This window comes from Pituophis catenifer, unplaced genomic scaffold (genome assembly GCF_029215685.1).
Source record: "Pituophis catenifer annectens isolate HBS135680 unplaced genomic scaffold, rPitCat1.0.hap2 SCAF_3, whole genome shotgun sequence".
Classification (NCBI taxonomy): Eukaryota; Metazoa; Chordata; class Lepidosauria; order Squamata; family Colubridae; genus Pituophis; species Pituophis catenifer.
In genome coordinates, this window is record NW_027256883.1 from 159626422 (window position 1) to 160093486 (window position 467065).

General features: G+C 39.7%; 3 protein-coding genes across 6 annotated transcripts; 2 read left to right on the forward strand and 1 right to left on the reverse strand.

The window, feature by feature from the left end:
- Nucleotides 1-476: 476 nt before the first annotated feature.
- On the forward strand, nucleotides 477-264626 carry ERI3 (ERI1 exoribonuclease family member 3). Of its 2 annotated transcripts, none has more exons than XM_070939619.1 (8): nucleotides 477-488; nucleotides 13407-13672; nucleotides 43311-43427; nucleotides 49398-49457; nucleotides 62559-62650; nucleotides 91523-91595; nucleotides 171307-171406; nucleotides 263086-264626. In XM_070939619.1, the coding sequence occupies exons 2-8, from the start codon at nucleotides 13430-13432 to the stop codon at nucleotides 263166-263168; spliced, it is 768 nt and encodes a 255-aa protein (XP_070795720.1). In that variant the 5' UTR covers nucleotides 477-488; nucleotides 13407-13429; the 3' UTR covers nucleotides 263169-264626. The 2 variants fall into 2 exon arrangements, with proteins under 2 accessions (XP_070795720.1, XP_070795721.1); XM_070939620.1 differs by having other exon boundaries at nucleotides 479-488; nucleotides 13413-13672.
- Nucleotides 264627-267284: 2658 nt separating this feature from the next.
- Nucleotides 267285-312873, reverse strand: DMAP1 (DNA methyltransferase 1 associated protein 1). 2 transcript variants are annotated; one of them, XM_070939621.1, is made up of 12 exons: nucleotides 312818-312873; nucleotides 311847-311907; nucleotides 310128-310238; nucleotides 308772-308863; nucleotides 306815-307010; nucleotides 306200-306358; nucleotides 304926-305093; nucleotides 299382-299567; nucleotides 291483-291554; nucleotides 274518-274590; nucleotides 273415-273698; nucleotides 267285-268354 (listed from the first exon to the last, which is right to left on the reverse strand). In XM_070939621.1, exons 3-12 carry the CDS (start codon nucleotides 310227-310229, stop codon nucleotides 268295-268297), a joined length of 1392 nt encoding a protein of 463 aa, XP_070795722.1. In that variant the 5' UTR covers nucleotides 310230-310238; nucleotides 311847-311907; nucleotides 312818-312873; the 3' UTR covers nucleotides 267285-268294. The 2 variants fall into 2 exon arrangements, with proteins under 2 accessions (XP_070795722.1, XP_070795723.1); XM_070939622.1 differs by lacking the exon at nucleotides 312818-312873 and adding an exon at nucleotides 312489-312561.
- Nucleotides 312874-412620: 99747 nt separating this feature from the next.
- On the forward strand, nucleotides 412621-418666 carry LOC139315267 (Krueppel-like factor 2). Of its 2 annotated transcripts, none has more exons than XM_070941411.1 (4): nucleotides 412621-412817; nucleotides 414272-415226; nucleotides 415969-416182; nucleotides 416858-418666. In XM_070941411.1, the coding sequence occupies exons 1-3, from the start codon at nucleotides 412731-412733 to the stop codon at nucleotides 416142-416144; spliced, it is 1218 nt and encodes a 405-aa protein (XP_070797512.1). In that variant the 5' UTR covers nucleotides 412621-412730; the 3' UTR covers nucleotides 416145-416182; nucleotides 416858-418666. The 2 variants fall into 2 exon arrangements, with proteins under 2 accessions (XP_070797512.1, XP_070797511.1); XM_070941410.1 differs by having other exon boundaries at nucleotides 415969-416134.
- The last annotated feature ends 48399 nt before the right edge of the window (nucleotides 418667-467065 follow it).

Below are 467065 nucleotides of genomic sequence, written 5' to 3' on the forward strand. Positions count from 1 at the left end.
GCAAAAAAGTCTTCTGCATAATCTGACATCTTCAGATAAATTCAGTGAAACATTTTACCATGAAAAAGCTATTTGTGAATATGTGTGTATGTGTATAATTCACACAACCAACAATTTTATTGATTAGAAAGCTCAGAATTAAAAGCAAAATGCTGCCAAGGCTAAATTTGTCAATGAATGATAATATTCGTGACACTAAGGCAGTTTTTGTGCGACAACGCCCATGCGAGCTCCTTCCTTCCTGAACCAACTCATCAGAGAAACGGAGGATTCCAAGACGCCACCTGCGGAATCCCTCCCCGCCTCCCTCCGACAGGATTCAAAACTACGTATCCCACAATGCCAAGGAAGCAAGAGGCGCGCGGCAATATTTTTTTTTACGCGCATGTCCGCAACCAAGAAGTCCGCCCCCTAGGGCGGGAACCTCCGTCGGGGTTGGTCGATACTGCTGTCGTTTATATTGAGTTCGAGGGTCAGAGGGCGCGAAGGTGAGTGGCTGCTGTTGGGGACTCGTGGTGCTGAGGGATGGGGGTGACCGGGGCTGTCCTGGGGGCGGGGGTGTCTGGGGGTTTACTGACTGGTGAATGCCTGAGTGGCGAGGATGGGAAGGGCCTGCCGGTTGGGACTCTGAGGGCCTAAGTGGGCCCTGAGGCCAAGATCGGGGGGCGCGGTGTAGGATGCATTGGGGGATGGAGCTCGGCCTGCGGTGACGGATTTTACGAATCCCCGCCGATTCTGGGATGCGGAATTGCCAGCTTCCCTGCTTAGCGCTGGTTGGGCCGGGCGGGGAGGTTGCAGCAGCTCAGTTAACAGAATCGAGAGAAGCGGTGATTTGGGAGGTGGAGGTAGAAGGGAAGACTCAGTGAGGCCTGGCCGGCAAGTTGCATTGGGGAGCCAGGGGCTGGATTAGCCGGTGTGATTTACGGAGCAAACAGAGAAATAAAAGCTATGGGAAGGAATAGCTATGGCTTGTGGGAAGGGATGGATGTACTTGTTCCGAGATTTTGTTAATGGCTAAAATCTTGATGTGTGGTATTGGTTACACACTTTTATCAGTTTTAGGGGGAAAGACTGTTCAACTCCCTGTGCTTTGCTCCAGAAGCTAGCAGTCATCTAAAATTCAGGCTGTGGGAATAAAAGGACAAATAATTGAAAGGCAGTTGCTCAGGTTGATTGGCAAGAATGGAATTTAGCTTTCAACCAGAAGTGATGCAGCTGTTTTTTTTTTTTTTTTGGTTATGACTGGTGTAAACATGTTAAATATCAAAAGTCTGTCAGACTGAAGTCTAGAACTCAAAAATGATAGGCATAGTAGAGAGATGGGTAGTTTACTAGACTTGTTTTTCTGCAGGAGCGTGGTTGGTGGAAAGATACCATGCTAACGGTTTCCCTTTTAAACAATAGCTTTATTTCTTTCCTGCTGCAATAAACTAAAAATGACAAGGATAGATAATGTGGATAGAAGTAGATATATGATCTTCGAAAGAAAGTATGTTTCTGGAGAAATGCAGTGATGAAGATATTGAGTAGGCTGTAATCCTAAAGCATTTATTAGGCAGTAAATCTCAGTACCAGTAGGATCTCCTTGACAATATTGTGTTCATAGGATGCACTCTTTAAAGACTTGGAAACAGAAATCTGATTAAAATATATTTGTTATTCTACTGATTGAGAAATGTGACCTTGCATTGTGTTAAATATGCCAAACTAATCATTTAATTTAGATACAAGACTTTTAGATTATTTCCTCTGCAAATAATTGTCCACCACTTAAAGAAGCCTTAAGAGAAAAAAATGTCCATTTGGTAACTACCCAGGCTTTCCAAAAGTATCTCTTGAATATGGAATCAGAGCTCCCTGAATAGATGTCATTAGAAATCCATGTGGGGAAGGATAAGCTTTTTACTCATGACCAATATATATTTTGTGATTTAGGGTCAAAGTATTGTATGCATCGTGTGTGTGTGTGTGTGTGTGTGTGTGGTTTACCTAGGCCATCTGATTAGCCATGGTCAGTGGTGGGTTCCTCCCGGTTCCGCCGAGCCGGTAGCAGTGACGATACGATGTCACCGAACCGGTTCTGGCCCCCCGCCCCCCTCCATTAACCTTACCTTTTATTTGGCCCTACCCCCAATCTATTGCTGCCTCCTGAGTCCCAGCTGATTGGCTAGAGGGAAAAAAACTGTTTAAACTCTTGCCGCAGGGCTTCAAAGGGCCACCCTACAGCTGATCAGTGTTAAAAGAAAACAAATGAGTAGACCGATGCCTGCAAAAATAAATGGGTAGACCGGTGCCTGCAACAATAAATGGGTAGACTGGTGCCTGCAACAATAAATGGGTAGATCAGTGCTTCTAAAAACAAATGAGTAGACCAGTGCCTGGAAAAATAAATGAGTAGACATGTGCCTGCAAAAATAAATGGGTAGACCAGAGCCTCCAAAAACAAATGAATAGACTGGTGCCTCCAAAAACAAATGAGTAGACCGGTACAGCTCGGCAAGCAGTTAAAAGCCTGGTAGACCAGTACCTCTGCTAAATCCTAAAGAATTGTCAGATGACTATCAAGCCACGTCCACAAAATAAGCCCCGCCCACAGAACCGATAGTAAAAAATTTTAGAACCCACCCCTGGCCATGGTGCATTTTTCTTGTATCATGTGTCATGATCATTGTTTCCCACTATTAAGTTCTTACACACAAGTATATTGTTACTACTTCAAATCTTCCTTTTCTGATGGATATTGAATTTATATATTAAATTTACATAAAGAGTTTATCTCATCATGAGCCATGGATCCATCCTAATGGGCACTTGAGACATTGCACTAAGATATATTGTGATTGTTTGCTTTTTTTGCCATCACATTTTGAGAATTCATTCTTTTTGTAATTTATTTATGAATAAGCCATTATGGCGTGTTCAAATCTTGGCCAGTATAATTTGTAATCATTACCATTTTAAATTATTGAAGATATAATATATTCTAGAGAAATTTGGCTGTTTCCTTCTACTAAAACACATTAAAAAATACCTTAGGGGTCTTTTAGAGTGCAAAAACTACCTTTTCTTTTAGAAATCCGGGTATTTCCAAATTGATAAATAAGTCTGATCACTCTCATGATATAATATTGATTGTGGTAACTGGATGAATGTTGAATTCTACTGTATCTACAGTGTGTAGATAGATGGAATAGTTTACATGCTCAGAAGTATTTGTTGAATGAAAGACTTTATATTCTAATGTCTCAAAGTGTATTTTAATAATAAGTATCTTCAGGTAAATTTGGGTAGTATATGCTGTACTTTTATTTTTTATATAAATAATCATAAAACAAGAAAAATAAAAGAAAGGACAAAGATAATTACAATGCATCACATTTAAAAAAAATTACAAACAAGTCCTGAAAAGAAAAAAACACACAACAGAAAAAAAAGAAAGCATAATGTACTATTATAGCAGTTAACAATTTTATTTATATAAAATATAAATAATCAAGTATGTATATATTAATTTCTAATATATAGCCCTATCATTGTAGTATGTGCTGTACTTGATGAAGCATCTGATCATTTTATTCTATCACTTAAAATCTAATATTATTTTAATATTTTATTCTTCTATCATTTAAAATCCAAACAGAAGAAAAGATATGACAGTTGATAAGTCTTTTGCTTCGACTATATGAACTTCTCCCCTGAACAGTCAGATGCCATTCATGTATTTTTCAGCTTCTTCAGCCATTTTGATTTGTTTGATTTGGATTATTCTTGAAACATTTTGCAGTTACTTCACAAACTTCAATTATCTGATCAAGAAGCATACTTTTGTAACCAGCAAAATATGAGTTTTATATCATTGCAAGACTTTTTTCCCCACTTAGGATGTCAGCTATAACCTTCAACCATGTTTCATTTAGATTTAACAATCAGTCTGAAATTTGCTTCCTTATTTGCCAAGAAGAACTTCTTTACCACACCTATTAGCATTTGCTTAGATTTAGATGATGTAATCTCATATTGTATATTCATTCAAAATTTGGCAGTTACTTTGCCTGGAATTTTGCCTGGAAGCTTAAGATTGCTTTGCCTGGAATTCATCCTGGTCTGAAGTGGCTTCTTGATCACAGCTGATAAGTCTTCTGTATATTAGTGAGATGTGTCATACAAAGTGGCGTCATTTCTGGTTAATATTAACCAGAATTTGAAATAGTATTGTATTGAAATAGTATTCATTTCTTTTCCAATTCTGTTTAATTAAAAAAATACTAATACTATCTACTCTACATTTACACATCAAGAAGAGTCATAGTTTAGAGAGCTACTTCGTATGGATATAATGTAATCAGTCTGTCACCCCTAGAAAGGAGTTGGGTTAGTTTACTATCATACAAATGTGTCTTTAGCATTATTTAAAAAATAAAAAATGGCATACAGTATTCACTTTACATGCTATACTGATAACAAAAAGCAATTGAATAGAAATGTGTAACAGCTAATTATCGAATATAAAATATTGTCATGAATTAAAGGTTGATATGAATATTAATGACAACTCAAGGAATAAAATCTTAGATATATTAGGAAAAAATATTTTTTAAATCGTATTTGTGTAATTGCTCATCTCATATGAAAGTGACTGAGTGGCATACAAATATTTAGAGGTATTTTCATTCCATATTTATTTTGTAATGTACCTGCTTTGGGTTGTAATGAATGATATTCATTAGATGAAAGTTGTCAACATTTGGGTGTTACTATTGTAGGAGTCTAGTAATTATAAGCATAGAACTTTAATAAAATAACATTAATTTATTGAACTTGTATGCTGCTTTGATTCACAGTGATTCGGGATAGCTCAAACCAAAGGAATTGCAGAAATTATAATTATAACATGAAAACAAGAGCAAACTGTTTTGGGTGGATGCACATATTTGTGTTAAGATAGAATGTTTGCTATGAAAAAGCAAATCTGAATTTGAAATAGTAGCTTGTTGGTATGTTACGACACATAAATAGAGACTAGAGGGCTGATTATGATTAAATTACTAACTTGGCTTGATTTTGTATTCAGCCTAACCCTAAGATTTTTATCTAGTTCAAAGAAGTGGAAATTAAGAGCTACTCATCTGCAAAACTGACTCTGGTTTGTTCAACAAATCAGGTTTAAAACAGTCTATGGCTTAGCATATTGTGTGAATGTTATGGGTTTTGTCAATATTATGTTTTTAAAAATACAGTTTTAAAATAACTTAAAAAAAAATTAGGAAAAAAAATATAGTGTACTTAACATTGATTAAATTTTATACTCAAGCCAAACTTTATTTTTTGGATATATATAAATATTCTGAAGCATAAAATATGGAGTATATGCATTCCATAACATTTCTATATTTTCAGGAGGAAGCCACACTAACCTTGCACATCCTAGTAACTGATAATTTGTGCTTACAAAACTATGCTACCTGGTTTTCACATAATTTATTAAGTGAAAACCATTCAAAGTGAATTATAATTTAGTCTAGGATCTGAATCCTGTCACTACTTCAAAAACTAAATTATGTACCATATTTATTTTTACCATTTATGCTTTCTCAAAATTGTCACTAAAACTAGATAATTTCAATTTAGAAATAGTCCAGTGTAACTTTTTCCTGCATTAATTCTGTTAGTTATTAGTTTTACAGGACAATGCATTTTTGAAAATAAACATTTTTTGTAAACAGCTTTGTTCCTCACTAGGACAAGTGAAACTGCACTTCCATTGGAGTTGGACAGCTCTAACAGAATCAAATACATTTATATCTATACTCATGAATTACCTTGATTTCTCATTTGTAGAAACACCTTTTTATATCCTGAAATTTTATTTTTATTAGAAATTATGTTATCATTTAACACTAACACATCATTGTATATTTATTTACATTTTGTACGAGATTTACATTTTTGGAAAAAGGTGCCAAATCAAAAAATGAGAAAGGAATTATGTGAAATTTTAACATGTGCTATAATACTCTTTTTCAACTTGGTGTCCATCAGATATTTTTTAATTTAGTTGTAGTTCAATTAATAAGACCACCTTTCCGATTGTCTTGACTCTGGGTAGCTGACAATAGTTAAGAATAGATAATCAGTAGCCAAGATAAACCATGAACAAAAATCTATGCAATCATCTGCCATATTTTTTAACATTTGTACCATATATGATGGCTCTTTAGCTATATTGACTTGGAGTTTTGGAAGTTGCATGCCCAGTACATCTAAAAAACAAGCTACCTAAAAACTATGGTGGTATATATTGATACAACTGATTTGTTCTTCAACATCAAGTATATCTACAATCTTACTGCACTTAATATTTGCTTATTAATCCCTAATATATTTTCATTCTTTAGTTTGTTGGCATATCAACTCATCATTAAAACTTATGAATATTGGATTCGTTGTTAAAAGTTGCCTAAGGTGATCACACGGTATTATACCACAATAGTTGTTGTCGTTTCAGTACTTTATTTTTCCTAATATTTAATTTAATAGGCCAAATTAAGGTTTTGGTATTTAACAAATAGTTTATAAGGATGAAACTATTATGAATATTGAGATAATGAAGATAATTAAGTTCCACCTGTTGGATGTAGGTTCCCTCATACAGAAAAGATTTTCAGTGATGAAAATCATGCATAATTGCTAATGTCAGATGAGGTCCAAATTCCACAATGGTGATAAATTGGTTTCTATCTTTTTTCCATAGATATGTTCCCTGCCCTTTGTCATCTTCTTTCTAAATCATCCTTTCTTATTATATCTAAATACGGTAGTTAAATTACCAGAATATTAGTTACTTGTTCATAGAATAAACAATATTTTTCAGTTTGTATCACCTTAAGATCTGAAAAGAATTTTGAAGTCAAGGAGATTATTCTCAGATTGGCTTGACTCTTGTATGTCATGGATTATAAAGGAAGCTAGATAATTCCATGATATTGCTAGCAGGGTAAAATTTAAATTGCCCAATTTCATGTGAGAATTCTATCCTGTCTTGTATGAAAATGAAGGTTTATTTTGATCTTCACTATTTTGAATGAGTCAATATTAAATATTCTGAATAGTATCCTAGATTCAAAAATTGCTGGATTAAATTGATCAATTTCTTCATACTGGTTTTGACTCTTGGTCGTTTTAATACAGTAGATAATTTTTACTAAATGCTAAATTTACTAAATTTATTGGGCTTGGCTTTTAAGAAAATTACAGTATTTTATTGTGAAATGTAAGACAGGAGGAATTATTTGTTTTGTTTTCATTCCTTCGAAAAAGTGCTGTGACTTCAGGCTTATGATAATTCATTGACCTCTATGATTTTATTCTATACTGTTATATCTGCATAGAAGAATATATTTTCATTAATATATTGATAATATTCTATCCAGACAAAAGACAAGTATAATTCTTACTTTAAGCAGACAGCTGGCCATGTTATAAAATGTCCAGACAGTTTTTATGATCAGGATGCCTTTATACCCTTTTGGTCGACGCATCAGAGATGGATCTATTCTTGTATGACCATAATTGATCATAACCATACATGTTAGAATATGGATTTGTTTGTATCTTGAAAATCTGATTTTAGTTGCATTGATTGGTGACTGGACCATAATGGATACAAAAACAATGATCTGCTCTTAATTTTTATTAGAGTCTATTCTTTCCCCTGTCCTATCTTTTCTTATAAAAATTGTAGAATGATGTCAGAAAATACAACTACAATGAATTTATCTACTTTTTATTGAAAATCGGCTATTGGAATTATCTGTCTGATTTATGTACATGTACAGATTTCATTTGTTTTATTATAAACTTTACCTATAAAATTTAAATATTGGTATTATATACAAAGATCCCATAAAGCTGAAATTCATTAGCTATTTTGTTAATATGTAAAAAATAGTTGCAAACCTGAGTATTAAGTTTTAATAATATAAAAATATAATTAAATTATTAATTATTCATAGCTGCTAGGCAGATATTATACTATATATAAGTCCTGGACCAGTCGCACTATTTGTTGTGACCCAGTAAGGCGTAGGAAAATCAGTCAGTGAAAAAACAAACTTTATTCGAACAGCTGAGAATTACTTCATTTCCAGTGTTGTTCAACTAAATTAAAGCAAATTCCTCCCAACACAAATTCCTCAGTCCTATTGCAAATCTTGTCCAATTAGGCAAACTGCCAAAGGCCTTTCTTGGCAAACATTCAGAAGTCACAGATACAAAAATAAATACAAGATGTAGATGAAGAAGAAGACAAAACTACCAACGCAGCCGCACGAGCTGTCGTGGGTGCACCTAGGTACACCCACATTACACCAATTCTCCACGAGCTGCACTGGCTCCCTATTGGTCTCCGGTCACAATTCAAGGTGTTGGTTATTACCTTTAAAGCCCTACATGGCTCAGGGCCAGGTTATCTTCGAGACCGCCTTCTACCGCATAGCTCCCAGTGACCGGTAAGATCCCACAGAGTTGGTCTCCTCCCGGACCCGTCAGCTAAACAGTGCCGGCTGGCGGGCCGCAGGGGAGGGCCTTCTCTGTGGCTGCCCCAGCTCTCTGGAACCAGTTATACCTCCTGAGATCCAGACCATCCCCACCCTATTGGCCTTCCGAAAAGCAGTGAAGACCTGGCTTTTCTGGCAGGCCTGGGGCTGTTGCGATTTGGCGAGATCCGGCCATGAATGGTGTGAATCGGTTTTAATTGTTTTTAATGTTTTAATTTTTAATGTTTTTATATATGGTTTTTAAATGCTTTGTAAGCTGCCTTGAGTCTTCGGAGAAAGGTGGCATACAAGTTGAATAAATAAATAAACGTTTTCTGGCAAAGCCCGAACGCCGTTGCTGGTCTGTTTTAAGCCTTATGGGAGAGGCCAATCATTTCTTGGCCCTACTCCCGAGTTGTCCTCTTTGCTTGAGCTGCTCTTGCCTTCTGGCAGCTCTTCACATGCGTGCATTAGAAACAGGCTCCTCCTGTTCCTCTGCCTCACTCTTATCAGTCTCTGGAGGTTCTGGAGTCCGCACCTCACTCCCCGATGGCCCTGGCCCCATCTCTGCCTCTGACGCAGAGCCCTCATCCGGGCCTTCCCCAGCCTCCAGGACTGGCCCATGTTCTTCTTCAGCCTCATCGCTGTCCGACTCCGCTGCCAGATCTGCAGGCTGCTGGCGGACCACAACACTATTAATGATACGAAGTATGGTATCTTCTCCAAGCCCTTGTTCTGATCTTTCTTTTTTTCTCTCACAAATACATATTTTTCCATTTTTTCCCCCATCTCATTTTTTAAACAGATTCAAACTGTATGACAGTCATTCTTAGTAAACTATAAGCAAATTAGCTAATATAATATCTTATTTGAACCAGAGTTTATCACGGCTGAATCTTGTAATCTAATTTCTGTGCCAGTGTTCAACCTTAATCTAAGGGAATATTAATGCACTAAATCAGTTTTTCCTGCTAAAGTAGAAGTTTAGCAGGAGCATCTTCAAACTTCTGTTGGTATGCCATGGTCATGTGCTACAGGAATAGAGAAATAGAAAACTGTGCCTAGATTTTTATAGGATATAATGTATTTTCTAGGTAATGTTATTTTAACACATTACTTTCTTGAATGACTGAAGATTTTTACAATATCTTCAGTAGTTTCTATGGAAAGCTTGGTGATGCTGCTTTTAAAAACATTTTAAAATCTAAAAATATGCTTTCTATACCATATCTTGTCACTACTTAACAGGTGCAAGTGGCATTATTTCTAGAATGTGTCCACTTAACCAAATGTTAGACTTAAAAAAAAAAGATATACAGGCTCCTTATACTAAAACTTTTAAAAGGCAAGTTACATGAGGGAAAGAGAACCTTAAAAACCAGAACAATTTTACAGTGCCAGATGGAGAGGTACCATTTTAATAGGATTTCAGTAACAGTCCTTCTCCCGCCCAGTAAATTTTGGTACTATTTTGATATTGTTAAAATAAATTATGCTATAAATTTTAATGTTTGTAATAAGTATTTTTCAGCAGATCAGCAGAATCTCATGTACGCTGTTGCCAGATTTTCATATGGCCTAAACTGTTATGAAATGTGGTTTTAGATTTAGCTGAGCATGTTGTGTAAATCCAGGGTTATATCCAAACCAAAATAAATCTTGGTTCAATATACAGTGATCAAAGCAAACCAGAAGTTTCTATCATGTGAATGATTTTTTTTCATTCTTAAAATTAATCTAATTTTGAGTGGGTAGGAGAAAGGAATAAGGTTCTTATATAGTACTACTTCAAAAGAAGTGTACTTCAACAATTTTTTAAATAAAAGGCTACAATTTCAAATACATTTGTCCAGATCTCTTCATTCTTGGGGCCAGGGGTCGGGTGGAAAATCTGCTGTTACTCTTCAGGACTCTATCAATATGATGAAATGTGTATACAAAGTGGAAGATGGTGTCCCAGGAAGGAGGAAGCACATTCCAAGGAGGGGTGGGGGGCAAAACGAGACAACACAGTCTGGAGCTACATTGGAGATAGAGGAAGAGATTTAGGATAGCCATTGCGTGCGTGCAGACCAGCATGTGCGCCGGAACCTGGAAGAGCAATGGGTGACGACTGGCGTGCCCGGAGAGATGGCTCTGTGTTCCACTTCTGGCATGCGTGCCATAGGTTCACCATCATGGCCTTAAAGGGTATCACAAAGGAGGTCAGGCCTTGTTTTCTGTTACCTCAGAATACAGGACATGATGTAATAGATTTAAATTATAGAAAGGCTGTATCAAGTTAAATTCTAGTAATGATTTCAATAGGAGCAATTTTATAGCAAAACCAATTATGCAAAAGGTGTACATCCGTCACTGGATGTATTCAAGCAGAAGCCTTTTAATTTGGTTTCTGGCATAGGACAAGTGGTTGGACTTGATGGTCTAAAAGATTTGAACTTAATGATTCTCTGCGAATATCGTTATATGCAGAGCATTATATATCTGTCACCTGAAAGCATGTATATAATATGTACACTTGATTTAAACATATCTTTTACAATTACTACCAGTTCAGCCATACAGTTACTAATGCAACTTTTTCAAACCCTGATTCCAGTTTTTTGTATCCTGTTTGCCCCAAAATAATACATCCCCTGATAATAAGTCGAATCAGGCTTTTGAGCGCATGGCAGTAAGGCCAAGTACTTATTTCAGGGTTCAAAAAAATAAAAGACAGAGTCTTATTTTCGGGGAAACACAGTTTTATAATTTCCATAATCTAGCCAGTTGAAGAGGATATGATTTGTCCCAAAACTTGGGGGGAGGGCTCCAATAGTATCTAAAACTGAAAAATCATTGTCTTAAGCTTTCTCATGCAATTTGTTATGGATGGCTTGAGCAGTGCTAGGCACATAAAGCCATAAGGTAAATGTTCTGGTTCTGAGTTCCTATTTTATAAATTATTGCTGTGGAGGCAGTACATGTGTGCTACTATTTACTAGACTGATTTGTATGATTTAAGGATTTTATAAATCGCATTTATATTGGAACTACTATTTTGAAATGTGGTTCAAAATGACATGAGCAGTTATCAGGTTTTTTTTTCTCTCCAATTGGATTGTCTCCCTAAAGAGTTCAGTGTAGCATTCTTGAGCCATTCTATGTTGTATCCTCCTGGGAAGTTTAGATGGAGAAAGTGATTTCATATCCGAATGGGGTTTTAAACCTGCATTTCCCTGGTTTATGTACAATGCTCCCTCCATTATAACATATTGGTCCTTATTATTAATTCTGAACGTTATCAACTGTTGTATTACCATAGTATTTAGTAGCCAGGTTTACTGATAGTTACCAATCTCAATGGATGTCCTCCTGATACCCACTATATTATTGTTGGGGTGGCTTTAAAGGAGAGTCTTTCCAGCATGCATTTGGGAGGGACATACAATCCACCATCATTTTGTTTCCATTTTCTCTCTCTTTCTCTCTCTCCTTCCTCTCCCTCTCAGGAGTGCCCTTCACTTAGTGTTGACTCCTGGCAACCGCCTGGAGCAGTTCTGCAGTTTTCTTGGCAAATTTTTGGAAGTGGTTCACTATTGTCTCCTTCCTAGGTTAATTTCAAATCCTTATTGTTAGTGCACAACATATGTACAATGAGATTGGTTGAGCTCCCTCATTGCACCCCCCCCCAACACAGTGAAGACAAATAAATAAATCATTGGGCCCTGCAGTCCATCATACTACATGGTTATGATGTTATTTCTCATTCAGGAGTCTGACAGCCCACAGATAAAAACTGTTCTTCAGCCTGTTTGTGCGGCTGGCTATACTTCTATCTCTCCTTCCCGATGATAGGAGAGTAAAGAAATTATGACCAGGATGAGAGGTTGAGGGAGTAGTGTAAGGTTACCCAACTTGCCTCATGCCTAAGGATGGACTAGAACATTTCTAGCTTCTAGTCTGGTACCTTAACCAGTACACTAAACCGGCTGTCATGTCTCTTAGTAATTTGATTAGTGCACAGATATCCTCAATGTATGACCATATTGGAGTCTCCCCATTATGCTTGCAAATGGTGATGGCCAATAAACAACATGGCTTTTCTTAATGATTCCTACTGCCTGATCTCCCTGTTGCAGTTGTTAAAACATGTCGTGCATGTCGTTAAGCAGAGCATTTGGTGCCTCAGGTTGGGGGAGGCCCTGGGAGGCTTAGTGCAGGCTCAGACCCATTAGACCCTTACGTCTCAAGGCCTCCCCAATCCTGAGACACCCCATGCTCTGTTTCCCAACTGTCCCCATAGCCCTTGAGTCTGCTCCTCCACCCCGCCGGGATCCCTGCAGGCCTCAGCCTCCATCCTCATTCCCACAACTCTTAGGCCTCTCCCCCACCGATCACGTAGGCACATGATGATATGATCCATTCTGCTTCCCTAATCCAAGCTCTGGAGATCATCAAAAGATAAATGAGAAGGGTATGGAGTCTGGTGGACTGGGAAGCAGGCTCAAGGCCTGCAGGGATCCGGTAGAGTAAGATGGTGGGGGATATATGCAGCGGGGGTTGGCGGTGTCCCTGTGATTGGTTGTAAGTGTGAACAACTATGGGCCGTTGCAGCAGCTGTAACTTTGAGACCAGGTCAAAGTTGGGGAGTCTACTGTAACTTTAAATGGCTGCTAAGTGACTGGTCATTAAATGAAGACCACATGTAGCTGCTTTGGATCCTATTTTATGCAAAATATGGTAGAAGTGCTTTAAATAAGTGATGTGATTAATAGAAACTAATTTCCCGCTTCTGTTCAACTAAATAAATGGAAGTTGTATTTCCTCAATGACATTAAAATGAAGAAGTCTGTATGTGTATAGTGATTCCTGTTTCTTTTTCTTTTGAAGTTCCAGATGCTGCTAGGTGTTCAATGATCACACGTCTCGGTTCAACAGCAGCAAGGCTTCACCTCAGACTGTTCCCAAGATTGAGGACTCCTCTGCTCTCCTTTCTGTTAGTTTTCCAGAGGTACAGCTCCACTAAAACCGGGAAACTGGCTTCTCACGGCTTTGCTTCCATGGCAGCAATGTCATCCTTTCCCCCACAGAGGTATCATTACTTCCTAGTGTTGGATTTTGAGGCCACGTGCGACAAGCCCCAGATCCACCCTCAGGTAATTATTTGGCTACAACTTGTTTCTCTTTTCATAAAGGAAGTGGTAGGATAGAAAAACTTTTGCATTCTGTTCTGTATTACCTCATATATCTTCTGAAGGATGGAGTTCATTCCTGTTTTATAAATAGATACGGTGTTTGAGAGACCAACATGATTCCAGAGAAAGTGTTGCCTTTTATTTCTTACAGCGCCCCCTTGTGTTTTCTCTTGCTAATTGATGATCCACTTTGTAATTTCCAGTTGTGTAAGGAATACCCAGGGCAACCTGAAGGCTTTCCGCTTTTGTGCCTTACATGCTGTGAATTTCTGAAAATATATTTGAAGCTCTTTCCGTTTTCTGTCTAATTTTCAGTGGTACAAAATTTGCAAATGACATAATACGTGGTGTGACCATGCATCCTTATTTGCTGGATTCTGCAGAACAGCTAGAATAATAACACCCCTAAGTATTCCCTTGTTTTCATTAGTTGCGCTTAGATGTTAAATTACAAGCCTAAATATTTTTGTATTGCTTTAAAAATAAGTTCCAGATGTTCACACTTGCAGGATAAACTAAGATTGTACTACTGTTTCTCTCAAACCTCACACTCAAATGGGCAGTGCATGCCTTTTTGAAAACAATCTGTTAGAAACTACATAATTTGATCTGCTTTTCTCTACTGCAAGTTTCCAATATTCTACACCTAAAAATAATGATTCTTCATATACAATGTACATTGTTTAACTGATTTCCCTAATCTGTTCTCATTAAACATGTTTTATTTACCAAGCTTGAGGTAAGGATTTTGGCAAGGGTATAGGGAGGTGGGATGGGAAGGAATATTTCCTATTGTATTTGGAGGGCCTAAAGAAATATCATAACTTTTCCTATTGATTACTATAAAAGTGAGAGACGAAAGTCCAGCCCTGTACCATCCATGTTCTTGTTTTTAACCTGTAATTGTTGATTTTAATCTTAATTTTAGTACTTTTAGTGTTTTTATATTTATGCTTTTATACTATTGTAAGCCATCCAGAATCAGTCGGAACAGTGAGATGGCCACCATATAAATTTAATATATAAAATAACTAAAAATAAAAGTGAATAATGCATATGCATCTTCCAGTTTTTCCACAGAAAAGCAAATGAGTATTATTTTTAAAAAATCAGCGCATTTTTTTGTATCTTGCATTGGACCTGCTTTATATTATTTGTAATCTTTATGAACACTTCTAGTTTCACCTCTAAAGATTTTGAATTGGAAAACATTGTTAAATAAAATTAGTCTTTCAGGTATTATGGTGATAACTGCTTGCAGTTCTGGGTTTAAGTGGAGCTGTGTTTTGTGCATTGATTTTACCAGAGATTTGCATTTTACCACCTTGAGACAATATTATCAGTCAATGCGTCACTTTTGACTGAATTTTTTTTCTTTTAGCATGCATAAAAAATTGAAGCATTTTTGAAGTATGTTTAAGCTTCATGAAATCCTGAAACATTGTTATGTTTTAGTGCAGGGGTCCTCAAACTTTTTGAACGGGGGGGGGGGTCACTTCAGGGTCCCTCAGACTGTTGGGGGGCTGGACTGGCTAGGTGGGTGTGGCTGGGCCCCCATGTGGCTGGGTGGGTGTGGCTAGGTAGTCATGTGACTGGGTGGGCGTGGCTGGTGATGTGATTGGGTGGGCGTGGCTGGGTGGGCGGGGCCAATTTAGCAGTCCATTTTGCCAATTTAGCAGTCCATTAAATAATAGACACAAATGAAACTTTAATTTGTTTTCCTCCTGGGAGTGTTTTATTTGCTTTTGTTTGACTTTTCTTTTTACTAGATTATTTTTAAAGTTGTTTACGAGCCTAGTGGTCCACTTCAGAAAACTCAGTTTTGCAGCAATTCTTCTCAACCCCAAGGAGGTTATAATCGACATTCATTCATCCATCTCTCTCCCTCTCCCTCTCCCTCTCCCTCTCCCTCTCCCTCCTTCCCTCTCTCTCTCTCTCTCCTAGAAGAGCAAATGGGGGTGGGGAAGACAAACTTTGCTGAATCCCATTCCATTCCATTCCATTCCATTCCATTCCATTCCCTCTCTCCCTCCCATCTCTCTGTCAGGAAAGAGATGGCTCCTACAAGAGCAAATGTGGGTGAGGAAGAGAAACTTTGCTGAATCCCATTCCATTTGCATCGCAGCAGTCTCAATCTGCTTTTGGAATCTTGCTGGCCGGAGCGTCCTTCGCACCTGTCGAACCTGTGCAACAGGCTCGAGCAAGGGCTCTGCACATTTGGCAGGCAGAATCGGACCAGGCAGGGATCGCTTGGAGTGGATGTAGCGAGGAAGCGCCAAGACAGGGGCTCAGCAGCGCTGATCTGGCCAGCCAGCCTTCCCGCCTCCCTGTCCAGTGGCGGAGATGGCTGTCCTCCTTCAGGCATCCGAGCAGGAGAAAGACGGGCAGTCAAGTGGCGGGGGAGGGGGGGAAAGAGAAGGCGGCAGTTGTTGCTGGATGCCCAGGCCCAGCAGAGATGGGGGGGAGGAGGAACGTAATCCCGGGTTTCCTCACTCGCGGTGGCCGCAGCCTAATGAACCTGCACAACCTTAAGAGGTTGCAGAAAAAAATGCTTTTAGAAGTCTTTGACGATCAGGCAACTCAGCTGGGATTACCAGAGGCTTTTAAAGATATTTTTTTTCCCTACAGAATAAAATGCTTTTAGAAGCCTCTGATAATCAGGCAACTCAGCTGGGATCGCCAGAGGCTTTTTTTTTTTACTTTTAAAAGCATTTTTTTTTTGGCTGAAGAGGTTGTAGAAAAAATGCTTTTAAAAGAGAAAAAAAAAGCCTCTGATGATTGTGCGACTCAGCTGGGCATGGGAGGGGGAGGTGTTTTTACTACTGGTTCTCCAAACCACCCGCCGTCATCGCTACTGGTTCGGGCGAACTGGGAACATTTCACCCCTGGCTTTGTCCCAGCCACATGGGATGGAGCAGGGGTGTGATCCATATCACGTGCTTCACCCCCCCCGCCCCTCTACCTGCTGCTGATGCAAGTGCTGCCGCCACCTTACCTGTTTCTTGGAGGGCCAGCTGTGGAGTCTGTGCTGCCAGACAGGGACCTTGCAGTCCCTGGCTGTCCCCCAGGCCCTCTGGCAGCCGCAGCAGGTGAGGCACCTCTTCCCTGGGCCCCTGTCAGCCAGGAAAAGCCAGCCATGCGAGGAGTGGGTGGAAGTGGTGGGGCGGGAGGCAGCGCAGGGGGCGGGGCTGAATCCTACCACTGCACGGGCTGGATACATTGTGTCAACGGGCCGTACACGGCCCGCAGGCCGTAGTTTGAGGACCCCTGTTCTAATGGGACAATAATGTCTGAATTACAAAGTAAGGAAGGAGCTCAGATGTCCTTTCATTTTGTGACAGATCCATCCAGTTTTAGAAGTCATTCATGGCCATAACTGCGTTACAATTGGAGGGAACAAGAGATAGGAGGCTTATGGTTTTCATTAACTTATTTCCAGTAACTGCAGAAAAATTGAAAGATATTTCTTACTATTTTTGCTGCTAATTTCGGCTCCTCTTTCTCGTTCACTTTGAAGAGTATCAATAATATTGTACTCTCCATTATTACATTTGGATCAAAAGCTAGATAAATTACTTTGAAGATATGGCTGCCTCTCTGTAGTAGTCATTTTATTGAAAGCAGTTTACCCAAAAGAAAATGAAATTTTACTTTAGTTTTTCAAACTCTTCTGTAATCCTTGGAATTTTGGAGGAAGTGCTGCTGATTGCTTAAAATTAATTTTACAGAAATAGTTTAATGTTTCTTTCACTTGTTTCTATATGCAAAAACCTGTCAAAGTTATAAATTTATATTACTACAATATTGTTGGATATGGGCTTGGTCTGTATCATTTTGATGCAAACCCTGATACATGTAGAGCTGGTTTACAGCTGGCAGTAAAAATGGAGCATGAATAGAATACAATTACTGTAGTTTTGAAGAGCTATGTCCCCCAAATCCTTTCTGTAGCATGTAACAAGATGTGCTGTTGTAGCTTTGCTATATATTTTGAGGCTAAGATTGCTCATGAAAGCTGGAAATTATTCATTTAGATTTCTTCAGGAACTGTATCCCTGTCGTTGTCTTATCATGCAATTCTCTATCCAGGACAATCAACTTATATTTGTATAAAAATGTGTAGAGGCACTAAAAATACTTTATTCTCAATATGTTGCTAAAAATAAGAACTTGTTAAAGTTTTTTTTCCTTTACTGCTGTCTTTTTTAGTGTGAACCTTGAGAGCACATTTAGAGAAAGCAGCTGATAGGTGAATGACTCAGGGCTAAACTAGCTTGTGATTTAAATGATGTAAGAAATAGAGGGCAAAATTTTAGAGCACTGGATCAAACTCCCTTTGAAGAGCAAAAACACCTGAACTAGCTAGGTTCTGACCCCTAAATGTCCACATAGAGGTTCAGAAACACTTGTCTGTAGGAAAATCAGAATCCTAAAAAGTCCTGATGTCTTTGAGAATAAAAATCAGGAGTTCTACTTAAGAAATATGAGATCAAGGCCAGAGTTTGAATATAAAAATGAAGATTGAATACAGTATTTATGGCATCTCAAATATTTAGTTTAGCATCATGCAGACCAGCAATAGCCATGTTGGGGGGGAATTCTGGGAACTATCTGTAGGCCTATCTATGTTGGAGAAAAGTAGATTGAGGTTGAATGTAAATATAATACAATGTATTACAAGAGCCTTGGTGGTGCAACAGACTAAAGTGCTGTTAAGTAGCACCAGCTGCCTGCAATTACTGCAAGTTCAAATCTCACCAGGCTCAAGGTTGACTCAGCCTTCCATCCTTTCGAGGTAGGTAAAATGAGGACCTGGATTGTGGGGGCAATAAGCTGACTTTGTATAAGAAAGAACACCGCTTGGGGGCGAAAGCCCTACTAACCAGGTATGAAAAGTATGAAGGCTATTGCTTAACGCATTGTAAGCCGCCCTGAGTCTCGGGAGAAGGGCGGCATATAAATCGAACCAATAAATAATAAATAAATGAATGAATGAATGAATGAATGAATGAATGAATGAATGAATGTCCTGCTAGGCCCGTGATGGTGAACCTATGGCATACATGCCACAGATGGGCATGTGAGCTCAGCTCCGGTGTGCCAGCTGATTTTCGGGCCTTGTGGGCCCACCGGAAGTAGGGAAACAGGCTGTTTCCTGTCTCTGGAGGGCCTCGGGGTGTGGTGGGGAAGGCCCGTTTTTCGCTCTCCCCAGCCTCCAGAGCCTTTCTAGGAGCTTGGGGAGGGTGAAATCGGCCTTCCCCATCCCCCCAGAGGCACTCTGGAGGCTGGAAAGGGCCCATTTGCCATTTGATATACTCCATAGTGCTTGTGAATTGCTGACATTTTCTGTTTTCCTTTGAGGCGGAAGATTGCATTGCACTTTTTATTTATTTATTATGTGCTTGATTGCTTATTTGTATGTGTAGCAGGTAGTGACCATTATTCCCATATTAGTGCATTTTGCTAATACATATGTTTCTAAAAATGTTTCTATGTTGCTTGTATTTATTTATGTATTTATTTATTTTTAGATTCTCACATAATACATTTAACATGTGAGCTCAAAAATCAGACAGTCTTTGATTCTTTCTCTTAGTTAGTTGTTTCAGTTCTTGGCAGTTTTGATTCATACATCATCGTAAGAGTCTTTCAAAACATGATCTCTTCTTGATAGATACATTTCTTAATTTTCTTAAAAGCCTTACGTTGACGCATTTGATCCTATTTTCTGGAAAACTAGATTCCCTCTACCCCACAAAATATTAAGTTATGCTCAAAAGTGCAGATGGAAATTATCTAGTTAACAGTTTAATTTATTAAAAAAATATCTGCTTCATCAAAAGTGCTACGAGTTTGTAAAAACCTTTCACACTATGACTAATTTTCCTTACAGATTCATTTAAGAGCTTGAAATCTGAAATAATAGAAAATGTTAAGTGAAACAGTAGAAAAATGCATTTTTCCATAGAGATTTTTTTTTCTTGTGGCAGTGCTAGTTGAATTAATATTTAGTAGTATTATGACTAATTGTTACATAAAACAAGCTTGGGACAGTTTAATAATACTGTGTTTCCCCAAAAATAAGACCCTGTCTTATATTTTTTTGACCCCCGAAATAAACGCTTGGCCTTATTTTCAGGGGAGGTCTTATTATCTTGGGGTGAGTGGAGCAAGACGGAGGTCCTCTTGCTGCCTTACCCGATTTCCACCTCTGTCTCCCTAATCCTAACCCAATGAAATGGTGGGGACTGGCTGCGCATGTGCTTAAATATTTTCAGGGAGGGCTTATTTTTGGGAAGGGCTTTTTTTTAGCACATGCGCTCAAAAGCCCGATTGGGCTTATTATCCAGGGAGGTCTTCTTTTCGGGGAAACAGGGTAAGAGAATAAAACACACAAAGGTGCTAGCTGATATGCAGTGCTTCGAGAATTTTAGAGCCATATGCTCAGAAGGCATCCAGTAGCCCTGACTCTACTCCGAATTAGGTGATTACAGGTTCATCAAAAGGGAGAATTCTTTTATGCTCAGAAGGTACATAGATTTATCTATGTATTACTACTAGCAGCAGTTGTCTTGATTCAAAAGCACTTCTTTTCTATTGGTAGCTTTGTGTAGTTTGTCTGGTCTTAATCTCTCATTTAGACATTGGAAGCCAGATGTTTAGATTTAGACTAGATTTGGCATTTTTATCCACCTATCGAGTCCTCCCCATGGATTTGAGATAGACAAAAGTTGATGTTTGATAATGTTAAAGGTATCATCTCAGTTTATAAACGGTTCCAAGTAAAGTTGCCTCTTGCAGTTTACTGATGATGACTTTGTCATTAACAGTGGTTGTTCAAGTGGTGCTCCAGTTGCTTGGGGATTGTACCCAAGGCACTTATTACTTTTGGTACTTACTTTGTTTTCTTTTGCCACAATCATTGTGTTTCTATTTGCAGTTCTGTATTTTGTTATCTTCCCCAGTTCAGGGGTGGGTTCTACTTATCTTTACTACCGGTCCGCAATGTGCGTGTGCTTCTACACATGTGCAGATGACCCATGATGACGTCGTAGCAGGTGGGCGGAACCTCCCGCCGGTTTTACTACCGGTTCTATAGAAGCAGACAGAACCGGGAGCAACTCACCACTGCCCCAGTTCTTTAATCATTGCATTTCGATTTGCAGACCTGTATTTTGTTATCTTTCCTAGTTATTTCTTTTCTCTTCTGTTCTCTTCAGGTATTGTCACCTCCTCTATCCAGTCTTGTTTTGGCTTTCTTACCTATAGTTGTTAAGTCTTGGATGTTATGTGGCAGGTTCCTGTCTGCTTGAATTCTAAAGTCCCAGAACATTTTAGCTTCTTCATTTTCTATTACTTTTTCTATTTTGTGGTTCCACCAGTTTTTGCTTGCAGGCAAATCGTATTTTCTTGCAGCTCCTCCAATTACAAAGGCCACTTTGAAAGCACCGTAATATTATGTCTCAGATAAACCAGATAGGAAACACAACATGATGAACTAATTCTACTTTATTGTAAGGCTACATTAACAGAATCTTGCAAGTCTGAAGATACTGAACAATTGAGGGCATCCTTCCTAATTTTTTTCCTCAGTTAATCCTATTGGTACTCCTGCCTCTCTTGTCTAAATATTTCCTAGGCAATATCTTGTCCCCCGAGGTAATTCACACATGCCATTCCTTTATTATTGTTCATATATGTCCCTTGAAATTCTTGCTGGCAGGCCTTTTGCCTGTGGCTATAGAATTGATTCCAGATACTTCATTATGCCCTGCACACACACACACACACACACACACACACACACACACACACACACACACACAGGTTTGTTTGCATGTTTTTAGTCTAATGAAAATTATCCATATAATGGCATTTCAGTCAGCCAATATACTGCCAAAATTTTATATAAATTTCCTCAGAGGTATATAATATGCTTATCTACATACTTACTCATAAAGTTATTTCTTTTTGATGTAAAAGAAGAAAAAGAATGAGAAATAGTATGCCATACAAACTAAAGAAATGAGAAGAAAAAGTCATATAGCTAGAACAGTTTTTATCTTTTTTGTATTTCTCCATACAATATTATTTATCCTTGCAACCTTTTTTTGGTTTAACGATATCTAGACACAGTTACATATATTGCCTTTTTTCCTTTTTTCCTTTTTCAGGATCACCAACTGCAACCATGACTTCCTTGGTCTTGGTCTTCTTGATGCACTTATTCTTTCTTCATGTAATTGTTTTGTGATTCAATTCTCATTCATTTTCTCCAAAAGTGTAATTCTTTCATACTTGTCACTCACTTAAATTCAGTCCACATTAGTTCAAGCTGCCACATGAAGTGGTGGTAGCTTCTCTTTCATTAGGCGTCTTCAAGCAGAGGCTGGTTGATTATCTGTCAGAGATGGTCTAGTGGTTCTTGTACTAAGAGAGGGTTGGATTAGATGATTTCTAAAGTCCCTGTGATTCCTTTCTGGTTTTATCATATATACATCTTAAGTATCCTAACCCCAGCACATTCACATTGTTTTTATGATTCCCAGGACATATTCAACGCCATAGATATTGACTTCTGCTACTTATCATGGCTTTAATTAATTGAGTCCTTCATGAATTAAAATGGACGTATGTACTTTTTTTTCTTTAGATAACTAGGACAAATATATGTTTGTACTGCAATAGTATTCTGAAATTCTGAATACATTTTCAGTACACCTGAATAATGTGATGGCTTGAGTATTTCAAGACAGATGTTTGTTGGTATAGTTGACCATATTTCACCATGCTACTGCAGCAGTGATTTTTTTTTTTTTTTTTGCTTTTTTCTATAACCAGACTGGTCAATTTTGCAGAATATTTGAAGTTGGATTTGAGAATGGGTAGATGGCTGCTAAAACATGTTGTCCATTACCGATGGAGGCCAGTGAAGGACCACCGAATTCAGCCAGTTCTCATTAAAATAATAATTAAAACTCGCTATGCCAGTACTGTTTACAAGCTGTCCCTTCTTTTAATTGCCTTGGAAATAAGATTTGGGTGGGGGGAATAGAACTGAAGCATTCCACAATTTCTGATTCTTCTATTTCCTCCCCCCTACCAACTTGGAGGCATCAACTCTCATCTGTCAAAGTGTAAATCAGCAATTAAAACACAAACAGCGAAATGCCAAAGATGACCTGGAGCACAAAGCGACTGACAAACAAGTCCGGACAAATCGGCGGATAATTTATAAGCATTGCCCTAAAATCTAATTATTTGGCAATTCGAATTTGCAGCCAGCCAGGGCTGTGCAATAAATTTAACTCGCCATAAATTATTTAGGAGCAGCCTGTGGTGTAAATCAAAAACACAAGTGTTTGTTTAAGAAACACGCTCCTTGTGCATAAAATGACTCTTTTTTTGTGTTTCACAAAGAGGAGACAAAAACTGTTAGATGTGATACCTTAAATTCTTCTCTTGAAGGTGTAAAAAGTTGTCTTTAAAGCAGATTACATTGTCCTTTTTCTTTTTAAGAACATACCACTTTCAATAGAATTCTGCTTTATAGTGCATTGGGAACATTTCTCTTCAATTTTCTGGTATTTTTTTATTCTATAACTATGTTTGTATGTGCTTGTATGTGTGGAGGATGGATACACATGCCCTTATTTTGCTGGTAAGGGGGAGAATAAATATTCTCAGTCCCTTTTTTTCCTTACTCAAGTGGGGTATTGTTATCCATCGCCTCTTATTCAAATAGACATTTGAAATTTGGAATGTTTTTATTTTCTGGAATCTAATATTATAGACAATGCTGTAAACAAAGTGTTCCTCTGTGAATATTGGTATAATTTTTTTTCTATTTCCAAATGGAGATTTCTCCCAAAGTGGTTCACATATTGAAGGTTGTAGTTTTTTCTTTCCGTAAGAAACTCTTAGCCTCAATTTTGCTCCCTTCATTCATGTTTCCACTTTTCCTCATTACTGTGAAATCACTTCAGGAACTCTCCTTCCCTAAATAGTTAACTAACAGTAAATCCAAGAAACACAACCCTTAAACAAAGGCAACAACTTTTTTCTTTCTTTCTTGAAGATGTTTCAGTTCTCATCCAAAAAGCATCCTCAGTTCTGACTGAATGCTGGGGAATGGAAGGATTTATATTCCTATTAACTATGACCTGGATGATTGAGAATCTCCATAGACAGCAATCCTTAACACATTCTGCGCCCCAGGCCTAGGTACACAGCCACGTTTTTAAAGCCTTACAAAAGGACAACAGGATGGGGTTATGCTAATCTCTGAGGGGAGAATATTGCACAAAGCAGGGGCTGCAGCAGAGATGGACCCTTCTTCTAGTTTCTGCTGTTTGACACTCTTTGATGGGATCTGCAGCATGCCCAATCTCTTGAATCAAATTGGATGGGGTAGAGACACTTGGAAAAAGACAGTCCTCAGATAATCGGATCCCAAATTATGAAGGGCTTTAAAGGTGACAACCAGCACTTTGAATTTCCCCTCAGAACCACGCTGATAGTCAATGCAGCTCATGTAGTAATGGTGTTCAGAAGTGGTATTCAGCCAGTTCGCACCGGTTCGTGCGTACTGTTGGTGGAAATTTGGCCAAGGTTGCCAAACGGGTAGCGATGGCCACCGGCTGGCACGCCCCCGAACCGGTCGCCGCTCGTTTGCCCTGCCCGCAATGTTTGTCGCCGCCATGTTCTTCGCTCACGTGCATCCCATTACCTTGCAAGTCCAATGGGATGTGCATGTGCGAAGAACATGGCAACGGCAGTAGCTTTTTCTGCAACCTCCGGTACTTTTTGGCGGCTTGTGGTGGCTGGGAGGCTTCTTTGCCAGCTGCTTTCCAGCAGCGGCAGCTGGCTGGGGGCCGCTGAAAACTCCGGTCAGCTTGCCTTCCGGACTCTAGACCAGTCGCCACGGAAGGTAAGCAACCCGAACAAAGAGGCAGTGTTGGGGGAAAAAGCGGGGCTAGGGCTGGGGCTACTAAAGGAGGGGAAACGGGGGCGACTGGCAAAGAGAGGGCGGGGGTAGATAGGTGGAAATTCCCAAAATTTTCCTACCTTTTCCTGTGGGCGTGGCTAGGTGTGTGTGTGTGTGTGGGGGGGGTCATGTGACTGAGTAGGCGTGGGTGTGAGTGATGTCAAATTGCCCATGCTCACTCAGTCACATGGGCCCACCCCCACCTAGCCACGCCCATCAAACCGGTAGCGAAAATTTTTGAAACCCATCACTGGTGGTGTTACATATGCCATATATTCGACACCATTTACCACCCGCTCAACTGCATTCTGTACCACTGAGTTTCCAAATGCTCTTCAACACCAGCAGAGACAATTTTAATTGTTTTTTTTTAAAGTTAGTTATAGCAGTGCATACTGGTGATAGACACCACTAAATCTGTTTCTAGAAACTTAGAGAAGGTTCTTTATTTTCTATCAACTTCTTCTATTCATTTTGTAGTGAACTTACTTTACTTTGTTTAAAGGAAAGAAAAAGTACCCTAACAATGTAACAGCATATTAGTATAAAGCAGGGGTGGGCAACTGTGGCCCTTTTACAACCTGTGGACTTCAACTCCCAGAATTCCTGAGCCAGCTTGGCCGTCTCAGGAATTCTGGGAGTTGAAGTCCACAGGTTACAAAAGGGCCACAGTTGCCCACCCCTGGTATAGAGGGTAATTCTGTGCAAAATAAAATGTGCTGAATTTATTTTTTAGGATATAGTGTTGAAAAGTACATGGAATTCCTTAAGTCAAGGATTGCAGAAGGGTGATTTGCTAAATTAATCCAAGAAAATATATTATTCACACTTGATAGTGTGGGCAGAAAACATATTAATATTTTTCTGATGGATTATCTGACAAAAGCATGAAATGAACTACTGTATACCTGAAGGGCAAATTTTAAAAAATGGTTAAAAAAACCTGAAATTTGGGTTGATGGAAAAACAAACATATTTTGGCTTGTCTGGGAAAAATGTAATGGTTTCACTGGCCCCTTTCACCTCTTCACGTCTATGATTTTAATTTTTAAATTGTCTCAAATTCTTTTTTTGCTGTATTTGCATCAAATGCTTTTAACTAGAATTTTAACAACACCCTCCTCATGAGTATTTTCACTCATCAGAATGTTTATATGTGGACATTCAGGCTCTCTCCCTTATTAGAAAGTCCTCTCTTCCATCCATTTCTTGAATTTGATTGACAGTATAAATTTCATTGTAGTACTTTAAAATGGGTAGATTGTCAGTTTGTATCCATGTGCTCCAAAATTCAGCTTGTTTGGCTGTGTATGTAAGTGCTTAGCATTTTATAATAGCTTCTAATGAAATTGTAGGTCTGTAATAACATTTGGAATATCTAAAACAAACCATATGCTTGTAAAAAAGTGGGAACACATTGGCTTTAAGCCATAAATTCTGGGTAATGGAACGCTTTTTTCCTCTTTATGTTTGATAGATATTTTTGTTTCTGCAGGAATGTCAGCTCCTAATTTCATGATGTATCATGGGTTTTAGAAAATTGAATTTAATAAAGGCATAAGATGAATGGCAGCTTTAAAGGTCCCAACACTTGTCTTTATTAGCTGGATGGACGGCGGGCTTTCCAAATGCTCCTGCTCTCCAAATGGAAGCTTAAATGGAAAATACCACAGAGTGTTGTAGGTTACATTTCATTGCAAGGCTAGTTAACATTGTTAGTGAGCAATGATTCTGATTTCATAGGGCTTGTATCTGTTGCAAACATTGCTGGAGCTGGAAGAAAAAGAATTGTCTTCCATTCCCTCCCCATGGGAGTCCTGGGACATCAACCTTTTGGAAAGGCTTTTTCTTCTCATTTTGAAAAACTGAACAGGAAAGCCAAGAAATAATGAGGGTGATAGAAAATAAAGCAGTTGATCTTTTCCCCCAAGATACTGGATTTCTTAGAACAGAGGCCTCTTTTAGTCCTGTAGCTTTCATAATTTGGGCAGTCATAAAATGCTCAGAATTTCTCATTTCACTACCGTATTTTCCGGCGTATAAGATGACTTTTTAACCCAGGAAAATCATCTCAAAAGTCGGGGGTCGTCTTATACGCCGGGTACCCGAATCTGAGTTGCTGGCACTGACCGATGACACTTTGGGAGCGCCGGCAACATTGAGGGGAAGCTGTACTCCAAATTAGTTCCAACCTACAAGAGGTGCCAGGCAGTGCGCAGCCCACGAGAAAGGAACGCGTCCCCACTCTACCCCAGAATTCGGGTCACCTTCCTTTCTTTCCCAGCAGTCCACGGTGAAAGCGGCGCCGCGGTCGACCTGGGCCAGCGCCTTGCACACCTGGCTCTGCGTCTCCATTATGAGAAGCTCCATGCGACTTCGCATATCTCCGCCCCAGTCGCGCAGCTCTCGCAATCCGCTCACCGGAGGAGCCATGAAGTGCTCGCACCGCCTTGCCAGATCTTCCTCATCCTCCTTTCCCCATGGCTTTTCCGGTTGTAATTGTTGCTGCTGCTGCTGCCGAGGCTGCTCCTTCATCTCCGCCCGCCGCACCAGACGCAGCCCGGCCAGCACCGCTGTGGCTCCCGCAGTCCAAGCAGATCGGCACCCGGGCTCGCAGATGAAGGGTGGGAGTGCACAGCGCACTTTCCTGGCTTGGCGCCGATCCGGACGGCTGCAGAAGGAACTGGGCACCGGCTGTCATGTCTTTTCTGCTGTGCGGGATTCGGCACCTGGGCTCCTGGGGTTTAAGCCTCCGGGCCGGCCCACGCTGCTCCAGGATGTTCGCTTCGGGCTCCTTGGAATCGCTGCCAGGCGGTTTTTCCTGTTGGGGCAATGGTGGGTGGCTGCGAGCCTGGAAGAGGTGGTGAAATGCAGAGCAATACCTCGTGGGGAAGGAGTTCGCCGTGGCTCCCGCAGTCCAAGCGACGCCGATCGCTGCCAACCACCATCGCCCCAACGGGAAGAACTGCCCAGCAGCGATTCCAAGGAGCCCGAAGCGAACATCCTGGAGCAGCGCAGGCCGGCCCAGTTCCTTCTGCAGCCGTCCGGATCGGCGCCAAGCCAGGAAAGTGCGCTGTGCACTCCCACCCTTCGCCTGCGAGCCCGGGTGCCGATCTGCTTGGACTGCGGGAGCCACAGCGGTGCTGGCCGGGCTGGGTCTGGTGCGGTGGGCGGAGATGAAGGAGCAGCCTTGGTGGCAGCAGCAGCAACAATTACAACCAGAAAAGCCATGGGGAAAGGAGGAGCAGTGCTAAGTTACCTTCCGGGGTGGAGGGGTGTGTGTGGAAGAATAGGTGAAGCTAAAACGGCTTTCTCGTTCATCCCGATGTCGGGAGAAGTGGCTTGAGGGGCGCCCGAGCTTTTAAGATTTTAACCTGGGCTAATCGGGCGGGGGAAAGAAGTGCTCTAGTCTGCAAACGAGGCAGGGTCTTGGGATTAAAGCGGGGGGCAGAGAAACTTTCAAGGCAGTTTTCTCTCAGCCAGAGGTAGAATCTGAACGGGAGAATATGGGCGTCGCTGCGTGGTTTGCATTATTTCGCTCATTTCTGGAAATATCCCTGCACCCCTTTTCGCCTCCCGGAATTATGTGGCTCCCACCCACCCCACCCCACAACAGATCTGCGCGAGAGGCCAGAAAACTGTGGGTTTCGTGTGTGTGTATGTAACAAAAGGTGCAGATGTCTTTCCCCCCCATTTCTTTCCGGCTGCAGCCTTTCTTCTGAATGGGGTCGGGCTGGATACGCCGCGAAAGAGATCGGCTTGGGGAAAAAAAACCCGGTCTGCCGCCTTTACCACTACCTCCCCTCTCCACAAACACACACTTTTTGTTGTTGTTTGTTGCTGATAACATTCCCCCTCTTCCCCCCAATTCCACGGGTTCAAAGCCGCCGAGAGAGAGAGAGAGAGAGAGAGAGAGAGAGAGAGAGAGAGAGAGAAAGAAAGAAAAAAAGAGTTTTGATTCTGCCGGCTTATCGCGAAGGCATTGGAACAAGCAGCCTAAAACTAGGAGGCGTGTAAAGTCGCGGCTTAACGTTGCCGCAATGAGACTTTGGTGCCTGTTTGTGTGGACGGTGTCCATGCTCGCCGCGTCCTCTGTATCGAGACCTCTTTTAAAGCTCCTTTTTGATAACCCCCCCTTGTGCCTCTTCTCTGGGTTTCTTGGTAACTGGGATCCGCTACACGTGCAAAACGGAGTCCCGAAATGGCTCTCCCGAGGTTGCCCGCTCTCACCATTACTGCAGCCGTCCGGATTGGCGCCAAGCCAGGAAAGTGCACTGCGCACTCCCACCCTTCGCCTGCGAGCCCGGGTGCCGATCCGCTTGGACTGCGGGAGCCACGGCGGTGCTGGCCAGGCTGGGTCTGGTGCGGTGGGCGGAGATGAAGGAGCAGCCTCGGTGGCAGCAGCAGCAGCAATTACAACCGGAAAAGCCATGGGGAAAGGAGGATAAGGAAGATCTGGCAAGGCGGTGCGAGCACTTCATGGCTCCTCCGGTGAGCGGATTGCGAGAGCTGCGCGACTGGGGCGGAGACATGCGAAGTCGCATGGAGCTTCTCATAATGGAGATGCAGAGCCAGGTGTTCAAGGTGCTGGCCCAGGTCGACCGCGGCGCCGCTTTCACCGTGGACCTCCTTGGAATGCTGGAACCAGCTGGTTGCTGTGTGGAGCTTACTGACGCTCTGACTTCCCCAGACCGGTGGAGCTCGCCATCAGTGGGGGTCAGCTGGGGAAGTCGGAGCATCGGTAATACCCCCCTAGATGCCTGGGAGAAGCTCCGCTCAGCAGCCAGCTGGTTCCAGCATTCAGCAGCATGCAGCCTTGACTAGATTGGCACAGCTTTCTGTCAATGTCATCAGTCAGTGCCAGCAACTCAGATTCATGAAGTGTGCGGATCTCGATAAGGCTGCATGGGTGAAGGAAATAAACCTGGTACAAAATAGCCCTCTTGCCACTACACATAGCGTAGCCCATTACCTTTCTCTACAGTACAGCAACAATACATACAGTACAGCAACAGTACATACAGTATAGTATACAAATATAACAGTCAAGACCCCATTATGGCTCCACCAGCAAGAAGAAAGAAATATGAAGCCAGTTTTAAACTTAAAGTTGTAAACTTTGCCAGAAGATGGTTTGCCAGAAGAACAGAAAAGATGGTTCGGGACTGGAAAGCAAATGTAAAAGTGTTAAAGAGTATGCCAAGGGGTAAGTGTGCATTAAGAAGAGGCACCCCACATTGACCAGAACTCGAAAAACATATAGCAGACATGGTGAATGAGCATCGCCAAAACGGTTATGTAGTGACACGAAATAAAATACGTTTGTTTGCACGTCAGTGGGCCAAATCTAACCCAGATCACAGCAACAGATTTAAGGCCACTGTATCCTGGTGTACTAGATTCTTGGAAAGGCATAAACATTTGAATTAAAATTACCATATTGAAATCAAATCTGATGTTTTTTAATTTTTATTTGGTGTGCGTTGGAAGAGGGGTAGTCTTATACGGCGAGTATAGCCCAAACCCTATATTTTAACAGGAAAAGTAGGGGGTCGTCTTATACGCCCAGTCTTATACGCCGGAAAATACGGTACTTTGTTTTGCAGTATCTACTGATTTATTCTAGCCCTATTGAGAGTGTTTGCATGTTTCATTCTTTGTCTTCTTTCATGTATGGATTCATTTGTTTTCCTAATGCAAAGCTGCTTGGCAAGTATGATACAGAGTTGATGTGGTAAGGAGGAGAAAGAGTTGAAAGTATGCTGGTAATAGTTTAAAGAGAATCTTCAAAACTGGTAAATCTTTTGCAGAATCTGATGTATATTATATGAGAACTGATTGCACACAATGGATTTATAGCAAGAGTGTTAAAGGCTATGTCATAGAGAATTTTCCCCCTTGTGGAAAGTTTCTTGAGTTATATCACATGTTCCATTCAGATGCTACTAAATGTCATCATATGAGGGACAAAATATTTTTTGATCTCAATATCATGAATAATATTTCATAGCAAAGCTGTCAATAAAAAGAGGCTTTCAGTTGGGATCCCAAATCGGGACTAAGCAATAAATCTGTGTTCCCTGATTTTCCATTTTACTAACCTGCTAGGCTCGAATTGGCCTGAATTCTCTTATATACGCAACATGATGCAGCTAGATAATAAGAATACATGTATTGCCAACTAGAATGAAGCCATATTAAACAGTTTTTTTGCCTTATCTCATTGGAGAATGCAGTTCTCTCTTATCTAAACCTCCCTGTAGCAATTTAAATCTATTGTTTTGTTTTCCTGTATTTCCCATGTTTTAGTGGATTCTCTGATCCATGCTTTGTGACCTTTCAAAGTAACCAGTTGTTGGCTATTGACATAACTGATATCTTGGCCTTGTGAAATTTAGGTCTTGCCTTCTCATTCATATAATTAGTGCTGAATGCTTGAACGGCTACTTTTTCTGTAAATTAGTGGTAATGCTGATAATTATATGATGTAATGCTCCACTTAATGTCTACAGTTTTAATTTTGATAAGCGATATGTTAATTGTGTGTATTGACCTAAAAGTATTTAGAAGTGAACAATTCAAAAACTGCAGCTAATTTTTTAAAAGATAGTAAAATTAACAGGAACTACTTGATATGATCATATTATGTCAGTGTCTTGTGATCTGGATTGGCTTGCTTTTGAATTCAGTCGGTCCATCCATCCATCCATCCCCATTATATAGCCTTATGGGATATACAGTGTAATGCAAAGAGGAAGAAAAGAGTAAGCAGTAATTAGTAAAAAAATTAATAGTAAAAGGTAAGAGAAAAGACAAAGGAAACACTTTCATACTTTTCTCTCTTTCCAAACCACTTTCCTTTCATTATAACAGGCTTGTGAAACTGGCGACCTGTAGGATGGATACGTCGTGCACAGGCCACACCCACCCTGGCTCTAGAAAGGCAAAAAACATCACGATACATCACAATCCAGCCTGTGATGCGATTGAGTTTGACACCCATTAATTTATATTTTGTTTTAAAACTTTTCAGTTCTCCTGTTTTCTGCTTTTCTTTTTCTTGATGAGTCCATTCATTTTTATACAGGTAGTCCTCAACTTACAACAGTTCATTTAATGACCATTTGAAGTTACGATAACACTGAAAAAATGACTTATGACTGTTTTTCACACGTATGGCTGTTGCAGCATCCCATGTTCATGTGATCAAATTTCAGACACTTAGCAACTGACTCATATTTATGACAATTGCAGTATTCTGGGATCATGTGATAATGTTTTGTGACCTTCTACAGCAGCAAAATCAATGGGGAAACCCAATTCATTTTACAACCATGTTACTAACTTAACAACTGGAGTGATTTACTTTACAACTGTGGCAAGAAAGATCATTAAATGGAGCAAAGGTAACTTAAAAACTGTCTTGCATAGCAACGGAAATTTTGGGCTCAACTGTGGTCGTAAGTTGAAGATAACCTGTATATATTTTTTTATTCAGTCATCATTCATTCTATCTATATGATAGCATAGAGCCATGATGGTGAACCTATGGCACGTGTGCTGGAAGTGGCACACAGAGCCATTTTTCTGGGCACATGCAGCCGTCGCCCATTGCTCTTCTGGGTTCTGGTGTGCTGGCCAGCTCGTTTTCATGCACATGGGCGTGCCGGAAACCGGAAGAGTAGCCGCCGATTGTGCTCCAGGAAGATGATCTTCCTGTTCTCCATTGTGGGTGGAGCGAGCAGCCAGGCATGGGTTGTACTCGTCTGTTCAGATTGATGGACTGAGTCTGTCATAGTTGTTAAGTCCCGCCCCTGTTTCTAGGAGCTTCCAGCTTTTGACTCAGTCCGTCAGACTGGACAGACGTGTGGGACTGTTCTCTGGCTTTATCACTTTGACATTTGGTTTTTTCTCGGCTTGAACTTGGACTTGAACTTTGGATTTGACTTGGATGTTGGACTTTGGACTTGTTTGCCTTCTTTGTAAGTTGGGCTCATCCACCTCAGTGGATTGGGTTCCCTTTTTTTGTCTCCATAGCTAGCTTCAGCTGGCTTCTCTCATCGAACCCAGCTTCCGCATTTCTTTTTCCATCTGAATCCTCCGTTGATCAGACGACGATCTGGAGTCTGTGGAGCTTTGCACTCCCGAGAGGAGCTGGGAAGGGGCTGAGCGGAGCTTTGCGCTCCCACCAGCTGGTGATGTTTGTGAGGAGTTTCGTGCTCCCCTTTGGGCAGCCGGCAATCCTTCGGTGCCTTTTAAACGGATTGAGGTTTTTCTGCGGCGACGGTGTTTGAAGTTCTGGGTTTTTTTTCTGTCTGGGCTTGGCGACAAGCGTGCTTTCATTACCAGCTGATTGCCAGGGGGTTTTGGAGCTTCGCATTCCAGCCCTTCATTATGTGCGGCAGGCGGACATTGAGTGGAGCTTTGCGATCCTGAGAGTGACATCGAGTTGCCAGCTGCCATTTTGATTTGTCTGCGCAATTCTTGCAGGGTGACAATCTGACTTGCTCTGGCCTGTTAATGAGTTGTGCCTTGGCATAGAGGCTTTCTTGGACGCTGCCTTAAGGGGCTTTGTGCTCCATTGGGTTTTTCCAGCTGGGACAATTGGCATTCATGTGGAGCTTCATGCTCCCAGCACAGTTGACAGGCACGCCCGTCATTTTGTTACCCGCCATTTGCTTGCCACCTGTTTTTGTCCCTCACACCAGCCCTGGGTCTTTTGTCTGCTGGCCTCCAGACCTAGGTCTGTGCCTGTGTGAGGGGACTCTTTGTGTTCTCCTGGAGATCTCCCGTGTTGAGAATATCCCACGGACTGGCTGATTGCCTCCCTGCCATAATTCCTTCAAGTACCGACTGTGGACGCTACTATGGCTGCTTTGCTGCCTAATGCTTCTGTCCCCGAGGATCTGGATGAAGGACTAAGTCCTGAGGAGCATCAGTCGGACCAGGTCTTGCAGCGAGCTCATCAAGGAGTGGCATGGGCAATTCGGTCAGCAACCACCGCTTCCTTCTTCAACCGAGCGACTTTATTGTGGTTGCATCAGTTGCAAGAGGAGCTTTTACCCGATGACATGAGAGTAAAACTGGATTTGAACAAGATTGTTGCGGTGGTCCAATTCTCTGCGGACGCTACTCTCAACACTGCCCGCTTTGCCTCCAAGTCCCTTGCCTCCTAAGTTATGGCACGCCGTTTGGTCTGGCTCTGTCATTGGCAAGCAGACGCTAGGCATAAGTGGCGTTTAGCGTCTGTACCTTTTACGGGAGCTAAATTGTTTAAGGATTCATTGGAGTCTTTCCTTATTGAGACCAAGGATAAGCGGGAGGTCTTATCTACTGCTCGGCGTAGGGGGGAATCCTATTTTCTCCCATATTCCTATTGTCCCCAGTCTCAAGGAATGGATGGCGGGGGTGGTTCATCTCGTTTTACTGGGACTTTTTCTCCCAGGCAGCGGGGACCCCAGGACAGGTCTTCCAGAGGTAGATCCTTTTTAAACAAGCGGCCCTTTTGTGGGGGAGGAGGTCATTTGCTCCGATGCCATCGCTAACTGCATTTCTAGTCCTCCCATTGGTGGCAGATTGGCCCTCTTCGCTGACCTTTGGGAGAGAACTACATCTGATAGATGGGTCCAGGCTACTATAAGATCAGGATTGGCCATAGAATTCCTCTCCCCTCACCCGATGTTTTTTGTACTCTGTCCGCTTTCTCATAACAGTGAAAGGCGAGTCCTTATGCATTTGACTTTACAGCATCTTCTATCGATTAAGGCTATCCAAAAGGTGCCTGTGGATCAAGCGGGGCATGGTTTTTATTCCCGTGTCTTCCTTGTCCCAAAGTCATCGGGGGTGGGGGGGGGTGGGGGGGAGACCTATTCTGGACCTTAAACATCTGAACCGTTATGTGGTGTATTGCCGGTTCAAAATGCAGTCTTTGCGGTTCATCTTAGATGCTTAGACTGGCCACGGAGGCCATGGTTTGCGGAGCTCACTTCATTGTCTGTGGCCCCACCCTGGTGGATTCCCCAGGACATTGCCTCTCTCAGCCAGGAGGCAGTGGTCCACCAGGACCCTCAGTGGCTTCAACTGACCGCCTGGTGCTTGAGCGGTGCACCCTGAGTAGGGATAACATCCCCTCCGAGGTAATCCGAATCATCCAAGCGTCATAGAGGCCTTCCACGGACTGCATTTATTCGGCCACTTGGTGGGCTTTTTGTGATTGGTGTGACCATAAAGGGGTTTCGGCCCTTCAAGCTTCAATTGTCCATGTCCTTGTTTTTCTCTAGAACGGGCTCGACAACAGCCTTTCGCCCAATACGTTTCAGAAGCAAGTGGCGGCTATCTTCACAGTCCTAACTTGTGGGTCCCTTACTTCCTTGTCTCAACACCCTCTTATACATAGATTCCTGCGGGGAGCCACAAACTTGTGTCCCTGCTGTGGTGCACAGGTACCCTACCTGGGACCTGTTGATTGTTCTGAACTCCTGACAGGTGCCCCATATGAGCCTTTACGGACGGCTAGCCTCCGACTTCTATCATGTAAGGTCACCTTTTTGGTGGTTATCACCTCTGCAAGGCGAATCTCAGAGATTGCCGCACTCTCTATGCGCAGTGACCTCTGCGTGCTCCACCCGGATCGCATGGTTCTGTGCCTGGACCCTACCTTTCTCCCTAAGATCAATACACCTTTTCACTGTATGCAGGAACTCATCCTTCCTGACTTCTGCCCTCACCTGGCACACCCCCTAGAACGGCAGTGGCATACGTTGGACGTCTGGAGGGCTCTCCGGGTATACCTTAAGAGAACTGCTGACTTCCGCAGGATGGAATCTTTGTTTGTATCGTTTCTCCAAGTCTCTTTAGGTGCCAGGGTGACTTCCTCGACCATCAGATGGTGGATATTACAGACGATCGCTAAGGCGTATGAGCTGCATTCCTTACCCAGGCCTACTAACCTGATGGCACATTCTACCCGCACTGCGGCTACATTGGCAGCTTGGGCCACGCAAGCGTCTTTGCTGGAGATCTGCAGGGCGGCAATTTGGACTTCCTCTTCCCCCTTTATTCAGCACTACAAGTTGGACAAGTTCGCCTCAGCTGAGGTTGCATTTGGACGCAGAGTGCTGCAAAGGATTCATACTGGGGGGGAGTCTTCGGACCAGACAGGTCCCGCCCCTACCTAGGGACAGTGAACTTGCGTATGTCCCATGCCTGGCTGCTGGCTCCACCCACAATGGAGAAGGGGCATTGGTCCTACCTGAGACGCAGCTTCTCATTGGGTGGAGACAGCAGCCAGCCCCACCCTCTGTCAGTCTGGTCTTCTTTACTAATTCTTTTTTTCCCCACACATCGAGACTGTTTCTGTCTTCGCCAAAAGCTGGAAGCCCCTAGCAACAGGGGTGGGACTTAACAACTATGACAGACTTAGTCCATCAATCTGAACAGACGAGTACAACCCATGCCTGGCTACTGTCTCTACCCAACGAGAAGGTGCATCTCAGATAGGACCAACGCCCCTTTCCAGAGTGTGCATGTGCACCGGCCAGCTGGCCTGGTTTCTGGTGCGCATGCACATGCAAAGACCAGCAATAGGCACGTGTGCCAAAAGACTCGGAGAGGGGATCCCGACGGTTGCTTCCTAAGGGAACAGAGCGAGGTAAAACGGGGTTTCCCTCTCTCCCTGCCTGCGCAGGGTTCTTGCGGAGCCCCAGGCAGTCCGGAGCACCAGTGGACCAGCAGCCAGTGAGGGCGGGTTGGTGGTGGTGGGCTGCCTGCGCAGATGACCCCGTGGCCTGGGTTCCTCCCCGCTGGGAGCTGCTATTCCCCGGCTGGCGGCAGCGTTCTTGGCCCCGCCACCTTGGCAGCGCCATGTGCTGGCTGGGGAAGCTCCAAACGTGCGGCCTTGCCTGGGCTCCTCCCCGCTGGGAGCCACAGGCCAAGCGTAGATGACCCCGTGGCCGCCATCAAAGCGGGGCCGAGACACTCCTCTTGGCTCGCTCCACCAGCCGTGCGGGTCCCCTAGGCTTGGGTGTCACTGTGCTGCTCCAGTGTTCCTCCTGTGCAGCCCCACTGCCCCAGAAGAGCAGCAGCAGCGGCAGCTGCAGGGGGAAGGGCAATAGAACCGGCTGCCTCAGGCACACAGGGCAGCATTTGGGTGGCTGGCTGTCCCACCCGCTGCTCCTTCCCCAGCATTGGCTTGGCTGGTGGTGCAGCAGTGGGCGTGGTGGGGGTTGGGTGACAGGTCCAACTGCAGGCGGCGCGGCACCCCACCCGACCCCCGCCGCTGCGCCACCAGCCGATCTGATCCAGGCTCTCCAGCCGCCGCAGTGGGAGGCATTGACGGCCACAGTCCATGCTGGAGAAGGAGCATCTGGCGGGGCATCCGGCTGCCCAGCCCCAAATGCTGCCCTGTGCACCAGTTGCTCTTGCCCTTCCACCTGTGCATGCGCGTGTGCCTTCCGCCGGCCAGCTGATTTTTGGGTCTCTGCAGCAGAGGGGCAGGGCACATGTGGAAGACATGCAGCGGGGGTCACGCACATGCACAGGGGTTGGTGGGAAGCGTGAGGAATGGCGCACCCCCCACGCCAAAGGGTAGAGCGAGGGTGTGGGAGAAAAGAGAAAGATTCTTGACTCCTGTGCATATCTTTTCACTTTTCAGTAAGATTAAATGTATGAGTGTGTGTGTATGTGTGTGTAGCGGAGCTCTTCCTGAGTCTTCTCACTGTCCTGAAAATACACAGCGATCGCCGTATCTCTTCTCGAAAAGAGCTCCGCTCCCCACCACACACAGAGACACACACATTTAAACTTAGTGAAAAGTGAAAAGACATGCACAGGAATCAAGAGGCTTTCTCCTTCTCTTCTCCCACACCTAGCTCTCTTAAGCCAGTTGCCATGAAAAGGAAACTGGCGCGCTTTCCTCCGCCCTCTGTAAGCCCTCACTATCAGTAATATGCTCTCTGTGCAGAAGAGGAGGAAGCTCCTCAGAATCCTGCCGTGTATCAAAAATGCTGCTTCTGAGGAACTGAAACGTGCTGCTTCTGCCGGCTCTGCGAGTTGGAGGGTCAGCTTGCCTGGCACACAAGCTGATTGGGAAAAGTGCTGCCTGTTACACCCCTCTGAGTTAAAAGAGGGCCAGATGGGGAGGTGGGGAGGGCTCTGTGAGTGGGGGGGGGAGCGAGAATGAAGGCAATGAGCTGCACGTTAACCCAGTAGGAGTGGAAAAGGTTTTGTGGCCATTATGTGCGGCTCTGCCCTCTGTCTTCCTAGCCGGGCAATGGAGCAAACTGCGCACAGCTGGCAACATGACTTTCTCTCGTCTTTTTCTGCGCGTGGGGCTTCTGCTTGTAGGCACCAGCAGCAGGTCGAGGCAAAAGCAGACAATCTCGATGCCTGTGCTGGTGCTTGTTAGGCACGGCCACAGGCAAGCTGAGAGACAGTGGGATGGAGTGCTGTGGGCGCCCCTCGCTCTCTCCTTTGGCGTGGGGGGGCCCGCTTCGCTCCCCCAACGCTCCCCCCACCTCCTGCTCATGTGAGCGACCCCCAGGCCCAAAATGGGCCGTGGGGTGTGTGTGCGGTGTGCATTGGTGGTGGAGTCACGTGCACATATGCGGGAAGTGGGTGAGCATGCGGGGGTCATACATGCCTGCATGGGGGCAGCACGGGGCTCAAGCGTGCATGTGCGGGAGCCATGGCGCATGGGGGGCATTGCATTATGGGTGTGGGCACATGCGCATCTGACCCTCGCCCCCCCCCCGCTTTCGGCACGCAATGGCAAAATGGTCTGCCATCACTGGCATAGAGTATAATCATTGAACAATAAAATTTTGATTTGTGGGAGAAGGGGATATTTGTCTCAAACCCGATTTTATATCATTTGTTTCAGTTTACATACTGTTACATAAATCTATGCAGTGATATAAATTTATTTACTTATTTAGTTGATAAATTTATCTCCTGCCTTTTAATATGGAAATCACACTAGCATATATAGCACTTCATCCTTCCATGAAATAGGTAGGGTATTGTTCTTCCCCAGCTACCGGCCCCAAAGAACGCAGCACAAACAAAGTCCATACAAACCTTAGTTTACTAATTAAGGACTACTAATGAGCTTTCTTAGTAGTTGTTCAAATACAAGTATAGTTTAAATCAGTCTTTTCTGAACAAGGGCTAATTTAACTTCATTAACAGCCGACAAGAATCCAAAGAATAATAATTCAATTCTGAGGCACAGTATTTTCAGATAACCGTAATCTTACTGTGGTTGGCAGAATGCCCAGAAACAATTTGCAGGAACACTGACAGAGAAACAAGAGCCAAATCAAACTTTTCTGGAATCAAGATGCGAAGGAATATGAACGAAGTTGTTTCCTGCAAATTGCATCAGTCGTTGTCCTTCCTTAAATAGGCTAGGGGAGTGGCCAATTAGCCCCAAGCCTTACTCTCGAGGTGACCTCCTCCTGAGGAGCCACTCCTGCCTTTTAACAGCTCTGCATGCTCATGCATCGAGAAGAGGCTTCTCCTCTTCTTCCTCTTCGCTTATAGGAACTTCTGGAGGTTCTGAAGACCCTGGCTGAATCCTCGCCTCTGGCACCACATCTTCTCCAGCCTCCTCATTGTCTGACTTGAGCGCCAGCTGCACAGGCTGCTGGCACAGCACCACATTAGCCTTCTCGCTGTCGAAATCAGCTACTAACTGCACAGGCCGCTGACGGGCCACAACAGGTATATAAAGTGTGAGAGGTCCGCCTCGCCCAGTGAATATCTATGGCTAAGAGTGAACTAATCTGAGTGTCTATAATGCCAGCCCAATATCTTAGCTACTGTACATTTGAATACTTTCAGTGGTATGTAAAGTCATTCATTGATGGATTTTTTTTTAATGAATCGTCTAGACCAGGGCTGTCAAACTCACAGCCTGTGAGCCAGATGCGTCATGTGCTGGCCACACCCACGCCTGCTTTAGCAAAGGGGGGGAAAGTTGCAATACGTCACGTGATGCCATCGTGATGATGCGACTTTGACACGCCTGTTCTAGACTATTTCAGATAATAAGCATTTCTGAATGGAATTTTGCCCATTATATTTGAAGATTGGTAAATGGAAGTTCTTAAATCGTGATTGTCTTTCCCACTATCTGTATAGCAATTAGTATGTGACCTTCACTTTCATATTCCTACAGTTTACATCTATTAAGTTTATCATGCAATTACTTTAAGAAGTACTGTATACAGTAAATTTTCTTATTGTAATCATACATTCCTAGTGTTGTGCTGAAAAACAAAAAAATTGCCTAAACCACACCTGCCAGGCATAAAGCAACTCTGCAGTTCCCAAATTTTGTTCATTGTCAGTTCTTGTACCCTTTCTGTTAGAATTCCACCAATTACCTCCCCAGGCAGATTTAATAAATTTTGTAATTTTAAAAGTTTCCCCACATATAATGAAATAATAGCATTTTAAAACACAATTAGAGCATTTATAGCTTTCCTTTTGTCAGTGGTTTTCCTTGGACACTAAATTTGTATAATGTTTATTTCAGTTTCACTCTGACATATCACTAGTATTCCCATATAAATGTCTAACAGATCCTTTCCCACATTCATTAGTTTTCCAAAATGTTTTCATCGTGTTTATTCTTAATTCTGTTCACTTTACTAGAGCCTTCTTATCTAGCCTTTTTTCCCGACTTCCCAAACAATATTTTATTTCTATCAAAACCCCTCTCCATTTTTAGGCATTCTGTTGATGTTGCCCCAAATGGAACTGGTTCTTTTGGCAGCTGTAGTACAATGCTGGCTCATGCTTAATCCGGTCCACCCAAATACCCAGATCCTTTTTACAAGTTATTACTACTGATAAGGCCTGTCTTGTACTTGTGCACCTATTTTTTTTTCCTCCCTAAGTATAGAACCCTATATTTCTCACTCTTTATTGGAGAAGACATAATATTCAAGTGTATCAACATCCTTTTGAACCTTGAGCCAGTTTTCTGAGGAATTAGCAATTCCTCCCTGGTTTGTGTTGAGTGCAGATTTGCTGACCATCTCTTTATTCCCTTATCTGAGTCATTTATAAAAGTGTTGAAGAGCTCTGGGCTCAGGACAAAACTGATGTATCCCACTTCATGCCTCACTGTATATAGCCATAGATACCTTAAGCTTCATGATTTAGGTATGGTTGTTCAACCTACTGTGAATCTCTCTGATAGTGGGACCATCCATCATCCCACATAGTTCCAATGGTCAACCCACAGCTAAAGGAATGTACCACAGTAAGTTGTATGTGGTTTGTTTATAGTTTAGTCCGTAGTTCATAGTGGGAATTCAGCCATTATAATTTAGTTTTATGTGAACCTGGCTATAGGCAACAAACTATGCTTTTAAAAAGGATGGTGTCTGAACATATATGTTATATAGTAGTGGTCTACAGTGTAGACCATTATATAGACAGAACCCGAAACATTAATCCATTCCTTTCTGCTGTAGGATTTGGATTCTTAAAATGCAAATGTTGCTTGGCAGAGGAGTTTCTTTTTTAAAGCTTATTTTTTTTCTCCTCTTCCAGATGTTTTCAGGCAGTTTTGTTGTTGTTTTTAAACTAATTCTATTCATGTTTTAAAAATTTATGAAAGCACTAATAAAAATGTCAAAGTGGTAAAAATGTTAGCTTTTGCTCTGCTTTGATTAAATTTTGCAAACTGTTTTTGAATATTAAAAAGCAATTTTTTTTATTCTCTCTTCCCTCCACAAGTGATTTGAGAGGCCGGATGCTTGGCTATCACTCAATAAGCTCATTTGCACTCTAGAGCCCCAGCATCATGTTTCTCTATTAAATAACACAGACAAATTATCCTTTAAAGACACCAAGCAAATTGTCACTCCTCTTACATTAAACTCGGGAGGGGGTGGAGTGGGGAGAAAGAGACAAAGGATTTTATTGTTTTTATTCCTTGGGTGGTTTTTTCCACTCTAATTTCATGTGTATATTTTAATAATGGCCAGACCTATCATAACTGGATTTGTTTAAACTTCTTATTAACAAGCCCATATAATTTTTAAAAATGTTTTTGATGATTCAACTACTTGAATTTTTGATATTTCTCTTTTTCTGTGTCAGGGTAACTTTGTCCCCAAAATAGTTACCAGTATGTTCAAAGTAATGTATGGAAAGAATGGTAGGAAGAACCTTACACTCAAGTTTATTCTGAGTTTCTCTTCAAGAGTTACAGAATCAACATGATATCAGCATATTTTAAGTTTTAAATATGTGCGTATGTCTCTCTTCGTCTTTCTTAGTACAATGTTTTTGAAATTGTGATCTGAGGATCCATGTGGTCTCCAAGACCCTTTCAGATGTCCACAAAATCAAAATTATTTTTCACCTTGTGTTGAAAAATAAAAGTATTAAAATCCCATGAAAGAATTCTGAAAAACAAGTGGCAATGAATGTGTCAGTTTTAATTTACAATAAGGTAATCATTGCTTACCAATTGCCTCATTTAGTGATCTTTTGAAGTTTTGATGGTTTTAAAAAAAAAATCACGCTTATCCTTACTTTTGCAATCTTTGCAATGTCCTGTGGTGACATAATTGCAATTTGCATGCTTCATAATTATCTTGCAACAAGAGAGTTAATAGAGAAGTAAAATCATAAGTTGTGGTCACAAGATGTTTCACTTAGTGACCATGACCTTTACTTAAGGATCGAAGGGCATTAAGGTCGTAAATCTCTTGTGATAGTATGATTTTCCGCTTAGCAACAAAACTATCGATTCAAATTGTGGCTTTTAAGTGAGGACTACTTGTATGGTGCATATTGATAAATATCATCCATGCAAGCAAAAGTTTGTTTTGAGGTCTTTCATAATTTTTAAAAGTGGGAAGGGATCCTGAGACAGAAATATTTGTATTAGATTGTAAGACCTGGGCCTCTCAGATGTTTACAGCTTTATGTAATGGATGATGCTAGATCAATTAATAATTACAGTAAGTTTATTTGCTATAGTTAAGAAAAAATTAATTTGTATGCTTAATTTTTCTTTTGATATCTGCATATACTGAAGCAATATTTTGGTACCTTTACAAACCAGATGAATGTTATGGCAGAAATACATACTTTGGACTGGTGGGTGATTTTGATACCTTCTTAAATTTGTTCATTTTAGAATTGACACTTGTCCATCTTCGTAGGATGAATATTGAGTGAGATCGTATGAGAGTTTTATTTTCTTCCTCTCTAGGTTTCTCCAGTCTTATATCTTCTGCTGATAAATTAATATAGTTGAATACAGTATGAGATTCACGCTGAGACTATAGGAAGGCAATTTAACTTATATGTAGTGTCACTATTACTGTATAGCTTTCCAACTGCAGTCTCCAATTCTACTGAATGTATCATATGAGGGTTTTTTTAAAGAAATACTAAAATATTTTATGGTATGAAGAAGGCAAAGCGTTCTTTTTATTGAGTGAAGTTTTAGAATCCAAGCCATTATTCTTATCTTGATTGGCATCACATATTGTATAGGGTTTCCATAAATTGTGGTTTAACTTGATAATGTTTTGCCTAGCTATTTATTTAAATTAAGCTAATATGTTATGGTTTTTTTTGTAGGAGATAATTGAATTCCCCATCCTGAAGCTGAATGGCAGGACAATGGAGATTGAATCCACTTTCCACATGTATGTGCAGCCAGTGGTGCATCCTCAGCTCACACCATTCTGCACTGAGGTAAAGCTCTTTTTCTTCTGAGAGCTTAATGTTGCCTTGCAGTTTCTCTAGGAGGATCTGAGATGCTGGCAGTTCTTCTATCTCCTCATAAAAAATGATTAAGTCTCTAAAGGTCTTCATTGTTTTGGTTATAATAAAAATAGGTAATTGGGTATCCAGACTCCAGTATATTTTCAATGGTTTAAACAACTATGATTTTAACAAAGGTGAAAGTAAGGAATTACAAGACTTGAACTTGCAGTCTTTGCAAGACTGAAATTATATGTTACATAGTCAAATTCAACTTATCATGCCTCATTATCTGCATTCAACATATTATTCCCATTTTTTCAGTTATTTTCCTGATCCGGCTTACTTCTGTGAACAAGGCAAAATTGAAACGATAGATCTGTCTATTTCTCACGATCATCTATGAATAATTTGATAAGGGGGACATACATCGCATATTCCAAAACCATGTTGTAAAGGAGGGAAGAAAGAATAGAAATGGAGACAACCTACATTTGTTATGGAAGCTGTATATGTGAAAAATGGAGCCATCATATCTGGCTTCCCGACTGACTTCGTTTGTCAGAAGATCAAAAAAGGGGACCACATCTCCAGGACAGTGCAACTGTCATAAATATGAACCAGTTGCCAAGGATCTGAATTTTGATCATGTGACCATAAGGATCTTCAATGGTTGTAAGTGTGAAAAATGGTCATAAGTCAGTTTTTTTGAATGCCATTGTAACTTTGGTCACTAAACAAACAGTTGAAAGTCGAAGACTACCTGTATATGCAATTAATTTAGTTCCAAAGCAAAAACACAATATTTTGCTTTCCTCTTTCTTGTACATATTTTCTTCTGTTTTGGTAAGATTTTAGATTCCTGTGTAAATAGCTGTTTACAGTAACCTCCCTTTCTCTCCTTGCTCTGCATATGTTTCTTCATCAGGACTGATACTTACTAAATACTAGGAAAAGGTTTTGTCTCTGCGCTTTTACTTATAGAAGTCAGCTTTATAGATCTCTTTGTTTGCACAGAAAGACCAGGTCTGATTATCTGATGGCATGCCAGAGACAAGTGCTTATTGTAATCAGGAAACTGTCTTGGATTAGAAATACGAGGGTGTATTAGATAAACACCATAGGAAAATCCATTTTGTTGGCATTGTCTTGGAGATTGCTTGGTTCTCTGCTCTTCTCTTTCGTTTCTTTTTCCATTAGGCATAACTGCTATGGCAAATTTACCAATTGTACTCTATTGTCTAACTTTCTTCAATTATTTGAAAAAGTATAGCCTCATCCCCGCAGGATTAAGCAATGTATTTTTCTGGAGTGTACTTGAACTAGAAGGTGAATCTATGTTTTATAATGTTTCTTTTATCACACATGAGGCTAGAAATACTATTCCAACAGGGGGAGCAGGAAGGCATAGTATCTTTTTTTCCATTGTATATCCATGTATGAAAGAATGTCAAACTTGCTTTCTTAACTGCTCTCAAAGCTAAGTGAGAAGAACTTCTGCTTTTGCATGGAACCAGAGAAACATAAATGTGAACATATACTATTAATCTATATTTTCAGTGTAGCTCAGGCTGAAAGGAATAACAATTATTGTTTATTTCAAAAACATGTTACACTAGGGTTCAGATAAAATAGTTCCTATCCCCAATCTAATGGATATATTAAACCAGAGAAGAGGTCAATCTAAATTATAAATCAAATGTAAATAAAATGTAACATGTATTCTTACCAGTAGCAGCTAATCAAAACCATATATTTTAATGCTTTTTATAACACGATGAAATTAACACTGAGCAGTTCAGCCTATTGGTTTGGTCCTCTACAACAGTCACAGTTTCTCACGTTACCCCTTGGAAAAATTAATTGCCCACTTCTCTGTTAGAACAATAAACAGTTGCAATCTATATATATAAAAGCAAAATACCACTCACGCATCATCACAAAATCTTCAGAACTGTAAAGCCTACAAACTTGATATTTGCCATGTATATTCCTCTTGGCTTCTAGGCACTCACTAAGAAAGGATTTTTCAAAATGATCATCAGAGCATTAGTATTTCCTGTATTATTTTTAACACGCTCTGATGCTAAGGAGTTCTACTCCCCTCCCCCCCCCGAAAAGAAATCTGATGCTATGCCCCATTTATACACAGACTCCCGGGAGACACTATGTGAGGTGCGAATCCTATTCAGGATTGTCCATTGCTGATGTGGTAATTCAAAGTCTGGCACCATTTTTGTGGGGTCATTTATTTATCTTCTTATAACTGGGAATTCAGCAACCCATTTGGCTTTCCAGTGGGAATTAATGTTAAAGATGTTGGGAAGATGCTTTCTAAATTTGAGTCTTCTAGCTGATGATTGAGGAAGATCAGTATGCATTGGTAGGAGTGAGTTATTCAAAATTTTTCTGTATTCTCTCACTATAGTGCATCTTGCCTTCATAAAGCTGTGGTGCTATATGGCTCAGAACAGGAAGCCAGCAAGTACTTGGCAACGATTGGGCTGTTATTTACTTTGAGCTTATTTGCCTGAGTTGGTAGTTCCTTGATTGGATCGATGGGGTATTGTTTGATTATTGGTGTAATGTTAATCTTGGTGTTAATCTCTTCTCAGCTGGGTATTGATTGCTGATAAGGAAGTGTTTTGGTCTTTTTGTTTTCTTTTTGGCTTTTTGGTTGTCTCATTAGAATGGTATGTATCATGTTTCCCAGAAAATAAACCCTAGCATGATTTTTCAGGATGCTTGTAATATAAGCCCTTACCCCCAAAGTAAGCCCCATTTAAGATCGTCAGCCCTTGCGGGGTGGGTGGGCATGGCCAGCAGAAGAGGCAATGAGTATGCGGAGGCCGACCTGGTGGACTCACCTGTGCTGCTTGGGCTGTGCAGCCTCAGGGTGGGCTGGTGGGCTGCAACTGCTGCCAGACACCATCGGCTTCCGTGCTCTTGCTGCCTCTTGTGCGCACCTTGGGGTGTGGGGCACCCGGCCGGACTGGTCCCTTGTGATCACCCCGATATCTTGTTTCCCTGTATCAGGCTGTGGCTTGTTCAGAACTGGGCCGCACAAGCGGTGGGTGAGCACACACACTTGTACAAATGGAGCTCTGCGTGCATGTCTGCTGCTCACATAGAACCATCCCTTTTCTCCCCCACCAGTCTACCAAGCCGGAAAGATTGGGGACCGCTGGTATAAGGTTTAGAAATAACAGAAGAATATCATATGCAACTAAATTTTATTTAGTTTATGTTCAATTAAATTATGTACTATTCTGTAAATCTCCCTAATAACATAGGCCATGGGTTTCACACAAATATCAAAAAGCAAAGGTAAAAGAAAAAAACATTGTCTGGTTCCTCTAAATAATGGGAAAATAGAAGAAAATATACCATTAACCTTTTACTTTACTTTACTTTACTTGATCCATTTTATGAATTTCAAACAAAATCCGAACCTACTTAATACAGCAAATATGACTGTTTATATATTTTGTCAAAAGCTTTTTCACTATCCAACAATAAGCTTATAAATTGGTCTTTATTTTCATTCAAGTCTATTAAAGCAACAACCAAACTAATATTGTTTGCTGCTTGATCATTTTTAATAACAAGCAGTAACATTTGCTATAATCTATTTGCTAGCATTATTGTTAAAATCTTTCTATCAACATTAATAGATGAGATTGGATGATAATTAGCACATTGGATATGATCTTTACCTGAGTTTGGTATAATTGTAATACAAGTCTGATTAAATGTTTCTGTTTAATGCCTAATATTCCCTTATCAAATATTCCATCATACAATTTTGGCACCAAAAGATCTATAAATGTTTTGTTCCATAGGCAATCCATAGGCATCCAATCCTGATGTTATACTAACTTGCTATTTTTAAAATTATTGTTTAACTTTTACTCAGATAGAGGGGCAGATAAAATGTCTTTGTGTGTATCTAGGTGTTTTAGAAGCAAACAATGTTTTGCATGCTTAAGTGAAAAGTATAAATATTTTATATTTATATAAAATATAAAAATATAAATATTTTACATGTTCAAGTGAAAAATAAAACTTGGAATATCTGGTAAAGTTTAGAAAAGTATTGAAGCTGAATTGATGCAATAAATCAAATTGTACTTAGGCTGTCTTCTAATATACTACACAACAGGTATTGTTGACTGTACAAAAACTGAACTAGATGCTTTAGATCACAAGACTCCAAACTTCTGACAATACATCACTTCACCCAATAAGCAAACATAAATTATGTTTACCAAGGAAAATTGATGGTCTTTAATTGCATGTGAAATAGACAGTTGAAGATGAAATCAGAGGTGTAAATGATTATATAAAAGCAAGCAGAGGGAGAATATTAAGGTCTGCAAGGCAAACTCTTGAATTTGATGGAATCAGAAGGAACATACAGAACTAATTATTTATAACAATGAATGAAAAAATGGAAAGATAAACCTGCCAATACCTAAAAAAAATAGTAATAAACTTGGTAATGACTTCAAATTGGATTCATCAAGAATGAACATTTATAGCATAAAAAAAGCACTAGCAGCAAGTGCCATAAAACAACATTTAAAAAACAGGAAACTGCAAATATAGATTATACAAGGAGAATGACAAGACTCTTAACTACCTAAAAAGTGGTGGCAGCAATATTGTCCAGACATGTTGCATGGCAAAATGATATGTTGGAATTGATGCCCCAGAATAATAGTATGACCATAATAGCACTTAGACTTATATGCCACCTCACAGTGCTTTATAGTTCTCTCTAAGTGGTTTACAGATTCAGCATGTTGCCCCCAACAATCTGGGCCCTCATATTGAAACAGTGTTTTACAATTAACATGTAAAAATGTTATGGAACTTCCAAATTCAGAGTGATATATACAATGCAATATGTTTGACATCACAATAGTTGAAGAAAAGTAGGCTATACCTAAAGATGTAGTAATGCCAAATGATGGCAAAGTGGCTCAAAAGAAACTGGAAAATATTGTGAATTATTTAGACTTACCCAGTAAAATACATATATTATGAAATAATGCATCAAAAGTTTACCTATAGCAGCAGAATTGTCAAAATAGTTGAAAAAAATAGAATGTTTTGCCCTCACAATAGTTTACAAAAAAAAAAAAATGTTTATAGTGATATTTTTAGAATTCTTAGATTTTGGAATAAAGCTCAAATTGTCCTTAAATTATCAGCAATTAGAAGCAGTAGTTCTACGACAGAGAAATACTGGGAGAGGAACCCAACATATTTTATCAGATGATCTCTGTAGCTCTGGAAAGGAGCATAATAGACATTTAGCCTAACTCCTAGAATGAAAGAAAATGGATTCTCTCAGTTCAGCATGCAAACAGTTGGTTTGTTTTAAGATTATGTGTACAACAAGATGAAAAGAAATAACTGTAGTGATAAAGAATAAAGTAATTAATAGAAATATAATGGTTCTAGCTAATGATTTAAATCAGGGGTGTCAAACTCATGTCACGATGGCGTCATGTGATGTATCGTGACTCTCCCCCCCCTTCGCTAAACCGGGTATGGGCGTGGCCACTGTGTTATGCATCTGACCCGCAGGCCAGGAGTTTGACAGCCCTGATCTAAATGTAAGCTTTAAGTGAAAGAAATTTGCTCATCCATCTGACTTGCAAAGTTCTATTCTCATCAGCCACAATGATTAATTATATTTTGTTTGTGTTTAAGAATTCTGTAAACAAAATGAAAGATGGCATTTATTTACTTCTGTGTTTTCTTCCTTGTCTGTGTTGTTTGCCATTTGATGTTTTCTGTAGAGTGTTTTAGCATTAATATTTAGTATTTTAAAAAAGCAATGAACGCCTCAACAGTAGCAAAAAAGGGAGGTGGGATGGAAGTGAGCTTTTCTTTTTCTATGGCTATTTAGTTTTCAATTAATATGTGTTTTCTGTGTTTCTTTTGTTTTAGCTGACTGGAATTATTCAGGCCATGGTGGATGGACAGCCTAGTCTCCAGCAAGTGCTTGAGGTAAGCAGAATAACCTTTCGTTCCTGACCCCTGATCCTATTTCTCCCTTCCCCCTTCTTCTTCTTGTGTATTGAACCACATAATTTGACTATGATTACAGCTTCATTAGAATAACATTTGCTGTCACATCAGTGACATGCTGTTGTGAATATTGAACCATTGATCTGTCATTTCCAGCTGTTCGTGTCAAAGGTGTTTGACTCTTGCCAAAAGCCATGAGGAGGTATATGTAGGGGGAATTCTTTTACTGGCAACGGTCTTCAGTGTTACATTAAGAATACTGCATGGAAGATAATAGATAATATTAAATATTTAGTAATAAACCATTTTATATAAGGTATCTGAATATGGGACATAATCTTAATAATGCCATTTGCTTTATGTGGCACTCATAGCATTTAAAGCTTAATTAGCTGAAAGTATTTTCACAATCAATAGCTTTTGGTGTTTGGTCTCTGTGAATGGAATTTCAAGAGGTGAATCCTACTTGATTATGGTGTGATGCTTTGCTCCCTTCAGGATTTGGGCCTAATAGTTCTTGATCAAAATAATTGCAACCACAGCTGCGTGAGGAAATCTGATTAAAGGGTGAAGTTGCATTCCCTTGCTTCAGTGATAATATGGAATTGCTTGGTGAAAGAAAAAGAGACAGCTGGGTATCCTGAATGACATTCAGTAGTGAGGCTTCCATGCTACTCCATTGAGAACTGTTTCAACTAATCCTGGGAGAAGGCCTATCTTTTATCTTCTCATTAATAGGGGAACTAACCTTAATAGTTTATTCACAACCCAAGGGATCTCATTCCTTTATCAGAGCCATGAACAAAGCCTGAGAGGACCGTGCCTCCTGTTAATTTAGCTAGTACTGATGCTGTAATACAGTTCAATACAGGACAGAGCCAGGACTTGCGTATTTTGGCCAATATGGAATGAATATATTTTTTACTGTTATATGGCAGGCCAAAACACCACTTTATTATGGTGGCGATTGAAAATTTGAAATTGAAGCGAAAGGTTGATGTCCCCTCCAGAATACAGAACAAAAAATTGTACAGGTATTCCTCGACTTATGACCACATTTGAGCCCAAAACTTCTGTTGCTAAACAAGATATTTGTTAAGGGAGTTTTGTCCCATTTATTGACTTTTTCTGTAGTGACTTTTTCTGTAGTGTACAGAAAAATTGACTTTTTCTGTAGTGAATCACTACAGTTTTTAACTTATTAATATGGTTATTACGGTAAGTGAATCTGGCTTCTCCATTAACTTTGCTTGTGAGATGTCAGAAGATTGCAAAATATGAACACATGATCCCAGAACAGTGCAACTGTCATAAATAATATGCAGATATCCATAATGGATAGAAATTTTATGATAATATATGAATATAGAAAATATATGAAGAAACTTGTGAGCTGGTATATTTATCAACCATTTGAGGTAGGTCGTCAGGAAATAGGTAACACAAGAATTCTGTTTCACTGACTGAGATACAGAGATACAGATACACTGATAGCAGACTCTTTGAAGACTGATAGTCCTCCCTCTCCTTATATAAAGAAATCAAGGTGAATCAATCTGAGGTTTCTTTCTTTTACTTTTTTGTTTTCACAGGCTAACCCCATATTTTACTAATGGTTGCTTTATATTCTTTGTTGCCATCTCTATCTCTCTAGAGTTTGTTTCCTACTAGAAAATAATGCTTGTAAGAAACGTAGATTCTTGGTGCTTGAGAAAACAGTAAGAAGACTGGGATAGTAAGTAGTCAGCTCATTAAGATTACTTGGAGAAAATATAGGAAGAGCTAGAGTATGGGAAACTACTCACCACAAGAAATAGAAAAGAAATGCAAGAGCTTTAAATCAGAAGTGGACAACTGGTTTTGGTTTGGAACCCAGAATTTGGTTTTATATATCTTGCTAATGATACCATAATGGGAGAGATTTAAATGTAAATCTGTGTGTATATGTGCTAGGAGGGTGGGGATGGGTGGGTTAAGGGACCTACTTAATGTCAGAGGCTTAAGACATCTATTTTGCTTCTTAATCCCTTCCTTCCAAAAACTTGGCCTGATTTTTATTTTAATAAAAGTTGATAGAAATAAAACTCCCCCAAAAGGAAACCAACCCTAAGTCTTCAATTGTTACTTCTACTCACTTCTTGAGGCTGCTGACCTTACATTTCTGGAGTTTTGAAACAGGATTCAAGCTTTTATACAAGAAACACTTAGAATAAGGATTTGTGTACTGTGGAAGGAAGCAAAAGAGTAACTGTAGTGGGATCATTTAAACCACTCAATGAAGAATTTGGAAGAACAATTACGGTAATTTGTAAGGATCTTTTCTTTCATACTGAGAGTACATTATTATTATTATTTATTGAATTTGACAAACAAAGATGAATTTGAACTTTTAATAGAGGAAGACAAATGTGATGAAAGATAAAACTAATTCTAATTCTCATGATTGAAATACATAATTCCAGAATACAACTTGTTCACAGAGTTCAGAAGCAATAAAAAGAGAGAGATTACACAATATGGTAAAATAGCCACACCTACACAGAAATCCAAGTGCATGAACTTCCTGGAAATTGCTCTATATCAAGCAAGAATGACGTTCTATGCTGTTGGAATTACAGTAGATACTATTAATGCTTTTGAAAGTATCTGTATTATAATAAGCAGAAGCAGGAACATCCCCCCCTCCCCCCCAATAATTCTTCCTATGAAAAGCAGAAGCTGATAAGAATAAAAGGTTGGATGACTAAAGTCCTGATAGAATTGCCTTCTACTCCTGTGATTCTGCAACACTGGACTTGACCTTGAAAGCATGGATACAGGCCCCAAACCTATGAGAGCACAACTTTCCAAGATGAACACCAGGGAGAGTAGAAAGGCAGAGACTAGAAAAAAGTTGTTTGAAGAAGCTGTTGTTTCTTAATGGGCAGCAACTCAATCTAAATAGCCCCAATTCATCTTTGCTTGTGTGGAAGTAAGAGTTTCTTAGATAAAAGGATTTATTTGGGTTCTATCAGATATTGGAATCATACCTATGATATGAATCCCAATAATTCAGTGATTACTAGGTAACCTGTCCTTTGTCAAAACTTTGACAGGGTTTGCTATATAAACCTTGCTGTAGATGTTAAATCCCTTTACCTTGAATCTTGAATGGGATCGTGATCAAAACCATTCTATAAATCCTCAACAGTGTTTTTTGATTCATGATTTTCTGACTGTGTCTCTTACATTGGTGTAAGACTTAAGGCACGGAGAAGTTTGGATGTATTTCCAAAGGCAAATTTCAGGTAGTTCAAAAAGGCATTAGATGCTAACGACGGGGGATTTGAATTACCTCAATAACTGCTGAGAAATTCTCTGCCAAGTATAGTCTTTCCAAGAAATTTCTGGTTTGACAGTTAATTTCTTCAAAGGTAGTAGATGGAGGAAGCTCTAAGGCAGTGATTGCAAACCTTTTAGGCACAGAGTACCCAAACCTGAAGGCGCTTGCGCTCACTAGAGCGCCGGAAACCTGACAACCAGCTGGCTGAGCTGGGGCAACAGTGCACATGCCCCCAGAGAGGGCTCTGCGTGGCACCTCTGGCACGCGTGCCATAGGTTCGCCATCATGGCTCTAAGGTAAATTAGCTATCCTAGACTTGATCCTAACTAATAGGGAAGATTTAATAGATAAAGTGAGAATAGTAGGAACTTTGGAGGAAAATGGTTCTACAATTCTGGAGTTATTAACTGAAGGAAAAATAAAGATGAGAATAATCAATATAATTCAAGAGTTCAAGAAAGCAGATTTTAATACACTTAGAGTTTATAGATTCCATGGCAGCAGAAACTAATGGGAAAAGGTTGCTCAAAGTGGATGGGAGACACTAAAAGTGGCTCTAAAACACAATCACAAATATTTTCAAAGAGGAAAAAAATACAGGACACCAGAAGATAACCACATAGAACATTTAATGAAGATCTGAAAATATAAATGGATGTATATAAGAGGTGGAAAGTGAGACAGGTCATGTGTAAAAAGGAAATACAGACAGCCCTGATTGGTAATGAGTAGAGGTTAGTAAAAAGATACTCTTCAGTTGTGCTTAAAATAAAAGGAACTGGAGAGAAACAGCATGCTGATTGCTTAATGGAGATGGACAAAAGGTTAGCAGATAATTAGCTAGAATACTTAACTCTTATTTTTGCTTAGTTTTCTCTAAGATAAAATGTGCATTACTAAAAATCAGTATGGAATGTCAAGTACACATCTTTTCAAACTAATCTTACTTTATTAAAAGTAATTTCTTTAATTAGTTCCTTATGTTGTGAGAATGTTGTGAACACAATATATCTTGATCAAAATACCCCATGACACTGTGATTAGTGAGCAAATACCACTGGATGGCAGTAGTTAGATGAGCTCAAATTGTCTTGAAAGCAATAGTCAAAGAGTGCTCATCAACAGTTAAGATCGGAATCAAGCATCCACCTCTTTTTCCAAAGGTCTCAGTTCCTATAGTGAACAAATTGGTAAAATGTCATATTAACAAAATAAGAGTTGAAAGGGACCTTCGAGATCTTCTAGTCCAAACCCCTGCTCAAGCAGGATACCTTACACTGTTTCAGATAGGTGGTTGTCCAGTCTCTTCTTAAAAGCCTCCAGTGATGGAGCACCCACAATGTCTGAAGGCAAGCTGTTCCACTGGTTAATTGTCCTCATTATTAGGAAATTTCTCCTTAGTTCTAGGTTGCTTCGTTCCTTGATTAATTTCCATCCATTGTTTCTTATCTTACCTTCTGGTGCTTTGGAATATAGGTTGACCCTCTCTTCTTTGTGGCAGCCCCTCAAGTATTGGAACACTGCTGTTATGTTACCCTACTCCTTCTTTTCACTAGACTACACATACCCAATTCCGGCAACCATTCTTCATATATTTTAGCTTCCAGGACCCTAGTCATCTTTGGTGTTCTTTTCTGCACTCTTTCTAGAGTCACAACTTCTTTTTTATAAAATGGTGGCCAAAACTGGATGCAGTATTCTAAGTGTGGTCTTATTTGCCTTGAAATTGAACCAAGGGACACCCCCCCCCCCCCCCCGGATCAGTGTGCTCAGACTATTTTTAAATTATTACACTTTCTTGATTTTACTTGATTTCTTCATTATCATTGCTTGATACGCAAGTTGAAGACAAAAACCCATTTCTTTTTTCAGAAGTCCTTAATTTCTACTGTGAATGAATTGATAGGATGGAACAGACTTTTGGTCTAGAGGTTATACTTAATATACCAGTTATTTCAAGATACTAGCACTTCACCAGTCCTAAAATAAAAAACTTCCAGTCTTGCTAAAGAAATAAGATACTTCTGGAAGACACTAACTTATATAAATTAATTCCTTGTGAATCGATGAGAATCTTTATAATGTAAAATAAAAAAGATACTTTTATCTTCATTATAGTGGAGCTATCACAGATTTCTATTATAACAACCTCTTGCATCTTTGGACAAAGAAGGCAGAAAATCTGATAGTCTCAGATGCAGCTTATACTCTTCAGAAATTCTCTCCATATACTGTATTGTATTGCCAACTCTTAAGCAAAATAGTTTCTTTTTTCAGAGAAGATATTTCCATTCCTTCTAATTTTTCAGAGAACAAAAGACAAATAGTCCACGTTTTTCAAATAGAAGCAGTGGGTTTTGCCAAGTAGGAATTAAATATGGTTCGTCATGCAACTGACTTGGCAGGCAAAGTTACAACATCTTCTGTTGCCTTGCATTACCATGCCTAGCTCTGCTGCACTGGAATGACATTAGAGGCCAAATCCAGAATTGAAAATCTTCCATTTGATGAGGATGGATTATTTTGCAGTAAAAACCGTTGACAACTGGGACATGGTTAAGGTGCTTTGTAAAACCATATGCAAATTGGGACTGCACTAAAACTGCTTTGTCCCATCCAGCTATTGTCCACAGTTCTGCTCATGTACTAACCAAAGTCTACTCAATCTTTCAAATAGAGTATACCATTTCATCCTCAGGAATTTCTGCTGGTTATTGGGAGTGCCTAAAACACAGCATAGCGCATATGTATAAGTCTAGAGACTCCAACCCCTTCATGGATTACTGCCTTGTCATGATGAAGGGGCTTGTGTAGCTCAATGAAGCTATGAGCTATGCCGTGCAGGGCCACCCAAGATGAACAGGTCATAGCAGAGAGTTCTGACAAAACGTGATCCACTGGAGAAGGAAATGGCAATCCACTCCAGTATTTTTGCCATGAAAACCCCATGGACGGTACCAAAAGGAAAAAAGATATGACACCGGAAGATGAGCCCCTCAGGTCGGAAGGTGTCCAATATGCTACTGGGGAAGAGCAGAGGACTAGTACTAGTAGCACCAGAAAGAGTGAAGCGACTGGGCCAAAGCCGAAAGGACGGTCAGCTGTGGATGCATCTGGTGGTGAAAGGAAAGTCCGATGCTGTAAATATTTTTTCTCCATAGGAACTTGGAATGTAAGATCCATGAATCAAGGCAAGCTGGACATGGTCAAACAAGAGATGACAAGGCTGAACATCGACATCTTAGGAATCAGCAAACTAAAATGGATAGGAATTGGTGAATTTAATTCAGATAACCATTAGGTATACTACTGCGGGCAAGAATCCCTCAGAAGAAATGGAGTAGCCTTCATAATCAATAAAAGAGTAGGAAAAGCAATACTGGGTTACAATCCCCAAAACTACCAAGAGCCTTGGTAGTACAGTGGTCTAAGGTACCCTGTAATTAAGCTGGTTATTAAGACCAGCTGCCTGCAATTACTGCAGGTTCGAATCTCGCCAAGGCTCAAGGTTAACTCAGCCTTCCATCCTTTCTAAGGTAGGTAAATTGAGGACCCAGTTGTGGGGGCAATAAGCTGACTTTGTATAAATATACAAAAGGATGAAGGCTATTGCTGAGCACATGGTAAGCCGCCCTGAGTCTCCGGAGAAGGGTGGCATATAAATCAAATAAAAAAAAAAAAAGAATGTGTTGTGGTCCGCTGGCGGCCTGCAGAACTGGCAGCAGAGTTGGACAGTGAGGAGGCTGGGGAGGAACATGGGCCAGTCCTGGAGTCTGGGGAAGGCTCGGACGAGGGCTCTGCATCGGAGGCAGGGATGGGGCCAGGGCCATCTGGGAGTTATGTGCGGACTCTGGAACATCCAGAGTCGGAATCAACGAGGCAGAATAACAGGGGGAGCCTGTTCCCAGTGTGTGCATGTGCAGAGCTAGCAGAAAGCAAGAACAGTTAAAACAAAAGGGATGACTCAGGAATAGGGCTTGGAGATGATTGCCCCCTCCCATAAGACATAAAGGAGGAGCAAAGGCACGTGAGTCCTTTGCAGGAAGCAACTGTTGTTCGTGCTGACCGGTTTCAAGACTGCAGCTCTGTGTTGACTCTGTGTTGACTCAATTAACTTTGCAAAGTTAATTGCCAATTAGGCAATAATTGGCAATTATAAGGGAGATAAAGGAGATAATTATCCCGAAGAACTGTGGCTGATTTCTGTCGGACTCTTACAATTATTTGGGACTCCTCTGTGAATGAACAGATTGGGAATGAACAGGCTGTGAATGAGCAGAATTCACAGCCGTGGAAATAAAAAGAGGGTTTTGGGGACTCATTGTGTGTTTTTATTGTATCAGGAAGCCTAGGTCAGAACAGAATGATCTCAGTTCGAATCCAAGACAAACCATTCAATATCACAGTAATCCAAATCTATGCCCCAATCTGTTCTGCCCCAGCTCTGGATTTCCGAGGATATTGACACACACCAATGGTCCTTATCAAATTTATTAAGTAGCAAGAATAAACAAGACCGGCAAAGGTTGGCAACCAGCCCAGAAAACAAGATATGATAAACCAAAATACTCTGATAATAAATAAGAGTTGTTTCTAGCAAGAAACTTACTAATGGTGTGTGACTTAAATAGGCTAAGGGAGTGGCCAATTATCCTCAAGCCTTACTCTCGAGGAGACCTCCTCCTCTTGAGTAGCCACTCCTGCCTTTTGGCAGCCCTGCATGCTCAAGCATTGAAAAGAGACTCCTCCACTTCGCTCTCTCCACTTGAAGGAGCCTCTGGAGGTTCTGAAGACCCTGGCTGAGTCTCTGCCTCTGGCACCACATCCTCTTCAGCCTCCTCGCTGTCCGACGTGAGCGCCGGCTGTGCCGGCTGCTGGCGTGACACCACACCAGCCTCCTCGTCGTTGGAATCAGCCACGATCCGCGCAGGCCGTTGGCGGGCCACAACACAACTGGTGCTGAAGAGGATGAAATTGACTGGTTCTATGAAGCCCTACAGCATCTTATAGAATTAACACCAAAAAATGATGTCCTTATCATCATGAGGGATTGGAATGCTAAAGTAGGAAGCCAAAAGATAACCGGAATAACAGGCAAGTTTGGCCTTGGAGTACAAAATGAAACAGGGCACAGGCTGAGAGAATTCTGTCAAGAGAATATGATGGTCATAGCAAACACTCTTTTCCAGCAACCCAAGAGACAACTCTACACATGGACATCACCAGATGGTCAACACAGAAATCAGATTGACTATGTGCTTTGCAGCCAAAGATGGAGAAGCTCTATACAGTCAGTAAAAACAAGACCAGGAGCTGACTGGCTCAGATCATGAGCTTCTCGTTGCAAAATTGAGGCTTAAATTGAAGAAAGTAGGGAAAAGCACTAGGCCACTCAGGTATGAACTAAATCATATCCCTGATGAATATACAGTAGAGGTGACAAATAGATTTAAGGAATTAGATCTGATAGAGTGCCTGAAGAACTATGGATGGAGGTTCGCAACATTGTACAAGAGGTAGCAACTAAAACCATACCAAAGAAAAAGAAAGGCAAGAAAGCAAAATGTCTGTCTGAGGAAGCTTTGCAAATAGCTGAGGAAAGAAGGGAAGCAAAAGGCAAGGGAGAAAGAGAAAGATACACCCAATTGAATGCAGAATTCCAGAGAACAGCTAGAAGAGATAAGAATACCTTCTTAAATGAACAGTGCAAAGAAATAAAAGAAAACAATAGAATAGGGAGGACCAGAGATCTCTTCAAGAAAATAGGAGATATGAAGGGAATGTTTCATGTAAAGATAGGCATGATAAAGGACCAAAATGGCAGGGACCTACAAGAGGCAGAAGAGATTAAGAAGAGGTGGCAAAATTACACAGAAGAACTATACAAGAATGAGCTTAGTGTCCCTGATAACCACGGTGGGATGGTCACTGACCTCGAGCCAGACATCCTAGAATGTGAAGTCAAATGGGCCTTAGGAAATCTGAGCAACAACAAAGTTAGCGGAGGTGACAGTATTCCAGCTGAGCTATTCAAAATCTTAAAGATGATGCAGTAAAAGTGCTACACTCAATTTGCTAGCAAATTTGGAAAACTCAACAGTGGCTACAGGATTGGAAAAGGTCAGTTTACATTCCAATTCCAAAGAAAGGCAATGCCAAAGAATGTATTGCACCATTGCATTCATTTCACATGCTAGTAAAGTTATGTTTAAAATCCTGCAAGCTAGGCTCCAGCAGTATGTGGATCGAGAACTACCAGAAGTACAGGGAGGATTTCGAAGAGGCAGAGGAACTAGAGATCAAATTGCCAACATACGCTGGATCATGGAGAAAGCTAGGGAGTTCCAGAAAAACATCTACTTCTGTTTCATTGACTATGCTAAAGACTTTGATTGTGTGGATCACAATAAATTGTGGCATGTTCTTAAAGAGATGGGAGTACCAGACCATCTTATTTGTCTCTTGAGAAACCTATATGCGGGTCAAGAAGCAACAGTGAGAACTGGACATGGAACCACTGATTGGTTCAAAATTGGGAAATGAGTCCAGCAAAGCTGTATATTGTCACCCTGCCTACTTAATTTATATGCAGAGCACATCATAAGAAAGGCGGGGCTGGATGAATCAAAAGTTAAAATTAAGATTGCCGGGAGAAATATCAACAACCTCAGATATGCAGATGACACCACTCTAATCAGTGGTGGGTTTCAAAAATTTTTACTACCAGTTCTGTGAGTGTGGCTTGGTGGGTGCGGCATGGCTTAGTGGATATGGCTTGGTGGGCGTGGCAGGGGAAGGATACCGTAAAATCTCCATTCCCACCCCATTCCAGGGGAAGGTTACTGCAAAATCTCCATTTCCTCCCAATCAGCTGGGACTTGGGAGGCAGAGAATAGATAGGGGTGGGGCCAGTCAGAATTTTTACTACCGGTTCTCCAAACTACTCAAATTTTCTGCTACCGGTTCTCCAGAACTGGTCAGAACCTGCTGAAAACCACCTCTGACTCTAATGGCAGAAAGCGAAGAGGAACTAAAGAGCCTCTTGATGCGAATGAACAAGGAGAGTGCAAAAGTTGGCTTGAAACTCAACATTAAGAAAAGTAAGATTATGGCATCCGGCCATCTCAATTCCTGGCAAATAGATGGGGAAGAAATGGAGGCAGTGACAGCTTTTAATTTCCTGGGCTCCAAGATCACTGCAGATGGGGACTGCAGCCAAGAAATTAAAAGACAGTTGCTCCTGGGGAGGAAAGCTATGGCAAATCTTGACAGCATTCTAAAAAGCAGAGACATCACCCTGCCAACGGAAGTGCATATAGTCAAGGCTATGTTTTTCCCAGTTGCAATGTATGGCTGTGAAAGCTGGATCATAAGAAAGGCTGAGCGCCAAAGAATTGAGGCCTTTGAACTATGGTGCTGGAGAAGACTCCTGCGAGTCCCTTGGACTTCAAGGCGATTAAACCGGTCAGTCCTAGAGGAGATCAACCCTGACTGCTCTTTAGAAGGCCAGATCCTGAAGATGAAACTCAAATACTTTGGCCACCTAATGAGAAGGAAGGACTCACTGGAGAAGAACCTAATGCTGGAAAAGATTGAGGGAAAAATATTTGTAGGGTTGCTTTCATTTCTATTTCTGCCCTGAGCAGAGGGTTGAACTTCATGGTCTAAATAATACCATTCAACTCAATGCAATTTTAAGAGATTTAACTATCCTGTAAAACTTTCATTATTGCTGGTATTTTATCATATTTTAGGATGTAAGGATGGAGCTATGCTTCCCCTGAATATATAGAATTAAAGTTTGCATTAATTCTGGATTTGATCTTGAGGATGAGTATCCATGTTTTCATGATGCTAAGGAGTTCATTTTCACATTTAAGGCTAGTAATAATTCTATTGTTTCCGGAGATATTAAGAAAGGTGTTATGGTGTGCTTGGAATTCTGAGAAAATATAATGAGTGTTATAACTAAATGATTGGTAGGGAAGGATTGACTATTTGTGAAATAGTTGCTATGATGGCTACACAACATAGATATTTGGCATAAAATAAACTGATAAGATTCCTTCACTTGCCTTCTCTAGTACCTGAGGATGCTGCCACCAGCTTCCCTAGGTTGTTCTTCTGGGCCAAGTTCAAACAAATCACAAGGCTGCAATCACCCATTATTTTCATTTTTTTTTATTTTCTAAATGCCTATAGGAATTACATTATGCTCAGCTATAAATGAATATGATGCTAGAGATTGGCACATTTCTTTTCAGCATGCAGCTTCCTGTTTTATTATTATTAATATTTTTTCAAATTAAGAACTCCCGAAAACTATTATAGTAATAATTTTGTCTAACTCTGGACTATTAAGTTTTATTCAATTCTATACCTTAGGTTACCTTTCAAAATGTTTATAAATGTAATATACAGGTTGTCTTCGACTTATAATAGTTCATTTAGTGACAGTTCAAAGTTACAACGGCACTGAAAAAAATGATTTACATTTTTCACACTTACAACAGCAAGCATCCCTGTAATCATGTTCCAATATTTGAGTCAGTGACAAATTGCTTGGCAACCGATTCACATTTATGATAGTTGCAGAGTCCTGGGTCATGTGATCACCTTTTGTGATCTTCTGACAAGCATTGTCAATGGGGAAGCCAGATTCACTCTAAAACTATGTAACTAACTTAACACCTGCAATGACTCACTTAACATCAGTGGCACAAAAAGTCATAAAATGGAGCAAAATTCACTTAACAAATGTTTCACTTAGCAACAAAAAGTTTGGGCTCAATATCTATTGCAGATATACTGTATCTAATATATTTGCAAATCAGACTATTGACTGAGCCTATGAAGCACATGACCATATTATTAATATACTGTAGATGCCCTGGTTACTGGTCTATCTATAGACAAAGTTCAAGGTCCTATGCATCTTTGGACTTGGTCATATGAGAAACCTTACTGTTCTTCCCAGACTTAAGAAATCTATCTGGATTCTAAACTCATTGGAGGAACAATTTCTGAAGATGTGAGAATGAACCTTCTTGGGCTGCACTAAGGGAGGTCATATTAATCCCTTTTGCTATCCGAAAAACATGTTTTCAATTAGGCAGAAGTATGGGGAACAGGTTGCTGTCTTTTTTTTTAGTATTTTATTAGTAACTTCCAACCGTATTGGTTGGAAACATGTGGAAGAGACCTTCATCCTGAAGTAGATAGACTGGCTAAAATGATGATGATGATTGGTAACTTAGTTTTAGCTTATTGTTAGCCATTAGTTTATTAGTGATAGACTTAAGTACAGAAATGAATAATAAAGGAAGAATTGTTAGGAAGTATTTATTTGGATTGCTCTGTTGCTGCTGCTGTGTGGCTGATTAAGCCTGCTCATTTAGAATCTTGAGCATGATTTTATAAATAATTACTTGTTAAGATGTTGAAGCAGGGTCAGGGCATGCAGGAAATGGCCAAGCAATATTAATTTTCAGAAGTCGTTCTGTAAGCAGAAATGTGTGCCTGATAAAATCATCACTTCACTGGCTGCTTGATGTCTCCTATTGGAAATCTTCAAAGATCCAAACTTACCTTCATAGAAATGAGAAGGGGAACAGGATGAGATGGAAGTAAGGAGGCAGCTGTCCTGGATAAGATCACAATTTTCTTCTCTTGTGATTGTGAGGCTTATCAGTATTTAACTGATGCATCTCTTTTCCATGTCTCTGAAAGTTCATCTTCTTTCTGTCTGTTTCTTTCAGAGAGTTGATGAGTGGATGGCAAAGGAAGGCCTTTTGGATCCCACGGTCAAGTCTATTTTTGTTACCTGTGGAGATTGGGACTTGAAAGTAATGTAAGTATGGGACAGAGGTATTCATATTCTGGTGATTCTTGCCCCCTGCCAGCTTTTCTTCCTCACTGGAACATCTGTGCATCTCTTAATTTGGGGCTGTGTCTGAATGATATACAGTATTACTAATGCATGCAGCCTCTTGAATGGTCAGTTCTGACTTTTCTGCATTACTCCTCTATGTACCAGCATGTAAATATATTAGAAGCACAATAATGAAGGACCTTGGAGCTTACTTTTTGCTTGTATAAATATATAAATGGCATAAAAGTCCTGTTTCTTCCGCACCCTTCCGTTTGACACATTTTTATTCCAGGCTTTTCTACTTTTGAAAATATTCTCTCTAACTATTCAGGATGCGTGATGTAGACAAAACTATTTCTTTTGAGCACATTTCAGATTAAGAGGGTCTGATCTTTAATATCAAGAAAAAAATCATTTCATAACTTAAACCAAATGTGTGATTGTTCTCATGGTCAGCTTTTGGATTAGAGAACTAGAAACAACTAATATTACTATTAGGCTATTAAGATCTGGGAAATTATAGGCTGGTTTGCTTAATTTATTTTTTTCAGTAATATGATGAAATAGACAAGGAAAAAGAAAAAAACAGAAAACAAGAGAAGCTTATGTCTTCAAGCAGGATAAGTAGCTTTGTGGCCCACAAGAGATGGGATAGAGCAGTTTGGGGAATGTTAATATCCATCTTTGTTTTCTACATGCATTTTCATTTAAATGGCACAAAAGTCTTGATTCCAGATTCAGAAAATGCTATGAAAATGGCTCATTTATTCCTTCTTTCCATTTATCTTTTTATACAACAGCTTCAGAGGCTGATGATTAGGCTGATTCCTGAGCATTGCTGGTGCCAAATAGAAAATTCATGATCTTGTGATTCCAGCTTCTCAGAAGTAAGAAATTCAGCTACCTGTTAGTGATCAGCTTGTCACTTTATTTCAGATTGGCTGTAGCAGCCTTAGTGGTATCACATCCAATTAGCTATATGTCAGAGACTATGCCTTGGCTTGAATTAGAGAGGGTTTGTTGCCAATCCTGACTTGTCTCATTTCCCCATTTACTTTTATCCATCACTACAATGCTGAGGTTCCCCCTTAACTAATTAAGTTTGCATGTGTTTAGACACATTGCCAAATAAGATTTAGCAAAGCACAACTGAGCTACATCTCTTTGCAAATGGGATTGATGTAGAGCTCGCAGACTGCCTCTGAGATCAAAGAAACATAGAGGGTTGGATCTACAGGATACATCACTTATACTTCTCACTGAACTTTAATTGTGTCTAAAGGTAACCTGCAGAGGAAGCAGCCACTGCACATTTACTACACAAATTATTAAATCCTGTTTCAGAACTATGAATTAAAATCCATATTTGAGAGTGGGATAGCATGATGCTGTGGTAAAATAAAGACAAAGACCAGTTATTAAATAAATTGGAAGAATGCTTTGGTGTAGATAACAGCTATTAAAACACATTTTTCAAACAATTGCAGAGGAATAAAATTGTGTGCTTTTGAAATTGCATGTTTTATAGTATTTTGTTTACTTATCATTAGCATTTGAAACAAATCGCAATATACGTAAGAAGGGAGGGAAATGGTTGTCTGTACTTTCAGTAGTGCCTGTTAAGGCAGGAGTGTAGACAACCTGTGGTCATAGTTTCTCTTTAGCCACTGATGTATTTTTTTTCAGATAGTCACTAGAGTCACCAAAATTGTACAGCTCTTTTTCAATAGGAAAACAATGTATATACACCTTTTGGTTTAAGTTTAAACACATACAAATAAAACACATAGCTGCCCTGCTATCATTTGTGGTAACACTGGTGGAAAGATTGTAACGATGGAATAACTAACAGTTGAACTCTGCCATGATATAATATTATTTATTTATTGGAATTTTTTAGCCTCTCTTTATTTTTTGGTAAACTCAAGGCAGAATACATACTTAAAGTTCCTGTCTTCTGTTTTCCCCATAACAACTCTACGAGTTGGGTTAGGAGGAGAGAGAGAGTGACTGATCCAAAATTGCCCATCTGTTTCTCATACTTAAGGGAAGCTAGATCTCACAATCTCCTGGTTTCTAGTCTAGCACCTTATTCTCTACACCAAACTGGCTCTCTAATAATAACCTCATTACCCAGGGAACAAAATAATTATTTCAAGGTAAAAGATGTGAAAGGTTTTGGGCAATGTTGATATATGCTATACAGAAAGAACAAGACAGGCAAAATGAATCTCATTGTACCAATGAAGAGAAAATATATTCTTGTTCTGGTGAGGAAAGAATCTGGAAGGGCAAAATCAGGACTTTGTGCTGGTCTCCAAAACTTATCAAGAAGTAGCTGTTCAGTAAATTCAGTTTTCCTGCAGACATATTCTGAACTAACAGAAACTTGGAAATAGTTTTGGAGGCAGGCCTGGATACAGTGCAAGGCTGCGATCCCCATGGGAGACTACTAAAGCATGGGTAACTGATGGAAAGCAATTCTGCCCAGAAATAATATAGTTTACTTACTGTTATATTATTTTGAAACACTTTAGAGACATCGTTCTTTGTTAGGGGTTGATGGCAGCTATAAGTATCGAGGCATTAAAAAGCCCAGGCTTTGCTTTTTTCAGGTGGTGTCATGAGGTTATCTGAAATTGGAAGTGTATTGCTGGGTGTACAATTACACCTCCCTTCTCACCATGACTATAAAACTAGAATCAATAACGAGGTGCTGATTTTGTATTCACTCTTTGCATTGGTGGATCAACATTTTTGGCTTCCCCTGATCAGCATCGATTGGACTGGCAAAGGGGAGACAGCTCTTCCTTTCCTATTCACCAGCCTTCTTTCCTTATTGAGATGCAGTATCTTTAACGAGGAAAAAGTTCCTGAGTGGAACATCACCTTTCTGAAGGCTTGTCCTGATAAAGGCATTTCACATCAATATATCTCATGTCAAATTTGGCAAATATGAGTCACTCATTCTAAAACTTTTCTCTACTAAAGAAAGAAAGAAAGAAGTCCTTGAACAGAAAAGAGAATGAACCATATCTCACAGCTTGAATACTTCATGACAGCAGTGGATCTAATGAGAGAGGTCCATTCATTCTGGATATAAAATGTCCTCCATTTCCATTGGCAAAGAAATACTCTTAATTAAAGAAAAACTACCTGAAGCTACAGATAAGAGACACTACAGCTGCCAAGTTGAAATATATGATTTGGGATTCAGTATTGTTAAGTTTATGGAACCTTAAGTCTAAGAACAAATGGAAAGGGACTTTTTTGGTGGGAACTATTTGAGAATGGAAAGCTGGTAGACCATGCTTTAGAGGTTGTGTAAGAAGCACATCTTGGAAGCCAATTTAGTGAGGGATTTACAGCAAAGTCGGAAGTTTACTCATTGCTATAAGCAATCAGTTATATAGCCCTTGTAACAAGCATTGCACCATGCTTCCTTGTAGGGCGAGATGAAAGAATTGCAGCACAAAAACATGGCTCAATGTTACCCCCTGTATTTTTTGGCAAATTCTACCTTTTTCAAACAGTGCGATTGGGAAGAGATATGTAGTATTGTTTTCTGAAAGACAGGCATCCTCTGAGAAAAGGGTTTGAGTTTTCTTTTCTGATTGTAGCATTTGCTGCATTGTGTTACTTCCAGGAGATTGTCCTAATTGAAGAAGACCAAACTGGTCCAGAAGAATCAGACCTAAAATATAGCTTTTACATTGAATTTTATGGAAACTGATACAGATGGCATTCCAAGGATCATATCTTCTCTTAAATCCAAGTATGGATTAGTCTTTTGCTTCAGGCATTTTATGTGAGTCAGCAGGCAAGCCAGTAGTTAACTATTTTGAATAGGCTGAGGAAGTTATGATTTTAGAACTTCAACAGCTTATTCTCCAGGCTGTATGAACTTTATTATATGTTATAGTCCAGACTCTCCCACTGAAGTTCAAATTTGACCTATATAAATAATTGTTTCATTCTATATTTTGTTCATTCTTCCTATTACAACATGTACATTTTCATAAAAGGGTATGCATAGCAAGAAATTGGTTGTGATGCTGCAACTTGCGTATACCACATGGGGATTTGTTTATGTGTCAGTCCAGAATAAGAACCCAAGATAATTTAATAAGACTGTTATGAAGATCAATGAGACCACCACCTTCATATTTTATATATACCTAATGGGCAGAAGCATGTGGTCGGTGTATTTTAAGCAGAATATGATGGCAGTGTTTTTTTCTTTGTCTCCATCTTGTCTCTGAAAATAATTATAGTTTTGTAAATATCAAATAGGCCTGTTACTATTTTACGTATATTTTTTTAAAAAAATGAGTTACAGTTGTTATTTATGTAAGTATTTGTATTCTGCCTTTATTATTTTTTTACAAATATCTCAAGGTAGCAAATATATCCAGCACACCTTCTTCTTTTCTTTTCCCCACAACAACAACTCTATGGGTTGGACTGAGAGAGAGGGACTGGGCCAAAGTCACCCAGCTGCCTTTCAAGCTGGTTGTTCCAATTATGCATTATATTGAAGTTCTTTTTTTAAAAATTAATGTATTGTCTATCAAACCAAGCATTATTTTCTGAGCCAGGTTCATTCTGTAGTTTTCTTTGTACATAATTGCTTATTATGTATTTTGATTACAATAGTAAAAACGAATACAAATTAAACTTTAAGTAAAAATAGTAAGAAAGATTGCATGAAAAAAGAATATGATACATAAATAAAATACATAAAGAAGTGAGTTCCAAATTTCATTACAAATATAGACATGTTTAGTAACTCTTCACACCATATAAAATTACAAACATATATCTCTTCATCTCGTATCCCATCCCTTATCTATAAGCAAAAAATCAACTTTATAATCCTTTCAGAACAAAGTCTTTAAAGAATTTCCAGAACTTTGCAAATGAATGTGCTAACGTTGATCAAATAAACCAACTTTATATTCCTTCTTTTTACTTCTAACAGTCTTAATCTTTAGTTCATCCAAAAATTATCGTAGGACTTGATTTCTCTTCAGTTCTTCTTTATCCAATCACATAAACTTCTTCAGGGGATTAAAAAATGTCTTTTTTAAATCCAGTAAAAAAAACCCAACAAAACATTTTCCAGATCATTCTCTTGGTTTATCATTTGTATTTTTCTTTAATTTTTAAAAACTTCATTCTTTTGGCCTGTCATGTATAGTTCCACTTTCAGTACTTTCTCTATCTTCTCAGACAAAATTTGCTTCGTATCTGTCATTCCCTCACTTTCATCTTTTGGACATAATTTGTCCATAGAATCAGAGATCATTACTGACACTCCTGATATTGTAGCTACTCATTTCTAGCTCCATTCTTCAAAGATCTCCTTTAATATTTCCAATTTTTAAAATTTATTTATTTATTTATTTATTTATTTATTTATTTATTTATGCAATTTCTTTATCAACTTCATGTGGCTACCCATCTCACAAGTGACTTTGGGCAACAATGATGTTTTGTGTCACTTTCTAAATCGCAATTAACAAGCACCAAGCAAGTTTGTAGCTTTCTTCCTTTTACTTGGTATTCTTTAGTACTCTCTAGTATCCAGTTTCTAAAATCATATAGTCACTTATCTTTGTTACGAGCCAAATCAAAATGATTCTGGTTCTCAGATAGCCAAAATAATTCTGGTTCTCAAAAGAAGTTAATTTGTTTTTTTTTTTTTATAGTTAATTCCAAAATCTTACAGTAAAAATCAGTATTCAAAATTTAACTGGACATTTTATCAACCTGTAACTTTTTAATATCAAAATATTATTTAGCCTTTTGCTATTTATTTCAATTTATGTAAGTTCTTAAATATATGATTAATGTTTCACTTGTTCAGAGTTGAAAATAAAGTTGCCGGTGATTTTTCAAACTTGTTATTCTGAGGGTCTCTAGTAGTTTTAAGATGGTCAATAGGCAATTTTTAAAAGGAAGGTCTGTTCTTTTAGTTGTTTTTTGGAAGTCAGCTGTAGAGCTAGAGAGGACCTCAAAGCACGCTGCTACCCGGGAGTGGTAGGACACCGTCAGGAGGAACCAGCTGGCTACCTGGTCTGGCCGGCAGCCGCTGCAACTAGTTAACAGGCTACTCAGTCTGACTGGTGCTGCTACAAAGAAAAAGCGGATCTTTCAGGGCATATCCCCTGAAAAGAGAGTGCTGGCTAACCGGCTTGACTGGCAGCTGCCAAATCAAATGGTTGAAGAACTAAGTCACTCAGGCCAGCCGCCATTTCCGTCTCTTTCCCAGAAGAGCTGAAATTGGCGCGTTTTCCTTAGCAGATGTTCTGGCACCTCCCCAGCAGGGGTCCGGAAAATCCCCAGCACATCAAAGGATGGAGAATACTGCTACATTAGAAAGTCATGAGGAGGCTCACGTGAGTGGGGAAAAAAGGGGAGTTTCAGTTCATCCCTAGATAGAACAAAGAAGCCCTGCAGGATCAAAGAGGAAAATTTCTAAAGCTGAGGAAAGGGATGCCCTGAGGAGGAAAAGAGCCTTGGAAAAAGAAATTTCAAAAGTGCAAAGACAGGCAGAACGTAGAGTACTAGCAGAGTTCTCTGGGGCAAAAGAGAGCATCCATTCGTTAGGGCACTTGGAGGCAGCCAGGGATGAGAGCCATCTAAGCCTCCCAAATTTGTCACCAGAAGGCTCCATAGAGCAATCCTCACAGGCATATAGCCTGTCACCAGAGAATGAAAGGGAGCCAAATGAAGGGGAGCCTGACTAAAAGAGGATGCATAGGGCCACAGAGGCCACTTTCACCCCCACAGCAGCGGGTACCCGCCAGGGGAGAGTCTAAGCTCAGGAATTTCTGAGCAAATGAGCCTTTTGATATCCTTAACACAAGGACTGGTCACATCCCTGCAACAGGGGAACCAGAAGGATTGTATAACAGGTCAGGAAGACTTGAGAAATGTTAGGGAGCCTAACTCTCCTATCCCATTTCTAGAGAGCAGAGATTGGATTTCAGGAGAGGAGGACCAGAGAGAATGGAGTTTCTCAGAAGATGAGGGATTGGCTCCTGAGCCCCCAGCTTGCACTGAGCCCCCCCTCTTCAAGCCTCTCCTGTTGAAGGTCAAGGCCACAGCCAACATGGGAGAGGAACCTAGTACTTCAAAGGCACCCCTGGGTCTACCAGACCCAAATGCTCTCCTATTTTCATAACCAGTGGTGCAGAATGAGGAGGTTCCCTCACCACAATTGTTCTGTGACATCCAAAAACAGTGGACCCAACCAGGAACATATCCCAACCCAAATGGGAACGACAGGAGATTTTATAATATAACCACAGACTTTGTAGAAGAACTGCAATTACCAACAGTAGATGGGCCAGTAGCAGCCTTAACTTCACCTAAGCTTGTGTCCCAAGACACAGCAGACTCTCTGAAATCAGAGGATAGGAGGACAGAATTGGCCCTTCTCAGGGTTCATCAGGCAGTGGCCTGGGTGATCAGTACATCCACGACTGCCTCACTTTTCAATAGGGCCTCATTAGTCTGGCTGCGTTAGATGCAAAGCAGAATTCCAGCCGACAACCAACGCCTTCAGCAAGACGTCACCAAAATGATGGAATTCTCAGTGGATGCCACCTTGGATGCAGCCAAATTCACTTCCAGGGCTATGGCATCAGCGGTGATGGCCCGACGCATGCTGTGGCTCCTCAACTGGCAGGCGGATGCCAAATCCAGATGGAAACTAGTCTCTGCACCCTTCATGGATGGCAAACTATTTGAGGAGGCCATGGAGCCCATCTTGGTAGAAACCAAGGACAGGAGGAAAATCCTGCCATCCGTAGACAGACAAGCGAACTGACAACCCTTGCCTTATGTGTGTAGTTCCTCCTTTCAACCAGCAGAGACTAGTCCAGGCTACTTCCAAAGGAGATTCCCACAGGGAACTGATCAACAAACAGATAGAGCAGGATTCCGAGATAGAACCAACAGCAGTTCCAGGCCAAGAAACCATTTTGTGGCTCTGGAAGCTGTCCCTTCCGGCACTACAGATGACCCCAGGTCAGATCTTCCCATTGGCTGCTGCCTAGCGCTATTCGCGAACCAATGGGAGGCAACCATGTCAGACACCTGGGTTCTAAACACAGTGAGACTAGGCCTCAGGCTAGAATTTTTCTCCACACCCCCGAGATTTTTCAATTGTTGTTCCGTAGCGAGAGACAACACAAAGAGGGGCCTTCTTAACATCCATAGACCTGACGGAGCCTATAGTATATATCCTGTGCCACTGAAATTTCAGTGAAATTGTGCATAGTGAATTTCCCTGGCAGAGTTAATAATCTACAGTACTTTCGGTTTTGTCTTGTATACCAAGGGCAGATTCTCCCATTATTTCAGAATTTCTCTTCCAGTGTTATCATTTCATGGCCTGTAATATTAATATCAATTTGGTTTTACAAATAATTGTTCAGTATCTGCTTCCTCTGTACCTGTGGTTGAAGCAGAGACTTGGATCACTGTATTATTAAAAAGCTTGCCTTGGACTGAAATTAAGATCAACCTGTCATTTGGGGAGAAGGTGTCAGAGTGCTGAGTTTAACTACTTTTTTGTTAATAATGATGGCTTACTTGATTTCCTCTATGGTTTTTCTATCCCCAGTACAGGGTGGTGCTCCTTTGATGTGAAGTGACCCATTCTAGTCCATTACAGTTCACTGATTCCAGGAATGTCAGTATTCAGTCTTGACATTTCTACTCTGAAAACATCAAGTCTGCCTTGGTTCATGATTCTGACATTCCATATACAAGTAGTATATCTTTCTTTGAAGCATCAAATTTTTCTTTTGCATCAGGGCATATTAGCATCTGGACATTCTTTCAGCTTTAATTCAGCCACATCCTAAGTATCAGTGTTACTCATATTCACCCTCAGCCATTTCCCAGTAACTTCTTGGTACCCTCTGATTTGCAGGATAATCTCCTAGTATATTACTCACATTGTGCTGAATGTGAATATCCATGTAAGTGTTTGGGCAGAATGCTGTAGATTACCATTTATTTCTCCAATGTCTGATCACTTGTCTTTGATGTCCTTATCAAGCTGATCCTTTGGAGAGCATGCTCTCTGAACAAGATATCTCATAGTAGCCCATCACTAGAATAAAGACTACACAGCGGATTTGGGTGCATTGATATTCCCTTGGCCCCCAAGCTGTTCAACTCACTATTGACCATAAGAAACTCAATTCCTATGGTTTTCTTGTGAGGAGCATTTTGTATCCAAAATGCAAGTGAGCAATACCTCAATGTCTCCTTTTCCAAAGGGAATTCATAAGCCAGGACCTGCTGCTGGTCACAGATTTCACAATTGCATTGTTGCTGTTTGTGGAGACGCTTGCAGCGACATCTCATCTGCTAAAGGTCCTCACCCAGCCTTTATGGACATATAGACCACAAAAACGTCACTTTCTGAAACATTTTTGAATTGCAATTAATTTATAACTTAGAAGAGATTTTCTGCATAACAGGAAAGAACAAAGACAAACTTGGTGAGTTGCCTTCTTTTTGGAATTAAAAAGAGAAAAAAAATCTTAAAAGCATTTTAATTTAAAAACAATTCATTTAGAAACTGTTTGAAGTTATAAGAGCACTGAAAAAAATGACTTATGACTGGTTCTCACAGTAATGACTGTTGCAACATCCCCACGATCATATGATCAAAATTTGGGTGCTTGACAAATGGAATGTATTTATGATGTGCAGCGGCCCATGACCCTGGGATTGTCATTTGCAGTATTCCTAGGAAGATTCTGACAAGCAGAGTCACTGTGGGAAGCCAGATTTGCTTTAATGACTGCATGATTTACTTAACAACTGCAGTGATTTGCTTAACAACCATGACAACATCATAAAATGGAGTGTGACTCACTTAACACTGCCTTCCTTAGCAATGGAAATTTTGGACTCAATTGTGGTCATATGTCAAGGACTACCTGTAGCTATATGTTCACTATAATTATTAAATACATTAAATTATTAAATTGTACATTGTTTAATTTCTGCTGATCTTAACTATAGGTTTTGCATTTCTAAAACCTCGGCTGTCTTAATTTACCTCACATTTTTCATTCTAAATGTCACAAAGAAATATAAGCTTATTCATTTACAAACTAAACACTTCCTTTTTCAGATCCTGCATTTTTGGGGGTGAATATTAAATTTCATGATTTTGCGTTCCTCCGCTTTCTCTTTTTTCTTTATTTGAGATCAGAGATTTATATGTGCAATTTAGTAAATGTCTTCCTCAGTCCCACCCTCCCCGTGTGGTTTGTTGGAATTGGTTTTGGGTGAGATGCTTGTAACTAAGCCATTCACGTAGGGATTACCTTGCTATGGACGGCAAACTTCAGCTTGTCTAATCTTTCACACACAAAGGATAAGAGCTTCATGTCTGTATTTGAAGGGGTTGGTGGTGCGTTAGCTGAAAGCATAATGAGTTTTGACACAGTCTGAGTCACAAGAACGAAGTGGTATCTGCTGTTTGGAAATTCCAAACATGGGAATGGAGCCAGACAGGGGTATTACAAGTGATAGGAATAGCTCTTGTGTGGAAATAAGCAAGTCAGAGAAATAATACCTAGTCTTGACTATGTGGGATAGCTTCCCAAAGTGATTGGTAGAGGGCATTTATCTATCTTTTTTTTATATAAGTGAATCTGAGAAGTCATGTGTAGAAAGTTGTTGTAGATTATACCACAAGTTTAACATAGCTTTACAAATAAGCCTATGATCCTATCAGGTTTTTTTTTAACAAATTACTTTTCTGAAATGTATCTCTGTTCGTGAGATATGTGACTGCCAAAAAGTACTGATGCCTGTATTTTTAGTGCTGTGGTTTTGCCATTGTAACATATTGCTGTGAAAGTGGGATCATTGGAAATGATATCTTCAAGTTGAGGTCCTGGAAAACGTATTTGAGAATACTTTGGTCTGCAAGAACAACAAACGTATGTAATAAAACCAGTTTTCTTATTAAAGCACCAATAATTAAAGTAGAATTTAACGTTTAAATAGACATACAATGTTTAAAGTAGAATTTAAACATTGAGGACACATGATGCAAAAGCAAGAGTCACTGGAGATGTATTGATGCTTGGGGAAAAAATCACATTCAAATAAAAAACAAAGGCTTGGAAAAGATAAGGTAGATGCTATCACTGATAAGAAAGAACCAATTGCTGACAGACAGTCCTTGTAAACAGATGTCCATTGGGTCAGAAAGAGCTGGAACACAATAAAAAATTGATGTTTGGGTTGTTGATTTGGAGCCACATAAAAGTATGCAACTTTGGATCTAATATCTATCTTTCACCTGTTTTGTAAATATGATTGAGTTTAAGACATCCATTTGAACTGTAGCTTCATGTTAGGTAAATGAAGCAGTGAATAAATAGTACTAGCCATGATTATTTCAAATAACTGATTACGGAAGATCTGTTTGGTTATCATTGGGCTAAATGTCTTCCAAATTATTGGGTAAAATAATGGCACTAGTTCCTATAAGGGGCAATATGGTTTTAAACAAACTCAAAGAGGCATCTTTAACACTGTTCCATACTCAGATGAAGGCATCCTGAAAGACCAGCTGATCGGGCAAATCTAATATGGCTGTTATATGTACTTTGTGACATAAAATCATAGAATCATAGGGCTGGAAGGGACCTTGGAGGTCTTCTATTCCAAAACCTGGAATAAGAAATGGAATTCTTATTCCATTCTGGACAAATGAAGATCCAATCTTTTCTTAAAAACTTCCTTCCAGCATAAAGAAGAATTGCTATATTAGTCTGGGGGCCAAGTTAAACAGATAAGGAAAGATCAGTGCTTTAATTAATAAATCTGAAGTATCTCAAATCATATCTGCAAGATAGATAGATAGATAGATAGATAGATAGATAGATAGATAGATAGATAGATAGATAGTGCCAGTTTATGGGAAGTTCCTGAGAGACTGGTAACATAAGAGCACGGTAATTCGTCTGTTAGGCTTTGTTCTCAAAATGCATATGTTTGTGGTGGGTTGCTGTTGTCCCTAGTCACCAGGAAATGCTAATTCAAAAGAACATTCAGGATGGTATAATTACAGGTAATGAGGCTGGAAGGAGACAATAAGAATGTTGTCAGTATATATAGATAGTATATTTGCAGGCATTGAGATATGATAAATTTCACAATTTTGCTGTATTCCTGTTGAGTAACAAATATCATAATTACATTAGAATTATAGCCTGAAAGATACCGTAGCTATTGAATGTTTGTCTGTGTGTACGTTTTGCTTTAATCATTTGTCATATTAAAAAGATCAAATCTTATTTGCAACCTACAAGATTTATGGGCTTTGGTACAGATTGGAATTTGAAAGAAAATCAGCAATTCAGCCATAGTGGTCAAACTGCAAAACGGTACAGATTTCATGCTTCCTACCCATTGACTTAGAATATTCTAAGGCTCTGGTTGGAAATCTTTGTTTAGCAAAGAATCTTTGGATGCTTGGCAATCATTTTTTACTTCCTTGAGTGTCGTTTGCAAGTGGCCTGCAGCTGCCTGTCTCTTTGTTAATAGTGTGACAGCAATGTGACACTGTGAAAATAATTACTATGGTGGTTACTCAGATTGCTCACTGTCTTGAGAGGAATGTCAGGAAGCATTAAAGCATGACCATAGGAAGGGCACAGAAACCAATGTTCTCTCTTTGTCACTTGTAGGGTATTAGACCTCACCTTCTTGCCTCTGTGGTCTGCCCAAAATGAGAAATATATTGTCCAAGAACTTTGATATCAAAACTGTAGACATAGAAGACATGTAGCAAATATCTTGATGGGCATTTTGTCATGTGGAAACAAAATGGGTTGTCCAAGTGAGATCACATTTCTTCAGTTACTATCAATTTTATTTTAAGAAAGGTACTAATAGGAGAAAAAATCATGTACATTCATCAAAGATGAGTGAAATTGAGTGAAAACTGCAGAGAAAGGTTCAGAAGACTGGATTAGCAGTCAACTATTTAAAAAAGTACTGTGAAGGAGGAAAATAAAATGCATCTCTAATATGACTGAAGAAAATTAATAAACCTGGGTTCAAAAGCTCTTTTGGGAAGGTGAGTGACAAGGTAGTTGTGTGGCAGCTTCACCGGACCTTGCATGAAGTAGATTACCAGGATCCATTTCAGACAGGATTCTGACCAGAGTAAATGGGAATGAAATGGCATTGATCATGATTTTGGATGATCTTTGGCATGGGCGGGATGGGGGTTATGAATCTATCCTTGCCCTAATTGATCTCTTGGTAGCTTTCAATGCCATGACAACTGTGGTATCATTCTGGATTGACTCAAAGGATTGGGGGTGGATAACACAATGTTGTGCTGGTTCACCACATTTCTCCAGGTTTGGTTCTCCAGGGTCAGTTCCAATTGGTGGTGATTGGGGAGGAAAATTCCCTCTCTTGGCCCTTACATTGTAGGGTTCCATAGGATTTGTTGCTTTTTCCATTCCTATTTAACATGTATATGAGGCCACTGGGTAAGCTCATCCATCACCAGGGGTGATGTTATACATATCTCCCCCAATGTGGATGTCTTATCCCAGTGTCTGGAGGCTATGAAAGCTTGGATGGGGAATAAGAGGTTCATCTGAACTGTAGCAAGGTGTGAGTGGCTTTGGGTTTTTAGGACTATGCCATTTTTGGTGACACTACCCCAAACAGACCTCATGCATAATCTGGAGGACCTCCTAGACTCACAATTCCTGCGCACCTGGCAGTGGTAGCTAGGAGGATCTTTGCACAGCTTTATATTATCTGCCAGTTGTGCCCATTCCTACATTGAGGAGCTTTATTCACAGATACTTCTGCCTTGGTTATCGCCAGCTGGACTTCTGTACTGTGCTCTATGTGAGACTGCCCTTGAAGACTATTCAGAAATTTCAGCTGGTGCAAAATACAGCTGCATGGGCAGTTGTGTATGTTTCTAGGAGAAAATTACACATTACACTTCTGCTCTGCAAGCTGCATTGGTTATTACCATATTTCCCTGAAAATAAGACCCAGTCTTATTTTCGGGGATGTCTTATTTTTTTTGCGGTGCAGGAGGCTGCGAGTGCGGTCACCTCATGGCTGCTTAGCTCCTTAATCGCAGCCCGTGGATCAGCTGAGCCAACAAGGGCTGGGAGCTGCCTTTCGTTGTCTCTCCGGGCACCTGGAGATGTTTCTGGCACACTCTTGCCAGCCCCAGCCCTGCCCATGGTGCCAGGCAACCTTGCAGCTGAGGGCCCTCTCTTCTGCAGTTCACCTCTGGAACAGGCGGTGACTACGATTTGTGCTCTGTCAGGTCTGGAGCTCGGGTCTTGCTCAGGCAGCTGCTACAATGAGGCAGAAAGCTATGCAGCGCATCAGAATCGGCTCCCTCCGCCTCTACCCGGCTGCTCAGCCTGCTGCACCTGGCTTCGCGGGGCCTCATTGCTCTCCTGGCTGCGCTGCTCTCAACAGCCTGCTGGGCTGTTCCTGCCTGGTGTTGAGCAACTCAGCACAGATTTCTGGAGCACTTTCCCCGCCATTGGCCTGCCAGGACCCCTTTGTGTTGCCCTCTGCGAGCTCCGTGGTGGCCCTGCAGCAAGTCGGAGGAGGGGGGAGATCGCCCCTTCCTCATTTGCATCCCAAAACCCGGTCTTCCCTGGCCACCGAAGCCCCTGCCTGCACCCTTCTCACTGGAGCAAGACGTGCAATTCAATACCAGTATTACCCCGTGGAGGCCTCCCAATACAACACTCTGCTGTAGCTTCAGAGCAAACCTCCACCTTCCCTGCACAGGATTGCAATGCTGAAGGCTTTGGATGGAGCGTTTCTGGAATGTACATCTGTACTGGGCTTGATAAAAGGGCGATTGGCAGGAAAATGAGGGATTCCATCGCGGCACGTGGCTTTCTGCCCCATCGTAGCAGCAGCCTGAGCAAGACCTGAGCTCCATGCTTGGTGGAGTGCAAACCATGGTTGTGGCCTGCTGCAGAGCCACAAGGTGAGCTGCGGAAGAGAGGGGCCCTAAGCTGCAAGGTTGCCAGGCACCCGGAGAGACAGAATGAGAGTCAGCTCCCGGACCTCACTGGCTCAACTGATCCGGGGGCTGTAATTAAGGGGCCGAGCAGCCATGAGGTGACTGGGGAAGGGAAAAGCTGCCTCCCGTGCTTTTCATCACACCCTTCACTAGGGCTTATTTTTGGGGTAGGGCTTATAATTAGGTCTACCCCAAAAAACCCAGGCTAGGACTTATTTTCAGGGTAGGTCGTATTTTCGGGAAACACGGTAGTTTGTTTCTGGGTCCAGTTCAAGGTGCTGCCTTTGACCTTTAAAGCCTTACATAGCCTGGAATCGGCTTATTTAAGGGACCACCTCTCCCTGATGACCTTTATCTATCCCACCAGATCCAGCAGAGAGAGCATTACTATGGGTCCTGTCATCTAGGGAGCTACATTTAGTGGATTCTAGATAGTGGATCTTTTTTGTTACAGTACTTGTTTTTTGGAAAATCCTTCCCCACAAAGTAAGGCTGGTTTCAGCACATTTGATCTTCTGAAAATCCCTCAATATTTGGTTGTGCCATCAGGCCTGGGGACCACAGGAGACTGGTGAATTATTGAGGTGACTTCCTTATTATTAACATCTTTCTGCCTATATATTTTTTTTTAGCTTTTTTCATAGCTTTTTAATGTTTTTATTGTTTTACTATTTATTAATTAAGGGACATGGTGGCTCAGTAGCTAAGACGCTCAGCTTGTCGTTCGAAAGATCGGCAGTTCAGCAGTTCGAATCCCTAGTGCCGTGTAACGGGTGAGCTCCCGTTACTTGTCCCAGCTTCTGCCAACCTAGCAGTTCGAAAGCACGTAAAAAATGCAAGTAGAAAGGCGAAAGATTTATACGACATATAAGGACATCCTCGATGAAGAAGGGAAACTTAAATCGCTGGAGCTATTGAGGGATCAGGGCTTTAGTTTGGATTGGTGGAACTATATTCGGATCAACTCAAGATTTCAAAAAGATAAAGACAAATTCGGAATAGCAGCAAATCATGGAAATTTTGACAAAATTATTTGGGGACCAGAAAAAAAAATGTTAACCAAAATTTATCACTTTTTATTGGATGAAGATAAGGCAGAGTCCATAGCAAAAAGACAACTGAACATCTGGGAAAAAAATCTAGGACATAGCCTAAATTTCAATGACTGGGAGACAGCTTGGAATAGAAACTACAAAATAACCAAATCGACAATGTTTAGGGAAAATCACTATAAATTGCTACATAGGTGGTATCTAGCCCCAGCGAGGCTAGCTAAGATGTTCCCAAATCTCTCTCCCATATGTTGGAAATGTGGAAAATCGGTCGGCACCTTTTACCACCTATGGTGGACCTGCCCTGAGACTAAAAAGTACTGGTCCAAAATCCAACATTGGCTCTGTGAAATAACTGGACAGGAGGTAGCCCTAGTTCCGGAACTTTTCCTCCTTGGCATGACTGAAGAGGGCTTAAACAACAACAAAACCCAACTGATAATTCAGATTATAACTGCGGCTAGAATAGCCTTCGCAAAATGGTGGAAAAACAAACTTATACCCTCAGAAGAAACTCTAATAAATAAGATCTTAGAGTGCGCAGAAATGGCGAAACTGACAGGCGAGTTAAAAAACGAGGACAATTCAAGATATTATGATGTATGGGGTAATTGGTACCACTGGCTTAAAAATAAGACGAAAACATGACTTTAGAATCTTGACTTGGCACATCTACTATAGTCATATTGTATAGTATCATGTTTAGCTATGATTGTAGCCTTATTTTTTCTAAATTTTGTTTTATTATACTGTAAATACACTGTACCTCCGAAAGCAGAGATGGATTGTATATTCTCTTTTTTGTTTTGGAAAAATCAATAAAAAATTTTAAAAAAAAAAATGCAAGTAGAAAAATAGGACCACCTTTGGTGGGGAGGTAACAGTGTTCCGTGCGCCTTTGGCGTTTAGTCATGCCAGCCACATGACCATGGAGACGTCTTCGGACAGTACTGGCTCTTCGGCTTTGAAACGGAGATGAGTATCGCCCCCTAGAGTCAGGAGCAATTAGCACATATATGCGAGGGGAACCTTTACCTTTTTATTTATTAATTTAATTGCTTTTTTTAGCCTTGTTGTATACCACCCAAAGTCATTTGGTGACATAGATGGCTATATAAATTAAACAAAAAAATAAGTGTTTTCCAACTATAAGAATGGCTTTGGAATGGAACAAGGTGCAGTAACAAGTTCAGGCTAAACAGTTTTGGGAGAGAATGAACAGGAGGCTGTGGAATCTAGATAAGAATGGACAGTATTAATTTATGTAGTAGAAAACAGCCACTTGTGATCATTGTGGTTCATAGTGATCAAATGTAATAATTACAAACATTACTGATGGCTTTTGGTATGTTCTGCTGAAAACATTGTGTTCTCTTTTATTGTTATTAATGTCTTCTGCTTCATTGATGTTTTGTGAAATAGTTGCTTGGCAAGTGATAAACCTTATGCACCAAAATGATTGTTATTTTGAGGCGATCAGGTCCAATCTAACAGGCAGGATTTCTTTTTTCCAATTTCCTTTTCATTTAAGGAAATAATTACCTGGCTCTTGTATGTGTAGATAACTCTGTTTGCATGTTGAGCTGTGCGCAGGCAAGTTCAGTAAAGAAAAACATTCAGGGTAGTTTAAAATACTTCCCCTTCTGCCAAACTCATGCAATATTTATCAAGGGGCCAGGAGTCAGATGCACTGACCTCTGCGGTGCTGCAGTTAAACAGCTCCCGCATGTGTCCCCCCCCCTCACCCCACTTGCATTCTAATTGCTGCACTTGTCCTTTGGCTCTGGAGGTTTCTCACTGGCAACATTCATGCTAATGGAAGATTATGCTGGGCGGGATGTTCTTTCCTTTTGCCGCAGCAATAGCAAAGCTGTCTCTAGTTGTATGGATCCAAGTGCCAAAAATGTCTGCTAAGATTTCTAATGCCCGGGAGAGATTTTCAGCTTTGCTGACAGCAGCTGGTTGTATGCTGCTGAGAACATGGGACAAAGGGTCAGCTGCTGTGTTACTGATATTGTGCAGGTTTCTTACTTAGCTCTATTGCACTGTGTTACCAAGTTGTCTTTAAAGAACTGCTTGACCCTTCGCTGGATGGATATTTGTTCCACTTGACTTTCTGTTTTCTCCTATCTTCTTTTGGAGATTGAAATCAATATTCGCTTTTGGGAGTCAGACTGATCTTTAGTAGAAGTCTTGACTTCCAACATACTTGCGTTAGCTGGAAAGGGAATTGATAGATTTGGACAGGTAATAGTGAAAGATACTTTAACTCTTCAACTTAGTTTCCCAGAAATGAGCTCTGAAAGATGAAGATTGCTTTTTTAAATATCAATGATACTAAAGAAGTATAGTTGGTTGGTATATATATATAGAAGTTCCTAGTTCATTCTTTCTCATTTCCACTGAAATGCTCTACGGATAGATGAAATATTTTTTTGCCTGTAATCTTGACAATTTACTACTACTTAGAGTATATGGACATGTCATTTATTTATTAAGGACCATGTCTGCTCTATATATGGATGGCACTGTTGCATTGTTGGAAATCTGGTATCCTTAAAATTTTGTGTTCCATTTGCTTAAAATGGTAAATCTAGACTTACTATTATGAAGAAGGGTAAACATCTCAAGCTCTCTGAATTTTAATAAATTGAAATTATTAATTTCTAATGTAAGAAATGAACATAGCATTTCCCTACATAGTTCTTATCCATTCTTCATGATTAGCAAAATAAGAATATTTTTTAAAGAATATATAATGCATAGTTTGTTGTTTTGAAAAACATCACACAATTCATTTTTTAATGGCATAGACTGTGTTCCCAAAGCACAGTATAGTTGATCACTTTTAAGGAGAAAATATAGAGATAATTGATGTATTCTAAGAATTGGGAAATGTTTTCATTTGATCTTATTTCATATCAGTTATATTATGCTTTTCTACTTAAAATAAATTCAAGTATTATTAAATGGAATACCCCCCCCCCCCCGAGGTAATGAAGGGCCCCCATCTCTTGACCTTTCAGAAGATCTCATTCTTCACTCAGGTATTGGGCCAAGATGGAAGTTGGGCCCAATGCATATATATTTTGGAATATGAATGTTGCAGTGTTTTGTTTGTGTGAAATAGTTTTATTTTCCTGTGCGTAGGGAACCACCAGAGTTATGTTACATAGATGGGCAGCCATATACATCTTTTTAAAAGAATAAATACAGGCAGTCTGCAACTTACAATCACAGTTGGGATCAGGGTTTCCATTGCTAAGCAAGATGGCTATTAAGTGAGTCCTGCCCTATTTTACGAATTTTTTGCTGTTGTTGTTAAGGGAATCACCGCAGTTGTTAAATGAATCATGTGATTGTTAAACAAATCCAGCTTCCCCCATTGACTTTGATTGTCAGATTTTCCGGGAAGGTTGCAAATGGTGATCACATAACCCAGACACACAAACATTGTAAATATATGAGTTATGAAGTGCCTGAATTTTAATCACATGACCATGAGGATGCTGTGATGGTTGGTTTATGAAGTATATTTAAAACATTGACAATAGTGCAAATTAATTAATTTCGATGACTGCTCATCTCAAACAATCATACAACCAATTAAAAACAATAACAATATAGTACAAAAATAATTATATATACATGGCAATTGAGAAAAGTTGTCATCATAGTTGTGGATGCAGTGGTTGAACTAGCAGCTGCAAATGCCCTGTCCACTTCCTCAGGTTCAGTGGGATTGAACTCCCCCCAAATGACCCTATAAGATTTAGCCCCCCATAACCTCTAGTGATTCTGCCCTAAAGGTGGAGTGCAACAAAGAATGAATACGAGTGACATTATCAGCTATATACTGAAAAATCTCTCTATATAAAGCAAAACCCAATCACGCCATAATCACGAAATCTCCAGAACCGTAAAGCCTACAAACTTGAAATTTGCCACATACGTTCCTCTTGGCTTCTAGGTACTCACTAAGAAAGGATTTTTCGAAATGACCATCAGACCATTAGTATTTCCTATATTATTATTAACACGCTAACACGCTATTTCTGATGCTAAGGAATTCTACTCCCCCTCCCCACCTGAAAAGAAATCTGTTCCAAATGCAAAACACAAGCAAAGGAGAGGAGTTTCATTTTCATTTTTACTTTCACAGCAGGAAGCAGCCTTAATACAGAATACTTGAGCTAAGTCATGGCCAGGCTCCTTCCTGTCTCTTTCTCACACAGCACACACAGCAAATACTGTTTCACTTTCCAAAGAGTAGGTGAATCTTAGTATTACTGAGGTGAATCTGTAGGTGAATCTCCATATTACTCTCTTCCAGGAGGGGCTAGGTCACTCAATAGAGGGCTGCTGAGCGATTATCTGTGAATGCAATAGGAGATAAGAAATAGGAGTAGACTCTAATAACAGCTGTAGCTTGTGTTTGATTGTTGTTTGCCGGTGGCATTCTAGGCATCTTTGTGCTCTCTTTAGTTTTCCCAACTCTTCCGAATACCATACAGAATGACACAGAACTCTGGGCATGGAGACCCTACTCAGATGTGATTTGGTCCAAAGCCATGGTTGCTCTTCCATTCCATGCAGCCATCAAGATTTTGGCTGGACCTTGTAACAGACCTTTCAGAATAATTCCCAGCTCCCTCTGAAACCCAGTCCGATCCATCAGTCACCTGGTGGTCGTAATTTCTTAGAAAATGTGATGCTATATGCCGGTAAATATAATATAAATATTTTTAACATAAATATACAAAAGCATAAAAACTAAAAAAAGCAAAATTTACCTTTATCCAACCATCTTTGAAAATGGTTACCCCACAGAAGCAGCTTTGCACTGAAATTTAATCAGTGCTTACTTTATTGTGGTGCCTCCCTTCTCCCTTTCCTTTTCCTTGTGTTATATATGTTGCCCAACCAAATTGATTGCTGTCCTATTATTAGTGGGACATGGGGCTTTTTTTACTGAGTCTTCTGTCTAGAGGCATGAGGGTAATATTTGTAGGGAAAAATTTGCAACAATGTTTGTCTTTATTGGCCTGATGGTGCCAAGTACTGAATTTGTTATTTGTGTCTCAGAAATACATATATAGGATGAAGAAAGTGGTTGGTCCATTGTTTTGTTACCATTGGAAAGGATTGAGAGAAGAATATGGGAGGAAAAAAATATATTCAGCTTCTCTGTAGTAAAATGTAGAACAGCAGTGAAGGAGGAGGAGTGTGAAATGGAATGGCTTTTAGAGGTGGCAGCTATTATTTTGGGGGTGGGGGAAATGTATATTGAGGTGTTAGCTATGGTTTGTCATTCTGCTTATGCAGAAAAAAGTTAGTGATTTCCTGAAGTTGAGCCTAATTGAAGGCAAATATACATGTGCCATGATAATGTTGCAGGATCCAACCTGGGTCGGTCACCAGGATCACGTATTTTGTCTTCCAAGCTTTTGGACTTGTGCTGATCCTCTAGATGGACCCTAGCATGAGTCCGAAAGCTCGAAAGACTAAACCTCAGGTCTCAGTAACCGATCCAGGTTGGATCTTGAGCTTAATTTCTGGTGAACTCACAGATACATTCCTGAATTTTTATTTATTAATCATTTTTATTTATTAATCAAATTTATATAGCTGCCCATCTCACTGAAGGACACTCTGGGTGACAAACAAGTATCTGATAAAAACCCTTCTTCTTCTTCTTCTTTTTTTTTTTTTTACTTAATTTTGCAATCTACATTACAGCTTTCCTGATGAATTCCTATCCAAATACTAATCAAACCTGAACCTCCTTAACTATTTTTGGATCAGTCAAGGTCACTTAGGGGCTCATCCACAGGAAGGCTGGTGATTAATTGTGAGAGGTAGACTCATTTGTGGTCCTGCAGACCAGATATTGCTCTTGCTTAGTTTAGGGAATTCTGACTGTCGTTGGAAATTATGGACTACAATATTCCTGGATTACTTGTTGGGTAAGTTTGCTCCAGGCTAAATTGCAAAATCTACAAATGTTTGTGAGAAAGGTTTAGTTTCTAATAGTCTTTCAGAAGTAGTACTTCATTAGCATCTTTTGTCAATCAATAGAGTCCTTTGTGTCTGAAGAAGAAGAATAAGTATCATGACACCAAAAATGACTTACATATTTGAATCAGACATTGGGAAGCAGTCACTGAGATATTGCTGGTTTGCAACAGACAAACAGAAATAGAGTATTTATGTTTTGTGTCACATTGTTTTGTGCATGATGCTGACATATAACTTAGAACAAGGATGTCAAACTCAAGTTGTCATGGTGGCGTTACGTGATCTATTGGCATTTCCCCCCCTTCGCTAAACTGGGCATGGGCGTGGCCAGCATGTGACCAGGGTGGATTTGATTTAAATCGAGTTGATTTAAATCACAATTTAAATCATGATTTAAATCACTAGTAAAAAGGCTTGATTTAAATCAACTCGATTTAAATCATAAATTTTAAAGAGCAACTGTCATCTCTGCTACTCCTTTGACCCACTGTTGACTCACCGATAGTCCCAGTGTTGCAGAATATACAGCCTCATGCTACATAACTAAGCTCCATTTCATGCTGAATAAACTAAATTATTTATGTATCTTAAATAGAAAACTATCTTACGATACATTTTTACCCCAAAAGTTTTTTTAAAAATAAATTCAATAAAAATCAAAAAAATCCAATTTAAATTAAAAAAAATCCAATTTAAAAAAAAATCATTGATTTTTATCCACCCTGCATGTGACACATCTGGCCTGTGGGCTGGGAGTTTGACAGTCCTGACTTAGAGCCTGACTAAACTGTAACATGTTGAGGGTAGAGATTTGGGAGATTTCCTTGTGTTAGTGTGAAAGCTGACTACTGTGCTAATTTGAAAACTTCTCAGTAAGTATGTTGCTTCCTGTGGCAACCACTTGCACATGTATACCAAAGCTTTCTCTCTGATTGATTGGATGCTATTAAGATGATTTCCCAAAGTGATTAAGTCTGCTGTGGAGATATGGAAACTAGCTGCAAGTAGTCTTGACAGAGGGACTTTTGATGACCCAGCAGAGCTGAGAAACTCATTTATCTATTTCAGGCAGTCACAAAGATACCATACTCTCGGTACATTGTTAAAACTTGCAATAAAATTTGTAAGCATTGCAGGTCTTTTTACCTTACATCATGTAAGAGGAGAGATGTGTTGGTCTGTGACAATGCCTCTCTGGATTCTACGTAGGAGTAACAGGCCAAACTGCACAAAGTAATTAATGGATCCAACTTTTGACATCAGGACTCAAAACAAAGACAAAGCCATATCATAGACACTCCAGTACAGATCTCAAAGTAGCCTTGATAAAAATAAATTTTACCAGCACAACTGAGTGAGAGAATTCTGAACTCACCTACACCATAAGGTTTCAGGGTATTTCTGGAAGTCCCAGCAAACACAATGGATGTTTAACATATTGCAGTTGTTAATTGATAAGATACTTGTAATCTGTCTCACATGTAACCTATATCTGCATAAACCACACCTTCTGTTTCCTCTGCTCCCACAGATCAATTTTGACATCTATTGCATTTGATGAAGAGGCAATACATGTCATATAAAGCTAATTTGTGTTAGTCTAAAAGGTGCTACGAGACTCCTCCTTATTTCTACCTTATATCTACGTATACATCTTAGGTTTTTGAGTGTTATGTGATGTGAAATACACCTTTTAAGTATACCTTTAGGATCAAAATAAAAAAAAACAATGTGCTTGCAAAAATTTATGCCATAATATACTTTGTAGTTTTAATTAGATTCAAGTTATCAAGATCCATAATTTGGCATTTAATTCATAAACTGGTGGTTGCTAAATGCACCTAGCATTGAATATTAACCCTGTATCTTTCCAAGTAAATAATTATCTTTACCTAAAGTACTTGTCTTTTGTTGTTGTTGTTATCTTGTATCTCCATTATCAAAGCATAGCTTTCTCATTGGCTGTTTTGTACCAAAGATTCATTCTAGATTAGCAGCAACGCTATGTGTATCTTGAGATGGTAAATTACACTTGAGGAACAGTAGTATTTTATAGATACAACATATATTTGACATAGTCATGCCTTTTAAATTTTCCAGACAGATGAGTGCTATGTGGTAGCCTTGAAGGCATGCATGGCCACAATTTTGCTGTCTTGTTTATAAAATGCAACATAAATGTTGTATGATGTTGAGATGCAGGAAGAGTGTCGTTTCACTTCCTCATTTTTCTGCAACAGTATCTTTAGATCGTTTGTATGCAATTTAGAAGCTTTTCTGCAAGGCTTCCTTAGCTATTAGATGATTGCAGGATGAGATATTAATATTTTAAACATAAAAATATTAAAGCAGGATGTAATCTTTTTAAGAGTCTGGAGGCAAGCATCTGTATTCCTCCTCCTCCTACATTTACCAAGGCAAATGTAACAGTGCATTCTAAATATTTTTAGAAATGAATGAGCATACTGAGTTCTATTAAAGCTGAGACCAGGTTTGTAAGATTCAATATTTTCTCCCAGTTTTAGAAAGAGTAAATTCTCTAAAAATGCCAGCTAGGTACTAACAGATTAAGAATATAAAAAATAACACATTTTTTTTTTAGGTTTCTGACATTCCAAACCTAACAGATGGACAATAACCATTTATGATTAGCTGGGAGACTTGCACATTAATTTTTCATACAGTAGGACCACCTGAGTGACTGAATTCAATTACAAGCTGCCTCCCTTTCTTGTTGCCCCCCCTTTCCCTCCCCGTGTTATTAATGTGGCACCTCCATAAAAGAAATGGAGGGACCTGTTGAAATGTGAAACTCTTATTTCTTAGCATGACCCCCTAGATAATTAGGGTTAAATTGATATGCTATCACACTGGTGACACATTTTATCTGCCTGTGTTTGTACAAGAGGATACAATGGTGGAGGAAGGACCAATTTGTGTCCTCCTTTAACTAACCAGACTGAGATAAAAGGTGTCACTAGGACGATAACATCCTCGCCTTGCACTCTTTTATTGTTGCTCCATTTGTTCCCACCCCCCAAATCCTGTTCTTTCATTCTTTCAATACCCTCGGCCATATTTTAGCTCCATGCCATTGCATAATGATGCTCTGCTAAATGTGTGTGTGCTATCTGAAACTCTGGCTGACAGCCTTGCCCGATAACCAAATTCCTGCCCATCTATCACTCGCTGCCTCTTCTCAACTTAAGGAAAGTGATAACCAAAGCATGGCTGTTTATCACTGCAAGCTGGGCTTTTCTTTTCCAGATGGAAGAAAAAAGAGAAGGAAAACCATGTGACCTTGCCTCCAATTTACTTCAGTTTTCCTTCTCTACAGCTTCAGAATGGAAAAACTGCCATGTACTGCCAAGAACACCACCTTGACATATAATTTTGGTGCAAAAATGTTTTTTTAGTTTAATAACTCCAGAAAAATATTATTTATTATTATATTGTAATTAGTGTATATCTGTCTGTTTAAGTGTACAAAAACAGCTTAATGCCTTTTTAAATTAGAGATAGAGTTCTATTAAATGTCTCCTCAATTGTTATCAGAATAGTATACATGCACACATATGTGCATATTCAGATTGCACTACACTTAGTGTAATGTAGAACATAATTGGTAATGGCAAAATATAAATAAATGCAAATATGTTCTGTTCTCTGAAAAATATAAACTTTAGTTGAGCGCCTTGATATCATGCCTTATATAGTAGGAACCATGCAGAATCAGCTTATCTTTGTACTGGGTAAGAGTACATAATTTTTATATAATGAACATGAGATAATGATGGATATAATAAGAAATTAGAATAATAATAAGAAATAAGAAAATAATAAGAAATCAATGGCATAGGTTGTGTCAATGGCATAGATATTTTGGCTCCATGGTAAGGTATGAATGGGAAATGCTAATGGGTCCAACAATATAATGTGCATTTCCCAGGAACTGGTACTGTATTTCACTGATTATGTAAGTAGTAAATGTCTATGGAGATTCAGGTCCAGGTTATGGTTGTCCCAAAGGTGGTTTTTCAAGAGGCAACTGGACTTTCTGGCTTTTCTTTGAAGATGTTTTGCTTCTCAGAGCTGAAGAAGCTTCTTGGATGAGAAGCGAAATGTCTTCAAAGAAAAACCAGAAAGTCCAGTTGCCTCTTGAAAAAGCACCTTTGGGACATATATGTATCTAGTAGCTGTCCATAATATTATTCTCCATGGATTTGCTTAACTCTCTCTTAAAGTCATCTATGTTGGTGGCCATCTACGCATATTTGTTATAGAAAATAAGAAGTTTGACTCAGTGTATGGAAAACAGTGTTCCTTTTCTTGTCTGAAATTTCTCAGCCTTAAGCTTTATTCAATAGATGAGGTGATGATGTAAATTGGCCAGTTATTTTGCTTTTGTTTTTCTGGGTGAAGGTTCTGATAAGGTTATATGTGGGCTTATATTGTGGATTTAAGTGTTTCCTGCTTCAAATGACAGGAAATATTATCACTACTTTTTGACAGTTTTGATCAGGAAAAGCCCGAGGACTTTATAAATGGACTGGAGGTGTGCATGTTCCTCATCTCTGTATTAAGGGAAGAAACGTATCCACCTATATCACTCAACCTTATTTCTAAAGAGAACACATAATTCTTAGTTCAGTGAAACTAAATGTTAGTGCTTGCTTAACTGTAGAGCTGAGGTAGTGGACATTTAAACAGGAAAGTTACTGATTTTATTTTGCTTATGCTAACCAGGCCATTTGATATCTTTCCCCAAGCTGATATCCTCCAGATACGCTGAACTAACACTGCCTCATTGCAGTCATTTTGGTATGACACAGTTTAAAGCTAACAGATACGTAGAGGAAGGATATCTTACCTTTTTGCGTAAAGCACTAATGTCACTGGCTTCTCACTTGACTGTGCCTTGTCCAATCTCTTCTCCCTCCTTTTTTCTGGAAAAAAAAAATCAGTTTAAGGAGCACAGTTTACATCAAAGTGCTGGGTGCAAAGAGCATGCTTGATTTGCATATCCAATTGCTTGGATTGAAGTAATTACCATGTGTAAATGAATCTATTAATCACTTATTTAATTAATTTTTGGTCTTTCCTATGGCCACCTAATTCATACCCAATCCAGCATTCAAAGCATATCTAAAAATCTTTAGCAAAGCATTAATAAGCAATACGACCTGTTAACTACCCCATATCAATCAAGTTGATTGAGTATAAATGAATTTACATTCTAAACTAATGGCTGCAATGTCCATTCTTTTCTCCACCAGCAGCGGAAGGCTATATATGTGAATGTGTGTTATGGGTTATGTAGCAGGTGTATTGACCTGGATCCCAAAGTTCAGTTCTTGTCCCCTTTTGTTTGTTTCTGAAGACAGAAATAGGAGAACTGTATTTCATATTGTAGAATGCTAAATGTTTGTGCCTTGCCTCTATATGCTTGTTCTGGCAAAACTCTTTTCTGATGATCTTAAATCATAGAAACAAGGGACAATTCAAGATGAATCTTTTCCTCAGCCCCCCAGCATTGCTGTTTTGAATGGCTTCTCCTTCTCCCTCATAAACCTGCTACTTAGCATTGTGGCTTTGTGTATTTACCTCCATTAACTTTAAATACTCTGTTCAGACTAATGCAAAATATTTTGAGTGATAGCTCTGGGAAATGACATAGCCAAGTCATTTTACAACTCATTTCATTGAGTACATCTATTAGTCAATAAAGGGATTGTATGACACAAGAAAGTATCTGTTGCAAGCCATAAAACAAATATAGAGAGTTGTCATAATATCTTTGGGGCTGTGTATCATTGTAAATGATGAATTCTGGCACATGAAATGATAGGATATTTAACGTACATATATTATTCTTTAAAAACAAATAACCAAACAAATATATTTTGTAAGTACTCCCAAAATACTTGTAATTGTTTTCAATTTGTTTATCTCTTAGTTTCTAAACATTGAGACAAATATGAGGGTTTGTGTTTTATTTGGAGTTGGCACTGATGGTAAATGATCCACTAGTTTATAACCATGTTAATATAATTGGGGCTAACACAAAGAAGAGTTTTGAGGGGAGGGGGAAATGTATGATCTGTTGGTTTCAACGGATTTAACCCATTTTTTCCTTTTATGGTTTTTCTAAAATATTATTTAGATTTCTGTAATTTGTATTATAACTAAATTTTAATTATTTTGTATTTTCGAACTGCAGCTGTATTTGTTTTCCAATGAAGGAATGGGGCAGGGGAGAAATTGTGCCATTAAAGAGGATTGATCATCACAGAAATATTTCTGTGCAACTAAGTTCTGCGCAACTCTTTACAAAATCTTTTTCTTTTTTTCTCTTCCACTGTTCCATTCTACCTTTTATAGAACAATTAATGTTTAATTTTAAATACAATAGTAAATTAATAATGAATATCTGAAGGACCAGAGAGATTTCCCACCCATAATGGTAGCCAATTTGTGAATAGGCAAACAACCATATTTCTTTGCTTAATAATAATTTGCTTTCAAAATGTCAGATGTGCCTAGCTTTCCAAAAAGGTTGAGGATCTCTCAACTAGAGAGACATGTACTCCTAAGAAGACTGAGGTTTGGGCTGAAATACAGATGGTACGTTTCCTTATTTCTCCTTTCTTGGGTACTTAGACTGTTCTACTTGAAACCAACCTGCTCTTTTTCTTACAGGTTACCTGGACAATGCCAGTACTTAGGACTTCCAGTTGCTGATTACTTCAAACAGTGGATTAATCTCAAAAAGGTACTTTCATTGCTGATATGTCTCTCTTGCCCTCCCCCATCTCAGTCTTTGTTGTCTCTTCATTTCCATCATTTCCCCTTCCTTCTATAGTATTCTCCTTCCTTCAAGGAGGTATTTAATAAGCGCTGCTGTTTTGCATTGAAATGAGGAGTTATTTTCTCAGAACCTGGGTGAAGCAAAGTTCCTATTGTATTTCTCCTAATAGAGTCTTACTGTACTTGATGGAATATGGTCTGCAGCTGGAAAATCTCATTGTGGCCATCCTGATACAGCATCTCTGTGCATAATAACTTAGCATTTCCCTAGGATAGGCTGGGTCAATTGGGGCATATCTAAATCTTTCTTCCCTAGAATTTCTGACTCTCCCCTCCGTCCTCCCTGCTCCAAATATTAGCTAGCTATTTTTGGTCTTTAAAATGCTTAAGGCTTTTTGTTTTATTCACTTCAATAAAACTACCACTGAACCTGTTTTCTTTTGTAGGTACATGTAGCTATAGCTGCTGAGGCATGGATGCCTCCTTCATTTCTTTGGTCACACTTTATTGTTGGATTACTCAAATATCTTACATTTTTCTAAAAAGTTTCTCACAAGTCTATATAGATTAATATGTGACTCCACCCTGACTGAACCCAACTATATTATCAGGGAGTGGAAATTGACAGTAGAATCAAGGAACTGTGCAGCACATAGACCTGCAACAGCTCTTAACGTTATTTTGTTTGAATCATGGTATAAACAAATAGCATAGTTTTGCATTTTAAATTCTATTCTCATTAAATAAAAGCTTGCCAAATGAAATTGCTGATAATACTGTTTTTCATTTTGTTACATAAACAAATCTAAGAGGTAGTCTGAGCAGTTATAGAAGGAAAATTAGCATAATTTTTTTTGTCAATTCAGAGTAGGGCACAATAATGTTTTGTCAATTCAGAGTAGGGCACAAGTGTAATGGGGGAGAAGCTGGCAGCACGTGCCTTAGTTTGACAAGGATTTCTTCCTTCCCGGCTGTCAGAGTGAATGTCCTAGCTTATTGCTGGCTTTCTGCATATATAAGATGAAAGTACGTTGGGAATTTTGTGCCACCCAGAAACCATTAAGAATTGCCACTTGAAGTTCACAAAAGTTCTGGTGAATGTCTAGAAATAATATAACTAATCAGTATTGATGGATGTATCAAGAACAGTGGTGGGTTGCCCCGGTTCGGACCGGTTCGCAAGAACTGGTAGTAAAACCGGTGGGAGGCTCCGCCCACTGACCCGGATGTCATCATAGGTGATCTGCGCATGTGCATAAGCTTCTGCGCATGTCCAGAAGAGCGCACGCAGGCACAATGTGAACCGGTAGTAAAGGTAAGTAGAACTCACCCCTGATCAAGAAGAAAAGTAAAATATTCCTGTATGATAATATTTGATATGTTAGGTAAAACTCTTTGCTACATTGTACTTCTTGCAACTTTTTCATTTGGGCTATTGATTTTTTGTTTTAAAAATTTGGCTTTCATATAATCTATTCTGACATTTCAATGGAGGAAAATATTATTCTTTCTAAGAAAAATGGCTTCATGTATAGAGCTTGAGTTATAATTCACATGGGTGGGGTGGTTGTATCTTAGAATGGGGACATCACAAAATCTCAGGATAGAGACATAGTTAGAGATCACAGTAGGGGAAATAACATTTGGGGTTAACATCAGTTGTAAATCACTTGCTTTCTTATCAGATGTGATGATTCATGTTCACTTGGTCAGAGGGATGTGAAGCGTATTTTCTGTGCTTAGTATAGGAAGAGTAGAATTTGACTTTGTGCCAAGTCCTTCCATTTTCTAGTCTCTGAAGTTACTTCATTGACTCTTCAATTTGAAAAATCTCCTTCTCATGGAAAAGCTCTGGCTTTTCTTCTAGCTTCTTGTGCACCAGGCTTTTTCTTTGCTGACTTGCCTATGGTCCAAAGACAGCCACAAATAAAAACTTTAGTTTCTGTTTAGGCTAAGTAGAGCCAAAATTCCAATGAAGACTGTGTTCAGATGGCTACGATTGAGAAGGACATCACATAGTCTCTGGAAACAAAGTATTTTTCTCAATTTTCAGGTTTATTGTATTATATTAAATCTTTTCTATAATTTCTGTGAAGTGAATACTGTTTTAGATTGAATGGGTTGATTTATCACTTCTATATTACTGGGGTATTTTTAAAAACAAATTTTCAAGAAGGATGTGGAAAATATATTGTTTTCACTTTCCCAAAGATACAGAGATTTTGAAAGATAATGGAGGATAGGGAGAGACTGGAATAAAAAAAACCATGATCGTGGTGTGTGGGGAGAAAAAAATGGAATATATGGTAGGTAGTGAGTGGTAGTAAGGGAGAGGCCATGGCAGGGTAATGGCTAGCAAAGGTTAACATCTTTCTGCTGCTGATACGGTGATCTTTCAGAATTACTAATGAACATAATAAAAAAAACCTGATGGGATTGTAGCTAGAAGTCTTATAGCGAGATATTGGTTGGCTTAGGGAGATTGGAAGAAATATTTAAAAAATAACAACAGTACTCCTAGTATATCTAGGAGTGGAGAAAGAAGCTTTGCTACTGTGTTTGCTTCAGAGCATTTTGAAAACAGCTCTTTCGGAGACCTTTAATCATTTATAGATTTTATGCCCTGGTTCTGTATCTAACATTGGCAAAATAACTTGGTGACTCAGAATGGCTTGCTATTTGATTGGGAACTACTATTCTTAGAAAAAGGTCAAGGCACCTGTGTTTTCATTGTTTCCTATTCTTTACACTAGAACATAGAGGAAACTGATTCATTCTTTGTGACCTTGCATGACTTAATGATGATGGGCTATTGTTGAAGGAGAAGCTGTCCATTTCCCCACACCTTGCAATCAGATCCAATAGTCCATTTTGGATTTGCAAGAAAGGAAAGACATTTCAGCATGCAGAGATTAATAGTAGGGCTGTGCAAAGTATTCAGAGCAACACAGTGTGAAACACCTTGGTGAAAATGAAATTCTCCTTTGAAATGGGGAGACAGCTGCATCCGTTGGTAAGCTGGGAATAGCTGCTTTGAAAGCTATTCCAGTCATCTCCACATGTATGCACATGTACATTGCTTTGCTAGCAGTTACTGCAGAATCTGGGCATATCCACCTGCAAAGTGCAAGCCCTCTGGAAGAGCCTTGAGCCACACCAAGCCTTTCAGGAATTGCTGCTGGCTTAGTACTTTGAGTTTTCACTTGCCTCAGTGCATTTCACAAAGCACCCACATGAATGCTTTGCTCAGTTGTATTAATGGCAACTTGATACTTAGTGCAGTGACTGGATAAAATCCAAGATTTTAGGATAGCACCATCCTTGTTCATGGCTGTATATGTTGTCAGAAGTCTTATTTTTCTTTGTCCTCAAATGCTGCTTCTTGTCAAACCATATTGCATTCTTGCATTTTTAATGTCACTGAACTATCTTGTATCTTTTGTGAGTCATCAGTTTAGTGAGGACTTGGGACAGAGAGTTTATCAGATTTTATGCCTTGTTTAGATCACGCTTTAGCAATGCTTCCCAAATATGGATGTTTTTAGAATGTTTCTGTGTACCAGATTTTCCCTTAAACTCTGTCTACTGGCAGTGTTGAGATAGTTGCTGAAACTTTTTGACTGTGTCTTTACTTCTGCTATAGTCAAAGGCAGTATTTACCATTACCACAAATTCTATGGACAGAATTAACTTTCATACATACAGAGGAGCTATGTTGCTTTAATTGGAAAAGCCAAAATTTCAATTGGATCAGAAAGGAAGTGGACTAGTGAACTAGGAAAATAGGAAATGCTTAAAGATATTTAAGAGCAATAACAGAAACATGTGAATAAAGTACTGGTGTGAGGAAAAATGTAGGATAGGATAGCAAAGTATATGTAAAAATGAGAATATATGAGATATACCCATATAAGAAACACCCCCCCCCCTGGAGTTTTCTTCTTTATGAGACTTCACAAAATTGCCCTTATCTAAATATCTATCTAAAGTTATGCATTAATAGAGCCAAAAATTGTACTTTATCATCAAAATATGCACTACAGATTCCTTAGACAAGAGAAACTCTTTTGTCCGCAAATACCATGAGCATTGATGATGCTGTATAAACGATTGGTAGTAGCAATTGCCATATAATAAAATGCAGTTCCTCAGGCTGTGGAATGAAACAGCTTTGATTACAGGGAGCAAAAAGGATGTTCTCACACAAACAAAACAGTCTTATTCATCACCAGTACTATCTCCATCCATCCACTTAATATATTACTATATTATTCTCATGTACTCCCATCTCAAAGAGGTATATAAATAAAAAATGAAAACAAAAAACAAATACATTAAACTAAAACAATATAAAAACATTGTCATTAAATGGAGAGGTAGAATGCAAAAAAAAAAAAAATACACAGGCAAGACCATGTAAGACCATGTAAGACATATGTATGTGAAGACAAATTTATAAAGACAAAATGATAGGTAGCTCTTGGATTTGGGTAGGAGTTTATTCCAAACTACCATTCTAAATGGTAGTTTATTCACTACCATTGAGAAGACTTGCCTACAAAACACTGCAAGCTGTGGAACAAGCAGCAAGATCTCCATATATCCAGGTCTGTAATGGAGAGTGTGATCATGTGTGTACTCTCTGTTTTTAACAAGCAAAACAGTTATTTCCAGTTTCTACATGGTCAGGTGCTTCACTCAACAATCTGGTCTCTGCATTTTCCACCAATTGCCCCCATGAATCAAGGATATTGTCACATATGCATTAAAGTAATGTAAGGAGCAGTGGTTAGAATGCCCTTGGTCAAAAAAGTATAGAAACGTTCTAAACAAAGTTCATATATTAACTGATTATATAGACAGTATTATATAGGAACAATATTATATTGTTCATTTGGGCCTTCAGTGATAGTGACATTCCTGTGAGCTTTCTTCATTTTGGAAAGTAAAACTGTATTTTAGAACAGGCAGATTCCTTATTTTGTCACTTCCCATATCAAGAAGCATACAACTAAAGTATATATTGTCAAGGTTTAGTTTCAGTCCTTGGGTTTATTATTGTTGTTCTTTGCTTCAGAACATGTATAACCTCCCCTGATTCAGATATTACACAGAAGGAGAGCTGAATGTTATTAGCATATTCATAACATCTTATCTATTTTTTTAATGACTAGTTCCAGTGGCTTCATACAGAACCATCAAGATATCTTGGGCTCAGTAATATAGAAAAGAGAAGTGGGTGTGGGCAATTTTTATTGAGAATATCAATAAAACTACACTGTATACAACTACAGAAAAACCAGGCTGTTATAAATTAACAGTTCTATTGTGCAGAACAAATGAGGCATTCACTACGCCTAAAGTTTCTTGATTTTTACCTGGCACTACTATGGTAGTGCATGTTACAATTGAGTGGTAAATACAACCTTAGTATATATTTTAGCACAGGTAGACATTTCTACAGTTTAGGGCACTTTTGCCTTATAATATGCCTCCTTGAATTGCATGCATATACTCTGCATAATTGTGTTCACTGGAATATCAGAATCCAAGCTATATATCAAATGACAGCATGGAGTTGACTGGACAGATTAGTTATGCACTGGCACACACTTTATGCAAAAATTTATCAGAAGATTGGTGCTTGCCTGGACCTCGTCATGTCTCTTTGCTGGTTCTGTTGGAATTGTTGCTTCAGGAGATGTTAGCACTTTCTGAAATTAAATTTCGGAACTTAGAAGAGAGAATAAAATTAGAAAATAAACAAAGAAGCACAAGGAAAAATATATGAAGAAAGGCTAAAGATTAGGACTTTCTTGTAATACTCTGTCTTATCTGTTGATATTCCAAACAGAAGTATATAAAATAATGGATTTAAACAAAATAAAAAAAAAAATCCAAGGATCAGATCTTGAGCTCACCAGTGAATTTTCAATGAAATTAACAAGCAGCAGGTTTAACAGAAGCATATAAACTATTTTCACAAGGCTCATGGTTTATGTGGAGGAGTCTGCTGTCAGTTCTTGGCAACAGCCATAATAAAAACCCCTGAACAAATTAATGGAAGATAAGAGTATCAATTGGCCTTTTATTAGGATGTGATGGGCATCTATCCTAATGCTTAGGACATCTCTAAACTTGAAAATTAATGGTTGGAATGGAGTGACTAAGAGGATGCTGTTATATTTAGTGGAGCATCTTTATCTGACTTTAATCAGGGATACAATATAAGTTGGTTGAATTGTTGGTTTGATCAAAGCATTAAGTTTATATATTTTACTATAAGGAAAAATAGCTGTTGCAAAATAACCTGCTTAATTAGCACTCCTACTCTCAAACATCTGCTCAACTATCTAGCCTGGAGACAGTTCTTAAAGAAATATGACAGAGATGCTGTTTGTCTGAAATTAAAATTTGCTTTAATAATTTGTTTTAATTCAGATTGTATTTTGACATGTTTTACTGTAAACCAGTGTGATAACTTTGGCTGCTGGGCAAGTTTAAAATTTTTAATAAATAAACAAACTTTATTCTTTCATCTCATTGCATGAGATCAACTTGTTGGTCATGTGGTAACTGAAATGATACTGGTAACTGTCCAATTACTGATATGTATAGGCAGATGCATTGATCTGATCCAGGAAGAAAGGTGCATTTTCTCTTGTCTCTCACTCCTGGAAGGGTGAATGTGGCCAGCGTGCTACCCCTTTGCCTTTAAATCTGTCACGCAGCTGTCTTGAACTCTGGAAATCCTTTCACTCTCTCCCTCATCTTGTTAACATGTGTTGCCTTTGGGGTAATCAGGGAAAAAATATTATGTCCTTTTACAATTACCGGGTTTTGGAATATTAAAATGTCTCGCTGCATCGGCAGTGTTATTTTGATTGGTATTCTAACCTTTGACTAGCCCATAAAGCGAGCCGCTCTTGAAGCCAATATTGCAGGACTGAAATTTAATTCCGAAATGATTCCAGATAATAGGGAGACAGATAATATATGCATGAAGGATATTATGTTTGGACTAAATGCAGCAGGGCCAGGGCTTGGGAGTTGAATAATAGCCCAGAGTGAGTTATAATCTGTGGGACAGAAATACCTTACTGTCAGGGCCAGGAGAGGAACTCTTAAATCAAAGAGAAAGAGCTAGCGGGTAGTCACTGGAGACAAAAAGGGCATCCAGCGAGGCCTTAAAGAAACTGAAGTATACTCACTGAAGTGGTACACTGCAAACAGTTCTCTAACCTGGATGCATAAATATCATTTACAAATAAAAGTCAAATTTGTGGAAATAGAATGTGAGTTTTGAAAACAAATTTCAGGGTTTTTAAATTTATTTTTTGCTTTTTCATACTTGTGCCTAAGGTATATACATGTACCGGTAGTAAAGGCATAGTGCAACTATAGAAATGGAAAAAAGAGCTATTTAGGACCCATTTCAAATATCAGTAGAATTTAGTTCAGTGGGTCAGCGCTCCTTGTATGCTTGTTGTTTAAAGAAAGAAATAGCAGCTGCTCCTTATCCATAGGGCCCTTCTTGTCATTTTCGAGGAGTTAATGTGGATGACATTATTCTCTCAGTGTAAAGCCATCTGTAGTGATTCATTTTACCTGCGCTGGAAAATTTAAATATATTGTAAAGGACTTGTCTAAGGACCATCTTTTTTCCTGTGAAACGTGAATATTAGACTATGTTACTTAATAGTTTTGTCTGTTTACCAAGTAGATTTAGGATGTTCTTAGGATTGGCTTGAGGGCCACTGAACTATTTTTTAAAAAAAGTTTTAAATATTCTCAATGGGTTTTTTTGGCTAATTTTATTTTTGACCCTTGTTTTAGTATTATTTTTAAATACTATCTGATACTAATTTTCTTGTTTGAGCTCATTGGTATTGGGTGTATTAAGAAAACAGGTTTGGGATTATCATGAGATAATATTTGTTGAAGGCTAAAGCTAAGGCTGCCATTGAATAGCATTTAATCTAATTTCAGTTGACAAAATAAAACACAGATGACAAAAGTTCTAGCTCTGGCTAACTTGGCATTGAATTGTATTTATCTCAAAGCCTATCTTTAATTAATTGCTATAAAAGTGTTTTACTTTATATATTGAAAACAAAAAGGGTTTTGTCAAATAATGCTTGCACTTTTTTATACATTTCTAACTATAATTCATCATATGTATATAACATAATGCAACGCAGCAAATGGTAGACTTCATCTACAGCTGGTCCAGACCAATCCAGCTTGTTATAGCTGTACATCACTGTCCTGGGGTGACCCATCCTGAAATGTTAGGCTATGATGCTTAAACATTTGTGCTTGTTGTTTATAATCCTTCTAGTTGCCATCTGGTCTTGTCTGTGATGGTTGATGTGTGGCTGCATAGGCTAATTGCTAACATAGACCTCTGCCTGCTATTTTTGCCTGAATGCTGTTGCTGCACAGTGCCACAATTAAGGGGTTTATAATATTAGACGACATTTTTAACAGTTTTTTTTAAAGTTTTATTTAACACAAGAATGTATATTCTGTTATATTACAAATATATTATAAGAATGGCTGTACTGGAAGAGATGACAGCCAGAATCAAATTTGGAGATTTATTGATTGATTGGCCAAAGGCTGTAATAAAAAATTCATTCATTCAACTTGGAGGTTAAAATTCTAAGAATGTGAGTTATGCAGATGATGCCATTTTGTTAGCTTAAAGTAAGACTTCAAAAGCTCATCGTGACCACAAAAATGGAAATTGAAAATCTTGGTTAAAATTAAATACTAAGAAAACAAAGAAACTGTCAATCAACATAATTAGTAAACTTACAATTGATAGCGAAGGGTAAATGCGGTAGATGTCTTTGTCTTCCTGAGCTCAAAAACAGATTAAGATGGATAGTGTGGTGGAGAACTAAAGAAATTAATCCTAAGAATAAGGACAGTGACAAGATCAGAAAGGTAAGGAATTTATATGACAACAAAGATCAGAGTAGAACTTTCTAGAACGTATAGAATCAGGGCTAGAAGGTAAGAGCAAGGTATTTCTTTTTTTTTTTTTATTGCAAAAGTTTTACAATTACATTTTCACCCCTTTTTCCCCCCCCCCACCTCCCTCCCCAAACTTCCCATCCTCCCTAACCCTCCCTAACCCTCCCCCCCAGACTTCCTTATTATGTACTCATAACTAATAACACTGATATATAAACTTGAACCCATCCCTCCCCTTATATAATTTTTCCTCTTTATCTCTTTACATTAAGATATTTCTAATACATTATTTTCAAATAAAAGCTATTTGATACTTTCTAGTTTGATATTTGTTCTGAACATATTCTATCCACCTTTTCCATTCCCATTCATAAGTCTCTTGTGAACAATCCTTTAAATATGCTGAAATCTTCGCCATCTCTGCAAAACTAGCCATCTTCAAAGTCCATTCCTCGATAGTAGGCAAAGCTTCATTCTTCCAATATTTACCTATCAACAATCTTGCTGCTGTTATCATATGCAATATTAGTTTTATTTCACCCCGTGTAAAACCCTTAACTATACCCAATAAAAACAGTTGTGGAGAGAATTGAATTTTTTTCTTCAAAACATTCTGCATAACCCACCATATTTTTATCCAAAAAGCCTTAACTTTCCTACAGGTCCACCAAACATGATAATACGTAGCATCCAAACATTCGCATCTCCAACATTTTGGCTGAACATTAGGGTACATACATGACAACTTTTTAGGATCTAAATGCCATCTATAAAACATTTTATAAAAATTTTCCCTCAAGTTCTGCGACTGTGTAAATTTAACATTCTGAACCCAAATTTTTTCCCATGTTTCCAACATCACTGGTTCTTCAAAATTTTGTGCCCACTTAATCATACAATCTTTAACTAATTCAGTTTCTGAATCCCTTTCTAGCAAAACATTATAAAGCCTTTTAATATGCATTGGACCTTTCTCTCTTATATGTCTAACCAATTCTTCCTCATGCAACATAATACCAGTTTTTTGGTCCTCTTTCCATCTCAATTGTAGTTGATTATATTGTAGCCAAGTTAAATTAATTCCTTCATCCAACAGTATCTGTAATGTCTTCAACTGCCATCTGCCCGCATCTGTAAAAAGAACCTCTTTATATAAAAACCCCCCGAGTGACATTATATTTGTATTCCACATAGTATGACCAAGATCCAGCCATAACGGTATTTTGTAATCCCATTTGAGTCGGTGCTTCTTCCAAACTCTCATCAAAGAGTCTCTAAGTATATGACTTTTGAATACTTTATCTACTTTGTCGTCATAAAATAAATAAGCATGCCATCCAAATTCAAGATCAAAACTTTCTGCATTCAGTATTCCAGTCTTTTTACTTCCAAACCAATCACTTGTTAAAGTTAAAGCTGCTGCATCATAATATAACTGTAGGTTTGGGAGTTTAAGGCCTCCTCTTTCTGGAACATCTTGCATAATTTTCAATTTCACTCTCGGCTTCTTCTCGTTCCAGACAAACTTATTCACACCCGACTGCCAAACTTTCAGTTGTTTATCACTTTTAAGCACCGGAATCATTTGAAACAAAAACAGAAATCTTGGCAAAATGTTCATCTTAACTGCTGCTATTCTTCCAAGTAAAGACAGTTGCAGCTTTTTCCAAGTCTCCATGTCTTTCTGGACCTCTCGCCACAACACCTCATAATTATTTTGAAACAATTTCATATTTGATTCTGCAACCTGAACTCCAAGATATTTTACCTTAGGTACAATTTCAAAACCTGCCCTCCTTTCAAGCTCATGTTTACGATCTTGTGTCATATTTTTAACTATCATTTTAGTCTTTTTTGAATTCAGTCTAAAACCTGAAACTCTACCATAGTCTTGTATAATGTCGTTCATCAGGATTGTTGATTCCATTGGTTGTGATAGGGTAACAACCAGATCATCTGCAAATGCCTTTATTCTATAATCCTCTTGCCTTATCATTATACCTTTCAAAATTTTAGAGTCCCGTATTGTATTTAGCAAGACTTCCAATGTTAAAATAAATAAAAGTGGGGACAACTGACATCCCTGTCTTGTTCCTTTTTCAATTTTAAACTCTGTCGTCAAACTTCCATTAATAATAATCTGTGCTTTTTGCTCTTGATAAATTGCTGAGATCGCCTGTATAAATTGGTCCCCAAAGCCCATCTTTTTTAAAGTCTTTAGTAGAAAATTCCAATCCACTCTATCAAAGGCCTTCTCTGCATCCAAAAAAACCAGCACTGCAGGAATCTGTTTATTCTTATCAAGATATTCCAATAAGTCTATTACTTGCCTTACATTGTCCTTCATATATCTACCCTCAATAAATCCCGCTTGGTCCTCATGAATCACCTTTTGGATTACTGGCATCAACCTGTTGGCTAATACCTTCGCATAAATTTTATAGTCTGTATTCAAAAGAGATATTGGTCTATAATTCTCTGGTTTTTTAGGACCAACTTGTTCTTTTGGTATCAAAGATATATAAGCAGTTGTCCAAGATGGGGGTATTTTACCCCCTTGTTGAATATTGCAAAATAAATCTCTAAGTTGTCCCACCATTTCAGCTTGTAAAGTTTTATAATACACTGCAGTCAAACCATCCGTGCCAGGAGCTTTAGCTGTTTTTAGCTGTTTAATTGCTACTGTTATCTCCTCCTCTGTTATAGGATAATTCATTCTTTCCTTTTGTTGATCAGTAATTTTTGTAACTCTCTTATCATTTAAATATTTTTCTATAAGTCCATTCTGCACCTCTTCTTTGGCATATAATTTAGTATAATAGTCCACAAAAGCTTCTTTAATTAATTTTTGTTGAAAGATTTCTTTCCCTCCAATATCAATACTATCGATAATCCGTGCACTTTGTTTTTTCCTCAGTGTGTAAGCCAACCATCTGCCCGGTTTATTAGCGTTGCAAAATGTGTTATGCTTCGCGTATTGTAGGCTTGTTGCGACTTGTTCCGCCATAAGCATTTGAAATTGGTCTTTCAAAAGTTTTATAGCACTTCGTATTCTTTCATCTGTTGGGTTTTTAATAAGTAACTGTTCTTTATTCTTTATTTCCATTTCCAACTCAGATCTTTTCTTTTGTCGGAGCAGTCTATGTTTAGAATTCATATAGATAAGTACCCCTCTCATATAAGCTTTACTTGCGTCCCAAACAATTTCAATTGGGGTACCTTTATTCAAATTTATTTCAAAAAATTCTTTCAAATGCTTTTTAAGTTCTATTGTATTTTTTTCATATCTAAACAAGTTCTCATTTAATCTCCAAGAACGTCTCTCAACCTTATCCGTCTCAATTTCTAAACATACAGGGCTATGGTCAGTCAAAGTTCTTGGAAAAATCTTTGTTCTTTTTGTCTTGACAAGTAGATCATTTGACAACAGAATAAAATCAATCCTAGAAAAGGATCTATGTCTATCAGAAAAGAAAGTGTAATCCAATTCATTTGGATTATGTATTCTCCAAACATCTTTTAATTCCATATCTTCTTTCATATCAAAAAAAGTCTGTGGTAGTCTAATTCTAGACTTTGCCAAGCTCTTTTTATCTAGTTTAGAATCAATTACTCCATTCCAGTCTCCCATAATTAAAATAGATCTATAGTCCCATTGCAATATTTTAGTATGTAACATCTTATAAAAATAGTCCTGTTGTTGGTTGGGAGCATAAATTCCAATCAAAAGAATTTGTCCATTTGCTGTGAGCAATTCAATTGCTACAAACCTACCATCTTGATCTGCTTCTATAACTTTCGCTGTTAATTTTTTATTTACATAAATAACCACACCATTCTTTTTCTGCGAAGTTGAAGATATATAATGTGCTCCTAGTTTTGAGTTTATCAAATATTTTTGATCTTGAGTTGTGATATGCGTTTCTTGTAAACATATTATATCATTATTAAATTGTTTCAAATATGTAAATAATTTCTTCCTTTTCTGTGCTGAATTCAACCCATTAACATTCCAAGATAGACATTTAAAGGTCATCAGCCTCTTTCTGTAGCGCAGAGCAAAATATTTGAAGTTCATCCGAGAGCTTCGATCTCGCTCCTCCCATAGCGCCACTCTCTTGTACGGTACTCTTAACTGCCTTCTTGTCTTGTCTTTCCTGTTGTTGTTGTTGCTTTTGTTTAAGTAGCTTGGATTGAGCTCTAGTTATACGTTGATCTTTAACTTCAGTCAACTGAATCAAATCCAAAATTGGAGAAGAATCCAACAAGGGCTCACTCAGAAAACCTCCTTCTGCACCTTGCACTATTTCTAATTCCTGCTTAGACTGTTCTTTCAATTGCCTCTCTTCACTCTCCTTAATCTCCAAAACTGTAGATGTACGTGGAGATGGTGTTCTTTCCTTAAGAATAGTACTGTAAAAGTGTTGTGCCTTCTCCACGGTATTCAACCGATATCCTTCTCCCTTATATCTAAAAATTATCCCAGCTGGTGCGTCCCACCGGAAGGGTATCTGTAAATTTTTCAATTCCTTAACAAGAAAACCAAATTCTTTTCTAGCTTTCAACATTTTAGGAGGTAATTCTTTAAAAATTTCAAGTCGTGAACCCCCCACTTGTACAGAAGTATGAAAAGATTTTTGCAGGATATCATTTCTAATTTCTCTGTCAGTAAAGTATATGACCACATCTCTGGGCAGTTGTCTTTGTCTGGCCACCCAAGAGTTCACTCTGTAAATTTTATCTATTTTATGAAATACCAAATCAGGATTAGCTTGTAAAATCTTAGCCAAGGCTTCAGAGCAAACTTGTCTCAAATCCTGTCTCTCCTCCTCTCGAATTCCCCGAAGCCGTATGGCAAATTCCATCGCCCGGAATTGTATCATAACAATCTCATCTTCAATTCTCTGCATTTTATTATCAACTTCATCAGTTTTATAATCATTGTCTTTCATCTTAACATTAACTTCTGATTTAAGTTCTTCAACTTTAAAATCAACTTTCCCAATAAATTCTGCCAGGCCAGACGCCACTTCTGATATTTTTTTGGTCACCTTATTTTGATTCTGTTTCACCATGTCTTTAACTTCATTAATTTCCTGCATAAATTCCTGATGTGATTTTTGAAGTTTATCATCTATCTCCTGTTGAGATTTTTGAAATTTATCATCCAAAGTTTTAGAAATAAATTCTTTTAAATCTCCCACATCAAATTCTTTTTTCTGAGTTTGTAGCTGTTGAGCAGGGGGAAGTTGCATTTCATGTTTGTATGTGGGGGATCCCCCCCTAATGCCTTCCCTTCCTGCTTCTTTGAAGCCATCCTGGCTCGTGATCTAGTTTTTCTAAAGAGGGAAGTTCCTTTTCCTTTCCCTCCTGCACAAAGACTTCTAAAAAAGTCCCCCAGATTTGATCAAATAAGGGTTAAAATAAAGCAAAGTCCAGTATTGAAAAGGGAAAAATTTCCCAGTTGTTTCTCTTATAACAAGCAAGGCAACTTTGTAGCAACTTGGAAACTTTGTAACAAAGCAAAGTAACTTCACCAATCCACACTCGCCGGCTCGTTAACTCTGAGGCTAGGCGCCATGTTTTTTCAAAGCACTTTCACTCACTCGCATTTTCTCAAATTGAAAAGTCAACAAAGTGCTAATACTTGCGTTTCCAAATTTCAGGATTCAGTAGTTTCGCTGTTTATTAAAGCTGGTTCTTTCGCTTTAAGTTTCCTGCAGCCGGCTTGTTCTGCAAAAGCAGAATCGTCCCACGTCGCCCGGAGTTTCAGCAGGTTGGGAGGGAGCCACGCCTGTTCTCTCCCCAGAAACTTCCCTGGGGGGTTACAGGGGCTCAACCTGTGCCCTGCGATCTCTCCTTCTTCAATCCTGTGGATTTAGAAGTTTTCGAGCCGCTTCTTCGTCTCGAAGCGGCTCTACAGGCGGCGGGGCTGGCGGAGCTTCAAAGAGCGCCGCCGTCGCCGAAGACAAGGAAACCGGAAGTCCTAGAGCAAGGTATTTCTTGTTCTAATGAATGGGTGTGAAAGAGAAAGAAGATGGGGACCTTTGATTTATGGATTTTAAGACTCTTACTAAGAACAACATGTATTGCAAGAACCAGTTGGCTCTAAATGAAATAAAGGCCGACTGTTCCACTGAGACAATGATCAGCATTCACTTTGGGCATGTGATGTGATTGGTTGATGAATTTGAAAAAAAGCACTACATGTGGCAGGTTGAGGGACGGAGAAAGAAAGTTACAGACACAAACCTGTGCATGAATATAATTAAAATATAAAACTATTGTTTTAGACAGAATTGGCTAAAAAAATTTCAAAATGTAAACTTTAAAAAATGTATATGTCTTAATATGTGTGTGTGTGAGTGTCTGTCTGTCTGTCTAAAATGTGAGTCCTCTTTTTTTTTAAAAAAATCATAAATTATAGAAATGCTGGGATTAAAGTTTGCAATCTGAGACAAATACACTTTGAAAATGTATTCCACTCCATATGCATCAAGAAGTGATTATTATATCACAAGTTTTTTTTTTCCCTTTTGTGGGTGTGTACATGTATTAGTTTGTGTAATCTCTAATATAGTACTGGTAGTAAGTAGAGCAAGTTGTGTACCTAATGGTAGAGAAAGGGTTTCTAAAATGTGTACCTGTATCAGTGTATCCTGAGTTTTGAAGGTATGGCAAAAATAAAACAAAAATCTCACCATCCTATATGATCAACTGTATCAATGATGTTGCCAATTAGGAAAAAAAAGTCTATGGGGTTCTGAAAAGTAAAGCTTTGTTATGAAGCTGTTGGTTTTCTGTTGGTATCCATTGTCTGACTATTGCAAGAATTGGCTGTTGATCAAAGAAATGTACATATCCTGGCTGGTGTGCTAGTTGCAGCCTGATTTGGACTGAGAAGCCCTTGTGACAAGGATTTATGCTTTTATCACTTCAAGCTTAAACTACTGCAATGTGCCATTCTTGCTGTTGTTTTTGAGGACTACATGGAAATTACAGTTGGTTGGGAGTGTAGCTATCTGCTTACTGGCAGGTGAGACTCACTATGTACTGGCTGTCAATGGATTTTCAAATCCAGTTCAAATAACTGGTGTTAACATATAAAATCCTACAGTTTGACTCACGGATAACGTACAGACCTCCGAATAGAATCTTCTGGGTCTATTTAATCTTTTCAAAAAGGAGTGCTTTAGACTCCTGCCCTGTGTGAGTTCAGATGTAATGCACAGCCTTAAAGAAGTTTGTAAATTGCTGTGAGATAAACACACTACGGATGGTCCTTCGTTAACAACTACTGTCTTATTTTCTTTTGAGTCCTGAAATAAGGGCTTGGCCTTATTATGGGGGGGGGTGTCTTATTATTTTGGGGGTGGAGGAGGTGGCGAGCATGGGACTGGATATTCTGTTGTTGCTGCCGCCTCCCTCCCTATTCTTTGTGCTTTCCAAGTGGCTGGCTGCCACTGCCCTGATGTGTCTTGCTGCCATCCCCACACACGTCTTACCTTTCCAGCTCCGTGGCATTCCTCGCCATTGTGTCCAGGGAAACACGTTGTAAAAGAAAACTTCTTGCAAGTTTGAGAAGTTTGATTGAACTCACGTGAAGTTTTCTTTTACAACGTGTTTCCCTGGACACAACGGTGAGGAACGCCAGGGAGCTTGAAAGGTAAGACGCGTGTCCCGCTTCTTGCTCCCTCACTTGCCACCCACAAATTCCATCCCTAAAGGGGGCGGTGGCTAAGCAAGGGGCAGGAGCCCTGCCATACCCGGGGGGGGGGGGAGAGAAAAGAGATGGCAAGGGGAGCCATGTCTCGCTCCTCGCGTCTCGCTTCTCCCCTGCCCCACCTGTCAGAAATGAGTCTTTGTGAGATTCATCACGCCACTGCCGCCTCCTGGAGCAGGACTCTGTAACGCTTTTGCCCTTCCACATACGAACGGCAGCACTGCCATGAAGTTTGACATACTGGCGCAGCCGTGAGCGGCAGGATGCCGGCTGTGCCGTTATGAAGAAGCTCGTGGCAGTGCTGAATTATGAATCTTCAAACTGAATATAAAGGCTAGAATTAAATTATAGATCAAATATTGTTATGGACTGCCACCTTCTGTGAAGGAATTTCTTGGTCTTATAAATGGGTGGTGGTGGCAATGAGCAGACATTAAGGGGGAATTTCAGAAAAGATTGCTCAGTCCTGAGAAAAAGGAAATTGTAAGAAAGAACCTCCAAAATAACTTTTAGGGAACAGAGAAATTGGCAGGCTTTCAAGATTCTGTTATTCCACCCTGCATTCTTGCAATTCCTGCCATTTTTTTTTTTGATCTTGCCTGTCTCTAAGAGTTGACATCATCATTAATTTGAAGTTAAATCATGACCTACTTAAGACTTCTGTAACCGGAGTACGCTTCAGATGCATGAACTTCACTTCCCAGAATTTTCAGAAATGCCACATTCTTGAGAAATTCTTGTTGAGTTGAAATCCATGCCTCTGGAGTGTATCCAGTTAGGGAGCTGCTTTAGTAGATGCCAATAATCTTGACTTCTCCCTGACACCATATTCTCTGCAAGGAGAACTTTTCCTTTCTGTTGCTTGGCTGGACTTCATAAATACCTGAAATCAGCTGAGAGGCTGGAATACTTTTAGTATACCAGTGTTGAAAGAGACAAACCTAACCTTACAGTTGACCCATCATGTCCTCCAGTCAATACTGGAGCAAGAGTGAAGAAGGGATTAAAAGCAGGGCATGTTTTACAATAATCATGCAACGTGGACAGCGTTCCATGACTGGTGAGAGAGAAAATTATTGTATACATGGAAAAGGATGGTTAAATGGATCCGCCAAGCTGAAAAAAAAGGGATATTTCTGGAATGAATAATCCCGTCTCCTCATTCTAATCACATTCTTTTAGGGCCTAACATTGAAGAGTTTGCAATCACTGAACAGTAGCCAAGCCTTATAGGAGCTTGTGGGCAAAGATGGTATGCTGTAGAGTTAGTTATTCCTGTGCTACGAAGTGGAGAAAATCGTTTGGTAAGATATGAGAAGATAAATCTTGCACAAGCCTCTCTTTTGTTCTCCTTACCCACTCTGTATAGCAAACATGAAGAATTCTCACTATGCAAAATCCCTTCTCATCCCTGATTCCTTAAAGGAGAGGGAGGAGGGATGAAGGTTAAATGCAGCTCTTTGAGATTAAAGTATTAGCTGCCTCTTATGGCAGCACAGAGGTAAGCAGTGCATTCTTCCCCCTGCCTATCTATGCAAGCAGATGTATTTTTTATCATTGGAGTTGCAAGTTGAGAGGTCAATGTTTTGTTTAGTATGCCTCTGACAGATAACCTCAGTTCCGCATGTATGGCAGAAAAAGCAGCTTTTTTTAACTATTAGAGACCACTCTGATGCCTCTCTTGTTAGAAGTTGGCCTACATCCTTCCAGTTTCCTTGATACTGTCAGAGGAAAATAACCATTAGAGCTCTGATGAATTCAGGGAATAATACAATGTAATAATACTGGTCACTTTTATCTTCCTCTGTTTTGGACTTTTAATATTGACACAAGCCTTAAGTTCTTCATCACCCTCTTCAGACTAAAGTTCCTGATTATTTTGTATGAGGTAAATATCCAGTGTACCCATTGTAACATCTTCTGACCCACTTTTTCTGCTGGTGCTCATGTCATTGGGTTATTACAATTAAGAGATTGTATCTAAGTACATATACATGTGTATATAATTTCCACATCATTATTAATTTATTTTATTTGGCTTTATAGTTCGGTATCTAATTTATAGGCGCAAATCATAAGAGTAATTTTGAACTAGCTAGCAGCGGGTTTTAAAAGGTAGTTAAATAAATAAAAGAGTTGGATGCTTAAAGTAAGCCTTGTCTGTGGAATCAATAAATGTGGAATCAAAAAGTCAGTAATGCATTCAAACCACCAGAATTCATAAACCACAATGAAATTGTTATCCACTTAAAATTACACCTGAAATGATGAAAATATAAAGTACAATAAAGCCACAGGAATATTTTTCTGGAAATTGTGTTCTATTACTATGGCAACTACCACCAATAAGGCCTTTCTTTTTGTTGTATCTGCTAGCTTCATGGGGAAAGAGTTTCTATTGGAGAACTGCCTTGAAAATTCTAATGCAGGAATTGGTTACCTACATCTGCCTTTCTTGTAATTTCATGTGGCTTCTGGGATAGAAGGAATTAAAAGGAAAGAGGGAAGGGAAGGGAAATGTATTTTAAAGATATTTCTACATTTTTGTAAACCTTAGTGTTTAACAAACCCTGTTGATAAGTTTTTTAATACACGGATCAATACAAAATATTCATAGGCACAATGCTTTACCAATATAAAAATGTGCACATTCTTACATAGGACTGTACCCGTGGGCAAGCTCCTTCATGAGCTCCCAGTCTATTTTCTGAATCAATTCAAGTACTGTTTTTGATTTTTCAACATTTTATCACCTCCAATATACTACACTAACACCACAAGGTCTACAAATTGCAGAAACATCTTTAAAATACATTTTCATTACAATATAGGTATAATCATAATATCTTGCATCATTTAGTACAAAAGATACTTCTTGGATTACTGCTTTGCAAGCTGCACTGATTACCAGTGGGCTTCCAGGCACAATTCACGATGCTGGTTATCACCTATAAACCCCTTCTTGGCATAGGATCTGGTTATTTGAGGGATAAGAGGAGAGTGGGTATGTGCCAGGTCCCTTCAATTAAATAATGTAATCTATTGGGACCAGAAAATATGCCTTGTCTGTCTCAGTGCTTTCTCTCTGGAAGACCACCCCCAGAGATCCATATGGTTCCCATCCTATATCAGCTGTTCTGCAAATTTTTGAAAACCTATGTTTGCTCCCAGGGCTGAGTTAGGGTGGCTGACAAGCCTCTGTTGATTTTTAAAAATATGTTAGGTTTATCTATTCCAAACATACTTTTTTGATATTTTTAATCTTTCCTATTTTTGAGATGTAAACTGCCCAGAATAATTGGAAGTTGGGTACTAATCTAATCTAATCTAATCTAATCTAATCTAATCTAATCTAATCTAATCTAATCTAATCTAATCTAATCTAATCTAATCTAATCTAATCTAATCTAATCTAATCTTTGTTAGTTAGTGACTGAGGTTTTAAAAAATAGATGTACATAGAATTTTACAGTATATATTAGCCTGACCTGCAAATTGCAACAACCTGAATAACTGAGGCTAGGCTATTTCTATAAGATTATAATTGGCATATATGCCTGCAAACATGATATTTCAGAGGAAGTGCAACTCCTTACAGCATGAAGACCCCTATTCTTTTGTTTAAATAAATTTTCACAATTCTTTAACCTCCTTTTCATTAAGTTTCTGTGTTGTCTCTCACCTTGTTCATTGCACAATAATTCCGCAATTTGTCTGTTTACATACATTTATACATATCTCTATCTCTTTTTCTGCAGTGGAGATAGCATCCAGGAATGGGTTGTCCTCGTCTGCTAGCCAATAGGACTGAGTCTGTCAAAGCTGTGAGGACCCGCCTACCCCAACGGTCCCCAGCTTTTGACTCAGTCTAGCTAAAGACAGACGTGTTTTTACTTAGGGCTTCAAATTCCTGGATACTTCTCCAATTCTTCCTTTTCACAACTATACTGCCAATATGACAGCTATATCTCCAGCATTACTAGCTGTATCACCATCGAATTCCAGCGAGAAGAGCTTTCAGCTTGAGCCCGCTGAGGGCCGCATTGCGGCAAATCAGATCACCAGGAGGTGATCCTGACAGGGCAGCTAGGCTGGACATTGCTCGGAGCGCTGACCCAGGGGCTTTACAGAACTGAAGACAATGCTCTGTTTCTTTCCGGCTAGGCGAGAGCTTCGAGTTTTGCTATTAGCCGAAGGGCGACTGGGCTGTCAGGTAAGTTTTGGACTGTCAGTTAGAAAGCTGCCACCGCGGATTACAACCCTGTAGAGCTGAGTCCCTGCCTGATTGTGGGCATACTCCGGAGTCACCGATAGCGACCCTTAATTAGCAGCAGAGCCTTCTTCTTTGCCAGTCCAGGCTTGGACGGCGGGTTTGGCCTGCAGCACCCACAGTGCCCCTTTTTGCAGAAATAGGATGAGCAACAGGATAGGGCAGGGAGGTATAAGCAGTTTCCCCCTAGACAGCCCTTTTGAGAGGGAGGAAACCATTCTTTCAGATGCCAGAAGTAATTCCAACAATGACTCTCCCATTGGGGGATGCTTGGCCATGTTTGTCAGGTAATGAGAAAGCATCATTACAGATGCATGGGTTCAGGAGACGGTCCGCTTGGGCCTCTCCTTAGAGTTCCTCTCTGCACCCCCGAGGTTTTTCATTTGCTGTCCCATTTCAGGGAACAGAATCAAATGAGGCCTTGTGGAAACCGCTATTCAACATCTGTTGGCGATCCATGCGATCCAACTGGTCCCTGAGGACCAGCAGGGGATGGGATTGTATTCCATCCTCTTTGTAATTTCGAAACCCTTGAGGGGGGGAATAGGGCAATTCTGGACCTGAAAAGGCTGAACCGTCTTATCATCTACAAGTGGTTCAAGATGCATTAACTTCAGTCATTTTGGGCGGTGTCAGGGAGTCGACTTCCTCACTTCTATTGATCTCATAGAGGCTTATCTCCATGTCTCCATTTTACTGGAGCATAGGCAATATCTAAGGTTTTTTTACACAGGCTGCCATTATCAGTATATGGCACTGCCATTTGGCCTCTCTTCAGTGCCTAGGGCATTCACAAAATTGTTGGTTGCATTAGCTGCGCACCTACGGGCTCTTCCCGTGTCCAGTGCTACCTGGATGATATTCTGATCCAGTCCGCCTCCAAGTCCCAGGCGTGTGAGGATCTCAGAGTCACCATCTGGGTACTTCAGGACCACGGATTTTCAATAAACGTCACCAAGAGCCATTTTTTAAAAAAAAAAATGATTTATATGCCACCTTCTCCGGAGACTCAGGGCGGCTTACAATGTGCTAAACAATAGCCTTCATGCTTTTGTATATTTATACAAAGTCAGCTTATTGCCCCCACAACTGGGTCCTCAATTTACCTACCTTAGAAAGGATGGAAGGCTGAGTCAACCTTGAGCCTGGCGAGATTCAAACCTGCAGTAGTTGCAGGCAGCTGGACTTAATAACAGGGTGATTTAGACCGCTGTACTACCAACCAGGGTGCTTTGACACCAACTAACTGATTGCTGCATTTAAGAGCTGAGATAGACACCATTGCATGCAAGGTACACCTCTCCCAGGAGCGCCAGGCAAGTATAAAAGAATTGGTGGGTCGGATCAGGAAGGACCGTATGGTTCCCCTGGCCACCTTGTTGCAGCTCCTGGGTAAGATGGTGTCCTGCATTTCTTTCTTTTTTTTATTTTATTGGATTTTAAACAAAGATATAAAGACAAAACAAAGAATACGAAGACATTACAAAGACAAACAGATTCCCACCACCTACCTACCCACACCATGATTTACATATACGTTTTGGTCATCATCAGAATATATATTGCTTTGTATGTTAATATTTAAATGATACATTGTCAATTCAGGTGTTTTAAATTAGAAATAATCCTGCATCTCCTCTTTATTAATTTCCGTGTCCTGCATTTCAATTGTGCCTTGGGCATGCCTGCAAGTCTGGTCTCTCCAATGGTTCCTCCTCCTTTACCAGAAGGCAGGCAGGGGCACTTCCCCATACAGAGTTAGGTTGCCTCCAGAGGTGATCCGTTCCCTGGAATGGTGGGATTCCCCAGCAATCACTAAAGGATGTTTCTTTAAAGAGCTGGAGCATCTGATAGTTACAATGGATGCCAGTCTTTTTGGCTGGGGGGGCGCATCTCCAAGATAGGATAGCCCAAGGGAGGTGGTCACAGACTGACCTGAGCCACAACATAAACTGGTTGGAACTCAGGGCAGTCCATCTGGTCCTTCGACAGTTCCAGACTGTCAGGCAGGCATGTCTTAATTCTGACCGACAATGTGGCTGCTTAGGCACATATTAACAGGCAGGGAGGAACCCAATCCAGGTCCTTTATGAGAGAAGCTGAGAGGCTATGTCTCTGGGCAGAGAGGCTCCTTTTGTCATTACGGGTGGAGCACATTTCAGGGGCCGCAAATATACAGGCAGATTGGCTCAGCAGGGCCATAGTTGATCATGCAGAGTGGAGCCTGCATCCGGCTTTATTTCAGGAGCTGTCGGAGCGCTTCAGGCTACCAGCCATGGACCTCTTTGCAACCCCGGACAACGCCCAGCTGACAAGGTTTTTTGCGAGGTTTGCGGTTCTGGGAGCGGAAGGGGCCGATGCGCTTCGCAGCCCTTGGCTGCCAGGGCTCCTCTACGCCTTTCCCCCCTTCCCCTCATTCCAAGGATAGTAAGAAAGATTTTGGTGGAATGGGCGGAAGTGATTCTTCTTGGAATGTGTGGGTGTAGGAACACAGATGAGAAGCCAAACTTCCAGCAACAATGTTTATTGCAGATAACGACTCAGTAAAACCAACATGCAATTTCTGGCTGACAGCCCCTTTTAAAGGAAAACTGTCAGCCTTTAACCAATAACTTTAAAATATGTCTCACACCTGCATGGCAGAAGGAAAGCCTCTGCTCATGCCTGCGTGGACATAACACTTCTGGCTCCGCACTGGCCACAGCGACCATGGTTTGCCTACTTAGTCGCCCTCTCGGTGGCCAGAGGATACCCTTGGAGGATACCGCTGGACAGTCTCCTTCAGCCGGGGGGCCTTGATCCACCTGGACCCACAGTCTGAATGTTACATAATATATTTTAAACCTGCAAAAGTTTTCTAGAAGTATTTTCTGGAATTGGTTGTCCTGTTCCTGTAATTCCTATACTATACAGTAGTGTTTCTTAACCTTGGCAACTTTAAAATATATGAACTTCCAACTCCCAGAATTCCCGTTGGTTTTATGTCATTTTTGTTGAAGGAATCGGAAGTATTAAAAGTATTTTGAGCACAAAAACATAAACGCTTATAAAAATCTTGTACTTCCAAAATAGTTTTCAGTGTAAAATGATTTTAAAACACACATTCATAATTTATTGTTTACTAATTTGATATTGGTAGAGAAATACAAAGAACAACATTTTTACTAATATTTGAAATGCAGGCATCAAAGCTAATATCATATAGTACAACCTTTTTTCATATGAAATATAGTTTTATAATATGCTCATCGCTGAAGAATGTCCCAAGGCCAGCACTGCAGCTAACATCTTCCTGAAGTGGTAGTAATGTGTTAATGTAAGTAACTGAAAAATCACACATCTTCACTCTAAAGAGGGGTAATAATGATGGTGTTAAGGTTTGTTAGAAAAGTAAAAAAAATATGTTTCTGCTCTGTAAGGAATGCACATTTTTAAGTAAAACTCAAACAATTAGAATCCATTTATGAATGTTCTTGCTAAAAAGGTTCTCTACTGTATGTTTAGAAAACTGTTGCAATTATTTGTCAAATAATGTTGTCCAAGTGAACGGTCCCTAAATTTGTGGTCCGGAGATCGGAGATAACCTTCTGAGACTCTTTGTGATTTTCTTTATTAATATTTTAAGAATTGTTTAAGGGAGCTAGTTTGATTTTATTTCCCACTTAGCTTTCAGTTCTCTTGTGCAAATGTTTGAGATAGTAAATCTTTCAAACAGGAGTATACCAGTTCTTGACTTCAAGGTTTTGTTATAAGACTCTGACAGTGAGGAATTGTTCCTTTGTAAGGTAATGGGTATTGGGATTTCTCAGCTATAAAGTCTCATGGTGTTTTTCTTTGCTTCAGTTTTTTGTTTCACTACTGATATTTGGTCCTAGATATCTCCAGGCCCTTGGGACCTGCCAAATTTCTCAAAGCAAAAAGCTTTCAAAGGTCATGTATTATTCTCATTGATCCATATATTCTGTTTATGAGAAGCAGGACTGTGGCTGACAGCATGGCACTTGTTTTTTTGCTTTTATTATTCAGAGTTAGACATTTGTAAGTGGCCTTACAAACATTATATGGCAGAGCTTCTCTCTTGCAAGGAAGAGGTTCATTGCCTGTTTTAGGCAATTGAGTTGGCCTTTGATCTGTCGTGGTTATCCAGTCAGGAAATGACAATGCATGAGTGATCAAGAGTCTTCCAGAATTAGGAATGAGTGACGTTGGCAAATGAATTTATGCAAAATTCCCTGCCACTGAGTAGGAGCTACAAGGCCGGGAGGACTCCCAAATTGCACACCAACTCTATTTGGGAAAGAGCTATGCTGTTAAAAATTAAAGATAACAGTTCTTTGTATCCCAGGGTCCAAAATCCAAAAGTCACTCCATCTTTGTATAGTTTGTTGTAGTCAGTTCCTTCCTATCCAGGCCCTTACAGTCTCCAGGCATCTGGGAAGCACCTAACAGCATCACCTGTCTGTTGTGGGATACAGATGTATAACTAACTGTCACCTGCCTAGCAGTGATCCTGTTCCCCTTACCATCAAACGACCTTGCCCAACAGATTAATAAGAGTGGGAGAAGGGGAGATCTGAGCCCTAAATGTCCCCCTCACCAATACCGATTGGAACTGTTGATGAAGGAAGGAGTACTACTGTTGAATAGTGCTCCTGATTCCTAACCCCCAAAGCCAGTCTAGTATGATACCAAGCTTGTGATATTGATACCTTGCTTGATGGCATTGAAAACCACTAAAAAATCCAGAAAGACCAGGACAGACCCACATCCTGAGGCAGGTTCTAGATTACCTACTTCATCTAGTGACTTCCAAAGCTGAACTCAATGACATTCCTTAAAAAAAGAAAGTTGGAGAGTAGACAGAAGTTGTTCTTTACTATTAGCACAAGAATGGCCCCTTGAGAAGAACCCTCACCACTGCCACCTTCAAGGTAAGAGGTATTATCAATACATAAAATCACCCACGTATAGCCCCCTGGGGGCTAATCAACCTTAATCAACCAGGAGGAGCAAGAGTCCAGGACACATGTGGCAGAACTCACAGCAGCAAGGACCATTTCTATTTCCTCAAGATCAACTGGCTCAGGTTTTTCCCTAGGACATGCCTAAGTCATTTCCATAGTTGGAGTCCAATTCAGAGCTTAGCCAAGCAAATATGTTTGACAGTTGCCTAGAATAATGCTCAAAACCGCTTTGCAGGGCTCCCCCAATCCCTCCTTACTCAAAAGGGACCTGATCATTTGGAACAGGGCTGTTGACTAGCTATCTGTTGATACAATAAGAGTGGAGATGTAAACTCACTTCACTGTTTTTATCACCAGAAGTTGTTCTAATAAAGGCTCTTACCTGGGCATGGCCAGTTTAGTTCTGTCTTTCTTCAGTGATGCTCTAGGTCACTGGTGTCAAACTCACTGCGTCACATTGCCATGACGTGACGTATCCCTTCACGGAGCTGAGGTGGGCGTGGCCTGCATGCATGCATCCGGCCCATGGGCTGCCAGTTTGACACCCCTGCACTGTTTCATCTCTCAGAGCTCCTCTGTTGACCATGTGATTCTGTAGAATCCACAATCACAGAGAATCCTTACAAATGGAATCTGATTCAAGATTCTGAGTTGCAAGCTGTGCTAGAGTCTTGGCTGAACCATGCACCAGTGCTTTGGGAATAAGTCCAAGCTCCCTCTGATACTGTACTGGGTTCATCAGTTTCTTCTACATTGTTGAGGAGACGGCTATAAAGAACTCTAGAACCAAGAGGGAGGGAGCTATTATTGACAAGGTACTAATATTAACTTCCCCAACCCCAGTTCCTATTGTCACTGCTCTAAGATACAGGTGTCAAACTCATGGCGTCATGTTGCCATCACGTGAGGTTTTGTGACGTTTCTCCCCTTTGCTGAGCTGGGATGGGTATGGCTGGTGTGTTACACATCTGGCCCATGGGTCGCTAGTTTGACACTCCTGCTCTAAGGCCAAAAAACACATGTATTTGTCCCATTGTCACTGCTCTAAGTCAAAAAACAGAAGTGTCAGGCCAGCAGTAATCTGGATCAGGGCTATGGTGGGTATGAACTACTAGCAGCTAATCACTCCAGCTAAGACCATTTATGTTCCACACGTTATCTTGAATGTCCAAAAACTGGTCAGAATCACTGAACCCAGCCACTGCACTTCCACCTTGACAGTACATGAAAAAAAAAAAAAACAAATTTTATCCACATTGAATCTGCCTGTCTGGTAAGAACTGGGAGAGAGGGCTTGCTGTGGGAATTGGGTCTTCAAGGTTGTCAGTCTTGAGCCCTTTCAGTGATGGGAGTAGTTTATTGCCAGATAACCAGACCATCCCTTCTGTACTACAGCCAAAAATATGGCTCTTCAAAAAGTCATTTGGGAACGAGTGAGATCAGGCTATCATGACAATGTGACTTGCCACATTGTGACAAGTCACCTTATATGGCAGATGGGTGGCATAAAAATTTAATAAATAAAATAAATAGCAATTTATTGCTTAGATAGCAATAGCAATTTAAAGCTTAGATGGCATTGATGACCTGGACTATATTTGATTAGCTGTGCCGAGTTCAACAGGTGCAGCTCTTCACCTGTAGTAATCCATCCACTGTTTGGATAACACTTTTTATAGGGTTGAAGATGGCTCAGAAATTTCAGGTAGTCGAAAATGCATGAGTGGGTTTTTTATCTAGACCACATAACATTAGTCATAAAATGACATTGGCCATAAAATGAATTGAACTGCTTGCCTATAAGTTGTTGGTTGGACATCACGGAATCATTTATTGTACTGCATTTGGTGTTCTTTTTGCTTAGGAGGAGCTTATGTGAGTACTTGCTCAAGCATTGAGCCAGGGCAGTGCTACTCAGCATCCAAAGATACAAGGGAGAGAGAGAAAGTTCTGCTTAGCTTTCTGGCTTTAGAATGCCCTTCCTCAGAGATGCTGACATGATCTGTCTTTGATGTCAGCTATATGTATATCTGATTTATTACACTTGGGATTAAATTTGGGATCTTATGTTCAAGGCTTCATTCTGTGTTTTGTCATTTAAAAGCCTTTCTGGCAGCACTGCTGTATTTATTATTATATGTTCTAAATTGTGTGTTTTAAACTTATTTTACAATATTTTAATAGGTCATAACTCACCATTAGTTCCCTTGAATAGAGAGCAAGCTATAAATACTTAATTACATGAAAATAGTCTAGACTGATAAACCAAACTAAGTTAATGGTAGATACAAGTGCAATTGCCACTGATACCTAGTAATTTTTATATTCAATGTATTTTTAATAGTTACCTTTTGATTAAAAAAAATCCCCACATATACTCTTTTGGGGGCTCCTATTCCTTAGTTTGGAAATGAAGAAAAATTGAGATATGTTTGTACCTAAGAAAAGGCTAAATTAGGTATGATGTTCATAAGGGACAGGCTTAGTCTGTTTTGGGGATTGCGCTCGGAAAGATCCAGGAGACTAGGTAAAACCCTGTGATTGAATCCCAGACTATTTGCTCTGCCTAATTATCAGAAGCCTAACATTTGTTCTGTTAGGTGCACATTATTTCTTTATTGTAGTGTAATTATGCCAGCTGCCTATGTTTAGTGCCATAAAAAAGAATAAAGTGCCCATTGCCCGCCTACGGAATTCTTCCTGTGGATTTTTTAATTTTTATTGCTCCATAGTACACAGTGGGAATAACTTTGATTGGCCATGGTCCATGTGAAATATTTAGTGAAGCGCATGGCCATCCATCATCCTTTACAGTCCAAGAACGTAGGAAGAGTCCCTTCTGAGCCTCTTGCTTCACTCATTATGCAGTTGTGGGTTATGCCGTCTCTTATCTGATTATTCCATAGGCAGTACTTCTTTGTCCTGTTTCCCAAGATCCTTTATATAACCCATGTGGTCCTCAGTTTACAGCCACATTTGGGACTGAAGCTTCCATTGCTAAGCAAGGCAGTTGTTAAGGGAGTCATGCTCAATTTTATGACCTTTTCTTCTGCAGTCACTAAGCAAATTACCACAGTTATTAAGTATCTCACATTATTGTTAAACAAATCTGGCTTCCCTCACTGATTTTTCTGATTGGCCTGATATTCCACTTGTTATTTTGACCACATTAATACATTTTTCCCTACTCCTCTACTGTCCAGGAGCTACATCTTGCTACCCTTAAAATAAACTCGTATTGTTTCCTTGGAGCAGATGTGTACTATGCTGCAATCCACACAGTTTTAAGAGCAATAGTTTATTGTTGTCTCTGAGTGGTACTTTTCTCAGCTGAAATTCAAGTCCTCCTGGAATCAATGCTTCCTCTGGTTGGCATGCACAACATTGTGATCCCTCCCATGCACTTTATTTTTTCTTTCTTTCCTGTTATATTGTTGACTGTTTTTTTTAAAAACAAAAACCTTATTGTGATGGGCCAACCATTCACAAGGTGGCAGCAGTGAATTAACATTTTAATCAACTATTGTCATCTAACGGATTTCCCAATTTGTACAACTGAGAAGCAATCAGTAGGTAAGTGGCTATTGAAGTGTTGGAGTTTGAGGAAAAAGATTTTAAGGATTGCTGTGGAAGCTCTAAACTACCTTAAGAATATTATGCAAGGGAAGAGCCAAAGCTTTTGTCACACCCAGCTCAAGAATGATGAAGTCCAGCCTATTTTATTCTTTATTTTCTTATATCCAAAAGGTAGAATCTTGTCATACTAGATTCTTTTACTACTCTCATCCCAATGAATAGTTCCTGAGACATTGTAGGGTATAGCTATCCTAACTCTCTTCATTTATCTCCTAATCACTTCCAAGCTATTGTATGTTGCCTCTTGTGTTGGCCTCTGCCCCCCCACCCTGGTATGTGTTTCCTCATTCCTGGGAAACTGCTGCTTCACTGTATTCCATCACACCACTTCCTCTCTGTAGGTACCATCAGTCATAACTTTCTTGAGAGCAGTGCTACTAGATAGGGAATTCCCTAGGCAGGCTACAGAGCCCCATCCTTTCAATTACACCTGCTAAGACATGAGTAGGCTAGTCAATTTAAAAAAGTAAAGTGGCTGCAGTGAAGAACAGGTATCAAGCCCAGACAGTGGATAGAAGGGGGAATTCCACAGCAGATCTTCCATGCTAATTTAGGCCTGAGCAAATTGCCAGGCCCAAAAATATAACTTCAAACCTCTCTCCTCCATGTATCATGGATTGTCTGGATGGGTGTTCTTCAGATGGGAAAAGAGAAAAAACTACCTCCAGAATATGGCACCCAAATCCATCCTACATATTTGAGTAACTAGCTGCAGATTCACAAAAAGATACAGGCACCAATACTGTGCCAGTATCTGTATTTGGCACTGTGGGGGTGTCCTCTGAAAATGATTAGTGGGGAATTTGGGCACAAGGATGTGACCTTTGGGGTTTCACCAACTGCCATTTTTTTTTTTTTGCACAGCAAATGGACCAAGAGTGAAGTAATTTTCATTACAAGTAATATTTGCTAGCAATACATATACCAGTACTGTAAACAGTATATTTTATAATATAGTTGCATGTGTAGTAAGATGTGCTAACATGTTTCCCAGCATACAAAATAGGAAAGCCTGGTTTTTAGTCAGTGAAAAGTTGCTGTTTGTACAAGAAATGAACGAGAAGGTCCAGGCTTTGAAGATATTGGCATTCAGTATACGGTAATCTGTTAGAACTATGCACAGAATATTTAATGGTGCTGGTATTAGATCAGTTTTTGGATGATAATAGCAGCCGAAGTTAATGTTCCAAGAATTCACTTGCTCCTTTAGATTCTACAAAACAGAAGAGTCCTCTAAAGTCCTCCTGGGAACAGGGTTATATTCAGAAAAACTCTGCTTCCTTAAATTGAAAAGAGTGGTGCAAAAAAATATGTTTCAAGATGGACCTGTATTTGAAGGACTCCACTGTATGCATATGTGAGAAAGTGAAGTATTCTAAAAGGTACAAATATTAAATATTAAACCAAAATTTTGGATTCAATACATTCTATACATGATTTTTTTGTAAAAATAGAATGTTGTGGTTAGTCATTTAATAAATAAGATATACTGTATTTGTCCTAGACAATGGGTGGTATTTTATCATAGACTATATGATGTGCAGTCACTCTTAACAATATAACTTCATTTGTTCTACAGCATATGATTGTCTACCTTAGGGCCCTTGCTATATTTGAAGATCCCTGGGCATCCAATTCTTTCTTTAAATCCCTTTTCCTATGCTGGTTTGTTTCATTTTGTCAAGTGCTCCTTGAAGTGTCCTTCACATGTTTCTACACTGAAAAATGTAGGTAGGTATGTCTACACAAAATGAATTTGCTTGATCTGGTGATGCCCCTTAGCTTCTCTGCTGTGCCTCAGTGAGAAGGAATCTAAGGGGGCTGCTGATAGCAATAATTGATTAAGAGGGTAATTGCCCTGAAAATTCTGATTGATACCAGGGGAAAAATGTGTTGCTGTTTAAAGCAATATGCTATATAGAAATGAGGATAAGACAGGTCATACGGAGAATTGAGAGAAAATAATGTATGTAAAGTTTGGGAGATGAGGAACCATGTTTCTTGAGAGGTTATCATAGAATGTTCTTTGCTATAAATTCTTGGCTGTCGGAGTATTCAGTTTTATCTTCCTCTCCCTCTCCAGTGCCTTTATACATTATTAGAAAATTACCGGCCCTGTTCATCTAAAATTTATAAACTCTACTGAGAAATAACTCAAAAAGTAAACAATGACTTGTTTCATCAGATTTGAGTGTGGGTGTGGGAGAGTATGAACATTTTGTAACCATGAATGGCCTTTTCCATAGGTGACACTTATGGAATATATAAGGGCACACAGAGATTTATTTTGGGCTTTTGCTCTTAAATGCTCAGAATTTGCAATTACAGGTAGTCTTCCCTTACCAACCATAATTGGAACTGGCAGCTTCCTTGCTAAGAAATTGTGGTTGTGGGATGCTGCAATGGTCACAAATGTGAGAATTAGTTGCAAAGTTGAGGGTCCCCTCCCCCCAACTATTGTAACTTCAAACAGTTGCTAAACAAGGCAAGTGGGAATTACTTGTAGTATGTTTCTCTCCAAATTCAGATGTATTCAGATTGTTCTATATTATTTGCCTCCAAACAATAATGGTACAAATGCCTCATTTTTTAGTCTTTTGCTTGGAGTTGGTTCTTACTACATAAATAGCACAGTGCCACCTTGCTGATTTTTAAAATTCCCATACCAATATTTTCTTCCATTTTAAATGTGCATTTTTTTAAAAAAAAAAAAGATTTATATGCCACCCTTCTCCGGAGACTCAGGGCGGCTTACAATGCGTTAAGCAATAGCCTTCATACTTTTGTATATTTTATACAAAGTCAGCTTATTGCCCCCACAAACAGGGTCCTCATTTTACCTACCTTAGAAAAGATGGAAGGCTGAGTCAACCTTCAGCCTGGTGAGATTTGAACTTACAGTAATTGCAGACAGCTGGTGTTAATCACAATGCTTTTAGTCTGCTGAGCCACCAGGCATTATGCTTTCCCAAGTCCCTCTTAGTTCAGAAGTTCACCTTATATTTATACAAGTTAGAAGTAAAACTTATATCAAGTAAACTAAAGGAGAAATTAATGGTTTTCCTTGGAAATTCAGTTACCAAAGGACAAGCTTAGCAATAGATCTCAGGTCCTCTGGTGTCTGTTCCTAGCTTAATAAACAATCTATTTGTCTTGAAACTTTGTAGACAATAAATCCTGGTATCATTTCTTGGTACTGTCTTAGGGGTATATGGAGAAGGACAGGCAAGTTTAACAGCATTGCATTCAAAATCTTGTTTTCCTTCTGCTGCCCAAGTTTTCAGCAGAAGTCCTTAATCACCGTATTTCTCTCTGACTGGATGTTGTGTGGGGGTTACTCTTAAATGATGCTTTGCTGTAATTATTTGTGTATGTTTAGAATACATGGCTAAAATAAAAAGGTATGGTAAAGATATTCCTGATTCAAAAGAATCTTTTCAAACAGGGGAAGAAGGCATTAAAGTTGTTTATGTGTGTATATATATAATAGGTCTAATATCTTCAGTCTCAGAGGTATGCATTTCTAAATATTAGTTGCTAGGGAACATGAATAACAAGATACTAATATGCTTATGCTTTTTTCATGGGACACACATACATATCTGACTGGCTACCCAAAGACTAGAACATTAGACTTGTTAGGCCTTTCATTTGATGGAACATAGCTTTCCTTTAGGTACTTAACTCTTTGAATTTGTCTCTGCTTGTGTGGGTAGAAATCACACAACAGTCAACAAAAGGAATCCAAAAATAAAGCTATCCAGTTAATAATGGGAAATACAGATGTTGGAAAAACACATGAAATGACTGTATTAATATATTATTTTAAAGTGTCCATATTTTTCTTCTCTTGGGTTGCCTTGTTAATTGATTGACCCCAAATAGTATGATGGATAGAGGGATATGATACAATGATTGTGACATTTTAAAACGTTTAGCAGTCATCTTGTTCTGCAATTTTTTTTCCCACTATTTAGGTTGCAGAACTAGCTGATAGGTCCTGCGTCTCATTGGACTACCTATCTGTATGTCAGACATGTAAACCTAGATATATTCTAGGTTACATTTTTGTCCAGTTACCCAGTTTTGTGACATTGAAAAACATTGCTCTTTTTCTCCATCTTGTCACAAAACAAGAAGTTGACTTCCTTCTTCCCCTTATGCTTTGTATTAGTTTGTAATGAGAGGGCAGGGTGTAACAATAATTCTTAATAATTCTGAGAGTCTTCTAACTTGATGAACAGTGAAAGGCCAATCACGTCTTTCCCACAAATTCTTATGCTATGACAGAGGACTCAGACAAATAATGGTGAAAGTGATAATAGGGTCAGCTAAAAATTGTAATTTATTATTTTGAAGTAAATATTATAACCTTATATGTATTTTCCCACAAAAAATATTCCTTTGCAGAACATCTATCTATAAAATAAGAAAGAATCTGAATTTGGTGGTTTCCAAGTATTCATATTGCAAAGGTTGTAGGCATCAATCACTAACACAGTCACATTTCTTGACCATAGCCTGAAAGAAACATGGGTTTCTGAGAGATTTTGTTAGGGCAGAATAGTTTAGTGTATGTGGTATTTTGGATTTTATTCCAGCTTTAACCTAGACTTTTCTTGAGCTTGTGCTGAACCTCTTTGCTTTCCATTTGAGCTCTGTGTTTCTGCTATCAGCTATACTATACATGAGAGAGCAGCAGGGCTGGCAACTGGAAACACATTCCAGGAATCATGTCAGCTGTCATTACTTACATTACCTTGATTGGGAACAGGCAGTTATGTCACCGTCTATCATCACACCTCTCATGGGAGACATTGGTAGAGGAGGAGAGGAAAAAGGAGTTATAAAACATTTGTCTGGGTGCTCAGCCAATCCTGATATGCTGGTAGTGGAACATCAGTCATCAGGTAGATTGAAGTGAGGATACCTTGTGTGACAGATAGCCCCATGTGACTGTGTGTGAGTGAAAAACAGGTTTCTGATACAATGGCCTGAAAGTGCTTCTGAGAAAGGCAGTAGGATTTGTTCTTATATGTTATACACTAATTTAAATCTTGTAAAAATCTTTTAATGTCTGCTGTCTGTCTGTCTCATCTATATATCTTAGGTATTGCCAGTATACAGTTGTATTTCATTAATGTGGGGGGAAAACAGACAATGATCTGATTTTCTGCAGTAGAGAAAAAGAACAGTGGCAATAGAAAGAACATAAATTTGTTTTGATATGTAGAATGTGATTTATCACTAGATTTGGTTACTGTACAGAATGGTCAAATGCACAATATAAAAACTACCCGATTTATTTAAATCAGTATCATGTAGGACCTCTACCCCATGAATCTCTAAAATAGGTCTGCAAACCTATGTTGTTGATTCCAAAATATTCAGTCCAAGATTATTTTCTGTGAATATAAAAGGTGTCTGTAAATATATAATAGAGAAACCAGGAAAATAATATGTCTAAAAGTAGGACACTGGAAAGCTCCCATAACTGATTCATAGATACTAGATGTGGGAAGATGGCTTTGAAAATCTGTCCTTACAGCAGCTACTCTTACTTGGTAAGATATCATTTTAGAGATCTGAAGGAAAAAAGAAGCATTTCTGTTTCAGCCGTGTTTCTAGTGAGTAAATGTCATCTATAAAATGTTATGAATGCTCTTCTCTGTGAAGTGAGGGAAGATGGTAAGGATATGTGGATTTAGCATGGCCTTTGGAGTAAACGGGAGGTTTGGCGAATGTGTCTCTGTTCTTTTCTTCTCTTCTCTTGGTCAACTGTGGCTGGAGATAAGAGCTTCCTATTTGAAGTTCAGAAGGAAAAAGAAATCCATTGTTAGAAGATACTTTTTTGACTTGATTATCTATCTCCACTGATATAGAAGAGGAAAAAATTATTCCAATAAAGACAGCGTTAAAAAAACCCAAACCTGTATGTGAGTGCTACTGTTCTTTGTATTTTAGAGTTTGAAGTAATATAGATTTTTAAAAAAGAAGCCACCCCCGCCTTTCCTAGACTTTGAATGATTTTTGGAAGCAGCAGTATCAGAAAGGGACAGCGATTTCTTTCAATCTTTAATATGACATTGAAATGACTTGGTTCATGATGCATTAGCCCCACAACATAACATAAGGATAGAGTAATGTAAATCCAAGGTCTTTGCTTACTGAGGGAAACTTGGCATTGGATTGAGGCATACCTTTTTGAGGGATTTAAGATTAGGACAGGATAGCTAATGGGATAAGGTATGAAATACTATTAAAACACCAGTGGAACAGTAATGAGAGGGGTAATATTTGTAGCAATTTCCAGGTTCTTCTTCCTTGAGTTAAATATTAAAAAATTTAATAAAAAACTGCAGGAGAAATAGATGCTTGTTTAGCGGTACAATGATTTTTCATTTGTTTTTTGTTTAATTACATAGACCTCAAAGCCATCAATGATAGATCTGAAAGAGTTTGATCAGATAATTTGCTTATGCATTCTTTTTTTCCTACTTGAAGCTTCTTGGATGAATAGCAAATACTCTTTATTTGATAATAAGGTGTATGGCAGGGAGTCATAGGATACATGGATGTACTTTTAGATGTCTTCAAATATCTTCAAATTGATTACAATTTGTAATTTCGAGGCATGGTGGCTGGTTTGTGAACAGAACTAGCCTGACCATACAGCTAAATAATAACCCAATCATTGGGATAATATCCTAACTACATTTCTGTTACTTCTACTACTTCAAATTGTATCCCAGCTTTCTGCTCTGAGGGCACTAAACTTCCAAAAAGTTGGTCTTCTTTCGGCATTTGTTTGATGCTCTCTTCCTTTATGATAGAATTTAGGACAAAACTGATGAGCTATTTTTCATGAAGCTTTGCTGGAATTTTTCAATATGCCGTCAATTTTGGAGTATGCTCTTCTGATAAGAAAAAAGAGAGTAAAGTAACAACCTGTGTCTGTAAATTAGACGAATGTTCTGTCTAGAGCTGGTTGGGTATCCTTTCTTTTGCTGCCCTTTTATGCTGATCCTATGAATCTGTATTACTCTGGTCCTTTGTCACCGAAGAGAGCAGAACAAACAAACCAGTTTTGAACTTTTGGCTCATTTTAATTCTGATTAGTGGCATTTTACGTTAGGCGTCTGGATGGCCAGTTTTGCAAAAGAAGAAAAGTGAACATGTCCTGAGAATTTCACATTAAAGGGAGCTGGTTGGAAAAGGCACAAGAAACCAATAAACTTGTTATGACTGATGACCTGAACTAATGCTGGGAGTGAAAAGTATTCCAAGCAAACAGCTGGCTGGCAGGAGCTACTAACAAGCCCTCTCCTTTGAGCAATGCTTTGCATTCTTTAAAGCTCTGCTGAGCTGGCTCTCTTCAAGGATCTGTTAAGGTAAATAGCAGAGTCAGGTCAGCTCTCTTTTCTTTCCTTATCTTTCCTCTTTTTTCCCTCCTTTCCCCTTTCTTGGTTCTCTTTATTATCTAAAGTTGCTCTGGCTCTCTCCCTCACTTCTGTTTCTCCTTTTGTTCTCTCTTTGTCTATTTATCACACTGTGAAGGTTGAAAGAGATGTTATTAATCTGGGGGAATGAAGGCAGGATTAGTGGTATGAATCGGATTTTGAGAGGTATAATGATAGAAAGACTCGCTCTGCTGGCGGGCTGCATGAGTTTGATAAATGGGGAGCACTCCAAACTGACTCTCGCATTCCTCCGCACTGCGCGCTTTGCCCGCTGGGGCGTGCCATGCTCTCAGATCTGCCAGCCATCCCGTGCAGCTCCTACCTGAACCAGAGCAAAAAGCCAAGGGTAAATCAGAGACAAATATCTCCCCATTGCACTTAAAGAGATCATTTCTTTCAATAGCTTTTTCTAACTGAGTCCCTGTCAAGTTCTTGGACAGTTTTATGCATAGGTAGGATCTTTTCTAGGACTGTGACTGTGGCTATTTCTGCCCCAATCTGCCAGCATTTAGCATTGCTAGAACTTGCTGGATATATTTGTGAATATTGTAATGTAATATTTAAACTTTCAAATCAAAATATATCTGGAAAAGTTTGGATGTCCTTGACATCCTTGTTCCAGACAGGTTTCTTAAATTTCAAGGAAGAGGGGGAGTAGCTTAAATCATACAAATACTGGTTTTAGTAATAACATAGGTACATGAGTGTAACTTCTCCGGACACATGGGAGCTCAGATGCTGAGGAGTGCAGTATTAATAGTATATAAACCATTACAGTACAGTACAGTTCAGTTATTAATGGTATATAAAATGTCTAAATTTTTTTTATTACCGGTTCTGTGGGCGTGGGTTATTTTGTGGGCGTGGCTTGGGGGTAATGTGACTGGATGGGTATGGCCAACTTTTTTTAAAAAAAAAAAACCTTTAAAAGCATTTTTTCTACAACCTTAAGAGGTTGCAGAAAAAAATGCTTTTAGAAGCCCATGATGATCAGGCAACTCAGCTGGGATTGCCAGAGGCTTTTAAAGGCATTTTTTTTCCCTACAATCTCTTCGGCTGAAGAGGTTGCAGAAAAAAATGCTAATAGAATAGAATAGAATAGAATAGAATAGAATAGAATAGAATAGAATAGAATAGAATAGAATAGAATAGAATAGAATAGAATAGCAGAGTTGGAAGGGACCTTGGAAGTCTTCTAGTCCAATCCCCTGCCCAGGCAGGAAACCCTACACCACTTCAGACAAAAACGCCTTAAAAATTTCCAGTGTTGGGGCATTCACAACTTCTGCAGGCAAGTTGTTCCACTTATTAATTGTTGAACAACTTGCCTGCAGAAGTTTTAAAAGCCTCTGACAATCAGACATCTCAGCTGGAATCGCCAGAGGCTTTTAAAGGCATTTTTTTTCTACAACCTCTTTGGCTGAAGAGGTTGCAGAAAAAAATGCTTTTAAAAGCCTCTGACAATCCCAGCTGAGCTGCACAATCATCAGAGGCTTTAAAAAAAAACTTTTAAAAGCATTTTTTCGGCCGAAGAGGTTGTAGAAAAAATGCTTTTAAAAGTAAAAAAAAAAAAAAAAACCTCTGATGAGGGTGGGGTAAGCAAGTGGCGACCGGGGCGGGGACCGGTCCGGGGGTATGGCCAGCCAATGTTATTACCGGTTCTCCGAACTACTACAAATTTTTACTACCAGTTCTTGCGAACCGGGAGCAACCCACCACTGTCCTGTTGCAGCTATTGCTGTATTTCTCTGCTTGCCTTTTATGGAAGTATTTTCATTATTGCATTGCTTACATTGTTTCAGAAATACAGAAGCAGAATGACCAAGCAAAGTGAGCCAAAGAAGCAGTGGGAGCAGGAATGATTTCCAACTTCCTGCTGGCTTTCCCCATTGAGTTTCCTTGTGAGAATCTGGCAGTAATCTCCCTCCCTTCCCAGCAGGCAAGTAAGTGGCCACTGCTGTGTGGGGAAGAGAGCAAGGGATTGCAAAAGTGGCTGAGAAACTGTTACAGAATGTTGAAATAAAAAAAAAGAACATGTGACAACAGCCCAGCAACAGCCTGTAGCACTGAAACAGCCACAACTTTACAAAATTTCATTCCCTCAGGAGCTATCGGTCCCAGATTTTGAAGACATTGTATAAATTAGCCTATTTGAAGTACTGTGTTCTTCAAGTTCAAGACCTTGCCCCCCTCCCTCATGTCCACCACACATCCAATCAATTTCTGTCCAGAACAGAGGATACCTCCTCCTCCTTCTCCACACAGCTGCAGGGCCCCATGGCCTTGACTTTCTATAAAAAAATTAATTGTGACTACGTATCTTCTCTCTATACAATCCCCCCTCCCAATTTCCCACAGTAGGATTTGTGGCAGGCCTGAAGCCTGAAGGCACAAAGGTAGAAATATGGCTTCCAGGTCTGACAGGCTGCCCCCACTCAGAAAAGACGTGTGTCCTGGAAAAGGATAATATAAGGGGGTTAATCATATCTCTAACCCCCCCCCCCCCAAGGGGGACCCTTTGGCTTGTCAGGGTACTTGTCATGGAATTGTTTGACTAACTTATCTGCTTTCACATTCCAACCATTAACCCAGATAGCTTCAGACAAAGGGTACCCTTTCCAGTGTACTAAGTATTGTAATTGGCCCCTATATAGCCTAGAATCTAATATTTTCTTGACTTCGTAATGGGTCTTTCCTTGTTCTGCTACAATTCCTCCATCTCTTTTGGAGTCATGGACTACATTTTCAGCTTGGGTAATTTAGTCCCTGGCACAAACTCTATTGCGCAGTCGGTTGAGCGATGAGGGGGAAGGAAGTTGCAGTCCTCTTCTCTAAAAACCCCCATAAGTCTCGATACTCCTTGGGCACTTGTTGGCTGCCAGGTAGGGTGTCTTGAGCTGGGGTTGCAGGTTCCGGTGTGGTGGTCTCCTTTGGGATGGTGACTTCTAGGGGATGGTCTTGCCTTACAGGTGGCAATGGACCAATGCCAATAACTAGTTTCCTATAGCTGCCATCCCAGGAGATTGTGGGACCCCACTTATCGAGCCAGGAGAATCCCACTATGACTGAGTTGGTCATCTTTGGGGTGACCATGAACTGGAGGAGTTCCCAATGGCGCCCCATCTCTAGTCTAACAAGCTCAGTGACCAAGGTGGCAGGGGTCCTGCCAATTAGCGTCCCGTTGACTTGCTCAAAGTTGATGGGATGCACCAGAGGCTTCGTGCGTATGCCCAACTGTTCAACTATGGGGAGACTGATTAAGCATTGCGTGCACCCGGTGTCTATGACGGCTTCTACTTCCCTTTGGACCCCCATCTCCGGGACTGCTAATGTAATTTTGAGGGCAAAATGGTGGATGGCTCCACTTACCATCGGGTTGTCGTTGCCACTGCTGTCCCCTGAGGAGATAGGCGGGGAAACGCTGGCCGGAGTTTCCTCTGCTTCGATGGGCAGGAGTGGGACCTCTGTTAGGATATGGTTTGAGCATATTAGTCTTTCGACTATGGAGGCGGAATTCTCATGTTTGTTGCTAGTTTGTACTGATCTGATTTATTACAAACAATTAATGATGGATATTGGTTTAAAGATGGATTATCCAAAATTGTAATACATGAGGACAACCAAGCTGCTATAAAAATGGCAACAAATTTAGCAGTTAAAACTAAATCTAAGTATACTGACATTAGGTATCTGAATGTTCGTCAGTGTATCCAAAGCAACATGGTTAAGTTGGAATATTGTATGTCGGAAGACAATATTGCTGATAATTTTACCAAAGCACAAGGTGCTATAAAACATAAAACGTGTTGTGAAAGCTATGGATTAAGAATCTAGACTGTATATATTGACCTGTCCAAAGAGGAGAATGTTAGGATATGGTTTGAGCCTAACTAGTTGTCCAGGCAATATATGTGTTAATCTGTAAATGTATTATGTGACTTTAATGCTGAGTCATGCGGTAATGACTGGTTGTGAGAGTATTTAAGCAAGGTATTGTAATATATTCAGTTTGATGATGAAGCTGTTATGATATGCTACCATAGTGAGGAGTTGCTATCTGCTAATCATCGTTTGATGGATCTGCAACCATCGTGGTTTGTGAACCAGAGTGAGTTTGTTATTCTAACCAACTACTGTTTGTTGAGTAAGAAGGTATCTGTAACTACTGGACTGATTTACTGGCAAAGACTTGGAATTTGTTTAAAGACTATGAGACTGTTTTTCTACTATAAAGTAAACTTTTGATAAACCAGTTTGCATAACTCTTATTCATCACTCTCAGCAACATTTCCTTGTGCATTTACTCTGCTGGTTGGTAACACAACACCAATATCCTTAACAACCTGTGCAGCCTGCTTGATGCTCTGTCCCTTGTCTGGAGGTTTCCGCAGAGTTTTCTTTTCTCTGGTTCGAGCAGGCGGCCTTTGTTGAGCAATGGGGCCCGGAGACAGGCATTCTGAGGCCCGGTGCCCTTGCTGACCACATGGGTAGCATTTGATAGCCCTGGAGGGTGTGGGAGGGGGCTCCTCGGCCTTCTTTGTCTGTGCCCAGTGCCCTAAGGGTCTCCTGGTTGGTTTAGCCCTGCTGGTTTTCTGTGAGGGTGAAACTCTAGGTCCAGAATGACAGCAGTGGTGTACCATGACTGTATCCGGTCCGTTATTCCCCTTATGTCACAGACTTGCCTGAGATCTGGGTCCAGGGCTTCTTTGAAGGTGTGCACCATCAGGCACTCTGGCCAGTCTCGCAATTTTCTGGCCAGCCTCCGAAACTCCCATACTAATTCTTTTGCGGGTCTCGCAGCTTGCTTCAGCGCTGTAATTTGGGTTTCAGCTTCTATTTGCTGTGCAACATTGTTGAATTCCCTGGATGAACTCATTCACGTCCTCTAACTCAGGAGCCTCCTCATCGTGAACCTCAGCTATCTATTCCGCCGCTTCTCCTTCATTCATACCATCCACGATGGCGGAAATCAACTCTCGGTCAGATGAGTATTGATTTCCATATTGGTCGTTGTGGGCCCAGACACGGTTAAGGAAGTACGCCAACTTCCCAGGGGTCCCATCGAAAGTCACCTGAAACCGTGGGAGAGGAGCAGCTGGTGGAACTGGCAGCTGGGCTTGCACAGGTGGTTGGCCAGGTAATGGCTCCCAGATCAGGACCTGCTGCAGAGCTGCTGGCACCTGTTGTTGAGCCTGGACCTGTTGAGGGATCACGGCTTGAGGTTGCAGCGGGGCCGGCAGTAGCTGCAGTGCAACAACAGGCTGCTGAAAGGAACCAGGCTGTTAGAACTGCATTGATTGCTGGATCAGGGCCAGTGTCCGCTGGCATTGCAGCCACCCCTGCCCCTGGATAGAAAGCCCAACTGGGAGCTTTGGCTTGCGAGTGGCAACCCGAACCCGGGTTGAGGTTGCGGGGCAGGCAGACTGCAGGATCCCTGGGCGGGCCTAGCATCCTGCAGCTGGGCTGGCTGAGTAGGGTTGGTTGCTTGGTTGCTTGTGCCCCGGGTTGAAGGGGACCCATAGCCGGGCTGGGCTAGAGCGTTATGCTGGGAGTTGAGCTGCTGACGCTCCGGTCCATTGCGCTGCAACCCCCTAGCTCGGGAAGGTGAATGTTGGCTGTGCCAATGTCCACCTAAGTTGGCCGGTGCCGAAGGGCGGGGTCCCGCTCATGCTGAGTTGGCTCAACTGTTCTGGAAGGCCAATTAGCGACTGGCTGTGCGACAGTGGTGGGAATCCCCATTCTCCGGAGCACCTGTGATGCAGCTGCTGTGGCCCTTCCCAGCTGAGGGTTGAAGCTTATCCTGCACCTACTTGTGGTTCCACAGCAATTCCTGGATCGGGGCAACTCTTGCAGGGCCGGGTCTGGCTGCGACCTCCGCTCTGACATTGGCTCCTTGTGCTGGGCGCCCAGCTGGCGTTCGGCTTCTGCGGTTTTCATGGCTTCCTCCATAGCCAGGGAAGGAGAGCAGAGGGTCTCAGAAGAAGTTGCTGAGCCCATGCCTGCTGCTCCCTCTGTGGACTTCTTTTCTTCCTCCATCTTCCCTGAGTCTTCGCACTGCCCGGTATCGGATTGGCGCTTGGGGCTCAGGACCCCGGACAACCCCCTGTAGTTCAGAGGAGCTGCCTTAGATTGAAAGGGTATTCGGGTTAATGTCAGGGTTCCAAGTATCACCCCCAACGAAATCAAACTTCAAGGCTTGAATTTCCTCAAAGCTAATTTTTATTAGAGATGTCATATTGGCACATCTGGGAAAGCTCGAATCCGAGAGCTTCCGGGTTTTCCACACCCAAAAGAAAGTTCAAGACCTTGCCCCTCTCCCACATGTCCACCACACATCCAATCAATTTCTGTCCAGAACAAACAATACCTCCTCCTTCTTCTCTACACAGCTGCAGGGCCCCATGGCCTTGACTTTCTATAAAGAATTTAATTGTGACTATGTATCTTCTTCTCTCTAGGCAATCCCCCCCCCCCCCAAATTTCCCATAGTAGGCACAAAGGTAGAAATATGGCTTCCATGTCTGACAACTTTATTATAGTAGGTTGGATAGACCAGGGAGTCTTGTTAGCTTTTGGAGAGGTTATAGTTAGACATGGAGACTTACGACTGCCATGTTGGAGAGCCCAGTTTTATCCTTCCTCCAACTTTTGTTGCCATCATAACTGCCCCCTCTTTTACATTACAGTAGTATAAGCTGCTGCTTATCCTCCTTGAAAAACAGTGCTGTCTGTGGATATACTTACCTATATGTTGTTGTTTCTTTTCTAGTTAGCTAAATATCACACTCCTTCAATGATAGAGAACTGAATCCCAGGCAAATACTTTTTATTCTGAAATGTGATTTATTCCATCATATACTCATAGTACCTACAATGTAATGCAAAATCCAATGTTCTAAATCTCTTCCATGTTTTTTTTCTTCTTGCCAAGTTACTGGTTCTTATAGTTGAGGAAATAAGTTTGAAATATATGAAGGGTAGCTGTATATGAAAGTAGAGGGAAACTGAACAGGATCTCCATGAATCTGGAACATTCCGACTCCTACCTGCACCAATAACCTGATAGCAGTATATTTTAAAAATATATTGCAGACTTTTCATCCTGTAAATAATAGAACACTCTACACAGTGCTGGGCTGCAACCGGTTCTGTGAGTGCGTGCTTCTTCCACGCACATGGGTTTTGCGGGAGCGCATGCCTAACACACTTGCCGCAGCATTCAAAATACAGCAACTTGAAGCTCAGCTGCTTACCTTCTAAGGCAGCCCCGGTAAGTAGAACAGTGGAGGTGCGGAAATAGCTGTGCTGCGCATATCAGCTGAGCCAGAAAGAAGGAAATATAGGACAGGATAAGGCGGGTGGGCGGGGCCAGCTGATCATCAGAACTACCGGTTTGCCCGAACCAGAAGCAGCCCACCACTCACTCTACAGGCTCTTTTTTTCTTTTTAATACTTGTGATGCTGAGCATAGCCGAGAGAAAAGAAACGTATAAAAATATTTATACCAGTTATTTTGACATGAAGGGTAAGAGCTTCACTGGATAGAATTTATTCCTTAATAGGATTCCCACTCCTGATCAGCGTCATCCTTATTTGTACACATGAAAAGATGATGTTGGCTTGATGTAAATAATATATATGATTACAAGCTTGAGGAAAGAATGATCTGCTTGTTGAGTATTGCTTTTAACTGCAGTAGTATGTTCCTCCTTTCTGGTTACAGTACACCATCCTATATGGATTGTCAAGACAGGACTAATGAGACATCATATTATTAAAATACTCTGCCTCAATTAGGAAAAAAAATTCTGAAATAAATCAAACTTTCACTAGCTTGACAAATACCGCATCAAGTCATGACTGGAAATATGGTTTCATCAAGTTATTGCAACCCTTTTCGTTTTAGAGGTACATTGTTAAAGATTGCATAGGCCAAAGGAACTTCTGTTTTTGCCTGCCTGAACTGAAGGTAAAAAGTAATGGAGCATTTCCAGGCTGTTTTTCCTATTTATGAATAGCTTCAGCATGTTCTTGATTGCACAGAGAAATGCAAATACGTATTGGTCTATAGAAAAATGAGAGAGAACAGATTTTTGCAGAGCATAAGTAAGTACTGCTACGGTTGTATCCATAACTAATCTGGGTTCAAGCTGTTTTTCTATAGAAGTTGGTTCCTAAGAACAGCCATATCTGTCTACATACAGGAACAATACATCTGTGAACCCGCCCTCATTATGTCTTTTCACTGTGACCTCTTTTCAGAAAATGTCATGGCAACAACTTTGAAAACTTGTAGTAGTTTAGAAATGCTTTCTGAAAATGGTGGGTAAAATGTATCCTTCTCCATAGGACATTCATTGGGATATTTTGTGCTTGTTGACTTTGTGAAGATGCATAATTAGAACAGATCAGGGGTATAGAAACAAGAATTATTTATTCACAGCCCAGTTTTTTTTTTTTTAAAATTACTACTAGGTATTGCTGGCGAATTTATATGTTCTGTTGTTGGCATAAGACTGTTTACTGGCTTGTGCCACTTGGTTAATTGCTTGTTTGAAAAAATCTCTCTCATATGGAAACTATGGTTATGTAAAATATTTTCCTGAGACATAGTTGAACCAAATATGTGTTGGTCTTTTATAGTGGCGTGTTCTCTCTCTCTCTCTCTCTCTCTCTCTCTCTCTCTCTCTCTCTCTCTCTCTCTCTCTCTCTCTCTCTCTCTGTGTGTGTGTGTGTGTGTGTGTGTGTGACTACACAAATGCTTCTGAACAATAAATTCTTATGTCAAAACTGAGGTGGTTTGGAACTGTAAGAAAGTGATAGCACCTGGATAGATAAATAGTTCATTTGGGATGTAATGGCATTGAGATTAATTTGTGGCATCAGAATTATAAGTACCATACTATTGCTTAAGGTTATAAATAATAAAATATTCATATGCATATACAATGGTACTTAAAAGTTTGTAACCCATTTGAATTTTCCTTAATCAATGAAAAAACAATGTTTTTGATTGATTTCTTTAATTGGGTTCTCTCTAACTAGTTTTAGGAAAATAGGTCACATTTTAGGTGATATTTATGCAAAATATTTGATAATTCAAACCATTTCAGAAAATTTTAAGCTTCACTGTTTATAAGCCCAGACCTATCCAGATATTACTGTACTGATTTTATCAGGTTTTATCTTTTTGTGTATTGTTGTGTATTTTTAAGAAAAAAAATCTGTTATGTCTGTGTGGTTACACCTTCAGGCTACTCCTGTTGTTTACCTTGCTTTTATGGCCTCTCCATCTCACAGAATTCCAAATCTGAGAGAGGGAGGATTTTCCACTTTATCAATTAATTTCAGATATTTCAGGTTACTAGCACTCAAGTTGCAGATTTATCAGCAAAAAGAATGTACATTCATTCATATGGATAAGGTAAGAATCAGTTACAAAATATTTGGAATAGAGGATGGAAGGTTAAATCATTTTTTTTTTTAAAAAATTGTAGCTGAGTAGATAGTTTCACTGATTTCTAGAACTCCTTGGAAATAAATTAGTTTCCTAATTTCCAGTGTTCTGTTGTCTAAAGTTCCAAAATGCAGCAGCATGCTCTTAAAAGTTTATGGTGAATGAGAATTAGATGAATTGAAGTCTTTTTGGACTACGTAGGTTGAGGAGGCGTACAAAGAACATCCTTAATTTCTCTATACTATTGGTACAATGGCTCCTCCTGATTTGAAATGGAATGCAAAAATGCAAGAAATCAAGAGCACAACGTGGCACATGCTCTGCAAATATGTTCCAACTTATTATCCTGCTCTTAACTTTATAAGTTGAATTGGTTTAGGGCAGCCGAAATAAATGAAGAGAGAAATGATCAATCAGATATTCCTGAAATCCCATTTTTAAGAGCTAAGTGCATGGCTGAAACTTTAAGGCAGGTAATGAGGCTGTCTCAGATTAGCTCATGAGTGGAAACTGCTAGATTGATCAGGCCATGAATACAATAAGTTGATGCTCTGTTACAGCTAGAAGATATTCTTCACTCTCTCGGATATCATGAGTAATAAAATCCTGGCTTCATTTCCTTTAGAAAATGCTGCATTTAGCTTTCCCAAACAATATAATCCATCCCATGTTTTCTCATGGACGATAACCCAGGTTTGGATGTTGGAATCCTTTTTTCTTATCCTCTACGTTTAACCAAGTCAACCAAAACTTTGAAGCAGGGCATTAAGTTTGGTCTCCAAGATTCTGCTTCCTGCTTGCAGAAAAGGAAGAGATTGGTCAGTATTTCTGGTGCTTCCAATGTGAATAGAGTTCTAAGCAAGGAATCAAAGGCAAATCCCTGCTGAGCATTGGTGAAAGAAAACTTGTAGGTTGCATTCTTCCTGCTATGAGAGGCAGTTACCTGAATTGAGTGTAATGCATTGATTTCCTCTTCTCCTGAGGCAATCAAGAAAACAAGTCATGACTGAAAGAGTGAAGTAGGAAATGAGGTGTGGGCCCCACGTATTATCTTATTAAGGGATAATGTGTAAGCTGATCCTATTCTAATGCAACTTTGAAAATTTGATAGAGCTGTGTTCATATGAAATTCATATCCAGTTTTAAAAAACAAAACACGTTTTTGACCTTCATCGTTGCAGGGCACATTTGAAGAACACAATTGTGAATCTAGAAGCGAAGGAATTTACTCCTAATTCCAGTGCCATTACTCTAATAATTTAGAACATTGGCTATGCTTCTATCTCCATATCCCCTTCTCTGTCCAGAACAACTATAATGAGAGAGTGGAATGTACGCCTGGCATTTTCTACAGTTCGTAGTAATTCAGGGCAAATTTAGTTATGGCTTCTTGAGGACTGAAATTGGCATTCTTTTGATCAAAGACATACCTGACGTCATCCCATTATAAAGCAGAGAATTTTGTAATGGCAGACAGCAAACATGCAAACTATTTCCTTTAATTCAGGCAATAGTGGAACAGAATTGGCTTTTTAGTTTACTATAAAGATATGGACTCCCTTGAATTTAGTCCATTTTCTGGGCAGCAGTACAGAAGAGTCCTTCTTCTTCTTCTTCTTCTTCTTCTTCTTCTTCTTCTTCTTCTTCTTCTTCTTCTTCTTCTTCTTCTTCTTCTTCTTCTTCTTCTTCTTCTCTTCCTCCTCCTCCTTCTTCCTCCTCCTCCTCCTCCTCTTCCTCTTCTTCCTGCTTCTTTTGCTTCTGTTTCTTCTTCTGCTCCTGCTACCGCCTCCTCCTCCTCCTCCTAAGCTTCCCAGTGCAGCCTACAGCCCTGGTGGTTTCCCACCTAAGTACTAACCATTGCTAACTTTGCTTAGCTTTCTTGTGTTTGTCCAAGGTTGACTGGATGTTGCCTCTTGCTATAGATATTTTATTATCGGAGGTGATTGCCTTTAATAGAGAAGAACGTGGTTGCCAAGCAGGGCCAAACTGAATCAGTCCACTGAGTGAGTCTCTATTTCCTGCTCTGTTCTTTACCAACCTGACAGTTAACAGTAGTAAAACTCTTATCTATTACTTTTCTTCTTTCATTTCACAATGGACTAGTCTGTCTTCATACTAGTGAATGAAAAATGCCAAAAGCAATCACCATTTTCTTATCTCTCTGTGTTTCCTTTCCCTGGCCACTGAGTGGCTGGCAGTTACCAGATGTAAATTGTCTAGTCCTTGCCTTCCCGACAGAGGATATAGGCTTTTCATAGACACAGTGGAAGGCAATGAGCTCAATATCTTCTGTTGTTAATTACTGAGGTGTAATAATGTGATTATCACCCTATAAAAATCACTGATATGATTACTATGGATTTAATATCACATGATATATCATTACTTTGTTATCTGGTGACAGATGTAATTGAAATATTCTTATTTTAACTGAGGGTTGTATTTCATTCAGTCACCATCGGCCCCTTTGGGGGTGAAACATAAAATGGCTAAAAATGAGCAATGTAGAAAAAATATTAATGACAACAAAGATGTCAAAGTTGCAGTCTTCTCTGTATTTTAGGCAATTAGTTTTCTGTCTTTCCATTTTCTCATATAATTTGGTTCTATAAAGACATTCTGAGCAGAAAAGGAACGGACTTAGTTCAAATGCTGGTAACTTGTCACTACATAGAAATGTAAAACAGTAAATGTTCCTTCCACTGCAAAAAGTTAGTATAATTAGTTAAACACCCCCCCCCCCAATAATTTAGGAAATCTATAAAACATGTCTTGTAGTCCATTGTTATTTTCATTTTATTGCTAATTTTAATCTGTATTTTAAAACGTTTATATTCTATTTTATTTTAAAATTTGATGGTTGCGTGGGTGCTTTGCCAGAACAGAAAAACAATAAAACAATAGGAATGACAACAGTCCAACAATGCTGATGATGAATCCGTGTAGCTATCCCTTCAAGAGTGCAGGGTGTTTTGTCTAACATTCTTAAAGTGCTTAGGCTTTATTATGAAATATATTTCATATTCAAAATATTGTATATTTTCTTTATACAAGATAATGAAGAAGATTCTTGTTAAATCATCTGCTTTTATCATAGATGTGCTATTTTTATTGTCAGAAACAACTATTGACACATAGTTTTAAGATAATCTATCAGAGGAATATTAGGAAAGGAACTATTCTAAGATTACATAGCTGGTTGTATGAAGAATACCAAACCTGCACAGGCTTTACACTAATGTGAACAGTGTTATTGCATTGACTACATTACTAAATGATGCTACTCTTTTAGGCTTCAATTGTGAACTGAATTGATTTTGTTTTTACTTTTTTATCGTGTCAGGGGATGAAACAAGTTTTATGATTTGGAAGGATTTGAGGCATTTTTCATGCAGTACAATTTATAACAGTCTGTCCTGGAACAATGTCCTGTTCTTTGTATTTCAAAATATAAAAGCTAAGAGGACATTTGGAGTACAGAAAAAGGAATAATACAAAAACACATTTCAACATTGAACTTCTACAAAGCGCACAAAGATTGTTGTTTCAAAAAAGCTAACTTTCACATATCCATTCCTTCTGAAGTTAGTATGTGAACTGCCTCTTTAATTAATTCTTCAAGTACAAGTAGTTTGGAGATGTTAGTCCTGATTTGTGTATAATATTTAGTGAAGATACAAAAAGTGGAACCCAGGGCCATATGAGGCCTGTCAGCATCCCTTTTATCGTTCTCCAAAGCCTTACAGTAGATGGGTCCAAAATTTTGGATTACCTCTTGGGGGAATTATTTTGTCTATGGGAGCGTTAGTAAAATAGGTTTCTGAAATTTTATAAATGTTTAAGGCACATATTTCAGTTCTTAAATTTTCTAAAGCTCTTTTCTAAAACAGATCATGGCCCTACTGACTTTTGATGTGCTACACAGCATAATGTAGCTTTTCAGCTGAAAGAACTTGCATACTTCTGAGCTACAGATCCAAACCAAGCAGCATGTGATTTGATATGGAAATTAAGCAGGACCCTATATTAACTAGAAGGCAAACCTTTTTCCAAATTAAGATTGGACTGGATGAATTAAACAAATTAAATATAATTTGCCAGTCATTTTGGAAATACCCCATTTATTACAAGGGGAGCCTTGCTAGGTGAGACATTGTGGGAGGGATAAGACTGCGATATGTGCCAGATTATGTGTTTTATTCTATTTCTTAAATAAACCTTTTCATTTGTTATTCGTTTTGCGCTATGTTATTTATCAGCTCTTGTCTGCAAATGAGATTTATTTCTAACTACAGTATAGATTATTGCAAATTGCCTTTTTGCATATTTGCTTTGCTCATAGTAGCTCCCTTTAATGTAGCTACTAGATTCTTCCCCATAAGAGAATTTGCAAACATATAATTGTATATATTACACATTCTTCCACAAATTAATATCCTTTAAATACATTATTAAAACTATACCTTCCAGAATTCTCAATCAGCATTTAAAAAGCACCAGTTTGGTAATAGTTACACTGCCAGTTCCTTGTATGCTTATTACAAATCTTTAAAAAAAGCAGGAAACTCACCAGCTGATGATGAGGGAACAGGGGGAGTGTTGGGAAGAATTGGTTCTAAAGTTAAAACTGCAAATTCTTTTGATCAAGCCTTTGTTGCCTTTTTTCCAATCCTGATTTTGTTTTGCATAACTTAAAAAAAAAAAAAAGCTCAATTTTCTCTCTCACTCTCCCTGAAGCTGGAGAACGTCTGCTCCTCATCTAAGGATTGTTGTATTTTATTAATGCAGTTATTATTCCATTACTGTCATTGTGTTCTTTTATAGTAAATAGCCTAATTTAGTTGAAATGTGTAGATGTTGAGAGTTTAAGTGAAATCTTCATCATTCTGCATGAGAGCGTACAAAGGAAATGCTCTATAAACACTATTGGTGTTTGATATGAATCAGTGCTGTAGGCAGAACTATGTGGTAACACAAGGTGGGGCAATTGAGATTTAAAAATGGCAGGTTTGTTAATTTGAATACTTCTTATATATATATTTTGCAATAAATATACCATTATTTGTTTGTTTCACAAGTTATCCAACCCTCAGACAAGAAAGAGAGGTAGAAATAGATGTTACATATGAAAAAAAGTTTCTGCTATTATTAAAACAAAGGAAATATTGCAATTGCTATATGAAATCCTATCATTGAAATACCATTCTGCCATTCTACCTGGGTTTTTTTATTCTTTATTTTTAGAGCTTTTCCTACTTTACAATTGTATTGTCCCTTTTTAAAAGAAAAAAACAAAACAAAATGAACCTCATTAATTAATATTTGATTATCTTCCTGTAATTTTGTAAACATTTGTTTTATTATTATTTGTTTTAATACTTTTGATGCCATTTCCCCATGCCCTGTGTTGAAGTTTATATCTGTCAAAACTGTAAACTGCCTCAACAAAACTCTCTCCTTGGCACATAATTGTGAAAGGTTTTTTAAGTGCTTAATGTTGTCATGGCTCCTTTGGAGCCTGGTTCGGAGGAGGAAGAATTGGAACTGGGACTGTCCGACGGGGAAGGCATGCCAGGGACTGAGGAGGATGCTGTCCAGGCCCCTCTGGCATTGGGGGAGCTGGTCAACCAGACAGAGAGCTGCCTGCCTGCACAGACACAGGGGAAGATTGGTTGCTGACTGGCAATGGTGGTGATAGGCAGCCAATCTCCTCTGATGAGGAACAGTTGTCTCCTCCACTAGATCCAAGGGCAAGGAGAGTAGGCAAGCCCAGAGAAGGGCTGCAAGACTACTCAGGAGGAGAGCGCCCCACCCCTCCTCACAAGGAATACTTGGAGGGGAGTAACTTAAGGCGAAACTGTGGGGAGTTAGACTTTGCTAGGAACAATTTTTTGCTTTGGCTTATACTCCCCCGGCTTTGACTCATGCCTGTTGCTGTTTGTCTTGCCTCGCTTGGAAGATTGCTCTTTGCCTTTTGTTTTGGACCTAGTTCTTCTCCTCAGCGTAAGGAACGTCTGTCAGACTGGGTTATGGACTCCACTATGCAGCCTATGACCGAGTCTGCGGATTTAAATAACTCCGCCCTCTCCTGGATGATCCCCAGTGTTTCGACTCGGTCCTATGCTGGACAGTGGTGTCTTTCTGGATCCAGTCTATTTACAGCGTATTTTCAGCTATTTTTACCTCCTTTTATTTTCTTTCCTCACAAATTCGGCTGTTATTCAATTTGGACGCTTTCATTTTTTTTTTTTTTTTCTTCTTTCAATTGCATCGGCGGCGCGAAGGGTCCTTACTCGATACCGGCCGCAGCCGCTTTTGCGGCAAGGGGGCTGCTTGCCGACAGCCCCCTGAGGGGTCAGAGCTCATATCTCCCCCTCAGTCTCCCCTTACCATCGGGAGACAAATAGCTGCTTCTTAACGGCATTCGCCTAGCAGCTCGATAGGCGCCGTTTTTTTTTTCTGGCGGGCTTTTCAAACGGCGCCATTATTTTCCTGCCGCCCTGACTGCCTCGAGCAAGCGGCTTGCCTCCTTCGTACTGACGGCTTTCCAGGCGCCCACCAGCAGCGGACTTGCCTTCCCCTCACTCATCGCCGGAGCTTCATCATCTGGAAGGTTTGAGATATCCAATCGCTCAGGGGCCCCCGGCGGTGCGCACCGGCCTTTTTCAAGATGGCGGACGCCTCTAATCTCCCTCGTTCTCGCTCCGCTGCTTCCAGGTCCCGACATCGACATGTTAGCGACCCGGGGGAGGGTCCCAGCAATCAAAGCCGCCCTAGCAAAGCCCCATCTAAAGCAACCTCATCCTCCTCTGGCTTAACCAAGCCCACCAGGGAGGAACTTAGGAGGCACAGGGCATTGGAAAAAGCGGCTCTGAAGGCTCAGCAACAGCCTGCCGCCATTTTGTCCCGCACGTCGGCCATTTTACCTCCTGGGCCTTCTCCTCCTGCGCCTCAATCTACCATGGCCCATTCCGATCGGAACCTTTCTCCTGATCGCCCTTCGTCTCGGGGTCCCACGTCATCGGAGGCGGAACAGGTCTTCCAAACTCTCCCGGATCCCTCTGATACTCTGGCGCAGAGGAGAGATACTACACCTGAGCTTTCTTGCCAGCCTTCCGGACAAGGGTCTTCTCTAGCCAGCGCTACGAGCGCTTCCCATCCGGATCCCCACGCTGCCTTGGAGGGCATCATTGCCAGAGCCATTCAACAGGGGCTCTCTCAAGGTCTGCAACAAGGCCTCCTTCAGGCTCCCCCATCCATTCCTAGAGCTCAACCTCGCCGGGTCCACTCTGGAGACCACCAGGAACACCTGTCTTCTCCTGAGCAATCTGACCATGGTTCCCTCTCCGAGGAAGAGGAACCTCGAGACCAGTCTCTTTCTGACGACGAGGGCCTCGCTCCTGACCAGCCCGCTTTTGTTGGCCTCTTTAGGCCCCAGTTGTTCCGTTCTTTATTGTTTAAAGCTCTGGCAGTCACGAGACTGGGGTCTCCCAATGTCTCGGGTTCAACATCACAGGTGTCATCTGATCCAGCCTCATCCTTATTTGCTGAACCAACAGTTGAACCAGAACTCATTCCGGCCCCAAAGCTTTTTACGGATATTGTCCAACGACAATGGACCTTACCTGGTTCGGCCCCGGCACCCAATGGTTTGGATAAGCGTTTGTACCAAACCGCTCCTGCTCTTTCGGACCTCCTACAGGTTCCTCCCGTGGACGCCCCCGTCGCAGCCTTGGCTGCTCCTTCCAGGCTTCCGAGTTCTCCGGAAGAATCTCTGAGACCCGAAGACAAACGGGCGGAGAAGACTCTCATCAAAGCTCATCAATCCGCAGCATGGGCAGTCAAAACCGCAACGGCCGCTTCTTTTTTTAATCGAGCCTCTCTGCTTTGGCTAAAACAATTACAAGACAGGTTACCACCTTCTGACTCGCGTACTCACCAGGATTTAAACAAGATAGTAGCCGCCTTAGAGTACTCGGCAGACGCCACACTAAATTCTGCACGATTCTCAGCCAAATCCATCGGCTCCACAGTAACGTCACGTCGACTTTTATGGCTCCGCCATTGGCAAGCGGACGCCAAGAGCAAGTGGCAACTAGCTTCTTCTCCCTATTCATCTTCTTCTCTCTTCGGTCCTCCCCTGGAACCTCTTTTGGTGGAGACTAGAGACCACCGCAAGATTCTCCCGTCCGTCTCTCGTCGTTCCAACTCTCGGTTTTCTCCGTACCACCGGTCTCAGTCATTTCGTCCTCAAGACTCCGGCTTCTCCCAGCCTCGTTTTCAACGTTCCTTTCAGTCCCAACCTCCCCAGGACTCACAGGTTAGACAGGGCGCTAGGCCCTTCCAGAAACGTTCCTTTCGAGGAGGCAGGGGCAGATCGTTTAGACGGTCCAAGTGAGGTTCACCTGGAAGCTCCCATTGGCGGTCGTTTAACCTTATTTGCCGCTCAGTGGGCTTCCACGACTTCGGACTCTTGGGTTTTACGTACGGTTCAGTTTGGTCTTTCTCTTGAATTCTCCTCCCCTCCCCCCTTGGTATTTATCTCTTGCCCAGTCTCTAGGGACAGGGTCCGGAGATCCCTGGTTTCTCAAGCTATTTCCCACTTAGTTGCCATCGAGGCCATACAACCAGTACCTCCCGACCAGCATGGCCTGGGGTTTTATTCCAGATTGTTTATTGTTAGCAAATCCTCTGGGGGGTGGAGGGCTATCTTAGACTTAAAAGCTCTTAACCGTTACATTGTGTATCACAAATTTAAGATGCACACTCTCCATACTATCCTGGAAACCATTCGCCCCGGGGACTTCTTGTCTTCCATAGACCTAACGGAGGCTTACCTCCATGTCCCCATTCACCCGGATTTCCGTAAATATCTCCGCTTTCACTACCGGGGGCGACACTTCCAATATTCTGCTCTCCCTTTTGGGCTTTCTTCAGCCCCCCGTGTCTTTACTAAGATCATGGCGGCCCTCGTGGCACACATTCGCTCCCTCCCCATACGAATTCAATTTTACCTCGATGATATTCTTCTGCAATCTTCGTCATTCGAGGAGGCCCAATCCAATTTGGCCACTTCCATCCAAATTCTCCAATCACACGGGTTCTCCATTAACTGGACCAAAAGCCATCTGGTCCCTGCCACTTCTATCCAACATTTAGGGGCTGTCATAGATACAGTGAGGTCTACAGTTTCCCTCTCCTTAGACCGTCAGGACAGCTTGCGCTCGCTTGCCCGTCGCTGTATGGCGGATCGATCAGCCTCTCTCCTTAGTCTCTCTTGCCTTCTGGGCAAGATGATCTCTACATACGATATAGTGCCGTGGGCCCGTCTCCACAGTAGGGAATTACAATGGTTCCTGCTCCCCCATCAACGGAAACGAACAAGTACGTCCCTCATCAGAGTACCTATAGCCCCACCCGTCATATCCTCCCTCAGGTGGTGGACGTCCTCGGCCTTGTCAGGAGCTTGCTGCTTCAGGGAAACACCGCGAGTGATAGTCACTACGGACGCGAGCCTCCAGGGTTGGGGAGCTCACCTGACACATCATATGGCACAAGGTCAGTGGTCATCTTCAGAGCAACTTCTTCCCATTAACCTTCTGGAGCTAAGAGCCATCCGTCTAGCCTTGCTTCACTTCCGAGATCTTATCGGGTCTCGCGACGTACTTGTCCTTACGGACAACGTTACGGCGAAGGCCCACGTTAATAGACTGGGAGGCACCCATTCCCGAGCGCTGATGGACGAGACCCTACTTCTTGGTCTCTGGGCTGAATCTCACCTTCACTCCCTTCGTGCAGATCATATCTCCGGGATGGAGAATTCGCAAGCGGATGCACTAAGCAGACGTCGGCTGGACAACGCGGAATGGAGCCTCCCCCCTTCTCTATTCAAGGAGATAACGACACGCTTCGGGTTCCCAGAAGTGGACCTTTTCGCATCGCAGGCCAATCACCAGGTCCCGAGGTACTTTTCTCGGTTCTGGGACTCCGGGGCGGAAGCCACGGACGCTCTTCGCAGCCCTTGGCCTCCCGGTCTCTTATATGCCTTCCCCCCCTTTCCGTTACTTTCCAGGGTGCTCAGGAAGATCCTTCAGGAGCGAGCGGAAGTCATCCTTCTCGCGCCCCGCTGGCCCCGGAGACACTGGTACTCGGACTTGATCTCCCTATCTGTCGCTCGACCGTGGTGTATTCCGGCCGACCAGATTGTCCTCGTCCAGGGTTCCCTTCGCCATCCGGATCCAGCATGGTTCCACCTAACCGCGTGGAGGCTGAGCGGTTCCTCCTGCGAGAGGCCAAGGTCCCCTCTTCCGTGATAGACATCATCTTGGCTTCTCGCCGGCCTTCTACTGTCAGGATCTACAACTCCACCTGGGCCTCCTTCTCCTCTTGGTGTCAGCGCGCTCGTATTAATCCCCTTTCTGCTTCAATCTTGGACGTTTTACTTTTTCTCCGGGAGGGATTTGCTGCCGGACTATCTCCAAACACCCTCCGGAGGCAAGCTGCCGCCATCTCTACGGTTCTGACTTGCGGCTCCGCATCCTCGATTTCCCGACATCCCGTCGTCCAGCAATTCCTGCGAGGAGCTGCAAACTTAAGACCTCCTCCCGTTCATCGTTTCCCTACTTGGGATTTGAACAAGGTCCTCTCAGCTCTTACGGCCTCCCCCTTCGAGCCTCTTCGTGACGTCTCGCTCCGTTTCTTGTCATTCAAGGTCTCTTTTTTGGTCGCAATTACCTCGGCCCGACGCATTTCGGAGCTGGCAGCCCTGTCATCTCGTAGGGACCTCTGCGTTTTTCATCAGGACAGGGTTGTCCTCCGACTGGACCCTTCCTTCATACCCAAAATTAATTCCCCTTTTCATCGATCACAGGAGGTGGTCCTACCCAACTTCTGTCCGTCCCCTCAGCATCCCTTGGAACGCTCATGGCACACGCTTGACGTGCGTCGTGCTCTCAAAATATACCTGAGGCGCACCTCCTCCCTTCGGAAGACTGAGGCATTATTTGTCTCTTACCAACCCGCTTCTATCGGGGCCAAAGCATCGGCTCCTATGCTGGGTCGTTGGATCCGCGCTACAATATCGACGGCCTACCAAAGACAATCCTTACCTGTACCTCACCACATCACAGCCCATTCCACCAGGAGCGCGGCGACCTCTGCTGCATGGGCGACCCAGGCCTCGTGGGAAGAAATCTGCAGAGCGGCCGCCTGGTCGAGCATCTCTCCCTTTATTCGCCACTACCGGGTGGACTCGTTTGCTTCTGCGGATGCGGCCTTTGGGCGCAGAGTTCTCCAGACGGTCCACTCGACTTGAGGTAACAGGGCCCTTGATCTTCCCTCCCAGCGGACATTCAGCTTTGGTATGTCCCCAGTCTGACAGACGTTCCTTACGCTGAGGAGAATGGACGTTGGACTTACCTGATACGTCCGTTCTCTCTTAAGTAAGGAACGTCTGTCAGCCCCACCCTTCTGCCGTGCCCTGTTCCCGGGGGTGGGTGGTGTTCTCTTACCTCTCTTTTGTATTTTCCAGAAAGACACCCCAGTCTGCGTCTACGCCCTCGCCGAAACACTGGGGATCATCCAGGAGAGGGCGGAGTTATTTAAATCCGCAGACTCGGTCATAGGCTGCATAGTGGAGTCCATAACCCAGTCTGACAGACGTTCCTTACTTAAGAGAGAACGGACGTATCAGGTAAGTCCAACGTCCATTCTCTTGGGGACTGTGTTTGGCATTTGGTTCACTGTGCCTTTGGAACTGCTTCTTGCTTGGGTCCTGTTTTTTGTCCTGAGTACTGCCCTTGCATTGTGCCTGGACTCTACCTTATGGATTGGACTTTGAACCCTGTACCTTGCCCTGTGAGTACTCCTACTCTGTGGGCTTTCTTTGTTCTTACCTGGGCTGTGTTTGGGAAACTGAGGGTGGCTGCCTTCAGGGTAGCGTGGGGGTGGAGCCTTACTGGTCATTGGAGGGCCATTAGCTGGAACATTTATTAAGAGAAATAAAGAACTCTCTAGAGGCCTGCCTTGCCTTGACCACCTGGGTCCCAACAAATGTGTTCAAGTTTCCCATAACAAATTTCATTAAGAAGTTGTGTTCATTGTTTTTACATTTAGATTACATAACCATATAAAGTGCCGATTAAGTCAGAGCCACACAATAGTTGCACTTCTTTTCTCTAGGGATTATTGAAAGAAAACAAGCTGATTTAGTAGGCTTGCATGAGAATGCAAGTAGACCTTGCTCAACATCACTTGAAGCATGCTCTACAAATACCACCTACCCACATGTCTCTGCCCCACTGTCTCCTCCCCATCTCTGATCTTTTGTCTGCCTTGCCATGCACTCCACTACCACCATTCCCAGATGACCCTTGGTATCTTATTCCTCTTGCTACTGATAAGGAGTGCCCTGCCAAAGCTGCACAGATTTTTGCGAAGGCCAGGAGCTATTTTGGCCAGATGCATCATATAAGCAGCAGGAGGAAGAAAATGGTGAAGGTTAGGTGGGGGCAATAGGAATAGGTATTGGTGGAGTGCAGGGCAGGGCAGACAAAAGGGCAGAGTGGGTGAGAGGAGTTGAAAAAGAAGTGAGCTTGGTAGGACAAGAGAAGTGTGTGGTGTTTGTCTAGTGCCAGCATGGCAAAGGGACACAGTGGCGCAGAGGTCTAATGACTCTGGAACTGCCAACCTATTGCTTGATCCCTGGCTCCTGCCCACCCAGCAGTTTGAAAGCATGCAGTATTGCGAATAGATAAATGGGTACCACTTCAGTGGGGGAAAAATAGATGCGTTCATGTGTGCAGAGAGCAGAAGCCAGTGCTAGACCTGGTCGGACATGAGGCATCGTAACATGAGGTGAGGCGAGAGTGGCAGAAGAGCCTGGGAGAGCCAGCAATCTGAGTGCCGCTAGTTAACTGGTGTAAAGCTAGTTCACTCCCCCGTCAATGGTACACCAAGGATAGGTGTGCAAGCCTCAAACAGAATGAAGTTGCAGTCTAGGCTGTCAAGACTGCATTGTATCTAGCATGTGTAGATTTCCCTGACATTTTATGCCATACGTTAATAGCCTGGCTAGGTGGCTCAGTGGCTAAGACACTGAGCTTGTCGATCAGAAAGGTCAGCAGTTTGGCGATTTGAATCCCTAGTATAGGTCTGCATGAGCAGGGGGTTGGACTAGATGACCTACAAGGTCCCTTCCAACTCTGTTACCTGTTAATAAATAAAATGACAGCATGGTCCTTGCTAAATGACTGCAGCTGGTACTATTGGAACTGCTATCGATAAGTGGTGTAGTCAAATGACTAATGACTGCTTTGCTCAGTGACAGTCCTATTTATGGTCATTAAGCAAGGACCATCTGTACACTGATTCTAGTAATATGTCATTAATACTAGTGTATTTATGGATTAGGTGAGTGCTCAAGGCCCCGTTTACAAGTATAGCTGTTCTTCTCCCTGTGAAGCGTCTTTCCTCCCAATTGGGAATGAGATGTTGGAGACCAAATGGTGAAAATAGTCCAGGAATTGCCACATTATGATTTATCAGGCACTGTTAAGTGTTGAACTCACTTTTATCCAGCTGTAATCAGAAGCCACATGGCTTGCTGCCTTGCAGTAGTGACCCACTGGTAACTAACAACTCTTGCTGGCTGTCTCATAGGATAGACTGGATGGCAGGAATTTTCTTGAGGTCCATTTCATCACTTACGAGCAGTGAGTTAACCTCTCTTTGATCTCAGTTCACAACAACCTTTCACAAAGTTCTGCATGTGTGAGGAAATCAATACTCAAGGCATTGAATTTAACACCAGGCTTCAGCTCAAGCGGAACATGAACACACATACATAAACAGTATCTTATTCTGGTTACAGGGACTGATTGGTTTCAGACTCATTTGCTCACTTGGAAGGGCTGCAGGTAAGGCAGCCATGATTTGTGCCTGTAGCGCTAATTTCTCTTGGGAGCATGGCCATACCATGGTCTTTTCGGTCTCTCAGTTTCCTCCAACTCTTTTCATAGGTTCTTCCCTTTCTACCTTTTCTTTGAAAGCTCTCAAGTGCTCTCAATCTCTGCATATTGTTGCGTCGTTAAACCAGTTATTCTCATTTACTTTCATGCCACATTATCTTTGCAAGCATATAATGAGCATCTGCTTAGCACTTCTTGTCACTGTCAGTGCTGCTTGCTCATTATTTTTCTTCATGTGGTTATTGTTGGGCCAAATATCTTTTCTGTGACTTACTATTTTATATACTTGTGTGCCATTTGTTTGACAGTTGCTTCTCATTTTATAGTTTATTCTCTTAATACAAATATCGACATCCATAGTTGGGGAAGAATGAAGAATTTCATTCATCTTTTCCTTAATTGACTAGCTTTGGAATGCATCTGCTTTCTTTTGTTAAAAGTTACAAGCTGCTGGTGAGCTGGTCAGCAGTCTCATCCAGAATTTCTTGGCTATTGTGGATCCTTCTGATAGGTCAGTCATTTTCTTTTGCATTCTGTTGCTCAGTTTCTGCATGGTAGATCTACCGGCTTTCCTTTATATAACTGTATCACCCAAATCCTGGCTTGCTCCTGACGAAAACAGCTATTCTTGCAATCAGTTGATGATAGGGTGCTTATTTAAAAGTGCTGCTTTTCTCAGTATAAGACAGTATAATACACAAAAACACCAACTGGTGTTTCTCTGGACCTCTTTTAGCTTTGCTGAAGCTTTCTTAAAATGCTGTGCTCAGAACTGGACATAATTTTTAAAGTAGCATATGGCTAAGGTAAATAAAGGAACACAGAGAAACAATACTTCTCTTATTACAGTCTAATTTTTTTTTAAATAATTGCATCACTCAAACTCAACTTTTGATCAAGAATAGTTCCAAGGTATCTTTCACAAAGTATTCTTCATTTGGTTTTATTTTCCTATGTGAAGATCTTTAGAAAGTCTCTTTTGTTTTTCAGTCTGTTTTTTGACCTGTCCAGATCACTTTGAAATTGAATTTTGTCTCCTGTAATATAAATTTTCTTAATAGTTATGTGTCATCTGCAAATTTGATAGGGTTCTTTCCATCTCATCCACCTAATCACTGCTGAACATATTGCAGAGTACTGATCTAGGACCAAACTCTGTGTCACCTCACTTAATGAGCTCTCCATTATGATTTTCATGCCAGATGTGGGTTCAATTAATAGAGGTGCTATATACCTCAATCTAGTGTTTCATCTATATATTTAGCATTTGTTCTTAGAAGATTTTGTTGACATTTTCTGTTTCAAAAGTTAATTTTGATGGATATTGATCTAATTGGGATGGTAATGTGCACATATTTAGCATGAAGTAAAAAAATAATCCAAACCTTCAATAACTCTTTAGTTATAATGATGTATATAGCTGGGTAAAACAAGCTAATACCCTAAAGCCTGCAAACTAACTTAAGCCAAAATTATCAAGTTTTAAACCCTGTATTTAATATTGTGATACTGTGAAATTATAGATGGACGCTATACTTTATGACCTGCTTTGCTTTCTGGTCGGTCGGTCGGTCGGTCGGTCTGTCTGTCTGTCTGTCTGTCTGTCTGTCTGTCTGTCTGTCTGTCTGTCTGTCTGTCTGTCTGCCTGCCTGCCTGCCTGCCTGCCTGCCTGCCTGCCTGCCTGCCTGCCTGCCTGCCTGCCTATCTATCTATCTATCTATCTATCTATCTATCTATCTATCTATCTATCGGTGTTGCATTTTAATCCATTTTTTGTAATCAGCCTAGACACTAAAAATCTTGCATACAATGTGTTGATCAAATATTACCATTAGAGCAGGGGTGAAATGCTACTGGTTTGCTCTGGTTTAGGCGAACCGGTAGTAAAAAAAAAAAAAAAAAAGCTATCGGTTTGGTCAATCCAGTAGTTTAAAAAAGCTACCGGTTCAGGCAAACCAGTAGTTAACTACTGGTTCAGTTGAACCGGTAGTTTAAAAACCCCGCTGCACAGCTGGTCGTCGGAAATACCAGTTCGGAGGAACTGGTAGCTTTTTTAAACTACCAGTTCGCCCGAACTGGTAGTTTAAAAAGCTACCGGTTCGGGCGAACTGGTAGAAAGCTAGGAAATCCTGCTTTCTAGCTAAGCTAAATCACACGGCACAGCTGATTTCCCCTCCTGCTGTTCTATTTACCTTGCGAAGTCTCCTTTTGGTGTGTACTGTGCATGCATGTATTTGGTGTACACTGTACACATGCGCGCTGCACGCGCTTGGCACACAGCACACATGCACAGCCAATGAACTGGTAGCAAACCGGTTCAGATTTCACTACTGCATTAGAGCATTTTCTGTGACTCTAATGTTTCAACAACTGTTACATCTGCTGAATAGAAAAAAATTCCAGTAGAGATCACTTGAGACAGAGCATCATTTCAGGGAAGATCTTTTTCCTGTGACCAGATACGCTATCGTGTGTAATTGGTAGTTTTATACCAAATACTACCAATGCAATCGGTAGTTGCATTGTGGAAAAATGCATATTTGTAATTTAGTATGTAAAATTTAAATTAATCAAAGTATAAATTAATTTGAATATTAATTCTTTTGTGTGGATAGAAAGTAATGACTGCAGTGTTTTCTCTATACTGGAGCGGTGATTATTGTGATGCCTATTCTGAATCAGACCTACAGAAAGTGGTGGTCAATTTTTGAAAGATGTAGGGTTGATTCCCCATAGTAAAATTATTAAATGGATATGGTTATTTGGGAACTTGCATTTATATCTTCCTGCTCCTTAATTTCCATGATTGTAAGAAACTCCAGTTAGTTGCATGGTTAACTGTGGGCTGTAATCTTGGTTGTGGTGTATTTTCTCCTCTGAATTGAAGTTAGTTCACATGCTTGGAGTATGTGATAATATATGGGACAGCTGTTAACTACTTATTCTTTTGCATGGGCTCACTTGTGTATGCCAATCCTAGAAGAGTAGCAGAGAACAGTATTATTATGGACTGGAAGAATCAAGATCAGGAAGAATCACATTATGGAATCATATATACAACTTAAATTTGTGTTCCTTCTCGTTTTCACCTTGCCCTTTCTTTGATTCTAAATACACAGTTATTTCTGTGGGCTCTAATGTTTAGCTAGCAGTCCTGGACAAAATTGTTAGCTATTGTTATTAATAATTATTTATTAACAATTAATAATAATTGTTATTACTGACTACCTACAACTTAAATTTTATATGCAATGAAAGTTTAAGAAAGTAGAAGCCTACTAGATTAAGCCAAAGCATTCATTTTCCCCATAAAAATCCACTAGATGCATTGTGCAATAGCTCATATGCAAGCCATAAAGTAAATAGCCTTCTTTAATGTTGGTCTTTAGAAGGTATTATGTAAGATAGACTGTTTATGATTCAGAAAGAATACTATACGGTAATTGTTGAGATTTGTTGATCTCCTGATCTTCCATGAATTAATCCAATGTTTTAAAAGCCATCACAGTATTGGATTACAGAAAATTCTACTGTCTGTATATTGTTGAAATTTTTTGTTTTATCAATCCTGAATTTCCCCATTTTAGATACAAGGAATAGTCGAACTTCTCATATTGTGAGTAGGAAACAAAATCTTCTGTAGCATCTGTGCCATGCATTATTATAAATACCTTTGTTATGTTCCCTATTAACTTCTTTCTAGGCTAGAAAGTCTCCATTGTTATAATCTTTCTTCTGAAAACTGTTGGAGAGCCATAGTTTTTGCTTTCTGTAGTTTTTTTTAATTCTACACAATATATGTAGATGCACCATGAATTTTTACAATGACACTATTATCTAATAAATATGTTTTGATTTTTGAATTGGCTCTCTAAACAGGAAGTTATTCTCCATCTTAGTCCTTTACTTAACATTCCTACAATTTGATAATTCCTAAGCTTTTCGGTTGACTCCAACTTCTTTTCCTTTTTTATAGATTCTCAGAGTGTTCATTTGGCAAACTTACTTGTGCCCTGTACATCTGCACAAGTACAGAAAAGACATTAACAGGCATGAGTCACTAGTACTTATGAATCAGTTTTAAAAAGAAAATAAAGTAGCAGCATATTGTGCGTTAACATCTGAACAAGACACCTGTAAGATCACCATTCATACCTTCCTTTTTGGAGTAAATAATACGCTTTTCATTTAGCTATTAGTTTCTGGCAGCACATATCTCACTGACTGGCTGCTTAACTACCTTTATTTTTTTTCTCTTCCGCTGTGCATATAATGTAACAATAGATAAACAGATAGCCGCAGAGAAAATAGTTTTTTAAAGAGATCAGTACTATTGATAATACACTAGCGCAGCTTTTGATTTGTCTTTCTTTTGTGTGTGTGTGTGTGCACGTGTGTGCACTTGTGTTTGTATATGTACACACAGAGATATTTGTGAGTATTTTTCCATCTTAAGGAAATGCCTTTTAAATAAGGGATACTTCATCTACTAAAAAATACACTTGTAGCAGCTGCTAAGCCCATCCATAAGCCTGCTTTGCGTTGTATTTGTGATGGGACTGACAGCGCATGGAGCAGCCTGATTATACCCAATTCCATTTTAGCAAGCCTGGCAATGTAATTTCACAGGGCGATCTGTGTTTGAATGTAATAGCAGCCTGTGCTAAGGTGTCAGAATATTAAAGGCGCTAATGGAAAAGCTCCCTGATACACAGGGGGGAGAGCATTACAGGAGACGTCGCAGATGGCTGGGCACTAAGCTAATGGGGCAGGATCCAAGGAGGGTGTTGGAGGCAGGGGAGAAAATGAGAGATGGGAGCACTATGGGAACATGGGCACCTGGTTCCTTTTTTGCATGGAAATTAAAATGTGTGTGTGCGTGCATGCGTGCGTGCACTCATATGTGTTAGCTTCCACGAGTATTTTGCAAAGTATAGTTGGCTAGAGAGTACCACATTGTAACAGGGATCCTTGATAGGGCCAGGGGATAATATGCATATATGCTGATGTAGAGGGGAGGTATTTGAATAAAAATTTTGTGGAGTAGAAACAATATCCTCAACTGACATTTGGTTTGGAAGTGTTTTGGGAGTCAATTGTAATTTGTTTGGCATCATTTTCAGGCATCCTTAGTCTTTCTTCAAAAAGGGGCTGTTCCGCTAGGCTAGGGAATGACTTTCCTGTTGACAATGGATTGGGTTTAAACGTGCACTGAAATAAAGTTTTTGCAAGAGGAGGGAAAAATGAGGAGACTCTTCTAGAGGGTGAGAGAACATCTGTAGTAGTGTGGCAGGATGAAGCTTTGGGGGCAGAAGAGTCTAGTCATTGCTGCCTGAACCCCTCCTCCAGCACAAAGGTTCTGTTGAATCCCAGCTTTTTTATGAATGGATAAAAGTCCAGTACTTCTTTTTTTCCAGTTTTGGATCATATTCACCAAGTTCAGTAGGAGCAACCCTAACAACAAAATCTGCATGCATATTTTTGTATTGGAGTCTGTTGCCACTATATGCTTGTATTCTGTTAGGCTCTGTGTTGTTTCCTTCTTTTTTCCCTTTATCTTATAGGCATGCATTCACATAGAAGTGTAGAGGTGCATAGACATGTAATATGTGTCTTTTTCCTAAGCAATAATGGAAATATTTTCCAGGTTTTTGTTTTTTTTTAATTCTGCAGCTAGAAGATTGTAGTATACAATTAAAGGTCACTAATCCAAATGAATTACATAAATGTATTTGACAAGATTTTTTAAAATTCCAGGTTTTTCCCCCCATTCTTTTTTATAAACCTGTGAGGGGCAAAGATATGCAGCAAGGAATGGAATCATGAAAAAAGAATCTGGACAAAGACAATGAAGTAATAAGGAATCGGGAGCTGGGGTTTATACTTAGACTAACAAGTATCTACATTTCTTTGAAATGGAATATAGCAACAATAGTAATTTGTCTGTTCCCCTATTTTAAAGGTTTGTGTAGAACTGTTGGTCTTAGAACAAAAAAAAAAATTTAGATAGCAAATATTGTAAATTGTAAATCAGATTTACATATTTTATAACATGAAATATTTCCCAGGCTCAGTGCATTAATACAGATTATTAGTAAACTTATACTAAAGAATTATTTAAATCCAAAGAACTATGGAGAATCATAGGCCTGCACATGGCTGCGCCTAAATTAAGCAGTATCCTTTTCGATTTTGCTTTAACTATCTTTACCTACATGAGGCTACCTGCACTTTTAGAACGTTTTATAGAATCTGTTCATAGCTTTAGGCCAATAAGGTCCTTAATATTTTAATACAGAAATTTAATTGTAGGCTGTTAAAAATATATGCTCTTCTAAGATTTTGTAATTATTTATTTTAATGGCACATATGCTAATTAATTCATTGTCATATATATTAATGCCGGGTTTCTCTGGGAAGACAATTAAAAGAAAAATGAAAGGCAGTGATCACCTTTATTGAGCTTTAGTCTGAAATTCATTTTTTTGTGTTTTATTTACTTAGCCCAAATGGATCTTCTTCCTTATAACATGTGCAACTTGAAGAACTCTGCATTTGTTGCGGAAGAGAAATCTTAAGTCTGATAGCCAGTGTATTGTCTCTGTGCAGTAGTCTTTTTAGAGATTCTTTAATCAGTATATAGTTTTATCTCTGCCTGTTATCAAAGCCTTCTAGTTTGGCTATTTTTTATTATTAGAATGACAATCTAAATCTGGCAAATCTAATTCTTTTCCATTGCTGCTGCTTGTTTAACATGTATCTACAATACAGGTATTTGTCTCACACGGAATGGAACAAGTGTTCCCAGTGTATTGCAGGAACATCTCATGCCTGCTTAGCGTGATGTGCATATGTGGAGGGAAATTAAATTACAATTGAAGTGCTTAAATCGTATTTTCCTAAGGAGAAGCTTATGTGTCCAGGAGTTCAGGGGTGTTCTAGAGACTTTCTATCTCTGCATTTTACTAAGTGTAGAGTGCTACTTATTAGCAATGGAGCAGAGGGATGTACCACATACTCATGTGCTCCGGACAGAAAGGGATGGATGGAGATGGTGTCAGGACAGCAATTGCTTATCATGCCTTATCTTGAATATGAAACTGTATTGCATGACATCCACAGGCAGGCTGAATAGATATGCCAATTCATCTCCAGCCTGGGCTTTGACAAGCTAGACTGCCCTTGTTGAAAGGCATCCGTCAAATGAGAACTGCTGGCTGCTTTTTCCCTTTCTTAGAGTTTCTCTCGCTCTCTTGCTCCAGCTCCCCGCCTCCCTTTCCCCTCCTTTCCTCGCTTCCCTCTAAGCTTTTTCCACACAAAATTGAAAAGCTTTTGGAAATCAGAATAATACAGCCCCCCACACCTAATACCATTTTAAGTACCCCTCCCTTCCCCAAATAGAATTGATAAGAAGCCTAGTATATGAAGGCATGTTTAGATAACATTGAGAATATTATAGTGAGTGGAGGAAAGGGTTTTTCCCCCCCCCCTCTTTCTCCTCCCCCTCCTGTGCCGTGTCTCTAAGCCGAGAAAGGCGACAGCACCCTGGCTAATACGAGTGTTTAATATTTGATGTGTTGGGATAAAGCAGGATCACCTTCGAATTGAATTGAGTGTCAGAATGAGAATCTATTACTGAAATTTTTGTGTGATTTGACAGCAAAGCAGACGATGTTATTCTTCACTAGTTACTGCAATCTTCTTCCCTACATCACTTAAATATTTTTTTCTTTGCTTGAGTAAACACACATTATCCTTTTTTATCCCTCTCTTCCTCCCCCCCCTTTTTAAATCAAGGCTGCCTACTTGGGTCTGATAGAGTATATTGTTATTTCTTTATTTGTCCTATTAAATGGAATTTCTGATAGTTTAATCCTGCTTTTGTAAGTGATTTAAAAATACTTGAAAAGCCATGAATGTAGCAACCCCTCTATCTAAATTGCTTAAAAGGGTACACACTATGGTTATCTATGGGCATAGATAGCTGTATCTGCTTTTTGACTGTACATTGAGATGGGTAGACTGTGTAAGAAATATTGTTTAATGTTCAAAGCTTGCTTGGCATCCAGAAAGTAAACTTGCCACAGAAATGTATGTTTAATATTGTTACTCTAGTTGCTTTTGTTGCTACGCAGTCCAAGAATAACTTAGGCATGGAATTGTACATTTATTGGAATTTTATCAGGCCTGTATATTCCTCATTATCAATTTTGAATTTGTTTTGATTGTTTTTAAAATATTTTTATATTACCAGAGCCACCCCCAGGAAGCCCAGTTTGGGCTCAGTTCTCTGCGTGGAAGATGCAGGAAAAGAAAATCTGGACTAATAATATAATATCTTGTTTTATGTTCGAAATACTTAATTCTTCTTGTAAGAAATTGAAAACATTGACTATTATGTTGGTGATGCAAATTGAATGGTTGTTACTTTTGTCTTGGGCACTGTGGCTGAGTTGTATAGATTCTGCAGCCACTGAGAAAAGATGTTCAGGTAAGACAACACTCCTTCGCAATCTGGTGCTCTCTAGAAATGCTAGGCAAAACTGCTAATGTCACTAGGTAGTATGGACCTAGTTAGTTAGGGCAATGGAAGATGTGGTTCAGTATAGCAGGAACCTGTATTAGATGTGATAAAACTGTAAAAGTTTAAAGCCTTTTCCGTTCCCTTATTTCTATAACCTAAATGCTTTTCAGGTTAATAATCAGTTATGTTAAGGCAACAGGCTAGAAACCAGGAGACAGTGAGTTATAGTCCCACAATAGTTATGAAACCAGCTGGGTCACTCTCTCTCTTAATCTTAGAAAGGAGGCAATGGCAAGCCACTTCCCAAAAAAGAAAATAGCAGGGACTAATCCAGACAGTAGCCAAGAGATAAAAAGGTGATTCAAAAGTATGTGCATGTACACACATGTGTGTGCACACACACATGCACACAAATAAAAAAATGAAAGAATAAAAAAAAAAGAAAGTTGTGATCCTCCCTATATTGGTGAATTACAAGTTCTAGAACGTTTTGCAGGATTGTTGGAAATTGTAATTCAGCAGCATCTTAAGGACCAAATTTTGCCTGGCTTTATTTTAAGCTACCTCTTGCAATAATTGTAGTAATCATCCTTATAATAGAGTATCTATTTTCTTGAACCCCCTTCATCTTATTATAGTTAAGTCTGGAAACAGATCTTCAAATCCACACTATTACAGCTTTCAAAAACTGGAAAAGATTTCTGGGTAGTCTGGAATAGAGCTGTTCAGCCAGGTATCATCTATATATCATATTCCAGAACATTCGATGCTCTCATGTTGCAGCTTCCTATACAAGTTAAATAATATAGGGAATAGCATGCAACCTCCTGGATTATCTGCAAGGGTTGGGAACTGGGAGAGTTGGATGGTTGAATGACTGTGTGTGGCAAGGAGAAGTTAAGACTTCAGATATTTCTCTATGGAGTTCCAAAGTTAAATCCTCTTTAGAGCCCTATATGCCATCAGTGTATACCACCAGATGACAAACACTGTTCAAGTATTTTGGGACTTTAGTAAATTAAATAAGGTACTGGAAAAGAGTGTGAGAGAAAGATTGGATTACAGCACAAGACTATTAGGACAATATATGCCAGTGCTCTCTTTTATTATTGTTTTCAAATACTTTTTGTTGATAAGTTAGATGCTTATTGTTAAAATAACTGAAATGACCACCTGATATAAAAATAATTTTGTCTGTGGAATTTTGAGAGTTAAACCCAGGTGCTCATTTTGTAATGCTACATCCTTCTGAAGTGCTTGTCTCTTCCCCTGTGCCTGCCCCTCTGGTGGGGTTTTTCTGTAACAGAAAGCTTGGTTTGCATTTGGTGGGCTTATGCTGCCTCCCAGAGCTGCTAAGAAAATATTGGGCAGTGCTTAATATTTATGCAGAAGAACTTTCTTGACAACATGTAATGAATGAATAGTATAGTTAACTTTCTAATCTTTGTAGAGGAAGCATAATCTGATCTTTTGAAGATACAAATGGAGAAATTGCAGCGTGTGGCTGTGAAATAATAGTAACTTTGGCTATGCCCTCTATTCTGGCTTTTGACATTATTGGCATTTGGAAAGAAAGTTTTAACCAACAAAATATTCCCATAGGCTGCACGTCTGCTCAACACCCAGACTTTGTTGCATTGTATGATTATGTACCAGATACATTGAGTTCATAAAATAAAAGTGCCCTGCTAAAGACTTTACAGCTTTAAATCTAATACTGACAGAAAGGTTTTCATTATAAAACTAGAACTGTGAGCGACCTCTCTGAGACACAGATTCACAGACCTGTTTTGCTTTCTCTGTTATTGGCGGTGGTGTTAAATTAGTGCATTACTAGTTCTTACACTAGCAGTATCTAGATTGCAAGGAATAACTTTGCAAAAAAAGTTTGGGAATAAGCAGATAAATGTAATATGTCTTGAAAGTTCACAATTAAATTGTGGGATCTTTGCAATGCAATCCAGGTAGTCCTCTATTTACATCCATTTATTTAGTGGTTGTTCAAAGTTACAACAGCACTGAAAAAAGTGACTTATGACCTAAGGTTTTTCACCTTACAACCATTGCAGGATCCCCATGATCAAAATTCAGATGCTTAGATTCATATTTATGACAGTTGCAGTGTACCAGGTCTTCGATCACCTTTTGTGACCTTTTGATAAACAAAATTAACGGGGAAGCCAGATTCACTTAACAACTAATTAAGTGTTCACTAATTTAAGTATTGCAGTGATTCACTTAACAACTGTGGCAAGAAAGGTCATAAAATAGGGCAAAACTCACAACATCAATCTTGCTTAGCAACAGAAATTTTGGGCGTAGGTTGAGAACCTACCTGTAGGTCTGAACATCTGTTATTAGTAGCAGTAGATGAAATTATGTAAGGTAAGATACTGAGACGTCTGCTTACATGTGTCTTGTTTTGATTACAGACTACAAATCCCCCCCCTTTTTTTTACTCATGTTGTCTGAAATTTCGTATTAGAGAATGTATAGACAGCATTCTGTCTTTCATCTATCTTACTCTATGGATGGTCTGGGAAACCCCAGTGGCAACTACTGTGAAGCCATTTCTCTCCTGCTTTAATAGAGGCTTTAACAGTCAGAAGAAGAACTTTCCTCTTTAAAGATTAAACGTTGTGTTTAAATATTAAACAGCCATGCTCCTGTCTCCTGATTGCTTGGCCACTGCCAGCAGGCGGCTCAGAATTGCCCATTTTAATTAAAAACTTTATTTTCAAATACAATTCACTGGTCACACATCTCCGAGCGCAATTCCTGCTTTCCCTCCCTTCTTTTCTTACTGGAGTCTGGGACAACTTCCCCTTTTCAGGTGGCATGTTTTGCTTTCTGTCTCTCATTTTTAGCTCCTTGATTTCTGTCTGCCTACCCCAAAGTGACAGCCTGTGCAAGGCCCTGAGTGCAAGTGGCTTCGTCAAGGGCTGATCAATGCCCCTGGCACTTCTTTCCAAAACCCTAGGAAAAACAATTAAAACCCAATCGATCTTGCAGGCAGCTGTGAATATGCATAAGGGTACACTTGACCTTCAGTGCTCAGGCCACCTTCCATGCTGCTTCTTTAACAAGTTTGGTCAGGTATGCCTGTCATTTACAATGACCTTGATAAGCACAGAAGGGTGGAAGGAAAGGGAAAACCCATTTCTGGTGCTGGTTCTGATTTAAGAACCCGTCTGTGCACTTTGGAAAGTGATCCCATAACTCTTTGAAATATGTGATGATGATTTTAAGGAATATATAGAACGGCGCTCCTTTCCCAATTGGCTGTTTTCTTTCTTTTCTTTCTTTTTTTGTGGGTGTCTCATTGTTTCTTCTTTTGTATTTCATGTGCTATAGATATATGAGAAACCCACAGCTGAGCCCGATCCCCAGCCTTTCCATTTAAGGGGCTGTAGGAAACAAGACTTAATCTCTATAAACTAACCAAAGAGATGCTGGTAATCTCTAAAATCATGCTGTGTCTTGTCTAATTTTGTTCATTAAAATTTCAGGAGCATTTAATGAGCTTGTTTCTCAGATCTAATAATAGGTAAGTGGGGATGCACATACAGCCAGGCCTCTGTCTATTCTGCTTCATTAGGGCATGGTTCTACGCATGCAGACTAGATTTTGGATTCATAGGAACACCATGTCATCAGATGAATAAATGGATAATATATCGGTTGCACACCACAAGAGGGCAGGATTTGAGGAATTTATACCATTTAGTTCTTGTCAGGCACTTTGTCTAGCAAAGCCCAGGTACAGACTTGTGATCTGAGTGAAGAGAGTGAAGCTCTTGTGGCACAACTTCTTCAGGGATATTGTTTCCTTTTAGGGAAAAATAATAAAGCCTAGCAACATGATGTGTGGGATGAACACAAATGAGTAAGAACGTGTTCTTTACACATTATAACTTAGAGGTGATATATCTGTCAGTTGAATTTATTAAGGCAAAACATAATGCCTGAAATAATCTTGCATCTTTAATGTGTAAGGCTTCACTCCTTACATAATGATCAGCTACTGAGATACCATCGCCATCAAAGGTACCTTGTTTCTTATAAAATTCTGGGAACGGACTATGTTTTGACATGATATTCTTTCCCTCCTGCAAGTGAGGCTTCCCTAAGCATCTTTAGGTAAGTTGCTTGCCTATAATTCTCTTCTTGGCATCTTGGAAATACAAGCTCAAGTCATGCAGAGGACAACACTATGACTATTAAAAAAAAAAAAAAAAGTAGTGTGGGTTTTTCATGATGATATTGTGCCAGAATTGTTCCTCCCCATCAGCAGGTTTCTTTCTTGGCCAGAGGTGGCAAAACCAGGGCAGCTCAACACAAGAGGAAGAAAACCAGAAGTTCTGCCTCCCTTGTGAGCAATAGACCAGATTCTAGCCTACAGTGATTTAAATGAGTAATAAAGATATCAGTGTGTATTTGTCAAAGGCAGAAGAAACCTCTCTATTGTGTACACAAGGATGTAATTTCAGTGAATTATGCATAGACTTAATTAGGAGTTTTAATTGCTAATCATCTCCCAATAGGATTAGCAATGTTGTCTATTAATTACCTGTGGAGCCCCTGTGTTTTGCTAAGGCGGGAGTAACAAAGCAGCATAAATGGCTACATATGTGGCAATAAATTAACTATCCCAAATCCCAGATGGAACTCTGGGGACATCTCAACAGTGTGCTGATAGGTGGGGAGGGGTCTTAAGTACACTGGCTTTGCATGAGGCAAGGATCCAAATCAGTAGAACTGCAGTTGATATTTGTCCAAGTCTCTTAGCTGTGGCACCATGCAGCAATTGGATTGTAAATTCTGTTTCTTTGGTACATCCCCTCCTGGTTTTCCTTGGTAAAGGATGCTTTTTTTTTTTTTTTTAATTCCCATGAACTATTTTGTGTTGTTATGTGTTCAGAATGGAGATTGGTGTGTTCTTGCCATATATGCTACTGTTGTGGCAATATGAAGTGCTGGAGAAAAAGGGAGTTCCTTTTGTATACTCTAATGCAATGATGGCTAACCTTTTTGCCATCCTGTGCCAAAAGCAGGGGGAGCATGGCAGGGTCGCGCGGATGTGTGCCTACATCCGTAATTCAATGCGCGCGACCCCTCACACTCCCCCAGCTTTTGGCATGTGGTGGCACAGTGGGCCCGGTAGGCCTGTTTTTCACCCTCCCCAGGCTTCAGAGGCTTTCTTGGAGCCTGGGGAGGGCGAAAAATGGGCTTCCCCACCCCGCTGGAGGCCCTCCGGAGGCCAGAAACAGCCTGTTTCCCGACTTCTGGTGAGCCCGGAAGGCCTGAAAATCAGCTGGCTGGCGCGTGCATGCACGCCGGTGTTGTGGCCCCGCCCTCTGAGCCTGTCCCATCGGAGGAAGAAAGCTCCGAGCATGAGGAAGAGGAGTCAGCCAGGCCCCTCTCCAGGCCCCTCCTCTCTGGCACTGTCTCAGGTGCCGGCCGAGGGAGAGGAGATTAACAGGGAGACAGGTGGCTCGGATGAGAGCGAGGGAGAAACATCATTCCTGGACGCACGCCTCCGAAGGCGTGATAAACAATTGCAGCAGCTCAGGAGGCGTGCTAGGGATTAGAACTGAGTCACTGGACCACACCCCAGAGACTATATAATAGAGGGTGGTGGCCAGTGATCCTTGTGACGAACAAAAGTAAACCTTGGATAGTCACTAAAGCCTCGTCCGGAACTGCTGAGAGAAATATTATTCTGATTGGACTTTTTGTACGCTAAGTATCTTATCTTTCTGTTTTGTGGAAATAAATGCACTTGGCAGACGGTGTGTAAATCGCTGCCAAGTTGGAGATAAGACCTGGGTGTGTGCCAAAGTGTTTCCTTAACCCTCAGCTGGCTGTGTTTGTGTGTGTGTGTGGATGGGGACAGATCATTCGGAACTGTGCTAGGGCAATGCTTGCATGCCCACCGATATGGCTCCCATGTACCATAGGTTTGCCATCACGGCTTTAATGTCTCAGAGCTGATGGCCCTCAAGTTCTTTAAAATGGATCACGCCATTCTGAATTTATTCTTGTTTAAATAGAGAAATTTAAACATCTGGTTTTGGGGTAAGGATAGCTGGGTTCATAAATTGGGCACTAGGATTTGCAGATCAACAACTTTTATTCACAGTCATTTAGTTTCTCTGTCATTTAGTTGAGAAAATCATGCATGAGCAAAAAATTGCCAGGTCAGGCAAATTCCAGCAGTGGCTAGCAAGAGGGCCTCAAACCTCTGGAACAACCCATCATGTGCCTCTGGCATCTGATCTTCCTAGGTATGTTGTCTTTGGTTAGATAAACTTGTATTTTAAAACAGCTGTCTAACGGTGCTCTCCCTTATATCCTGTGTCACCAAATGCCATACGTTATTCTTTCTTTTTGCTGTAGATCTGTTTAATGGGGGGAGGACACCCTAATTTCTAATATCAGAAAACAAACATCTCCATCTTTCCCCCCATAATATTAGTAATTCTAATAAGTTGTTTATTAAGACCTTTTTTCTAAACATGCATACAATATTTGGTTTCCAAATATTGTATGCATGTTGAGACATTTTAAATCAACAGTACTATATGTTTTCATTATTATGGTTAGTTGCACAGTCAGCCAGATGTTTAGACTGGATTTGGCATTTTTATCCGTCTATACTCTATAAAATCCTTCCCAGGGACCTGGGTTAGGCAGATGTTGTTTGGTGGTGGTAAAGATATCGTCACAAATAAATGTTATGTTCCAAATAAATCTGCCTTTTGCAATTGACTGATGGTGATTTTGTCAATGCCAATGGTACTCAAGATTTTTTGGGATTGCGCCCGAGATGCCTTTCACCATGGATACTATCTTTGCTTTCTTTTGTCACAGTCATTCTACTTCTATTTTTGCAGGTCTTTGTATTTTGTGATTTTTCTCCAGTTCTTTGTCTTCTATTCTGTTCTCTCCAGGTACTGCAACCTCCACTATCCAGAGTTTTTTTGTATTTCTTATAGACAATTGTTAAGTCTGGGGTGTTATGTGGCAAATGCTTGTCTGCTTCAATTCTTTTTCAAGTCCCAGAGCAATCTTCATTTTCTATTGCTTTGTCTATTTTGGGACTCACCAGTTCTTACTTGCAGGCAAATGGGATTTCTTGCAGATATTGCAATACACAGTTGTTGTTAGTTTATCATGGTTGAAGTAAAATACTGTTAGTCTTTAAGGTACTAGAGCACCGTCTCTACATTATTTGCTATTTTGTTTGCTGCCTACCCCTTTGAATGTCATCTTGGTAGAAATATTTGCAGTCATATTTAAATTTTACCACCCTAAATAATTGCAGAGTTATTTGCACATTTGACTAATTTAACTGCTCAGTACATTCTTTCTGCTTCCAATTTCTGATGACTGCTAGATGACATATCCAATCCATATATTTCTTAAGATAGCGAAAGAATTCTGAAAGATTAGTGAGGCACAAAATTTGCTGATGTCTTCACCAAGGTTCACCAAGCCCTGATAGCGCAGCAGACTAAAGCACTGTTATTAACATCAGCTGCCTACAATTACTGCAAGTTCAAATCTCACCAGGCTCAAGGTTGACTCAGCCTTTCATCCTTTCTAAGGCAGGTAAAATGAGGACCCAGATTGTGGGGGCAATAAGCTGACTTTGTATAAAAATATACAAAAGTATGAAGGCTATTGCTTAACGCATTGTAAGCCGCCCTGAGTCTCCAGAGAAGGGCAGCATATAAATCAAATAAATTAAAAAAAGGTTTTATTTTCTACTTGTATAACACAATGTTATCCACCTGGTATCTTCCACAAAATGTTTCATTGCAGTATCCATAAACCCTAGCCAGATGACAGTGGCTATGATAGCTAGGTATAGTGGAAACTCTATTTCAACAAAATTGTGGGGGAGTACTGATGATAAAAATTTGAACCAAATGCTTAGATTCTTCATCAGGACATTAAGAAGTCCATGAATATAATTTATTGGTTTTTGAAACAGCATATGATAAACTGAGTAAGATTGAACTATTATTTTGCATAAATCTAGAGTTGGGGGTTGCTTGCTGAATGGGGTATCAATAATTTAGAGGAAGTAAAGCATACGAAGGAACAAGTTTGGTTTCGTGATTAAGATACCATGCTAGAAACCGGGAGATTGTGAGTTCTAGTCCCGTCTTTGGCTTGAAAGCTTCCTGTGTGACAGTTGGCCATTCATTCTGTCTCAGCCCAACTCACCTCACAGGGTTGTTATTGTGGAATAGGAGGAAGAAGTATTAGGTATGCTCACTACCTTTAGAAACAAACAAACAAACAAACCAATCAATCAATCAACAAACAAATAAATAAATAAATGGTCAAAACAATAAATGGAACTGAGACAAGTATAAATGATGTCTCCATGGGTATTTAATGATAAATGTATAAATTTGTGGTGATGTTAGAAACATTGGATTTTTCCCTTCCTCCCTCCCTCTATTATTTTTTTACTTTTTTCTTTGCTTTGCATAATGTTGGTTTCCCAAAAGGAAATAGCACAATGCATAAGTGTGTTTGTGTGTGGTAGCAAGTCCTTTTGGCAAGATCAGGTATAGTGAAGTGTTGTTTTATCCCTCCTAGACCCCCAACTGGCCATTTAAAGTGATTGTTCTTATTAGTGGTAGCAGCACAGCACTACTGCCCATTTATTTAGAGAGGCTTCTGACCTTATTTTATGAATTACACACTGAGTATGAAAGCTGAGAGCAGCTTTTTGGGATAGGTGATGAAGTAGGGCCCTGGCACAGACTTCTCCCCCTTATAGTTTTACGGCAATCAGCTCACAGAGCTAACTAGAAATTTAGTAGCATTTTTAAATTGATGAAATAAATCTACAGCCTTAGCAAAAACATTGCTATATGGTTGTCCTCTTATTTTAAATGAACGATGTCAGCAGATATGGAGAGTGAACTTCCTTCCCAGGAGGTACTTTTTAAATTAAATAATTTCTTAATAAGAAATATCAGACTGGAGAAAAAAAGAGAGGAAAAAAGAGAGAGAGATGAATTATGTGTATGTGTGTATAAATGTATTTCCCTACAAATTCATTTTTCTGAATTTGCATGTGGATCCATATGAATAGATGCTGCCACCTATACTCTTTCCCATTTTATATTCAAGATCTTGAAATTGTTTGCCTTAGTTTACTGTTTGTACAATAGAGCTTGTATTTCTAAATTGCTGAATCAGAAAAATATGGGTCTGAAAGATTAATTTTTAATGGATCACTCCTCCATGCAGTCAGGATCTTAAAGCTGATTACCTTGCTTCTGAGTACATAAACACTGAGGTGGAATTTGCAAGCAATCTGTGCTTTCTTCTGAATAAAAAGGCATAATATGAGGCTTGTGTGGGGGGGGGGAATCTCTGAGTAAGCATGCAGAGGGATGAAATTATTAGAAGCATAACAGTCACATTGTTTGGTATGTGGGTTTATCTTTGGGAACCAGGGTCAGACATTGGTCTGAAAATAATGGCTACAGGAGCCAAAAACGTATTGCTACTTATAAGGTAAAGGTAAAGTTCCCCTTGCACATATGTGCTAGTGTTCCAGACACTAGGGGGCGGTGCCCATCTCCGTTTCAAAGCCAAAAAGCCAGCACTGTCCGAAGACGTCTCCATGGTCATGTGGCCAGCATGACTCAATGCCAAAGGCACACGGAACGCTGTTACCTTCCCATCAAAGGTGGTCCCTATTTTTCTATTTGCATTTTTTACATGCTTTCGAATTGCTAGGTTGGCAGAAGCTGGGACAAGTAACGGGAGCTCACCCCGTTACACGGCACTAGGGATTCGAACCGCTGAACTGCCACTTTCAAGCTCAGCGTCTTAGCCACTGAGCAGAAAACAGCAAAATGTTACTTTTTCCAGGCTAGATGATTGCTGCTAAAAGTTATTTCACTTTTAAATTTTAAGATAGGAACACACTTGTATTTTATAGTTCGTTAAAAATTTCACATTTGTAAATAAAGTAAAGATTCTCCTTCTTTTGAAGGAAAAAAAGAAAGTTGGAAGCATGGGAAATTCTATCCAGAGTTTGCTTGAATAAAGAAAAAACTAAGAAGTCAGAAGTGTGTGATCAAGATTTTAGAATTCTAAGAGGACAACTCAGTCTGTTTCAGCCTCATAGATTATTGTATTTTTTTTAAATAAACACTTTCTTTTTTAGGACTGTTGTCTACCAATGTGATCTTCTGGTTTTTTTCTGTTTGCGTGTATAGCATGGAAAGTTCTTGTGTGTAGGAAACACTATTTTAAATAGGATACTGGGACAACATTGATGTTGGCAAACAGCACATATAATGTAAATGTTTACGTATTAATGCAAATAATAAATGTTCATGATTTGCTGTAGTAGAGAGCAAAACCTGTCATTTTTCATGGTGGAATCTGAGAAAAAAAACACTTAGCAACTCATCAAGTCAACTTTGTCACTCAAAAGAATATTGAGAATGTGAATTTGTATTTAATAGAAGAATAATATCAGAATGAGACTACTCAAAATAAAATACGGAAAATAGAGATGTAATCTTCCGAAAAAAGGTGACCCAAATATTTGGACTTCATAATGCTGAAGAATGATTGAATCAAGTATTTTGATGGTATTGAGTCAATGTCTTGCTGTACTATCGTGTTAAAGCATCTTCATTCTTTTCCAGGCATACAGCTTTGCCATGGGGAGCTGGCCAAAGAATGGGCTGTTAGATATGAACAAAGGACTGAATCTACAGCACATAGGAAGGCCTCACAGTGGGATAGGTAAGAACAAGTCCTTTTTTCCCCCTCCTATATTCCTGCTCAGTCTCTCTTTGTGTATTACGATTGGAAGACTACCATGTGTTTGCTCTGATGTAATTCCCAAGAAATGTGGCTGTCAGCTAATGAAATCCAGTTTCCTGTGTGGGTCTCCTATTTTGGATCCCATCTTTGATGTGGGTAATCAAAGAAGAGGCAAGAAGCTAAATCCAGAAGGATAGAGTTGTTGTACGAATGGGAAGGGTTTTTTTTTAGAATCGTAATTTTAAGCACAGCTGGCAATCACACATGCCCTACTTAGTGCCCTTCATTTTTGTACCAACCATCACTTCTTCATAAGTCTCTAAATATTTGAGTCTGGGCTGCATTTGAGATTTTAATACTAACATCTCAGAAGAGCATTTAGTTTCTTTTTCTCCCCTGTTTAGACATTATGTTATGGAGATCCTGATGTCATGCCAGATTACCCCTTATGTGGTCCCTTATTTTTCTAATGTATATTTTTGTTCAAGGGATAGGTTTGAGCACATTCATGCTTGCTTTTGCACTCAGTTGTAAGCAAGCTCTTTATTCTTCTGCTGATATTTCTGAGAGATGTTAGAGACTTTTGGGAATTTTCAGTTATATGGGAAAAAAATTATAAAGACATCTCTAGCAAATGCAGCTTGGAACATGATGTCCTATCTACTAGAAGATAGCAGTGTAGGAAATAGTCTTGTGGTATGTATTTAGCAGTAAATGCATACTATCTCCTAGTGGTCTTCGGGAAATTTGAGATATGGTAATTGATAGTTTTTCCTCATTTGCACCTGTCGAAGTACGTTCTCTCTGTTGTGTTTCTTCCTCTTTTATCAGCTTCTTTCAGCTGTAAATTTACACATGGGCAACAAGAAAAAAAGTCACCTACCACCCAGGCCTGGAGGAAACAGTTTAATATTGTTTCAAGATCCTTACCACTAAACTATCAAATCAATATGAGTTAAGGAGATGAATTATTTAAAGCTCACCAGCTTTTAATTAGCAATCTCCTTCTGAACTATGGATCTGGTTGCATGTTGATGGAATGTACCACTGAAATGTTGCTTCTTTGCTTGGGTATAGGCTCATTTCAGCCATTCATGTAGGCTGGCGTTGTATAGAAGCTTTTTTACATTATTATCCAGATCTCCTTCAAACCATTTATCTCCTCTCAGGTGTTTTATAGAAGTGTTTGTAATGGCTTTTCTTACCACACTAAAGCCACAAACATTTCTACAATGCAATCTGTCACTGTCTTTAATTACTTGTACATCTAGCGGACTGTCATTAGTTTTTTTTTTTTCCCCCTGCTGGAAAGTTGAATACAATTTTCTCCAATTTTCTTGACTGTCTTTTATCTGTAAAGGATTTTGCTTCTTTATTTTACTTAGCCTGAAGGTGTTATTTGTGATGTGAAACACCAGCATATTATCCATGGGTGCAACACACTGAGGTTAAATGTTTCCCTTGTGTCTGATGAGAGCTAAGCAATTAGTCTTAAACCTATAAACCAGATTTTCTTCTTTAAACAAGAATATTCTCTTTTAATACTATATTATTGTGAAAGATGTGCATGCCCCCCCATGCAACCCAATGTGCAAAAACATTAAACATTTTTAAAAAAACAAAAACAAAATCAGCATAGATTTAAAATGAGCATATCTTCTCTGGAACTAGGAAATTCTTGTCTTTTTGTTCACTGTTTCCCTCTCCTTCTCCCTTATTTGATCACCATTGCATTCATGTACTTAAAAATATTCCTGTTTAGCTTCCAAAATGTTTAAATGTCCCTTCAATGTTATTTGCTATTAATAGAGTTATGTGATTTTGGCTTATGGTATATTTACTGGAGGCAAAATTAATTTTAGATTTTAAGTTAGATTAAAAATGGGACAATCAGAATTACTTAGAAAGTGATGGAAATTGTTGAATATTTTTTACTGAACCTTATTTTTTGATAGAAGAGAATCATTTTAAATTGAAGGTCATCAACCTTTGGATAACTGTGGTATTTCAATGTAGTAAGTGATGGCCAAACAATCTGATATGATGCAGGCAGATACCATGGCCTCACTTCAGAAGAAGCTGGCTTTTCAAATTAGGAACTTGTGGGTGGAACACTTCTTGTGGTATAACAATCATGACACCACTGGATGGATAGATATTACTCTAGAATTGCACACTTGTATAAGTTTGACTTTAAAGAATAATTGAACGTACTGGTGAGGGAGGCAGAGAAAGAAGGAAGGAAGAATGAAACAATGAAAGAGAGAGAGAGAAAGAGAAAGAAAGAAATCAAAGAAAGATAGAAAGCAAGCAAACAAGCAAGAAAGAGAAAGAAAGAGAGAGAGAGAGAAAGAAAGAGAAAGAAAGAGAGAGAGAGAGAGAGAGAGAGAAAGAAAGAAAGAAATCTGTAGAATGAATTGTAGCCAAGAAAAAACAGATTGTGGACCACAGTTATCCTGAAATATTATTTGATGAGAGAAGGACTTCAACAATCATTGGTATGATTTGTTTTGAGTTTGCAAGAGGATATCTGTATACTACTGGCTCCTATGGACAATCACTCATTCCCCTTCATTCTTTCACAGTGTTTATATGTGTTTATTGATACTTAGAAGGAAGCTGATCATCCTTATCATTACCCACTATGCTTGATGGGATTAGTCAGCAGTTAAACCTAAAGCACTAAGCACAGTGAAACTAATAGTGTGTGCATGTTTGTTTAGTTCAGAGGGGGAAATATCTAATCTCTACACTCACTTGATTTTCATATTTTGATATAAGCCATTTTCAGGTATAGTTTTTGTCTAGAAAATTGTGGTGGAATGAACTGTCCAATTTTGAAGTTGTGTTGGTCTGTCCCATCCCCTCCATTTTTGAATAATACTTGTCAATCAAAGATTAGATATGTATTCTTGAAATTTCCCCAACAAAGCTAATCTGAATATGTTGGGTTTTAACATAAGGAAAGGAAAGCAAGCCCATTAGAAAAGCCAATAATTCCTATATTGATCACATGAAAAATACTTGATATTAGTTAAACATTCTAACGATCCATTTGTTTCATAGATCTTTTGCTAAGTATGAGAAAAGGGGACTCACTAGTGATTCATAAAAGATTTTCCCAATTTTGCTTAACTATCATTCCAAAAGTACTCACAGCTTATTTTTACAGTATTTCTACACATCAAACTGCAGGATATTACTACTACAGCTTATTTCCCAAATGTTACCAAACATCGGTATGCAGTTGATTTTTGATGAGATTCTTATTACCAGCTTTACTTTCCTTATTTTTTTCTTCAGCAATATTTTTTTTCCTGAATGAGATATAAATATTATGGTTGATTATCTGATACCTTACTGGCATATTTTGGATGCAGTTTCTTTATATCACTGAGAGTGACTGAAGAATGGGCACAGATCACCCCCCCCCCACTTTCCCTGTCTGCTACCTGTAGTTAGCAAAGTAAGAGTCCCTTGGGTACTGTTCATTCTCCTTGCACAGTGGTTCAAAGTTGACATTTCTGACAAATCTCAACAGCACCTTTTCTCTTGGAAGTTATCTTAAATTTTCCAGGCTTTTGGCTTTATGTGATTTCCTGGAAAGGACTTGAAATGACACTGAGTTCTTCTCCTACCTTTCCTTTTAAAAAAAAGACATTTGTAGAGTAGGGCTGTGGTCATAGTTGCCAGTGGTGACAGCCAATGAATTCCTGAATACCTCAACTATGTACAAGTCAGAATGGTAGCAGATGTTCTTTTGACTATTCCTCTCTATAGAATGGGCAGAGTCTGAAGCAGCCACGCCCTTCTAGACATCAATGCTCAATGACAGTGAATTCTGGTTATTCAGCCATGCTGAAATGTGGGTGGAGGGTTTAGTGTGCCTATTTTTTGCATTTTTCTTCTATAAATCTTGCAAAACCTTTCCTCCCTAGCCATCTGTAAATTAGTACTCATATGCCAGGCCAAGTTGCTTAAACTTTTAAGACAGAAGCCATCACTGACTACAGAACTATTTATGGGTAGAAGAGAAAGAGTGTCATGCAGGGTGTTTTAAAGCTTGCCAGGGTAATATAGTGCACAGATAGATATACAGGTAGTCATCGAATTATAACAGTTCATTTAATGACTGTTCAAAGTTACAACAGCACTGAAAAAAGTGACCGTTTTTCACACGACCATTGCAGCATCCCCTTGGTGACGTGATCAAAATTTGGACGCTTGGCAACTGGTTCATATTTATGACGGTTGCAGTGTCTTGGAGTCATATGATTAGCTTTTGCAACCTTCTGACAAATCAAAGTCAGTGGGAAAGCCAGATACACTTAATAACCATGTTACTAACTTAACGACTGCAATAATTCACTCAACAACTGTGGCAAGAAAGGTCATAAAATGGGGCAAAACTCACTTAACAAATGCCTTACTTAGCAACGTAAATTTTGGGCTCAATTGTGGTCATATGTCGAGGACTATCTGTACACACTTACAGTGTATGCATACTTTAGCAATCATCTCCAGTTTGCAAATCAAATTTAGAAATAGAATGTACAAGCCTATCAAGTCAACCCATGGAAATATGTAGCCAAATGACAGCCTAATTACATTGCTGATTAAGCCCAGGCAACCTCCCTTAGCTCACGGTAAGCCTCATAAGACAGCCTACCTATTTGAAAGGGTCAACCACCAATATGGTGTGAGATGTAGGTGATACATCTGTATCCTTCTGGCTCCCCCCTTTCTTTTTTCATTTACTTATTGGAAATCTAGGAAGGTTAGGGTGTTACATTGTTCCAGATCCTGGGCATTAATTAGGCCTGCAAGAAAAGAAGAGGGATTGTGTGTTTTTAACAGGGAGGTTAATGGGATGCTCACAGAGTAGACAGTTTTAATGAGCTTCAACTTGCTGTGCAGTGAGTTTACTCTTGGTGTTAAAAGGGTCATCCTGCAGTAGCTTGATGTGGATTGTCTCCTGGCCCCCAGTGTCAGAGTAGAGCATTTGTCAGAGTCCAGGCAGGGTGCATTTACTTAGTGACAAGATTCTAATTAACTCCTACCAAGCTGTCCACTCACCAACCCCATAGGGAACTGCCAAGGTGCAAACTCTTATCCTTACAAACGCCTCATCTCTATGGAGCATTTGTTTTGGAGAAGCATTGCTTGACTGATATTGGTGTATATGTAATTGAGGTTTTAACATGTTATTAGTTTAAAAAAATAAATAATCTTAAATAGTCCAGTTAATTTTATGAGGTGTGTAAATAAATAGTACTTTTTTAAGAGCCAAATATAACTGTATTTGAACTGAAATGTTTGATTCAGGGAATAAAGTTTTGAAGTATACTAGATATTCCTCCCTCTCTCTCTCCCTCCCTCCCTCCCTCTTCCATACAAAGAAAGAAAGAGAGAGAGAGAGAGAGAGAGAGAGAGAGAGAGAGAGAGAGGAAGGAAGGAAGGAAGGAAGGAAGGAAGGAAGGAAGGAAGGAAGGAAGGAAGGAAGGAAGGAAGGAAGGAAGGAAGGAAGGAAGGAAGGAGAGCACAGTTCTACTGTGGTTATTGAGTAAATCACTCATAATTGTTAAACATGATATCATGTGAGCTCAACTTGCAATTTTATTGCTACTTTCTCCATTATGTTTGCTTGTTGGAAGCCAGCTGAAAAGCATGCAGATGGTGACAACATGACCACATGATGTTGCAACGATCATAAATACCTGCCAGTTGTAAAACACACAAATTGCAATCACGTAATCATAACACAACCATCAAAAGTATCAAGACCAGAATAAGATTATTTTAAAATATTGATTATTGTACTTATAGTAGTATCCAGGTATGAATTGTTCTTTACTCAATCCTTACATTGCTAATTAATTTTATGAAACCTGTTTCTAAAATAATTTTGTTAAAAAAAAATAAAAAATTCTGTGTATTTCTGTGCAAAAATTTCTAGCTCATATTACAGCTATTCTACCTAAGAACATAAAATTATACTTCACTAATATGCCCAATTGCTTCGTTCATCTGTGATTTTCCATTGCCATATCATTATTATAGGATTATCAAAACCAGAAAACCTTATTTTTCTTTATTTTCCACTATCAAAACTTTTCCAAATTTCCAACCTAAGTTTATTAAACAAGATAAACTAAAAGTTTAATATCATATTTTTGCAAATTACAAATGTTTATGATTTGGTCTTCTTAGAGAATTTAATTCTCTTCTTTTTAAAAAAAAAGTACTATGGGAATAGTACTTTAACTCTTTTTTCCACTCTCAGATAATGTCATTACCACCACGAAAACCCCGGACTCTATTGTTTTACACAAGAATCTCAGCAGCAGCAGTCCCAGACTGGATCCTCAACCCTCAAACACGCAATTATAAATTGTTCCATTACCCCCTGGATACTCCAAAATTATCCCCTTGGGGGTAATTACCTCCACTTTAAGAATCACTGATCATGACAACTAGTCTTCAGCTCCCTTTGTGACCCAAGTCACTGTGTCCTTGACAGCTCTAAGTGTAAAGGAATTTGGGAGGCTAAATCAAAATATTACTTGTCCAAATATTTATCCGAGAGAATGTCTCACAGAAACATCAGGATGTTGTTTATATAACAGTGGTCAGTTTAGGATAATCTGTCTAGGAAGGGATTCAGTCAAGCTCTACATGTTAGGTTGAAAAGTCTCATTGGTTTGGGAGGGCTTCCAAGCATTAACAAATATACAGTGATTAAAGTTGTTCAGCTTCTTCCCGTTATCCTTGCTCTGCATGTAGGTTGCTTTGACAGGAAATCTCACAGCTGAATTACATTTAGTGGTTATAGGATTACAGGCTGAATATGGTTGTTCTCTCATGTCTCTGGGAATTCATGTAATTTTTCCCAATATTTTTTTCTCCTCGTGTTATATGGTTCCAGAAGGGAGGCCTTGGTTAACCATGGGATCTACGGTGGTATGAAGATCCTGGGTGAAGAATGGGATTATTCTACTCCTTAAGAATAGACCCCTTCAGAATTCTCCATAACCTAAAATATCATGGCCAAATTCATGTCTCCAGTTTCGGGGGGGGGGGAGTGGTAAACTGCTTGTCAGGCAACTAAAATAATGATGAACTGCAGTCTGTGGCCAAAAGAGGCCTTGCTACTGTGTAATGCTGGATTATAGAACAAAGAAAGCTGTCAAGAAAGCTCCTCCCAAATCACTGCTAAGGATTGTCTGTAACTACTTTGCAATTTCTCTATTTGATATTTTGCATATTAAGGAACATCTTTGATTAATGTCCCATCTTCTTTTTGATTTGCTGTGAATGCCCTTTGTGCTCATGTGATAATGACAAGAATGGACAGAGCTGAGGTGCTGTCCTAAACCAGCTTTGTGAAAAGGGGGCAAACTCTCTTACAGTTGAAAGAAAAGGGCCAAGGGCTCCAGAGTTAAATAATTAAAAGAGACTAAAACAAAAATCAAGAGAAATGTCATTAAATGAGCAGTGTCATTTTGAATTAGTGCTGCTAAAGGTCAGGCAGCTCAAAACAGGTGGAGCGGATGTTCTGTGAGGGAGGCAATATGGCCTACATTTCTGGCAAGGAGGAGTTTCCGTCCAGGACACTATAAAAAGCTTTTGGAAGCAGAGAGGTGCTTTGCACAACTAACGTTAGCCTGGGAGGGGATGTGGGTTGTGGCAAGATACAGGCCGAATGTCTGTCAGGGTCCAATCAGTGATATGATTCTAATTAACTACCATGAGAGGTGTCACAGTGGGAAAGCTGGGAAGCACCGCCACGCTTTTAGAAAGAGAGAAAAGCAGTGTGACAGTCCTTTTTCTGTATGTGCTCTCTTCTCTCTGAGTGGGAGTGTGTGTAAAGCTAATTAGGATGTCTGGGCTGGCTGGGAACCTTGAGCTGGTGCTCTTGTGCTTTCAATCATTTAAGTTTTCAAAATCCCTCTGATGGGACTCAGTGGCACAGTGGATTACTGTGCGCAAAAGTGACAGAACACTCTTGCCAATGTTCAGCCTTTTTGAGCAGAGATTCAGTGCTTCCTTTTTCCTGGTGGCAGCAGGGGGTATGTTCTTATCACTGCTGTTCCATTCCTATGCACGTTACAATGGAGAAGGTCCTTCAACTCTTTTCCTATAGTTAGCAAACAAATGGGGGAGGGGGGGAATGAAGAAGCAGTTTGTTTGGGTATTTGTGTTGACTGGTTGCCTTGGTTGTAGTTTGCTACCTACACAGCAAGGTCAATAGGCCTAATAATATTGTGGCTAAGGTAGAGAGGATGGAATCAAAGTTGTGTTTAGGCATTGCAGATTATTCCCTACTGTAGGGAGTAATACTGGAAGTATCAATGCAGCCATGTACTGCCTTCGTGCTACCTTCGGTGTAGCTCAGTTCTTTAATGCTAAAGGGACGGGATGGGATGAGATGAACACTTCAGGGGAGCCATCATTAGGTATAGGGTTTGAGATGAATCATATGATTTCAAATTCAAAGACATATATATGGTAAGTATACGGAGCTATAGTGGAACAATACTTTCACAGTAGCTGAAATTTTCCTGTTAAATTTCAGATGTTTTAATTATTTGACTGAGTCTTGAGTACCTATTTGAGTAAGTCTTGGTGCTCTCTTCCTTGGCATTATGCATCTACTTTTTATATTATATTTCTGTCTATTCTAAAATATTTATTTTGAGGAAAACTGTGGTCTCATTCTCAGCCTTTCCCTGGGAAATGCAGTCAGTTAATCTGTTAGGCCAATTTAAAAAAAGCCTAAAACTAATAAATCGTTTTGATGTGAATATGAAACAGCGTCCCCCAAACTTACACAGATTGCTGTAAATCACATCTTCTGGCTGATATTAGGAGAATAGTACCCCTGGATTAATAATAGTTTTTTTAATTGAATCTGTACCATATTGCTGTACTTACTGAAGGTGAGAACTGCAGTAGTACCAATGCATTCTAAAAGGACAGAGCCATAGTGGATAGAGAGGACTGTTCTTGGGAAACAGCATCACCACATTCAGAGAAACACACAAAGAAGTAACGTTTTTACAAGTATTTTCCTACAAGAAGTTGGCTATGCAAACTTTGCCTATGGGGATTCTCAGTCATCCCGGTCACGGTTGTCCCAAAGGTGCTTTTTCAAAAGGCAACTGAACTTCCTTGTTTTTCCTTGAAGATGTTTCTCTTCTCCTCCAAGAAGCTTCTTCAGAACTTCAGAACTGAAGAAGCTTCTTGGATGAGAAGAGAAACATCTTCACGGAAAAACAAGAAAATCCAGTTGCCTTTTGAAAAAGCATTTTTGGGATATGCAAACTTTGTAATTCTTCCTAACCAAACTTTGGGCACCTGTGTTATGGAATGGCCTTGTTTTTGTCTCTAGAGAGAATATGGGCAAAGATGGGCTTCTAAAGAATACTAACTCTTTAGCAACCTTCAGGGAGAAACTATTTAAAAAAAAAGAGTGGGGAGATGGTGGCCAACTGAAAGCACACAATTTCAATTTAATAACTTTCCCTTTCTACGAGTTCCATGACAGGACCCCCCTCTAAGTCTGTACAAGAATCTCTAAGAACAAGGTAATTAGGATGCCTCTGAGCTATGACCCTCAGCAGAGTCCTTGGCTTAATCTTTTTTCTTCCTTAAAGACATCTGTAACTACAATCTTTGTTTCTTTCCCTGCCTCCCCCCAATCCCCCCCCCCCCTCCAACCTTGTCTGTCTCCATATCTCCTGTCAAACCTCTGCAGAGGTAAATGACAAAGAAATCAGAAAGAGAGATCAATGCAGTCCAAATTAGCACTCGGAGATAGACTGTGCTGGAGATGTCAGAGCCTGACCCCTGTTGATCCTGCAGCCTCCGCTGGTGATATTATGCAAATTGCATCCATCTGGCAAAGCTGGTTCAGAGAAGTAAGGATGCTGGGTGAGCAGAGAGGGAACCAAATAGGAGGTGTTTTGAAGGTCTGACTATTGTTGCATTTGGATAGTGTTGGGAGAGCAGAGGTGACAGAAAATGAGAATGCATGAAATTAATTTGTCTCCAGGATGCCTAAGAACCAAACTCTATATGGGAGTTACATAAACTTCATTTTGATTTAGCTTTTATTTTCATTCTTTATTATCTGCTTTTAGCAAAAAAACAACAACAGCAAAACCAATCACCATTCCACCATCACCACTGTAGTCTTGTTTAATCAATATTTACAAGTCATCATTACTACTACTGGCAGCAGTTTTGAGTAGAGAAGAAGAAAATAGAAGTGACTTGCCCCCCTCCCATCAGCCCCGAAAGAACATTCTGCTTCCTGATTCCAACTAAAAGAGATAATAGAAACCTCAAATTATGGTGATCGCCTTATTAAGAAGTCTGAAAATACAGTCAGATTGTCTTTTAATGAGAAAAATATGGCTGTTAGTTAGTGAAGGAGGAGGAGACTAGACCTTGTTTCAAGATCTGTACTTTCTGCATCAAAAAGGAACTGGCTGCTTTATTTCAAAATCCTGCTCCTCAACCTGATATTAAAAATAGTTGTTAAAGGCTTTGAGCAGCCAGACAATTCTCTTTAACTTCATACTTTCACTCCTTCTTTTTTCTCTAGGAAAAAAAGGCTGGGTTGGAGAAAAATGAGTTTCCTTCCTTTGGGGCTGGTAGTGGTGATGGTAATAGTAAGCTTTTTCTTGCTATCCGGAGTGTGCTTGCAAAAATGTGCTCTTTTGAGCCCTCTTCTCTCATGAATTGGCTAATGAGCACCTATTGTCATAGTGGGCTGTTAAATAGTTCGCTGAGCTAAATAGATATAGATTCTCCTCTGTTTGAAGTTAGTATTAGAAATTACCAAAGGATGAACAGTCATCAAAGTATTCTAGATTTTAATGTTAAAACGTAACCTGTTGAAAATGCATTACATTATCCTATCTCTGTATTGTGATGTTTTACCTCTTTAGGTATTTATCAGTGTTCATGTCAATATGTATACTGTGAGATTTCCATCCAATTTTGTTCAAGGATTTGAGGCCCAGAGAAGCATTGGTTATTCCTATCTCCCTTTATTCTGTCTGCTGTGGAACAAATAAAGGAAAAGTTGAAAACCTAGGCTCTGAGATATAGCCTTCTTTCTTCAGGATTACACATTCTTTCCAAATGCATCTTTGGAATTTTAATGTATCCTAAATGATGTACCTTTGTTATGCTTTCCTTTGCCTTTCAGTTCCAGTTCTTATGAGAGGCAGTGTAGTACTCAGAATCAGAAAAATTTCATTAAATCGGAACATGCTTAGATGATTTAGCTTGATAACCTTGGGACAACCTACTGATGCTACCTCAGTTCCTCGTTGACTATATGGGAAGTTACAGGACTGTTACAGGATTATGAAAAGATAATAAGCAAATCTGCTTATCTCTTGATGGTGCTGCAATTTACTTAAGAAAAATGGGGGAAGAATTACTATAATATCAAAGAAGTTGCAAGTTATTATTTATTCTTAATAATTCTTGTAACTATATTTTTATATTTTTAAAAATGACTTTTCTAAAGATCCTGTGTATCGTAAGTCATATGTTGACATAAACAAAAATTAAGTCAGCAAAAACCTATTGAGCAACAGCCCATTAATTTATTATTACTTAAAAAAGAGATGTTCTGTTAGGCTCATGAACAAAATTACCAATTACAGATTGAAAGGTTGAAACATTGAACTACATGCATAGTTTTAAAAAATGGCAATTTATGAATTATTGAAATATGCATAGTAATTTATATGTATCATTTATGAAATTTGTAAAAATAAAGTATTTGCAAAGTTCTTCAGAATGTATACAGAGCTTATTATTGTCTTATTTTAACACCTACTTTTAAGGGGAGCCCTCTGATATTGACCACTGTTTATGCTCAGAACAAAGTTATGCTAGATTAAAAACACGAAGCTGTTGTATGCACACATGGTCAAACTAAGCTTTTCTTTTAATCTTTTAAACTCATTTATACTCTCTTCATCTGTTTGCTTACTTCTGTTTTCTCCATATGACCTTTGCTACCATAATCTCTGGGTGAAATTCCTAGTATGTGCTACTCATATGCGTATTCAAGGACTAGAAAAACCTTATGTGACAGGAGCCGCTTCATCCCCTCTGACCTATGGGATTCCTGTTTTCTTGGAGAATCAGAATAGTTCTGCCAGTTTGTGAAGCTGTCTGGAGTTTTAAATCATTGGTAACATTCCACAGCAGAAACCAAACTTGGCAACAAGAGTGTTTGACCTGAGTCAATCAGTTTTTCCCAGCTATCATTAAGATCTAACGAAGTCTCTGTTCAGGGTTGTGCTGACCGAAATATTCCTTCCTGACTTCTCTCTCTTGCAGCCTCAACTCAGTTCCTTCTTGCTTAAAACCAAAGCGTTGTGCTAATTGGCTTTAAGACTCACTGCCCTATGTCCTAGGTAGTCTGTGTAAAAATAATGAACTTGGAGTGTTTTTAGTACCTGATCACAGCTGTATTAGTCCCTAAATGCTAACAAAAGACTGACAAGGTGGGTCAGGTAGAGTCTCTTATTGGAGTAGCTTTTGTTGAAAGGTGGTGACACAAGCTTTAAAATATCACATAACTCTTTTGCTGGTCTGAGAAAGTTTCCCAAGTTTCCAACTTACAAACATGAAAGTAGGTAAATTTCAGTGACCTGAATAAATTCATGTAAAATCTGATACCCTGAGCATAGCCATTGTGCATCTTGATTTTCTTACTAGAACTAGATACAAGCTGTTGTTTAAAACAACAGATTTTAAGCTCAGTTGTGTTATTTCTGTATCACAAGGAGCTAGTTTTATGGAGCATAAGAGTGAAAAATGTATGTGATAACCTTTGCACATAGTTACTGTTGATTCCTGAACAAAAGCAGGAGAAAGAAAGAAAAACATTCCCAACCTCTATTTATTCATGGTCATTTAAAAATATTTGTAAAAGGTGGGCAGCAAATTTTTATCTAGTAGCACATGACATCTTTCTTGCTTTTTATCTGGGGTTCTCATCTACTGTGTAGTTGAAAAGCAAGAGTAATCCATTTAACTAACCTACTTAATGAATTTGATGGAATGTCTAACAGACTCTGGAAACATGGAGAAGCCAGGCCTACCAAAAAAGATTCTTCAGACCAGTGGAAGGGGGAAACAGACTTGGAGTAACTCACCTTAATTGTGCTACGTATAATGTCTGTGTATATCTTACTTTGGAGAATTGCTTTGGCTGACTTTTATGATTCTCTTACATTATTCTGCTAGTATTAAAATATTTAATGAAATCAGGGTGCTATTAGTCTAGTCTAGTCTAGTCTAGTCTAGTCTAGTCTAGTCTAGTCTAGTCTAGTCTAGTCTAGTCTAGTCTAGTCTAGTTTAGTTTAGTTTAGTTTAGTTTATTAAATTTCTATACCGTCCTTCTCCCGAAGGACTCAGGGCGGTGTACAGCCATGTTAAAACACACATAAACTCACAAAATTTAAAAACAATTTAAAATGAATATATTAAATTTGGCTAAAAATTGATAAACAACTCAATTTAAAATTCATATTCTAAGCCAGCCCAGCCTGTTGGAACAACAGAGTCTTAAGGGCATGGCGAAAGGTACGAAGGTCGGTGATCATACAAAACTCCAGGGGCAGGTCATTCAAGAGGGCAGGTGCCCCCACAGAGAAGGCTCTCCCCCTGGGTGTTGCCAGTCGGCATTGTTTGTCTGACGGCACCCTGAGGAGTCCCTCTCTGTGGGAGCTTATTGGCCGGTGGGAGGCTACCGGTGGCAGAAGGCGATCTCATACATACCCAGGTCCTAAGCTATTAGGAAAGAGGAAAAAAAAGGGTTTGTTGCAATTTAACAGTGCTGTGGAGTTGGAGTCGGAGTCGAGGAGTCGGAGTCGGAGGAAATTTTGGGTACCTGGAGTCGGAGTCGGAAGTACAAAAAAAACGAGGAGTCGGAGTCGGAACATTTATCTCCCGACTCCACAGCCCTGGTTGCAAATCCCTATTTCTGACTTACCATCTTCAATTCAAAGACTAGGTAACTGGATCCTTTGCAATACTGAGACCTGGATAGTTTCCCCACTCCTATATGAAGCCAATGGCCAAGGTCATCCTCCAGAACTAGGTCAGATATTACCAGGATGCTATAATTGCACTGAAGAAACAAATTACAAGGAGTATCATCTCTGTGTCTCTCTTACTCCATTACAATGTCCATTACAATCACAACCAGTCAATTAAATAGTGAATAATGTTCAAGTTGAATAAATAACAGTAAGGAACTTAAAAAAATATATGATTCCATATATAGCTTGATAGGATCTGGGCTGTCCACAGTTAACCAGGAAAAAGGGTTACATTGGATAGCTAAATAAAGATGTTGAGCACGTGTGTGGCAGCTATGAAAAGGATGAATTCCATGCTAGAGATCAATGGGAAATAAAACTTCCAGTATTCTAGGCCCTTACGCAAAACTGGAATATCTGGATGCCATGTTTGAAAAAAGATAAAATATAATAGAGCTGGAAAAAGTACAGAAAGGGGCAACCAAATTAATGGGGGAGGGGGGCAGATACCTTCCTTACAAGAAAATATTGGAATATTTGTACTTTTCAGTTCAGAAAAAAAGGTGATCAAGGGAGATATGATCAGAGTCTATACAGTCAAGCATGACATGTAGAAATTGGGCAGAGAAAAGCATACCCTATCTCTCAGAATATGAGGGCCAAGAAACATCCAATAAAGCTAAATGGGAGAAGATTTAGGGGAGACAAAAAGGGACATCTTTGCATAGCCTTTAATTAACATAATGATCGGCACTGACTTGCATGGCTTTAAAAGAGGATTTGATAAATTTATGGAAAATAAATGTCAAGGTTTATTACACTTGAAGAGTAAGCATAACCAGTTGTGTACATGCACACACATATGCATATGTACCCACATTTAGAATTGTATAACATAAAAACATATATTGAGAGGAAAATGTCCATGTTCAGTTTGCATTGCAATGATTTTTGTGTTTGTAATTATTTTTCTCTCTATTGTTCTTGTTTGGGAAAGCTGACTTAAATCCAGAGTTGTTTTCCTTTTGAGAAAATAAAGGAATTTATTGACACTAAATTTAGCAAGATGGGGTCCTAGACACCACATTGTAGAGAAAATTACTATTTTATTTATCTGCTAAACAAATTTTTACATGCATATTCATTACTTGGTGTGGGTAATATATGTTGATTTTTGCAGTACAAAAGTATAATGGAAGAACAAATAGAAAATATAAACATTCATAACACTTAAAACATTGGAGAGTATGGAGAAATTTTCACCTCAAGCTTTATATCATTGACTACTGAGTAATTTAATGCTCTTCATTGCTTGATGCTGCTTATATGCATAAAACTGTCTTCAGTAGTGTACAGTGTTCCAAAAACTGATTTTCTGGTGTAGTGCATGCTTCATAAAACAGGCACTTGATTAAAATTTGCTTTTCTTAAAAATAGACACCAAATAATTCTTTTTTTAAAACATATCACCAACAACTGACTAAATCGGCTTTACTTTTATTGTCTAGCACAACAATGGCTAACCTTTTTGCTGTTGCAAAAGCGGGGGGAGGTCACGTGTGCGTGCCCACACCCATAATTCAATGCGCCCCACCCCTATGCGTGCGCACACGACCCCTCTGCACTCCCCCCGCTTTTGGCATGTGATGACCCGGTAGGCCCATTTTTCACCCTCCCCAGGCTCCAGAGGCTTTCTTGGAGCCTGGGGAGGATGAAAACAGCCTGGAGGATGAAAACAGCCTGGAGGCCAGAAAGAGCCTATTTCCCGACTTCTGGTGGGCCCAGAAGGCCTGAAAATCAACTGGCTGGCACGTCCTTGCATGCCGGAGCTGAGCTAGGGCAACACTTGCGTGCCCACTGATATGGCTCCGCGTGCCACCTGTGGCACACATGCCATAGGTTCGCCATCACGGGTCTAGCATCTTCATTTCTATCTATAAGAATATGTATCGGTGCTGAAGCTGGTTTTTAAGCTGCATGTGTTTTTTTTGGGGGGGGGTGGCTATTTGTTGGTCCTCAGTGTTAGATAAAATGGGAAAAAAGCATTCTGTTAGCATTTTTCTAGTTTTTTTTTTTTTTAATTTGATTTATATGCCGCCCTTCTCCGGAGACTCAGGGCGGCTTACAATGCGCTAAGCAATGCGCTAAGTTAAAGCAAGCAGTTTGCATATGGTGTGCTTTTAATACAGATGGGAAAAGTATTCTTACTGTACTCTGTTACTAGCCTCCCTAATGCATTTCTGACACATTTGAATGCCTACTCCTGGATTCCAACCTGCTTTTGAAAATTATCATAAAGCAAAATTGGAGACACATAACATATACGTGAATATCCATGTTTTATCAACAAAACTGACTGTGAATAGAGAATAGTACACTAATCAATTAGTACCAGATGAGATTCTGACTTCAAATTGAGCCATAAGGCCTTAAAGGATTATAAGTGATTAATTAGCAGCTTTAATGCCCTTCCTTTCTTCTTCCTTACTTTTTCTAGAATTATAGGCGGGCAGTTTGATCATATAAAAAGCAAGAATTTGTCTTAATCAGTAGAAATGTACTCCTAATGAATAAATATGGCCCAGTACTTTGTGGGGAAGTTTAACTTAACTTTTGGAAAAGATGTCCTAAATAAGAGCAATTATTTTGGTTGTATGTATATTGTTTATATACCTACTTCTATGGGAACAAAGTAAGTAAACATAAGGTTTTACTATAAGCATCAGGTACAAGGGATATTTTTTTAGTAGTACATGATTGCCCACTCCATTTCCATTCCAACACCTGTCAAACCCTTTCTATATATAACTGCATTGCTAAAGATTTTAGGTTTGTGGACTTTAGGGGAGAAATGGCAAACTGAAGATAGCAGAATGAAAAGCCAGCAAGTAGAATGGCTCTTTGTAACAAGGAGAAAACTTGATATTGCCCATAAGTGCTCCTCATGAGGACACTGGAAGATAGCTGTCTCATGAGGGAATAAGCATCTTCCTGAAACAGCAGTTGGCACCTTCAGAAGTACGCTCAGTTCTCATACTTCCTTTTCTAATCTCTTTTGGAAATTGCTTAACTGCTTTTTGGCTATTAAGAACCTTTGGATCAATACGTTTTGCAGTTTCAGGTGAGTTTGCTTCAGTCCATAGTGAAAGAGGTTTTAAATAAGGATGCAAATTTTTAACCCAGTAAAATGGTGATTAGAAATTTAATTTTGAAAAGTTGAATAGCCAAACGGATTAATAGTCCACACAGATTTGAAATAAAATTTTGGAATTAATTATAAGAGTCATTCTCATAGGAAAATGCTTTGTTTTGATTTCTGTTAAAAATGATAGAGTGAGACTTTGAAAGTTGGACATTAGAGGAAACCAGAAGGAACTAAAGGTGAAGAACACTTAAATTTGACTTATTAATACAGAATGAATTAAACTATTATAACATTGGACATATTGAAGGAAATTTTTGAACAATGAACCCAGAAGTTAATTTTAAGAGATAGAGAAGTTTCTTCTGACAACATTGAGACTGATCAGAAAGTGAAGAATATTACAGAATTCTATGGGGAAAAGATGCTATAACTGGACATACAAAATAAACCAGCTGATGTCCCAATAATTAAAAGGGATATAAAATAACACCAAGAGAGTGATCCAAGTAATTTTCCTACATTGGGTTTACAAAAGAGACTTTTGTAAAAAGCATGCTAAAGCCTTGAAGAATTTTGTGAGAAGGAACAAAATAAAAATGAAAAGAGATCAAGGTGTAGGGCATTATTTGAAGGGACTAAAGATTGTTAAAAATAAAAGGAAGGAATTTAAAGTTGATTTATCTGATCAAGGTTAAAAAATTCTGGTAACCCTTAATTGACTTTTGCAGATCAGGATTGAATGAAAAGGCTTCAAGGATTTGTTTATGGATAAGAGAGGGGATATGGGAAGAAGAGATCGTTGGTTGTATTTTAAGAGACTGTGATAAATTACTAAAATTGTTTATACCGGTTGTGGTAAAGGGGAAGTCACTTCATATTGTCTTTCTCTATACTATATTTTTTCTTTTTTATTGTCTTCTTTTCTACACTTTCTATTTTTTAAAAAAATTGTATTAGTTTTATCTTTTTAATTGTAACACTTAATAACATTACTATAAAAAGCGGGAGAAAGGAATTTTAGATTTGTCTCTACTTGTCTGTAAAGCAAGAACAGCCTAGTCCTAATGAGAAGAATATGGCTGCTAGTTAGCAGAGGGGTGGGTCCCGTACGCTAAACGAGATAGTTAAACGACACTGATTGAAGGTGGGGGTGAAAGGGCAGCACAATTATGTGCTGGAGAATCAAGGGCCCTTTTTGATTTGGAAGTTCTAAGCTCCTAGCCAATGTCAGTAGTTTAGCTGTCTTTTTTTTTTTTTTTTTTTTTTTTTTGTGGGGGGGGAGGCCAAAGACAGGAAGAATAAAAACTATGAGAATAAAGAGTTACTATTATTAAAACCTGGCGAGTCCCATCCCTGTTCATGCTTTAACCATTTCCAGGCCCATATATTTTAACATTTTTGCAGATCAAATCCCTACCCTAGCCCAGTATTGTAGCTGTGCAGTCGTAAGCCTTAAGGAACAATTGGGAATCTTAATGATGCCCAGGCAGACTGAACAAAGTTGAATTCATCTCTTCTTCATAACTAGATGAAATTAATCTGTAGCAAGTTATTTGATGAAACTATTTCAGTTTTTTTGTCTTAACGTGAATATATCTTGTTTCTGCATGGTTCTGATAGTTTGATGAGAGTTGCTCTAAACAGATAGCAGGCTATTTCACATTTTTTTGACTGGCACATATGTATTTTCTTGCTGCTGTTTAAAAATATGGATTGATTATTTTTTCTTTGAGAAATAGGTTAAAAGTTGAAATTTATAACTCTACCAAATCCTCACTAAAATATATATTTAGGACAAGGTCTCTATCGTTCCATCATTTTAGGATATATTTAGATTTCTAGAGCTATGGAGAAACATGGATGATGGTTATTTTCCCCTAAGAGATTTAAGTCAATAATAGCACATAGGATAATAATAACACATTTTCTTTCCCGATTTCCTTTTTGCTTTGCCATTTGATCTGTTGAGGCTTCTGGCTTTCCTTCTTGACAACATTACAAAATGAGAAACAGGTTCCATTAAATCCAATAACAGAATTTTTTTTAAAAAAAAATGATGTTAATATATGTGTAAAATATATTGGCATCAGCTTTTGTCAGCTCGTTTAGTGACTTCATGCTTGAATATTTTGACATAATTCTCATAGACTTGCTTGGTCTATTCTAAATCAGCCTTGTTGATGCTGTCTTCAACCGTTTGGCAGCTTTGTCTAGGCAATGTCTCTGTATCCAAGCCAAGAAAGAAAGAAAGAGAAAGTGCATGTATCCACAAAAGTGCCAAAGGCTATTCCCCTTTCCAAAAAGCACATCTCCTTAATCAGATTTGTATCTAAGTCTAGGGTCTCCATTGCCTCCTGAGCCATATGACAATCGCCTTTATTAATCTAATAGGTCTCATTTGTAAATGTTAATTTCCCCCTGAAGAAAATGTCTCTTCAAGATGAGTTGGCCATCACTGAGTTGAGCATTTCAGAGTGTGCACAAGGTCTTTCATCAACCCTGTAGCTGAGAATGTAGACAGATGTTACTCCCGCTATGTCAGTCAGTTGCACATTTCATTCCCCCCCCCACCAAATGAACCAACTATTGGACTTTTAGCATCATATTGCTCTGCACACCTATTTGAGTATATTCTTGAAAGGTATTATTAGCAGAGCCATAATTTATATGGCATACATCCACCTAGAGCAGGGCTGTCAAACTCACGTTGTCATGGCAGCGTTATGGGACGTATTAGAATTCCCCCCTTCACTAAACCAGGCGGGAGTGTGGCTAGCACATGACGCATCCGGCCCGTGTGCTGGGAGTTTGACAGCCCTGATTTAGAGAGATTATATGATGGAATGCAGTCTGTTTTGAGGTACTGTTTTATCCACAGCAGTTTTTTTTATTACTTCTCTTGTTCATACCAATATGTATGGTAGTCCTTGACCTATGACCATAATGGAGCTTGCCCATTAACTTTTAAATGAGATGACCTTAACAACCCCACTCCAGGGGTGGGTTCTAAATTTTTTTACTACCGGTTCTGTGGGTATGGCTTATTGTGTGGGCGTGGCTTGGTGGAGGGGTAATGCAACTGGGTGGGCGTGGCCAACTTTTTTTTTTTTTACTTTTAAAAGCATCTTCTCTGGCGCGCTGCTTGGAGAATCCAAGAGCGTGGGTACTCCCCTCAGTTAGGATGAAGATACTGAGTACCTGTTGCTTTAAAAGATTGTTGACTCCGCCCTTGGGGCCTGGCTGAGGCTCAGTTCCTTTCACTCAGTCAGGATAGATATAGTGCCTTCCAATTGCTCCGTACCTTACCTCAATACCATTAGTTTGTTTTATTCTACCTTTTGCCTTTTTTTCTCTTTGATTGGACTATCTGTTTACCTTTTGGACTGACTCGCTAATATATCCTCTCCTTCGTTGGATCGGGCCGGTGCGGGGTATGGGGATCCAGACTCCCCACCCTCGCTTGCATTCCTAGGCCGCAGAGCTCTGCACCCACACCCGGCATCTTTGCGTGCTCCGCTTCTCTGCTTCTGCCTCCTTTTATGCTGCAGAGCTCTGCCTTCGTGATCGGCATCTCTGCGTGTGCTATCTTCGTAGCTGATTGAGGCTTGGCCACAGCCGTGGGGAAGATCGGCCGTTGGAGTTTTTTGGCTGTCTGCCAATGAATTTCCCGCCTCTCATTTGATTGCCGCAGAGCTCTACCCTGCGATCAGTATCTCTGCGTGCAAGTGCGGGTGCGTGAGTGTCGCTGGCCCTCCGTTTCGCCCGTCGCTGCTCCAACCTCTGGGTGAGTCCCTACGATGTCGGATCCTGCCAACTACGTCCTTGTCGCCCGCCTTGTCATCGGGGAGGCTTTGGGAATCCCAGCCCAAAGACCGGCTCATTTCCCCGCCCCCCTGTCTCGGCACTGAGGGGCTACAGCTGACTAGCGACTGCGTTTGGGCTCCTTTGATTCTACCGCACGCTCCTTCTCTGGCAGCGATTTACTTCGACGCTCTGCATGCTTCGGCCAGGGCTCGCGCCTTTTGTGGAAAATTAGTTGGTGACAGGCTGCGCCTTTCCCTCAGAGCTTCGCCGTCCTCGCACCTCAACACCTGCTCGGACTGCGCGACCGCCAGCTTTGTTGCCCCCTCCAACGCTGCATTTATTCCGGGACTTCTGCTTCCCTTCACCTCGCCTTGTCGACCACTCCAACGTGTGTCGCTGCCTGCTGCCTCATCTCGGCCGCCATTTTGCTCTTAGTTGTTTTCCCTTGCTGTATGTTGCCTCATCTCTGTCGCCATTTTTTTCTCTTCAATTTGAGTGACTTTGAATTATCAGTTTTCCACCTGTTCCTGATCTAGAGGCTGTGCAGCAGGGGGGGGGGTTTCTTTTCTCCCTGCCGCTTTAACCCCAACAGCCCCACCCCACCAAAAAAAATACTTACCTTTTCAGTTCAGCCAGCTCCTTCTAAGATGGCCGACTCCGAGCTATCGTCAGACGTTGACCTACCTCAGAGCCCTCCCAAGGTCCAGGCTACTGAGCGCTCCTTGCATAAGGGAGACAAGACACACTCCAAGCGTCCCTCCAAATCTGTCAAACCTTCGTCTTCAAAGGGGCACAAGGCTTCCTCAGCTGCGGACAAGGACGCCAAGAGACACCACGACGCCCTTGAACGTCGCTTTGACCAGGCGCAGCGCAAGGCCCAACCGCCCGCGCAATCTGTGGTCCTAACAGATGCAGAGCCCTCTCCACCATCCTCAGCTCCCTTCACCTGTGCCGCAACCGGGTGGTCCCGTTGGGGTCATTCCGCTGCATCAGCCGGATGCGCTCATCCACCAACAGGAGCCGCAGACCTTGCCTCCAACTACTGTTCCACTCGCGGTGCCCTCCTCTATTCGGCATGTACCCGAGGCCACCTTCACACCAATGGCGGCGGGGCTCCGTTTGCCAGAGGGTACCCACCCCTCGTATTGCGACGTACAAGCAATGATTTCGGCCACCCTATCTAGGATGTTGGCATCAGGCATTCCTGTAGCGCCGCAACCACAGGCGTTCCAGCCACAAAGGGTCCAACCTTGTTCCGCAATGTCAGTCCCCGCTCCATCTAGGGCAGATGTCGAGCCCACTGACTATTACCTCCAAGAGTCGGATCGCAGCGATGACTCGCAGTTGGACTATGACGAGGACAGAAGCATGGAGTTCTCTGAGGATGAGGATGTCCTGCCTGATAAACCCGCTGTCGCCGGTTTATTTCGCCCTTCCTTGTTCAAGGCCTTGCTCCACAAGGCCATTGTTACCACGCAGTTGGCTGCCGCGCAGAGCCAACCGACTCAGCCGAACGACCCGTCTCCACATGAGGCCCTCTTTGCAGTACCTAAAGTGGACCAGGAATTCATTCCCTGTCCACAGCTTTTCTCTGAGGTCGTTCAGCGTCCCTGGACCCAGCCTGGGTCTCTGGCAGCTCCTAATGACTTGGATAAAAAACTCTTTTGCTCGGCACCATCTCTCCAAGATCTGCTGGCCCTACCTGCCATCGATGCCCCGGTTGCTGCCTTGTCGTCATCCGGAGTCCTCTCCAACAACTCGGCGGATGGCCTCCGTTTGGAAGATAAGAGAGCCGAACTTGTTTTCTGCAAGTCACATCAAGCTGCGGCCTGGGCCATTCATGCCGCTACGTCGGCCTCCTTCTTTAACCGCGCATCGTTGATCTGGCTCCGCCAGCTTCAAGAACGGCTGCCTCCCGATGATAGGCGGCTCCATCAGGACGTGAATAAACTGGTGGCCGCCACGGAATACTCCGCAGATGCTGCCCTGGCTGCGACTCGCTTTGCCTCTCACGCACTGGTGTCTACAGTTACGTCACGTCGCCTTCTCTGGCTGCCATCTTGGAGGGCGGATGCTAAGGTGAAATGACGCCTCGCCTCCGCTCCATATAAAGGTTCCACTCTCTTCGGGGAGGCGCTGGACCCCATCCTCCTAGAGGATAAAGACAAGAGGAAGACTGCATCTTGAAACGATGGTACGATATCCACTTGTTCAGCTCTTTCAAGTCCAGAATCCCTCGCCAGCCCCCCGAGCTTTTCGGGACGAGGAAAAATATTGAGTAAAAACCGGTCCCACGATGCCGTCCTCTTATCGCAGGGCCGACAGACGCTACTCTCCATACGGCCAGCGCTCGTCCTTTCGGACCAACCCCGGAACCAGCGGTTACTCCACCTACCGACCTTCTTCTTCTTTCTTGACCGACCGCCCTTCGAATCAACCTGCCTTTCGGGACCGTGGCAGACGCCAACAACCTTCCAAGCATCCCTTTCGAGGTGCTGGATCCTGGTCCTTCCGACGGGGTAAGTGACAGTTCCGACCACCCCATCGGAGGCCGCCTCTCCCACTTCATTTACCAGTGGGAACTTTCAACGTCAGATGCGTGGGTGCTTCAAACGATCAGGCTGGGCCTGACCCTGGAGTTTTCGTCCCTTTCTTCCTGCCGTTTTTTACCCTGCCCCATGTCTGCCTGCCCCGAGAAATGACGCCGGATGGCAGAGAAAATCCAGCATCTTCTAGACATCCACGCCATAGAGCCGGTTCTCACAGAACATCGTGGGACCGGTTTTTACTCAATATTTTTCCTCGTCCCGAAAAGCTCGGGGGGCTGGCGAGGGATTCTGGACTTGAAAGAGCTGAACAAGTGGATATCGTACCATCGTTTCAAGATGCAGTCTCTTTCCTCAATTTTGGGCTGCATCCGGAGATCAGACATGATGACATCAATCAACCTAAAGGAGGCTTACCTCCACATCCCAGTACAGCCATCCCATCGCTGCTTCCTCCGCTTTTCTTATGCCAACCAGGACTTTCAGTACAGGGCGATGCCGTTCGGCCTCTCGTCGGCTCCTCATACGTTTACGAAGGTTCTTGCTGTTGTCGCCGCCTCGCTCAGACTCATCCCGATCAGAGTGCTTTGCTACCTAGACAACATCCTGATCCTGTCCTCGTCCCACAACCAGGCTCTGCAGGATCTGGAGAGGGTGCGCGACTCCTTACACCGTCACGTGTTTTCTCTGAACTTGGAGAAGAGCCACTTGCAACCTACCACGCGTATCCAGCACCTCGGGACCATCATCGACTCGGCTTCGGGACATGTCTTCCTTTCCCAGGATCGTCTGCTAAACATAGCGACGATGGTTGCACAGGTCTGCTCCTCTACCACGGTTCCCGTCCTGACCTTGTCTCAACTCCTGGGCAAGTTCATCTCCTGTATCAGCATCGTTCCCTGGGCGCGCCTGCATTCTCGCCCCATTCAGTGGTTCCTCCTTCCCCTTCAGAAGTCCCTCGGCAGCAACTCCAAAGCCAAGGTATCCCTCCCTCACTCCATACAGCGGTCTCTGTTGGTGGACCTCCCCGGCAGTGACAAAGGGCTCCTCCTTCTTTCAGGAGCCATACCGGGTGACAGTGACGACGGACGCGAGCCTCGTGGGTTGGGGTGCCCACCTTTCAGCCAAAGTAGTACAGGGGCGCTGGTCTCCGAGAGACCTCAGGAACGACATAAATTGGTTAGAGCTTCGTGCAATCCACCTGGCGCTCCGCTTCTTTCTGCCCGACGTAGAGGGACGACACGTGCTTGTCTTGACCGACAACACCACGGCCAAGGCACACGTCAATTGAGAGGGCGGCACTTGATCCAGGCCGCTCCTGGACAAGGCGATGTCTCTTTTATCTTGGGCGGAGGAGCACGTGCTCTCCATCACGGCTCAGCACATTTCCAGGTCAGACAACATCCAGGCGGACTGGCTGAGCCGCTCCCAGATCGACCACGCCGAATGGCGGTTACACCCCTCTCTCTTTCAAGAACTGTCAAACAAGTTCGGCACTCCGATCGTGGACTTGTTTGCGACCTCACACAATACTCACCTTCCTCATTTTTTCTCCAGGTTCCCCTGCCCGACAGCGGAGGGGACAGACGCTCTTCGATGTCCGTGGCCCCTGGGACTGTTGTATGCCTTCCCTCCCCTTCCTCTCATCCCCAGAGTGCTGCGGAAGATCATCTCGGAGGGTGCAGAGGTTCTCCTGGTCACCCCGCACTGGCCTCGCCAGCCATGGTACGCGGACCTGCTGGACTTGTCCATCTCCCGTCCCTGGAGGATCCCCCAGGATCGGATCTCTCTTTGCCAAGGGGTCATTCACCACCCAGAGCCACAGTGGCTCCAGCTGACCATCTGGCATTTGAGAGGGCCCTCTTGTTGAGGGACAACCTGCCAGGGCGGGTAATCGCCACCATGCAAGCTTCCCGTCGGGACTCTACTAATAGAATTTACGACACCACGTGGCGAGCCTTCCGGCGTTGGTGTGCTACACATGACGCCGACCCGTCTTCCGCCTCCGTCACCACCCTCCTTCAATTTCTGCAGGACGGCTTCGACAAAGGCCTAGCGCCTAATACTCTCCGCCGCCAGGTGGCTGCCCTCAGCACGGTCCTTCCGGCAGCGTCGCCTTTTCCCTTGGCTCAGGACCCTAAGATTCGGACCTTTCTCCGGGGGGGCCACTAATCTCTGACCCCCTGTCGTCCACCGATATCCCATGATATCCAACATGGGACCTTCCCTTGGTCCTCCGGGTTCTGATGTCCGCTCCCTTCGAGCCCTTGTCTTCCATCGGCCTGCGTTTCCTGACCTTGAAAGTGGTGTTCCTCGTCGCCATTACCTCCGCAAGAAGAGTATCTGAGCTCGCGGCTCTTACCGTCCGGCCGGACCTTTGTATTTTTCACACAAACCGCGTGGTGCTCGGACTGGACCCTTCCTTCTTGCCGAAGGTAAATTCGATATTCCATCGCTCCCAGGAGGTTATCCTCCCGGACTTTTGTCCTGCGCCTCGTCATCGGCTAGAAGCTCAATGGCATACCCTAGACGTCCGGCGGGCGCTCCGCCATTACATCAAGCGAACTGCCCCTTTCCGCAAGTCAGAGCCCTCTTCATCTCCTTTCTGCCTGGGTCAATGGGGCACAAGGTTTCTTCGGCCACAATTGGACGCTGGCTCAAGGCGTGCATTGCTAAGGCGTACGCGCTCCAGAACCGGTCACCTCCGGGCCGTATTCTACCACACTCGACGGGGAGCGCCTCCACGACCGCCGCCTGGGCTACCCAGTCGTCTATCCTGGACATTTGCCGCACGGCCACCTGGACATCTCTTACACCGTTCATATGCCATTATAAGGTTGACTCCTTCGCCTCGGCTGAGGCATCCTTTGGACGGCATGTTTTACAATCTGTCATCTCTGATTCGACCACTGGGGAGCAACCAGTTTTCCACCCTTCTTGACACTTGCTTGGGTATGTCCCACGCTCTTGGATTCTCCAAGCAGCGTGCCAGCGAATGGACGTTACTCACGTGAACGTCCTTTCTGGGCACGCTGCTGGAGAATCCAACCCTCCCTTGCGATCTTGATCTGTTTTCCTGTTCCAATTGGAATTCTTCGTTGACCTTCTTCGTGAAAGAAACTGAGCCTCAGCCAGGCCCCGAGGGCGGAGTCAACAATCTTTTAAAGCAACAGGCACTCAGTATCTTCATCCTAACTGACGGGAGTACCCACGCTCTTGGATTCTCCAGCAGCGTGCCCAGAAAGGACGTTCACGTAAGTAACGTCCATTTTCTACAACCTTAAGAGGTTGCAGAAAAACATGCTTTCAGAAGCCTCTGACAATCAGGCAACTCAGCTGGGATCGCCAGAGGCTTTTAAAGGCATTTTTTTTTCTACAACATCTTTGACTGAAGAGGTTGCAGAAAAAATGCTTTCAGAAGCCTCTGACGATCCCAGCTGAGTTGCCTGATCGTCAGAGGCTCCTAAAAGCATTTTTTCTACAACCAGCCGAAGAGGTTGTAGAAAAAATGCTTTTAAAAGTTAAAAAAAAAAGCCTCTGATGAGGTGGGTGGGGTAAGCGAGCGGCGACTGGGCTGGGGACCGGTTCGGGGGCATGGCCAGCCAATGTTATTACCAGTTCTCCAAACTACTACAAATTTTTACTACCGGCTCGTGCGAACCGGGAGCAACCCACCACTGCCCCACTCCATATTTTCCCTGATGCAGTTATTAAACAACCATGCAGTTTGTTAAATGGAGCAGGGGAGTGTAAGTCCAGGTCCACTTGTCCAGGATCTCCCAAGGCATCTCCCACCCTGAGACACCCTGTGCTCTTCTTCCCTCCCACTGGAGTCCCTACAGTCCTTGGGCCTGCTTCTCCCCCACCAGGTCCCCAAAGGTCTTTTTCTCCACATTGGGTTTGGGCCTCCCCATATCCATCATGCACTTAATTTTTGAAGAACTCTGGAGCTTTCTGTAATGCTGTGCAGACCATGTTAGGGAAGCAGAATGGAGTGGTCCATCTTTGGGGGGTGTGGTGGCTCTCTTGGAAGTGACCGCCATTTCAGCATGACTGCTGAAATGACTTTTTAGGTACACTAAAAAATTGTTAGATGCACTTGGCCAAGGATGAGTCATCTTTCCTTCCTTCCTTCCTCAAATGAAGTCCAGAGATCCTCAAAAAGTAAGTGTGTAACCGGTAACAGGAGAGTGGGGAGCAGGTTGTATGGATACTCTATGGATAATAGAGTATCCATAATAAAAATAACAACAACAAAAAAAAGCAGAATCTTGTAGGATGCTATAAATGTATGGATCACCAGCTGGAGAACTCAGCCATTTAATTGCCTTGGAGTCATGTAAGTTTTTATAGGCTAAAACCAGTCGTTTGTATTATATCCAGAACCAACTGGAAGCCAATGCAGGGCCCAAGCCCCCACTATAATCTGCTTGTGGGCACCAGCCAACCAAAAACTGGGCTGCTGGAGTTTCGAAATTTAGCAATAGTTTATCTCTGTAGTGATGAAGGCATGAGTCACTGTTGCAATGTCTTCCTCCTCCAACTAGAGCCATCACTGGCCAATGGAGGAATAGCTTTAAATCCAAGAAGATCATTAAAGACCTGCTTTTTCCGGGAATATAGAAAAACCAATGAAATCAGATGTTTCCTTAACCAGATGAAAATTGCAGTTTGAAACGTAGTCATATCCAGTACCACTTCCAAAATCTTCCAAAACCAAAGGCATCAGAGATTCAATAGAAGTCTTCATCTGAGGCTTAACACCTCAGAGCCCTCTACCTCTTACTGTACCGTTTGCTTCTCAGCTGGCTACCTTGGTAGCAATGGCTGCTGTCAAGCTTCCTAGAAGTCTACTGATGCTGTGATTCAGCTGGCCTGATATTATGATCTGGGATCTGCTTACACTGCCATTGTGTGGCAAAAAAGAGAGCAAAGTGCTGAGCAAGGGAGTCCAGGTTGGCCTAGCAAGCCTTGTCCATGTAAGACAACAAATCAAAGGAAAACCTCCTCTTTTTTCTAATCTTCTAGTTTCTCCTCTGTTGTCCACAGTTTAACATTATCTGAGCTGGCCCAATCTACACCCAGTTTCAGGAAACTAGTCTTAAATCTATTGTAACCATTACCATTTCTTCATCTTCCTGTCCTGACTTTTCCACTCATATCCTAGTCAACGCTCTTGTTTCATACTTGGGTGGCAAATTCCAACTTCTAATGCCTAGACATGTTTCTTCAGAGTTTCTTTGGGATTCGTGTGTTTAAAAGAAAGGAAGGAAGGAAGGAAGGAAGGAAGGAAGGAAGGAAGGAAGAAAGAAAGAAAGAAAGAAAGAAAGAAAGAAAGAAAGAAAGAAAGAAAGAAAGAAAGAAAGAAAGAAAGAAACTTAATTAAAAATTTAGTCAAAACTAACTATGCATATTTTTAATAGAACTAGTTTTCTTTCTAGAAAAACAGAATGCTACATAGTAGTAAATAAAAGGCATAGGATCCATTATCTCCCTTGTATTTAATTTCTTATACAAGCTACTTGTCTTTTCCGATTAGCCAGTTCCTATGGCAGGACCATCTTTTATACCTTCTTTTATACCATATTTTATGGTAATGCCACATTTCATTTCTAGACTTTGATATGAATCTATAGGCTCAAAATGATTAGGGACTCCTCTTAATCTTTGAATGACAAATCTTTGGATGGAGTAATTCATATCAACCAATAGTTCAATTATATAAACCAGCTATATGATAATCCATGTGACCTGAAATCTAGATTTAAATATAGGAAATATAACTTATTTTCAGATAGGCTGGCTGCAACTTAAAAATAAAGTGGAGAAGGGTTGAAGACAATTATGAACTAATTTCTTTAGCAATTCATTCTGAGGAGTGAGGAAAGACAGTTGAAACAAATCGTATATTGGCAGTTTAACTATAATTTTCACATTTGTTTTAGGTATTATCTTTGCATATTTTGTATTCTACCCTTCCTTAATCATAAGATGCATCTTAATAATGCATCTTCATTCCAATATTATAACCTGCAAAGAAGGTAACTCGTTTTTTTTCAAAAATAATTTCTTTATATTTCCTGAAGTCTGGAATTTAGGTTTTAAAATGAAGAATTGTGTTCTTTATTTCTAAATAACTTGTGCTGCCTTCTTTGTTAAGGAGCTTTGGATATATGAAACTGTCTTATATGGAGTAGACACTGCTGATGCATCTAAGATCTCCTATGGTATGCTTGAGGAATTTCAGTGTTATCACCCATAGCTTCTTTGGCACAAGTTACATTTCTCACTACTTTTGATTTTTTTAAATTATAAAATGATGAAAGTGTTATTTGAGTGAAGCTCAACTTCTGATGACTTCAAGAACTTATCCATGTTTTGTGCTTCAGCAATAGAAAAATGATCTGCTATTGCCTTCTTCTGGGACTTAAAAAAAAAGATATAGTCTAACCTATAATCCTTGGATTTCTTTGTGGTTATCTGTCAAGGGCTAACCAATTATGATTTTGTTCAGTTTTTAGTTTTCTTTTAATTAAGAATAATGGATAGACTTAAAGCGTAAGTTTCTAGCATCAGCTTTAGGAGCTTTAAAGGTGTTCTTAGAAAATAAAATGGTGGGTAACAGCAGCCTGATGCTTGTTGACATTTGCTTAGTTTCCTAGAAAAAGTAAACAATTAGGTGTAAGAAAGCTAGAGGTTGTGGCAAGAGATCTCTTAAGGGAGGTATATTTAATGTGTTTACGGGTATATAAATACACTGGATAGTTTCTTTTGGTATCTTTATTGAATTACTCAGGGACTCAGAAACTTTTCTAAAAAATAAATTAAAGAAGAATTTATCTTTTTTTTTTCCAGGTGAAAGATTTGAATCTGTGTATGTATGTTTCTGAAAATATGCTTATGAAGAATATTGCCAAATGCATCCCTTCTAGTGCCATCTTCCATTCTGTCACCAAACATACTTAGAGTCTGGATTAATGCTTGTTTAGCTTATATGTCTCATGGGGGGTGGGTAAGTGTAGTGGGTCACTCCAAGCCTATGAACAATTATAGACTGAACTATATTTCCAGGTATAAGACCCACAAACGTTCTGAAAAGGGTATTCTGCATATGCAGAGACTACCATAGGCCTCCAGCACCATCTCTGTTGAGCAACAATTTAATCTTGATTGAAGAAGGCGGGGAAACAGATAAAGGGGAGAAGAATTGGAGATAAATGTTAGCTCATTTCTTAAGTAATTAGTTACCTCCTCATCCCCATGTTGTAATTGTGAACAAGCTGTAATGTTTAATTAGTGTGTAAATGAAACCCCAATTTCATAATGGCTGTGGTGACAGCGCTAAGTGAGACAGGCACAGAAGGGGCTGCATTGTTTCAGCAGGAGATGAAGCTGTCGCCCAGCAAGCCGTGCGTCACTGAGAGAAAATGGAAATGATAAACGAAGTGAGGCTAATTAGCAAAATCATACAGGGCCCACTGATGGTTCTCATCAAGGAGAGGTAATGAAGCAGGCAGGCCAAGCTGAGAGGGGATTAATTGGAACCATCCCTGCTCATAGAGCAGAGTCAGAGCCTGCCTCTGCTGAGGCTGGGCCCTTGTCCAGGGGCCCTTAGAGGAAGCAGGGAGATCAGCTTGTATATGGATGTAAAGTGGTGAGATTCTTGGCCTAACAAATGGTTTAAGGCAGCCTCTTAAAGCTGAATGATTTTGCGGACTTTTCTAAAACAGGGAAGATCTTTCTATAAATCTACTTTTGCTGTTAAAATGTTGATAACTATTCCAAAGTGAAGCCCATCTAGGTAAAAGTATCTAGCAAACCTTGGTTGATTTTGAAAAGCTATGATGGATCAGATTAAAATTAGATGACAGATTATCAGCAAATACAGGGTCTGTAGACTTAACAGGAACATGGGAAAAATCCTAGAAAAAACCATGACAACTTACTTCTATGCTATTGCCAAGATTATATGGACATATTCATGAATTTATTAGAAATCAAACTCATCTCAAAGGAAACTGCCTTTTTTTACAAATTGGTACTTATGCCCTGGAAATATATAGAATTTATGTTGCAGTTAATGTGCCAATTTTAATTCAGAATGATAGGCTAGATGTTTAATAATGCAAACATGCTTATCCAACATAATCCACCCCAGACCATCCCAATGATACCTTGGAAGTGATGTCCCAATGCCTGGAGGCCGTGCGGGTCTGGATGGGGAGAAACAGGCTTCGACTCAACCCTTCCAAGACCGAGTGGCTCTGACTGCCGGCGTTCCGGTATAGCCAGCTGGCGCCATCGCTGGTTATGGGGGGCGAATCACTGGCCCCTACGGAAAGGGCCCGCAACTTGGGCGTCCTCCTGGGCGCACGGCTGTCTTTAGAAGAGCATATGATGGCCGTGGCCAGGGGGGCCTTCTATCAGGTTCGCATGATACGCCAGTTGCGCCCCTTTCTAGATCGGGACTCCTTACACACGGTCACTCAAGCACTCGTCACTTCTCATCTGGACTATTGTAACGGTCTCTACATGGGGCTCCCTTTGGGGTGCACCCGGAGGCTCCAACTGGTGCAGAATGCGGCCGCGCAGGGGATTATGGGAGCGACGGGGTGCTCCCATGTGACTCCTCTCCTGCGCGAGCTGCATTGGCTTCCGGTGGACTTCTGGGTGCGCTTCAAGGTGTTGGTGATCACCTTTAAAATGCTCCATGGCTTAGGGCCGGGGTACTTACAGGACCGCCTTCTGCCACCAATTGCCTCCCACCGGCCAGTTCGCTCCCACAGAGAGGGCCTCCTCAGGGTGCCGTCAGCCAGACAATGTCGGCTGGCGACCCCCAGGGGGAGAGCCTTCTCTGTGATGGCGCCTACCCTCTGGAACAATCTACCCCCAGAGATACAAGATCCCAGACCTCCGGACTTTTCGTCGGGCCCTTAAAACCTATTTCTTTCAGTTAGCCGGGCTGGCCTGATTTTATATTGGTTTTTAAAATTGATACTGATTTTAATTGAAATGTTTTAAATTATGGGCCAAACTTTATTTAATTATTTTAAAACTATTTTTAACTTTTGTGTACAAATGTTTTATTTTTGGCTGTTCACCGCCCTGAGTCCAAAAGGAGAAGGGCGGTATAGAAATTTAAATAATATATAATATGATATAATATATAATCTATTACAACTCTATTGAATTCAGCCATCAAAAACTATGTATTTGTTGTTTGTATGGCAGTTGTATAAATGGGAAACCAAAATCTGCCACAAATCATTTGATGTTTATTTTATACAGTTCCAAAGTGGTGCCCTTCAAATGCATTGGTCTACAACTTCCTTCATTCTAAAGCAACATGAATTTAATGGGACTTTTGGCCCAATATGTATATAAGGCACCAGATTAGGATGAGTTCAGTGAAACTTGGCTTCATCAGTTTATAAGAATACTCTCCAAAAGGAAACAACTGAGATCCAGAGACTCAGTAATGCTTATTGCATGAGGAACCCTGGTGGCATAGTGGTTAGAATGCAGTATTGCAGGCTAACTCTGCCCACAGTCTTCGATCCTGAAGGGGCTTGAGATTGATTGAGTCTTCCATCCTTCCGATATTGGTAAAATGAGGACCCAGATTGTTAGGGGCAGTATGCAGACACTGTAAGCTGTCCCGAGAGTGCTGTAAAAGCACTGTGGGACAGTATGTAAATGTAAGTGCTCTTGCTATTTGGTTTGTCCTTTTAAGCCTAAATTTCTTAATGAAGCAGAATTCCTTTGGATGGTGCTTTGCTCGTCTGGTGTATAAGGCCACTTCTGTTTTATTTTTTGCTTCCCTTATGTGCTCAATTTTCCATTGCTTTCATGTCACTTATCTTAGTTGATTAATGTGATTTTTAAAATTTGCATTTCTAACCTAAGAGAGAGGGAGGGGGAGAGAGAGAGAGAGATCCTGCAATAATATGCATGCGAACAACCGCTTTAGACTTAATGTATATTGTTCTAAACTTGACTGTAAAAAATATGATTTCTGTAATAGAGTTGTCAATGTCTGGAATGCTCTACCTGATCCAGTTGTCTCAGCTACAAATTTTTATAGTTTCAGTCGCAGATTGACTTCCATGGACCTTACTTCATACTTAAGTGCTCAGTAGAGGGGGCGTCCATAAGTGCACTAATGTGCCTATCATCCCTGTCATTGTATTTTTCTTTTAAGAAGGGAAATGGAAAAGAAAATGTGGTAAGGGAGATGTGTTTCATGGTGGAATTAACAGGAAACCAGTAAACTGATGCTCAAGCCATTCAGTTTTCCCTTTGACTCTTTTTCCTTGAACAGTATTTGGTAGAGGCTCTTGATCCCCAGGTTGATGAATGAGCTCAAGTTGTGCTGTTCTCAGCTCTCTGGACTCAGAATAGACTAACTGGGAGTTTTACCTGGCAGGCAAAGGCTTTCCCTACTGTCGTTTTCTTTTCTAGCAAACCTGAGGACAGATTGGTTTCCTGCTTGCATAATTCTCGTTTGGGGAGACAATGGATGCACTTTCTAGTAAATTCAGTGTCTGGCTGAGGCCAGATTGTGTGTCCATCTTGTTCTCTGATGGCTACCCCATTCATCTGCACACCACTGAGATTTTTTCATGAAGCAAAAATTGTCTGCTTTTCCTAAGATAAGTGGTTATTGGTTTTTGTCACCCCTCAAATTATGTGTATATGTATTAGAATAAGCCTTGCCTTTCTTTTACAGATTCATGTGTTAATTATGCTTTCTTTGGATCTTATTGATTCACAAGCTGAGCTAACGAGAGAATCTTCAGGCCTTTTTACTTCTTAGTTGAAAAAGTGTCATTAAGCCATATTTCCCCAATACATTAGCTGGCATAGTGAAAATCCAAGCTATAGAGCAAGTTAAAACGAGGCAGAGACAGGTATGATGTAGCAGTGGAAATTGAGGATCGTTCCAATGTTGAACTTTATCCTTTATTATCCTCCAAGAGATGCCCTTTTTGCAGATGTTGGCACATAATCTTCATTATGTTACATTACTTATTGACATTTATGCAGGCAGAAATTCTGGCTGTCCTGCATACCTTCTAACTGCTTATGGCCTGAGAGCCAGCCTTGATGTCTCTGAGGATGGCATTTCATTATACTTACACCTGATGCTGAACCTGCCTCTAAGCAGCTTCTCCCCTCCACCCAACACCCCCACCCCCCGGTCAATGTCTACTGATCTTTACATTTATTTAAACAATCATCTGTGTATAAAAACATTCTTGGTCTATTCCTGGATTGCTTACAATCAGTTTCACTGGACTGAATTAATTTTTATCTTTGCTCTTGGTCAGCCTGTCTGGTTGCTTTTTCCATAAAGGATGAAGTTTTTTTGTGAGTTGTGACTGATAGTGAATAGTCTAAGCAGAGTTTTACCCTATGCCTGGTGCTACATTTAATTAATGTGTCCTTTCCCCCTCCCTAGCCTTCAGCACTTCCTTCTAGTGCACAATGAGCAATCTCCCCTGGCCTGCAACAGCTTCAATAAGGGGATGAGAAATATTATTTATTCAGTTGTTTACAGAAGCGTTTGATCAGGAATAGTTCTTCACTGCCAGCCTGTTCTGTATTATTCATTGCAATAATCTCTGCAGATTGTGATAAACTGTAACAGCGCCGGGGCAGCGAGCAGCGGGGCTTTGCTGATGCCGGCGCCTGCACCCTGCTCTAAAATATTGGCAGCTGCAATCATAAATCTCAATTTGGAAGTGTGACTATTGTACAGGGAGTTATGGTTATACTAATGATTGCTTCTCTGTCTTATTTTTCATGTTGCAACAGAGTAATAAATTTTTAAGAACAGCCTGGACAGACTGTTAGGGAACAAAGTATGGCTTCTCGCCCTATCTCTGCTTAATGCAAGCCCTCAGTCACTCTTTTTAAGGAAATTAGTGAAGATAGTGGGGTAGAGGATATCCAGACCTATTTTGGGAAAGGCCCCATTTCAAACCATCAAGAAGTGCTTGCAATTTTCCCCAATGAGTATGAAAAAAATTATTTACTTTGGCATAGTTCTGTCTGGGGGGAGGTCAGTTGCTTCACTGAGTATTTGTGCCTTCATCCTCATGATGAGAAAGTTGAAGAAAGTTGGGGGGGGGGGAAGAAAAAGAAAGTTTAAATCTCAGAAGCACATTGAAGAGACATACACTGTGTCTGTAGTATGTGTGTTTTAGAAAGGGTGGATATTGTTGATTTATATGGTTGAGAAAATAGGTGATGAGCTTTTGGATCCCATTTCACTTGTTATAGTTTTTAATTCAACGTCTCCGCAGATTTACATCTCACAGGAAAGGTGAAAATATACAAAACAAATCCATACTTTATGTGAAAGGTGACCGAGCTAAAATTATTACTTGACTTCTTGGTTTCCTATATAACTTTCTGGCTACATCCAAGGGTATCATGATTGAATGTTTGGTTCATGTGTATGCTTCTCTGCTTTTCTGGCTGAGATGTCTTTGTAACTAAGTCTGTGTAGCGGTGTCCTGATTTGGACTAGGATGCTGTTTAAATCAGGATCTAGGACACAAGCATCAGTGAGCATTTCCCAAGTGCTCACCAAGATCTATGATGCATGGTGGCTGATGGATGTCTCTGCTCAGAGAGTTGACATGGTGATGTACGCAGAGCCTAGAGATATATAGATTTTTCAAAGTGGCCACTCAGAGCATAATTATAAATATCCAACCCTTTCACATGGTAAATTGCTACTTATAAGAAACAAAACTCCGTGGGCTGAAGGCCTTCCATCTCTGCCTCTTGTGACATTACTCTTGAAGAGCCACTGCTTTGCCCCATCTTTTTGGGGAGTTGAGATGAAACTGTCCCCCATGGGCTGTCTTTCCCATTAGTGCATTATCCCCTGATGATAATTCTTTCTGAATGATTGCCTGATGTTCCAGTGCATTGTAAAGAAAATGAAAGAATGGAGCTGGCAAGCACCAGAGATGGGCTAATGTATGATGCCAGAGCACTGAAAATTGATGTAGAAAATTGTCCTTCGTAAACTTTTTCTAAGTGTGAGAATATGTCAGTAGATTGTTGTTAAGTGGATGGCTAAACCCAATATACTAATAATGAAAACAATTTCTTATTCCCTGGTTTTATAAGTGGACCTTCTGTTTGTCTCTTTTTCCCTACCAGTTGGATCTTTGTTATGTTGTTGCTTAAACTCATGGTTTTGGTAATGCTAAAAAACAAGTAATTTAGGCAATACTGTGAAGTAACTATTTTTGTGATCTTCCTAGGACTGTCACTCTGAACAAGTGGCCTCAATGGGCAAGCTCTTCTTTTATCACTTTAGACTGTTTCAGCAACAACCAAATCTGGATAGGGATGGTCTAGCACAGCGGTCACCAACTGGTGGTCCATGGACCACTGGTGGTCTGCGAGAAAATTTTGGTGGTCTGCTGAAAAATTATTTGCATTTTTTATATTGCAATAAATCAGAGGTCCTCAAAGTGCAGCCCCTGGGATGGATACGTGCAATGAACGATTGTGCTGCTGCAGAGAGTCTCCCTCTTCGGGGTCTTTTTGTGCGGCTGAGAGGGGGGCAGAAATTCTGACTTGGGGTCTGCTTCAGCCTCCTGGTGCGGGGCTTTGGGCGAAGGCTGGAGGGAAGTGCCGCTGGTGGCAAAGAGCTGGAGGGCCTTGTTCCAGTGGGACTGCATCATGGCCTAGAACTGGCTGACCATCTCAGCCCGCTGAGCCTCCAGGCGCCGGTACCTGGCCTTGCACTCCTGCAGGTCTTCCCTCTGCTTGGAAAGCCTATGCTCACAGTCCTCAGTGAGGTGCTTTTACTGAGCCTTCTTCTCGGTCAGATCCAATTTGAACTGAGCTGTTTTGCTTTCTTGTGGTGGCTGCTTAGCTCCAACAACTGCTTCCTGTTGGGGACCTAAGGAGCCTGGGCGGGGAGGCAAGGAGTTGCTGGCAGGGGAGGGGCAGGTAGAGGCCATTGAGGCTCCCCTCAACGTGAGTGACATTGAGTTGACCACACCCACCCAGTCACATGACCACCTAGCCACGCCCACCCACCTGGTCATTAGGCAGATCATATTAGTGGTCCGCAGGATTTAAAATTATGAATTTAGTGGTCCCTGAGGGCCGAAAGGTTGGAGACCCCTGGTCTAGCATATGATACATTTTCTCTGGTACAATCCTCTTAGATTACTAGAATGTTTGTATGTGAAGTTAATTTGGATATTTATATATATATATATATAAATAGCTGATAAATTACTAATTAGAACTGGACATGATGCCAGTGCTTCATCAACTTACTTACATCATTCTTACATTTCATTTCTGTTTCCAGTTCATGCGGATCTTTAAAGCTCTGAATAGCATGAGGCATGTTACATACAAAGAAATGTCTTATCCCAGGTGTACTTGTCCAAGCAATTTGACCCTCTTTTAGGGATCTTCTCCAGCTCTGATGAAATGAAGTTAGGTGCACAGCTTTCCCCTCAGAGGGTTGTTTGGCCTTCAGTTTTCTGCATGAGGAGGAAATTCTATTCCTCTTGTTTTGAGCATATTAAAGAATAAATTTTAAAAACACTAAAGGCTTAATTATATCAAAATGGAGATTTTCTGATTTATTTATTTTTAACTTTGGGGAGCCATTTTAGATTTAATTCTGTTTTAAACGTATTTTAATTGTTTATATTGTATGTTTTTAACTTTGGCTGTGCACCGCCCCGAGTCCTTCGGGAGAGGGGGCGGTATAAAAATCTAATAAATAAATAAATAATAAATAAACTTCTAATTACTGTACTGTATTATCCGCACTGAGAATTTTGGTCATTGGGCAAGGGAAAAACATAATACTTTAAAAAGAAAAGAAAAGAAAAGCCAGGTTTTGTAGCAGAGGACTGGGAGGGAGGGATCAAACACATCATAAGTCACGAGTCCCTGCACTCCTGCAAGAGATCTAAGTCCAGCCCACCTTGAATGCCTCTCTTTATCTCCTGTTTGACCATTAGGTGCTCAGATTCTTGTAGAGAGCTTAAGCTTGAAATAAATCTTTGTACTCATTTGAATTGCCTAAATCTCCTGATTTCTCCCCCGGCGCTTGACAGGTTTGTTTTATCAATTCTGGTTGCTGCTCCTGACATACCTGTTTCAGGGGTCTGACTGGTGAAACTGAATGGAATGTTTTATTTTCTTTGCCTATAGGAAACTCTGTGAAATCTTCTTAAGACCTGTCCTTGAAGTTAGAACTGCCACATCTCTATCTCCATAATCACATGATCACATTTCAGGTGCTTGGCAACCAGTTCACATTTATGACTGATTTCAGTATTCCCTGATCACAAGACTGCAATTGTTTTGCAGGTTTCAGGCATTTTTTCTGGTTTCAAACAAAAAACAAACAAAACAAACAAACAAAAAAAAACCCCTGCCCATTGGGAGAATGGATTTGCTTAACAACCATGTAATTGGGTTGTCATAACGATGACATTGGAACTAAAAAACTCCAATCAAATATGCAACAAAAATGGACCAAAAAATAGGGTTGGAGCATGCTTTTAGAAACTTCATATGAGGAAAATAATCTTTAAGATAATTTGATTCATGTAAAGTCCAGATCTAGAGGCTCTTTGCTGGTAGTTTCATGAAGATAACAGAATAACAGAGTTGGAGGAGACCTTGGAAGTCTTCTAGTCCAACCCTCTGCTCAAGCAAGAAACCCTCTACCATTTCAGACAATTGCCTGTCCAGCCTCTTCTTAAAAGCCTACAGTGATGGAGCACCCACAAGTTCCAGAGACAAGTCCTCCCACTGATTAATTGTTATAACTGTCAGGAAACTTCTCTTTAGTTCTAAGTTGGTTCTCTCCTTGATTAGTTTCCATCCATTGCTTCTTGTTCTGCCTTCATGTGCTTGGAGAATAGATTGACCCCTTCTTCCTTGGGGCAGCCCCTCAAATATTGGAACACTAGTCCTTCTTTTCATTAAACTAGACGTACCCAATTCTTACAACCATTCTTCATATGTTTTAACCTCCAGTCCCCTAATCATCTTTGTTGCTCTTCTCTGCACCCTTTCTAGAGACTCAACATCTTTTTTATATTTTGGAGACCAAAACTGGATGTAGTATTCTAAGTGTGGTCTTACCAAGGCATTATCAATTAGCATTAACTGTTCACATGATGTTAATTCTGTCCCTCTGTTAATGCAGCCTTTTTTGGCAGCTGTAGCACGCTGCTGGCTCATATTTAAGTGATTGTCCACTAGAACGCCATGATCCCTCTCACAGTTATTACTATTTAGCCAGGTTCCACCTATTCCACGCTTATGCATTTGGTTTACATTTACAGATATTACTGTAAATTTAGAAGACATGAATAGAGCTAAAAGGTTCGGTTGTATTAGGGCACTTTCGTGCAATGTGATGTCCTCCACAAGTGTGTATCCTCAAATTTCTTAATTTCCAGCCAGCATGAAGTCTTGCTACCTCTTCCTATTAGCTTCTCACCAAAACCTGTTTAATTCGATGCTTTTTGTACTACATAGTAAATGTATTAGTATATTCTTCATTGTTTTTGATTATTTATTTGAGTTTATATACTGTTGACTACTGTTACGTTAGTGTCTTACCTTAGCGCAACTAATTTGGGATTAATACCCATCTATTAATATTTTGAAAGAGAGAAAACAGATATGAATGGGAAATCTGAGTTGCATTAAAGTAGAAATAGGCAGCCTGATGCCTTCTGCCTGATTTGTTTCCTTACTGTTGTCACTGATCCCTTCATTCTGCTTATAGTTCAATATATCATCGAGATGAAAGAGAACATTATTTAAGTTATCTATTCCATGATCTATATTGCAACATTGAAGTTAAGAGAAATAGTACTCTGTGCCTCTTGCGGAAAAGTATAGTTTGAATGACAGGTACTTTCATAATTGGAAATCGGGTTATTTCATTCAGGGGGATTCTGTGGCTTCAAACAAAAACCAGTGTGGCTGTAAAAATTATGTCATTAAATTGGGAGCATTACATATTTTGACTTGAAAGCAGCCGAGTGATAGATGTAAATAACCTTCATCCCACAGGTAGTCTTTGATTTATGACCACAATTGGGACCAGCATTTTGATTGCTAAGTGATGTGGTTGTTAAACAAATGATCACATGACCAGACCCAATTTGCTTAACAACCATTTTTACTGCAGACATTAAACAAATTACACAGTTGATAAGTGTAATTCGCTTAATCATTAAGTGAATCTGGCTTCCCCAATTGACTTTGCTTGCTGGAATTCAGCTGGGAAAATTGCAAATCGTGATCCAGAAGTCACTGCAACCCTTATAAAATGATCTGGTTGCCACCCACCTGAATTGTGATTGTTTGAGAGTGATATGATGATGATAACTTCAATGACGGGTCATAAGTCACTTTTTCTGAGAGTGTAACTTTGAACCATCATTAAAGGAATAATTGTTAAGTAGAGAACTACTTGTACTATTTTTACGAAACTGAAAAAAAGTTGACTTTCACCTTTTAGGACTATAGATAATTTAAATAAAAGATTGATTAGATTAGACTAGACTAGACTAGACCATATTGTATGAGTACATAGAAGTGTCTATATACGAATTTTAAATGTTTTAAAGTTAAAGACTGATTGAAAGCAAAAACAAATCCACTTTAATATTCTGTTCTATTGCTTTATTTTTTTCCTTTTGTGTTCTATATAACTAAAGGCAAAAAAAAAAAAAAGGTGAGGACTGATAACCTCTCCATCCTATTCTGGGATAATAGGCAGGTTCATGTTATTTAGCATCATATGTGGCCCACTGAATCTGAAAATGAAATTAAAAACATTTAAAATAATGGCATTGTGCAAATATTTCAAGAGAATTGGCACGGAATACTAGAAATATATATGAAGCACTTCTTTTTGAATTAAATTAAAGCAGTCATATTTTTTCTTGGCTTCCATGGCAGCTTCACATATGTTTCCCACTATTTCTGCATACACAAATGCATGTAAGAATAGCGAAAAAGTCTGTTTCAGTCTGCCTCTCTATGAGTCTCATTGTCTAATACAGCCTCCTCTTTCTAAAAAAAAAAAATATCCAGGCAATTGCTCCTAGTTATTATGGTTATGCATCTTCTTTAATCCTAACATTATTCATTGATTTAGATTATATTTTTATTCACCATGAAACAGAAGAGAAACTTATTTTTTTCTTAACTGTGGATCCCATAATATCAGCTTAAATAAGGGGCTCTTAGAACAACTATATGTAAAAACACAATTTAAATTTGCTTTTATATGCTTACATTAATGTGTTTTGACCGAACAACTGTTCTAAGAGCCCCTTACTTAAGCTGATACTTGTTTAGTTGTTGCATCTTATGATGGTCAGATAGGGCTTTCAATACAGTGTTGAGAAAATTTCAGAACTGGGAAGATGGGAATAGCCAGCTGGAATGCTTCACTAACGTCATGTGAAGGACACAGTCTTAAACCTTTTTCTACATCAAATAGTTCTCAGTTCTGTACCATTAAATTAAATGAAAATAAATGACATAACATTCAAGTGTTAACAAATGTACCAAGTCTCTCTTTGCAGATGCAGCTGTAGCACTCTGGTACAGGTGACACTGGGAGATATATAAAATAAGACCAAAAGTACACACGAGCTGTGGATTTGTCTATTGGACCTCTGAACTGTGTTTGACATCTAGTAACAACTCCCTAGTGCTCCATGCAAACCCTTGTCCACTTCATCTCTATTAACCTGCAAATGTCATAACAGCCTTTTTTGTTGCTCAGTTGTCTCTCTGTAGCCATTTCATCTCCCCCAAAGCTCTGTTGTGCTGTGTTCTGTGAATGAGCATTAAATAACCAGCCTCTCATGGATCTGTAATTCTGATTGCAAAATTGGCAATGCCAGTAATGAGCTTGGGAGTTACTGTGCATTGGACGCAGCCACTGCTTAAACCTCAATATCTTGCCCATTTAATTTAATGGGGCTTTTAAAATACCCCAAATGATTAAGTTCACATTGTGAGCTAATCACCTTCAAAATTTCACTTCTGAGAGATGCAGCCTATTTAGGAGAAAATTGGTGACAAAACTGCCAACCCTGTTTCTTCCTTTTCATGATATTTCCACCCAGATAATTGGGGGGACTAAATTGGCTGTCCTGGCTATAAAACAGATTCCTGCATGGTATAGAAAAATTCAGTTATCCCTTAAAATATGGGCTTCAGAAGTACTATAGATTCAATTGAAAGTTGTATTTATAGTGTGTTTTGCTATTTTAAGAACTCCAATCAAAAAATTTTCTGTTCTTTGCTTCAGTGCTTTTCCTCTCCTTGCTGGAACTTACGTTTGCTGCCATGAGTTAACCAAAATATATTAAGAAGGGTGGGATAAAAATATAATCCATAATTATTTACTAGAATTTGACAGAGCTGAAGGCATAGTAAAAGGAACTATGATTGCCTCGGCTAGGAATATTGGACATAATATCGAACTAGAAGATTGGGAAATAATTTGGAACAAAAATTATAAATTAACCAGATTGGCAAAATATAAAAAAAATGAATATAAAATGTTTTACCATTGGTACTTGGCACCCTCTAGATTGGCAAAAATATATCCAAATTTAAACCCCAACTGTTGGAAATGTGGACAAAAGCAAGGTACCTTCTTTCATACATGGTGGTTATGCTCCAAAACAAAAACAAAAAAAAGGATGAAAATACATAGTTAGATACAGGAAGTAACAGGCTTCCAGATAGAATATACACCAGAATTGTTTCTTCTAGGAATAATGAGCCTTGGTAGTACAGTGGTTTAAAGCACCCTGTTATTAACACAGCTGCCTGCAATTACTGCAGGTTCGAATCTTACCAGGCTCAAGGTTGACTCAGCCTTCCATCCTTTCTAAGGTAGGTTAAATGAGGACCCAGTTTGTAGGGGCAATAAGCTGACTTTGTATAAATATACAAAAGTATGAAGGCTATTGCTTAACGCATTGTAAGCCGCCCTGAGTCTCCAGAGAAGGGCGGCATATAAATCAAATTAAAAAAAAAAATGAAAAAGAAATATGAAAAAACAACAACATATATTATTCTACATATGACAACGGCGGCAAGATTGGCATTTGTGCCAATTGGATCTTTGAGCCGCCCTGGGTCTTTGGAGAGGGGCGGCATATAAAGTGAATTGAATTGAATTGAATTGAACAAATAAATAATAAATGAGTGAATGAATGAATGAATGAATGAATGAATGAATGAATGAATGAATGTTGGAGAAGTTTGAACACACTCTCCAAAGATCTAATAATTAGAAAGATATTAGATTGCGCTGAGATGGATAAAATGACATTGGAACTGAAAGGACAGATGGTTTCGGACTTTTACGTAATATGGAAGAAATGGTATAATTGGATTGAAGATAGAAAAAAAGGGAAATAATAGTAGTAGATAGTAGATAGTAGATTTTGTAAAATTATATAGAGTATAGGAGAATATTAGTGTGATGATATGTAAATGGTCACAGTCATGCACAAGAGTTGAATAAGAATTGTTTAATTGTTAAAACCCAATAAAACTCAAATAAAAAATAATAATCCTGTAACAACAAGAACAACAACAAAACCTTTATCTGTAACTAGAGAATGGAGAGTGTTACTCACCGTATGTCAGCAACAGGAGCAACCCTTGGAAGGAGCTGCCTGACAACTGGGAAAAATAGTTGCTCCAGAAGAAGAATTTCCTATTGATGGTTTCCAGTAACTTTTCTCTTCTTTTTCTCCTATTTATATAGAATCAGATAATAAACGTATATGATTATGTATAGCTTAGCTGTGGGAGGGTTGGGACATTTGTCATTTCAAATGTGGAGGCATAGGGTGTAAGGACAACTGGTAAGAAATGGCTTTTGGTCCCCAACAGCCATTTTTAAGCCATGGGTGGGGGGGAATCAGAATTAATATAATTGGAATTGGGTGACTGCACTAAAAGGCTGCATCTTGGAAAATTGCTTCTGAATGGCAAAAGCTTACAAAGATCTCTTGCATGAGGTAGATGTTTACCTCATAAAAAGTTCATGAGTAGGTTCATGCTCATTGCTGATTATTTGTCATCTAGACCCAGCGAGATGTTGCAGCTCCTCAGCTCAGCATTTTTGAGTACTGAGAAAAGTATTTTGAGCTTTAAAACTATCCTTAGTATCAGTACTGAGAATATCAGTAACACCAGATTACATTTGAGGTTCTCATGACGGTGGGCACGGCAGTCATGCCTGGGGAGTGACATTGCCTTGCTCCAATGAGCCCGAGTCTGCTGTAAAGTTCTTAAGTCCCGCCTCTTCCTGTGTAGTCCAGTTTTTTGACTTGGTCTTCTCTGGGACAGTCGTGTCTGTAGTTTCTCTGCTATATTTAGAGTATTTACTCTGCTTTTTTATTTTATTTTATTTTATTTTATTTTATTTTATTATTTTATTTTATTTTATTTTATTTTATTTTATTTTATTATTTTATTTTATTTTATTTTATTTTATTTTATTTTATTTTATTTTTGTTATTTCTAATTGACTCTAACTGGAGCGAGAAAGGCTTTTGCTAGAACCCGCTCTGAGCCGCTTAAGCAGCTTCAGTCTGCCGGCTGGCAGAACCATTAGAATTTTTCTTCCGCCCACGAGCTTGCTCCGTGGCATTTCTGAGCCCATAATAATCATTTGGAGCCTTGTGAAGCCGTTTCTGGCGATTCTGGAGGATTTCTGAAGGGCTATGAGCTGTTTTAAGGGCTTCAGCTCTACAGCTGATTGGCGCGAAGTTCTTACCCCGCCTGTGTTTGTCGCGCCAAGTCGGACGGCTAGCGATCTCAGTGTTCTCAAAAGGAAGTATTTGGGATTTTTCTCTCAGCTTGGCTCCTGTAATCTATTATTTGGTGGCTGTTTCTCTAATTTATGCTGTGGGAGGCTTGTGTGTCTTTAAGAATCTCTGGAAATTTAAATTGGAAATTCAAAATGGCCAACGCCATTCCTTCTAAGGCTTCTCGCAAGTCATCCAAAAGAAAGCAGCAGCATGGGCCTGACCCAGGGGAGGGCTGCTCTTCCCACACACCCCCTTCTGCTAAAATAGCTAGATCATCTGCTTCTAAAGGATCTAAGTCCTCTATTGATTTAACGGAAGCTTACTTACACATTCCTATTCTCCCTGCCCATCGTAGATTCCTCAGGTTCTGTTACAATGGTAAACATTACCAGTACAAAGCCCTTACATTTGGTTTATCTTCAGCGCCTAGGGCATTTACAAAAATTATGGCGACCCTTATTTCTCACATTTCCTCCATTCCGGTCAGGATTCTTTTTTACTTGGATGATATACTCATCCTTTCCCAATCTGAGCTTCAGGCTCGTCGGGACGTGACCACATCTCTCTATATCTTAAGGACTCATGGGTTTTCCATTAACTGGAAGAAGAGTCATTTGACTCCTTCTACCCGTCTTCAGCACCTAGGGTCTGTAATTGATACGGTGTCAGCTAAGGTTTTCCTATCCCAGGATCGACAAGATAGTCTCTGTGATATGGCCTGTAGGTTTGTTCAGTCCAGGTCAGCTTCCCTACTGAGCTTGTGTAGCCTGCTAGGCAAGATGGTGTCCTGTTATGGTATTGTACCCTGGTCTCGTCTTCACAGCAGGGAGTTGCAGTGGCTTCTTCTACCCTACCAGCGGAACCTCAACAGTCCCTCAACCTCCATTCTACATCCGACCACCTACGCCGTCGAGTCTCTCAAATGGTGGACACCAGAGAATGTTTCCAAGGGCTGCTCATTCCTGGAACTGCAACTGTTAGTCATTACGACGGATGCCAGCCTAGTAGGTTGGGGAGCTCATCTGGAGACGCACATGATTCAAGGCAGGTGGACCCCTCCGGAATGCGACCTCAACATAAATCTCCTAGAACTCAGGGCGATCTTTTTTTTAAATTTAATTTAATTTTTAATTTGATTTATATGCCGCCCTTCTCCGGAGACTCAGGGCGGCTTACAATGCGTTAAGCAATAGCCTTCATACTTTTGTAAATTTATACAAAGTCAGCTTATTGCCCTCACAAACTGGGTCCTCAATTTACCTATCTTAGAAAGGATGGAAGGCTGAGTCAACCTTGAGCCTGGTGAGATTCGAACTTACAGTAATTGCAGACAGCTGGTGTTAATCACAATGCTATCAGTCTGCTGAGCCACCAGGCCCTGAAGGGCGAGGATCTTCCTCGCCCTTCAGGGATTCCTGGCCCAGGTCCAGGGCAGAAATGTCTTAGTCCTCACGGACAACATCACTGCCAAAGCACACATAAACAGGCAGGGAGGGACCCGTTCCCGAGCTCTCCTTCAGGAGTCTCTTCAGCTGGGGCTCTGGGCTGAGTCCCACCTAATTTCTCTCCAGGCAGAACACATTTCGGGGGTGTCCAATGTTCAAGCGGACTCCCTCAGCCGCAATCCAATCGACCCGGCAGAGTGGAGCCTACACCCTCGTCTATTCCAGGAGCTTTCCAGAAGGTTCGGCCATCCTCAAGTGGATCTGTTCGCCTCAGCAGTCAACCATCAACTACCCCATTTCTTTTCCCGTTTCCCAGCTCAGGGGGCGGAAACAGTCCCTTACGCAACCCGTGGCCAAAGGGAATCCTTCTCTACACCTTTCCTCCGTTCCCTCTGGTAGCCAAGGTGGTCCGGAAACTCATCAGAGAGGGGGCAGAACTGGTACTGGTGGCCCCCCATTGGCCTCGCCATCCTTGGTTCGCGGACCTAGCGTCCCTGTCGGTGGCCCCTCCCTGGAGGATTCCCGACAGTCAGGTGTCGCTGCTACAAGGACGGTTAGTTCATCCAGATCCACAGTCCTTCCAGCTAGCCGTCTGGAGATTGAGCGGTTCCTCTTGACGGTGGCATAAGTTCCGCCGGATGTCATCACAACCATTCAGGCCTCTCAATGCGGATCTACGACTCGTATTTACGACACCACATGGACTGCTTTCTCCAAATGGTGTAGGCGGCACAGTATCGTTCCCACATCAGCATCAGTAGTAGATCCTTGGTTTCCTACAAGACGGTTTCTCTTCAGGTCTCTCTCCGAATACTCTACGATGCCAGGTATCAGCGATTTCATCTATTCTGTCTTACTCATCAGCTGTATCACTGTCTAAGGATCCTTTGATTCGCAGTTTTTTACGTGGAACTACAAACCTCAGGCCTCCAGTCATACACAGGTTCCCTACTTGGGACCTTACCAAGGTATTGTCAGCACTCACTAGGCATCCTTTTGAACCTCTTCGGGAGGTGGATCTCAAATTTCTGTCTTTCAAGGTCTCTTTCCTGGTGGCCATAACATCAGCCTGCCGGATTTCAGAGTTGGCGGCCCTGTCGGTCTGACAAGATCTGTGTATTTTTCATGCGGACAAGGTGGTCCTGCGTCTGGATCCGGCATCTATTCCCAAGATCAACTCGGTCTTTCACAGATCACAGGAGCTTGTTCTTCCCAATTTCTGCCCTTCTCCTCAGCACAGACTAGAACGGACATGGCACACTCTAGATGTACGCAGAGCCCTTAAGATCTACATTGCCCGCACATCTTCTTTCCGTCGCACAGAAGCTATGTTTGTTGCCTTCCAGCCCTCATCCATGGGCGCCAAGCTGTCTTCTTCGGCCATTGGCTGGTGGATCAGGGCTACCATAGCTACGGCGTATTCAGTCCAGGCCTTGCTGGTTCCCTGGAATATTACGGCACACTCCACAAGGAGCGCAGCCACATCAGTGGCCTGGTCCACCAGGGCCCCCATGGAGGAAGTTTGCAGGGCGGCCACCTGGTCCTCTCCTACTCCGTTCATCCAGCATTACCGGTTGGATACCTACGCCTCGGCTGATGCGGCATTTGGAAGGAGAGTGTTGTAAGGAGTACATCTGGAGACTGCTTCCCGGGTCCGGCCTGATCCACCCTATAGGACATTGGCTTTGGTATGTCCCAGGCATGACTGCCATGCCCACCGTCATGAGAATGGGCGTTGGTCTTACCTGATACGCCCTTTCTGTAATAGGTGGGCACGGCAGTCAGCCCCTCCCTGTTGGGCCGTTCCCGGGCATGGGGGTGGGTGGCAATCTCATGTATATTCTACTTTTCCAGACACGACAGTCTGCTGATCTACCTCGTCTCAAAACTGGACTACACAGGAAGAGGCGGGACTTAAGAACTTTACAGCAGACTCGGTCTCATTGGAGCAAGGCAGTGTCACTCCCCAGGCATGACTGCCGTGCCCACCTATTACAGAAAGGGCGTATCAGGTAAGACCAATGGCCATTCCCAGCAAAATGTGTATTTCTAATACTGTATGTTGCTGATTGCAGCCTTTTTTTACAACTCAGAGAACTGGCTGAAGCAACTTAGACTCCACTGCATCTTTTTATCAGATATTGCTTTCTACTGGGTGGCTAGTATTGTCCATAAGCCTGACATAATCAAAATATTTGCATCCATGGCATTTTTCCTGCTGTATTTAGTTTTGTGAAATCCCGGCTAGAGAGGAACCACATAGAACAGATTTAGTGTAAGCCTTGCTGCTTCTAAGCCAATTCAAGCAAAATCTTGGCTGGGCTGCACTCTTCTGACCTCTTCTGTTCTATGCTCTCTTAAGATTTCTTCCAGATTTCTATTTACTTGATCTTTTCAGAACAGTATCTGCCTCCATCTCAGAGCTTTTAGCATGCATGAAAAGAATTAGAAAACTGATCCTAATTTTGCACAATAATTGGATAACCTAAAGTTGATCAATTCACCTTCACTGTGTGATTATAAACTTTAACCCCGATTTGTATAAATACAAAATGCTATTTAAAAATAGAATAATAGATTACATTTGTTAAATTGTAATAGAAAATAGAAAACAGCTCTTTTCTAATTTTGGGTAGAGCCTGGGCTACCAAATTAACAAATCTCTTGATATGCAGACTTCATGACATCACAGGGCAGCATTTTTTTTTCATACCTGGTGGCACCTGCCACTTAGGCTTTTAGATGGGAAACGCTCTTTATGTACCTTCAAATATGATATTATGCAAATGGTGTCTGATAGCATCCTCAATTGTCAAAAGGCACATTGTGGGTATTTTTGTATGTGTCATAGCCCAAGGCAAGATCCTGGTGACATTTTTAGAAATTATCCTTTGAACACTAAGTCCTGTCTTTGTGTAGAACTCCTCTTAACTCTGGGGTAAACTGTTACTTTTCAGAATAGGATTCCCATATTCGGTGTTCGAGAACTTCAGATAAGGGTGGTACATTCTTGTCTGAAATACTGATTTTTTTATTTTATTTTTTATTTTTTGTGAGTACATAGTGCTCAACACCTTTTTGAATAGTATATATACTAACAAGCATTACTGGTTCCACTTTCTAGTGTGGATGGCCAAAGCAATACTTACTTGATTGTAGGTGCAATAATAATAGCTGCATGGTTTGCAGAGTTTTGCATGTGCTCCTGCAGATCTGTTAAACCAAGAGGCCTGAAGACTTGATACCTATTTTTATTTATTAAATGCATTAAAATATTCCATTGGAGCTCCTGGGATGGATCCTGAGCATACAGAGGTGTTTAATGAGATGTCCACTTGTAAAGTCATCATAAGCTCAGCATATAGTCTAGTTTTTTTTATAGCATGAGGACCTAGCCATAAATAGAACTGTTTCAATAGGCTGCAGTATAAAAACTTGCCCAGTCAATAAATCACATATTTTGTATCCTACAGTTTTTACTGGCTTGAGCCATTGGGTGAATCTACTCCCACACAGGATTCCTTGTATCAGACAGGTTTAATTGCTGTTTTACTCAACTTTGTCCCTTTACTAACATTTGAAAAGTCACAGGAAAATTAAATGGATTTGAGTGTGCTGCAGTTAGTTTCATTCTGTGATGAAGGACTATCATTACTCTTGTTCTTCACAAGTGTTGACAGTCATTAGAGCTGTAAAAGTTATTCTCCATATTTACTCTAGGTTGTTAGACTCTGATATTTTTGCCCTTAAGTGTGCAAAAATAAGAGTGCTGTATGGATAGTATAGCTCTTTACCAGCCTCTGAAAATTTGGGGCTAGAAATCTAGGTCAGAATTTCAGAGCTAGAACTTCAAAGCCCCAGGTAGCAGAGCTGCTTCTAAAATAAAAGCTGAATTACAGCTTTAAGCATGAGCTTCCTGGCAGAACAGAAAGAAATGGAGGTGAGCCAAGACTGAAAAGTATGATTAAATACTATTTGTTCACTAGAATGAGCCCCTATCCACCTTTCTTTCTCAAAGGTTTATTTTCAAAGCTTTCTGTATATTAATTAGTCTCCCCCAACCTGACGCTCTTCGGATTTTGGAGGACTGTAACTCTGTGGCCGTGCTGGCTAGAAATTCTGAGGGTTACAGACAGTCCCAGTTTATCTGAACAATGCCAGATTATATGAACAGAAAGCACCTTGGTCTGCCAATTTTCCTTGCTCATCTCTGCCTAAGAATATATGATCGACATCTCTGTGGAGCGTGGCCTGTAGTACTTGGTGAAATAATTCCCGCTTGCTTTTTGCAGTAGGTCCTCTCAATTGGGTGATAAAATAAGGGCCTTGGGGGTTGCTTGTTTCTTCAGGAGTGACAGGAGCCTGGGGCTTAGTAGCTGCTTGAGAACGAGGAACCCCATTTCCCTTATTTATTTCAAATCCTCGCCTGGCCCTGACTCTCTCCTTCCCCTGGAGGGGTGTTCCGCTCCAGTCATTGCACGAGCCAGGGATATTAGTTCTCATTACTAATTAAAGGAAGCAGGAGTAATTGACGGATAGCGGATGGCAGGGGAGCCAGCATGATTAACAGCCCCTGTCCCTATCCTGGGGGCCCATGCTGAGCACTACCTGTTAGCTACAAATAAACAAACCTGATAAATAATAAAGAGTTTGGGACAAGCGGCAGCACAGCATTGCTTAAATTAATAGGGATTAGAAGGAGTGTCCTGACATGCTAGCTGGGCAAGCAGTTGTTCACAGAAGCGGTTGGAGTAAACAAGAAGTAAAGCAGATTCATCACATAAGAGTCTACCAAGTTTCATCGGGCTTGCAAACATAAGTGAATCCTTCTATCTGCATTGCTTTTCTTTCTTGCCGTTTACTTTCCTTTGACTCTTCGGTAGACCTCACTCAAGAATGAGCAGCTATGCTTTCTTTCATGTTTGCTAGTGGGATTGAAAGCAGAAAACAAGTATCATCTCCCAAGATGCCTTTAAATCATTAATAAGTCCCATACTGAATATAAAAGTGTAACAATTCCTAAATTTAAAATAATGTATTATTTGGTATTTGAAAATATTTCTTTTAGTCTGGGATTTTCCCCTCCTGAAGTCTGCAAGGTATACACTATATGTTTCTACAGCAAATGTGTTAAGTCATGTGTTCCTTTTCAAATTATTTTAGAAATTTTTCTAAATAACAGCCGAGTGAGGGCCATCTGGGTCTTGGGGCAATCTTGTTCCAGAGGGCAAGTGCTAATATAGAGAAGGTGTATTTTTGAGGCCCTAATAGACAACATTGTTTAATCGAAGGAATCAAGGTGCGCCAACACAATTTGTTTGACTAATTTCTGGGTTGGTTAGAGTCAGATGCAAAACAAATCAAAACATTATGTATATCTATTCACAAATAAGCCATAGATCTGTGGTGGAGCAGTGGTTAAAAAGCAGTATGCAGGCTAACTTTGCCCACAGCCAAGAGTTTGATCCTGAGTGGCTCAGGGTTGACTCAGCCTTTCATCTTTCCGAGGTCGGTAAAATGAAGACCCAGATTGTTGGGGGCAATATGCTGACATTGGTAAACCGCTCAGAAAGTGCTGTAAAGCACTATGGAGTGGTATATAAGTCTAAGTGCTATTGCTAGTTATAATTAGCAAGCCAAGAACAAACATTATAAACTATAGCACCACCACTGCCATAAAACAAACCATTATTGACTTACTAAGAATTGTTCCTTTTGGTTTTCTATTTGATATTTTATTTTATGAGACAAAAGGCTCCACTCAGGCTAAAGTTAGATATGGCATTGAATGTCCAAAATCACTATGTCTAGTTCTTAAAATGTTAGTGGCAGCTAAGAAAAAAGGAATGGATGGAGGATCATGAGAAGGAGATTAGCTACTTCTCCTTTCTATAGTCTCAGAGAAAATCCTTCTCTACAGTAAGGTTAAAAGGTAAGAATGAGGGGTCAGTCCTATACAGTACTATTTCTTGTAGTAAAGGATCAAAACTGTTGTTTTTCAAAATGTTAATCCTTAAAATATGCCTTGTGAAAGACAGAAACTGACCATAGACATCTTGATTTTGCCTAGTCTAATGAGTAGCTGAATATTGATCATAACTCATAATAATAAGCTGTTCACCGAAGCTGTCATCTGCATGCAGGTGGAGTCCTATGTCTCTTTTGCTGGCCACATCTACACTTGTGTTAAGAATCTGTGAGTGTGCAAAAGTTTGCTGCTATCCCACAAAGGCTTTGGCAGAACACGACTAAGTAGCTAACAGCCTCTTCCATTTCCCAGGCGCTTGCTGTCATTTGCTGTCATTTGCTGTTTGGTCTCAGCCGGTGAATAAGGCAGCCATCGGGCATCTCTTCACCCTCAATGACATTTGAATAAAGCACTCTGCCTATTTGCAGCACAGGCCTGGTGGCTGATGCTGAGCTGGGAGATGGCAGGGAGATCGTAAGGGAGGGGGGCTGTGTTTGCTATCACATTGAGTCTATCTTATCGCTACGGTAATTTGATGATAAAAAATAATCCAAAACTGGAGAGGAAATATGTTAGTGGCGTAAAGATTGAATATAGGTGGAATGTAACCCGGGGCAGCAGCTGAGATAGAAGGAAAATGTCCTTCTGTTTGACATACTGCTGTAATGCTGCCCTGTGTGTGCCCCGCTATGTTGAGCAGTATTTTATATAGAGGAGGCAGGGAAAAGCGGCACTTGGGTTAACTGATTGCCAGAGGGCATGATATCACAGAAATAAAGATAGCTCTGCACAATCTTGCTCCCTTTTCCCTTTTTTTCACAACCATAAAATCTGGCATAAAGAGACAGTTGAAGGTGGACCTGAGTTGAGTTCAGATAAAAGGTAATTTCCTTCAAGTGCAGCTCGACTCCTGGTGAGTTCCTGAACTTGTCCACATTATTTTTGAGGAGCAATACAGAAATGGTTTGATGTTGTCTTCTTCCAGAATACTTTTTCCAGCTTCCCACTCTAATCAATGGCCTTGAGATTTTCTAGTATTCCATTCAAAGGCTAACTAGGTCTGATCCTGTTTAAACCTTTTGTGATTCATAAAGGTCATCTAGATTTGTCTACTTAACTTGGGACCCATCTAAATTGGAGGATGTTTAGGAGAAGGGGCAAATGAGGACGGAGCAGAAAAAGACCAGATATTCAGATTCTCAAAGCTTCTGGCATCCCCACAACATGCCTATCATGATTGCAAAAAAAACAAATAGAACTGTCTTCTTTTTCTTGGGTATTTTTGTGCAACAGAATTGGAAGCCAAAGCGATGTTGGCTACGTGCTCCTAAAAGATGGCACTTTCTAGAAGATCAATCATTAAAATATATCAGTTTATCACAAAAGGGCAAGACTTTATGACGAGAAAAGAGTTGAGGATGTGAACTACACTAGCACTGTACACATAAACAAAAGTAACAATGCAGATCACCTACCAGCAGTTCTTATTCCCTAACAGTGTTTGGTTTTTAATTACAAAGTTATTTTAATACTCTAGGTGATCCAGTTTCTCAATCTCTAAAGACTGACTTCATAATTGACACATCAATGGACAATGGACAATCTAATCTAGTCAGGCCTTGGTCCTGCTGGGGGTGGGCTGGGGGGGCAAGAGAGAAGCTGATCTCTATCACCCTCCTTAAACAGCTCTTTAAAAAAAGTTTGAACTAATATAAACCCATTTTTAGCACAATGTACACACATACACACATTATATTAACTGTATATATTAACAAAATATCAAATAAGAAATTAAGTAGTTACGCCTCATTCAAGATATCAGGGCTCCATCTGATCACCATTGTGCTTAATCTGATCTGCTTAGAATTTCTAAACCTTTATCTTTACTTGCATCCAACAGGTACAGCTCCTTTTCCTTAATTTTTTTATTTTATGAATCTCTTGCTCTGCCTCAAGGTCTCATCCTTGATAGGATTTTAGGATTTGATTTCCTCAGAAATATGTCTTTAGCTAAATTCTTCATAATAGCATTAGCACTTGTACTGAGAGGTACATGGAACATGACAGAAGCCGTCTAAAATACAAAAATATGGGCATGAATAATCATTTTTGAATGAATTCCATTGTCTTCATAAGTAAAAATTACAGAAGCATGCAAGGAAATTGTATTCTGTCATAGAAAGATGTGACTCCATGCTAAAGCTTTGCTGCAACAGAAAAGAAAGAAACAGTATTTCTTGCTTTTCCATTCTTCCACAGACAGGATTTTCCTCAATCAGATCCCTCCCAGTAAAACCACCTGAAGGAATTCAGTTATGCCAGTTCCAGCTGTCATAATTAACATACTGGTTTGGGGAAAAGATTATCAAGAGGATACAGTACTTAAAAAACCATGGAAGAAGCAAAATGTCTTTCCTCCATGATTAGATTTCTAAAGAAAGGTCATAAATTTCAGAATTAAGGCTGCTATTTCATCTCTGTAATCCATTCCAGCTTGGATTAAAACAGTTTTTAAAATCTTCTGACACTTAAACCCATTATTTAGTATGCTGTGCAAGAATCAGTTCATCTTCTGGTTAAGACACCAGGCTAGAAACCAGGAGACAGTGAGTTCTAGTCCCGCATTAGGAATGAAAGCTGACTGGATGACTTTGGACCAGTCACTCTCAGCCCATTACATCAGGCTTGGGCAACAAACCAGTCAGTCAATTCTTGTAGTAACCAATGGATCAACAGTTGGTTGATCGGGGGGCGGGGGGTGGAGGGGAGAGGGGAAGGTGGACCCTGGACTTGTGAGAAAATGCTAGGAGGAAAAAAAAAATCAGTACATTATATCTTGTGAATTTTGCTCTCAAGAGGTAGACTAGCAAAATTACTGTGCATCAGTACACAGGATAAACCTGCTGAACAATCCATCCAGTAGCCAATGCTTAGGTTTATGGTCTACCATGGGTTCTTCTGCCTGCCCTGATCCTGCTCACATTCTTAGTAAAGAGGAAAACCTTGTTCCTTGTTTTAGTAATTGCATTTGTTCAGTCCCTGCAACAAATAGATTAGCCAGGGTTTTATCAGAGGAGGGAGCGTGCAATGTGATAATGGTTTTCAGCAAATCCTTGGGCTGTCACAGATTAGAGCAACGGTGGCAGGGAGTATTATCAGATTCCCCCCCCCCCTTTTGTCTTTCTCTTCCATCGGATTTCTCAAACCAATCTATTGTAGAGAGAGCTGGTAAGATACAAGCAGAAGTCAGTTTCAATCTGATCTGCGATTGGTTTCCTGGCAGCTGATCTGTGCTGCCTTATCGATTTGCGTGCCCTCCACCTTGTTTGTCTAGAGAAGAAGGTGGGAAGGGGGGGATGTACAGTGGAATTGAAGTGCGTGAGCCTTTGGTGGAACCACTTTAAACTTGATACATCCAATTGATCCGGAGGCAGGAGCACAAAGAGGCCAGTAGGGCCAATGTGAGAAGAGCAGGAGCCGCCAGCCTTAATCAAAGGGGTTTAAATGGTTGTGACCTTCTGATTAAACACGAGAAATCAAGTCTGGAGGGGTAGCCCACCAGGGAGTAGAAAGCATCGGGTGAACAAAACCCTCTAAGCTCTCTCCCAATGTTGTGTTTGTAGGTTTGGTGTGAGATGCCTGCAGTCTACACATTTAGAGTTTTTCGCTGTTGTTTTGTGCTAGTGTTTTAGGGTAGTGTAAACTTTGCATGGAAACCTTTACCATACTTTCTACTCCAGTTGAAGATTTGCCACTGTAGTGGGAAATACAATTCCAGTTTGTAAGGATGCTAGAATATCAGAGGGCTTTGAACTAGGGAGTTATCATAGCTTGTATTTTTGAAAGGTAGGGATCAGCCCCTGAGCATGTACCACATATAAAGGGAGGCTTCTGGTGTTTTGCAAAATCTTTTTATTGCCTCTTAAAATCTGCAGCATTCACCTCCTCCCGATTTAAGATCAGAAGTGCAGCTTTCCAATTCAGCAGATAAGATTTTCAAGCAGGCTTCACTCCTGAATCCCTTCTTTTAGAATTATGCCACTGTACTACTTGCACTCCCAGAGAATTCTCAGAATTGGAGGCTTGTTTTCCTGATCTCAGATCATCAGTCAGCAAGATGGACAGGCTGGATAGGAAGGTGAGATATAACAAGTAATGGGCCTGAGTGTGGAAATAGTGTTAATAAAGAGTATTTCACTTTTAATTTTGACATCCAATGTAATGATCTTTTTAAGGCCCTATCATATTATCTGCATGACTAGATTATTGAGTCTTCATCGTCTCCAGTTAAATTTATGGCTGGGATGAGGCTTGGAATTTATTATCAGTCAATAGAGCTCGATCCTCTAACAAGGCGTGTAATAAGATATACATATTTAATGATCCGGAGTGGAGCAGCCTGCTAATGGGGGTCGACGCATCTATTCTTTCCCCTTCTTAAAGAATCTGACTCTGCCAGCTTAAACTGGCCTTTCTCTGCTCAGATTCCCACTTTTAAAAAGTGACGGCTTCCCTGCTTTCACACCCCAAATCAGTAGCTTAAAAGCTATGCGTTAACAGTGCTTGGAAGAGGAAGATATGCCCACTTTAAGATTATTAAGTTCAAATAATATAACTTCCTGACGTACATTCTCAGACTGGACAGTCTTACATTTGAGAAAAGGCTGCTGATGGACTGAGAAGCCTTTGACAAATGGTTTGACTAATTTCTCCAAATATATCTCTGATTAAATTGATTCTGCACAGTCATCTTTGGCTTTATTTTTAAGTATAACTTCTATTAAGATTTTTGATGAAAATAAAAGTAATAAAAATAAATGCAAACTGAACTTAAAGAGAAAAGAATAAAACATAGGAAAAAAGAAAAGAAAGAGAAAAAAGAAAAAGAAAGAAAGAAAGAAATGACTTCTAACCTTCATCACAAGCATAAACAAATTAAATTACTCTTCACCCTCTATAAAGTTATAAACCTTATCTCTTTGGCTTTATTGCAGGAAAAGAATTGTAGGTATTCAGTTTTTACATCTGGCTGAATAAATTGATTAAACAACATAACATAGTAATTTTGGTAGGCATTAGGTATCGTATTGCACTTGGATTTCCACATATGAGTTTAAATACAGCAGTTTACACAGCTATCACATTCTGTAACTTTGATTCAACAATGAGAGATACAGAAGTTCATAAGTCAAAAAAAGAGTACAGAAGAGCTGGTTGGAACACAATGATTTCCAGACATTTGTTTCTGTTCTTAACTTTCTTTTATGCATTCATGTGTGCAATCTACTTTGGATGAATGTTCATTATTGCTTGTTTATTTTTTATGTGCCTATTTGTGGGATTACAGAAAAAATACTTTATTTTCTACTAGAGTTCGGTGGTAAACTGACAGTAGATTGAGCCAGAATCCAAAGTGTTCAGTCATCCTTTTCCCCTTCAATTTCCTTCCTTAGTCTGGGTCAGGGGTGTCAAACTCAAAGCTCGGGGACCGGATCCAGCCCATGGGGTGCTTAGATCTGTCCCACAGGGCCGCCCTGGAAACAGCAAAGGACTGGCACACAGTGCCTCTACCAGTGAAAATGGAGCTCGGGAGGATTGTGTGTGCCCCCCCCGAGCGGGTGGGTGGTGCTTGGTGGTAAGGTGACTGGGAGGGTGTGGCTTGTTGGACAGGTGGGCGTGGCCAAGTCAATGTCCCTTCTTTGCCCTTTTTTAACCTACAAAACACAACCCAACACAACTGGCTCACCCACAATATAAAAGCAGCTGTGCTAGACCCAAAATGGTCCCTGCAACAAGCAGGAACCTCACACAGCCACAAAAAGCCCCAAAAACCAACTTTCACACTTTACACACACAAAATTCCGCATACTGCTTTGTGAGATTTTGTGTGTTTGTGTAGTTAGAGTGAAACACTACAGAAACACACTAAATCTCAGAAAGCTGCACAAATATTATTTTATTTTATTTTATTTTTGTTTTTATATAAAAGCAGCTAAATTTAAAACTTCCTAAACTTTAAATGGTTAGGTCTAAAAAAAGAACAACTAAAAAAAACCCCAATTAACTATTTTTTTAAAGCTCCCAAAGAGGAAAAAAACTTACCCAATAGAACAGGGGTTTCCAACCTTGGCAACTTTAAGACTTGTAGACTTCAACTCCTAGAATTCCTCAGCCAGCTTTGCTTTGCTGGCTGAGGAATTCTGGGAGTTGAAGTCCACAACTACCTGCCTGCTTGATTACAGGCAGGGAGATTCAGTTGCCTGCTTGCAATGGATTTGCAATGGGATTACAGCAAGGCGTTGCGAACAGCAGCTAAGGTAAGCAAGCTGAGGGGGGGAGGGATTTTTGCTATGAGCCATTTAAAAGGAAAAAAGTTTTTTTCTTTTATATGGCTCTGGCGATCCAAGCTGAGTTGCCTGATTAGCAGGCAACTCAGCTGGGATCGTCAGAGCTTGGCTGGTCAGAGCCATTTAAAAGAAAAAAAAGGCTCTGATGATCGCGCGGCTCAGCTGGGCATGGGGGGCGGGGGCAGGGATTTTTGCTACTGGTTCTCCGAACTGCCCGCCACCATCGCTACCTACTCGCCCGAGCCGGTCCGAACCGGGAGCATTTTACCCCTGCTCTTGTGGCTGAAAACGGTACCTGGGAGGAGGGCGCACCCAGCCCTCCCAAGCTCCATTTTTGCTGGCAGAAGGCTAGAAAAACAAACTAAAAGCAAAACAAAACAAAAGGAGAAATGTTTCCCTTTTTGCATTTGAGCATCCAAGAGTGAACAGGAAAGGAGAAAGGGAAAGAGGAAAAGACAAAGAAAAAGAAGGAAAGATGGGAAGAGAGCAAAGAAGGAAAAATAAGGGAAGAGGGGAAGGAAGAAAAAAGGAAGAGGGAAGGAAGGAAGGAAGGGTCGGTCTGAGGGAAGTCCTGTTTTAGCACTTGGCCACCACAGGTGCCCCCGAGACAAGTGACATCGAGCTGGTCACGCCCACCCTGGCCATGCCCACCCCAGCCCCCTGAAGTCAAACACAACCCTGATTTGGCCCTCAATGAAATCGAGTTTGACACCCGTCGTCTAGGTGAAGAGTCAGATCATTGTTATTAGAGGTTTTACATAGTCCAAAAACTTTCTAAGATAAATAATAGAAGTGTTTTTGAATTTTGAAGTTAGCTACAAGTTTAAGAAGATGAGATTACACATCAAATGGTTATGTCAAATTAGGAGGCTAATAGCAAAACGAAAATTTTGGTAACCTTCTGAGATTTACATACTATGCTTCTTCTCTTGCTAATCCATAATAAAAGTTGATGATCACTTTATACATGTATTAGTCACAGATCCTGCAGGATATCTTCTATCATGCTGCCCATGCTTTCTAAGTTACGTAAATAATTGATAGCATCAGGACAGTTGAGATATTAGTAGCCACATGTGGCATTTAAATTCCTATAAACATATGAAAAATTCAATTATGTATCAGCTTAAGTTGTCATTATTCATCTTTAAAGTATTAAATATCATTCAGCAGTGCTTGATTTATTTACTACCACTCATACCACTATAAAAGTTGATGGTATCTCAAAATGAGTATCTCTCTGTTCCTTGCATTTGATGGAATTTCTCAGTCTATATTGCCCACATACAGCATTTGTGCAATAAGAAGCCTCCTTTTAAAGCAGAACATTTAAAAAGCCATCCTGAGTGCCTCAGGTGCTGATGAGAGACAGGTAGAGGCATACATGTTTATGGGAAATAGTTGATAGTTAGTAGGTTGTCCTCATGCCAGGCCAAGAAGAATGTATGAATTTGTTCAGTCTTATAGGCATAATATTATGGAAGATTGGCCTGGCAGATCCAAATAATACAATGTTATGATTAATTTGGATGGCAGCTTTGTGAGAGGCCTTTTCCTGTAAGTGGATGTCCTGCTCTGCAGGTGACTGGATGCAAGTGTCTATACCTGAGGTTGGGTTGTAGAGCAAAATATACTGCAAGTGTACTCCCTACCCTGATGCTCAGCAGTTTCATTTCTGAATGTATGAAACTCACTGTGGAACTCGGATTTTCTTTGGTTGTTAATGCTTGATAGAATTCAATCCCCAGTGATGTTCAGTATCAGTGACCATGTTATCCTTCTAGATTACATGTGAGCTTTGGGAACTGGTTCCATTGAGCTCTTGGTGACTTCTATATGGAGTACTACAGGGCCCATTTCCTTCCCCTAGATTGTTTAACATTTACCCCTAGATTGTTTAACATTTCATTTACATGAAACTGCTGGGTAAAATCATTTGTTAGATTGGAGTGTTGACAATACGCCATTACATATCTACATACAGACAAGAGAAGTTGGAGGCACTGATACTTGAGATAATGAATGTCAAGAATGGAGAACTGCAACACATTCTATTTGGATCTGCCTTTGAAGATTACCGCGAAACAATAGCTAGTACAGTATGTTGCAACCCACTTGCTGGCCAATGAGAGCCAGCCACACCCATATTCCACAGTGATATTGTAGGCCCCTACCTTTAGGAATTAGACACATGTGGGCTTGGAGGCTGACTTTCTCTGGAGGCTCCATCATTTTGAAACACTTTATCTTCAAGATTCCATCCCACAATTGTAGCATTTAGGAGATTAACAAACGCAAGGCTGTACCACTGGACTGTGTGGGCCTCATGGCATTGGGCCTGAATATGTGAGGGATTGCCTATCTCCAATCATTTTTTCTGCCTGATATGTCCCAGCAGAGTAGGAGCATTCCAGGTCCCATCTATTAAACATTGTCATCTTACAGGACCAAAGAGGTGTGCCGTCTCTGCTGCTGTGTCCGCCTCTGTAAGAAGCATCCTTTCAGAGATAGTCAGATGATGCCCTCTCTCCTGGGTTCCAGAAGGCCCTTAAGACATAACACTTACGTCTTACATTAACCCCAGGCCTGGGGTTAATGTATTTGTGGGGACTCTGGTTGTTTTTTTTTTTTGGTTGTTGTTATGGCTATCTTTTAGTTTGGCTTTTACTGTTTATCAATTTTGTAAGCTACCTAGAGTGTTGGATTGGGTAGCTATAACATATTTAAATGTTATTGAAATAATAGTAATAATGTTTGGTGTCATTGATTTTTAAGAAATGTGTTGTTTTTAAGTTATTGATTTTATGATTATTATTTTTTTTGAGCCAACCTGGATCTCTGGATTTGGATTGGACAGCAATTGTGTAAATAAATGAAATAGTTACTCTTAAATTATAAAAGTTTTTGGAGGCATTCATTAGTGCTCATGTAGACTGAAGGAACTCTGAGGTAGCTGCGAACTTTTAGAAGTAGTCCTAGTAGAGGGATCAATAGGCAAAATAGCAGAGAAGCCATTTAAAGGTACAAAACAAATGTAGAATCTTCCTTGCAGAGATGGAAGAAACCTCCTCTTGACCACAGGAGGCTGTTGTGCATCTGTGGCTAGATAAAATAGTCCCTCACCCCGGCTATATTTTGTGTGCCTCATGCTGATTTTTCCAGCCCTTTGGGATGTTATTAAATTAGTTTTCCAGGAGTTTTAATAAGCACTTTTGATTCCTTTGAAGTGTGTGGCTTTGTGGGAAGATTACAGCTCCACATCCTTCTCGCTGGGAGAGAAACAATGACAAGGGTCTGATGTTTGATCTGTCCTTCCGAAGGCAAGAGAGACAAAGGGCTGGGCTGAGGATTGGGAGCTAATGTTTAAAAATAGGCAGGTCTCCCTCTAAGATAAAGAGAGCTGCCCTTCTGTGTGCAATCAGTGCCTCTGCCTTGCTGGACCTGCCAAAATAAAGCTGGGCTTTTTTGAAAGATTTGAGTATAACTCCACAGTTTCATTCTGAAGCCTTTCAACACAATAACTAGGCCATCTCGCCTAGCTTTAAAGCAGAGAACTTTATATTAGAGTCTTGGAAGCTCCGGAATCGCAACCCTTCCCTTTTATTCTTTTTCCTTGACATGATGTGTTATTCTCAGGGAGAAGTAGCTTTATTTAATAGATTCTCTCATTTTGACTTTGAAATCTCTCCATAATTAAGGTCCCAATCCCAGGAGCTTTGTTGGACTAGGAAGTGAACAGGGGGTTACACAAGGCTTTTTACCGAGATGGGACAATGATTGATAAGGTATTAGGAGACATAGTTACAGCAGAGAGAGAGAACAACAGTAGCTATCATGCAAGTGAGAAGTTCTTTTATCCAGCTGGTTAAGTAATGTAAAACCTACCCATCAAGTATAGAGGCTTATTGCAACTGCACAATCTCTGCCATTCCAGCAGGGGATGCTGATGTCGAAACAGGTCCATTAAGATAATTCCTTCATAAGGCGAAGCAAAATGGAGTTGTCAAATAAATCTCTAGACTGCTCATAGTTGCACCATCTATCTTTCTTGAGTAGGATGCAGTCAGGAATTTCATAGGATACAGGTTATTTTCATTTTCATTTTCCCTTTCCCATTCTTTTTGTGTGGGAAACCAGCCTTCCAAATGAAGAGGCTTCAAGACTGAGTGAAGTATAGGATAACAAATATAACAAATCTTCTACTGGAGATGGATCAGTGGATCCACATCTTCTGATCTATTGCACTACTTATGTCAACAGTACCTGACTATAATCCAAGGGAACGTGGGCTCGCAGTGAGGCAAGATAGTATCTGCTTTCAGTATCAGCATAGAACAGTTAAATCTACAGATTCTATAATCATTATAGATTATGAATTAATTAGCGCTTTCTATGGGTCACATTGGCTCTGCACTACAAATGGAATCCGGGAGGACGGGAAGACGGAAAGGGGGATGGGCCCGCAGCACCCAGCCACAGCTTGAAGAAGCTCAGGGCAGCGGGAAAAGGGAGCTGGGGGTCAGGAAAGCTGAGGCTGGGCTAAGCTGGCAAGCTCTCCTTGGGGCTCTTCACTACTCCTTTTCTTCTTTATGGAAATCCGGGCTGGCTGAGGAACAAGCGCGAACCGCAGTGGAGGCTTCCCTTCAGGTGATCCTCCTCCTCCTCTCGCGACCCCCTGGCCACCTGTGGCGGGGCCAGGAGAGTGCACACTAGCAGGGTGACCCTCCTCAAGCGAGCAGGCAGACTCGGCCAAAGCGCAGCAAAGGTGTGCGTGGGGCAGGTGGCCACTCGATTGAGGATGATCTTCCTGTTTGTGCGCACACTCCCGGCCCTGTCACAGCCGGCCAGGGGCATCATGAGAGGAGAAGGGTCACTTGAAGGGAAGCCTCCACTGCGGTTCGCGCTTGTTCCTCAGCCAGCCCGGATTTCCAAAAAAAAGAAAGAAAATGAGTAGTGAAGAGCCCCAAGGAGAGCTCGCTGGGCTTTCCGAGAGAATGAGAAGAGACACAGACACAGAGAGAGATACAGACACACACACACACACACACACACACACACACACACACACACACACAGAGAGAGAGAGAGACAGAGACAGAGACAGAGACAGAGACAGAGACAGAGACAGATAGAAAGAGATGGGGGGAGAGACAGAGATACAGAGTGGGGGGATAGACATAGAGACACAGAGATACAGATAGAGGGAAAGAATGATACAGAGAGAGGGAGAGATGGAGAGAGGAGGGGAGAGAGAGATACAGAGATAGAGAGGGAGGGAGAGTGGGGAAGATAGGGAGAGGGGGAGAGAGATACAAGGAGGGGGGATAGAGAGACATAGATACGGGGGGGGGGGAGAGAGAGAGAGAGAGAAGGGTTTTGTGGTTCCTGGTTCTCTGCCCTAATGACTGGCTGGGTAGGCGTGGCTGGGGGGGTCATGTGACTGGGTGGGAGTGAGTGGTGTTGAGTTGGCCATGCCCACCCAGGTTTTGTGGCTCCCGATGTTTTTGTTTTTTTTCCTTGAGAAACAGGTCCAAATGACTCTGAGTGTTTAAGGTTGCAGACCCCTGATCTAACATCTTAGCTGGTTTGGAGCACTGAGGAAAGAGTGCTTATGGGTACCAACACTCCCCCCTGCCTGTTGTGTGTGCAAATCTGTATTCCAAGAATACCCAGCAGAGCAAAACTGGTAACTAATGGCCAAAATCAAACCAAGTCTTACAGTCAGGAATCTAAATTGATTAAATCTTAGGAATTAGCAAACGGTGATATTTGCCAAGTTTAAAAAACATACAATTTGTACAAATCTTGTTTTTGCTTTACTTCGTTAGATATACTTGAAAAAAAAATCATCTTATTAACATTGAAACTTTAAACAACAGTGAAAGAATGATCTTCTTCAAGCATTTCCTATGAAATGAATGGGGCTTGCTTAATCATACCGATACACCTTGGAAGAACTGCAATGTATTTCAATAGAGATTGCATAGAAAAACATTGTTAATATTGTTCAGAGGGAAGAGTGAACTGGACTTTCTACATAAATACAAGACTCCAAGTGAAATATAGGGAATATTGTTCTTTTTGTTGAACTTCAAGCATGGCAAATCCTTGAATATCTCTTTTTAAAATATTTTCCTGTAGAACAGCTTTCCCAGCCTTCTGGATTATACATTCCCCACATTTCCTGATTTTGCAATGAACAATAACATATTGGACTTTTCCCTGCTTATATACAGATCAAAGTTGATGAGCATTCTGGATTAATGCCTTGGATGGAATAAATTGGATTTATGCTGCAGTTCTGATCTGGATTTGGATGAAGTTAATTGGTATTTACCCTGCAAAGAAAATTCAGATTTGCACTAATGGAAGCATCCTTCCTCACAGTGCAAGTATCACAATAAGATCTTATCTAGTCTAGAATTATAGCCTTTGAAGTACTATTATTGTACTGGGATCTCAGACCAGATAAAAATACCTCTATCTGCAAAGTGACAGTAGAATTTGTTTAGAATTAATTAAAGGTTATGATTGAGTACAGCTCAATTGAGTACATATGTGGATCAAATCAGTAACTTTATTAGCCTAGGATAAGATTTGTTTATTAACATCTATAGCATGTGGCTATAAAATATAGCCTTAAAAGAAAAATTCCAGCCTGCTTTCTGCCTTTTCCTCACTCTCCTTTTAAGCAATTTGATTCTGTTTCTGAAATAAAGAAAGCATTATGAAAGCAAGGCATGTAATTGAGCATGCATAGTTTCTGTGGCCCCCAGATAGAATTAACATTACTAAATGATATGTATGTCATGACAGTATGACAGTTGAAAAGAGGAAATCATCATTCTTTAGGACCTGAATTTCAGATTAGATATTTTTAGCCAATATGGGGACATTTGAACATAACTCAAGGCAAGATTCCTAGTCAGACTTACTTGGTATAACTGTGAAAAATATTTTCTTAAAGGAGAGAGACATAGGAAATTGGTATCTAATTCTGGTTTGACAGGGTCTATGTTAATTGGAGAGTTCTGGAAAACAAGACAAATGTTTTCCTCCTAAAGGGAGTTTGTTCCTTTGCTCTGATATGAGTTACAGGTAGTCCTCGACTTATAACAGTTTGTTTGGTGACCATTCAAACCGGCTCATATTTATGACAGTTGCAGTGTCCTGGGGTCATATAATCCTTTTGCAACCTTCTCACAAGCAAAGTCAGTGGGGAAGCCAGGTTCATTTAACAATGGAGTTACTAATTTATCAAATACAGTGATTCACTTAACAACTGGGACAAGAAAAGTCATAAAATGGGCCAAAACTCACTTAACAAATGTCTCACAACAACAGAAATTTTGGGCTCAGTTGTGGTTGTAACTTGAGGACTACCTGTAGTGGTCTGAACCCTCCTGTTGCCTGCACAAGCTGTGTAATGTAGACTCTTGCCTTACAAGGATGAAATTTCTAGAAGATATAAATACATACTGTACCATTTAATGATCTTAGGAAGCCTCTATAAAGCAATCCATTAAAAAACCTAATTAAATAAATATATCAATATCCAAAGTTGCTGGTTGAATAAACCAGAAAAATGGCAGAAACTGGTATTTTCCAAAGAGATTTCACATTGAAACAAGCTGTAGAAGTCTTTTTGTGATCCAGGTTTTATATTTGAGATGCAGAAGTGAAACGCCCTTCAAATACAATTTTAATTCCAGAAAAATTAAGACATCAGGGCAGTGGTGAAATCCCCCGCGGATTGGCACAGGTTCACTGCCCACGCGTGCATGGTGCGCGCATGCATGTGTGCACCAAATGCATGCTGTGTGCATGCGCAGTGAGCGCCAAATGCATGCTGCATGCATGCGCATGAGCGCCAAATGCATGCTGCGTGCATGTTGGGCATGCCAACTGTACAGTGCATGCGCAGTGTGCACCAAATGCAGGCTGCGTGCATGCGCAGTGTGTGACAAACGTACACTTCGCACGGAAAAAGGATGCTTTCTAAGGTAAGTAGAACAGCAAGTTGGGAGGGAAACTGTGCTGCGCTATTTAGATTCGCTAGAAAACAGGATTTCCTGCTTTCTAGCAAATATAAATAGTGCGGCACAGCTGATCGTCAGAAATACCAGTTTGGACCAACCAGTAGGTTTTTTTTACTACCGGTAAAAAAACCGGTTTGCACCAAACCGGTGCAAACCGGTAGGATTTCACCACCGATCAGGGGCTGAAGGAGAGAAAGCACCCACTGTTGTGCTAACCTAAGCTCTCCTGTTCATACCAGGTTTTCATTGCATTTATTCATTGAAGTTGCAACCTTTTAAGTTCAGGGAAGATAATCCAAACTCTTAGATGTGAGGCCTGTTTGTTTTGTCTAACTCCTTAGAAAATAATGAAAGTGGTGGCCATCTTGAGAATTCAGTGTCAAAAACAAAAAACTGGGGTCCAGAGGTATTTGGGCAAGAGGGAGGAAGTTTTAAAAATGGAATATGTTTAGTAAGACTTAATTAACTTGCTTGAACATGCTTTTAGAAAAAACAATATCAACATAGAATAACCTAGAATTTGATATGATGGTTAATTTTTTTTTTTCCCTCTCGGAAATTGATTCATTTCATAAATCAAATATATTTGTTCATTTTTTTTCTGCTCAGAGCTACTTCAGCTCTGGCCTGGTGAAATGGTAATTCAGCCGTGTTTCCAAGCGTGCTGCAAAAATCCCCAGTGGTCCATCTCTCACATCACAGATCGTTGTAAGGACTGAAGGCATGGCTTCCAAACAGTCAGGAACCTTGGGATTCTTTGTACCACTCTTTGTACCACTCTAAAACAGCTAGTTTTAGTTCTAAGTTTTCCCCAACTGCCCAAAGAAATTCTAATGGTGGAGAATGAGTCTGATTTTGCACCACATGCTGTCGTCGTCTGTCTGTCATTTGGTGGGATTTTTATGAGTGGTGCAGGAGTGTATGAATAGGATTGTCTAGCTGATGGTGATGTATTGTTTTTCATTACCACCTCTCAAGTCCTCTCTGCTCCACATGTGGAAATCCTATTTATTCTCTAATTTGTAAAAATTCCCTCCTTATCTGATACCAATCAGGGAGGGGTAATTGCCTCTCAGGGCCAGTGGCTAGGGGCCTGATGAAGAGATATGTGTGCTGGCACTGTCTGTCCAGGCGCTGTGGCCTGCTGCACCATGCGCTGGGCCACAATTAATAATGATTTGCAAATGGCAGACAAGCAATAACGCAGAAAGATGTCCAGCCAGCCTCCTACCCGCCCCTTAATTTCCTCTGGTAATATAAATGGCATGGGGACGAAAATCCAGCACTATAAATTCTGAAATTAGTTATTCACCATAATAAATGGATCCCTTATCAGCTCGCTCCCTCCCTCCTTCCCTTCCCTCCCCTTCCCAACCTACTTTTTCTCTCATCAACCCCCTCCTTGTCCTGCCAAGCCACAGACTTCATTTAAGCCCTAATATGCAAATGCTGTAATTTAACGGGATGGTGAAGTTGATTTTCGTGTTAACTTAATTATTGTGATTTATGAAACTCTGATCCACAAGATGCCACGGCATCATTGTCCCTCTTCTCATGGCCCGCCTGTCATCTTGCAACCCAAACCTTACATCTTACCTTTCTTTTTTGTTTCTTTTTCCCTTTATTCTGTTTCTTTTAAAGCATCCTTTTCTAAGTTTAGTGTTTTATTAGCCAGCTTTAAGTGGGCATAAGTCCTCGGCACAAACAGGCACTGGGGCAGACAGCCTCTCGTCCTGCCGTGTTTAATCGTGCCTGGATAATGGATGTCTAATTGACTCATTTGAATGCTTTTGCCTACAGGAGTGCATAGCATTAAATGTTTGATTGCCTTAATTTCCAAACACATCATTATCCCCTTCTTACCCGCTCTTAATAAACACTTTATGAGGATTTTTTTTTTTTTTTTGCACAAAGTAGAGAGAAAAAAACTCCACTCCTTCTACTTCTGTGAAGTGATAAACTCTAATTAAGTCTAATATTTAAAAATATGGTAATGGTGACTTGTTTGAATAAGTGGACTGCATTTCCATAATTTCATTATTACGTAAAACACGCTAATTATTTGAAGTGTGCTTATTACTAAAAGAGAAATCTCCCACTAATAAAGATGAAATTGCCTTTTCTTCCTTATTGCCAAGCCGGCTGCTATCCTTCAATATCAGCCTGGTCCTCATGGATTGGGAGGGGTGGAGGTACAGCTCCTGCCTTGCTTTGTGTGTCCATGTACTTCTAATGGCATTTTTCCTGATTACTGCTTTTACAAAAAAAAAAAAAAAAATTGGCAATATACAAAAGAGGGGGCACCCAAAAGTTTCAGTTTTTGTATTAAAAGATCTTCTAGACCTCTCTCTGATGGATGGGAGACTATATTTATAATCAGTTGCTGATAGGTTTGTGAACTGGTTCTTGGAGTTTTATCAGTATTGCTATAGGTAGCAAGTTGCAACGTATTCTCAAACTCTTGGCCGTGAAACAGGGTGCAACATTTCAAAACACAAAAGAGAAAAGGGAGGAAACCTATCCTGGTACCAGTGGTGGGTTGCCCCTGGTTCGGACCGGTTCGCAAGAACCGATAGTAAAACTGGCGGGAGGTCCCATCCACTGCCCTGGATGTCATCATCGGCGATCTGCACATGCGCAGAAGCAAGGCGCGCGCGAGCGAAGTAAACACATGCGCACCCGATCCCATTCAGAACCGGTAGTAAAGGTAAGTAGAACCCAACCCTGCCTGGTACATTAATATCTGGCTTTTGGAGACACCATGTTTGCAAGCCATGCCATGTGTAGTGAGGGTTATAGTTAATACAGGAAATACCATCTGTAATTTCCTATACTAATTGTAATATTTGGTATTTCTTAGAGGTCTCCCATCCATACACTAACCTGATCTTGCCCTGTTTAGTTTTTTCAAGATCAACCAAGGACAACCAGGTGCTCCCATTTTTGTGTCCATTAAGGTAAAATTGAGATTAAATGCACAACTGAACATTTTCCAAGCATCACTTTTAATCTATAATAATAGGTCTTCTAAAATTTCCACAAGCAACTTGTCTGATTCTTGTAGTGCTCTTTGAGAGTACAAAACTGTTATTTTTGTTCTTAAAATCTCAATAATTAAGAGGGAAACATAGCTGAGGACCACAACTGGTACGGTAGCATTTTGTTACAACTCCATTCCAGTGTGCAGCATTATGCATGTTTTGTGCCAGTTAGTTTTGTTTTATAAGGGTGTTTCTAGTTGTCTTTCTAGATACAAGTATTCAAAGCAGGGCTCAGTAAAATTCAAAACAAAACTCAATATACATTTTTAAAAAACCAATTGGGTTATATCATGGCAACCTAATCTCCACTGAGAAAATGTTTCATACTGGTAGCCTAACATAAATACCTTGTTTCAAATAGTGGCTGAGAATAATAGCAATAGCACTTAGACTTCTATACCGCTTCACAGTGCTTTACAGCCCTCTTTAAGCGGTTTACAGAGTCAGCATATATCCCCCAACAATCTGGGTCCTCATTTTACCGACCTCGGAAGGATGGAAGGCTGAGTCAACCTTGAGCCAGTGAAAATCAATCTGCCGAACTGCTGGCAGCTTGCAGTCAGCAGAAGTAGCCTGCAGTACTGCATTCTAACCACTGCGCCACCACAATTCTATAATGAGGATTTCTTTCTCCATCTGAATACAACTTAATACTTTTACACAAAAGACAGGTAAACTTCTTGGCTTGGAAGCGATAAAGCCTCATTTGCTCATTCCCCCCCCCACATACACCGCATACACACTCCCCTCAATCTTGAAATCTTGAACAGGAAGGTGGAAGCAACACGTTTTCTCCTTTCTGCCTAGCAACTAGTTTACAGGTCACTCTTTTCCCACAATGGGGAAGCAGCAGTTGTAAATGTACTTACTGGAGAGGTTGGGAGTTCTGCTGTTTTTCCCTACCAGGTTTTCTGATAGCCATGTTATATGACTTGAAGATTACTTTTTACTTAGAAGAAGGCAGGGAGAAGTAATTTCTGTTATGTATGTGCCTGTGAGTTCCCTCTCCAGTAACTTCTTACCAGAAATACTTACCTTATGGGAGTCCTACAGTGTGATGGTTGAAAATATTAGGGAAATGACGCAATCACTAGGCATTTTTATGGCCAAACTACAATCGGCAGATATCAAGGTACTAATACCACACTATAAAGCCTTAGTAAGACCACACCTAGAATACTGTATCCAGTTTTGGTCACCACACTATAAAAAAGATGTTGAGATTCTAGAAAAAGTGCAGAGAAGAGCAACCAGGATGATTAGGGGACTGGAGACTAAAACATATGAAGAATGGTTACAGGAACTGGGCATGGCTAGTCTAGTGAAGAGAAGGACCAGGGGAGACATGATAGCAGTCTTCCAATATTTGAGGGGCTGCCACAGAGACGAAGGGGTCAAGCTATTTTCCAAGGCAGCCGAAGGCCATGGATGGAAACTGATCAAGAAGAGATTCAACCTGGAGAATTTTTCTGACAGAGAGAACAATCAACCAATGGAACAGCTTTCCTTCGGAAGTTGTGGGAGCTTCATCACTGGAGGCTTTGAAGAAGAGACTGGATTGCCATCTGTCAGAAATGCTGCTTGGGTGGAGGTCGGACTAGATGACCTACAAGGTCCCTTCCAACTCTGTTAATCTGTAATCTATCTTCATTAACATAAGAAAAACGGCCAGTGATTGGTAGATTTGCAAGATGGAAATTTTTCTTTAACATTATTCTTTTGGGCACAGTGGACCTCAAAATGTATAAACATGATTTGCTAAAATTTCTCCCAAAGAAAAGCAGGTTCTGATATTTTGAAAAGTGCTTCTTTCTTTTAGATGGTGGCCAGAGGAAACAGAATAGGCTAATCAGGATTGTTGCTTCCACTCTTAGCGATGGGGGGAGGGGGGAGAGATTGCCAGGTTACCCAAGAAAGAAGGAAATGCTGGAGAAAATAAGTTCTTCTGCTTGGCCTGTCATCTAATCAGAACTGCATCCAAGGAATCAAGCCAATAGTAATTATAAGGCTATCAGCTGAAGGATTGTAACATGTATCATAGGTTAAACAAAGTACAAGCTTAGCATACTTAAGAGTTACATTTCCCTTTTTAACATGTCTGATGTTAAACCAGGGAATTAAATCTCTGATCTCTGGCCAGCCTTGAAAGCCAGCCCGATGCACTTCTGGAGATAGGGCTTTGCTTAAATTAGCTGCTTCTACTTGTGAGCCTGCTGGTTACTTTGAGCTTCAGTTGCACTGCAAATACAGAAACAAACCTCTTCTCACATCTTATTCAGCTTAGATCTAAACTGAAAAAAATGAGGCTCCCTTTGCTCTGCAAAGTCAGAGCAAAATAAATTTTGGCCACTCATTCATCTTTTTACAGGGAAAGGGTTAAAGATCATCTCTCACACACAGATCTATGGTTGGGAATAGCCTCAGGAGGTGTCATTCACCACAAGCTACCTGATTTGAATAAACCAGGCTGTGTCTGCCATGTAAATTGGAGCAAGCTGTAAGGAACCGCGTGCATATATGGTAGAATGACCTTAACCTTAGTTTTGGGGCTAAGAAACATGCCTCCGTCACTGGGAAGGGCTGCTTGCTTCTGCGTTATTGCTGACCCTATATTTGGAATAGGCAGGTCTGGATTTTTCCCAGAGTTGGCTTGGTGTGGACTTTCGTCACACAAACACTTTTATTCATGATTAATTTAACTAAGGTTTACTCAGTTAATCCACTCATCTAGATCTGTATGACATTCTGAACCATGAACTATGACACACAGATGAGCTTGTGTTTGGCCAGTTTGCAGATCAGCTCACAGTTATGTCCTGTTTCTTTTATTTACACAAACTTGCACGCTTTCTCAATTTATTGGCTCTAGGTAGTTTAAACTATAATGATTTAAAGTGCCTGCTCACTAGTAAGGTCTCACCTCTACTTAGCTGAGGATTGGCCATGTATTCTATTTGCTGTTGTTGTGGCCTGTCGGCTGCTGGCCCCTCCAGCAGCCAAATCAGAGGAGGAGGAGGCATGGGAGTCAGGGTCAGCATCAAGGCAACCTGAGAGCTCAGAGGGGAAAGAGGGAATGAAGCTGGCAGAGAGAGAGAGACAGAGGGGGAGCCTGGGTTGTCTCCCTCAGATGGAGAGTCAACAGCCCCCAGGTCTGGAGGTGGCTGATGGGGAAGAGAAGGAACAGCTGGGTCCAGTGCCTGACGTGCAGATGCGCAGAAGGCAGAAGAGAGGAGTGCAGTAGAAATCTGTGGGCCAATCCTTGGGAAGGAAGAGCCACTGCTGCTAGCGAAGCCCCACCCTAGCTCTGGGGATAAAAGGCAGGGGGTGGAGATGAATAGATGTGGCAGACAACTATTCATTTCCCAGACGGATGGACTTGTTAGCCTGCGGTGAGAGAGAAACTTTTTGCCGGGGCTGCTGGCGCTCCTAATAAAGGAATATTTGAGTTAACTTTGGAGGTTTTGTCGTGTTTGGGGAGCTGGGTCAGAACAGCTGTGTAACTACAAGGGCTTAGCTAGTATTCTCTTTGAATATTAAGACCCTAATATATGCATATGATTCAATTTGGCATAGTGATTAAAAGGCACCAGACTAAAAACTGCCAGAGTATGAATTCTAGTTTTTGCCAACCCAAAACCAACTTCAAGTGACTTTGGGCCAATCACTTTCTCGCCCCTAGAAAGAAGATGAAGGCAATGGCAATGGCAAACCACTTCTAAAAAATGTTGCCAAGAAAGCTGCATGAACTGTCCAAGTTGCTATAGAAGAGTCAAGACGGTCTTGAAGGCATGCAAACAGTAACAAACTGAAAAAAAAATGCTAAGATCTTGAACAAGGCAAAATGGAGATGTGGAGGCCTTTCAAATAGCTCTGTCTGCCCTTCTCCCTGACCGATTGGAGTCCTGGCATTTGTACCCTGAGACAGAGAGCAAATTCTCCCCTTCTCTCTGCCCATCAAAGCAATGCCTCTGCTTTTCAAAACGCTGCCATTCTCCTGCCAGCAATTACAGCTAATGGACAGAGAGGTTGCAGGAAGCCGACACTTAAGGAGATGACATTGAAGAAGCTGAGCGGTCTTAACTATAACCTGCTGCCCCTTCCCTGCACGCTCCCTCCACTTCTGTTTGTGCATCTAGGCCCCTAGGGCAAGCGTCCTTTAGGGTCTCTGTATACATTTGAAAGGTGATGTCTCCTAGACAGGGATGAGAAATGAAGCATGTTGCACATAACAGGCAAAGATGCTTAGATGGTCTAGGAACTCCTAACCTCAGAGCTAAGGTAGCTTTGGAATGGTGCTTGAGAAAGTGATTTGTGAATTAAGGTTTCTCACTTCAGGGTCTGATGCAAGATCAAGCCCCATCTCATTCCCAAACCACTCACACATGCCTTTCTGTTCAAAAGCCAGCTCCTTTGCTTGAGGCTAGTCTCACCTCTAGGCAACAAGTTAGGAGAAATGGTTATTAATTACAGGATCGAAGCCGCCCCCACCTCCACCCCAATCTCCCACTTTAGAACATTGAATGGTTTATCCAGCGGCCGGTTGGGAAAAGTGCTAGGATGAAGTCAATATAAAACTAATTTTCTTTTCTTTGCGAAGAAATGAGGTGTGTGGCAGTAATGTAATTGCAGATAATGAGGTAAGTTATTCTTAATGTTCTGTCCAGCTGCTGTCAGCATCATCTCAGATACCTGCCGGCAGTCTCAAGGACCTGAACGTGGTCAAACAAAGGAGAAAGAACATCCAAATTTGTCCTTTTTGTTGTCCTTTTTGTTGTTGATCTTTACATTGTTTTACAGGCATAGAAAAAAGTTAGCGTCCTATTCCTTTAACAATGCTTTTTTAAAATGAAAAATACAGTGTTATTTTTAGTAAACGTGTTCTGCTGTGGAACTCACAGCTATAGAAATCTGTGCCTGTCCATGAATCTCAAAAGATCAGCATACGTCCATACCAGCCTACTCATCTGATTGGCATCTGGGCTTTCTTGAGAGATAACTATTGTACAGTTGTATCTGATCGTTACTAACAGGTAGTAACATAAAATCTAAAGCACCAGAATGAGTTTATCCTGCATAACAAGTTATCTATTCTCTGAAATGGATTTGTGATGAAAGTTGGCAGAACAACTTAGAAAGCGAGTCTCTCTAATTGTAGTATAAAGCTATTAATATGTTGAGTTAGTTGCTTATTCTGTTTAATTGAAGATGGCAGAAATTGAATTTGTATCATTAACTGATGAGGAAATCATGACAATTACCAGTAGCTGGTGTAAAGAACTGTAGCTATTAAAAAAAAAAAAAGTACTTGTCAGATATTGTATATATCTGATAGGAAGGCCATTGTTTTCTCACAAACTTACAAACTAAGGGGATTACCCAAGGGTGGCAGCATGTTGCAACTTGAAAAGAAGCTGAGGGGAGTGAGGGGTAGTTAGTACCAGGAGCGGAGACCACTAGAAAATACCAATGTTGTAGATTAGACTGAGAGATTGAGAGAACATTCTGGAAGAAATAAATGGGAAACTGCTTCCCTATCATTGTCAAGAATTTTAAAAGGAAACATTCATGTAACTGCCAGAAAATGTGCTCCACTTTAAGGATCCTTTACTTATTTACATGTACAGATACAGTTAAAATAATAAAGAATTCTAATTCTAATGAGAAGCTATAAATGATCATAGACATCACTGCTGACTGGATGTTTTTGAATAAACCTGGTTGGAACTGCTTGCCTAATACTTTTAACCCTTTTGAAAAGCCTAAAGAATATTTTTTTTTCTCTTCCCTTTTCTCCTTTCTTTTCTCTTTCTTTCCTAGTGTAGCTATCTTTTCCCTGCAGTCTTATATACTGCTCAAAAAAATAAAGGGAACACAAGCAGAAGACATCCGAGATCTGAATGAATGAAATAGCCTTATTAAATTCTTTGTTCTTTACATACAGTAGTTTATACACTGTTCAAACAACTAAAGGGAACACAAAACTACTGTATGTAACAAACAAAGTATTTAATAAGGCTATTTCATTCATTCAGATCTCGGATGTCTTCTGCTTGTGTTCCCTTTATTTTTTTGAGCAGTGTATTTTCTTTTTCTCTCTTGCCATTTCTGCTGAAAGTAGGGGAGAGAGAAAGAATGTGTGTCTATTTTTGTACACGAAAGAATAAATAGTTGATACAGGGCAGTGATGGCAAACCTCTTAGACACCGAGTGCCCAAACTGCGCTTGCACGCATGCCCAAACTGAAAGGTGCACACACACAAATACGCAGAAATGTGCGGACCTGCGCAGATATGCACACAGGCATGCATGACATACGCAGCAGAGACCCGAAGGCCGGCGGGAGGCGGGGCATCCCAACACGGACAGCGCGGCAAGAGGTAAGATTCTTTCATGAACTTCTGTTTCGTCGTTTGCAGGGAAACAGAACCTCACGAAAGAAACACCACGGAGATCTCACCAGGGGCAATGGTGTGCATGCCAGCACAGAGGGCTTTGTGTGCCACCTCTGGCACGCATGTCATAGGTTCTCCATCATGGATATAGGGAAAGAGAGGAATCAATTGATTCTATAAATAGGATATCTTAACATTACAAGCGAAGTAATTCTACCATTGTTTATTATTGGGATCTTCCCCTCCTGTTCATATTTAGAAGATGCCTCCTGGCACCTTGAATTACCACAAAGCAACCATGGTTTGTCAAAGATAAACATATTTATCTTATTTTTTGATTGGATAACTTTCTTAGTAGACTGTGGAAAAGCTGCAGGCTCTATATTTTGAATTTAGGAACTCATTTTATAAACATCTTGTGGTATTCTGATTAGCAAACTAATTAAATGTGAGCTGGATGACATGACAGTTAAGTGGATGTATAACTGGCTTGAAAATCGTATTTAAAGAGTACTCATTGGTGGTTCCTCATTAAACTGGAATGCATTATTAAATGGGTTACCACAACAGTCAATCCCAGACCCTGTGATTTTCAGTCTTTATATTAATGACTTGATGGTGGAAACGCTTATCAGATGTGTAGGTGACACAGGATTGAGTGGGATATCTAATACCCTGAAGGACAGGAATAAAATTCAAAACTATCTCAGTGGGTAAGAGAAACGGATAGAAAGTGACAAAATGATAGAAAGTTGACAAAAGTAGAATGCTTTACTTAGGTAACAAAAAATAAGATGTACAAGAATAGGAAGAGCTTGGTAACTGTGCTGGTGAAAAATATCACCGAATAATAGTTTATTGCAAACTACTTATGAGTCAATAGTGCGATGTGGCTGCAAGGAAGGCAAATGCAGTTTTAGACTACGTATGCCAACAGACTATTGTTTCCGAATTATAGGAATTGTTAGTTTTGCTTTGTTCCATGGGAAAGAAATGGATCGGTTCAGACAAGGGCAGCTAAGATGATCAGGATCTAGGATCTGATGAAGAGAGATGGAATTTGGAAATGTTTAGCCTGAAAAGACTGGAGCAAGAGCACACAGCAAGCTTACTAAGCATTTGTGTTAGCTAAATTACAATTAGGAGATTTTTATGCGGATAAAATAGAATTTTCATTGAGTACATGAAAATTAAAGTATTGGGAATCCGGTGAAAAAGCTGGTAAATTACTGGCACTTCATTTGCAGCAAGAAAATCAGCAGAGATTAATTTATAGCAATCTTCAAATACTTGAAGGGAGATTGCTCATACTGTAGCAGTGAGATCTCTTTTCTGTTGCTCTAAAGTCAGGATGTAGAATAATGGAGTTCCATCACAAGAGGGCAGATAGCAATAAGAATAGTTTGATATTGGAACTAACCCATATGAAGAGAGGTTGTAGGCTCTTCTTCACTGATGTGTTCAGGTGGAGACCAAACTACTTTCTTCCTTGGAGGCTTTGAATTGATTCGTAAGAATCATAACATGGGATTAGATTTATAGCCTAAATTGTTCCTTCCAGTCTAATTTGCTTCTTGCATTTCTACAGATCAGATACACACATGCATTGTTGGGAGGGAAACTCCAGGATGGGTTTTAGTGGACTTGATTATTCTGGGTTAAGAAGTTAGGGAAAATAGGCAGAGCACAAAATTTTGTGTCCTGGGGGCATAAATACTTTTCCTTTTAAATTTTGTACAACAGAGGGGTCCTAAAGTAGAACTTTAGTACGCAGAATACTTTGAAGTATGTTTTCACTAATTGTTCTCAAAGCCTTCCCAGAAGAATATTGCCAGTACACCCACCAGGGAAGGCACAGATTACAGACCAAAACATCTGGCTGTCGCTAAATTGGAGAGTTATACTAAATTTATGCCAACATTGATATCACATTTAATTTTGTGTTTTGGGGGGTTTTTTTTCATTTCCTCCGAGGCTTGGCTTTTTAATAGTGCTAGCCTTGAATTTGGCGTGTTCCTAATTATATGATACGTTGTGATTTAAAGACATATCACATAGCTGGGGGGGTTGAGATCTTGAGTCAGGATACATTTGGATTATATTGCTTTTTTGTTTGCCATAACAAATTAATTTCTGTTAATTATGCCAAACTTATTATTAGAATCAACAGCCTTTGATAAAAAGGTTTCTTCGTGATGAATAAGTCTTCTACTGTACTACTTTAATTGCTATTCCTTCTGCTAGCAAAAGTTGGAATGTGTAAAATTATTAAAGTCTCCTTTGAGTTGATATTAATTCCTAGTGATTTCCTGGACACATTCCTACAGTTTTATTGGCAATGATGTATAAGTGATTAGCCACTGCCTTCTGAGAAGGCATTGTAAGCTAAGCATGACACTCTTCGTATTTCTTGGTAGTTTCCCATCCATGTACTTTACCTGTTCTGAGCCTGCTTAGTTTATGAAGCTAGACAAGATCAGCCAAGAGATGCTATCTGTTGTAGAAGCATGAGAAGAATCTGGGAAATTGCAAGTTCCTGAACCTTGAAAGGACTGTAGCATGAACATCATACATCAGATATGAACCTAATAAAATATATTACCCATCCTATTTTTTCTTTTTTCTTTTGTGAGTATCCTGTCTGTAGTATTCATTCAGGCAACTGTGAAATGAATTTGATCATAGCAGAAATTCTTGTTATGAAGTCAGAAGACAATGCTTGGCAAGATCCAGAATGTGAATACGTTTTTACTGTTGTAGACTTTTTGTCAATGAAGAAAAATCTTTGATTCATGGAATCAGAGTTAGAAAGTTCCTTAGAAGGAACTAACCAAAGCTCTCTGACATATGGCCATCCAATCTGTGTTTTAGAACCTCTAATTTCATGTGGCAATATGTTCCATTGGCTCATACAGTCAGGAAGTTCTTTCTAACATCTAGCCTGAACCTGTTTGCTTGCAATTTTAATTTCAGTTTTAGATCTGCCCTCTGCGACAATCTACTCCCTCTTCTATGTGATAAACCTTCAGGTATTTGAAGATTGTTATTACATCTTCCCTGCAGTTGTCTTCTTTGTAAGCTAAACATGTCCACACTTTTAATTCATCTTGTTGTGCTTGTTTCTACACCCTGAACCTCTTCTGATTTCATTCCAATTTGTTCTTGCCCTTTTTGTGGTACCCAGAATGGACACTATTCTCCAACTCTGAGTGCAGCAGTATAGTATAATGAAACAGTTATACTCTTAATTGGACGTCATGCTCAGATTAATATGCCCTAAGATAACATTGTCTTTGCTGCAACTGCATCAGACTGATGGTTCATGTTTAAGCTGGGATCTTGAATAAATTTGATTTGAAGCTTACCTGTGGAAGGATTGAAGGAGTGAACATTAATGTGAGATACGAGGTAGTGCTGCAAAACCACCTGTCCCTTGAAAAAAGAAAAATATATTAATATTCTCTCAGATGCACAGTAGTGCTTCAATTATGGACCTGGGGTAGGATAGTAGTTTTAATTATGGGCCTAGCTGCAAAGGCAGATGTTAAAATAAAAAACAAGTCAGAAAAACCTTTCCTTGTGATTGTGCAAATAGAATTAGGAGATTCTATTTTAATAATAAAAATCTGGCACAAACTAGGTAAGGATACACAAGCTGTTTATACAGAACCTTCAGATGGTAATAAAGGCAAATAAAAGGAAGTTGGAAACAAGGCAGCTGTCCGATGGATGTTCCCCCCACTAACACTATGCCCGGTGCTAAGAGCTGTTGTACAAAGAGAACACTGATATTATTCATTAACAGGAATCTGCCATTCCAGCAGTGACAAATAGCCTCTCGCTCCCTCTGCATCAGCTCCTGTACAGACCATAAAGCATGGGGACAGCTTAAATATGGACCTGCTCAGCACAGGCCGCTGGGTGATCTGTCTTAGTGGCTATAATGCAGGTGCAGCCAGCTTCCCTCCAAATGAGCACATTTCCCAAGGCCGGGCATGTACACTTGTTAGTTTCAGCATCTCATTCGTATTTCCAAAGGGACTATTTTAACCAGCACCACTAGTCTTAATGTCCCCCAAGTGCCTGGCTATGTTTTGCACCAGTCTGGTGTTTGCACATCTGCGGAGGTCAAAATTTAAACTTTTTATCTATAAAAAAGACAGAGCTGACCTTAATCTTTTAACCACTCCAGGTGGAAAAGGTACACTGCTTGTTGGGGTACCGAGATGGCCTCCTTATCTTCTTTTTCCTCTCCTTTCCCATTGGCCACTCTCACTTCACTGTATACAATTCACATCTTGTTTTATGATCTGAGAAATACATGTGGTACGCAGAGAAAGATTTCTTCTATAACTTGCTCCACAATAGGAACTGGTTGGGAAGGAAGATCTGTAATTCAAATATAGTCTTCCTACATAGCATTTTAACTTTACTGCCCATGTCAACATTTTTAAAAATGCATTTTTACGAAATCTAGGTCATCGCAGATCAACACAAGGACTTGTCCTCAAACCCTGCAAGATCCCACTTGAGTAATTATAATAGCTGAGTATCCTTGGGAATTTTCTGTATCAGATACATTAGAATTACCAACATTTTTGATGCAAACTTTGAAAAAAAATGATAATTTTGCCTACTTTTTCACAACACACAAGGTGAATCTTCATCATTTTAGCCATTGTCTATTCATTGCAGGATGAAGGCCTCTTCCTCATGTAAAGTTATTTAAAATCACACATCTCAGGCATGGGAACAAATGAATGAATGGAAGCCCCTTCTACTGTTCTGTAGCTTTTAATGTTAGCCAGTATGGGAAAATGGTTTTAGGATTCTGATGAAACTTAGCAACAACTGTTTTTCAATACAAATCAAGGAATGGACCTCTACTTCTCAAAAATCCACCAGGAATCTAATCCTTACATTTGGGCTTGATTTCAGCTGCTTGTTTCTTTCTGATGAGGGCCTATGCCTGCCTCCTTGACTATATGTTCATTGTTATAGTACTCTGGACATTCTTCTTTTGTTGAATGTGTGGCTGTTGGAGAATAAGGACGGAGATAGTCTATTCACAGGGTCTGAAAGGGAAAATGGGCTAAAATAAATGGTCCACTTGGAGAAGTAGAGCCACTCTGCAGGCCAAGTAACCCTGGGTTGACCCCATCCATACACACCCCTAAATCAATTGTGTCTTATTATTACAATATCAATATACAATATTCCAACAATAACAGCATTGATTTTCCAGCCAGGGGCTGCACCTAAACCTGTTTTAAAGAGGAGCGTGTAAATAGCCTCCCTCATTAAAAATCTATAGATTGCTCCCTCCCACCACCTTCCTTCCCCTCCCAAAAAGAGAAAAAGCAGTTTATATTCATTAGAGCTATTGAATATAAAGTAATATGTTTGTGTTGGACATTGGGTAATGTGATAATCTGTCCGCATATCACAGAGAAATCCACTTAGCAGTGCTGTCAGCTTGACAAGAAAAATGGGCCCATAAAGCTGGCAAATACAAGAATGAAACACGTGCATATTGTGTGTTTAGGAACTATTCTTTGCCCATGGGCAAGACTAAGAAAGGTAGGTTTATCGGTTCATCTGAACATGTGGTACATGTTTGAGTTGGTAGAAGGGGGAGAAAGGAGGGAGATGTACCAGCCTGCGTCTTTATGGGACTGAACAGATCTCAGGAGATTTCATTGTGTCGGTAAATGCTTGCACAGATCCAGCTGAATTGACCACAATAGAGTGCGGGACACTCCATGTGGCATTTTGGATTCTTTTTTTCCTAGACTTTACATTTTGGAAAACAAAATTTCCTTGTGTTTAATCTTTTTATATTATACCTTGTGAGCCTTCCCCCCCCCCCAAATAAATTTATCTATGGAATTTGTAGGGATGGCCTACAAATTCCATAAATAAATCCAGGCCAACCCCCTGTTGCCTTGTACAACAGCAATCAAGTTCACCAACCGTCTCTGGTCAGTGGAACTAACTCATTGCAGTGGAGAAAGCTGTTGTGAGTAGATGCTGGCAATTCCACAATTGGCTGCCTCAGAATATTCCTTGAGAGAAGTAGCCTGGGTTGAATTAGTTTTAGTTTCATTCTATTTAGTATATTTCCCCGTGTTTTTATTTTATTTCAAATACAGTACAGTGGTACCTTGGTACTCATCCTTAATTGGTTCTGAGAGGCGCAATGAGTAACAAAATGATGAATACCAAATATTTTTTCCCCATAAAGAATAATGCAGTGAGTCACAAGACAGCCAATACTTATAAATTCTAGCTTGTGTATTGCAGTGGTGAGTAGACCAGTGCCTGCAAAAATAAATGGGTAGACCAGTGCCTCCAAAAACAAATTAGTAGACCGGTACAGCTCTGCAAGTAGTTAAAATTAATAATAAATAAAAGTCTCGTAGACCAGTACCTCTGCTAAATCCTAAAGAATTGTCACATGACCATCAAGCCACACCCACAAAATAAGCCACGCCTACAAAACTGGTAGTAAAAATATTTAGAACCCACCCCTGATGTATTGGGTACCAATCAAACAATGAATGCTGGGACAAACATAAAAACGCATTGAGACCAAATTCGATGAGTTTCAAAGCAGTTGAGCACCAAGATACCACTATAATCCTTGCCTATCAAGCGTTCATTCTTAGAGAGCTGGAAAGCACTATAAGTCTAAGTGCCATTGCTATTGCTATTCATTCAGCAACTGAAGTTACAATGGTGCTGAAAAAAAATATTTATGACCAGTCCTTGAAGTTGCAACTGATGCAGAATCGCCACAGTTACATTATTCTAATTTGGGTGCTTGGCAACAGATGTGCATTTTCATTGACCACAGCAGCCCACACTTATGTGATTGTCATTTGCAATTTTCACAGCTGGCTTCCAGCAAACAAAGTCAATTGGGTAGCTGACAGGAAGTAACAACTTGCTGTCATGTGATGTCATGCTTTATGACCTGTAGCGACCACAGCTGGAACTGATGATGATGTTGGGTATGGTCATGTGACATTTCATTTAGCAACGGAGTTGCCAGTCCCAGCCGAGGTCAGAAAGTGAGGACTACCTGTATTGATATGCTGCATTTCCAGCCTTCATACAGAATTAAATTTGTCTCTTACCACATACAACAAAAGGCATAACGAAGTGTCTGTAATTAGTTTGACACCATCACCAGGGGTACTTAAGAACCAGGATGCATAATGTTTCTGTAAGTTCCTAAACAGTAGCAATTCTAGTAATGCTTTCTTTCTTTTGAGAGAGACTATATCAGTGGTGAAATGTAAAATTTGGTACTATCGGTTCTGTGAGTGTGACTTGGTGGGGGGGGGGTAATATGACTGGGTGGCTATGGCCAACTTTTTTTAAAAAACTTTTAAAAGCAGTTTTAAAAAACTTTTAAAAACTTTTAAAAATGCTTTTAAAAGCCTCTGACGATCAGGCAACTCAGCTGGGATCGTCAGAGGCTTTTTTTTTTTTTTAACTTTTAAAAGCATTTTTTCGGCCGAAGAGATTGTGGAAAAAATGCTTTTAAAAATAAATAAAAAAGCCTCTGATGATCGTGTGGCTCAGCTGGGCATGGGGGGGGGAAGGATTTTTGCTACCGGTTCTCCAAACCACCCGACGCCATCACTACCAGATCGGGCGATCCGGTCCGAACTGGGAGCATTTCACCCCTGGACTATATGCCATAGATACTACACTCATCGTTTGGTAATCTGTGAATCTTTGAGAACATTGACATCAAGAAGGAAGCAGCAGTACATTCCTGTCCAACTCTCTCATGGACAAAGAGATTGGACCACTTTTAGAGAACTAATTCTATCCATTTCAAAATGTTGCAGTGCAGTAATCAAGGGATGAATTTTAGGAACAACCAGAATAATTCAAGAGGAAAAAATAAGGGAAGGTCAGGAACCCCCTGTGTAGAAGTTGAGCATGAACAATAGAATGTGATGTCATTCAAATTGGGTTGAACATTACACCTGAAGAGCAAATTGGAAACAAATATGTAATCTGGCAATTGCAGAAATGAACAGAAATTTCATGGCTTCTTAACAGTTAAAAGGTTTTGGCTAGGAAGTTTGTGTTCCTCTATCTTGCTATCATACCAATATGTCCAAATGTAGTATGCCCATTCTGTATATGCATATGCACATATGTGAACCTGACTCAGTTCCCTTCCCAGTGTGTGAAAAGCAGATCTCCGCGTGGCCATCTGGGCCCATTGTTGAAGCTTATCAGGGTCGGGTAAAGCCTCCAACGGCCTATCATCAGATGTTTCTTATTCTCAATTGCCATTTTTGTAACAGAAAATCCTTTTTCAAGGTAACAACGAGGAGATTTAGGAGATTTCATATGGCTAATAATTCCCCAAACAGCTATCTGACGGTGTTGTTTTAAAAGCCGCTTAGTTTTTTGCTTTGGAGTTTATGAAAATCTCCTGCACTAATATCCCGAGAGCCAGCCTATAATTGTGTTATTAAATCAATCGGAGCGGATTACATTGTAAAATCAATAAGCGGCTGTAATTGCATATTAGAAAGTTGTTCGGCTGTTGTTGATTTTTTTGTACACGGATAATTGTAATAAGCGTGTTTACCTTCATGCTGATTTGAAATCAGTCTTGCTAAATGACTTGTGGCAAGCAAGCTTTGTAATGGCATGTTTCCAGAGCCATCTGACCAGGTGCTTTCAGACAACTTGATACAGCCAGAGTTTAAAATGGAGGATCATAAAATATGGGGGGGGAGGGGGCTAGCTGTTTGGGTTCGGTTGTTCTTATTGTTTCAGTTTTGCTTTCTTTGCACTAGGATATTCGGGATAGGTGGGAGGCAATAAACATCTATATGAATGCCTTTCATACTTTCAACATTTAGCTTTCCTGAAAATTGCTCCATCTCATGGGAAAATCAAAGATTTTAAAGAAAATGTTTATTCATTTCAGTGGATGAACTGTTAAAAAGGAGAAAGAAAAAAAAAACGTGGGACAATGGAATGGATGCAGCACGTCTACTATTTGGAGATGTTTTATCCCATCCACTGTTTTCATCTTCCCACATTAGATTGATTGAATAATTGATTATTTATTACAGAAATACATATGTGCCTACCTATCAGAGTCCTGATAGCTTAGAATGAGAAAGAATTAAAATGATATGTGACAAACCTAAATTATTTCAATTGCTGCTCCTCGATTAAACTTCTTTCTCTCCAAAATCTCTGCAAGGGAGAAATGTTTTGGTTTTTTAAAACCATTTTGGAAAGGATAGGCAGTGGGAATTAATCTGACTGTGGGGGGAAATGGTTTCAGAGGGAGGTTGCTGCACTGAGAAGGTGATATTTCTGGCCCCAGCTCCTTGATCTCTCAAGGAATGGGCTGACGGAACTGTCTTAGACTGGGTATTACTGTACAGACCATGAGAAAAACTGCCTTATGCAATCCATTATCTTGACTGACCCAGAGTAGTTTCATGAATCCATGTAGATTATGCTACTGCTTGTTAATTTGTGCCCTCTCAAGCTCAGTTAATGTGAGAATTGCCTTTCTTGATATATTTATGTCTGGAAGAGATGGGGGATTAAATTAAAAATTATCATCATAGTATCATATATACGATGACTGATTCACACATATAAGTAATCATTTAATATCACAAACACCAACAAATGTGATGAATTAATGTGCTTAGATTGGATATTTAATGGAAATACGCAGTAGGGTGAGATGTATAATGGTATACTTTCAGTTGATAACTTTTGGCTCTGAAAACTTAATGCTTTATATATGATCTATTTATTGATTATCTCAGTTGATTCACATATATATTCACTGCTACCAGGGTTTGACACTTAGAATAATTAAAAGCTACATAATGCGATTATGTTATTGTATAGTCTTCCTTCACTTACAGCCATCCAGAGATGTTGAGGCTGCAACTACCACGATTCCTAGCCCCAATTCTCAGCCAAGGGAGGGGAGGGGAGGTGATAGGAGGCAGAAAGTTGCTTTATCTGTGTAACAGGGTGTCAAAATTGCGGCCCACGGGCTGGATGCATCACACACTGGCCACGCCCTCCCGGTTTAGCGGATGTGACAACACATATGATGTGTCATCACATCACATGACGACAATGTGATGCCGCGAGTTTGACACCCCTGCTTTATAATCTTCACAAACCAACCATTCCATTTATGGACTGTTCTCAAAGTTGCTCTCAAAGTGAGGCCACTAGACCCATGTTACCTAAGTGGCACTTAAAATGTATTACATTTGCTTATGAGTCTCTGATTGCGAAACAGTCATTTAACATATTTGCTAAATGATTGTGTTCTGCTTGGAGACTATTTAGGCCTGTTGTGCAGAAGTACAGCTGAGATCCAAGACCAGTCAGTCTTCCCAAACAAATGAGATTCGCCTTAGAGAAGAGGAATCCCTTCTATTTTCACTTTTTTGGGCAATATCTAGTTTGATTGAAGTTTGTGGATATAATCATTTTAGCTACGCCCAAATCTCTGGCTAAGGCAGATACAATATTTGTGACAAAAAGAATACATGCTTGTTCTAATATTAGCCTTTCCAACAGCTCTCCCTAAGATCACTTTGCCCTACTACCATTGTTTTAATGCTTTGGTCTTCTACATACTATTCTGGGCTAAATGGGCCAAGGTGTATTAAATTGGCCAAGATGTACTAATTATAAGAATATCTCTATTCCTATAATTGTTATAATAATTCTGTTTTGCACTTGTTCTCAGATTAAGCACAGCATGTGACATAAATGTAGATTTTGCATAATTGTACCATCTATTTTTTTACTTCCTATTTTTTTGGTACAAAATGATGGTGGCAGTACTCACCCAGAACTGTTTAATTGTATGCAATTGCAAAATTCTGTAGGTCAAGATTGCAGTTTCCTTTTCTGCTGCTTCTCTGCTGTGTTGCCAGCACTCTGTAGGTTAATCAGAAGGGAAGTGATGGAGATGTTCTGAATATCTATTGATATCCTTCCTGAATAGGGAAGTGCCATCACTTTGGGGCCAAGATTGGTTGGACAGCAGTTTCCTGCTCCATTCGGCCCCTGGTGTTCATTCTTCAGACAGTGTGCCTGTCTCCTAGACAGTGAAATATGGCCACAATTAGCCTGGATACAGTTCAATTATGATAAACAGCGCTTGCACCCTTTAAGCCGTGATTAAAAGGCCTCCCCCCTTTGATAGAGAGACCTAATTTCACATTATTATCGCTGCCGCTTGATTATAAAGCACTCCCTGGATTTACAGTTAAGAGATGGATGTAGAGGCACTGCTTTATCATTTACACATCAGTAATGATGCAGCTGTCCCTCTGCCACAACATCCATTTACTAGCAGGTGTGTGTGTGTGTGTGTGTGTGTGTGTGTGTGTGTGTGTTCTACTTCGTTCCCCCTTTAGAGTGGCAGCGCCACCCCATGTCATCCAGGCCCTGCCTGCCACATGCAAGTGGGCAAAGTCACCCTTACGGTAACAGCGTGATGAATGGGCACACACTAATGAAATGGAGACATCAAGGCGTGGGGCGAGAAAGAAAGAGTGCTGATGGGAGGCAGCGGAGCTGTCCCAAGTCGGAGGGGAGCGGGAAGAAGGATCGCCTCGCCACTGTGTGCTGTCAAGGGAGAAATTACACATTTACTCTTGCTTTTTCTTAAGGAGACGGCCACCATAGATCAAAACATGGATTTACAAGCCAATTTTCAACATGAAATATAGACACCAAGAATCAATTTAAGCCTTGCTTCTATTTTAGCAAACTCTGCTTGCGTTTAGTCCAGGTAACACAAATCAGCTCAAGTCTTGTTTCCCTGTTAGCTCAGAAGGGAATGGTTTGCTGTATCTGTCCATATTTCTGCCCTAATTTTTTTGCTGTAACCGCTACGATTCTTCCGCTGTTAAGAGTGAGGAAAGCAGTTAGCAGGGTCTGCAATAAAGTTCTGAACTTGTGTATGCTTAACACAAATACTTGTGGTTATTATCTCAAACTGGTTTAGCTCTTTGTTTGTGACAGAATTCACAATTTAAGATCTATAAAATCTTAAGTCTGAGTCACGTTTCTAGGTCTAGTTGTTGGCTTTTATAAGGAAAGGGATCTCTAAGGCAGATAAGCCAGGCATTTTATGTTTTTGTAGCATTTTTGAGTTGAAAAGGACATCTTTGTCCTTGATAGTTTTTTCACTGTCACCAGTTTGTACTTTTTCTAATTTATATGAATTAGATAATCATATCATTATATAACCTGAACATTTTTAAAAGAAAAAAAAATACTTACCGTAGAAGTTACCATGAATTTTACTGAGCATGGAATCTGAAGTGATCGAACATGCTCTGAATAAGACAGTTTCTGGCATTGCTAGTCCCATTTGTGTCATTCTGATGCTAGCCTTACAAGACTTTCTCCAAGATACTGCTATTGCAGAGACTATATCAGCACGCGTGCAACTGGGCCGCAACCTGGAAGAGGAGCTGCCCAGGGCACATGCACGTGCCTGAAAATGAACTTCCGGTTTCAGTTATTGAACTTCCGGTTTCAGCCAGCTGCTCTTCCAGGTTTCTGGCGCATATGCACATGTGATGATCAGCTTGCAAAAAGGCCAGCTGATCGTCGCATACGCATCCACGCCAGAAACCCGGAAGAGGAATGGGCGACACCGCGTGTGCCAGGTGACATGGCTCCATGTGCCACTTCGGGCACGTGTGCCAGAGGTACGCCATCACGGGACTATATCCATCTTATACCAGGTGCTGTGTTGTACCCTCACCTGGCATTTCACATATACAACTAATCCAAGGTCTGGTATGTCAATGTTTTAATTGGGAATTAGATCAGAATTATGTTTTGTTAGGTTTGAAAAGGAATTAGTTTCACTTGAATTGAACCCAGAACAAGAGGTAATATACAATGTGAGCATAGTTTAAAGCAGACACTCTTCAACTTTTCAAGAGCTGAAATATATTTGAAATTGAGCTCTAGCAATATAAGATCTATTCCCATGCTTCTAGCCTTAAGCAAATAATCTCCAATAGAAGAAGGCAACAAACCAGCAGACATCCTATTTTGGGATAAGAAGAGGAACAGGTCCTTTTGCTTATTGGTGCCTACATTCTGTGGTACAGCTGAACAATTGCTACAAGCACTTGTGAGTACTATTCATAAGACAAAGGGACAAAAATATTTATTTCCTCCTAAATTCTTATTTCTAAGAGAGATGGAAGAAAAATGGAAGTTGTTGGAGTTTTCAGTCACAGCCAATAGTCAGATGGATGAACAATTCCCTGCCACAAAAGGGTTTCTATAAGGTTATTTTGTATTTATGAATGAAACTGCAAAATTACTAACTTGCCAAATTCATCCAATAGTCTCAGCTGCTCTTTTCAGAGTGAAAGAGAATTTTGACATTGAAAAGATTGTAGGTCAGCAAAGACAATACTGTTTTTGTTGGACTTCATTAAACAGGTCATGTTTGTTATTGTCACGAGACTGGCACTTGATGCAAAATCAGTTCTCCATCTCTGCCCTAAATGTTCCGAGTCAAAATTTTATGGATGGTTTCTCCCCCCCCCACCCTGCTTATTTCAAAGTTTGACAAAATAACAAATTTGTGAAGATCCTGTATAATTTCACTGATGCAGTTTTACATACTCATTAGACAACCTGTGAGCCGCTGAGCCATCGTTTCAGAAATATTTCCTTATATAAACAGAGAAACAGAATGACCATGGATGGGCAAAAAAGTAGTGGGAGTAGGAGCAATTTCTGACTTCCTGCCAGCTTCCCCATTGACTTTCCTTGTGGGAAGCTGTGGCAGTGATGATCATGTGACTTGTGGTTGGGCACAGTGACAGAGCAGTGCTGAAGTGATCACAACTTTGACAAATTTGAATTCCATGGGAGTAATGCTTCCCAGATTTTAGATGCATTCTTTTTAGGCTAGACTATTAGAAATATGTGGGAAGGTAACAGCACTCCATGTGCCTTCAGTGTTGAGTCATGCCGGCCATATGACCACGGAGACGTCTTCGGACAGCGCTGGCTCTGGAAATGGAGACGAGCACCACCCCTAGAGCCGGAAAACGGCTAGCACGCATGTGCGGGGAAACCTTTACCTTATTAGAAATATGCTGACTCCAAATTGTTGCCCTTTGTTGTCTTGTTTCATCCAACTGAAATTAGTTTTAGTAGTATATAGATTTTAAAATGTATTGTCCCAAAATGTTATACTGTAGCTGAATTCAGGGTTTCTGAAAGAAAGATAGACTAAAATGTTTTTAAAATGTCAGATACCTGCCCCCAATATTAGCATAATTAAGCAAAAATCAAGGATAATACCTTTGCCAATGTTCATTTCCTCTCACTATTTTTAAACTGCCAACCGTCTTCCTCTCATGTGCTCAAAATCCCCTCCCCTGTACTAAAATAAAATATTGATTGGATGGAAAGAGCAAGGAAATGAGAGGCCAAGATTGTCCATATACTGTACATTGTAGAGGTGAAGATTTTAGAGCTGCCATTTTCAGTAGTTTGCATACTTCCTTGATTTTCCCTTGTTAAGACAATATGTGCTCCGTACAATTTGATTAGCATTTACCCTGCTCCATTGCATACTTTGTATAAATGTTGAATCATAGTAATTGCCAGTTTTATTATTTTCAGTTGTGTTTCAATTATTGCTTTCTATTGTGATGTCTGGGCAAATAATACTCATGTTTCTAAATGGCAAGATGCTCAAATAAGATAGAGTAATTTTATAGGTAAGGTCATGGGTTGTGGCATGTTAGGAACGTATTTTTCTCAGTGCAGCATTCTGCATGCATAGCTTACACACGCCTCTGCCACTACGCTTAGATTTGTGTAGACACATGTTTCTTTTTTTACCCACAATTGAAATTTGTTCTTTTGTTTTCTTCTCTGGATATTAGATGATTGCAAGAACATTGCCAACATCATGAAGACGCTGGCCCACAGAGGGTTCATCTTCAAGCAGACCTCCAAGCCCTTTTGATCTCTGGGGCCGGCCGGACAGGGCTGCATGCGGCCGGCTCCTGCTACATGGGTGCGATGGGCTGGAGCATTCGAATGACAGAAAGAGGACAGAGGAACGAGCAACCCCACGACTCCGTCAGTTTTGCTGTTCTGCCAGTAGAGGCTGTATATATGGAACTGGATTCTCTGTGTAGGCCTGAAGTGACTCCCTCTCTAGGGCCAGCTGCCTGCCCGGCCTGGTCCAGCTGCAGCCCCCTAGGGCGCTTGCTCCACATGGTTAGAGACGTAGATTGTTTTCCCTTTTGTTGGCTTCTGATTCCCATTGGCGTCTCTCTCTCTCTCTCTCTCTCTCTCTCTCTCTCTCTCTCTCTCTCTCTCTCTCTCTCTCTCTCTCTCTCTCTCTCTCTCTCTCTCTCTCTCTCTCCTCTTTCTCTCTCTTTCTCTGTGCTCACAATTGCGCCTGTAGCAAGACCGTGGTGCTATGTTCTGGGCACTTGCCCTCTTTATTTTGAGTACATTATCTCAAGAGCTGCGGTCAAGCCCCTCTTCTCCTGTGTGAATCTGTTACTGTGTCTCCTGCGTGTCAGCTAAATATTGACTGAGCAGCATCCAGACAGTCCCCTTTCTGCAGCAGCCTTCTGCTCGTTCCCTTTCTGATTTCAATAAACACTAAGCCCCATCCCTGGTTCCTCCTGTATGTGATTAAGGAAGCTCGGCTCTTTCTGTTCAAGGTGAAGTGCCTGTATTCCATGCCCACCAAAAGCCACCTATATCCCTGGGATTTCATTCAGCAGGGGCTATATTACATGCTAGAGCATCCTGGTTGATGCTCATCTGACGTGCAGCACTTCTGGCACCCAGGTCTCTTATTGGTGCATCCTCAGAATGTCAGGGACCCTATTTAAGTGTGTGGGGTTTTTTTTTTTTTTTTGTGCTTGCACATGACCATCATGTAGTATGCAGTCCATTGCAGGCAGTGGACATGCCCAATATACTGCTTGTCCAGCCAAGGAGTTGTATTCCCAGCCTCAGTACACTGTAGCAATCTGCGTACTGATTGAAATCTCTGTTCTTTTCCCTTTACAATCTGACTAATTTCCCTTTTCACAATGGCCGAAACCAATGTGTTGCCTGAGAGATATGGCCTACTCCAGTTCCCAATGCCCTGTGTCAGTATAAAGGGAGGAAGATCAACCTATTTTCTTCTTCTTCTCCTAGCTCAGTGTTTTCCTGACAGAATATCCTTCCCTGGCCCTTGCTGAATGGACCCCCAGGGGCATAGGCTCCAGCTGCCATCAACTTGGGAGCCACACCAAGAGGGCTCTGCTCATGCAGCAATCAGGCTGTGTGAGCCGATACAGGCACTGGGCCTTCCCAATAATAATGCATGGTGTGTGGATGTTCCAGCTGAACCCAACCTGACCTCTTCATTGGCTCGTTACTCCCATCCTTGCTGTAAATGTGCCACATGAATAAAGTTTGGGGGAAAGGAACTTGGCTCTTATGTGCTGCAAGGGTGTGGGCGTGACCTTGCCAGCTACAGTATCTCCTATTGAGTGTATTGCCGCCTCCTTCTAAAGCCTCTTTAAACACGGCTGGCAATTTCTGCAGAGATATTTGCTTCATTCTCAAATATATTTGTGCTCACAGTATTATTTACAAATACTTAGTGTTCAGGGATTAGTATCTATTTCCTTAGTTCTTCACTAGGAAAGACTATGAGAAAAGGGACTACTCCTCTTTTACTATTCAGGTTCCTGTAAGCAGACTTCTTCTTTCAGCTCCCAACTTGTGTTCTTGAAGAAGAGGAATAGTGATAGGTAGTGAGAAGAGACCAGAGACTAGTATGAAGCCTAGCTATCAGGCAAAAGTTTAAAAAACATGAAATTATGAAAGGGCTTTTGTGTGAGAATCTTGAGCTGGCAAATATTTACACCTCATCATTGCACAATCTCAGATAATTTGTACATGGGATATATATTGGTTCTGGGACCACAGGAAATGGGAGAGCAAATTCCCTATCTTAAGTATACTAGAAAAATAGCATAATATTATATATACTGCTAATAACTGGTCATTGATATTGTTTATACACAGTACAGGTAGTCCTTGATTTACAAACACAATTGAGGCCAAAATGTCTGTCCTTAAGTGAGTTTTGCACCATTTCACAACCTGTCTTGCTACCATTATTGACTCACTGCAGTTGTTAAGTTAGTAACACAGTTGTTAAGTGAATCTTGTTTCCCCAGTGACTTAACTTGTCAGAGGGTTGCAAAAGGTCATCACATGACCCCAAAGATTCATAAATACATGCCAGTTTCCAAGTGTCCGAATTTTGAACATGTGACCATACTATAATGGTTGTGTGAAAAAAAAAATGGTCATGTCACTTTTTTCAGTGCCATTGTAACTTCAAATGGTCACTGAAGTTGTACATCCACATACCTGTACACATTTTTTTGAATTGGTTTTAGAAATATACCATATGTAGTACAGCCACGGCAAGAACTATAGGGTTTTTAAAAGCAATAATTCAGTTTTAAAGTACTCAAACACTGAAGGCCAATGAATAATTGCCAAACTTTTGTTGATTGCTATGTGAGATCTGATTTGGAGAACAATGATAAATGGATGCCTGGAAACTTTACCAAGTGTATGAAGAACATACTGAATCAGTGTTCTTCATATATGTTTAGGATCAGTGTTCTTAGAATCAAATGATTGCTTAGACACTGTTCTTCTTTCCCTCCATGATCGAGTGTTTTTCAGTACACCTATGGCAGCATTCCTGTAGATGGTTCAGCCAATAGAGATACAAGGGAGCAGTAGCCTATGAGCCCATGACAGGCAGAATTCGTGTTTCCTCCCCATTCTGACCAGTCCATCTTTACTTTGCAGGTTCTGCCCTCCAAGGCACTAGGGAATGTAACCAAGCCTCTTCCTTCTCAGGTTAGGGACTCAGGATCAAAGGTCACAGGGATTTTAATGGCTCCCTCTGTGTAATCACCTGATCAGTTTTATTGATTCAGTGTCGATGGAGTCGTCTAATTAGTTTTCTATGAAAACGAAGAACTTGGCCTTTGACCTTTCTTTCTGCCAGCAAGAATGTAAATCAAAGGGCGTTGTCATGCACTATTGATTCCCAGTTGCACTTGAGGGGAAAAGAAGGCAAGCACATGAGTTAGGCCTGACAGCTGCAGGCCAGGGATGTCATAGTCCTCCTTTGACATGTATCTGAAAGGAGATGAATATTCAAAAGGGGAGGGGAGGAAGCAGCTTTCTATGTAGCAAAGGGACATCTAGCCATTAAAGAGTCAGCAAGCTGAAGCTAGCTTTTCGGATATAGCAAACTTTTTGGGCATAGTCTATAGTGTTGATTTATTACAAAATAATCTATAGTCTGTTTTATTACTAAATATTTGAGTTTCGTATTGCCAAGGTGGGGCTAAATAACACAATCATGAGTTCCTCCATTTCCAAAGAATATCCTGAGTATATTCTGTGTTGGTAACAAAGCTAGAATTCTTTGATCTACATATATTATGCATAAATACAGGTATTTTCTATTTTGCATAATTTATTCTACTAAGAAAATACCATTAGTAGTTTTTCAAAGAACCTCTCTTATAACTCGACCTCTTATTCTATATATATTTCTGGCTTGGAGGTCTCACCTAAGTTAATTCTCCCAACCAAATCTACTCCCAACTAAAACATATGAAGAACAGTTGCAAGAACTGGATATGTCTAGTTTAATGAAAAGAAGGACTAGGGGAGATATGATAGCAGTGTTGCAATATCTCAGGGGTTGCCACAAAGAAGAGGCAGTCAAGCTATTCTCTAAAGCACCTGAGAGTAGGATAAGAAGCAATGGGTGGAAAGAAGCAACTTAGAACTAAGGAGAAATTTTCTGAGAGTTAGAACAATTAATCAGTGGAATAACTTGCCTCCAGAAGTTGTGAATGCTCCAACACTGGAAGTTTTTAAGAAGAGGTTGGATAACTATTTGTCTGAAGTGGTATAGGGTTTCCTGCCTAAGCAGGGGGTTGGATTAGAAGACCTCCAAGGTCCCTGTTATATGGGATAATAATGTTTTTTTAATAACCAGCATTTATTTAGCTCGCTGCTTCAAATGTTCAACAGAACTGACACAACTGTCATACCAGACAGCACTTCTAGATGGTACAAAGAAAAACTGGGCCATCAACAGCATTACAATAAAAAAGAGATCTTCACATTTCTCAATATCTATGCAAAACAGAGGGATTTGCTTCTAAGTAAATAGGAAGGATTGTGCTATGAGGATCCTTAAGAACAATTATTTCATACTGACTGGAAATCCCAACCCCCTTGGAGGACATGAAGTTAGAAATGATTGAGCCAGTGTTTTACTAAAGGTACTCACACACTAATCTGACAGATAGTAGGTGCTATAATAGCAAAAGGAGTCACTTTCAGTCCAGCAGATAATGACCTTAAAAATAATGGTTATTGCAATGTATATTGCCTCACCTAACTGTCAAGGGGGTAAAAATTCCTTGCTTTGAAACGTAATTTAGATGCAGTGGCTCTGAATTAATAAGATTTCTTTAACAAGATGAAACCTTGGGAGAACGATTTAGGCTGTTGGTATCCCATAAACTGGCCTGCTAAACCACAGAGAAACATATGCCAACTTTTTGAGAATGGGAGGAGGCAGCTGGAATTACTGCTCAACCAGGGGTCAATTTTCTCCATTGATAATGTGATGCATGTCTACCATAACTTTAATCACACAGCCCATGGCCATTCCAGCACAAAATGCAACCCCAACTCCTGTTGACACAGGGATCTATCTCCTGCCCTTCCCTCTCAATGACTACGATTCTGGAACAAGAGATTATGGATTCTATATTTACATCATTTACAAAACTCAGGAATAGGCAAAATATACAATAAAATCACAGCAACAATCAATTCAGGATTTTGAGCTCGTCCTCTTCTTTATGAGGGCAGTAAACACCTTTCTTCCTGATGTAAGCAAAGGCAAACAAAGTCCTTCAACATAATGGTCCCTACTACAGTATGGGGAGACATATCCTCCTTGCTCCTGCAGTCAGTAACTTGGTCCTCCAAGATCCTGAACTTGGACCATCATGCTACTCATGGCTTCTTCACCTTCTTGACAGATGAGGAACTGGAAGCAGATTCCCTGCGCTTTCTCTGTTCCAACAAGAAACAAATAAGAAGCAGAAGAGGAGTCAATTTTTCAGGCAAAAATCCCCAATTCAATAAAAAACCTTGCAAAGCAAAAAATGACATATATTCAGGCAGAAAATGCAGGAGAAAGCCTTACATGTAGATCCTAAGTAGTTAAAAGAACATAACAGATGGAATACAAACTTACTTGAGGCTACCCCAAGAACAGGGAATTAGTTGATCATTACAGTGACATGAAAAAATGACAAGTAAAATTCTGATAGACAAAACCATAGCATAAAAAAGATGTTTACTTGTGGCTTGTACATATTGGGACAATGGAAGGAACATATGACATCAGGTTGCTTAAGGACGGAACACTATATCTGGCAGGTACATAATTTCCTGGGCTGATCCATGTTCTCCCTCTTAAGCAAACTGCATTTCCAAAGGATACAGGAATTCTACTTCCACTGCCCTAACAAGGGCTTGTAGATATTTCATTTGGACTACCAAATGCCTAAAATAATGTGTCAATACCTCAATAGCTTGAAATCACAAATAATTTACTGATACGACCAAGGATTATAGAACATCTTAATGAATGAATGAAAATCATTTTCTAAAGAAAATCAGTGATTGTAATCAAGAAGAGAAGGAATTTATAATTGGGTCCTTGGATCATTTATTCATTCATTCCCACCTAGGCTTGTTCCAAATGTGTGCAATATAAATGATTAAGAACTTCAGTAAATAAATCCCATCCTCTCCCAATTTTTTCTTCCATTTAGTCATGCCTGATTCTTGGAGACTGCCTGGACAAGTCCCTGCAGTTTTTCTCATGGTTTTTCTGAAGTGGTTGGCCTCTGCCTCCTTTCTAGGGCTGAGAGAAACTGACCAGCCCAAGGTCACACAACTGGCTTTATGCCTAAGGTGAAACTAGAACTCACGGTCTCCTGGTTTCCACCCTGATTCCTTAACCACTACACCAAACTAGGTCTATCTTATGAATGAGAGCACCTACTTCTTAGGAATGCACAAGCCTATTCTCTGAAACAGCAGGCTCCTGGTGGACTCACAAAGCAGCCTTTGATGATTTTGTTGGTTAAGTGGTACCTGCTAGTATTTGAGGAAATGAGGTCAAAAGATAGGCTTTAAATAGCCAGCACAAGCTGAAAACAAAGGCATGGAAACTTCAGAGCTACTCAGTGAGACTGCTGAATTAATGGGAATGAGTGCATGTGTTTGATAATCCTGATGTGGCAAAAGAGCGATCTTTCAAATATGTCACAAATTCATATCAATCACCTTCTCTAGCTTGGCTTTTCCTATCGCTATGGGCGAAAACGAAAAGTGCTTAGAAAAAAAATGTTCTCCGTTATAATTTACAAGAATCTGGGAGCCTGCCTCACTGTTAATGGAAAGGAATTATTTTAAAATGAGAATACATACATTCCCCCCTCGCGCCATGACAGAGAGACACATTTGATAGAGACACGCGAGTGAGCTTTTCTAACTCCATCCTTAAAAGAAAGATTTTTGATGTTAACAATGTAACTTTGCACTTTCAAGTAGGCTCAGAAAACAAGGAGCCAGCAGGAGTTCAGATAAAGGCAGCTTAAAAGTCAAATGATTCCGACTCTGAACCCAAGACTTCTTACAGACAAGGTCTTTTCGTTTCCCCATTAATAGGCTGACTTGTGAGCCTAGGAACAAAGAGTGCTGATGTGAGGAATTCTGAGGAGAGTCAACTCATTATGGATGGGCAAGTAGAGTCTGAGTTGTGCAAATCAAAGGCCCTAATCTGGAGTAACTGGCTGTACTTGTGCTTGGAACTAATTTGTTCCAAGTTATAGCTCACCTTTTGCCCCTTCAAGGCCCAGAGCAACATCCTTTCTGGGTCAGCCGGAATGAGGGGAAAAAAGACCTTCATTGGGAACCACCAATAGTGGACCTTGCTCCCAACTAAAATATGAACCGTTCTGGGGAAGAAAAAGTCACCCTCAAAATGTTGACCTCCAGCCAACTGAAATCACTGACAGCAACTATGTAGGGCTTAATTTGAGAATGCATGTCATCAATTGGTTAGGAACAATTTCTTTTAAAAGTTTTAGGTTGGAAAGGAAGTCTTGTCAAGTAAAGAGAACAAGAAAAGATATAAACCAGAACTTTTAGACAATATAATCCAGATAAATTCAAATGCCTACTTCAGATATTGTCTGCACCAGGATGTCTCCACTCCATGCATCTGATGAAGCAGACTAATCCATGGATACATGTAGCAATAAATATCTTTGATAAAAGAAGGGTTTTTGCTATGTTTTGCTCAGAAGACAAAGCTAAACATCTGGAATCCCAATCGTGCTATACGTAGATGTAAAAGACTCATAGTTCATAGCCACCATCTGTCACTGAACGTTTAGCAATGTGAACTATACTTTACTTCTACTACTTAAATTCATTCCAGAGCCTCATCTGGAATGCCAAGCAGGATAAGAACTCTAACATCATACTCTAACCGTAACTACGCAGCTCCCATGTTTAAACATGGCAAAACATTTGGGGGTTTGGGCAGTGAGACAATCATCAGTAACTGAGTTAAGGGATAAACACATGTCCATCTTCCAAAAAAAAAAAAAAATAGTAACTAAAGAAATACATTAAAAAGAAAACAAAAAACAAAACTCAAAGGGCAGACTTGATGGATCACTAGGTCCTTTCTACCATCAGTTTTCTTTGTTTCTATTTGCTCATTGAGATCTATTTCAGTCAAATGTCTATTCACTCAAATCTTATGAAATTATACTGTCATTATTCAGGTAATCCTCGTTTAACAACACTAACAGAGACTGAAATCTGTCATTAAGTGATATGACAGTTAATTCAAAAAGCCATGTGTCTTCACTGCTTAGAGTTCCAACAGTCCAAGCTGCCATTGTTAAACAAAGACCTTATGGGTCATTAAATGAGGATCTCGGGTAACCACCATTTCCAACTTCCTGCCAGTTTCACATTGACTTTACTTCTGGGAAGCCCACAAGAAAGTCATAAATTGCTATCATGTGACACAGGACATCACAACATCTGTAATATGAGATTGTAACTATCACCTATAGTAACTTTCTCCCACACCAATCCATATTCTTTCTACAAGAAAAAATCAAGCTGGTTTCAACTTTGTGCCAATCCAGGTTAGGTGCCAATCTTACAGAAATAAGTAGTCCAAACAATTGGACTCATGGTGCTTACCTAAAGTAAAATATGGTAACTCTCTGCAACATGCTACCTAAGTAAGTTTGCACATCTATGGAGCATCCTTTTCCCCAAATTCATAAAGGAGAATTCCTCTCTACCCTCCAACCAATGTATGACCCTCCTCTCCATCCTGAAAATAACAGCGAACCTTCCTGAGCTGCCCCCTCGTTGGGTGGAATTTCTTTCCTTTCCAAAGACAGTGTAAAGGGGTCACAGTGTGAATGCGCTTGACCTTTTGTCTTGAACTAATCTAATTGTGTCGTCTTTGTGTAACCAGCTGGTAAAGGTCAGAGCTGTATTTAACAGGGGGGCCCTTTAGGTACCAAACTTGCCTTGCAGTGAATTAACTTGATTATATTTCTTTCAAATACATCACAGTCCAGATCATGTTAACCCTCTTGGTGCTATTCTCTCTGTTCCTATTCCAAGTCCAGAATGAGAAAATACAGTGCCATGAAAGACTCCAACATTTTGTAACAGAAAATTGTTTTACAGAAAAATGGCTCAGTACTGGATAATAAGAACTGATTATGAGATTGGCTAAAACCCAGACGTGGATGGGATTTTGAGTTTCCCAAAAACGGCAGGGCAATGGTGCCCAGCAGGACGGTTTAGACCATTCCCAGTAGAGACTTCTATCCTCCCCTTAAGAATGGGCTGCTACATAAAATTCCAATTTAATCTCTAACATTTTGTAAAGACTGTGGCGTGCCATTATGCCAACGCACTGGATAGCTGCACTACAATGAACAAGTAGAGTAATGGCTACCTGACTAATAGCCTGATCGCAAATGTAACTAATAACTCACTGACCCCATTATAACAAAGTTTGTATCTTACAATTTAAACTTAATAGTTGGAGATTTAACAAAATGTCAGTTTAAAGAGCAGGGCGATGAGACCCTAGATTGAATTGGGGGTGGGGATGATTACATGGTATGTACCCATGATGTGGCACGCAAAGCCCTCTCGATGGGCACGCGTGCTGTCACCAGCTGTTCTTCTGGTTTCTGGCCAGTTGGTCTTCGCAGGTGCTGGAAAGCGGCCTGAAAAACAGCCAAAAAACAAGCCATTTTCCAGGCCGTTTCCAGGCCATTTTTCGGGCCAAAACCGGCCTGAAAACCGGCTCAGAAAACAGCCTGAAAAATGGCCTGAAAACAGCCCATAAAATGGCCAAAAAATACACATGCGCGCACCGGCCAGCTGGTCTTTGGGTTTCTGGCACTCCGGTGCATGCACACACATATAAGCACGTGCGTTCTGGATTGGGCACTCAGTGCTGTAAAGGTTCACCATCGCTGGTATATACTGAGAGAAACATCCTGGAAGTCTGTCCTTGAGAAAAACGTCCATGTCTCTCTATGATGCCATCAGGTGAACCTGGTTCCAGGGGCTCATGACTGCATGAACAAATTCCTTCTTCCTTAAGGTTCAGCAAGCAGTTTTGGGGTAGACAAGAAAAAATGGATGGAAACTAAGAAACAACCTGAAATTAAGGAGAAACTTCCTACCAGTGAGAACAATTAACCAGTGAAAAGGCTTGCCCTCAGAAATTGTGGGTGCTTCATCACTGGAGGTTTTTAAGAAGAGGCCAGACTGCCTCTTGTCTGAAATGGTATGGGGTCTCCTGCTTGAGCAGGGATTGGACTAGAAGACCTCAAGGTCCCTCCCAGCTCTATTCTGATTGATTGTATATCACCCGAGAGTGAAAATAAGCTTCTTTTCCAAAGGCCCCCAAGCATCCTGTTGTTTCAAGTGGCTCCCCAAAGGCTGTATCTTCATATGCTAAAAACCAAGCAATGGCAAAAAATCTTCCGAATAATACTCACTGAATTAGGTGTGAGGGGTGCTCCCACCACATCAATGATCTGCTCCTTGCTGTCACCCTTGCCTTCTTCTGTGCACAAGCCTGACTGTCCATCGAGATGTGAGCCACCGTCTGTGCTAGGTCCTGTGCTACCTGCTTTGGCTAGCGCCTCATAGCGGTGGCGCAACATCTGCAGCTCATATTCACAGTTTGCAAAGGCTTGCTTGAGCTCATATAGTAGCACCAGATCACTGCGCAACTCGTTGAACATCTGAACAATTTCTTCTGTTGGCATCGGGTTCAAATCTAGAGAAAGCAGGAGAAGAAAACTACATGAGGGAGACCCAGAACCTGTTGTCAGCTGTAGGGCTGCTGTAATCCTACTTTATTCCTAGTCAGATACAGGAATAAACCCAAACTGTATTGTCCAGGTCACTGGACATACAAGGAATCCGCCTTCAGATTCCAGCCAAGCCTCAACAGTATGAGAAGAGGGTTTAGATACTGGTCCATCTTGCAAGGAAGGCATTAACTGAACACTCAGTTCATTATTCAAGGTAACTGCTAGAGCCAAAGATTCTAGACTCAAGGAGGCTGCAATTCACTGGATGTAAAGGTGGCAAAATCCAGATCCAGCCTTGACACAAGGCAACTATTTGTGCTTTGGAGGAATTGACAATATTACAGAAAGACCCTTGTGCTGACCATGTATGATCTGTCCAAAATGAGAGCTGCAAGGTACCAAAAGGGGATCAGAGATTTTTGGGCAATGGTCACTCACTCTTTCCTAAGTACTTCCCCCTACATGATGTGACTTACCTCCTTAATACTATTCCATGACTTCTGATGCCTTAAAAGACCCACCCAAGAGAGAAAACGACAAAGACTGTTCAAATACTTTTCGACTGGAAAGGTATTTTTTTTTTAATCCTATGCATCATCTTTTGGTTTTTACCCCTTCTTTTTTTCCTTAAACAAAATACATATTATTTTCGAACCCATTCACATATAGTGTTATTGAAGGAACTGGCTGTATTACTAGGGGGAAAAAAATAGCCCATCTTGACTACAAAGGCACTGCTCTATGGGTCTCTCCCTCTCCCTCTCCCTGCCCTCTTTACTCACCTACTCCGAGTTCCATCAGCATCTGCTCCAAGGCTTTAATCTTCTTCTGTCCCACGGAGCTTGGCAGTTTCATCTGGAATACAAAGGTAACAGCCACACAGCTCTGAGCTAGCCCTCACTCACAGCCGCCTAGTTCAAACGGCATGGGAGCTTTGCTTTTTATAGTGCACGGGGAAGAAAGCGAACCAAAGAAAGAAAGAGAAAAGGGAAATCAAGTGCTGAGAACCGGAGGCAGAGAGAAGGCCTGAAAGTTTGCAGACTGGGGCCAAGGGCAGGGACTGAAAAGGCTGCTTGCAAGGGCTTTTCAGTTCTCTAGGCACCAAGATGCAGAGATGTACAGCTTTACAGCTTCCATGGGTGACTGAATTAACAACAAAAGTTCTGCTCCGCTTGGCACCCTCTCCTACAGTGCCCTGACCATCAAAGAGCTCAATTACACAGTAGCTAATGTGTGATGCTGCCCTACTTTACTTGCTCTTGCCAGCCTGATTAGGCTCACGCACTAACAGACTTCCTTCTTCCTTTACCTGCTGAGCCCAGAGCCATGGGATTCATTTACAGAGCCAGTTTTCTAACAAAAGATGCAAAGAGTCACAAAGCATGTACACTCTTACTCAATTCATAGAAGTGTGAACATACATTCATGCTGGAGCCAAAGAGGGCACAAAGTAAGGGCTGGAAACCTACGCTTGGCATGAGATCATACTTAGCAGGACCCTCCTGCTACAATTCGATGCATAGGAGCTCCGAAAAAATGTTGAAGATAAGAACCTAAGTATAAAAGCAACTGCAGATGACTGAACAGCTCATTTCATGATGGTTTATTTTTAGATGTTAATCATTACTGTCTCTTTTTTAAATAAATCTCTCAAAATGGCATAGTTATTCCTTTGGAAGTTAATAATTTTATAGCTCAAAATTTGGGAAGGCTCTGGAAGCAAGTTTTCTACCATCCGGTTTACTAAAACCTAAAAGATCAGTGGGCTTCAATATGGTCTACCTTTCTATCAATCACAAAGCTCACATCCCATGAATTATAGCCTGACATTTGTCAAGTATTAACTATTCAGCCAGTTGAGTAGTCTCAGCAAACTACACTACATATTGTTTTATGGAAACTACTGGACTGGTTAAGATGCCAATAAAGCCTTGAAAGAAAAGATGACTGGATTCTAACCATGTCAGTCTACCTGGAATCGGTATTGTAATTATCATAAAAATACACACGCTTGCCCGAGTTGTCCCTACCAGCAGGATACATAGATTTTAAATTAGTCTTTTATTGCATCTCTACAGAGATGCTCTAGTCTGGATGAAGTTTGGTACCTTCTCCATTAAGCCATAATTACTTCTACTTTTTTAACCAGCTTTATAGTAACATTTCTATGGTCAGATGTAACTTTCAGGAACTGCTATCTGATATAATACAGGCAGCAGAATAGTCTAATCTTGATGTGTTCTTATTTAAGGTTTGCATTTATTCATCTGTTGCAGACATTGATACTTTTCAATTTGATTTCCCCAAACTAGCCAGCAGTTATATTTCAACTTCACATTTCAAATTCCATTTCAAAGTTGGAAAGTATATAAAGGGTTTTTTTTATTGTTCCAAATTTTTATAGCAATAAGAAGAGTAATCTCAATCTTAGTTATGTACGGTAGTCAGGAATTTCTGCCCATTAATTAAAACAAGACCAAAGTGAAGACAATGTCTTCAAATCATACATGGCATATAGACATGTATTCAGATCCGGTTACAAATATTTGCAAGGAATTATATTCTTTGCAACAGGTTTATGGAGAATTTAGCTAAGTTAAAAGGTATCACCTATCCCTGTGGAGTTTTGAATCTTTTCCAACCAAACACATACCTAAGTTATTTAATTACTCTAAGGTAGCATAGGGCCTGTATTAGCATGCCTTAATATTGTGTGTTTGGCAATCTAAGAAGACAGATATAGTAATATATGGAGGACTTCACTTGTCGTTATAGTGCAGAGAAATTGAGACTTTAATATATATATTATTGGAGTATTTATTTTAGCAAGGTCATTTTGCTGGCTGTATTATAATACCATATTTTCCGGCGTATAAGACAAGTGGGCGTATAAGACGACCCCTGACTTTTCCTGTTAAAATATAGGGTTTGGGCTATACTCGCCATATAAGACTACCCCTCTTCCAACGCACACCAAATAAAAATAAAAAAACATCAACTGGCTCACCCACAATGTAAAAGCAGCTGTGCTAGACCCAAAATGGCCCCTGCAACAAGCAGGAACCTCACACAGCCACAAAAAGCCCCCAAAAACAACTTTCACACTTTACACACACACAACACAACACAACACAACACAACACAACACAACTGGCTCACCCACAATGTAAAAGCAGCTGTGCTAGACCCAAAATGGCCCCTGCAACAAGCAGGAACCTCACACAGCCACAAAAAGCCCCCCCAAAAAACAACTTTCACACTTTACACACACAAAATTCCACATACAGCTTTGTGAGATTTTGTGTGTTTGTGTAGTTATAGTGAAACACTACAGAAACACACTAAATCTCAGAAAGCTGCACAAATATTATTTTATTTTATTTTATTTTATTCTTCTTATATTAGTGCAGCTGTTTGAGTTTTGCATATACTCGGATAGAGATAGCCCTGCCGTATTCCCAGCCCATTACATTTCAGATTTTGGGGAGAAAGAATCTGAAAAACTTTGCAACTCATCTCAACCTCTCGCCAGAGATATATTTTAGAACTGATTCACAATCGCATCTTTCATAGTTATTTTTGGAACATAACACAAAAGCTCTACTGTCCGCACATTGCACAGGTTTCATATGAATGGACCAGTACATAATAGTTACATCATACTGAAGGGACTGTGAAAACCTCCTAAGTCCTATGTGGGTTCACACAAGCACACAATTACTATCACATAACGCCAAAAATGAGGCCAAGTCCTTGGGATTCATGCTGAACCTCACAATGTGAAAGGACAACGGCTGCTGCAGCATGCCACTTTTACTTCAGAAGCTCCGTCTGCAAACAGAATTCTGATTTTCTAGGATTCCCAATCCACATACTGAGAAGGGCCTTTTAATGGAAATCATTTTTTCCCAACAACACAGAAACAATGCAAGTAGAAATGGGAAACTTGGAAGTGGAGGCAGAAGCCAATGAGTTTATTCTTGTTCTGCCTTCAGACGAGATGGGGCATAGAAGCAGTTAATCTAATTTGGCGAAAGATGCAGTACAGATATGTGCAGCTCAGTCCTATGATCAGCTGCAGCAACAGAGTAAAATGTTTACTTCTGTTGGCTGCCAAAGAAGAATTTATGTAGATTTTATATCTACACTCTTAAACTCAGGCTTGCTACTTGCTAGCCAAACCTTTGGCGGCAAGAAATAATATCCTCCTGGTATCCATCAATCTCTATTTTTTTACATCTCTCCATTTTTCTGCCAGGCTCTCTTGTAGAGTACCTTGAACTTTGTGAGATTCTCCAATCTTCTCTAAACTAAATGACAGAATACTGAAGATGTCAGCAAAAGTCAACAATGCAATGTGAAAGCTTCACTTTGTATTTCTTTGTTTGATTATATTATTCCTAACCACTTAAATATGGAAATACTGGTATTCTTTTAAGGAAATGCCATAGCCTCATAAAAACGTTACAGGTAATCCTCGATTTACAACAATTCATTTAGTGATGGTTCAGCAGCACTGAAAAAAGTGACTTATGATCATTTTTCCTACTTATGACCTTTGCAGCATCCCCATGGTGATAAAAATTCAGACACTTTGCAACAGATTAATTTTTATGACGGTTGCAATGTCACGGGGTCATGTGATACCCCTGGTGACCTTCTGACAAGCAAAGTCAATGGGGAAGCCAGATTCACAACCGTGTTAGGAAATGAACACCTGCAGCGATTCACTTCACAACTGTGACAAGAAAGGTCATACAATGGGGCCAAACTCACTTAACAAATGCCTCACTTAACAACAGAAATGTTGGGCTCAATTAAGGTCGTAAGCAGGGGTGAAATGCTCCTGGCTCGGACCGGATTGGATGATCCGGTAGTGATGGCGGCAGGTAGTTCAGAGAACCGATAACAAAAATCCATGCCTCCCCCCCGCCCATGCCCACCCAATCGCCCAGTCACCACTTGCCCACTTGGCAGCTTGCTGCTTCTTTTGGGCTCGCTCGCTTTTCCTGCCTTGCTTCGGCTGCTGCAATCAATTGCATCAGCTAGCAACTGAATCTGCCTGCCTGCAATCAATCCAATCAGTGAGCAACTCAATCTGCCTGCCTTGTGCCTTCAATTTGGTAAGTAACTGGGGGTTGTTTTTTTGAGGGGGAGGGAGCTTTAAAAAAATAGTTAATTGGGGTTTTTTTAGGAGATTTTTTTTTTTTAGACATAGCAATTTAAAGTTAAGGAAGCTTTAAATTTAGCTGCTTTTATCTAAAAATATAAATAAAATAAAATAAAATAATAAAATAAAATATTTGTGCAGCTTTCTGAGATTTGGTGTGTTTCTGTCGTGTTTCACTCTAACTACACAAACACACAAAATCTCTACAAAGCTGTATGTGGCATTTTGTGTGGAAAAAGTGTGAAAGTTGGTTTTTGAGCTTTTTGTGGCTGTGTGAGGTTCCTGCTTGCTGCGGGGGCCATTGTGGGTGAAGTGCAGCTGCTTTTACATTGTGTGTGAGTCAGTTGTGTTGTGTTGTGTTGTGTGTGTGTAAAGTGTGAAAGTTGGTTTTTCAGCTTTTTGTGGCTGTGTGAGGTTCCTGATTGTTGCAGGGGCCATTTTGGGTGAAATGCAGCTGCTTTTACATTGTGTGTGAGTCTGTTGTGTTGTGTTGTGTTGTGTGTGTGTGTGTAAAGTGTGAAATTTGTTTTTTGGTACCTCTTGCTTTGTGTACTTTATTATTTTTATTATTTATTATTATTGGCCACGCCCACCCCGTCACCTGACAACCAAGCAACACTCACCGGGTCACCTGACCACCAAGCCATGCAATCCAATTAAGCCACGCCCACAGAACCAGTAGGGAAAATTTTTAGATTTCATCCCTGGTTGTAAGTCAAGGACTACCTGTATTTTATCTTCATATCCCATTTGAAGGTCTTGCCGTGTACTGACCAAGGTATCCTCATTTGTCTTCTTTTGCTTCCAAAGCTAGGGCCCAGTTTCATTAGGTGGCTCTCTAGCTCAAACAGGAGTTTAGAATATTGGTGTATCAAAGCCACTACAAGAGGGAGTTACAAATCAGGAAGTTTCAAATTCAGAAGTTATTGATGCCATAGAATGTTAATTAGGCTTTTATCTTACTTTTTACACAACTTTGGATATGTTCCCTCTTGTAATTTTTTCAAGTGCACTAAAATAAAATGGAGAATGACACAGGAAAGATGTCCGTCCTAGGCCAAGCAGAGCTTTGTCAATGGTAAATGATTTCCCTTATCTAGGCAATAAAATGGAAGACTGACAGCCCAGGAAAGACTTGCAAAGAGTAGAAGTGATATGGATGGATTTATACATGTTAATAGAACACAGAAGATATATAGGGACAACTGAGAAGAAATGTTACTCTTTGAGTTGGCTTTGGAAAACATCAATTAAGCTTCCCTTTAATTTTGGGGGAGGATTTGGCCTGTGAATATTAAAGCTCCATTGGCTTCTTCAAGCAAGAGTATATTTTAATTTTACCATCATTAAGAAAACGTTATGATTTATGTGACTGCTGTTGGACTAATATCTTTAAAATTTAGCTGGCTAAGCCAATTTATCTTTAAGACTGATGAAGGTTGATTGCTCTCTATGCAAAATGTATTAAAACTAAATGAGGAGTCTATTACTCACAGGGCGCTGATAATCTGTTAGGTAGGCTCCGTTAGCCTGGCAGTCTCAATGGCAGGGAAGGCCCGATGCTCCATTCGCCTCAATACCAGAAAGCACAACGCAGCTTAGACAGCTGCTGTTTGGAAAAAGCAAATCTGACAAAAACAATAAGGCTTCTCACCGATAAGCCTACGGGCTTGTATGTTATACCATTAAGGTGTTTTTGTACTGCTTTGAGAGTTGGGGGTGTTCGCCTGCTTGCTTTAGAAACATATCAGTGTTGGGGGGGAGGCAGCATCCAATATCACTTTCTGTATAAAACAACTCTGAATAATTTTGCAACAGCACCCATTCTGATATCTATGGAGTTCACTAAAACTCTCTGGAATACTGTATGTGGACCAAATTATAAAATCTGTAATAACTGAAAAGAAAGGAATGACCTTATATTGAATTAAAATCACTACCAGACACAGGTCTACTGGATGAACTGCATGCAATATAATAGTAGGAGCAAATCTTGTGCCCTGACTGAATTTCAACAAAGGGGAAGAGTATGGCATTAAACCATTATCATTGAAGAGCATGTACCTCATCATATTTTGATCAAGTCTCACATCATGATATGTAGCTATTAAGATCTTCCAGACAATCAAAGTGCCAAGTCACAAAAATTATTTCTAATCCTTCTGGGAAACCAAAAATGTCTAATAATTTAAGTAACAACACTGGAGACAGAGGTAGAGGCATTCTTGGGTATGTAGTATCTAAGTAAAAAAAAAAATCCAAGTGGTAGCCTCAACTATGCAATTAAATCTCCACCTCATTTTAAGTGGGAGCAGAGTTCTGATTATCCAGCCGTGGCTGCGATCTTGCCTTTTTTGACCAGCTCCCTCTGGATGCACTGGGCAAAAGTGCATACAAAAACTACCCTACATCATCCTTTGACAAGTGATGGCCTAGCACATCTATTGACGGTCATCTAATACAATTACTTTTAACAATTCAACCGGAAGAATCTCCCAAAAGAACAAAAACAATATTAAAAATCCAGGTGGTAAGAAAACTAGTCCAGTAGTTTTAACTTAGAATAATACTGCATTCTTGACATGCTAGTTTACTAATAGCCAGAAGTAACCCCAGAGAAGCCAGAAAACAAGAAAATGGTAGCTGCAGTCAAAACTTCATTTCCCCTTAAATGTGCCCATAAAAATGATGGGGTTTCTATTGTATGATCATAGTGCCATACTGACCACTCCTGTAGAGACTCTGGCTATTAGCTATAATTATGATCTGTGGAGCATTCAATTTGATGATCTTTAGATTAGATAAGAACCACCATAGCATATAAAATTTCTGAATGAACAGTTTGTTCCTGAGAGCCAAAAAACATGAGCTAGATTAGTGGAAAAGAAAAACTTATGATAAAGATAATGCAAAAAAATAAAATAAAATTGAATGTTTATATGCCAAATCTTAATTTGATCCAATTGTTATGGTATTCTACATGGATATTTCAGTAGATACAGTATCTTTCATCAAATAAAAAGAAAGATCCAGCTTTATTCTATTTTCATGTCTTGAGCTTCTGTTTTGGTAACTCTGAATGTTTGCTCATTCATATGAAGAATGGTACTACATAGTGACTGTGAAGGCTTGTCCACATCCTGTAATCTCTGGTTTTAATTCTAAAATCATATGGGCTCTAGGCAAATCTTCACAGTTACAACTGTGTAGTACAGTTCTTCATTCTTTTTCAGGACAAGACAGGGTCAGATTAATATAATCTTTCAACTGGCTCATAGTGGAAGAAAAAAATGAAATATGAAGCAGAATTGAAAATATAAATCAATTTGGCAAAGATCTGTCTAAAAATATTAACAGAAACCAAAAGACAAGTCTGTGGCCTCTCGGATGGAATCAACCGATGACATGTCTGTATCCTGATCCCTTATCATTCAGCTCAGAAAGGCCATTAGAGAATGTGGTCTAATAGTACTTAAACTTATTGTGTTTGATTAACAACTACTACTTTTTTCACAATGTAACAAAGCACCTCTTGACAGCAGTTCAGTACAACGTAGGGAATACTTTCATTCTAAGTAAGTGCAATAGCCAACAGCTAACCTTCAGTCCTTCTTCTTTGTAACAATCTACCAGAATTATTTATTATTGCTCAGGTCCCCAAATAACCATATGTCAAATTTTTAAAAAATGGATTGCTCAAACTGAAGAAGTGATTAGCTAAGATCTTTTGGGTTAATATATTGTGGGTGCTTTCTTCCTCTGACAACCTCTCCCTGCAGCCCTCTTTGCAACGCCAGCTTGTGCTTATAATTATGCCAACATCGCTTTTGATTTAAGGACTCGGAGTCTTTGTCCTCACTATAAACAACCAGTAAATGTATGAACTGTGCAGCAAGAGAAAAATAAATAAAAGGACAACACATCAATATATGAATCAAAACCACATGACTAGATGAGCAGAGAGATTTGCAGAATGGCAGCAATCTGGAGGTTTCTCTTGCTTAGCTACTAGTGAAATACAAGCAGTCCAGTGAGCAAAAACCTGAATGGTGGTCTTAGGTTGACCCTAAGAATAATAAAGACTTGTGTCTGACTCACTTCCATAACTTCTTCTCTATCCCTGAAACTGGAAATGCTTGCAGTACTAGATCACGTTGTCATGAAAGATAACATTACCCATCTCAACTCTAAACATTCATCTCTTAGAAATAAGATTTCATGGGTAAGAATAGGTAAGTTTCTAGTTGAACAGTTGTCATTTCTAACATTTGACTTGCATTCAACATTGTATTAGAAATTCTTTCCTAGTAAGTAACTCCATCACTTTATTTTGTAAACTGGTGTTATGTATGAAGTAAATAAAATAAGAGCTGTTTCTTTGAGGATTTTCCCAGCAAAGAATTCATATTTAATTTTCATATACCAATGGACAAGCTATTTGCCAAATACTAACAATCAGAGCACACTTCAGAATATCACAGAACTGCCATATTTACAAAGCCCAATGTTTGGCTAATAAGAGATGTAAGCAAATAACTACTATAAACGAATGGCATTAACAACAACTATTTATCTTAAGTCTGTTATACATTTAGATATATTGCAAGTCACTGCCTGTACTCATAAAACTCTCCAAGAGGAATACCAATCTGAGTTGAGTAAAAGCCACTAGGAAAGAGCCAGATTCTTCTTACAAGGTAATTGGTCCGCATTTTTAAATCATTCAGAGATAGTAATAATCTCCTCAGGGTTGGATTTTTATATCCTATTAGTTATCCAGTTAGTTGAATTGCTCTTCATTAAAAGAAATTCTCAACTATGGTTTAAATTCCACAAAACAATCTGTGTCTCACTTATCCTGGAGGACATGAACAAAAAAAGGTAGATGGAGATGAACTACAAAATTCAAACCTAAACTTTTTGGTATTCAATGTCATCATCTAAGGCTCAAATTATGATTTTGGAAAATCCACCAGGTTTTTCCCTACCCCAAATTCCACACATTTACCAGCCAGATAGTCACTTGCCATTTCTTCACATGAGCTGATGGTCAGCTGGCAAAACCTTATTGCCACCTCAACCCACAACCCTCCATGTACCCTGATACTGAGGACCAGTATCCTCAGCTCTGCTTCCTCATACACAGGTGACTGTCAGCTGATAAGAAAACATCTGTGATCAGCATGTGCTGATGTGCTGTGTGAAGTGGACCTGTGATCTTGCACAAATAATTCACTCATCTCTCAACTCTTCAGGCCCAGAGATTTGTACAGAAGGATATTCTTAAATTGGCAAATCCATGTTAAAATGCCATGAGTTACATAAAATAATTCAAGTTAATAAATCAATAAATATGTCTAGATTAAATTTTTTGGAACAACCAAATTTGGGTACTTCAGTTTCAACAGCCCTAAAATGCTTATGAAACTTCCAACACATTTTAAAGTGTTTCCATTTTCTCACACTCCAGCAAAGTAATTTCCTTTGAAATGTAAAGTAAGTGGTGACACAGCCTTTATTCAGATATGGGAATGAAATCATTAAGAACATTAGGATATTTTCCCTTCCTTTATGTAATCCAACATCTGGTTGGCATTTCCTAATCACAGGTGCAGGTTCAGTACAGTTCTTTTAAAGTTGGAATGTGCACAACTATGCAAAGTATTTACCCTATCCAGCTGTTCTTTCTCATGTCTGGAATCTAGAATGTTATTTTTACAATAATGTTTTTAAGGAAATTCTTTCATTTACACCTGATTTTATGATATGCAATTCTCGATACTGTTTTTTCCTGCAAAAGTTATTTCAAGGCCTTGTTAAGCAGAAGTAATTCTGGCAAATGTAATAGTAATTCTCCTATGATGGTTTTGTCATGAAATATGCCCCAACTGTTGAGCCAAATCCAAATTAAAAGTTATTCAGAGCTTCCCTTGCTTAAAAATCATACCTCACAACTGTACTATAAACAAAATTTATGAAACAAATGTAAACAATTCTTAGTAACAAATTTGATTAGACAGAAAAAAGGTTTGTTATCAACAAATACATAAAAAAAATACATCCAATCAAGACTCACTGAAATCAAAGTTCAAAATCATGTCCTAAGTAACAACATCATGTCAATTATTGAAAGATCCTATTCTGTCCTATTCCATTCCATTTCATTCCATTCTATGCCAAAAAATTTAAAAAAAGAAGACGTAATGTAACCAAGGGCAACCCAGTCATTCAACTCCCAATCATTACAGACAGTTGAGTATATTTAATCCCTGATTCAATACCTGGGGGAAAAGCCTGGTCTTCAAGGCCTTATAAAAGGCCAACAGGGTTGGAGCCATAGAAATCTTGAGGATTATCCAGAGGGCTGTGACAGAGCAGGCATGCCTGCCAGAATCTACCAGATGACACTGTTTTATTAAAAAGACTCAGAGCATTCCTTGTAGAATGTGTAAGGTCAATTGGAGATAGGCAGTCTTGCAAGTAACCTATCCCTATGCCATTAAGGACTTCATAGGTAACAACCAGCACCTTGAATCACACCAAGTAGCAACTGGAAATCAATTTAGCTGGTGAAAGATTGGGGTTACATGGCTGTACTACTGTGCATCCAGAACTATCTATACTGCTGCATTCTGGACCAGTTTCAGCTTCCAGAAGCTCTTCAAGGACCGCCCCATGTAGAAAGTGTTATGATAGTAGAACAGGAGGTGGCCATGGTAATGGTTATGACAATAGAACAGGAAGTGAGTAATGCCTTATAATTCAGGAAATAATGCAATTAGTGCACATGATTGATTTATGTAGCCTCTTGGCCACAACTGCTACCTGCTTTTAAATAGGAGCCAAAAGTCCAAATCGGGCAATGATGCCCTATCCCGAAGTAAAGATAGGTAAGCTGGTTCTTCTCCAACCTGACCCATATAACCTCCAGACATTGGGAAAGAACTTTGTCAGCATCATTTGGTCAGCCAGGGATAGAGATGTTAAGTGTCATCAACATACTGGTGGTATTTAACCTCATAGTGATGGATAATCTCACCCAGTGGCTTCATGTCGATGTTAGATAGAAGCGGAGAGAGGAACGAGCACTGAGGGACTCCACAAGATAGAACTTTAGGGCTTGATAAATTTATTTATTAAATTTATACTCCACTGCAATCTAATAACTGTCAGATGCTTGCATAGCTAAAAACATCTACTGTATGATTATAGTGATGGTAAATAATATCATAAAATCCTCCAAGTAAAAGAATACAAGTGAAAAATAAAAAATAAAAGATGGTACAGTGCTTAAAGAGAATGATCTCTGAAATATCTCCATTTTTAATGTTAACAATGGAAGTCTATATAAATGTGATAAAAAGCTAGCCCCATTATGACCAATATTTAAGTCCAAATAAGTACACACAGGATTGCAGCTAAAATATGCATTCTGACTGCATAATGATGCTAACAGAAAAGAGAAAAAGCTATGATTTATGGGGTACTACCAAGTAGAAGAAATAAGAACAAGAAAATTAACTACCACAGTTCCTCTCTAAAAAAACCCTCAGGTACTAGAGACATTGTCTTCATTTTATAAAGCTTACCTATGTTATTGTAAGGTTAAAATGAATTCAATTTATTTTTTAAGATGAATAACAATTCTGTGCTCAAAGGCATATAGATGAATAAAATTTATAGTAATTAAAAATAATTATAACAATACTAAACGTATTCACTGGCTGTAATTTAATCTATCAGAAAATAGCTTTTTAAAAATAATTATAATTATTTATAATTGGCTTTAATATTTAAAATATATGAATTTATGAGCATATTAAATTATACCTATAAAGAAATTAAAGCTTGCCAATACAACAACATTTGACATCATCTTTTCCATGCATGTCTCTCTACCACATAAAAAATCATAATTGGTCACCTTTACTAAAAGGCCACTGCATTACTGCTGATGAACTGGAAACCAACCCCTTTTATTGGATTGCATCAGGGCTTACTACTTGTGAGTAACTGAGACGACATTCCATTTATGCATACCTCCCCATCTAGCCACGTGCTTTGTCCCCCTAGCTTCATTAATGTAGTGGACTCTGGCTCTTACTACAGTTACTACACGAACAAGACAGTAAAAACAACTAAAACACTTCATCTTTCTATCCATCAGAAGTTCCCCCCCTTAACAATGCACAATTTCCAGCTAATAAAGAGGTGCCGATTACCATTAGCTTATCTCACCAAAATGCCTCGCAGCACCATCAATACTACAGAGATAAATTATTAATTGTCCCAAGTAATTAAATTTATCAAATCCAAATAAATATTACTGGTATTTTATGTAACTGCTTTGAAGGCTCAGCTTCTGAAGGGACAGTATTGATCAAGCGAAGAAAGACAGATGTTTCCCCTGTTAGCAGCTGATGAGGTCTGGCTTTGCATTAATGTCAGAGGGAAGGCAGCTGACAAAGAGCCTCTGCAGAAGAGCAAACAGGCATCCCATCTAGCCATTTCATAGAGGGACAAGTCAAATATTGAGAAGGCACATTTAATACATACATATATTCAAGTGACCCCCTTCCCTTGTGCCTAACACAGGCAGAAATATACTTTTAGCTTGAATAGTCCTAGCCCGCACCCTCCTTTCCTGTGCTCAGAGAAAGCAAGCACCACAGTGGATTGTACCTCATTAATCAATGCTAAAAATGTGCTCGGTTGGCTAGTAAATATTTAAAAGCCAGTGAGGCTGGATGTGTGAATCAATGGGAATGAAAGCTCCCTCTCCCCCCATTTCTTTTTAATTGGTCTGACCACCAATTTGTCTACAAGATCCTAGTTAGCAGGTAACAAGTAAAACTACCAGCTGGAAGCCTTTCTTGGTGGAAGGGGTCCAGCTGTGAACTAAACAATTGTACCTCAGCATTCCCCAGTGTGCTCCATGGAACTGAGATTGCTAAGAACTTTCTTTCATCCTACTGTTTTTCCCTCATTATCAAAGACTTAGCAGGTTAGAATCCAGCCCTCTTGTCGCATGTCATACAAGAGATCCAATGATGCAACATTGAAACAGAAACAACCCCCCCCCCCAACATACTTTTCCTCTGATAATCTTTTCACAAAGGTGGTGGAGAATCTCCTGACAATATACATTTACACACAGGAAATCATGTCTTAATAAAAAGATAAATAATAAAAAAATTATGAACTCCTAACATGAAGCAATTGCATGTTTTCATTCTAGTTTGAGCTGATACTAATAAGAATCAAAGGAACACCATTTAAAAAGTATCTCTAGCTTTTAAAAGATTTTAAGTAAATTTTGCATTTTAAAAAAAAAATGACCAAAGTTGGCACACAGGCATCTGGAAGTTATATAAAACATGTTACAAGACGGCTGCTATATCTTACTATCGCAAAGAGAAATAAAAGACAAAGTGCCTAAAGGGAAACTGTAAGTACTTTACACAGGAATAGCACCCAAATTTTGTCTTTTAACAATCAAAGGCAGCAGTTAAATTTTAATTAGAAATTGGCTGCAGCTAAAAGTACTCATATCTCTTCAAATTTCTTTAGGCAGCACATTTCCACCACAAATAAAATGTCTGAATTATAATATCACTGTCGCCCTGGAAGTGAGACTAGCATGCATTTCTCCAAAACAGAAGATCCTTGACAGGTGTAATTTTACCAAACCTGAATTAAGCTCTGCACATAAGAAATATTTCAATATCTGTGCTGATCTTACTAGGGGAGTGTTCTGCTAGAGTGCACCATAGTTGTATAAAATATGCTGTGTTTTATAGTAAATATACCTGTTAATTTCTATGATCATCATGAGCCCAAAAAGTAGAAAACACAATGGAGGGGCAGGAAGCCCAGGTGGTTTTTAAAAATGTTCCTCCTTCTTAAGAAACATACCTCATGCTTATTTCTCTACTGCATTAAATGGAAAGATAGAATATGAATTTAAAGAGGATTTAATCCAGACAATTAACAAATCCCCCCAATTGTTCTCCAGAGCTTCCATATCTTATCTACCTTTGAATGTGTTCCACTCTACATTATTTTTAAATCTTGCCAATAAGGAATAGAAGTAGAAAGAGGCTGATATAGGTGACATGTTAGCAGAAATGGGAGTCCAATAAGCCTTCATGTGGAATTATCCATGTATGCTAGATAAACTGGCTGGACATGACAGAAACAGTCTAAAACCTGTGCAGGAAACCAGTCAGATAAAGCCTAAGAGCAATGTTTTTCAATGTTGGCAACTTTTAAGATATGTGGACTTCTTCACTTCATAGAAACTTTTCTGTTAGAAAACCAACAATATTGTTTCAAAATTCTAAGCAGGCCCAAAGTTGACTGTAAATTAATTTACCAGAAAGCTGTAACCAAATTAGGATAACAAAATGTTAGTTTCAATTTCAGTTCAGAAGGAGAACCTTATTAGTAAATGTCCTAAGATTGCCATCCACTTGGACTAATCAATCCTTGCAACATTATACACTGATCATGAGAAGTGAAAGCATCCCAGGGGTGAAATGCTCCCGGTTCGGAGCGGATCGCCTGATCCAGTAGCGATGGAGGTGGGTGGTTCAGAGAACCGGTAGCAAAAATCCCTGCCCCCCCCCATTGCCGAGCTGAGACGAGCAATCATCAGAGGCTTTTTTTTAATTTTTAAAAGCATTTTTTCTACAACCTCTTTGGCCAAAAAAATGCTTTTAAAAGTAAAAAAAAGCCTCTGATGATCGCATGGCTCAGCTGGGATCATCAGAGGCTTCTAAAAGCATTTTTTCTACAACCTCTTCAGCCGAAGAAGTTACAGAAAAAATGTTTTTAAAGGGAAAAAAGCCTCTGTCGATCAGGCAAGTCAGCTGGGATCGTCAGAGGCTTTAAAAAAAAAAGAAAGCCTCTGCCGATCAGGCAAGTCAGCTGGGATTGTCAGAGGCTTTAAAAGCATTTTTTACAACCTCTTCATCCGAAGAGGTTGTAGAAAAAATGGTTTTAAAAGTAAAAAAAAAAAAGTTGGCCACGCCCACTCAGTCATATTAACCCCCCAAACCATGCCCACAGAACCGGTAGTAACAAATTTTACATTTCACCACTGAGGCATCCCATGACATCTAAATTAGGTTACATATATGAACTGTGGTAGGTGGTTCATGATGTTGTGACACATGCAATGTCACTTGCTACCTCTTGTTGAATGCCCATTGTGAGAGGGGAAAGCTGTTGGCTTTACCTGAACCCCAGATATATTAGGCTGATCCTTCTTAGCTCACACATTTTTAATTTATTTTTAATGCACAATTTCTTTTTTTTCTTTAAATGTTTGTCTAATAGTGTTTTATTTTTTGTAAAATTTCCTTTTTTTGAGCTTGCATTTTAACTTTCTGATTAAAATAATATTAAAAAATAACAGATCATTGAGTCTAATATTCATATTCATAGCAATTCTTGATATGTTGTGAACTCTTATGACTCCAAAACTAAACCAGATCCTTTTACCTTCTGCAACAGCAAACAATTTGGCCACACACAAATAGCATTCCAAATCATGATTAAGAATTGCTCTGATTAATCTCATTTTAAATATTAAATTCCATATATTTCCCAACCTTACATTTGAAAACAAATCATACACAACCGCCCTTAAAGCTTTGGAAACATAGCCCACAACAAAGCTATACCCTTGACAACTCCACCGTGAAGTTAAGGGGAGGAGTTACGCCACTTCAAAATGGTGCTCACTTCCAAGACCAGACCACGTGGCCTAAGGATGAAGCAGTTTGTTCTTCTTCCCTAATGTGATCTGCAGAACTTCCAGATATGTAGCAAAAGGTAAGTGAGTGATTGGTGATGGGGTGGGGGTCTGAGAAGGAGAGGAGTATTTGGCATCCAGCTGGCAAAGCAGGCCCAAAGCCTAAGAAGACTCCAAGAGACGAGAAGCAGAGCATTGAGTTCCTCAGGGAGTGGGGGACGCCTTGAAAGGCTCAGGGCAGGGACTGAGCTAGGCCTCCCAGAGGCTTCCCTGGGGCCCCTGAAGTACTCTTGCTCCACTTTATGACCACACTGGGGAGAAAGGGATGGGGGTTCATTAAGTGAGGTGATCACATGGGTACTTCACCTGACAACTGTGCAATTTATGACTATAATGGCCAAGCTTCATTACACTTGTCGAGGATTACCTGTACTACTGATTTTCTACAGTGCAACAGCCTGCAATGGGAGGGGGAGCACAAAAAGGTTATTTAAAGTCCCTAAGATTTAATAGACCCATTTCATCACTTAAGAAGCCCTCAAAAGCATTAATTATGTCATGAAGTAGCACTCCAAGAAAAAAATAAATAAACTAAATTACATCTCTTGACACACACACACACCAAATTACTTACCTGCACTTAAGAGGAAAGAGACAGGTTCAAAAGCTACAAGGTCTATATTCCAAAAATGAGTTGAAGCTATTTTACTACAGTATTGCAGTTCATGCTCCACTAGTTCATTAACAGGAAAGGAACAAGAAATGAAAAAGGGGAAGCAGGTACCCCTTTAGATCCGAAAAACTAGCACATTAACTTACCCTTTGACTCCTCAGCGTAACACCAGCAGACTTGAAATCTGGAAACTTGATGCCAGCTGTTTCAGGGACAGCCTAAAACAGAAAGACATTCAAGGTAAAGTGTGAAGGTAAGGCAAAAACCAGAGTTTCTTCCTATAAAAACACCTGTCAGAGATAAATTTGAAGTCAGATGAAAATCCTTCCGAGAATAATTGGAAGGATGTGATGGATAGGACTATTCATTTACCATACTGCTTCTAAGCCTATCTACTATTCTAAATATAATTGAAATTGTAATAGTATGGCTTTAGTACATTAAGATAACAGCAATCTACAGTATCTAATACAAGTATAGTATCTATACATAGTACCTATTCAAAATTATTCACAGCAAGTGAGAATGAGATATAACAATGAAATCTGATTACCGTATTTTCCGGCATATAAGACGACTGGGCGTATAAGACGACCCCCAACTTTTCCTGTTAAAATATAGGGTTTGGGCTATACTCGCCATATAAGACTGCCCCTCTTCCAATGCACACCAAATAAAAATTAAAAAACATCAACTGGCTCACCTACAATGTAAAAGCAGCTGTGCTAGACCCAAAATGGCCCCTGTAACAAGCAGGAACCTCACACAGCCACAAAAAGCCCCCCCAAAAAACTTTCACACTCTAAACACACACAACACAACACAACACAACTGGCTCACCCACAAAAGCAGCTGTGCTAGACCCAAAATGGCCCCTGCAACAAGCAGGAACCTCACACAGCCACAAAAAGCCCCCCCAAAAAACTTTCACACTCTACACACACACAACACAACACAACTGGCTCACCCACAATGTAAAAGCAGCTGTGCTAGACCCAAAATGGCCCCTGCAACAAGCAGGAACCTCACACAGCCACAAAAAGTCCAAAAAACCAACTTTCACACTTTACACACACAAAATTCCACATACAGCTTTGTGAGATTTTGTGTGTTTGTGTAGTTGGAGTGAAACACTACAGAAACACACTAAATCTCAGAAAGCTGCACAAATATTGTTTTGTTTTATTTTATTTTTATTTTTATATGAAAGCTAAATTTAAAACTTCCTAAACTTTAAATGGCTAGGTCTAAAAAAGAACAACTAAAAAACCCTCAATTGACTATATTTTTTAAAGCTCCCAAAGGGGAAAAAAACTTACCCAATAGAACAGGGGTCTCCAACCTTGGCAACTTTAAGACTTGTAGACTTCAACTCCCAGAATTCCTCAGCCAGCTTTGCTTTGCTGGCTGAGGAATTCTGGGAGTTGAAGTCCACAACTAACTCCTTGCTTGATTGCAGGCAGGGAGTTGCTTGCTTGCCTGAATAGATTCAGGCAAGCAAAGCAAGGCAAGCGTTGGGACTAGCAGCTGAGGTAAGCAAGCTGGAGGGGGAAAACTTTTTCCCTTTTACATGGCTCTGGCCATCCCAGCTGAGTTGCAGGGAACTCAGCTGGGATGGGATCGACGGTCAGAACTGGGACCGTCAGAGCCATGGTTCTGGCGATCCCAGCTGAGTTGCAGGGAACTCAGCTGGGATCGTCAGAGCTGGGATCGTCAGAGTAAAAGGGAAAAAACTTTTTTCCTTTTACTTGGTTTCTGGCGATCCCAGCTGAGTTGCAGGGAACTCAGCTGGGATTGTCAGAGCTGGGATCGTCAGAGCTGGGATCGCCAGAGCCATTTAAGGCTCGTCAGAGCCTTTCGGGCTGGTCTGCCTGGTTACAGGAGAACGACACCCGGCGTATAAGACGACCCCCGACTTTTGAGAAGATTTTCATGTGTTAAAAAGTCGTCTTATACGCCGGAAAATACGGTATATTCAGTTCATTCAAATAGTGATACATGGCATCTATGTAGTTCCAACTACATTTCTACACTATATTTACTTCTGAATTTGATAGTGATGTTAGACATTCATTCCTTAAATATTTAATAAATGTTCCTCAAAATGTTCCTCTCGCCTTGACTACTGTAACGCTCTCTACATGGGGCTCCCCTTGAAGGGCACCCGGAGGCTCCAGCTGGTCCAGAATGCAGCAGCGTGGGTAGTGATGGGAGCAACATGGCGCTCCCATGTAACACCGCTCCTGCGCGAGCTGCACTGGCTCCCGGTGGTCTTCCGGGTGCGCTTCAAGGTGTTGGTTATCACCTTTAAAGCGCTCCATGGCATAGGGCCTAGCTATCTCCGAGACCGCCTGCTGCTACCGATGACCTCCCATCGACCCGTGTGCTCCCACAGAGAGGGCCTCCTCAGGGTGCCATCAGCCAAACAATGTAGGCTGGTGGCCCCCAGGGGGAGGGCCTTCTCTGTGGGGGCTCCCACCCTCTGGAATCAGTTGCCCCCGGAGATAAGAAGAATCCAGGACCTCAATGCCTTCCGTCGTTCCCTGAAAACCTATCTTTTTCAGCAAGCCGGGTTGGCTTAAGAAGAAATTTTTAAAATTTTTAAATTCTTTTAATTAGTCTGTGATTCTTAACTTTCGGGCCAAAATTTATATATATTTTTAAATGTTTTAATATTTGTATTCTATGTTTTTTATCTTGGCTGTACACCGCCCTGAGTCCTCAGGGAGAAGGGCGGTATATAAATTGGAAATTAAATTAAATTAAATTAAATTAAAAACATTAGAAATGAAAGTGAGAATGATGCATACAACTAATAGAAGTATTCCTTATGATGCATAAACAGAAATATCCCTTAACAAAAGCTCAAAATATGTGAACTCTTGGACTTGGATCAAGTATTATACTGAGGTATACTAGTGCTTATTCCCACATAAATGTATCTAGAATTGGCTTTTCAACAAGATAAAGCAGATACATTTCACTGCAGAATTCTCTCACATAGACTAAAACTAAGCCCTATGGAGCTGTCTAGCTGTGACATTATGAACCTAACACTTTTTGGACTGCATCAGTAGAAAGAAAATATAATTGGAAAGTGTGATATACTTTCTTAGTAGAATTAGAATCATGTAACAAAACAAACATGCAGCATGCTTAAAAATTAACAGAAGAAACTATTTTTTATTGAACTGAATCGGAAAATTATTTTTAGAATGACTATTACAGATATTTTCATAGAATAGGATATATTTTTTCAAAAAATATTTTACTTGTGTGGGATGCTTTCTTTAATTGCTCTTTCTTTAATATGCCCTTTCTTTACTTGCTCAAAACTACCCAACATCTACCAGATAAGGCAAAACATCTGAATCCATCCCTAAGGGGTTTTGTTTATATTAAAGACAGCACTATTCCTATAAACTAAAATCCACCAGGTCTCTCATTAACCAGGCCTTTAAAAGTCATATCTGGGCCCAAAGATCTTTAAATATTATTTATTTAGGGAATTAAATATATTATTTCAAAATGTTTTGATTTGGGCATCTTATCTTTTTACTTCCATTCCTAATTAGAAGACTCATTGTCAAATCCCATATCAACCTTCATGGTAAAACTTTTTGCCTCATTCCTATGATTATCTTTTCAGTGTTTCCCAAGCAAATAATAACTCAAAAGTGTGATGTACATAATTGTGTAAACTAAGAAAAATATGCATAACATCTGTTATACAGGAAAGCATGAATTTTCCAACCTCCAGAAAACCAGTATCTACATCTGTGTTATCCTGTTACCATTTAATTTCTGTATTATTTGCACCAAACATTCAACTTAATCTTTGCTCTCTCCTTATGCTTTTTATTCAACTCATCATTCCTCACATTTTTCACAAAAAATATTTCTCTTCTAGCCATATATTCCCCATAATAAGCTAAAAATATAATTTATCTGCTGTTTAAACACTGCAGACTCACAAATGTTTCAATGTCATAAATTCTTACATAAATAAATTACAATTTTAAAAATATATGTGGGTGGGGGTGAATCCCTAACATAGAAAAATAAATTCAACGGAAGAGGCTCTATCACAGATTCTTTTTTATTCTGAAATTCTACATCTGCTAAGATAGCCATGGAATTTTCATCATTGAGATATATCCAGGCTTTCGTGTATATCAAATATGATTTTTAAAGCTACAAAATAGGGATATATTCAGTTCATTTGCTAACCATCTAGATTATATCTTTACCATCTTTAATGTTACCATCTTTAATTCTAGATCTAGAAACTAGATCTAGAAACTAAATCTATAGCCAAAACCTTTATAAAATAAACCTTTATTTTGAACTTCAGAAGTGATAAAAAAGAAACTGCAGAGCTTCCACTGCAAAAAGTGCACAAGATAAGAGTGCACAATCACATTGCTCATTCACATTTTAACAAACGATGACTTCTTGGAAAAACCCTATTACATCTGAATGGAATCAGAAAGAAAAATATGGTGCTGTTTCAATGGGCTGATGGATCTTATCCACTTTCTTCACAGCTGGGTGATCCAATTTTTTTTACTTAGAAACTGCTCAACGGTATTAAGGACAGAAAAGCTATCAAATACTACAGACTTGCTTATTGGAAAAAGAAAGACAATCCCCGCCTCCACAAACCCTCATAGCTCACTATAAAATGGGGGTGATCTAGAAACGTCATATACGTTTTTTCAGAAGAAAAACTATTATCAGCTCTTGATCTTTCTTTTACTCCTTCTGAACACCTGTCTTAGAAGGTGTGTGAACTATGCATGAGTTGGTTCATATATTTGCCAAAATCAAGTATCCACTGAAGACACATCCAATGGTCAAGGGAATGAAACACACAAGAGATTTTCCTGATATCATGTTCCGACATTCTTACTTCGTATCTGGATAAAACCTATGCTACTAAACACATCCAATTCAATTTACTCAAGCTGCAAGCAAAGAAAAACCTCATTTTCTATGCAGAAAACCTGCCTCAGTAACAGCAAACCAATTATTCTGTCCTTGCTGAATACTGGAGAGTAGCTAAATGAATCCCTTTTAATACCTGAACCTGTATCAGTAGGCCAAAATATGTTAGTGTTAATTAATTAAATTTCACACCCAGGACAATTTGCAGTCAAAGCCAACACAATGCATTATAAAAATAACAAATATCAAATCACCTGCCATGCATGTTAGATCCTGTATACTAAGCACTGTGGAGGCATCTAAACTTCTTTTTTAAAAGCCCTGATTTTGGGTTTGAGATAATCTCAGAATAGTTTTAGGGTAATTCTTACTATTTTCCCCTCAACAATTTTCCACTGAATCCGTAACCAAACTATAGGGCAAGTTCACCCCCTCCCCACTGCACAACCTGCTTTTGCCACATCAGAGCAATTAAATAAGTTGCTGTACCTCACATGCAAGCATGAGCTGTAAAAGCTTCAACCTCAATTGACTCTTTGGTAAATGACTTCCCTTTGTTAAGATGATGCTGATACAGCCCTCAATTCAAATTGTTAGTTAAAATGCAATTTAAAAAGAAAAAAGAAAAAGCAGTTTCCTGCTACAGTTGATAATTTACTCCTAATGGACTCTGTCATGGTTGAAACAGCACTTTTGCCACAACATAAACTGCCTTTAGGAAACCTGAGGTGTTTACTTCCATGCAGGCATAAGGACCCCAGGCAATACTGTGGGAAGCAGCCAGATATACCTAAAGCAAGTTGAATGGCTACTTAATTCTACATGTACTAGAATAGAATCGCCTGTCTAGTCAGGGATTGATGACTAAGAAGCAAAGAGAAACTGAAGCCACAGATTTCAAATTTTCGAGACCTTAAATCTTAGTCTACCCGATGGATTTACAGATACAAAGCCAGTCTTGCTCACACAAAATAATGCATTTTCATATGAAATTTGTGCTGAGGTCCCATCTTAATCACTGAAAGGAAGAATATTTTCCAAATTATATGGCACACTGCCATTCCACACTATTAAAAAAAATCTAACCACCATTTTAAGATTATAAGTGAGATATTCAAGAGTAATAGGTAAAAAGTGTTAAACAGGCACTCGGGTCAAAGTTATCCAATCTTGTTATCAGGGTGGATTTGATTTAAATCGAGTCAATTTAAATCATGATTTAAATCATGATTTAAATCACTAGTAAAAAGACTTGATTTAAATCAACTCGATTTAAATCATAATTTTTAAAGAGCAACTGTCATCTCTGCTACTCCTTTGACCCGCTGTTGACTCACCAATAGTCCCAGTGTTGCAGAATATACAGCCTTGTGCTACATAACTAAGCTCCATTTCATGCTGAATAAACTAAATTATTTATGTATCTTAAATAGAAAACTATCTTACGATAGATTTTTACCCCAAAAGTTTTTTATTAAAATAAATTCAATAAAAATTAAAAAAATCTGATTTAAATCAAAAAAATCCGATTTAAATTAAAAAAAATCCAATTTTTTTGATTTTTTAAAAAAAAATCATTGATTTTTATCCACCCTGCTTGTTATATATGTTGATGGCAGCAAGATTACGTTATACACAAAAATGGAAGGATACTTTGATCCCTACAATGGAAGAATGGTTGCAAAAGTTGACGGAGTTAGCAGAGATGGCTAAACTGACTGCTTTGATTGAAGAAAAATACACAATTACTTTTGTTTCTACTTGGAAACCGTTTCTGGACTTTGTGCTTCAGGTGGAAAAAAATGAAACTTTGATTTTGGGTTTTACCGATTAGATTTGTTGATATAGAAATAGCTAGTTTATACTACTATGTAAAAGTAAAAAAATGAGGTTTGATGTCTTATTTTCTTATTTTACTGCACCAAAGGGAATCAGGGGGCAATGCCTTTTCTTTCTGTTCCCTTCTTTTTTGCACGTTCCTTCCCCATTCCCTCCCCTATTTTTCCTATTTGTTTGTATTTTTTGTATTTTATATTATAAATAAAAAAAGAACAAATCTTCTGGATTTCCTACTTTTATCATGCACATTTTAAGGGAAATCATCTTTAAAAGTACATTAAGGTCTAGATTTAATATTAAGTTTAAAGGTGTAATTAATTTTATATTAATATTAAATGAATATTATATGGATCTTCTTTTTCTTTCCTTTTGTTAAATTAGCTTTTTTCCATTTTTTATATTTAGTTTATTTGAATTACTATAATGTTTTTTTCTCTCTGCATAATTACTATTTATTTATATGAGTTGGTGCCTTGCCTATATTTCAATATTAACTTATTTAAAAGAAATGTTTGTATTTATGTAAAATACACTGCTCAAAAAAATAAAGGGAACACAAGCAGAAGACATTCGAGATCTGAATGAATGAAATAGCCTTATTAAATACTTTGTTCGTTACATACAGTAGTTTTGTGGTCCCTTTAGGTGTTTGAGCAGTGTATAAACTACTGTATGTAAAGAACAAAGTATTTAATAAGGCTATTTCATTCATTCAGATCTCAGATGTCTTCTGCTTGTGTTCCCTTTATTTTTTTGAGCAGTATATATTATGCCTGTTTATTACTTTAAAAGGAAATACATTCCAATGTTAAACAGGCATTTGTATATTAATTTTTGGAAACAGGAAAGGAAGAAACTGAAATCAATAATCAAATGCAATTGTAAATAGACTGCTCCATCCAATTTTAGTATTCACACTTACAGCTTAAAATTGACATTTTTCAGTGACCATGTTTGTTGTGCAGAATGACACAGTGGAGAGCTACTTCCTGACTGTGTATTCACAATGCCCCTTGAGAGGGTTTGTCTTAAGCCCACTTTATCTCTTTTCCAGCCTAGCAATTTCAGTTCCTTTCCTCCCATCCTAACCAGGGCCATACTGCAGCTTCCTGTATGATTGCTTCAAGAGATATTAAGGTCTGAAAAGAAACAAAATAAATCGCCCAAGCAAAACTTATACAGACAACTAACCATTCCTGGCACTGAAATAGTAAGAAAGCATCATAAGAAAATGAGCAAGGAAAGTATAAGATGTTTACAGGTTTCTCGGTCTCCTTTTTCTGTGGCAGCTTTTTCTTAGGTGCCTTGCGCTCTGCACGTCTTTGTTCAGTGGTTGTGTCAGCAGCTGTAATGAGTTTTTGCAAATCTTGTGTCCGCTTCTCCCTCTCTTTCTTCCTAGCTTCAATTTTCCGCAACTCCTGGATTAGATATTCTTCTTCTGCCACCTACAAATGAAAAAGAGGTAATGCAGCAGGATTACATGATGAGTAAAGCTATATTGGAGAGCCACCTAATGGCAACAATTTTATATCTAGATTAGGATCCCCTGTCCTATGATTTTCCATGGAATATGTGTCTGTCTGTCTCTTAGTCAGTCAGTCAGTCAATCAAGCTATATATGCTGCCACAATAAAAAAAATGACTCTATGAGCAAACTATTTGAAAAAGATGGTTTGCAATACACAGGGGGGGGGAGAGAGAGGGGGGGAATGTATCTGTGTCTGTCTGTCTGTCTGTCTTTCAGGTCAGTCAGTCAATCAGTCTTATATCTAGATTTATGCTGCCTCAATAAAAATGACTCTATAGGCAAACAATTTGAAAAAGATTATTTGCAGTTGACAGGATAAACTGGCAAGCAGAAGCAACATGTATTTCTAACCATATACAAACAGTTCTCAAAGCTGCCACAGAAACCTGGCAAATTGCAAGTACATTAACAACTCAAAAAAAGGCGTTTTCTATGTACTCCAGTGCACTGTGAAGTACTGCTTTCAAATGCTCTGCATGCTCCTTGAAAGTAATGCTGCAAAGATCATATGACATATTCTTTTCCATACATAGTTATAGGTTTAGGTATATTATTTTCTTTTGGAGTGAGCAATGTTATATAAAGCTCATAAATAGAACAATAAATAAGTCAAATAAATTAACAGCCTCAGTTAAGAAAATAAATGAAATATATAATCTAATCTAGTAGATACAGCAATATTCATTATAATCTTGAATAGTCCTAAAAACCATATTTGCTTCCACATCTACTGTATCCATACACTGTTTCCTGCACTACCATTTATACTTTCTATGCCTTCTCAGTCTTGTTCTTCCTTTTTGTTTTATGATTTTATATTGTAAACTGTCTAGAACCATGATGGCGAACCTGTAGTACGCAGAGCCATATCGGTGGGCATGCAAGCGTTGCCCTAGCTCAGCTGCAGCGCACATGCGTGCGCAGGCCAGCTGATTTTTGGGCCCTCCGGCCCACTGGAAATCAGCAAATAGGCTGTTTCCGGCCTCCGGAGGGCCTCCGGGGAAGGGGGAAGGCCGTTTTCACCCTCCCCAGGCTCCAAGAAAGCCTCTGGAGCCTGGGGAGAGCAAAAAACGGGCCTACCAGGCCCACTGTGCCATCGTGTGCCAAAAGCGGGGGGAGCACGGGGCGGGTCGTGGCGCGGGGAGGCAGGATACATTGAATTATGGGGTGGGCACGCGCATGCAACCCCCCGCACTCCCCCGCTTTTGGTACGCGACGGCAAAAAGGTTAGCCATCACTGGTCTAGAATACAGAAAATATAAATTACTGTACACAAAAAGAATTTTGCTTTACATTCTTTCCCTCTATATCAGAGGTGTCAAATTGCGGGCCAGATGCATCACACACAGGCCATGCCCACCCCGGCTCCACAAAGGCAAAAACATCACGATACGTCATGTGATGCGCTTGAATTTGACACCCGTGCTCTATATGATGAAACAATTGCATTTAACTTATTTTTAGGGTTTTTTATAATATACCCAATTCAATACAGTGTGAGTAGAAGCATGTTTATTATACACAACATTTTTGCTTTTTTCTAAAAAATCATTTATTCATTCTTCACAACAGATCCTATACTATCCACTACCTTTCTACTAGCATTTGCACATGTTAAAATTTCTTAATCCATTTTTTTGATCTTCAGTAAGCATTCTATCAGGATCCACAACTCATGCCCTTGTTGTAGTATGTAAACTATCTTAATTGTTGATACATTTTCAGATCCACCCTCCTTGTTGCATCATATAGTCTATCAAACATTTACTGCAAATCATTCAAGTTTCTAGCCAACATGGCATTCTGTACATAGAAAAGTATTACACATGCACACACTCTGAAACCTCCAAGCAACATACCTCTATCATCATGAAAAGCACTCCTTATACTTTTTCCATAAATATACTGAACACCAAAGAGACACCATACATTTTGTCTTATTCTGCTCAAAGAACAATCATTTGATAAGTGTTCTATTTATTCTAACGCATGATTTCCACCAAATATTGCCCTTATTGCATTGGTGAACCAACTTTCTACTCTGCAATATTACAATACTTTCCATAATTCAAGACTTTCAACTTTACAGCTTAGAATTTTCAGTGACTTGCCTAGGGTAAAGCAGTTGCCAAATTTTGGTCATGTTGTCTCTTCTACTTTTTTGATTAGAATCCTGCCAAATATCTTCTCAAGCACACTAATCCACAGGTAGCTTTTGTACTCTTGCTTTGTTTTTCTTTGTATAGGTAAACAATAACAGCACTCTCCCAAGTGTCAGGCAGTCCTCACATGTATATATTAAACAAGGCACACGCACCAACTAGATAAGGAAACCGTACCCACATTTTAACATACAACATTTTCACAGAATTGATGACTTCTTTGACCTCAGTTTCTAAGAAAGAAACTTATAGATTAACCTCTACAGGATTTGCTTTAATTTAACTCCTTGATATATCACTTTTATTTGCATACAAATTTCTAGATACTTTTTCCAATCAGGATTGTTAGCAAAATTAACTGGTTCCAGAGCAGGTAAGGGATAGGGCAATCCAGTGAGGGATTAACCTGCTTGTGACTGTTCTTCCTGCCATGGGGTTCTTCAGAAAATGGCGGGAATGGTCCTCCACTTTACGCTTAGTCCTTGTCATTGCAGACTCTTTGGGGGAGACTATTTTGCTGCCACTTTGCTCTTGTAACATGAAGCTCACCATGGCCATACATTAAAGGTCACTGGTTTTGTTTTTTGTCTCAGGATGGACACAATATGATCTGAAACTGGAGAGTATTGAAGTTTAATCCTTTATGGACAGATGACTTTCTGACTGCCACAAAATTTGATATAATAACCTCTGTAGCGGTTATTATACTATATTATACTATAATAGTATACTATAGTATACTATTATACTACAATAACTTCCCTTTTAGAGGAGAAGGGATCATTAGATATTACCCCAGATACCTAATGGATTCCACAGGTTTTCAGAGAACTCTTAGAAGTGCAGTACGCAATTCAACAAAGGTTACCAATTGAAATAATAAGATGCCTGGACTGAACTGGATGTGCATATGTTTGCTACTGTTCCTTGATTTTCTGAGGCATCCAGAAAATGAAATGACAGGGAGATACCAAAACTCCAAAGGGAGAAAGTTTGAGTCTCTCCCTGAGATGATTAAGTCCATAGTGGCAATTCAGGTGGTGAACACCCCCCCCCAAAAAAAACCCAATAATACTTTTCCTATCTTATTTTACTGGCTGAATGCCTCCCTGTTTGTAGAACAACTAATTTCCTTTTAGGGAAGGAAGTTTACCTGGATCACTTGAAATGCTGCTATGAGCAATTTCATGGCATTTAGTGGACAGATCAGTTAAATTTAGGAGTAGAACTTAATGGACAGCATTAAGATGATGAGGGTTTTCTCTTCTGATACAATTTGAGTCTGTGAATCCTGGGGAAGTGGAAAGGGCCCTCTGCAGTATTAATTCTGCTACTTCACAGCTGGACAAGAAATGTGGTAGAATTGCTGATCCAGTACCTGGTGATTATGAGGGTCTACATGGGAAGGAACAGATTTAACAGAATGGCTTCAGGTTTATGAGCCTACATCTCTTTATCTCTCAATAGGATTATATTTCCCATTCAGAAATTGTCCAAAATTTGTGAGTTCCTATAGACTCACAGCTCCTGCTTAAAAATCAGATGGTAGATATGACTAGGAGGGCTTTTGCACATTTCCATCTGGTCCATCATTTGTAATCATTCTCATGGAGAACCCTTGCTCATGATCACTTCCCTGTTGGACTATTGTAATGTACTCCACATGGGGTGGCTTCTGAAGAAGACCTGGAAGTTACAGCTGGATACAGAATGTTGAAGGTTGGGGAATGGTCAAAATGCTCCAATATATTTGCATAACTCTTATGCTTTAGAAGTTCCACTGATTACCAAGGGGCTTCTGGGTACAACGTAAGGTGCTAGTTGTAATCTTAAGACCATATATCTCTCTGAACCTGGTTATTTGAGAGACTGCATCCTGTGGCATTTATTTACCCAACCAACCAGGTTTCATGAGTTTAACTATCTCCACTTCCTGTCTCTCTATAATCTGACAAGGCCTCAGAAGTGGGCTGTTTCCATCATTGCTCTCTTTCTCTAAAAGTCCCTTCTAATGGTTGATTTTAAAAAATTAGTAAGAATTTCCATCATCTAGCTCAGGGATGTCAAACTCGTGGCCTGCAGGCCAGATATGCCATGTGCTGGCCCTGCCCCACCTGGTTTAGTGAAGGGGAAAAAGTCCCGATACGTCATGTGACGCCGCCATGACACCATGAGTTTGAAAGCTGATCTAGCTGATACAAGAGAACAGTATATAGGTGAACTTATTGTTACCTGTTAAAAGAGCCTTAAAAAAACCATACTTTCCCTTCACTTACACATTAGACATTCACATTTGCACTACTCATTATTACCTCTTAATATTCCACTAACCCAAATGCTTACTTCCTTGAGACCTCAAGCAGTATTTCCTGCTAATGTTAAGAACCATATTAATCTGTTTGGACACCTTCTGGCCAGTATGCCACAAGTGCAACTAAAGCACAGTTTTAACCAAAGCACACGACCACTATTCTACGCAAAGTAGGATATCGAATCCAAAGATTAGATATCCTAATTGCAAGTTTTGCAAGTTAACATGTATTGGCCACATTTCACCACCCACAGGTTCACATACTTAGGATGCTTTAGACTTTGGATTCCTTTCCATGGAACATTTAAAGGTCTAGGAAGTCTTTCAAGTTGCAGATCCTGCAGCACTATATGCCATGGTTCAATGACCTATCACCTTCCCTAAGTTCTCTTATCTATATTCTTGATCATAATATATACACATTTGATGCCCTTATACCAGATCAATCAACTGTTGCCTCATGTCTTAACAAAAATATATTTCCAAAATAAAATAAGGTGGCAATGCTTAATAACTGCATAATTATGCAAATGTTCATTTGTTAATGAGAAAATTATCCAAAATTAATAAGTAGATTCTCATTAAGTAGCACACTATTCAGTAACCTTCTCAAACAAACACTGAGTAGCATTTTTAAACAAAGTATGTTCATATCCGCATAACCATTACTGATCTTCAAACAATGGAAGTGCATTATATAATGTTACTAATTATCATCAAGAGGAATCACGTCAATGATTTCAAAGGATGATAGAACCAACAACCATTGGCCATTGCTACTGCTCTGGCACTACTTCGTTACCTGTTCTGGTGTTCGGTTGTACAGCCTTTCTAATTGTTCCTTCCGGCGCCTCTCATGGCCAGCATCAAAGACAGGGATTTTCAGGTCTGTACCTGGAGCTGCACGAATATTGGCTAACTTTGCACAGATATGATAATAACGCTCCTTTAGGTCTTCTACTGACCGTTTCTAAGTTCAGAACAAGGGTTAAAAATAGAAGTGATTAAGAGATTAGGGATAAAGGAACATATATATTTGTTATATGACTACAACTACCACCGATACATTATGAAAATAAGATTTACTGGTTTGTAGTATAAAGTTACATATGATCCTTATGTAGAATATGAATATCATTAATTTAATGGTGAAAAGAAGAGGTGGTACATATTCTTTCCAATGTTCAATGTTATTAAAAATGTACCCTTACAAACATCTTTATCAGTTATCATTTGTTCTTAGATATGTCTTCCATTAAGAAAAATATTGAACACCTATAACAAGGACAGAAACAAGAATATGAATCTGCTGAGGCTTCCATATTTGATTAAACAATCATTCTCCAAAATTATCTAATCTGGGCAACTCTTGTTGATGCATCACTTTATCTAATATTTTCCATGACCATTCAGTTAAGATGGGCCTAATTATGAAGTGCCCTAAGGTGTTTGTGTAAGTTAGACAACACATTTTCTGCAATTTATGTGCTGGGTTTGCGGCATATGCTAATATCTGATAGTTTCATATTTCATAACTGTTGTTTTTTGTTTTTACCTGCAAATAAAGAAACAAAAAGCATTCAAATCTCATATTAGCCCTTTTACCAGTGATGGCTAACTTTTTTGCCATCGCATGCCAAAAGTGGGGGGAGCACAGGGGGATCACACGCATGCATGCCACAGCCATAATTCCATGCCCCCACGCCCCCCCCACACACATGCGAGCGCAACCCCTGTGCTCCCCCGCTTTTGGCATGTGTCAACAAAGAGGTTACCAGTGACCCCAGTACACCTATTTTTCGCCCTCCCCAGGCTCTAGAGGCTTTCTTGGAGCCTCGGGACGGCAAAAATGGCCTCCCCCACCCCCCGTTAAATCTAGAGACCGATTAAAACATCGACAAGTGTTTTAGAAAGTGTCTTTCTAAAACTAAAACTCTCCTGGGTATACAGTTATCCCAGATGAATGACAATGAGAACAGTAAGATAAAAGAAGTGGAGCTAGCAAATTCATCCTGTTTCATCTTTTTACAAGCAGCACTTACATGTTACAATGACTGAATGAGATTAGAGGCTTACTTTGAACTGCTGGTGATCATAGCGGTCATGAATGACCACAAAACGGAGGTCAAAACGTCGTGATAAGTCAAATAGGTGGTCTGTTTCGGCTTTTGTCCAAGCATCATCATGAAGGTACATTTGATACTCTTGCTCTGAATAGACTGGAACTTGTACTGTCTATCCAAAAAGAGAAAAGACTATTCACACAATAGGTTCTTCTTAATCTTGCACATAATAGTTCCATCAAGCAGAGGACATCTTGAGGCATGTAACAGAAATTCATGATACAAATCCAATTCTTCCAAAAACAAAAGTTCCTCAAAATATCCTTTTTACATCTCTCCAACATTTTTTATAGTTGCTAAATTCAGTCATCATTTTGACTGAACTTGAACAAGCTGGCTAAGCAATGCCTCAGATTCAAAGACAAAAAGATGAGGTGGAGCATATGCGGGAACAAATGTACACAGCAGCCATGTACATTACAGTAGATCACTAAAAACTGATGTGGGAGTTAGCACTAGACATTGCAAGTAAAAGAGTATTGGGAACCAATTTTTAAAGATTTTAATGCAATTCTATTAAGCACACCAATCTTACATATACAATCTAACTCTTATTAAGCCTCCATACTTTGTTGAATCTCGCAAAAGGGTAATCCTTGCCCTCTTCGGCCGCTCTTCTCCAGTGGTAGAACATTGCGCCATCCTTTCTAGCAGGGTTTGTGAATGGCATCCACTTCCAAGGTCTCACTTTCTTGGAACCAAGTTTTGCCTTCACTGTACGATAACCTTGTGTTGTGTCACTTGGCAAAAGTGGGGGTGCATCCCTGAAAGAAAAATACAAGGCCTAAACCAAACCAATTGTTAGCATAAGGTTCAATGTATTGCCCAATCCATATTTTCGGAAGAAAGCTTTAAAAACAGCTTGAAGACAAGACAGCCATGCAGACCTTCACATTATTTTATATAACCTGTACAAAACTGTAGTTAGGTAAATTGGGAAGTAATTTATTATTAAGTCCTGAAGGTGTTATATAGAGTTTAGACGAATATTTTAGCTGAATAGTCTTGATGATTCCGCTCATATAGTTGACATTTATCTGTGTTATAAGAAAATAAGATATGACATAAGAAAACAAAAATGGGGAGGATAAAGATGTGAGAAAAAACAGCTATACTGACAATGCTATTTATAGGAATGAGTTTAAAAGTTACCTGATTGTATTATTTGCTTTTATTATACCCTAACAATTCATTCCCATTTTATTTTATATATTTATATTATGGTGCTATGGTTTTTGTTCTGCCTTTGAGTCAGTTTTGAATCCTGGTATATGTCTGGACAGATTCCTGTGGTTTTCTTGGTAGTATTTTCAGAAGTAATTTGCCACTGCCTTCTTCCTAGGGCTGAGAGAGAGAAAGAGAGTTTGTCTAAAGTCACCCGGTTACCTAAAGGTGGCTTAGAACTCTCAATCTTCTGTTTCTTGCCTGGTGCTTTTAACCACTATATCAAGTTGACTCTCTGTAACAGCTTAGCAGAGTCCAAATTCACAGTATAGGATAAGCAAGTCCAATATAGTCCTTCTGAATTAGAAAGAGGTACACTTCATGTTTCTTCTTCAGGGATATCTTCTTGATTAGGACAAAATTATATTTAAAAGATCTACAAATGTTTTTGAGAGATTAGTTCTTGCAAAATTACAATAGCTTACCATTCTTAGTAATCATGTCCTCTTTCATAAAATAAAAAAAGCATAATATTTAGGTGATTTGCTCTTGACTAAAGTTAAGTATTGAATAGTTATATTACCCAGAGGTCAATATAATCAATATTAAAATACTATGTTGTTCAGAATTATTTTCATAAGAGCCTTGCTCTTAGAAAACTTAAATGCCAAAAAAATATAAACAATATTTACATTTTTACAAAAAAAACTACCACTTTGCATGCATACATTTCAACTGTTCTTCCTATAGGACATCTCAGAAACAAACTCAAAATTTCCTTGATCACATCAAATGAGTATAGAATTGTTGGTTATGGAGACGTATATACTAAAGCCTTACTTTTTATTATAATACGGAGGAATTGTATTTTTTACTTTTTAGTCAATTGCTGTTTTTCTAATTAATAAATATATGTATGTACCTTAAGACGATTAGTTTGGAAAAAAATAACTGATTTTTTTTTAAAAAATAACTGATTTTATATTTAAAGAATACCTCCCAAATTACAGTTTCATCAGGCAGATAAGCTATACATTTAATTAAGTAAATTCAGAAATTATTGTAAATAATACATTCGATGTTTTAAATTTCACGCATGCCTTGAGGATTTCATGTTACATATGAATTTCTCCCTGCATCTAGTTCAAAAAGGCATAGCTATTCCCCACCAAGCCTCAGAGTCTCTTCAAAAATTGTTGTTGAATTGTAACATTTAATGTAACAGAAAGAAAAGAATGTTAAATGTAAAGGGAGCAGTCCTAACAGTTAATCATCTCATACGTGCATAGGATAGAAAGATGGGAAGTGGACTGAATAGGTCCACTATTCAGTGGACAGCAAACGTATAGCAAAACATTTACTTTTTATCAGAATACAAGAGTGCATAGACCTCTCGGTGCATTCCTTCCGGTCTCTTAAATGTTAGGGTTTCTGATGATTTCTTGGATTTTTTCTGAAATAAAAAAATATTTATTTAAATCCTTTGTGGAACATTAATGTCAATTATTAGAAGCAGGTTTGGTTATTCTGCCTTTTGAGTTCTTACAATAGTATCTATTTTCTTCTTATGCCTGTAATATTCTTAAATAATGTTCTGATATTCCAAGTTCTCAAAGCCTGTATTTCCCATTTCATTTTTATTTCTTAAAAAGTAGAATACAAGGATGCAGGGAGTTAGTGTAAATTCTACATGCAGCTAACTGATGAACAAACAGACCAATCAAATTCCTTCTCATTCTAATATTCTTATCCATTCCTTTCATTGTGCTATGTAGCTTTGTTCCCTTATTGCCCAATAAGATAAGCAAAGCTATAAAGACAAAATGGAAGATAAATATACAAATGATACACTGGGAAGTGTATTTAACCAGACAAGTGTTCTAAAATTATGATGTGGAAAAAAATGCAGACTTTATGAAAAAAAGCAGTATAAAATCTTTAATCCAGACTGATAAATCAATCAGAGGCCAATACATGAGGATATTAGAATTGAAAGGCTAAAACTGTGTCAATTTTTATAAAAACACCAAAACAAAAATTGCATTTCATTTTTATATTGTCTTTTAGAGCTCGTCAAAAACAGAAGTACCAAGATTCCTCCAAGAGAAAATCATGCTGGCAAGATCTCAAATAACAATACAGTACTACATGGTTAAAGAAAAATTCTGCTTTCTTGTGCTGTTTCTACATAATTTCTGCACATGTAGTCCTTGAGTCCCAATTTTTTTTTGCTAAGCCAGACAATTAAGTAAGTTTTGCCCCATTTTACAACATTTTTACCACAATTTTTAAGTGAATTACCATAGTTATTAAGTGAATCTGGCTTCCACATTGACTTTGCTTGTCAGAAGGTCACAAAAGATGATCACATGACCCGAGGACAGTGCAACTGACATAAATATGAACCAGATGCTAAGCATCTGAAGTTTGATTACATAACCATGGGGATGCTCCATTTGTTGTTGTCTGAGAAATGATCATAAGTCCCTTTTTTTCAGTGCCTTTGTAACTTCAAATGGTCACTAAATGAATAGTAGTAAGGCAAGCACGACTACTATTTCATAGCTCGCACTCTGCAATAAACAACACATAATGGAGACTATCATGCAAGTGTAGCCTCAAGTGTGTCTAAGAAGGACTCAATGGAAGTAAAATAAAACCAAACGTGAAATTTATCCAATTGAATATTTATCTCAGTCAACCATCCCCATTTGTACCTTATCAGAATTGATGATGTCTTTCTTATTAATAGTTCCTATGTTTTCAGATTCTGGGCCGCCCAGTTCAAGTATATCCCGGACATCTGCTCCTGTAGTCATTCTGATTATCTAAAATTAGAAAAAGGAAAGATTGAAAGCAAATAATCCTTATCCAGACACCCAGTGACGTGCAGGCACCTCTGCAAAATTAACTGCTTCCTTTACCTTAGATCAGTGATGAAATCCAAATTTTTTTACTACTGGTCTGTGGGCGTGGCTTGGTGGGTGGGGTGTGGCTTGGTGGGTGTGGCTTCATGGGTGTGGCAGGGGAAGGATACTGCAAAATCTCCATTCCCACCCCACTCCTGGGGGAAGGATATTGCTAAATCACCATTCCCACCCCACTCTGGGGCCAGCCAGGGGTGATTTTTACCGGTTCTCCAAACTACTCAAAATTTCCGCTACCAGTTCTCCAGAACCTGTCAGAACCTGCTGGATTTCACCCCTGCCTTAGATTCTGTATTAAATTTTGTTAGGTACCCAAAATATCTATTTGAAGAATACCAATCTTAACTATCAATATATTTGCCATTCAAAATAGTACATGGTAATTGGAATTTGGATCCTGAGAAAATGTTTCATGTAAGAAATAGTTTCCAAGCACTATTTTATTTACTAATCAAACTTATATGGCCTCCCATCTCACAGGAAGTGATTCTGGGTAGCGTACAATAATCCAATAAAATAATAATGTAATATCATTATAATTTTTAACAAACATTAAAACCGTAAAAACAGAATTAAACAAGAAACTCATCCCCCAGGGGCTGCAGGCCTGCTGGCATAATCAGGTCATGAAGGACCTTTAAAAGTTCAGGAATGATGAGGCTGATCTCATCTCAAGGGGAGGGCGCCAGAGCAGAAAAGGTTCCGTAAGTGTGAACTACAGGCAAAAAATACAGATTTTCTTCCACAGGTAGTTTTAGTTAATCTTCCGCATCCTAATTTTGAATAATCCTCCATATACTAATTGTTACCAAGTCCAGATATCCCGTTCTTTCTAACCTTATGAAAACAAAAGAAACATCAAATCCTGACATTCTGAAACAGGGATAAAAATGGTCAAATGTGTTATATAGCCAAACAAAAATTTAGACTTTTTGTTACAAATTCTGCAGATGCATGTTGAGTCTAATGAGAATTTTAGACTCAAAAGAGCTATTATAAATAATGCTCAATCTACAGCGATAGCTATGGTTCACAAAATGTAATAAGCAAGTCTACATAATTGTGATACAATAACTTTATTATTAGAAGCCAAAACACTAATATCTGCAAGAACGACCAATAGAATTCATAAGGAAAAATTCTTATATTTCAATGCAAAAGATGGGTGTTTTTGGCTAGTTGAATTATTCTTAAATTAAGGCAATACCATAATATTGCCTTAATATACAAATGTAAGAATTCTTAATAATAAATTAATAATAAAGAATAAATATTAAGTCAACTAAAAAGACCTAGTTGCATCCAAATTTTCAGCATTCAATATTAAAGAAAGAAAACATATGTCTGAAGAGGACAAAAGATTATTAATATTTAATTCTTGACTAGAAAAGTTACTTTTTCAAATTTCCCCACCATCATCGACTTTGCTTTGCTGAACATCTTCTATGAGGAATAAAATGTTTATTTCTATTTTTATTTATAAAATGATAGTGAAGTTTTTCATCTTACCTTTTGGAGTTACAGATGCAAATGAATCTTTTTGTTCTGTCAAGACTGACATAAAGGGTACCTAAGAATGAATAAACTGTTCAGTAAAGATATCCATATAAATTACTGCAACTCTAAGAATGATACCATAGTAATATTCCAAAAGGAATTAATTCAGTTCAATGAGTGAGCATCAATTGTTTTTAGATGTATTCACTGTTTTTTAACCATAATACACCAGTCCATGTATATTTATTTGAGGAAAAGGCTCAATAAACTCAGTGAAACTGAATTTTGAGTCTTACAGCTGGTGGATATAAAACACAATAGAATTCTTACACTTTCTTATTTTCCTCATTGTGATCTCTTTTCTTTAAACTCATGTATTACTTTGGATCTTTTTTTGGATTTTTTTTAAAAAAACAAATGTGCTAATCTTCGGGGTGGGTGGGCGCTAAGTGGAATTATAAAAGACAATTTAAAAAGCACAGCATGGGCTCGACCATAATATTGTTTTTATTAGAAATAATACATTGCTTTAAAACCGTATCGCCCTGTCAGCTTGTCAGTAAAGAACAAGATGCTGATCCTGTAGACATCTAATGCTACTCCATTTTCAGACTTCAAGGAAAAGGAACCAAAGAACTAAAATGTTGCACTTACTGCCTTACGAATTACCCAAATTCTCTTCTCCCCAATCCCAGAGGTTTACTCCTATAAAGCAGGGGTGGGCAACTGTGGCCCTTTTACAACCTGTGGACTTCAACTCCCAGAATTCCTGAGACAGCCAAGCTGCCTCAGGAATTCTGGGAGTTGAAGTCCACAGGTTGTAAAAGGGCCACAGTTGCCCACCCCTGCTATAAGGAGCTCGTTGAGCCCTTTTACTAACTCCGTTAATTTTATGTCTCTTCAGCTGTTTATACTTCCGGATAAAATCCTCCGCTCTCCCATCCCCTCTGGAAGCCCTCCCGGTTACATTTCCCCATTTATACCTTCAAGTTTATCTCGAACCGGCCCGAAATCCAGACCAGCAACAACTATAGACCGGCTGTGCAACATCTATAATAACCCTTCCGAGGCTTACTTCCGGTCTCTAGTTCTCCCAGCACATTTCTCAAATAGTCTTCTTTCGATCCCACGATGCAGTGCAGCTCGAATCAAGGCTCGGATACTATTTGCAATCTGGTTTGCTAGTTCCGGAGTCTATTTGCACTACAACCATCGGTGCTCTTGTTGGGCACTTTAAAAAAATAAATCTAAACGAAGGTCGATGGCGGCTATTTAATTAGCATCAAATCCACATACTATTTTATACGAGCTGTATGACAAGAGACAAATTTGGTAATTAGTATCAAAAATCTTTAGATTTACGCTTGCTAATAATAATGCTGTCCAAGAACAGAAATTCTAGACTTGTATCACCCTCATTCCAATCCACTTTCTCCCCCCCCCGTTTCTTTGCAGAAAATGCTGCATGTATTTATTTATCCTTAAATAATTTATTCTTTGAAACAAGTGGATCAATATTGTTTTCTGAAATGAAATGTCATAAAATCATTGGGCCATTAGGCTACATTGTCCAACTCCCTGCTCAGTGCAGAATCCAGATTAAAGCAACCTAAACATTTGTACACATCCGATGACGTTAAACTCTAAGAGAGCAGTGGTTTTCAAACACTTTGGTCTCAGAAACCCTCTACTTTCGTAAAAAATGATTCATGACTCCAAGAGCTTTGGTTTATGTGAATTGTATCTATAAATGTTCACAATGTTAGAAATTAAAATTGACAAATTTGAAAACATTTATTTGATTTTGTGGATCCCTTGAAAGGGTCCATATTTTGAGAACCACTGCTCTACATAATGTAATGATGTAATGTAATATAAACATCTAACATAAACATATGTTCCTATTGTTGAAAACTGCTTATACCAAACAGAATTTCCCCCAATTATTCAGCCATAGGGCTCACCTTCTTGTGCTGCTAAAAGCAGCAAGATGTCTCATTGCTTTTTTTTAGTCACATCCTATGATGTCACCTTCATAGCAGAAGCAATATAAATTTCAATTTAGCTTTTCCAGTTTAAAATAATGCAGACAGCTGTAACTGCTGAACCCATTCTGATGTTTATTGTCTGCTGTTCTGTTTGTAATTCAATCAAAAAAACTATGTTTTGCTTAGGGAAGGATGAGTTTTAAATATCAAGTTGGTTTTTGTATTTCCAACAATACTTTAAATTAAATCCACATTTCTTGGGTTGAACATTCATTCCCTACTGAATGAATTTTATTTCATTTTAAGACTGAAATGTCTTTATTTATTTATTTGCCTGCTTGTTTGTTCTACTGAATTTAGAGGCCACTTGACTCCAAAGGACTCTAGGCAGCTTACATTTTAACAAGTGGAGAACAATGAAATAAAAAAGAAAATGATGAGTCACGTGGGGGGGAGAATTGAAGGGATTTGGAATATGCCAATTCTGCTCAATCTTACTGAATAAGCACAAAGTATTGGAAACAGGTGGACCTTCATATAACCAGGCCCTATGCCATATAAGATAATAAGTACCATCTTGAATTGCACCTGGAAACCAAGTTGTAGTTTCTTCAAGTGGTATTCAAGGACAACCCCATGTGGAGTCAATCAGTCACCTTATTACAGTCTTAGATCAGCACAAGCCCCATTTAAGGAACATTGCATTCTTTATAGTCTATTTGTGAGATGACTACAGCAGCATGAATGACAATCTGAAGGGCCTCCCAATCTAGAATTGGGTATACTAGGTGAATCTGTGCAAAGACCTTTTAGCTACAGCTCCCATCTGTACTTTGAACAGTAGCTTGAGTCCACTGTGATTCCCAGATTGTGCATCAATCTTGAATGGGGAAGTACAACACCAACCAGGGCAAAGGATGAAAAATCCCCAGATCCAGGTATCCCAAATAACCACAACTGCTTGGTCATATAAGGAATGAGTCTGAGTTTACAGTCATCTCCCACAGTCCACAGAGGAGTGGTTATGTGAACAAAATTTGGGCTGACTTGGGCCCACCCGCCTTTGAAACTGCCTTTGGGCTGCTTGCTTATTTACTGCTGCCAGGTGCTTTGCAGCTCAACCCTGCCTACTACCACTCACTCACCCACTGCAATGCACACCACTACTGTACTGTCTGGAACCGCCCCCCCTTTTTTTTCAATCGTCCTCTTTTGCATCAATGCAGCTAGAACTTGTCTTGCATCCTGGCCAAGGCCTCCATTCATGCCTATAGGGGGAATTTAAGAGAAGGCAGAAGAGGCAGTCCCTTAATTTACTGAAGCTCAGAGCTGGAATGAACCAAACCAGAAATGGCTTCGTTCAGGGTGGATCCTCACCTAACCACTGGAGGGATTTGGTTAACAACAGCAATGGAACTGCCAGGATTGCTGTTACTAAGCAATGCACCCATATGACATCATTTACAACTCCATTGCTTAATGACAGAAATTCTGGTCCCAATTGCCATTGTTAACTGAGGATGACCTGTAATCTGCTTCCTCCAAGATCCTCTGCAACTGTTACCAAACTACCTTTGGCATGATCTTCCCTAGAAATGCGCCAAAGCAGAAGGAACATTAAATGCAGATTCCCACTTATCCCATTTTAATTTTGATATGTTTCCATTTTAATCTGGTGAAAAGTTTTGGAAAACCTGAACACCTGTATACTGTTTTGTCATTTTGGGTTGCTTTAAGTAAGGTCTTTGGTTCAGATGAATTTGGAAGATTAGTTAGATTGAGCCAAACTTTTTAAAAATTCTGTAGCCAATATTATTAAGCACTAATACTGTTGATTGTACATGTCTCCTTAAACAATCTGTTGGTTCTGATCATTCAGCCTTCTTTCTCCAGAATCAAGTAAGTAAACACAGATCTATTGTGTTTGTATAACAGATCAAAACATTTTGTACTTAATGGAAGCATCTTTAGTTTGCTCTCTTGAAAAGTAACTCTGAAAATAATGATAAGTAGGTTAAAGAGATTTATAAATCTCACTGGTTCTCCAACACTAACCAGTAGAGGGCAACATTGACCATTGAATAGAACCATTGCTACAGCTTCTTAGCTGTTCTCCAGAAACTGCCAGCTCACATACCCTAAGTAATGAATCTTAAAAATGCAAAATTAAATGCTTAAAAAATAAATATCTTACAAGAATTGTTGCTCTTAAACAATCATGGTCATCTGCTGTCATATTAGCTACTTCATGTGATCTCCCCAACTAACAGTTAGCAGGTGAGTCTATGGAGAACTAGATACATAACAGTTGAACACATTTGGATATACTGTATCTAACTGTAATCAGGCTATAATTAATAAGGTCCGAAATTAATGTTACATAATTGTATGTAAGAGCCGTTACTGTATAACATAGTGTAGGAAGTTAGCACCCATCCCTTTCCTAGAAGAATGAAATATTTTAGGAAATATTAAAAAGGCAGAATATTATGTTTCCCTGGTTGAGAAATGGAGAAACGTGTTTTAAAGACAAAGCAACTCCCATCTTCCTGCCTCTCCCCCTTTGTTAATGGGCCAGAGGCAGAAACTCAATCTTTGACAGTAGGACCCATCTGCAACACAATAGCAACTAACACAATGGGACCCATCTAGGACAGAAATTCACCACATGGCACCTGGGAAGATTACATCAGCCAGCAAGGCTAGCTAAGACCCCCACCCCCTGGGAGTCTGACAACCAAACAGGATACTCTTTCTGGTCCCCAGGAAGTTCAAAGCCAGAGAAAGCATAAAACCTGAGGACTCGCTGTATCTAGGCCCTTTTCTGTTCAGGAACTCAAGCCATGTGATCCTGTCCATCATTAAACCATCTTTCCAAACAGTCTCCATGTTTCCAGTGTCTTTTTCCTCACTTGGATCTGAACCCAGAAGGATATTTCTTCCAACAATTGGATAGTGAACCATAGAAATAGAACTTATGTAAATTTGAATGTTATGGATAATATTGACACCGCTATAATATTGAAAACGCTGTAATGAGTGAAAATTTGTGTTTTGTTTTTTAATGTTGAAAATGTTCAATAAAACTTGTTTTTTTAAAAAAGAATGCAATACTGCAGGCTAACTGACTGCTCACTCCAGGAGTTCGATTTTAAGCGGCTCAAGTTTGACTCTGCCTTCCATCCTTCTGGGGTCGGTAAAATGAAGACCCGGATTGTTGGGGACAATATATTGATTCTGTAAACTGCTTAGTGAGAGCTGTAAAGCACTGTGAAGCAGTATATAAATAGCAATAAGTGCTATTGCTATGTATCCAGTTTTGGAAGTTTTACTTGAATATATTATATAAAATGTCTCTGCTTCCAGCAAGTGAATGATAAATTATAACGAATTTTTAATGTTATATTCTGAGCAGATGGAACTCAGCCAGAATACATGGCTGATATTCTTGCTGTAGAAAGAAGTGAGAAAAAGTTGTATAGCCATTTCTATCACTTAACAATATTTTAAAAGTGAAAGGTATACATTGATCTGCTGAAAACTGCAGCCATTAATAACTAAATTTGAAAAAGAAAGTATAGAGATCTATAGATATATGATTGCTGCTGTTAGGTGTTATTCAATGAATTGCTATCTTGGTTTCACAAACTAGATTTTCACAAACAGATCTATATTTCTATTGTACATAAGATGAATATGTACAATATATATCCATCTTTCCATCTAAAGTTATTAATAAAAAATACATTTTGATTAAGTTTATATAATTGTAAAGAGTGTAGGAGTTGCAATCGCGCATCTTGATGATATCACAAATATTGGCCAATATGGCTTTAAACAACAGTTGTATTACTTGTAAATGTGTACATGCAACTTCATTTGCTTCATATTTTCCAATGGAAAAGATTGTGTCCTCAATATTTCATAAGTACTCAGTAAATATGAATGAAGAACTTTGGATTCTCTTAAATGAATTAGTAAACATTGAACAAGGAACACTCAGTTCTGAAAAAGTTAAGATACACATAAATCTCATTCAAATCCATGGGCTTTGTAACCTATGATTTTTATTGGAGTTTTTTTCATTATTTTACCTGAATATATGATATAAACCATGGTGTTTTAATGAAGTTTAATCACTTCTAAATTTCTAAATTTTCTTCATCTTGAGCAAAGGCATATTTTAGGGTGATTTTTAAACCTCTTTTAGGTTATTTCTGTAAAGGTTTTCACATGATTTGGGAACATATCATTAAAATATAAAAATTGGTGAGAAGAATGAAACTTATGTCCTGTATCAATGTCATCATTCCAACAATAACAACAGCATTGATAAACCCAGATGGAAAATTCGCATAGACCTAACAGTGAAAAAACTGCAGGCAGAGCTGAACAATTAGAAAAAAAATGAAACAAGAATAGTTGAAAATAAACAACTGAAGCTGGGCTTTAAAAAGTGATATAAATATTGGAATCACAATTCAAGATTTAAAACCGATATACTATCAAGAAAAATCGAGTAAATCAATGCTTGTATAAGCAGTACAGGTAGCCTTTGACTAATGGCCACAATTGAGCCCAAAATTTCTGTTGCTAAGTGAGACAGTTGCAAAGTGAGTCTTGCACTATTTTATGACCTTTCTTGCCACAGTTGTTAAGTGAATCTGACTTCCACATTGACTTTGCTTGTCAGAAGGTTGCAAAAGGTGATCACATGACCCAGAGACACTGTAACCATCATCAATATGAGTCAGTCTGAATTTTAATAATGTGACCATGGAGATGTTGCAATAATCATAAGTCACTTTTTTGAGTGCCATTGTAACTTCAAACAGTCACAGACTGTTGTAACGTGAGAACTACCTGTACAATCAACATTTACAGTTTAGAACAAATCAGTATCAGTTCTACAGGAATATTGGCTCCACGCACCATTAAAGTGAAAGAAATATTATGAAACCTGACAATGAAGAAATTTTGCAGCTCTGTACAGATAGTCAAATCACCCCATAGAATAAAACAAGATGACTCAATGAATTTAAACTACACAAAATAAATTGAAAGGGGAAATGATGGAAAAATTTAACTAACATTTGGATACACCTTGGATTGAGAAGTTACATGGATTTTGGTTTAAATATCTAACTAGCCTACATGTATGGTTAGCTGATTAGTTATGTTGCATTAAAGAATAAAACAAAGTTTAGATGACAACTGGAAGAACTTTTTAATAATAAAAGATACAGAAAAAGAGCCATGTCTCAAAACTACAGACCAATAATTAAGAGTGTCTTTCATGCTTGAAAGTCTTAATAATAGCAAATTCAAAGGATGTTTCTCTCAAGGACAATTTTTTCTATTCAGTTGAGTAAAACTGCAAAAATTCACAAGATATTTATTGATAAAGCAATCCTAATTTTTTTAAAAAGTCAATTATGTATGACTTGGATTGATTACATTAAAGTATTTGATTTCCTTTCTCATGGGTTGATCATGAAAAAGTCAGAAATTACAAAATATCCAAGGTTTTATAAAAACAATAAAGCATGAAAGACTAAGCTAGTGCTTAATGGTGATGAATTAGATGAAGACAAAATAAAAGGGATCTTTTAAAATAATAGATAATTTATTATCACTTTTATTATTCATATTTTTGCTGCTCAAGAATAAGGACTATGCACAAATACCAAGAAACATAGAAAGACCAGTTTGAATAATAAATGGTACATGATAAGGATGAAACAATTGACCATATAATAATTATATGCAGCCAAATTACACAAACTATAAAAATTGCATTATCAACTTGGGAAAATATCACACTGGCATTTATGTAAAAATTCACAGTCAGATAAAATTACTGGATACATGAAAACCCAAATAGAGTTATTGAAAATGACAAAACAAAAAATTTATTTGTTACATAGAGCATAACACTGCCATTAAAAAGTAGCATGTTTGGTATATTGATGTAGCCATCCAAGAGACAGTAATGTTGTAGACATGGAATTGGAATAGATTACAAAATATCAAGATTTGCAAACAGAGATTGGAAACGTGTGGGAGAACAGAGTGACACCAACAGGTTTTGAGACAATAGGTGCAATACTTCAAGAATTTAGTAAAAAATTAAATTGCCTAAATTTGGTACAGCTTACAACCCAACCACAAACAACAGCAATGTTGGGAACCTCCTGCACCATAAATGGCTACCTTTATGATTTCCAAGTCCTTGGAAAGGCTTTAAATCATGAAGAAGAAATATACAATATAATACACAAGTAGTGGATTTGGAATGGTGAATATATAATATAACACACAAGTGGTGTATTTGGAATAAAAACACTACAGTATCATATTTTCTTTTATTGAATGCTGATTAACCCCTGGCCAACATGTAAAACATTTTGAACCACAGAATACAATTATTATTTTCTTTACAGCTCAGACTCCTGCTTCTCTTATGCTCAAGGTAATAATACTAAATCTCTTAGACTTACAAGAACTGCTTTTAAATGGAGTGACATTGGGTTGGAATGTACCTCTTCTCTGGAATAGTGCTATTCCAGCATTATCCTAAAACACTATTATTCCAGAAAACCTGAGTCTTAAAGGAGCCTGCCTAGATTTACTGTGAACTTAGCTCTGCAAAACACTTGCACAAAACCAGAGCAAAGTTTAAAAGGGGGCTAAACCTGTCACTCTAGCCGACTGTCAAAACCCACCTCCTCCCCAGTGCTTCCTCATATTAAGGACAGTTATTAGTGGTTTTTTTCTGGCAGTTGGTTGGTGGGAAAGCAGATTAGGTCAGGGGAATCTACCAATCATCTTCCTTAACTTGCTCCATATTAAAAGAACTACAACATTTCCTTGATACTTTATTATTGGATTTCTCCACACCATTATATTTGCATTATTCCATCTTCTATATATAATAATCTCAGTCCAAGGCAGAGAGGGATATTTAAAGGACAGGAGTGGGGGATAGACTACTGATGTATTCTTAGAAGATTTAAAATTTATCCTCATGAAATTCTCTGTTTTCAAAACTTTGTTAGGGAAACTGCATGTAATATGTTACAATTAGTATTATTCAAAGTTTTATTTTATTTTTGATCCAAATTCAGAGAGTGCTCCCTGGCTGGATCTTTTTAGCCAGGACTTTTCTCTTTATGGAGGACCTTTTCTTTTATCCTTCTCAATTCCTCTGGCACAGCCTCTCTTATTTGCGAGAGTCTGTCTGTGATATAAATAATATTTTTATGCATCAATAAACAAAAATAGATACTTCCTGCAGCCACTAAGCAAAGTTTTTGCTTTGGCTCTGCTCCTTGAATTTGCAAGAAACCACCTCAAGTGAAAAAAAAAAATCTTCCAAAAAGTTGTCCCAAAGTACCTTTTCAAAAGGCAACTGGACTTTCTAGGGTTTTTCCTTGAAAACTTTTCTCTTACGAACATTTCCATCTATTTGTTTGGCTCCATTGCCTGGGTGGAGAAATATCCAAAACCTGTGTACTGCACATCTGTGGAGATTTTCAGTCCTCCAGCTCATGGTTGTCCCAAGAAGCTTCTTCAGCTTTGACTAGATGGTGGGGAATGGAAGGAATTATACTCCCTGCAGACAGCTGATCTGCAAGGAGCTTCTTGAATAAGAAGCGAAACATCTTCAAAGAAAAAACAGAAAGTCCAGTTGCCTCTTGAAAAAGCACCTCTGTGTTCTGCACCTGCAACTTTGGCTACCACAAAAGCCTATATCTACGTGTATGCTTTCCTACATATATACATACATACAAACATACATACATACATGTTTAACATTTCTTTCCATCCTTACAATATATTCTGATAGTGCTATTTGTACATCATAGGACAAAAATGCTAAATAAGATATTAACATGATTCATACAGCATGCTAAGAGAATTGTACACAACACAATTGGCAAATAACGTATGAAGGAAGGAGGACATACTTGAGATTTCATTAGGGATTGCCCATGGACCATTAAGATGCACCACACTGTTGAGGATTATGAGCTTTTTTTCTTGTAGGAATGTTGCGGATCATCAACTTTTTTTAAAATGAATGCTGTATCTATCAATTTTGTAACATGACCACAGAATTTCACTCTGTCCATGGCTATGAAGTTCTCTGAATCCTTTATCAGAGATATTGATCACTAGTATATTAGGTTATGCAATTGGCATTACTTACTTAGTGCAACATATTGGTGGCAGTGGACACCAAAACATACTGATAAACATGAATTTTAGCTTTGGGATCTTTTCAGTATTAAAGTAAAATAGGGATTTAAAAAAACCTGTGGAAAAGGAGGCTAAAAGTTTTGGAAGCTGATATCAAACATTGGAGAAAGTATACTAAATTTCATTAGGAATAGAAATTCTCTGCTCACATGAAGCCTTATAATTGCACACTCAATTTTGCATAAGAGATGCTGGCAACTTGTAGTTGGCGCTACCAAACTGTTCTCATGGCATAGTGCCAGTTCCTTGCCATCTGTGGTTAGAGGTTAATGAACAGCCTACTGTACACAGCAAGAGAGGTCATTAAACAGCAGGATGACAAGCTAGGCAAAACAAAAGGACCTGGTCCACTTGTACTTGTCTAGAAATAATATTTATCTGACAGAGAAGAATTGTTTGTAAAGAGCAACTTTACAAAGGAGAATTTGTGAGGAAGGAGAATTTGAGAAGGTGGTAATGGTGCTAAGTCCAGAAATGGCTGGCTTTGTTCAGCAAATGTAACCATCCATCAACTTGGCTACATCATCAATTGCCAAGAAAATGGAATTTTGATAGATAGGAAGACATGACAGGAAACACTGTCTCCAACACTGTCTACTTTCCAGAAAATGATGATTATAGAGCTTTTCTGGAGGGTTTTTGGAACCTGATGTCATGTATTTTGTTTGGATGTTATATATTTTAGTCTTATGTTTTTATATTTAAGCTTTTGTATGTTGATAGCTACCAATGTGATGGTTACAGTAGAGAAATGTGATTAATAAAATGCTTATTTTCTGGGAGTACTGCTATTGCTGCAACAATTATATAAGCAGAAGTTGGAGAACTGAAATATTTCCTGTCCTGCAGGGTCAATGATGAGACACGTCTTAACTTATTGAATTTGCTTAACACAGTCTCTTAAGCATAGCATCCTTAACAGGAAAAAAAAATCCATAGCAGCATTTATACATAGAATGATTATGAGGCGTCACTGTTTCCTTAGGGCTGGCAAATAAAGCAGAACAATGAGAAGCAGCTGAATTCTTATTTGTTTCATTAATTCAATTGGTTATGCGCTCAGTTGCTAGAAATAGAATACTTTACATACCTTCTGTGAAAGAGCATCATTAAATATTAAACATTCTCTATTAGGAAGCAGAGATAGGTTATAAATACACTCATCTGAATTCAAAATCTAATTAATGAGGATGAAGGAAGGAAGATCAGAGTGTGATTTTTTTTGCCTACCCTAAAAATGGCCTTGCGTTTTGAATAATGAATTCAGGACAGTAATCTTAACAGTTGTGCTTCTTATTACTGGGCTTTTATGAGCTTATTTCCCTGTAGATTTTTTGCTACCTTTTGACTTTGGTAGGATAGAGTGACCAAATTCACAGATATATTGGGGATTGTGAATCCCAGTGCTTCCTCCCCCTGTGAAAGGTATGTATCTGTTTGAATGGTATCTGTCAATGTTATGTATAAGCTTTGAAAGGAAAAGGTTGGAAGATGAATATAATTTGTTATAGGATCTTTGTTAGTTGGGCACCAAGAACAATTGGCCCAAGATCATGCACTTAAGTTTTAGACTCCTTAGATCTCAGTTGTAAGAGAGAGCACAATGATCTTGGAACTTCCAAGTTACACTGAATTATTGGCCCGTTATTTTTAATTCTGAGTTTTGTGTAGTATTTAATTTAGGGTTTTTTATAGGGGAATTATTAACATTTTGGAAAATAACATAAGTTACATAATTATTCATTTCCAACTGTGTGTGATTGCCCATTTAGCATTTTCAAAATTATGGTGTCAGGGAAGGGCTCAGATGTTTTCAAAACAACTGTACATTGTGTTATTATTTCCATTTGCCTTCTCCTTTCTAAGCCTAGGAAATGCGCCAAAATTTCCAGCTTTCCCAAGCAAACATGTGGAGACAAGGCTAGAAACATGAAGATCATATATTTTTGACAGGTGGAAAAAATATACCTGTGATCCTTAAAAGGAACAAAAAGCATATGAACTTTTGTTCATATGAAACAAGATTTTAAGTTCTGTCAGTTCTGAAGCCAAGAATGGAACATTGTGCTAAAGGCTAGTTCTAGATCAGTGCTTCTCAGTCTTGGTGATTTTCAGTTGGGTGGATTTTAACTCCTAGCATGCTGGCTGGGGAATTATGGGAGCTGAAGTCTGTGCACTTTAAAGTGTGAAGGTTGAGAAACCTTGGTCTATATGACAATGGAAGTTGATCCCAAAGTAGTTATGAGCTGTGATATCATTCATTCATTCATTCATTCATTCATTCATTCATTCATTCATTCATTCATTCATTCTTACTATTTCTAAACCCATCTCCTTCAGATATGAATAATCTTGCTATGATTGTCAGTTTTCCAAAACCTACTTGTGACTGGAATGAAATCAGAGGTTATCTTTGGTATACTTTTAGGTCTATGCATTCTTGAAATAGTTGTTCATATGGGACAACTGTAAGATTCAGCCTTCTTGTTTTTTTAAAAAAATAAACTGCTATAAAAGCATTTCATGCAAGTGGTATAAATCTAAACCGAATTCATAAAGTGCTGCTATATTTGTTTCTTTAAAATATTCATAAAGCATTCAAGTATGTAATAAAATCAGTAATCTTCAGAGCTACAGCATGATTTCTGTTCCTTCTAGACTCTCCCCTCTCTCCAATTTAAGGCTAATTTAGGTAGATAACAACTGAAACAAACCTAGATGGTTTGGGGCTTCACGCTACACAGTCTGTACAGTTCAGAACAATTTCCAGAGATGGATGATCACACAAATCTGACTGGTTCTAGAAACTAAGTTAACATTATAACTCTATTATAGTGTTCATGTAAAATCACACCAAACTTGATTTCACCCACCGATAGAACACTTATCTCCTCCTGCTTCTTCCTGCCATATCCTCACACATACACAGCCCTCATCTGCCATTGTTCTCTCTGAAAGAGAGAAATGAAAGAGGGGAGATGATGGAGGCAATGAAATGGTAGCCTTATCCTAAGTCTTGCTGTTCTAAGGCTGAAAATCCTGCTTGGATTTTGGTATGGACCCTTTTCATCTAGATGAAGGCTCTTCTTAGCAGGCACAGTGGCTTATGATTTTTCTCCAGTGACTTTCTGGAGAAGCCAACTTGGAAGATTGAAAATAGCAGTCAAATGATTGCGGAATGCTTGGCAACTGGTCATAAGTGCAAACAGGTTGCCAGGTGCCCAGATTACAATAATGTGACCATAGGGACACTACACCAGCTGTAACTTCAGGCACAAATCATAAATCCTTTCACTTAGCCCTATCATAATTTCGAATGGTCACTGAACAAATGGGCATAAATTGAGGACCTCCTGTACACATTAATTAATTGTAAGATTGATTTTATTCTCATATCAAAATTATTTAAATATATATAGTTAACATTATTATCCTAATTAAAATATAAGGAATCAATGAGATTATTTTTAATCAGAATATCTATGAAAACAGTGCATAATTAAGGTATAAAATAAGGATATTATATTTCCCAACCCTTTTCATTCTAGGCAGATCTATCCTTGGTTATGTCCATTTGAGGCTTAACTGCTATTGCTCCTCCAGTACACCAGGCCCCCTTGTTCCCATCTTTGGGCAAATCATCTGATTTTCCCTTGTATTAGTGGTCTGAAATCTCCCATCATAAAAATTCAATTTCCTTTTTTGAGATGTTTGATCTCTGAAGAGCTTATGGGACACGGCTTTCTCAATGGCAGGAACTCCCACTAGTTCCTACCTCCTAGATCTTCCTCCTCTTCACCAGGTAAGCTGCCATTGGACCCTCATGCTAGAAAATAGCTAGACTTCAGAAGGACTTGTGCTATTTGTGGTAGAAAAAAAAGCAAAAATATGTAAGGATGAGTAGATAGTGTGTGGTGGTGGCCAGTAGCTAGTTCCTTGCAATCTCTCATTGGTCCTAGAAGAGAGCTTGGTCAGTTCAATATATCTGCATCAGAGGTGGGTTTCAGCAGGTTCTGATCAGCTCTGGAGAACCGGTAAATAGCACCTCTGACTGGCCCCACCCCATCTATTCTCTGCCTCCCAAGTCCCAGCTGATTGGTAAGAAACGGGGATTTTGCAGTAACCTTCCCCTGGATTGGGGAGGGAATGGAGATTTTACAGTATCGCCATGCCCACCTAGTCACGCCCAGCAAGCCACACCCACAGAACCGGTAGTAAAAAAATTTGAAACCCACCACTGATCTGCATGATAACAGCCATATGCTGTTGGAAGACTACTGCGGAGGGAGCATTGTGGGTAGTAAAAGCAGAAGAGGTGTAGAAGTATCCCTTTTCTACTCTTTGAGTAAAATCTATTGTGTTTTAAGACCTATTATGGCATATGAAAAAGAGATGACTGAATATAACACAAAAAAATCAGAATAACATATTTTAAATTTCATTTCAACCTACAATGTACAATAAAATATTAAAAATGCAAAACAGAATAATGAGAGAGAAAAAAGAAATCATAGATGAACAAATGTTAAAGAACTAAATATACATTTATAGTCTTAAGGAAACAGCAAATTAAACAACCAAATTCAATACTTCTGTTCCAAAATATATTTATATAGATATTGTAATCTGTAAGGAAAAGTGGAGCCTAATGTTGAGTATAATAATCCTTAGCTAATGAATTTGTTCATTTTTAGTCAATGCAATTTCCCACACATTTAAATATCATTGATTCAAACAAAAAAAAGTGCTTTCATTTTCCAGCATTTTGCTATAATAAACCTGAGGACCAATATTAAGCATTAGGGAACGTAGGCACTATGAGGCCATATCGGAATTAATTAAGCACAGTTGCTGAGTAATTTTCCCATTTTTTTTTTTTAAAAAGAAAGTGGAACAGCATGTGTAACCAAGAGAACCAAATGCCACCAGAGATAGTAATATGTACTAATTTGATTACAACCTCTCCAACACAGCCTAGAAAGATAACTGATATCTGCACAAATGCAAAGTAAATAATTATTTCACTACTTAAACTTTTGCCTCACAAATGTTGGTTGACTTTTATTCTTCAACTGAGACCTGATAGAAACTTTATTCTGAAATTCTGCCCCCCCCCCTCAAATATAAATGCTTAATTTAAGAACATAAAAGTTAGAAAGAGTTAAAGATTAATTTATATATCAGGATCCTCCACTTGCTAAATTTTGTATAATTTCACTAAAATTGTTATTGTTTGGTTCTTTAAAATCCCTTCTGATAATCGCTCCTGGGACATGTATCTCTCTGTTTTTGTTCATGGTCAAGCAAAATTTGGAGGTTTCCTACTGTTAACTAATTTCTCCTCCTGTATTTCCAATTTACAATATGGGAGCAGATGCCATATTCTCCTTGGTTTAGAGACCTTAATGTTGGGAAAAAAGGTAGTATGTTCCTCACAATGGCAATCTCCAAACCAATTGGAGCACAAATGAAGTCCCTGTTCTGTGGAGAATACAGGCCTTAATTGTCGTTCTAGTTATAAAACTGAAGAGAAGATACCAATATCTTTTGAACTCATTCACAGAAATACATAAAAATATGTTTAGTTGCAAATCCTGGACAACAAAAATCAAGTGGACTTTGCAATGGTTTCCTCAGCCTTATCCTTGGATCAGGCACTTTTTACTACACTCTGAAACAAAACATTTTCCTATTGTTGGAAGATACATTGTGTTGGAAATGACCTCAGTATAACTTGTCCTTCTTCCACCATGAAGTTTTGGCAGCAAATCTGTTCCTTGTAGAATCACTTTCAGAAAATAAACAGACACCACCCAGAGAGACTGGGAGAGTATACTAGATTTATTTCTGGCCAGAGGTTGGAGAAGCACAGGAAGGTTGCCCTTTAATTCACCTTTTGGCTTGTTTAACTGTGTTCCTGATCAGCTTGTAATGTTCCTAATTGGTACATTTAAAGCCTCTATACTGGATGGCAGGACTTGGATAATTTCAATGATGTTCGGAAATGGTTAAGGGGAACACATCCATTATTGTATCAGATGACTTGCTGATTTTTTTAAATTTCAGATTTATAAAGGCATCTTATATTAAATAAAACCCCTAATAAAGCAACCTAGGACTAATAAAATAGTAATAGTAATTCATAAATATTTATTAATATTTAAATTTAAATAGTTAAACCATTATCCCTTTTATGGTTATACAACACTCAAGGCAACTTATAACATTTAAGTATAAATTATGAAACATAAAATGAAAAGCAGCACAAAATCCAAAATTAAAATGAAAGCAGTAATGGATGAGATGGATTTTTGTCATTTTCTTGAATAGAGAATTTGAACCAAATGAATCTCTTTGACAGTGCATTCCATTGCCTGGGAACCATAAAGGCAAAGGCCCCTTCAGTGTGCCACATTGACAGGCCTCTAGAAGCACAAGAACCTTCAAATTATCTATGATGGCGTGGTGGCGCAGTGGTTAGAATGCAGTACTGCAGGCTATTTCTGCTGACTGCTAGCAGTTGGGTAGTTCGATTCTCACTGGCTCAAGGTTGACTCGGCCTTCCATCCTTCCAAGGTTGGTAAAATGAGAACCCAGATTGTTGGGGGCAATATGCTGAGTCTGTAAGCTGCTTAGAGAAGGCTGTAAAGCACTGTGAAGCGGAATATAAGTCTAAGTGCTATTGCTACTCCTGCAGATCTAAGTAACCAGGAAATTTCATAGTGGCAACAGTGGGAGGCCATGAGACAGCTCAGTTCTAAGTCATTTGGAATTTGAAATATTAATATCAGCTCTGTTATTCCCTGTAAGGCATTGGCAACCAATCACATAGCTTTCCATATGGACATTACATGATCCATGTAGTTTCCAACCATTAGCAGTTTAACCACTACATTTCACACTAACTGCAATCTTCAGATACTTTTCAAAGGAAGTCCTGTTTAAAATGTTGGAGTACACAAGGCAGTATACATAATTGTTGGTAAGACTCAGGAAGGGTTGCAGTCAGTACACCAGCCATAGTTGTACAAACATGATCCTCACCACAGCCTTTACCTACAGGGTCCAGTGGCAACTAGGAATGAAGGAGTGTCCTGAAAGCTGGAAGAGTCCAGCTTTGTCCAAAACAGGCTTTATTTCAGTATCCAAATCCATATTTCTTTTTACCAAGCGCACCTCTATCTTGTTCAGATGCAAATTCAGTTTGTTCTCTGTCATTGAAGACATTTTTTAGCTTAAGCAATGGAATCATATGATGAGAAAATATTAGTTAGGAAGAATAATTCTAATTATTAGAAGGAAGGAGGAATAATATCAACAGTAAAACATTTGGCCATATGAGAAACCATAAGATCACTTATCACCTTCAGAGATGGGTGGATATTTTTTGCTTTCTTTTTTTTGGTTCAATATTTATTATTTCAACATATTGCCTTCCTATTGAAACCAAACCAGTGGATATACGGTAGTGCTTAGAAGTTTGTAAACCTTCAAAATTAACCGCACTTAATTTTTTTAGTCACAATGTTCTGAAATACCAGAACAACCATGTAAAATAAATTTTTCTGCCTAGCCATCATGCAGATGGCATCATTGTCTATGATCTTAGAGTTCTTAGAAAGGTGAATTTTGAATTTCGAATAACAACAATCATATTAAATTAAAGAGAAAATTGGTACTTCAGGGTTGAAATGAGAGGTCCTTGGTGCTCTCTGAGCTTGGTTGTTTTCTTGCAAACTTTCATTACCCAAACTAGGTAACATCTAGACCTGTGATGGTGAACCTATGGCACGTGTGCCCAGGGCTGGATTTAGATGAAAAGAGGCCCTAGGCTATTCCACTTATGAGGCCCTTTCACCTATAGTGAAAGTGTAATTTTAATTTTGCTAACAATTTGAATGTAGGCCCGTCTTGATCTTGAGGCCCCTCTTGATCTTGAGGCCCTAGGCTGAAGCCTAGTTAGCCTATAGGAAAATCCGGCCCTGCGTGTGCCAGAGGTGGCACGCAGAGGCCCTTCTGTGGGTACGCGCCAGGGGTGGGTTCTAAATTTTTTTACTACTGGTTCTGTGGGTGTGGCTTATTTTGTGGGCGTGGCTTGATGGTCATGTGACAATTATTTAGGATTTAGCAGAGATACTGGTCTACCAGGCTTTTAACTGCTTGCAGAGCTGTACCAATCTACCCGTTTATTTTTTGCAGGCACTGATCTACTCATGTATTTTTGTAGGCACTGGTCTACTCATTTGTTTTCTTTTACCACTGATCAGCTGTAGGGCGGCCCTTTGAAGCCCCAGGCAAGAGTTTAAACAGTTTTTTTCCATCTAGCCATCAGCTGGGACTCAGGAGGCAGCAATAGATTGGGGGTGGGGCCAAATAAAAGGTAAGAATAACGTGGGGGGGGGTGGGCGGGCCAGGCAGAACCGGTTCGGTGACATCATATCGTCACTGCTACCATCTCGGGAGAACCGGGCCAAACCGGGAGGAACCCACCACTGGTACGCGCGCAGTGGCCAGCTACTCTTCTGAGTTCTGTCGCGTGCATGCATGCCAACCAGCATGCTCACAACTGAACCCAGAAGAGCAGCTGGCCACCGTGCACATGCGCACTGGCCAACTGCTCTCTTCTGGGTTCTGGCGGCACGCGCTCCAGTTTCGACACTCGGTGCTGAAAAGGTTAGCCATCACTGACCTAGACTATCACTAGCATTGATGATGTTATCTAATTTGGGTAATGAAATGTCTGCAAGAAAATAACCAAGCTCAATAATATCGATTTATGACAATTGAGCCCAAAATTTCTATTGCTATGTGAAACATTTGTTAAGTGAGTTTTGCCCCATTTTATTATCTTTCTTGCCTCAGTTATTACATGAATCACTGCAGATGATCAGTTAATAACACAGTTAAGTGAATCTGCTTCTCCATTAACTTTGCTTGTCAGAAGGTCGCAAAAAGGGATCACATGATCTTGGGACACAGCAACAGTCGTAAATATGAACCAGTTGCCAAGCATCTGAATTTTGATCCCATGACCATGGGGTCGTACGCATAGGTCGTAACTATGAAAAATGGTCATGTCACTTTTTTCAGTGGTCACTAAACAAACTGCTGTAAGTCAAGGACTACCTGTACAGCATTTTACCTGGTTATTAACCGTGACAGGCATTTGCCCACCATCATTTGGTTCATTCTTGCAACTTTCCTGAAACCTGCTTTGAGTATGAAGTTTTAACTTCTCCTCCTCCTCTGCTTAACTGAATGCTCAGGTTACAAACAACGGAATGTACTTAATGGTCAATTTTGGGGATCCTGCTGCTCATAACCCCTGGCTTTCTGCTCAAAAATCAGCATCACTGCCAGGTAGTGTCATTTTGCCTATCTAGCTCTGTGCAATCTCCCTTGACACTATTCTGTGGATGAGAGGGGGATTGCAATCAAGGCAGAAATCAATATTTGGGTGGGGGGTGGATTATCATTATCAGATTTTCAAAAACACCCCACCACATAGACTTGACTATGCAGTTAGCGTACCAAACAGACCTGGCAAAATGTAGTAGTAGCTGGCCTGTTTCAAGTTAGCGTCAATGTTTTTAACTACCATGGGCCGCCAATCATGCCTTTGCTTGATCCCTTCTGTACCCATTCTCTGTCATTTTGAGCAGGAGTCAGAGTCATTTCAGCAGGTTATGTTGCCAAATCTTATCACACGGTCTTGCAGAACTATAGGAAGAAAAACATGCTAAAAATGTGGTATCCCATGCTGGGACATGACTACTAAATGGGCTCTCAGCCAAAAGCTGATTGCTTGATCTGAGAGAAGAGTTTTTTGCCCTGAGGCAGCCCCTCCCTCCCTCTCCATCCCCCCAAAGTAATCACCAAGGCACCAATGAATACAGCAATGTGCAATTCAGGCACAATGGGACAAGTGTGAAGAAGACAAAGTAATCTGGATTCTTTCCTTCCCCAGCTCTTAATTTTTGCAATTTGTCATCCGGCCCTCATCTTCCATCTATCTGCTTCTGAGCTTCCTGGGATTAAACACAGCAATCTGTGGCTAATTTTGAAATCATATTTGCTTTTCTAGCAATTAACTGTCTTTTTATGGGATTTGTTGCTTTTAGATATTTGAAACTCTAATTTAAATTGTTTATGTTCGTTTATGTTTTATTAAATTTGTATACTGCCCTACTCCCGAAGGACTCAGGGCGGTGAACAGGCACAGGATAAAATACAGAAATGCAAAAGTTAGAAACAATTTAAAACCAAAATAAATAATTTAATTATTTATTATTTAATTATTTATAATAATTTATAATTATTACTAATCCCATAAATTAATGGGATTAGTTTAAAATTGTTTAAGTGTAAAGGAAATTATTGATCTAATACTTTTTTTAAGCATGTTATATTGTCAGCTACCTTAGGAAGACCATGAAAGACAGCTCAGAAATACATTCAATGAAGAAAAATAAGAATCTAGAGATTTCTAAATATTATTAAGATTTTACCAGATCTCTGATAAAAGTACACAGCACATTACTACTGGCTGGAAAAAGCAACCAATCAAATAAATAATCAGTTCTTACAGAAAATAACAACAAAAATATATTGGATCAATGGAACAGGGAAAATGTACACAACACACCAGTCATTCAAATTCAGAATTGACTGTTTTTTAACTAAAAAAAGACTCTGATATTTTCAGTTTCATAATCCACTTGCGTAAAGACTAAACTAGTTCTTACTAATCTTTTTTTTCTTCTTCTTTTTTTTTGCAGACCACTACTTTGTCATTTAAAGATTTTGAAGGCACAAGTTAGCCAGACGTTGGCAGTGTGGTATTTATGCACAGATGCTTTCTCAAATGCTGTTCATGGAACTTCCAATTAATTTTTTTAAAATGATTCTGTTTTATAAAATAGTTGAATCTCATTAGATCACCAAATCTGAAAACATGTTGATGTTCCCACTTAAAATCCCATAAGATTTGGGGTAAAAAAAATGGCTTTATATTGCAAGAATGCCAAAATACAACAAGATTAAGTAAGTATGTAAAATGTTAGGAATACATAGCTACATCAGGAACCACATGTAAAATCCTCCTGGACATGTGAGGATTCCACCCCACAGTTCTGGAACTATTAATGTAAATAAATGATGAATATTGCCAAGCAGCTTCTGAGAAGGAAACTGAAATATGGGAAGTATAAATGTTTTGTTTTTAGTGCTCATTTGAAGTATATGATCAGATGAATATTCTGTCTTAATGTAGAACATAGCTCCTTAGTAAGTTGACAAAAGAGCCTAGTTGCCATAAAACAAAGAGGTTGGTAAACCTGTTTTCTGACTGTACTATTTTAGGGGTTGGGGCAGAGACTGACAAGATGAAAGGCTCATCTATACAAACAACTTCCTGTATGTAAAATACTAACATATGAAAAAGAAGGTCAGGCTGGGCCACACCTATATTTCTGTGTATAACAATTCGCTCTGGTGAGTTTTACCTGCTATTTGTACTGGAGTAATCAAGAAAACATCTGCTACTTGTGTGAAATAAGCCTTCATTTAATCCTCATTCCACTCAGTGAAGGTTTTATGTATAATATATAGGGATATATTGTATGTTGTCTACGGGAAGAAAAAGCACTGAAATTATTTCCAGAAGAAACATTATGTACCAGGAAAAACTGTATTTTGTCTTTTCTATATGCATAGGTTTGCCCTGGTTAAATAATCTGCTTGTCATAGAGAAGGCAAGGAATTATTGTTCTCTCAGAAGCCCCAGACACTGATCATGTGAACATTAAATTCCATTACTCTTTTGACCAGTTGCAAGCCATTTGAAGCCCAATAAAAAGTAATGGGTGTTATCTTTGTAAAGAAACTGAGCAAAGGGTTGAAAAATATTCTCTGACACTCTATTATTTTTAAATACAAAATTCCAGTTTGCTTTAAACTGACTATTGTTCCTTCTGCAATCTACTCATATTAATTTATTGTTCCTGAATTACTCCCAGCTGGAAAAATCTGCATCCCAAAGCTGAAAGATGGAGGATTAAAGATGGAACAGGTGATAGCTAAGAAGGAGAGAACTGGCCAAATTTCATTTGCAAAGAAGTAAAATGTGGACCTATGTTTTGGAGACACATGAAGCTTTGGAAAAGGAGCATCTCAGCAGAGCTATTCTACAATCCTATGGCTTGATCAGAGTAGTGGTTTACAAGGCCAAGGCCATATTCAGCAGAATTTAGTTGAAGGCACCATCCATAATCTAATAGGAGCAGGATTCCTACAAGGCCAAAATTGGGACAGGAGCATGACGGAGCAGGGACTAAAAGTATTAATAAATGAAGAAAATTGCGAAAAGACAGACTCTGAATTTTTGAAAGAAATGTATGACAAAGTAGACTTTACTAATTAAAAACATACCACTCCTTGTTTGAAAAGAAACTTGCTTTCAGTATTTGCTTTTTCACATCCTGCTATAACAACACACCAGAAAAATAAAAATTCAACAAATAAAAGAACCAGGCCCTTCACTTTTCAACGCATACTAGTTAACATTTGTTCTCACTAATTAGTCTGGCTACTACCGATGAATCAACTTGAATTTTAATTGACTCATCTATCAATTAACAATTCTTTCATCACTATTCTTTCTTCAGTTTTTGGGAAGGAAATAAAAGAAAGACTCAGGAAAATCCATTTCCCTGATGGCTCAAGAATCTGGGATTCATTTGAAATCCATTCATTAATAGCTACTTTGAGAACTGGAAATATCTGCTTCTTGATTCAGTCATCTCCTCCAAGTGAAACCCTAACGTGCTTTAGCCTGTATTCATTATTTACTAGTCAGTATCACCTTCTTCCCACCTACATATTACATCTCTCTCACATATATTGATATCTCATATATGCCTGTTTGAAGAACAATAAACTAATGTACTGTATGTTGACAGAAATTAGAGCTAAAGTAATGGATGGCTGCTAATTTAAGGATTTTAGTATTCAATAATTGTTCATATAGAGCAAGAATATATGAACAATTATACATATATATTTCTGTTGTACATATATTTCTGTTGAGTTACAGGTAATGCAATCTTTTAAAACATCTCACTGAATGTTTTAGGAAAGTAAATGAATGACTGCCCAAAGGAATCAATCTAGCCAATCCTTATCATGGTCACAGACCAGCAAATAAAAGTATTTAAACATTAATAGTAAAAAAATAAAAACAAAAGACAGGCAGAATAATATTGTGATTGGTAATAGATTAAAAGTGGGCAGTTAAAGTTTGTCTAATTTTACATATAGCATAACAGAATTTGGCCACATTCAGAGAAACTACTTCATACCGATAACAGTAGTTGCACATAAAAAATATCAGTACTTCCCAGATATTTTATTAGTTAAGGTGTTATAAACTGAGTCTGTGAAATTAATTAATTAAATACTGTACAGGAACATGCTACACAATGCTGTTAATCAGATAAAACAGCCACAGTCCCCTGAGAACTACAGAGACATAAGATGAAGGAAAATATTTTTCAAATGAAAAGAACAGAATTCAAACGCTTAAGGTTGGGTTTCTTTACTATCTTCCACCAAGCCATTTTAGAAGGTACAATTCCTTGCTATGTATCTTTCACAAACAGTTTTTAATGCTGAAGAAGATTGAAGTTCATCAAAAGCTTACATCACTATAAATGCCTTGATTTTTACGGTGCCACAAGTGCTTTGTTGCTCTTGTTATTTTTATTCTTCACACAGCATCTCATCCCAAGAACCTGTTGGAGCCATCTGTGCCATTGAAATATTAAGGCCCTACAGGTAGCCATTACTACCTGCTGCTGCTATTGTTCAGCAAAATAAAGCTATCCCCGCAGGAGCCTTTTGTGGTACGATCTGGACCCTCCCCTATGTGATTCATCTATAGCCCAAAGTGGGTTGCCCCACCAGAAGAGCTACCCTAGCTTGCTATGTTTGAAGAAAGTGTAACCACAGGTCTACAGTATGGCCCAGTAGGAGGCAGGCCTGTGATTGTCTTGCACCTGAGCACAAGTCAGGTAACCCATTACAGGAAGCCTGTAATTTGGCCTCTGAAGAAATTGGATCCCTGGCATTTCCTCCAATCCACCTGTGCAATTCCTTTTTGGGGCTTTGAAGTAAGAGACTGGCCAGAGGGGCTTCATTAGCAAAGGGTTATAGTTTGATTTGCAGAGACCCCATGTTGGGATCTGGGCCGACCCAACTGTCAGACCACAAGAGTTAAACAGAGGTAGCTTAGAGCCTTAATGAGGAATGTAGTTTAGCTGTATTTGTGTCTAGCAATAGATGTTCTGATGTAGAGATCTTGTACAAGAGAGAAATTGCTAAATAAACGACTAAAGATTCAGTAGTTCTTTGTATCTACATTAGTATCTTGTGTCCTTAAGCATTTCAGAAGAATCATGTTTTACTCTTTGTTTAAAAAGTATCATTGTAAAGGCTATTTCTTGAGTAGAATATGCTTTTTGGAATACAGTCAATTACATTAAATATTGAACAATGAATATTAAACTGAGAAATGACCATTTATTAAAGTTGTACAGGGCTTCAGATGTGACAGCAAAAAGGTGTTTTGGAGAGTATAGGGAGCAATTCCTCTCAGGAATTCCTTGAAAAAGCTGCATGTTTTTGTGGAATGCCCTCACCAAAAAAAAAAAAAAAAAAAAAAAAGATGGAAGTGAAACAATTAATTCATTTAGAATTGTTCACTTTTCACCACTAAACTTATCTTTAGTAGAAAAAGATAAAAGCTTGGATCTTTTTTGTCATTTAGAATCTTTTGTTTGATCTAGGTGTTAAATGATATAATCAAAGGAAAACAAGGAATCTGCTAGATCCCCCCCCCCTGAGACCAATCTGATAAAATTACAAACTGAAAGACACTCACCTGTATCTAGCTCAAAGGTAAAGATGAATCAGAATTCTATGTAACCTGGAATATATTTTGTAAATGGCTAGAGAAAAGGAGGAATGTAGGGATAGAGAATTAGAAACAAAGTGAAGAAAAGGGGAGCAAAATAAATAAAATAATATAAGAAATATTAGATAGGAATAAATTGGATTTGAATAGATACGAAGGGAATATGTATGTAACTGGAGTGTGATTGAATGTACAATATATATATATGGAATATGCATGATGTTATATTGTAATATACATGAAAGAAAAAGTGTTAAAGTATGTACCAGACAAGTGGCACCAAGTCTAATGTTTTTAAATTGTATATTTAATAAAATATTTACTAAAAAAAAAGAAAAGAAAGAAAACTCACCTGAAAGCCAGCATCTAAAATAAGCATTTCAACAGATCTTCACTCTCTTGTTGTTGTGGGGAAAATTGGAGGAGGAAGTAGTATTAGGTATTCTTGACCACATTGAATTATTTTATACAAATAATAAAGGTGTGATAAAAATTCTAATTAATAAATACGCATAAAAATATAACAAATCAATAATTACTTCATGAATGTGAGTGTCTGCTTTTGTCCAAATATTCTTCTTCTCGACATAATTGAGACATCTGAAGAGAGGGGTTACAATGTTGATTGAGGTGAGCATTACCTCCCTTTCAACTTTTTATAACTGTGATGAAGTTTGCTTTTGTTTATTCTCTGCACTACTTATCTCTTGTATCCTTAGCTACAGCAACATTATGGCTACAAGGCTCTGTTTGAGTAACTATTTTTGTGACTCCAATCACATGCAAAAAGTATGTACAAATATTCACATGTAGGATATGAATATGTGATCACATATATTATATATTCCATGCCTTAATCAATGAATTGATAACTCTTTTGACAAAAAAGAAATCAGATTTAATATCACTCATATTTTCCCACCAAAACTATCTCCTAAAGCTGCTTTTTGCCCCCAAATTTGTCATTTATTTCACGAATGACTTTCGGGATCAATCAAATTGTTCACTGGATGCTTTTCAGTGAAAATGCAGGATGGAAAATGGGAAGCCCTCCATTTTTCTCTGTGTTAATGTGCTGTGGCTGGTATTTTCCCTTAAAAGAAAAAATTGTAGGCAATTCTAAGCATTACAAATATTACAGCTCCTATTTGTGTTTTTCAGCACTTCAACATGTCTGTTTTGTAGCTTTCAAAATATTCTATGTTATTGATCTGTAAAGGGAACTAAAAGAATATATGTTTGTTTTTGTTCTTCTGATGGAGCAATTTTGGAGATTGTATACTACATCAAGAAACTCATAATTATAAGTAGTTGCTTGATGAAGAAAGATTATAAAGGGTCATGTACTGTGGAACAGAATGGTATTTACCATTTGCCTGGAGTGAATTTATATATTTGGATTAGTAGGGTAATATGTGTCAGAGAAATATGTAGTGTCAAGTATTAAATTGGATGTACAGAATTGGAAAAGTACACCTGCTGCATTATAAGCTCGTTTTCTTTCAGTACACTTGAAAAACACTTCTCTTATTATTTTCTACAGAAAAACAGTGTTACCTGCATTTCAGCGGTGGGATTCTTCCCCTGTAGCTTTTGTTGCCTCATAGAGAAAGATGCAACCATTCCTGTGTTGTTAGCTTTCTGCAAACATGGTACTTGTTGCCTCTGATTACATATTTGTTGTGTATTTATAAGCAATGGAATTCCATGAATCCATGGAATGATTCATTGTTGTCAGAGGAAAAGAAAATTTAAAAAAGAAAAACTACAGAGAAAAATTGGGTTAGTTAATATTAACCCTGCTCTTTCTGCTTTCCTTGCTACAATCACAATCATATTATCATTACTGTAATTCTTTAAAAAGTCTACAGAATGTTGGTCATGTTTTATTGTTTGCAGAGGCAGTTTAAAAAACTCCCTTCCACTGGAGTTTTCTTAATTCCTGGGCACTGTATGTTTATGTTTTAATTGTCATGTTTATACACTGTTTTATATTTTGATGTTTTACTGTACACCACAAAGTCCCTCTTTCAAGGAGATGGGTGGTTCAAAAATGAGAAAAAAATAAATCAATGAATCAGAATAAAGCTGGAGGGGACCTTGGAGGTCTTCTAGTCCAGCCCCCTTCTCAAACAGGAGATCCTACACCATTTCAGACAAATGACTGTCTAGTCTCTTTTAAAACCTCCAGTGATGAAGCACCCACAACTTCTGAAGGCAAGCCATTCCACTGGCTAATTGTCCTCACTGTTAGGAAGTTTCTCCTCAATTCCAGGTTGCTTCTTTCCTTCATTAGTTTCCATCCATTGTTTCTTGTCCTGCCTTCTGGTGCTCTGGAAAATAAATTGACCCCCTCCCCTTTGTGGCAGCCTCTCAAATACTGGAATACTGCTATCAGATCCCCCCTAGTCCTTCTTTTCTCTAGACTAGCCAAACCCAAATCCTACAACCCTTTATATGTTTTAGTTTCCAGACCTTTACTCATCTTAGTTGCTCTTTCTTCTTTGCATTTTTTCCAAAGCCTCAACATTTTTTTTTATAATGTGGTGATCAAAACTGGATGTAGTATTCCAGGTGTGGTCTTACTAAGGCTTTATAAAGTTGTACTAATACTTCACATGATTTTGATTCTATGCCTCTGTTTATACAACCAAGGATTGTGTTAGCTTTTTTGGCTGCTGCCACACACTGCTGATTCATGTATAAGTGATTTTCCACTAAGACTTCAAGGTCCCTCTCACGGTTATTGTTTTTGAGCCAGGTTTCGCCCAAACTGTACTTGTACCTTTGGTTTTTCCTGCCTAGCTGCAAAGCCTTGCTTTTCTCCACATAAAATTCCATTTTGTTGGATAGGGCCCATTGTTCAAGTCTGTCAAGAACTTTTTGGATCCTGAGCTTGTCTTCTGGGGTATTGGCTATTCCTGCCAGCTTAGTGTCATCTGCAATAGAAGGGGAATTCATTTGATGAATTCCCCTTCTATTCCATAATCTAAGTCATTTATGAAGATATTGAAGAGTACTGGGACTAAGACAGAACCTTGAGGTACCCCAGTGCTTACTTCCCTCCATATAGATGTAGTACCATTAAAGACTAGTCATTGAGTATGGTTTGTCAACCAGTTACAAATCCATCTGATGGTGATGTTGTCTATCCCACATTTTTCTACTAATAAGTAAACAAATAAGAAAAATAAGTAAATAAGTATTAGTTCCATTTAATTTTATTACTACATTTTTTCTGTCTAGTTCATGGGGACAATTTTGTATTATTTTTCCATTATTTTGTTTAACTGTATATCTTTATGTATTCTGATAATTAAATAAGCTGGTTGTAATACTACTATAAATGAGAAGCACTATTACAATATTGCATTTCACTGAAAAACATTTAAATAGTGTGTCAAAGTAATTATCCATAGCCGCACTTCTTCAACATATATATTGAGACAACAGATTCAAGGCTGTCCTCTTGTGCTCATGCAAACATGCTCCCACATGCACCTTCATGTGTCAGATGGAGTAGACACTGAGACCATATGTAATATGTATCTTATTCAGGCCAACCCAAGGCCTTTTGATCAAATTCTAAGCTAACTAACCGGTTAGAGCAGGGAAATTTGCCAAAAGGTGATGAGGTTCAACAGTGTAGCATCAATGAGGTGTGGCCCTAAATCTATATGATATGTCAGAAGAATATAATGTAATAAAAATAATCAAAAGATATAATAAAATATCTTTTTAACATAGGATTTGAAAACACAATAACTGATTTAATGGACTTATTAGGGTAATATGGTAGCTGTTAAGGTCAATGATGAATAGGCTTTTATGAGCCAAAAAAAACCTCACATACATGAAGGAAAAATGGAATTTAAGAGGAAGCATGAGATATGCTCTTTTGAGCATAAAATAAAATGATTGGCAGCCACAAACAGTATGGATTGGCACTCTACAGAAGAGCCACAGCTGAGGTCACATGGCAGTCTGGGAAACCTGGTGTTAGAACCACAGCAAACTTTCAAGTCCAAAAGATTTGGCCCATTAAATATAAAATACACTAAACTAAGATTAATTTAGTTGAAGGTTTACCACAGCTGTGCTTAGTTATCTGCAGAGCTTCAACACTGTGTATGCTTAAGAGCATAAAGCTGTATATCTTGTACCATTCTTATTCTCCTGAATAGGCTTTAAAATCTCATTCTATTGTAGGACACATTTATGAAATGGTGATTTGTACGTGTTACTGAGTATATGCAATAAATTATTCTTAATTTTTTTCCAGATTAATTACATATTTGTAATTAAAATTTCTGGTTTGTAGCTTTTTTCATGCATAATTCTTGTTAAGCAGATCAGATCTACTAAACAGAGTGCTTGGTAAAATGTTACACTAATCAATCGATTTTAAATATGCAAAATAGCCATAAGAAACAAGGCCTGATTGGCTGAGTCTTTTAGGTCAAGACATCACTTCAGTGTGGCCTAAGATAGTATACTATCTCTGTGCTAATTCACACAGATCTTCCTGGACTTCTTTCTCATACAAAATGATATCTCAAGTTGAACTAGTTTCAATCTGCTTTCTCAATTTATATAGAGAAAAACTGTTGATTCTATAGCAGAGTTCAAATCATCCAATAAAATTATTGCCATTCTTACTTCAAACAATTTAATTTGCTGCCTGGTATAGAATATAAACAAAATGATTCCAAGTAAACTATGGATTCTAATGTACTGGGTACCAGTCAGCATATTCTTGTCCATACCAAGCCCCTAATGCTTAGTCTCAGCCTGTTGTTGTTGTTTAATTATCCTTCAGAGCTTCATGTCCTGCTGGACACCATTTCAGTTTCCATAATAAGCCTCAGTAATAGTACCTTAAGAACATTACAGGCACATTCTCCTATTAGAAGATAAATTTCAATTTGATTTGAACTTATTTCTGTAGTTTATTCTGAAAAGAAGAAACCTGTTCCTCTAGTTCACACAACACAGAAAGACTAGATTTTAGAGTGCTACTTCTGATGGCAAGTTGTGTCTGCTTGCCAGAAGATGAAGAGACCTGTAGGACTATACTCTCCTTGGTTAAGCCATAATATGGTTTAATCTGTCATGTAAAGCAAGCCTAAAATGGCACGACCAAGACATGACCAAGACACGTTGGTTGATGATCTCTGGAGGGCTCGGGACAGGGGTTGCTTCTCTGTTCTGGTCCTGTTAGATCTCTCAGCAGCTTTTGATACCATCGACCATGGTATCATGCTGCACCGGCTGGAAGAGTTGGGGGTGGGAGGCACCGTGTTGCGGTGGTTCTCCTCCTTTCTCTCCGACCGGTCGCAGTTTGTGTTGGCAGGGGGGCAGAGGTCGACCTCGAGGCCTCTTATCTGTGGAGTGCCGCAGGGATCGGTCCTCTCGCCCCTTCTGTTCAACATTTATGTAAAGCCGCTGGGCGAGATCATCCGTGGCTTTGGGGTGAGATACCACCAGTACACTGATGACACCCAGCTGTACATCTCCACCCCAGGCCACCCCAATGATGCCCTTGAAGTGATGTCCCAGTGCCTGGAGGCTGTGCGGATCTGGATGGGGAGGAACAGGCTCAAGCTCAACCCTTCCAAGACTGAATGGCTGTGGCTCCCGGCATCCCGATATAGTCAGTTGACTCCATCACTGACTATTGGGGGAGAGTCTTTGGCCCCCACAGAAGGGGCTCGCAATCTGGGAGTCCTCCTGGATAGGCAGCTGTCCTTGGAGGAACATCTGACAGCTGTAACCAGGGGGACCTTTTGTCAGGTTTGCCTGATTCGCCAGTTGCGGCCCTTTCTTGATCGGGATTCCCTGTGCACAGTCACTCATGCCCTCGTCACTTCTCGCCTTGACTACTGCAATGCTCTCTACATGGGGCTCCCCTTGAAGAGCACCCGGAGGCTCCAACTGGTCCAGAATGCAGCAGCGCGGGTAGTGATGGGAGCAGCTTGGCGCTCCCATGTAACACCGCTCCTGCGCGAGCTGCACTGGCTCCCAGTGGTCTTCCGGGTGCGCTTCAAGGTGCTGGTTATCACCTTTAAAGCGCTCCATGGCATCGGGCCTAGCTATCTTCGAGACCGCCTGCTGCTACCAACGACCTCCCATCGTCCCGTGCGCTCCCACAGAGAGGGCCTCCTCAGGGTGCCATCAGCCAATCAATGCAGGCTGGTGACCCCCAGGGGGAGGGCCTTCTCTGTGGGGGCACCTACCCTCTGGAATCAGTTGCCCCCAGAGATAAGGAGAATCCAAGACCTTAGCGCCTTCCGCCGTGCCCTTAAAACCCACCTTTTCCAGCAAGCCGGGCTGGCTTAAGAAGAAATTTTAAATGTTTTAATTGGTTTGTATTTTTAATTTTGGGCCAAATTTATATATATTTTAATTGTTTTTAATATTTGTATTTTATGTTTTTTAATTCTGGCTGTACACCGCCCTGAGTCCTCAGGGAGAAGGGCGGTATATAAATTTAAAATAAAATTAAAAAAATAAATAAAATGAATAACAATTGCCAAGTCAGAGTAGCATAGTAAACGTAATTATGCAAACACATCTAGGTGCTACCGATGTCTGAACAACCATGCTCCATGATTTCTCAATATTATTTGCAACTCAGATTATAATAGGGAATAATTGAATATCTATAGTACATAGTTGCAATATTAGCTCTTCCTCCAGACCAGTCCCACCCACAATGAATCCACAATGAGAAAGACAGCTTAGTTCAGCAGTACTGAAGAAACTTGATTTAGTGAGAATCTTATCAACAAGATGAGTAGGATGTTGGTCACATGTTACTATTAAAGAAAGGGAGTCACAACAGAGGAAAAAAAATCATGTATTGGATCACCTTGAAGATGAGCCATAAAAGGATCATTTAAGCAAATTAGGCCGTTCCAGTTTCAGAGGAATAGGTAATCCAATTCCAGCATGTTTTTGTTTCAGTCATATCAGTTATCTAATAAAGTATTCTCAAGGTGTAAGAACATATTATGAATCATTACAGATTTGAGCCCATAAAGGTCTATCTTCATTAGCTATACTCTTCACATAATTACAGAACATACTTACCTGTTCCAGCTAGAGGGACAATGAATACAAACTCACTAATCTCAGAACTGAGAAAATTCTAACCCCAAACTGCACAGAGTAACTATGAATCAAACTACTACTTTCCTAGTCAACAATGTAGTGCAAACCTACAAAAGGTAGGTAAGCCCAATTTAGTCAGTTCTTCAAAAAAAAAGGGTGTGTGTGGATTGGCTGAGAAAACAAGATACTCTGTAATGGAATATGCAATCAAGATTAAGTAGTTTATGCCATTTGCCTGATCAATGGGGAAGTAGCCATGGAAATAATGAAATCTCACTATTAGTCATCTATTTATCTGTCCTGAAGACTGAGGAGATCCTAGACTAGACTGAAAAAAAGTAGATGAGATGACACTCTGTATTCCCCAAAATGGTGGCCTTGCACCTGGTAAGAAGCCTGGATAAGATTAGAGGCAGAATGGGTTAATTGTGTTATATGAACTAGGCAATTGGCTCTGCTTAAACCATTTGTGTTTATTTCATATGAAGCCAAACAGAAGCTATAAGCTTCATAAGTTGTATAATGTACTACATATAGCATTACACAATGTCAGCAGTAATCTGTAGACTTCTGACCTTTCGTTGTTCTGATGTTTTTCTTTGCCCATTTTTCTTGAATTCAGTTTTCATTAAGTCAATTTCTTTGGTGCTTTTATACTTTTATTGGCTGATTTTGTTGCTGTTGTGAGATTGTATTTGCATGAATCTTTTTTCAAATATTCAAATATCAATATTCAGTTTGAGCATTGTGGAACCTAGAATTGTTTTTAAAACAATTTATTTACTTGATCAGAGTTTTGATGTCTGAAAGATACTACTTGCTATAAGTGGGTTCCAAAAGATCAAAGTAATGGAAGATTGCTTTCTGAACATGTAAAAAGAACATTCTAGAACCACCAGCTCAAGCAAATAAAATCACTGGTTGGGGATACCTAGAGTTATAATTTAGCAACATCTGAAAAACTATACATCTTCTACTTTTAATCTAGAACATTATTAATTTGGGATCCAATTTGCCTCCATACATTTGAGTAGCTGCTTTTTTTATCTGTTTGTCTGGAACTCTTGCCTAACTTGTACAATAGTCACTTAAGTTGTGTCTTTACTTGGTGTGACGATAGGTTGGTGTTATTTATTTAAGTCAATATATTGATTCTACCACTGGCATTGGCACTAAAACATTTGTCTCCTATTGGATCAACTTGTTTCAGGAGAAGAAAATGCTTTGCATATCCTCCTAGAATTCCTTAGTTTTGTTCATGTTTCAGGACTGTACACAGGAAATTAGCCTATTTAAACAACCTTAAGAATTTGAAAACTTACATATTTTCATAAAGATAAAACAAATAAGCCCAGATAAAAACACTATCTTTGTGAATACCACGTCACTTTTGTGTATCACAGATATTTATGTGATTAACGTAGGGCTCACACACACACACACACACACACACTAATTATTCCAATCCTGTTTGAACAATTCTTAACATAGGGAAAGCAATAATTCCTGCTTTTTTATGGTGCAGGGATCATGGAACACAGCCAACAATGGATGAGAATAAGAGACAAGCTCTCAATGAATAATATAATTAGATGCTAACCCTGGCAGAACCAGTTTAGTTGGTCTAGTTGTGTCAATAGCATGGAGGAAGGTTTCTTTTTGATATGACTAGGATAACAGGTTAGTGATGCTCTTATAGACACTGGTCTGTTCACTTGCCACTAATGATCTGTGCACATGACAGGCCTGTTCTTCACCTTAGAATGACTTGGCAGTGCTTCTCATGGACTGTTTATGCCCTGGCCCAACAGGGAGTGGTATGTGGTTCTTAAGCTTTTTAAGTGCAGGAATACATGAAAAGATTACTATTCCATCTTCAGCTGTTGACATCTTCCTATTTGGGTGCAATATAGATTGCCTTGATACTCAAGGTCAGTCAAAGCTAATGTTAATGTGGCATGTGACAAATCACCCCAAGATCCTGCATCACATGTTCAACCAAGATGGTAGGTAAAGAGTATTGTCAAGTCACACTAATCAGAATAACAGATGACAGAGTTGGAAAGGACCTTGGAGGTCTTCTAATCTAACCCCCTGCTCAAGCAGCAGACTTTATACCATCCAGACATGGCTGTCCAGTCTGTTTTTAAAAGCCTCCAGTGATGGAGCACCCACAACTTCTGAAGGCAAGCCATTCACTGGTTAATAGTTCTGTTAGGAAATTTCTCCTTAGTTCCAGCTTGCTTTTCTCCTCGATTAGTTTCCATCCATTGGTTCTTGTCTTTTTTCTGGTGCTTTGGAAAATAGGTTGACCATCCCCACTTCTTTGGGGCAGCCCCTCAAATATTAGAACACTGCTATCATGTCACCTCTATTCATGATAGCAGTATCCTAATATTTGAGGGGCTGCCCCAAAGAAGAGGGAGTTCACCTATTTTCCAAATCATATTGTAAGAAAACAAAAGTGAGATCATTAACTGTTTTTTTTTTAATGGAGAATTCTGCTAGTTTTTAAATTCTTCTGCTTCTTTAATGTTTCCCCCCCACTCCCAAAATACATTTAGTCTTTATTAATGACAACTGCAGATGATCTTAAATGCCGGGCTAGTTTTGTATCTCTGGATAATGCCCACATTTGCTATCCATTAGATGGAACCCTGTAAGAACAATGTGCTGTGCTGGCTAAATATGATTGTGCTTTCAATGTATGAAGAATAAAAAAGTTTATTCCTCTCTCCTTTTTCTTTTGCCTTAGTGGGAATAATCATAATACTTTACAATGAGCAAAGTTCAGAACACTATTCTTTTACAATGTATTTAACTCTTATAGCCAAACATCTTTCTATGTTCTACCCAGAGGAGCAAAATTAAAAAGTATACTTTCATCTGTATTTTATGTTGCCTTAGCTTATTCAATGTCTTCAGTCATTTTAAGAGTGGGGTAAGGTGAAAGGCTGTAAGGCTTTATAGACAATGATCCAACAGAGGAATAAACTACAGGAAGTTATTGCTTAGAATCTGCAGGGTATGGAAAGAGTCATCACGGGTGCTTAGAAACTGAATGGCGGAATCCAGTAAGAATTATTGTTTTTAAAGAGTGTGTAGGCTTGGTAGATCTGATAAGTTTAGAGCAGCAGAATCTCATTAAGTCTGAGATATGCTGATAACTGATTTTCCCAGAATCGTTTTCAGTGTTCAGAAACATCATTATTCAACTTTAGTATTAGACAATGATTTATAGTACAGTATTGCTTCTTGCTAGCTATCTAGTAACTATTACGCAAAGGATATAATTTCAGTGGTTCTTTGTGGAAGACAATGTATAATTTGCTACAAAGTGGGTGGGATGGCATATAAGCAATTTTACCTTGCAGGTTTGCGTGTTATGTGAACTCAGTCATTGTGGCTTGTAAATAAGTGTACGTTTTTACATGTTGTGAGAATTTAGCCAATCATAGCTTATTCACCCAACCAGGATAAAAATGTTCCAGAGTATAAATCCAGTCAAAATAATAGAATCTGTTAAAATATTTCAGAGGAACAATATAAAGCTTCTATTTCAATTCATTCACCAACATACCAATTATGAGCAAGTGAAGAATACATGTTTGGAGAATTCACCCAGAATTAGGATAATGTTTCTCATGTCACAATGATTCTTCCTTTTAAGTATATTTACATTGTTTTATCGTAAAAGATAAAATACAAAACAGAAAAACAAGTAAACAAAACAACAAAAACATATGTCCAGCACTAACAACAAAGAAAGAAATTGGTGTACAAAAAGAGAGAAAAAGGTGATCCAAATATGTCACGATTATTCTTTCTCCTTTCTTTCTTTTCTTGCACATTTGAAGAGAAATGCAGAAAAAATACAGGATTCCTGCAATAAAGCTGCAAACAAAGTACCCATAACCATGTACTTTTTAAAAGATGCCATGTAAGTCTACTAACCTTAAAATCAACATGCATAAGACATGTATATGTTATTTCCTAAACACATTTCTTAGTTTCTGAAAATGCAGGAATTGAGAATGTATTAAAAGTTTTAAAACATACTTTGTATATTTAGGATAGATCAATATGTTTTTGGAGCCCTAATTTTGCTGTGTAACAAGCAAAACATGGAGACTTTGGTTGCAGAATTCCTTTTTATAATGCCATATGCTAACAGTCAAATTCCAAACTTTCCTTCATGCAAATTCAGCCACTTAATCTTCCTTCCTTCCTTCCTTCCTTCCTTCCTTCCTTCCTTCCTTCCTTCCTTCCTCCCTCCCTCCCTCCCTCCCTCCCTCTCTTTCTTTTTCTCTCTCTTTTCTTTCAACAACTTACACAGTCAGTTTCTCTTTTTATGTCAGATAAATGCATATACGTTTATTTGACATAACTACACTTTATTTGCACACACAAGGCCCAGGTATGACTCACCTATTGTGGATTTAGTACTCGGCACACCGCCAGCATAAAATATTTTCAAGCCAAACCTAAGCATGTTTTGCTCAGCACAGGGGGATATTGATCCTGTTGAGGAATTAAGCTCATAGAACAAACAAAACTATGCTAATCTTAACCCTAATAGTGTGGTCTCTGTGTTTCCACTTGGAAAAAAATCAGGAAGCCAGCAATAAGCCATATCATGGTCTTAAAGCAAAGCCAGAGCTCCCACTGGTAATCTGTGATCTCAAATTCAGAAGAGCCTTGGCTCTAAAAGAGCTATATCTAGATATACTAACAAAAAGGAGAGTGAAAACCAATCTAAATCAACCAAAATGCCACAAGAATGTGCAAGCATTTAGGTTCTGCAGAACATTTGATCATGAGTGACACAAAAAGCCGGAGAGAAAGAATGCACAGGACTTGATATTTGCTTGATATTTATGATCAGTGTCCATTTTTTTCATTGGGGTTATTGAATAATATTTCATAGCCATTAAATCTAACTCTCTGCTCTGTTCAGGAATCCAGTTCTAAAACATACCAAACGCTTTCTAGGTCAAGTGATTCCCAGAAGTTTTAACCACAATATGTTTTATATGAGAATTAATAATTAAGACATGATTCACAGAAATGAACCATCAAGCAGCAAATGAATAATAAAGGAAGAAGAAAACAAAAAGGAGGAACATTGAAGAAGGCATATTGGCCTGTTAAGAAAAATATAGCTCCAAAAATGATCATAGAAAGATCCTTTGATTAGGATTATTAAAATATCAGAAGCTAGTGAGTAGCATTTGGATTAATAAGAACTTCTCTTCAGAGTAAATGAGTGGCTGAAGGGCCAGCAGCTAATGTTGGCGTGGTTGACCATCTGTCATGGTTCACAAACATTACAGAGGGCCCACTGCCAAGATTCCTCCTATCCCATATCATATACTACAGTTGGCTCACTCAGTCTCTTTGTTCCAGGACAGACAAAATAGGATCACAAGAAAAAGATAGTTTTCATGAGTGTTCTTTCAAAGTTGTTTCACAGTAAAGCTTTCTCTACTGAGCACTCTCTTTTACTCTCGTGTACCTGTACCTGTATACCTATTGGCCCAGTGCCTAGGGTGGGGCTGCTTGTACGCCATATCATTGGAATGATTCATTCAGGTCTAATGTAGCTGGCATTGGCTGACAACTCCAGGTGAAAAAAAGATCTCGGCATGGAAGATGAAGGGGATTAAGAAATATTCCTTATAGATAAGATTCTGTAGACTAATTAGAAAAAATTTGAACAGCAGGAAACCTGGCAGCCTTTTGTATGATTTTCCCTTCAGTTCAGGTTTTTTAACACTTTCACTTCAAAATAATTCACACTTGTATCTGGGCACATGCTTTTGTAACAGCCTCATTCTCTTCTCCTTGTATAGCTTAAATTAAAGGCATGAGGAGCACACGATCATTCATCTTGTCCTTATTTTTTTTTAAAAAAAAAATCTATATCAGATCCAAATATATATTTTAAGATATCCAAATTGTAAAATGCTGGGTTCTTTTGTGAGTACCCCATTCACTTTCTTTCATAACAGAGTTACAAACTGGTACCCCATGGGTGTAAATCGATTACATTTAAAATAAGAGTTTACTTTCAAATAGGCATACATAAAACTGCATAATAAAGAAAAAACTTCAAAAGAGATGCTGAACTGTTTCACCCACACAGTCCAATTGGTGCAAGGCAACATATCCTTAGGATTGCTTAAAGTTGCATGTACAAAGTCTACCATTTTACAAAATCAAAGGCAACCTAGGAATACAAATGAGGGGTACTTTTTCCTCCATTGTGAATTTACCTTTTTCTTAACACTCTCCTACCTACTGTATATAGTAAGAAAGCCTCCAGTTCCACTGCACAGTAGCAGCAAAGGAGTATTGGGCCCACTACTAGATGAAAGAAGGTGACGCTACTTATTTCCTCTTAGTGACAATACCATTCTTCTTATGGCCAGAAACCAGTGGTGAAATCCAAATTTTTTTACTACCGGTTCTGTGGGCGTGGCTTGGTGGGCATGGTAGGGGAAGGATACTGCAAAATCTCCATTCCCTTCCCACTCCTGGGGGAAGATATTGCAAAATCTCCATTCGCAGCCCACTCTGGGGCAGCCAGAGGTAGCATTTGCCAGTTCTCCAAACTACTCAAAATTTCCGCTACCGGTTCTCCAGAACCTGTCAGAACCTGCTGGATTTCACCGCTGCTAGAAACCAGATAAACTATACACATGAAGGGAGATTAAATTTCATGTTCTTATTTCCATCTACTTATTTCTCTTTCTTTATGCTTGAGTCTACATAACTTTTGACCATGTGATAAAGGTTATCTTATCTAGGTTTGCAATTGGCAATTGAAATGTCCTTATAAAATATGTTCAGGCTGACACACAAATTTTAAAAGGAGATGGAACCATAGTTACAGAAAGTTCTAGAGAATGTGTTTTAGCAAAAGTTTGGCTATTAGGGCAAGGTGGTTGAAGATCAGTAAAACTGTCTATTGCATCTCTTCAACCTACAGATGATTGAAGGGTTACTGACCTTCCTACCTCTAAAATGAGCCTAAAATTGCAGTCCAGACTTCCAATATGCAATAATTGGTATAATTATGGTATAATTAAGTCAGGACTATCTTAGCTGCTCTTTGAGAGTGTTTGGTCAGAAAAAAAGAGAGATGAAGGGTTGGAAAATGCATTGGAAGGTTATAGCAGATATTTCCTATCAGTTATAAGCATTTCTACATCATCCTTTAAACATGCATCACCTTTGCCTGCCTATTTCAAGTAACTGTACTGATGATCAGGTACTCCAATATCCCTATTTTCAGGGGCAGAAAATTGTTAAAGTACTGTAAGAGTAAATAATTCCATCCTAAGAAATACTGCAATTCTCCAAGAACAGCTGATCTTGGTAAACAAGCTACTCTGAGTCATATCAAGCAGGAATGTGGAAAATGTGGGGAGGCTAATGTGCCACGTGAGGCCTAGACAGGACAATACATGCCATAAGAACTGGGGCTCTTAGTCCTCATGCAAACAAGCTTGCTTGGTAAGAACTAGGCCTTGAAAGAACAAAAGGAGATTGCAGGGTGATTAGGAGCCCAAGGGTGTTCATTAAGAGTGTGGGCGGGCAAACAGAACAAGTTCATGTCATTCAGTACCTCCTTATAACCTCTGGAATGTTAGTAAGAGTTATGGAATACATGGAAGGTGAGTATTACTGAGCAGTCTGGGAAGGTTGGCTTTGGGACATTTTACTTTATTTCTTGTGTTTATTTACATTCTATCCTTTCTCTAACTAAGAGCTCAAGGTGGCATATATGGTACGTCTTCTCCAACTTTTCCCCCCAGCAACTCTCTTATAAGGTAATTTGGGCTGAAAAATAATGACTTGGCTCCAAATCACCCAAAGAACTTTTATGGCTGAAGTTGGACTTGGGTATCTGCCGTCCATAAGGAGACTACTACTGCTACATCTAAATCAGTTACTGAACAGTTGACATAAGCTTTGATATGTTTCCTCCCAATATTGATCACAGGAGCCTCCCTTTTTTCCAGAGGAAAGGAAAAAAAACTTTAAATAGATCTGTTTGGCCAAAAATGAAGCTTTAGGCAAAAGAAGGCGCCTTTAGGCACACTACACTTTCAATAGGATCAGACTGTCAGTTTTATCAGTGATTATAACAAATTGGAAATATAATAAGGTCTTGAAATGGGTGGAGATTACACCCGATGACATTAAATATTGACAAGGACTTTCTGATGTAGAGCAAGCATATGGAGAGAAGTTTGGCACTTGGTACTAGATCACGGTAGTCAAAAAAGGTAATGGTGGGGAATGGAACAGAGGTGGTATTCAGCCGGTTCTGACCGGTTCTGGAGAACCGGTAGCAGAGATTTTGAGTAGTTTGGAGAACCAGCAAATACCACCTCTGACTGGCCCCACCCCCATCTATTCACTGCCTCCAGAGTCCCAGCTGATCAGCTGGGTCTTCTTTTGTTGCCCTGCACAGGGAGCTGTAAAGGTTAGTGGGGTGGGGAGGGAATGGATATTTTACAGTATCCTTCCCCCTGGAGTGGGGTGGAAATGGAGATTTTGCAGTATCCTTCCCCTGCCATGTCCACCAAGCCACGCCCACAGAACCGGTAATAAAAATTTTTGAATCCCACCACTGGAATGGAGTACAGGAATGCTTCAGAAGTTTGAAATTGTGAATTTAAACTTAAAAGGCCTTGTATGTCACACACCCACCCACACACACACACACACACACACACACAAAAACCCCATACATATATTATGTAGTGTTTAGATATCTCTTTTGTAAGATATGCAAGATACTTGGGTTGTTAATAGCCACCTGCATCATTGTGGGCAAATTAGCCATAGCTTACTAAGCCAACCTATAAAAGTATCTTCTGGCGGTATCTCCCAAACTGACTTGCAAGAATCTAGTTATCCACTTAGAGTGTCCACTTAGATGTCAACAAAAAGTTAATGCTTTCTGTTTCTCTTTGCTACCTTTAATAGTTGACTGGATTTTTGCAGCTCAGATCACATAGCCCTTCTTAGGACAGCTAATCTGTATGGAAAGCTAATCAGACCAAGAAGTCCTTTCATTTGCATTGGGTGAGGTTTACTTTTTCTTCTTCTTTTTCTTCTAGCTTTTTTTTTTTTTTCCTAATCACCTCACTCTACAAATGCCAGGATCTGCCTCAGATCTCCAAAGAAGTGTTGTGATAATAGTGACATTGGTGGGTTAACAGTGTCTCCTGAAATAGTGTGCTCAAGAATGCCAGGGTGTGCCTGGGGCAGGAAAGGATACTGTGGCAGAGGTGGCCTGTTGTTGCATGGCATAGAGCAAATATGGCATTTATTTTAAGCACGCAACACACACAGTGCAGGCATATCACTATACTGATAAGTGTCTTGCAATTGGCTTTGATCCAGCTCAAAATGAAGAGCACCCAACCAACTTTTATGATTTATATGAATTGGGTAGCAACTGAAACAGCAAAATACTGGAGGGAAAACAGCAATGTTTGCGGTATAGAAATAAAAATAATAAATAAATAATAAATAAATAAATATCTATTTGCTTAGGAAAACAATTTCTCTTTTATTCAGATGAGGTGCGGTTACAGGGTCCTAATAGTTCTTAGCAGTGAACAACAGCAGACATTTTTATTGATATCTGCCCATCTGCCTGCCCCTCCTGGCATTCATTCATTCAGCTTCATTTTTTCATTAGGGGTGTGTGTGTGTGTGTGTGTGTGTGTGTGTGTGTGTGAGAGAGAGAGAGAGAGAGAGAGAGAGAGAGAGAGAGAGAGAAGGAGGAGGGAAAGGATGGTAGTGTCCTTCCTGAAGCTTCATGACCAAGCCATCCCCATAGCATTCATTTTGCAAGAATCTCAACCGACTCAAAAAGTGAAGACATTCTGCACATGTGGTCCAAAATGGACATTGAGCTTGCTGGCAGCATAATATAGTCCAGTGATGGCGAACCTTTTGGACACCGAATGCCCAAACTGCGCGCGTGTGTGTCCAAACTGAAAGGTGTGTGCATGCACACGAATGTGTGAGTGGGCCAGCATGCGCACATGCACATGCTAACATGCACACATGTGCAGCAGAGACCTGAAGACCAGCTGGCCGGTGGGAGGTGGGGCATCCCAACACCAGCAATATGGCAAGAGGTAAGATCTTTTTTTTTTTTTTTGGTGAACTTCTGTTTCATTGTTTGGAGGAAAACAGAAGCTCACGAAAGAAACACCACAGAGATCTGACCTGGGACGACAGTGCACATGCCAGAAGAGAGGATTCACGGATATTGACAATGTAGGAGAGACAATATGGAGTTGCAAATCTATTTCTATTTTTCAGTCTCAAGACTGTTCTTACAGGAAACAAGTTTGTGTTTCTCAGCCAAACCAGTTCTTCACAGGATATCTGTGGGCATTGTAACCAGTTTTGAATTTCTGTGCTTTTAAACCAGGATTGGAGAAGAGTGTGGCTGAAGCAGCACCTTGTTGCTTGAAAGCAAAGATTTGTTTGAAACACTTACTGATTAGAGCTGAAGAACGATGCAGGGAAAGTAGAATGAAAAATAGCAGAACCTAAAAACAAAAAGACAAAACTTCCACAAAATATTGAAGAAGACTTAGCTGCAATACAGAAATGACAAGCAATCTTCATAATGTTTAGCATCTCTAACATGCGTGGCTAATGTGCATTTCACTGGTGTGGTACAAAGAGGAAACTGTAGCCGCTAGCTAATTTTTAAATGACTTTAAATTATTGTTGCTTTGTAACATAGTACAAGAATATCAGAGAAAACCCCACCCATCGCTCATTATTTCACAAAAATATGCAATAGGATCCATACAATTAAGACACTAAGAATTGTTTCAGGCATTTAAAAGATGGCTGATAATTTCCAGTCCATAAACTATTATATTCTTAAAACAAAAAAAAAAAAGAGGGATTTTTCCCCCATTGTATGATTTTCCAGTCTTAACAGCTTCACTTCAGTGGTGAAATGCACTTACCTTCACTACCGGTTCGAAAATGTGAGCATGCACTCGCTCACTACGCTCACGCATGTCTCTTCTGCACATGTGCATAGCCTTCTGCACATGTGCACAGCTTTCTGCGCATGGGCAGAGGTCAAAAATGGGATGTAATGACATCCTGGCGGGTGAGCAGAGCCTCCCACCGCCGGCCCTACCGGTTTGCGTGAGCCGGATAGATCTGGCCAGATTTCACCACTGCTTCACTTCTATGTGGAATTAGTTGTATACTAGTTGCAAATTAAGCTGGCTTAAGAAAGCCCTTCCTGGATTTCATTCCGTTCTTCCAGTCTGGCCACAATGATGGCCTCATCTTCTGCCCACACCATTTTCACCATGGACTCCGAATGTTAGACTCTTCTGCTTCTTCATCCCTCCTAGACTGATTTAACAGCTTTACCATTTGAGGGCTAGAATATCTATTTCACAGCGAACTATTGGCAGTTGGAGTGTAGAGGGTTGTCTACCATGAACTCAAGTGCAGCAAGCAAAACTGACAGCAAGACTTGAGCTGGCTTAAGTCAGAAAATATGACTTTTGATACAAGGCAGAAAAAGGCAGGTGGAGGTTGACTTCCAGTGGGCGGGGGTGGGGATCAGGTAGAGGATGATATTGTGCATTTCTGATCCTTCTGAACTTTGTACAACTGGTTCCTTTTCTGATCTCAAGGAATGGGTAGTGAGGCTGGTTCTTATTCTGGGACAAGCTAGTCATATGGATCAGCCTTGTTATCATTCCATCTTGACAATAATGCACTGAGAAAGTTTTTTTTCCCCTGACACTTGACTTGCTGAACTTCTGGTACGGTGGCCTTTTTGACAGATTACCCCCAAAGAGAAATATGTGACCAAAGAAGATTCTACAGAAGTCAATGAGACAGTTTTTCCTTCACACACAGATTCCCCAACTTCTCTTTTTCCTACAGTGCATGCAATAAGCACTATTATCTAAGAGGAACAGCAAGGGGAGACAATGTTGATGTGGCTGTTTCAGAGAAGCCTCAGAGCTGCATCAAAACATCATGCCCTTTCCAAAGATTTAGAGGGCGTGGAAACATTTGCTGATGGCGATTAGAGATGAAAGACACTCTACCAGCAAAAGGCTGTGAAATGCATGCACTGTGCCAGAGACTAGCAAGCTTACAAAGCCATGCCAATGAGAATCAAATCACTTAGGGCAACATCCATGAGCAAACAAATTCAACAGGCCTAAAGAAGTGATGAAGCAATTTCTACAAGGAAGAAAAATGTTAAAACAGTTTACTTACTGTATACTTATCCAAACTTGGATTTCTTCAACTCCTACCATCCGTAGCTAGCATGGCTATATAAAATTAGAAAGATTGATTTAAGAGCAATACATATATTAAAAGCTGTAATCTAGTCAGATTTTCCGAGAGTGAATGAGGCTCAGTTCTGTCCTTTTGTTATGGAGAAGAAAGTAATATTTGTCCCAGCAGGAAGCTTGCAGAAACATTTTTCCTTCCTTTCTTTGTTTACATCTTCATTTTCTTCAAGGAGGTGTACAAAGAAGTTTGTGATAATAAAATAAACATAATGAAATGTATCAGGTTTAAATTATCCTTCTACAGTTACATTAGAGATAGTCCTCATTTAGCCAGCACAATTGGAACCAACAAGTTGGTCATAAAGCTAAGTGAAAGCATAACTGTGTTTATGATCATACTTCAGATTTCCTTTGCTTTATGGATCTGCAAAAGTCATAAATGTGAGCATTGGTTGTACTTCTTCACCACCATCACTGCAAATAGTTACTAAAGGAGGCAGTCACTAAGTAAGAACTAGCTGTGTGCAAAGACTACCTTTCTGATTTTAAAATTTTTTATTTTTTTATTTTTTAAAAAAAACATCAAATCAATGTGTGAACAATGTGGCATCTGGGCACCATACATTCCAACACAAACACAACTGATCAAATTAAGGATTATTATTACATACAATCAATTTATGAAATTCCCATTACAATACACATCTATCTTAGGTTACAATCTATCATTATTCAATTATTCCACCTATTTCTCTTTATTACTTCCATTTTGTCAACTAAAAATGTAATACATTAATATTCCCTTTATTTCTATCTCTTACTTAGCTTTTAATCATATCACCCTATATTCAAAAGCTTTTTCTTTCTTTTCTGTCTAACTTCTAATCATATCATCTGCCTGAAAGACTACCCTTCTGGAGAAGATTATAATGCTAGGAAAGATGGAAGGAAAGAGAAGCAGCAGCAAGGTGAATGGATTCAGAGTGGTGAATCTGAAAGGGACAAATTGACAGAGAGAAAAAATCTTTGTGGTTGCAGACAGTCAACAATTCGATGGTACATAATGAATCAATTAATGAAATGTATCAGAATATAACATCAATGTATGTAAAACACAGCAATAAAAAGGATGTGAAAATTGACACAGAATTATACCATGGCAGCTGAATTCTGGACAACTCGTTTTGCTTAGGTGGAAATGAGATAAATTAAACTTTCCTTTAAGAAAAGCTCTCTCCATCCAACATATTTTGCATATTGGGAGGACAGAGTGGTCTGGAAAGGAACAATTATGTATTATATAATTGGCCCCAGTCAGCACCTGGCATCAGCTATCTAACTCTATTTCCTAGCAATCCTAGAGACAACTACTTCATAAGGCTATTTAATCCATATGAGGGTTCACTATGAATAGAGTCAATAATTTTCTAGGAATACCTGATACTGCAGTACTACTATTCATTCAAAAATCTTGCCCAAGAATAGAATATCAGAGATTGAACAAAAATTATCTAATACAGTTAGCTTCAAGTTCAGTTTTTCTTTTTTCCTTTTTTTATTCTACCATCATTTCTTTGCTGCAACAAATGCCTCCTATAAAGACCACTCCCCTTTATTCATTTAGCAGTCACTCCATAGCTGCTATAAACCAGGAACCTCAATAATAAAACATAATTATGGATCACTCAGGTCTTTCAACTGCACTTGTTCTGGGGAATATATTGTAGTACTGACAAAATATCCACCATTTCATTAGAGAATGTATAAAATGACTCGCACCTAGCAAGGAGAACAGGTGTAGATATCATAAAGATATTGTTTTGTTATATGGGAAGCATCAGAGCTCAGGTAGAGAGCATTTGCATGCAGAAAATCCCAGCCTTAATTTTTGGCATCTCTCCCTACAAGGCTGAGAAAACCTGTGGCAAGCCACAATGCACAAAAAATTGGGGTAGATTAAATAATGCTCTGATTCAGTGAACAATAACTTTCTCATGTAGCTCTTTTTAGTTAGCAGTATTTTTGGTCCAAACTAGATGGCCATGTGAAAGAACTGTCCATCAGTCTTTGAGCTGATAGAAAAATATACTAGTATAAAGTGTGTTGCTGACACTACATTATTTTTGTTACAGTAAGAAACATGGCAACTGATGCTACCTTTATTATTTTAAAGCAAGACAAGTTAAGGAAAGCAATTGATGTTTTTCCCCTTCCACCAGGAGTTACTTTCTGGGGGGAAACAGTCATCAAACACTATCCTGAAAAAGAGCACAAATGAGTACTTGGAACAATGTTTAGCTACTGTCAAAATGTCCAATTAAAACCTCTACTGAAAGGCCACTAAACTCATATTCAAAATACTCCATCTGTCAGGGTACAGACACAGAGGAACGTTGTGTGGTTGAGCAAAAAGGAGGCAATTGATGATGAGCAAGCTCTGTCCTTATCTAGTGTGGCAACAAATTGCCTAGGCTAAGTATCATGTCCTGTTCTAACCTTGTGCATGGTAGTATTTGGAAGTCCATAACCCATAGATGTCCCTAGAGCCAGAATGAACTATAAGAAATGTTTGAGTGGCATAATAGATAAAAATTAATAAAAGCACAAGACCCTTTTTGGCAGAAACAATAGAAAATGTGTGAAGCCCACAATGTTGACAGAACCAACAAGACACAGCTGGCAAAACTCAGCTCTCTTTACACACACACACATACACACACACACACTCCTCAACTTACAACCACAATTGAGCCCAAAATTTCTATTGTTAAGTGAGACATTTGTTAAGTGAGTTTTGCCCCATTTTACAACCTTCCTTGCCTCAATTGTTAAGTGAATCACTGCAGTTGATAAGTTAGTAGCCTCGTTATTAAATGAATTTGGCTTCCCCATTGACTTTGCTTGTCAGAAGATCGCGAAAGGGCATCACATGATCTTTGGACACTTATGCAACCGCCATAAATGGGAACTAGTTGCCAAGCATCTGAATTTTGTGCATATGATTATGGGAATGTTGCAAACGTCATGACTGTGAAAAATGGTCATAAATCACTTTTTTCAGTGAATATATACTTGTGTGTATGTGTGTGTGTGTGTGTACACACACACATACATACACACACATATATACACACACAGAGTATATAAGTATTATAAAGCTTTTAAATCTCAGCCCAGATTTAGCTAGCCATTTACTAATCTAAGTTGAGGCTACCTTTCTGTTAGTGGCAAGTGGATAGATTAAGAAAGGACTGGTGGTGAATCATTCAAGTTGATGCGAGGATAACACTGAGAGCAAACATGGAAGTTAAGCTAAAGTTAAGTACTTTGTAAAGCCCATTGATTGAACAAGATCATAAATACAGATAATAAGTTTTAAGGAACAAGAAATAAATGTCAGTCGCCCTCGTGCAACCTATATTCCATATATGCTTCATTTTTAAAGGACCAGAGAAAGTGCCCTTAGTTTTCTACCCTCAATCAAAACAGGTGTATATTCCTTACCTACAGGCCAACCAGCAAAGTATGGCAAAGAATCACAAAGTTGATTTGAAATTAAAGCTGGTACAATTAGAACTTCATATACTACAAAAAGGAGTACAATCTTTTATTTCTCTGAACAAGTTATAAGCCATCAGGGTTAAGGCCTGAAGAATAAAAAGTAATGTGAGCCAAGAAAGATTGTTTGAAAATGTAACCGTTTTTACTGAATAAAGGACATTTTATTCAAATCACAAGAAAAAAAAATCTGTCATGATGTCACCTGTGCTAGAAAAAGCACCTTCTCATAAAAGGAGTCTGTGGCCCAGGAAAGGGCAGGATGGAAAGGAATTCTTTAAGCCACCCACCATTTTTTAATTTTCTTCTGCATGCTTCATGAGTTTTGGGAAGTGAAAGCAGGACATGACTTCAGAATCAACATGACTCACACACTCCCTTGTTTGTGAAGTCCAAACAACACCACAGACTCACAAACTGAATAATGTTGATTTGATTGTAGTAAATACTACTGCAATGAAAAAGAGAGAGTTCTAGTTAAGAGTTCAAAACTTGAAAATTCCAGTTTTAAAAAACGCATGAAATATGAGTCACACCATGAATTTGTACAGTAACACATACAAACACGCACACAGAGAGAACAATCCAATAAAGCATTCTATATAAACTGAATGCTAGCTTTACATAAAAGAGTGTTTCTCGTATTGTACACACATGTCTAAAAACAGATACTTTCTATGTTTCTACTTGTCTGGCTAAATCAGTCGAAGTCTGATTTTCATTCCTAAGAAAATTTCTCTCCCTCTTAATTAATGGATCTTGTTTCTAACTGGAAAACAACTACTCTCAAACACAATGTGGTAATTCTTGTTCCAGTTTGTTGGTGTGACTAAGCCACAAGGTCTGCTGTTAAAGATAAGAAAGGCTTCTGAATGTGAAATCCAAAGAACAATACAGAAGATGGAATGTGAAAAAAGGAAAAAATTGAACAGCTAGGAAGAAAAAAGGAAAAAACTCCCCCATCACATCTTTTCCAAAGGATTGAAGCTTACTGGATAGTGAGCAAAATATGATAGTAATCTGTTTTATATTGGATTGTAAATAAGGAGTCACATTCTGTTGCTTGTATCCAGATTTGCTGCTATGAAATGGGCAGCTCCATAAATCGGATGGATGGGTGGGTGGGTGGATGATAGATAGATAGATAGATAGATAGATAGATAGATAGATAGATAGATAGATAGATATAAGAGTTTAATTCTATTTAATACTCAACACTCTTTTCTGAAATTTGAAAACTTCCATGTACTTCTATTACGTTAAATGGAGAAACTGGTACAATCACAGATATAAATACAGAAACTGAACAGTCTAAATCAATATTCTCCAAAGTGGTCAGTATTGGTCTCCAAGTGTTGATGGGATTATCAAGAGGTCAATATTGCTGTTGTTGTTGTTGTTGTTATTTGTAGTACTATTAAAATAATACTTATTAAATTCTTGTCATCTAATAAATGTTTGGGGGCCAATGAAATTTCATGAATGGGTCAATGAGTTGAGGAGTTTGGGGACCCCTGGTCTAAATAATAATTTTAAATAAAGCTTTGAAAAACTATATTACACCCAATTTTCCTAATTTTTACCTTTTAGCCCAATATGACATTTTCTGCGTTCAAACTATGCTGACAGGCAACGAAACCAATAACACTATTAACTTAGTCTATTCTTAGATATTTAAAGCAAATACATTTTAGCATTTGAAATAAATTTGTTCTAAATTCAGCTGCAAGTGACTACAGTCTCCATAAACAATCCATTTCTATTGTAAAAGTATTTCCTAGTTAATGTTCATTGGAAGGCCCCATATTCTGTCTCGCAGGGATCTGACTTTTTGGCGATTTTCAAGTAGGTCAATATAATTAATTTTAATCTAGATTAATGCAGGTACCCAGGTTTAAGGCAAAGTTGTGGGGCCACAGTGTTCTCTCATACATGCACAGGCAAGTGAGTAATACCAGCAGGCAGACCTGTTTTGTCAGTTTAGGTTTTAGTCACCAATACAAAACGTGGCAACTTTTTTTCTGAATAGGTTTCTCTTTACAGTACTCTCAAGTTCACAACCTCAACTGTCAAGTTCTGGAAAATGGGAGAAGGGGCAAACAACCTTTACCTTCCTACAAGCTATATTGTCCTGGGAAGAAATTCATGGAAATTAAATGTCCAAAGGTCTCGTGTTTAGTCAGAGTCTCACAGATCACTGATCTCCATGAACGGATATAATCTTATGAGCAAAAATCAGAGGTCTGCCTAGTTTAGGACTCAGTTGACGTTTTGAGAGAAAATAGTTGCCGTGAGGAGGGGATGACCAATTAACTTAAAAGTTGCCATAGCTATTATGACCAATCACAAAATACCACATTCCCAAAAGGAAAACTGGCAAGTGCAGTGGCCCCAAAATATTTGCTCTCAACCCCCAGTTCATTTTTATTTTTTCTAGATTGATGAGAAAAAATTTACAAGCAAAGAACTAGCCGGCAACTTTTGACTGTGCTTCATTTTCTTTTTGCAAACCTTAAGGGAATTATGTGGCATCAAGGTGTTCTTAGAAAGCAAGATGATTCTGGAGGCTGTCCTTGTGCTCCCTACCAGAAGTAGAAGTTGTTAAAATTAAAACGCTTACAACATTAACGAAGAGAGTGGGAAAATGAGCTGGGAGCCCCAAACATTAGTACCCACAACTAGAACCCACTTGGGGAACTTCACAACTCAATATACTTATATTCAATATACTTATACTTATATAGCACTTAACGAGCACTATACAGATTGCTGCTTAGTTGGCTGTTACCCCTATACAAAAAGGCAGGAAGATCCTAGAAACTACTAACCTCATTTTCTGGTTTAAATATCTTTTGGACTCCTTAGCAGTATAGAGTCTGTACACAGAAGTAAATCTCACTGAGCTTTATGTTAAAAGATGTATATATCCACCCCATTGTGAAACATAACTCTGGGCAGCTAACAGCAATAATAATAATAATAAAAAAACATAATATAACAACACAACAGTCTGATTTATCAGTAGGCAAAAGGCATGGATAAAATACGAGAAGGGAGGTTTTCCATTCAAACCGTAAGACATTTGGAGCAGAACATCCATGGGGAATGGGTTTTGCAGTCTGGTTCAAGGGCCATTAAAACAGCCTTCGCCTAAAACAGGCCCACATACAGTAGAGATACAGGAGATTTTTGTAAATTTGGGATTGCTGCCCGATTGTCTCCTCCATTCCCCAATTATATATGACAGAGAGCTCTTCTCTGCTAACTACAGGCTGTATCATTTACTCTATAAATGGTTAAGATAGCTTGCATTGTCTCCAGAAAAGGGTGTACTGGTAAACTGACCATAATAGTTTCCTTTTTTAAAATTTAAGAATGCTTATTAAAATACTTTATCTCTCTGTAGATAAAGGTATAATTTTGGAATAACAGCAACTCAAACACATTCAGAAATATTTGGGTTGGAAGATAACAATGGCTTAGCCTCTGGGATTCATGTTTGTTTGCATGTGTACTAGAATTTATTCATACATACAGTCCTTCCTTAGGTAAAGGTAAAGGTTCCCCTCGCACATATGTGCTAGTCGTTCCCGATTCTAGGGGGTGGTGCTCATCTCTGTTTCAAAGCCGAAGAGCCAGCACTGTCCGAAGACATCTCTGTGGTCATGTGGCCAGCATGACTAAATGCCAAAGGTGCACGGAACGCTGTTACCTTCCCATCAAAGGTGGTCCCTAATTTTCTACTTGCATTTTTACATGCTTTTTTTTTAATTTATTTATTTTTAAAACATAATTTTTTATATGCTTTTGAACTGCTAGATTGGCAGAAGCTGGGACAAGTAATGGGAGCTCACCCCGTTATGCGGCACTAGGGATTCGAACCACTGAACAACAGATCTTTTGATTGACAAGCTCAGCATCTTAGCCACTGAGCCACTGCGTCCCTCAGTTCTTCCTTACAGACACTAAATTTCTGGAGAAGCAGGTAGCAGGCTAAAAACTAAAATAAAAGCCTTTTGTTAGATATATGTATGTGCTAAGAGGTTTTTGTTCGACTCCTCATATTTCCTTGGAAATGAGTCTGTGTTCGTTATTCTTTGGAAATGTGTTTCCATTCTTTGGAAATGTCTGATGTCCCTTGTATATATAAGTCCCTTTCAAGAGCACTTGTGAAATGGGATAATGTTGACATAGGATGTGGAACATTCAAATGCAGCTTCAATTACAGGATGGTGGTTGGGTGATGAAGACAGCAGGAGTGAAGTATAGTTTGGAAAATGGTCTTGATACTGATTAGGTTCATATATTCTGCTGAGTGATGACCTGTTCACACCAATCCATAAATTCTTGTTTGCAAACTAGAAAGACTAAACTTCTGCAAGTCATATGACTTAGAGTCACTGTGAACCCAGTCACTGATTATAAAATACTTGATTGAAATAGAGTCTAGTTCATGTCATATAGATTGTTTGTATATTTGCCTAATATTAACAGATAGTTTTGGCTTTACCTTTACAGTATTGTGATATGGCTAAAATGCCACTAATTTATGTATACATTTTGGTATTAATATTCTATGGATTCGGGATTGATCGGAGAAGGCTCCTGTCAGTAACCAGTATCCTTGGGCAACAACCAATATCTCAGAATCTGAACAGGCCACTGAAGAGGCCTACTCCATGCCTGCCTGATCCAGAATCCAAGCAGAGTTAGATACCTAGCTTTATCACAGTGTTAATTTATCGCACTGCCCCTGCCTAAAGCTCATTTCACATTGTTATGCAAACATGTGATTTGCTGACTGAACAGTTACCCGAGTTTGCATGTAACATTAAACCAAAACCAAGTCAATCACAAGATGGTTTAATGAAATGTATGAAGAAATCACAGTTAATATGAAGCATTGTGGGAAATTAAAATGACATCAGGACCCCATTGTCCAGAATTTCTAGGGGGTGCTATTGTTCCCCACAGTTACTAAGTAAACCCAGCAGGGCCCATCTGTAGACTAGATCAATTTGTTAAGGGCTTCACATATAGGCCAGGTTTGATTCTATTATTTTGGTGGGTTTGGGGGCCAGACATCATTTGGGATAATTTTCCAAACTATGACCCAAATATTGGTCAGAATCAACTATATGAATTTGCAGAATTGTGTCTTGCGTGGTTTTTTTTTTCAGTTGAAACTTGGTCTTGATCCAAAATGCTGGTACTTACTTATAGAGCCCTACATGGCATGGGCCCGGGGTACTTGCAGGACCACCTCTTGCCTGCCTCCCACCGCCCTGTGCGCTCACATAGGACTGTCCTCCTCCAGGTGCCATCGGCCAGACAATGTCAGCTGGTGGCGCCCAGGATGAGGGCGTTCTCTGTGGGCGCACCGACCCTCTGGAATGGGTTACCCACGGGGCTCCGGATGGCCCCCAACCTCTGCTCTTTCCGCCGTGACCTGAAGACATGGCTTTTCCAACAAATTTGCTGATCTGATGGGTGATTTTAATTGGGAGATTTTAATCGATTATTTTAGCAGCTATTTCATTGTTTTTATTGTTTTAATTTCTGTGAGCTGCCCCGAGTCCTTTGGGAGAAGGGCGGCATATAAGTATGAAAAATAAATAAATAAATAAATAAAATAAATGCTGGTGCAAAAGGCTTCTCGGAGTCATAGAAACATGTGATTTATGTGGCAACATATGAATATGCTAAAACCTGATGTGAGAGGTCTGCTCTTTCGTTTTAGGGCCCTCATAATCTATAGTCAAATTCTTCTTTTGAGCATGAGTGATTTGAAGGAAGGTAAGGCCCAGTAAGATAAATCATTTGAACATCTCCAGGTATATAATAAATGTTAACAGGACTTTTTGATGGGAATGGAAATATTTCTCTTAGATGTCTTCAACTAAGATAAGGATTAAACAATACTTGTACACTTAGAGTCCCCTATTTCCTGATGTAATGCTTTGAAATAAATTACTGATGTTATAATCTGAAATCCAGGAAGCAAATCTTTTTCATTATCCTCTCCTTTTCATTATTGAATAACACTATTCAATAACTACTAAGCATTTTTTTAGGCTCAATTGCTCTCACATGAGTGTTTTTCAGAAAAAAAATAAAATATCATAGTTAATATTCAATATATGATGTTATTCTTCTAAAATCAACCATAGTAACCATTGGGAAGACTCATTGATTTAATATTTATTAATGGACACCAGAGAGCAAGTATAGGACACTGACCTTATTATGCTAGCAGGTTCAGAAAGAAGAAATACTATATCACTGAAGGCCTTCAATGGCCAACTGGGGTCCAGAAATAACTAAGCAGCTGCTGAAATCATAAGTACAGGATTGATGTACTGCAATCTGAAAATCTAGATTTTACAACTATTTCAGCTACTCTGTGTTTTTATCATTTTGAATTTCCAAACAGTCTTCAAAGGCAGGTATATCTGAACTGTAATCTAACCTGAGTAGGTACAATTATTGACTAGATCTTTTCCTCTAGATATATTTTCAGCTATCAAGCACTTCTGAGTATAACACCACCTGCACCTCCATAAATAATGCTGACACCAAGAAAATTTCCCAGCTGCATATTTGCCTCTTCAGAGAATGCAACGACTCTGTTATCAGTTGCAAACTTCTATCTATTATCAGTTGATTTCTCAACTCATAGTAATATCGTCTGAATTAATGGGAACAATTATATATAAAGTATGTAGTACCAAACTGTGATCCAGAAAAGTTCCCGTGGGAAAAAAAGAATATAAGAATTATTGTATACTAAATTCTAAACATGGATTCAGAGAATGAGGTGGCTGGATGGAGTCACTGAAGCAGTCGGCATGAGCTTAAATGGTCTCTGGGGGATGGTAGAGGACAGGAAGGCCTAGAGGAAAGTTGTCCATGGGGTTGTGATAAGTCGGACACAACTTTGCAACTAACAACAACAACAAACATGGATTGTGCATATTACCTATGTTAAGGAAAGCAGCTTGTACTTAAAACTTTCAAATATGTGCTCTAGCAAACATTTCCTCTCTACGGTCCTCCATGATTTATGAAATATACTTTGGTCAATCCAGTTCTGTTGCAATCTTAAATTTGTCCTAATAAAAATGTCTCCTGATAATAAGTATAGTTCCCCTCTCACTGATTTGCAAAAGTATCAACAAACAGTTGATACTGTTCAGGAGAAAGGAGAACGTTGTTTGTATTTGTAAAATGTGATATCCAACAAATAAATAACAAACTGGTATATCATCTTGATATAATCTTTCCAGTAACAGATTCTGGAGGAAAGCTGGAGGGAACAGGATATAATATCCTTTCCAAATTAACTGTAGATCCAATATAAATAGAAACTCCCCATAGCAAATCAGCCACATCTGACCTGATATCTTATTAGGGTGTTCTCCTCTGATGTCATTTCATTTCCCTGAAGTGTCTACTTCCTCCTCTAGCAAATGGCTACCTTTTGGGGATTTTCTTAAAACAGGACCAACAAATTTCTATTTCCTCCTCTAACAATGTCTACCTTAAGGCAATTTTCTTAAAGCAGAACCAACAAATTGAGCTACAAAATGTTGGATGATCATTAGGTGGCAACAAAGATCATTAGAATTTTCTTTGCTGCCATCTGATGGATCAACCAGATTTTTACAACCCAGTTCTCATAGCCTATCCCTATCAAAGATTTAAAAGAGCTAATAAGCAGGATTTTTAAACTGGGTCATACTTCCATATATCAACCACATACTAAACTATCTTTTCTAACAAACTGATCCTACAAATAAAATATTCTGATGTTTCAAAAGGCAAACTATATTTGATATCCATTTTCTACTTGTTAACCTTATTTTTGTGTGTTATTCTTTGGTAACTTTAAAAACTATGCCCTTTCCACCCCGGGCTCCAAATCCTGGCTTTCCTAAATATTCTTCAAGCCTCTCTGTGGCATTTTCTCCAGGGGTGCTTTGCCAGAAGGACAGGTGCACCTCACCTCCTGAGATTTGGGCCACACCCGCTAAAGTAAGTTTCTTTTCGGATGCTGTTATTACCCAGGCATGTTACTCATTCAGTTGTGTGGGAGCAACCTTGCTCTGTCTTCCAGCTCCTACACTGTCTTCTTCTGTAATGGCCAGGTGTCACTGGAGGTGGTTTATAGTTCTGCAGCAGGTTGACAGTTCTTTTCTTTGCCTTACCTCTTGCCTAGGAGTGTGAAAATCCAAACCTGTTCTTTGATGTCATCTCACTACCATTCATGTACAGCAAAGAGTACACGATTCTCAGAGGAGGAAGCAGGCACCATTCATAGAACAAATAGGTTAGGTCAGTGGTAGGCAAACTTGGCTTTTTCATACCCTGTGGACTTCAACTCCCAGAATTCCTGAGACAGCTTGTCTGTCTTAGGAATTCTGGGAGTTGAAGTCCACAGGGTGTGAAAGAGCCAAGTTTGCCTACCACTGGGTTAGGTTAACGAGTATTATTAAAAGTGGGATAAAACAACAGGGAAGAGGTCTTGAAACTGCAGCCACCAATGGTGTAGCAGTTCCTACAAGAACTGTAATTCATCCAGAAAAAAATGGTGCAGAAACCAAGGAAGGATTAATTAAAACAAAACAAAACAAACATACCAATATCATCAGAATCCAGTGTATAAGGTGCACAAGCCAAGGTTTGTTGACTGCTCCGTACCAGGAAACTCAGCTCCTAACTTTGCAGAAAAGAACCATCAATTAACTGCGATCCCTTGTAGAAACTCAGTGCCTCACTCCAGCATGAAAACTACATAACAAACAAATAAAACCTGTTTATAAGCACCACGTAGGTGGTTTGCAAAGCCCATAGATTTCTTCCTTCCTTCCTTCCTTCTTCTCTTTTTTCTTCTTGACATCAGTTCCCAGCTGCACAACAAGATGGCAATGAAGGAAGAGCTCCAAGCAGTAAATAGGACTGAGTATTTTTCTGCTCTGATCCTTGCCCTTTCTAGATGTGCAGTCCAATTCCCAACTGCAGCTAGCATAGGAATTCTGGAAGATGAAGTCCAATATCCCTAGAGTTCATTAATCTAGGGAAAGCTGCTCAAATGGCATTTTTCTCTCCAAGAAATCAAATTCTCTGGACAATCATTTTTTTAATGTGATTCATTCTAGCCCACTTAAAATGGGACTGGGAAAATGTTCCATATAAAATGTATAAAAGTAACCTTGGCTAGGAATTGATCATATTAAGAAACTGCAGTCACAAAGCAGGTGAAAGTCCTCTTGTTTTGCATTTGCCATCTTTAAATGTTGTTCTATTGGGAAGGGCCCCAATTGTCCAGAATATAGGTCTGGAGTCATAGCACAAGAATTCTCTAATTGTAGTACTGGAATTACTGTCTCTCGTGAGATTCAGATGCCAGAAAAGGATAAGTGAACAATTCACGTAGATAGTGACAACTTCCTAACGATCAGCCAACATGAAACCTTGATATATAGAATTCTTTTTTGAAGTACATTGAAGTTATGAGCGAATCTTAGAACCTTTCAATCCTGAATTCATTTGAATAATTTTTTTCCCCCTCCTACATATATTTTCTTTTAAGTTCTTAAATAATGGCATGCCACATAATTTGCATACAGAAAATGGATTGATATAGAGGAAAGATAGCTTTGCTGGAAGGGATGAAATATATATACTTCTGTTGATATCAAACTGTTGATACCAAAACCACAAGAGTATGCCACTCAAAAAAAAAACTAGAAAACACAGAAGAAAGTATACGGTAATTCTTAAAAGCATAAGCTGTTATTTTAAAAACTCTTTTGAGCCTCAAAATGCAAATCAGGTACTTAAAATCTAGGGAAAAATGTTTTTGAAAAAATTCTAAGGTCTTACTCTTTTTAATTTTAATTTTAACTTTATTTGAATTAGAGTTGTTGAGTATAGAATGGCAATAAACATTATTCCTCAATTTTTAATATTTTATCTACTTTTATTATTGTCATAAAATGTTTATTTTTATCAAATGTTTCTTTGCATTGTTGTGAGTTTAGAAACCCTGTAATGTTCTTACTGTCTATAAGGCTCATTTCCACCTGTAATTAAGCTTTGCCTTTCTAGCTGGAATGCAGCTGTGAAAGGTAGAACAGCAATGGATTGTCCTCTCCAATTTTTTTCTTAATTGTGTAACTCTGCAATTAAGTATAATTAAAATAATGTAATGGTACATGAAGACATCAGTGGATAGAAATGTTATAATAAGATTAAATACTAATGAGCAATAGGACTTTATATTTCAGCTTTCTCCAGCTGGATGGCTTTGCTGCTTGCAAGTTTCAGGAAAGGTGATTCCAAAACATCTGGAGGGCATGGGGTTGGGTAGATTGCTACAGATGATCCTGAGATATCCGTTGGTATAACTGTACTAGTATCCAAGTCCATTTCTATGTGGTAAACTGAACTCGGCAACTTCCATTTTCTCAAAATTGCATCAAAAACTGAAAAGGACTCTGAATAACATTGTGCATTAACTGTGATGCCTTACACAGATCCAGGTTTGGTGCCTTTTGCATCTTTGATATATCTTTGAAATGGGGTACTGTAGATATTCTCCAGAAAAACTAACTGACACAATGCCATTTTCTTTTTAAATCATGTGACACAGATAACACTTTCATAATTTTGGCAAAGCAATTAAAGAATCACACTGGGATACCGTACATATACAATTCATTTGTTTAAGTGTAAAGGAAAATGCATGTGAAAAATTATGTTAAAATTACCAAAGACATTTGTTTTTCACTTAAAACAGGTGTACTAAGTTTGTACCACCTGAAAACAGGCTGGAAACTCTGGCATTTCAGCAACTTCATCCTTTATTACTAACTTTAAATTATGTGCCACAGAATGCAGCATTATCCTCTCTTGAGATTTGGGTGGAGTAATGAGAAGTGAAAGGAAAAGTACTTATCATGGGTATGTCGATGAAAATTCAATCATCCAGGCCAAAGCTGTCTAAAGGTTGAAACATGGCAACTGGACCAAGAGAAATGTAAATATATATAACCTTGAGAAATATAAAGTTTGTTCCTAGGGAGAAAATTGTGGCGAGAGATGCTTTTTCACACTAGGAACCTCTGAACCATTTTGTGGGACATCTGAAACCGCTCAGATATGTCTTGTCTTCTCTGAACTGCAGTGTTTGTACCTGAGAAATGAAGAACATATCCCTTGACAGATATTTTTCTATAAAGAAATATTGGGTTAAATTTGTACTTTGGCTGATTAGGCAAAATCCTTACTGCTAAAAGCAGTATCTTAGAATGTGGTGTAATTATATTCACCTGAAATATCAGAAGACAAACCAAAATCAGCCTGAAAGCTTATCACTGCTTCAAACAAAAATTGTCTGGCTGTAGAAACTATACAACTATTTTCCACAGGTAGTGTAAGAAATATGTCAGTCAATCATTGTATTTTGGTCATTGACCAGCAAATAAGATACAGTTAGTCCTCAACTTACAATTCGTTCAGTTCAAAGTTACAACGGCACTGAAAAAAGTGACTTATGACTGTTTTTCACACTTATGACCGTTGCAGAATCCCCATGGTCATGTGATTTACATTTGAATGCTTGACAACTGGTTCATATTTATGATGGTTGCAGGGTCCCAGGATCATGTGATCATATTTTGCGACCTTCTGACAAGCAAAGTCAAATGGGAAAGCCAGATTCACTTAACCACCATGTTACTAATTTAACAACTGCAGTGATTCACTGCAGTTGTTACGAAACATTGTATGACATTTTACGAAAAATCGTAAAATGGGGCAAAATTCACTTATCAAACCTCTCACTTAGCAACATAAATTTTGGGCTCAATTGTGGTCGTAAATCAAGGACTACTTATGTATGCTACAACTGGCAAGGATAGAATTTTCTAGGAGCAATGCTGTCAAAAATGGATTTTTACGATGTCCAATATCCACTTTCCAGGTATAGCACGTCTCTGAATAAGACATGCCTAGGTCTATTCTGTCAGCATGTAGCATTTATTCTGGTTCTGGTTAAACTTTTAGTAGGTTTTACTGGCTGGGGCACTTCAGGTATAAGAAATTAAATAAATTAGGCTGTACCTCTGGGCCACAAAGCATTCCTATCCATGAGTCATAGTTGCTGTCTTGAGATTTCTCTATTATAGTCCATTAACACCTCTTCACATGATTTAGTTTTACACTGAGGTAGATCAGAAAGGGAGGAGAACTATCATAGGTAGATCTCTATTGTACACAAAATTTTGCCATGAGCTGCTAGCTGGCTCATCTTATTTTGAATAACAGATTAACAGAGACAGATCTAAGCAACAGATAAAGTTGTTTTTAAATTTTCAGAAGAGGTTTGGTTTAATTAAATCTGCACATCTCCTCTGTTTATCATAAGGCAAAAATGTGGATAGGTTCAGGTTATTCTTTTGTTCTAGTTTTTTCTTTCAATTTCTTACTGGTTTGGAAGGTTAAGAAATGTATTTGTTTAGGCTTAAAAGGAATTTTGGACTGAAAAGTTAGACATGTACAGTTGGTTTTAACAGAGTTACTATGTCACTGATGCTTTTTAATTATCTTCTAATATCGTAATTCAAAATTTGTCCTTTACATCAATGTTTCTCAGACTCATCAATTTTAAGGTGTGTGGATTTTAAGATGGTTGGCTGGAGAATTCTGGGACTTGAAGTCCACACATCTTAAAGTTGCTGATTTGAAAAATACCAGTTTAAAAGGAAACTTATCCCAAACAAGAAGCAACCAAACTGAACACATAACTTCACATCTGGAGCACGTTTGACAGAGAACTTAGAATCTATCTGAGGAAAAAGGCCTCAATATCATTTGAAATTACAAATCATGTTGCATTGAATTTGAGTTGTCAAAAATTCATCTGATTGGAAAATTTCCAATGAAGTAAATATTTTTTTTAAAAAAAGGATGCACCCCCTTACCAGTTGTAAATAAAGCATATGTATTTTCACAAGCTTGATCTTATGTACTTTACTTAGAAATTATGCAGAAAAAGAAAAATTAAAAAGATCACTTTCAAAATGAGTTGATTCCCAGATGCATTTTACGATAAGCTCTTTAAGAAAATGTCTTCCAATGTTTGATCTACTTGTAAATACATCCTTGCAGTATATTTAAACATGATAAGCAACATTTCTTAAAATGTAGTTGGAACCAATTTATTTGCACTGTACAACCGTTTTTCTACATTTTGTTTTCATCTGACTCCCTATATCCGTGATGGCGAACCAGTGGCATGCAGAGCCGTCTCTGCGGGCATGCAAACCATCACCCAGCTCAGCTCCACTGCGCATGCACGCGCACCTCCCGCCAGCCAGCTGGTTTTCGGGTCTCTGGCACAGGGGCAGAGTGCATGCGGGAGACGCACGTGCATTCACAGGAGTCTTGTGTGCATGCGCGGGGGCAGGAGGGGGTCTCACATGCATGCATGGGGGGTGGGGGGAGTGGTGTGCCCCTGCGCCAAAACAGGCCACGGGGGGGGTCCGGCATGCCCACCCCATTTTGGTTCCAGGGGGCTTCAGGGAGGCTTGCCAGGCCCAAAACAGGCCATTGGGGTCACACACACATATGTAGGGGGAGGGCGAGGGGAGTGTGGGGGGTCATGCGTGCATGCGCACAGGGGGCTGGAGGAGCACGGGGGGCACGCACGCTTGCACGGGGGAGCATGAGGTGGCATTACATTATGGGTGTGGGCACACACACGCGTGACCCCCACTTTTGGCATTCGACGGCAAAAAGGTTAGCCATCACTGTCCTATATTGTGGTAAGCCAATAGGCCTTTTCATCTTGTGTTTCTGTTCAGCCTTTGCTTTGTTGCTTATACTCATCTCAGTTTTACAATGGCTTTTATAATGCCATTTTTTTTAACGTTACACCTCTTTGTCGCATCCCGCATCCCGTTGTTGCATTTCAAAATCTGATTAGTATTCAGTATTCGGGAAACTCACAAAGCAAAGTCTGGTAATTGAGTTTGTGTAAGTGTGCACGCGCGCACATTTTGAGTCAGGATTTAATTCCTGACAACTGCCTGGACTAGTCCCTGCAGTTTTCTTGGCAAGGTTTTGGGGAAGTGGTTTGCCATTGCCTCATTCTTTCTAGAGCTGAGAGTGACTGGCCCAAGTCACCCAACTGACTTCATGCCTAAGGTAGGACTAGAAGTAATGGTTTCTAGGTCAATGCCCTAACCATTATGGTAAACTTGCTCTCTGGTAAAATTAGAACAAAGCATTTGAGGCCTTAAAATTGTTATACAGGTAGTCCTCGACTTACTACCACATTTGAATCCAAAAATTATTTTGCTAAGTGAGACATTTGTTAAGTGAGTTTTGCCCCATTATATGACTTTTCTTGCCATAGTTGTTAAGTGAATCATTGCAATTGTTAACAATGCAGTTGTTAAGTGAGTCTGGCTACCCCATTGATTTTGCTTGTCAGAAGATTGCAAAAGGGGAACACATGACACCGGGAATATGGCAGCCGTCATAAATATGAGTCAGTTGCCAGGCATCTGATTTTTTTTTATCATGTGACCATAGGGATGCTGCAACAGTCATAAGTGTGAAAAACAGTCATAAATCACTTTTTTCTGTGCCATTGTAAATTTGAACGGTGACTAAATGAACAGTTGTAAGTCAAGGACTACCTGTATATGCGATCTTATAATAGTAACTTCAGATGAGACATTTGATATTATTATGGTAATGTTTCAGACAGAGGGCTTGAGGAAAAAAGAGGTTTACCTCAGTGAGAAATGCAAGACAAGTGTTGCCTGCCATTGCCGACAATGGGTAGCTCCCCACATTCCATTCACTCCATTGATTCTCTCTCCCTCCCACATTAGCCTACACAAATCTGATTGCTATGGAAGCTATTTCAAACCCTTATTGCAGTGTGGAAGGAGGTAATTTGCAAAAGGAAAGCTAGCTTTTCCCAGTAGGGATAACAGCTTGGCAAAAATGAAAGAAGAGGCTTTGTAATAGTTTCTATTAATATCAGCAGAGGCCATTTTAAAGCCTCTCGCAGATTGTGCATGCAAGGACAAGGTAAATATGTCAATCGAGTTGATATCCATCCTATTTTCTCAAGTCAAAAGTACCCAGGATTGAACTCGGAATTTTGGAAGTGACACATTCACATTAGGGTCTGGTTTCTTCCAAAGTAATGCATTACAGGTTATCCTCAACTTACAACAATTTGTTTAGTGACCGTTTGAAGTTACAATGGCACTGAAAAAAGTTGACTTATGACTTACAAGCATTGCAGCATCCCCATGACCAAAATTCAGATGCTTGGCAACTGACTCATATTTATGACCATTGCAGTGTCCTGGAGTCATGTGGAGCCACCCTGAGTCTTCGGAGAGGGGCAGCATACAAATTGAAATTGAATTGAATTAATAAATGTGATCACCGTTTATGACTCTCTGACAAGCAAAGTCAATGGGGAAGCCAGATTCCTCTAACAACAGTGTTACTAACTTAACAACTGAAGTGATTCACTTAACAACTGTGGCAAGAAACTGTGGCCCCATCGTAAAATGGGGCAAAACTCACTTAATAAAGGTCTCACTTAACAACAGAAAATTTGGGCTCAATTGTGGTTGTAAGTTGAGGACTTAACTGTATTCAGGGTATTACAGGTAGTCCTCAACTTACAACTCGTCTCTTAGTGACCGTTTAAAGTTATGACAAATTTACCTTGAGGCTACTACAATCCGGAAGTTCTGATGGTCAGCCCCACCCCCCACCCCCCCAGTCACAGGGCAAAACTTCAGGCATTCACTAACACAAGTGCACTTATGGCCATTGGCAGCATCTCACAGTCACATGGCTGTGCTTTACGATGGTTTTGTTGAAAACAGGCAGTTATTCTGGTTTTCAACAAAACCATACTCATAGCAAACCATCTGTTTGCTTAAGGACCATGGCATTCGCTTAACGATCATCGCAAAAAAGGTAATAAAATCAGGGTAGCTACATGACTGTCCCGTTTTATGACCATCGTGACTTATGAATGTGATGGGCAGGCTCCATTATGGTCGTAAGTCAAAGACTAGCTATAAATAGGGAATGACATATCAAGGCAAAATTGGAGAGTGGTAAATTCACAGTTCTTGCAGTTTGCCCACTTAATTTGTGTAATTGAACTAGCCATATTTATAGAGAATTTATTGAGTGACCTGATATTGGTTTGCCTTTGCAATGATTAAAGTATAATATTCTGTCAAGTTATCCAGCAAGAATATTATTTTTGAAAAAATATCAGAGGATAAAGATGCAAAAACTCTTCTTGATTCTCCATTTGACCAGAAACATCTATTCTTTCCAGACACCAACCCTTCCTCTTGTACAACATGCATATGCACAAATGGCAAGAGAAAGAAACACCTTGGAATCACCTGAGTTACAGAATAGGAAAGATCTGCAGGCTATGTTGTCCTAGCGGAAAGTGCAATGGCTGAAATGCCCTATGAATATCTTTCTTCCACTGCATTGCTGGCTGTGATTATTTTTCCAAACAATGCAGGGTTTTTTTTTTAATGGACAAATGGAATCACACATTTAGAGGCACAGCATGTGATAATCGGCCCATATTGTTCCAAAACAATGAGGCGTGAGGACGGCAGATGTCCAGACAAAATACCTCATGTGTTCTGATGTTTTTAATATTGATGGAAAATTCCCATTTTCCCTGAATCCTGTTCTAGGTAGGCAAGTAGAAAAAGTTTTAGGTTGAAAGTATTTGGGATGGGGGGGGGATTGTTGCTGCTGATTGGTAGAACAGAGGTTGCTTTCCCAGCTGGAGAGACCACTTGGGAACTAGTGAGTTGCTTTTGGATTTTCCTATGCTGGATATGTTCCATCAGGTTACACAATTGTCACATGCAAAGTAAGGAAAGCCAGTTAAGGCAATTTAATCTGAAAAATTCAGAACAACTGTTAATGTGCAATGCCGATATAGTAGCCCAAGGAGAGCCAGGTGGATGGAGGAGCCTTCTGTACGGAATAGGGATGTTTTTTTTTTTTGTAAAATAGGGAGGGTAATAGGAAATCATGCTTTTAAAGTAATATATCTCAAACTCAGGAACTTTAGGATATGTGGACTTCAATCTCAGAATTCCCTGGCTAGCTATGCTTCTGGAGAATTCTGGGAGTTGAAATCCACACTTCTTAAGAGTTCCTGGGGCTGAGAAACACTTAAAAGCGTTCCCTATAGTTCTTAAAACACAAGGATGGTTCTAAAATGCACACGATCTTGACCTTAATCTTGAGGAATATATGTGTGTTTTGTTTGCATTGAGAGGGGCAGGTTTTCATAGGGATTTCTGATAAAAAATAATAGTAAGAATAAAGGCACCTTCCTCATTTTTCATTGACAGAATAATAGAGGCAGGAAGGATTATGTATAGTTCAATCTTCAAAATATCATGCTCTCTAGGTCCTGAATTTTATCTAACACTTATTGTGAAAAGAGAAAGATTATGGTTCTTATTTGACAGAAATTGGGCTTAATCACTTTTAGTCCTGAATAGGGGATAAGAAATGGCTAAAATTTTGAGCCCCCTGATTTTAAGGAAAGCCTGACACATAACATTGCCCCAGGATCCCATTTTCAAGCCAGTCTGTTGTTAGGTTTTTAAAAAAGCTCCTATACTGAGCTGTTACAAGCTGTTATTTTTAAATGGTTACTATTTTTGAAGATTTTTTTTCAATAAAGTATACCAATATGCTATATGGAGTACAGAACATTGTCTGAGTTAGTTCAATATTCTTGGGATTTATTGGTTGGGATCCTGCATCATATTAAGCTATCCTGGCCCTTCCTGAACTGGGATCATTGTGTTTTTTAGTGCTTTACAGAACAGTTCTCTTAACAACATCACATGTTCCAGATGCAAGTTAAATTTTTCACCTAAAAATTGCCTTTAAGGGTAACCAGAGTTCCTTGATAACTGTTCAGTTGTTACTTTTTTAAATTATGCATTTTCCATTGAGAAGTGACGACTATAGTACAGGAATATCAATTTTATTCTATTAGTGAACTGTTGTCAATAGGAAATTCTGAAATCATATGTGAGATACTTTTATTCTCCTTTCTGCTTTGCTTGTCTTCTCTCTTGTGAAAAATCAACATACAAATTAAAAGCAAGCATAATATAATAAATAAATGCACAGGAATACTGTTTTGTAACAGCAGCAATCACATTATCCCATATTCAGCTGAGTCATAAATAGTATAACAATGTTCATAATCTACTGGCCTGTTACATAAATTTCCATGGAACCGAAGCTGTTCCTTCCTACACGAATGACAATTGCCTAGCTACAGTTATCAATTTTTCAGACCTGAAAGAACACACTGCGTATGCGTACATATCCCTGGGTTGCTGCACACACAACTATCTTCCAATTCATTCTACAAGTGTGACTATAGAGTAATACTGCCCTAGTTCCCCAGACCTAGAAACTATCCCATGTCCTGGATATGTGCCAATGCCATGGCTTATACACCCATGTGGTTTGCAATAGAGCAGAGACAAGTTGTATACCGTATATATGGGTGTGTGATTGGAAAGATGCTTGAAAAGGAATTCTCAATCGGAAACCAGAAAAAGGCAGGAATTGTGCATCACTCTGTTAAAGTGCACTAAATAACTAAAAGCTGTACTGAGTAGCAGAACACAAGTTACTTCAGGCAGAGATATCTGTAACTTGTCATTTGGGACTACCACCATTTTACCCAGTGCCTGGTCATTGTACACTTTATGTACACATCACAAAGAATGAGAATCATATACAAGCTGTGCTACAGTAATTTTGAGGAACGATAGCTGAAAATAGATTCAAATATGTAGTAGGCTTTCTGGAACCCTTCAAGAAAAAGCATTCCTACCATTGTCAACAAAGCTAATCAGGTTTAATGTCGATATTCAGATTTGTAAAAGTACTGCATTATTGGCAAGAAAATGGCATGGATATGTCCATAAAGTCTCAAGAATTGAGTTTGACTTGAACAAAATTAGCTTTTATTGATGGCTGAGAACTGCAAGAGTTGTGGTACGCACTCATTTGCAAAGCCACCGATTGTTAAAGATTTAAGTAGATAATTCTGCTACAGAATATAGAAAAAAATGTCCTTCTGGGTATAGTATGGAACAAATTGACTTGGAAAGCTTAAAAGCATTATGACAGTAAGAAAATGTTTATTTTTCCCCTAATTTATATCTAGTCCTGGTAACTATTAAAATACTTTTAATAGTTTAAAAGTATTTTAATAGTACTTTTAAAAGGCCTAGACAAATAAAGACATATTGATCGAGTTAACTTGATTCCCAAGAAACCTTCTAGAGAGGCTATGAAGAAGGCCATCAAGGTCACCATAAAGAACCTTGCCCAGGGTTGCCCCTTGACACAACTCTGAAGTAAGAGGATCCAGAGAAGGGACTCTGAAGAGGATCCCCCATTTGAGGCCAATACACAGGCCAGAATCAGAATCAGAGTCGAGCTGGAAGGGATCTTTGAGGTCTTCTAGTCCAGCCCCCCGCTCAAGCAGGAGACCCTATACCATTTCAGCCAAGTGACTGTCCAGTCTATTAAAAACCTCCAGTGATGAAGTACCCACAACTTCTGACAGCAAGCTGTTCCACTGGTTAATTGTCCTTACAGTTAAGAAGTTTCTCCTTAATTCCAGGTTGCTTCTCTCCTTGATTAGTTTCCATCCATTGTTTCTTGTCCTGATAGTCCGATAGTCCCCAAGATCTACTGGTCACAAGCTGCAAACAAGATCATCTTTTAGAAATGTAGTCTTGTCTACAACTCAAACTGGTCCTCTTCCATGCAGTATAAACGTACTTTTCCTCAACTTGTTTTCCCTGCCATAGACATGTACCATGGACTTTAAGAATCCTTTTCAGCATTTCACATCCTCCTGCATGCTATTGCTACTAGCTGGCACATTGCCCCACCTGAGGACTCTGTTTACATTCCTATGACTTCACAGATTTAATTTTTGCTTGCTTGTAGCAAGGTGTGCAGTTCCCGTGACAAGTACCTAGAGAGGTTTGTGTTACTAAAGAATGTTCCCAGCCTCCTGTCTACTCCTTTGCCAGGAACATTTCTGAGTCTGGCAGTCTGTCTTAAATAGTTATCCTTTCTCATCTCATATTTTCATGCAAGTGAATTCTTTCAAAACCAATTAAATCTACCTTTGTATACTCTTTGCATAAGAAGTATTTTTCTTCATGTCTTATCTAATCAATAATGCTATGGTCACAAATTGTGCTAAACTGTGGTTTAACTATGATTTGTTGAACTAGTTATAATAGTTTGGTTTACAATTATACTAAACCATAAAATATGTTTTACAAACTAAAAAGGATAGATTCAATATAATGTACAAACAAATATTATGCCTTAATGTGCGATACACAATCCATACCTTGAGTTTCACTGGTTTATCTGCATTGTAGACACAGTACTGACCAGAGCATTCACACAGCCCATGGCTTCTCTCTTTTCCATTGCTATAGCTAAAACCACTATTTGCCAATCCTGAATGTACATATTATGCTAAGTGGTAATGTGCTTGTATGGTATTATATAAACCCAGTTATTATGATTAGTAAACCATGTTTTATGAGTTACTTGTGAGAACCCAGACAACTATGGCTTATTAAATAAAGAAATTGTGGCTTAGTATATTTAAATCACCTAATAAAATCACATGACATTCTTTTTTAATATTCATGTTTTCTCAATTACTCTATTCCCCCCCCCCTTCCCGGGTATCTGTTTGTTTCTTCATTCCATTAGTAGAATTTAAAAGAGAAACACATGTTACTTCAGCTGATAACAGCTGGGAGACAGAAGTCCTTGCCAACAAACTGCTAGTCACCACATCTACCAGGATATTCACATCTACCTTCTGCTCAATGTTGCAACAGACTAAAGTGATTATTCCAAAATGTCTCAACAGAAGATAAATGGGATATGTTTTAATTCTGGCAATTATAGCAAGGTATATCCCCGTATGTTTGGAAAGCACCCATAACATTGTGGCTGTTTCTATGATTTCAATTAATAGGTGCTTCTGGTGAAAAGCAGAACTGAACTTTAGTTGAAAAGCTGTTCCACTTTCTTTCACATCACTCCTTGAAACACCAAGACATCAATATTTTTCTTCAAGAATTCACAAAGCAGCTTTTAATAAACTTAAATCAACTTTTGCGAGGAACCTTTTCTGCTCCTGAAACTACCTATATTTTATTTATTAAACTTATATATCATTGAATACTAAGGTGGCTCAGTGGTTTACCCATGAAGCTCTCATTACCATCCCCAAGCTAAATACTGACAAGCTTTCCTAGGAAGACTTCCTACCTGTTCACACTCTAACCTGGTATCTCCCTGATGTGTGTATATTTGCTCACAGGTTATCTGCTACACAGCAACTGTTGGTTTTGGCGTGGAATGAGAACCACACCTGCTATTCAACAGGCAAAGAGAGATATATACCCTATTGCAATATTTATTGTGGCTTTCAGACACACATAATGCCCACGCATAAGACATCCAAGCAATCCGAGTCTGAGGGGTGATGGGAAACAGTCTAAGAAAGCAAACTGAGGAGAAAGGGTGTGTTAGTTTAAGAAACTTTTGAAAAGGAAAAAAAAAAAGACATTTCTCTGCTCCACATATTGCTTCCGCCATGCAGATATTGCTTCCAATCAAAGGGTTCTCATCTTTCTTCAAGTCCTTCATTCTGTGCATGGGATGATAAGAATTTCAGATGCAAGGTTTCAAAATCCCAGTTGTGCTTCCCTCTTAGGATCTCTGGATAATAGCAGTAGCAATAGCATCTAGACTTATATACTGCTTCATAGTGCTTTACAGCACAGGGATGTCATACTCATGTTGTCACGGCAGCGTCACGTGACATATCAGGACTTTTTCCCCCTTTGCTAAACTGGGCGTGGGCATGGCCAACACATGACGCATCCAGCCCATGGGCCAAGAGTTTGACAGCCCTTTCTAAGCAGTTCACAGAGTCAGCATATTGCCCCCAACAATATAGGTCCTTCATTTTACTGACTTCAGAAGGATGTAAGGCTGAGTCAACCTTGAATCGGTCAGTATCAAACTCCCAGATGTGGGCAGAGTCAGCCCACAATACTGCATTCTAATCACTGTGCCACCATGGCTCCTAGTAATAATGAATTGTGTTATGTGCCTTCTGTGGTGAGCACTAACAAAAGCAGAGCACAAAATGGACTCCCTTACAGGAATACCTCAAGAATACCTCAACATTTGAAGAATTATTCAAAATAAATACTTTCTAAAACAAGTAGGCCTCCATTTTTTTTTATTTTAGTAGCTGACTACTCCTAGATAAATGTTATTCTCTATTGGAACTTGGGAAAAAAGCCTAGAAAGTTGCAAGAATAGGCAACATAAAATGGAGTGTCCTTGATGAGAAAAAAAAGCCAGTCTGCAGACCTGAACAGATGCCCTCCTTTAAAAATATGAATACATTCCCTCTTTTCAGAAAGGGCATGGTTGATATTTTCCCATTGTCTCTTTGGCCCTGCCTCACTTAGTGTAATTTAGTGATCAATGACTAACACAAGAGGTTTATAGGATTATTCAACATCATTGCTAGCCTAATTGGTGAAGCCAATATATTGCTCTCTCTCTTTATAACAGCACTGAAAAAAGTGACTTATGACAATTTTTCACACTTATGACCATTACAGCATCCCCATGGTCATGTGATCAAAATTCAGATGCATGGCAACCAACTTGTACTTCTGACAGTTGTCGTGTCCTGGGGTCATATAATCCCCTGTGAAACATTCTGACCGGCAAAGTGAATGGGGAAGGCAGATTCACTTAACAACCATGTTACTAACTGAACAACTGCAATGATTCACTTAACAACTGTGGCAAAAAAGATCATAAAATGGGGCAAAACTCACTTAACAAATGTCTCACTTAGCAAGAGATTTTGGGCTCAATTGTGGTCATAAATCAAGGACTACCTATATTAGTCTATATCTCTGAGGCTAAAGACTTCAAACTATTTTGCTGCTTTTACTGGAGAAAAGAAAGCAGATATTATTTGTCTATTTCTAGCACCTTTTTTCAATACCAGTTGCACTGGGAAAATTTGCAAGCATCATGAACTGGCTTTAGTCTATGAGTACCCAAAGTAAAATAGATGTACATGATCTCATACACCACAAATGTGTGTCCGGATCAGGAATCTTCATTTTATAATCCCCCCATGTCTTCCAATTTGCTTCTTGAGTTTTCTTTCTCACCCCAATCCCAAAATATCTGCTGGGAATCCGCATTTTATGAGGATTGATGAAGCTGGTATGAGATCTGGTCTAATATGTGTTTCTTGATTTCTGTCTTCGTGTCACGAAGTGAAAACATCAGAGACAGCTAAAATACAGCCACCAGCCCTATATAGCCCCCACCTCATTGCGGAGGAATAGGAGGTGAGGAGAATTTTGAGGGCTATGGACCCTAGAAAGGCTGCCAGTCCTGATGGTATCTCTGGCCGAGTGTTTAAAGACTGTGCTGATCAGTTGGCTGGAGTCTTTACCAGGATCTTCAATTGGTTTTTATCCCAGTCCACTATTCCATCTTGTTTGAAGGCTTCCACCATTGTTCCGCTGCCAAAGAAGTTCCCTATCAATAACTTCAACGATTACAGAGCAGTGGCACTCACTCCTGTCATCACGAAGTGCTTTGAGAAACTAGTCAGGCTGGCACATCATTTCTGGTCTTCCACATACATTTGATAAACACCAGTTTGCATACAGAACAAATAGATCTACAGAGGATGCTATAGCCATCACTCTTCACACTGCTCTGACTCATTTGGAACAGTGGGGAGAGAGGGGGGGGGGCTATATGAGGATGCTTTTTATAGATTTTAGCTCTGCATTTAACACAATTCTTCCACATAGACTAGTGTCTAAACTTATGGATCTTGGGCTTTCTTATTCAATCTGCCTTTGGATTATGGATTTCCTGTCTGGCTGCTCTCAGAGGGTCAGATTAGGTAATCATATCTCCTGAGCTCTTATTCTTAACACTGGTACACCACAGAGTTGCGTGTTGAGTCCCTTACTCTATACCAGTGTTTCTCAACCTTGGTAGCTTGAAGATGGGTGGACTTCAACTCCCAGAATCCCCCAGCCAGCAGCGCTGGCTGGGGGGTTCTGGGAGTTGAAGTCCACCCATCTTCAAGCTTCCAAGGTTGAGAAACACTGCTCTATACTCTTTATGTACATGACTGCATTCCCATTCATACCAGTAATACTATTATTAAATTTTCAGATGATACAACAGTGGTGGGACTCATCTCCAGGAGGGGATGAGTCTGCCTATCGAGATGAGGTGGACTGGTGTGGAGACAATAACTTGTTCCTTAACACCAATAAGACCAAGGAGTTTATAGTGGACTATAGAAGGAATAGATCAGACATCCAGCCCTTGATTATCAGTGTGGAGCAAGTGGTTAGTTTTAAGTTTCTGGGTATTATCATAAAAGAGGACTTGACATGGGGTGCTCACATTGCAGCACTGGTCAAAAGGGCCCAGCAGAGATTATACTACCTGAGACTTCTCAGGAAACAACTGAATGAAAAACTGCTGGTGACCTTCTATCGCTGCACCATAGAGTGTATTTTAATTTACTGCACTTGTGTATCAGAGGTGGGTTTCAGCAGGTTCTGACCAGTTCTCCAAAACTGGTAGCGGAAATTTTGAGTAGTTCGGAGAACTGGTAGTAAAAATTCTGACTGGCCCCACCCCATCTATTCTCTGCCTCCCAAGTCCCAGCTGATTGGGAAGAAATGGGGATTTTGCAGTAACCTTCCCCTGGAGTGGGGTAGGAATGGAGATTTTACAGTATCCTTCCCCTGCCAAACCCACCAAGCCACGCCCACCAAGCCACACCCACAGAACCGGTAGTAAAAAAATTTGAAACCCACCACTGTTGTGTATGGTTTGCTAATTGCACAGTGGCAGATAGGACAGCACTCCAGAGGGTTAATATCATTACCCAGAAGATCATTAGTTGCCCTCTCCCTTCTTTGGAAGAGCTTTATAGCTCTTGCTGCCTTAACAAAGTTCAAAATATACTTAAAGATCCATCTCATCCTAGGCACTCTTTTTTTGAACTATTACCATCTGGCAGACGGTACAGGACAATAAAAACAAGGACAAATAGGCTGAAAAACAACATCTATCCCAGAGCAGTAACTATATTGAATTCTACTGTATAGTGTAATATTAATGCAATATCAGGGGTTTTCAAATCAATTGTATAGAATATGAAGGCTGTGTGTTTTTGTTTTATTCTTTATGTATAATTTACACTGAATATGGCATTTAATTTCATTGGACAAGGTGCAATGACAATAAAGTAAACTAATGAAACTAAATTCATTAACAGAAGAAGGGAAAGAACAGGGCTGGCTCATTTAACTCTTCTTCACCTGGAAAGTTAATGTGTTTTAAATAGCCAGGTACTGCTCTCAGTGCTATGTAAAGTAGCATCATTAGCCATTAAGTCATCATCCCTGGACATATGTTTTATTGCTGAAAATTGGTCTTCCCTAAACTAAGCCACGCAGCCCAAACTGCCAGTTTTGCTCATAATGATCCGGTCATTTAATTGTGCACTGCGAGCATATTTTAGAAATTAAAATATTATCTGTATTCGTAGCAAACTTCATTTTTAGATTTGGTGCTGATGCAGAGGTAGACAAAACAACACTGTCCACATATAAAAAGTCATACTCTTTATTACGTAGGCTTGGAGAATTCCTAAAGTTTGCCAAAGTATGTGTACAATTTATATTTAGAAATGTTAAAGGAGAACTGAAATAGGACAATGAATACAGATGGGCATGCAGTATGCAGAAAGGTGGATAGATAGATTTTAAAAAATAGTTCTCAGTGAATAGGAGAACTTTACAGAGGAGCATTTACAACTTTACAGAGGGTACCATCGGCCAAGTTATGTCGGCTGGTGACACCCAGGGGGATGGCCTTCTCTGTGGGAGCCCCAGCCCTGTGGAATGAACTGCCCCCGGAAATACGTAAGATCTCCAACCTCCGGGTGTTTCGTTGTGCACTCAAGACCCTGTTGTTCCGCCAGGCTGGTCTATCAACATAACAATTTTAAATTGGGTTTTAAATTTCTGGGGTTTTAAATTTGAGCCGAATTCATTTAATAATTTTAAACTATTTTAACTGATGTTGTCTTGTGTTTTAATAGGCTGTACACCGCCCTGAGTCCTTCGGGAGAAGGGCGGTATAGAAATAAAATTATTTTTATTCTTATTTTGTTGCAAATTCAATACAAACTTTTTGCAAACTTCTACAAATGAGGGAAAGGAGAAAAACGGTGACTAGATCGCTTGTGAGGATCCTTTCCAGTGGTGGGTTGCTCCTGGTTCACCCCAGTTTGGGTGAACCGGTAGTGGTGGCGGCGGGAGGCTCCACCCACCTGCCCAGACGTCATCAAAAATGCTCTGTGCATGTGCAGAAGCGCCGTGCACTCACAAAGTGAGCGAGCGCACCCGCACGCTACTGATAGCGAACCTGTGGGATTCGGTGGGATTTGAATCCCACTACTGATCCTTTCCCTGTCTACCTGATCATTCTGCACCTAGGCAGCAGGAATCACAGACCACTGTCATGATTACTGACTCCTGAGAAGAAGTATCAAGCTAGAAACCTGGGAGGTGGGACGAACAGTCTTTCCAAAGATTGTGCTACTAATTGTCAAGCAGGATACCAGCAAGGCAAACTGAGGTCTCTTGGAGGAAGAACCAGAATATTTTCTTGCTGCCTTAGGAGCCAATTATTGGTGCAAAAAGGAGACCCAGTGGTGGGTTGCCCCCGGTTCGCACCGGTTCTATAGAACCGATAGTAAAACCGGCAGGAGGGTCTGCCCACTGACCCCGACATCATCAGAATGCTTCTGCGCATGTGCAGAAGAGCCCACGTGTGCACGAGCGAAGCAAGCAAGCGTGCACAGCCCCGTTGCGAGCCAGTAGTGAAGTTAAGTAGAACCCCTGCCTGCTCCCCCCCACCGCAAGATGAATATGTATGGGTAGTTGTTATCCTCAACCCCTTTTTTGGCCTAGCAGATGCTACCTTGGTAGCAAAATATAACAGCCCACCTCCACCATGTTCCTTTCAGTATCCCTGGGTATCTGTTTTCTTGCTTACCAGCAATTGAAACTGTTTTGGAACCTTAGCCCCGAGAGATTAGCTAATCTGAACAGTGAACAAACCTGCTTCCAAAAATTGCAGCTCTTTTGTCATGTGTAACAAACCTATTTACTAACATGAAAGCTGGATAATTAAATGACACTTCCTGGAACACATGGAGGAAGTTTTACATAATGCTACATGAAAGAGAGTTGCTGCTTAATCAGGAGGATATTGTTTCTTCTATATACATGAGCAAGGTAGTCTACTCTGAGTATGTACACAGGGAGGATGGAAATTATATGTAAGCACAATACTTACATATGTAAGCACATACATACAAGTGTATGTTATAGACTTAATATTGGAGGGAAAGATATTTTCAAAAGGCATAGTTTACTAAAAGAAGTGAACTGCTATAGTGTGGATATCTATTTGCATACCTGGCCCTTTTATTATAAGCTAAATTCTTCCTGTGCCACATGACCTTTTAGAGAAAATGCTATAAAGAGCTAATAAGCTAAAAAAGGAACAATAGAAATTTAGCCAGTTGCTAAACTGAAGTCCTATTGATGGGTTTACATTAGTTGTCTGAAGACAAAAACAAAGTTCCTTCACTGTGTACTGTACTGCAGTTAGTAAAATTGATGTGTATAATAGTTCTGTGGTTAAATTTAAGATAAGCACAGAATAGCTTTAGCTTCTAAAGTCCTAATACTATATTCTATTTTGTACCAAACCTATTGTATGAATCTCCAGTATAACCCACAGTCCAGAATAAGTTTCTTGCCTATTCCATCATCCCAGTGTAAAACTAGTGCATAATAACCTGTTTATATAAAAGTAAAAATTAATTCAATTGCCATAATTATATATCTTCTAAACTGAGTTAGCGTGGGATGATTAATTACATCACTAAACAGTTTTCATTTGGAAAGAAGCAGAGTAAAATCCAATTTAAGATCCGGATAGAAAACAAGCCAATCTATTCATTGCTTCCTGCAATTTTTTTTTAATTGAGTATGAAATCTGGAAAGTTGTTTAATTTTGGTCTTTTTATCTTCCCCCCTCCACCTTGCATTGATGATAAATCTTATGTCCAACTTTTTTTTTAAACAACATAAATTCACAGACTGTTTTGCAATCTATTATTCAACAACTCAGTTACATGAATATATCATGCAGCATGCATTTGAAGTTATCCTTGTTGCAAATGTAGTGTCAGTATATATATTCACAGAGGTAACTGTCAATCAGATAACCTAAAAAAGCAGCCAACACTTATTCTTTGACAAAAAAGAAACAAGAACCATTATATTTTCTGAGCCATGAACAGGAATTCTGGGGAGAAAAAAAATCCATCTGCATTTTAAAAAATTGGCGGATTCCATTTGCACTAATTCTTTCTTGCACTGAAAATTATTTGAGGCATCTGGAATTGAAACATCCAGAGAAAAGATTCAATGGGGTAGACTAGAGCAATTGTGTGGACAAGACTTGTCAACCGTCTGTCTGAATGAAACAATATTTTTCTACTACCAGGCTGTCATGAATTAAAACCGGGAAGAAGAGTCTATCAATACATTCATACTACTTAACTGGTTACTTCTTCCTCCAGGTGGCTATAATTAACAATCTTGGATATGAGAACTAGCCTTTTCATTACAGCCATTGTTGGATTCATGCAGATTTGTATTTTCTGGAACACATTATGTCCTTCAGACCTTATCTATGCTTGTCTGCTTCTTGGAGAACTCTCTGTTTCCAAAGTGCCCAGAATGCATTTTCACCTCTCTTCTCCCTTAGATCACAGTTATCATTAAAGCATTTGATGAGATACTGTAATCAGAATTAGTTTGGCACAACAATTTAAAACGTGGATGCAAAAATTTGACATATCATAAAAACATTAAGTCTGAACTTGCAAAAACACACATTGAATGAACGTGGCAACTGTCAATCCAAGAAGACCATGCTGGATTCTCCAGCTTTGCAGATTTTGCAACCAAGAAAAGACACTCCAGTGTAACATACTACATATATTAATTAATAATTCTGAACTACCAGGAAACAGTTTGGAGTCGATGTATATGTATGGTTTTGGAGTCCTCAAATATGTGTAATAAATAAGTTTTCTATGTAACACAACTACCTGGAACACAATCAGAAAAAAAATCTGTTTATTCCTTTCCCAATGATGTTTTCCATTAGGACTCAATTCTCAGTCAGAAACCAATAAGGTCGAGAATATTTAACGTATATCACTGAGCTTTTTCTCCTGGGAAAATATAAGAGGTAATGTAGCTGTCATCAACCTGCAAAGTCTTTTTTGTCTGGGATACAAAAGGGCTAAAATAGGATGGCTGATCAATTGTACATCTGCACGTCACTGGGATGTCCCCATTTCCATTAAAGACTGGAAAGTACAAGACTATGTTTGTGTGTTCATAACATGCTAAATCATAAACTGCAATGTACAGGTCACAGTATGGTGATTCGGCTACCCACTGATGCACCATTTAGAGACAGAACATGCTAACTGTTGTTACCTGTTGCTTCAGTGACTGACCTTATTTTCATCTAGAGATCATAAATGTGAAAAATGTGCTTGGAGACATTCATGCCCAGCTTGCTAGGCTAATTTTTTCCTGCACCTGTGTGACTCAGACCCTGGGAGGGCAGGCTGCCCCCCTTGCACACAGGACTTTGGGCAGCTGGCAGGCTTTCCTGTAACAGTGAAAGTTAGTGGTGGGAGAAAATAAAGTTGTGCTTTGCTTGTTATAGAGGAAGAGAGGTAAAAAGGGCAGGAAATTTGTGCCTTGTCCATTTCCCCTTGGCCCTAAGCCGAGGCTCATTCCGGATCTGGGATTTACGTAGGCAGGTTTAAAAATAACGGGTATATAAGGAGAAATGCCGAGAGCCAGTGAAATCCATAACAAAGGGTCTAAGAGCTGCACAATAAAGTGACCAGACCTAGCACTGCATCAGGGGATATGATCAAAGCAAGCCAGAATGTTCCAAAATGGAATAGTTCAAGAAACTTGAGTGTGCGCGCGTGTGTTTATGTAGACAAGTGGGTATATGAATCAATGCCAGAAGTATAAATAAAGGGCACTCCTGCTCCCCAATGGCACAACTCCAATGGAAGTCAGCAGACTGAATCTTTATAAAGGAATCCTAAGTATGTTCAAAATTTAAGTTCCACTCAATACATCGAACTTGACTTCCTTACAAGCATAGGATTGCAGACTTAGACACACATTTGAAAAACTTGCTCAAGCTCAGAATGTTGTACTGAAAAGTGTCTTTTTAACTGAGCTGGGATTTAGAGTGTGTGTGTCTGTGTGTTTGTTTCCACACCAATATACAAACATCAGACCAGTTCCTGCCCTTCAATGCATTGTAGTTAGCTTCTGTTTTATAATCCATCCTGGAAAATAACCATAACCATAAATCTTCCTACTAACAGGTGGGGTTACATGTGCTAATATGAAAATATTTAATTGATATTTTGCATGTCTGTAATTATTGAAGTTTTCAGAGAGATGAATTACTATAACAGGTGTGTGAAATATAACCCTTTATAGGAGAGCAAATAGTATTTTATCAAGTTCACTTCAGTGTGACAAAGGAAAGTAATCAGAAGCCTTTCTAAAGAAGCATTTCCACCAGAAATGCTGGGTTTTAACATGCATTTTTAAAATGATTTGACAAAAAACAACAAGATACTCTTCCCCAATAATGGATAGAGCAGCACAAATTGAAAATCTGCTTTTAAAATTAAAATCATGGATAAGAAAGGTACGGTTTTGATTTCTTCTCTCTGCTCTCTGAACGTGAATTAACAAAAATAGGTGGACCGAGTGGAAGATTTAGCTTCGGTAAAGGAGAGGTTCAGGGGAAGATTCACAGGAAGCCACAGAGCCAAACTTTTTAAAAAAGCACGAGACGCTTCTTGGGGTCAAGGACGCTATTAGCAAAATTCCCTTTTATTTCCGTGGTCCTATATCGCAGTCCTGGGGATCCGATACGATAATGTAATCGGGTTTACTCCCAGATAAGGAAGTAAGAACGAAACGCGGTAATTAATTTTACATAATCTACACCACAAGTCTTCTTGCCACAACGGCTGAAAGTGCAGGTGAATTCCCTCGAAACAATATCAGACTTGATATTGATTTAACACCACTGTAAAAAGAGGCGGGAAGAACTCCCGATCGCCATTATTCATGCTTTGCGTTTCAGCCCTAGTTATCTCCTTTTCTTATTCAATTCGCACCTGCCCTTCCCTTAAAGGAAAAACGCACTGGGGTGGCTGGCTGGGGAAGAAAGCTCTATTAAATTCAGTGTATGTGTGTGTGTAAGGGGGGGGGCACATCTAAATAAATAAAGAAATTTAGTATATGGTAAATAAACCGTACTTATTAAGGAGAATTATGTTACACGGTCCTTCCGACGCCTCCCAGAGCCTCTGTTAAGTGCACGCGCGTTCGCGTAAACAACCCTGCCCTAAACTGGACCTCTACGTGTATCTGGGCTGCGTGCAATTCCTAGTGACCATTCCTAGCTGGGGATGATAGGAGTTGTAGTTCAATACAGCCGGAAATCAACCGGTCGGGGAAACCTAATCTTAAACGCCAGAAAACTCAAGGCTTGAATATTCTGCAAAGGGACCTTTTGCGAGCGTGGGGGTGACGTATATTTTTGCAAGAGGCAGGAGAAGGCGTGAGTGGGAAGAGTCGTAGGGATCTGCTACAATACGTGGATACCCGAGGCGTCCCAAGCAACGCGTGTCCAACCTTGGCAACTTTAAGACTTGTGGACTCAAATTCCCAGAATTCCCTTGGTGTTGCCAAAATTGAAGGGCCCTGGCCTAGACTGAAGGGTGGTCGGGCGGATAAGATTCAAAGCCTTACCTGTCCTGATCCTGCGTGGGGGGTGGGGGTGGGGATACAGTGTTTTAACTCCCCTCCACCTGGAGGGCTCCTTTAGCAAGACAACGCCTGATAGCATTGTTTCCTTTCTATCAGCGGGAAAAAGCTGCCAGACCTTGATAAGTGAAACTGCCTTTAAACGGAGGTCGCTTCTATTTTTTTCTGTTTTAATTTTTTTTTTCTTTGCTTGGCCCTGGTGGGAAATCTGCAAGTCCCGGTTCTTTCAAAAGGGCTCTGTAGTTTAAGTGAAATATCTTTGCATTATAATAGGTTAGTACTAGCTTATGTAAAAGTTTGACATGCTTCTGAACAGTTTGCTAACCTGTGGATTAACTGAGCTGTGGTGTCTATTGAATTAGCCTGGTTGTCTGCATTCTCACAACACTTGACTCCAAATCACATATGTTGTTGGGTTTGTGCAATGCAACCCCAAACCCGACAACCGCACTAAATTTAGAAGATTATGCAGACATCTAGGTTAAGACAACCTTCTTTCAAACAGAAGCATCTTTATGATGACAGTTTGCTTTTTAACCAAGGTTCCCTCCCCGGTATATAGTACATTGTTTGGGATTGTAGCCAGATTAAAACAGCACAAGACCGTGCCTCTATAAGAAGGACTGCTTCATTTGGGGCCCAAGGGTTAACCCAGACTGATGATTAAAATTACAACATTGAATTGCTATTTCAAAGTTGGCCGTCTCCTTCCCTGGTACTTAAAATACAACAATAATATTGAAGTGCTTGTCTTAGCCATCTGCCTCTCTTTATCTAATAGTCGGGGTGCTTCAAGCGATTGTTTTAGAAAGCTACTAGGCATGACTAAGCCTCCCCCATGATCACATCATAGTTTGCCATCCTTTTTTTTTTTTTTACTGAAGTCAAGCAAAATAAAATGGTGGCTGTGGAGGCTTTGGGATTAATCCAGGATTTGGGAGATGAGTGCCTCAATTCCAGTTCTGAGCCTTTTTTCAGAGTCACCGGTTGCCAGTAATAAGCTTAAATTGTTCATGCTGCTTTGGGTTTGGTGTTTGAAAGAATTTCTATGTGCTGTATTGGATTCTGTTGTTACAAATTGTATTATTCACGTTTCTGCCCAACCTTTCCTCCAGTGAAAGAGTGCTGCTGATTCTTGATATTTCATTTAGCATCCATAGGTGACAAATATATTCTCTTTGGACTCAAATTTTCTGTAAAGTTTTCTTATCTAATGGCCATTACTACAAGTTATATTAGTAAGGTAAAGGTTCCCTTCCACATATGTGCTAGTCATTCCTGACTCTAGGGGGCGGTGCTCATCTCTGTTTCAAAGCCGAAGAGCCAGCATTGTCCGAAGACGTCTCCATGGTCATGTGGCCAGCATGACTAAACGCCAAAGGTGCATGGAACGTTGTTACCTTCCCACCAAAGGTGGTCCCTATTTTTCTACTTGCATTTTTTACATGCTTTTGAACTGCTAGGTTGGCAGAAGCTGGGACAAGTATCAGGAGCTCACTCCGTTATGCAGCACTAGGGATTTGAACCGCTGAATTGCCGACCTTTCGATCAAAAAGCTCAGCGTCTTAGCCACTGAGCCACCACATCCCCAAGTTATATTAACTAATAGCTATTATAGCCACAAGTATTTGTGTGAAGAATTACTTTTCCCATTCATTTAAGAATGACATATATGGAACATTCAACAGAGATGGAGAACTGCCTTAGATTATCCAATTTCTTTTACGATTGACCAGTCAAATAAATAGGACAGGAAGGTGGGTTCTCTCACACAATTCCTATAAAGTGACTTATATGCAGGTTGCTCACATCTTTTTGGTTATTTCCTGGTCTAGAAAATTGGGAGTAAATACCCTTGACTTCTCAGGAAAGTTTTTAAAAATTATGCAAGAAAGGGTTGAGATTCAATCTATCTTTGAGAGAAACTATCTCTATGGGACACGGTATTTCCAGTTCAGAAAAACAACAAAAAGTAGAAATTCTGGTACAAAATGTTCTACAGACGATATCCATCAAATAATATCTAAGATAACTATAATATTAAATGCTCAAAGTGCCATGAAATAATAGGACTATTTTATCAAATGTAGTAGTCATGTAAAAAGCCTCCAAACACACACACAAAGACAGCAAAATTATTGAAATTAAATTTGAAATAACTTTTCTTATTGGCTTCTAAATAGGTATAAATGTCTACAAACACTATAAAGCAGCAGATGTATAAAAAGATACCCAATAGCTAATTTTCTTTTTTTAATGTTTTGGGTTTTAATTATGGTTAAATTTGCTTTGCTTACCTACTATTTGTTTTTCTTAATATGTAACAATAAGTAATACAATAGAGACCCTAATACTAAGTAATTAGCTTAAAACCAAAACCTTTATTATGCAACAAATATATAATTTATAACAAAAAACACATAATACATAACAAATACATCTAGAGCTTAGTTATTGACTGCCTAGATCTACGATCATTGAAAGTTGTGACAGTACTGAAAAAAATAGGTTTATAACCATTCCTCAAACTTGTGCTTGTTGCATCATTCCTTCAATCATGTGATAGCAATTTGGGCACTTCACAACCTGAACTCATTTACAATGATCATATTCATGTGATCGCCATTTGCAACTTTCACAGTTGGCTTCCAGCAGTCAATGGGTAAGCCAACAGGAAATCACAGGTCATGATCACATGATGTTGCATTTAACAATTTAAGAACTGAAGTCCAGTTCTTAAGATCCAGTGTGGTCATGTGATATTTCACTTAATGATTGTATTGCTTAGCGATGAAGTTGCCATCCCAATTGCAGTTTATAAGTGAGGACTACCTGTACTTTAATGCACTTTTTTCCCAATGTTATATTCAATTCTGGATGACAAACTATAATGAAGTATCTTGTAATGCAGTCATCCTAAATTGTAATTAATATTGATAGTTTTTCATTTCTTATTTCCAGTAATTAAACTACTTAAACAATGTACCGTAGTTTTAACATTCTTCAATTAATACTGTATACATATATAAATAAACGTTTTAAGATTTACAAAAACATAACAAGCAAAAGCAAAATAGAAATCACCAAAAAAAGCAGCACTTCCTTTGAAGAAGCTTTCTTCTTCCATTACAGTAGATCTTCCCAATGTGGTATTCTCCTGACAGACTGATACTACAGTTCCAACCCACCACCGCCATCCCAGCAGACTTTTAGCCACTCTGGCTATGTTTTCTGAGAACGATAGCCGCAACACATTTTGAAGCCATCAATGTCAGCTCTGGCATGCCGGCCAGCCCGGAGCTGCCATTTGGCGGGGAGCTGCTGCCCTGAGACCTCCGGCCAGCCGCCAGCCCAGCCGCCACTCCAGACGCAGCCAGGAAGCCACCAGCCCTGAGACACCTGGAGGAGGCCGCCATGCTGGGAGGAAGCCACGCAGCTGCTGAACAGCTGAGAGGTGGTCGTGCAGCGATGACATCATAGAGGACGGCGTGGCAGCATCAGGGAGGTAGCCACCACTTTCCCTGGCCATCCTGGATCTCCATGGAGGACTGGCCACTTCATTGAGGCCCAATCCTCCCTTAAGGACTCCAGTGGAGCTGAGGAAGGCTGGACTTGAAGGCAAGTGGATGCTGGCTTCTTCTCATTTCCGGAGCACATGGGAGGGAGCTACGCATGTGAGTGGGTAGGCGGTGCTTATAGTTTAAAAGGTGATGTTAGGACTATTCACCAGTGTTCAAGATATTCCTTTTTGCGATTGTCAATGCGTACCAGAAGAGAAGTAAAGCATGCAGTAACAAACCAGGTTTGTGCTTGGTTGTGTTCCTTTTTCTTTTCTTTTGGAACCTGACAGAATTGTTAGGATTCCCACAATTACCCATGGTCAAAGGCACAGTGCCAGGGTTGGAGGCAGCTGACCTTGAGGAGTCAGTAGCCCCCGCGGAAACTACTGTGCTGGAGGCCCCACTGGGTCCAGCAGAGAAAGCCCCTGTGGATGTCAGGCCGAAGGAATGTCCAGAGTGGCAGAAGCCTCTGGAGGGCCAACTGCAGGCAGTAGAGACTGAGCTAGGTGAAACAAGGGACTGGTGGCTGGGCAATTCCAGGACTGTGGACTATCAAGCTCTTCCACCCCAGGGTCCACTGCTCACCCCCTCAGGGGCACATTTCACACAATGGCGGGAGCGGCGGATATCTGATGATGACGATTGGAGTTACTCCACAGCAGTGGGTAACCAAACAATTGAGGTGTTGCAGGAGATGTATGGGCAGGCGGCTTCAAAGAGCAGAGGTGTGGCAGTGTCTGGCAGAGGCCAGGGGTGGGCCCACCCACCTCCCCTGGGCCCGAGGTGCCAGAGGGGCCTCCCTGCCACTTCAGGCTGCCAAGCACGGGAAGTCCGTATGAAACCCAGGGGAGGCCAGGAGGGGTGGCCCAGGGGAAAAACCCAGAGGCGACAAGAGCCGCCAGATTCTCTTACAAGCAGCAGGGTGGTGGTGAGAGGCCCCAAGTTTATGAGGACCAGACACCCACCTCCCGGTTGGCTCAGCCACAAGCCAAGGCCCTGCCACCATGGGGCGATGGGACCTGCCGGCAGTGAGGGCAACATTCGATGGAAGCCCTGAGAAAGTGGCCCTGTTCCTTGGGCAGGTACTGAATCATTTTGATCGCTGTGGCTGGTTATACACATCCCAATGGGATATGGTCATGGCAGTGGCGGCAGTTATGGACAGGGAAGCCACCGAGTGGGTGTCCGATTTGTATGGCAACCTAAGGGATATGGGCTTTTTCCTGTCCACCCTCCAGGAAAGATTCGAGGACAACACCAGGGTGCAATAGGCTGAGGGAGACCTGCTGAAGGTGAAGCAGAGGGAGGCCCGTATCAGAATATATTACGGAGTTCAGGAGGCTAGTGGGAAAGGTACATATGTGGCCTGAGCAGCTGGTAGTGTACCGGTTCAAGGCTGGGCTTGACCGCCTGTGCGACAAGCCTGTGCGTGTCAGGGCCTGGCCCCCAGGTTGGCAGCATGGTTCCAAGCCGTGACAGAAGTAGACGTTGAGTTTTGGGATGAACGACAGAAGAGGGATTGGAGTCCTTGAGGCCAGCAACCACCACCCCATCCAGCCAGCCACTTCCCAGCAGCCCGGCCTTCCCCTGCTCAGGTGTTTTCTGTGGCAGTCGGGGAGAGGGCTCCGCACGCAAGACCGGCTATGACGTGCTTTCATTGTGGGCGACCGGGACACAAAACCACAGACTGCATAGAAAATGGTCCCTGGGTCATACCAGCACGAAATGGGGGTCCGCCAGAAAAACCATCCGAGCCACACCAGAGAAGTCCTGTGGGATGCACCAAAGGGTCCAGGCCCAGTCAACCCCGGTGGAAGAGATCTCCGCTACCATCGACAACACTGACATCAGCAAGAGCAACGGGGAGGCCGATCCGATGGTTCGTATGCCCATAAAACCCTTTGTAGTACCAGTGGTATGGGAGATCAGCCGGCGCCGGAAATGCAACACCCTCATTGACTTGAGGTACCTCATGAGTGCAGAGGTCACCTCCACCCTGGGGTGGGACTACATAGGTTAGTTCAGCCAATTCAGTTTAAGCAGATGAATGAGTTGTTGTTGGGAGGCCAACCAGCTACGCACGTCACTGAAAAAGTGGTGTTGGAGCTAGGCCAGCATAGGAAAGCCTTACGGTTCATAGTGGTCCCTTGGATAACCGAGGAGATTGTCCTGGGGCTATCCTGGTTGGACAAATGGGGCCCTACTATATGGTGGGGGGGATTGCCGACACCTAAGGATAGGAATAGGACCCGATCCACTACCCCACGAGAGCCTACTCCACACTCCAGAGATCACAAGCAACAAGGGGAGCACTTGTACCCAGTGTAAAGCAGGAGGGGAGCCTACTTTCCCTAGAGAATACACTGACCTAAAGGATGTCTTTCGTGAGAGGGAATGTGACATCTTACTACCTCACCGTCCCACTGATTGTGGAATAGAAATCATCCCTGGGGCGTCACTACTGAAACAAAAAATGTATTCAATGACTCCCCAGGAACTGGCTGAAATGAAAGCCTATATTGAGAAAAACTTAAAGAGGAGCTTCATTCAGCCAGTAAGGTCCTGGGTGGCGGCACCTGTGTTGTTTAGGGAGAAAAAGGACGCTGGGTTGCGTTTCTATTTGATTTTAGAGCAATCAACGCTGTCTGTGTGGAACATCTGTACCCCCTTCCTCTCCTAAAGGACATGATGGCCCAGCTGTCAGAAGGGCAGTATTTCACCAAATTGGACCTCAGGGAGGCATATTACAGGGTCAGGATCAAGGCCAGGGATGAGTGGAAGACAGCCTTTAATTGTCCCCTAGGGCAGTGATGGCTAACCTTTTTGCCATCGCGTGCCAGGAGAGGGGGGGAGGGTCACGCGCACACGTGCCCACGCGCATGTGTGCGCAACCCCCTCCCCCTCCCCCCCCGCTCCTGGCACATGATGGCCTGGTAGGCCCGTTTTTCTTTCTTACCTGGTTCCAGATCCTCTCTGTGTATCTGGGAATGGCGAAAACAGCCTTTCCCACTCCCTTGGAGGCCCTACGGAGGCTGAAAAAGCCCATTTCCTAACTCCCGGTGGGACAGGAAGTGACATTTTTTGCTGTCCCCAGCCTCCAGAACCTCTCTAGGAGTCTCTAGGAGCCTCTCTAGGAGTCTCTGGAGACAGGAAAAAACGTCACTTCCTGTCCCATCGGGAGTGGGGAAATGGGCCCTTTGAGCCTCCGTAGGGCCTCCAAGGAAGTGGGAAAGGCTGTTTTCGCTGTTCCCAGATACACAGAGAGGATCTGGAGCCAGGTAAGAAAAAAAAACGGGCCTTCCCCACCACCCCCCAGGCCCTCCAGAGGCAGGAAACAGCCTGTTTCCCTACTTCTGGTGGGCCCAGAAGGCCCGAAAATCAGCTGGCCGGCACACGCATGCGCCCCAGAGCTGAGCTGGCGTGCCCACTAATATGGCTCCGTGTGCCACCTGTGGCACGCGTGCCATAGGTTCGCCATCACGGCCCTAGGGAGTTACCAGTTTCGGGTGATGGCCTTTGGGCTGCTGGGTGCACCAGCAGTGTTCATGAAGTTCATCAGTGAGGTTCTGCATGAACACTTGTATAAGGGGGTGCTCATCTATTTAGACAACATCCTCATATACACCTGAACTATGGAGGAACATGTCCAGCTAGTGTGGCAAGTGCTCCACAAGCCTTTGAACGCACACTTGTATGTCAAACTCTCAAAGTGTGAGTTTCATAAGACAACCTTAGACTACCTTGAGTTCTGGATATTGCCAAAGGGTATACAAATGGATCCCACTAAGGTCAAGGCAGTCTTGGACTGGCAAGCCCCCAAAACACAAAAACAGCTGCAAAGCTCAAATGTCGACTGGCGGCCCCCACGGGGAGAGCCTTCTCTGTGGGGGCACCTGCCATCTGGAACGAGCTCCCCCCGGAGATACGGAGGATCCAAGACTTACTCATCTTCCACCGCGCCCTAAAAACATTTTTATTCCAACAGGCTGGTCTGGCCTAACTCTCCCTTTTAAATTGGGTTTTAAATGTTTTTAGATAAATTGGATGTCTTAAATTTGTTCTTTGAGCCCAAATTATTTAATCTATTTTTAATAGTTTTTAACTTTTGTATGTTCTTTGTATTTTTATCTTGGCTGTTCACCGCCCTGAGTCCTCCGGGAGTAGGGCGGTATACAAATATGATAAAATAAATAAATAAATAATTTCTACCGCCAGTTTATACCGTCCTTTGCCCAAGTGGTGCTTCTGCTTACCAACCTGTTAAGAACCAAATACTTAACTAAAAAGCCCCGTCTGGGGTGTCCAATCTTGTGGACAACTGATTGTCAACAGGCATTCGAGCAGCAATCCCTGTTTGCGAAGGAGCCAGTGCTAAAGCACCTGGACCCGTCAAAACCCTTCATAGTGCAGCTGGATGCCAACGAGGTGGCAGTGGGTGCAGTGTTCCTACAGGTTAATGAGGAGGGTGCCCTCCAACTGTGTGCGTACATGTCACAGAAATTTAACGACACAGAGCGCAATTGGCCCATCTGGAAGAAGGAAGCGTTTGCAGTTCGATGGGCTCTGTTGATGTGGCACCTGTTGGAGGGGGGCGGTATCCCCTTTGAGGTCTGGATGGACCACAAGAACTTAGAGGCCCTCCAGTCCCCACGTAGGCTATCCCCAAAACAGATATGGTGGCCACTGTACTTCAGAAGGTTCAATTTCCGGTTGAAATACATCCTATGAGGGAAAAACTTCTTAGCGGACGAATTGTCCAGAAAGCCACAATATGACAGTGGGCGAGAGGAGATAGTCCAGGAAATAATTCCTGCCAACTCGGCCCAACCAACATCAGACACACCCACCGTAGCCACTCCACCGAGCTGCCTTGATGAAGACATACTCCGGGCAATCCGGGAAGTCCTCGCCACTGATCTGTGGTTCCAAGGGAACCAAACATGGCTAATGCAGAGGGAGAGATTTGCCTGGAAGGGTTCCAAGCTTATGTGCCCAGTACTGTTGCCACGACGTTCATCCAGCCAGTCATTTTGGGTTTCTAAAGACCTTACATTTGAAAAATCAACAGTTCTGGTGGCCGCACATGCGGAAGGACATAGAGGAATATGTGCGTAGCTGTGCTGTGTGCAGCACCATGAAAGCCCGGCCTGGGAAACCTCCCGGTCTCTTACAGCCAGTGGCAGATCCGGCCCAACCATGGCAACAGATAGCCATGGATTTCATCATCGATTTGCCGGAGAGTCGGGAATACCGTCATATGGACAGTTATAGATCTGTTTTTAAAGCAGGCACACTTCATTGCCTGCTCTGACCTACCATCCACTAGGAAGATAGGAAAGCTGTTCATTGTGCATGTCTATTGGCTCCATGGTATTCCCCAAAGGATAATCTTGGACAGGGGGGTACAGTTCATTGTCAAGATCTGGCGGAAATTCTTAAAGAGAGAGGGGCCCAGATAGGGCCTATGCTCTGCATTCCATCCAGCCACCAACGGGGCGGCTGAGAGAGCCAACTCGATAGTGGAGAGGTACCTGTGGTGTTACATAAACCATCAGCAAACAGATTGGGCTGACCTACTCCCTTTTGCAGAGGTGGCATACAACAACGCAGTTCACAGCAGTACTGGCTTCATCCCATTCAGGGTGGCTACTGGAAGGGAGTTTTTGCCAATACTCGAATGCCCCCAAAACACCACAGAAGACCCAGATGTGCAGGAGTGGATGACCTGAATGCAGCAGGTGTGGAAAACTGTCACAGAGACTTTGCGGCAGGTAGCCGAAAGGTATAAGCAGCAAGCCGACAAAACCCAGAGGCCCCAGACCCCTTTCTACGTGGGTCAACAGGTATTCCTGTCCACCAAATACTTGAAGCTACGTCTCCCATATAAGAAGCCTAAGTACATTGGTCCTTTCCCAGTGGTGAGGTTTATCAACCCCGTTTTGGTGTAGCTCCAGCTACCCCGTCTGCTGGGGAAAACACACCCTGTCTTCCACTGCAGTCTACTTCGCCCGGCCCACTCATCCCCCCTCAAGGAACCAACCCCTCTGCCACCCCCATGACTCATTGTGGATGGTGAACAGCACTACGAAGTGGAAAAGGTACTGGATGCCTGGTGGCACAGGGTAATGCTGCAGTACCTTCTTCTGTGGAAGGGATATCCCCTCTGAAGCCTCGTGGGTACCCAAGAGGGACATACGAGCCCCCCAGCTGGTCACTAGTTTTCACCGGAAACATCCTGGGAAGCCGGGGGGGGGACTGCATCCCAATCACCCTCTACTCACTGTGTTCTTTCCATTACAGATGCTGTCTCTGTGGTAGAGGGGGCCGCATGTCAGCTCCGGCATGCCGGCCAGCCTGGAGCTGCCATTCGGAGGGGAGCCACAGCCCTGAGACCTCCGGCTTGCCGCCAGCCCAGCTGCCACTCCGAATTTCACCTTTCTAGGAGGTGGAGCTGCAGCGGGGACACCCAGAGGAGAGCGCCATGCTGGGAGGAGGCTGTGTGGCTGCCAAACAGCTGAGAGGCGGTTGCGCGGCGATGACATCATAGAGGATGGGACGGCAGCAAAGGGAGGCAGCCACCACTCTCCCTGGCTGTCCTGGATCTCCATGGAGAACTGGCCACTTCATTGAGGACCAGTCCTCCCTTAAGGACTCCAGTGGAGCTGAGGAAGGCTGGACTTGAAGTCAGGCGGATACTGGCTTCTTCTCATTTCCAGAGCACGTGGGAGGGAGCTGCATGCGTGAGTGGGTGGGCAGTGCTTATAGTTTAAAAGGTGATGGGGAGCACGGGCAAGTAGCCCTAACAAGACATTCTTTTTTGCGATTGTCAGTGCGTGCCAGAAGAGAAGTAAAGCAGGTAGTAACAAACCAGGTTTGTGTTTGGCTGTGTTCCTTTTTCTTTTCTTTTGGAACCTGACAACCAGTTTGATTAAGACACTTTACAATGGGTTGTTATACATGAATAGCCAGAGTTGGTTATAAGATGGGCAGCTATATAAATGTAAGAAATAAATGCATGGAACCTTATGGCAATAGTGCCCCAGGCTTTCAGACAGAAGTCTGCTTTCTCATCTACTATTGGAAAATGTAGATTCAAGTACTGGAGTTGAGCTACATGCTTTACCACTAAGTCATGGTCCTTTCTCTCTAGTACATTTGACATTTAACATCATGTAATTATCACATGTGATCACTATACAATTATAGAATGCATGTGTATATTTAGCTGGTATAAAAAAATATATGTATGCTGACTGATGTATCCTGCCTTTCAAAAATAAAGATTCAAATGCTACCCACTTAACAACATGCTATAAAGCAAAAGTTGGCATTGGGAGGACCGCAAAGAAGCTGATTTTAAAATATGTTTATATAATATTTCTAGGCCACTTTTTATAGCAAAAAGCCTCAATCTGCTTTTCATAACGGGGGGGGGGGGATTATTTAAATCTGTAAATAGCCATGGAGAAGGCCTTTTACCTTGTTCCATATATTCCCTCTCAGCTTGTTTTGGATTAAATCTCTGCTGCAAAGAACATTTGTTAACATTTTTTGGCTACAAAGCTTATTATGAGCTTTTTTTTAATATTCTAAGTTGCCTTTTTAAAAAAAGATAATTTAAAAAAAAGATGGTAAGGAGTGCTTCACATACATGATTTTCTTAAAGTCTCACAAGAACTCTAAAATGAGTATTTTTAAAAAAAAAATCTAAATATTGTAGATTGGAAAAAAAGTGATACCCAAATTAAGGGATACGGTAGTGGTTGCCTAGCAGCCCTCCCTTGGATTAATCGAACTTTCCCAGACCTGATGTCCTGTAGATGTGTTTTCCCATCCAGCATGGACATTTTTGAGAACTATAATCCAGCATTTGTGGAAGGCACTAAATTATAGGAGACTGTGGGATATAGCTGGCACTTGTACAGAATCGTTCGGCAACTACTTATTTTTTAAATTGTCTTCTGCTGTGAAGGTAGTCTATTCTGCTTTTAACTGATAGTGGATATCTCTCTCACTTCAAGGGTAGTGTGTGCTTGATTGTACTTATATTTGATTCAGAAACAGTTTGATTATCATGTTAACAGATAGTTTACTGAAAGGATAAAAAAACCCCACCAAACAGATCAATTGGTATTTCCATTTGAAATTTACCATGGAGGGAAAACGACTTTCCAGGCTTTGTATTACCACCATGGGACTGATTGAATACTACTGAATTCATTCTGAATTTGAAGCAAAGATAAAAAATATAAATAATGTGCCGCAAAATAATTTCCTTATGGAGGCCATTGTGTACATTGAGAAAGACTGCTGGATCTCCTGGAGAAAGATTTGCATAGTTGTTGCTCTTCTGGATTACAGCATCAATTTATTGTGCTACTCCACCCTGATAATTAAGGTCTAGTAAGGAGAGTAACTGGAAAAGTAACTTTGGATTTAGCCTTAGGAAGCCAGCATGCCTTTTCCTTGATGGCTATTATATCCACATTATTTTCCAGACTCTTCTATGCCTTTTGAATGGCAACATCAGCCCAAAACATCTTAGAGATGTAACTGGGTATGGAGAGACCTATGCAGGCAGTAGGCTTGGGGGAGATAAAACCTATCTCTGCTAGACAAACTCAACAGCTTAAGAAAATTCCTGGTACTGAGTGGCTGGAGGCCAAGTCCCAACTTTCTGTACCAAGAAAGATCACATATGCTGAGCTGTCCTAATGGGCACCTTCCCATATAGTTCTCAAGAGGCTAAATACATTTCCTATTAGTTTATGTACGGAATCCTGCCAAGATTGACAAGTGAAATACACAGAAGGAACCTGTCTTTTATGCCCAAGGCACGGAAAGCCCCAACTTCGCAAAAGCAGAACATCCTAAACTGAAGGAACTAAGGGAAAATGCTCTACTGAAATCAGCAATGCCCTCTTTATGTGTAACGGGGGGTCTGCTAAACAATCGGACTTCTGTACTTGAGTAGGAATGGACTATAATGGGGTTGCCCATTTTCAAGCTAATGACTCACAAAATGTTTTGGCAGATTTTTGCACCATAAATACAAGACTAGAAAAAAGAAAGACCAATTATCTTTCTCCTGCCACACGTACTTTTTGCCGCTGCACCTCACAGAGAAGGCAGCTGAGACTCCTTACGAAGTGATAAAATTGTCATTGCTTGGAATACTCAACAGACATTACCAGTGTACATACATATTATCGAAGAAAGAAATGAGACTTGAAGGTTCTGTTGTTTTGAAAAACAGAAAACTCCAAGACTAGATCAAGACTGAAGTTAAATACTACTCAACACAAAGAATCTATGAGACATGCTTCTGTAATTACAACTATGCAGAAACAAAGGATGCTGTGGTAACTAAAAGAATAATAGGTTAATTGTCACATAAGGTTTAGATTAACATAGTCTGTATTTCCCAGATGAAGTTGGTATCTTTTCTTGATACTTTTTTCAAAGACTTTATATATAGCGGATGAATATTCATTGGGGAACCAGTGTCAAAATTAATGATTAAATATTGGTTTATAATATTTTGAAATAGTTTTAGTTCTTTGAAAAGCTGAATAGTTCAGGTTTTCACACAACCAGAAATACATTAAGTTTTCTGGCCATCAAGTATCTGGAATTTTTGTCTGGTTTTTCTTAATCCATATGCAAATCAGAATCTTAATTTATTCCCAAACATTACATTTAATCAGAGGATATTGCTTCAAATAGTCTAATGAATTGGGATTCTGTATCCCAAGCATTACCATAGGATCACATAAGCTGTTATTAACACATTTCATTGGAATGTTCTGCAATCAGGGCCAATATGCTAATTATGGAAATCTCAATATTTATAGCCCAAATGGTATCATCCACACATAAGAGGCTGAGCTGGGGAATTCCAGGATTTGTAGAAATGTAAAAAAACCACATTTATGAAGCAAAACAACTCAGTAAGAACTGAATTAAACTCCCTGGGCTTTACACTGAGTGACACAGGGTAAGGGTAAAGAGAAAACAAGGGAATAGAATGCCAGGATAGCTAGCATCCTGAACCATCAAATTCTAAATTGTAATTTCCTGTTGGAGGTTCTTATTCTAAAAAAATTATGTTTCATATCACATAACATCACATATGTGGTCCTACTGCATGATACGTATTACCAGAATTCAAACAAAGCAGGCAAACAGTTGTGAATGCTAGACATCCCACATATCTGGCATTTACTATCAGCCATGCAGATCGGCAAGGAACATGGACAAAATTAGATGAACTCACTGACTTTGCTACTTAACAAGCACATCTAATCATCAGATAGTCCATTATAGCATTCTATAAGTCAGTAGGTAAAATGTTGGCAGCAACCTACACTACTTAATACTTTTTGTACACTTTCCTTTGGAAGGTGGGCTAGGAGGAGATATCCCATTTCCTCATTCTGGAGAGGCCACCCAAAAAGATACTGAGAGATCAATTTATGGGATAAACACCACCCATTATGTATTTATCTAATGAGCAGAAATAATCTCTTGTTTACCTCCTTCCCTTCTTGTATTATCTGAGTAATTTCAGACATTCAAAACTCTTGTGGGGAACGGGACCAGCGTCAAGTCCATGCACAAGGAAATGTATTTGTTGACTTTTCTCTTGAAGGATATGAATCTTCTTGTGGTTGCACTTCCAAATCGAAACATGTAATTTGCATTTATATTACTTTTGTAATTGGAAGAGGAGAACTGTATTAGGGTATGGTGGCAAAAAATCGGGAAGTGCCTGGAAGTACCTTTTCCAAGTAAAATGTTTTATTAAAATGTGCAACTATTGAAAGCTTATGCTTTGAATAAAATTTGTTAATTTTAGTTTTTTCATTAGTATCTATCCTAATTTTGACTCTCCTCCCTACTGCCACCACCTTGTTAATACGTAGGTTAACATTACCTGATATAAAGAGTTGTTATTCGATACCGTAGCTTTCTGTAAAGATCAGCGGTGCATGTATGGCTGTTAATTTTATCACTTCTCTGGACAATAGAGTAGGGCAGATCATTTTAAAATCTGGATCTAATGATTTAATTGGAGGCCATTTCATATAGCGTTGTGTATATTGTGAATTATGCATCTACTATTGTCCTCCTCCCCAATCCTTATTCCATAAACACCTATTGTATTTCTGAAATTTTAGGGCAAAAGAACCAACAACAAAAGGTTTTTGCCAGTCTTAATTTTTAAAACATTCACAACACACGGTCATATTCTAAACTGCCTGAAATTATAACACCATTTTGATTTTTGTTGTTCAGTTGCTAAGTCATGTCTGACTCTTCACAATCCCAGAGACCATAGCATGCCATGCCTCCCTGTCTTCTACTGACTCCCTGAGTTTGCCCAAATTCATGTTTATTACTTCAATGATACTATCGAAACATCTTATTCTTTACTTTCCCCTTCTCCTTTTGCCTTCAATGTTTTCCAACATTGGAGTCTTTTCCATGAATCCTTTCTTCTCATTTGGTGGCCAAAGTGTTTGAGCTTCAGCGTCAGTATCTATCTTTCTAAAGGACAGTCAGGATTGAGTGATACAATCTTGATTACATGAGTGCAATAAACCACAATGGTAAATATTTTATTTTACTTTACTTAGGAATAAGCAAAATGTTGTAGAAATTGATTATCATGTCTTTTATAAGTAAAGGGGCATCTTTTACTATATCATGTACTATTCCCTAATTATAAGCTTTACAAAAATAAGGCCATTGCAGCATTAACCATGATGGGTTGTGACAGTCTCATAACAGCTCAAATTCCCTTCTTCTGAACTCTATAATCTTCTCTTGCTTTGATATCTCTAGATGAAGGAGAGATTGGGTTGAAAATGGGTTGTAGATTTGGACCTCAAAGTCCAGCCTAGGGATGAAAAAATAGAAGTCTTGGAGAATTTCTGGACACTGAAGAGAGTTGTTATGAACTTTTCTGCTTGGGATTTCCTATAATTTTACTTAAACGTCTCCAGTAAAGGGACCCAAGATGGGTTAGACATCTGAGAAGAAAGTGCAGGATTTCTCTCATACAGTAGGTATCAAGAACTTGTTCTTGCATCTAGTCTTTGTTATTATCTGTTTGGTGGCTAAGTCTGGCCTGGTAAAAAACCTGAGGTAAAAAACCAGATTTTCTAGCTCCTGAATCGCCTAGGTTCTATTCCAAAGCAAACCCCCATGCTCCTCGCTTCCATTTTGGTCTGTAACATAGACTCAGTATAGACGTAAGTCCTGATTTTCCGTTCTACATTTTAGTCCTGATGGGAATGCTGCCCTTGCTCTAGGATCCTGATTTGTGAGTTGTTTAACTCCAGTTTTAAAGTTTAATTTCATGAAGGGTGGAATGAACATAAAGTGAAAGATAGATCTGCAATCGGAGAGAAAGTACTAGACAGTCCAATGACATTGCTTCCACGTTTGGTCTAGTTCTTCCTAGTCTTCCAATCTTTTATGTGGTCCCTAAATTATTATTTTTTCTACTAGGCCAAATAGTCCTACAGATTGCTTCCACCCCAATAGCTCCATCAATTTTCAAGTTAAAAATAATGTTATTAAAAGATAACAAAGAAAAACGAATTTCTGCAGGCAACTGTGTTAAGAAGAAAGAAAGAAATACAGGTAGAAAATAAGCAAGTAATTGAGGAAATAGCAACACCGGTGAATATGAGTGAGGAGACAAGACAGATGATAAACTAGATATGAATTATGTATGTGATCTGTGCCAGTAACATGACTGACATTTATTTATGACCAGTTCAACAAGTTAGTGTTAGCAAGAAAGGATTCACAACATAGAGACCATAATAAAAAAGAATGTGAAGAAATTTTAAATGAAAAAGATAGTTAAACTGGTCTGCCCAACTTGTGAAAAAATGTGAGGACAATAGGCTGAAGTCATTTTCATAGTTTCAAGTCAAATATTTAAGAAACAGAAAGGAAACAAATAATGTGCTGTTGACTAAGGATAGCAGGAAAAAAATGTATTTTTCAATGAAAGAAAAATAATTGGCTTGGTGACACCAGTCTAGAAAGCAGGAGACCTTACGTTCAAGTCTCACCTTAGCTATGAAAGCCAGTCTGAGTGACTTTGGGCCACTCTCACAGCCCAACTCACTTCACATGGTTGTTGTTGTGAGGAATACAGGAGGAGGAAGGTGTGTTGGATATATTTGCCACCTTGAGTTGTTTATAAAAATAATAAAGGTGGAATATAAATAAGTAAATAAATAAAGCTTTAAAATGCAACATCCTGCCTCTTAACCTTGAAGTTTCATTAAGTTTTGCAATCCAGGAATAGATCTTAACTTGCCTTTCTCTCATGGAACCTAATTAAAATTTGTGGAATATCATTTTCTTACCAGTTAGAGCACTCTATATATTACCTCAAACTTCTTTCTGGAACTGGAAAAGATTGAGAGTAATGGCAAACTCTGTTCTCTCCTCTAATACTTTACTGCAGTCCAAACTTTCTAATATTTTCTCTGCTTGAGGGAGCTGCCCTGAATCTTCAGAACCAGGAAAAGGTTCACCAACCTAAAGGGCAAGTTACATTGATAATACTAACTCCTTTCTCCAATTTTAGTAGAGCAGTTAATATTGCAATTCAGTTCTGTACCAAAGGATACGACCACTCTAATTTCCTCAGGCTGTGGTAATCCTCTGCTCAAAGTAAACACTGCCAGTAGTCACAAACAGTTCTACAAACTACTCCATTCAACTGTTGAAGAGGTATTCTGCACCCTCAAAAATACAGGTTACAAATGAAGTGAAGTTATCATTGGACAGATGCAGAAAAAGAAATAGAATATAGCTGCTAGATAAGCTTAAAATCTGATGGGTATAACTTTATATTATGTGGAGGTCCTGAGAGATTAGCACAACCACACCAGATGTGGGTTTCAGCAGGTTCTGACCCGTTCTGGAGAACTGGTAGTGGAAATTTTGAGTAATTCGGAGAACCGGTAGTAAAAATTCTGACTGGCCCCGCCCCCATCTATTCTCTGCCTCCCAAGTCCCAGCTGATCGAGAGGAAATGGGGATTTTGCAGTAACCTTCCCCTGGAGTGGGGACAGAATGGAGATTTTACAGTATCCTTCCCCCGCCACGCCCACCAAGCCACACCCACCAAGCCACACCCACAGAACCAGTAGTAAACATTTTGAAACCCACCACTGAACCACACCAATTGATTGTATTGTGTTTGTTACTAAGAAAGAAGTGCTGCAATGCTAGCCTGCGTTGGTCCTTCAGAATAGACCGTTCTGTGCAAATGTCACCAGCAGAGGTCCATTCAGGGTGTTAATCTTTGTCAGACTAATGCCAGTGAGTATTTTCAGGCTGCTTTTGGAGGCTTTGATATTTCCAGAAACTATGGAGTCTCCTCTCTCTTCAGAGGCTGTGCAGCATCCCCTCCACCAAGTTCAGCAGACACAGGAGGTTAAAGCCCATGACCTCAAGGAGGCCTTGGATCAAGTTGAAAGTAAGGCCTGAAGGTTGCATCATCAGACCTGCAGGCCAAGTCATGGGATCACCTGAGTCTCAGTTCCCTAGTGATGACTCTGTGGCATGTCTGAAAATAAGCCCATTGTGTCTGAATAAAAACAAGAAGGTGACGCAAAGAGATCCTTTCATGGAGCCTCCTAAATTCAAATGCAAAAGATAGGGCTGTTCAAGTACATCCCGGTATCATTTTGCAGAGACAAATATATTTTGAACAAACCCACCCATGTGACCCCAAAGCGATCCTTTCATGGAGCCTCCTGAAGTCAAGAGAAAGGTCCCTGGAGGAAGAATGGAGCCGGACACCTCCCAGAACAGCGCCTCATCATGACAATGATGCCGAGAACATTTCATATTAATTTTATATTTATATTGTTTAATTCCTCAACCAGTGGCAATTTCCAAAACCAGTGTTTTGGATTACAACTCCCATCACCACCCTAACCAGTTGTGATCATACACGAGGGAGCTCCTAATAGGATCATGACTCAATACATTTGAAGGATACTGTGTTGAGAAAGGCTAAATGTAGCATCTTGAACATGAAAGCGTAAAAAAAATAAACCGTCAATACTCTTTTTCTTAAAATCTAAGATACTCAAAACAAATGGGATCAAACAGGATTTTTTAAAAACTTACAAAAGCAGTCAATATGTTACGTTAAGAAAATTCTTGCTTAAACTTCTTTACATAGTGGAAAGTTTGAATAGTAATTCAATCATGGAAATCACTTTAATGAAATGGTTGATTTTTTTTCCCCCATGGTCAGTTTTGTTAATATATAAGTATTTCCAAAGGTTTTTGCCAGGATATCTGCTGGATAAGTGTTTCTCATCTTTAGCTGGGGGTGAGGAATTCTAAGAGTTGAAGTTCCTATTTTTTAAAAAGCTGCCAATGGTGAGAAACACTGGTTTGGATTGCAGAAGATCTAAACTGCAACTGGTATCAGTTATTAATATTATCATTATAATAAGCAATGTGCCTGGCACTTCAGGGAAGTTACCCTTCAGGTATGACTGAATGTTAATACCCAGAAGATACCCAGTCAATATGGCCAGCAATGAGGAATGCTGAACTTTGTTGTTCAATAACATTTGCAGGGCCAAAGTTTCCCAACATGCATTTCATAGATGACAAGGGATGAGCAACCTAACTCAGAGACACAGCCAAAACAAGCGCATAGTGCAATCTCTTTCAATGCCTGCCTTAAAATCCATATACTATATTCTCTGACAGCTTTGCATAATCTCCATACCAAAAAGTGCAGAACAGTCATTTTCGTTACTTTGACATTTCTTTTTAATACCAAGATATTTGCTTCTGGCCATTTCATCTACTTTTTTTCCCCTGGCATCTACTTTACAACACTGTATCTAAATCTTGGTTTATTGCGGTAGAAATAGGACCCCAAGCACATTTCTTTGTAATGTGGAGAGGGCACTCCACATAATAGAGTGACCTGCTCTCATAAGTTTTTAAAATGCTATAATTGTTAAACCAAGTATTAACTGATCAATAACCAAGTGTAAATTGGTCATCTACAAGTCTCAGACTGCAGTCATGGCAAACAAGCGGCACACTGACTTGAGAGCATCTTGAGCTAAATTCAGAATTCACGCTGTGGCACTATAAAAAGAGCTCTAGCTTCCCTTATATGTATCCTAAACTCCCAGCTACGGTACTCCAAAGCACCCGATCCTCTCCTACACACCTATTTTATCCTGGCAAAAATCCTGTAAAATAACTTAGGCTGAGAGTAACAGAGCCTGGAGTAGCTTCCTCCTAGAATGGGGAATATAATCCGAACCTTCCCATGTATGGTCAGACACCACAGGACTGCCTTCCCCAACTTAGTGCCCTCTAGAAATATTGGTTTGCTCACTCCAGTCCTGCCTGCTTTGCTAGTCTGGAAGGATGGCAGGGATCTGGAAGGTCGCCGAGGATAGCAGGGCTGCTTTGCTGCCGCTTTCAGAGGTTTACGGCGAAGTAGTTGCATTACTGACACTTCAGCACTCTGGAGGACCATTCTAGGGACGGTTCTGCATCCGGGCCGTTCCACTTGTTCCTCTCCTGGCAGCAATCGTCGTGTTTTCGACTAGGCTTTTCTAGTGGGCGTGGCTTCTCCTTGCGAAATCAAATCCAAAGCCTCCTGCCATGAATATTAATCAAACCCTCGACCAATTACAGCAGGCTCAGCTGTTTCGCCAGCTGAACTCGTACAGAAAGTTTTGAGTTTGGGTTGGTTTTTTTTTCCGCTTTGGGAAAGAGTTCAGCGCTCGAGCAGTGCCTGGAGCGGAGCTGCCGGACCGAAGGCAGTTACCGAGCTCTTTCCAGCTGGAGCTACCGCGCAAGATGAGCGTAGCAGTGGAGGAAGCTGTCTTGCCGTCCATCTCCACCTTTGCCGGTTTGGTGCCGCTGGAAGAGAGGCGGCCCGAGATGGTACGGGAGCTATTGGCGGAGGGAGTTCTTCGGGAAGCGAGGACTTGGGATGTCTCAACTCAGGGAGCGATGTCTCAACTCACTGGAGACGCGCACGGAGGATCTTTACAAACGTTGAAAAATTGAAAGTAGATATAAAGAGTGTGAATATCTCTGGCAGGAGCTTCGGGACCGGCCGGGCAATTTTGAACAGAGGAACGCAAAGGTTCTTTTCTCCGGCAATTTTCTGTTCCAAATTGCCCAGGGTTGCTTCCCCACTTTGCCGTCTCTCCTTCTTGGTCTAGATGTGCGTAGTTATCTACACGCGCCTGTTGCTCTTTTCGCTTGGGCTGGGGACTGGAACGAGGCGCGCAGATCTGCGGCAAGCAAAATCGTTTCTCAACCGCGTTCTTGAAAAGCTGTCGGAAAGGCACAGTTTAGGAGACCAACGCTAAACTAGGCTCGTAAAGGGAAAGTTTTGGAGTTTGTTAATCTGGAGCAAAGTTTTTTTTTTTCCGACAACCCCCTGCCCTGAGCAACGGGGTTGGCGTTGGCAGCACCATTCTCAACTTATCCGAGGTGGACGAGTTTATTAGTTTATTCTGGTCCTGGTCCAAAAGTACGTGCGGAGACTAAGCAGGGTGGAGTTCCTGATCGGGCTGATTTGATGTCCCAGAAAAGTGTGTTGCCATAATTGGCGGAATCCTTTATCTGGAGTCCCAACTCCATACATAGCTAAACGTCGTCGGAAAGGACAAACCTGTTAGTAAAGATTCTTAGGCTCGCTTAAGAGTTTCGTTTTAGTTGAAAGCAAGTTAAGCTGGGCGTCCGAATTTTGCGGACCTCCTTTCCTTTTTTTTAAGGGGATTCCTCGCACATCTTTGTGGGCAAAAACTCATTTTGCCTTTTCGAGTGCCTTTTCAGGTTTATACAGAATAGTGCTGAGAAATGTGTAGGTTCGAGTTTTGCCTTAGCAAACAAGAGAGGAGTATTCTTGTAAACGCCTCGGTTGGGCTCGGAAGGAATTCAGGTCGAAGTTCCCTTGGCAGCAGAATTAAACGGATTTCGGCAAAGGGCGCTCAGCTCCGGGCATCTGTGGACACTCAAGACAAGTCCGGGGCGATCGCTCCGTGCCCGGCGCGAGGGGGTTCGCGCCAAGAAAATATCGCGGTGGCGGTGCGCAGAGGGCGGGACTGAAAAGTTCAGGTTAATTTACTCCTCCATCATTCCTCGGGGGAGGGTAGGTAAGGGACAGCTGATTCGGAGTTTCTTCCGATCCCGCGGTCGGGACGGTGCGGGGTTCAGAGAAGCCTGGTCTCCGGGGAAGCAAGTTAGAAGGCCAATGCTGGGGCTGCTCGGAGAGAAGAGCGCGTAACCCGTTTTTCAAGTTTGGGGGTGCTGTTACTAATGCTGGGATCTGACTCCCGGGCGTATTAACTCCTTCCACGCGGTAACTCCTGCTCTTCCCTCCGCAGAGGCTGGCTCCTCCTTCCGTGGAAATTGCCACCGCCATCAAGAGGGAAGCCGACGAGCTAGGTAACTTCGTCGACCTGGAGTTCATCCTGGCGCACACCACCAACGGGCAGCCCAATGGCGGGGTGGGGCCCGCGCATCCCGGCGGCAACCCTAACTACCCCCTGCCCGAAACCCCGGAGAGCTGCGGCACCACCTATGATAGCGATAGTTCCAACTACCAGCCCCCTAACAAGTTCGCGGCGTCTTACCTGCCCAGCCCCGGGCACAGCTACGTAGCCGAGCTCTTTACTCAGGACATGCAGCAACCCCCTCCCTCGGTGGGTCCGAGCCACTGCGAGCTCCAGCGGCGGGAATACACCGAGCTGCGCGCCCCGGGCTTGGCCCACCCGTCCTCCGGCTTGCCCGGGGGGCTGCCCTTAGAGCACCTGCGCGTCAAGCAGGAGCCGATGGACGGTCACTCTTGCATGCTGAGCGGCCCGCCCGAGTGCCTGGCGACCGGAGCCCTGGACCACAAGCCCCTTCTGATGCAGCCTCTGCTCCAACACGCGTCTTCAGGTTTCCCCGGCGAGCAGATGGGCTCGGGGCCCCAGTGCCAGATGGGCGGCGATCTGGGCGCGCAGATGGGGGCACCCCAGCATTACCCGCGGCCTGCCCACCTCTTCCAGCCCAACTTCGCCGGGCAGATGCAGTCCCAGTTCCACGGACACTTCAGCGTCTTTCGAGAGCCTTTGAAACCGCGCGCCCAAGGCATGCCCGGGCTGCTCGTCACGCCGCCCAACTCGCCCGTCTTGGATTACTACGCCCCGATGGGTCCCCCGGAGGAATGCAAGCCGAAAAGGGGTCGGCGGTCTTGGGCCCGCAAACGCACCGCCACCCACAATTGTGAATTCGCCGGCTGCGGGAAGACATACACTAAGAGTTCGCATCTCAAGGCGCATATGCGGACCCACACGGGTAAGGGCATCGGGCTGGGTCTGGAGGGGCATTGGGTAGAGGGAGACTTCTCCGGCTTGGTGAATATTGGGGAGCAAGCCTCTTCGGGGGGGGTTTACCCCACCCGTGATGGGATAGAATCCAAGGGCACGAGAGGCCTGCCCCCCCAAAAACAAAAACAAAAAAGAAGTTAGGAAAACATTTGTTAGAGGCTCGGGACTAGAGCTCTCCGGCTGATCTGGCTCTGCCTCAGGGTTATGCTACAGGACCTCCGGAGTTAAGTGTCTTCCAAATGTATTGCTTTTACTTGTCCTGCTTAATTTTCGGGTTTCTTGAACAAGGCAGCTGAGCCCATGGCTTTATTCAGCCTATCGAATAGTTTTAAGTAGACCACTTATGGATTTGAACTCTATTCAAAAGTAACTTTCTCTCTTGACAGTGCCCCACTGAACGGGGGAAAGTGTGTGTTAGCCTGTAGCCCCGAATATTTTAACAATAATCTGATGATCAGATTGGCTGTACGGATTACTTTTCTCCTCATTGGGGTGGGGGAGAAGAGCGAGATGGGTGGAGGCAGGATCGAGAAGATGAATGGTGCAATCTAGAGGCAATAAATTCAATTCACCTCCATAGCCTTTCCTAACGGGAATTTAAGGAGTCTCCACACATTTTGTGCTGTCTGTGTAATACGAAAAGGAAGCTTTGCACTTCTTTTCGCCAGGTTGGAAAGTTCACTAAACTTTTTTTTTTCACTCTTTCCCAGGTGAGAAGCCTTATCACTGTACCTGGGAAGGTTGTGGCTGGAAATTTGCACGGTCAGATGAACTGACACGCCACTACCGCAAACATACAGGTGTCCGGCCTTTCCAATGCCAGCTATGCGACCGTGCGTTCTCTCGATCAGATCATCTGGCCCTGCACATGAAGAGGCATGTGTGAAGCATGGCTGGCTCCCTGGGGCAGTGGGGTGGACTATGGTAGGGCTGAAGAAGAGGGGAGGGGGGAATGCAAGAGACTGAGGACTCTATTTATGAAGGGATGGAATATTTTCTTATTGGACTAGCTAATTTATGTATATATTATTGAAACATTTTAATATTTAAAGAGGAATTCTATTGTTATGGAAAAAGTATGTATTTAAAAGTGAATAGTTACACAAATCTGCCTGCTGTAGGGACTGTAGTTTAAGAAAAATTGTCCTGAAGGTTTGGTGTGAGCAGTGTAAGTGTGGCAGGATTATCTCCAAACCCTCAGTGTACAGCCATAATGCAGATCCCATCTTGATTGTCTCAAGCTGTTCATACAATTTTAATTATTATTTGCTTTATTACACAATGGTATTTTTTTTTCTTGTCATGTTAAAAGGCTCTGTTTTATAAAACTACTTTCTAAAGTAGACCTTGAAATGGGGAAAAATTAAAGTGGGTGGAAATACGAATCCCTTTTTGTTCTTCAAATGGGTAGTACAAAATAAATGAAAATCCACACATAACCACCCATATTGATTTATAATATGTATAATTAATTATGGATTAAAGGCAAATATTTAAGCTTTTTTGTCCTCTTAAAAGTAATGTTCATTTTTTTTTTGCCAACCTTTTAGTATTAGCTTTTTTTGGTATTAAATTTTTTTTAATGACGTTTTGTTTCAGCTGTAAAGTTTCCAGTATGGTCAATCTATTCAGACCAATAAACAACCTGTGATGATGTAACCCTTCTTAAAGCAAGTAACATCCACCAATAAGTCTCCAGCTGACAGCAGTGCGTGTTTTGGGATTATCCAACTGAAGAAACTAAAATGGCCACCTCCGGAATAGATTGTAAAATAATATATACTCTGAACAAAGACAAGAGTTGTGTTGGTAGGTTGTGCAAGCTATAGTTTCTAGGAACAAATGTTTTGCAGCAAAGTTCTGTGCTCAGAAGTAAAGCTACAAACCCATACACTTCAGGTTCCCATCTTCTTTTTCTTGCTCAGGGATGTTGCCAAAGCAGGACCAAAAATTGCCTTGATTCACAATTCTGAGATGTGGTAAAACCACTTGGTTATAAATAGAGCCTTGGAAAAAATGCCTTATGAGAGTAAATAGAAATAAACTGTACTATTTCAGTGCTATTAACCAATGAAAGCCACTGTAAGTTACACGCCTATGCATGCTAATCACCACTTGGTTTGCACATTGCAGGCCATAACTTGGTTTGCTGATATTGGGTTAGCGTGTTATATAAAAGTAGACATTATTTACAACCATGATTTATGGTTTATGTTTTCAACCAGCCAAGAACAAATACATTTGCAAATAAATATACGTAGTACTGCACTTATGATTAACAATGCAAGCCAGTTATATTGAATCAAAAATAAATCGGTTTGTCCTGTATCTTATTCCCAGATAAGCGTGCATAGGGTTACAGCTAAAATGTGGTTTTATATATATTAATTATAATACCTCAATGTGTTGTATAGGATTCAATCATGTATGGAAAAAGCCATTTGCTTTTTAACCACTGTGTAAATTTAACTCTGTTCTAATGCATATTAGTTTAGTTAATGAATTTTACTGGTGATGCCACTCCATCTCTCAGAACTGAAAGCACATGAATCTATGGCATTTTCTGAACTCTCTATTCATTTGCACAAAGATGCCTTTAAAGTACTACAATAGTTTGTTCCAGAAGGCTAATGATTAATAGGCCATTGTTTTTAAACCATCAATAACTTTAGATGCCAGTTGAACCATTGAATTACTATTTTATGGACCTGTTCTCTGATGGGGGTGCTTCATTACACCCTCTGAGTGTTAAATGATAAGACCCTTAAGGATATTTTTGTCTGTAAGTGGGGAACCCATATCTCGCTTCAGAACTCCTATAGCCCAGACCATCTAACAAGAGGGCTGAGACTGAATTGAGACTTATACCTTTTAAAAAACCCTTAGGATCTTTCTCCTGACTTTTATCTGTGTCATTGGTGATACCCTCTAAAGCATAGGTGTCAAAACTCGCCCTGTTACATTGCTGTTTCGTGACATTTTTCCCAGTTTGACACCCCTGTTCTAAAGGATGATCATCAAGCCAGGTACTGCTGCAGCTGCATTTTTTTTTTCTAAATGGCTTTTGGATTTTATTTTTATAAAGGGCATTTTTTGTCCATTTCTGCTATACTTGAAATGTTCTTTTTGGAGGGGAAAAAAAGACCTCTTAATATGTAGCTTATGCAAAAAAAAAAAAAAAAGTTGTAATTCTTTTTTAAAATGCTGTAAATGAATATGTGTGTTTTGTTTTTTAATTGCTCAGGTCCATTTAATAAATGACCTCAGCTCTGGTATGTGCACTGCACCTGTCTGTACAGTTTGTGAATTACCAACTCCCATGCAGAATGTTTAGCTTTATGTATATGCATACCTAGAAATATTGTTGATCCAATATAAAATAAATAAATAAAATATAATAAAAAGCAACCACTTTGTTTCTGACGTGATTGGAAAGAAGGTCTTTACATGAGAATAGTGACATTATTTGTTTAAGAGATGTCTAAGCACCATCTTTGAGGGCAAAGGCAGCTTTCATATTTAAGAACTAAATGTAAAGCTATTTTTTAAAAAAATTAAATACATAAAGAACAATCTAGTTACAAAGTTCAATATACCAGTAACAGCAGCAATGCTTCTAGTAAATCAGGTTGAAGAAAAATATATTTTAGAACTTTTACAAAATCCTTAAATTGGAGATATACATTGCCAGATCTCATTTCACAATATAAAGGAATCTTATCATGTGCCGTTTTTCAGTAACTACATCTCTTTGGAAGACAGTTTTATCCTTTTGTTTTGTTTTGTTTTGTTTTAAAACCTATTCTCTTTTCCTTATGTGGCTTAAGTAAGTCAAATTCAGGAGCCAGTACTGTGATCCTGGCTGTAGAAAGGACTTTTAGATTCTCAGTTTAAAATGATCCCAAGTTTGTCAGTGTGTTCATTTTTTGCAGCTGGGCACTACCCATCCCTCTGGCTCAATTGAGTTCCTGCACTGGATCTACTGGTCGTTTCACTCCTCACTAAGTACTGAGGCTTCCTTTTAAATTAACATGGGGTGACTAAGCTTTAGCAGGTCTTTCTCCATCTTCTCTCCCTCCCACAGCCACTTATGTACTTCATTTTAGGAGCCAGACTTGTGTAGACTTGATGTGGCATTACCTACACTGGCAAAACCGATTATCCCAAACTATGTAAGCTGTGGCTAGAACTGAGGACTGGAGAAGTTTCAGCCACATGCAAGAATTGCAAGCCACAATAATCTCCTTCATAATTCTGCTGGAGAAACATTCTTTTCTTGTTTATTTCTTAGGTGAATGCAGAACGGAGGAGTTTCTGCATTATTGGCCACAGTAGTACAGAAATCTTGAAGAAATTCTGAACCCCTAGTTAGAAATGAAATTGAGGCAACTATTTTGTAGAGTTTGGGCATTGGGCTGGTAAAGTGTTAAGTGACACGGGCAAGTTTCATTTGTTGTGTTGAGTGCAGCATGTATATATCAAGCAACATATCTTACACAAAGGTATATAAAGGCAGCAACAATATAAACTTTCATGAAGTTCAGTCCACTACAGCGAAATTAACATATTTGCTCTTCTGGAAATGAACATAACCTTCAAAGATTTGTTTTCACTTTCCTACTACAGAAAAAAGATTCAACCCAAGCTGACAATATAAAAGCATTTTATTTCTCATGCTGGAAGATAGCTATGACTCATTAAATCTAGTATAGACTTGAGTTTTGGGTATGGTTAACCCACTAATGCATCATTTGGCTTCAACAAGCTACAGTAGTTATATTTCTATGTGTACTGTTAATTTTATACTTTGGGGTGGGGGAGATTTATACATTTGGTTCAGGGTGGAAATCACTTCCTCCTATGATAGAATCTTAACAAACATGCAACAAAACTGGATAAAACTCAAATGATTTTGTAGAATTCTTGATTAAAAAAAAAAACAGACCAAGGTTTTGGATGATTTTTCCAGGGTTTTGTTCAGAAAAGCCTTTGTAAATGGCCGAGAACATGAAGTGAATGTCTGGTGAATTGGGAAAGCTATACTAGATGAGCTTTGCGTGTGTATGAGTAACTGGCTTTGGTAAAATGGTGTTCCTAAGCTACTCCAAACATCCTGTAATGCTGGAAAAGCTGGATCCAGAGTTTGTCTTCTTCATCGTCTTGGAATAAAAATCTGCAGTGTAAGATTGATTTGAATCTTTCTGAGAAGTGGAACAGGATGTTTCAGCCTACATTTCACAACTGCCACTTAGACCTTTGGTTGTCTGTTGTTCTGTTCAGATAATACTTGACATCAGTATCCTAATGAGGGAGAAGAGGGCTAAAACAATGCTTTTTACCCTTTAAGGCAAAATGATTATGTTCCATCTGCCCAATATTGTCCGTAAATAGCAAAGACATGCACATACCAATAACATTAATAAAAGCAATAAAGTGGAAATACAACTTAAATGGCACAGGGAAAAGAAAAACAAACTGTGTAAAAACCATCATATCAAACCTAGCATGGATACTTTTAATTTCAAAATTAAACCGTGATGGTAAGACTCCCAGGAAAAGGAATATCTTAGCCTGATGCTGTGTGAGCTAAGTCCAGCAATCTTCAGGAAGGCTTCTCCAAGCCAAGGCAGTAACAACAGAGGGGGTTTTCTAATCATATTTGCTGGTGGTGAAATCTAAAGAAAGCCTCTAAAGCAGTGTTTTTCAGCCTCCAGCAATTCTGGGAGCTGGAGGTCACACATCTTAATATTGCTGAGGTTGAGAAATGATGCTTTGCACGTTTGCAGGTAGACCCTAAGTTTTGCCTGCTGGAAATTGCTATCATTTGGGGATCTTGCACTTTTACCTCTCCTGCAAAATAGGGGCTGCTTCAGAAAGTGTACAATACCAGTGTTACTGAGGTTAATAACATTGTGTCAGAGGGAGGAAAATAGCTTTCCATACAGACAAAATGTGGAGCAGAAGTAAAGCTTTACCAAGAATGTTCTGATGAGTTCTTCACAAGTGTGCCTTTGGCACTTGGTGTCACTCTGGAACTACTGTCCCTGTTCTGAGAGCTGATCAGAGAAACAGGGGGAAAGAGAAATTCCCTGAGCGAGTCAGCCAACAAAGTTCGAATCTAACAGGCTAGGAAGTATGAATCTCTTAATAATTTGATCCTACAAAAGGGAAATGGGATCTGTGGTTTTACTTGCTGGACTGCTGACAAGGAATGAAACAGGGAGGGAACCAGCTCAACCTATACTAGTAAGATCCATTGTTAGCTAGATTTGTGCATGGAAGGAAATGAAGCTATTTGTACAAATATAAAGACAGCCTGATATTCTATGTATAGTATATAGTACTAGCTGGGGTAAATATAATGGGTCTATATTCTAAATTAGATTCCAAGGAGCAGTATTTTTAGCTTATGATACAAAATCTTAACACTGGAGTGATGATGAAGAGACTTCCTCTAAATTTAACAAAATACTTTTGATATGCCCCCTTGTGCTGATTTTCTGTAATGCGTTTTCACATTAGTTGGATATAACAGGGCTAAAATTGCATAACACCATTAGCTTCCAAAATCCATTATGAGGCAATCTTTAATTAAGTTTTCAAAAGAGTTGCAAGCTTTGAATTTCAAAGAAAACAAGAAAATGTAAAATCCAGAAAAGAAAAAAATAGAGAAATATTTTGATATCTGAGTCATATACTTTTTAATTTCCCAAATTAAAGTTATAATCATGCACCTTAGTCTCCCCTAACTAAGGGGAGGATAGGAGCTCTGATCTGATACCTCTGAAGAGTTCCAGGTTAAGATAAGGTACATCTTGCTCAGTTATTTGAAAATACAGAATTCTGCGAGTGAGATGGAGGTTCCTAAATTTATTAAATAAATAAATAGGATTGCAATGTTACGATCATTGTGATATGGAGGCAAAAGATGAACAAAGGAAGGCAGATTGATAAAAAGAAAGCACTAATTAGTGTGAGCCATCAAACTAATTATTGTTTCATTTGTGGAATCTTACATGTGCCAAATGATTAGGACATTAAACCCAACATAGTCTTTGATGGAATCCAAAAAGATCTTTCTATAGAAATGACTAATAAAGTTCAGAGCAAATAACAATAAAGTAATACACATTAGATTAGTATATTGATGAAGGTGTTGTTATTGTTAAAGGACCGAACAGGACCATCTAGCTACGATAAAGATCTTAAAGTTATGAATAAAATGTTACGATGACGAAGATGATGATTTTGTGAGATTTATATCTCACCTTTCCTTCAGGACCTCAAAATAGTGCACACAATACTTGGCAGGTGGTTCAAGAAACATATGTAAGATTTTTATAATCTTCTCCACACATTCAGCATATGGAATTGTCTGGCTCAAGGGAAATTGCTTGGGCCATGATTGAAGATAGCTTTTGAAAGAGACCAGAAGATTAATGGTAGATAAAGCCATCAGTGGGTGCTAATCAAAAGGGGATCTCCAGCTACCACAATAGAGGAAATGATAATGGAAAGGAGAGAGAATAACAAGAGAGAGCCTCCTAAATAGGTTTCTGGGAGGCCTTGTTTGGGAAACTCATACCTGCGTGGATAGTCCCTGTTTTCTGAAAAACCGAAGTGGCATTACTTTCCTAGTAGGTTCTTATTTTCTTTATATTTTCTTTGGCAGACCTATTTACATTCCCATTAAATTTCCTTCCCTGGTTTGGCAATATTGGTCAAACTGACTAGGAATTCAAGGACTTAGCAGCCAACATTTGAACGGCCCAGAAGAAGAAGGTTTTTAGCTGAGATTTTATTTCATTGTCACTAACATAAGTAAATTCTGTTGACCATTATTTCAGGCATTGCTTCACCTTTCCATAACCCCCATTTTCCTCTAAATTATGCTTTTATTGAAAATTAAGCACAGACTCAACATCCTGTTTTTTTTTCTTCTGTTAGACCTCAGCTGAACTATCCTGCAACTTCAGCCCTGCTAACCCAGGAGTCTCAGTGTGCATAGGTTGTGATATCAACCAGATAAAAGACTTTTTATAGGGAAATCTGACTCAGAGTGTGACTGATGTCCGATAGTATGAGATATGAATGCCAGGCAGCAAGAAGGAGCTGGAATTATCACTGCCCTGTGGACTCAGGTGCCCAAAAGCAAATGTTTCCTAAGGGTGGGGCTTGCCTGTCCACTGGAATATGAGTGATAACTGTGATTTAATAATCTCAGTGTTCAGGTTGTAATCTAAGCAGAATTATAGGACAGTGTGCAAAACAAAAAAAAGTGGCAAAGATCAGATTTGGGCATACATTCAAATGTATGGCAAATTGCATTTTCTTACACAGATGTTCACAGAAAGCCTATCTGTATAAAACTCAAAAGATCTGAAGTTGGTATGGATATAACCAGTGATATAATATGAATGAATATTAAACTAAACATAATTTATCTTTACCATATTTCCTTCAATAGTTTCATGGATAATGAGTGGTAACTTCACAAGTACATATACATCCAATAAACCAAAAGGATCAGATTTTATTATCTCTTGTAATATTTTCATGCCTTATCGTGAAAAATATGTTCCATATTGCCACAAAGTATCTGTGATTTGATAATCAGCATCAGACAAAGGGAGAGATTAAAGAATAATGTATTATTATAACTACAATGCGGCAATTTAGTTTTTAAGTATTTTTCATTGTGAAATCTATATAGTGAATTTAGAATAAATAGATAATAAGTTTACTGTATTGCACTAAATAGATCTGGTATTTTGTGATTATTCCATTTTATAACTGAAGGTATATTTGAAATATTTTTTGATTTGAATATTTGGACCATTTAAATATCCTATTAAAATATTATTAGGAAGACAAATCTTAATTTCAGAGTAATATTTTCCTTGTCTCTGCAGTTAGGATAATGCTTATATCTAAATGCCACATTTTACTTTATGTTCAAACTGCATGTCATCCTAGACCTTATCTATTCGGACCAGCTTAGATTCTCCATATATATCCTTATGGCTATGATCAATTTACGTCACAGGCACTTAAATCCTAAAATTCATTTATGTTTACCCGAGTCTGAATGCAATATGATCTGAAGAAATCCCAGGATGATATGTTTGTTGTAGACATCCTGGATTTCTTCATTGTGGACATGTGATAAATAGCTATCTATACCAGCTGAGTTACAAAATATTTTATATCCTCATTCTTTCCATTTCTTATAATCTATTGATTATTTCATCACATCATCTCTTCCCATAACTAGCATCTGTCTTCAAACTGACAGAATATTCACTTGCATTTCTACTATATTGTGTCAAACTCCCTCACTTTGTATTTCCTATAAAAAATAAGCTTATTCCTGGATTGTAAGAAACCACTGTAATGCTATGAGTTAATGTTGTTTCATAGTGAGATTCCATCTATAGTCTCATAAATACTTGTTAATCAGTCTATAGTTTTTAATTTGTTTTTGTCTCTTCCCAGAGTTAATTTTCATTGATGAATAATAATAATTATAATACATTTGCAAATCAACACTCAGTATTATGTGTTTAGAATAATAAGAGAGGCCTTTCTGAAGATCCTGTACGTAGTATGCATTCTTTAGGTGTAATAACTCTCTTCCAAAAGTCCTTTGACTCTTCAGAATACAATGCTGCCTCCTATTTGGGGGTATATACTCTTGGTTGCTCCCCCTGTCACAACTGTTTTTCAAAGGGTGCTTCATATGGGGTTCTCTTCCCCCAGTCCTGCTGTTTGAGAGAGATAAGGATGCTAGATTCTGAGTTGCCTTTTGGTGACTAAAAGTTTTTAAGGGAAATAATTTCTATAATGTAGCTTCTTAGCTCTGTAATTTAGTGAATCTTCAAGAAACGTAGCAAGAAAGAAGACAAAATCAAACTCTGTTTTGAAAAAAGGTAAAATATAATATTCCTTTTTGATCTTAACATGTATATACTAAATGCTGGTAGATAATGATAGAGCAGTTTTGATTATAGACAGAAATACTGTATAAAAGAGAATTACAGGAGAAAATTATGGGGCCTGTCCGGTCTGCTTCAAATGGTTTGTTTCCAGTCAGAAACTATGTACGAGTGACTGGGGAGATTAAAAAAATTACAGATCATGGAAAGAAAACAGAGAATATAATATATCTTCATGAAGACTTGTACACAGCCTGAGGTTTGATTCAACCCAGCATTATAATTAATACATAGAAATAGAGACAGACTTAGCTAAGCACCATGTTAGAAAAAGAGAGACCTGAAACAAATTCTTGGCTTAAACATTATCTATTTCTCCACAACAAACCTATCTGAAGTTTTTTTCCTTAATTTTTCCTGTTTCCTGAGGACTCCAATGCACTGATTCTGAGGCTATTGGAAAAAATAATGTTAATCCTCTGGATTTCCCAGTTCAATGTTTTGCCCAAGTTCTCCTAAATTCATTTTTCTGTCTCCAGTAGAGGGAGATGCTGAGATTACTATATCTGTGCCTTTGTGTATATGATGGAGGATATTTCTCCCAAGTACTGTATGAATATGTATTGAGTACTTGAAACTGTCTGGCAAGCAAGAAAATTACATTTGTAGCTATTCCTTTGGAAATTTTACTTGGACATCACTCTCCGTCTTTGAGCAACCAAAATGTATGCTCTTTGATTAGCCCTGTATTGATTGATTTTCACATTGATTTTGTTTTTATTTTTTTAAAGAATTGAAAAATGGAATATAAACTCAATGTGTGTATGCCTTGAATAGCTCAGGTCTAGGAGCTTATTTGCATGCATTCAAGTTTTAAAGTATTGTGAAGACAGATTGAATGAATTAGGCATGAGAACAGGAAACAGGTATGATAGCATTCTTCAAACATTAAAAATGATTTATTTGATTGAATGATTAAGTGATTGATATTTAGGAGCTCAAGGCAGCATGCAGAAATCTTATTTTCTGTTGCTCCAGAGTGTTGGACACAAAACAAAATAATATAAATTTTAAGTTACGGGAAGGGAAATTCAATGGAATGGAATGATTAGCATTTGACTGTGACATCAGTTAGGGAGGTCTATTAAGGACTATTTGTTTCTAGAACTTTTCATTAAAGGTTTCATCATCTATTTACTTTAAGTACTGTAGATTAAGTATAAGCCATCTTTTCTAACTATATTGTTATGACATAATTATTCTAATGTTAAAAAATATTTGCACTTTCAAGCACACCATTAATTCACCAGCAACTATTTGGAGATAAGCTGAGAAAGTAACTATTTAGCCAGCTCTCTTTGCAAGACCAGGAATATTGTTGCTTATTTTTCTATTACTTCATTTTATATGGCTACCCATCACACATAGACAACTCTGGTGCAAAATTTTAAAATAAATAAAATACATACAGTTACTAAAACAAGTTTTAAAAAAGAAAACCCATAGCAGCTAAAGAATCCTAAAAACCTTCAACATAAGGACTACTGCAACGCTCTCTACATGGGGCTCCCCTTGAGGAGCACCCGGAGGCTCCAACTGGTCCAGAATGCAGCAGCGCGGGTAGTGACGGGAGCAGCCTGGCGCTCCCATGTAACACCGCTCCTGCGCGAGCTGCACTGGCTCCCGGTGGTCTTCCGGGTGCGCTTCAAGGTGTTGGTTATCACCTTTAAAGCGCTCCATGGCATAGGGCCTAGCTATCTTCGAGACCGCCTGCTGCCACCGACAATCTCCCATCGACCCGTGCGCTCCCACAGAGAGGGCCTCCTCGGGGTGCCATCAGCCAAACAGTGCAGGCTGGTGACCCCCAGGGGGAGGGCCTTCTCTGTGGGGGCACCTACCCTCTGGAATCAATTGCCTCCAGAGATAAGGAGAATCCAAGACCTCGGTGCCTTCCGCCGTGCCCTTAAAACCTTCCTTTTTCAGCAAGCCGGGCTGGCCTAATTTTTTAAGTGTTTTTAAGTGTTTTGTTTATTGTTTTTAATTAATGGGGCCAAATTTATATATGTATATTTTAACTGTATTTTAATATTTGTACTTGATGTTTTTACTTGGCTGTTCACCGCCCTGAGTCCTCAGGGAGAAGGGCGGTATACAAATTCAAAATAAAATAAATAAAATAAAATAAAATAAGCTCCAAAATAAGCCCCTCATATACCTAAGCCCCCAATTTCCTGGCTGAAACTATTCTGCAATCATCTGCCCATTGGATAGTAAAAGTTTTCCTGGGCCAATGGGATCATTGCTGAAGAACTGTCAATAAAAGAATTTGCTTTATTGAAGGACAAACTTGTAGATTTTATGTAAGGACACTGATGATAAATTGGAGTTCTAACGGAGAAGGATTTGCATTCATCTCACAATTTTATTAACTTATAATTTGTTATTCATTATAGTAAATAATTTAAAAACCCAAGAAAGTGGGGCCCATCAATAGAGAAGTCCTGCTTTTAAATGCCTGCTCAGTTGCTAGTGAAATATCTATTATCCAGAATGTATTACTGGAAGAAAATTCTGGTTTTTCATGTATTATGGAGATCTGGCCAAGAGATGGCAGGATAATTAATCTTATCATTTCTAAGTCTGTTCTTCTGTAATGCAGCAGTCTTAGCCTGGAGAGTGGATAACAGGGTGGCTATAGTCTTTATGAATTCTATTTTTTTACCAGGAACTTCATCCAATTCTCTGTCAATTATGAGTTTGATGCTGGATGGCTGGGCTAAGATAGTGGCACTATACTGCATTTGGCTTCACGACACTAATTCCTCCTGATGTAGCCAGAATAATTTCTAGCATGGAAATGGATCTTAGATTTCTGGATTTGGAAGATTTCAGTGTCCATGCTAACATTGCCCAGTCATGGGAATGATGCTTCCTGACAGGATGCAGTCAGAAGGTAGTGCTGAGGACTACAGTTTGATATCTAGGTTGTTGTTGATTTGCACAAATTCACAGATTACTGTCTTCTCTCCTAAGCTATTTAAAATTATCACTGAAACTGATGGGAAGATGGTTCAGAACTTTGCCATGTGGTAAAATCAAATTTCCTCTGGACTGGTTGATAATCCCCTGTCAGCCAATTCTGAAGAAACGATTTATATCCTTGAACATCACATTTTGATAGTGGGATGGATGAGGAAGGGTGAGCTGAAATTAGAGCACTACTGGAGGAAAATGAGAAGTCTGACCAGGCAGGGCTTAAAATCGCTGTTAAGGCCTACCTCATGGTAGCAGGGGCAGCAAAATAGCATTATTTATGCCCTTTTATTGGCCCTGTTTAGGATCACCCAGACCCTCCTGGGTAATCAGGGCTCAGGGGATTGATTACCTTCAGGGCTGCATGGAGGAATTTGCTGAATACGGGATGGATAAAATCACTCTAATTTGTTCTCTGTTGGACTCCTAATATGGGAAAGGTTCATTGGAATTGTCCAGGGAGTATGCTTACCCTGTTATCTGGGAACAATTTGACTCTATTGAGCCTGAGAAAGTGCACAGAGTCCTTAGGGCTGTTAGCACAACCACCTACTTATTAGATAATTATCCCTCCTGGTTGATGAAAGCCTCAAGGTCAATGACATCCATATGAGTTCAGCAGAAGTTCCTGACCCCATTTAAAGAGGCCTTAGTTTGGTCCCTCTTCAAGACACTGTCACTTGATATCCCCCATCTAGATAATTTTTCTCCTATTTTCACTATCTGTTTTTAGGGCAGGTGGTAGAAAAGGCGCTTGCACTGCAGCTCAAGAGGATCCTGGTTAAAACTAATTATCTGAATCCCTTCCAGTCAAGGTTTCAGACCTGATTATGGGATAGAAACAGCACTGATTTCACTTGTAGATGATCTCTGGTGAGAGCAGGAGATGGGTAGTGCATCCATCCTTGCTCCTCTTGACCTCTTGTTTTTCATTACCATCAACTATGGTACCCTTTTAGGGTGGCTACAGGACTTGGGGATGGGGGAGGACAATTTTACACTGGCTTGTCTCCTTTGTTCAAGGCTGGTTCTAATTGGTGTTGATAGGGAGCAAAAAGTCTGCCCAAAACTTTATGGGGTGCTGCAGAGCTCAGCACTCCATGAAGCCACTGGGTGAGATCATCTGACAACATGGGATGAGGTGTCTTAAGGTAAACTAATATTACTCAACTATACATCTCTATCCTGTGTGATCCAAAGTAATGCTGTAGCTGCCCTCTCATGGTACCTGGAGGCTGTGGGGATCCAGATATGGGACAATCAGCGGTGAAATCCCCCCCGGTTCTATCCAGCTTGCTGAACCAGTAGCACCAGTGGCGGGAGACTCCACTCACCCGTTGGGATGTCATTATGTCCCTTTTTTACTATCTGACAGAAGAGGCATGTGAGTGCATAGCGCGCACGCCCTCCCGTGCACTCCTGCTCCCAAACTGGTAGCGAAGGTAAGTGGATTTCACCGCTGGGGACAACAGACCTCAACTGAACCCTAGTAAGACAAAGTGGTTGTGGGTGCATGGAACTTCGGGATCTGGGAGTTTATCATCTTTAGTTCTGGATTAAGTTACAATACTCCAGAGAGACCCAGAGTGCAATGAACTCACAATTCCTGCTCTGAGCATATAACACTTGTGTACCAGTTGCATCCTTTCCTGGATGGTGAGGTCCTGCTCTCAATCACTCATGGCCTGGTCATCTCTCTAAGATAGAGAAGCACACATAACACTGCCATTATGCATGCTGCCCTGGTATCCCCTTTACTTCCAAGTCCAATTCAAGGTGTTGGTTATCATCATCTTTAAAGCCCTTCATGGCACAGGACCAGGTATTCTGAGGAACTGTCTCACCCAAATGCTATTGGTCTGTCCCACTTGATCCAGTAGAAAGGGGCATGCTGTGGATCCCATTTCAGCTGATGGAGTGTAGAAGGAGATTTTTTTTCTGCTGTGGCCCCCATTCTTTGGAATATCTTGCCGTCTGATGCGAGGTCTACTTGTACCTTTTTTGGCCTCCTGGAAGAATGTTAAAACCTGGTCCTGCAGGTTGGCCTGGGGTCCTGACAGGGGTGCTGTAGGTTGGACATAGCTGTGGATCAACAGAGAAGATACTACCACTGTATCAACCTTGCCTTTTGCTTCTTGTCTTTCTAATATTCTTTAAATTTTACTATCAATATACTCATGATTTTAATTGTATGCCACCCAGAGTTGTTTTTTTAGCATGAGATGGGTGGCATATAAATTTAATAAATAATAAACCATGAACCTATGAACACCAACTGGCAGTCAGAAGGTATGACAACTAAATAAAAGTAAATCAAATCCAAACAAGCTGGAGGTGTTATTTAATAAGGAGAAAACTAGACTCATGGATGCTGGTGAAGCTAGTTTTGGATGGGGCTGTACTGCCTCAGAAAAAGCAGGTTCACAATTTGTGAGTGGTCCTTGTTCCCCCAGCCAAGTTTGAAAACCTCTGTCTTAAGCAAACCAAAAGACTGAGTAACCCCAGAAGAAAAAACAGGAGTCATCTACAACATACAATGTAAAAACTGCAACAACCACTATGTAGGAAAAACAGGCAGAAGACTTGTCAGAATGCATCCATGAACACCAACTGGCAAGTCAGAAGACATGACGAAAATTCTTTAATTTCACAACATATAGACAGATTTAACCATAGCTTCAATTGGGCAAATGTGACCAATCCTAGACCAGGTCAAATCCAAAAATGTCAGGGAATTTCTAGAAGCCTGACACTCTGACAAATCAGCCATCAATAGACACAGACATTAACAACATCTATAGACTATGAAAAAGAGATAATCAACCAGCCCAAAAGAGAAAAAGACTTCAACACCCCTCCACCATATAATCAGCATTTAGATCAGCATAGATTATTATTAACTCCAAGGTCAACTTCAGACTAACAATCAAGTAAGCAGAACCTCAATCAAGAAACTGCCAAAGAGCCAACAGTAAACAGCCCACCAACGAATCTCTAAGACTGTCCCTACCCGCACAGACAAGCAAGACAGCAGAATATAAACTGACAGCAAACAGCATTCCTTACTAGCGCTGATGATGTTATCTAGTTAAGGTAATGAAACAATTGCAACAAAACAAGCTCAGAGAGAGTCAAGGACCCTGCATTGAAAGGAGTACAGACATTACAATTAGAGTAAAATGTGAAGGCCAAGTTGTGACTCAGTGCAAGATGCAATACGTGATATTCATATTAAATAGTTGCACAGGCTGTAAATTGATTACTGGGTATAATTTAAGACATTGACCTTTACAGTCTAAATGGTTTAGGGTCTATCAATTTGAGGAAACAACCCAATTAATCTACTGTGAACATGCCCGATTACTTAGATCTGCAGATCTTCTCTTCTGAAGAGAACCCTGCTGCCAAAAGCTCAGCTATCTGGTACATGAGAGCATTTCTTCTGTATGACTTCCAGGCTATATAGAATCCCCTCCCCAGTGAGGTACATTAGGCTCCCATTCTCCTAGTATCTAGAAAAATGGCACTGTCATGCCCCCATCAGAGCCTGTATCTGCAAAGACAAGCCGAAACTGGAGCCGAGTGTGGTATGGGATACAATGAAGGCGATTTTTCGGGGTGAAAGTATAAAATTGTCATGTAAAAATTATAAAGATTACAAAAAAAAAATGGAAATGGAAGGAAAAAGAATACAAGAATTAGAAAACAAATTTTCAAGAACTAAAAATAAAAAAATTGGGGAAGAATTGAGACAATTAAAAGATAAGCAGATAATTGAAGATATTGAAGTTGTTAAAAAGAATTTAATGTATTTGAAAAGAGAAATTTTTGAATTTGGTAATAACTCTAAACTATTGGCAAGGATGGCTAAAGATAAGAAATGTAGAAGAGAAATTGGAATATTAATAGATGAAAAAGGTAAAAGATGTAATAAGAAAAAAGATAAATGTGAGATTGTTAGAAATTTTTTTCAAAAACTTTACTCTAAAAAGGAAATAGATAGTAAGAAATTGAAGAATTTTTTGAAAAATCATGAACATAGAAAAATAGAAATGGAATATAAGGAAAAAATGGAGGGAAGTATAACCCAGCAAGAAATTATAGAAACGATCCAAAAATTAAAATTGGGGAAGGCACCAGGTGAGGATGGGTTGCCGGCAGAATTTTATAAGGAATTTAAAGGTATAATAGTGCCAAAATTAGAAAAATTGTATAACAAAATTTTGCATGGTGCAGATATTCCAGCGTCTTGGAATAGATCACTGATTTCTTTGATTCCCAAACCAAGAAAATATTTAGAATTGGTAGAATCTTATAGACCTATCTCCTCAATAAATCAGGATGCAAAAATATTTACAGCTATTTTAGCGAATAGATTAAATAGCTTTATAGGCAGATATATAAATGGTAATCAAGTAGGTTTTGTGAAAGGTAGATATATGTCAGACATAGTTAGGAGAGTTTTGAATATTATAAATACTGCAGAATATAATAAGGATAGAATAGGAATATTAGCGTTGGATATATTTAAAGCATTTGATTCAATTCAATGGGAAACGATTATAGAATTGATTAAGGCTTATGGATTTGGAGATAAATTTACTCAAGTTATTTCAAAATTATAGCAAAAGGGGGTTGCCAGAGTAAAAGTGAATGGGATTTTAACAAAAGAGATAATTTTGGAAGCGGGGTACAAGACAAGGGTGTCCTCTATCCCCAGTATTGTTTTTACTAGCTATGGAGATCTTAGCAGTAAAAATAGAAGAGGACGAAGATATTATTGGGTATAAAGGTGTTAAAATTAATTTGTATGCCAACGACACCCTGATTGTAATGAAAAACCCAGAAAAAGATATTGAAAATATTAAGATGCATTTAGAGGAATTTGAAGATTACCAGATTATCTATAAATTTGGCTAAATCAGAAATGTTATTAAATTGGGATATTAAAAAAAGGAAAAGAGAAATTCAAAAATCAATTCGGAATAAAAGTTAAAGAAAATATAAGATATTTGGGAGAAATTGATGAGATAATCGGGAAGTATAAGAAATTAAATTTCTCTTGGTTTGGGAGAGTAGCATTAAGTAAAATGATGTTATTACAGAAATTCAATTTCCTATTTGAAATACTCCCAATATATATCTCTGAAAAGGATATGGAATTATATCAAAAGAAAATTGACAAATTTTGTAATGGTGATAAAAGGTCTAGGATAGTTAAAAAATTATGGTATCAAAATCAAAAGGAAGGAGGTCTTGGGATACCTAAATTGATTAATTATTATAGATCCTTTCAAGTGAGGACTGTAGTTAAAATAATTGTTGGTCGAAATGAACTGTGGAGAAAATTGGAGATGGGAGAAATTGAAAAATGGGGAAGAATATATTTTATGGAGAATATAGCGGAAAAAAATAAAGTTAGAAATGATTTGTTAAATAGTTTGTTGAAAACTTGGAGTAAATTTGATAGAAAATTGATTCCAGACAGATTATATTTGGGGAAGTTGGAAGATGGGGATTTTCCCATAAATTTAAATAGGGAGAGGAAACAGGTGTTAAAAGAGGAAAATTTGGAAGGAATAAAAGAATGGATAAAGGTGGTAAGAGATGATATTAAAAAAGAGGAAATATATGAAAAGTGGAAATTGAATTGGTGGGAGAAGATACAGGTTAATAATTGGAATAAGAAATATAAGGATAAAACGAGGATAGAAAGGTTAAAAACGGAATTTGAAGAAATAGTATCCCAATTAGGAATGGAAGAAATTGGAATTAAGGGATTGGTTAGTAAAGCATATAAAATTATTAATTTTGATAGTAATTTACAAATGGTGATGAAAGATAATTAGGTAAAAGATTTAGAAACAGATATTACAGAACAGGAATGGACCTTGAATTGGAATAGTAGAATAATGAGGACCTTATCAATAAGAATAAATGAGCATAGTTATAAAGTTATCTGGAAATGGTACCTGTTCCCAATAAGATTATATAAAATGAATAAAAGTGCTAGCAAGTTATGTTGGAGATGTAAAGTGGAGAATGGAACATACGAACATATGTGGTATGGATGTCGTAAAGTGAAGAATTTTTGTTTACGAATAGAAGAAGAATCTAGTAAAATAATTAAAAAGAAGGTAAAGTTGGGAGTAGATACCATCCTCATATTAAAGTTGAATAACAAGGTGTTAACAATTGATGAAAGAGAGCTTGTAAGGTCATTATAGAATGAATTGTGATTGCAAGATACTGGAAATTGAATATTGAATACAAAATAAATGAAATGAATGGTTTAGAGAAGTTTGGAAAATTGCTCTTAATGATAAGTTAACGTGTGATATAAAATTCAAAAAAGGACTACTGAAAGAAAATATATTTTGGAGGATATGGCAACCATTTGTGGACTATGCAATCGGGAACTTGGAAGAAATAATGCCAGTGCCAATGCAAAGAGAATTTTGGAAGACCTGAAGATGAAGAAAAAAATCCCCCGCTTCTCCCTATTTTGTATTATACACTGGGTGTGGTTTTGTGTTTTGTCTTTTGTCTTTAATTAAAAATTTAATAATAATAAAAAAAAAACTGGAGCCGAGGGGGCAGCTTCACTGGCTTCAGAGGAAGGTGGGGAGGAGCAGGCTGAGTCAGGCCAGGGCCTTTCAGGATTGGGACAGCTTGTAGGCAGGGAAGAATGGGGGCAGGATGACCAAGAGAGGGCAAGCAGTGAACATGTGGAGTGACAGAGCTCAGGCAATGAGCAAGGACCACCCCCTCCTAATCCCGGAGCACGGAGAGTGGAGAGAAGGCAGGAACAGCACAGGCTGACTGCTGACTCGTGAGGACAGCGCCCCACCCCTCTTCACAAGGCACACCTGGGAACTGAGATTTAAGGAAACGCTGCGGGGAGGGGCATTTGTCGGGAACAAACACTGAATTCATGGGAGTTTTGTGTGCCGTTGCCAATGTTTGGAGTATCCTGGACTTCTTGCTTTATTTCTTGCTTCCTGGATTAATTGCCTTGTTCCTTTGCTTCCTGGACTCGTTGACTTATTCCCTTGCCCCAGTGGATTTCTTGCTTTGCAGCCATTGTGCTCATAGCATTTTGCTGGACTACTTGCAGTCAGAGATTGCTGGAGGTATGTGTGTGTGTGTGTGTGTGTGATCACTTTGCTCTGGGACTTGCCATAAATGTGGGAGCATTTGGGGGAAAGATTGGAGCAATAAAGGGGCAGTTTGAACTATCAACTGACTGTGTTGCCTCTATGTCTTGCCCCAAGTCATCACAGGCACAGATATCTCTTTTGCCAACTTTTCAACTGTTAAATTGTTCCAATAATGATTTTAATTCTGATTTGAATATACTGTTCTGTTACAATTTGTACTTTTTTACAAGCTATCTTGAAGAGAACATTGGGGTCTTTCCTCACTACCACTCCCCGTGTAACTCATTCTGCAGAAGTAAATCCTGGTACTTACTCCCAGGAAAGTAAATATATGGCTGTTTATCGAGTTTGTGTGTGTGTGTGTAGGATATGAAATGACTACACACGCATTAGAATGATGCAATGGCGCATGTTATGTAATGTTGTTGTTTATGTAATGACAATATGGCATATGTCAGCATTTTGACATTAGCGTGGCTTTTTAACCAAGAGGATCAGAGCTTTGGGGGAATAATTACATGCATGTAGCTTGCTGGATTTTTATAGAATGCTTCAGAAAGGGAGTGAGTAAAAACTATATTAAGTACCCAAAAACATTTGAACTTGCAAGGATCTGCAGGATTTCATTTCATCTTTATCTTGGGCTTCTCATCTTCCTCTTTGGCAATGCAAGTCTCTTTTTGGATTCTCAGTGCCTTTTTGGTTGCTATTACAGAAACCCAGCCCCAATCCCAGCTTCATTAAGATCTTCAGCAATGTAGACTGAATATTGCATTAAAATGTTGCTAAACGTATAAATGTTGCTAAAACATAAAAAGCATAGCTTTTTGCTAAATGCTACAGCATTGCAATGAGCTGTAATAACCATCAGAGGGCCTTCTGCTCTTTCTAAGCTGACCAGGCTAATAGGATTGCTTGCTGGGAAGCAGGACATAGAATTATGTAATTTGAGAGCAAAGGCTGCCCTCCACATGGCTTGGAGTGCCTGCTAATATGGAATGCCATCTGGTACAGGCTTCTGGATAAATCTTTCTTTGCAGCTCTGTCAGTTCCAGTTTACTTTTTAAAAATGTATTTTTATTAGTTTTAATTATATAAGAATGCTAGCGCAATAACGAAAAATTACTTTGACCTGGATACCACAAAAACCTCCATTTTGCTGAGAGAAATGCATGACAATCAAACAGCACTGATAATACTGTATGTATCCAGAGAGAGAATTCAAATTACTCATTAGATCTGATCAATGGAGATGATCAGAGTTAGAATGGAACTGGCACACTGAAGGAGATCAGCAAATATTTCAGAGTGTTACTCATTGAGTATCTGCAGAAATTCTGCAGAAATTCCACCCACCAATTCTCAAGTTAGAAGGTTGGAAACTCTATTTTGATGTAACCCAGAAACCTATGTCTCTTTCTGTGGATCAGACAATTCAAAATTTATAAAAGGCAGTTGATTCTGCCAGCTGCTTTTTTGCATATACTGGTAGATTTAAATTCTAGCGGCTGCTTTAAAGAGACTAAGCTGCATTCATAAATTGTACTCATGCCTAATCTATATTTTCTATCTGTACCTGTTGGGGATGATGGAACTTATATATGCCTAATGTTTTCCTTTCCACAACAAAACTTCAAGATTCTATTTGACCTATTTTACTTTCAGAGAGCAATTGGAACAGAGATCAGGTGAAGCATTGAATAACTACTATTAATATTTTGATAGTTCTAAATTCACTCAGTTGTATTTTTAATTTGGCATCTATTGTTCACTGTACCTTCTATTTGATTCCAAACTTTCTGACATTTTCTGACAGGATATAGCCATAGGTAAGGGTTGGGGAGAAATTATTTCTTGCTCAGTTTACTATGCCCTCTTCTGGTGCAGTAACCAAACCTACAAATAGTGCTGCTCTTACTGATTTAACAGGATTTAACATGAGGCTAGTGAAGGAAAGCGCTTTGGGGATTTTCCCCACCTTCTTCAACCTGTGATGTTGCAGAAAGAAGTGACAGGCGCATAGGTGTCACCTCTGTCAACTGTACCATTTCTGAGGAAAGATCCATCAGATCAGGAAAAGTATTAAATCAATGTTCAAAAGTAATCCTGCCTCCTGATTGTAGGTGTGGAGGAAGGGATGTCTGGAACAAAAGCATAAGAAGTCCGCACCTACTCTCATTTCATCCCACACTTCTGTGCTATGTCTACCCTCTACAGCTCATTTGCAGTGATTTCCTTGCTCCTAGGTATCTTTCAGCCTATTAAGATCTAAATATGCATGGGTTTATGATGCAGGTATTAAAGAATAGGGATTTTACTGCACTTGTTTGTTAGAGGTGAAAAAGATTATTCACATATGTCAATACAAAATCATTGCTGATGTGTGGCTGTCATTTCCTTAGGTTGCAATTCCTTCCTGTCTTTTCTGCAGGGTCCTTTGGGCGAGTTCAGCAAGTGAAAATACCAGGAGTTTGAGGGATCATTTGGACAGCTTTGAGATGACACAGCAGCGGATCCAGGTTTGTTCATGCTGCTTCTAGGTCAAACTTCAGGAAGAGGTCTATGTATCCAACCTTGGTCAGGAGCATCCTGGACATTTGTTTTGCTATGGGATGCAAATCATGAGTAATAAGGAATGAATTGTTACAATGGAGCTCAAAGTCACACTGCAAACTTTCCTTTCCATATATCTAACATTCCACTTAGTTGCTATTCACTTAGTGCATGGCACACTGACGTTTGCTCCTTGAGTGCATTGGCATGTTCACCTTTAAAAACAACCAACTTCCCATACACTTCCATCTCTCTGTGTTTTCTGTAATGGCATCTGTACTGCTGGATAAGCTCCAATGCTTCATTAACTACTATCCGCAATCCACAGGGCTCCATGTAGTCCAGGACAAGAATCCTTTTGTTGTCCTCATCTGAACCAGCTGATGATCCAGAAAAGTCCACCAAGCAAGAAGCAAGCCAGTTGAAAGTGAAGGAGAAAAATTCCCCACTACTCAAATTACAACTGCAGACCACATAATCTGCCTGAGCCAAGTTTACTTGAACAGCACTGGTGATAGACTACAAGGTTCTGCTCACGGAAGGAGGCTATACACAACCTTTATATACTTGTATAATAAATGCTGACCAGTAATAATATCAAAGGCCAATTACAACATAGGTTAGAATAGAATAGAATAAAACTTTATCACGGTCATCGACCAGCAATAGACATACAATAAATTAAAATTAATTCTGACATTAATCGTGAATAACATCTCTGTTATAAAAATACATGATCTCAAACCTAATTTACATGCGTGTAAGTTTGTGGGTAAATGTATTGTTATAGATCTCAAAAAATTGGCACCAGTTGATATTATAATTCGGTAACCAATTTTTTTCTTGTGGACATTGCAGCGACACAGAATTTTGCCACTGCATGCGTGGTAGCCGGATTAGAGTCTTGGAGGAGAAAGCCTACATAAAAGTCATCTGTCCTCCCTGGCAATCTTTCTAGTATGGGGAGAATGTATATTGACCTACATACTCTGTATAACTCACAGTATAATAAAACATGTGAGATATCTTCGACTTCTCCCTTTCCACATATGCATACCTGTTCTGCTATTGGTATTCTCTTGTACCTACCCTGGAGAAGTGCTGAGGGAAGAATATAGGTTAGATTTTCTGTTTATAGTGAGATAAGCAAAATAAAGTCAGTTTTTGTGTTGGTTACTTTCTAGTTTCCATCTAAAAATACCAGTGCCAATTTGAACTAATTTGTTAGCCAGTTACTAAGCAGGCTTTCTTGAGTTAAGGGCCTTTGGAGGTTTTCGTCCAGGTATTTATTTTACTCCTTCCAGCCCCTCTTTGGAGATTACATCTGGAAGCCATTCAGAGGGAGATGCAGAACCTGCTGGTAATTGCAATCAATTGATTCTGGCACATCAGCCAAAGCCACATTATATTTGGAAGCAGGTGCTAAGTCTTAGAGGGCTTGTGCATCAGAACCCAGCTGTGGGTTTGGACCTTGGTGTGTACAGCTGTATAATCTGTACAAACTATCAATTCCATGTCCATCTGGGGCTGCAAGAGGAGAAGAGAGTTTGTCTCTTCCTTTTCAAGGTCTTGCACTGCAGGAACCACTTGCCTCTTTAAAATTGCAGTCTGTGTCAATGACTTCAGCTATGGAGTGTGAGAGGGATAGCAGCAGGGGTGGAATGCTGGGGGTTCAGGAGAATCTCTAGCTAAGATTTTGTGCAGTTCGGAGAACCCTCAAATCCCATTCCTGGCTTGCCCCACCTGCCCCTCCCCTCCCAGGAGTCTCCGTGCGGCCTGCTTTGGATGCAGCTAAGCGCAGGGCATGTGTGGAGGTTCAGGGAGGGCAAAAAATAGGCCTACCGGAAGTTCAAGAAGGCCTATTTCCGACCTTCAGAGGGCCTCCGGAGCCTGGGGAGGCCATTTTTGCCCTCCCGGAGGTTCAACAAAAGCCTCTGGAGCCTGGCAAACACCCCCCTCCCCACTGTGGTGCAGGAGGCTGACTAGGCCACACCCACCATGGCCACGCCCACCCAGCAACTGGGCGGAGAACCCCTTGCTAAAATTTTTGAAGCCCACCCCTGGATATCAGCATATCAGGTAATGTTCCTATAAGCCTCTCAGGAGCAAGATGATAATTGTGCTCTATGGGGCATAATAAAAGAACACATCCACCAGCATTCTTCAGTTTTGGGGAGCAGCCAAATCTCTGTTTTAGAGAGGCATCCTCTGGCTACTATGCCATACAACCATTAATCCCCCATTGGCCCAACTGAGGCTGCAAATGTACCAAGCATTGACAGCTATGGGTCCATATTCTAGCCAAAATCCTTTAAAAGAGAGGTCTGCCTTTGAATTGTACCACAGAAAAAAAATATGGAGAACAAAAGCATTGATTTGCTTGCTCCATCCCAACCTCCCTGGTGAAGAAAAGGCAGCAGCATTTGGGGGTCCTCTGCTATCTCCAGAGAATCCCAGGTGGAAGAGTGTCAGTTCTCAGAAATAGTAAGCCTGGATATCTAGTTTGTTTGTTTCACTCATTATTCAATTTCCATGTGCAAAATGGACTAAAAAGCCAAGAGAGGGACAATTGGACGCCTACCCTTCAGTCATGTTCATCAAAAAGGGATAGGAAGCTTTGTTTAACAGAGGGAAAAGATGTAAAATGACCTCAGGTTGAAAGCAATTGACAAATCAAAAATCAACAAGCAGGGGACGAGGAGATACACTTCAGCGCTTTGAGAATATGTGGACTGATAGGGCAGGAAAGACACAACACATCACCTGGCCCCCGCTCTACTTAGAGAAAGGTGAAAGGACTCCAGGCAAACTTTTGCCAAATATTGACCTACCAATAGAACACTACATCTTTAAGGGGCTAGACTGTACTTTGAGCACCCTGTTTATATATATGGGGGAAGGTAAAGGTAAGGAGAAAATGGGGCTCACAGGTATCATGATTAAGTTTCCAGATCGTGCTTTGTAATACTTTATTTGCATCCAACAAGATAGTAATTCAGAAAACACAAAAGCACTGTTTTCCTCATCGTCTCTATAATACATTTGTATGTTGGAGTATAGATTGGAAGAAATGGTGTAGCAGAATGTATTGAAGGATACAATAATAGAATTCCAACTGAAATCTCTATAGTCAAGTTTTGTTGGATGTACCTTCTTGTTCTGTCTTTGATCTCTGCCCACAATAAGAGGAATGCACCACTGAAGATCCTGATGCAACTCTGGAGGCTGCCCAGAAAAACATCTGCGTCTCAGATCCTCCCATGCACTTTTTTGTACATAAAAGTGGAAGTATGGTGGGGAGGGAGGTATAAAACCAACCTGCCCTGTCATTCACTTTGAACCGCTTATCCACCTAACAGAAACTCACCTATCCTTATGGTTTGGGCAGTAGGGAACTACTATATACTCCCTTTGGCATAGATCATTATGGGGCTTTGTCTCAATCCAATCCTGTTTTGGTATCACAGTATCATATCCTTTCCAATAAGGTACAAACCCAAAAGTTATGCACATCTACCCACATATACAATGCTTCTGATAGGGCCCTTTAATGTTTATTATATATCTAGGAAAGTTCGAGAAAAGGAGCTGTAACTATTAGAGGAGAACGCTGTAATTCCTCTCAGCCAAGGCTTCTGGTAGCCAACTGTTTATGATGTTACTTTCCCCACATTCTTTTGCAATTATATTTGTATTTTGGTCTGTGACCGCAAATAAAAGTTATATATACAGTATATATTTTGATAGGGAACACAATTAAAATATATATATATATATATATATATATATATCTAGGAAAGTCTGAGAAAAGGAGCATTTTAACCATTAGCATTGTCAAGGAATGGTGCAATTATACCAAAACACTGTTTTCCATTTCATGCTGTGTCATAATGGATAGGCATCATTATAAGAAAACAAACAGAAAACAGAAAACCTAAAGGAGGAAAAATGCTTCCACACATGGTTGCCAGTACCACTTGCCTTTCCGAGAGTTCTAAAGTACATACACTGCCTCTGCAGTTAATAGATGAGATGAATATACCAGATAATGGAGGGATTTCTGGGCACAGAAGTATTGCAACCACTCCCATCCTCATTAATGTCATCTTCATGTCCATAGTGGATTGCATTCCATTCTGTAGAAGTGGGGTCTTTTAATCCCTGCTACTATGAATTATGGTAGTTGTGTTATCTGTTGTGTGGCAGTCTTCAGATTTAGGTTGTTCTTATATTGTGCCTATTCCTTTCCTGTGCGGTCTTACGACTGGAAGCATGATCAACCTGTAAAGTGGTAAACCTTGATAAGCCAATCAACAGCTTTCTGTCTACCTCTATACCACATTTCTGATAGAGGTGGGTTTGAATCCCTGGTGACAATTAGGATAGAAAAGAAGCAAAAAATTGAGATGTAATAAGCTGGGCTGCCAGCAGAATGGTGAAAGTCTGATTTGTTGGATGGTTTAAGAACTTCACTAATGGAATGTTGAAACAGCAATGCTTCCTTTTCTATTCATTGATTTATCTAATTTATGTAGCCACTCATCTCACAGGCAAGAACTTTTATTTCTTCCCCAGTTGATATGAAGAATGAGAAAGTTTGAAGTAGTGGGGGATTAGTGCAGGAGAGTAGACACAAAAGGTCCATCAATGGAAACCATATGTCCTCAAAGACCCACCCAAGAAAAGGACAGTGAAAGGAGGAAGGAGAGAAAAGCAGAATTCATCAATTGGGAATTGTAATGAACAGTCTGGACAGAAAACTGGGCCATCACTTTTGCCAAAGTGGAGGAAGGGGTAGAAAGCCAGAAAATGATTTATTATGCCAAACTCTTATGCTATTTCTAGTTGATTTATGGACAAGGCTGCCATGCAAGACAGCCCTGTGTTTTGGGTCTAGATCTGGGTTGCAAAAATCTGGATGATAGCAACTATTCTATAATTACAGTGAGATTTTGATAACCCAGATTTGATAATCCTAACTTTCTGTATATTTGGAATATATAGAGATAGCTCCAGCCGTATCTATCATTTTTGATGTATTGAATGAAATGTTTTTGTCCATGAAAGCCTAGGCAACTCAATTAGTTGCTCCAAAACAATGTCCTCTAAGCTGGTACCTTTAAATGTTTTGAGACCAAAACTCCAGAGTTTGCTCAGTGAAAATTTTAATCTTAACCCATCTGGGTTAACAACAATCTAGGGAAGCTAATTAAAATGCCACAAGATCTTCTTTCCCTTCATAATAGCAAGACTATTGAATGAACTACTAATTATATATACAGCATCATTAGTGTGATTATGTTTTACAGAATATTAGGGAACATACTCTGAGCAGTTTACAGCTGAAGGTCCAATTCCATAAAAGCAATCAAGAGAGTGGAGGAAAGAGAAAGCAGGAATATATACAATGCAACAGTAAATTGTTCTTTTGCTACACATCTTTAAGCTAATTGCAATATTGAAGGAAAGTAGAAAATTGTGCCAAATATTTTACCAAGAAGGTGATTCTGAAGATGGCTTGGAATGGAGAGAAATGGGATGCTGTTCTAAGCTTCAGGGCTCCTGTTTGGAACTGTTCCCTCCCTCTCCTTGTATGACCAGCTGACTTCTATCAAATGAAATATTTAAGTTTATTTGCTTTTGGAACTAATGTCCCAAGAATGTTTATGGCATATAGCTTCTCTTTAGAGACAAATGGCACTTCAGAGATTCTGACCAATTTAGATGAGACTTTGCAATCTGAATGTTATGTCCACGCAGGCGTGAGCAGAGGCTTTTCCTTCTGCTGCGCAAGTGCGGGACGTATTTTAAAGTTATTGGTTAAAGGCTGACAGTTTCCTATTAAAAGGGGCTGTCAGCAGGGAACTGCATGTTGGTTTATAATGAATCCTTATCTTAAATAAATGTTGCTGCTGGAAGTCTGGCTCCTCATCTGTGTTCCCACGCATAACATTTCACTGAAGGACTACACTGAAATCCCCCCAAATTCTCCAAATTTCAGGAGTATTTTGGTATAGATATGTCTTTCAATCAGTTTTTTTTAATTTCTTGGTATTTTTCAGGAGTGGCCTGCCATTGTCAGAGAGTATGACTAGTCCAAGATCACCCACTGGCTTTGTTGCTAAGATAGCACTAGAATTCACAGTCTCTTGTTTCTAGACCAGTGGCTTTAACCACTACAACAACATGCTTGTTAACCATAAGAGTGAACTGAGAGCTAGTAGCAAGAGAAACCATCTAATCACAGTCATAGTCTTGTCACTCTCCACCTTTTCCCACTCAGAAATCCATTGGGACAATTTGTCTCAGCTGCCAGCCCAGCTCAGCTGCCTACTCCAACCACTGTGCCTCCTTTGAGGCCCATCACAAGATAACATCACAATGGTTAGTTATTTTGAGTAAGGATACACAACTCAGCTGTTGTGCTTTAACAGCAGGTGGGATCAAAAAGCAGTTTTCTTAGGAGATCTTAAGAATTCCAATCCCTGCAAGACCTCTACAGAGAAGCTGAGAAGTTGACTGTTTTCTCTTTTAAGGGCCCCTTGGAATTGCTGTCATAATCATAATGCAATATATTGTATGCCAATATAAATATTCAAGCATTTTATCCTTAGAACTGCCACAGCGAATAGCCCATTATTAATCTCATAACTGATGGAAGGAAAAATTTCCTCTTAAGTTCATGGCTATAGTGGAAGTAGTTTTCCAACTTACATCTGCTGCTGCTATCAACAAAATGTCAACACTGCTCTGCTCAGGGCCATCCTACATAAGCAGCTGCCTAAACATCCTTCCAAAATTTAAGGATGTTTTGCTCTAATCTTCCTGTGTTCAATAAAAGATATTTCTTTTCTCCATAATAGTCCTAATGTCAGCCTTTAACTTACCAAACTTTACTACCAGGGACAAAGTTGATCTGATTTACAGCTAAATAGAGATAGTTTCATTTTATCAAAGCCAGCTCAAGATATGTTGCTGCTTGAGACGAATGGTGAGAACCTTTTTGCCCCATTTCATGGGGCAAAACCAGACATAACCAGACTAGTAGCTGAAACATCAACAATGGGGCATAATATCAGGGGCAGAAGGTTTTCTTAGTCCATGCAAAATAGATTTTATGGCAAGCTCTGTTCTCTCCTCCAACACTTTACTGAAGTTCAAACTTTCTAATATTTACTCTGCTTGAGGGAGCTGCCCTGAATCTTCAGAACCAGGAAAAGGTTCACCAACCCTAAAGGGCAAGTTACATTAATAATAAGATTTCTTATTAACTCCGTTCTCCAATTTTAGTAGAGCAGTTAATATCGCAATTCAGTTCTGTACCAAAGGATAGGACCACTCTAATTTCCTCAGGCTGTGGTAATCTTCTGCTCAAAGTAAACACTGCCAGTAGTCACAAACAGTTCTACAAACTACTCCATTCAACTGTTGAAGAGGTACTCTGTGTTATATCTTGGGTGAAGAATGGAGTCGAAGCCGACAGATTAATCAGGTTACGTTTATTCAGCTCAGGTTAGCAACTTAGTAATAAGAACAGTAGCTGCAGGCTGGCAGCGCTCTTTATAGAGGGCTGTCAGCCGTTGGCCAATAGATTTAAAGTATTTTCCCGTGCCTCATGAGGACTGGAGTGAAACCTTCCAGCTGCACCTGCACACAAACACTCTGCACCCTCAAAAATACAGGTTACAAATGAAGTGAAATTATCATTGGACAGATGCAGAAAAAGAAATAGAATATGGCTGCTAGATAAGCTTAAAAACTGATGGGTATAACTTTATATTATGTGGAGATCCTGAGAGATTAGCACAACCACACCAATTGATTTTGTTGTGTCTGTTACTAAGAAAGAAATGCTGCAATGCTAGCCTGCATTGGTCCTTCAGAGTAGACCATTCTGTGCAAATGTCACTAACAGAGATCCATGCAGAGTGTTAATCGTCAGTGGACTAATGCTAGCGAGTGATTTTCGGGCTGCTTTTGGAGGCGCTTGAAGGCTTTGATATTTCCAGAAACTATGGAGTCTCCTCTCTCTTTAGAGGATGTGCAGCATCCCCTCCACTGAGTTCAGCAGACCCAGGAGGTTAAAGCTGATGCTCTCAAGGAGGCCCTGGATCAAAACCGGGCTCAGTTGAAAGTAAGGCCTGAAGGTTGCAACATTCAGATTGGTGGGCCATGGGATCACCTGAGTCTCGGTTCCCTAGTGATGGCTCCCTGGCATTTCTGAAAATAAGCCCACTGCATTTGAATAAATATAAGAAAGTGACCCAAAGCGATCCTTTCATGGAGCCTCCTAAATTCAAATGGAAAAGATAGTGGGATTACCTGAACAGCCCTATCATTTTGCAGAGACAAATACATTTTGAACAAACCCATCCATGTGACCCCAAAATGATCTTTTCATGGAGCCTCCTGAAGTCAAGAGAAAGTTTTCCCTGTGGGAAGAATGGAGCCGGATGCCTCTCAGAACAGCGCCTCATCATGATGATGCTGCCCAGAACATTTCATATTAATGTTTATATTAAATTATATTTATATTAATATGATTAATATAAAGTATTAATTTATTAAAGTTTAATCGAAGTATTGCATTTTTTAAAAAGTGTTAATCTTCAGATTCTTTCCTGTAGTAGATCTAGATTTTCATGCACATACTCACATACTCATTGTATTAACTATGCAAGTTGTATAATATATAACTGAGTCATACAACTATGCAACTATTTTATATCCTCACTAAAAGATAGAATCTTAGACAATTGCACATTTCTTTCCAGCTCTTTCCACCTTTAAGGCTGCAGACCGAAATATAGCATCATTTTCCTTAAACAGAGAAAGGGAACTATTATCTGCTGCACTCCTCTTAGATTTATTTGTATCCTGCCTTTATTATTTTTTCAAATAATTCAAGGTGGTGCATATATGCAACATACCTTCTTATTTTCCCAACAACAACAGTCCTATGAGGTGGGTGGGATAAGACTGTCTGGCCCTAAATCACTCAGCTGACTTTCATGGCTAAGGTGGGACTTGAACTCATGACTCCAGCTTTCTAGCCTGATATCTTAACCACTAGACCAAACTGGCTCTCTAGTTGTAGCTGGTAATAATCCAGTTCTGCCTGAAAACAGACAGTTTTGGCACCTTCAGGAAAATTTTGAACTTGCTTGCTTAGCCTGCAGGATTAGTCAGATTAGAAATGAATGCCTATTTGCCATTAGCTATTCTTTGCCGTCCCTTCCCATTTTTAGTAAAGGGTTGGGTAATCAATTAATATTTTTTTCTCAAAACTCCTCTGAAGTTTTACAGATGGGAGGGACAGGATTGGGTTGAAGGGAGCTTCCCAAGTACAAAGAAAAGTTTAACTTCCTATCTGGAACACTCTTTGGCCGAACATTGCAAAAGTGCAAGGGTGAGGTAGATACAACTTGAACATAAACATGGGGTGGGGGTGGGGGGGGCAGGGGGATTGATAGAACTGTTCTTAGATATTTTTGAATTACGAAAACAATTTTGTCCAATATTTTAAGTTACCTGAAGTGATGCACATCTATTGTGCAAAGGTACTCTCTATTTTAAACTCTTTGAGCCATGTTTACTTAGCTGATCCCTGCCTAGAGTGAAAATATACAATCTCATTAAAAAGCAATTGTTTACTATATTAAAAGGAATATTTTAATGTTTTAGGTGATGGGAATGACCAGCAGCACACTATGACCAAGATTTTGTTAATGAAATAGAGCTAAAACCAGGAGTTATAAATCTTGTATAATTAGTTAGAATGATGTATTGTGGTCATTATTATTTCCAGGCAAAAACTTTTAAGTGGTGGTGTTTTTTTTTTGCTTTGTGATCACAAAGATTCAGTTTATAAGAGGCAATTTCTATGAAACCCTCAGCAGGAAATTAGGGACAATGGAAATATTCTGGAACTAATCTCATTTTGCTGCAAGAGAACAGAATTTTTTTTTTCTTCACAGGACAGCTATGAAGTTCTGATTTTCCCTTGGACTAAACTTATCAATAGCCATTGGTTTACTAATAAATACCATATAGTATTTATTAAATGTGTTTGCTGCCCATCTCTCCACTATAGTATAATAAATACAAAAATTATAAAATATCACAAAACCTCTGCCTCAGTAGTGCAAATTCATCTTGTGATTACTAAACATTATGCCTTTTCCAAGATGAATAAATACTATGATTCCAAAAGCTCTCTCTTAAAATCTGGACTATCACTTTTCCAATTTCTCAATATAATTCTTTTAGAATGAAAAGAGACAGATTCTAAAGCTTTTGTATATATTTCAACCACATTAACATCCTTAACATTTACATATTTTCCAATTTATATACTGTATCAAATTAAGAAATTGCCTATTTCTCTCACAGAGCAACTCTATAACTCTTGAATACATTAAAATCCAACTCCACAAAAAAAGGTATCAAATAACTGCAAAAGTCCATAGCTAGATAGTGGTTGGGTGAAGAGGCTCAGAAGGAAATGTTCACTAGCTTCTCAGCCTGTAAAGATGACAGCAAAAGATTTCTACTTTCAGACTTGCATGATTCTGTTAACGTAGCCAATTCTACCATAAAGTAGAATTCATTCATCTGGTTGTGTTTCCTATCTGATCTATTTTGGAAGCTGACAGATAAATCCCATAACCATATCATACAGGTCAATGAACTTGAAAATGTTTATACTTCCAACAAAATCTGATATTCATTATTCCAGGTACATTCTCTGGGTGGGAAGCCCAATATACTAAATACACTTTTATGAATTAATATTAATGTTTTCATCTTTTTCAAACCATAATTGTTTTGCCAAATCCACATGTTAAGGATTACTTGAAAAGTCATCATTATTTCAAAAGATAAGTGTGCATATACTATAGCTAGTACAATGCATAGAGGTAGTCCTTGCTTAATGTCTGGTTGAAGTTACAACAGCCATGGAATGGGTGCTTTATGGCCCACAAAGTACGCCAGTCACTGTAAATGGTTGCACCACCCCAGTCTATTAAAATAAATAGATTCACTTAAAGACTGTGGCATTTGCTTAATGACCATCACAAAAAGAGCCAGAAAATTACTTTCTCATTTGGGTGCCTTGACTTACAACTGCTACATTGTACAATCATAGATTTCCAGCTCAGTTATGATTGTAAATTGAGGACTACCTGTATTTAGTCTGATATGAGAGCATGGGTTGAAATTCCATTCAGAATTTATTTTCTTAGGAAATTCAACTTCATCTAGGATCATAAAAAGCTGCTAGTCAAACCAGTAGCCATCTAATTCCCTATTGCCTAAGGTGTGAGAGTTTCAGGAACAGCCTGACTTCCTGATCTGATCTACTTGAAGAGGCCAGAGATGGACTTCCCCATTGCTCTTTTTTAAAACCTAGTCACACATCATCAGTAGAACTATGTAGAACTGCTAAGTAAGATAGATTTGTTTCCAAAGTCCCTTATGCTACAAATTTAGAGATGTTATAACTATTGCACAGGCAATAGATTGTATTGACAAAGCCCTTTGACACTTTTGATCAGTGAGATTCCAGTGTGTCAGTACATATAAGCACATGCATTTTTTAATATGAATATTTTTATAACATGCTCACTTCCTGCAAATGCAGCATTTGTGGGTTCCCAAGTCTCTTTGCACTGATTGAAACACTGATTAATTCTATTTTTATTTAGGTTTAATTTTTTGTACTTTCCCAGCATACATTTGCCCCTTTCAAGATTACTCAAATTTTCTCAAGTTATTCAGAAACCACATTTAAGTCTCTTTAATTTCTCCACTCTAAAGATAAAACTAAGCTATGTGTTTCTTCTCTCAATTTCCTTTGGGTTCTGCAAAGCTATTAGAGAAGTTATCAACAATGAGGGAAGTCTATGAAAACTTTTTGGTCAGAGTATCAGTCTACAATTTCTTTTACATCTAGTCAATATGTGGCCATGAATGCTGGTTACCTGTTAACCAAACTGGGTATTTCTGAAGTATATCATGCCTCCCCCCCCACACTTCTTTGTCAATAATTTCCTGGTGTAAATCCGTACCTTTTCAGTCACTGTCTGGTTCCCTTTATCTCACGTATCCCTTAATTAGTAGCATTCCTGCTATAATCAATCTTTCCTCCTCATTCCGTGACTTTTTTTAAAAAGGCAAGAGTTAAAGAAAAAACCTAAAGCCCAATGCAAATTTCTCATCCATGACTAACTCCATCCCAGTGTAATACTACTACAAGGTTATAACCTACATTTTGTGTGTTCTCTACATTATAGTAAATGTAATAAAGGTGGGGTCACATGTTGTTTTAAACCATAGTCTAACCAATTAACAAAAGCATTGTTACCTGGACCAGGTGATTTTTAAAATCTCATTAAAAGGGATGGGAAGACTTTAATGTGTATACCAGAAGTATGAAAGTAATGTGTGAAATGTATATATTTGTTATATATCTTGGAGTGCTTCCTATTCCTTCTATCCTATTACTATTAGTTCTATATATTACTATGACAGTTACAATTGCCTCTATACTTTATTACTTTTTTTTTGTGCCAAGCAGCTTGTCCTGGAAAACGCCTGGATGAGTCTCTGCAGTTTTCTTGGCAAAGTGGTTATACATTTGATTTTTATTCCACTTTTATTACTTTGTAAGTAACTCAAAGCAGCAAACGTACCTAATACTCCTTCCTCCTATTTTCCCACAGCAGCAGCCCTGTGAAGTGGGTTGGGCTGAGAGACAATGGCCCAAAGTCACCCAGTCAGCTTTCATGACTAAAGCAGAACTAGAACTCTCTTTCTCTTAAAGCAGCACCTTAACCACTATATTGTGGTGAAGATGTGGGTTTCCAGCTTCTTAGGGCTGAGCAAGAATGACTAACCCAAGATTGACTAGTTTCTAGCATGATACCTTTACTACTACACCAAACTGGCTCTCATTTATCATTATTGCATCTACTACTGTTATATCAATGTTTTCTTCTTCTAGAGCCTATTCTGTTCTAATTATTCTGAGTTTCCTTCTTTTCTTCTGTTTGTTACACCTTTTTAATGCTCAGATAGAGCTCTTTCACCTTTCTACATTGCATTTTCCCTTGTTGAGCCTCTATACTTCTTTTATCTTGACCACCTCTCCCCTCTACAGAGAAAAACACCTTTTAGCTACTACACTTCCATTTCATGAAGACTACAGAGCTTTCCCCACCCCACCCCACCCCACCCCCCAAAAAACAAGCCTTGCTTCATCTTCTTTCTTTCCCCCATGCCTGATCAAGGATCCTGTTTTATTGGCAACCTGGCCGTGGTGACGCTGGAGAAAAGGCTTATATAGAAGGAAAAGAAGGTAGCACAGGTGCCTGCAATTATCTTCAGCGATCTGCTCTTTCACAAGCAGGCTTTGTTTAAAGTGATCTGGCAATTTTCTGAATCGTTAAGAACCAGGTAAGGAAGATGATGAAATCCTGCCTTTGCTGCTGTCATTCGTGTGTTTGTTTGTGTGTGTGTGTGTGTGTGTGTGTGTTGTGGGAAGGAAGGGTAGAGATTGCCCAACCAGAATACAATAAATTGGTCTTAGACTGCTGGATTGTTTTGTATAGAGCAGCACTCAGTTTGCTCAAGAAGATCAAACAAATAGCTATAAAATGACCCTGGAAATTATTTCTCCAAATAATAGGGGTATCATAGTATTTTCTTCTCTTTCTTTTGTGCCTTGGAGACAGTCTTGGGTCCTAGCAATGACATGGACCAGTTTCTATAGGATTTTAGCAAGGTTTTTTTTTCAGCAATAGTTTTCTATTGCCACCTCCTTCCTAGGACTCAGAGAAAGTGAGTGGACCAAAGTCATCTAGCCATCTTTGTACCCAAGGCAGAACTAGAATTCAACTCTAGTCTGGTGCCTTCACCAAACCAAACTGGATCTCAGTTTCTTTTTTATAATTGGCTAATTCTGCTTACTTAAATGCCATTCACTCATATATTCCTATAGTTTCAGTTATTGATTTACTACTGTTTTTCAGTTGGAGATAGATTTGGTTTCTGGGAGTGCCAGGGCCTGATTTTATCTCTTTAATTTCTGATTGAAGTTGATTTTTTTTCCTCCTGCGAGTCAGAGGCTCCGCTGGTTCTCAGAGACTGTTTCAAATCAATCTGACTAACCAAAGTGAATAGCAAAGCTCAATACTTAGGACTTTCTTTGTAAAGTCTCCTTCCATTACGTCTTGAAAATGCCAAGAGTCATCTTAAACAACATATCTGGGATATTGATTTTCAAACCAGTTTAGGTCTAGTGCAGTTTATGGATTCTTATCAAATAAGAGCCGTCATCTTATCTCTCTTCAATTCCAATTCTGAAATTTCATTGGATTTTCACCTTGACCATGTTGGATGCACTATCCTCTGCAGTTCTATAGGTAGTAGTATAGGTTCTATAGGTGGTAGTCCACATCCAATCTCACCCCCAAATTTCAACTGATCCAGAATACAGTGTTGTGAACGGTAATGGGCAGATTAATGGAGTTTACCATGAGATTCAAACTTCAAAGGCATCCCCATGTAGAGTACATTTTAGTAGATAAGGTGGGATGTGACCAGGGTATCAGTGACTTCAGAAGGGCCTATTGATCTAGAAAAGAGTGAAACTGGCACATCAGATAAATTTGGGCAAAGGCCTTTGCCAAGCAGGACGTGTGAGTCCAGGAAAGCCCCCAAATTTCACAACAGGAAATTTGGGGGCTTGAAAGGAAAGTGCCACTCCATCCAAGGTCAGAGATGGAATATTTCCAGAATTTCTATGACAACCTGCCATGGACAACTCATCACTGTCAACTTGTCACTGCCAATTTGACATGGCCAACTTGCCGTGGCCAACTCACTGCAGGACAACTTGCTGCAGGACAAGAGTTACATAATATTGAAGACATGGTGTAATAGAATCACTTTAAAAAAGGATGCAAAAGGAGGGACAAAATGAAATGTGAATGAAAAAAATAAAATATTTTAAAATTATTTGAAGTAATTAAATTGAATTATTGAATTGTCCCACAGCAAGTTATACTGCAGCGAGTTGGTCACAGCAAGTTGTCCATGGTGAGATGGCTGTGGTGAGTTGACCAGAGAGAGTTGTCCCCAATTCCAATTGGTCAAACAGTCACAATCACTCAGTCTTGGTAGTATGGAGACAACGATAGTTCCCTCTCATCTAAAATCTCATAGCTTCAAGGCATTGGGACAGAATCTCAACAGTCTCATTTAGCGAGACCAGGATCAAAATACATACTTGTGTATCATCAGTGTATTGATAATACCAAACCCCAAACCAGCACATGACCACATCCAGCAGTCTCATGTAGATGTTAAAAAGGAAGGGGAGAATTCTCTGTACTGTACAAAGAAGGGGTCAAGGGAGTAACCAACACTGATTAGAACCACCCATGGAGAAAGGAAGAAAACTACCATAAAAACAATGCCCACAGTCCCTAACCTATGGAGCCAGTTCAGAAGGATATCATGGTCAGTTGTATAAAAAGCTGCTAAGACATCAAGGAGCACAAAGATGAATGCACCACCAGCATTCTGGCTCTAACATGGATCATCTACAAGTGCAATCAAAACTATCTCAGTACTAAATTTCCCCTTTTCAAGGCAGGAGGCACCACCCCTCCTTCAAAGAGGCCAACACCACAGCCTGGATCTAACCACAAGTCAACTCCTTGGCCACAGTCAGTAGGAAGGACCCAGATCCAGTAAACAGGTGGGTGAACTAACAGCATAGAGAGACCTGTACTCTTCAGAATCATTGGCTCAAACTTATCCCAGATCAAACTATCAGATCATGCCCAAAGAACCGTGGCCTGCTTTGTCCAGTCAGAGTCCAAGGCAAAGTGATCTGCATCTACCAGACAGTCTGGATAATCCTCACAGCAGCCCTGCAGATGTACTACGGGGCCCTACCTACCTAATAGGGACTAGTCATTCTAAACAAGGCCAGTGGACAGCGATCAGGGGATACAATAAGGACAATTTTTTTTAATTTAAAATATTTATATAGCCACCTACTATACCTTTTAACCAATTCTGGGTGACTTCCAGTCAAAAATTAAAACAACATAGAAAATATTGGCATTTTGCCACCCTTATCACCACAAAGTAATCCCTTATATGAGTCCTTATTTATGGCTAGTCAGATTGCTTCAAGTCTTTCTCCAACAGTGCTCCATGCATTTTTTCTGAAGCTTCATCTCCTAGAATCTCTCAGTAAACCTTGGAATTGGCACACAGGAAGAGACTGCAGATATGGTCCAAGGCCCTGGCCACCCATTCCAGACAATGTCTACAGTCTTGGACAAACCATACCTAGATCCTCAGGGAAACTCCCAAGTTGTCTTTGGAATCACCAGTGAGTTGACAACTGACTAACATTAATGTCTTCCACTGCCAAATCACATCGCTATTGCCCTAAGAAAAAAGCCAGATCAAGTATGTGGTTGCCAATATGTGTTGCCAATGATTTGGAACAGACCCTTTATTATCATGGAGGCCACAAAGTCCTGGGGTACTGCAGATATAATATAACTGGTTGACAGATTGAAACCTCCAAACACCAACAGCTTTTGGGATTCTGTTGCTAGTGTAGCAAAAGAATCCAGCATCTCAGTCAGGGATGCCACTTTAGGAGCAAAGAAACCAGCAGGAATCCCATCTGTTGCCTTATAAGCCCAGCTTCAACAAATTATGGTATTAGTGGAGCAAAGCCACTGAAAGTCTCATGGATGATCACAGCCGTCACTCAGTCTTGGACTCCTGGGCCCAACCACGCCTCAGTAAAATATGGCAGGCCAATGCCCTCAATCTGGATAAGATCATGGAGGAAGGCAGTTTAGTTATACACCTAACCTGACATTTAATAGCCTCAGCGAAAGTCCAGGGCCGCTGAGGAACTGATCATCAGACACCAAAGGTGGATGCCAAGGGCCAAACCACTTTCAAATAACAGATCCAGTATCCCTGAGTGTGGCCTACACCCAGCCTCCTGCCATACCTCCCTCTGCCCAGCACTATGACAATGGCATTGCCTACCCTGGCCCACTGCCACCTTACACCAAGGGACACATAAATAATATCGTACCACCACCACACAAACTAAATCCAATGCTCTGGCATTAAATATTTTGGTTGTACTGTACAAGTAAAGCAATATTTGTATAAACTGTCAGCTAATCTGGGGGCATGGATATAATCCAGTTGGGCCATTAACGCCCTTCTCCAGTCGCTAATATATAAGTTAAAAAGAAGGGGTGCCAATATACATCCCTGTCTGACCCCCTTATTAACAGGGATGGTTACGGTGCCCCCCTTTGGATTCAAACAAATATTTCCCTCCTCGAGTCAGTTCAAAGCCAGTTCTTACGCTGCCTAATGGGAGTTCCCCCCTGTGTGAGTAATGCTGCAATCCGTTTGGAACTGGGCATACCATCTCTCGCTACTGTCCTGTGGAAGTGTGCTATTGGCTACTGGCTGACCCTGTGGGTCAGACTTTCAGATTACTATTTAGGCCAGTGCTTATGGTGGGATGACTTCCACAGTCCTTGGGCCTGCAATATTCACACCAAATTTATGAAGATAGGTATTCCCCCTATTGAAGCCCTTATGCTTGGCCCAGATGCAGCCAAATCACTGATATTTCAGCGATTGGATGATATTGAAAGACAAAAAGAATCTGGCACTTGGTGCAGGAGTATGTTCTCCGTTTTCTCTTGGTATTACTCCCCGAATGCACCCCCCCCCAAATATCTCTCTACGCTATCCTTTGTTAAATACAGGTTGGCCTTTCTAAAGGCATGTTTTAATGTGATCCCCTCGAATGTCCTAGATAGCAGGTGCTCGGGCTGTGTAAAATCCACCCACTGTTCATGTGATGGCCGATCTCCGGAATCGTTGGCTCACATTGTATTTAAATGCCCCCATTATCCGGAGGTAAGGTCAAAACTTATTTCTCCCATTTGCCAAAGATTTCCTGGATTATCTGAAAATCTTAGTCTTCGCTTCTTACTCCAAGATACTGATTCTAAGATTACACTAAAGGTAGCAAAATTTTTTGCTGCAGTCTTGGGATGTAAGAGCCAGGGGAAGGGATGGGCTGGACCCACTGACTGAGGTTAGCCCTATTGATCGCTAGTGGTTGAGTTAGTTAGTGGTTGTATAAAGTGCCGATGTGTGGATTTTATGCAAATTGCAATATAGTATTTTCTACCTATGTACAATTTTAATCGACTATAGTCCATATAGATCGGAGCTAAAAATTTAAAATACATGAACTGTGAGTCTGACAGAGTGGTTTCCACCACTGATCTTGTTGCTGTTCTGCACTTCAGTCTGGTCATGTGCCAGCTATGTGTCTTGGATGTTTTGGGTTTTTTTTGGTCTATGACCACAATAAAGTATTACATACATAAGCTGGTGTAATAACTGTGCCTTTGGATCTGTAGCAGCCCAGAGTTGTTTTTAACTTTTTTATTGGCATGTTTCCTGCTGCTCCTCTCCAATTAAGATTGTTTGCCTTATGTTACTTGCTGCTAAGGTCTATTGCCTAGAGGAAATATAACTGCTTTTAGAACGGTTTCCTTCTTCTCCAAAAGTAGGAGAAGTGACTGAACATTGAGCTGTTCAAACATGTAAAAAGAGGGGAAAGGTTAGGGTTTCATTATATACATCAGTGCATGGTCTTGCTCTTGGAACAGCCAGTAAACTGGTTCTTCTACATTCAGGTCTTGGCTCCTGACAGCTGGCATGTTGGGATTAAATTACAATCAGAAGAGAACCTTCTTCATGTACTCTAAACATTTACCAGTCAACATGATACAGAACTCAGTGTGACTCTCCTGCCTTGGCTGGTTGCCCCATAGAAGTTGACATCATAGTCACTAAATCACAGGTGGTGGCAGGAAAACACAAGCCCTTGGTGATATACACATGACAGGCAGAGAAAACATTTCAGCAAAACTGAGACAGCTCAGTAAATATCCAACAATGGAGCGATCCATTCTGTGGCAGGTCTAGATTCTTACCACACAGGATACAATAGCAATAGCACTTACTTATATACCACTTCATAAGTGTTTTACAACCCTTTCTAAGCAGTTTACTGAGTCAGCATATTTTCCCCAATAATCTGAGTCCTCATTTTACCGACCTCAGAAGGATGGGAGGCTAAGTCAACCTTGAGCTGGTGAGGATCAAACTCCTTGCAGTGAGCTGAATTAGCCTGCAATATTGCACTCTAACCATTGTGCTACCATACATATGACTTCTGACTACATATTCTGTAGCTTTGGCATAAGGAAGAAAGTTAGAAAAGTGCTCATGTTTCAGGGCATCATTGTGAAATCATGTAAAAAGACAGCAGCTTAGTAAAGATCTTTAAAAGGGATTGAAATTTTTGAATGTTTGAGAAGACAAATAGCCCTCAAAGAAAGGACTCACAAGAAGCAATGCTCCCTCTTCTGCTGCTTAAAAGTGTTACGGACTCTTTCAAATGCCTACTATATTTCAACATTAGTCTGATCACTGCAAACATGACACACATCATATTGACAGTGCTTTAACTTTTCTTTACATTATTGATCTCTTTTTTTCATTTGTGGTTGGTCAACATTTTAACATAGATAAACAAATTGTGTAGGAGATTCCATTCCATGAGTTTGGCATTCTGGGAAAATAAAATGCTTGGTTTCTGTGGTGTATGTGTATGTGTGTTTTTTCGAAATAAATTTTTCAAACTTGGGTGTGGATTCCAATTTTGCATGTTTTACTCTGTTTCTAATATCTGCCTCATTGATATTATCAGTACCTCGTGAGTTCTCTGGACTGTCAGTTTTGTCTAACATTGAGCAATGTAGCCCATGTTATATCAGCTGTGAAAGTAATCTGCCTGTTCAGGCAAAATTGCCTGCAGGTGTCCAGCTCATGCTGGCAACTGGCACCTGCTGATATTTTAATGGGCTGGGATTACTCATAAACCAAATTAATAGTTCTAGACCCTATGCTAAAGGAACGAAGTGTAAATTATGCATAAACTGTTCATAAAATCCTGATTAAAAGTAACATATTTGTAAACAAAGAAACAAAAATTAAAATTAAGAGTTCTAAAAGGAAAAGATGTAGAGAAAGAGTAACTCTAGTAAAGATGACTGATGGCATAAATTCCATAAGTGTTTGTTTGCACTCAGACGGAACTTGTTTGTTTTGAGAACACCATGAATAAAACTCCCTCTGTGTGAAGTTAATTCAGTTTCTCTAGGTTTGCCTGGAAATTTTCTCTAGAAAAGCAAATCTCCCATTTCTTGTTCAGATTTTTCTGACCCTAATTGTTAATTTTCCTGCGCTGTCTCCCTCTTTTACCACCTTTTTTCACAAATAGTGGCATTTGATCCACCCAGAGGCTCATTTCTATCATTTTGTTTCCTTGGCACTTGCTAAACAGAAGACTCAACAGTAACAGCAAGGGTCCTTTTTCTAAGAAATGTGTTTGATCTCTGTGTGTCTTCATATTAGCTGCCAAACCCAAAACAAAGCAAAACAAAATTCAGATCAGTGAGTTGCTTGTGAGAAACAATGGCTCAAAGTCCTCTTAGTTCCCCCATTTCTCACCATACAATTGATAGAACAAATCAGGCAGGACAGGAGTTAGAACAGACTGATGCCTTTAGTTTCAACATGCTGTAGAAGTTGGCAAATGGGGCCTCCCATTCAGTCTGTGAGGCTAAAATACTATTTTGGCTGCATTTATAGTTGAAGAATTTTATTTTTTTAGCACTGCTTTTTAATCTTATAGACAGATGATCTCTATGAACCTTTCCTGAAGCTTTGCATTCAGCTGACCTTTATCTATTAAGAGTTTGATAACTCTCTAACATGGTGGTTAGATTTGACTTTGATTTTTATTTCCAAAGTGTTTTCACCAATTCTTTTCTTTTAGAGACTCTTTTAAATTCTGTGCTTAAACGCCAATGTTGAAGTTTCTTGACAATTTTCCATGTACATATAAATCTGTTTTAATAGCACTGGGTTAATCACGTGAATAATACTTCCATTAAATTCTAAGCATTATTTAGGATTACATCCAGAGTTGTGTCCTCTTTGGTCTAATCAATGACCAACTGTTCTGAGGCATATCTGTAAAGGAAACCTCAAATTTTTACTTCTTTTTTCAGGACTGGAATTTAGGTCTACATGAAAGTACCCGTGATTACAATATTTTCTGCTTTGGATGCCTTCCTGTTTTTATTTTCTATCTCAGGACAGCTATGACCATTCTGTAGTAAATTACTGGGGAAGGAGACATGATTAATACTAACACCCCTAATAATTCAATGAATTGTTCTTTCTGTTTTGAGGTTCTACTTCAGGGTTGTCAAACTCAATTTCATTGAGGGCTGCATCAGGGTTGTGTTTGACCTCGGGGTGTGTGTGTGTGGCCAGGATGGGTGTGGCCAGCTTGACGTCACTCGTGTCGGGGGCACTTTTGGTGGCTCGAGTGCTCTGCCAGCAAAAATGGGCTTCCGATCTCTGTTTTCATCTGGGATTGCCTCCTGCAACCCTCTGCCAGTAAAAACAGGCTGGTCCTTTGTTGTTTCCAGAGCGGCCCTGCAGGCCGGATCTAAGCACCCTAAGCCGAATCTGGCCCACGGGCCTTGATGACATCCCTGTTCTATTCAGTATGATCTCCTTCTTGATGTACAAAGTGATACCATCCTCAAGAATGTCATTAACCAATCCTTCTGTAGATAATGACACAATCAGAATATCCAGTAATTCTATTATGTTCACAATGTCTGCAATCTCCTTTAAAAACAACATTGCAAGCCTTTATCTTGATTTGGTGGTTTCTAGCATTAGCACTTTATTTATTTATTACAGTTATTTATGTTCTTCCCCCAAATACTAGAATTTCCAAAAAAACTCAAAAGTAAATTGTGCCAAGTAGAGCTGTAAGAAATATGAGAAGCAGGAAAGTAATGACAGTTTTGACCTCCTCACACTGTTGCTAATTTCTGTGAGTGCTTAATTTGTACATGTGTTTCTTATCAACTTTATGCTTAGTTGTTGAGCCTGGCAGATTTCATCAGGGGAGCTTCTCCACACATGTGTACAATTATGTCATCTGGGAACATTTTTCCAATGTTCCAACATTGACCAATTGACTATTTCTATAGAGAGATTTGCCTTATACAAGCTAGTAAAGTACAACATCTTCCCAGGGCACTACAAATCTAAGTTTGTTTGACTCTTATCAGTTTCACTTATATTTGCATTTCAGTTCACGGAGAGGTAAAAGAGAAATCTTTGAAAGTTAAGGGTGGAAATGACCTTTATTCCTTCTACTATATATGGAGAATATCACTTGTTGCTCTGTTTGTTGGATGCTATTGTATTCTTTCCTTAATTCTATTCGGTCAACTTTTTTTTTCTGAGGTGATATAAAGAGTTCTTCAGCTGTAACTGGCAGCCAAAGATTTTATTTCAAGCTATTGCTGCATTGCATACCGGTATCATGGGAATATAAGCATCAGCATGGTCAAAAGCTGACATGGTTTTCCACTATTTGAAAGACTTTACTGCTAGCTATACTCAACTCCTTGCTGACTTACTGTAATGATGGCAAATAGAGAAAACCCATTTTGCACCAGCAATTGTCACTGCAGGGGTAAAAGCATTTGACTGCTTTGCATGTAAAGGACATTTGGCTCCTCCCAATTCCCAGCTGTTGTCCACTGCACCAGCATATAAAGAGGAGCTCAAAATCAGAATGCAAGGCACAAAACCCATGATCTGTCATGCTAACACAGTGAGTCCTGAAATAGTAGAATTATCCTAGAATTAAGGTGAGAAGAAGAAGGAGAAAGGAGGAAAGGGAGAGAGGAGGAATGAGAAGGAGAGGGAGAGAAATTGAGATGGAGAAGACAGCATTAATAATCTGGTGGTTCTGTGCATTAAATACGTTCCATCCATATATATGGTTCCAATTTTTGAACTGATCTGACGTGGCCAGAACAGACCAGGACAATACTGAGGTAATACTGCAATTTTTAATTTGAAGCTTTGGTGGGAACTCAGCCCCTTTTGGGACAACATAAATTGCTGCTAGAATAAAGCTGCATTGTCCTGACTTTCTTCACCATGCTCTGTTTTTTGGCTGGCAGGTGGTTTACAATATGGAAAAGAGCACAGCAAATCTGTGTAAATCATAGCCCACGGTGAAATTGGGGCTATCAGGTTGTTCTGGCAATGCTACCAATAACTAATGAATAAGGGGTCTGGGACTTACATCCATCATTCAGCTTTTTCCTTTCCTGCGGCAGCCATTGTTATGGCAGTCACATGGGCATTCCTACTGGCAAACTGATAGCTCACACCTTGCTATAAGAAGAGTGAGTGGGGAGCATGAGTTCACATTCAAGGCAGACACACAAAGCAGACAATATGCCATGGATTCCTGTTCACTGCCTATCTCCCTAATGAACAGCTTTCCACGAAAAGAGAAACAGCAGCAAAGATGAAATGCAGTCTGGAGAACCTTGCTGTTGTGATAGTCCTGCTGATGGAGAATCTATCCTGAAATCTTTTTGGCCTGAGAGAAAATCTGAGTTCTCTAAGTCTGCATGGTAAGGTGCCAACCAAGACAAGGGGAAAAAGTTAAAAGATGCTAACTTTAGATGAGATAAAATTAGTCCTTTTATTGGGTCATCTCCTAACATGAGAACATATGAACATCCACAAGCAGAATAGAAACAAGGAAGAACAGAAAAGGTTTTTGACAAATGGGACTCTGTAATGCTATTTTGTAAATTGAATATTTGTAACAAGTGAGGAAGAAAACAGCTTCCAGTCTCAGGAATAATTTAATATTTGCATTTTCTCACACATGTTGTCTTGTTAGGGAGCATAGCTCTAGAACAGGGCTGTCAAACTTGCGGTCTGTCGGTCAGATGCCGGCCATGCCCACACCCAGTTTCGCAAAGGGGGAAAAAGTTGTGATATGTCACGTGACGCCACTGTGACAGCGTGACTTTGACCCCTGCTCTAGAACATCCCAAATTTTCAGAACTGATGTGAATTCTGGGGCTCTTAACACAATAGGAAGCTACCAGGTTGAGGAAAGAATATAAGGATACAACATCTGTAGTTCTTACTTTGATTACTGAGAATCTTTAGTAGTATAAATACAAAAAAGGTTTTGCATTTGTAGGAAGTAATATCTGAAATTCTTGTGCAATATTATTTCTGAGATCTCCCTTAGGAAATGATAGACTGGTTGAAACATGTAAACAGTAGAAATCTTATCTGGAAAGCAGATAAGATGTGATCAAGACTCAGCTTGAATCTTTTTTTCTAATCCAAAAATGAATATTATAATATGGAGCAAGTTCAGAATACTTTCAACAATCATATATTCATGACAGTGCTAGGAAGGAAGGAAGGAAGGAAGGAAGGAAGGAAGGAAGGAAGGAAGGAAGTTAGTTTAAGCAATATTTGAGACATTATACTTACCACTGGATATCATTCCTGCTCTCAGATTAATAATTGTTTTCTGGACGCTAACAATCAGCCTAGCTTTGATCATAACCTACCTGCAGTGTTAGTTGTTGTTTTTTCCCTAAAGGTACTGCTATCCTCTTTAAAGCCCTTAATCAACTAGAATTATCTAGTTTCTTGATATAAAAAACTAGACTCCATTTCCAAATCACCACATGAGTTCAACTGGATCAGAATTATGGGGAGAGAAAATGTCACCTATTCTTCACTTCAAAAGCAAAATATCTTGAGTCAGCATGACAACAGCATTTCTATTTTAGCTGGAAATGCTTACAAAACGTACAAAAAAAGCAACAGAGAAGTAACATTTGATCAGTCTCATTTACGTATGCAAGTTTATAGTGCCCTATCCATCTCCTAGATCAGGGCTGTCAACTCGCGGCCCGCAGCCCAGATGCATCTCGCACTGGTCATGCCCACGCCCAGTTTAGTGAAGGGGGAAAAAGTCCTGATATGTCACGTGATGCCGCCATGACAACATGAGTTTGACACCCCTGTCCTAGATATTCCAGGTATAGTCAATTATGTTTAGGTTTTGGTCTGGGAGAAAAAAAGGAATACATCTAATTTTTAGTGTATGTGTACAGGTTTGGACAGAATCAGAGGTGGTATTCAGCAGGTTCTGACCAGTTCTGGAGAACCGGTAGTGGAAATTTTGAGTATTTCGGAGAACTGGAAAATACCACCTCTGGCTGGCCCCAGAGTGGGGAGGAAATGGGGATTTTGCAGTAACCTTCCCCTGGAGTGGGGTGGGAATGGAAATTTTACAGTATCCTTCCCCTGCCATGCCCACCAAGCCACGCCCACCAAGCCATGTTATGCCCACCAAGCCATGCCCACAGAACCGGTAGTAAAAAAATTTGAATCCACCACTGGACAGAATGCACCCAATTGCTCAGTATTAGGTACTGAAAAAATGTGGGGATTTTCAAGTTTTATACAGTATTCAAGAGAAACTTTCCTTCCGACATCACTTCATTTAATTTGTGCAGTGTGGTGCAAAAAAAATAATAATCAACCTACAAGTTTTAGTTGGAGCTAACACAAAAAGGTAACCTCATCTGTATAGCTGGACTTGTCAATTGGTAAAACCAAACTGTCAATATGTGTAATGTATCTGCTATTACACTTGATCAAGATATTCAGCTGAATACACTGGATTGGATGGAGGCTTAGCCATTCTTTCCTGCAGGACCAATAAAAAAGGTTTTTATTTTATTTTATTGTTTATTTAAAACATTTACTAAAGCTGCCCATCATCTAATCAAATGAACAGCTCCCACCAAAAGTTAAAACAACATATAAAATCATATTAAAACTATAAAAATTAAACAGATTAAAACCACAGAACATTAAGAACAATAGACTGCTGGCACTAAGTCAAATGCCCAACATGCAATTATCCAATGTTATCCAGTGCTTGGGGGAAAAAGGCAGGCCTTCAAAGCTTTACTGAAGGCTAAAAGGGTGGAGACCTGCCAAACTTCAAGGGGCAGAGTGTTCCATAGGGTTGGTCTGCCACAGAAAAGGCATGCTTTTTATCTCCCATCAGATGGCAATATTTAGGGGAAGAGACTTAACAGTGTGCCCACCCTATCTGACCTTGTAGGACAGATATCCTTAGGGAAAGGCAATACCATAGATAACCTCACCATGTGCCATAGAGGGTGTTAAAGTGATGATCAGCACCTTGAATTGCACCCACTGCAGGTCACACAACAAAAATATTACATGGTCAAAGTTATGGGCCCCTACTGCTGCATTCTGGACCCATTGAAATTTCTGGGTAGTCTTCAAGGGTAGAGTGCATTGCAGTAATCCATCTTCATCCCAATTCCAAAAACATTGTCAAAGATTGAACAACCTTTTTTTTCTGGTATCTTTGCCAGTGTCTTCTGGAACTGCTCTGAATCTGAACCAAAATCATTTTTCTCTCAATTGTTCAAATCTTCTTCCATCTCCTGAATTGTTGTTGTTTCTTTGTCCCTTCTAAAAGAACACTGGAGACGAAAGGTACATTAAGGACTACTCATCTAAGCAAAACGAAAAGAGCCATGTAGCATCTGAAATACTATCATTCATTTTGGAATAAACCATAATGGAAATTCTGAGAATTTGCCATACCTGTACTTCTTCCACAGATTCAGCAGTTTGTCTAGTTTGCGGCTCTTCCTCCTGTGACTTTGTTCCTTTCTAAGGAACTTTGTAAGTTTTTTCCTAGGATCTTCTGAAGAATTGATGTCAGATTGACTAATCTGAGATTATGTGCATCTATCTTCTTTTTCTTTTTTTAATATAGTGGAATGAGGTGGGGGGGAGGCCTTACCATATATATCAACAAGACTCTCATCTTCTCTGCACTTAAAAGTCCACACCTGGTGAAAAAAACATCCTCCTCCCTTTCTAAAGTTAGCTGTTAGCTGTGTCCACCCCCTCTTCATTGACAGTGTCTTGTGTAATTAAATATAAAGCTCTGAAAGGTGGGTTCTGTGTAGCATCATGAATTTTTCCACCTATCCATGCTTTGCCTAGAGGAAAAAAGCTGGCACTTCTTAGTTTGATTCCTAAGAAAATGGTGAAATTCCACTATCCCTCTCTTTTTCTCTGTCATGCAATCAACTCCTCGCAAATTTTCATGTTAATATTTTTTTAAAATCCAGATTATGATCACTGAAGAACTATAATATTTAGCAATAGCAATAACACTTAGACTTATATACTGCTTCATAGTGCTTTACAACCGTCTCTAAATGGTTTACAGAGCCAGCATATTGCCACCAACAATCTGGGTCCTTGTTTATTTTATTCACCCATTTCATATAAATATTGATGCTGCTATTGTGTTCAAAGCAGCTGGTTAAATAGTTATGTGAGATAAAGATCTGATCTTTGTCATTCATACAGACAGTCATTATTTACCCCATTAATTGCTCTTGGAGCAGCAGAAGCTCCATCATTGGCCACATTTTTATAAGTCTGGGTTTTAGAGTGAGATCCTTTTAAGAGGATTGGTGAGTATCTGGTAGAGAACAGTCTTATCAGTAGGACTGAAGAAGCAGTAGAGCATAACTAAAATGTATAAATCTAAAATAATAAGCATGGCTGAAAGTGCAGGACAATTTATTATGTAATAGCTTATTGACCTAAACTGGAATATACGGGAATCTGATAACTGTAAATAAGTTTTTATTTGCTTCCAGGTTATTTCCTACTGCAGGAAGATTTATAGTCAAAACAATTGATTCTCCAACACACATGCATGGACCACACACAATTCTTTCACTTTCAGTAATTGACATTTTGAAGGAAAAAAACCCCACAATTTGTAAGCAAATCATTGTCACAAGTTTCAGCAAATACAAAAAAGAAAAAGTGAATGGTAATTTGCTCACAAATCATCAATTCATGGTAGTTACTCTCATTTCTTTGAAGAAGGGCACTGTGTGCATGTTAAGCAGTGGTAGCAGTGCTGCTATTTTGGTTGACACAAACACTGTTCTCAAATTAAAATCCATAAGGCTGGACTTGCCTATATAGAGCAGGACAATCATTTCAGCCAATCCTGGGGGAGAGGGGATCAGTGGCTATTTCCTGGATGTTTCTACAGTAATGGAATTTAACTGGAACAAATACCATGTTCTGCATTTGGATAAGAAGCATGTAAGAGAGTAATATAAGATGGGAATCTGACTTGGCAGTAGTATATGTGAAAAGGATCTTGGTGACCACAAGTTGTACATGTTGTACATGAGTCAGCAATGTGATACAGCCGCAAAAAAGCCAAATGCTATCTTAGGGTAGGATATGTAGTGTTTTTCCTTCTCTTCTAAAAGACCTCTTGTTGAATTATAGTGTTTGGAGGTGAGAGAAGAGGGAGGGACCATGCGCTCCTAGCTGAGTCAAATGTTGTGTTGCAAAGAAACTAGATTCACTGTCAACAAATATGAAAAAAAGCAGTGCCTAGAGCCAGCTTGGTTTTTTACAGCGTATTTTCCAGAATGATTGCATCAGCCACCTCCTTCCAGCAAAGCCTGCAAAGCTAATGCACTCTCCCACTACATAAACCGCTCAAGTAAATTGTCATTGTGTACATTGGAATTGGTTGCATTCTTTATTGCCATTTAAGAAGCCTGAAAGTACAACACTGAGTTTTGTTTGCATTTACCAGAAGAAGACAAGTCTGCTTGCTGGTTTGCCTGTCTCTCAAATACACCTTCCCTCACACACACCATATATGAACCGCTTGCCTTGGAGCAAATGTTATTACTAGCCTTCTAGACAAAATAGGCTACTTGTTACATCCTATCCAAGATTCAACTGAGTGACTGCTGGAATGTAGGCATTGACAGAAACCCAAGCCGATGTTGGGAATGACTGAATCGTTGCTATTTACAAAATTTATGGCTTCTGCTGTGAAGTCTTATCCTCCCCCCCAGCCCCCATGCCTGAACGGATGCCAGCAGGGGGCGGCAGGGCACAAAAACCAGGGCTTCCCCGGCAGAGTTTGGGAAAGCGATGCC

Bases quoted from the DNA above. Each gene is read 5' to 3' on its own strand.
- ERI3 (XM_070939619.1), top strand. From the start codon at position 13,430: ATGATCACACGTCTCGGTTCAACAGCAGCAAGGCTTCACCTCAGACTG. The intron at 49,458-62,558 runs GTAAGCAGAATA...TGTTTCTTTCAG, and splicing joins GTCTCCAGCAAGTGCTTGAG to AGAGTTGATGAGTGGATGGC. The intron at 171,407-263,085 runs GTAAGAACAAGT...TCTGGATATTAG, and splicing joins AAGGCCTCACAGTGGGATAG to ATGATTGCAAGAACATTGCC.
- DMAP1 (XM_070939621.1), bottom strand. From the start codon at position 310,229: ATGACTACAGGAGCAGATGTCCGGGATATACTTGAACTGGGCGGCCCA. The intron at 299,568-304,925 runs GTAACGAAGTAG...TTTCATTTGTAG, and splicing joins ACAACCGAACACCAGAACAG to GTGGCAGAAGAAGAATATCT. The intron at 273,699-274,517 runs GTGAGTAAAGAG...TGCTTTCTCTAG, and splicing joins GCTGATGGAACTCGGAGTAG to ATTTGAACCCGATGCCAACA.
- LOC139315267 (XM_070941410.1), top strand. From the start codon at position 412,731: ATGAGCGTAGCAGTGGAGGAAGCTGTCTTGCCGTCCATCTCCACCTTT. The intron at 412,818-414,271 runs GTACGGGAGCTA...TTCCCTCCGCAG, and splicing joins AAGAGAGGCGGCCCGAGATG to AGGCTGGCTCCTCCTTCCGT. The intron at 416,135-416,857 runs GCATGTGTGAAG...GTTTTGTTTCAG, and splicing joins CTGGCCCTGCACATGAAGAG to CTGTAAAGTTTCCAGTATGG.